The 495,000-nt window shown below is 40.5% G+C and overlaps 9 protein-coding genes, 5 non-coding genes and 1 pseudogene across 15 annotated transcripts; 10 read left to right on the top strand and 5 right to left on the bottom strand.

The window, feature by feature from the left end:
* Window positions 1–2,907: 2,907 nt before the first annotated feature.
* On the bottom strand, window positions 2,908–23,296 carry UPP1 (uridine phosphorylase 1). Its single transcript, XM_049776274.1, has 8 exons — window positions 23,083–23,296; window positions 16,841–16,908; window positions 12,207–12,324; window positions 10,655–10,813; window positions 9,012–9,126; window positions 5,696–5,905; window positions 5,025–5,171; window positions 2,908–3,108 (listed from the first exon to the last, which is right to left on the bottom strand). The coding sequence occupies exons 2-8, from the start codon at window positions 16,885–16,887 to the stop codon at window positions 2,969–2,971; spliced, it is 936 nt and encodes a 311-aa protein (XP_049632231.1). The 5' UTR covers window positions 16,888–16,908; window positions 23,083–23,296; the 3' UTR covers window positions 2,908–2,968.
* Window positions 23,297–46,347: 23,051 nt separating this feature from the next.
* On the bottom strand, window positions 46,348–74,677 carry C7H7orf57 (chromosome 7 C7orf57 homolog). The gene is made up of 8 exons (XM_049776296.1): window positions 74,511–74,677; window positions 62,697–62,882; window positions 60,262–60,373; window positions 56,923–57,079; window positions 53,633–53,733; window positions 51,075–51,286; window positions 48,872–48,886; window positions 46,348–46,509 (listed from the first exon to the last, which is right to left on the bottom strand). Exons 1-8 carry the CDS (start codon window positions 74,563–74,565, stop codon window positions 46,463–46,465), a joined length of 885 nt encoding a protein of 294 aa, XP_049632253.1. The 5' UTR covers window positions 74,566–74,677; the 3' UTR covers window positions 46,348–46,462.
* On the top strand, window positions 67,820–67,952 carry LOC126014687 (small nucleolar RNA SNORA51). The gene has a single exon (XR_007497689.1). It is a non-coding gene; the product is annotated as a small nucleolar RNA SNORA51 (small nucleolar RNA).
* Window positions 74,678–81,434: 6,757 nt separating the features above from the next.
* SUN3 (Sad1 and UNC84 domain containing 3) lies at window positions 81,435–112,651 on the top strand. Of its 2 annotated transcripts, none has more exons than XM_049776277.1 (10): window positions 81,435–81,556; window positions 83,144–83,203; window positions 88,162–88,267; window positions 93,399–93,439; window positions 94,760–94,931; window positions 95,935–96,019; window positions 105,439–105,554; window positions 106,646–106,813; window positions 111,346–111,438; window positions 112,532–112,651. In XM_049776277.1, exons 1-10 carry the CDS (start codon window positions 81,435–81,437, stop codon window positions 112,649–112,651), a joined length of 1,083 nt encoding a protein of 360 aa, XP_049632234.1. The 2 variants fall into 2 exon arrangements, with proteins under 2 accessions (XP_049632234.1, XP_049632233.1); XM_049776276.1 differs by having other exon boundaries at window positions 83,144–83,214; window positions 88,164–88,267.
* Window positions 87,668–87,774, top strand: LOC126015009 (U6 spliceosomal RNA). The gene has a single exon (XR_007497918.1). It is a non-coding gene; the product is annotated as a U6 spliceosomal RNA (small nuclear RNA).
* Window positions 112,652–118,460: 5,809 nt separating the features above from the next.
* On the top strand, window positions 118,461–130,788 carry HUS1 (HUS1 checkpoint clamp component). The gene is made up of 8 exons (XM_049776278.1): window positions 118,461–118,542; window positions 119,777–119,904; window positions 120,186–120,362; window positions 121,973–122,080; window positions 124,074–124,148; window positions 126,848–126,947; window positions 128,232–128,351; window positions 130,175–130,788. The coding sequence occupies exons 1-8, from the start codon at window positions 118,491–118,493 to the stop codon at window positions 130,255–130,257; spliced, it is 843 nt and encodes a 280-aa protein (XP_049632235.1). The 5' UTR covers window positions 118,461–118,490; the 3' UTR covers window positions 130,258–130,788.
* Window positions 130,789–135,344: 4,556 nt separating this feature from the next.
* PKD1L1 (polycystin 1 like 1, transient receptor potential channel interacting) lies at window positions 135,345–248,930 on the top strand. The gene is given in 59 exon segments (XM_049777515.1): window positions 135,345–135,511; window positions 137,497–137,598; window positions 144,452–144,570; window positions 147,196–147,326; window positions 148,328–148,419; window positions 149,558–149,913; window positions 153,389–153,559; window positions 155,751–155,870; window positions 156,631–156,799; window positions 157,812–157,899; window positions 157,902–158,067; window positions 159,968–160,098; window positions 160,923–160,927; window positions 161,405–161,447; window positions 161,449–161,616; window positions 164,464–164,645; window positions 169,275–169,496; window positions 170,353–170,513; window positions 173,419–173,742; window positions 175,595–175,654; window positions 176,060–176,065; window positions 177,887–178,057; window positions 179,383–179,460; window positions 182,833–182,975; window positions 184,378–184,498; window positions 186,752–186,863; window positions 189,949–190,144; window positions 190,791–190,847; window positions 192,192–192,404; window positions 195,150–195,389; window positions 198,514–198,624; window positions 198,738–198,895; window positions 202,026–202,126; window positions 205,964–206,156; window positions 208,134–208,217; window positions 209,528–209,735; window positions 210,573–210,679; window positions 211,772–211,994; window positions 213,753–213,926; window positions 216,677–216,796; window positions 216,885–216,954; window positions 217,534–217,580; window positions 218,561–218,735; window positions 219,689–219,809; window positions 221,613–221,697; window positions 223,090–223,266; window positions 224,677–224,795; window positions 230,321–230,431; window positions 232,117–232,240; window positions 233,239–233,322; window positions 234,678–234,832; window positions 235,848–236,082; window positions 238,492–238,596; window positions 239,036–239,176; window positions 240,191–240,304; window positions 243,883–244,116; window positions 246,735–246,890; window positions 248,367–248,507; window positions 248,925–248,930. Coding segments are annotated over 59 exon segments (8,193 nt in total).
* LOC126014691 (small nucleolar RNA SNORA51) lies at window positions 206,509–206,641 on the top strand. The gene has a single exon (XR_007497693.1). It is a non-coding gene; the product is annotated as a small nucleolar RNA SNORA51 (small nucleolar RNA).
* An 11,977-nt stretch (window positions 248,931–260,907) lies between the features above and the next one.
* On the bottom strand, window positions 260,908–267,136 carry LOC126014184 (3-hydroxyisobutyryl-CoA hydrolase, mitochondrial-like; annotated as a pseudogene).
* On the top strand, window positions 263,394–263,526 carry LOC126014783 (small nucleolar RNA SNORA51). Its single transcript, XR_007497778.1, has one exon. It is a non-coding gene; the product is annotated as a small nucleolar RNA SNORA51 (small nucleolar RNA).
* A 5,554-nt stretch (window positions 267,137–272,690) lies between the features above and the next one.
* ACSS1 (acyl-CoA synthetase short chain family member 1) lies at window positions 272,691–319,288 on the top strand. Its single transcript, XM_049776245.1, has 14 exons — window positions 272,691–272,985; window positions 281,698–281,794; window positions 302,259–302,458; window positions 305,562–305,737; window positions 306,605–306,757; window positions 307,473–307,620; window positions 308,967–309,104; window positions 310,838–310,930; window positions 312,255–312,367; window positions 312,595–312,721; window positions 314,760–314,887; window positions 315,029–315,092; window positions 317,031–317,149; window positions 317,754–319,288. The coding sequence occupies exons 1-14, from the start codon at window positions 272,691–272,693 to the stop codon at window positions 317,931–317,933; spliced, it is 2,031 nt and encodes a 676-aa protein (XP_049632202.1). The 3' UTR covers window positions 317,934–319,288.
* LOC126015015 (U6 spliceosomal RNA) lies at window positions 309,185–309,291 on the top strand. The gene has a single exon (XR_007497924.1). It is a non-coding gene; the product is annotated as a U6 spliceosomal RNA (small nuclear RNA).
* Window positions 319,289–327,538: 8,250 nt separating the features above from the next.
* On the top strand, window positions 327,539–355,742 carry APMAP (adipocyte plasma membrane associated protein). The gene is made up of 9 exons (XM_049776246.1): window positions 327,539–327,677; window positions 339,079–339,195; window positions 342,517–342,632; window positions 344,806–344,898; window positions 346,951–347,067; window positions 349,155–349,329; window positions 350,155–350,289; window positions 350,832–351,024; window positions 355,377–355,742. Exons 1-9 carry the CDS (start codon window positions 327,586–327,588, stop codon window positions 355,584–355,586), a joined length of 1,248 nt encoding a protein of 415 aa, XP_049632203.1. The 5' UTR covers window positions 327,539–327,585; the 3' UTR covers window positions 355,587–355,742.
* Window positions 355,743–359,473: 3,731 nt separating this feature from the next.
* On the bottom strand, window positions 359,474–366,107 carry CST7 (cystatin F). The gene is made up of 5 exons (XM_049777514.1): window positions 366,041–366,107; window positions 362,527–362,699; window positions 360,789–360,905; window positions 359,846–359,963; window positions 359,474–359,541 (listed from the first exon to the last, which is right to left on the bottom strand). Exons 1-5 carry the CDS (start codon window positions 366,105–366,107, stop codon window positions 359,474–359,476), a joined length of 543 nt encoding a protein of 180 aa, XP_049633471.1.
* A 13,629-nt stretch (window positions 366,108–379,736) lies between these two features.
* Window positions 379,737–442,515, bottom strand: PAK1 (p21 (RAC1) activated kinase 1). The gene is made up of 14 exons (XM_049776242.1): window positions 442,309–442,515; window positions 439,985–440,085; window positions 439,065–439,212; window positions 427,795–427,832; window positions 418,409–418,537; window positions 408,122–408,296; window positions 404,167–404,230; window positions 399,726–399,774; window positions 397,233–397,345; window positions 393,535–393,652; window positions 389,791–389,890; window positions 385,957–386,153; window positions 385,133–385,270; window positions 379,737–379,989 (listed from the first exon to the last, which is right to left on the bottom strand). Exons 1-14 carry the CDS (start codon window positions 442,496–442,498, stop codon window positions 379,903–379,905), a joined length of 1,647 nt encoding a protein of 548 aa, XP_049632199.1. The 5' UTR covers window positions 442,499–442,515; the 3' UTR covers window positions 379,737–379,902.
* Between the last annotated feature and the right edge of the window lie 52,485 nt (window positions 442,516–495,000).

The following is a 495,000-nucleotide window of genomic DNA, read 5'->3' as shown; positions in this document are numbered from 1 at the left end:
CAGAACGTAGCGTCAGTCCTTGTCGTCCCGTTGCCATGGTAGCGTCCCAGGAGGTCGGATAACGGAGACTCAACCTGTAGGCCTAGGTAGGCGGCCAACTAGCTTTGGAGCTGGCAGGCACCAATTGGTGGCGAGTGGGCCCGTGTGTCGAGGTCCAACGTGTGCCCTTTGTCGTTGGTGGCACCCCTGATGGTCTCAAGGACCTTGGGTGGCTCCATGGCACTCAAGTTTTTTTGGGTTCCATAATCGCCCTATGACATGTGGACAGGCGGGCAGAGGCTGGACTGGCCTGCATCCTTGGGGTTAGGGGGACTCTCCTTGCCCGCCTTCCCTCTAGGAGAGACCCTGTCTGGGTGCTCTTTCCCTGGGTGTGGAGGTGTGGAGCTAATGTGTCAGTTCAAACAGAAAAGGAAATTTGACCTTTCTCCAGATTGTTTTTTCAATCTTTTCAAGCCCAGGATAGATTAGGTGGATGCATTTGGGTGAATGGTTAGAAATTCAACCTTTTCCAGGTTTTCTCTTTGTTGGCCCATTTTTTATCTTTTCAAATCCTCAATGGATTTAATGGGTGAGTTGCTGAATGGATGCTGCCTGCCCATATGAAGAAAGGGATCAAATTATACTTTTTTCAGAGACACTGTAAGAAACACACCAGAAATAATGTTTTACCAGCTATCTGGGAATCTTTTATCAACTTGAGAGGCAGAGTGTCTTGACGTATTTCTCCAGGTAAAAGAATTGAAGCCCGGGGTCGGAGTGAAAGCACAGCATTAGGGCATTTGCCTTGCACACAGCTGACCCAGGGTGGACCTGGGTTTGATCCCCAGCATCCCATATGGTCCCCCAAGCCTGCCAGGAGAGATTTCTGAGCACAGTCAGGAGTAATCCCTGAGCACCACCAGTTGTGGCACAAAAACAAACAAACCAAAAAAGAATTGAGTTCTTTTCCTGCCAAGCCAAGAGGAAGGACAGACATTCACAGCATATGGGACCAATCTTCTTGGTCTCCAAAGGGCTCATAGCTTCTCCCTGAACCCATTTGTAGGGGGTTCAGGGATGTGGAATCCATCCAACTTTGCTCTCCTCACTCTATACCCTGCGTGTTCAACAGGAAACAAGAACTATGTGGTATTTGAGGACCTGTTTGACACAGGAAACATTGACAGAAGTGTGATTTTTATTGACATTGACAGAACCAGTGGTTTAAAGCCACTGATCTGGGGTCAGACAATAATACAGTAGATAGGGCAGCTTCACATGGAATCAACCCAGATTCAATCCCTGGAATTCCATACAAACCCCTAAAGCCGCCAAGAGTGATCCCTAAGCATGGAGCCAGTAATAAAGCACCTCTGGGTGTGACCCCAAAATACTCCCATCTTCCCAAAAAATAAAGCCACTGACATAAAGGTCATAAAGATCTGTATGATCTTCAGGGATATCTGTGGTCTACAGCTTCTTAAAGGTCTCTAAGGACATGTCTGATTTTGGGAAACCCATCTTTTCCATATGGAGACATATATGAAGGCAGTGTGGTCTCAAAGGACTTGTGAGTCTATAAAGGTTTTGTAGTATCTAGTAGTATTTCTCAACCTTTATCTGATCGTAGCTCCCTGTTCTACTAATTAAATCCCTAGATTCATATCATAGAATAAGTACAGATTCTGGGTAAGCTACAAGCACTGCAAGGTGTATATAGTCCAAATACAAAAAGTATTCTACAAATATTTTTTATTAATTTACTTTATTAAAAGAGCATATCACATAGTTGACAGAGTTGATCATAATATATGTATTTCCAGATAAGTGAGAAAAAATTTAAAAAAGAATAGAGGGAGTAAAATAAAAATAAATAAATAAAGTAAAAAAGAACAGAAAGAGAAAAAAGAGGAAGGGAAAGAAAAAGAAATAGTGACAAGAAAATATCTGAAAATTATTGTATCTCCTACAAGGTCATTAAGTCATTGTCAAAAGGTTTAGGAAGCTCTTGCTGCTAGCTGACCATTCTGTTACTTCGTTTCTAAACATTTCGTAACTTCAGCTATACATTGACATATAAACTGATGTGTCACTATAGGTATGACGGGATTAAACAAATGCAATTATGTAGCTGCATTAAATCACTTAAACATTACATTATTAAACCATTCTTTATCTGCAGATAAATCTTCTTTGATCATGACATATGATCCTTTTAACATATGACTGGATCCGATTCACTACTCGTTATAAAACAAAATCATGCAAGTTGCCACCACATAGGTGGAAGTAGAAAGTATAAGAATGAGTGAAGTCACTCATGGGAGGGACAAAATGATCTTTCTCATTGGTGACATATAAAGAAACATAGTAAGAGAAGACAAAATGATCTGAAGATTTGGCTCACAGAACTGAGCTTATGGGCAGGGAAGTTACAGGGTCTCTGGGACACTGGTGGAAGGAAGTGGACTCTTTGGCGGGGGATATGATATTTAAATAATACATGTGAAGCTTTCATGGACAATATTAGAACCATTGTTAAGTTAAAATCAGAAGAAAAATAAAAGTGCATTAGGAAAAGAAAATTTTGGCTCTATAATCAGATTTCTTTTTTTAGTGTGACATAAAATCTGAAATTATTAAAATGCAAAATTCTAAAGGCTTCGGATGTAGTTTAGTAACAGAACATATGCTTGATATATATCATTTCATAGACTGGCATCCTTCGAGAGTGTTAAATGTGTCTATAAATATTCCAGTATCATAGAAATATTTTAAATAAACACAAAGAGGTTTAAGTTGGAAAGACTCCAAGTGAAGGTCAAAAGTCAAAAGAAATGTCCTGGGAAGTTAATGAAGTGTTCTTTGCCTTCAAAAAAAAAAATCAACCCTATTTCCTGAATTCTTATAAAACAGACAGAAAAGGGGGAGTTAATGATAATTTTATTTCAAGCAAACATAACCATTCAATCTCTTGCCAAAGGAGAATTCAGGACATGCCAAGACTCTTCTTGATGAAGTAGGCCACCAGGCGTTGAGGCCGCTGCTGATATTCAGTAAGTACCTCATGGGGGCTGCTGATCTGATCCCCTTTGAGGCGATTCAAGAGAGTGACACAAACGACAGCCGCTGCAAAAAAGCAAAAGCCACCTCAAGGTGCTGGATTCCTAATTTAGTTGACAAAGAAGACCAGAAGTCATTCAGAAAAGATGATAGGTAAAATCAACAGTGGTATCTTGGTAGACTGATAGAGAAAATCCTGGAAGACTCCTCCATCTTTAGCCCATCTGGCTTTTTCCTCTCCTAATTCCTTCCTGCCTTAGTTTCCAAAAGAATTACCAAGGAAATCCCAACAGCAGTGTTTTGCCTTCAAAGTCAGGATGGAGTCACTTCCCATAGCCACTGCCATCTCCATCAGCCTGTTCCATAAACTCATTTTATTATCAAAAGAGATTAAGTCAAGCTGCAACAAAACATGGATCCACATGTCTTGCAGCTAAAAACTGGGGTTCTCAAAAAGAAAGGCAGCCAAGTCCCACTCTTCAGAAGCCTCAGCAGATGCACCCACTAAGTAGAATCACTGCCATGCCAATGACCCAACTTCAGTGCTTCACCACTGATTGCTGCAGAGATATCTCTGCAAACAAAACTCCAGGTATGTTGGTAATTGAGCTGCGATCTCCAGGGCTTTGTCCAAGTGAATGGGGCAGCCTACCATTGCTTTTTTATACTTCTGGAAGCCCTGGCAGCCATAGCCACACCCTACAGTCACCATCATCTCAGCCACAAAATGTGGAATTCCTGAACCACATGTCATGGCCACACAACACCTTCATTTTTTTTCAATTTGTCATCCCAGTATGAACATACTAAATTAGATGTCAAAGTAGCACATATGCCACCTAAGGTTAACAAACAAAACCAATAACAGATCAACTAGCAACAGCTTAGTAAGCCTTCAATGACCTTTAATGACCCCATTGTGAGATTTAAAAATATTCATAATCAGGCTGGAGTGATAGCACAGCAGTAGGGTGTTTGCCTTGCAAGTAGCCAACGGAGAACCAGCCCAGGTTTGATCTCTGGCATCCCATATGGTTCCCCAAGCCTGCCAAGTGCAATTTCTGAGCACAGAGCCAAGTGACCCAAAATAATTTTCATTAATTTTCTTCTGCTGTAGTTTTTTTTTCCAATACTTACATTACCACTTAGTTGTTAATTAGTAACAAAGTATTTCATGCTTGCCAAGTGGCAAGGCTTAGGGGTAGATGGGAGTCCAAGAACAATGGGGTAGGGAGCTTTATAGTTATGGTGGGATTGGTTTTGGAACATGGAATGACAGAAACAAACGTTTCTGAGTGAGCAACTATGTAAACTACAGTATTTATATAAAGTAATAAAAAAACTTAAAGTCAGGATAATAGGTATGTGGGAATCTTGGAAGTATTTACCATCTTAGATATTGAAAGATGTCATAGATTCATCCTTTAGTGCCCCAGTCTGAATTTTGAAATCTCAATTCAGAAATTCAAAACATTTGGAAAGCCAGGCTTTCTTGTAGACATGACTATAAATCTTCATGCAAACTGAAGTTGAGTTTTACATCCTCTATTTTTGTTTTGGTATTGTTAGTTTTGGTGTATTGAACTCCCTTGGTAATACTTCATTCTCTGAACTCAGAAATTATTCCTGACAGTGCTGAGGGGACCATATGGGATGCCAGAGATTGAACCCATGTTAGTCATGTGCAAGACTAGCATCTTACCTGCTGTTCTATCTCTTCAGCCTTATCATTCTCTCTCACTCCATTTAGTGGCATATAAGTCACTACACCCAAACACATATTCATAAGAAAAGGTTTGAACATACAGCTTCCACCACACCACCCAGAACTTACTTGGAGAAAGGATGGTCAGAAGGAAAATACAGATGGGGTGGGGGTGGGGGTTGAGGGAAGAGGCACAGAGAGTTGCATCCAATAAGGCTGAGCCAGCACAGAAAAAAGAGGGAGGTGTGAGCAATATTGTAGTCAAATGCCAGCATACCTCGAAGACCACACACTCTGCACATGGCTGCGAAGACAGATGACTCCATCTCAATATTTCGGACACCTGCCATATAGGCTGCATTTAAATATTCCTGCTTTTCCTTCTCTGTGTAGCCGCAGAGAGCACCATCCAGACGACCTTGCCCTAAAAACATGTGGACAGGTAAATTTGCTTACCATACACACGCTAAGCTTCTATTGTCTTCTTGTGCTAAGAAAGGCACATACCATTCCCCATGTCCTGCCTGTCCTAGCCCAAAATACCCAATCACTGAGCAGAAAAGAAAAAACTGACCCTGATTTGATGGTTTAATCCCCAGTACCCCTAGACAGCCCAAGCATTGCCAGGAAGATGTTTGTAAGGACCCTAAGCATTGCTTACTATGGCCCTGGGCCCAGGAACACTTTCAGTGTGACCCAGGTAATTCTTGGCACTATAAAACCGCAAGAAGCATTGCCTTTTCAGGCCCTCACATTGAACTACTGGCCCAGTTAGCCTAGAATTGTCAGGATGAACCACCAACATCCTTTGAGCAAAACTTGAGACCCCCCCACTCACACAAAATAAAGCCACTTATAAGTATAGATTGACAACATCAGGAATATGGATGAGACGAGCCTGGGGACTGTAAACACAAGTTTATTTGGAAGGTGAAGTCCTCCTCTCACCTTCATAGAAGTCCAGGGTACACATGGTATTCCCCACAACAACGGGGAATTCATTCAAATCGCCAGAGCACTTAACTAGCTCCTGCACAAGCTGCTCATCCAACTCGGTGCTCCGAACCACGCGCTTCCCCAGGACCACCTGTTCAAACTCCGGTTTGAAGTAAGCATCCACAGCCTGCTGAGTGATGACCACAGATCCAGGTTCTAGCCCTGAAGAAAGAAACAAATATTGTTGTTAAATGGAATAAATGGGGGAAGGCAGCAAAGCACATGGATAAAAGATAATGACCATACACAAATATTGAAGCACCCAATAATGTTCTTTTAAACATAAAGTAAATAAGGTATTGGAAAACAGCTCAATTTGTTGAGAGCACATAAATCTTACATTCAAACCTCCCTTAGCCTCCTAAAACTTGTAGGAGGGGTCTTAGGCTATAACCTGTAGTTGTCCCTGAGCACCCATGGGTGTGATCCAAAAACAGAATGATAGCACAGCTATACAGCCTTTGCCTTGCACGAGGCTGACCCAGGACGGACCTTGGTTCGATTCCCAATGTCTCATATGGTTCCCCAAGCCAGGAGCGATATCTGAGTGCATAGTCAGGAGTAACCCCTGAGAGTCACCGGATGTGCCCCCCCCCAAAAAAAAGTAAAGAAGGAGCTGTTCTCTGCATCATTTTTTCCTGATAATAAAATTAGATTATTAATAATCTTTGAAAAAATGAGAAAATTATAAACTAAAAATTGTACATGTTCTATGTGGGGCCATGTTCTATGTGGAACACTGTTTTCTAGTCACTATTGTCAGGACTTGTGGGGTGTCATAATGTGTTTCATATATCCACTTTATTCTTTTTAGTATTTAAGTATTTACTTTTGTAAAAAAACAAAAGCAGGGAAAAATGGCACATTAAACCCAAGTGCTCTACATCCAGTTCCAGCAGATATCAACTACCTCTGGATCAATACCTTGTTAGGTCCAATCCATATACTTTCTAGGAATGTCTTCTTGGTATTTTCTGTTTGTATCATGCTTTATTTTTATCTTTTAATGCATTAGATTTAATAACAAATCTCTCCGAATACTTATCTTTGTGCAATTGATTTTTAGTTAGGAAGAAAAAAGAAATTGGTACATTTTTTTGAGGATTTTTTTTTTTGAGGATTTGAGAATTTTTCCAAAACAGCTGCTATTTTCATGGGGAATAAAAGAATTTATTGCTAAAATCTGAGTGTCTGTTTCTATAGCATTTACTTGGATTTTTTTTCTTTCATCTCTCTGGTACCTATTCTTGATCATTCCAACTTTTTTCTTGACAATTGTTACCAGTATTGAGTTTGAACCTGGGAGAAAGTTGATTCATTCTAGTCAATTTTTTCCCCTCAATTCATACTTTCCTGTGGACATCAGAAGCATCTTCAAATCAAGTGAGCTAATTTTCTCTTGTAGTGTTGTTCTAAAACAGGCCCCATTTTTCCCGAAGTTGGCTGCTTTGGAATGCCTTTATTCTCATGTACACCAGAAATGCTGTAGTTGTCCTGTTCTATCTCTGCTCACATTTCTAGTCGTGTTTCAAGTAGTGTTCATGCTGGGATGCCATTTCATGCTTTGTCTGAGGATTTGGACTTGTCACTCTAGATGTTCTGTTTTTATAAGGTCATTTCAGTCAATTCAACTCTACCCTACTCTCTTCTCTGTGTGTGTGTGTCTGTCTGTCTCTCTCTCACTCACTCACTCTCATTTCTTTTTTTCACTGATTTTAAAGCTTCCTCAAATTAAAAACTCAGGAACAGGGGACCAGAGCAATAGCACGTAGAGCGTTTGCTTTGCACAGCTGACCAAGGTTCAATTCCTGACATCCCATATGGTTCCTTGAGCTTTCCAGGGGTAATTTCTGAGTGCAGAGCTAGGAGCAACACCTGAGCCTTCAAAACCATAAAACAAAAACTGAGCTAGAGCAATAGCACAGAATAGAGGGCATTTGCCTGTATGTGGCCAGTCTGGGTTCAATCCCCGACATCTCAGATGCTCTTCCCAGCCTACCAGGAGTGATTCCTGAGTGCAGTGTCAGGAGTAACCCCTGAGTACCTCTGGGTATGGCCAAAAACAAACAAACAAAAATACCTCAAGTACAACTTATTAGTGCTCTTGGCAAAGGCTGTGAGAATCTAGCTGGTTATTGGTAGCAGAGGTTAAATCTTCAGACTGAACAGGTCAAAGTATTACTGCTTTCCTAGGAAATAACCACTATATAAAAGGGTTAAAACTTATACAAACTCAGATGTTTTCCTATCACTCTGTCCTTATAATAAAAATAAAAACCAAAGCAGTGCTTCCAGATGATATAGTCTACAACAATCTTCTCCCAAACCCATAAAAATCTTAATTCTAAAATTAACACCAATTCAGGAGGTGAGTCAGAAATCAAGTCAGTGACAACAATGCAACTACAGATTCATTCCTTGTGGGAATTATTTGGAAGGCTCAAGAGTGCTAGATCTTGGCTCTCCAGCAGAATTGAGATTTCATAGAGAAGAACAATATATTGACTAATAAAATTTTGACTAGAAATGTAACATAGTTGTTAGCATTTAATTTTTCATTGTGTTCTTTCTTTGCTGTCAATTGGACTTTTAAAATATCATGGATGATCAGGGAGATAATTCATAGGACTAAAAACACATCTAGCATGTTTAACATCCAAAACAACTCATGATCTAAACACCAAAAAAAGTAACCCTGGTGGTTCCTGAGTACCACCACCATTGCCCTGGTGTTCCCTAGCACTGCATTACCAGGCCTGAATATTGAACTATCTGATCTGTACAGTCTGGTTGTATATCCTCAACAGTGGTATTCAGGTCTCCAGAAATTTTCCCCTCCTGCCCAAAAATTATAATAAGGACTTTTATTTTTCTTTAAGCTTTCTAAAAGTGCTCCAAATACTTGTAGCAAAATGGAGGAGAAGAAGAAGCAAAGAAAATGACAAAGGAATAAAATTAAGGGGACTAGAAAGACTAAAGAGAGATTAGAGCAAACAAAAAAAAAGGTATGAATTTCTGCAAAGGAAAGTTGGTGCCTTTCTATTACCTATTTCTAAACTATGGGTTGGGAGAATGAGCTAAACCACAAAACAAGAACAAAAATAGTAAAAGAAGCTTCTTCTCCCACCTCCTAGTAATGAACTTTATGTGAACAAAATTAAGATGGAAGATGGTTGCGTGCCCATCCACCATCCACTGGCCTGCTACAGGGAGGCTCTGAGTCACTGCACACTTAATGATGATCAGCAAGTAACCTCTCAGCACATACCTATCCCTCCAGAGGTGCCAATGCGGATGATGGTGATGCCAGAGCATCTGGCATGGTACAGCAGCTTGATGAGTTCATGCAACATGATGGCAATAGAAGGTATGCCCATTCCATGCTGTAATTGGGGGTGAAATGCCACAGTTAAACCCATCTGTGTCTTTCTGGAATTAACAATATATTTTAAACTAAACGTAATAGAAGATGAGATTCAAATTAGACATTTTAAACCTATTAAATCTTGGAGAAATGTCAAACTGAACAAGGCTGCCATATGCATAGCGCCATCTTGTCTCTGTGTCCCACACACAAGTCAGCGTCTGTGGAACTAGAGGCAAGCAATGGTCTACTAGCACCAGGTCAAAATAACCCCATGGCATTGGGGAGGGCCCTGTCACACCCTGCTGTGGGATCATCTATTTCTTGTTTTCTTCTCTGCACTCAGTGCTGTAGTCACACTTAGTGGCTGACCTCTGGATTCTGTCAGTTCTGTTAGAGACTCTGAAATTTTGAAAGTTAGTGTTCTTTCAAGCTCAAGTCTCCACAATGTCCCTCTCTTCTAGCACTTCTGGTGCTGCTCCTATGACAGAAATACTTCTCTGCCTGAGTCTTACACACAAAAAATTACTTCCATAATTTTCTAGAACTGAATAATGACTCAGCACATAGATGTCTCAGGCTGGTAGATGCTAAGTGTCCCAGCCCATAGAGAGATAGGGCACTTATTCAAACAGAAATATCCTTAACTCTATGTAGTATTTTATTTATATTGCTGCCTACAAAGAAAATCAACCTGGAAATTAGACTCCTTCTTTTGTATAGAGCAGGGATTTCTGTTTGTACTCACTGTAGCCCACAATGTGTATGAAAGATATCTCTGAGATGGCAGGTGGGGGCCTCAGGCCTAGTGCTCTTCCATGGTTCTCCTCAAAATCTTGATCCCTGGAGGAATCCATTTCAGCCTCTAACCTATGAGCCTCCTGCATGCACACAGATGTGTGTGTGTGTGCATGTATATTGTGTGTTCTGTACCAGAGATATAAGGGATGGCAGGCACCTGAAGCCTCATCCCTCCTTTCTTCCTAGGTAACTTGACCTTACCTGCAAGACCCCGCCCATTCCTGGGAGGGGTCTTGGAAAAGGTAGATAAAGCCTTTGACCCAGGGGATTGGTGTCTCTTCTTTTGGTCTTTGGCCATCATGGAGGTCAAAGGGAAGATGGCTGAAAGGAGTTAAGATGCAGGGCTAGCCAAGAATGGCTGAATGCTTGAAAGGTTATTATATAGGCCACACATGTGGTAGATAAGGCATAAATAAAGTTGATGCTTCCTGATGCCTGTCTCTGGATGAGTCTGATTCCGCCGTTCACCTAAACCTGGGACCCGCCAGCTGGATGGGGGTTGCGGAGCCACGTGGCCTGGGATGGCAGAGAAAAATCCCTCCATCCATCCAACTCCATCCAGATCCATCTTTAATTATTTAATGCTACAGCACCTACCTACATGTCAGCTCTCTCTAAACCCCAATTGCTGACTGACTTACTTTGCTCCTAGCCTGATATAAAAAACATGTATAAAGGGGCCTAGGAACTGTACGGGTTAGCAATAGGGAATCTGAAGACTGAGGCCAACAAATGGAGGTACTCACGCTCACACATAGCACTGGTCCTACTTTGAACATAGCATAACGGTCAGTAGCCTCGCAGATGTTGCTGTACTCTATACCTGCCTGGGCAAGGCCCAGCTCCACAGCCAAGTATCTGCTGAAGGTTTTCATTCGGGAAGGGGTGCCCCCAACGCACACAAACTGCAGAGAGAAAAAAGAGTCCCCTCAAACAAGGCATGGTACACTGTATGGCAGGAGGTTCACAAAGTGAGGCCAACAAGCAACATCAGCATTACTTAAGAAAGATTATTAGGGCCTGGAGAGATAGCACAGTGGCGTTTGCCTTGCAAGCAGCCAATCCAGGACCAAAGGTGGTTGGTTCAAATCCCGGTGTCCCATATGGTCCCCCGTGCCTGCCAGGAGCTATTTCTGAGCAGACAGCCAGGAGTAACCCCTGAGCACCGCCGGGTGTGACCCAAAAAAAAAAAAAAAGAAAGATTATTAAAAACGACACTCTGGAAGCATTCTAAAACTTCCATGTCTAAGGATCTAGTAACAACAGAAATTTCTGGTGTGAAACCCTGGATCAATGGAATCACCCCTTTGGACATAAATCCTCAGCAATACAAAGCAAGAAACGCCACAAAATGCAAGAAAATGACTCTTGTCTCTCTGAGGTAATTCCAGTTACATTTCTGCCTGGGGTCTGCTCATCTCATGGATTTTTCTTTCATTTTATTGTATATAAGTAAAACCAATAAGCACTTTAGTGTCATAAAGTTTGATAAGACAACAAATGATTTGTCTTTAAACATGAAAGAAATTTCTGCAGCCTGGAAAAAAAAACCATAGGTCAAACTTTTACAATGGAAAATATATTAATAATGCTTTTTTTTTTTTTCTGGCTTAAAAATATAGGCAAGAATAGCTCAGGGACCCAAAATATATTGCAGGGGATAGTATGTTTGTGTGCATGTGGCTAACTGGCTAAGCGCTCAGAAATTGCCCCTGGCTTGGGAGGGGGGAGACCATATGTGACCCCAGGGGATCCAACCGCTGTCCTTCCTTGGCTAGCGCTTGCAAGGCAGACACCTTACCTCTAGCGCCACCTCGCTGGCCCCAAGTATTAAACATTTTATACATTCTATAATAGGCTCAATCCGAACTGAGGAATTTAAAAATAGAGAGAACAGTCTAGAGACTACATTCAGCAAAATAAACTAGTGAAAATAGTTTTATGATACCAATACAGATAAATGATAAATAAATGATAAACTGTTTCCATATAATTAATTATTCTTAATTTCCTGAAGAGATATGTTATGTTCTTATTTCTATTCTCTCAATGAATAAAGAAGAAATTTATTTTATGTTGTCTTAATTATAAAACATTTTTAGAGCCTTAGGAGCATTACAGTTGCACTGTGATAGTTCCTTTTACTCACCATACATTCTAATGATACCAAATTTCATCTAAGTACTAATTAGCCTATAGTTTCAGGATCTTGTTTTCTGCTGCCACAATTTTTTCTGTGAGGAAATTTACCCATGTCATCTATAAGGTTTATCTTAAAACAAATCCACAGAATTTTACCTTTACATCTCCAAACATCGCTGGGAAGTCATGGGTGCCAGTACTGAGACCAAAATGGTAGAGAATATCTTCCTTCATTGTTGCCACATTTGGATTGTGAAGTTGGACAAAGCTGTCTCTGTCAAAAGGCAAGATGTCACTAGGTAAGTGAAGTGCATGTGGGTGGAATGAGATGTCCTGGCACTGCAAAGGATTCTTCTTCCTAATCTCTGTTAATTCCTGTTTATTCAATTTTATTAAGGTGAATCAAATGGATGCAGAACCATATGGAAACATGGAGATTTAAAAATATCAACTCAGGTCCAGAGAGATAGTACAGTAGGTAAGGCATTTGCCTTGATTGCGGTCAACTTGGGTTTGATCCCTGGTATCCTATATGGTCGCCTGAGCAACTCCCAGGAATGACTCTAGAGGACAGTAAGGAATAACCCCTGAGTAATGCTGGACATGCTCCCAAAAGTAAAAAAATAAAATACAAAAATTATTTATAGATCCCTAGTGCACCCGGGGGATTCCTGAGCGCAGAACCTGCAGATCTCCTGCGTCGATCCCCAATAAAACAGGACATACTTAAAAAATTTATTTATAATAAATATAATAAAATAAATAAAGTCATTTTTATAAAATACAGTGGGTAAAGTGTTTACATACAGCCAACCAGAGTTCTATTCCTGGTTGTCCCAATAATAGTCCCATCAGCCCCACCTGAAGTGTGCCCAGATCACCCCAAGAAGTTGTGGCTCAAAAACAAAAAAGTGTGTAGCTAGTTAATAGTCAATTCCTCTATTCAAAACATAAGCATGAAATTATTTTTAAAGTAACATTTCACCATAGAAAATATAGATGGAAAAGGAGAAAAATCAGCCCTTTATTCTACTATGGATAACCTTTCCAATCTGTATAGTTTTCACTTATTGTCTTGTTTGTACAGTATTAACGTAAACAATTAGATAAAGCAGCTTTTCACCTTGTTTTCTTCAATGTCACTAATAAAAAGTTTGCATGAGACTGATAGTCTAGAACAGGAGTCAGCAATTTACTTTATAAAAAAGTATTTTTTATTTGTTATATAAACTTTGACAATTGTCCGACTTCTGTAATTTCATGGTAAGTCTTACATACAACATTCAAATGGTTGGTCTCCAATAAAAATATTGATTAAAAATAAATGTTCCAGTCAACAACAATGACCCCAACTTTAACAACCAAACTTAAAAAGGTACCTGTTATGATGGCAGGCTGGGGCAGGAGGTGGTGGCAATAGGATGGACTTTGGGAATATTGGAGGGGGTTGACACTAGTAGTGGGACTGGTGCTGAAACTCTCACTGTATGTCTAAAATTCAACTATGAATAACTTCGTAAATCACAATGCTTTAAAAAACATAGATAAATATTCCACATTTAGATCTGGCTTTAGGTCCACCAACCTAAGCACACTTCCCTTCAACATCTACACCTTTCCACAGACAAGGAGATCTAGAAGGAACCGCACCTGCCATATGTCAAGGATGAGTCCCAGCTCAGAGAAATTGAGACCTTCCTTCTAAGCTGATTTTTGGCCCAGCTCTAACAATATTGGTTTTTTCCAACACCTAATTCTAGAGAAAAAAAAAAGATAAACAAGACTCTAAAGAAAAGCACAGGACTGGAGAGAGAATTCAGTGGGTCTCCTGCATGCAAGAGGTTCCATCCAGACCACATGCCAACCTCCCATCTCCAGCAATGTCTCAGCACCACCAGAAACAACTCCCAAGTACTGATTGTATATGACCCAAAATTCAAAGGTGGGCAAAGAGAGAAATAAGGCTTCATAGGTCTAAGAATTTGAACTATCATTTCTTAAGATATGGCCTAGGGATATACCCCGGGAACACAAAAACACAATACAAAAATGCTCTCTGTACTCCTATGTTCAGTGCAGCACTATTTACAATAGCCAGAATCTGAAAGTAAAAACCCAGATGTCCAACAATAAATGAGTAGCTAAAGAAATTGTGGTATATCTACACAATAGAATACTATGCAGCTGTTAGGAAAAAATAAAGTCATAAAATTTGCCTATACATGGATGTATATGGAGACTATTATGCTGAGTAAAATGAGTCTGAGGGGGAGGGATGTACATAGAATAATCTCACTCATTTGTGGAATATAAGAAAAGCAAGAAATAGTATGATAATAATACCTAAAGACAATAGACATAAAGGTCAGGAGGTTCAGCCAAGGGTAGAAATTCCACCACAAAGAAATGTGAGCATATCTAGAGTAGAGAAGGATCTACTAAAAGAGTGATAGACGGAGCTGATCATTTTGGACAAAAACTTGGTACTGAAAAGGGATAAACTAACAGGCAAGGTACCCTTCCATTAACAATAGAGCAAACCACAGAGTCAAAAAGGAAAAGGGGAGAGAGAGAATGAGAGAGAGAAGCAATTTATCTGCCCTAGCAAGGCAGGGGTGAGGAATAGGGGGCAGGAGAGAAATGGCATACATTGGTGATGGCATGCAGGAAGAATGCAGTGGTGAAGGATAGTATACATTGTATGACTTAAACCCAACAATGAACAAATTTTTAACCATACTTCTTAAATAAATCTATTAACATTTTTAAATAATAAATACATAAGGAAAAAAAGTGACATAGCCAGACTGCTTGCATGTTAAGATGCTTGTCTAAAAATAGCTTATTCTATAAGACATCTGTCAGCTTGATGAACTGCTTCTCCATGACTCTGATGCCTACAAGAATGACTTCTATGAGGAGGTACAGGAAATATATTCAATATTTTGAAATCTAACCAAAAATACTCATTTTTCTACCAAACAAACTTATGTAAAATAAATCCCAATGTTGTGGAATCACCCCCACGTGCCATGTTTCCACCTCAAGGCAGACATGTCTGATGAAGGCAGGGTAGCCACAAGGTCTTAATAAACCAAGACAGTCAGGAGTGTCATGGAGTCACTTTGCTTTTCACCTCAAGGTCTCTCTGCACATCAAAGCCAGACTCTTTCTTTATTAAGGCAGTACAAATTCACCAGGAGGAGGAAGGTGGAGAGAGAGAGAGACAAAAATACCTATCCAGATAGGCTTTTACATATCAAAGGAAAGAGGAAATTGGGGAAATGTCTTTGTTTTGAGTTAATGGGTGGGTGTCATCTTACAGATTTGGATACTTATCATGTCAGTTTTTATATATGTTTTGCTTTGGATATAATAAAAGATTATTGCTTGAGTTAAGACTAGTTATCTGTAAATCCTTAGTAATAAAATCTTTTTGTAAATACCTTTATTTAAGCACTATGATTACAAGCATGTTTGTAGTTGGGTTTCTGTCATAAAAAGGACACTCCCTTTCACCAGTGCAACATTCCCACCACCAGTGCCCCCCCATCTCCCTCCCCTTTGGATATAATAAAAGATTATTGCTTGAGTAAAACTAGTTATCTGTGGACTCTTAGTAATAAAGTCTTGAGTGAAAACCAGTACTTTAGGCCTACTCTGTACCAGACACTGTCAGACCTATAAAATTAAGTGTAAATACAGTTAGTTTCTGCCTCATAGATGCTCAAAATGTATTTTTAAAATGATAATAACAAAAAACAATTACAATATAGAAATAAGTACCATAAGAGTTATTCCAGTAACTCTTAAAAGTACAAAGTCTAAGTAAGGACAGTATATTAGCTTAGAATAAAGATCAGTAATGGAAGGCTAGACAAACTCAGCTATTTGCTCTCTATCAGTTCTTGGTACTGTGCACTCATTTTTTTTCCCACTGTGACTGCTTTCATGCTAAATCTCCAAGACAGAGTTAAGTAGCTGTGATAATATATATATATATATATATATATATATATATATATATATATATATATATATATATATACACACACTAAACTTTCACTTGGTAAGCATCTGAGTTGCATATGCAAATCTTTCCTACAATTCTCAAAAATCTCAAGAGGCTCAAATCTTTCATCCAATTCTCAAACTTGCGAATGAAGATTCTCATTCTACAATTTTATGATCTTACTTTTCTTTTCTATCTGAATGGGCATGAACAGCAGACCTCAGGCTAAGATCCTGAGACTTTAAAACGTTCTGCTCAGTTTTCATATGGCTTCCTCCATTTGTATTTTTAAAATTTACCTTCTTATTTGATTAGAAAATACAAACAAATTAACTCTCATCTGTACTTTGTATTTTTTCGAAGCTCAGTGATTTACAATTTTATTAATTTGGTTTCATGCATATTATTTTGCAAAACCACATCCTCCATTAGTGTCTGCTTAAATAAATAAATTATTTAAATTTTTAAAAATAATAATTTAAAAAATTTAAATAATAGCAGGTAGATTGCTTGCTTTGTACACAACCAACTGCATTTGCTCCCCAGGCAAAAATAAATAAATAAAATCCTACTAGATACAGAGGCTTAGTTTTTGAGATAATAGATCCCAAGAAATTAGATGAAAAGCATAGCATTAGTTATGAAATTATTTATTCATCTCATCATGAGCCTACCAAATTAATCCCTCCATGCCTCTTATTAAAAAAATGTAGCACAAAAGCATAGTAAGTCCAAGTCAACCCAAGCTGGCATGCAGTTCAGAGATTTGGAGACTTACTTGTGATAGTTTTCAGGGTCTTTCATTTCAGTTCCTGTGGAAACCATCCTCTTATCAAAGGCAGGACCCTAGGAGAAAGTAACACAGAAGAGTGAATCCCCCCAATATTCATCAAGTACACTCTGACAGTGAGACCACACATAGCTATGCAATAATCCATCAAGGTCTTAGAAAGATAGTACAGCAGATAAGGTATTTGCCTTGAATACAGTTGACCTGAGTTCTATTCCTGGCATCCTATATGATTCCCCCAAGCACTGCTAGGAGAACAGAGGCAGTATTATGCCCTGAGCATCACCTCTTGTGACCAAAAAGCAAAATAATAATAATAGTAATAATAATAATAACAATAATAATACAGCAAAAGTGGATAGCAACTCATTTGTCCCTAGCAACCTGTCTTCACTTCCTCTTTCCCCTCCTAATGTGGGTTTAACCTCATAGATAAAGCCTGCTTCTGCACACTTTTGTAATCTTAAATATCCTTCAGATTTCAAACAGATCAGGCGAGAAGTAGCACCAGGACTAAGGCATACATTCTCAGAAACCTGCTTTGGCACATCACTCCAAAGACAGAGTAGGAAGAAATCACATTGCCACATTGCATTGACTTCAGTGTGGTAATCAGAAAAGTGTCAAATATGCTGATGTGGAGAAGGGCAGTATTCAGTCTTAGATCATCCAGGAGGTAAATTCCATTAGCAAAATCTTGATATCTAAAAGTATCTAAATGCTTCAAATTACCCCCGAACAACTTGGATTTTAAAAGGAGTGGGGGTGAAGTGGTGGCTCAAGCAGTAGGACAGATCCCCTGGTGTCCCATATGGTTCCCCAAGTCAGGGGCGATTTCTGAGCACATAGCCAGGAGTAACCCCTGAGTGTCACTGGGTGTGGCCCAAACCAAACCAAAAAAAAAAAGGTCTAATTTTTGAGACTGATAGTAAGCTAGGCTTATTCAATATGTTGGAGATATTAAATGGTTGAATCCAAAAAAGACACACTTCTCCATATTCTCACACTACATATTCTCAATGCTGAATCTCATAATTCACTTATCAAAAAAGCTAAATGTCTAAAACCTGTTTTTCTAGTAAGAGATTTATGTCAACACAGCTAATATATTGATCATTTCTAGCAAGTTCTGAAAACCAGAGAAAACAAAGGGGTGCAGAGAGAAAATAAAAACTGTGCAGCTGTAGTTAACATATTTATCTTCAGCTGATTTTCCTCAGAACTGACACATCCTCCCTTAGAGTTTATAGGATTCCATTCTAAGGAAAAATGAGGAAGGAAATGAGTTCTTGAAAAGATACTGCTTTTCTTTGTGAACCACTGGAGGCAATAGGTCAAGCATGTTAAGAGGAAGTAGGTGGTGGGCAGGAAAAGCGTTAGCTCCCTTCAGTCTGAAATACTATGAATAAAAATATACTTTTTGATATATCTCACTTCGGCACAAAGAAGCTTAATTCATTACAGTATATATAGTAAATGTTATAATAAATATTATCAATAATATTTTTATTTATGTATTTTATTATATATTTATATAGTATATATGTAATAAATTATATTTTTCCTATGACATCTTTAGATTTCACTTATGTACTTATGTGGTAACTTTGGGATCTTACCTGAAGATGTTTTTCATTGCCTGAAGACCCAATTCATGTCATCAGAGATCTAGAAGCTTCCATTCTACCCGCCTAAACTCTAACGAATAGATGGGGGTTGGAAGTATAATCAGTGGCCAATGGCCAATTGCCAATTATTTAATCAATTCTGACTATTTAATGAGGCCTCCATAAAACTTTCAAAAGGACAGAGTTCAGAAATCTTCTGCATTGATAAGAAGATATGCAAAAGAATAGCCCTAGGAAAGAGAAAGGTTGTTCTGTACCCTTATTCCATGCATCTCTTCCTTAGGACCATTCTTTTCTACTCTTTTATAACAAATCAGCATTCTAAAAAGTGAAATGTTTCCTTGAAGTCTTTTGAATTCAGTGAGATGTTTTAACAATTTAGCAAACAGGTGGAGAGGTCACTGGAACTTTCCATTTATAGCAAATGGACCAGAAACACGAGTAACAAACTAAGCCAACAATTAGTATTTGAAAGGAAGGTAGTTGTCTGTGGAACTAAGTATGTAGGATATTTAGTTTGCATGTTGGAGCAATGGCAAAAGGAGAATCCTCTCAGTGCACTTCAGAATTAGAACTGGTGATCCAAGTCTCCTTTTCAGCTATCATGAGAGACAGACCATCAAGCTTTCCAGGAGTGGACGTCTATAAGGATCCCAGAGGTAATACAGATATTATATAACAAAATAGAAGAGCTAAGAAAACATGCTGTCTGATCTTTCTCTATAAGTCCCAAACTCTCCTTGCCTCAGAACCAGAAAAGCAAACATTGCCTGTCCAATCCTTCCCCTCAGCTTCCACAGACCTTAGGCTATCCCCTGAGTTTGCTCTAGACCTGTATTGGCATTTCTCTGCTTACTTTCCCAGGATCTGTAGGTTGTGATTATCATTTCCTTTTGCCCCTTATCCTGCACTCAGTGAATCTTAATCTGCCCAACTTCTTACTGAGAAAACTGCATATTTTTCCAGTTTGTAGATCAAATGACCCCTGGTCAACAAACTATGTGTCTAGTTGGTATGATCACATTTTGGGGTTTGCTTAAAAGTCCTGACATCTATTATCAAAACAGCATGCTATTCTTAAGAGCACCTGGGTGTGGAGGATAACTTATATGATCACAACACTCGCCTAAGAAAAGGTCAAACGCTAAAGGATTTGAGCTAAAGGTTCTTGCCTTTTCAAGCATTTCCCCTTAGACAAGAGGGAGCAAGGCTTAGTGTCATGATATTTTTGTGGGTAGGCCAACTACTCACTCGCCTAAACCAGATAATTCTGTGGAGTAATCAATGCCTAAATGTGGTTCAAGTGACGATTTAGAATGATGTCAAAACAACTCCAGAACAATGTAATGCTGCAATTCCAAAACAAGTTAGCAAGTTAAAAGAAAAAAAAAAAAAACTTAAGGAGCTAGAGCAATGGTGCAGTGGTAAGGCATTTGCCTTGAACGCCACTGACCCAGGATGGACCGTGATTTGATCCTCCGGCATCCCATATGGTCCCCAAAAACAAGAGTGATTTCTGAGTGAATAGCCAGGAGTAAGCCCTGAGTATCACAGGATGTGGCCCAAAAATTAAAAAAAAAAATTAAAAAAAAAAGACTTAAGTTGAATTACTTTTTTCTACCTTCAAAGGAAATAGGAAATGAGTATAAAGAGCTTTATAGTCCTTTCAATGTCTAAGTTTGGAAACTGGGTTTAGAGTAGGAAAGAAAGGGTGGAACCCTGAATCATGTCCCATTGTCACCTCAGACTCACAGTGAGTTCAGGTCAAGGAAACAGACCCCTCTGAATGCAGCAGACTGATTACCAAAAAGGATCTGGCTTTAGCTCTCTGAGTAGGTGGCCAGAGGAACTTTTAAGCAAGCAATGTGACCGGGAGAATTTGTTCACAGAAGTCTTCTATAGAATTTAGAGAATATTTTCAATGGCTGTTTTAAAATATTTACAGAATTAAAGTTCCTATATACTCTAGACACTATATTTTCTTTTTTTTTTTTTTTTTTTTTTTTGGTTTTTGGGCCACACCCGGTAACGCTCAGGGGTTACTCCTGGCTATGCGCTCAGAAGTCGCTCCTGGCTTGGGGGACCATATGGGACGCCGGGGGACCGAACCGCGGTCCGTCTCCTAGGCTAGCGCAGGTAAGGCAGGCACCTTACCTCCAGCGCCACCGCCCGGCCCCTACACTATATTTTCTAATGACATATGCTTCATGCTATAAAATGGGACTTGACTTTCACCCCTGACATTAATTAGCTCAGCTCCAACTCTAGTGCAGCTTTCACTTTCTGTTCTTGTAGCTAAGGAAAACTCACTTGTAAACAAGTCACTGTATCAGCCACCTAATCTGAACAATATACTGAGGCATTGTTCCCCCAGGAAAAAAAGGTAGAGAAAAATGCTGAAAGTTTCACCTTATATTGAATACGTAGTAAAGTGGAATGTTCTACTTTCCTCAATTTATTTTGTTATTGTTATTGTTATGAGATGCTCAAACTTTTCCATTTCTGTTATGTATCTGGATTTAATTTATTATATTACAGCACAAAGATTTATCTATTTGACATAGTTTAGTTTTAGACTACAGTATACTCATCACCAGTATCAGCTGCTCTCCATCAGAGTTCTCAGTTCCCACCCTGTCACCTTTATAGGTACATTTTTAAGTATGGATTTCATATCGCTGGATTTATGCTGAATTTTACAATCAATAAAAGCAAAAAAATACAATCAGTGAAAAAAAATTCAATGAGTAAAGGCAACAAAAAAAAAAAAGTCCAGTCAAACAAAAGCCAGGAAAAGAAAAAGCAATCACTTAAAATGTTAATTAAAACTCCTTGGGGCCAGCGGGAGAGCACAGTGGGTAGGATGTTTGCCTTGCTTGCAGCTCACCCAGCTTTGACCTCCAGCATCCTGTAAGGTCCCTCTAGCCTGCCAGGAGTAATCCCTGAGCACAGCCAAGTGTGGTCCAAAACATCAAAATTAAATAAATAAAATAATAAAATCTCTTCAATACGTACCAGTGCTGGAAGTCTTAAAAATAAAAATACAATTTATGCCCAATGAATCATTACCGAGTTAGTATGTAATTCTGAGGCTTCCTCAGATAAAATTTAGTTATTGGGAAATAATAGAGAAGTGATTGCTATCTAAAGATTATGGCCCTAATCTAAAGATTAGGGTCCTATGTTGATGGCTAGTAAGGTAAAAATTAAACCAGACTGAAGTGGGTTGTTTTTTTTTTAAATAACAAAATTAAGGTAATATATTCAGGCAAATCCTAAATGTATGAGTTAAAAGCTAGGTCATTACAATAAATCTAAATAGCACTAAATATCTTTTTAACACAGGAGACATCAGCAAGAGGGGCACACATTGTGGGAATTGAATGCAATGAGATCAGAGTTAGTCAGAAAAAGGTAAAGGAAGCCTTAATTAATATAGTATCAATCATCTGCGGGTTTTAAGAACAATGAAAGACATTATTGTAATAATGCCCGGAGACAATAGAGATGAGGGCTGGAAGGACCAGCTCACAATCTGAACCTCACCCGAGTGGTGAGTGCTTTGAGAAATAACTACACTAATAACTGCCAGGACAATGATAGTGTGAGAAATAGAATGCTTGTCTTAAATACAGGCAAAGGGTAAGGGAGGAGGGGAATAGGGGGCATTGGCGGTGAGAATGTTGCACTGATGAAGGGGGGTATTCTTTTTATGACTGAAACCCAACTACAAACATGACTGTAATCATGGTGCTTAAATAAAGATATTATTTTAAAAAAATAAAAGAGGCACCATGGGGAGAGAAGTAATGAATTTCCCTAGCTAGGATCTTCCAGGCCCACAGACAACTTGCCCTATATCATGCCTTGTAAAAAGACCAAGACACCATACAAATCATAGCTGTGACATACAATTTGCGGCTGCAAAATTTTTTTGAGTTGCCCTCAGACCATTGGATGTCGCTATTTTATGCTAAAACAGTTGTTAAATGTTGCCTCAAGTTATACTTGGCTGCATTTGGACTCTCTAGAATAACTGTTTCCAAAATGTAGCTCGACTCCCTTGTGCATGAAAAGGGGGGACTCATAGTGGTCCCACACACACAGCCTTCCCTCTGGGATCAGGCTGCTAAGAGTTAGCCTGTTCTGCAGGCGTTGAATGTGTGTCTGCCTTCACACCATCGCCTCCAAGTGGATCCGAGACCAGAGTCAACTCGGGGCCAAGTGTGGTGACTTTTGGGGTCACGGGGGAGAAAGGATAAGAAGAGAGGCAAAAAGACAGGAGAGTTTTGGCTTCCGCTGACTGAAGGAAGTGCCCGCAGTTATTTTGTGAACCCTTCCGGCTCTGCTCCCCGAGCCCCTCCTACTCCAGTACATCCCCCAAAGCACCCCATTCACTCACCTGTCACCAAATACTCCTGGCAGGTGCTGTTGACCCACGCACGCACAGTCCCCGGGAGCACTTACCTTTTTTTCCTGTATGGACACAGCGCCCCTGGATTTCTGGGCTTGCTCCCCCTTCTAGGGGCTCAGCTTTCTGGAAAACCCAGCCCCATTCCCTAATCCCCCCACTGAGAACAGGTGTGTGTGCCCTTGCCTCACCTGCCTGCAGTTCCGAATAGAAAGTTGCCTGCAGTCTTGCACCTGGGTGCTGGCCCCTACTGCATGCTCTGCACCCTTCTTGCACCGCGCTGCCAGTCAACCAAGAAGAAGTTTTCTTGGACGCCTCTGAGCGTCCAACAGATTTTTCGGAGCAAAGTCTCAGGAGCTCGGGTCCAACGGGGGAAGGAGAGGGAGAGTCGCCAAACCCTCCTGGCACCCAGCCAGCCAGCCCCTCCCGGGGCTCTTTAGCAAGCCGCGCCCCCGGCTCCTCCCCACACTTCCCTGGGCTCTGGGCCACCCCAGTGCTGGGGGCTGCCCAGCCACACCCTTGCCCTTCTGTTATTTCCTCCTCTGGAACGGAGGAGCCAGAGGTGCTGAATGACTCAGTCACTTGTCCCCATGTCTGCTTTCTTCTGCCGGATGGGAAACTTGGCTGGAAGATTCTCTGATTACCAAAACCCACAGGGCTACTGCAGAAGCCCTGGACTGTGGAGAGCATGAAGGGAAATGACTATCCAAAGAATGTTGCAGCCAGGAATGCAGGGTCGGGGCTGTGTCCACTTTGGTCTCCATAAACACCCCTTGCCTTAGATTCTCTTTTAGGGTGTGTTTCCTGGAGCTTCCTCTGAGCCAGAAGTCACCCCCTGACTCAGTAGTGACTCAGACCACCCTGGGACTCAGAAGAGCCTTCAAGCAGGACACGTGTGCACTGTCCAGTCCCCAAACTGCAGCCCCTGTTGCCCTGCAGTTCCTGCAACAGACAACTCTAAATTCTGGGAGCTCCAAGCCACAGTCTCTCTGGGGTATAAAGCATTTTTTTTCATGTAAATACAAATTTATTTTTTAACAATTTTTACTTTACACAATAAAATAAATTATAAATGAACATTGTCATATTTATATAAATATATAATATATAAGAATCATAATATAAATATAATTGTGAAATTATAATAGGAATATAAGCAAAATAATTTTTAATTTATACAAATTAAATTACAATTTAATTTTAAATTTTTTTATTTAAATACAAGGTTTGGGTATGTGAAAGAGCTTTATCGAGACCATTTTCGTAACGCAACCTGGGTATGGTATCTCGTGTGGCTTAGCTCCGAGGTGCCTTCTTGGGTTGTCCACCCTTGGTATCCAAGAACGCCTGTGGACATTAAATATAGTAAGCTTAAGGCATTAACACATATTATTTTGAAATGCTTCCGTTTGAGTCAGTGATTTCCCATGATAAATTAAAATTTAATTTAATTTTTTAATTTAAATACAAGGTTTGGTCACAAAGTTGTTCATACTAGGATTTTTTTGTTTGTTTTTGTTTTGGGGGGGGTCACACCTGGCAGTGCTCAGAGGTTCATTCTGGCTCCACGCTCAGAAATTGCTCCTGGCAGGCACAGGAGACCAATGGGATGCCGGGATTTGAACCAATGACCTTCTGCATGAAAGGCAAACGTCTTATCTCCATGCTATCTCTCTGCCCCTTTATACTAGGATTTTTTAAAAACAGATAAAGTCGGGTCCAGAGCCGCGCCTCAGCGGTAGGGCATTTGCCTTGCATGCAGCTGACCTAGGAAGGGTAGCGGTTTGGTCCCCCAACATCCCATATGGTCCCCCAAGCCAAGAGTGATTTCTGAGCGCATAGTCAGCAGTTACTCCTGAGTGTCACCGGGTGTGGTCCCAAAACAAAACAAAAAACAAACAAAAAACCAGATAAAGTTGTTCATGATTGACTTACAATCATACAATGTACACAGCAACCTTCACCATTACACATTTCCTCAGTTTACCTCTCACCTACCCTGATGCCCTCTTCCCTTCCACACACACACTACCCCACCTACTTCTGGGGAATTTTACTTCTCTCTCCTCTTCTGTCTCTTTTTCTCTCTCTTTGTCTCCCTTCCTCCCTCCTCCCCTTTTCCCTTTTTGACACTGTGGTTTGGACTACTATTAATGAATAGTAGTGCCTTTCAGCACTCAGTTCTTGTCCAGAAAGATCAGTTCCAATTATCATTTTCAAGGTAGACCCTTCACTACTCTAACCGCACACTCTGCTCTTTGTGGCAAGCTTCCCACCATGGACTGGTCCTCCTAATCCTCATCTCTATTGTCTCTGAATATCATCCCCACACTGCTTTGACTTTGCTTATATCCCACAGATAAGCAAGATTATTCTATGTTTATTACTCTCCCTCTGACTCATTTCACTCAGCATAATAATCATGACTTCATTTTTCTAATGGCTGCATAGTATTCCATTGTGTAGATGTACCACAGTTTCTTTAGCCATTCATCTGTTGTTGAGCACCTGGGTTGCTTCCAGATTCTGGTTAATATAAATGCTGTAGTGCTGTGATGAACATAGGAATGCAGAGGGCATTTTTTGTATTATGTTTTTGTGTTCCTAGAGAATATTCTTAGGAGTGGTATTATTGGATCATAAGAAAGTTCAATTTCCAGATTTTTAAGGAATATCCATATTGTTTTCCAGAAAGATTAGACTAGACGGCATTCCCTCCAGCAGTGAATGAGTCCCTTTCTCACTGCATCCACACCAGCACTTTTTTTTTCCTTGTTCTTTGTGATGTGTGCCAGTCTCTGTGGTGTGAGATGATACCTCATTGTTTTTATTTGCATCTCCCTGATGATTAGTGATGTGGAGCATTTTTCCATTTGCCTTTTGGCCATCTGTATTTCTTCTTTGAAGAAGTGTCTGTTCATTTCTTCTCCCTATTTTTTCATGAGCTAGATGTTTTTACTTGTAAAGTTCAGTCAGTGCCTTATATATCTTAGATATTAACCCTTATTATATGGATATTAGGAGAAAATCTTCTCCCATTTTGTGGATAGCCTTTGTATCCTAGACACTGTTTTCTCTGAAGTGCAGAAGCTTCTCAATTTAATGTATTCCATTTGTGTATCTTTCTACTATATACTTTATGATTTCAGGTCTGATATCAAGTTTTGATGTAATGACTGTTGAACCTGGACATGCCTCCTGGACACACCCTTTGGACATGCCCCCTCTCTTGCTGGGTATAAAAGGAAAAAAACTGGCCTTTGCAAAGGGAGGGGGCAGGATAGTGACCAAAGCAGTGCCTGCTGGTCCATGGGGTGCCAGATATAAAGCATTAAAGAGAGATTGCCTGCTTTGTTTCCATCTTCTTTTCTTCTTCTTTTTTTTTTTTTTAACCAAGGCCTCCTTCAGCCACCTCTGGCTGGTGAATTGCCATCTATCTTTCTCTCCCTCTCTCTGAACTCCAATATTTCTGTTTGGAGTTTTTTTTTTTTTTCATTTCTACTTTCATATCCTCTTGAGTCTTGTGGACTTTTCATTCCCTCATTTCTTTAAGTTCCTTGGACATCCTTAACATTTCCTCTCTCAACATAATAGAGACATTATATATGTGTCTGGTGTTGGTTGGATCTCCAGAATTAGTAGCTTCAGTCATAAGGTGTGGAGGGGTTATCATAGTTTTCCCATTGTGAATTTTGTTATATGGCATTATTATTATGTGTTGTGGTCCAGCTCCTTGATTGGAAGAGGTTCACATACCTCAGTTCAATTCAAACTGATGTTTTTTTTAAATTCAGTCTTTGGCCATTGCCTATGCCCATTCTTTCTAGCCTCACACACCTCAACTTGATTCAAACTGGGGCTTTATTCCCCCTCAAACTCCTCTGTAACCCAAAGGCTGCTGCTTCTGGGTTTATGTACCTAAGTTCAACTCAAACTTCAATGACTCCAGGTGACTGACTATAGGTTTTCAACATAATATCCCTGTGGAGGCTCCTCTGCTCTTCATCTAGATGCCCAGAAGTTCAGTCACATCCTAAAACACAACCATGCTCTTTCTGCTTCCAAATCTGCATCAGGTCTTGAGATCCTCCTGCAGCCTCACAATGAATTTGACTGACAGTGCAGAGATTAGTAAACAGTCCAAGAGACTCTGAAAGCAGGAAGTGGGAGTATGAAGCACTGTGAGTGGTAGTCCCTAGGACCCTTTTTTCTTTTATTAATAAAATATTAAATGAATAATTAATTATTAATATAATTAATTGGTAATTGATTATATTGCTTAAAATTAAATGCTTAATAATTAAATATCCAATAATTTAATCAAATGCTTAAAGCTTATTTATCAAGTTAAAATATTGTGAATGTGCCAGTTTAGAAGAGGAGGAATTCCTTTTTTTTAATTACTTTATTTAAATACCGTGGTTATAAGGTTGTACATAATATGGTTGGGTTGGGGTTTTTTTCCCACCGTTACAGTTGTTCATTGTTGTCATACGCTTGTAAAATCACTTTTGCTTTTTTCTTTCACCTTTTCTGAGTTAATTAGCCTAATTACATCAACTCTGACCCTCAATTGTTTTATGTTAAACTCTGGCTAATAAAAATGGCAAGGAAAGGGGCCGGATGGTGGCGCTAGAGGTAAGGTGCCTGCCTTGCCTGCGCTAGCCTTGGATGGACAGCGGTTCGATCCCCCGGTTTCCCATATGGTCCCCCAAGCCAGGAGCGACTTCTGAGTGCATAGCCAGGAGTAACCCCTGAGCGTCACCGGGTGTGGCCCAAAAATCAAAAAAAAAAAAAAAAAAAAGGCAAGGAAAGCCGCAGAAAAGAGAATGTTGGATGACTCAGTAAGATTCAAGAGGCTATTCAACAACCCAAGCTGAAATCCATTTTTTCTGTAACTCTACCTTGTTTCTTGTGTGAAACTGCAAGCTGAGACCCCACAATTCATGACTGAGTTTCAGTCACTCTTTCCCAGTGCACCATCATTGTCCCCGGTTTCCCTCCTACCCTGCCTGGAGGCAGAGATTTCTCCCCCACCCTCTCTTTTTTCTCATTAGACACTGGTTTTGCAATGTTGTTACTGAAGAGAAGGAAACATTTCTAAATCATACTGAAAGCCCAACCCACTGTTGCAGACAGAAAAAGTTGGTTAGAAAATGTAAATTAATGAAAAGTAAACTAGAATATATAATTTTAAGTTAGACAAGTAATTTAGAAAATGTAGATTAGAAAAAGGCATTGTGTCTTGAACCCAAACCAACCCCAGGATATACAAGATATACAGACCCTTTGAAATCCAGTACCTATCTAAAGTGTCTAGAAAATCTTTGAGATGCAGAATATCCCACCCAGAACATAATTGGAAATCTATGGGAGGAGAAAATCCAATGTATAAACATTGAATCTAAGAATACCATAAAGACCTACAGTTTCAAGATTCCCCCTTATATGTAGACTTTGAGGCAGGAGTAATTTGAGAAAAGAAAGCCTTATTAAAACTAATTTTGCAGAGTCTAAGGTGAACAATTTTGCATTCTTTACCTGGGCTTTACCTGCATCTCTGATCAAGTTGTAGAACTCCTTTCTTTTATTTTGGAGTACACTTTTCTCTTTGAATGTTGCCCACATCTCAGCTTCAGAATGTGGGATGAATTCTTGGCTCTCTTTACTCTGGAGAAGGGTGCATTCTCTCTTGAGCATGTAACTACCACTCTCATATTTCCCAAATAAACTTTTCTTACTTCACTGTTTATATCCTTTCTGAAAATATATTTTTTTTGTTAGGGTAGATACCAGAAAAACCTGAGAGAAAATCCTAAACAGATGCGGACTGGCTTTTCATTTTCCAGCATAAAAGCAAAGGTCTCTCTAACAACACTTTAAGAATAGATCGCTAATGTATGTCTTTATGTGGGCATGAGTACATAGAGAGAAGATTCCTCTATGAGAGCCAAATCTAAATTGTAAACAATCCATGCCTATAGTGTATATAGCCCTTCCTATATACTATCCCTCCTCCCCCCACCAGAAATCCTACTATCCCTTCACCCCCCAATTCCAATCTGATATTCCTTCTTATTCGTGCTCATTACCCTCAGTTCTTAACTCATTGGGTATCAAGACCGACCTCCTGCCCCAATATGCCATCACCCAGCTCCCAAGTGAAAGGACATCCTCTCAGCCCCACATCTCATCCCCTGACAAGAAACTACAACCAACACTCCTGCTGACTCATGCCTTGTGGCCCTCCTTTTCAAACCCCCCCCAAATGTGGACTGTTGTTTGATACCAGATTCAGATCCAGAAGCCCCAGTACACAAACTCTACCCAAGCCCTTTCTGCCACAAATTATTTCTGAAACTCAACAAGACCAGAGTTTGCGATGAAAATGTGATCTGGATTCCATTCTCCATAGAATATCTCAAAAGATAATGGGGAAGCCTATATTTCCTTTATAAATTTAGGACCTCTTAATCTGTTTATCCTCAAACATAAGGCAGTCTCCTGCATCACTTTGTCCCCTTAATTACCTTTTTAAAACTCATTTTTATTTATTTTTTCCCTCATATACATATATATAGTCTTGTTTGTGCTTTCTTTTCCTTCTTAACTTTGTCTGTTTTGGTTCTGCTTGGTACAAAAGCCTACAAGAAAAAGTCTTGCCTGGGATTAAAGCTCAAATCAAAACCAGAGTGCAGAAATGATGGAGCCTGAAACTCTCACCCCCAAATCCACCAGCAACATAATATACCACCATTTCTTTTTGCACAGGCACACTTAAAAGAGGAAAAGTTTATGTATAGAAACAAGCTCTTATCTACTAGGGATAAGAACTCATACATTTCACAATACAGGGCATCTCCTACCTTGAACATATGTCATCTGGTCCCAACTTAGACTCCAGGTGATTAGACAGGGACCATCCACCCTGAACCCTAGATCTCAGACATAAAACTGACACAGTTCTCTGCAACACTTTCAGGAACCAAACTCCCTTTGGAACATTCTTAACACTGCTCTGACACCATCAAGCACCAGTTTTGATAAGACATCCTGACAATGAGGAAATGGCAATAACTTGGTCTAAGAGAAGATTGTCCTACCTCACCACCTAACAATAAGATAAAATTAGAAGACACATCATCCTTTGATCTGTGCCAAAGCCAAGATCGCTAACTATAGAGGACTGACTGTGACAACCATGACTAGGAAGAACCTATCCCAGGACCAATAAAAAAGACGCTACGACCTGTACAACAACCAAGATCTCTAATTCCAGAGGCCTGACTGAGACAACTTCAACTGAGCAGAACTTCTGAAAACATAATGAAAGACTCTATCCTGGGCTTCACCCTAGGATTGATGCAAAAACCAAGATCACCAACTACAGAAGACTGATTAAAACAACAGTGATGAAACAGAACTTCTAGAACCATAAAGAAAGACTCCGTCCTAGGCTCCATCCTATGACCTGTGCAAATACCAAGATCTCTGGTTCCAAAGGCCTGATTTTATCAAGCACGAAAAGTTTCCAGACATCACGAAAGGACCTAGGGGAGAGAATAAGAATATGTATGAAGCCTGTAGTTATTCCTATGACAGTATACTTCAAGGGTGGAGAAACCCTGTATCTCGTAGGCCAAGAGAATTCCCTTTCTAATCTCCCCATTATTTACTGTGCCTATGCAAAAAAAAAAAAAAAAAAAAAAAGAAAGAAAGAAAAAAAGAAAAGAAAGCACAAATTAATGTTTTTTGTTATTGTTGTTGCTTGGGTTTTTTTTGTTGTTGTTTCTTTTTGTGCTTTGTTTTGTTTTTATCTCAGGACCATGGTTATTGCTTGGTTGTTTTCTTTATTGATGTGGTGCTTTTCAGGTGTTTTTTTTTTTCGGGCCACACCCATTTGATGCTCAGGGGTTACTCCTGGCTAAATGCTCAGAAATTGCCCCTGGCTTGGGGGGACCATATGGGATGCCGGGGGATCAAACCGCGGTCCTTCCTTGGCTAGCGCTTGCAAGGCAGACACCTTACCTCTAGTGCCACCTCGCCGGCCCCAGGGTTTTTGTTGTTCGTTTGTTTTTTATTGTTTGATTTTTTTTTGTATTCTTGTTATGTTTTTCTTCCTTTTTCCCTTCCTTCTCTTAAATTGATATTTATAGCCTCTAGAAAGACTCCTCCCATTTTTTGTTTGTTCAATTTTGTCCCTCCCCCCTTTCTTTTCCTTCTAATAGAACCACATAACTTGAACCATCTTGTTCTACCTCACAATTTGGAGGAGAAATAATGGAAGGTACCAAGACCAAACAGTCGTATGAACATCGAGTAGAAATAAAAAATGAGCCGACTTAACACCAAATTCAAAGCCAAAGACAACAGATTTGATACCCAATCTACAACAAGCTAGACCACTTATACTAGCAGCTAGGTGGGCAATGGAGGGGGATATGGGATGCATGCTGGGAACAGGGGAGGAAAGAGGACAACATTGGTGGTGGGAATGCCTTTGATTTAATGTCACTATGTACCTAAAATATTACTGTGAAAGGTTTTTAATCCACTGTGGTAAAAATAAAAATTGTTAATACAATAACTTTTAATAAAAAAAAAATAAAGGTCTCATTCCAGATTAAGATCATTGCTCCTCAAGAAAACAGGAGGTGGGATTGATGTTTATACTGTGAAAATGGTCAGCTATGAAGATATCCAAGAATAAACAAGTTTAGTCAGAGAGCTGATAGTCTGATAGGAGTTATAAGTAAATATCTTAGGGGTCTAAATTACCAGAAAGCAGAGACCCAGCAAGGTATGCCCTGTGACAGGAATCCTGTGTACAGTCTTTTATCTGTCACCCCTCCCAGAGGAAAACAACTTCAGAGATTTAACTTAGTTTCCTCTTTCCGCACACATCCCCTTAGAAAATGTAAAACAGGTCCCTAAGGGCTTAGTTAGCAGTAGGTAGGAATGAGTAAAGGCGGATGAAAAAATAGTACAATAGGATGTTGCCTTCCACATGGCCAACCCAGGTTTGATCCTGGCATTCCATATGATCCCTGGTGGCAACCAGGAGTGATTCCTGAGTGCAGAAGCAGGTATGACACCATTTAAGTTTAAAGTGAGAGAAAGAGGTGACACAAAAAGATGGTGATAGAGTCCCTTTTCAAGACTACTATATCCTTTCACTCCATTTCTCACAGTTACCAATGGGCCACCAGTCAAGAATGTATGAGTTAAAAAAGGGGGTCTTTGGTCTCCATAAGAAAGTCTACTCTGAATGTTCTTAACAAGTATCAATAACCTTAACAGCAAGGTCACACCAAATAATGACACTCATACACACAAAACAGGAAGTAATTTTAATTACTTGAAACTCTCCAAAGCCAAAAATATTTCGTAAATAATCACTAAGGAATGTTCTTCCTTCTTTAACTCCACTCCCTCAACTCTATCCCAACTTTCTTTTTTGATTCAAGAAGTTATATTACGTTCAGAGAGAGTTAAAACTGAGGATTTTTTTTCAAGTATCCAGTGGTTCATATCAGGAGGTTGAGAAATAGGTCGAGTGAGTCACAGATAGCATTTAAAATATTAATGAGATATTATAAAGTAGAATGGTATGTTCTTATTACTACCAGTGAAAGAGCAGTTGCTTGTTACATGTAATAATCTCAGACTTTACACACATAAACACTCCTTTTTTACCTGTTAAAGAAATAACTTTAATGATTCTTGTAAGACTGGTTTCAAGGCTATGAATTCCCTAAGCTATTGTTTGTCACTGAAGCTCTGTATGGTTTCTTCAAAATTGAATGATAATGTAGCTTGATATAATATTCTTGGTGATGTGTTCATTTCATTGAGTTTTTATACATCTTCTCTCTGAACCCGATAAAATCTCATTTGACAGAAATGCTGTGAATTTTATGGGCTTTGCTTTGGGTCCTTTTTTTTTTTTTTTTTTTTTTTTTTTTGTCTTACTACTTTCAATGTTCTCTCTCAAATCTTTGGATTTTGTCATTCTGAGTACAATATTTCTTGGAGTTTTCCTAGTTGAATCTATTTTTGCTGGAACCCTTCAAGTCTCTGGATCTCAGTACTTTTATTCCTCAATAATGACATATCCTTATTTATTATTTATTTAATCACTGCTTCTTTATCAAACTTGCCTTCCTGTTTCTCAGAAACTCATAGTTTCTTTTGAACTCATAGTTCTTAGGTATGCTGTTCACTTCTCTTCAGACTTCTTTCCTAACGTCAGTTGTTTTCTAGTGGTTTCCTCCATCTTATATTGGAGCACTATGATATTTTCCTCAGATGCTGTTATCCTGATGCTCCGAGCTTATATTGAAATTTTCATACACATACACTTCATTTCTGCTTGAAGTTTCCTCTTTTCATTTCCCATACTTTTTGTGCTTTGTTGACTACTTATGCTATCTTTCTTTGAGGAGTTAAGCTGGGAATTGTTCTTTTCCTTCCCTGTCTAATTTTCACCCAATGTCAAGAAGTATAACTGTAGGCAGTGTGAAATGTGATTAATTTACAGCCATATGCTTATATGAAGAATATTTTCCATTAAAAATTTAATTAAATTATGAAGAGATAATTCAATAGGCTGAGTACATGCTTTGCATGTAAAAGGCCTGGTTTTGAATCCAGCTCCAACATGATTGATATCAGAACTCAGATCCAGGAGAGACCACCATCGAGTGTAGATCCCACAAAAGAGGATAAAAGATACAACATAAAGAGATTAGGAAGAAAACAAATATGGTAGCATACACATCTAGCCTGAACAAGGCTGAGATCTACATTACCTCATGGATGCAGAACACTATTAGATATGGTCTCACAGAAAAATAATAAAATTGAGTTTGGGACATAGCTCAAAAGACTAGAGTACATGCTTTGTATCAAGACACTTGGGTCTATACCTAGCATCAATGTTCCTCAAGAGCACTTTTAAGAAGCAGACCCAAAGTATCAAGTCAGAAGAAGCCTCTGAGTATTACAAATGATAGTGATAAAAATAAAATTTAGACCCACTCCAACCACCAAACTTCAAAACCCTCCTCTGTACTTCTCTGTGCCTGCCCTCCATCAGCATAACTAGGCATAGGAAGCAATGTGAACTAAGGCCATCTTTGAATCCAGTCAGGCACATCTTGGTGACCTTGGACTGTGTCCTTTTCATCACAGTAAGTCCTGGGACACCACCACCACCATTCAACCTTTAGAATTTAGAGACCCTCCTCAGTACTGCCCTATGCAAGCTCTAAGCCCCCCTAACTGTCTTTAGAGAGACTTGCCATTTTTTAAAAATTAATATCTTTTTTATTTAAGCACCATGATTACAGTCATGTTTGTAGTTAGGTTTTAGTTATTAAAAAAAAAAGAGAGAATCCCCCTTATGGGCACCTCTGAATTGAATTAGGTGTGTCATGAGAATCTTAGAACCTGTCCTATGCAGGGGCCGGAGTGATAGCACAGCTGTGGGTAGGGCATTTGCCTTGCACTTGGCCAACCCTGGAAACCTGGGTTCAATTACCAGCATCCCACAAATCTCCCCAGAGTCTGCCAGGAGAGATTTCTGAGCACAGAGCCAGAAATAACCCCTGGTGTGGCTCAGAAAACAAAATTAATTAATTAATAATAATAATGATAAATATTTTAATAATAAAAAAGAATCTGCCCTATGCAGAGCAACCAGCCTTAGGATAACTTTATTCCCTGAACTCCAGAATTCAGAAACCCCACTCTGCTCAGCCTTATGCCAACCCTACACCATGAGAAAAGTGCCAGCTAAATTTCATTTTTCAGTTCTTAGAGGCCACACTGACACCCGGATCCATAGGACATGGGAAGTGTTCATGAAAACTACTCTGCCTAGCCCAATAAGCACTGGTGGGAAACTGCAGATCTTAATTTAGTACTAGAGAACCTCTATAAATGAGTAATGCAGACATATATTAGTATATTGCATTGAGTAAAAGTATAGAGTAACATAAATATATATATATATATATATATATATATATATATATATATACACTTTATAAAAGCCAGAATAAAGAACATAAACAGTATTTCCGGATAAGTAAAATAAGCAAAATAGTACAAAGATAATCAGAATTTAAAGGTCAACTGTCAGAACCTTCAAAACTAAGAATAATAAAAAAAGGATTTTATCTGCAGATAAAGAGTAAGCTAAGACAGATAAGGATAAGATAGATAAAGACAGAAGTCCAGGAAAGATCCAGATTAGCAAAATTCTCAAGCCTGATTATGGCTGGCTGGAGCTGAATTGTAGGACTAAATGTATGTATGTTAATCATTAATGTTTCAGAGAGAAAAAGACAAGTGAAGTGTTGGGTGAATGTGAAATTGGCTAATTTGATAGCTTTCATGCCTGTAATTCTTAGTTTTTGTTTACTCATAGGATTAACCTTAGGGATTTTTTTTTTGAGGGGTGGGGTCACACTCTGCAGCGCTCAGGGGTTCCTCCTGGCTCTACGCTCAGAAATCGCTCCTGGCAGGCTCGGTTGACCATATGGGATGCTGGGATTCGAACCACCGTTCTTCTGCATGCAAGGCAAATGCTCTACCTCCATGCTATGTCTCCGGCCCAGGATTAACTTTAATATGTATTATGTATGGGCCAGAGAAATAGTACAACGGATAGTGCTTGGCTTTGCACACAGTCAACCCAGGTTCAATTCCTGGCATCTCAGGATCCTCCAAGCCTGCCAGGAGCAATTTCTAGCAGATTCAGGAGGAGTAACCCCTGAGTGCTATCTGGTATGGCCTCCCCCCAAACTTTTTTTTTTGGTTTTTGGGTCACACCCGGCAGTACTCAGGGGTCACTCCTGGCTCTACGCTCAGAAATCGCTCCTGGCAGGCTCGGGGGACCATATGAGATGCTGGGATTCGAATCACCAACCTTCTGCATGCAAGGTAAACACCCTACCTCCATGCTATCTCTCTGGCCTCCCCCAATATTTTTTAAGGTTTTTTTTTGATTAAATAATTTTTATTTTGACCAAAGTGGATTACAAATCATTCACAGTAATATTTTAGGTACATAGTGACATTGATTCAGGAGCATTTCTACCACCAGTGTTGTCCTCCCTCCACCCCTATTCCCAGCATGCATCCCATATCTCCCTCCTTTGACCCCCCGGGCTGCTAGTATAAGTGGTCCCCTCGGTGTCTAGCGGGTTATAGAGTGGGTTTCGATTCTGTTGTCGGCTTTGGATTTGGTCTGATCATTTTTTATTTCTACTCAATGTTCATATGACTATTTGGTCTTGGTACCCTCCATTATTTCCCCCTCAATTTGTGAGGCAGAACAAGATGGTTCAAGTTATGTGGTTCTGTTTGGAGGGAAGAAAAAAAAGAGAAAAAAGGTGGGGGGGAGTAAAAATCTAGGGCTATAAATATCAATTTAAGAGAAGAAAAAAAATGGAGAAAACCATAAAGACCATACGAAAAATCACACAAAAGAACCCGAAAAGCACCACAGCAATAAAGACAACAACCAAACAATAACCACTGTCCTAAAATAAAAACAAAATAAAGCACACCAAAAAAGAAAAACAACAACAACAAAAATTAATTTGTGTTTTTTTTGCATAGGCACAGTAAATATTGGGGAGATTAGAAAGTGAATTCCCTTGGCCTAAGAGATAAAGGGTTTCTCTGCCCTTGAAGCATACTGTCATGGGAATAACTATGGGCTCCATACATGCTCTTTTTCTCTTCCCGAGGTCCTTTTGTGATGTCTGGAAACTTTTCGCTCAGTCATGGATGATAAAATTAGGCTTCAGTAACTAGAGATCTCGGTATGTGCACAGATAATATGTTGGAGACTAGAGTGAAGTCTTTCTTTACGTTTCTAGAAGTTCTGTTCCAACGCTGTAATTTTAATCAGTCTTGGTTTTTGCACCAATCCTAGTATGAAGCCTAGGATAGAAGTTCTGCTCAGTTGCAGTTGTCTCAGCCAGACCTCTGGGATTAGAGATCTTGGTTGTTGTACAGGTCGTAGGTCAAAGCCTAGACTAGGGTCTTTTTTATTGGTCCCAGGATAAGTTCTGCCCAGTCATGGTTGTCACAGTCAGTCTTCTGTAGTTAGTGATCTGGCTTTTGCACAGCGCAAAGGATGACATATCTTCTGATTTCATCTTATTGTTAGGTATTGAGGTAAGACAACCTGCTCTTAGACCTAGTTGTTGACATTTCCTCATTGTCAGGATGTCCTATTGTAACTGATGCATATTGGTGTCTGAGCAGTATTAAGAATGTCCCATAGTGAGTTTGGTTCCTGGAGCTGTTGCAGAGAACCGTGTCAGATCTATGTCTGAGATTTAGAGTTCGAGGTTGGATGGTTGCTGTCTAATCACATGGAATCTAAGTTAGGACCACATGACATATGTTCAAGTTGGGAGACGCCCCTGTATTGTAAAATGTATGAGTTCTTATCCCTAGTAGATAAGAGCTTGTTTATATATGTAAAATTGCCCCTTTTTAGTATGCCTTTGCAAAAAGAAATGATGTTATATTATATTGATGATGCATTTGGGGGTGAGAGTGTCAGGATCCATCATCTCTGTGCCCTGGTTTTAACCTGAGTTTTTATCCCAGGCAAGACGTTTTCTTGTAGGTTTTTGTGCCTAACACAACCAAAACAGGTGAAGTTAAGAAAAAGAAGAAAACAAAAACAATATATATATATATATATATATATATATATATATATATATATATACACACACATATATAAGGGAAAAAATAAATAAAAATGAATTTTAAAAAGTAATTAAGGAAACAAAGTGATGCAGGAGACTACCTTACATTTGGAGATAAACTGGTTAACAGGTAATATTATAAAGGTCTTCAACTTATAAAGGAAATGCAGGTTTCCCCATTGTCTTTTGAGATATTCTTGTGGTGAGTGAGATCCAGGGCAAGTTTCATCACACACCCTGGTCTTGTTGAGTTTGAGAAATGATTTGCAGCTGAAAAGGCTTGGGTAGAGTTCTTGTTCTAGGGTCCTTCTGGAGCTGAATCTAGTGCTCCAAAAATCTAATAAAGTCATAGAAAAATGGGGAGAAGAAATGAATAGACACTTCTCCAAGGAAGAACGAAAGATGGCCAACAGACACATGTAAACATGCTCACCTTCACTCATCATTAGGGAAATCCATATCAAGACAACAATGAGGTACCATCTTACACCAGTGAGGATGGCTCACATCAAAGATAATGGGAATAATCTCTGTTGGCAGGTATGTGGCAAGAAAGGAACTCTTATCCACTGCTGGTGAGAATGCTGCCTGGTCCAACCCCTGTGGAAAACAGTATGGAGAGTGCTCAGTAAACTTAGAATTGAGCTGCCATATGACCCAGCAATTTCTCTCTTGGGTATCTATCCCCAAGTCGAAAGGACGTTCATCGGTCCCCGGAGAGATAGCACAGCGGCGTTTGCCTTGCAAGCAGCTGATCCAGGACCAAAGGTGGTTGGTTCGAGTCCCGGTGTCCCATATGGTCCCACGTCCCTGCCAGGAGCTATTTCTGAGCAGACAGCCAGGAGTAACCCCTGAGCACTGCCGGGTGTGACCCAAAAACCAAAAAAAAAAAAAAAAAAAAAAGAAAGAAAGGACGTTCATCCCAAAGTATGTGTGCACCCCGCTATTTATCGCAGCACTCAGTACAAGATTTGGAACCAACCCTCAATGTCCAACAACAGATGAATGGATCGTGAAGATGTGGTATTTATACACAATGGAATACTACATAGCAATTAGAAATGATACAATCATGGATTTTGGAACAACATAGATGGATCAACAAAATATTATGTTAAATGAAGTAAGCGAAGGATAAATGCAGAATGATAGCACTTTTCTGACGTACTTAGAATATAAACCATATATACATATAATACCTCAAGAACAAATACAATGGTCTAATAGGGTAGAAACTCCAAGCACTGTAGTTGTCAGCATTTACTGGGGAAAAAATGTTCAAAACAAGTGGAAGAGAATCAACACAAAGCCTATACTATCCATTATACCATAAAGAAACTAGCAGCAATGAAAACAACGGTTTAGTGAACAGGTATGTAATCAGCCTTTTACTACAAAGGCCTATAATAATGTCTTAGGGAATTTATACACAGATACAAGTGAAGAATATGATTGGAAGCCAGAGACTCCAGTGGCAGAGTTTCTTAACAATATGTTTTAGTGTCTTAAACTTACTAGGTATAAAATAACCTCTCAGCTTCTCTTTTGGATACAAAAGGTGGACATCCTAATTTGACACCTCAGTGCTCAGACATACTAGATACCATATTCAGTTTGCATTATAAAAATATCTTGATAAAACACTCCAATATACCCTTTCCTCTGGTTTATGTCCTCTATTAGGACCTGAAGCATATGATCATTCAGACCACTGAGACAGTCAACTGCGAACCACAGACTTTTATGTTACAGGACCTACTCATCGAACATATTTTAGCAAATTAACATTTTCTTTCTCTCCCTTTCTCTCTCTCTTATCCCTACTTCTTTCCTTCTCCCCTTTCTTCTTCTTCCTCTTCTTCCTCCTCCTTATCAATTCAATCTATGTAAAAGGAACCCCACACAGAGATAGTTTCTCTTTAGGAAAAGAACTTCGATACATAAGATGCAGCAGACAGGGTAGCCACCTACATAGGTAGGCCTCATTACCACATTGTGTAGTACTCGAGACACTAAACCTATGGTTTTATAAAATGCTCCAGCCATTATCTAACCCTGAAACCTTCATTTAGCAAGGCCCAACTCCATCACTGATGAAATGCCTAGAAAATGGGAAAACCTCCCAACTCCGACCCACCAATCCAATCTCTTTATTTTGATTGATTAAATTTTTTAAAATGTATATTCACTATATTTACCTATTTTTCTGTTCTCTTTGTTCTCCCTTCCTCTCTTTCTTAAGCTATACTTACGCTAATTATTTCTCTTAATTCAACCAGTCTTTAAGAACTCAGACCCATCCTATTAGGGTCAGAATTCTGACAACACCTTAAGAATAAATCACTAATCTTTGTCTTCATGTGGACATGAGTACATAGAGAGAGAACTCCTCCATGAGAACCAAACCTAAATTGTAAACAAGCCATGCCTATAGTGTATATAACTCCTCCTATGTACAAGCCCTCCTCCCTCCTTCAGAAATCCCATTATCCCTTTACCCCTCCAATCCCAATTTGATATCCCGTCTTATTAACACTCTTTACCCTCAGTTCTTAATCCATTAGGTATCAAGATCGACTTCCTGCTCCAATATGTCATCACCCAGCTCCCAAGCAAAGGGACATCCATTCAGCCCCATATCTCGTTCCCTGGCAAGAAACCAAGTATTTTTTTTAAAGATTTATTATGTGGGGCCAAAGTGGTGAGCGTCAATGGGTATGGTCCAAAAAACATAAAACAAGAACAAACAAAAAGACTCATTGTTTGCAGATGACATGATACTATATTTTGAAAATCCTAAAGACTCTACCACAAGCTTCTAGAAACAATAGATTTGTATAATAAAGAGGCAGGCCACAAAATTAACATGCAAAACTCAATGGACTTCTTATGTAAAAATAATGATAGAGAAGAAATAGACATTAAAAAATCTCATTCACAGGACCGGAGCAGTGGCGCTAGAGGTAAGGCATCTGCCTTGCAAGCGCTAGCCTAGGATGGACTGCGGATAGATCCCCAGTGTCCTATATGGTCCCCCTAAGCCAGGGGCGATTTCTGAGCACATAGCCAGGAGTAACTCCTGAGCGTCAAATGGGTGTGGCCCAAAAAAAGACAAAAAAAAAATCTCATTCACAATAATACCACATAAACTCAAGCACCTTGCAGTCAACTTACATAAGGAGGTGAAGGGCCTGTAAAGAAAACTACCACTGCTTTAACAAATAAAAAAGGGGTTGGGGCCGGGCCGTGGCGCTGGAGGTAAGGTGCCTGCCTTGCCTGCGCTAGCCTAGGACGGACCGCGGTTCGATCCCCCGGCGTCCCATATGGTCCCCCAAGCCAGGAGCGACTTCTGAGCGCATAGCCAGGAGTAACCCCTGAGCGTCACCGGGTGTGACCCAAAAACCAAAAAAAATAAATAAATAAAAAAGGGGAGCCAGAGAGATAGCATGGAGGTAGGGCATTTGCCTTGCATGCAGAAGGTTGGTGGTTCGAATCCCGGCATCCCATATGGTTCCCCGAGCCTAACAGGAGCGATTTCTGAGCGTGGAGCCAGGTGTAACCCTTGAGTGCTGCTGGGTGTGACCCAAAGACAAAAAAAAAAGAAATAAAAAAGGACACAAGACAATGGAGACATATACCCTGTTTATGGATTGGTAGGATTAACATTATTAAAATGACAATGCTCTCCCAAATTATTGTACAGATTTTTTTTTTTTTTTGTGGTTTTTGGGTCACACCCGGCAGTGCTCAGGGGTTATTCCTGGCTCCAGGCTCAGAAATTGCTCCTGGCAGGCACGGGAGGACCATATATGGGACGCCGGGATTCGAACCGATGACCTCCTGCATGAGAGGCAAACGCCTTACCTCCATGCTATCTCTCCGGCCCCTATTGTACAGATTTAATGCAAACCATCTAACAATACCATGATATTTTTAAAAGAAGTGGATAAAACACTCTGAAATTCATTTGTAACAATAAACATTCATAGATAGCTAAAGCAATCCTGAGGGAAAAAAGGATGGGAGCACTATTTTTCCCAACTTTAAATTGTACTACAAATCAATGGCCATTAAAATAGCATGATATTGGAATTAAAAAAGGCTCTCAGATCCATAAATATACATGAGTATTCAGACGTACAATCAATTAATCTTTGATAAAGGGGCAAGAAACACAAAGCGGAGCAAAAAAATCCTCTTTAACAATAGTGTTGGAACAACTGATTAGTCACATACTAAAAAGCAAACTCAGATAACACAATGCACAAAGGCCAAATAAAAAGATTAAAAATCTTGATATCAGACATGAAACTATAAGGTATATAGAATAAAATGTAAGCAAAACCTCCAGACATTGAGACTACAGGAGGCTTTAAGGAGGAAGCAATTCAAATGCCCAAGAACAGATGAGTGGATAAAGAAACTGTGGAACATCTATATATACAATAGAATACTATGGATTCATTAGGAAAAATGATGTCATGAAATTTGCTTATATTTGGATGAATATGAAAAGTATTATACTGAGCAACATGAGACAGAGGGAAAGGGATATACATAGAATGATTGCACTCATTTGTAGAATATAAAATAAGTGTATGGTAATAATTTCCAAAGACAATAGAAATGAGGGTCAGGAGGACCAGTCCAAGGTAGGAAACTTGCCATAAATAGCAAATAAATCTCTGCATTTAAGGCAAAGAAGGGACCGCTATGACAATACTTGTAAATGATCACTCTGGACAAGAACTGGGTGCTGTAAAGGATAAAGTAATATTCATACCTGTTCAAAAACAATATTGCAAACCACTGTGTGTAAAAGATTAGAAGATAGAAGAAAAATGCCTGTCACAGAGGTAGGCCAAGATGTCAGAGGGTATATTTGATCTATTTCTTTGTAAAATGGCATGGTTATACTTATAGAAATCGCATTTACTTTGTACAGTGCTTTGGGATGTATTGCCATTTTAATGGTGTTAATCCCCCCCTCTCCTTGGGCAAGGGATGCCTTTCCATTTCCTTGAGTCTTTTTTTTATTTCTTGAAGCAGTGATTTGTAGTTTTCTTTTTATAGGTTGTTCACATGTTTAGTTGACTCTAAGGTGCTTGAGTTTCTGTTGCACCATTGTGAATGAGGTTTTTTTTTAATGTCTATTTCTTCTCTACCATTATTTTTATATAAGAAGAGCATAGATTTTGGCACACTAGCTTTGTAGCCTGGCAGTTTGCTATATAAATCTATTGTTTTTAGGAGCTTTTTGAGTCTTTAGGGTTTTCTCAATATAGTATCATGTCATCTGCAAACAGTGAGTTTGACTTCTTCCTTTTCTATCTGGATGCCCTTGTTATTTTTTTCAGGCAAGTATTCCAGTATTACGTTAAATAGAAGTGGCAAGATTGCAGCTTTGTCTTGTGACAGATTTTAGAGAAAAGGCTTTCTGTTTTTCCTCCATTGAGTATATTTGCCAGGGGCTTATGGTAAATGGCCTTGACTATACTGAGAAATGTTCCTTCAATTTTCATCTTGTTACGAGTTTTAATTATGAACAGGTAGTTCATTTGATAAGGTAGTAGACCTTATCAGGTAGTAGATGATTTTTATTTTTCCTTCTGTTGATATGAAGTATTACATTTATTGACTTGCATAACATCCTTGTATCTCTAGAATGAATCCTACTTGGTCATGGTGCATGACCTTGATGAGATGTTTGATCCTATTTACTTCAATTTTGTTGAGAATTTTTGCATCTGTACCCATCAAGCATATTGTTCTGTAGTTCTCTCTTTTTTTATTGCATCACTGTCTGCTTTTGGTATCAGGGTGATGTTTGCTTCATAAAAACTATTTGGGAGTGTTTCTGTTTCTATTTCCTGAAAGAGCATGAAAAGAATGGGTAGTAGTTCCTCTTTAAGGGTTTGAAACAATTCACTAGTTGAATTCATCCGGGCTTAGGCTTTTTGTTTTTGGGAAACCTTTATATTACCATTTCGATTTCAACAGTGATAAGACTATCCATATAGTCCAGATCATGTTGGTTTAACTTTGGGAGGTTATAGAATTCAAAAATATTATTCATTTTTTCCAGGTTCTATTATTTTATGGCATAAATTTTCTCAAGATAATTTCTGATTACCTTTTAAATTTCTGTGTATCTTTAGTGGCATCCCATTTTCATTTCTGATTTAGTTTATTACATTTTTTCTCTTTGTGAGTCTTGCTAATGGTTTATTAATCTTTCTTATTGATTTGGGGGGTTTTCCAGCTCATTAATTTTAGCTCTTAATTTTACTATTTTCTTCTGTCTGCCTATTTTTGATTCTTGTTGGTCATTTTCCAATTTAAGCTGTGTCATTAAGTTATTAATGGAGGTCCTTTCTTCCTTCCTGATGACTGTCTGCAAAGCTATAAATTTTACTCTTAATACCGCTTTGTCTGTGTCACATAAATTCTGATAACTCGTGTCTTCATTCTCATTTGTTTCCAGGAACCTTTTTATTTCCTCTTTGATTCCCTTTATTGGCCCACTGAGTGTTCAGTAGTGAGCTGTTTAATTTCCAAGTATTAAAGTTACCTCTTCTTCTGTTTGTGTTTCACAACTGAAGCAGTAACCATCCTTTATTTTTATTTTTTAACTGATTATATAGTATGTGCTTCCAATATATGTATTGTATATAGTATAAATATAGTATAATATATGTGTGTATTGGGTTTTGGTTTGGAGGCTCCACTTAATGATGCTCAAGAATGTTCCCAGGCATCAAAGCTGGGTCTTCCACATGCAAAGCATATAAGTATGTACCCCAACACTTTGAGCTATCTCCCAGACCCAATGATATTACAACATTTTAATGTTGTACTCAATCTATTTTTATTAAAAATTGGATTATAATTTTCAAGTTTCTCTTTTCATATATTTTATTGTTGTATTTTATCACGTGAAAAGTCAACTCCAGGATTGGCTTTTTAAATAACATACCGTAGCTCTCTTAGATGGAACCAAAATTTGATCACAGGCCTTTACTCAAAAGTCTGTCCTTTCCTAAATCACGGATTTCTGGTACTTAATAACTTAAAAAAATAATAGTGATCTGGGGCTAGATCAGTAGCACAACAATAAGGGTGTTTGCCTTGCTCGAAGTTAATCTAGGACGAACCTTGGTTCAATCCCCCAGCATCCCATGTGGTCCCCCAAGCCAGGAGCAATTTCTGAGCTCATAGCTAGGAGTCACCCCTGAGCATCACAGAGTGATGCTAAAGTGACCTGAAGAGCTAGTAAAGTGGGTAAGGACAGCACATCTGACACAGTTTGATCACTTGTACCATGTGTTTCCCAGAGTCCCTCTAGTACTAATCCCTGAGTGATCAGGAATAAGCCTTCAGCACAGCTGGGTGTGTTTCAAAACAAATAAAAAATACAAAAAATCTAACAAAACGCAAAATCTAATAAATACTAATAGCAATGTAAACTACTAATATCTGTTTTTAAAATGTTATTTCAGTAGGGTGAGAGTATTTGAAAATACCCTCAAATAGGAAGAAGATAGAAAAGAATTGAGGAAAAGGAAGGAAGATGAAGGAAAGGAAGAAATGAAGAGGGAAATTCACTTCTTTCTATAATGAAATATTCTTTTTATTCAACACATGCACTTTTCTCTCATTGCATACATTCTCCCATATAACATCACTTTGATAAAATGATATAAATTTATGAGCTCAAAATGTCTCACTTATATAAGCAAGTTTAAGGCTTTTTCAATGTCATTTCAAAAAATAATTTAAAACATTTATCTTTTGGGTAAACAAAAATGCATGATCATTTTATTCTGAGAAAGATGCTAGTGTCTAAACTTATTTGGCTTCTAAAACTCATACAACAGAAATTATTATTAAAGAGTGAGCATACTATATGTAAAATTGAGTTTTGATGCTAACTAGACACTAGAGATTTTTATGTAGACAATAAGAAAATTTTTAAATGAGATCATTTAGTCTAATTATAAAAACATTTAATATAACTAAATTAAATGTTTTAACTAAATTAAATTTTAAACACTTTTCTACTTATATGCAAAATAAATGGGTAATGCCACTTATTTGGTATAAAAATATTAGCAAAAATAAAATTAGTTAATGCTACCTTTCATAAGTAAATGTTTAAAATTTCAAGACATAATAAATTCATCTTTATCCTAATATAAATTGTGTTGCAATATTCTGGAATTATTTTTTTGCAACAGAAGTTGCAGCTGCAAAGATAACAAGATCAAATAATGCAAAAGGCTTAAACTGTGTTGTCTCTTTTAGAAATAGTCTAAAAAATTAATTTTGATACAAATCTTACCAAGGCACACACATAGGAGTCAACATTAGAAATCAGGGGGAAAATGATTGGTTTAAAAACATGAAGACATCACCAGGCCAGCAAAAAATTGCAATTCCAGTGACCATATACTTAATTTCCCAAAGAAATGCAAAATATTGAACCAGAGCAATAGTATACAGCAGGTGAGGCACTTGTCTTGCACATGGCCAACCCAGGTTCCATCACTGGCAACCCATATGAGGTCCCCTGATCTCAGCCAGGAGCGATTCTGAGTTTAGAACTAGGAACACTGCCAGATGTTGTGGCCTAAAATAAAAATAAAACAAAACAAAAAACGCAGAAGATCAAAACCCAACTTTTGTACCATCTATGCAAAAAAAGGTGCCAAATTTTCTACAAGATAAATCCATAATAATCAGTGTTAATAAAATATGAGCCATATACAACTGCAGTAAGTCAGATCATATTTAGCCATTAGAAAATGATCCTAAATGTAGATTTAATTGAAGTTTATTTGAGCTCTGCTGGTGTTGATGCAGATGAAAGATTTGCTTGACCTGCAATGCAAAGAAAATGCATGAGTATACAATTAAAGGCATAAAGAAGCTATTTTGATCAATTAAAAATAAGAAATGAAATATGTATATAATTCATTGACTATATCTATTTTCTTTTCTTTTTTTTTGGGGGGGGGGCACACCCGGCTGTACTTAGGGGTTACTACTGGCTGTCTGCTCAGAAATAGCTCCTGCAGACATGGGGGACCATATGGGACACCTGGATTCGAACCAACCACCTTTGGTCCTGGATTGGCTGCTTGCAAGGCAAACGCGGCTGTGCTATCTCTCTGGGCCCTATATCTATTTTCTTAATTGAGGTTTAATTCTCAGATAAGATTGTTTTCACAATACTTTGATGTTTGTATATATTGTGCGATGACAATGAATATAATTAATACCCACAACCACAGCTATGTTTTTTTCTTGTGATGAGAACTTTGTGTGTGTGTGTGTGTGTGTGTGTGTGTGTGTGTGTGTGTGTGTGTGTGTTTGAAGCCACACCAGACAGTGCTTGGGCCTCAATCCTCACTCCATGCTCAAGGGTCACTCTTGGCAGTGCTCAGAGAACTGTATGCGGCCCTGGCGATCAAATCCAGGTCAACAATGCGAAAGGCAAGCACCTTACCCACTGTTCTATCTCTCTGGCCTGCAGTGAGAACTTTTAAAATGTGCTCTTTTAGCAATATTCAAATACATAATATAGTATCAATTATAATACCTTTCACTTTTGTACATTACAGGCCTGGGATTTATTTTATAACTAAAAGTGTATACATTTGGACATCCTTAGACTGTCAAATTAAAAAAAAATTAAGAAAAATATATATTGAGCTGGAAAGTAGATCAAAAAGCAGGCTGGAGCAGATGCTTCTCACGATCTAGGTCTAATCCGAACACAGTATAGTTCCTGAAGCAATCCTGGGGCTGACCCTCCAACCACTAGTTCCCAGATATCACCACTGTCACCAAACAAACAAAAATAAAAGTAAGCTATAACTTATAAGTATTATTTCCAAAGTCTACATAAAATTTACATTTGCACAATCTTACATAAAATTTACATTTACAAAATCTTACTCATATGCATAAGCCACCCAAACCCTCATAGAAAAGAGCAGAGTCCCCAGTGATGATATATAAAGTCAAGAATTTTCTTGCACAGGATAAGAAACCTATTGACTTTAATTACTGAGATAATTAATAACTTGAGCTTTGTCTGTGCATAAACAGACTGAGTTTAATATGTTTTTACATTTCTTAGGAACCAAGAGGACTCTTGGATGTACCAAGTTCTTTGTATGTTCATTAATATTGACTCAAAGTACAATATGGTAAAGTCATCCAAAAACAGTTTCGGAACATGCAAAAGACATTAGAAATGGCAGAAAAAGTTTTAGTATGGAAAAAACAAAGAAGTAAAAACTGTGTCTCAAGGAGGGAAAAAATCTTGATAAACTTTGATGAGGTACAAAAGTTATAGTGTTTTCAGCATTTTTCAAGTTCTCAGCATTTCTCAAATGTTTTCCAAAGTGGAAATTCTTGAAAAGGCAGAAGGAAAAGACATAGTCTGGATTGGTTTTTACAGTTCCTTAAGTTAAAAAAAGTCAGAAAGCCCAAGAGAAGAAATATAAATAGTAAGGAAGAGTACATGGGGCCAGGCCCTGAACTTGGAGTTGGTGAAATTAGGAAGCTAGAAACTTTCTCAGGGATGTTCCAACTCCAGAGAGAAATGAGAAAAACCAGGTCCACACATCAAATGCTGCTTCTCCCCTACATGCTAAAGCTTACTACTTAGTTTTCTACTAATCTGGAAAAGTTACAATGCTCTTCCAATGTTAAACAGGTCTTGCTACTATTTTATTTTTTTACTGCCTTAATTAATTTTAATAATATTTTATTTAAACACCTTGGTTACAAACCTACACTCCTTTTCATTTTTCTGTTCTATTAGTTAAATCTTAGGACTTAAGCAATTGGGATATAATAAATGAATATCTCTGAACCATAAACTAAAAAATAAAACCATAAAATAAAATAAAATGTATTACCATAAACTAAAATTCCTTATACATACCTTTTCATGTTTAATACATAAAAAAATAGAATCTTTTTTATTTGTTACCATGTTACAATGTTACTAGCCCTTATTCAAGCCAAAAATTGTAATTCTAGAACCTTGATTTTTTTTGTAAGTGTAAGTTAGAACCAACTTTTGAAGTCAGAACATATGCATTTTGGAAAGAGATGTGAAAGACTACAAAAAGGCTTTGGCTTCAGATCGAAGAAATTTGTCCCATTTTTTTTTAATGCAGGCAGTTTTTCTGTTTGGAGGCAGTTTAGTTTCCTTATGGATACTCACTTGGAGGAGGAGACTCTGTAATAAAGCACAAGCACATTCTCATTCAGCCGAATGAAACATATAAAATACTAAAAGATTCAGTACTTTTTCATTATTACTTAAAATTACGTAAATTAAGGCTATGTTACAAAATAAAAACTCAGAGAACACAACTCATAATCAAATTTTTAAAAGTTAGGACCAGAGAAGTAGGATGGATTAAAGTGCTTTCTCCCTATATGTGACATGGTCCCCTGAGCAGTACTGGAAATAACACTTGAGCACAGAGCTAAAAGTTGCTCTGTGTGGTTCAACCTCTCCCCTCAAATAAAGTTCACTGTTCAATAACGTAAGTTATTATAAACTTATTATTACCTAGCCAAAGGGCTATCGACTAATCTATACCAGTACTTCCCCATTGTATTCACACTTGCACTTAGAAGCAGCCAAAAAAAAATATATATATATATATAAGCATATATGCTGCTTCCAAAACAATCACATAAAATAGCACAGATGCATAAAGAGTTATAACATGTTTAATTCCTCTTTAATCAAAGAAATAGAACCTCAGAGTAAAAATAAAATTAGCTGTCCAAAGGTCAGTGCAGTCAAGCACCTCTTAATAGCATTTTTGTCAACTAGGGAACACGTATACAAAGGCTGTGTACCTAGCCAATGGGAAAAATAGCATTTGTCATTTGTGTAACTGGAATGTTTACACAGCAAACTCACCTAACAGGACATGCCTCAGAATATAACTGCATTATGTTGATATAACTGCACTGTGATGTCTGACTATCGAGAGTCTCTATCAGTAATAGCATTGTAAACCACAGTGCCTACATTTTCTTAAGTGCTTGCCATAGAGACTGGTGGGGAAACTGAGGACTCTTGGAAAGAAGTTGACACTGGTGATGGGTTTGCTAGCAGAACACTGCATGCCTGAAACTCAATTATGAATGGCTTTATAGGTTCTGGTGACTTAAAAATTAATTAATTGGAAATAAAGGACTTGAATCATATAAATTAAACATAACACTCAGCTTTCAAAACTAATATATGGGGCCCGGAGAGATAGCACAGCGGCGTTTGCCTTGCAAGCAGCCGATCCAGGACCAAAGGTGGTTGGTTCGAATCCCGATGTCCCATATGGTCCCCCGTGCCTGCCAGGAGCTATTTCTGAGCAGACAGCCAGTAGTAGCCCCTGAGCGCCGCCGGGTGTGGCCCAAAAACCAAACCAAAACAAAACAAAACAAAAACAAAACTAATATACGGTTAATTAAACTGCTATTCTGACTCATTCTTTTGTTTTGTTTTGTTCATTTGTTTTTGAGCCACACCTGGTGATTTTCAAGGGTTACTCCTGGCTCCTGGCTTGGGGGACCATACTGAATGCCAGGGGATCGAACAGCGGTCCACTTAGGTCAGCAGCACACAAGGCAAACACCCTACCGCTGTGCTACTGCTCCAGCTCCCTGACTCACACTTTTGAACATAAAAATAAAAACTAATACACTGGAACACAGGAAAACCATTAACAAGGAAAAATTCTATAACACATTTTAAGAAATGCCAAAATGAAATCATTTTCTTTTGGATTGTAAGATCTTTTTATTTTTTTGTTTTTATTTTTAATGTTTTTGGTTTAGTTTTTGGGCCACACTCAGTGGCACTCTGGGGTTACTCCTGGCTCTGCACTCGGAAATTACTTCTGGTAGGTTTAGGGGACCATATGGGATCCAGAGATAGAACCCAGATTGGCCACATGCCAGGCAAAAGTCCTCCACACTGTGCTATCACTTTGGCCAGAGGATTTTAAGATCTCTTTAAAAATAATATAAAGAAGGCCATTTTCTGGAGCTATCTCTGAGGAGGATCTTAAGTTAGTATGGTAGAAAATCAAAAGGTAGAATCATTTGCAACCCAGGGACTTAAAATTGTCATAATTTTCTATATCATTTTAGTATATCAAGAAGCATTATATTTTATGACAACTTTAATTTAAAAAGATGAAGCCATTAAAAAATCAACGACTTTCCTCTTCATCTGAATAAAGAAAAGGGAAAAACACGTTTAATCTTCCTATGTATATGAAACCCCAGTTCTTTATTTTGGCATGGTTTTTGGATTACGCATTTAGATAACTCATTATTGGAAAAGTCAACAGTATATCACGATGAACAAAAGCCTCCAGGAGGAATGGACTGTTGGATGCCTTTACCTTGGTCTTTCTCAGAGCCTTCAGGAACCTGTGAATCTGTGGTTGGCTCTTCATCAGGGTGTTCATTGGGGTCCTGTGTGGACTGAGATGATGCTCTGGATGCCTGTGAGGTCTGCTTCACTGAACCAGATTGTTGCTGCAACCATTCATCCTTATAACCATTGCTAATAAGTTTGGAAAAGTTGGTAGGTGAGCTGTGTTTTTGACCAGGCCTCAAAAAGAGAAAAATGTTATCAAATTGAAGTTCAGAGGTGAGTGATAGGCCACAAAATTTCTATAAAACACATTACACTATGATAATAAATTAAATAATAAATAAAATATAGAAAGACTGCTCAAAGGGCTGAGTTTAGGCTTTGCCTAGATCCTATCTGCAGCACCACTCCACTGAGAACTTTTAGAAAAAAATAACACAGGGGGAAAAAAGCAATAAGCCTTGAGAAGAGGCTGGAGTGATAGTACAGTGGGCAGAGCACTTGGCTTTCATGCAGCCAACCCAAGTTCAATAGCCAGCACCAAATATGGTCCCCCAAACCTGCCAGGAGTGGTTCCTGAGGGCAGAGTCAGAAGTAAACTCTCAGTACCACTGAGTATGGTACAAAATCAAACAAACGAAAAAATGCCCCTGATAACTCAGCTGGTTGTAGTTAGTGTAGTTGGGTATATTTTCCAAGCATTCTTGGGTAGATCCCCAAAACCAGAAAGAAAAAAGGATAAAATTATATAATCATCCTTAAAAAAATATAAAACATTGAAATTTACCTCTCTCTCCTTTTTCAAACAACCATTATATATGTTTAAAGCATACTTATTTCAGTTCACAAATAAATAATAATAATGTTCTTTGAATGATATCCAATTAGAAAAATTATTTGATCATTTCTCAAGGTCAATTTTAGAAAATGCCCTTCCAACCCCCAAAAGAGTGATGGATATCACAGACTATAATTTTTTAACTCCACTCCTTCTGTTCTATGTTAAAGACTAGTAATATTTGTTTTCTATCACACAGAACTACTCTACAACTGTCATTCATCCCTGTGACTTATATCTTCTATTCACAACCCACATTAAAAAGAAACAAGTATGGTGCAGGAGTGATAGCACAGTTGATAGGGCATTTGCCTTGCAAGTGGTCAACCCAGGTTCAGAAATTGGCATCCCATATGGTCCCCTGAGCCTGCCTAGAGTGATTTGTGAGCATAGTAGCAGGAATAATACCTGAGGGCTTCGGGTGTAACTCCAAAACAAACCAAATAGGGAGGATAAAGGGTACTTATATAGATAGCAAACAAGCTTATTTCCTGTTCTCAGTCTCACAGATCAATTTTTAAATTATCTCTATTATTATTATTATTCTCTCTTTTTTTTTTCTTTTTTCAGGGCTGGAGACATACCCAGTTGTGTTTGGGTGATACTCTTGGCTGGCTTAGTGTTTGTGGGTCACTCAAAGATCAAAGATCTGGTCTCAAGGATCAAATCTGGGCTCCCCCATACAAATTATGTGTTCCAGATGCAAGGGTATTTTTTGTTTGTTTGTTTTTATGTGTTTGTTTGCTTGCTTTTTGGGTCACACCCAGTGGTGGCACTCAGGGTTACTCCTAACTCTGTGCTCAGAAATTGTTCCTGGCAGGCTCAGGGGATGCCAGGATCAAACCCGGGTCCAACCTGGGTTGTTGCATGTAAAGCAAATGCCCTACCACTGTGCTATCCCTCAAGCTCATCAAGGGTATTTTTTTCCATCCATCAAGGGTATTCTTTTTTTTTTTTTTTTTTTTTCGGGACACATGTGCTCTCTCTTGCTTGCTCTTTCTCAGCATAGATGTGAATTTTCTGTTTGCATGGTATTTTTATTTTCTTCCAGTTTGAGCTGTGTTCTCATGGTATTTGTCACACTATGTATATAGTGGGCTGTTTTACTCTCCATCAGAGCATAAGTTATTAGAATAATCAGACCATTAATGGTATTAATTCCAGCACCAAACTAGGATTTAGAGAAAAGGCAAGAAAAATGAAAACCCAAACCCAAATAGTAATGTCAGCGGTCTTGCACTACACGTCAAAGATTGATGCAGAGGTAAGTATTCAGTCACACCAGAGCCCAGCACTCAGAAACATAAAATCTAAAGACTCAGCAATACTCTTGGACAAGAACAAATGGCCTAAAATAGGAAGGTTGTTGATCAAAGAGTTTTTGTGAGGAAAGAATATTGGAAGTTGTCAGCAAGTATGTTACAGACTGGTGTGCAGTGAACAGCTGGATGGAGAAGAATATAGTCCTATGGGGAAGGGGTGTGTGGAATGAACCTGAAGGAAAAAAGATTGCAGATACCAGAAGGAGTTAGGTATATAAGCCTAGACCAGTATGCTTTGTGGGCTAGGCAACACATTACAACATCAAAGTCACATTTCCAAAATGTGTTGCTGGGAAATAGTATCATGAGTCTAAAGTTGACACTACCTTCACTGTCATATTGTGTCACAGCCAGCATGGCTTTGGCATGTAGAATCATAACCACACCCAATTCAGGCGATCTGGGATCTACTCAGTCACTTACATGGGAGGAAAGGAAAGTCTTCCTGCAGATGCAGAGTCTTTCGGGCCAAGTGGGGTCCCCACTTTGCTCGGATTCTTCGAGTTAATGGCTGGCAGTTTTACCTATGCAAAGAAACACACAAAATTTGGTGATAGGTAGCAGTTTGGGTGCCAAAAAAGAACAATAAGTATAAATGGTAGCAAAAAGCACAAACCATACAGGACTGGTCTTGCAGCATTGTCCTAAAGAGATGGGAAGCTACTAGAATCTAGAAGCCTTCAAAGAAAGGGGACTCTCCTGTGAATGGGTGAATCTGAAAGGAAAACTGATACCTCCGTGAATTAGAGGAGGGGATGATAACAAAGAAGTTTAGAAATTGAAATTGTGGGGAGGGGAAACTGGTGCTTATGTAACATGGATCTGTTAGAATGTACAGTGTTCTTAGGGGTCAGAGTGATAGCACAGCGGTAGGGTGTTTACCTTGCATGCTGCCAATCCAGGACAGACCCAGGTTTGATCCCCAGCATCCTAAATGGTCCCCTGAGTCTGCCAGGAGCAATTTCTGAGCACAGAGCCAGGAATATGGGTGTGGCCCAAAAACCAAGAAGCAAAAAAAAAAAAGAAAAAGAAAAGAATATATAATGTTCAATAAAAGGTCTATAAAATCCATCTTTTAAAAAATTGACATAGAAAAACAGAAAAAAATAGTCACTATAAGCATTTATAGAAAGAAAAAAGAAAAGGTGGCAATTCAGAACAAATAATGAGATTCACTTCGTAATCCTCTCTAACGTCAATGGAAAGGGACAGAAGAACTCGTTGTCGGGAGGAGTTTTGGGAATGAGTGCTCTTCAGAATAAAGTAGGCAGGCAGATAACCTCTTGGCAATGAATTTCAGAAAGCCATAAAAACCATGGGCTGGGGACATTATTCAAAGGGTTAGAGCATGCCTTGCATGTAAGTTCAAAGGGATATAGTTCAGTATTATCCCTGGTAGTCCCCAGCACCATAAGCTAAGCAACACACTACCAATATAACAGAACACCAGCTTTATTGAAGCCAGAAGGACTTCGCTGTCTGTACAGCCTGTGCTCAGACTAATTTTCATCATTCCTGACCTCCCAGACATGCATTTCACTGTCACCAACATGGTAGGTGGCATGCTATCTCCTCCTACTCTGTGGCTTCACTTTACATTAACCAGCCACGAAATTCCCAGCCAATGTTATGACATGTTTTCACTGTAAAGTCACTGCTTTAAATAAATGTGGCAAAGATCCTTGGAGTTACAGGAAGAAATAATTTTAGAAAGACTACTACCACGGCCACCCACCAAACCCTTCTACACAATAGATGCTTCTCAATGAGTAGCATACCAAAATGGTGATTTAAATGCCTTTGGGCTCTCCTGACCCCTCCCCGTATGGTGATTGGACTGTAGTCATTCCAAGTATCTTTCACTTAAATGTTAATATATCACATTTTAAAATAAAATCTCTTTTCTTCCTACCTCCTTAACACATCCAAACATAAATAGTCCAAGAATAAAGTCTTGGGGAGCTTGAGAGAGAATACAGGGGTAAGGGGTTTGTCTCATGTGGTCTACTATAGTTCAATGTCTGGAACAAAATATGGTATCTTAAACACTGTCAGGCATCACTCCTGAACTTAGAACTATAGAAAGACCCTGAGCACCAGAGTATATGTCACAACACCCTTCCAGCAAGAAGAAACACAAAAATGCAGAGCTTTCATCAGTGAGCCCTCTTAGCGGTCATGGTACAAACCTCTCAGGTGAAAGACTGTCCAGTTATGCGTTCTAGTTGTAGCTAAAGTTTCACATATTACTGTAGCTGCTTCTTCAGTCATGTCAATATAACTCAGTGATCCTTAAAATTAGTTTGTTTCACTAACAGTACAAATGATCCACCAAAAGGAAAGCATGCTAGAGTGAGACTGTCTTAAAAAAAAAACACACACTTTCTATTACCAGCGATTGATAATTCTATGCGGTGTTCAACTACTTATGTTTTCCCAATCCAGACATGGTTGGGGTTTCATACAAACAAGATCATTGATATGTGAGTCCCAGAAGCCAGGCAAAGCTGCGCCAACCAGCACAAGTGTGGGGCACACATCTGTCAGATGGAGACCATTCTAGACTTTTACTCATGATCAACAGCACCATTAATTTTAATAGAAATGTAGCCTTTTCACCAATCCCATAATCAGGGATCTCAAGTCAATGTGGTGGATTTACAGGTGCATTTTGTGAAGATCTTCAAAACCAGACATCACAAACTCTTTAAAGTAATCGATTAGAGATAGCATTTGAGTTCCAGTTGCTTAGTTGAATCAAAGTGACTTAACCAGACTTCTACTTTGGAGCCTTTAGCTCTGTCAGACCAGATACAGAGCTTTTTTAAAATTAAATTACTGTGTGGTGCAGAGTTTAAAAGTGGTTGATAGGGTCACAGAGGTAGCACAGCAGTAGAGCATTTGCCTTGCACAACTCGGGATAGACCCGGGTTCAATCCACGGCATACCATATGGTTCCCCGAGTCTGCCAAGAGCAATTTCTGAGTGCAAACCCAAGAGTAACCCCTGAGTGCTGCCGGTGTGCTCCCAAAACTTAAATAAAAGTTAATAGTTGGGTCTAGAGCAGTGGATAGAGTGCTTGCCTAGTATGCAGCTGACCCAGGTTCAATCCCCAGCATTTCATATGATCCCCTGAACCATTCAGGAGTGATTCCTAAGCATTGCTAAGTGTGATTTCCACCCCACCAAAAAAAAAAATGTTGCTAATAGTTGAATTTCAGTTATACAATATTCCAAATCTCATTCTCTTCAACAATGAGAGATACATTTTCTCTCATTCTTTTTCTCTCTCTCTCTTTCTTTTTTTTATTGCCCTTACTTTTATGGAACAATATTGTCTTTTTTAATTATCAATACAAATAGTATCTTTGCCAAATTATAACTTAAGTATTTAAATAGACTGCAAGTGTTCAGAAGTAGGATAATAACTATAAAATAACCTTTTATATATGCTAGATAAGAAAAGCGTCTTGCTAGTTCTCTTCTAGAAAGCATCTGAAGTTCAGTAAAATTGAAGCTAAAAAAAAGTATAAATTACTTTACAAGTAATTAAAAACAGAGAAAACATTTTTATCTTGACTCCTTGCTCTTCAGTAGTTCCAAGTTCAAGATATAGGCAGAAAAATGGGACACCTACCGCCAGCTGGCAATTACTTTGCTTAATCAGGGAGCAAGCACAAACCATTGCAGACACCTATGATGGCTCCCATCACCTTTTTTTTCTCCTCAAGCTCATCAGCCTCTCGTTGCCAAACCGTCTTCATGTCAAAGTCGAAGGGACCTCTTTTGGACTCATAGTTACTACCATTGGACTCAGCAGGGTTAAACTCTTCATAAACCATGTAATCCGGCATAGAGACGGTAGGAATTCTGAAGAAAGAGATGTAACGGTTTCAACCTGATGTTCAGCCTCTTTTTTTCAGTCTGGTCAATCTCTGATGTTCAGTCTCTCATTATCCTTCCTCCTCTTAAAACATCAGCTCCTGAGGACCCCAGTGGAACCATCTCCTGCTCAGCTGGAGGAAAACACTGGCCTTCTCCATGACCTGTATCCCAGAGTCAGGAGCTTAATTCAGAATTTAGCATCCCCATTTATGATGGTAAATTGTAAATGCTTTTTAAAAAAAATTTCTGTTATATCATCTACTTTGTCTCTAAACAGAATAAGGCTCCTATCAATGTCAAAACAATCACATGATCATTAATTCATGGAAAAGAGTTGACATTTCAAATGATTTAATAGGCTTCAGTATATCCTAATGTAATGTCCTACATTACATCACTTCACATTAAATTATTTTCATGAAAGAGTATTTGATATAATAATAGTCTTCTGTTTCTATTTTTTTAATTTAGTCATTGTGAAATTACCAAGTTTTTTATGATAGGGTTTTAGACATACACTGTTTAAACATTGTCCTCTTCACCAATATTCATGTCCCTCCACCAAGGACCTCCCCTCTTAGCAATCACCTCCTACTCACCAATCTTTCAATAGGAATTTTTCATTTTGATAAATTTTTGTCCTGTGGTTGATAGTACCATTGCTGATAGGGTTTTATACATAACAGTTCTCTTTAGTGGCACTATAAACTTTCAGCAGTGATTTTTTTTGTATGTTCTCCCTTGAAAATATCTCTATAAACTTTCAGCGGTGATTTTTTTCTATATTCTCCCTTGAAAATATCTCACTTGTTGGGGCCGGAGAGATAGCATGGAGGTAAGGCATTTGCCTTTCATGCAGGAGGTCATCGGTTCGAATCCCGGCGCCCCATATGGTCCCCTGTGCCTGCCAGGAGCAATTTCTGAGCCTGGAGCCAGGAATAACCCCTGAGCACTGCCAGGTGTGACCCAAAAACCAAAACAAAAAAAAAAAAAAAAAAAAAGAAAATATCTCACTTGCTTGCTTGCCTCTCTCTTTCTCTCTCTCTCTGCTTATCTATTTTTAACTGTGGAGAAGCCTGCATTCTCTCTTGAACACACTTCTCACTATTGCTCCTCTGACAACTCTCTAAATAGGTATTCATAAAAAAAATCTTTACCCCTCTATCACTCTTTATAAAAAATATCTTGCAAAGAAATGAACTTTTCAGCAGTTTTCCTGTTTCCAGCCCAACTGAACTCCCAGATACTGGAAACAAGCTCAACCTAGGGAGCAGCAAGTTTTCTCACAAGCACACTGGCAAATATAGTCCTGTCAGGTGGCCTTACTGCTGAGCATGCTGAGGCCAGTTTGAGGTCTAGAAGTAGGAGGAAGGTGATTGATCAAATGCAAATGGAGAGGGACAGAATTTCATTTTCATAAAACAGCTAATGTCGATTGGATTTGGAGCATGGAAAACAGTGGGAATAAAGAAGTTGTTGCATTGCCAAAAGTAGGAGCATAGAAAGTAGAGGGAAGAAGGAAGGAAGGGAAGGAAGAAAGAAAGAATAAAGTGGGACAGAGAGGGGAAGGACAAATGAAAAATGGAGAGGAGCATAAGAGAAGGGAGTGAAAGGAGAAAAGAAAGAAAATGAGAGGAAGCAAGGTAGATTGGAGGGGAGATAGAAATGTCTAGCATTACATCACAGGGCAAAATAATCAGAAGAGTGGGTGGTAGCTCCTTTGGGTGGGAGTGGCCAGAAAAGGGGCCAGAAAAAGCAACAGAAGAACCCGGAGGTCAGACTTGTAGAGGTCAGGGAGCAGAGATGAGAAATTGAGAGTGAAGTTCTGGAGATGGGGAAACTGCTGTGTACAGGGGGAAAGCCTCAGGCAGGCCTAGCTTGGGATACAAATATGGAAAAGTGGATACCTGCCCACTTTATTTAAGGAAGAGCTCAGCAAGTCTATCTTTTTCCAGTCATCCTCTATGTCATGTCCCAGATTCTCCATGGCAGGAAAAAAAAATCTGTGACAATATGAGGAGGATGGAAAAAAAAGAGGAGGGAACCATTCAAAAAACCATCAGACAGGACTCTCTTTTAGCTCACCAAGTATTACTGATGGCAAGGTGGAACTTTTGTACTCATGTTTCCTTCCAAGAATCGAGAAGAAGCCCCAAATCAGCCAGGCTTGTAGAACTGAGGACCATACAGAGAAGAGTGGACAGCATTCTTCTCTGCCTCCCAACCTAGGTCTTGGTATTGGTACCAGTGGGCAAAGAGTAGAGACAAGGGTGGACAGTCAGTGCACACTAGTGCCCAGGGCCTAGAACCAGTGTGCCCTGAATTGGTTTCAAGGAGCAACATGAACACACAGCATGTGGAACCTCTCAGTCCTGTGTCTGGGATATGATACAGCTATAGAACCACAAGTCCCCCAAATAGCCCTGTTCTCAAACTCCTGGGCCCAGTGTGACTTTCTCTTCCACTTGCCAACTGGTTTTTTCTCCTAGGCACTCTGAGATCAGAGGCAACATGGATTACCCCTGATAATCAGTTCTAAAGATATGAGAGAAAATATTCTAGAAAATATGTCTGTGTTGTGAGAATGGGCAGAGCCTTCCTGACATAGTGGGGAGGCATAGTGGAAACAGAAGCCTTTCCTAATCTCCAAGAAAGCAGAAAAAAATGATTCCAAGTGTCTGTTCATGTGACTTCTGAGTCCCAGAATGGTTCCTGAGGTACACTGGAACACAAATATTTATTAAACGCATCAACTATCATAAGGAACAATGGCTCACATCATTAACTATCATAGAAACAGAACACTTACTATATTTATTTTCTTCAAAGAAAAGGGGGCCCTGAAATAAGCTGTTGTTACTAGAAGATAAAGTGGCCAGAGTTTTGATAGAGAACACTTTCATCTGTAAGATGTAACATTTCCGTCTGTCAGATCTACAGCTGAAGTTGACAGATATGTTAATATTTCCAAACTCTGGTGCTTAAACAACTAGCACTGCTTCCTCAGCACATTCCCATTACTTTTCCCCTGAGTTCTCATGTCACTATTCTATCTGGAGCTCTAATGCCATACTTAGAGTATTGGATAAATGCAGACTTAAATTTAAAATCCAACTGTTTTTGTCCTCTGAAAAACAAACCAGAACATGATGGTTGGTGATACTCACTGTCGCTGAGCAGCTGTAGGTGGCTTGCTGTGGTGGATGTACCAGTCTGGCAGGGTGTAGGCCAGTGGAGAGGCCTTCCTTGTCCCAGAGGCAGAAAAGTGTCTCAACAGATCTCAAAGCCAGAAAGAAAACAGCCATGAGTAAACCCTATTGCAAGAGGACAGAGCCTTCCAAGGCAGAGTCAGTTTAACAGGGGAACTGTGAATACATCTTGTGAAGTTCTCTGGACTCCTGAGGCTCACAGAAAATTGGGTAGTTCATATCTTTAAGCTATCAGTCTTCATGCTGAGAATGTGGCCCTGCTGGTGCTCAACAAAGATGAGTATCCCCTATCCCACCCCAAAAAGTGAACTGCCAACTCTTTATAATAACATTCACCTCTTCCTAGGTGGAGTCTCACTCCCTGAAGGGTCTCTGAGATACTCCTCACTCAGGAAGCATGGAAATAGTTGCTCTCAGTTCTCATCACAACTTCTTTATTGCCCAGGACAATCAACAGTTCTCTGATCAGAAGGGCTATGTGCATTCTCACACACACACACACACACTCAAATAGCAATTCCAGAAGGGCCACCCCTTCTGGATTTCACTCAGTAGAGGTTACTCAGTAACCGAGGGATGAAGTCAGGGTTTCTTTCCAGAGAGTTCCCAACCTAACTATGTTTTCTGGTTCTGCTTCTCCCTGTCTTTAAAAGCTTTGTCATCATGAGTTGGGTTTCCATAGGTAGTAAAGTATGAAAGACTAAATTTTTTTAACTTTTGATTATAAAAATATTTCAGGGTTAGAAAGAAATTTCAAGTAAAATACAAATTTCATTATAGTCGACTTAGATTTACCAACTGGCAGCGTTTCATTTCACCACATTTGTTTTTTAGTTTAATGGGCCACATCTGGCAGTATTTAAGTGCTACCTCATGTTTAGGGGTTTCACCTGTTGGGGAGGGGAGGGAATCTGGAGTGCTAGAGAGCATACTTGGGCCTCCTAAATGCAAAGTGTCATCTTTAGCCCACTGAGCTCTTTCCATCATCTACAATTTAATACAATGCAGTATCAAAGGTCAAATTAAGGAATTCATGCATGTAAGGCACATGCGATATCACTAAATAACAACTATGGCCTCTCATCATGTTCGCTTTTTCTCTCTGATAATGTCAACATTATCACTATAGTTCTATCTGAGAGAAAGTTTTGAAACATGGTGCAAACATGTTTTTAATGATTTCAACAGACAGTTATGATATCTTTACAGTATAATGATTAAAATCAGAAAATCAGGGCTGTGGCTATAGCTCAAAGAGCTAGTACATATGCTTTGTATGCAGAAAATTCTGGTGTGATCTTTGACAATTTATGGTCCCCTGAACACCTCTATAGACCAGGTGTAAACCCAAAACAACTTCCCCCAAATAAGAAGTCAATTTGCAATATAATTTATATTTTTCCAGCTGTTTTGCAAATGACAATTAATTACATGGAATTAATTACATTAGTGACATTGAGAATGGACACATATCCAGGCTGTGTAGAACATCATGGTACTTGGGGATTTTAACATTCAAGCCCAGATATTGTCCTATTGCTTCTGATTACCCCAGAAGATCTCTAGGATTAAAGACAGCCATAAAAAGTAGAAAATATGTGTTTCACTGACAACAAAGGTTAGCAGCTATTTAAATGCAATGCCTTAGCTTTTAGTCAGTAATTTCTATTGGCATAATTAAGCCACACTTTCTTGATTCAACCATTGAAAAATTGGCTGAATAAAATGTTATTTTATTATTATTATCAAATAAAATACCATTGATAAAAACAATACCCCATTGAGACTAACTTATGGTCCTCATTATTTAAGACAGTCATGTACAGGATGGGGGCATGAGACTAAACAAGAGGAAGCAAAAACATTTCATAAGAAAGAAGTTGCCAGGCAGGAGACATAGCATGGAGGTAAGGCATTTGCCTTGCATGCAGAAGAACAGTGGTTCGAATCCCAGCATCCCATATGGCCCCCTGAGCCTGCCAGGAGCGATTTCTGAGTGTGGAGCCAGGAGTGACCCCTGAGCGCTGCCGGATGTGACCCCCCCAAAAAAAAAAAGTAAGAAAGAAGTTGCCCCAGTCTCTGCCAGTAAAATGAGCTTTACTATAGAAGTGAAAATTTTTCTGAGACTCTGTAACTAGAAAATAAAAATAGGTAAATGTGTTTCTTTGAAGAAACATCCTAAACATTATCATAAATTCAAGACTAGTCGGTCTAACTTATTAAATTCCTAAAAATAATACAACTCAACTATACAAATTACGTAAATTTCCAAATGCCTTAGGAAAAGACTCAAGGATCTTTAAGGTATTATTTTTATATGGGAGAAGTGAAAGCTGACCAATCCCTAGCACTGCCTCCCACAAGGAGAGACACCGAACACAGTGTGTGCTTACCAGGTCGACCACCTTGCTTGGCCAGTTTCACATATTCGGAGTCTGTTTCTTTGATCCAATATCTCCGAGCCCCAAACGGGTGTCCATTGGGTGTGTCCCTAAGATGACTCAGACCTGGAATCTGGGAAGCTGGTGGGGCATTCACAGGTTTCTCAGACCGCTTCACAGGAAGGTGGTAGTACCAGTCTAAAAAAGAGGAAACCAAGAAGCAAGTTGGTACGTGAATAGTTTGGAGTGAGTTTGTTTCACTTTCTGAAAATTATGCCGGACTCAGCTTCCATAGCATCTTAGCATGGGCGAAGAAACTAGGACACTGATGTGGGTGAAATTACCTTCTTCAACAGAATAGCCCCACTCATCTTAGAATTAAAGATCAAGAAATTAAAATGCTAGCATGGTGGCAGCTGATCCCAGATCTATAGATTTCTCTGCTAAGGCTGTTTCAGAGTAGGAAAAACAGAGCCTCTCCCTCCTCTTTTTTCTTTTCTTTCAATCCTTCAGTAAACTAGAACTAAACTTCATTCTGGGCATATTAGTGAATTGACTGTCCTGAAAAATCAGAAAGAGAAAACTGATTATCAAGGATTTGGAATATGTGACCTAATGTTGGACAGGAGTTGATAAACTCTGTGCGTTACAAAAACGGAAATATAAATTCTGTCAGAGAACTGTGAAAATATCTATCAATTTTTCAAGCGCAGGAGGCTGCTGAATTAGGTGCCAGCAGAAACGACTTTTTTAAACAGCATCTATATTCCCATAATGCCCAGAGAAGAGCAACCTTCAGGCAGAAACATCTCCACAATAACTTTTCCTTTTTGTTGAAATTTGAAGCCATCTTTGGCATTCCTAGAAATCAGAACTGAAGGGAAACAGTTACTAAAATGGTTACTAAAATGACTTGGAAGTACAGCCAGGCATATTTGTAAGGTGGCTGAATTTTGCTTCTCTAAAAACATTGACTCAGTCCCATGAAGTTGCAACATAGTGGGTAGAGACAAGAGTGTGCAATATCTGCAGGGTAGATACCTATGAAATGAAGGAAGGAGAAGAAACTGCAGAGTTGCAGTACAAACAAAAAGAGGAGGCAGAAGTCTTGCAATTATCAGCATCTATCTGTGACCTCCACAGAGAGCAAGAGGCACTGGCACTATTGCTGTTTTAGGTGACTTTGCATGATCAACTGATTAGTATCATACACATATATTTTTTAAAAAATCACAACTGATTGAAAACTCTGGAAGCAAAGCAGAGGGAAAAAGGTAAAGTAACTACTATGATCTAAGTGACTCAAGAGTACACAGAAAATGCTGCTGTAAATTTGTGACTTTCTGAGTCTAACACATTACTCCACTGATGGAAAAGGAGATGGGTAAATTTTGCATAACTCTAGCTGAGCTCTGGTAAGTAGATATTTAGTTAAACATGATCCAACATATGACTGTGATGGGATTTTTAAAATGTAACTGGCGTTTAAAGAAACAAATTGTAAGTTTAAAAAAAAGATGGTTGTCTTGTCCTAATGTGTAGGATTTAATCATTTAAAGAACATAAAGTCCTCTGAGAAGGAAGTAGTCCAGTGTCTAGGTGGCCTTTGGACTTAAACCTGGACAGTGAACTCTTTTCTAGGTCTCTAGTCTCACAATCTATCTTGCATATTTTGAACTAACACCTTTTAAAATATATTAAGTCAATTCCTTTTCTTTCCTAATATAACAGAAAGGGGTATTGAATAGATTCATTTATTCAATAGACATTTAGCTAATGGATACAAGAAGCAATAAATGGAGAAGGTTTTAATATCCAATTTCTACTTGAGATGAAAGTGTGCTTTTTGGGGCAAAAACTATAGCACAAGAGGTAGAGCATTTGCCTTGCACGTGACCAACCCGGAATGGACACTGGTTCAATCCCACTCGGTCCCCTGAGCCTGCCAGGAGAGATTTCTGAGCACATATCCAGGAGTAACCCCTGAGCACCACTGGATGTGGCCCTAAAATCTAAAATAAATATTAAAAATAAAAAGAAAGTGGACTTGTTGCATAAAAATCACTGATTTGTCTACCAAATATATTATCCAAATAAGCTTTGAGGACTCCCCACAAATAGAAAAACAAAAATATATAAAGGTGAATGACTGAGGGAATGCAGAAAGGCAGTAGTTCCAGGAGCTACTTCTGACTCAGTGCCCAAGGCTTCTACTTAGCAATGCTCAGGAGACCATGGTGTGCTGGTTCTGGGGCATCCATATGCAAGGCAAATGCTCTGCTACTGAACCACATCTCTATGCAAAAATTATTGTCTTTAATAAGACAAATCTAAGTGAACAATAGCACAGTGGGTAGGGCATTTGCCTTCCAGGCAACCAACCTAGGTTTGACCCCTGGCATCCCATATGGTTCCCCAAACTTGCCAGGAGCAATTTCTTGGCAAAGAGTCAGGAGAAACCTGAGTACCACCTGGTGTGGCCTAAAACAAACCAAAATAAAAGTTTTATTATACCAACATGGTTTACCAAGTAGTTGTTGCAGGCATTAAATGTCCCAACACCAATTTCACCACCAGTGTGACTTCCCTCAATTAAAAGACAAATCTTTTTAAATATTTAAATAATAGCAATTAGAAACTAGGTGGAGGCCCAGCTCCCTCTGCAGCAGCCAAACCCCTTGAGTGACAAGCAGGTAACCACACACACACACACACACACACACACACACAAAATGCCCCAAAGGACAAAAACTGGGTGGAGGCCCAGCTCCCTCCACAGTAGCCAGACCAATGAGTGACATGCAGATGAGCACATACACCACGGACAGAAACTGGGTGGAGGCACAGCACTCTGTGGCAGCAAGATCAGGTGAGCACCACACGCCCAAAAGGACAAAAACAGAGGAAAACAGCTTTTCCTTTGCCACACTTACCCCTGTCTAGTCAATGTGCACCAGCACAACACGCAGAAAACACCACACAATAAAAGACACAATGGGAAAACAATACAGAACACCAAAATGCTTAGAGAATGAAGATGTTAGCTCTGAAGGTCCAGCAAGTACCAGCCTTGTACATAGCCTCTCTGAGAAGGACTTTAGAGAGGAAATTTGGAGGATGCTCAAAGAACTCAAAGAATCCATGGAATGAATTAAATGAACCCCAAATAAGAATCAAGAGGATATGGAAGTAGAAATACGAAATCAGGATGAAAAAATTTGGCTAGGCAAAATGCAAACATCACTGGAAAGCCTCACTAGCAGAGTAACAGCTTCTGAGAACAGAATCAGTGAGTTGGAAGATGAAATGCATAACAACTTCATATATGAGAAGGTTAAAAATGAGCCTTAAAACAAGTGATCAAATAATGGGGAAAAAAAACCTCTGAGAATGTAAACAGATGAAAATGGAAGTCTGAGATAAACTCAAGAGAAACAACAGAAGACTCATTGGAGTCCACGAGACACAGGAGAAAATCACCATGAAGCATCAACAGTCAAGAACATCAATGCAGGGAAACTTCCTGAGCTTAAAAGGACATACAACCAAATCCTGCATGCCTACAGAATACCGACTAAAAGAGATCTAAATAAAAATACCCCAAGGCACATCTTAGTCACAACTATGAATACCACAGTTAGGGACAAAATACTGAAGGCAGCAAGATCAAAAAATGAAATTATATACAAAGGAGTATCTTTAAGATTTACAGCAGATTTGTCACAAGCAACCCTCAATGCGCAAAGGCAGTGGTGGAATATAGTGAAAAAACTCAATGAAATGAATGCTTTGCCAAAAGTAATTCACACAGCCAGACTTACATTCAGGTTTGAAGAATGAATAAATAGCTTAATGTTTAAACAACAGCTCAGGTACATTAGAGACTTAAAGCCAGCCTTAAAAGAGGAACTGAAAAGTCTACTTTAGGGCAAGATAGACCCAACAAACACACCAACTTCCTTCAAAAAGATAACAATAAATTGCATGACAATTATATTTCTCCATATCAATGGACTAAATGCACCAGTTAAGAGATGCAGAGTTGCAAAATAAATCAAAATGATTTTGTTTGGTTTTGGTTTTGGATTTACACCCAGTAGTACTCAAGGATTACTCCTGGCTTTGCACTCAAAAGACACTCTTGGCAGGCTCAAGGAACCATATATGATTCCAGGGATCCAATGTGAGTCAGCCATGATAAGGCAAATGCCCTACCTGCTATGCTATTGCTCCAGTCCTGGATCAAAATGTTGAATCCAACATTTTGCTGCCTACAAGAAACACATCTGAATAATCAGAGCAAACATACACTTAGAGTCAAAGGTTAGAGAAAAATCATTTAAAAGGTTAGAATGGCCATACTTAGATCAGATGGTACAGACTTTTGACTTAAAGAGGTTATAAGGGACATTTTTTAATAAATAAAAAATATATGCACCTGGAATAAATCAGACTCCTAAACATATATGGACCCAATTGGGGGAATATTTAACACAATATTTAACACAATTGCTGACAGATTTGAAGAAATAAATCAATAACAATACAATAATAGTAGGAGACTTCAACAGTGCCCGGTCACCTTTGATAGGTCAACCAGGCTAAAATCCAACAAGAATATAATAGCTCTAACAGAACAAATGGAAGAGAGTTCTCTAGCTAATATATATACACATACACACACATAATATGGCTCTCCATCCCCCAAAATCTGAATATACATTTTTCTCCAATGTACGTGGAACGTTCTTCAAGATAGACCACATGCTAGGCCACAAAAGATACCTCCATAAAATCAAGAGAATAAAAATTATATTCTCACAATCCACTGAAATTAGACATAAATTGAAAATAGCCGCAGAGAAAAAAACTTTAGCAGCTGGAAATTAAACAGCTCATTATTGAACAACCAGTGAGTCAGAGAGGGAATCAAAGAGGAAATTAAAATATTCTTGGAAACAAATGAGAATGAAGACACTAATTATCAGAATTTCTGCGATATCCCAAGTGTCCTTCCTCCCCCCAAGGAAGGACACTTGGGATATTGGTCATGGGAATGTTGCACTGGTGAAGGATTTTTTTTGTATGTATATGTATATATATGTATATAATATAAATGAAAAAAGAAAAGAAAAGGCCTCCTAATTCTTACCACAGGCTGTGTTCTTTACACTGACTGTATAGAAAGAGGAGGTACAGTAAATGCACTCCATATACACCTCAACCCATGCCCTTTGCCTGGTCTGTATTGTGAATTGGGGGACCAAAAAAAAAAAAGGATTTCTGGGATACAGTTAAAGATGTACTAAGAGGAGGTTTTATAGCTTTGCAAGCATTTATCAAGAAGGAAGGAGGGACCTACATAAATAATTAATTGACAGCTTAAAAAATTGGAAAAAGATCAACAAAATGAACCAAAAATAGACAGATGGAAGGAAATAATACAGTTTAAAATATAAATTAATGAATTGGAAATTCAAAAATTAATTCAAAAGATAAATAAAAGCAAGAGTTGGTTCTTTGACAAAAATAAAGAAGATAGAAAAACGATTAGCAAAATTAACAAAGAAAGGGAAACTTAATAAGCCACATCACTAATCATCAAGGAGATTCAAATCAAAACAACTATGAGGTACCATCTTATGTCACAGAGATTGGCACACATCACAAAGAATGAGAACAATCAGTGCTGGCGGGGATGTGGAGAGAAAGGAACTCCTATTCACTGCTGGTGGGAATGCTGTCTAGTCCAACCTTTATGGAAAGCAATATGGAGATTCCTCCAAAAATTGGAAATTGAGCTCCCATATGATCCAGCTATATCACTCCTAGGGATATACTCTAGGAATACAAAAATACAATACAAAAATCCCTTCCTCACATCAATGTACATTGTAGTACTATTTACAATAGTCAGACTCTGGAAACAATCAAGATGCCCTTCAACAAATGAATGGCTAAAGAAACTGTGGTACATATACACAATGGGATATTATGCAGCCATCAGGAGAGATGAAGCCACAAAATTTTTCTATATCTGGATGTACATGGATGTACATGGAATCTATTATGCTGTGTAGTAAGCATAATAAATAATATAAGTAATAAGTAAATAAGTCAAAGGGAGAGAGATAGACGCAGAATAGTCTCACTCATCTATGGGTTTTAAGAAAAATAAAAGATATTTTTACAATAATTCCCAGAGACAAAAAAAGAGGAGGAGGGCTGAAAGGTCCAGCTCATGACATGAAGCTCTTCTCAATGAATGGTGAATGCAGTTATAGAAATAACTACACTGAGAACTATCTTAACAATGTGAATGAATGAGGGAAGTAGAAAGCCTGTCTAGAGTACAGGTGGGGGAGGGGTGGGAGGAGGGACACTTGGGACATTGGTGGTGGGAATGTTGCACTGGTGAAGGGGGGTGTTCTTTACATGACTGAAACCCAGCTACAATCATATTTGTAATCAAGGTGTTTAAATAAAGATATTGATTTTAAGAAAAAAAAGGAAAAAGTAAACCTAATCAAAGTGAAAAGGGAAGTTACTACAGACACTACAGAAATTCAAAGGGTAAAAAGAGATTACTTGGAGAAATTTTTTACCACAAAACAAGATAACTTGAAAAAATAAATATAATCTAATATATTCTAGGTCTCTTATAACCTCCCAAAGTTAAAATAAGATGATCTATAATAAATGAATAGACCTATAACTACTGAAGAAATTAAAATACTAAACAAAAGTCTTACCAAAAACAAAATCCCAGACTCAGATGGATTCTTTCAAGCCTTTATAGAGAACTGACTGCCAATCCTTTTTAGACACTTCCATGAAATAGAAGAAACAGAAACAGTCCCAAATTGATTCTATGAAGCTAACACCTCCCTGATACCAAAAGCAGACATAGATGTCATAAAACAGAGGACTACAGACCAATATCATTAATTAACACAGATGCAAAGATCCTCGACAAAATTGGAACAAATAGGATTAAATATCTCATCAAAAGATTATATATGCCAGGACTAAGGAGAACTCATTCCAGAGATGCAAGGATGGTTTAGCATATGCAACTCAATCAACATTATATTCATATTAACAAAAGAAAAAGAAAAATCATATGATTATATAAATAGATGGAGGGAAAGCATTTAATAAGGTCCAACACCCATTCATGATTAAAACTCTCAACAAGATGGGAATAGAAGGAACTTTTCTCAATATAATCAAGGCCATTTACCACAAGCACATAGGAAATATTATAATCAATGGGGATAAATTAAAAGTTTTTTCTCTAAAATCTGGCACAAGACAAGGTTATACCCTCTTGCTACTCCTATTCAATGTAGACCTGGAAGTATTTACTATAGCAATCAGGCAAGAAAAAGGTATCAAGGGCATCCAAATAGGAAAGGAAGAAGTCAAACTCTCACTGCTTGTATATGACATTATACTATATTTAGAAAACCCTAAAGACTACTACCAAAAAGCCCATAGAAACAATAAAATTGTATATCGAACTGGTAGGCTACAAAATTAACATGCAAAAATCCATGGACTTCTTATATAGAAATAGTGATGGAGAAGAAATAGACATTATAAAAAGCAATCCCATTCACAATAGTGCCACAGAAACTCAAGTAGCTTAGAGTCAATTTAACTAAAGAAATGAAAGACCTATACAAATAAAACTACAAAGCATTGTTCTTTGAAATAAAAGAGAACATAAGGAAATAAAAACATATACCCTGCTCATGGATTGAGAGGATTAACATTATTAAAATGACAATACTCCCCAAAGCATTGTACAGATTTAATGCAATCCCTGTAAGGATATCCATGACATTTTTCAAAGAAGTGCATCAAACACTCCTGAAATTAATTTTGAGCAATGAATGCCCATAAATATCTAAAGAAATCCTTAGGAAAAGGAAGGGAGGCATCATGTTACCCAACTTTAATTTGTACTACAACGCAATGGTCATTAAAACAGCATGATATTTGAGTAAAGAGAGACTCTCAGATAAATAGAATAGACTTGAGTATTCAGAGAATCACTCCAGACATGCAATCAATTACTCTTTGATAAAGAGATAAAAACAGAAAATGGATCAAGGAAAGTCTCTTCAACAAATGGTGTTGAGACAAATAATCAGTGACATACAAAAGAGAGTGAGAGGGAGAGAGAGAGAGAGAGAGAGAGAGAGAGAGAGAGAGAGAGAGAGAGAGAGAACACAGGGGAGGGGGAAAGAGAGAACACAAATCTCTCAAAAACCATGTACAAAGGTATAATAAAAATGGATTATGTATGAGGGAAATGGAGAGCCTGTTTAGAGTACAGGCGGGGGTTGGGTGGATAGGAGGGAGACTTGGACATTGGTGATGGGAATGTTGCACTGGTGATGGGTGGTGTTCTTTACATGACTGAAACCCAAAAACAATCATGTATGTAATCAAGGTGTTTAAATAAAAAAAAAAATTAAAAAAAAAAACAAAAAAAAATAAATAAATAAAAATGGATTAAAGACCTTGATATCATACCTGAAACTATAAGGTAAATAGAAGAAAATGTAAACAAAATATTTCATGACATTGAGACTAAAGGCATCTTCAAGGAGGAAACACCAGTGTCCAAACAATGGGACTATATTAAACTGAGAAACATCTGCACTTCAAAGGAAACAGTGACTAGGATACAAAGGCTATCCACGGAATGAGTGAAACTGTTTACCTATTATCCAACTGATAGAGTGTTGATACCTAAGATGTATGATGTACTGACCAAACTCAATAAGAAGAAAGCATCTACCCTATCAAAAAATGTGAAGAAATGAACATTTTCTCAAAGAAGAAATACAGATGATCAAAAGGCACTTGAAAAAATGCTTCACATCACGAATCATCAGGGCAATGCAAATCAAAATAACAATGAGGTATCATCTCACCACAGAGACTGGCACATATCACAAAGAACAAATACAACCAATGCTGGCATGGATGCAGGGAGAAAAGAACTCATTCACTGCTGGTAGGAATTCAGACTGGTGTAACCTTTCTGGAAAACAACATGGATATTCCCCAAAAAACTGGAAATTGAGCTCCCATATGATCCAGCAATCCAGCAAAAACAATAGCCATAATCTGGAAACGTACCCAACAACAGATGAGTAGCTAAAGAAACTGCCCACAATGGAATACTATGCAGTCATTAGGAAAAATGATTTCATGAAATTTGGCTATACATGGATGGACATGGAGACTATTATGCCACGTGAAATGGGTCAGAGGGAGAGGCATAGAATAGTCTCACTCACCCAAGGGATATAAGAGAAATAAAAGACAATATGGTAAGAATATTCAGAAATAATAATTGTGAGGGCCAGAGAACCAGCCCATGATAGGAAGCTTGACACAAAGCACAGTGAGAGCAGTTACAGCACTACTATGACATTGATAGAGAGAGTAGAATGCCTGTCCCACAGACAGGCAGGGGGTGTGGTTGGAGAATGAAATGGAGGACACTGGTGGTAGGAAAAGTGTACTAATGAAGGGTGGTATACATTCTATGACTGAAACCCAACTACAAACATTTCTGTAACCATGGTGCTTAAAAATAAATACATTTTGGGGGTTCACACCTGGCAGCTTACTCCTGGCTGTACTCAGAAATTGCTCCTGAGAAGCACAGGGGGCCATATGAGATGCCGGGATTTGAACTGGAGTCCATTCTGTGTTGGCCATGTGCAAGGCAAATGCCCTACCGCTGTGCTATCTCTCCAGCACCCCCCCCCCAATTATTTTTAAGTAAATAATAGCAATTAGTTGCTTCAAAATTACAGTCATTGATTTATTTTTGTGCATGCTGGGGATTAAACCTAGGACCTTTTGATGCAAGGACTCTCCCATCTAGTTACATCCCTGCCCCAAGATTAAATGGTTTAAAGAAGAAAAACACGGGAAAGGATTACAGAATTGGATAGAATTCACAGAGAGTTAAGAGTAAGAATTCATACTGAGATCACAGTCAGCGCAAGTATTTTTTCTTTTAGACAGAAAGCATTCAAGTCCCTTATTATTTATCTCTGTGTTCTGATTATTAATTATTCCACAGAGAACAGTGTACCTTCTACTTCTCATTACTGAAAGCTCCAAGCAGGCGCTGAGCTCTAATCAGGGGCCATTTATAATAACTATAGGTAAAGACATTCAGAGATGAAGCTCCTGAAATCACTAGAATGTCATACATCCATTCAGTTAATAGAAAATAAATTGTCCTTTTTTAAATCACTCAGAAATTTTTCTTTCCGGGGCCGGGCGGTGGCGCTGGAGGTAAGGTGCCTGCCTTACCTGCGCTAGCCTAGGAGACGGACCGCGGTTCGATCCCCCGGCGTCCCATATGGCCCCCCAAGCCAGGAGCGACTTCTGAGCGCATAGCCAGGAGTAACCCCTGAGCGTTACCGGGTGTGGCCCAAAAACCAAAAAAAAAAAAAAAAAAAAAAGAAATTTTTCTTTCCAAGTAATCCTTTTATGACACCAGATCACTGATTTTGTCATGAGACCCCCTTTCGTCCTCTTTGGCAAAATGAGTGCCCCTATTCTATCAATTAGGAGATAGTCTGGGAAACCATTTCAGGCTTATAAAACCATCTAAGACCCACAACTTTTTTTTTTAGGAAGGTAATGGGACTTTGTGCAGATTACTTACACCAAAAACACAGGGTTTAGTTGCAGTGCCCAGCTAGACTCCTGCATTTCAGGTTGGAAGACTGGGTAGGTGAGACTTTACTTAATTAAAACTCTTTATGCCTCTGTTTCCTTGTGATAGATTATATGAATCATACCTCCTTGGGTTGTTTTGAGATTGAATACTAAAGCTCTTAAGAGACCGTCTTAGAAATGAGGTGCACCTTAAGTAAGATCTCAGAAAAATTGAGAGCCCAACTGGACAAAGGAACTGTAGAGGAATTTTGTCTGTCTTCCTCTTCCCAGTGTTCAGCTCTCCCACCATGTCAATAATAATGGTCACAGTCAAAATATTGAATAAGAAGCAGATTTAGTTACATAGAAGGTCTCATGAATGCCACTGCTGAGTAATTTAAGGTTGACAGTAAGAACCAGCATGCTTCCAGCTGTTCCCAGAGGAGTCCTCCCTTCCCCTCTCCATTTTCTCCCACCCTTATGAATGCATAAAAACTCGAGACAAATCAAGTCTGTCATTCTCTTCTCTCAGCTCCAAATTTCTCATAAATGAGAATCCCCATTCTTAGATCCACGTACCTCCCCATCTATGGGATTCACTTTAAAGTGGGTGATATAATTTACTTGGCTGTAATATAAAATAGGAGTAAGATGGGCATTCAAAGGCAGAGAGAGAGAGAGAGAGAGAGAGAGAGAGAGAGAGAGAGAGAGAGAGGAGAGAGGGAGAGAGAAAGGAGAGAGAGAGAGAGAGGAGAGAGGGAGAGAGAAAGGAGAGAGAGAGAGAACTGAAAATCAAAGCGCATAGGATCTATGTTCAGGGAAGCAACTACAAGAGTTACACAAGGCTTACAATAATAAAGAGAATATTTCTGAGTAATCCAATGGAGCAAACAACTGAGGCAAGGATGGGTAGCAGGGAATCATCTTTGTGGCAACTAAAATCACGCACCGGATTATTCCAACCTCCCAACCCATCCCGGAATTTTCTAAATAACCTTTGGGGATGTAAAGACAAGGTGCAGCGTTCTTTGATGGCATTGCCCTGTACCCTGATCCAGCGGGTACAACATAACTCTTAAGAATAAGGGAACCCCTCTCTGGCTTTTCATGCCATGGGACACTCACCGCAGGGGGCATAGCGGTTCGTGGCACCTTGCAGCTCCTTGCTGGTATTCCTCATGGTGGAGAGAAGCGCAGATCAGACCCCGACTCCGAGGTTCAGGTGTGAACAGGCCCAATCCGTGCTGAGCTGCAGAAGCCACTGGGTGAGTTGTCACCTCTGCAAGCACCTCTGTGTCTGGGGGAAAAACAAGTGGGCTCTGGGATTACGGAGAGAGTAGGGACCAAAGCTTAGTGGCAGACAGCACAGGCGACAAGTCTGATGACAGCAAAAGTAATCGCATTCATTCGGAGTAGAAAGCAGGAGGGAGAAAGGCACACACACGACAATGCAGTGGGGAACAGGTTTTGAGATAGTCCCCAGCCCCAAACCCAGATCTGATGGTGCCTACCAGGTCCCTGGGCACAGGTAGGACCCTCCCAGCGCCCTAGCTAGCCCCTCTGGGTGGGTCAGCCGGGCTTACGCTGTAGCCAAGAGTCTAGCTGGGTAGCTCTCACCAAAGCCAAGTCAGCATCAGGCGCACCTCCACCCACCCACATCGCCCGGGCAACAGCAGGCGGGCCACCGCGAAGGGTGGGTGGGTGGGCAGAGAACCAATCGGAACCTCTTGCGGGTTAGGGACGACCAATAGGGGTTCGGGGTGGAGCTCGGGTTCCTGTCAACCGCCTAGGGCCAGGGCCAGGAGTCCACCCCTAAAAGGGCGGAACCAGCACAGGTAGCTCAGACTGGCTTGCTTGCAAAGAGTTGGGCAGAGACCTAGGCAGGTGGTGGCAGGCAGGCAAACAAGGCAGCTAAGGAGGGCCAGATGTGGGCAGTGCGGGTTCAAGCCATTAGAATCCATAGGGGGAAAGGTGGTCCTGGAAAGTAAAAAAAATATCTAGATTTGCTTGTCAATCTTCTCTTTTAAAAAAGATATTTTTTCTCCAAAAATAAAAAATAGTATTGGTAAAATCATCAGACATTTCTGCGACTTGTTTTACAATAGTAAAGAATGAATGATTTTTGCAGGAATTTTTCTTTTGCAGGAATTTTGCGGGAATATTTTTTGGCAAATTGTGATCATTTTTATAAAGACTAGTGTTCAAACTCTTGGCTTTAATGAATTTAAATTTAATGAATTTAAATTTAATGAATTTAATTGTTGGCCTGTCTGGATTTGAGACCCCCGAGAATTACAGTGTGGATGTCATGGGTCATATTCTCAGGCATAGATTACATGTCTTGAATACACAGAATCTAAGTGGCTACAACGTGATGGTAATTTTTGTTGCCTTGAAAATTTGAGACCTAAACAAGCTATTTGGTCAAATAATGGAGACAATGGTTAACCCAAAGTGAGTTTTCACAAAAGGAAGCCATTAGAATATAAAAACAGTTAATGGGTTTTGTTAATGGATTAAGAATATAAAACTTTAATTTCGCTGCAGAAAAAGAAAATTTTCTGATGGTCATCTGGTGAAACAAGTTTTTTATTTCACTCATAAAACCTAAAAATCATGCAGAAGAGAGGTGATATAGGTCTTAGAGGTCCGGCAGAGATAATTGTAACGGAATGGGGCTTTTGGAAGCACAAGAAAGATGCTATCCTAGGTGCCACCCTAGGTTCAGTGCAAAGACCAAGATCACCAACCACAGAAGATGGATTAAAATGATACTGAGGTAACAGAATCTCTAGAACCACAATGACTGACTTCATCATAAGTCCCACCTCAGGATCTGTGCAGATACTGAGACCTCTAAACATAGAGCAGAAGTCTTCCACACACCAAGAAAAAAAACAAAAAACAAAAAACACCATCGGGAAAGTAAAGGATCCTGATCATGAGCAAAGTCTAGAGTTGATCCCATGACAGTATGCTCCAAGGACAGAGAAACCCCATATCTCTTAAGCCAAGTGAATTCCTTTTCGAATGACCCCAACATTTACTGTGCCAGGGCAGGAGGGAAAAAACAAATACAAAAAGCACAAAATCTTGGTTATTTTTTATATAAATATATATATTACCTTTATTTACTATTGTTATTATTATTTTTGATTTATTTATCTATTTTGGTAGATTTTTTGTTTGGGTGCGATTATTGAAAGTGTTGTCCCCAATTATAATAAAAAAATACCTCTAATTTTTAAATATTTTGAAGGCAGTTGATCACAAGCTTCCTTTTCACTCAATGTTCTCCCATGCACAAGTATCTCACTTGATTGTCTCTATGTCTTTTTCACAGATTTTTCCATACTGGAGAAGCCCACACTCTCTTTTGAACATGTACTTCCCTTCTTTCCCTCCTCACCCATATTACTAATTAAATTTTGTTCAATAAAATCTATCTTGCTTCACACACACAAAAACGTTTGATCTAGGGCAACTAGTTAGTCAAGATTAAAAAAACAGCTTTTTCTTTCCCTGAATTGTGATAATAAAGAAGGGTGAAGAATTTACCCAGACTAACAAACTTCCCTACCATGTGAAATATTTTTTAGAAGGAAGGAAGAAAGGAAGTAAAGAAAGAAAGAAGAAAAGAAGGGAGAGAGGGAGGGAAGGAGGGAATAAAAAAGGAAGGGAGGGAGGGAGAGAAAGAAAAGGAGGAAGAATGAAAGGAAGGAAGGCAGGGAGGGAAGGAGTGAGGAAGGAAGGAAGGAATGAAGGAAGAAGAAGAGAGGAAGGAAGAGAGGGAGGGAGAGAGGAAGAAAGGAAGTAAGAAAGGAAGGGAAGGGAGAGGAAGGTAGTTAGGAAGGAAGGAAGGAAGGAAGGAAGGAAGGAAGGAAGGAAGGAAGGAAGGAAGGAAGGAAGGAAGGGAGGGAGGGAGGGAGGGAGGGAGGGAGGGAGGAAGGGAGCGAGGAAGGAAGGGAGGGAGGGAGGGAGGAAGGAAGGGAGGGAGGGAGGGAGGGAGGGAGGGAGGAAGGAAGGGAGGGAGGGAGGGAGGGAGGGAGGGAAGGAGGGAGGGAGGAAGGAAGGAAGGAAGGAAGGAAGGAAGGAAGGAAGGAAGGAAGGAAGGAAGGAAGGAAGGAAGGAAGGAAGGAAGGAAAGAAGGAAAGGAGGGAGGGAGGAAGGAAAGAAAAGAGGGAGGAAGGGAAGGAGGAAAGGAAGAAGGGAGGGAGGAAGGAAAGAAAAGAGGGAGGGAAGGAAGGAGGGAGGGAGGAAGGGAAGGAAGGAGGGAGGAAGGGAAGGAGGGAAGGAGGGAGAAAGGGAAGAAGGGAAGCTTTAATTTTGGGAGTGCAACTGAAAATATTTTCAGATATTACATCAAGTGAGAATTTAGGTGAGATGCTCTTGCTCTAAGGTGATGCCATTAGCTATTTTCAAATACTATTTATAAGTAAATTGTTGAATGTCAGATAGAATAGTTCACCAAAGAAAAGGCAGAATTTCACGTTTTGAACCTCTCATGGCAGGAAGCTTTTATAGAAATAAACAACAAACTTGACAAGAATTAATATAATGAAGAGGTTTGGGCTAAGGGTGATTAACAGTGAGTAAATAATTATAAAAATAAGGGTAAATGCTACACTTGGACAGGTTTGTTTTTTGTTTTTGATTTTTATTTTATTTTTTGGTCTCTGCCCCACATAACAGTGCCCAAAATATCTTTCTTTAGCATAGTGTAGGAAGAGTACTTTTCATGCTTTAAAAGGAAACAGACAAATGGAGGGGCTGGAACATTTTCCTACTCCTGCTATTAAAAAATAGAAAAGTCCTTTCAATTTAAGATACTTAATCTGCCCCAAATCCCATATGTGAAGGCAGTTTCATCCTCACCTCCAATGCCCTATTTGGCCAGAATGTCCTTAAGGCTATTACTCCTTTAGGTTTGGGAATTTCCTCTTACGTTTTCATTACTTTTCTATCTGTTGAGACCTGTCTTGACATTGGATTTTAGAAGCATATAACTTGCTTTGTTTCATAGGTTTATAGTGAGAGGAATTTGCTTCCGGGTAAATTGTTGACTATTTAGTTATAAATGTTACTTAGAAGAGATTTTGAACAAGACTTTTGGGGCTATTTGGGTGGTGTATATGTGTGTGTGTGTGTGTGTGTGTGTGTGTGTGTTTTTCATGTAAGACAGACATGAATTTTAGAAGGATAGGGCTAGCAGGCTATAGACTGAATGTGTCCTCAAAAATGCAATGTAAAACTTAATCCTTAATGTTGAAAGTTGTGGTCTTTGCAAGATGATTAGGTCATTGGAGTGATATCTCTGGATGGAATTTGCTTTCTTATTCAGGGATCCCAGAGTGCTCAAAGTTGGCCCTTTCTTGTTCCTTTCTGCACCTGAGCACACAATAAAAAGACATTATCTATGAGCCAGGAAGAGGAATAGCACCAGAAACCAAGTTTTCCAGCACCCTTCTCTTGGGCTTTCTATCACTAAAACTGTGAGAAATAGGGGCCAGAGAGGGCGCTAGAGATAAGGTGTCTGCCTTACAAGGGCTAGCCAAGGAAGGACCCCGGTTCGATCCCCCGGCGTCCCATATGGTCCTCTCAAGCCAGGGGCGATTTCTGAGCGTTTAGCCAGGAGTAACCCCTGAGCATCAAATGGGTGTGGCCCAAAAACCAAAAAACAAACAAACAAACAAATTGTGAGAAATATGTTCCTGTTTTTTCTTATCCACCTGGTTTGTAGTATGCTGTTATAGTAAGACAAAGACAGACTTGGCATTATATTTAAAATTCAGAAAGATATTTTTAAGTTGATCATCTGAGACATTTAGGACTTTGAGACAATATTTATACATTTTCACAGCACTTAAATGATTACAACTTGAGCCATAAATAAAAGCAAACATAGTTAAACATCCTGGCAATCCAATTTTTAAACAAATTCTTTCAAAACTTGACTGTTCTTTATTCTAACTCATCTGCTAATTTTGTTAGTTCCCCCCCCCCAATCTCTATTTTGATATAGGCTGCCATCACTTTGGCATAGGCAGAAGACAGCCTTGCGTTCCATTCACATTCACTCATTAGCCTTCTTCCCCAGACCTTTGACCTGAAATGCTGCTGAATTTTTACCTCTGACCGCACCCGCCAAATTTTGCAGTGAACAGAAACTCTATGGTTGGACCAAAGAATTGGACAGAGAATCTAGCCTTACACAGAGCCAACCACTCTTTGATCCCTGGAATCACATAGAATCTCTTAAGCCCTGTGAGAAATAATTCCTAAGCATAGAGACAGGAGTAAATCCTGAGCACCACTGGAGGTGACTCTATAAAAGTCCTTGTAGTGGGCACAGTGAGATATGCATAGGAACAGGTATTGTATATTATTTATATTGCTAAAAATGTTAAATCTAAATATGCATCCATACAAGAATGGTTAATATATAAATAATACATTATGACACATTGTTAAAATTAATGACTGCATATAATGTAAGGAGTCAAAAAGATAGTACAGCAAGTAATTCTCTTGCCTTGCACACCATACAGCTGACCCAGAGTCCATCCCTAACACTCCATAGATCTCCCAAGTCCTAGCAGGAGTGACCCTGATAATAGGGCCAGGAATGAGCCAGGTGTGACCCCAAAACAAATCAAAACAAAAATAGATAATGTAATAAAGTGGAGAAAGGTATATAAGGCATGCATTGATAGATATTGATATATCAAAATATTTCAAATTTAGAAAAAAATTGTCTTTATGTTAAATTTCAGATTGTAATTATGGGTTGGTTGTTTTGTTTGTTTGTTTTTTTTGTTGTTGTTATAGGTTACTCTTGTTCGTAGGATCACCTCAGAGAGTGCTCAAGGAACCATGCAGTGCCAAGGGTCAAATGCTTTGTCAGCTGCATGCAAAGTTAGCAACTTACCTTGTACTATCACTGTAGCCCCAAGATTATAGATAGCTATTTGTGAGAAACCAAGAAGGGAGTTATTTGAAGATGAGATTTTCAACTCCTCTTCTGTATTTGTGACATTTTATTCTTTATAAAGCACCTAAGAAAATAGTGATGTTTGTTACAGTGGACACAAATCAGCTGTCTTCTTGTGGTTGGTGTACAATATTAGTACATTGATCATCAGAGGTCTTCTATATTGCAGCCCTTTAATATAACAGCTTTGCATTTAACAACTTAGGTAGTTCTCGGTGTTAAAAAAAACTTCACAAAACAATAAGTCTCTGAACCTAGATAGCAATCTAGTCTACTGTCCCTCTTCTACTTCCCTCTCTTTGCCTTCTGCTCTCCATTTAGCACTCATTATTTGAAATTTCTTCTGTCTTCTTCCAAACCACACCACACCAACACACCTCTACACAACAGTGACCAAAGTTCGTGTACATTACATATTCCTGAACCTTAATAGTTCCTGCTCTTTGATTGGTCAAGTTGTGTGTGCCTATAGCCAATTAGATCACATATGTATACGATGAACTAACTAAAATTCTCTATTGCCTAAACTGTCAGTTTCTTTCATACAGCGAGCTGACATTTCCATTTTTTAGTTAATTCTGCTATCAAATTGGTTTCTAGGACTGACCAATTGAATTGCATTGGAGGTTATGATTAGTCAATCCCTCTTTCCTTGTTTTCTCTGCTCTGTCCCTCCTATTTCCTCACTAATATATTATTTGTTACAGCAGAGTAGCAGTGAGAGAGGGACCCCTATATTTTGTGATATATTAGAAGATACTGCAAGAAAGCAATTTTAACATCCAGTCAGGACAATATTCTGTCAGGTGGAGAGGTGTATTGTGCAGTCACTGACAGAGTGTCCATCATTATGATGTGTCACAAAAGAGTGATGTAATAATACGAAAATTATTTCAAGATGTGCTCATTCTTACTTCCTTCCTGAAGGAGAAAAGCCTGTGAAGTATGACAAAGAACAATGATGCATATTATGTTTTCCTTCAAGTAGAAAAAAGAAAAGAAAACAATATTCTTTCTTCTACCATATTTTTGTTACTCAGTGAGGGTAGGGGGAAGAAATGAGTGGAAAAACAAGGTCAAGAAGGAGGACCAGGCTTTCAAGGGGTAGTTCTGAAGAAAGCAATGATAATGCCAGCATGAATTCTGTGCCCCCAGAGCCTCAGGCTCATTGTTTCAACAGGTATGGAACTCTGAGTTGTTATACTATACATGACATTTGCCATACATACTGATACTTGATAACCAATTTAATATTTATTCTTTTATTTTTATTACTGATTAATATTTTGAGTCTACAGCCAGTGTTGCTTAGGGCCTACTCCTGGCTCTGCATTCAAGGATCACTTCTGACAGGCACAGAGAATCATATAGGGTGCCAGGATTTGAATGTTAAGCAACTGTGAGCAAAGGAAGCACCTTACCCACAATACTACCTCTCTCTGGCCTCCCATGAAACAAAACTGTTCCTTCTTTTAGAGAAAATTAGTCCAAAGTGTACCCTCTGCAGGCTTCTCTGCATCACAGTATTTTCTGTGGCAAGTGGACTTCTTATGTCACTGGTATTTCAACTAGTTACAGGACCGGAGACAAGAATTATGAAAGTAACACTGTTCTTTAAAAAAAAAAATTACAAAATGAACCTCAGCAACAGCAAGATGATAATTTACAAATTATTCTTTTTTTTCACTCGTATACTTAGCTTCTCCTAATCTAAATGCTGACATTTATTGCATTCATTGATGAGAAGCAATTTGTTAGTGGGTATTCATTTTGAATGAGTAAGTGGGTTTCTTCTATTGAGACTGTGTTTGGATGATGTCTCCAAGGAAACAGAAGGGAAACTTCCCATTTGGTTGATCAAAAAAAACCCAGTTCCCTTGATCTGCCCACTTGCTATTGCTTTCTGGGAAAACAAATTCAAAGTAAAGAAAAAATATCCAAGTGGTGAGAAGAAACGTAAAAGAAAAAAAGACAACAATTTTAAAGGGTAAAGAGAAGCATTTGCACAGAAACAAAATTTAATAAAAATAAAGGAAGTGCTGCAAAGTTAACCATTTGAAAATCACCTCCAATTAATTATAGCAAGTCTTTTGAGGGGAGAGCCAGATATGAAAAGGTTATAAATTGAACTTTTTATAGTGATAGAATATACTGAACAGGCATATACCTTGTAACCCACAATTTTTTTCTGTGAATCTACCTAAAGAATAGTTGGATGGGTGTTAATCAAAAAACACATACAAAAGAATGCTCATAGAGATTGTCAACATTACAATGCTTTCTCTGTGACAATGTCTATATTAAAATCATGTGCATAGAGAATGCTTGGGGGGATATTTGGCTTTATTGTATATAACCATATCCTCAAAAAGCTACTTGGAACTTAGTCTTTAAAGTCTGTGTTCTTTCTTGAACATGTATTGTATTTTTCTTCCTTTTTTCTTTGTCATCTTTGTAGTGAAATTTTCATTAAATAAAAAATATCTTTCTTAAAAAAATACTCATAGAAGCATTGATCATATGATATTATTCATTAATGTTAATCAACATTAGGATGACTACCTTCAGTACTCTTCTACATGTCTATATGTGTATACTGTCCTGAAAGTTATTTCTTCTTAGTGTCAAAATTACATTTCAATTGCTTAATTCATGTATAGACTCAGAATAAGAAAGTCGGTTGAATTTGCTTGCAGTGGTGGCTAAAATCTAAATTAAAAGTTAATAATATTGACTAAATTCCTTTTGTCACTTTTATTTCTTTTAGGTTAATTCAATCATGGAAGACTATTCTAAGTATTATCCTGGTATTAATTTTATTGATTGTATTCCTTATAGGTAAGTATCACATCATACCCATAGGTAACGTTCTAATGCTGAATGTTGATTTGCACTCATGGCTACAATGAACAATTCTGTCATATTTATGATCAATGCCTCTGTGAATATTTTTGTATGTGGTTTTTGTGATAAGGTCAGGAATTCCACACGCACTCCTCTAATGACTCCAAGAGGCAAAGACCATACAAAAGCATATGCCGGGCTTCCAACATGGCTTAGCATAAGCCAGAGGATGAGAATGCTGAACCAGATTTAACAAACCTTTATATAACTTTTCAGTGGAAAATTACAGTAGGGTAGTTGGGTGGTACACTTGACATTTGGTCAGTTACATTTTTTGCAAGATTTAGATAACCACAAGTTGCAACAGTTAAAATGTCAAAGGCAAGTCTTTGGAATTTAGGAAGGGGTGGGGTCCTCGTGAAGCTCAACAGTTAAAAGGTATCTTTTGGTCAGGGCAAGGTTTTTTTGGATTTAGGAAGGGGTGGGGGTCTAGGGCGTTAAGGGCGAGTCCTCGGGAAGCTACAGAGAAAAAATTATTTTATTTCTTTCGCCTTTCATTTGATGAGCATCTATCTATGGTTCTTTATAGATAGAGTATGAGTTAATATTTCAATGGAATAACTTATATTTATCAATTAAAAAAAAACCAAAGGGGGCCAGAGAGATAGCATGAAGGTAAGGTATTTGCGTTTCATACTGAAGGTCATTGGTTCGAATCCTGGCATCCCATATGGTCCCCTGAGCCATATGGGATATGCCAGGAGCGATTTCTGAACCTGGAGCCAGAAGTAACCCCTGAGCACTGCGGGTGTGACCCAAAAACTAAAAAATAAATAAATCAAGGACTGGGCCAGAGAGATAGCATGGAGGTAGGGCGTTTGCCTTGCATACAGAAGGACAGTGGTTCGAATCCTGGCATCCCGTATGGTCCCCCGAGCTTGCCAGGAGCGATTTCTGAGCATTGAGCCAAGAGTGACCACTGAGCACTGTTGTAAACCCTGCCCCCCCCCAAAAGGACTAGAAGTGACTATAGGTTCTTGGTTTGTTTTGTTTTGTTTTGGGGTCACACCAACTGTTTCTCAAGGCTTGCTCCTGGCTCAGCACTCAAATCCCTTATACTAATCTCAAAAGACCATCATGGAGTTAGAGATGGATTCCATGTTGGATGCTTTGAAGGCAAGTAAAGGCAAGCCTTTACTAACACCACTATCTCTCTGGCCCTGTACCTGCAAGTTCTTTATGCATTTTTAAATTTTTTTTATTTAAAGCACTGTGATTTACAAAATTATTGCTAGGTCAGTTTTAAGCACATAATATTTCGATACCAATACTACCAGCAGTGTCATCTCTCATCACCAGTGCTCCCATATTCCATTACCTCCCTCAACCCCATCTCTGACTGTCACTTTGACAGATATATGACAACCTTTGGTGGTTGCAACTTAGATCATATGTCTTCAGTGTTATTGAGTCTGTGTTTTGGATTTATAGCTATATGATTGCACCACATCACCAGTGTAACAGAAGCTCTGGCCCCTGTTCCCCCATTACTTCCCTTTCTCACCTTCTTCCTATACACCCTGATTTCTTTTCTTTGTCCTTTTCCCTAATCTTCTCTCTAAATGGGGTAAAGAGTGATCTAGGCATCCTCCTTTACTAAATTACATCTCCTCCTCCTCCAGTTATTCTATATGTCACAGATAATGAGAGCATCATGTGTTTGCCTTTCTTCTTCTGGCTTCATTCAATGTGTATCTTCTAGTTCCTACAAGTTTGCAGCAAATTACTTGATGTATTTTTTCCTTTTTCTTTTGATTTTTTTTATTTTGATCGAAGTGGATTACAAATATTTCACAGTAATATTTTAGGTACATAGTGATATTGAATCAAGGCATTCCCACCACATACACTGTCCTCCCTCCACCGTTGTTCCCAGCACACATCCCATATTGATGTATTTTTAATGTAAAAACTATTACAAACCTTAGCGTTGTACAAAAGCTGAAATTTTACTTATGCTGTTTGTTAAAGTCTATTATTTTAATTATTTTAGAAATCTCTCAGGTATAGCTTGAATTATAACAACTGAATAGTTAATTTTCCAAACATTTAAAATTTTCAGGCATAGAATGCAATATTTAACATATCTTAAATATCTTAAATATATCTATGCTTGTATATATATACAAATTGGAAAAGAAGCATCATTTGATAGTTATAAGTTTAAATTGTTAAGAAAACCCATGCTGTTTTCCACATTGGTTGTGCTCTTTTATATTCCCACCAAGAGCATGCAAAGGTTCCCTTCGGATGCATTACCACACTTTTTGTTTCTTATATCCTTCATAAGAATCATTTTAACAAGTGTAGGCCATTATTTCATTGTGATTTTAATTTCCACTTTCCTGATGGTGACTGGTCAGGGAAGTGCCTGAAGCAGGGATGCCTCAAGGATTAAGGAAATAAGACAGAATAGAGAAAAGCTTGGGGCTAGGGGACTCAAAGCCTTGTGGACTGAGAATCTTGAATGGCTTTCACCTACAGTATTTATGGTTTAGAACCACTGAAAGAAGAGCAAAATTAACAACAGTTGCCTATATGCTAATCTAACCTAGCTAGGCCTTCACATATCAAAGGGGCCTGGAACAGCTAATACAAAAAAAAGTTTCTGAATTGTCATCTTCTGAGAGAGGGTAGATAAAAGAGTGAACACAGGACTCCATGAATAGGGCATTTCTTAAGGATGCTTGCTCTCATATGCTTAGAAATTAAGGGTCCTTAAATCATCTTTTCAACCCTCTATATATCATCTGTCTAGCTAAGCATATTTATTTCTTGATGTCTATTTCCAACAGTGAGTGATGCTGAGAAGTATTTTGCATGTATGTTGTATAAAATATATGTCTGTTTTGGAAGGATGTCTTTAGATTCTTGATTCATTTTCCTTGGATTCTTTTGGGACATTGTATTGATTCACTTTGAGTTGAGTAAGTTATTTATGTCTTTTTAACATTAATCTATTATTAGCTACATCACTTACAAATGTTTTCTCCCATTTTATTTATGTTTGCTATTTTCCTCTGCTGTGAAGAAGCTTTTATGTTTGTTAATCAAGTCCCGCTTGTTTACTTTTGCTGTCTCTGATTTTAGTATCTAGTTAAAAGTACACTGATACTAGAGGCTGGAGAGAGAGCATAGAGGTAAGGTGTTTGCCTTGTATGCAGAAGGTCGGTGGTTTGAATCCCGGCATCACATATGGTCTCCTGACCCTGCCAGGAACGATTTCTGAGTGTAGAGCCAGGAGTAACCCCTGAGCACTGCCAGGTGTGACCCAAAAACCGTAAGAAAAAAAAAGTACACTGATACTGAAGTTAATGTTACCTGTTTTCTTACAAAAATTTTTTGTTTCAACTTTCATTTTCAAGTGTTTAGTATAAATTATGCATATATTTTTATGACTAGCCTAAGATAGTTAATTTTTCCCCTGTGGCTTTTTATTTTTCCCCAACCCATTATTAAGGAGACTTTTTGTTTGTTTATTTGGTTTGCATTTGGTTCTGTGCTCAGAAGCAACCAGGTCAAGCATATATAGTGCTGGAGATTTGAACTTGCATTGGTTGCGTATAAGGCAATGACTTTACCTCCTGAGCTTTATCTCCAGATCCAAAAGAGGTATTTCTTTCTACATTTATATTCTTGGTTCCCCTATTTTAGACTAATTGAATGTATATTTGTGAGTTTTTCTCTTAATTGACTATGCTATGATATTAATCTATATTTCTGGTTTTATGTCAATATTTATTTTGATTATTTGCACTTTTTAACTTTAATAACAAAGTGTATGAAAGAGAAAGAGATTCTTTTTTTAAAGAAAAAATTATTTTAATTGAATAAATTATTTCTTAAAAATAGAGCATTTACTAGATTATAAAGAAAGCATCAATAAATCTTCCAAAGCAGAAAGTGCACAGACTTATCCTCTGGTCACAGAATAAAACTACAAGTTAGGGACAAACATTTATTTTTTAATAATATTTTTATTGAAGCACCTTGATTACAGACATAATTGTAGTTGGGTATCAGTTATATAAAGAACACCCCCTTCACCCGTTCAACATTCCCACCACCAATGCCCCTCCCTCCCATCTCACTCCCCCAGCCTGTATTCGAGACAGACCTTGCACTTCTCTCACTCATTGACATTGTTATGGTAGTTGTCAGTGTAGTTATTTCTCTAACTGCACTCACCACTCTGTGATGAGCTTCATACTGTAAGCCAGTCCTTCTGGCCCTCAGAAAGAGATTTTTACAGCTATAACCAAAAGAGAAAAAAATGTAACCCAGGAAGTAAAATATGTTTACTTAAAACCATAAGTTACTGACCAATTAAATTGAAAACAACAAGTAAAACAAAAGCTCCACTATCCATATGGATTGGAAGAATATGGTGCTTGCTTCAGCAGCACATATACTAAAATTGAAACTATACAGAGAAGATTAGCATGGCCCCTGCGCAAGGATGACATGCAAATTTGTGAAGCATTCCATATTTTTCTTGGCAGTGTGTCAAAAAAATAAGAATTAATAGGAATAAAATGTTCATACCACCATATACAGAAATTTAATAAAAATTACTATCAAAATTCTAGGTTATTATAGCTTCATCAAGTCTTTGTATTTCAGGTTATTATCCTTAGCTGACTTTACTAGTTAGATTTCAGATATTTATAAATTGATATTGTTAGTACCCAAGAATTCATCCTTATTTTATTGGAAGTATTTTTTTAAAATATTTCGCAATGCTATTTTCTAGTTTGTCATGAAAAGGTCTGGTATTCTAAGAGTGAACATCCTCCACAATTAGATTAAATTCCAATGAATAAAGTGATATATCTAGACATGTTGCCAGATTGTTTAATCAGAATTGATATTTTCTTTAACAGGACTTACAAATCACATGTGGCTTAAAGAAACAGAATTTCTTCAGAAACCTAGGAGCTTTTATGCTGTAATGGCAGAATATGGCTCAAGGCTTTATAATTACCAGGTGAACTTTGGTTAAACCTCTTTGTATATCACTAACTCAAAATTTTAATATGCTGCAAGGTGAATCTACCTTGCAAAAAGTATATCTATCTAATATTTCTATAATTATTATACTAGCTAATACAATTCAGAAAATATAATTCTATTAAGTTGGTTGTGAGCTAAGATAACCCAAAATTTCTCTATCAGCTCTGAACCATATAGGTTTCTGTTCTGAAGGGTTGTAAACTTGTTATGCCTTGTGATTTTGTTATTCTGTTATTCTTTTTCCTCCTTATTTCTCCTTTTTGAGAAGGTAGTGTCTCCCTTAGACTGTGTATTACTGTATTTCTGAAGCACAGGAGCAGCTCATCTAGTTAGATCATCACCAGATAAATGAAAATTTAGAATTGACAATGATGCCTCCAATTACTAACCATTAATATTTAATACGATTGTAATTACTACAATTGACATGAGTCAAATTGCCAAGGCCATGGTGTCTAGATAATTGGTCAAACACAAAATGCTGTTATCAAAAGTATATTTTACAGGTAATTAACTTTTTAACTCAATAGACATCCAGTCAAAATTCTTAAAAGAAAAAATAGATTATAATCTTATAGGCCCTTTTGGAATTGAGTTGAAATTTTGACTCAAATCACCAGCCTAATGGTTTTCTCTATATATCCTATATTCACACACATAAATCAGTTTCTTAAAAACTCAATCTCTCTCTCTCTCTCTCTCTCTCTCTCTCTCTCACACACACACACACACACACACACACACACACATACACACACAATTGGTTAGGCTTCTATAGAATCCCTCCTAATGCATTCATAGATTCTACTTGCAAATAGCAACTAGGGCGGCATCCACTATCTAGATCTTTGCAGGGGTGGCTGATTATGACATTGCAGTCCAGCCCAAATATTACCTCCTCCAAGAGACTTCTTAGGACATCAGTGTTCATTGTTACCTTTACTTATCTTGGACACTTTGTTGACTGGTTAACTCTTTCTGCCTTCTGTCCCTCCTACTAACATGGAATTATGGGAGCTTGTCAAGAGCTCAACTTGTCATCAGACACATGAAAGTTCTCTCTACTATCATGCACAAAAGGCAAGTCAAAATGGGTTAAAAAAAGGGGTGAGAGCTATAGTGCAGCAGTAAGGCATTTGCCTTGCACGTGACTGACCCAGGACAGACGTTGGTTTGATCCCCGGCGACCCATAGGTCCCCTAAGCCAGGAGCGATTTCTGAGTGCATAGCCAGGAGAACCCCTGAGTGTCACCAGATGTGTCCCAAAAACCAAAAACCAAAAAAAAAAATTTAAAACCTAATTATTAGATCTGAACCCACAAATTATATTGAATAAAAACATAGATAAAATACTCTATGACATCAGCCAAGCAAATGCAATAAAGTTAAGTAAATGGGTCTACATCCAATTAAGAAATTTCTGTACCATAAAATAAATGATTACCAGAATTAAAAACCACCCTACAGATAGATAAAATAAATCAGATTACCACTCATCTGCTAAAGAGTTTGTGTTCAACATTCATCCAAAAGGATGTATGCACATCGCTATTCATTGCAGCACTCATTTCAATAACCAAGGCTTGCAATCAACCTAGATGTCTAACAACAGATGAATGGATCATGAAAATGTGGTACATATATATATTGGAATACTACATAGCTGTAAGAAATAATGTAATTATGCATTCTGCAGCTGGAACTGGAAGATATTTTGTTAAATGAAGTAAGCCAGAAGAAGGATAAATAAATAATATATGTGGTATTTAGAATAATTGCATGAAGAAATGCAATGGTCTAAATGAGAGTTATCGCAAACACCTTTGGCCCCAGAATATAGCAAGGAGAATGGAAGAAGCTGAGTGGAAGAAAAAAGAATTGATGTTCAAGATAAGTAATGATATAGTAAATCATGTTGCAGAATAACTCATGCTGCAGAATGAGTTTAATGCCTGGCATCCCTTATGATCCCCTGAGCTACTCCAGTATGAGTGCAAAGCCAGGAGTAAACCTTAAGCATAGCAGGTGTGGCTCAGAAATAAAGCCAAAAAACCAACACCACTAAAAATGGGGAAAAGATATGAACAGAAACTTCCTCAAAAAAAGATATACAGGTGCCCAAAAGGTATATGAAAATATGTTTTAGTGTACTTTCTGTTCTCATTATATCTATCTCTCTCTAATTAAGCTAATTAAGGAGTATTTTTCTGGTTTTTTTTTATTAAATTTCCTTATTTTAGACATCAGGGTTTACAGAGATTCGGATAATATAATTATCTTTGGCATTCACTATTTCAACACTTCTCACGCCACCAATGTAACATTCCCTCCACCCTTGTCACCAGTTTTCCAACCTCCCTGAAGCCTGCCTCATGGCAAGTACAAATAGTTTACTTAATATTGTTTGGGACAAGTAAGTGATAATAAAATTATAGGAGAAAAAGACAGGCATATCTCTCAATGGGTCATTATGTCATTGTTGAAAAGTTTACTAATCAATGGCTAGTTGAGCGAACGTTTTGGTTTTGTTTGTTGAGCTTATGTGGCTTCTATGATAATTTCCTATCTAAATCGGTGTATTTCTACTAGGAAGTCAAAATTAAAACTATGGGGGTGTAGTGGGGCATCATAAGTGACCACATGGTCCAGGATTTTGAGAATTTTCAGAGCTAGGTCGATGAACTCATATGGTAACAGCAGTGTTGTGTGTGCGTGCATGCTAGGATTTCTGGATGTACAGAGGCAAGGGGTGGAAGTGAGGGATGGGAAGAGGCATCCAGCCCTGGCTCCAACCCGTCCCTGGAAACATCAACCACAAAGCAGACATACCTGTAGTTGGAGGTTAGGTGTCTCTACAGGGATTAGTGAAACAAAGCAACCAGTGAAGCAGGGCTATTGGCCAGGTGGCATTTAAAGGGTAGGTCTGTGTACACAGCTGCCAGGGCTTCAGCAGGGCAGGAGACTCACTGAGCCCCTCTGCGGGGCCCCACTATGATCAGCTGCTAGGCAGGTATATCCATGACTTTTTGCTGCTAGCTACACCACTCTTTCAAGAGTTAGATGAGGTAGATTTAAACTTTTCTTGAGGGGCCATTACATGGCAGTCCTCAGAGATTGCTATTTTGTGCTCAGTGATAGTTTCTATATATTTTTAACAAAAAAAATTTAAAAATATTGTATTGACAGAAAACTTTCTCAAAAGGAAACTGAAAAAAACTATGAATAAGAGTTACTCATTAACCAAATGTAAATAAAAGATCCACAATCAATATCCTTGTCAAAAGAATAATGTTTAGAGAACTTACAAGAAATTAAACTCTTTAGTAGGGGTAAAAATCAAACAAGGCATTTTTCCTGTGTCACACCTTTGTCACATATCACACAACAGCCTTCAATTTTCTTCATGCTTTCCATAATTTTGGTCTAAGAAAAAATCTGAATCTTCGAAACAGAAAGGAGATTTTTCAACAAAGAAGTTGGAACATCATTTCTCAGATTGATGGACTCTAACTGTGGCTTCTGTAGTGAATTGAAAGGTCAATATCAAAAGCAATATGCTAATAACCCACACATTATCAAATCTGCTGTATGACAAGGAAATGAAAAGTAACAAATAGTGTTAAAGTCCTAGATTATAGAAATAAAAAGGCCTGAGAAGGAGATAAATGGATGGGAATGATAAAAAAAAGGGGTGGACATGAAGACCTGGGTCAAAGGTCAGGGTCTTGGCTTCATCAGAGGTGTTGAGGAGGTGAATATATATGTATATATATATGTATATACTCATATATATAAACTAAAGAGCCATAAATACAGACTCATAAAACACAGAGCCCAAACTATAGTAATTAATCTTTAAAATGTCCTGTTAAGCAAACAGGCTGGAATCTAGAGATTGGTGGCGAGAACTTGAAACTGTTGGTGGAATTAGTGTTGGAACATTGTATGCCTAAAAATCTTGTATAGACACACTTGTAAATCAAGGTGCCTAAGAGAAAAATATTATTTGAGAAGTAAAGCTATGTTCATAGCCTAATCCTTAGAAGCTATGACAGTTGAGTGGAAAAATAATTTTTGCAGATGTGACTACGGACCTGGAAATTAGATGGTTCAGATTAGACACATTGTCAGTTACATACATATTAGAAAATCATCTAGGGGCTATTGCTAAAGTAATTTAGCAACCACATGGGATGACTGACATTCACTGTTCTTAAGGTCAGCCCAATGGCTCGGCATCATTTCCATTTCATTTTCTCCTCCCCCTTTCTGCTTCCCATTGCCTCTGCACCTTTCCTCTTTCTTGATTTTATGCCATTTCCCTTGCACCTGCTCCTTTCATATGTGTGTCATGAATCCCATTTATTATGTCTCCTCCTTCTGTCATTAAAGAATTTAGCACTTTTACAACTTTGAGAAATAGGGAATTTATCATAGAATTCCAGCATAGAGCCCGGAGAGATAGCACAGCGGCGTTTGCCTTGCAAGCAGCTAATCCAGGACCTAAGGTGGTTGGTTCAAATCCCGGTGTCCCATATGGTCCCCCATGCCTGCCAGGAGCTATTTCTGAGCAGACAGCCAGGAGTGACCCCTGAGCACCGCCGGGTGTGGTCCAAAAACCAAAAACCAAAAAAAAAAAAAAAAAAGGATTCCAGCATAGAAGCCCATCATAGAAGTCCAGCATAACTCATCACTAAAAAGATTTGGATATTACCTTAGTACCTTCAGAAAGTAGGTTGAGGAGGGAAATGCAGGTAACTTAAAGAAGTCTGTGTTGTCTCCCTCTACCCCATATTATGCATGCATATAAGGTTAGATGATATTTTCCCTTTTTATATAAGAAATAAAGCTCTATGGGGCCGGGCGGTGGCGCTGGAGGTAAGGTGCCTGCCTTGCCTGCGCTAGCCTAGGACGGACCGTGGTTCGATCCCCCGGTGTCCCATATGGTCCCCCCAAGCCAGGAGCAACTTCTGAGCGCATAGCCAGGAGTAACCCCTGAGCGTCACAGGGTGTGGCCCAAAAACCAAAAAAAAAAAAAAAAAAAAAAAAAAGAAATAAAGCTCAAATAAATGCAATTATTTGCTTTTTTTCTGTTTATTTTTCAGGTTCGACTTAAAATGCCAAAAGAGCAACTAGAACTGCTAAAGTGAGTAATATTCATTCATATTTATTCATACATAAAATGTAAAATGATTTCTCCCAGAAAATATATAGTTTAATATTATATGTGAATTTTTAATAGGAATGGCAAGAGTTAGAGGGGTTAATATGTATGCCATAGGTTCAATCCCCCATTACCATATAGACCTTCAAAATCAATAGTGTAGACCTCAAGGCCCCATGTGCCATTGAGAGGACCCTAAAGGCACCCAGCCTCATTGTGGTAGCCTAAAAATCTCTGAACCTCAGGGTTTAAGAAGTACCACATTCTTGGCTTTCACATTGAACCACTAGTCTGGTTGACTGAATTTTTAAAATGGCCCGTCCAGTATAGGCACTGCCTATGATGCCTAGGATGCCTTCTGCATCCAAAAAAAAAATTCAAAAAATTAAGTAAACAGTTAAATTCATTATGTTATAGCTACATAATGAAAACTTACAAAGCTAATAAAATTATTCTAAAATGTAATTATTTGAAAGTGCCTGGTACACAAAATTAAAAATATAATTGTGGTATGTAGTTTTTTTTTACTCTTTTTGCATAAAATAAAAATTACTTTAAATATTACAATGTAAAAGTTTTGTTTTTTTAAATCTTTATATTTTCCAAATAATGGATATGTATTGTCTTACCAATTGGGAAAAATAATTGCGAGCAATGCTTACATTTTTTTTCAACATGACATTATTGGCTTGACATTTTTTTAATTCTCTCTGCCAACAAAGTTTCAAACTGTAAGAGAAACAGAACTTACTATTTGAGAGTAAAATATTGTCCTCTCATGTCCTAAAACAGGTAAAACTGTAGCTTAATTGGGTGGATCCCACAAGCTACCTTTACAAGAGGCTCTCTAGAACTTTAGAGCTCAGAAAATCTATGCACCCCACTATGTTCAAAAGACACGGTCTAGAGGGTGTGAAAGCAGAGACTTAAGATCTATGCTCTGAAGTATTTCATTCTCAGATCAGGATATCATCCCTGAGAATGAGAAATTAGAAGTTGACTAATATCTACTTTCTACACTGAGCACACCAAACACCAGATAACTCAGGATAACTTCTGCTGAAACCTGCATTTCCTAAGCAGTAAAATGCAGTTGGTGCTTTAATCAAATGAACAACCTCTATCCCATAGTGGAGAATATATTACTTTCACAACATAATGCACTAGTGAATCTCTATCTTTCTCCTTCCATACTGGAATCTTCATTTATGGGAAGGATCCTTGAGTGTCTTAGTGGAAAAAAGGCGTTCCCTTCAAGATATAATGCATCACTTGGTTACTCCATTTCTCCTTCACTTACAGGAAGGAGAGTCAGATTTTGGAAAATAACTTTCAGAAAATTATGGCTTTAATTAAGCAAATTGATGTTCTGAAGACACTACTTAGAGATATGCAGAGTCCTCTACACAACTACAGCTGGAGCACTGAAGAAGATACCATAGAGGTTGAGGACCACACAGAGAGTATGGATGAGGTACAGCAAGGTGGAAGGATGGGAGCATGGTTACCATCTCCTATCTGATGCCACATTCCACACACACTCTTATGGGCCCTTCTTTAAAATTCTCCCCTTAGATCAGGGTTGAAGACATGCTTTGCTTATAGGATATAAGGTTTGATTCCTGAAACCAAATGGCCCCTCCTCTGTGCTACCGAGAAAAACACCTAAGCATCCTTCTTGGAATAACCCTTCAGTATTTTCAGATGTGTCCCCAAACCAAAACCAAAGCAAGAAAACAGAACTTTAGCCCCTTTACTCCTGCAGCTTGTCTCTGAAAGCATCTTTTTTCTTAGAGGTGGGGGTGCTGGGAATACCTGGAAGAGTACAGGTATTACTGCTGGCTCTGCATTCAGGGATCACTCCTGGCAGGCTTCAGAGGAGGGACCTTTTGTGATGATAGGCATTGATTCTGGCTAGACCATATGCAAGAAGGCGTGTCTTACCTGCTGTCCTACTTAACCACTGGCCTCAGAATCTCACCATTTTTGCAATCACTGTCAAAGAGAACATTTTGTATTTTAACATAGCTTCCAATCAAAATAAAAATCTGGTTTGTTTTGTTTTCTAGTAAATAAAGAAAGAGAATAATTCATATCTGGAACATCTCATGATTGATGCTTGCATAGCAAAATATTAGTAAGCCTAAAGCTCATATTTTTAATCAGCATCAGATTTAGGCAATATTATAATGACTATCAATGAGCTAGGTTCAGTTTCTCCATTCCCTTTAGTGATCACTTTCTCAATGATCTCAGTCCAATGTGACTAGACATTACAGCTTAGTGATCTCGGAGCCCAATGACAGTGACACTGGAAACCCATGTCCAGTGCCTTTCTCAGGATGGCTCTTGGTAAAAGTTCACTGCTAATCATTTTGAAGATCAGGGAACTTAGATCCAAATTAAGCAAGTAGATTGTCAAAACTCAAGCAGGTGGTAGAGACTGTTAACCTAATACTCTTTTTAAATTTGTACAGGAAATGTTAAACTTGGTAAATTATGTACTTAAAAAGTTGAGAGAAGATCAAGTGCAGATGGCTGATTATGCTCTGAAGTCAGCAGGTAAGTAAAGAGCTGGAAAGATCAGTGTATAAGTTGATGCTTAAAAAAATAGTTCGCTTTCTATATGTAATACTATATGTATAGAAATTCTAATATATTGCCAGAAGGACATGATTATATACACGATAACTTGAAAAAAGGGAGAAATTAATACAGACAATAAGACTAGAGATGTTTACTCAAATATCTTGGAGTCAACTAGACTAAAGATGTGAAGGACCTATATACAAAGAAAACTATAAAACCCTGCTCCAAGAAATCGGAGAGGACACACGGAAATGGAAACACATACCCTGCTTATGGATTGGCAGGATCAACGCCATTAAAATGGCAATACTTCCCAAAGCATTGTACAGATTTAATGCAATCCCTCTAAAGATAGCCATGGTATTCTTCAAAGAAGTGGATCAAACACTTCTGAAATTCATTTGGAACAATAAATCATCCACGAATAGCTAGAGCAATTCTTGGGAAAAGGAAAATGGGCGACATAACTTTCCCTAATTTTAAGCTGTATTATAAAGCAATAGTTGTCAAAATAGCATGGTATTGGAATAAAGACAGACCCTCAGCTCAGTGGAATAGGCTTGAATACTCAGAAAAATGTTCCCCAGACATACAATCACCTAATTTTTGATAAAGGAGCAAGAAATCCTAAATGGAGCCAGGAAAACCTCTTCAACAAGTGGTGTTGGCACAACTGGCTAGCCACTCGCAAAAAAGCAAACTTAGACCCCCAGCTAACACCATGTATGAAGGTAAAATACAAATGAATTAAAGACCTTGATATCAGACCTGGGACCATAAGATATATAGAACAACACATAGGTAAAACACTCCATGACAGTGAAACTAAAGGAGAAAACAGCAATCTCCAAACAAGTGGAAGCAGAGATAAACAGATGGGAATATATTAAGCTGAGAGGCTTCTACACCTCAAAGAAAATAGTGCCGAGAATACAAGAGCCACCCACTAAGTGGGAGAAACTATTCACCCAATACCCATCAGATAAGGGGCTAATATCCAAAATATACAAGGCACTGACAGAACTTTACAAGAAAAAACATCTAACCCCACCAAAAAATGGGGAGAAGAAATGAATAGATACTTTGTCAAAGAAGAAATACAAATAGCCAAACGGCACATGAAAAAATGTTCCACATCACTAATCATCAGGGAGATGCAAATCAAAATGACTGTGAGGTACCATCTCACATCACAGAGATTGACGCACATCACAAAGAATGAGAACAAGAAGTTGGCGGGTATGTGGAGAGAAAGGAACTCTTATTCACTGCTGGTGGGAATGCCGTCTAGTCCAACCTCTATGGAAAGCGATAAGAAGATTCCTCCAAAAACTAGAAATTGAGCTCCCACACGATCCAGATGTACCACTCCTAGAGATATATTCTATGAACACAAAAATACAATACAAAAATCCCTTCCTTACAGTAGAATTAAATAATTAACGATGGATCTGGATGGAGGTGGATGGAGGCCTTTATTCTTAGGCCATGGCCACGTGGCTTCATCCCCCATCAACCGGCGGGTCTGGGGTCTAGGAAAGCGACGGGTATTGAACTCACTAACAGGCAGGCTTCAGGAAGCATTAACTTTTTTTATGCCCTATCCACCACATGTGTGGCCTATATCATAACCTTTTAAGCATTCAGCCATTCTTAGCCCTGCATCTTAACTCCAGTCAGCCATCTTCTCTTTGACCTCCAATACTGGTAAAAGACCAAAAAGGCCAAAAAAGGCCCTCATCCCCTCTGGTCAAAACCTTATCTACCCTTTCCAAGACCCCTCCCAGGAAATGGGCGGGGTCTTGTAGGTAAGGTCAAGTTACCTAGGAAGAATGGGTGGGGGATGAGGCTTCACCTTACACCAATATTCATTGCAGTGCTATTTACAATAGCCAGACTTTGGAAACAACCAAGATGCCCTACCACAGATGAATGGCTAAAGAAACTGTGGTACATATACACAATGGAATATTATGGAATAAATAATGGAATATTATGCAGCCGTCAGGAGAGATGAAATTTTCCTATGTACATGGAATCTATTATGCTGAGAGAAGTAAGTTAGAAGGAGAGAGATAGACACAGAATAGTCTCACTCATCTATGGGTTTTAAGAAAAACAAAAGACATTTTTGCAATAATCCTCAGGGACAAAGAAAGGAGGGCTGGAAGATCCAGTTCACGACATGAAGCTCACCACAAAGAGTGGTGAGTGCAGTTAGAGAAATAACTACACTGAGAACTATCATAACAATGTGAATGAATGAGGGAAGTGGAAAGCCTGCCTGGAGTATAGGTGGGGGAAGTGGGGAGGAGGGAGATTTGGGACATTGGTGGTGGGAATGTTGCACCAGTGAAGGGGGTGTTCTTTACATGACTGAAATTCAACTACAATCTTGTAATCAAGGTGTTTAAATAAAGATATTAATAAAAAAAGAAAAGATTTTTTGCAATAATTCTTAGATACAAAAGAGAGAAGGGCTGGAAGGTCCAGCTCAGAACAGGTGGGGATGGGATGGGGAGGAGGGAGATTTGGGACACTGGTGATGAGAATGTTGTACTGGTGAAGGGGGGTATTCTTTACATGACTGAAACCCAGGAGTGATTTTTTTTTTTGGTTTTTGGGTCACACCCCGTGGTGCTCAGGGGTTACTCCTGGCTGTCTGCTCAGAAATAGCTCCTGGCAGGCACGGGGGACCATATGGGACACCGGGATTCCAACCAACCACCTTTGGTCCTGGATCGGCTGCTTGAAAGGCAAACACCGCTGTGCTATCTCTCCAGGCCCCAGGAGTGATTCTTAAATTCCTAAAAATAATCTCTAAGTACCACCAAAACAAATAAAATGTAGGATGTAATAAAAGATTTAAAGAAAATAAAGCCAATTTCCAAGTAAGAGAAGCAACATAATCAGCCTATAATTATGCAGATGTTGAAATTATCATGCAAAGATTTTGAAGCATATGTATAATTTGCTTAATGTAGTGAAAGTAAACACACTTGAAGTAAGATTTACAAATCATCAATCAAGAACTGAGGAACTATAGAATAGACTTGAATGTTCTGAGACTGATATCAGGTATACAATCAATTAATCTTTGATAAAGGGGCAAGAAATACAAAGTGGAGCAAGGAAAGCCTCTTCAACAAGTGGTGTTGGAAAAACTGGTCAACTACACGCAAAAAAGTGAACTCAGACCTCTCTTTAACATCATGTACAAAGGTCAAATCAAAATAGATTAAAGACCTTAATATAAGACCTGAAACCAAAAGGAACAACAGAACACTCCATGACATTGAAATTAAAGGCATCTTCAAGAAAGAAATACCACTGTTCAAGCAAGTGGAAACAAAGATAACAAAAATGGGAATATATTAAACAGAGATGTGTCTGCATTTCAAAGGAAATGGTGACTAGGATATAAAGACTCCCCAAGGAATGGGATGAACTATTCTCTCAAAACCCATCTGACAAGAGATTAATAACTAAGTTATATAAGGCACTTTAAAACTCGGCAAGAAAAATACATCTAACCCCATCCAAAAATTAGGAGAAGAAAGGAACAGACATTTCCTCAAAGAGGAAATAAGATGGCCAAAAGGCACATGAAAGCGTGTTCCACATCACTAATCAGCAGGGATATGCAAATCAAAACATCAATGAGATATTATCTCACACCACAGGGACTGGCACACATCACAGAGAACAAGAATAAACAATGCTAGTGAAGATGTATGGAGAAAGTGACTCTTGTTCACTGCTGGTGAGAATGCCATCTAGTCAAACCTTTCTGGAAAACAATATGGATATTGAGTTCCCATAGGAATAACCCTAGGAACCCAAAAACACCATGCAGAAAAGCCCTCTGCACTCCTATTTTCATTGCAGCACTATTTTCCAGAATCTGGAAACAAACCAAGTGTCTAACAACAGATGAGCAGCTAAAGAAACTGTGATACAAATTATCTATAACATTACCAGGATCCAAGCCTCTACCAGGGAAGACCTACCACTGCTTTGGCATTGACTTACTCCAAAGAGTGCCCCGAACACCCAGACGACTCAGCAACAGTCTGCTTGCAGGGCAGATCGCTCCGCATTTAATGATGTGCTGAAACTAGAGGATGCTCCACATCAGCCTGACATCGATGAAAGAAATGCACAGAATCCAGAGTCTTTAAATATAAGAATCTGATACCAAAAATAGCTAAAGTGTGAAAAAGTTTCACCGGGACCTTGAGAATGACTCAAATTGGACAGACTGGTATGCCTGGAACCCAGAGTAGGTCTTATGCCAATAAACTTCTGGGGTGAGGCCTTTTTGTAATCAGGTCAAGGATTTTTTTTCCATTTTCCCATTTTTCTGGACCTATGCAAAGAATGGTGATTGACACTACCACACCTTAACTATATATTTTTTACTCTTATCCTTTAAGGAAAAAAATTACAACTGAACTTAAAAACAAATAACTGTAGTAGAATGCCTGTCTCAAATACAGATAGGGAATGGGAAAAGGGGAGGAGGTAATGTTGCACTGGTGAAGGGGGGTGTTCTGGTTATGACTGTAACCCAACTATGATCATGTTACTTAAATAAAAAATATATTTTAAAAAAACTGTGGTACATCTACACAGTGGAATACTATGCAACTGTTAGGAATAATTAAGTTATAAAATTTGTTTATATATGGATGAATATGAAGAGAATTATACAGAGTGAAATGAGTCAGAGAAAGAGGGATAATAGAATAATTATAGAATAATGTCACTCAAAAATATATAGAATAACCTCATTCATTTGTGATATATAAGAAAAAAAGATAGTATGGTAATAATATCCAAAGACAATAGTGGTAAGGCAAGGCAGACCAGTCCTTGGTAGGAAGCTTGCCCCAAATAGTGAAACAGTATAGTTAGGTTAGAGAGAGACCACTATGACAATGATAGTGTCATAGTATCATAGCATCAGAATGATCACTCTCAACAATAACTGGGTGTTGAACAGTGATAAAGTGATATGCACTATGCCTCTTCATTAACAACAGTATAAACTACATTGTATAAAGGAGGGAAAAGAATGCCTGCCCCTGAGCAAGTGAGAGAGGATGGAGGGAAACTGGGGACTTTGGTGGCAGGAAATATTCATGGATGAATGATAGTGTACATTGTAAGGTTGAATCTCAATTTTATTACCACAATGTTTAAATAAAAGAAAAAAAACCAGAAAATCAAGTTTCCTGAATGAACGTAACTAAACAGGTATATAGGGCCTACACAAAGGCTTATATAAAAAAACTACAAAACAATATTTCAATAAATGAGGACATAAAGAAATAGAAACACATTTCATTAATATGTAAATACTCTCCAAAGCATTATAGAGATCTAATTCAATCCCTACAATGATACCCATGGCATTTTTATAGAAATAGATCAGACACTCCTGAAATTCACATGAAATTTCATAAGAATAACCCTGCCCCAAATATCTAAAGCAATCTTACAAATAAAGAAGATGGGGGGGGCATTACCATACTTTTCTCATCTTCAAACCTATATGACAATGTGGCATAATATCAAAATAGAAACATCATCAGTTTAATGGAATGAATAGATTTTAATATCCAGAGTTATATGATCAATTAATAAAGGAGTAAGAAATATCAAATGGAACAAGGAAAGTCTCTTCAACAAGTGGTACTGGAAAAACTGGTCATCCACGTTAAAAAAAATGAACTCAGACATCTTTTAAATGCCATGCTCAAAAGTCAAATCTAAATGAATTAAAGGCCTTGATATGAGATATTAGTCCATATGATACATGAAGTAAAATGTAGTCATAACTCTCCATGATATTGAAGCTAAAGGCATCATCAAGGATGTTAACCAATCAAGAGGAAGCAAAAATAAACTAATGGGACTACATTAAAAAACCTCTGCAACTTAAAAGAAATGATGATTGGGCCCGGAGAGATAGCACAGTGGCGTTTGCCCTGCAAGCAGCCAATCCAGGACCAAAGGTGGTTGGTTCGAATCCTGGTGTTCCATATGGTCCCCTGTGCCTGCCAGGAGCTATTTCTGAGCAGACAGCCAGGAGTAACCCCTGAGCATCGCTGGGTATGGCCCAAAAACCAAAAAAAAAAAAAAAGAAATGATGACACCTCCCACAAAATGAGAAAAATATTTGCCCAATTTGATAAGCAATTAATATATAAGATATATAAGAAACTAATATGCTTAAAAATAAAAGCATCTAACCCCATAAAAATGTAGATTTTTTGATAAAAAGAAGAAATAAACAGACATTAACTCAAAATGTACTGATAGCCAAAGGCACATAAAAAATGCTACACATCATTAGTCATCAGGGAAATGCAAATCAAAACAACATTAAGATATCTAATATTACAGAGACTGGCACACATCAACAAAAACAAGAACAGCCAGAGTTGGTGTGGATGGGTGTAGAAAGGGGTTTTCACTACTGGTAGGAATGTAAACTGGCCTAGTCTTTTTGGAAAACAATATGGGCATCCTCAAAAAAAATTATAAATGAGCTTCCATAGGACCCAAAATATCTATCTTAGGAATATACCTAAAAAAAAAAAAAAGACAAAGTAGAGAAGCCTCTGTATTCCTATGTTCATTGCAACACTATTCACAACAGCCAGAATATGGAAACAACACAAGTATCTGAGAATGGATAAGTGGCTAAAGAAACTATGGTACATCTACACAATAAAATACTATATAGCTGTTAGGAAAAAATTAAGTCATGAAATTTGCTTATACATGGATATATGTAGAGAGCATTAAGCTAAGTGAAATGAGTCAGAAGCAGAGGTTTAGTCATAGAATAACTGCATACACTTGTGAGATATAAAATTAATAACGTGGTAATAATAGCCAAAGACAATAGAGATGAGGACCAGGAGAACTAGTCTGTGGTATGAAGCTTATGACAAACAGTGGAGAAGTTCAGTTGAGGATAAAAAGGACCACTATGACAGTGATAGTTGGAAATGACAACTCTGGACAAGAACTGAGTGCTGAAAGAGGAGGTAAAGTGATATGTATAACACCACTTCAGTAACCATAGTGCAATACAGTGTTTAAAAGGGAAAAAGGCAAAAATAAAAGAAAGAATGAGAAAGAAAGAAGGAATTAATGAATGAATAAAAGAGAAAGAAAGAAAGAAAGAAAGAGAAAGAAAAAGAAAAAGAGAAAAAGAAAAATATATCAGGAAAGAAAGGAAATGAAAAAAAGAAAAGGGAGAGAAAGAGAGAAAAAGAGAAAGTCAGAAAGAAAAAAAAGAAGAAAAAGAAAAAAGACAAGGAGAAGAAAGTGCGAAAAAAGAAAGAAAGAAAAAGGAAAGAAAGAAAAAAGGAGAGAAAGAATGGATGGAAGAAAGAAAGGAAGGAAGGAAGAAAAGAAAGAAAGAAAGAAAGAAAGAAAGGAAAGAAAGAAAGAAAGAAAGAAAGAAGAAAGAAGAAAGAAAGAAAGAAAGAAAGAAAGAAGAAAGAGAGAGAGAGAAAGAAAGAAAGAAAGAAAGACGAAAAGAAAGAAAGAAAGACGAAAAGAAAGAAAGAAAAGAAAAGGTGAGAGGGAGGAAGAAAGGAAGGAAGGAAGAAAAAGGAAGGAAGGAAGGAAGGAAGGAAGAAAGAAAGAAAGAAAGAAAGAAAGAAAGAAAGGAAAGAAAGAAAGAAAGAAAGAAAGAAGAAAGAAAGAAAGAAAGGCAAAAATAAAAGAAAGAATGAGAAAGAAAGAAGGAATTAATGAATGAATAAAAGAGAAAGAAAGAAGGAAAGAAAGAAAGAAAGAAAGGAAAGAAAGAAAGAAAGAAAGAAAGAAGAAAGAAAGAAAGAAAGAAAGAAAGAAAGAAAGAAAGAAAGAAAGAAAGAAAGAAAGAAAGAAAGAAAGAAAGAAAGAAAGAAAGAAAGAAAAGAAAGAAAGAAGAAGAAAGAAAGAAAGAAAGAAGAAAGAAAGAAAGAAAGAAAGAAAGAAAGAAAGAAAGAAAGAAAGAAAGAAAGAAAGAAAGAAAGAAAGAAAGAAAGAAAGAAAGAAAGAAAGAAAAGAAAAGAAAAGAGAGGAAATGTCCATGTCTAGGGACTGGAGTAATGGCGCAGCAGTAGAGCACTTGTCTTGCACGTGACTGACCTAGGTTTGATCCCCCAGCATCCCATATGGTCCCCCAAATCAGAAGGCAGAATTTATGCTGACTATAAATCTGTGAATTAGTGCATGGAAGGTGTTTGTAAAATTTACAAAGAACATCTGAAGAGAATGAACCCCAACAGTCCCTCTATCACATATGATATCCGTCAGTCATTTTATTGATGATATGGCAGATCTCATGTTTGCTGAGCTGACACCCAGACATGCCAGCCTCATAACAAAGACTGGATTAAAGAGAAGATCTACATACTTCCTGCTTCTTTGTTGGCAGGCCCAGCAGGTGGGGAAATAATTGAGCTGGAAGCATTAGGGGAATGGGGGTGGGCTTGGAATTCAAGTGTATATAGCAAACTATAGCAGATGTTTTGAATTCTAATGATCCTGTTTCCATTTAGTACACTCTAGTCAGGTTTGAATGTATTGAATGAAATATGAGGAACTTGTTCAATCTAAAAACCCCCATTGCCTCCCTTCCCTCTATCCACTCTTTTTTTTTTTACTTAAAAATGTTTATGGTGTTTTAGACAGTTTTTTGTCAATTATAGTTGGTTTCATCCCTTTGAACTATTTATTTTCACTATACATACCACACCATACCAACCATGGAATGGTGGGGGTGACAACACAGTTCAGTTATGTCTTCAAGATAAAATCTTAGTGAAAGACAAATAAATGTTCTTTAGTTTAAAAAATAAATAAAATACAAGAGTGGAGCAGGGCCAAAGAGATAGCTCAATGGCATAGAACACATGCATTGATTGAAGAAGTCCCAATTTCAATATCCAATACTGCATGCTTTTCATACACAATACTCAAACACCAATATGAGCAAATTTTGCGCATTGAGTTGGAGTGTTCCCTGAGCTCCACCAGGTTCAAAATTTCACAAAATAAAAGACAACAAAATATGGGGGTATATATACTCTTTAGGCAATACAATCCACTTATTTCCATGTCTAAGTCAACTACTCCAAAATTCAAATTCATAATATTAATTTAATAAGTTCTATGAAACAAGTCTTGTGAAACAAACTTCTCAAAGTAACAATATTTCAGTATAATAAAAACTAAAAATCATACTTTTTCTACTAATTCTAAAGTTTCAAATTTAAATCAAGTGCAATTTTCCTGGTAAGTTTCCCAACAATATCATTACCATTAAAATTATTTGGTTGAAGTTGTGAATTTTTTTTATTTAAAATCATTTATAATTTTAGGTGCCTCTATCATTGACACTGAGACCTCAGAAAGCTACAAAAACAATAAGACAAAACTATACTGGCATGGGATTGGGTTCTTAAATTATGAAATGCCTCCAGACATTATTCTCCAGGTAATAGCATGATTATGATTAAGACTAATTTAGTTATGATTTGGAGCGATAGTATAGCGGGAGGACATTTGCTTTGCACATGGCCAACCTGTGTTTGATCTCCAGCATCCTATGTGGTCCCCTGAGCATCACTGGGAAAGTCCCCTCCCCCCAAAAAAGAGAAAGAATAATTTGCTTATATCTTACTTTTTGTTTCTATAGGCTATAATAAAAATATTAATGTATAAGATGGTTACAACAAGTCCTGAAATTTACATAGACTCTGAAACCATGTACTTTCATATTTATAGTCACCGAGTTTTGCAAATTTTATAGAAAAGCAGCAATTATTAATTTATCACATTAAAATGAGTACATGGTTATTTACTTCTCAAATATGACATATACATTTCATCTTTTCTTTAAAATAGTTCTGATATTCCTTTTTTGGTGAAAAATGTCAATAACCCAACACTTGTGGATGGCCATGCCCTCTAAGTGGTATATATCATTCATGACAATACATCCTTATAAAACCCAATCTTGGCAAAGGTTTATCAAGTAAGACTTTCAGTTCAAGTCAAAAGATTGTAGACACCAACAGATAGTGGATCTTTTTAAAATTATAATGTATAATTGTAAAGTTCATTTCAAATTTAAAAATAGCTTTGGGGACAAAACAGTGGACTTCATTCTTGGCTAGAGGCAAGATCTAGACAACCTTATCATTATTTGCCACCAACACTATTATGACCAAAATTATCATCACCTTTTATCACTATTATCACCTAAATTATCACAACCACAACCATATCACCCCATCACCAAAACATTCTCATCTCTATCAACTTGCTTTCTGACAGTTTACAATTTGATTAGAGATATGAAAGAACATCCATCATAATAAAAATGTTGCTTGATAAGCATAAACTTAACAGGTGAACAAAATATAAATATCCTGGAACTGTTTGTTTGGTATGTATCCTTTAATGTTTATCATTATTAAGCACATATCCTTATTGTAGACATAAATGAAGGTGCATGGTTAGTAGTAATTAGATGATCAATATTGTAGGAATGGAACAGTAACTGTTTTTTTTAATTGTTTTCAGCCAGATGTTCACCCTGGAAAATGCTGGTCCTTTCCAGGCTCCCAGGGTCATGCCCTAATCAAGCTTGCCAAGAAGATAATCCCACTGGCAGTTACCATGGAGCACATCTCAGAGAAGGTGTCACCCTCGGGAAATATCTCCAGTGCACCGAAGGAATTTTCTGTTTATGTAAGGAACTATTCAATATGGGTTGAGATAGGAAATGGTTGAGTAGAAATTATGTCCTGAAACTTCATCTGAACATCTTGACTTCATCTAAGTCAGTTATGACTGTTTATGAAATCTGTTTTGACATCTGGTAAATAAAAGGGATTGGGTCAGATTGTGTGCATTTAGTTTTCTCAAAGTTTTATAAGTGCAGGGAAAAATCAAGCATTTCCATTTGCTGTGATGAGATACTGTTTGTCTTTGTCCCCCTCCCCTACTCCCATCTATTCTTCAGAACTCTCAACTTATAACCATTTTTTTCCTTTTTTTTCTCCTTAGTGGTGATGAGAATTGAACTCAGAGCTTCATGTATGCAAGGCAAATACTCTCTACCATTTTTAGCCACATCCTCAAACCCTCAACTTGCAATAGTTTTAACTGTTTAATTATGTATTTGCCTTTATATATATATATTTGGGGGGGGCACACCTGGTGATGCTCAGAGGTTACTCCTGGCTATATGCTCAGAAGTCGCTCCTGGCTTGGGGGACCATATAGGACGCTGGGGGATCGAATCGCGGTCCGTCCTATGCTAGGGCTCGCAAGACAGACACCTTACCTCTAGCGCCACCATGCCGGCCCCTTGCCTTTATATTTTTAATGTTATTTCACTTTTTTCCAGTTTTAGTTATCATCTATGTTGTTCTATGATGGAAAAAATAAATTTCTATGGCACTTATCTTAATATTTATGTTTTACTTCTCTTAAAAATTAGGCTTATAAAGATCTAATTAACATATCAGCAGTTCACACTTTAAAAATATAATTCAGTGGCTTTTAATATTTCATGTAGTTTGTGTATGCATCACCACAGTCATTTAGAATGCTTTTTATAAATGTCTTTATTTAAGCACCATGATTATAAGCATGTTTGTAGTTTGGTTTCAGTTATATAAAAAAATACCCTCAGATCAATGGAATAGACTTGAGTATTCTGACTGATCCCCAGGTATAAAATAAATTAATCTTTAATAAAGGAGATGCAAAATGGAGCAAGGAAAGCCTCTTCAACAAGTGATGTTGAAAAAAACTAGTCAACTACACGCAAAAAAAAAAAAAAAAAAAAAAAAAAAAAAAAAAGCAAACTCAGACCTCTAACACCATGCAAAAAGGTCAAGTCAAAATGAATTAAAGATACTGATATCAGACCTAATACCATAAGGTACAAAGAAGAAAATTTAGGTAGAACACTCCATGACATTGAAATTAAAGGCATCTTTAAAGAGGAAACACCACTGTTCAAGCAAGTGGAAGTCAAGATAAAAAAATAGAAATCCATTAAACAGAGTTTCTGCATTTTGAATAAAAAAAAGTGACTAAGATACCAAGACTCAGCAAGAAAATAACATCTAACCCCATCCAAAAATGGAGAAAATAAATGAACAGACCTTTCCTTAAAGAACTACAGATGGCCAATGACGCATGAAAAAATGTTCCATGTTACTAATCATCAGGGAGATACAAATCCAAACAATGAGATATAATCTCACACCACAGAGACTGGTAAACATCACAGAGAACAAGAACAACTGGTTTTGATGCAAATGCAAAGAAAAGAGGACTTTCATTCACTGCCGGTGGGAATGTAGTCTAGTGCAACTTTTTGGGAATACAATATAGATATTCCTCATAAAACTAGAAATTGAGCTCCTATATGATCCAGCAATACCACTCCTAGGAACCCAAAAACACCACTCCTATATTCGTCACAACACTATTTATTATCTGAAAACAATCCAAGTGCCTGAGAACAGATGAATGGCTAAAGAAACTAAATGGCTAAAGAAACACAATGAAATACTATGCAGCCTTTAAGAAAATGAAGTCATGAAATTTGCTTATACGTGGATGGATATGGAAGTTGTTATGCTGAGTGAAATGACTCAGAGAGAAAGAGATAGACATAGAACAATCTCATTCTTTAGTAGAATAAAAGACAGTATAATAATAATAATATAGTGACAATAGAGATGAGGGCTAGGAAAGACCAGTCCATGGTAGGAAGCTTGCCACAAAACGGTGAATGCAGTTAGTAGAGGAAGGGTTCTCTATGACAATGGTAGCTGGAAGTGATCACTCTGGACAAATCACAGTGTCAATAAAGAAAAAGAGACAAACAGGTCCAAGAAAGGAACTCTCATTCACTGTTGGTGGGAATGTTGTCTATTCCAGCCTTTATGGAAAATAATATGGAGATTACTCAAAAAAAAAAAACTGAGCTCCCATATGATCCAGCCATACCACTTCTAAAAACACAAAAACACAATACAAAAATACCTTCTGCACATCTATATTCATTGCAGTGCTATTTACAATAGCCAGAATCTGGAAACAACCTAGATGTCCAACAACAGATGAGTAGCTAAAGAAACTGTGGTACATATACACAATGCAGCCAGCAGGAGAGATGAAGTCATAAAATTTTCCTATATATGGATGGACATGGAAACTATTGTGCTAAATTAAATAAGTCGGAGGGAAAAGAGATAGACACAGAATAAGAATAGTCTCACTCATCTATGGGATTTAAGAAAAATAAAAGACATTATTGTAATAATAGAGATGATCGGGCCCGGAGAGATAGCACAGCGGCGTTTGCCTTGCAAGCAGCTGATCCAGGACCAAAGGTGGTTGGTTCGAATCCCGGTGTCCCATTTGGTCCCCCGTGCCTGCCAGGAGCTATTTCTGAGCAGACAGCCAGGAGTAACCCCTGAGCACCGCCGGGTGTAGCCCAAAAACCAAAAACCAAAACAAAAAAAATAATAGAGATGATCAAGATGAGGGCTGGAAGGACCAGCCCACAGTATGAAGCTTACCATAAAAAGTGGTGAGTTCAGTTAGAGGAATAACTACACTGACAACTATCATGACAATGTTAATGAGTGAGAGTAGAGTGTCTGTCTTGAATACAGGGGTGGTGGAGGAGGGAAATGGGGGTCACTGGTGGTGGGAATATTGCACTGGTGAAGGGGGTGTCCTTTTTTTATAACTGTTTTTTTTTAAAAAAAAAAAAAACACAAAATGACTGCCCTAGAGATAGGCGGGTGGGGGTTGCGGATTGAAGGGAAAATGGGGACATTGGTAGACATTAGTAGACATTGAAGGGTGGTTCATATTCTATAACTAAAATTCAAATATAAATAATTTTGTAACCATGGTGCTTAATTAATTTTAATAGAAGGAATTAGCATATTAATTAGGTAATTAAGTCATTTGACCTTACACGGCTGTTCTTGGTGGTGCTCAGAGGACTATCTTCATAGATACCTAATTTATTCTTTTGAAGACTCTTTTTTACTTTTTTCCTTTGTACTGTGTTCCAACTTATTGTTTTGTCAATTTATATTTTAGTCTATCTAGTTCATTTTTTATAACATAATCCAGGGGTGGCGAACAAGTTCGAACAAAGAGCCAAAATTTTAAACTGTGAGAATCAGAGAGCCACACCACGCAGTGACCTGCCAAAACAGACAAACACTCACACAAAAGCATATAATTTTAACAATAATATACTAAACACATATTGCATTTTGCCATTTTGAGTGAGGGTGAAAATCCTGTTCGCCACCCCTGAATAATCATTATAATTTTTTGTTTTGTTTTGTTTTGTTTTGGGGCCATACCCAGCGGTGCTCAGGGGTTCCTCCTGGCTATCTGCTCAGAAATAGCTCCTGGCAGGCACCGGGGACCATATGGGATGCCGGGATTCGAACCAACCACCTAAGGTCCTGGGTCGGCTGCTTGCAAGGCAAACACCACTGTGCTATCTCTCCGGCCCCCATTCCAAATTTTAAAAATACTTTTTAGATCTAAATTTCCCTGCTGGTGAGGCCTTTGATTTTTTTTTTCTTACCAAGTTTTTCAATCCTGTCATTTCTTTTTATATTTTTCTCATTTCTGCTTTCATATCCAGTTGAATGTCATTGGCTGTCCATTCCATGGTTTGAGTTCCTTGAACATCTTCAAAATTTCCTCTCTAAAGTTCTTACTAGAGAATCTATGTAGGTGGCTGATACTAATTTGGGTCTTCAGAACTACCATCTTCCTTCACTAAGTCTGTTGTGGTTCTGTGTTGCTTTCCTACTGTCTCATTGCAGTGTGTGATGTTCTTAAGTGTTGCGTTGTGGTTCATTGACTGAGAGAAAATTTGTGACTGTGGAGCGATGCTCTTCTCAGGGCCACATTGACCTGAGGTGAAATGGCTCTTTCCAATCGCTGCTGTTCTGTCTCTGCCTGAGTTTCTTGGGACTATGTGGCTGGGCAGAGCCCAGCTGGGGTTGTGAAAGACCCCTCCCCTTGTCCTGGTGCTTCTCTTTCTCTCAGAGCATACTAAAATGAAGTGAAAATTGCTTATCTAAGTCACAACAGGGACCCTTCCTCCCCCTGGTCCTGCCCCTGCCTTCTGTCTCTGGTTTGGGGACTACCCAATTGCTTGCATTTATTTTGATTTAACCATTCATAATTGCTCTCATATCTTTTGTTTTCTTTAATAGGGTATTTCAAAACAATGTGAAGGAGAAGACATTTTCCTAGGTCAGTTTATATACAATAAAACAGGAGCCACTGTCCAAACATTTGAGCTCCAGGTAAATTAACGTCCGGTTTCAGATGTAAGCAGCTAATTTTTGGGAAAGAATGGTTGGGATTTCTCAAGAAAAATATGTATTTGGAAAATAATTATGAGAAAGCTGAATTAAGTAACATTTCCTCAAATTTAATTCTTAGCTCCAAGTGTTTTAATTTTGGAAGGTCACACTCAGTGGAGCTCTGAGGTCACTTTTGGATCTACTTAGGGATCACTCCTGGTGGGCTGAGGGGGCCAGATGAGATGGTGGGACTGAGCCCAGGTCAGCTATGTACAAAGCAAAAACCCTCCTAGCTGCACTATTGTTCCAGCTCCCCCAAGTATTAATGGGAATCCTAATACAAAAGATTGACAAATACTAAAATGTTTTCTAAGTTTAATAATCATTCAATTATGATTAATCATATTAAAATATGTTTAGCACATTAAAATGTATTTATTTTCTCAGTTCTTTTTTTGTTTACTTGGTTGTCTTGATAGTATTAGTTACTATTTCCCATTTTAGGTGAAATGATTGGTGAGGATATAGTTGGAAATGAACAGAAACTCAGAGAAAGAATCAATTCATGCCAGATAATCTGAAACGTCATTTTTATTTTCCTAAAATTATATACAACAACAACTTGTAAGATAAGAATCCTAAAAGTCAAGAAGAAATATAAAATATATTTTACTGTTTCTCATTAGCCACTAGAGGTATTCGAATAGTTATCAAAAGACATCTCACAGAATGTGAACATGTTTATGACACTGTTCAATGATCATAGTAAATAATACTAATGTTAGAATTGAATTGTGAGATCTAGTATTCATCCTACTTATCCTGCCTTTGCTCCTTAGCCTAGGCAACTAGGAGCAATATGGGGCAAAGGAGTGGCAGTGAGAAACACTATAGTTTTCCTCCCATTGTTCATTTTAGGAATGCTTTATTTCCATTATTAATATTCCTCATCTATTAGATCCATATGAATATGAATATTGGTTAATATTCATATTAAAAATAAAGCTTTATTTTTCCCACTAAGAATTGTTTTGGATTCTTTGGACAAGGTTTCTTTATAAGGTGTTCATTCTATGTTTTGTTTTCTTTTCAGTATGAAGTTTCTGAGCCTTTAAATTGTGTGAAAATTAAAATACTCAGCAACTGGGGACACCTGAAATATACTTGTCTCTATAGATTCAGGGTCCACGGTACCCCAGGAAATCACACCTAGAAGAACTGGTGCAGAAGACCATGATTACAAGTACAAACATTTCTGAATTTCTTTTCCCTTATTATTCACCACACCCATAAGAGTAGAAAATTGAAGGTGGGAGGAAAAGCTCAAAGTGCTTCATACTTGTCAATAAAAAAGTAAAAGAATTTTACTAGTATACCTTGTCATGCATACATCATCATATCCGCCTTCATGCAGGCACAAACTAATTTATTTTATATTGAGTGTTATAATACAAAGACAACTTGAACTATCAAATCTTAGATCAATTTCACGTCAAACATTTTAAAAAAATAAAATATATATATTTGTAAGAAGCCAACAAAAGGTTCATTTGTTTGTTTTTGGATCACAACTAGTAGTGGTCAGGATTCACTCTCATCATGCTGAAGGAACTACACGGTGCTTGAAATTGAACCGAGATCTCCCTAATACAATGTTTGCATTCCAACACTACCTGGCTGATTTTAAATAAAGTTGATTCTAAAATTTGTTTTAAAATGATAAACACATTAAGGAAACACCTCTATGAGACAGGTATGAAGGGAGATTTGGGACACTGGTGATGGGAACATTGCACTGGTGATGGGTGGTGTTCTTTACGTGACTAAAACCCAAACACAATCATGTATGTAATCAAGGTGTTTAAATAAAATATATAAAAAGAAAAAAAAGTTATATGACTGAGCTGAAGAAATGATACAGGGATTAAAATGCTTGCTTTGCATGTGACTGACTTAAATTCAACTCCCTGAACCATATAGGATTTCCAAACATGGCCAGGAGTAAGCCCTTTGCATAGATGGTATGATCCAAGACCTTCTCCCCAAACAGAGAAAAAAAATTATAAAGCTGGGACCAGAGAGATATTTAGTGGTTAAGGAACTTGCCTTCCATGTAGCTGACTCAGGTTTGATCCTCAGCATTCCATATCAACCACCAAACACTGCCAGGAGTAATTTCTGAGCATAAAACCAATAGTAACCCCTGATTATTGTCAGGTGTGGCCCAAAATTTAAAAAAAAAATTTAAAAAAATTTGAAAAACAAAAACAAAACTATAAATTATTGAGAGTTGGAAAGATAGTTCAAAGGGATAGAGTTGTACATTTTGCAAGAATGAGGTCCTGAGTTTGGTCCCCAAAACCACATGCTGCTCTTTCTCTGTTCTCACCAGCATGACCAGCCATGCGAGGCTAGAGTAGAACATTACAGACCTCCATGGTCAGGCAGATTTTAACTGTGCTTGGTTCCTGGAACCACTGCTGGGGAGTACTGACTCCCCCAACCCAAAAATCCAAACGTGTACAGTACTGAACATTAAAATAGTAAGGACTTAGTACTAAAGGACTAAGAAAACAAACAACAACAACAAAAAGAAATAAAAACAAACCAATGCTATATCTTGTTAGAGATTAATGTCCATGTGGAAATTTGGTAGTTGGTGGAAGTAACATCTTAAAAAGGGAAAGAAAGAAAAAACTAAATAGCTGAGGATTGAACTGCTCAATCTACTTCTATATGGTACCCCATATTTTCCATTTTCCAAATTTGGAAAAGTTTTGTAGGTAAGTGTCGCCACTATGGTCTAAAAAGGAAACTTATTAAAAGGCCTACTGGGGGGCCCTCCTTCAGTGTAGATGACAAACCATACTTCCCCGATAGTGAGGATGATTACTTCTCAAGCATAGTTACAAACATTTGGCCTAAATATGCATCTCCCTTCTGCTGTACTAAATATATTTATATTTGAGCATTTAATTCCAAACATAAGGATTAATACAGGAAAATATAGCCTTGATTAAATTTATCTTTACCTAGAAAACTCAGCACCAAGGAATACATAAAAACAACTTTAATTCTTGTAGTCTTTTTAAAAAGCCCCGTAGCTTTAAGCAGACTGACCTCTCAGATAAAAGGAATGCTTGTTTTAGGACATCTCTAAGGGACTCCTGGTAACTTGCTGGCTCATTTTTTTTTACCTCAGGTATAACATCCAAAGTTTGGCCTGAAAGTAGCAATGGGTTGTTAAGAAAGCTTTTCCCAGGTGAAGTTTTGCATCTCTTTCAAATAAGTTTGTTACTTTTATTGGCCCTTCTAAAAACTGTTTCTTAGACTTCAGGAAGTTAGTTTTCTAAGCCCTAAAAGCAAAAAACCTGTTCCCTCAGGTAAAAAGAAACCTTGATAGGAAAACCTGGTTTCTTGCTAAATCTTTTTTGTTTGTTTGTTTGTTTGTTTCTTTGGCTTTTGGGTCACACCCGCATCACTCAGGGGTTCCTACGCTCAGAAATAGCCCCTGGCAGGCACGGGGGACCAAATGGGATGCCGTAATTCGAACCAACGTCCTTCTGCATGCAAGGCCTTACCTCCATGCTATCTCTCCAGCACCGCTAAATCTTTTAATCTACATTAGAATTGACACCTGGGACCTGGCCATAGAAGGAAAAACATCACACCTTGAGATGCTCAAGGGTTACTCCTGGTTATATGCTCAGAAATCGCCCCTCACTTTGGGGGACCATATGGGATGCCTGGGATCCAACAGAGGTCTGTCCTGGGTCAGCCGTGTGCAAGGCAAATGCACTACCCCAGAGAGGAAAAATTTTGAGATGTTAAAATCTTCCCCCTTTTGATCCTCTGGGCTCAATCAAAATGCATCTATTCATAAGGTCTGCAAACCACCTACAGGCACGTGAATTGTTTTGAAGATCAGTGTTAACAAGAGTTTGAAGATCTATTAACAAGAGAGATATGCTTTACTTTGCAAAGAAACAAATGTGAGTTCTTTTAATATACCATAAAAAAAAAACTGTGACTGGCAAAGAATCCTGTATATATACCCCCAGATATTGAATAACCAGAATAGTGTTCTCCCGCACAATTGCACATGGCTTTTGTCATTATTTGCCAATTCCTGTGCACACACTTTCCTGAGGGTGTTCCGAGAAATTCCCTGATGTATTGGGACCAAGACATCCGGGGCAGGTAAGTACTGAAGCCAGAAAAATATAACAAGATAATGGGATAAATCTTGTATGACATTGGCTAGAGGAAGGCCCTTTTTTCAGTTTTGGGGTTGAGATGTTGGATCATACCCAGTGGTACCTGAAGGCTACTTGGGTCTCTATGCTTTGGAGACTTCAATGCCAGGGATCAAGCCAAGATTGGCTACATATAAGGCAAGAAAGCCTACCTCTCTCTAGTTCCTGTTTAAAATAAAAGTCAAACTTGGTTTGTTTGGGTTTTTGCTTGTTTTAGGGCCACAAGTGATACTACTCAGGTCTTAATGCTGTTCTGAGGTCAAGGATCACTCCAGACAGATTTGGGGACCATATTGGGTGCTGGAGATTGAACCTGGTTTGATTGATTGCAAGCAAGTGCCCTCCTTGCTCTGGCCCCTAAGAGGGAAACTTCAGAATCCATAACAAAATACCTACAACATAGGTATTTTTAAAAATGTATGCATGGCCAACAAAACCTCAGTACATTTTTTTTTAATTTTATTTCTGGGGGGGGGGCACACCAGGTGACACTCAGGGGTTACTCCTGGCTCAGAAATCGTTCCTGGCTTGGGGGGACCATATGGGACTCCGGGGATCGAATCGAGGCCTGTCCTGGATTAGCCATGCACAAGGCAAGCACCCTACTGCTGCGCTATTGCTCCGGCCCACAGTGCATTTTTTAAAACAGCAAAACAATTAGCAATTGATAATTTAAGGATGATTTTTTTCCAATATATACTCTCAACAATCAATTACTCTAGAGAAAAAAAATGTTACAATAGTATACACTGTTCCAAAAATTTAGGAATTATTTTAAGAGCTTATTTTTATGAAAAATGGCAAAATCTACATACACTCTTTCACCAGTGAAATTTGAATAATACAAAAGTTCAATAACATTTATTGGTGAGATCCTGGGGAAAACAGCTTTCTCACAGGTTGCTATGAAAATGTTTTATAAAAAAATGTCTATTAAATTTTACTGAATAGCCATTCAATTTTTAAAAAAATCATTCATTTTAGAGCTTCATATATATACCCTTTTGCTTCAACAAACTGTCATGTAAAAATTCTATATACAGAAAGGTATTTATCAGCAGCCTTAATATCAATAATAGTGCTTGTCGTTACCTGACCAATTTGGCCGTGTGACAACTTCATTCGTTTCATACTGTCATCCCCATAGGAACACAGCAATTTAGATGCCAATGTGCTCCTAAGGCATTTCATGTTCAGAAACAAAGGAAGAAGCAGAATGATCAGCCAGCAACAAGTGCTTACTAAAACTTCTGACCTCATTGGAGATAACAATAATTTTCACAAATTTGCTTATCACAGTACTACATTATTTTTCTCTTCTCTTTCTTCTTTCTTTTTTTTTAATATAATTTTTATTTTGATCATAGTGGCTTACATATTGTTGACAATAATATTTTAGGTACATATTTACATAAAATCAGGAGGGATTCCCATCGCCAAATTGTCCTCCCTACACCTCCGTTTCTGTCCTACCTCCCATTTCCTTTTCCCTCACCCCAGGGCGGCTAGAATATGTGGTCCCCTCTGTATCTAACCCACTACTTAGTAGTCTTGCACCTGTTTGGTCTTGATGCCTCCCTTATTTCCCCCTCTAACTGGAGGCAGGACTAGCTAGTTCAAGTTGCGTGGTTTTGTTTGAAAAAGAGAAAAGTAATAAACTGGGGTAAGAGTCTAATACCCCGAAAATGGGCGGAGTCCTTCTAAAGGCTCTCATCATCAATTTGGGAGATGGAGAAAAAAAAGGTGAAACACTCCACTAGTACCAAAAGAAGTGTCAAATATCCAGTGAGGGCTCCAGCTATATCGATAAGCACCACAAAGAACAGACAAAACAAACAAACAAACAAAAACAAAAACAAAAACAGACAAACAAAAATCACGCCATGGTCTTGAATTGAGAAACATGGCATAGCACATAACGAAAGAGAGAAAGGAAGAGAAAAAAAAATAAGTATAATTGGGGACAACACTTTCAATAATCACACCCAAACAGAGAAATCGACCAAAATAGATAGGTAAATCAAAAATAATAATAACAATAATAAATGAAGGTAATATATATATTTATATAAAAAATAACCAAGGTTTTGTGCTTTTTGTATTTTTGTTTTTTCCCTCCTGCCCTGGCACAGTAAATATTGGGGTCATTCGAAAAGGAATTCACTTGGCCTAAGAAATATGGGGTTTCTCCATCCTTGGAGCATACTGTCATGGGATCAACTCTAGACTTTGCTCAGGATCCTTTACTTTCCCGGTGGTGTTTTTTTTTTCTTTTTTTTTTTTTTTTCTTTTTTTGGTGTGTGGAAGACTTCTGCTCTGTGTTTAGAGGTCTCAGTATCTGCACAGATCCTGAGGAGGGACTTATGATGAAGTCAGTCTTTGTGGTTCTAGAGGTTCTGTTACCTCAGTGTCATTTTAATCCATCTTCTGTGGTTGGTGATCTTGGTCTTTGCACTGAACCTAGGGTGGCATCTTTCTTTCTTTTAAAAGTAATTTTTCTCTCACTGATCTGTAAACAAATGTATTACATAGGTCAACTATGTCAACTATGTGATGCATGCTCGTCAAATAAAGTAAATTAAAAATATATGACAAAACCCAGAGCCCGGCTCCGCCCCCAGGACTAAACTCCGCCCCCAGAGCTGGCCCGGCTCCGCCCCCAGGTCCCAGCTCCGGACTGAAAGCGGAACTAACGGGCGGCGGACGGCGACGTTTCCGACGGGGCGCTTAGGACGGGACTCCGTCCACTTCCGGCCGCGCCTGCGCCGTGCGCCTTCTTCCCGCGTACGTAGAGCCATGAAGTTTCGCGCGAGGATCGTGGACGCCGCTTGTCTGAACCACTTCACGCGTGAGTGGGCCCGAACTTGGCGGGGCGGTTGAAGCGGAGAATCCGGGAAGGCGATCCGGCATTCGGTGATGCCTGCAGTCTGCTTGCGGGGTGATCAAGCAGTCGCAAGTCATTTGGAAAACCGCGGCAGGCAGAGGGGGACGATCACGTGACAGGCTCCACTTCCGCTTCCGGTGCTTTAGGGTCCCCTGAGCATCCTCACGATAGATCCTTGAGCATAGGTGCTTAATGGATGCGCATCCTTCCCCATCCGCCCCCCCAAAAAGCCCGGGATGCTGGGTCCTTTCAAGAACCAGCCAAGGCGAGCTTCATCGATGGCAGATGTCACTATTCTGGCTCCTCTGGTCCTTCTGTCCCGACATGTCCACGCTGACATTACACTGATGTTGCACCTACCTAATGAGGTTGTGCATTGGGGCCTGGTCCCTTCTGAGCCTGGGCATCCTTAGAGCAACCCTAGCTATGTGCATGGCCCAGTTTGAGGCCCCAAGAAGCTGTTATAAAGGGTTTTGCAGGGAATTACTGATGTTTATATATTGCAAGGATTTAACCTTAACATTTCTTGCAGAGGTGCCTCTCAGACGTTGCACCATGTTGAACTGTAGGTCCGGATAACCCGCTCTCCAGCTGCCCAGCGCAGAGTAATGAAAAAGACTCAAATCCAGTAATAATGCAAGCGAGTTCTGTTTATTATCTGACCTTTCAGGGTCCGAAAACGTTCTCGTAGCCGAGAAGAGGTTTGCGGACCCCGAGACCCTAAACCAGTCTCCTTTTATACAGAACTTTAGGTGGACAGCCGCATTCTTATCGTTAAAGCACAATCTTGAAAAGAAACAGGAATGAGCACTGACGTGGGAGAACTGCGTCTGAGGGTGGGAGATAAGAAGATTTCAAATTATAAGACTTTATAGTGGGTGGGCCACACAGGAGCAGCTCCTAAAACGCAGGAAACAGGGGAGGGGGAGCCAGGAGCAGGCAGGCAGCACCTGTAACCCAGCAGATAAAAAATACGTAGGCAGGCAGCTAAAGAAAAATAACATACGGCTAGTTAAAAATGAAACGGAAGTAAAACAACCCAGGCAAGAGAGTTTCATATCAGATTTTAAAATTTTCAATTTTCATTACAAGTTCATTCCTTTCAGAACTAGAAGTTCTGCAAAATCCACTGGCTTCTGGGGTGCTTGTGGAACTTTCTGGAACTTCTTATAGTAACTTCTTTAATCTTCTGCTGTAGGGGTCAGTAACATGATAGCCAAGCTGGCCAAAACCTGTACCCTGCGCATCAGTCCTGACAAGTTGAATTTCATCCTCTGGGATAAACTGGCCGCTGGAGGAGTCAGTATGTGGTGTGAACTGGATCAGGTGAGCAGCTGGATCCGAAGAGATCGGAAAACTCCCCAGATGTCATTTGTTGAAGGGGAGGTTGAGTCACAACTGAAGGCGCTCAGAACTTATTCCTGGCTCTACACTCAGAAATCGCTCCTGGCAGGCTTGGGAGACCATATGGGATGCAGGGAATTGAACCCAGATGGGTCCCCGTTTGTTCGCATGCAAGGCAAATACCCTATCACTGTGATTTTGCTTCCCCCAACATGTCATTTGAAAGGGCAAATGTGACTCCCCTCCCAACTTTTCTTCCATAGGAGAACTTCTTCAGTGAATTTCAAATGGAAGGTGTCTCTGCAGAAAACAATGAAATTTATTTAGAACTCACATCTGAAAATTTGTCCCGAGCCTTGAAAACTGCTCAGAATGCTAGAGCCTTGAAAATAAAACTGACGAATAAGCACTTTCCCTGTCTCACTCTCTCTATAGAGTTGGTAAGTTGTAACTGACCCTATATGAAACTTCTCAGAAAATAATAGAACACATTAATTTCAGGATTTTGAACACTGTGGAAACCTCATTGGTTTTTATTAAAAGGAAATACACGAAGGCAAGTATTTGTTTTCCACTGGAGTTAGTTATTATTGAAATAGCATGATTAGTAAATAGGCTTTTTCTTGTGTCGTCTTTTCAAATCTACATTTATCTGTTTCTTTTAATAAGTCTATCTGCCTTGTCTTGAAATCACATTTCTATACATTTTTACCTTTAAAATGTTCTTCCTCCTTATCTACTGTAGTACCTTAAATTAACTCATTTATTTTCCATGCAACTGCTTTATGAATTTAATGAATAGCTCTCCTCAAAATGTACACACGTATATTCCTGTACAATACTCTGACTGCTAAATGAATGAAGTTCATGATTCTTAACATAGTGTTCAAAGCCCTTCAGTTGTGACCAAATTGCAGACTATTATCATCTGAGTGGTTCCTTGTCTGTCGTCTGTTCTTCCCCTCCTCTCAGAGCAGCATGATGCTGGGATTTTCACTTGGATCTCTTGTCATTCTTTGAAGCCTTGTCTACCTTTGATGTTTAGCTAATGCTTTTTCTCGTGATGACTTCTCTTGATCCTGGCACCTCTTATTTATATGTGTTTTGTGCTTTAGGTGGGCACTAGTATTAGTTTCTGTGGAACAGATTTCCTCAGTTTCTTAACTTTATAGTGCCTCAAGCAGTTCTAGGAGTTAGTGTTCTGTGTTACAATAGAAGGTTGGCAAGTCTTTTTATTTGCCAAAGAAAAGCAAGATATTTGCATTAATACTTTTCTGTCCCTAACTGTAGGATATTTTTGTTATGTATGTCAGAAAAGCCCTTGGACATAAACATCGTGTTATCTTTATTAGCAATGTGGATGCACAACACTTTGAATGAATAACATGCACATTTAATTGGGTCCTTAAGCATAGTGAGTGGTTTTATCTAGGCTGTTAGCCTCTGCTGGAATACTGGCCTCCTCATCTCACCACAGCTGATTTTTGAATTGTGCATCTAAGACATCACGACAGAGGCCTTTCTTGAGCTCCCATTTAGGAACTTTTCTACATGCTTATCAGGTCACTTCACTTTACTTCCCTCAAAGCTGCGTACCCTAAATGTAATTCACAGTTTTATTGTTTTTTTTTATTATTATTATTGATCTGTTTGTTTCACTAGAACTTTAGAGACCTAGTCTTATCAATCATACTTTCCAGGTTCTAATATGACACAGAACTTAATGAGCATTCCATAACTATGTACTGTATTGATTGGGTGAGGATAGGGCTTCCAAGCAGTGCTGGGGGCCCACAGACTGCTCCCAGCTTTAATCCACCACCCAGGCTAAGATAGTTTAGCACTTGGGTCTGGGATTTGATGGTGCTCGGCCTAGAGGTTATCGGGGCCACATTTGGTGGTGCTTGGGATGCTAAATGGGTTTTGATGGGTGAACTGAGACTCTTTCACTGAGGTTGGAGTTACAGCTTTATTTTGTTGTCTTTTAGCTTTTTTTTTTTTTTTTTAATACAACACTATAAAAACATTTAAAAATTCTTCTTTTTTGCAGTTATCTGTGTTGAACAGTAGTCGCATTGTGACACATGATATTCCCATAAAGGTTATTCCTAGAAAATTGTGGAGGGATTTGCAAGAACCTGCGATACCAGCTTCTGAGGTAAATGATGCCTGGATCCCTGGGCACATCACAGTAACATGATTTGAATTTTTGAATTTTAGTTGTGCAGTATATTTTACATTATTATTATTGATGTCGTTATTGTTGTTATTATTGGATTTGGGGCAAATGCCATTTGACAGAGCTCTGTGCTCAAGCATCACTCCTGGCAGTTCTTGAGGAACCTTATGATGACATGATTAAACCAAGGCCACAAAGCATGTTCTCAGCCATTTTAGCTATTTTTCTGGCTCCTTGTAGACTTCATTTGCAAATTGATAGATTTTTATTTGCAAGCTATAAAGGAAGTGATACTTGAAATTTTAAAGCATGCTAAAGGAAATAAATTGGAATTTTGCTTTCTATTTACATAAAGCTTCTTAAAACAGTATTGGATAAAGTGAAAATTACACACTCATAGCCACTTTGCCAATGGCCTGGCTTCACCACTCCTCTAGTCTGACCAAACTCCAGGTATGCTGGTATTTGAGCTGGTATTACCAGGACTTTTTTGAAGTAATTGCAGACACCCCTCATTTCCAACCTTCAAACATCCCGAAGGACTGGCGGTGGAAACCATGCCACACAAAAGCCACAGTATCAGCAATAATGCTTGGAATTGTTTAATATTATCACCCCTGTTGGAATATACCAATTTAGATACTAAAGTTTCTCTGAAACCACTAGTGTTCAGAAACAAATGAATTATCAGAGTGGTCAACTAGCAACAACGACTTAAATCTTCTTCAATTGCTTCGTTGGAGATATAATTTTCACCTCATTGGAGATATGATAATTTTCAAAAATTTGCTTGTTGCAGTACTCTTTCCCCCCTTTCTCCTGGTTCAGTTTCTAGCACTCAATATGGTCTTTCAAGTATCTCCAGGAGTTATTCCTGAGCACAGAGCAGGAGTAAGCCCAAAGGGGGAAATAAGACAAAGTTTTGCTTTAGAAACATGTCCTCTCTCCTATGAGTGATGCCTTCTTCGACATAGGTGTGGGTTTAGAACTGGATCTGCTCCTCTCTGCAGTGAGTAATAATCCAGGTTTGTGTGTCTCAATCTCATGATAGGAATCTTTAAAAAAAAAAAAGTCAACTTGATGCAATGAGTATTTTTTTTATTTTGGGGCCACACCTAGTGTTGTTCTGGGTAATTCCTTGTTCTGCGCTCACAAACTACTCCTAGCAGGTTCAGGGGACCGTATTGGATGCTGGAATTGAACTCGGGTCAGCTGTGTGCAAGGCAAATGTCTTACCTGCTGTGCTATCACTCTGACCCCTGTTATTCATAATTTAAAGAAGGCATTTTGGAAATAGCTGTGATAGAATATTTACTTAACTTTTGCCAAAAGAAAGCTTGAGGGGCCAGAGCAATGGCGCAAGCTGGTAGGGCATTTGCCTTGCACACACTAACCTAGGACGGACTAGGGTTCAGTCCACCAGTCCCCCGAGCCAGGAACGATTTCTGAGCGCATAGCCAGGAGTAACCCCTGAGCATCACCGGGTGTGGGCAAAAACAAAAACAAACAAACAAACAAAAAAAGACCTTGAGATATTGGACTAGTTGGGGAAACCCTTCACTGTATCCAGAAGTAGTTGGAGTGGTGGTAGAGGGACTTGCTTGAGTACTTTTTACTTAAGTACTTTTGCAGAGAAGGAGAAGGCTCTGCTCTGAGCATTCCTCAGAGAATGATCTCCTGCAATTAGTTCTTGAAGCTTTTTTTCCCTTGGGCTCATGTAAAGGTGTTTCATTCCTGGAACCAGAAAAATATCTACAGGGACTTGGTAACTGAGGTAACCTAAGCAGGCATGAATTAGTTAAATTACAGTCATTTTTCTCTTTGTATTTTAAGAAGAACTTTGTTCGGATAATTTTAAAATAGGAGATTCTAGTTTCTAAGCATACATGGAGATCATAAATAGACTGTGAGTATTTGCCATTAGCTGCATTAATGTTGTTCACACTTGGCATTTTCCTCATTGATTTTGTAGGTTAGCATTTATTTACCAGTTCTGAAGACGATGAAGAGTGTTGTGGAAAAAATGAAGAACATTAGCAATTACCTTGTAAGTTGCTCAAAAGCAATTGGTTCAATTGGAGTAACTGGTTCAGACATTGCCTTTCCTGGTGGAGAATTCCTGCCCTCACTCACACCAGAGCCTGAGGTTTTATTTGGAACTTGGCTTCTTATTAAGAGTGATTGGCCGGGCCCGGAGAAATAGCACAGCAGCGCCTGCCTTGCAAGCAGCCTATCCAGGACCAAAGGTGGTTGGTTCGAATCCCGGTGTCCCATATGGTCCCCCGTGCCTGCCAGGAGCTATTTCTGAGCAGAGAGCCAGGAGTAACCCCTGAGCACCGCCGGGTGTGGCCCAAACACCCAAAAAAAAAAAGTGATTGGCCTTTTCAAGTGCCCAGGAAACTTGTTTTTAATGTCTCATTGCACTGAGCTCTCATATATACCTTAACACCTTTTGGCTTTTGGGTCACACCCGGCAACGCTCAGGGGTTAGTCCTGGCTCTAGGCTCAGAAATCGCTCCTGGCAGGCTCGGGGGACCATATGGGATGCTGGGATTTGAACCATCGTCCTTCTGTACGCGAGGCAAACGCCTTACCGCCACGCTATCTCTCCAGCCCAAGACACCTTATTTTTACTTTTTTTTTTTCGGCCTATTAGAGCTATGCCTCACAGTCCTGCTTTTTTATGTTTTAGACAAGCATCACATTCCTTTTGTACTAATGAATTTTTGATAGGGACAGTGCCTTTGTAATGTGCTGTTAGCTGAATGTTTGGTGGGTGCAGGGTGGAGATTCTGGTTTACACCCATTTATTCCCAGCTCTCACCAAGGAGATGAGAATCTTAAGTTTTCTGATCAGTTTTGTGAAGATCTACTACTCCTGTTCCAAACATTGCGGTGTGTGACAGTGATGGGAAAATGGTGTTCATTATCTTTTATTCACAGCTAGGGTTATAATGATTTTTTTCCTTTTTTCTCTCCCCTTGCATCTCCCCAAGACCACCAAAATACCAAAAATAAAACAAAAATCCTCACAGTGAGGTTCTGCTCCTGTAAGATCCCACTGTGTCATGCCTGGTTTCTCATTTCCCTGCTGTCCCTGGAAAGCACGTAGCTGTTTTCATGGTTCATCCTAACTTCCTGATCTTTCCCACTGTCCGGGCTGGGAGAACCTCTTTTACTAAACTGTTCTTCTTGGTGCAAATTAGTCAAATGCCTGCTGCTAATCTCCAAGCCCCTGCTGAGCTCTAGCTTCTTGAAAAGAGAAACTATGAACTATGACCATCATTTTATTCCAGCCACCTCTTTCTTAACCATAAGATCTTGGAGTTGCAAAAGTTTCCTAAACCTAGAGGGGGGGAAAAATCACAGAACACTTGATCTTTAACTGTTGTACTTAAGATGACTTTATTTCATGATTAATATTTGTAGATTTTGTTCTCAATTAAGTTGGCCTCTCACGCACATCTCCTGGTGTTCTTCTGTGGCTACCTGCTGTTGATCTCCTTGCCAGGCTGGTAGCTTCCTCTGGGGATGTCTGCTTACCTCCAGAGAGGTTCAGACTCACCCAGGAGAGAAAAGAAGGCAATTAACTCAAGGCTTCTTTTGTTTGTTCTTATTTTCAGTGGAAATGAGTCAGCAAAGTAACAGAGATAGGAGATAGAATCAGAATTGGTTTTCTTTTCTCTGGAGTGTTTAAAAAGTTTATGAAGTAGCTGCTACAGTCTGAAAATATTGTTTCTTTTAATTTTTTTTTTATTTGGCGGGGGGGACAAAAAAAGTCCTGTGCTCAGGACTTAGTCCTTCCTCTCCATTCAGGGATCACTCCTGGTGGGGCTGGGGGGGGGGGTTGTCAGATGAGTTGCTGAGGATCAAACCCCAATCAGTTGGGCATAAGACATGCTTTATACCTGCTGTACTATCTATCCAACTCTGTGCAATATGAAATATTAAGTGGTTTATTATAAAGAGTACAGGAAGAGTCATCATGGCAAGATCCTGGGTGATCAGTTCTATAGCTGCATATGTAGTCATAGAATTAAGGGGTGTCATGCATGTCACTATCTAGTTCTTGACCATAGTGATCATTTCCAATGTCCGTGTCACAGTGAGCTGATGATGAAGTGTAGCTACCTCTTACCTTTCTGAGCTTTTCCATATTCTCCCTTGGTCTAAACGCAAAACACTGTCTGTTATGCTTGTGAATTTGCTACAAGTGAGGCATCCTCCTCATTGCCCACTGTTCTATCAGGGGCTCTTATTGACTCTTCTGTTTTTCATTTATTTATGTATGTATGTATGTATGTATGTATTTATTTATTTTTGGTCACACTTATACCTTATATATACCAGCTTATACCTCGCTCTGCACTCAGGAGTCACTCCTGGCAATGCTCAGGGAACTTAATAGGGTGTTGGAGATAAAAACCCATGTTAGTTGTGTGATAGACAAATGCTCTTCAAATTGTGCTATTTTTCCACCCCTGGTGTCTTCTAATTCTCACTTCATTGGTCCTGTTTCCTAGCAGGAAGCTCTATTCTGAAGAACTGCACGTTAGGGGATTTCTAAGTTTCTACTTATTAGGCCTTCTCACCTCTCTGTTGTGAATCCCACATGGGGCTTGGTGCTGTTTGGAATATTCTGGGATCTAATGGGGCACCTGGTCACCTGGTTATGATTATGCCCATAGTTGTTGGGTTTGGTTTTAGTTTTGTTTTTTGAGACTATATAAAATATTCTGTTTACAGATCATTGAAGCTAATCTAAATGGGGAGTTGAACTTGAAAATAGAAACTGAAATAGTGTGTGTTACAACTCATTTTAAAGACCTTGGAAACCCTCCAGTAGGTAAGTTTTTCGTTATTTTGCCTTTGAGTAATAAAGTGTTTCAGCTGAGGCACCTTACTAAAGGTTGAAATTCTGGTGTGTGTGTTTCCTTCTTGGGGTGAGAAGACATCACTGAGTTTGTGTAACCTGTGGCTGCAGTTAGAAAGGAGATTGCCTGCAGGACTCTAAGGAACTCTTCTACGAAATGGTAATTGCTCGGTTCAGGGTCTCTTTATTTGGAAAATGTGAAGTTATGCTAAATAATCTTCAAGAGCTTTTCTGCCTCTTCAAGTCTTTATGCTCTAAACATTTTGTTTTCATTTGTTTTTTTTTTTTTTTTTTTCCTTGTGCCATAGCTGGTGGTTCTTGGGGCTTCTGATACCATGCATAGGGATCATGCCAGGTGGTGCTCATTATACCATATATCCATCCAGGATCAAACCTGGATTTGGCTGTGTACAAGGCAAATGTCTTACCCACTGTACTATCTCTTCAGTTCCTGCTCTTAACATTTTGTATCTCACTTCAAATGGAGTCAATATATTGATTAGTTGGATTAGTGAGTACAAATTTCTTCTGAGATGATCAGATTTGATTGAAAATGATCAATGACAGGGACTGTAGAATTGATGATCAGATGTGTGCAGAGAGGATTAGAATTAAGTGTCAAAGAGCTCATGGGTCGCTAGAACAGCTAGCTGGAGAGATGCATTTGTGGGAGCGAAGTTAAGGGATAAAGAGCAAGTGTTTTTTAGTAACGTGCCTGTGTTCTCGAGTAAATATAAAAGACCATTTTTGGAAATATAGAGGCCAATTATGTTTATCAAGAAACTTTAATAAGGAAAGTGCTTGATAGAGTAAGGACCTACTTACTATTGGAACATACTGGAATCCATGTCGAAGATTTGGATAGTATTTGCATAAACTGGATCCAGGTTGGTTTTTTTCCCTTAGCAGAGGATGGGTTATAAGTATTGACGCTTTATCATATCTTGTAATACTTATCCAGTAGTAATGTAAATAATTTGTGTAAATAAGAAATTGTGTTGCTCTCTCTAGGTACCTTGTTATAGCCAAAGATTATTTTGTTTGTTTTTGAGTCACACTAAGAGGTGCTCAAAGGCTCCTCCTGACTTGGTGCTTGGGGTTTGCTCCCGGTGGTACTTAAGAGATTTGTGCTACTAGGTGCTGTGAGGGAGACCAGCGATAAGGTCCAAGCCTCCTCATGCAAAACATGTCCTCTAACCTGCTGTGCTATTTTTTTAATCCCACATACCGTATTTTAAAACATTCTTATCATTTTAGCCTCAGAAAACACTTCTCAAGGCAGAAATCCAGAACAAATGGCTGAAGTTCACATAGACATTAAGAAGCTCCTTCAGTTTCTCTCTGGACAGCAAGTCAATCCTACAAGGGCTATCTGCAGTAAGTTTATGTTTGGATTCATTTTTTGTATCTAGAATATCATACTTTCAGAACCTTGTGCAGTCACGTAAATACAGAAATAAGCTCAGTCATCCAGACTCTGGTCTTTTCAGGCAGAGGCATTTGACTCTTTTTGGATTCCTAAGTCCCAGGGAATGCAGCAGGACACAGCTCCTGGCACCTTAATGAGGAGATTAGAAGCTGGAAGATTAGTTCTTTTGGAGAGGTAACTGTTGAATCCTGGAGAACTTTGGCATAGATGATGCCAGATCTTTAGGGCTGATAATGGAATGGCTAGTGCCATTTGAAGGTAGTACTCCTCAAAGGCCTTCATGTATAGCTACTGTGAGGGACTGTCAGTGCGAGTACCTCATGGCTCTGTTTGGACCTCCAATCTGCATTTCTTTTTTTTGGTTTTTGGGTCACACCCGGCAGTGCTCAGGGGAAACTCCTGGCTCCATGCTCAGAAATTGCTCCTGGCTAGCACGGGGGGACCATATGGGAAGCCAGATTCGAACTGATAACCTTCTGCATGAAAGGCAAACGTCTTACCTCCATGCTATCTCTCTGGCCCCCCTAATCTGCATTTCTTACTGGCTCCTGGATGACTGTCGATCCAGACAAAACCTTATTTAAACTAGCCCCTCTTTGTGCTGTCTGAGTGCTTAGAATGGGGCTACACTCACCTTACTGAGGAAGTAGTAGGTGAGCTTGCAGTGGAAGAGTATGCTGATACAGGTAAGATTTCATATGGTGACAGATGAACTTGAATAGCAAAAAGATGAACCAGGGACTGGAGAGATGGCATGGAGGTAAGGCGCTTGCCTTTTATGCAGAAGGTCATTGGTTCGAATCCCGGCATCCCATATGGTCCCCTGAGCCTGCCAAGAGTGATTTCTGAGCATGGAGCCAGGAGTGACCCCTGAGCACTGCCGGGTGTGACCCAAAAACCAAAAAAAAAAATACGAATCAGTCAAATTGTGACATAATCCTTGTGTTTTTTCTTGAAGCACCCAAACCTCCTTTTCTGTCATGAATGCTTCAGGTTTAGCTGTACATTCTTGTGATTCCCTCACTACCTACCACCTTTAGTTCACAGGTACACTTTGGGAGCATTTTTCTGCTTGTCCTCTGATCCCTTCTGTCTCCTGCTCTTTTGTGACTAGCCTCTCCATAGCCAGGTTTTGGTCCACTGTTTCTCTTTGCCACTTGGCTCTATATGGGCTTGACTCAATTTCCCTTAGAAGCTGAGCATGTGTAGAACAAGCTCTTTTACCCCTGGGATGCCCTTGCAGCATCTGTCCTAATTTAGTGGCCATAGCCCTGGATGCAGGACCATTATCATCAGATCCCAGTCAGTCTTTCCAGAGAGGAGTTCTAGCACATTCTCTCCCCATTCTCCCATTTCCCTATTCTCCCCTCTATGTTTACTCTATATTTTGACCCAGCTATCATGGGTAGAAAGTGAAACATGTACGCTGGACTGTTTTGAGCACGCTTAGGTAGCCCAGTGACAGGAATCTGCTTTTTCCTGGGACCAGTCATTTGAGGCATTAACATTGTGGGTACCCGAAAGTTTGCTTTGGGGGTTTCTAGCAGGGCTGGCCCTCAGCTGCTTCCTTTCTTTTCCTCTCCATTTCTACGTTTTGGTGAGTCGACCTGAACTGGGTGCTTTGTTCAGTGTCACTATAATCAAAGCAGAGGAATCACAGTCTACTTGCCTCTGGAGAAAAGACTGTCAGAATGAGACAGAAAGCTTTAATAGGAATGATAGCATGTGCTGGAACGGGCCTTTCTAGTGATGTATCTTCTTCTCTCCCTAGATATTGTGAATAACAAGATGGTTCATTTTGATTTGCTCCTTGAAGATGTTTCCCTGCAGTATTTCATCCCTGCTTTATCATAGAACCAACTTAGACTTGGGGAAAACAGAGAGCTTTGTCATATACTGGAGAAGCAACACAGTGATGTGTCCTAAGTCAGTTGTGTTCATACTACAGATGAATCCTATACATTTCACTTACCTTACCATTACAATTTTTGTTGTTGTTGTTATGGGGCCACATCCACCTGTGTTCAGTGCTTACTCCAGGCTCTGGTCTTTGAGATCCCTCCTGCTGGTGCTTAGGGGACTATATGCAGTGCCATGCATTGAACAGGGAATTGGCCATATGCAAGACAAGTGCCTTACCCACTATCTTACCTCTTCAACCCACCTTATTTCTATACAGTGCCATTTTTGGGGTGTTGGTGGTGAGGCGTAATCACACTTGGCTGTATTCCAGGTCTACTCCCGGCTCTACACTTCCTGGTGCTTCCTGTGGGTTTAGAGGAACTTGTGGGGTGCCAGAGATGGAGCCCTTATTGATCATTCAAGGTACTACCCTAACACTGTACTATTATTTCAGTCCCTACATTGCTCTTTTTTTATTTAAAAAAAAAAGATTAATCGAATCACCATGAGATACAGTATAAAAAGTTGTTGATGATTGAATTTCAGTCATAGAATGTTCTAACATCCATCCTTTCATCAGTGTTCATTTTCAGTTACCCTCCCCCTCCATCAGCCTGCCTCTGTCATTCTCTCTCTCTCTCTCTCTCTCTCTCTCTCTCTCTCTCTCTCTCTCTCTCTCTCATTTTCTCTCATTTTCTCTCATTTTCTCTCCCTCCTCCAGGAAAGTTCATATTTTCTTTCTTCTTTTTATTTATAACACCAATTTACCAAGTTGTTAACAGTGCGGTCATTTCAAGCCTTAAATGTTCAAATATCAATCCCACCATCAGTGTGACCTCTCTTCACCAATGCCCCCAATTTCCCACCCACCATCATAGCCTGCCTTCATGCTGGTACAAACAAATTTACTTCATATTGTCTGTTACAACACAAAAGCAAATGAATTATTAAAACTTAGATCAACACAGGTCAGTTTGAAGTGATTATTATCTTTCTACATGGTGTTACTGAAGTCAGTGCCTAAGGATTTACTGGGCTGCAGTTGTGCTTCTTAAGCCTTCTAAGTTACTGTTCAGGCTCACTGAGCTTGTAGATTTTTATGGAACTTCCCCATCAGATTTCCTGTCCTACTACTGGGCTGGCACTACTGTGAATTTTTTGAGGTGTTGCCCAGGTATGTGTGACTACACGGTCCAGTATTTATAGAACTGCAATTTGATGGCTTGGACATTTGATAAGGGTTGAGGAACTGTAGTTCATGTAGTCCCCTCACCCTCCCTCCTGCAAATGACACAGGTATGAGCCCAGGACGGGTGAACTAAGACAAATCTGTAGCCGTTACTTCCTGTTGGAGCTTGGTGTCTTTTTCTTCATTTTAGGCATTGTGATTTGCAGTATTGTTACTGAAAGGGTTTCATACATATCCCTTTTCCTCCTTTTGTCCAAAGGAATTATTTCCAAATATACTGTCATTGTGGTTCATTTTTTGTCCTAACTGCAATTCCCGCTCCTGAGCTCTCCCCCCATATCTGTTGCCTTTGGGTGTTCTCATACTATATTTTTTCTATTTTTTTTTAAATTTATTTAAAGGAAATATATCACATAGTTGACCCAATTGATCATAATACATTTGTTTCAGGAAGAACAAAGGCAAAGTTATTAAAAAAAAATAAAGAAACTAACAAGATGGAAGAGAAAGAAAAGGTTCAGTAGCAAGTATATGTTTGAAAATCATTGAATCACCAATTAACTCATTAAAGGCCTAACAGAAGGTTTATCATATATATATTTTTTGTGATATCCTGCAAATGAGTGTGATTACCATGCATCTATCCCTCTCCCTCTGACTCATTTCATTTAGCATACTTTCCATATTTATCCATATATTAACAAATTTTATGATTTCATTTTTCCTAATAGCTTTATAGTATACCAATGTGTAGGTGTAGCACAGTTACTTTATCCACTCACCAGTTCTTTGCATACTTGGGTTGTTTCCAGATTCTGGCTATTGTGAATACTGTTGCAGTGAACATAGAAGTGCAGAGGGCTGTTCTACATTATGTTTTGGGGCCCCTAGGACATATTCTTAGGAGCAGTATTGCTGGATCTGCTGGAAAGCTCAATTTCTAGGTTTTTATAGGAAAGTGTTAAAAAAAAACAATATTGTTTTCCCCAAAGGCTGAACCAGTCAATACTCTTCAGCAGTAGATGAGAATCCGGTTGGTCTTGTTCAGTGGTCGGCAACCTTTTTTTTTCAACTGAGCCAAATCTTGCCAAAACCACGATTGAAATTTATTTTGAGAGCCACATTTTTTTTTTTGGCAGCGCTCAGGGGTTACTCCTGGCTTTATGCCCAGAAATCACTCCTGGCAGGCTCAGGGGCTGCACACAGGGTGCGCACTGACAGAGGCTAGGAGCGGAGTCCTGACTCCTGGAGCGGCCGCCCAGCACACAGAAGAGCCAAATTAGAAGTGTAAAGAGCCACATGTGGCTCTCGAGCCATAGGTTGCTGACCACTGGTCTTGTTCTTTGTGATGTGTGCCAGTCTCTGTGACAGTTGAGATGTATCCCATTTTTGCTTTGATTTGCATCTCCTTGATGATTAGTGATGTGAAGCATTTTTTTTCATGTCCCTTTTGACTATCTTTATTTTTTTTAGGAAGTTCCTGTGTATCTCTGCTCCCCTCTTTTTGATGGGATTGTCTTCCATTTAAATTTTGTACATGGAAAAGTTTTTAAGAATAATTTTTGTCAGAGTACTATATTTTATTACAATGTATTTATGTATTAACTTACTGGGAACAAAACATTAATGACCAAAATAGGTTCATAGTACTGTCTGCATCAGTATATAATAACCATGAACCTAACAGAAACGAGGTGAAATCTGTGTGTGACTAGTGGTGTTTTGTTGTTGTTGTTGTTGTTGTTGTTGTTGTTGTTTGAGTGAGAGGAGTAAGTATTAGGTTTTAGGCTTGGTGTAGGAGTTGGGAGGTGATGGGTGATAGAAGAGAAATTTCTAGGAAAGATAACTATGTCACTTAACTACAAGCCAGTGAAGGGAAATATGACTTCCCGTAGTAAACTCACAAGGCACTTCCGTAAATCGTGTAAACAATAACAAAAGTAGATGTGAAACTGTTCCTCTTGTGTGTGTACTTGCCAGCAGTTGGTCAGTGCCGCCTTGCAAACTCAGCCATAAGAGTTTAAAATTGTTAGGCAGCATCCGGCTTAGAAAGGAAATTCAGTATTTCTGGGTGGGTTGAAGAAGTTGATCAACAATAGTACCAGAAAACTATGGTCTGTTTCAAGGAGACAGAGTATGTCGTTTCTTTCTCTGACCCCACTGAACCACCCCTCTTCTGAATGCCATTTGAAAAAGCTTCTATTAAATTGGGTTTAGTTTCTGAGCAGGCTGCAGTCTTGTGAGATCAGTGATATGTTCAGTGTGAGTGTTTGGTGTCTGATTGATTCCTAATTGAAATAGGTGAACCTCCCTTTACATCCTGCAATAACCAGGAAAAATAGTCATTGCTTCCAACTCTTGAATTCAAAGGAGCAGTGCTGGGGATCTTGAGTTGTATCCTGCATCTGCCTTTAAGTAACAAATACAGGATGTAACTTGTATGGCCTATCTAGATGGAATTAAACTTACCCTTGTGGCCAAAGTGATGGTACAGTGGAGAGGGCCTTTGCAAGCAGCTGACCCAGGTTTGAATCCCAGCATCCCATGGAATCTCCCAAGCCTGTCAGGAGATCAGAGCCACTGAGTACTATTGTGTGCCTCCTTCACCCCCCCCCCAGAAAAGGGAGCTTTTTTTACCCATGTTTTATGAGTACCAACCTCTATATCAAATAATGTGCTTACTCAGTGAATTCGAAGGAGAAAGAATGAAAGTAACATCAGCAAGCAGGGCTTTGGTGATACTCACAGATCACATTATAAAACATTATGGAACCTATTCAAATTCTTTCTAGAAGATGTGTATTTTGTGCTTTTTAATAATTGGAACAAGGCAAAGACATGTGTAACTATGTTAATTTCTTGCTCATAATGTACTTTTGATAAAAAATAAAAATAATTATCAGATCCTTTTCTGTGGCAAAATTATTTCTCCTCTGGTCATCATTGTGTCCCTTCAGTGAAAATTACTCTGCCAAACTGCATAGTGAAGGAAAGGTTGACGGAAAGATGGGAGAAAAATGAGGTAACGGATATCCCACCAAAGGATTTGCAGCTTTTGGAAATCAACTTACCTTTAGGTTTCAACAGTGGATAAATAATAAGGAATCAACAAGGGACCTCAATGGGCTGAACACATTCTTTGCATACAGGAGACTCGTGTTTGGTCTCTGATACTGCATGATATCTCAAGCACCTTACCATGAGTAAACCCTCCAGGACTGTCTGTTATAGCCCCAAAACAAAATTACAAAAAAGTGAATTATTTTGAGACCAATAAGAAAAATGGAGATTTATGGGGAAAGTGGATGCTATTATTTATTTGGTCATTGGTTATTTATGAATTGTGTAAGGTACATTTGCTTTCTTTAGTTCCATGTGTAAACTTCTGTTTGCTCCAAATTGGAAAATGACTTTTAAAATATCCATGACGAGGGCCAGAGTGATAGCACAGCGGGTAGGACTTACCCAGGTTTGATCCCTAGCATCCCATATGGTTCCCCAAGCTTATAGGAGTAATTTCTGAACACAGCACTAAGAGTAAACCCTGAGCACCAAGTGTGACCCAAGAACAAAAGCCATATTGACCATTATGAGTGCCCTGATATATCAATCGTGCAAATTTACATTTACTTCAGTGGAGCTACCAAAGTAGTGTCAGATTCACACACATCCTTACAGATTAGACCATTTTAGATGGAATCACCTAAGAGGAAGCAGACCAGAAGGAGGGCTTAGGACCATGGGACTATTTAGGAAACAGAATGTTTCTTTAGATACCTGATTGGCTGACTGGTTGTGCTAATGAGCATGACAGGCTACCTGCCCCCTCCCTGGGCAGAAGGACCTCCTTATGGAGGCTGGCCCTGTTGCTTCTATCTACACTCTGAATACCTGCTTTGGGGTGCTGAGTTGTAGACCCCTTGAGAGTCATCTGCATGGGAGCTGGTTGGAGGATGCTCGTCCATTTTCTGCTCTTCTGCTTGGTACTATCCATCCCAAAGATCAGCTCAAAGGAAGGTGAGTTTCTATAGACAGATTGTAAGTAGCTCCCCATATTTTTTGCGATTTAGTAATTAAAATCTGCTCATACACCGAGTCTTGAGTGGGTGTAGGGTGGAAGTTGCAGAAGATATAATAGTATCTAAAAATAGGAAGTGCCTTTGAGCACTAAAGCTATCGAAGCGTTACTGGTTAGGAAATGAAATGTCAATCCACAAAAAGTATTTTGCAAAGGAAGATATTATTTCCCACAATGACGTTGAAATTTAAGTATTTACAGTAGCTTGAAAACAGAACTCTTTAAGAGTGGAAACCAAATTGCAGTGAGTTGAGGAATAAATGACCCCGACACACACTGGTGAAGGGGGAGTATTCTATTTATGACTGAAACAAGTACGAATTTGCTGTAATCATGGTGCTTAAATATTTATATATTTTTTAAAAAATAATGAAAAACAATTAAAGTATTGTAACTTGTGTTTTTAAAGAAAAAATAAAAACAAGAAATGTCAGGTGTATATCATTGAGAGTCAGGCACCAGCCTCCCTGGAGCTTTGATTTCAGACCTGAGAAATTAAATTCCTTGCCTACCAAAAGCATTATTAGAGTTAGTTATCAATACTCAGTTTTGGGTGCCCAAATTTTCTGAGTTACAACTTTAATATCCTCTCCCTCTAATCCAAAACTAAACATTTAGATCCTAACCTCATAATAAAAGCTCAGAAAGGGCAGTTTCTCCACTTCGATCCTTGGAAGCTCTACTGCATAGGGGATTGTTTAAGCTTTACTGGCAGTGATGAAATTGCATCTCTCCTGTCAAAAGCAAACAACTGTGCTTAACTTACAGAAGAGACTTAGTTTGCTAACAAGAAGGATTGGGGTTAAAATTTAAATAGGTACACATTATTTTAAAGAACAAACTGGAAAATGCACATTTCTCAAAATCTTGACGGTCCCCCACCCCAACAAGCACAGTGGGAAGGAAAACAGACCTGACCATATAGGGTGTGAAATTTCAAGGCAAAGAAGTCTGAGCAGGGTGAAAGCAAACAGCAGAACTGAAGATCAGCAGGGGCTGTGGGCTGTTTATTCACCTGCCTATTCATGTCAGCAACAAAATTCTAGAAAAAGGTTTGAAACAAATATGCCTGAATTTAGTCTTAGGACCAAGCAGTGCCAGAAAGTGGATCCTCTTGCCTAGTGTTACTTTCTTGTAGAAATAGCCATAAACAAGTCTGGAGCAGAGAGAAAAAAAATATCTTCAGTTTCTAGTGAAAACAAAGGTTTTGTAAGCTCTGTTAAAATCCATATATTGGTAGAAGAATTGGGAAATACATTCTTTAAAGAGAATGAATATATTTTATCTTGACATCTCAGCCTGATGCCAAATGAGGAGAGTGAATTATAGAGTCAACTGGAGTTGACTCTAGGGAAAGGCTAATTCAGCACAGATGCTTTTTCGCTATCCTCTGAGCACTTTCTCAGAGAAGCTGGCCTCCTTAATGTGGTTATACACATACATACCTTCCTGTAATTATAGGCAGTTTAAATGTATTACTCCCAGGCTAGAGCGATAACACACGGTAGGGTGTTTGCCTTGCATGTGGCCAGCCTGGGACAGACCCATGTTCTATTCCTAGCATCCCACAGAGTCTCCCAAGCCTGCCGGGAGAGATGTCTGAGCACAGAGCCAGGAGTAATCCCTGAGCACTGCTGGGTGTGGCCCCAAAACAAATAAATAAATAAATAAATGTTTTATTTTAATTTATTACTCCCATTTCCCTTCAAGTGGTAGTATATTTTAGGCAGATACAACCTCCCATTCTTAAAACACACTTATTAAGAGGAGCTTCTTAAAATATTAGGTAAAAGATGGATCAGGAAAATATTGTCAGTTTGTGTGTGTATGTGTGGTGCGTGCATCCTAAAACTAGGGGCTCAACAGTGTAAATGTTGAAGGCATAAGCTCATCTATTCTGTCTTCTGGGACATTTTGGAGTGAGCTGGCCAGTTGCCTGCAGCGACTATGACCAACTCCCACCAGGAGAGACATTGGTCCCAGGAATGGTGGAGTCCTCTGAAGACATTTTTGATGGCCCAGAAAGGTGAGTTGTTGCTGTTCTCAGGGAATGGGATAAGCTGTCAAACTATGCACAAAATTTTCTTACAAATTGGAAATGCCACTGATTGGGTAGATATGTCTTAAGTGAGTTGCCAAGGAACCAAGTTATGATATGGCTCAGAGAATGGCCATCTCTGCTTTGGACCTTCATGCCCAGCCTAAGAACTGCCAGCAACTTAAGTCCAGATAATGACAATCTTGTGTTAATTGAAGAAATTCCTCTAGAGGTCATTTTTCCAACTACAAAGGAATGAACTATGTAGAGGCATCTGGGATCTCTGGTCCTTCATGTCATTACTTGAGGTGACATCCCCTGAAAGACATTCCCATAAATTTGGGGGGATTCCTGGCTCCAGATTTTTCATGAGTCTCCCCAGTGACACTCAAGGGTGTGGGCCCCCAATGCCCAATAGGGTAAGCTAGGAGGCTGGATTCTGTGCTGAGTGGGAACATTCATTCTCCACAAACTGCCTACATCCTTAAAAAGTTTGATCTGTGTCTTGCAAACCAAGTTGGTGGTACTGCTCTTGTTCTGAAGTTCCTGTTGTTTCAAAGATGAGAAAAAATGTGAAAGAAGGCATTCTAATCATTAATAGATTGTGGGGGTCATGTGATGGAAAAGGAGAGAATTGGGAGGGGACAAAGAGCACATGTGCTCACAAGTTATTAGGTATCACATAAATACACATATAGTATGTGAGCAATGTCACTATATATTTGCACACATAAGTATATTCCCTACAACTAAAATATGAGCACCCATTTAAATAGTCTAACAAATATTCAAGCACAATTCACATTCACAAACACTAGCAAACACAGTCCTATTTATAGAAAATAACCCATTTCCTCAACATTTTTTAAGCCTAACTTCATAGTAGAGAATATCAGTTTAATCTTATATTTCTGCAAACCAGATCACCTAGTGTCTGTGTCAGCAAAAGACCATGTCTTAAGAAAAGAGAGGTCTTAAACAATCTAAACTTAAAGGGGCCTGTTATACTGGCAGGCCAGGGGACAAAGGGTGGTAGTAAGGATGCACTCTGGATCCATTGGTGGAGGGACATTGACTCTGTCAGTGGGAAGAGCCCTGATGCATTGTATATCTGAAATTCAACTATGAAGGACTCTGTAGATCTCAATTGTTTCAATAAAATAATTTTTTAAAAAGATCTTGATACTAATCACAATGGCTTATTTTGTGAATCTAGGTATAAAATTCACCACATATAAATAGGTTTTTAAAAAGATAATAACCCTGGGCTGAAGCGATAGCACAGCAGTAGGGCATTTGCCTTGCACGCAGCTGATCAAGGATGGACCTCGGTTTGATCCCCACCGTCCCATATGGCCCCCCAAGCCAGGTGCAATTTTTTAGTGCATAACCAGGAGTAACCTCTAAGCATCACAGGGTGTGGCCCAAAAAAGCAAATGAAATAAGATAACACAACTGGTCAATATACCTTTTTCTGTTTAAGGACAAAAGGTGATCCCTTACAATTTGATGTGATATGCACATGACAATCTATGATATGCATAGCACCAAGGTGTGAGCAGTACTTGCAATTAGAATAAAACAAGAATCAGCCATTTTGGGCTACAGTGATAAGACCAAGTTATTTCCAGGATTCAGCATAGGAGATTGGTCATCCTGGCCTCTGAATTTTTTTTTTCTTATTTTTGCTAGTTGTGGTTTCCTTGGCAAAATAATGCTTCTAACAACTTATTAACAAGTGCAAGAGCAGGTAATGAGAAGGCAAAATATTAAGGATTCAATTTTCTTCTATCTTTAAAAGATTTCTTTAGAACAGATGGAAAAGACAAAACCCTCAAGTCTTTAGACTGAGAAACCTGGGTGATGAGGAAGAGAATGCCTTCTTGGAGGCTAGAAAGGAGAAGGCACACTCAGATCCATGTAGTCTCTCTCAAAATTTCCAGAACCTGATCTACCTACTGGATACCAGGGCAGCATTCTTAGGCCCCAGGCTCTCCAGAGACACATCACAGCTCACTCCAGGATCAGGAAACAGGATATGGAGAGATGAACAACAGCATAATGCTAGCAGGCTCTTGGGATTATGTGTACTGGTACACAGATTATAGGGGACCATGTGTGCAATTGAATCTGCTTTGGCTGTATAGCTATACCAATCTCCCACATCACAAATATAACCCAAGCTTTTCTGTGCACATGGTCTCAATGCAGTGTTCAGAAATACACATCATCTCAAGAAGTCATATATGCACTGCTACAGAGGAGAGTGAGAGAACCCTTAATAGCTAATGTGCTTAAATCTCATTGTGCTGTGTTCTCTCCTATTCCACACTAAGGAGCCAACGATATAGGATATGTAGATTTTACTTTGGAGGTGATGGTAAGACTGTTGGACATTCTCTTGAGGGTTTATGGTAACAGTAATCAGTATAAGAATAACTTCACATCTGGAGAAAACAAAAAAGGGATAGTGAGTGAGTCTGTGAGTCTAACTCAAGATTAGAACCATGCTTTCCATATATGTGTATCTTAGCTAGGATGCTATCATGAATGCACATGCCCATACATGCATACACACACACACAAACACACACACACACACACCACATCTAAAGGGAAGATATTATGCTATCAGCCATTCAAGATGATTTCTACTAGGACAGATTCTAATGGTTGACAGTTTTCTTTCTACCTGTCTAGTTTGCTTTAACTTTATTTTCGTGTAAGGATACTGTACCTTAAAAGATTTTTTTTAATGTGGAGAACTGTAGTTTAAAAGTTACTGATAGTTGAGTTTTAGACATAAAATATTTCAACACCAATCCCACTACCAATGTCTTCAAGTCCCATCACAAGTGCTGCCATACTCCATCATCCCCCATCCATTATCCTCTCTTTCTCACCCCCTTCCTGCCACTTTGGAAGGTGCATTATAAAGTTCAGTGGTTGCAGCTTAGATTTTGTATTTTCGGTATTGTTGAGTCTGTGCTTTGGTTGTATAGCTAATCCATTGTCCCACATGACAAATATTTCTTTTTTCATGTACTTGTCCCACCTTGGCAGAAGAAGCTCTGCATTGGCCCCCTAGCCCTAACTGTTCTCCACCCATGGAGAGTGGTCCTATTCTTCCCAACGAAGTCCTCCAGTCAGAGAGACTTCTTCCGGTTTTGGTCCCACAGCTAACCTGTCAGCCTGCTCATACCTTTTGGCCTGCTCGCAGATAGATTATAGTAGAAGTTCCTGAACCTGTTTTATCTTCCGAGCCTTGTGTGGATTATTTCCTGTATTGTGTGATTATTTCTGCATTGCTTCCAGACCTGAGTTCCTTAATCCCCTCAGGATTGGGGCATGAGGCTTCACCACAAGCAATTACTGTCTCACCAAGCAGTTAGACAAAAAAGTCTAACAAGCAGTGTCATTAACAAGCAGTTAATTAACAAACAGTGTCAGTAACACAAAGAGGACACAGGAAACATATGAGCAGGACTCTGAAAATGGCCAACATTGGGCTAATTCTCACAGGCCAGGGGGGAAATCTCTGTGATTTAAATTTCCCTTTCAAACATTACCCACCCTAATATGTTGTTTGAAAAAGTTTTGGAGTTTCTCCATGCAAATCCCTTTAATGTGCACATGATAGCTGTGAGAGCCCAGTTGATAATGCTCTGACTCTGTCAAGGGGAGAAAGTCCTTTTAGGAAACTATGATATCAACTGGGAAAAGGCCCAGACCCAACATTCTCTTCATTCACATCATTATCATTTGCTAGTTGTGTGCTTCATTAGTTTATGAACGGATCTGGGGGACCGGAGCGATAGCATAGCAGTAGGGCATTTGCCTTGCTCATGGCTGACCCAGGACGAACCTTGGTTCGATCCCTGGCATCCCATATGGTCCCTCGAGCCAAGAGTTGTTTCTGAGCTCAGAGCCAGGAGTAACCCCTTAGCATCACTAGGTGTAGCCCCAAAACAAAACAAAACAAACAAACAGAAAAAGAATGGATCTGGGGGAAAGATGGCCAGAGGATGGGGAAGAGTCAAATGGTTTTATACAGAATATAATCATTTAGGCATGCCCAAGCACAAAGGAGATTTTACTGAAGAATTAAGAATGCTTTAGTGTTTATCATCCGAACATGAGTGGTCTGGGATTTGGAGAGTTTGTGCTGTGCCTGGGTCATCTGATACCATGCTAGGCCCCATAGCAGGTGGGGCTCACAGTCTTGCCAAGTGTAGAGATTAAGTTGTCATTTTTCCAGTTGTGCCTGTGTCCAGATTATTGCAATTGTATCTAAATGCTACACTATGGATTACATGATTTCAACATTTTCTATTTGATTTTTGTTTGGGTACCACATCTCACAGTGCTCAGAGCTTGCTCTCAGCTCTGCACTCAACGATCACTCTTAGCATCTTGGGGGGCCATAAGTGGTGCCAGGAATCAATCCAGATCATGTTTCTACAAGGCAAGCACTCTACCAGCTGTGCTATCATCTCTCTGGTTACATTTTTCATTTTTATTTTTCTTAGTTACCTGGTCTTCAGAAAACCTCCAGTTAAATCTAGAATGGAAATATTTGGACCCTTTTTGGGTGGAATGATGGGGAGAACACCTGGTGATTCTCAGGAGTTACCCCTAAATGTACACTCAGGAATTACTCAGTGGACCGAATATGGGGATCAAACATGCTCTGCTGTGTGCAAGGCAAGCGCCCTATTTTTTTTTTACATTGTTCTAACCCCAGAATTTTATTTTAAAAAACATCTCACCAGAGGCTTTCATTCACATAGTGGCCTTCTTCTTCTATCAGAATACACCCCTAATTAGCCCTTACCCCTTCCTCCCCTCCTTAATTAATCTTTTTTTTGTTTTGTTTTTGGTTTTGTTTTCTGGGTCACGCCCAGCAGCTCTCAGGGGTTCCCCCTGGCTCTATGCTCAGAAATCCCTCCTGGCAGACTCGGGACCGTATGGGATGCCGGGATTCAAACCACCATTCTTCTGCATGCAAGGCATACGCCCTATCTTCATGCTATCTCTCCGGCCCCCTCCTTAATTTTTTCAATGGTGTCCTTGTCTGCCTCCTAGTGGCAATTTCTTGATAGTAGTATCAAGAAGCTGATGTGGACAAAATAAGTGTTATCTTCTTGGAAGCCTTGTTTAAACTAAAAAATATATATTCTGTATTTCACAAGCACTCAAAAGAAGTTAATACTGCTTTTTTGTGATAGAGATGAACCCAACCTCTATGAGTAAGAGAACCTGAGAGGAGCAAATAGTTGATATGGGATAAAGTGGGACAGGAAGAGGCCTTGTCCAGGCTATCTAATTCCCTACAACAAGGATATTTAGGAATTTCTGGCAGCCTGGTGATCCAGGCACAGCTGGCACTTTGTGTCTCTAAGGAGCCACAGCATGTCTGGCAGTGAGCAGCGAGGCGAGCCAATGTCTGTCATCCTAGGAATGGGAGATGGAACATTGCCTGCGCCAGGCATGCTGGGCACTTAATCCAACTGCAGTTTGAATTCTAGAGCATTCCTTTTCAGAAGTCCAGGGAGGAGACTCAAAGTATGTGGAAATTCTGGGTACCACATGATACTCTGAGAACCAACGGGAGCAATTTCCAGCGCCAAATCAGAAGTAGCAAAGAGCACCATTGATTATGCCTCCATACAAAAATCAAAGCAAAGGGGCCGGAGAGATAGCATGGAGGTAAGGCGTTTGCCTTTCATGCAGGAGGTCATCGGTTCGAATCCCGGCGCCCCATATGGTCCCCTGTGCCTGCCAGGAGCAATTTCTGAGCCTGGAGCCAGGAATAACCCCTGAGCACTGCCAGGTATGACCCAAAAACCAAAAAAAAAAAAAAAAAAAAAAAAGAAAAAAGAAAAAATCAAAGCAAAACGAGGAAGGTATCAGACCAGTATTAGTTCTGGTTGCATTTGGCACCAGTTTGAATGCCACTGGGCTTTACTTAGTTGCCCCGTTGTCCAGGATTTCTGACCTTTTCTCTTGAGCAGGACTTGTATTGTACCTCCCCTTTTGATCTATGATGAAGCTGAGATGGAACAAAATATTTTATTCATGCCTGTCACATGTACAGAGTCAGTAGTTGTTGGTTAAAGATGTTTTTCCACAAGTCAGGTGGGTAAAAGAACTGGTTGGAATAGGTCTCAAGAACAGAAGTGACTAACAGGAGTATTGGTGGAATGACAAGAGGAAGGCCTGGGTGGCATGTCTGACATGACATTTCTGCTGCATTTGAATGGTGGGAAACTTGGGAAAGGAGCCAAGGTAGCAGGTGCCTGTCCCATTAGTAACATAGGGACTCTTTCCTAGTACTCGTTTGAGAATAGGTTCCAATTTTTAAAAAACAGAACAAAGAAAATCCCCAAACACAGCACTGATATAGTAGTCAACAGTGTGCCTAATTGTTGATGGGAGAAAGATGGATCAGGGTGGGAGAGTTTACACAATGATCGGGAATAAAATGAATGTATTTTGGGTGGTGTTAAGGTGGGGGGGAAATAACTAAATATCCAAGGCACAGAGTCAGCAACAATGAAATCATGATACCCGAACTTTTTTTTTTTTTTTTTTGATACCCGAACTTTTAACAACCAAATTTAAAAACGTGCCTGTTAAGATGGTAGGCTGGGTCTGAGGCAGCAGGTGTTTGGCATGAGATGGACTCTGGGAACATTGGTGGATGGAGGTTGATACTGATGGTTGTATGGGTTGTATGTCTAAAGTTCAAATGTGAATGACTTTGTAAATTATAATGCTTTAAATAGAAAAATGGATGCATTTTACTTTAATCATCTGCCCTTTATTTCGACCTCCCTAGGTGTGTCCAGGCTTCTTACCCCCTTTCCTTGCCTAGTGGGATGACTGTAACAGTGGAATGCAGGGATCTCCAACTCTGTCTCTGCAGTCACAGGCTGCCTGCCAAGAAAGTGCAAGTTGGTAAGAACTTAGAAGAAATACCAGCATCAGAGCATCCTAATGTCACCCCTTAGGACCTCACCCTCATCCTGCTTTCAGGAGAGGCCTGTCCTTGCTCAGTTTTCAAGATGAGAAGACAGAAAATAAAAAGCCAGAAAGCTTGTCCCACTTCCTGTAGGTGACAGCATTAGAATTTGAAATCCTGTCCTCACTTCCCCCAGGGATTCCCAAGCTTAACTGTGTATCAAGATCACTCAAGTGAATCACTTAAAATTCAGGGATTCTTGGGGGCTAGAACAGTAGCGCAAGTGGTAGGGTGTTTGCCTTGAACGCACTAACCAAGGACGAACTGAAGTTCAATCCCCTGGCATCCCACATGTCCCCCAAGCCAGATCGATTTCTGAGCACATAGCCTGGAGTAACCCCTGAGCGTCACAGGGTTTGGCCCAAAAACAAACAAAAAAATTAGGAATTCTTATGATGAGGATCATGTGGAGTCAACTTTATTCATTGAGTTGGTTTTTCCTAGAGTGTATATACAATTTTGGACTGCAATTTTATGAGTTTAATATAATTTTTTATATTTGGCATATAGTTCATCTTCTTTTAGTAAGTCAACTTTTCCTTCAGTTATTTTGACCATAGTGGTTTTGATAATCAATTCAAAAAAGCAGTTCACTTTGTTAATTTAATTTGTTCATTTTTTTAAAATTCTTCTTCTTGGACACACAGTTGGAAAATTATGTCTTCCTATCTTGTATTGTCCATACAGTCAACTCCTTAACTCTTATAATACATGTCTTTCAGCACTGTAAGGAACTGGAAGTTAGATTAATTTTATTTTACTTCTATTAGCACAAGATAGTAATACAGTGATCTGTCAAAAGTGCTTTGGATACATCTGGCTTTTGGTCTTTGGGATGTCTTTATCTTTTTTTCATGATTATCTGACACATTTCTTACCTGGTTCTTTGGCATGTGGTTACTTTTCTTTCACACACACTCCTGGATTAATGATTACCATTTTAGGATTGATGAAAGGGCTTCCCTAACCCAAGGGCGGACAATGGCTGAATGACTTCCCCAACATTTCTAGGTTATTTTACATTGACGTCACTGGATAAAGCAAGGAATAAGACAAAATGCAGGATAAAACAACCTAGTCAAGAACATCTCAAAGGCACAAGGCTTCATAATTGTCCCCTTTATTTTTTCAGTAGAGTATCTTTTTTTTAATTTTTTTATTTAAGCACCATGATTACATACATGATTATAGTTGGGTTTCAGTCATAAAAACACCCCCCCTCATCAGTGCAACCTTCCCCACCAATGCCACCCATCACCCTCCTTGAGCCTGGTTTCTTATGTTCATCACAGCACTATTTATAATATCCAGAATCTGGAAACAACCCAAGAGCCTGAGAACAAATGAGTGGATAAGGAAACATGGTACATCTACACAATGGAATGCTATGCAGCTTTTAGAAAAAAATGAAGTGAAATTTTCTTATATATAAGTGTATGGAAAGTATTATGTTGATTGAAATGAGTCAGAGGTATAGCTGGGTCGTATGGGAGCTCGATTTCCAGTTTTTGGAGGAATCTCCATATTGCTTTCCATAAAGGTTGAACTAGACGGCATTCCCACCAGCAGTGGATGAGTTCCTTTCTCTCCACATCCCCGCCAACACTGCTTGTTCTCATTCTTTGTGATGTTGCCAATCTCTGGGGTGTGAGGTGGTACCTCATAGTTGTTTTGATTTGCATCTCCCTGATGATTAGTGATGAGGAGCAATTTTTCATTTTTTGATGGGATTAGATGTTTTTTTCTTGTAAATTTTTGTCAGTGCCTTGTATATTTTGGAGATTAGCCCCTTATCTGATGGGTATTGGGTGAATAGTTTCTCCCACTCAGTGGGGGGCTTTTGTATCCTGGGCACTATTTCTTTTGAGGTGCAGAAGCTTCTCAGTTTAATATATTCCCATCTGTTAATCTCTAATTTCACTTGCTTGGAGAGTGCAGTTTCCTCTTTGAAGATGCCTTTAGTCTCAATGTCCTGGAGTGTTTTACCTACGTGTTGTTCTATATATCTTATGACAATAATAAAAAAAAAGAAATGAGTCAGAGGGAGAGGGATAGACATAGAATAAACTCAATCATTTGTGGGACATAAAAAAGAAAGATAGTATGGTAATAATATCCTGAGACAATAGAAAGGAGGGCCAGGAGGACCAGTCTATGGTAGGAAGCTTGCAACAAAAAGTTGTGAGTGCAGTTAGTGTAGAGACAGCGATAGGTGGAACTGATCACTCTTTAAGAGAACTGGATGCTGAAAGGGGATAAAGTGATATACATGGCACCTCTTCTTTAGCAATAGTGCAAACCACAATACCTAAAATGGAAAATGGAGAAACAGATAGACAAAAGTAAAATGTCTGTTCCAGAGGCAGGCAGGATGGAGAGGGAGAGAAATTGAGGACACTGGTGGTGGGAAATGTGCTCTGGTGAAAGGTGTTGTGCATTGTATAACTGAAACTCAATCGTTTTGTAACCACACTGATGGTGTCACCCTGACACATGCCTATTATATTCATTTCACCTGTGGCACAAGCACTATACAGAATGTTTTCATCTGCTCCTTCTAGAGATCTGTGCTCATCTTGTTGAGCCTGTGAGTGCTGAGAACCTGAACTGTGCTCCTTGTGAGCTGGCAGGAAGAGAGGAGAATCTGGAGGATGTAGAGAGCAGCCCACTGTCATTGGCTCCCTGGAAGAAGGTATTCCTGATACTCAATGGCTGTGTGCAGAATTATGACTTTTCCCCTCTGTAAACAGCACAAATATGTGTTAACTTAAGAAAGCCTTCAGGGTTCAGTCAGAGTTTTCCAGGCATTGCTCCATACTTTAGATTCTTATGGCTATAGGCAATGAGGATCTGTTTTAAGATCATTTAAATCGTTCTTGAACTGAGAATATTGTTTAGACACTTACTTGGTTTGGGGGTCACATTTGGTGGTACCCAGGGCTTACTCCTAGCAGCGTTCTGGGGATATTAAGGATTAAACCAGGTCAGTCACATGCAAAGCACCCTAATTATTAAGTGAGGATAGTAAACATCTCTTCAGTCTTCTAAAATCGAGAGTTGTCATTTCCAAATTTACCCTTTCTTTGCCTACATTGTACTAAGCAGTCACAAGCCATTGGCCATCCTCAGGATCTGGTGAGATGGGCAGAAATGATCCAAGGTGCTTATCTCGTATCACCCAACTTATCCACTGCTGCTATTTTACATGGCTCCACTGCCATATCATACATGAATCATTGGTGCTGTTTTCACTACTAAGAATAAAATCATTCTTTAGATCAGATAGAACATGTATTCAGAAAACTCTTCATTAAGATTCCTATTTTCCACAGTTTTATTTTTTAATAAGTCAGCCCAACTAATTATTCAAAGATATAAATCAAATTGTGGTCTCCATTTTTCTCTACTTTCATTTCATTCAGGGGAAAAAAAGTCAAGTGTCCTGGTCTAAAATCTAAAGTGCACCCACTTACTCTAGTTCCCCCATGTTCTCCTGGTGATGTTAGAGTAGCCCCTGACTTCTACAACCTTCCCCACATTGTGAGTTCCATGCTGAGAATCAATAGCCACTGGTTTATACTCAGTGGCATCTGTCACATAGCTTCAATTTTTTTCTCAGTGTAATGTTACTTTTCTAAATGTACCAGGTTTTTATAAGCAGCTCTCAAATTAATTTTATTTTTCTCTCTGAAGAACACTTTGAAAACAACTAGTGGAACAATGGCAATGGCAGAAATTAATGGAAAAGCATTGATTCCTCCAGTTTTGGATACTCATGCTGAGAGGTATGTCACTAAACCATGTTTAGTAGAATTATAACAATAGAATTAACACAAATGCCAGGATCCATCAAGAGTAATGATTTTGTCACCATCATGGTTCTGTACTATGGGAATAGACTAAAGTTGTAAGTACTCAATACTATAATAATTGATTCTTTCATGAGTATAGTCATAATAATTGATTGATTTATATGTATAAATTAATAAGGCTAGCTAAAATTGGGGATAAATGCTAAAATTCTCAGTTTATACTCAAGTCAATCACAAAACAATGGTTCTTATCATATGTGGTATCCAGAGAACATAAGAGGGATACCATGTACAAGGGTTGGAAGGAAAAGGTATTGGTACTCAGTGGGCACAGTTTCAATTTGTATGACAATAAGGTCCTGGAGATGTGTTTTCAGATTTGTAGGCAAGTTTCAGATTTGTAGGACAATAAAATCCTGGAGATGCATTTGCACATCCTGGAGATATGTAACTATACTTAAAAACACACTGAATTATACTTGACTTATGCTGTACTTGATTTTATTTAAAATGGGTTGAAGACTAGAATGTGGCTCAAGCAGTAGTGCACATTTCTTGCATGTATATGTGAAGTCCTATACTTGATCCTTGGTTCACACACACACACACACACACACACACACACACACACACACACACACACATGTGATCCTCACTATTTGATGCAGGATTTGGATTTACTGTGACTAATAAGATCCAGTCACGCCTCAGGGACCTTAAAACCTGCACAAAAGAGAACTTTCATCAAAATGAAGAAACTGCCGAATCCTCAACCTGCTAATCCTGTTTAGTGTCCACCAAGGTATTCCTGACTATTGAAATCAGAGAGGACCTGCAGTTGGGTCATTCAGTCAGGCAGCAGTCTCATAAATGGGGAGGGATAATTCAAGCAAAAGAAAGAAAGGAAATCATGGTCTTTTCTACGAAGTGTATATACTGTGTCATTAGCTGTTCTTTAGGTTCAAAGGAGCCTCTCTTTTCTAGTGTTTATAGTACCACGTGCTTTTTTTTCTGGGGTAGAACCCAGTGAGATCCCTGGGTGCAGACCCACCATACTTGGGTAGAGAGGAAAAAATTCACAATAATACATTTCTTGCTCTGTATTCTGCAGACTGATTCTGAGGCATTCCTTTTTCTCTCCCCACATCTCTTCCAGTCTTCCTTTGAGAGCACTCAACATTAATGGCCGCTCAGCATCTGAGCCTGGAGCTAGAGAACCCTGTGCTTGTCCTTATCATCATGGAGCTCTCCCAGTATCTGGTCCTGCTGTGACTGTACAGGCCATCTTTCGTGGCCACCCAGAAACTGACACAGAGACGCCTAGGAATCTGGGATTCCGACTTCATGTGGCTTCCAAGGCAGCTTGGTGTGTGGTGATGAACTTTGGGGATAGTTCTAGAGTGCAAGTGAAGACCTACAATGTGTCTGAGGAAATGACAGTTACCACCTTCCACTGGTACAGAAAAGGTAGGACTCTGATCCTCATATCAGGAACAGAGGAAAGAAAGGTGGAGGTTCATTTCCAAGTCCTAAAGTATATAATCCCAAAAATTGGTGTCATGCATAAATAGCTTTTATAATTTTTTCAAGAACTATCCTGATCCCTCTGCAGGGGCAACCATGTTTTCAGAGCAGATATGATGTTTTGCAGATAAACATTCTGGTGCACACTGAGGCTTCTGCTCACTTACAGTGCCCAGATTTTCTGATGCTTTTATATAATATGTTATTTCATTATTTGAATTAGTCAAATGAAATTGTTATTTATAGACATTCATATTATTTCTAATCATTCACGATTTTAAATTTTATTGCACTGACTCATTAAAGAGTCCTTCCTAGATATAAAGGAATGACTGCTCTCAGTGTTAGGCACATTACAAATTGCTAATAGTTGGGACTCCGTCCTTCTTAACTAGATTTGTCAATCTCAGGAGCAGCGCAAACGACAATGTGAGAGATATGTCTATGGCTTTATTATTTTTATTTTAGAATTTGGGGCCCACATCCAGTGGCCCTCAGGGATTACCCTTGCTCTGTGTTCAGGCAACTATGTACTGGCTATTAAACTTGGGTTGGCCATGTGCCTTCACCCTGATACTTGTCTCTTCATATGCAACTTGTCATATGCAAAAGCTTGTGATAATTATTTTGTATTTTGTTCGATCTTATCTTCTTGAATTCTTCCATTGTTTATATTTGCCACGAAGTTAACTTCTACAGTAATTTTTATTCCTAAAATATGTAAATATTTATTGCAAATAGTGAAGTATCAGCCTCATGCTGCCAAATTTGACTTCTTTTTCTAATGTATCCACTCCAGAACCTGAGAGATGGGGTATAACTTTGCCTTGTCTAATATATTCCCGATAAACTGGATACTGGAATTTAGGTGAATAATTTATCAGATGATGAAAATATTCACTCTTTCCTCTTTGAGACTTTAAAAGATCAAGTGATATCAATTTTTAAAATACATTTAATATATAAAACTTATATGTATATTTTCTCCTTGAGGACTATGAATATTGACCTTTATTTTATTAGTTTTTCTCTCTTTCTGAGCCTTGCTTATATTTTATCAATCTTGTTTATTTTTCAAAGAACCAGCTCTTGCTTTCATTGATCTTTTGGATTATTTGGGAGGTATCCGGTTTATTAATTTCGTTTTTTGTTGTTTTTTTTTGGGTGGGGGCACACCCGGTAATGCTCAGGGGTTACTACTGGCTATGCTCTCAGAAGTTGCTCCTGGCTTGGGGGACCATATAGGACCCCGGGGGATCGAACCGCGGTCTGTCCTAGGCTAGCGCTAGCAAGGCAGACACCTTACCTCCAGCACTACCACGCCGGCCCCAAGTTCATTAACTTCTACTCTTATAAATTCCTTCCACCTGCCTCCTTTTGGCTCACTTTTTGATCATTTTCTAATTTCTTAAGCTGTGCCATTAAGTTATTTATGTAGGCCCCTTCTTCCTTCCTGATTAATGTTTGCAAGCTTTAAATTTTCCTCTTAATACTGCTTTTGCTGTGTCCCACAAATTCTGATAATTCATTTGTTTCCAGTATACTTTTGATTTCTTCTTTAATTTCATCTCTGACCCACTGGTTATTTAGTAGTGAGCTGTTTAATTTTCAGTATTTAAAGTTATTTCTCCATTCCTGTTAGTAATTCACTTCTGTTTTCAGTGCATCATGGTCTAAGATAGTTGATATAATTTCTATCCTATTTATTTTTACAGAGGTTTGTTTTATGGCCCAGCATGTAGCCTATGAGGGAATATCCCATGTGCATTGGAGAAGAATGTGTATTCAACTTAATAGGGATAAAATGTCCTATATATGACTACTAAGTCACTCTCTTCCATTTCTTTCTTCAAATCCAGTATATCTTTGTTAAGTTTTAGCTTTGTTGTTCTAGTAAGAGATGAAAGCTTGGTGTTGAAGGTTTTGAAGATCTACAATTGTTGCTATTGATGATGTCTTTCTCCAAGTCTATTATCAGTTGTTTTAAATATTTTGCTTCCCCTGTATTGGATGCATATATGTTTAGAAATATGATTTCTTCCTGATGTATACAGTCCTTGATTAAGAAATGATCATTTCTGGGGCCAGAACAGTGGCCCAGTGGTAGGGCATTTGCCTTACACACAGCTGACCTAGGAGCTGACCTGCAGTTAGATTCCCTGGTGTCTCATATGGCCCCTAAGTCAGGAGCGATTTCTGAGTGCATAGCCAAGAGTAATCCCTGAATGTCACCGGTGTGGCCCCAAAACCAAAGAGAGAGAGAGAGAGAGAGAGAGAGAGAGAGAGAGAGAGAGAGAGAGAGAGAGAGAGAGAGAGAGAATGATCATTTCTATTTTTTTCTTTTACATTTTTTTTTTAGGTTTTTGGGCCACACCCCGCGTTGCTCAGGGGTTACTCCTGGCTGTCTGATCAGAAATAGCTCCTGGCAGGCACGGGGGGACCATATGGGACACTGGGATTCGAACCAACCACCTTTGGTCCTGGATCAGCTGCTTGCAAGGCAAACGCCGCTGTGCTATCTCTCTGGGCCCTATCTTTTACATTTTTAAGCCTGAAGTCTGTGTCATCTGATATTAGTATAACCACCCCAGCCTTTTTTAAGGGAGTTGTATACTTGAAAGACTGTTCTTTGACTCTGAGTTTGTTTTTGCTTTGATTATTCAGATGTGTTCATCGCAGGCAGCAAAATATTGGAATTCAGTTTTCTGATCCAGTTTGCCACTCTGTCTCTTATTTCGTCTATTGACATTGAGAGAGATTATTGTCATGGAATTTTGTGATCTTTTTTGTAAAAGTTTGATGTGTTTTTTGTGTCTGTCTTGCCTTAAAGTAGAACCTTCAGCTCTTTGAAGTTTGGTTTTGAGTCTGTAAATTATCTGAGCTGTTGTTTATCTGCAAAGCTGTGTATCCCTCCTTCAAACCTGAAAGTCTTAACTGCATTAAGTATTTTTGGTGAGGCATTCATTTCCTTGAGCTTTTTCACTATATCTCACCACTGCTTTTGGGTCTGGAAGGTTGCTTGTGATAAGTCTGCTGTAAATCTTAAGGATACGTCTTTGTATGTAATTTCCCTTTTTGATCTTTCTGCTTTCAGTATTCTATCTCTATCTGTGATTTTCATCATTTTGGCTAGGATGTACCTTTGGGTGCCTTTATTTGGCTCTCTTATAGCTGGTATTCTCCAGGCATCAAGTATGTAGCATTAAACTTCATGCTGAATCTGTTGATTTGGGGGCCCCATAGTGTTTCATGAGTTGGATATGCATTCAGTGTCTCTGCTACCACAAGAAATAAGAAAATCATTTTTGCTGTGTTGGTTTCCATCCATCTCCATATTGTAAATATTCTACATGTGTCAAGTTTTGAACATCCTGTTAACCATCTATTAAAAGGCACTTTTTTTTTCTTCTTTGTCCAGGTATCTATATGCTCAAGTATGTTATTTATAATGGGTGTTATGATACTGGAGTGGAACTTGGACCTTATTATGTGGATATTGGTCATGAAGCTACCTCTGTGTTTATGAATTCCAGCAGTGTGCATGCAAATGAAGTTCTTGTTTTTGCTGGCTCCACCCTGGATGAGAAATGTAAGACCTATACTAGAGTCTAAGCTTACAAATGTTACCTCTGTATGTTGGAGACACAATTCTGAACTGATGTTACTACACCCAAATTATAACAATTCTACACTGATATACAGCAGTTCCCATTTATTATTTATTCATTCATTTAATATAGCATGATAACATACCTAAAGGAAACTAGAAGACGGTATTGAAAGTCCCATTCTTGTTGAATTTATAACCCAGTAAAGCATTAAGATATGCATATGAAGAATTTGAGCAGTGGGAGTGTAGGGTGCCTGCCTTATGCGTGGCCAACTCAGGTTCTATCCCTGAGCACCACTGAGCACAGAAACATAAGAAAGTCTAGAGTGGGCTCGGAGAGATAGCACAGTGGCATTTGCTTGCAAGCAGCCAATCCAGGACCTAAGGTGGTTGGTTCGAATCCCGGTGTTCCATATGGTCCCCCGTGCCTGCCAGGAGCTATTTCTGAGCAGACAGCCAGGAGTAACCCCTGAGCAATGCCGGGTGTGGCCCAAAAAAAAAAAAAAGTCTAGAGTAGCACTAGGTGTGACCAGATAACTGAAAAAAATAAAAACTAAAACATAAAATGCCTTAGGAAGGACAAGGTGAAATTATATGGAAAGATCATTGTGTATAATTGCAAGGACAAGAAATCTCTGAGAAGGTGACATTTATAATGAACTTTGCAGATTGTGTTATTTATTAAAATATATGTAGTGAACATCAAGAGACTAAGGCAAGCACTCAGGTAAGAGGTTGTGGGAATTCAAGAAACATGTGTGAGGACTGTAAGCTGCTTATCAGTGAGCTGCCTCCTCTCACTGCTTAGCCTGTGTCTTCTAGGAGGTGAGTTCCCTTATATAAGTTTATAAAGGAGAATCCCAAAGCAGGGGAAGGGGAAATTCCAGCTATATATTTTAGCATATAAGAGGAACAATTTTATTACATTACAGAGCAAGTTTGGATGCCAGTAACAATCCCAACGCATTGACCGAAATAGGTGGGATCTGGCTGGAATTATTTCCCAGATACAGAAAGCAAAAAATAATTCCTTGGGTCAGAGTGATAGCACACCTGAATTCTATCCCTGGCATCACTTATGGTCCTCTGAGTCTGCAAGGAGTGATTCTTGAGTGCAGAGCCAGAAGTAACCCCTGAGCACTACCAGATGTGGCCCAAAACCAAAATATGCATTCTATTCGATCAATATTGTTAACAGTAACCTTCTCTTTATTTTATTTAAAAAAACACAACATAAATTCAGTCATCGCAATATTATTAATGGGAATTTTTCTCTTTATTTTGGGTTTGTGCAACCCCCCCCCCAGAGTGGTGTACAGGGCTTATGTCTAGCTCTGCACTCAGGCATCATCTTTGGTGGTGCTGGGGGGGCCAATATTTTTCATGTGTTTGGAATTGAACCTGTGTCAGCCACTTAAAAGGCAAGCACTCTACCAACTATACTATCACTCCAGCCTGATATTTTCTCTAAAACAAAAAGACACAGAAAGTCAGTTATAATTTTGTTAACATTGTTAACATCCCTTTTTGAAAAAATGTATTGCTCTGAATCTTCCAGGCCATTATAGTTTTCATCTAGACAGCATGTTTGACTTATATCCTCTGGTATATACACCTAAAACCTTGTTGGTGCAGTCCTTTTTAATTTGGGAGGGGGGCCACATTCGGTGACTCAGGGGTTACTTCTGTCTATGCACTCAGAAATCTCTCCCAGCTTGGGGGACCATATGGGACGCCAAGGAATCGAACTGTGGTTGCCGTCCTGAGTCAGCCGCATGCAAGGCAAACGTCCTACCGCTGTTCCATCGCTTTGGCCCTAGTACTTTGCAATTTCTGAATATTTCAAAAGTTTGAAGTTTACCTGTGTAGAACTTTTGTTGTTATAGAAAACACATTGGAGAGTTTTAAAATAATGTCATCTAGCAAAGCAATTAACTTATTTCAGTGAAATCTATATATTTGCTATTTAAGGAGTTATGGGAGAGAGAACATATAAAGAAATTTTACTGAAGTAAATTCTGTGACAGAATTCATATTTCCAATATCTGATTTTAAAATGCTTGTTTTTACTTTTGAAGTTTATTTTCAAGATGGCAGAAATGAAATGATCTTTTATTGTGAAATTAATAAATTATTTTATAAATTTTATACATCTTTCTTTTTATTGTAGACACTGTTATTATGCATCATTTTCCAACCATTTCTTCATATAATGTGTCCTTTGCTTCTCAAATCCAAGTGAATAACAACCTGATGTGGCACAGCACGACTATTCAGTATCGGATGCAGCGTATGTATTTATTCTTATTTTGTACTTAACAAACTTTCTCAGATAGCCAGTTGAAATCACAAACCATAAATGTTCTGTTATGTGCTCTCTACTAAGAACCTCCTTTGTCTTTGAACTGGGGTATTTTTCTCATCTACAACTATAGGACTTTTTAAGAAACCATGCAAATTAAAACTTAACACTAAAAGTATGAAATGATGTATTTCCATGCAACTTACAGCTCCAACATACCTTAATCTTTCAAGTAAATCCCAAAGGAGTTGGCCTTTTTAATTTATGTTGTGTTCTTTTTTTTCATATTTCTTTTTTCCTTATTTTTTATTAATTTTTTATTTTTAATTATGAGAACAAAGATGCAAATATGTTGTGTTCTTTAATAAAATTGTATCATCCATTTTTTTTTTTTGGTTTTTGGGTCACACCCGGCAGCATTTAGGGGTTAATCCTGGCTCTACACTCAGAAATCGCTCCTGGCAGGCTCAGGGGACCATATGGGATGCCGGGATTCGAACCACTGTCCTGCATGCAAGGCAAATGCCTTACCTCCATGCTATCTATCTCTCTGGCCTCGTGTTATCCATTTTCACCTTTGATCTGAATTAAAGTTTGGCCACTAGGCTGTCACATGTAGTCCTTATCACAATCTCAGTTCCTTGACTTCTTATGCTTACTCACCCATCACTAGATATGAAAAAAAGAGGGATCTAATTTCTCAGCCTTTACATGCCAAAATACCTGTCTTCCCTTGCCTTTGTCACAGCCATCTCTGTCTACACAAATGGAACTGTGTTTGCCACAGAAACTGACATTACTTTTGTATCTGTGACCAAGGAAACAACTCTCCTGGAATTCATTTGGTATTTTGGAGAAGACCCACCTGTGAAAACAACTTCTAGAAACATTAAGAAAAAACTCCTCATCCCCCAATGGTCTGTAAAAAAATGATTGTTGTATTAGGTTATTGATTACTTTCAAGGCAGCCAGACTTGGACACTGAGGATTACCATGTGCACACTAAAATAACATAAAATGCCATATGTCTAACTTGGAACCACTAAGCACTTCTGTACTGTTGTGAAGTTAAGGGAAGATCCATTCTTTTAGTCTGGCCTAATTAAGAGACTGAAATCAAGCAATCCTGGATTCAGATTCTTTTTCCACTTTCCCCTGCTCATAGGACCTAAGCGAATTATTCATTTAAGGAAGACAGTAATGATACCACTACTTTGAGAAATTAAATAATGAAGAAGGAACAATCAATCAAAAAGCCATTCATTCCCTTTTCCCCAACAAGGTGAAAGTCACTGGGTTCTCTGATGACAAGAGTAAAAAATTAAATCTTGCCCACAGTGCCACCAAGGTATTCAACTTTAAAGAAACAGCTTTGGTAGGAATAGAGATCAGTGGCACAGCATTTGCCTTGCAAATCTGAGGCCCTCCCTCGGTTCAGTTTTTGTCACTGCTCAAAACCAAACCAAACCAAATCATGGAGTGAGCATTCTGGATGTTGATCATCTGACTGTGAGGCTCCTGACAAGTCCCCAATTGCTTCATTCCAGTGCTTCATCTTACGAAGTTCCAAGTCCTGACTGCTTATTACATCAGCAAGTCCAAGTGCAGGCTTACAGGTTCAGAAACTGAATGGTTTAATCTTGGACCAGGATCTATATATAGGATCTGCTCCATGTAACAAACAGACTTAGATTTTATTTGCTTTGTGATGGTGCAAAAGCATATTCACTTTGAATGTTGAATTAGAAAATTATTTTTCACTTTGAGTGTAGTATTGAATAAATTACATGAAACATTCAAAACATTCATTGGATTTTATGAAATTACCCCCGAGTTAAATATCCTATTGCTCCCATCCCACCATTTTCTTAAAATCTTATTTGAATTTGGCCATATTTGCCTTACTACCTATTTTGATCCCCACCTCAGGTACCACGTGACAGTCAAGGCCACCAATGGTGTCAGCAGTGTGATCTCAGAGCCCTATCGTATCCAAGTACAGAGAGGAATCATTGGCCAACCCGACTTGCATCCGCCACATCAGCACTGGTGAATGCCAGTGTAATCTTTGAGTGCAGAATCAATGTTGGAACTGACATTTCTTACCTGTGGAGCTTTGGAGATGGTACCGTTGAGTTGGGGAACAGTACTACCAGCCATATCTACAGCAGGTAAAGCACAGGGGGTTCTGGGTATCCCATGACTGGGAGGTGCTTGTTTAGGCACAACAGCCCTTGGGGTTAATGCACTGATCTACCCTCCTGTCAGTCTATATGACAGATATTCATAAAGGGAAACTAACTCCAGGTATCAGTTTGCAGGAACTTGGTCTCAGGATGTTGGACAGAACAAATGCTACAAAGAGGACTGTGTACAGTGTTCCTTATTTTAAAAACTGGGAACCAACTCAGCAGCATAAATGAGAGCTGGCTATGTGAATTATAAATTAAATTTGCCAAATGAACAAGTGGGCATCCAGGGCAAAGGCAAAGAGGGTATATTGGGGTAGCCTTTAATAATCTGGAGAGAGAAGGGTGTCTGATACGATGTGAGCAGGAAGGTAAACATTGAGTAGGAGATGTAAAAATAAAGGAAAGTCATCAGCAAAGGTTCTGGGGTCCCTCCAAAAAGTTTAGACAATACCGTTCAATTGATCATTATGAATTAATAAGTACTTACTAGACTGCCCAAAAAAAATGTTTTCCATTATCCAAAATAAAATTGAAATTTTTAGAGACAGTTCCTGTGAGAAGCACACAACATTGCCATCCATTAAGTTTCAGAGGGTGCAGAAATGCAAACCAATCTTTACTCTCTCCAGATCCTTTTGTCAGTTGCAGTTGACCATCCATTTTGATTTAATTATACTGGGAATGGAGTCTTTCTTACCTGTGAGTGCTTTATCATGACTGGAAAACTAAGGATAATGGAGGCTGAGCCCCAAGCTGGTCTGGAGCCATTTTTTCTGTCATGAAATATAAAAGTATAAAAGCATCAAGAAAAAGTTTACATCACTCCTTTAGTTCAGGAACTCCTTCTGCAGGAAGTGAAAACAAACCTTTCCAGTGGTCTTTCCACATTGGAGGGAGACACTGAATGGATCTGTCACTAGGTCTTCATTGACACATTCTTCACTGGGAATATATTGTTTCTTAAGTAATGGCTGAATAATAGTTTCCAGGACTGAAGCATTTTCAGGTGGGGATCTCTGATTTAAGGGTCCTACAATGTGTCCTGTTGATTAGGGAGACTCTCTCACAACGTGGACATCAATATGGATTTATCTGCGCCTTCCCCTTCCTCTCTGGAGTTTCCCAAGGAACTGTAATTACCAAGAATATGGAAAGCACCCAGTATCCGTGACTTTGGCGAACTGGACTTTCCTTTTTTATTGATTGATCCTGGAAAAAGAGATTTTAATCATTGCAGGCTCCAGTTCCAGTCTTTTCATTAGAACTTCCTGTTTTTACATGGAAAAAATAAAATAATTATTGATTCCTCAATATTTTCAGACAAATACATTTTCTTATTAAAAAGACCTGATCATCCAACAAATAGTGCTTGACAAACCCTTTCTTTCTCACAATAGTTTTTGTTCCTTGATGGGGCAGTCACACATCCAATCTGTGGGGTCTATCTATAGATTCCTTGGTTTGTAGAACCTAAAAAGTGGCTCAGAACAAGCGATCTGTGGCTCAGAAAACAACACAAAGAATCATGAGAAGGTTTTAAAGTCATGAGTTAGGAATTCCCATCCCATGGGGAGCCAGAGGATTTCCTAGTGGGGCATAAGCCAGACCACAACTGTCCAGATGTTGATTAAGGAGGGCAAGTAGGATCCCCCTTGCATGATGGATTATTCTTTATATAACAAGTGTATTATTTTGGTGATTCATCTTTTGTCCTGCATAGGATAGAGAGTAAGATAAATGGTCTAAATAAATAAGCACAGAACCAAATTGTTTTCTTATATCATATGTCTTATCATTTAATCTGATTCCTGAACAGATCTAAGATGGTTCTGGTACTGAATCAGCGAGTGCCATATGTGACATCCATGTCTTGTATGAATTATCTCCCTTCAGAAGGAGAATTTATGGTGGATGTTCTTGCCTTTAATAACATCAGTGCCACTTCCCTTAGAAAGCACTTGTTCATCACACTCAAGCCCTGCCAACCACCCCCAGTGAAGACTCTGGGACCTGGGAAAGTGCAGGTAGGACTTGAACCTGGAGTCATTTCGTTAGTTCATTTTAGTATTCTATCAGATGAAACCAGCTCAGAGTAAGAATGGGGAGGGTGGTGTGTAAAAGAAATTCTATCTGCAATGCATGACCCACACCCACAGGCCAAAGAAAGCTGTGGAGTGAAGCAATCCCACTCAGGCAGAAAGATAGAAAAGACTGGTTTTTGGTGTTTGGTTGTCTTTATTTTCTTCTAGCTTACTTTATCTACTTGATTACTCTCATGTCAATATTGCACTAGAATAAATAAGACTTTTTTCATTACTTGTTCAAAAAAAATTTTTGAGAGGTATATTTGAACATATATCTTTATCCTAAGGTGGCTGGTTGCTGACCTCTGGAATTGGGTATCCTTCTTTCCCATATGTGTTTCCAAATCAAAGACTAAAAATCCCCAGAAGCCCAAAGTAAAGGTTAGGGAGGTGATTTATATGTAGGATCTACAGACAAGAGTTATGTTTCTCCTTTAAGCCAGCACAGGCAGTTGGTTCTACATCTTGGATCAATAGTTTTCTGATAAAATAGATGGACAGAAAAAAAATTTTAAATACCCAAAACAAATAAATTTAACTTTTATTTATAATTTTCTTTACATTTTCTAGTAGTATAAAGATAATCAAGAATCACCTGAAATTCAGTCAGGAATCAATAGCCATTTGTGTATATATATATATATATATATAGTATATATATATACATACTAGATAGATAGATATAGATATAGATAGATAGATATAGATATAGATATGATAGAGTAGATAGATATAGATATAGAAAGATAGATATAGATATATAGATATGGTGTGTGTTAGTTTTGTAAATTTTTTAATGTAAGATATGTTTTTATGTATGTCTTGTGGCATGTATGAGTATCATCAGTGCATTTGATATTCTCATTGGGACATCATTTTCTTTTGAGTATTTAACTAGTCTTAAGTTAAATGTTAATTAAATTAAATTAATGGTAAGATAATATAGAGTGCTACAAATCACATTTTGAGGATACCTACATTAATCAAGGTGTTTTTTATTCATTTTTCAATCATTACGAGCTAAGTGTCCTATTAGACTTCTGTTCTGCATATGGTATATTTCCATATGGACAATCCAAAAAATTATTGAACTCAGGAATGTAGACTTTTTATTCTTTGGCAGCCTAGCATCATTCTGTGAGTATGGAAGTAATTGGAGTCCACACTGAAAGATATCCTTAGTCATGTAATCTTGCATTAGGAATAATGGAGATTTGAATAACATCACCTCCTTTCTGATGAGCAGGTCTGGGCGGTCTCAACCGGTGGAGCTAACAGTGACATTTGAAGGCCACCATTCTCTGTGACATCTCTCGAGGTCTTTCGTACAGCTGGCACCTTAAAAATTCATGGGGATGGCCAGGTACCCTGCCTCCTAGATGTCAGCACACACACACAGACCTTCATTCTGCCCAGATATTTTTTTGGGAGCCTGGGAACTACACTGCTTTGGCCAAGGTATCTGGGGCCTGACAATTCCACACGTATTTCTTCATTTAGTCCTTTCAACAAGAGTTCAAGGCTGCTGATCTACACTGTTTCTAGTCAAGAGACGAGAGTTCGGGGGCTGCAGCGGTTGGCACAAGGCATAAGCTATCTGCCTTGCGCTTGCTAGCTAAGGACGGACTGCGATTCAACCCCCCTGGTCCCCCCAACCCCCCAAAGTGGGGAGGAGAGAGATAGAGGAGAGGAGATAAAGAGTGGAGAGGGAGAGAAAGGAAGGAAGGAAAGAGGAGAGGTAAGGGTAGCGAGGGAGGGGAGGGAAGGAAGAAAGAAGGAAGGAAGGTAAGGATGCGAGGGAGGGAGGGAAGGAGGAGGAAGGAAGGAAGGAAGAAGGAAGGAAGGAATGAAGGAAGGAAGGAAGGAAGGAAGGAAGGAAGGAGAAGAAGGAAGGAAAGGAAGAAAGAAGGAAGAAGAAAAGAAAGAAAGACAAAGAAAGAAAGAAAGAAAGAAAGAAAGAAAGAAAGAAAGAAAAAAGAAAGAAAGAGAAAGAAGAAAGAAAGAAAGAAAGAATAAGGAAAAGAAAGAAAGAAAGAAGAAAGAAAGAAAGAAAGAAAGAAAGAAAAAGAGAAAGAAAGAAAGAAAGGAAAGAAAGAAAGAAGAAAGAAGAGAAGAAAGAAGAGAAGAAAGAAGAAAGAGAGAGAAAGAGAGAGAAAGAGATAGAGGAGAAAAGAAGAAAGAGAGAGAAGAGGAAAAGAAGGAAGGAAAAAGAAGGAAGGAAGGAAAGAGAAGGAAGGAAAAGGGAAGGAAGGAGGAAGGAGAAGGGAGGAAGGAAGGAAGGGAAGGAAGGAGAAGAAGGAAGGAAGGAAGGAAGGAAGGAAGGAAGGAAGGAAGGAAGGAAGGAAGGAAGGAAGAAGTTCTTGAAAAAAAGCAATGATGTCATTCCTAGGAAAATTTCTGATTTTGGTGAGAGAAATAATTATATTCAAAGACTAGCAAAGTGGCTCAATGAAGTTTATTGAAGAAAAATGTCATGTATTCCTGCTCAGCTGGTCCCAAGGAACATCAGAGAATGGAATTGAGTCTGTCAGGAACTTTTCACCTGGAAAGGTAATATGTGACAGTCAGAGGTCAAAGATCTGAGTAGTTCACCCTGGCAATCCTCAGCAAGTATTCTGTATATTTTGCCTGGAAAAAATAGGGGGAAAATGTGTGGGTTAGAAAAGGGAGAAGCTGTGGGGCTTGCTGGGGGTTGTGTTTTTGAACACTGGGCCTCTCTGAGGTTTGTGCTCCTAAGATGTTATTTGCTGAAGATCTGGCCACTTTCATTAGAGTGCATGCACTTTTTCAGGGTTCACACTTCCTGACTGTGGCTTTCATGCATCCTTTTAGTTGTGTTTGTTAGGATGTCACCTCTCCCCATTTTATTTGTGGCGCTTGACTGCGATGCAGTCAGAAATCACTTAGAGTGGACACAATAGTCCAGTGGAGCAGGGAGCTTGCCTTTCATGCAGCTGACTCAGGTTCAATTCCCTGTATCCCATATGCTCCCCTGAGCCCATTAGGAGTAAACCCTAAGTGCAAAGTTAGGAGTAAACCCTGAGCAACGCTGGGAGTGTCCCCGAAACAAACAAAAAGAAATCACTTAATGTGTCAGAGCAGAGCTACCAGTATCTACTACCTTCAGTGTATGTAGGATGCTGGAGATTTGGACTATGACTTATGTCTTTCAAAAACTCCTGCACTATTCTCCAGGTCTAAATATCTTAAATAATTCTTTTTACTCCAAAAATTCTTATGACTTATTTTCGTAACAATTAAAATGTTTTGAGTTTTGGCATATTTGGGCTTGATATATTAAAAAAAGACTGAAAAACTTATTTTCCTAACAATTAAAGTGTTTTGAGTTTTGGCATATTTGGACTTGATATATTGAAAAAGACTGGAAAAACCACACACACACACACACACACACACACACACACACACACACATACCGTGGAAGTTCATTATTTGAGGGTTTAAAAGATACCTAAATAAGGTAATCTCATGAATCCAAGATCATAGACAACTACAGTTATTGAGTGAAGTAAAATTGGACATGTGTATACACACAGAGAATGGTTACTTGAGGCTTTGTCCTCACATATTTTAGCTCATTGTGTCCATACAGACTTGGTGAAAAAAATGTTCCTGCTGCCATGATTCTGATCACTTTGTTTCCAACATGCATAAATAAAGATGTCTATTTTGACAGAGATGGTTAGTTGGTTAGTTAGATGACTAGATGGTTAGTTCTGAAAAAAATTGCTTTTTTCTGCCAGCTCTTAAAGCCTCTTTCAAGGGGGAAGTAGATCCTACCCTCCTGGGAAGCACAGGAACAGTCCAAGCGAGTGATAAGCATCTTTTGGGTGCAATTAGCAGACATTTTTTCTTTGTACACTTAGGAAGGAACATTTCCAGGAGAATAGTGGGTGAAAATAATTTTTATTGGAAAAACTTGTAACAAAGATCAAATAAGTTTCGGACCCTCAACATCAAGTTGGAGCTACTGAACTCATCTTTTCTTTTTTTATTTTATTTTATTTTATTTTTTTTTTTTTTTGGTTTTTGGGCCACACCCGGCAGTGCTCAGGGCTTACTCCTGGCTGTCTGCTCAGAAATAGCTCCTGGCAGGCACGGGGGACCATATGGGACACCAGGATTCGAACCAACCACCTTTCGGTCCTGGATCGGCTGCTTGCAAGGCAAACGCCGCTGTGCTATCTCTCCGGGCCCTCTTTTTTTATTTTAAAATAAATAATTTCAAAGAAACAAATCAGCTGATTGGGTTCCCTGAGTGAGCCCCTGTCATTGACATTGCAGGTTCAAGTGGAAGGTAGCTTTGTGTACAGTAACTACTGTGTGGAGGTGGAGGTGCGGGCCCGGGCTCCAGTCAGTGTCATCTCTGAAGGAACACACCTGTTCATCTCGCGGACCCACCCAGCCAGCGTCATCCTCAGGGGATTCCAGTCCTATGACCCAGACTATCCTGATGCCATTCTCAGGTGAGTTTATCTCAGCCCCTTCTGTTCCCTCTGATCCTACCTCCTCCAAACTCAGGAGCAAGAGTTAATTGTTACTATCTCCTTCTACAAATACCTTTGAAAAAAGTTAAGTATACCAGACTGGACACACAATGCTTTTAAGACTTCTAAGATCATCTATAGATAATATGAATATATCATATGTAAGTATATGATCTATAAATATAGGTGACTTTTGAAAAGGACGGCTAGAGAGCATAGATAGCTTTGTCGATTGGTATTTGCGGTATGTTTGTAATATGAGGTTTAAGTACTGTCATGGTTCTTTCAGCCTGCTAGAGCAATTGTCACAGACTAGGTAGTGTCTAAAAAGTGGAAGTTTCTCCCAATTCCAGAATCTGGGTGTCAAGATCAAGACAGCATAATACTCAATATTTTATGCAGATCTTCTTCCAGGTTATCTACCTGATTCCTTTCACTATGTCCTCATATGTGGCAAAAGGGAATGAGAATTGTGTGACGTCTCTTTAAGGGAATAAACTCCATTTGGAAAGATTTTACCTTCAAATCACTTCTGAGAGGCATACCTCTGGGTAGAACCACTTTAGGAATTTTTACCATATGAATTTGTTCCTGTTTTAAGTGACATCAGCAATAAATATACCAAATATGTTACTTATATTCAAATATTTTATTTGACTTAACTTCCAGATTGTTGCAAGTCTCTCCAAGGATGGGTCCTTTAATATTGCTCAGGATTTGTATTTTCTAGTCATAGTCCCTACTCATGTGGCCTTTGCAGTGAAATACATGGCCAGAAACCATAACACGTCAGTATCTAAGCATGTATTTTCCATGTGCACTATCCACAGCCACAACGTGGAACATGTGTCAACATGAACAGACTCCTTCCATGTACCAAGAACCCCAAAAATGGGCCCTCCACTCAGATTAATCCTGGACTCAAATAGGATGTCCCAATATCTCTTTAGTACACTCCCATAGCAAGAAACACAATTCCCATTGAGCCAGACAAGCAAATCACAAGGCCTACTTGCTCCCTACCAGCTCACCATTCCCACTCAAGGAGGAACCCTTCCAGTTGCAGTGCTAAAGTCTTGAGCCTCATAGTTGACTTCTCATTTCCTCTTTCACTTCCCTTCTCATCTGGAGGTTGTCTTGGATGGCCCCTACTTTGTCTGGACCATCATGTGACTTTCTGGACTTATCTTCATAAACGTCTCCTCGTGATCTCCACCCACACTGTTCATTGTGTTACTTGTAGAACTATGGATGGAGTCTAAAATAAATCTGAAAACCCATCTCGATTCAAGAGTTCACACTGCCCTCCCCCAGGACTATAGAAACCTGATCCCATACTACATTTCCTCTTTTCCTCCTTCCAGTTCACTTGGCTGCAGCTCCTGCTCCCCCATGGATATACCATGTGTATCTTTACTATAGACTTCTAATGTAGTGCAGGTTTCTCCTACATTCTTCACTCTGTTACTGTTCTGCATGCTTTTGTTTTCTCCCCCCCCCCCCTCTCTCTCTCTCTCTCCCCCCCTCAGGGAGGCCTTCTTCTCTGCTGATCCCACTTAAAAGTACAACTGTCTTTTCCTGATCCTGCTGTTTCATTTTCTATACATTGCTTTTTATTTTTTTGCTACTGTCTGTTTCTCACTAAACACCCAAGGAGGTGTGAGTCCAGTTGGCCATGTGTACTGCATTCCCATGACATAGTAAATACTCAGTGAATTTTTAAGAGGACCTGTTTGATTCTCTTGACCCCAAAATAGCCTATATAATTGCCTCATCATTTGAAGCTGTCAGTGTTTTTTTAACCTGGTATAAATAGAAGATGTTGGCCCACATATCCCAGGTGCTAGCAGTTCACACACATATTCCATGTGCTCATAATTTTACATGTATTCCATGTGCTTACAATTCATGGGCAATTTTTTGGAGGGTCACACCTGGCAGTTCCCAGGGGTTACTCCTGTCTCTACGCTCAGAAATCGTTCCTGGCAGGGTCAGGGGGACCATATGGAATGCCGGGATTTGAACCACCGTCCTTCTGCATGAAAGGCAAATGCCTTACCTCCATTCTATCTCTCTGGCCCCCATGGACAATATTTTTAGTAAAATATTTTTATTTTTAATTATGAGAACAAAGATGCATAGAAAGAGGACAAGGTAAAGTTAAAGTTACAGTGGGAGGACAATCACCCATAAAGAGAATTCTCAGAAGATATCCCCTTGCTGACACCTTAATTTTGAACTTTCAGCCAAAGAACATTAAGAAAAAACAGAACCCATGTACAATTACTTTGTCCCTCAAGTCACCAGATTGTAGTACATTATAACATTTATTAGCAGTACACAAAGCAATCTAAAGCCATAAAATTTATGTAATTCCTTAAACATTGAAGGCATAGTATTTTTTTACAGTTACATGAACATGCATATTAGTTTAAGTTAACCTCAAAAGTTTAAGTGGTGGTTTATTTTTATTTTTTTTTATTTTTGGTTTTTGGGCCACACCCATTTGACACTCAGGGGTTACTCCTGGCTATGTGCTCAGAAATCGCCCCTGGCTTGGGGGGACCATATGGGACGCCGGGGGATTGAACCGTGGTCCGTCCTACGCTAGCGCTTGCAAGGTAGACACCTTACCTCTAGCGCCACCTTCCCAGCCCCAGTGGGTTTTTTTTTTTTTTTTAAGAATTAGAGTCAATGGAGCACAGTAAAAACGATGTTGGAGTGGCAATTATTGTTTGCATAGGCCCACCAAAATATGGAGAACATGGAAAGGAAAAGCCTTGGCCTAAATACAAGGAGACCCTACCCCTGAAGTTTCCTGACATAAGACCAAGTCTAGGCTTCAGGCATACTAGTTTGTCCAATTCAAGTCATTGTCTGTAGTGCCAATACACTTATTTTTCACAAGTCTGTTGTTGGTATCAGGTTTCTATATTAAAGATCCTGGAATCTGCATATCCCACATTGAAATCAAGATGGTGTGGAGCGTCCTCTAGCTTCACCTCACAATTAAAAGGCAATGCAGAGAGCCCTGTTATGTAAGCCGGTCGATGATGATGATGATGATGATGATGATGATGATGATGATGATGATAATGATGATGATGATGTTGTTGTTGTTGTTGTTGTTAAGTCTTCTCAGTGTTAAGGGAAGTCTCTTTTGAGTAGGTCGATGTCAGAGCAGCAGTAGGGTCTTCCCTGGTAGAGGATTGCTTCCAGGTGATGTTATAGACAATCTTGGATATTTCGTAGATGCCTTCCCTGGTTCAGGGGTGAATGGAGGATGCCCATTCTTCTAAGGCCTGCACCAGGTCATTATGTCAATGTTCAGGGTAAGATCCCATTGCACTACAAGATTTGTGTGCTCCTCTCTCTATTAGATAAGAACTTATTTGTATGTATAGTATTTTCCCATTTTAATGTGCCTATGCAAACAAGGAACAATGCCACATGGCACTATTGGTGCATATGAGGGCAACAAGAACAAGTCCAACCATCCCCTTGACTTGGTTCAAACATAAGCATTAAATTGAGGGACTCTTTTACCCGAATTCCTTATTGAACAGCTCACAAATAGAACAGATAAAAAGTGGGGGAAATCATCATTATATAAGAAAATATTTAGTAAGAGTTATAGCTGTCAAGAAAATACACATAAAATATTCAAAAGACATAGGTGTTCATTTTATGTCTTTTGAAATAGTTAGGGAGTGTTAAATCCAGCGCATCACATTAGTCTGTGATTTTGACTATATGGACAATATTTTATGTGCTAGAACTTTACACACATATCAATGTGCTATCAGTTCTCACCCACAAATTTAATATCCTTGTGGTTCACACATGTGCTAGAGATTCACACATATATTCCATGTGCTAGTGATTCATACTGTACCATATGATTCATAATATACCATATGCACACAGTTCACCCACAGTATTCCATCTGCTAAATGATCATGCACATATTCCATGTGTTCACAGAATAGAAGTGGTGAGAGTGAACAACCTTGTCTTGTGCTTGATCTTGTACTTGAGGAAAACCTTTCAATTTTTCAACATTGGTACATTTACTGAGTGCTTGTGATAAACAACTTTAACTATGTTGAGGAAACTTCTTTCAATTCAATTTTATTGAAAAATTTTATCATGACTAGGTGCTAGATTTTGTCAAATACTTTTTTCTGCATTTATTAATATTACCATATCACTTTTCCTTGTATTGATATATATATATATTTACTGATTAATTGTGTCATCAGTTTTGACATTTGCACAATTACATCTTTTATGTTCACTGGAGCACTGATTTTAATAGTCAAATTCTGGGGAAAAAAACAATTATTGAAAAATAGGACTGGATAAAGAAACTATGATAGTGGATAAAGGTGTTTGCCTTTTATGTGGCCAACTCAGGTTCAACCCTGACACCTCCTATGTTTTCCAAGTCTGCCAGGACCTATCCTTGAGCCAGGAGTAAGCTGAGCACTGCCAAATGTGACCCAAAGCTGAAAAAAAAATAAACATTATAAAAACCCTATGTACACATACAAATGATCAGCTGACTGGCAAGACCCAACTTAAATTTTTCTCTTGGTCTTTTTGCAGGTATTACTGGGCATGTACTGTGCCAAGTGCTCAGGGGCACCCTTGCTTCATTGCCTCCTCTCCACACAACCTGGACACCACAACTTCTACTCTGATCTTTACAGCAAACTCCCTTAGAGACAGTTATGACCAGTTTATCGTCTCACTAACAGTGTCTAGTGCTGGCCGGAACTCTTCAGAGGCGCATATATTTCTATCTACTCACTCTGATCCTGAATTCAGGTACCACCTGTCCTGTATCTCCCACAATGCAAGTCTTCAGTTCTCGGGTGTTTTTGGAAGTTCCCACAGGTGTCTGCTATGCACACAGGCTTGGAAGTTCATCAGACAGGATGATATGAGGGAAGAACATTAACCAAGAAGGAACAGGAGAGACCCTGCTTTAGGACTGACCTATAGACATAGCTAACCTGAATAATGCTGACTCAGTGTATAATCAATAAATTTGCCATTCCAAGATAGCAAGTGACCCAATATGAGTACCCCAAGAGATTGGAGCTCAGACCAGAAAGCAAAGGCAAAATTATTAAATTAGCATCTCTCAGGGAATTTTTTTACACCATTTATAATAATGTTCCTGAGAGCTCACCTCCTTCCCTCATTCTCTACCACCAATATGCACCATGCCTGGAGAGACAAAACACACACATACAAATCATACACATACATACAAAAAGACATACATGCACTCACAGAGGCAGGTTCATTGGCAAGTAATAACCCTTTGTGCTCCTGTACATACCAAGGTCTTCTAGGTCTCCGGTATGTGGAGACAGTGGTCTAAAGTATATGTCCCTTTACAGCATGGTCCATTGCAGGAACACAGACCCAAAAAGACCATTTTGGTCCTTTTGAGTATGAGGGTTTTGAGTTAGGCAGGACCAAGAGTGCAGGAGGAAAAATAAAGAGGAGAAGCAGCAACTTTCTCTGTGAACACCCAAAACTATGTGAAAATTACAACTATTCAATTACATAGAAATGCCTCAGTAGAGAATGATGTAACACCTAAAATGAAATATGCTTAAGAATGTCTTACATGTTTTTCCTAAAAATCTCAAACCTGACTTTCATATTGTAGATTCATCCACATCTCTTGGGTTGACTTTAAAGGTATCTTTGTTAATTGGAATGAAGAAATTTCTTTTCAAGCTGAATGTGAAGACTGCAATGAAATAACAAATCTTTCTTACTCCTGGGATCTCTTTTTAGTGAATGCAACAGAGAAGAAGGGTTTTGAAGGTAACTATTTCTATTGCTTTATTATATTTAACCTGGGATCAAACTATTGTTTGAAATTACTAACAGTCTGGGAAATCTGGTTTTTTTGAACCATGTTTTGTTCTAGCCCATATTTTTGTTCCATTTTTATTATTTTTATTTTTTCAATGGCAGTAGTAGGTAAGCAAAGAACCAATTAATGTACTACTTAGCTTTGTTGCCTCTGAGGAGACAAGACCTGATTTTACTGAGCAGTGGTAGCTATTTTTGTTGGTTTGTTTATTTGTTTGTTTGTTTGTGGGCCACACCATGTGGTGCTCAGAGATTATTCCTGGAGCTGCCTCAGAAATTACTCCTGGAAGTCTTGGGGAACAATATGGGATGCTGGGGGGTCAAACCTGGGTCAACTATGTGCAAGGCAAATGTCCCACCTGCGGTGACATAGCTATGGCTCCAAAAGTGGTATTTATTTGTAATAACATATGTTCACGATTTACTTAATTTTTTGAATTTTAGACCATACCTGAAGATGATCAGGGATTACTTCTGGGAGGGTTAAGGGGATCATATGGAATGCCAGGGATCAAATCCAGGTTACCTATGTGCAAGGCAAAACACCTTACCCACTCTAACTTTCCAGCCTTGTCCCCACACTTTTAGGACCTGTATCCCTTAAATATATGCCTAGTCCATTAAGCCAATGTGTTTCCAACATTTTTATACCTATTTACAGCCATTAGTCTAAGAGCCAGTAATTTCCACAGCATTTGGTAGTTTTTCCATGGAAGCAGACAGGAGGTTCTGGGCCTTCTGTATCTAACACCATGAAAAGGTGACTTCAGGCTCTTCTCTATAAAAACTTTCTTGGGTGAAAAGTATAGATAGATTATAGCACTTTACTAAGCTGAAGTGAGACTAAATAAAGTCGCCATTGTCCACTGGGCTTGAACTCAGAGATTAAATTTCACTAGGAACATTTGTGAAAAGAGAGATAATTTCAGTGCCAAACAGATAGTGGTTATTTTTGAGCTGGATCCAACTGACTTTTACAATAGAAGTTTGTGTAGAGCCCTCAGTCAGTCTATTTCCTTTCATTCAAGGATTTCATACAAGGATTCCATAAGAGAGCTCCAAAACCATCTAAATTTGACTACAAAAAGGACATAAGCCAGAGAGAGCATGTGTGCTCTTCCCTGTATGAGAGATAATCCCACTTTTTTTTGGGGGGGGGGTTGGGTCACACCCAGCAGTGCTCAGGCATTACTCCTGGCTCTATGCTCAAAAATCACCCCTGGGGGCCGGAGAGGTGGCGCTAGAGTTAAGGTGTCTGCCTTGCAAGCGCTAGCCAAGGAAGGACCACGGTTCAATCCCCTGGTGTCCCATATGGTCCCCCCAAGCCAGGGGCAATTTCTGAGCTCTTAGCCAGGAGTAACCCCTGAGTATCAAACGGGTGTGGCCCAAAAAACAAAAAACAAAAACAAAAAAAAAAAGAAATCGCCCCTGGCAGGCACAGGGGACCATATGGGATGCCAGGATTCAAACCACCGTTCCTCTGCATGAAAGGCAAATGCCTTACCTCCATGCCATCTCTTCAGCCCAATCCCACATTTTTTAAGTAAATCGAATTTTCTGGCTTAAAGTATAGGCTAAATGTATTAGAAAAACTTGCAGTGTAAATATATCAGTATTGTAACTTTCAGCAAATCAGTTATGGTCTTTGGATTGAGGTATGTGTTAATTTGTATTGTCAAATAATTAGATTTCATAAACATGTAAAATAGAAATGGGTACTTACCAGACAGGTAAGAGAAAGGCTAACTGATAAGAAGCTTACTTTATTAAGATGTATTATTTTGGAACAGAGAGATAGTACAGCAGTAGGAAATTTGTCTTGCATGCAGCCAACCCAGGACGGATAGTGGTTCAAATTCTGGCATCCCATATGATTTTCAGAGCGATTTCTGAGCACACAGACAAGAGTAAGCTCTGAGCACTGCCAGGTGTGACCCAAAAACAACAACAAAAAAGATGTATTATTTTTATGAACGAGTCATTTTCTTCTTAATTATCTCTAATATAAATTCTAATAAGAGCGTTTAAAATGATTAAAATACATACATTCTGACAGCATAATCATCATGTCATCTATTTTCAGTCCCAAAATTGATTCTAAAAAATCAATGCTTTTCAAAAAGGAGCACATAATGGCCATGCCCCACAGTTTTGTATAAGAATTTGGCATAAAATCTTTAAGGATAATGAAGTGAAGTATGATTGATGAACTTGACACCTAACCTTTTTGGAGAATGTGTGTAGTTTCTGCCAGGGAGCCGGAAGTTTGGGCAGATGACACAATTGTACAAGTCGTATCACACTTCTGCTTTCTACTGGAGTAGAACAGGCCACCCTAGATTATTCCTATCAGTTTGAAAATATGTCATATTTGTTTAAAATAGAGCATGTTTGGGGCTGGAGCGGTGGCGCAGCAGTAGGGCACTTGCCTTGTACCTGGCCTAGGACAGACTGTGATTTGATCCCTTGGCATCCCATATGGTTCCCCAATCTCTGGCAGGAACGATTTCTGAGCGCATAGCCATGAGTAACCCCTAAGCATCACCAGTTGTGGCCCAAAAACAAACAAAAAGAATAGAGAATGTTTATCTAATCAGGATACCTTTAATGAGGCAGCTTGGGGTATAAATACCTAGCTAAGCCTAGGGCTTATTCCTGGCTAAGCACTCAGGGGTCATTCCTGACAAAGACCAAATGGGTACCAGAGATTGAACTAGGTTGGGTATGTAAGGCAAGCACCCTCCATATTCTCTCTCCATCCTCAATCAACAGATCTTATAAAACTGTGTTTTAATTTAAATTTTTCATGTTAATATTTGCTTAATGTTAAATTTATGTCAACTCTTTCTTGAAGTTCCCTTTTGTAGAACAGTGGGACTACTGGAATCTTCCAAATTTGGGGCTGCTTCCAAGCTATTAGAGTTGGATTCACTCTCTAAGGAGCAAAATACAGCTGACCCTTATGTAATGACCTCACCCTACTCATTGGAGGGATTGCCAAGGGCTCAAAGCCAACCCAACCTTACAGCTACAGAAGGACTCTCTGTGGAACCTACAGACAGCACATACCAGACTTCTTTATTTAGCAGCACAGTGGCACTAAATGATGCCTCTGGGAACAAGGAATCTCTAGCATCTAACCACTGGCCATCAGAGAACTATTCCTTTTACCTGCCTGGTAAGTACCTGTTACTGCAGATCTCTTTTATCACCCCCACCCCCCCAGTTACTTGGAAGGAAAAAATCTAGTGGTACAAGTGTAGACTCATATCTGCATATCCCACTAGCTTTATATTAAATTACCACCAAAGAATTTTCTCTTTTCTCTAAACTCGAGCCATGTAATGCCTTTGTTTTCATGAACTTTCTATGCACTCCAACTTTTTTTTATCCTTCTCCCCTTCCCTAAAATAATTACTCAGAGAATGGAGAGATAGTACAAAGGATAAGGCCCTTGCCTTGCATATGGTAGACCTTGATTTGATCCCTAAGACTGAATATGGTCTTCCGAGCCCTGAACACAAGTAGGTGTGGTCCCAAAATAAAAATAAAAATATTACTTACTATTAAAAAAAATAATTTGGGGTGGGAGGAGTGACACTTGGGATATTGGTGATGAAAATGTTGCACTGGTAAAGGGTTATATATATAACTCTTTATATATATATATATATAAAATCAAAAAATATATAATTTTGTTTTACTGAAACTGGTTTTGTGCTAAAACTTGGAAGGAAACTTAAAGGTCAATGAAATGTAATAGTGTTGTTTTAATTACTATATAAAGTCTAATGAGTCTGTGTGGTGGGACGAGGCCTCCCTGACCTGGCCTGGCAGTTCTGAAGGTTGCAGGGTAACAGTAGAGGAATGATCTATTGACAGTCCATTAAAGTTTTGTTGGAGTCAGCTTGCTTTATTTCCTCATGGCTTTTTCTCTGCCATGTGCAGACTCTGTGCCCTGTCTGCCTAACTCATCTCTTTCTCTCAGGATAACTCTCTGTCTCCCTTTCTGCTGCTCTCCATGCTTCCTTGCTGCCTTCTCCCTTCTCCCCCAGGCAACCCCTTTTATTCTTTTTCTAATATCTTTATTTATACGATTTGATTACAAACATGATTGTAGTTGGGTATAAGTCATATAAAGAATGCCCCCTTTTCCCAGTGCAACATTTCCATCACCAATGCCCCAAATCTCCCATCTCCTTACCTTCTCCTGGCACTGCCTGTATTTGAGACAGGCTTTCTACAAACCACAGACCCCTCTGAGGTGAGGATGGGTCTGACCATCCAGGTGAGATTAACATAGGGCACTGGGGGAGGGGTTCCTTAAATTCAGAATCTGTCATCTCTCTTGTGTCACATTCAAGCCTTTCTCTGACCTCTACCCTGTTCACACTGACATATATCCTGTACTTGGTTGACAAGAGGGAAGCTTTAAGAATTCCTGCGCTAGCCAAGGAACGGACCGCGGTTCGATCCCCCGGCGTCCCATATGGTCCCCCCAAGCCAGGGGCGATTTCTGAGCACATAGCCAGGAGTAACCCCTGAGCGTCAAACGGGTGTGGCCCAAAAACCAAAAAAAAAAAAAAAAAAAGAATTCCTCAAATTTTAGAGAAAAAAGCCAGAGGGACAGAAAAATGTCATTTGCATGCAGGATATTCTAATGTCTATATATTTCTTATTCTTAAGTAAAAAGAACATAAGTGCTCTTTGAAATAACATGAAGGCATGCTCCAGAGAGGCCAAAATCTGGGCCTTGTTCAGCTATTACTAGTTGAATTTTCTAGGGAAATATACAGGTAACTGGAACTATTGTTTCTCTAGGAATGGGGCAATGACATCTAACTATACTGCAGTAGTATACTGTAGTAGCAGTAGTGTAATACTCTCTTTGAGGAGACTTTGTAGCCCACCAAGTAGGATGTGTATTCTAGAAATAGATGAAGGACAATGTTAAATATTGGGATTGTCTATATTAATGTGAGAGGAGTCTATGTTATTCAAAGAATTAAGATTACTTTTATTTTACATAGACTTTGAAGCCTATTACAATGATATTCAAGAAGAAATTCCATCCAAAGGAAGACAACCAGGTGACTATGAGTCTATGAACTACCTCTTTAAAAGTATTTCGTGATAAATTCGTAATTTATCAAGTTGTTCATAATACAGTCATTTCAGGCATTAAATGTTCAAACACTAATCCCGCCACCAGTGTGCTCTTCCTTTCAGCAGTGTTCCCAATTTCCATCACCACCATAGCCTGTCCCTTTGCAGAAACAAATTTACTTCCTATTGTTTGTTACAACACAAAAGTAAATGAGATTATGAAAACAGACCAACAGGGTCAATTTAAAATAACTGTTGTCGGGCTGGAGAGATAGCACGGCGGTGTTTGCCTTGCAAGCAGCCGACCCAGGACTTAAGGTGGTTGGTTCGAATCCCGGTGTCCCATATGGTCCCCCTGTGCCTGCCAGGGGCTCTTCCTGAGCAGATAGCCAGGAGTAACCCCTGAGCACCACCGGATGTGGCTCAAAAGCCAAAAAAAAAAAAAAGATAGTAATTGTTGTCTCTCCATGGTGTTACTAAAGTCAGTATCTTGGATTTACTGGGCTCTGGTTGTTGCCAACTGAACCTCTGTTACTGTTTAGGCTCACTGAGCTTAGTAGATTTCTATGTAACTTTCCCATCAGATTTCCTGGGACACTACTGGGCTGACATTACTATAGATTTTTTAAAAATAATTTTTATTTTGACCAAAGTGGATTACAAATATTTCACAGTAATAGTTTAGGTACATACTATGAATTTTTAAGGTGTCTCGTGGCCAGGATCTCTAGATCTGAAACAAATTTGGTGGCTTGGAAGTGTAATACGTTTAAGTTGAAGAGCTAGGCTGTTTCTGTTGTAGGATATAGGGAATGGCACTAGGTTTCTGTAGTTTATGCAGAAAGGAGAATCTGCCCCCACTCATTCTGAAATTGTCACCGAGGTGTCAGCCTGGACTAGACTACCTGGGGAGAGTCAGAGGCCATTATGTGAACTACCTTTCTCTTGGAATTGCTATGCCCTTGTCTTTCCAGTCTATTCACACTTTTTAATTGAGGTAATGTAGTTAAAATAGTGTCCATGTTGGGGGGCCGGAGAGGTGGTGCTAAAGGTAAGGCATCTGCATTGCAAGCACTAGCCTAGGGAGGACTGCAGTTGGATCCCCCGACGTCCCATATAGTCCTCCCAAGCCAGGAGCGATTTCTGAACACATAGCCAGGAGTAACCTCAGAGCATCAAACGGGTGTGCCCCCCCCAAAAAATAATGTCCATGTTTATGCTTTTGGTACAGAGTTACTGCACACACACCACCAAAATATCCAAGACCATTTACCACTGACTTTATGTTACTTTTATTACTATCCATACTTCATTTTGTTTTGTTTTGTTTTGGGTCGCACCTGGCAATGCTCAGAGCTTACTCATATCTCTATACATTGAAATCACTCCTGTCAGTGTTCTGGGGATCATGTGGAATGCTGGGGATTAAACCTATGTTGACTGCATGTGAAGCAAGCATCTTGCCCACTTTACTATCACTCCAGCCTCTGTATACTTTTTAAACATACAACTTCTTTAAGAAGCTAAAGGACAAGATTAATCTGGTTGCTCTGGTTATTTCTATATATAGAGACTATTTTAGAAGAGTTCTTGGATTTAATAGAATAAATATTTGTGTAATAAGTGGCAGAAGAGAGGAAGTACTTGAACCACTAATCATGTCAAAGATGATCTCTCAGTGCATTTAGTAACAAAACTATTTTGGGTATATAGTATCTATCAGAAGTAATTACTAATAGAAGTTACCTATATTAGCTTTGAATTAATGTTTTTGTTTTTGTTTTTGTTTTGTTTTTTTAGTTTTTGGGTCACACCCAGCAGTGCTCAGGGGTTACTCCTGGCTCTACGCTCAGAAATCACCCTGGCAGGCATGGGGGGCCATATGGGATGCTGGGATTCGAACCTTTCTGCATGAAAGGCAAACGCCCCACCTCCATGCTATCTCTCCAGCCCCTGAATTAATGTTTTAAATAAAGTTATTACAAGGTCATAGAAATAATGTTATAGTAGGTGAGGCACTTATTTTACATGTGACAGACCTGGGTTCAATATCTGGCACTCCATCTAGTCCCTTAATCAGTTCCAGGACTGATTCCTGAAAATACTGCCAAAAGTAAGCCCTGATCATTACCAGGTATGGGCACAAAATCAAAAAATTAATCTATGAAATATAGAAATTTCCATCTACCATCCTTTGACTTGACTTGTCTTCTTAGGGATCAACCTTCCTGAATTAAGCCAAAGTGAGACTGATGATAAGGACCACGGTGATGGGGATAACTTACTGGGCCCCATCCTTCCTTCCAGTCATGCCAGGCCCACCCTCCTAGTGGACTGGCCCAAGTTCCTGCTCAGCCGAAGTATTTTCCATGGCTACACGTCTTCTGGTATGCACCCGCTCTTTGCATCCTGGAACTGCAACTATTCAGAAGAGTTTGGATTTTAGCTCTCTCTACTTGTTCTATGACTTTTATTTTTATTAGAAAAGTACACGAAATCATCATGCTGTTCTACTGGTATTTATGTCTATGTAGGCTACTAAGGTTCTCATTGTCCAGGGAAGAATTAGCCTCCAGGGCCTATCAGAAAGCCCATTGTTTTCCCACATGTACCATGCCTAACTGATTTGTTAGCTGGTTCCTGAAAACCAGCGCAGATACCTGTGGGTTCAACGGTTGTGTTGTCACAGTGTAACTGGATGTTCAAGGAAGTCAACCCCATAACACTTGAAGAGAGAGATTATAGCAAGTCATGATGGTTTTCTCAATATGTTGGATCTTTACCCTTTGTGATAACACATAGGCACACAGTTCTGAGTTACATATTCTTATCTATGAAATATTTTTAAAAAAATTTTAACTCAGAGATCAGAGAAATAGTACATGAGTTAAGAAAGGTGACTTATATTGTATGTGACCAAGCCATATTGTGCCAGATTTGTTCCTACCCCATCTGAGTACCAGCAAGAATGACCCCTAGATACAGAGTCAAAAGACAGCCCTCCACACTGTCAGATCTTACTCCTAAGGCAAAAATAAAATTAAATGATGACATTCAAACTACCACTTTTTATATCATCAACTTGTATATAAGATCTCTTTCTTTTTAGGGTATTTAGCTTAGGGTCAGCTAAGGAAGTACTCCTATAGTTAATTTCTTATCCAATTTAAGAAATCATTCATGGCCCATGTGGTATGTGAAATTGCTTTAAAATGCCTTGATTAGATTAACCAAGAGACTTGAAATTGCTTTAAAATGCCTTGGTTAGATTAACCATCTAGTCACAAGTTAACCAATGATGTTTACTGGCATTCTGAGTGCATTGAAATAAGGCACTGCATTCCTAAACTGGGCTTATTCATTACCCAGAATTTGAGTTTCTTCTCTTGTCAGGAGAGAATTAGAGATAAGGTCTGCATTTTACAAAGAAAATTGGGATTGAACAAACTACTGGCATTTCTGAGTAGGCGTAGCAATAAAGCCAATCAAATCAGCACCTTTTACTTCTGTCTAGTGGGGGGGTCAGTTGCAGAGAATGAGACAAACATACACAAAATGTCCAAGTTTTAGATTTAACTAGGCAGCCAAGGTTGGTTCAAAAAGCAAGGCAACTACCCCCAGAGTAGTGTGTTTTACCTTTATCTCTGAAGTGAAGGCAAAGTCTCTAGGAGGTGTTCTGCTAGTTGTCCCCATGTGTCCTCTCTTACTCCAGGAACCATGGAGCAGCGTGTGACAATAAAGCCATACTCACTGAATCCTGGAGAGACATACGTCTTACAAGCATCTGTGGGTATGTTGTGCCATTTTGTGAGTACAGAACAGGGTGCAGTAGGGGGTTAATTATATTCATCATCGGGATTACTTTCACTTCTGACTTTCCCTAGATTTGGTTCTGGGGCAACTTCATTCCCTCACTTTCCTTGCTGTAGTTTTTCACAATGCTATGAGAGAATCAGCATTGGAGATGTCCGTGTATTTCTGTAAATTTATTCTTCCTTATGGGATCAAAAGACTGCTTAGATCAACATAAAAACAGTGATATACATAAGTAGAGTGACATAGATTCTTTAAAAAAGAAAGAAATGTGTTTTGTGTTTTTCTAAGATAATTGGATAAACTGGTTTCTGGCAAGAAAATTGGTATGATTTTTTTTCATATATCTAAAACCCAACAAGATACTTTTACTGTTATTATTTATTTTCAAATTTGATTAAATCAAAATGTCTACCCCAGAGGCAAACAGGTGGGTAATGGGAGAAAACTGGGGTCATTGATAGGGGGCCATGTGCACTGCTGAAAGGTGGTATATATTATATGACTGAAACTCAATCATTAACCCAACTTTGTAACTATTTGTTTAAATAGAGTAATTAATTGATTAAATTAATTAATCAATTTTCCAAAAATAAATAAAAGAGGCTTGGTGCACTTGATTAAAACAAAAAAGCACATTATTCATTTGCTCTACTTTATGCTCCTTCTAGCATTTTTATGACCCAATCTGAATTCTTCTCTTTGGGGAACTTCTAGTTATCTTGCCTCCTTCCTAAAGATTTTCATTTGCTTGTGACAAGCACAAAAATACAACTATTTGTAGTCACAAAGAAATAGCCACAACTTTTAAAGTAAATTAAAAGTCATTTGCAAATTCCCAGTTTCGCCATCTGTTTTGATTCTTAATTATCCAAAGTAAAAACACAAGTTAACATAGTCTAAAAGTCTGCTCTGGAACTCAGAAAGGGATATTTTGATTATTTTTATTGTGTTCATAATTGAATTTAATAGCAGAACATTCAAATCTAAGCTACAAACTTTAAAAAATAGTTTTCTTTGTACAATTATACAAAATTACAATGTCATAATTTTAAACTCATTGTTCTACCTCACCATGACTACCACCAGAGAACATCATTATCCTCATGGCCCCGACACTCATCTCCTATCACACTTTACTTGACTCTATCTCAAGGTCGTTTACACTGGCTATTGTACAATCCTTTGCTTTTTTTGTTTTGTTTTGTTTTGTTTGTTTTGTTTTTTGGGGCCACATCTGGCGTTGCTCAGGGGTTACTCCTGGCTGTCTGCTCAGAAATAGCTCCTGGCAGGCACAGGGAATCATATGGGACACCGGGATTCGAACCAACCACCTTTGGTCCTAGATCGGCTGCTTGCAAGGCAAACGCCGCTGTGCTATCTCTCCAGGCCCCAATCCTTTGCTTTTATTTCTTTATATACTAAAAAACGAGTGAAGTCACCTGGTTTTTCTCTTTTCTTTCTGACACGCTGAATTTAGCTTCACTCTAGAATTCTCTCCAAGTTGTACCAAACAGCAGGATTTCATCTTTTCTCATTACTCAGTAATTTTCCATTGCCACAATTTCTTTATCCATTTATCTGGGCATATGTCGGTTCTTTCCAGATTTGGATGTTGTAAACAATGCAGCAATGAACGCAGATGTAAATATGTCCTTTTTGATTCATGTTTTTGTATTCTTGGGGTAGATGCCCAGGAGTGGAATTACAGGATCAAATGAAAGCTATATTAATCTTTTTTATTTTCTGAGAAATTTCCTATGAGGCTGAACAAAGCAACAATAATTGTTCCCTTTTTTGCAATCTCCCTACTCTTTCCAGGCTTTTTGACACAAGCTATTCTTATCTATGTGAGTTGATCCTCATTATCATTTTGATTTACATTTCCCTGAAATCAATGACAATGTATATTTTGTCATATGCCTGTTTTTTTGAAGAAGAGTCTGTTCTTCTCTCTCCCCATTTTGAATGTTTTTCAATTGCTGTTAAGCTTTAAGAATAATCCCAATCTGTGATATCATTTTATTTTAGACATCATTTCTTTTCCAGTACAGAAGCTTTTTAATTTGATGCATTCCTATGTGTAAAATTTTTTTGTCTTCTTTATAATGAAGTTATATTATTGAGTACTATTCTAATATCAAAATCTTGAAAGTTCTGCCTATGTTTTCCTTAATAGATTTTATAGAAGCAAGTTTATTATGTTTTCTTAATATACTTCATAGAAGCAAGATTAAAGCAATATTTAATCCATTTTGAATTAAATTTTGCAAAAAGTATAAGCAAGGGAATGATTTTTATTATTTTTTAAGTTAAGCATAATCATTTTATTGTAAGAAATTTAGAAAAAATGAGGGGAGAAAAGAAGAGACAGAGAACATGGCCTTCTCCGAGGGGCAAGAGGGAAGTCAGCATTTTGATTCTCACTAGTGTTTATATCTTTGTAAATGTTCCTTTGCTCTTTTCAGATTCAATTTCAAATGAAATCTTTGATCTCTCTTTTAGGCAGAAACAATGAAACTTTTAAAAATTGGGAAAAGTTAGACATTATTATATTTTTAATTACTTAAGCACCATCATTACAGGATTGTTCATAATACAGTTGGTTTTTTTTTTTCATTTACAAAGTTGTTCATTATTGAGTTCCTTCTCCTTCCCTCCGCCTCCTCCTCCTCCTCCTCCTCCTCCTTCTTCTTCTTCTTCTTCTTCTTCTCCTTACTATTATTATTAATTATTATTGTTATTTGATGCAACTAGCTCCAATAAATAATTTCCAAAGAAATGATTAATGTTCTTTAAAAAACAAAATATAAAAATTTTACATTTAAATTTAAATTCTGCACTTAAAAGTAAAAAGGTAAAATTCTAATAGTACTGTGAATTCATTACGAAATACCCATGTGTGTTTTTAGATGAGGCTTTAAGAAAACCCAAGATTAAAGAGGCATTTTGATTTGCTGAGCTGCTGGATTCCATCAGACTTTCTGCTCCAGACTTTGATTTCTGTTGCATGAAAGTGTTTCATTTTTATGTTCTTCATGGGCTTCAAATTGTACTTCCTGAAGCAGTGAGAACTTAGTGAATACATTTATGTTTACTGCATAGAGTTGCTGTCCAGAGCTGGTTCCCCTCCAGTGAACATTAGACTCCCTTGATAGGAATATTAACCCAGTCCAATATTAACAATGATCCGGGAGGTCTGGATGGGGACCTAAATGAGAATTTCTTGTAAGATCCTAAGAAATACTAATGCTTCTGAATTAAGAAGCATAAGTTTGTAAAAGTCTTCCTATACTTCTAAATTTTTTCTATCACAAATTCAATCTCTATTTTTTTTTCTTCTTTTTAGTTTCAAAGCACCACATGCTGGGGAAAGCTCAGCTATACTTGACCATCAACCAGGCTCCAAAGGATGTGTCCTGCCAGGTGCAACCCTCTCATGGCCTGGAGGCCCAGACTATCTTTAGTGTCTTCTGCATGTCAGGAAGACCGGTATGGTGGGCATTCCCACGTCTGTCCCAGGAATTGAGGCAATAGGATCTAAGAACTTATAGTCAGTTTCAGGTTAAAAATGCAGGGAAATGCATTCAGGCATGAAGATTTAAATTGGGAAGTGTCTGGAGCATGAAGAGTCCCCTCCCACTCCACCCCTTAGTTAGTGAATAGGTGTAGAATGACCACAGTTAGACAGCAGATTCTCAGAGGAAGACAAAGACAGGCAGCAGTTAAGAAGCAGTTAGCATAGCATGTCCACAACACAGGACAAAAGTCATTGAGGCTTTAGTCGCCAGGATCTGCCACTCCTGAATGTCAGGACAGTACCTTCAGTTAATTCTGGGCCAGTGTCAGCATGAGCTAAGGAACTTCCCTGAGATGGCCTGTTTCTGGAAACTTCACTCTTTTAGTTTGTGACAAGAAGTTAATTGTGATGATTTTGCACATCACCATTTCTTTTTGAGTCTTAAAGGAGAGGGTGGGCTTAAGGAGACCCCATGCTTCCTCCTGAAGTCAAATGACAAACACTGTCCTATTGCCTGCCTATAGAATAAAAATTCATGAGTTGTGAAATCACCCCACACCCCATGTTTCTAACCCCTTAGGCTGATGGGTCTGAAGAGGCAGGGTAGCAGCGAAGAAATAATTAGCCAAGCCAGTCAGGAGTAAGTCAGGTGCACCAGTCTGCACCTGGTGGTATCTCAGAGCACCAACCAAAGCTGACTTTTCTTCTTTTTCATACCAATACCTATCCACCTGGAGAGTGAGGTGAAAGTACCTACCTATCCAGTGGACTTTTACATATCAAAGGAAGAGGTTTAAGGAAGAAGGAAATTGGGGGAAGACCTTTGTTTGGGGTTGATAGCTGGGTGTCATCTTACACTGCCCATTTACCTAGACTAGAGCCTGTTCTGCCCTTTCTGCCCCTTACCTGAGAGTCCACCGACATTCCCAGAGGTACCAGGTCTTAAATAAAGGTCTAGTCCAGTCTTTTGTCTTATTGGTTAGAGTACTTGAGACTATCATTCTCAAGCTCCCGCTCTATGTCTATACCCCAAGTTAAGTGAGACTGCATCCATTCCCTCCCAGAGAACCTAGATGGATGGTACCCAGGAACTCTGAGGTGTCTTGGAATCAGGAGGATACATGACTCACCAGACGGAGTGACAGATGAGCCTCTCTGGAGCTCAGAAGGGAAAGGGTGTCCAGTGAAAGGAGGTCATGATAGGGAGGTGACTATATCTGCTTGTGTCCCAGGACATTGAGATAGTCTCTGTAATATTCCTGTCTGTAAACAGCTTTAGGAAGAAGGATTGAGACATATTTGTATTTACTGTGGGAGTGCTTCTGTTTGTTAATCTATGCTTTTCTTTTGCTTTATTTGGGGAATGGACTATAGGACTTTCGTTATGAATTTAGTTATCAGATAGGCAACTCATCCAAACACACCTTGTATCATGGCAGAGATGTTCAGTATTACTTTGCTTTGCCTGCTGGAGAGCCCTTGAATAATTATAAAGGTAAGTCACTTTGCATTTTGGGGGGTATTGGTTGTCCTTAATTGGAGCTCTAACTTTCCCTGGTTTTCTAAAACAGAAAATACAATTGTTATCTTTGTAAGATAGCTAGCTTTTATGCAAGAATACATTAGTAATATTAAAAATACATTTTATGCTTACTTTATAACCTAAATATAAATGACTCAATGCCTAAAAATGTTAGTGTAACATAAATTAAGATTTCATACTATTATATATTATTTTTATTTATTAATGGATTGTAATCTGGTCAATTTTTCTTTGTTGTGGACAAAATAAAAGGATATTAGTTTTTTGGTTGTTTTTTTGGGGGGGGGTTTATTTATTTATTTATTTTTTGGTTTTTTGGCCACACCTGGCGGTGCTCAGGGGTTACTCCTGGCTGTCTGCTCAGAAATAGCTCCTGGCAGGCACGGGGGACCATATGGGACACCGGGATTTGAACCAACCACCTTTGGTCCTGGATCGGCTGCTTGCAAGGCAAACGCCGCTGTGCTATGTCTCCGGGCCCGGATATTAGATTTTTAGCATGTGTTGTATTCAGAATAAAATAAATCCTACAGTGCCATGTCTTTTCTCTTAATACTGTCCCTGCAATCCTATTCAGTTCTAAATCAATCCTAAGAGCTGAGTTTGTCAGAGACATAGACACATAGGTATTATGCAGTACTCCTGATTTAATCTGTTTTGTTAATTAAATTCAATAAAAATCATTTTGAATCTATGAAAGATAAAAGATATTTTAAAAACTTTTCTATTCTTTTTATGTGAATGCAAAATCCAGTGATTGAAGTTTCTTTGAGTTTTACCTATGAGATTTTTTTGGGTGGGGAGAGCCATACCCAATGACACTCAGGGGTTACTTTTGGCTCTGTGCTCAGAAATTGCTCCTGGCTCGGTGAACCATATGGGATGCTGGGATATCGAACCGAGGTCCATCCTAGGTCAGCAGCATGCAACGCAAACTCCCTACTGCTGCGCCACCACTCCGGTTCCCCTATGAGATTATTTTATTCTGAAGTCTGAACTAGTTTGTCTGTGAGATTTGTTTAAACTTCACCTCTTTTTCAAGTTTACTATGTTTTCTTCTTTACCAATCCTTGACCTTCTAAGTAAGGTCAGTGAAATGAGCAAAATTTTCTAGGCAAGATGCTATACGTTGGTTTGGGTGGGCACATCTGCCTGGTGTCATGATGAGCTCTGTGCAACTTGGCCAAATAGATAGAGGTATTTTGCACGGCCTTTATCAAAATGTTCTTCAATTTTGAAATTTTACCCATTCTCTATCTTTTTGTAAATCAAGATAATTCTGAATTCTGTATTTAGATAAAGGTAAATATAAGCAACTATACATACAACTTGAGGAATATTTAATTATATCTTTACTTTTCACCTTATTTTGGGGTCATACCCAGCAGTGCTTAAAAGCTACGTGTAGTGCCATCTTTCCTGATGATTCTTGGAGGGGATATGTGGTGCCAGGGAGTAAACCTGGAATTCCTCCAGGCAGAACTTGTGCTTCAGCCTATGGCGCTTTCACTTGAGCTGCCTTTCTTGAATAATGGTTACACAGTTCCAACTCAATGTGTTACTTTAGAATCTTCCATGAACTCTTTTTCACATTTTCTTTACTGAAGCAAATAACCAATTTAATCTGCAGTAGAATCACTGGGATACCTGTAAAAAATTGCAGGTATTTTTCTCAGTTAAACTTGAGGTCCATCTTGCTGCTTTGGAATACCGGGAATAACACTATATACACCACTCTTTAAATATAACTATAAATCTAACAGGAGGAAATCCACATGGGGCAGCCACCACTCTATTTAATTGCCCCATAGAGCTGCAAATAAGCGAGTGAGTGAGTGAGTGAGTGAGTGAGTGAGTGAGTGAGTGAGTGAACTCACTTCCCAAAGCCTCTGGCACACATTGGCAGCATCTGTGCCTCCACTGGTATCTTCACCTATTTCATGTACACACCAAATACACACACTTGTTATTTGGCTCAATGCTTCATGTTGTAATGTGCAGTCTCCCCAGAGAACTAAAAAAAAAACAAACAAAGTTCACCACTGGTACCAGTTACCTACCGCCATTCCCAGTGGAAGAAAAGTCAGCTATCATTTCACAGTTTTCTTGCGTTATTGATCCTTGCCATTCAGTTGCTGTCAGCATATAGAGAAAAAAATATCTCTTCATCGTGTGGTTGACCTATCTTTGCATATTTCCTGACAGTCCTGGTGTCCACTGAGGTCACAGACGGCCAAGGCTCTCGGGTACAGCCATGTACTGTGGAGGTCACTGTACTTCCACATTTCTCTGGCTCTCACTGCCCAGATGAAGACTTGTAAGTGGCATTGCCTTTCTTATTTCCTTACAGAATGTCTGTGCTTCCTCAGAAATGGCCCCTTCTAAGCAGAGCACTGAGAAGTGAATAGTGTCATCTGTTAACTCGTGTCAGAATGAGCAAAAAAGGACTCTGCCTTGAGCTCCTTACCATATGTAAATATAATATATATCATAATATAATTATAAATACTTATATTTGTGTAGGCCCATCAGAGCTCATAAGCACTCTTCTGTTTTGGAAACAGTATATAAGGATATAATTTACATACCGTATAATTATCCATTTATATATAATAATTCCTTGGATTTAGTATATATTATGAGTTCATTAACAATGATCTGATTTTATTATTCTTCAAACCTGTAATTGATTCCCTCATTCCTCTTCCCAGATTTTTCCACTGGCCACAGATACCTTTAATTTATTTTATGTCCAAAGATTATTGATTCTGGGCTTTATTTTATTTTATTAGCACATGGGATGTGTGGTCTTCTGAGTCTGTCTTCTCTATTTTTTGTTCTATTTTGAGATTCCTTTTGTAAACCATCATAACTGTATTCTTTTATTTTACTGTGAGTATACGTAGCCCAGTTATCCATTCATCATTTGAAGTGGACTTTGTTTTCACTTTAAAAAAGTATAAATTATGCCATTTTTTGGTGTGGTTTTTGGGTCACACCTGGCAGTGCTCAGGGATTATTCCTAGCTCCGTGCTCAGAAATTGCTCCTGGCAGGCATGGGGGACCATATGGGACGCTGGGATTCGAATCGATGACCTCCTGCATGAAAGGCAAACGCCTTACCTCCATGCTATCTCTCCGGCCCCAAATTATGCCATTTTTTAAAAAAGGTGTAGGAGTGTATTTTTATTTCTTTTGGGTATATACCAAGAAGAATTTTTGGATTTTATAATAATATTACACTACCATTTTTCAAAGAGTCTATGTCATTTAAATGAGGGTACTGGTTTCTCCACGTCCTCACCATACTTGTCTCTCTGTCTTTTGCATTCGTCCATCCTACTGCCTATGAAATGATATCTCAGGGCATTTTATTTAAGGTATTTCTTGGGGTTTTTTGCATGTGGCTGACCAGTTTTTCTACCCATATATTGAAAGGAGTATTCTTTCTCTGATAGAACTGCTTAGTCAATTTGTATAAAGTAACCATTTACTTGGCCATAAATTTTATTTTATTTATTTATTTTTGGTTTTGGGGTCACACCCGGCAGCACTCGAGTTACACCTGGCTCTTCGCTCAGAAATTGCTCCTGGCAGGCTATGGGGACCATATGGGATGCCAGAATTTGAACCACCATCCTTCTGCATGCAAGGCAAATGCCTTACCTCCATGCTATCTCTCCAGCCCCCATATATTCTATTTTAATTATTTAATTGGGAGAATTGGGCCACACTCAACTGTGAAAATGGTCTTAAGCCTTACTCTGTGCTCAAGGATGGTATTCAGGGAACCTTATGGAGTGCCAGAGATCAAACCAAAATTGACTTTGTGCAAGGCAAATTCCTTAACCCATGCATTATATCCTCAACCCATGCATTATATCCTCAACATGACATAAATTTTATTTTAATCTGTACATTTGTGTACCAGTATCTTACTTTCTTGACTACTATAACTTTCTAGTAAAATTTGAAATAAGCTAGCATGATTTACTAACTTTGTTCTTTGTTTTCAAGATAATTTTGGTTATTTTTAATCTCTGGTCATTATTGTGTCAATTTTTTAAAAAATACATTGAGTATTTGATAGATATTTCATTCAATATGAAGATCTTTAGGAGATATTTCAGGAAGTATACCTTAGGTATACTTTAGGAGGTATTTTCATCATGGCAGTATAAAGTCTTCAAATTTGCAGTTTATTTTCCTCTAAATTACTTAAACTTTCATTTCTTTCAGCTATGTTTTGTGTTCAGTGTAGTAGTTTCAACATCACTGCTGAAATTTCTATTATGGGTTGTTAAATTATTAGTATTTCATTCATTTGATGTTTTACATAAAGTTTTCTTAATTTATTTTTAGAATTTGTATTGCTGGTTTATAGATATTCAACTGATTTCTAACCATTAATATTATATCCTACAGCTTTGATGAACTAATTCATTAGATAAAACCATTTTAAGTATATTCCTTGGAATAAAATCATGTTATCTTTAAATATTTCTAGCCTGGAAAGCTTATTTCTTTTACTTGTTTAATAGTCCAACTATGTTGGCTAGAAGTGGAAAATTCCAATTTTTCATGTTCAACAAATTTAATAAATTTCATATACTCTAGAATCATGGGGGTTTTTTATCACAAAAGGGTATTGGGTGGATTTCATAAAAATACTTTTGCTAGATCTATCAAATCTGACGTGTGTGTTTTTTCTTTAGGTTATTAATGTTATTAATATATGATTTTTTTGTTTATTTGTTTTGGGTCCCACATGGCAGTGCTCAGGGCTTACTCCTGGTTCTGCTCTCAGGGATCATTCCTGGCATGGATCGTGGGACAATATGAGGTATTGGGGATCAACCCCAGGTTGGCTGCAGACATGCAAGCATCTTATCTGCTATACTGTCTCTCTAGTCTTTATATGACTTGATATTTTATTCTTGAATTATTCTTGATTTCCAATAAAAACACACCTTGCTCATAGGGTATTTATTATAATGGTTATTATAATGTTATAATGGTTTAGCATCCGAGTACAGTGTGAGTTTTACTCAGCTGTGATTTAAGGGCTAACCACCAACTCTGCTAGAATATTTCTGAATCATCCATTGGTTAGTTAAAGCCAGAGTATTGTCTTTGTCTATCTCTGCTTGAACTACTTTGCTTCCATTTATAATATTTCTGTGTTACTTGGCTTGGCTTCTTATGCCATATTCACTTCTGATAAAAAATACCATGAATTTTTGCACTATACCTGTATAATATACCAACTTTTCTATGCCATTCCCATTTTATTCAAATTCATCCCAAATCATTTTTATAGTGAATGCCTTTTTTAGCCAGGTAGATTGGCTGAAAGTTTTGGAATATATTGGAACAATATAATAATTCATGTGTTTCCTCAGGTATAATTCCAGCCTAAAATATCTATCTACCCTCCAGTTAATGGGAAATTACTTAGAAATCAGGAATTATATCACGATGATTAACAGAATCCTAAGTCGTTGGACAAAAGAAGTAAAAAGTTCATCATGTATCCAATGGTCGCAGATACAAAATACATTCATTTCTTCTGTATGCAAACTAGAATTTACAAACCAGGTATGTTCAGGGAAGGGTGAGTTTAGTGTTTATATAATTATAGACTTAACAATATTTGTAGGACCTCTGATTGTTGGCCTAGCAACATCTGGTTAGGCTTATGAAACTAAATCAAGAAATGATACCAAGTGTGCCATATCATAGCTCCTGCCGCCTAACAATGTATGACATACAAACTGTCATCTGTACATAACACTTACAAAAATTCAATATTATCTTTTATTTTAACAAGAATATGGCAAAATTAATATTATTATCATAAGTAACTTATACAGAAATGGCAAAATATTCAAGTGTTAATGTCCTTGCTCACATATTCTGCAACTCTTAAGGAGAGCTTACATTTTAAGAGTAAATCTTATTTTGTTGTATGAATATTATTTTCATTGGAACTGAATTTTTCTTCTGTAATTTTCTTATCCATGTTCAAATTTTCTCCTTAATTTCCTTGTGTAATAGGAGTCTAACCAGTGGAAAACCCAGAAGAGAGATACAGATTACTAAGTTCTCTATAGAATATTAGTGTATCCAATTTCTTGGCTCTAAAAAATAGTATCTCCATTAACAATAGGAATTATTCAACTTTTAAGAAGATCAACTAAGTTTCCTTTTTTTTTTTGTTTTTGTTTTTGTTTCTCCTGGTCAGGAAGAAATGATTGATTCTATTCTTATGTTAAGGGACCTCATCCAGTTTCCTAATAAGGTGAGTTTCTTCCCAAGTCTATTTTACAGCTCTTTTCCATTCTTATGAGGATTTAGATAAACTCTTGAAAAATACATTGAGCCGAATTATGTTTTAATATATATCATTTTTCCTAATAATTTCTTTAAATAGCTTTATTCATCATCATTACTAATGAAGATTTTAATTGGTGGGTTGGTTTTTGTTTGTTCGGTTTTTTTTTACTTTTTGCCACATCTGACTGTGCTCAAAGATTATTCCTGGCTTTGTGCTTGAGAATCTCTCTCTATGGTGCTTAGGACTTTTGTTCATGGCATTAGAAAAAGGTCTGAGTTTTTGTAGTTTTTTGTTTTTGTTTTTGTATATGGACACCCAGTTTTCCTAACACCATTTGTTTAAGAGGCTTTCTCTGCCCCACTTCATAATTTGTTCTCCTTTGACAAAGATCAATTGTCTGTATACCTAAGGATTTGTCTTGGAACATTATGTCTTGGAACATATGTTCCATTGGTCTGAGAACCTAATCTTATTCCAGTATAATTTTAGTTTAATTGCTATATAGTATAGATTAAAATGGGGGAGAGTCCTCCCATATTCTTTTCTCCTTAGATTACTTGGGCTATTTGGAAATAGGAGAGGGCCTCTGAGTCTGAGAACACAATGCCTATGAGTAAAGGAAGAAGATAAGGTTGTAGAAGGGTTTTTTGGCAAGGATTTGAAAAGTGATTGTTGGGGTATAATACAAATAGCCATCAAGTGACATCTATGAGAAGACGAAGTACAAGTGTTGAGTAATATCTCTTAAATAAAGGAATATAGAAAGGGACCAACGAAGGTCCTAAGGCAACAGAAAATCAAAGGTGGTCTGCAGAACTAAGTTTACCATAACAGGCCAGGGTAGAGAAGGGGACTGCTGAAATCATGAGGGAGGATGTGTCATGAAACCTTCTCATTAAAAGTATTGTAAATCATGGTGTGCCAAATAAAGTTTTACAATTTTTAGTAAGGCATTGATGCTTGACAAAGTTACTTATGATTGAGTTTCGGGCATACAATGTTTCCAACAACCATCTCATCACCAAATAAAATTTTTTAAAGAAATTTAAAACAAAGTAAATCAAATAGCATCTCAGCATCAAGACATGACAGATCATTTTTCCATTTTAGCTTTTTTAGGAAATCAAAAACCAGTATCAGAGATCAAATTGTTATTTATGAGGCTGGCCAATAATTGAATCTTCATGGCAGATATTCTTTATGAGTCAGCCAATAATTGAATCCCTCTATTTCTGAATAGCACAGTCACTGTCCTTAAGTACACACATCCATATCATGAAACATTTCATTTGTTTTCTTTTCATGCAGTTAAGTTTTAAAAATACAGTTCACATATTCAAATACAGCCGAATGATGCTCACACAAAACCAACACTCAGCAAAGTTTGTGGCAGACAGAAGGTCCATGGCTGAGCTCATCCTTCTTATAGCTGAGGTTTTGGAAGTATCTGATGAAGGAAAATCAAGAAGTGTTAACTATTTACGAGAAGAAGGAAACAAGATTATCTCAGATATATTGTTGGTAAGTCACCATTTTTCTTCATCATAACGAAACAGCTATTCGCCTTGCCCAGGATATTAGCCTGTATTTTTAACTGCTTCTTTAAGCAAAATTAAAGTTGGTTTCTAAAGTATTCTGCGTATTCCAGATGGAAGCTTGGTATTTGGAATTTTTTTTTCATTTGGCATTTTTAGTGTTTTGTGAGAATATTATAGTACTTCTTGTGAAACTTGATTTCTGTTCCATCATTTTCTGATTTGGGGATGATTTTCATTCAAGATGTGTTTGCCTAAGAAATGGCATTTCTCAAGACTCCTTTGTTTTGGAGCAATGCAAATAATTTCTAATGTGTATTAAAAAGCAGTCCCACTAATGTAATAAATTATTTATTCATTATAAATTTAAATAAGTTATAATTGTATTTACTAATATTTATTACTAAAAAGTGGACCTGTTAGAAGTGCAAACTTTATTTTTTTTTTTTTTTTTTTTTTTTTTTTGGTTTTTGGGCCACACCCGGTAACGCTCAGGGGTTACTCCTGGCTATGCGCTCAGAAGTCGCTCCTGGCTTGGGGGACCATATGGGACACCGGGGGATCGAACCGCGGTCCGTCTCCTAGGCTAGCGCAGGTAAGGCAGGCACCTTACCTCCAGCGCCACCACCCGGCCCCACTTTATTATATTTTTAATAAATAAAGTTAATAAAGTTGTTCATAATTGAGTTTTAGTCATACAATGTCCAGTACCCTTTACCAGTGCGTATTTACTGCCACCAATGTCCTTCAGTTTTCCTCCCACACTCCTCCCTATTCTCTTCCCTGCCTGCCTCTGTGGCAAGTATTTTTCTTTTCTTTTTCTCTGTCTCTCTTGCTTTTTTCCCTTTTTGACATTACAGTTTGCAATATTATTACTGAAGGAGTATCATGCATATCACTTTCTCTCCTTTCAGTACTCTGTTTTTGTCCAGAGTGATCATTTCCAACTATTAATGTCACAATGATCCCTTCTCTGTTCTAACTGCACTCTCCCGTTATTTGTGGCAAGCTTTCTTCTTTTTTTTTTTTAGATCAGTGTTTTGTTTTTGTTTTTTTTAATCTTTATTGTGACCAAAGTGCATTACAAATCTCTCACTGCAGCATTTATGGTACATAGTGACAATGAATGCGGGGCATTCCCACCACCAGTGCTGTCCTCCCTCCACCCCTGTTTCCAGTATGCATCCCATATCTCCCTCCTCTACCCCCCAGTATGCTAGTGCAACTGGTCTCCACTTTACAGCTTGTTGTAGATTGAGCATCCATTCCACCGTCATTGGATATAAAAAGAATAAGAAAAATGGGAGAAAAAATTTGGTGACAACTACCAAAAAAAAGAAAAAAGAGAGAGAGAAAAAAAAAGAAAAGAAAAATGGAAGAAAAAAGAAAAAAATGGACCCGGCAAATAAAAATAAAAATAAATCTCTAAATAATAATCACAAGCATGAAAAAGAAAGAGAAAAGTGGAAGAAAAAAAGAGAAGGAAAATAAAGTCAAAAACTAACAAGTCAAAACAAAACAAGAAAAAGTATGAGTGCTGGAGTGGTAGGGTTTGGCGTTCCCCCCACTTTTTTTTTTTTTTTTTTTTTTTTGCATAGGCACAGTAAGCATTGGGGAAGAAAGGGAATTCCCGTGGCCTAAGAGATTCAGGGTTTCTCCATCCTTGAAGCATACCATCATGGGATCAACCCCTGGCTCCATTGTGGCAAGCTTTCTACCATGGATTGGTCCACCTGGCCTGCATCTCTATTGTACCTATATATTACCATACTGTCTTTTTTTATATATCACCAAATGAGTCTGATCATTCTGTCTATTCATCTTTCTCTGACTCATTTAATACTCTCCATATTCATTCATGTATAAGCAAATTTTATGACTTCATTTTTCCTAATAGCTGTGTAGTATTCTATTGCATAGAGGTAATAGATTCTTTATCCATTCATCTATTTTCAGGCACTTGTGATGTTTCCAGATTCTAGCTATTGTGAATACTGCTGTGATGAACATATGTGGGCAAATGCCTTTTCTGCATTGTGTTCTTATAATTAATAAATAATATATTATGAACATACTCTATATTCTATTAATATAAAACATTTATGAATAATATTAATTTATATCACTTATTAAAATAAAATAATGATATTTAGAGCAGCTATACCAAAAAAACCTAAAGTTTTATTTTATTTCTGTTCAAATTACTGAGAGTTGCATAAGGGTTTGAAAAGCAGGCTTTTGCCTCTCTTGTCAGACACCTCATTTAGATCTACTGATTTATTTTTAACGAATGCTATTGTGTTGTTTTTAAAATTACAAAGAATACTTTCTGATTCATTAACAAGAACTTGTCTAGCAATAAGTGCCATAGACTCAATTGCTACTCACCTAACACTTTGCAATAAACTCTAGACTCCTGTGCTCAACCTTTCAGTCAAGCACTAATGCAAAAAAAACAATGGTATTTTGACTTAGAATAAGTTAAGAAATACATAGAAGCAGAGCAATTCTCACAGGATGATAATAAGCCATGAAAATTCATCATAAAAATGGAAAGTTCGTGCATTTCTAGTCTTTTTGGGGGGAAGGGGCTCACACTGGCAGCACTCAAACCTGGCAGGTTCAGGGACTATATGGGATGCAGCTGGAGATGGAACCAAGGTTGGCCACATACAACCTGCTGTTCTATCACTCCAGCCCCACATTCACAATCTTTTATCCTTTGTTTCAGGGCTGCCTCTTTTTGAACAACGGTAGTGAGCTCTGTATGAGCACCAAACAGATGGAATTCTGTGTGCTGTTTCACCATGAGCAACAGAGCTCTGTGCAGAGACTGGGTTCTATCCAGGTGCATTTACCTGCTGTCGTGGCTCCTCTCAGTCCTTCTGCAACAGAAATGCAGCGTTTCTGCTGTATCCAGCTAACACTCTTCAAGAAGAATCCATTTCTAGAGAGACCAGATCCTAGTCAGGTACAGTATGGCAAGAATTACCTCCACTGACTATCCTGAAAGTGCGGGAACTGTGTTTGAATAATGAAGAGGAAAGAATTTTGCACTTAGAGTTCCGTACCAAAAGAGGGCTCCCTTAAAACATACTTCTTCCTATTTATCCTAGAAGAAAATATCAGCAACAATAGGTATTCTTGGTAACTGGACACACTCAATATTTCCTGCTGTACGCTTAATCTTTTGGTGGTTCAGATTTTCCAGACAAGTGACATCATGGTCTACAAGTTTGTTTGTGTGATCAGTGAAGAGTTTGACCAAAGTACATCTTAAGTATGAACTTCTGAAAGCTTTGCTTCTCCCATTCATGTATCTGGAAGGTACACGTAGGTTGAGTTAGCAAAGGTAGTCACCAATTCACTGAAAAATGCAGCCTAAGAACCCAGTATTACAGGAAATATTGAAAGAAGCTGGCAAAGCTGCCAGTTCTAGGAACATCTGTTCTTCCTTCTTGCCTTAGCAAACTATCAGAACACTCCAAGATTTCTGGAATTGGGGAGCAGAAAGCAATGCTCTCTGTTCTCTATTTCGAACTCAATCCAGTACCTCGCTTATTTTGACACCCAAGAAATGTCTGATGAATGAACATGTCAGTTCATGATGCACAACTTATTTTGTTCAAAATCTATATTTCATAAAAGCGTTTAGGGTTTTTTTTTTTAGAAAAGTACAAGTTAATCCGCATATTAACATATTAGTAGCAAGCAATAAAGAAATAAAGTATTGGGAAATTTTTAAACCTGTCTAGAAAAGAATGTAAACTGATTGTGTAGTGTGTGCAGAGCTGAAAATTTATGTATGAACTTTCTTAGAAGCCCTTCATCACCTGTATTTTGTCCTTTAAAAAGTTGGGTCCTATTTTTGCCCCATAAAAACTCCTACCAAAAAAATTGATCAAATAAGTATTCAAAAAAGACTGTTTGCTTTATTTCATCATTATTTTTAGTACAGTTTAGGTAATAGGATTAAAATAATGTCCCCATGGCATTGACGTACTGATATTCCTGCCACCAAGTATCCATTACACTTCATCCCATTCCTTTATCTCCCCCATCCCAACTTTCCTCATACTCCACTCTCCATTATTTTTTGATTGACAGTTATAATTTTGGTGCAAATTGTTACTGTCTTAGCAGCTACCTTTGTGCTTTATTTTTGTTTGTTTACTAATTTTCTTTCTGTCTGATTTATCTAATGATAAAGTTTCCCGCTACTACTGTTTTTTATTCAATGTAGCATTTTTAGTTTTTTATGAGTTATTTTTTTTATATTGGTTGTCCCTTAATCTGCTGTATATCTGTTCATGAGCAGCAAGTTCTCTTTTTCTGTCAAACCTTTAACTATTTAGCATTCATACCTGCTTCTTTTATTTATTTATTTATTTATTTATTTATTCATTTATTTATTTATTTATGGTTTTTGGGTCACACCCGGCGGTGCACAGGGCTTACTCCTGGCTTTGTGCTCAGAAATCGCCCCTGACAGGCCTGGGGACCATATGGAATGCCGGGATTGGAACCACCATTCATCCTGGATGCAAAATGCCCTATCGCTATGCTATTCCTCTAGCCCCCATACCTGCCTCTTTTTACTTTCTCTAGTTTGAATGCTATTTTTGTCTGATACCAGAATATTTCTCAGCTTTCTTTTGTCTACTGTTAACTTTTATAATAGTTTTCTCTCCTCTCACTCTTGATTTTTCTTCATTCACTCTGAATGTGTGTTTATGTGATTTTTTTAACTTCTCAGTGTTTCTTGAAACTGCATGAATATTTTAATACTTATGCATATTATTTATCATCAACAAGACTATTACTCTAAGTCTTGGGCAGCGATGAACATTCTGTTAAACTTTATAAATTATTTCCTCTACTGTAGAAGTAACTTAACTCCTCCATTTTTTTTTTTTTGGTTGCTTTTGGTTTTCGTTTTTTTGTTATATCTTAGATGTTGGAGTGTTACAAATATAGTTTATATTTTCAGAGGATAATAATAGTATTATATAATAATATATATTATAAATAACAAGAAACAATAATATTGTAATTTAGTTCACTGTTCATAATGTTCAGCTCTCGTGTAGGTGGGAATGTATAAGATAGGAGATACAGGACCTCTGAAATCGCATGAGCATCCAGTGAGCAGGATATTGGGCAAAATGTTTGCTCAGGGGGCCAAAGTGATAGTACAGCAGGTAAGGCATTTGCAGCAGGTAGGGAATTTCAGCACACAGTTGACCCGGGTTTGATCCCCAGCATCCCATCTGGTCCTCTGAGCTAGCCAGGAGTGATTCCTGAGTGCAGAGCCAGGAAGTAGCCCTTGAGCACTCATGGGTGTAGCCCTAAAACAGCCTTGGAGCTCATCTTGTGGGGCAGTCTCAGATCAAAATAGACGTTGAATTAGGTCCATTCTGCAACAATAACAGACAAATGGAAAAATAATTCATGTGCCTTGGACCTGAAGTGTCCAATAGCAGGCTGCCTGATAAAACTTTGGACTTCACCTAGTAGAGAAGTGTGAGAGTGAGCTGTCAGTTTTATTTATTGATTTTGTGTGATAATATTTATAATAGCCAAATTGTTCTGACAAAACATTCAACAGAAAGATTCAGTGCACTATTATTTTATTGAATTATAACAATCCATAAATATCGAATTAAATTATCCAATTTTGTGGCATTGGAAGATTTTATATAACAAAAGCAAATTATTTGTCCAGTATATACTCAAAGTATAGCAAATATTTCAAACATGACATTTCTGAGGGCAATGGTATTACAGGCAACCTATTTTTTTTCTGCATACCTTTCCCTATATTTCTAATTATCTATAGTAAATATATTTTATATGATTTTAAGTAAAAGTTGTAAAGAGTTAAGCACTTTGTAATTATTATTGTTTGTAACTAAATGATATAAATGAAGCATTATACTACTACCCTCTATCCTACCATTCCAACCAGTAAAACAAGCTGTTCTGCTCACTGTCAGGTCCATAATTACATATTAGTGTTTTGGTTTCTTGAGTTTTTTCTCAACATATTATCTATTTAATGTTACCTGTTCTGTGGGTCTTTGTTGTTTCCCAAGATTGGTCAAGTTATATCCGTCTCCCAGTACAACTGTTCTAGCAGAAGGCCCATCAGCAGACAGCGACTAAGGAATCCTTTGACTGTGGAATTCAGAGCAGAAGATGGCCTGGTAAGGAAGATCTTTATATCCACTGGGCCACATTTGTGATGCAGAGCTGGGTTTTTTGTGCGTTGAGATTACCAGTGTCACGATTTTATGACATGTTTTCCATTTTATAACAGGAAAATAAGAGAAAGAAAACAACATTTGTATTGAATCAGGATAAAATGACTTTTCATAAGTTTTGGGGACTTTCTGAAAATCCCTTGGAATCTCTACAGATAAGAATAGAATTTTCTAAGCCCATCACAAGTACTTTCCCGGTCATGATTCTGGTAAGGTGTGTTATGGGGTAGAGTCTGGAGTGGGAGAAATCATCCTTGAGAATGACTGGTGAAAACTAGTAAATACAAATGCATTTTATTTTATTTTTAATACATTTTTATTAAAGCACCATGATTTACAATGTTACTCATAGTTGAGTTTTAGGCATACAATATTACAGCACCAATCTCACATCAGTGTCACCCTCTTTACACCAATGTTCAGAGAGCCATCCTATATCTCTCCTGCCAAGCTCACCATCTTGATAGGCACCATTTTAGTTCCAGTTGTTAAAGTTTAGATATCATGATTCAGTGCTGTTGACTACTGTTTGGATATTTGGGTCTATCAGTCCTTAATACCACTGATATACCTGTATACCCTTGATTTTTAACCCCTATTAATTCTCATCTGTGTTTCTCTTCCTCCCTTCCACTCTATTCTTTTTCTTCTCCCTATATTGTGGGTCCCAGGATGACCCACAATGACATACCCCCTATAGACCGTTGCTTTCCTTCAGCCACTTACTCTAAATACCAGATATAAGTGATATCATTTTGTATGTGTTCTTTTTCTGGCTTACTTCACTTAACATGATATATACCAGTCCTATTCATGTTGCATTGAATTTCATGCCAACTGATGGCCAACAGCACATTTAAAAACTGATCATCATTACTTATCATTTGGGGAAACCCAAATCAATATGATAATGAGATATCATCTTACAACCAGTGATAATAGCACATATCAAAAATACCAGGAACAATCTCTGTTAGCAGGAATGTAAAGAAAAGGAACACTCATCCACTGCTGGTGGGAATGTTGTCTGGTCTAACCCCTATGAAAGGTTCTAAGTAAACTCAGAATTGAGCTACCATTGGACCAAGCAATTCTACTTTGGGGTATATATCTCAGGACAGAAAAAAGACTTATGCACACCATTATTCATTGTAGTACTCAGCATAATAGCTAAGATTTGGAATTAACTCAGATGTCCAATAACATATACAAAGATGTGATATATATAAACAATGGAATACTACTAAGCTGTAAGAAGTGATAAAATAATACAACTGTATTTTAAAGGCAGTCATGAGACTTACTGTTTAAAGAAATATTGTTATCTAGTAAGGGAATAATGAGGGAATATTATTCCCCACTTGGTGTTTTTGAGATTATATTGTTGCCTGTTAAGTTTATTGAAATAAAATATAGTCACATTGTCAGTGACAATATAGGCGATCTCATTTAGGAATTTCATTCTCTCTCAAAATGTAGACCTGAGGGGCCTGCAAGATGGTGCTAGAGGTCAGGTGTCTGCTTTGCAATCACTAGCCAAGAAAAGATCGCGACCGTGGTTCGATCCCCTGGCGTCCCATATGGTCCCCCCAAGCCAGGGGCAATTTCTGAGCGCTTAGCCAGGAGTAACCACTGAGCATCAAACGGGTGTGGCCCGAAAAACAAAAACAAAAAAAAAATGTAGACCTGAATTGGATTATTTATTATTTCAAACAAAAGAAATGTGCTTATAGTAAGTCATTTTTGTCACTGCTGCTGAGATTGTGAGTCTTAGTTCAATATTTTTCAGCTAAATTATATAATGAGGCTAAGCAATAGTGAGACTAATTTTAGCAGAGACATTTTAATGTGCAACTCCAAATGAGCATCGCACTACAGGCTGCCATCTAACAATGAATCACTTATTTGGTTTAATGGGCATGCCAACTAATGTCTCTTGTAATAGACTCAAAGTGCTTAGCATGGGGTTAATATATTCTTATTGTCTCAACTCCTCCTATCCTACCACATGAGATAAACCATTAAATATCTGGAACATGTATATTTGCTTTAAAAGATGTATTACTTCTATTTTTTTTTTTTTTTTGGTTTTTGGGCCACACCCGGCATTGCTCAGGGGTTACTCCTGGCTGTCTGCTCAGAAATAGCTCCTGGCAGGCACAGGGGACCATATGGGACACTGGGATTCGAACCAACCACCTTTGGTCCTGGATTGGCTGCTTGCAAGGCAAACGCCTCTGTGCTATCTCTCAGGCCCTGTATTACTTCTTTAAGTCATTTACAGTAAAGGTTTTGGTTCTGATGATTTTCTCATTTTAACTATTCCCCTAGTCCTTCATCTGTCCAGCCCTTGCTGCCCCATTCATTTTATTTGTCTTATAGAAGTAATACAAAAAGCACTAACACCTGTGACACAGAGTGCATATCCCTGACCACATGAATTACATGCAATATTCCTAAAATATAAACTGTTTTATTATGTAGTATGTAAGATAACTGGACAATGGAATGCAGTGCTTGTAAGGGGATACCTAGAATACTCGTGGCTCCATAGTACAGGGAGAAAAAGGACAGAGAAGGAAGGAAACTGAAGGGATAAGAAGAGATACACCAGAATCAATGGTGAGCAGAGAATAAGGAGATCCAAACATATTGGTGATGTAAAACAGTGATATTGTTAAATATCCAAACCAGAGTCAACAATAAGGAAAACAAGAGAACTGAATTCCAGTGACCAAAATTAAAAATATGCAGGTCAAAATGGCATGCTGGTGATGGAAGGGTTGAGGGAGGGAACTTAAGAACATGGGTGAAGGGAAGAAGACACTGTTGGTAGGATTGGTGCTGAAACATAGTGTGTCTAAAATTCAGCTATGAGGGGCAAAGCGGTGATACAAACGGTAGGACATTTGCCTTGCACACACTGACCTAGGATGGACCGCGGTTCGTTCCCCTGGCGTCCAATATGGTCTCCAAGCTAGGAGCGATTTCTTAGTACATAGCCAGGAGTAACCCCTGAGCATAACTGGGTGTGACCCAAAAACCAAACTCCCCCCAAAAAAATCCAGCTATGAATAAGTCCTGCTGCTTAAACAAAAATAAATAAGTATATTTTTTAAATAAACTGATTTTTCTTGTTTTATATTAACAAAATGAGGAATAGTGTCACATAGAGGTTCTTACTGAAGGACTGTGGTGCCATTAGTAAGAACCCTGCGAAATAAGAACAGTTCTCTCTGTAGACCCAACCTGCCTTCTTGTACTAAAAAATGTACATACAAAATTATACAGATAAAGTCTTTGAGAGGAAAAAACAAAATCATTGCTTCATTTTTCTCTCCTAGGTACTTTGAAAAACCAACTTCCTCAGATTTTCTTGTAAAACAGATACACCTCTGGGATACAAGCATTATATATATTTATCTCCCTGCTGTTTCACATAAAGGTTTGTGGATGAGAACATTTTTCATTTCCAGTATATTTGTGTGATAAAAATTTCTACTCTATGCATATGCAGTGACACTTTCCTGGTGAGCTCATTTGAAGATAAAAATTTCTACTCTATGCATATGCAGTGACACTTTCCTGGTGAGCTCATTTGAACAGTCGAATACTGTTATGTACTGAGGGGAAAGAACAGACTGGAGAGATGGATTGAAAGGACTTTCACAGCTCATTTCCTTGTTAGTCCCTGCCTTTATTTCTGCTATTATATTTTCCTACAGTGTCTCCTGGCCACTAGCTCAGCATTTAATGATTGCTTCTTTCATTGGACACCTGCCCCTGGACATTCCCTGGCAGAACTGATCTATATGACATCTTGAGTTGCCCAATCTGTTTGGCTTGTCTGTCTTTTCAAATATTAAGAAAACAATTTTCCAGGACTGTTTTCCTCAAGACTCCTATCAGTCCTCACTAGAGAGGCATCTAGATTCTAGATTTGACAGGGAACTTCCTGGCTACTGAGACTCCTCCATGTTTGAAGCTAATCTGAAGGCCATATCTCTGGAGATAGTTAATTGTCCATACGTATCAGGAGTGCAAACTGAACTGCTCTCTTTCCATAGTTTATTTAAAAAAAAATAAGCATTTTCTCTAAAAGCTCAGAACTTCACTGCTATTAATGTACCAAACTAAAGTAAAAGATCCGATTAATCAAATCCAACTTACCAAATGATATTTAAAAGACCTTATAATTGGTGTTTCTTTTGGAGGGGTTCATACCCAATAGTACTCAGGGGTTACTTCTGGCTCTGCACTTTGGTGTCAGCACTCCTGGCAGTGCTCGGAGGATCATATGGGATGCTGGGGATGAAACCCAGCTTGGCTATGTACAAGGCAAATGCCCTATACATGCTGTACTATTGCTCCAGCCCATAGTTGAAGTTTCTTTTTTTTTTATAGTTGAAGTTTCTTTGCTCAAAAAATATTAATGAAAATTTTAAAGCTAATAGAAAATTAAGGAAAAGAGTGAAAAAAAACTATCTCTGTTTTTACATCTTGATTCTCTATCATTGGCCACATTTGATTCACCTACACATGTTACTTAACATTTTTAATGAGTCAGTTGTGTTATTCAAAGTAATAAGTACATTCTCACAATATAATCTTGTTTCATCAGCCATATCTATGCTACCTTGTTCTCACCTTCTAGTTATTGTTTTTTTTAATATTATCTTTATTTAAACATAATAATAATATCTTTATATTATATTAATTTATATTAATATAATTAATTTTATATAATTTTATATATAATTTATACATATAATTTTATGTATAATTTTTATATATAATTTTATATATAATTATATTATATTTATATTAATATTATCTTTATTTATACATAATAATATTATCTTTATTAAAACACCGTGATTACAAACATGTTTGGAGTTGGGTTTCTGTCACAAAAAGAACACCCCCTTTGCCAGTGCAACATTCCTATCACCAATGTCCCCCATGTCCCTCCTCCCCCACCTCTGCCTATATTTGAGACAGACATTCTACTTCTCTCACTCATTACCATTGTCATGATAGCTGTTAGTGTAGTTATTTCTCTAACTGCATTGTTTTAATTAGTTCCTTGTTTATAATTCCAGTTTATTTAGAAGAAAATAAGCATATGCACACATATTTTTATTTTTCACTGTTTCTTGTACATTTTTCACATTCATTTGTTATGGCCATATGTTAGAAACCTCCCAAATCAGTGCTTTCACAATTTTGGTAGCTACACACTTTTCCATGGCAGTTACACATTTTTTATTCAATAAGTCTCTGTATGTGTCAGACTTGTGCTGGTGCTCAAATCATTTAGAAAAATGAGTATACCTTCAGGGTAGATATAATATTTTTAATCAGAGGATAAATGCATAAGTCTTTGGAGATGCACCACACCTATTCCCCAGGACCATCCTGGGATGTGACTAAGCATTTTTCACCTCTAAACCAAGTTTATCTTGAGGCTTTGCCCCCTGCTCCCATTTCAGCCAATCCTGGGACAGTCTTTTCCCCTACTCTCTGGACTCTATAGATGCTCTGCCATAGCCTATGTCCCAGACCACCCCTTTTGGCCAGCCTAAGCAGAACCCAGCTCTGTACCCAAGCAGGTGTATTGGGAGGCTTTGTTCCTTGATACCTCTATTTTACTTAATAATAGGACAACCCTTCCCTTAGTCTCTAGACTTTGGAACCTGCCACTTCTTGTCCTGTTCCCTGAGACTACTCCTTCAGACCAGGTCATAGTGACCCCCACCTAAAGATTCATTCAGTCCTACATGCCTCCAGTGGCCACACTGATAACCAAAGCTGCAAAGATACCTCTACTCCTTCAGCTCCACTAATTTTTCCATTTCATAAAAATATGGGTTGTATTTCCTTTTTTATTAATTATAATTTTTATTTAAGCATCATGGTTACAAAACATGTTCTTAATTGGGTTTCAGTCATAAAATATACACCCCCTGTTCACCAGTGCAACTTTCTATCACCAATGAACCCCATTTCTCTCTTCCCCAACCCCCTACCTGTCTTCGAGAAAGGCATTGTATTTTTCTATATGTCATTGTCACGGTAGTTATTCATGTGGTTATTTCCTTCATCTAAAAGTATAGAATAGCTAGATGAATCCAGAAAGAAAATCAGTCAATTTGCTTGCAGGAAACTCAACTAAACCCATAATATAAATGCAGATTCAGCAAAAGGATGAAACACAATCATACAAGTAAAGGTTATATATATAAAAAAAGGTAGAACAGCCATATTTATATCAAACCAAACAGCATTTAATCTAAATAAAGTAATTAGAAACAAATATGGGCACAACTTATTGGTCAAAGGAACAATAGATTAAGAAGTACTCAATCTTATAAACACATACAAATAATAAAGGGACAGGAAAGTTTAAGAGGCTTCTATGATTAGACCTAAAGAAACACATTGATGAAGCACAGTAGTAGTGGGAAACCTCAATACTTTTACAGAGGTCAGTCAGAAAGCTTATCAGTGAAGATGCAAAATCTCTAAATGAGGTATTAAAAGTTAAATTCATCGATTTGTATGTACCAAATGAAGAGTCAGCAAAGTTTGCAAAGCTTCTGCTTACAGAGAGAAGCATACCGACTGGCACACAATAGTGGAAGACTTCAACACTTTTGCCATTAAATAGATCAAACAGAAAGAAAGATCTACTTCTTAATCTTTACTCCTTAAGATCTTCCAAAATATTTATTTGGTGCTCATTATTAAATTTATTATAAAGTAATTTCATTGCTTTACAAATTGTTAATGTCTCATTGTTTTTTAAATAATCGGTTAAAATGTCTTGGGAAAATTTGTTAATGGAATGTTATATGTTTTTGCTTCTAAAAGTTAAAAAACTACCAGAATTATAGATTAAGATCATCAGGTCATTATATTACCTTTCCCAAAATTTTGCATACTTAGGATATGCTATTATCATGTGACTTGTACAAAAGATCATCGGAGGGAGCTGAGAGAGAATAGAAAAATGTCTCTTTTCCTCATCCTTTAGGGAAGGGTAACTCATTTAGGGAATCTACAGGAACTTGAAACATTACCATTTCCCACTAAAAATCAACTACAAGAATTTTGTATTGTTTCATTTAATTCACAGCTTACATAAAGAGGAATCACTTGCTCAATTCTGTTCTAATTCCAAGTTTTGTCCTCCACAATCTTTTGCTCTCTATTTGGTATGTTCAAACTGTATGTTTTCAATCTTGAAGTTACATATGTTAATTTGGTTTTCTCTTTTTAGGTCCAAACTTCGGGTATTTGTCCTTATTAGATGCTGACTATGACAGAACACCTCTATACAAATCTTTTGCTAAGTCAGTAAATTATTCCATACATTTCCACTGGCTTCAGTGTATATTTTGGGATTCAAGAGAGTGGAAATCTAAGGAATTCTCTCCGCAGCCAGGAACGTCTCCTGATAAAGTGAACTGCAGGTATAGATGTAGGACTGAGAAAGAATTTGAAGTTTTTTAATGTGTATTTTCTCCTGTGTTTAGCACAGTCCTCAGAACCTTTAATAACCCTGTCTGATTATTAAAATGAAGTATCTTGGTTTGTGTGATTCCATTCTTAATGCCCTCCATTTCTAGATCTGCTTCCCCGTTCATTGTTTTGTGGCCTTACAGGGGTGTCATTGTGTGTGTGTGTGTGTGTGTGTGTGTGTATGTGTGTGTGTCTCCTATAACTGTCATGTAATTTGTATTTATCAAATGACTATTGAAGTAATAATAGTACTAGGTTCTTATGGGGACTGTTATGGTATGTGCCTTTAAATTCTCCAGGTGTGACCTCCCAATTCTTACCACAGGCTGTGTTCTTTACACTGACTGTATAGAAAGAGGAGGTACAGTAAATGCACCCCATATGCACCTCAACACAGGCCCTTTGCCTGGTCTGTATTGTGAATTGGGGGACAAAAATAAATAAATTCTCTAGGTGTGTGTTTGTAATCATACAAGGTCTCTGGTCTCATTTTTTCCTGTGATCTCTGTGTTCTGCCTTCACTGTAGATAAGCCTCCATGGTATTGTTATAAATGTGAATTTGAAAAACTATGTAGTTTTTATTATAACATTGTGATTTGTTCATTATAGTTATATCAGGGATTACATATTTCAAGCATCAAACCCACCACCAGTGTAACCGTCCCTCGATCAGTGTCCCCAGTCTCACACCCATTACTATAGCTTGCCTCCAAGCAGGTAGAAACAAATTTATTTCATAGGTCCTGTTAGAACAAAAACAAATGGAATGATCAAAATTTATAGCAGCACGGGTCAATTTGAAACAATTGTTATATCTCTCTGTAGATACTAAAGTCAGTGTTTAAGAATTTAATGGGCTCTATGGACGTTAATAAAGCCTTCTGTGTCACTATTTAACTTTCCCATCAGATTTTCTATGTGTGGGCTGACACAGCTATAAAATATTGACTTCACACAGCCATGCAATCCAGGATTTATAGTTCTAAAACAAATCAGGTGGCTTGGAAGTTTAATAAGGTTTGGTTGAAGAGATGGGTCATTTCTTTCAGGGTGTGACCCTGAGCTACTAAAATTCATGCAGAAAGAAGACTTTGACACCCCTCCTTTCTGAGAATCCTATAGAGAGATCAGACAGGAGTGGACTACCTGGGAAATATTGGTAGTGTTTATTTCTGTTGGAACTTGGTGAAGGAGCCAGGCTGTTTTTTTCTGCCAGGAACAATATTTTTTATCAATAAATGTTAGGGTAGAAGTTACAGATGTAGGAATATAATGCCAGGATTGAGATTCAGATACAAATCAAGATTCAAGCACACAGAATATTAGGTACACATCACAAGGATAGCAAGCAAGTCATCAATACCACCTGGGCTGTAATTTAAACCTAAGTATCTCAGTATGAACTAATCTGTGCCAGGTAACCTAGAGATATCTGTAATCATAATATGTTTTCAAGTGAGGGCAGCCAATGCCTCTGGCAGCAGATACCACAGGCAGCCTGGAGAGTTGTGGGCTCAAAAACTCAAACATGAAGAAGGCATCAATGGTACGCCTTCTAATTGATCCTTTTATTATTTTATTTTATTTTTTGTTTTGTTTTGGGGCCACACCCGGCGATGCTCTAGGGTTACTCCTGGCTGTCTGCTCAGAAATAGCTCCTGGCAGGCACGGGGGACAATATGGGACACCGGGATCCGAACCAACCACCTTTGGTCCTGGATCGGCTGCTTGCAAGGCAAACGCCGCTGTGCTATCTCTCCAGGCCCCTAATTGATTCTTTTAAATAAAAATATCTAATTGATATTTTATCAATCTCTAATTGATATTTGTAGCCATAGCTACAATGCCATAAAATTGTAGTTTTGGGAACTTTTCCTTTTTATGCTTTTTACCATCTCACTGTACACAACTGCTCTAACCCTTTTAGCTACAGTCACCTGGCAGCATTCACTCTCGCAAGAAGAAAAGTAAATGCCAGTTTTGAAGAGAGTGACATTTCCATATTACGGAGGTAAGTTTCATTTTCTAATCTACATAAAATATTATTCATACTAATGTCCACTGATGCTTAATTAGTAAATGCTTGAAATTCATTTTGTTACATTTTTGAAATAGGTGTTAGGAGGTTTATTTAAATGATAGGTAGTATCTGTCTATTAACTATAGGAACATGTATAAAAATGTAATAGCATAGGCATAGTCTCCTTACTATTAAGAATAGCTTTAGAATATTGTAGCAGTAGGAAGTCTGCTCCGCTGTTTATTTTGTTGTTATGATCAATAGTAATAATACTACTTAATTTGACTCTCTTGATCTATGCTTAGTATGAGGCTACCTATTACAGATACTAAATAAATATTTTCAGAGTAAGTATTAATGAAAAAATCTGCATTTTCTGCTGAGGATGCTATGAACTTTACCCCCTTATATTTATAGAATAAAGACCTTTACCTCAGCATATAATCCATTTTCACCAGAATTCTATGACCCTCTCCCACATTTTCAAAGACTTATAGAATAGCAAGTGGGCAAGACAATGTGTGAAAAGATTAATAGTGTCTGAGATACTGGTGATGGGGAAAGATAAGCCTTGGGAAATGTCCAGCTGGAAGATACTACTTGAAGTCACAGAGGAACCGTGCTATTCTGAAGCACAGGTCCCATTTGAAACCATGTAAGGTCTATGCATATGAAGCTAAGCATTCATTAGGCTAGATACCTAACTCAAGAAACTCTAGGGGTTTTCTCCTTACGTGGACTCAGTGATCTTTCTCTGGTCAGCTTGGTTGCCCAGAATAAAAGTTAGAACAAGGCGATAGGCTGGGGGAAGAACATCTGCCTTATTTCTATAGAAGGGAACCTTCATCAGAGCTGCTTGTTAAATTTTTCATATGTATTCTGTCACCTTTCTTAACAAGGAGCCTGGGAGTCATTGATAAACATAGTTCCTTAGATAGAGTCCTTAACATTTCATAGCTTTCAGATACAAAGCTGGTCAGTCCCTCACAATGTCTTTGTGCAGAGAACATGCTGTCATTTTGCTGTGTGCCAGTTCTGTTCTTCAAAGATTCTGGTGACCAACTCTTAACACCTTCTCCCTTGAAGTGTTCAACCAGTTCTAATGCCCAGAAGCTACTCCACTTCTATCTTTCCCTTCTTAAATACTTTCCCAGTTAAATTTAAGTATTTTTTCCCCAGTTACAAAACAAAAGACTAAAAACCAACAGACATTTGAATATGCTGTGCATGCAGCATGTTTTAAACTGATCTTTGGCTCCATGTTTAATTTTATGAGTAATTTACTTTTTCTCTTATTTCAGACACCCAGAAAATCTACTTCCCAGCATTGTTATTGTTATTTTTATGATCCTTTATGCCTTGATGGTCATTAAAAGTAAGCGAGTAGATCACCGTGAAAAAAAGAAAATGGGTTATATCTTTTTGCAAGAAAATGTCCCTCTCGACCACCAGTTGTATGCTGTGGTCATTGACACTGGTTTCCGGACCCCTTCTCACTTTAGTGCAAAGGTAACCCACCTCTTGAAAGTGGTATCTGGGAGCTGGAGTCAGCACAGCAGTAGGGCATTTGTCTCGCATGCTACCGACCTGGGATGGACCTGGGTTCTATTCCTGTCATCCCATATGGTCCCTTGAGCCTGCTAGAAGTGATTTCTGAGCACAGAACACTGCCGGGCATGGCCCAAAACCCAAAATAAATAAATAAATAAACAAACAAATAAAATGGTATCTTAAGGGGATAGATAGGGATGAATGGCATTCCACAAAGCATGGTGATTTGGATATGCTGTGTTGCCTATTTCCTGAAACATACTTTCCTGGGTTTGTAACTTTGAACAAGAGAAATCATGGCTTCCTTTTTCCTCAGAGCCAGCAATCTATAACTGTCACAGCTTAACTGGAATCTATCAAGAGTGATATGCCTTCTTGGAAGGCTCCTCCTTTTACTCTTGTCCCAGAATCTACAACATTCTTCAGGCAACTTCAGTGACCCACTATTGTGTTCCTTTACTTAGTGAAGCAAATGCATCCTAGTGAATCCTTGGCACCTGGCTTTTCTAGAACAAGTATGTATGAATCTAGACCACTCTAGTGGTCCTGCTTTCCTGATATCTCCCAGGAAAGCTCAAGGAAGGCCTCCTCATCCCTAGAATTAAGGCCTCAGCATCCCTAGAATTGGTGCTGCTAGTGTGTCCACGCTGTGTCACTTGTCCTTGTATTACGGTTTTGTGGAAGCATGGAAAGTAGAAGAGGTAGTGGGAAACCTCTACCTTACATTATTCAGGATCTTAAAATTGTATCCAAGCATTATACGATATCTTACACTCTTATGCTTTTTTATTTAAGGTCTACATTGTTTTCTATGGAGAAAATGGACTTTCTGAGCCAAAAGAACTTTATTGTCCAGAGAAGCCCCTGTTTGAAAGCAATTCCAGACATACTTTTATTCTGAGGTATTCCCAAATATGATCACTGCACAATTTGTAAAAGATGGCTCCATTAGAATTAGTAGAACCTTGCCAAAAATAAAAAATAGGAAATACCTAAACCTGTAAATTTAATTTTTTTTCATCTAAAATTTTGGATGTGGAAGAACACATGGTTATATACTTATGGATGATCCAGATCAGGTCTCCTCAGAAAATATGAAATAACAAAATAAACATAGTTTTATTTATAATACTGATTTGGTACACTATGCCTAAATTACAAGGAAAAGGTAGGCTGGAGAGATAGTGCAGGGGTTATGGCATCTTCCTTGGCACACAGCTAGCCTTGGTTAGACTCCCAGCATATGGTTCTCCAAACCCTGCCAGGTATGACCCAAAAATACACACTTGGAGAAAAGAGGTAAAACTCAGACTTAATTTTATGATGGGCACAAATGAAGTCAGATGCATCATAAAGCTGTATATAACATATACATATATAATGAAATATTATATATTATGTATATGCAAATATATTAATCATTATATTATATGTTATTAAATTACATATAAATATTGATTATGTTTTATATAATATATAATTATTAAATATATCTTAAAAACACACTCTAAAGGGACCATCATGCTTTATATATATGTCTGGACACAAGCCTAGTGATCAGAGCAAATATAGAACATGATATTCCCTTTAGAGTGTGCGTCTATATGCTCTGATCACTAGGTTTGTGTCCAAAAATTCCATAATGTTCTCACAGCAACCATATTGCCTCATGAATGAAAGAATAGCTACTCACTTCAGACTTAGTACTAAGTACCACCTGCCAGCAGATTTTACTGAGTCAGGTTTAAGAGAAGATGGATTCTGCCTGCAGAAAGTGTCTTTAGCGTGGCCAGGAAGATCTACTATTGTGTAAGAAAAGGGACCTGCAATCAGTTACTATCATTGTATTTTTCCAGAAGGGATTCCTGTATCACTGTACATTATGTTTTTTTTTGTTAACATGTCTCCTGAATATGAGAATCAGAACTGGCTCCAGGCCTTGGGTACCCAAGTCACCCACCCTTGTCCGATAATATGTTTTGGTGTGTGCTCAGCGCCCCAGCAATGCTAGGACCCCTCCAGAAAATCCACCTTTGGCACGACAGCTCCGGACCTTCTCCTGCCTGGTTTGTGAGCCACGTCATGGTGAAAGAGCTGCTCAGGGCACAGGGCCAGTGCTGCTTCTTCCGTGCGGAGAGCTGGCTAGCAGTGAGCCAGGGCGATGGCAGTGTGGAGCGGGAGTTGACCTGCCTGTACCAGGGTCTTGGCTTCTGGAAGGTAAGCTGGCATCCGGTGTCCAGAAGTGCTAGTTCTGGGTTCCTCGCTTTGCTTCTCTAAGCAGGCCAGGCCTTTAAACACTTGAGGGGGCGGGGGGAAATAGATGGTACCAGGACCAGACAGTTGTATGATCATTTAGTGGAAATAAAAAATGATCATGCTTGAACACCAAACCCAAAGTAATGACAACAGAATTGATACACAATCTACAACAAGCTGTACAAGTGGGGACCAGTTACATTAGCATCCTGGGGGGTAAAGGAGGGAGATATGGGATGCATGCTGGGAACAGGAGTGGAGAGAGGACAACACTGGTGGTGGGAATGCCCCTCACTCATTGTCACTATGTGCCTCAATTATTACTGTGAGAGAATTGTAATTCACATTGGGCACAATAAAATTAAAAAAAAAATACTGAGAAATACAAAGAAAAAAATGAGTAAGTATAATAATGCTGGTATTCGTTTATATCAAGATAGCTTTATGTGGGGCTGGAGAGATAGCATGGAGGTGGGTGTTTGCCTTGCATGCAGAAGGACTGTGGTTCGAATCCCATATTGTTCCCTGAGCCTGCCAGGAGCGATTTCTGAGTGTAGAGCCAGGAGTAACCCCTGAGCATTGCTGGGTGTGACCCAAAAAACAAAAAACAAACAAAAGAGATAGCTTTATGTGGGGCCAATATAGTGGATAGGGCACCTGACTTGCATATTGCTGGCCTGGATTTGATTCCCCAGCAACCCAATGGCCTCCTGAATACCACTAGGAGCGATTTCTGAGTGCAGAGCCAGGGGTAACACCCCTGAACATTATTGGGCATAACCCCTGAACATTATTGGGCATAATCCCTGAACATTATTGGGTGTAACCCCAAAACAAAGCAAAATAAAATGCAAGGATAGTCTTATGTTAAATTGGGCATCAATTAAATAGTCATCAAGCATAAATCTTTGCCAATTATTAAAGTAGCATTTTTCTTTTAACTCTAAAATTTGGAGAATTTGTGATTTCCTATTATTTGATAGTATCTAGGGACCTGAAAATTGAAGGCATTTTATTTCCCTGACAACTGAGTTAACAAATAAACAACCCAGATTAGATCCTCAGCACCCTATAAGATCCCTTGATACCTGCCAGACATGGCCGGCCCTTGAGTACCCAGGACTTAGCCCTGAGCACTGCTGGGTGTAGCCCCAAAACTAAAATAAATAAATAAATATAAATTAAATACAGATGTGATCAAAGCATAATGTCAGAGAAAAAGACAAAACCACCTATAACCTCATAAATCTCAACAATGAACTACAAAGTTTATTAGTTTTCTATATAAAATTATTTTATATCATTTTTAATGGCAGTACTTATTGCATTTTTTTGCACTTTCTAATTCAGCATTTTAGAGTTAAATTGTCTTGTTACCAACCTGAAAGTCAGAGCTGGAGCAAGACTCAGCAGTCAGCTAGTGAGCTAGGGTTGGAAAATCACCAAACTGGTGATAGCGCAGCAGAAGGACATTTGCCTTGCACGCAGCTGACCCAGGACAGACCTTGGTTCGATCCCCAGCATCCATTTGGTCTCCCAAATCAGGAGCGATTTTTGAGCGCATAGCCAGGAGTAACACCTGAGCATCACCGGGTGTGACCCAAAAATCAAAAAAAGAAAAGAAAATCACCAAATTGGAGCACCTCAACTCAGAAAATGATGATTTCTGTCAAAGTGCCACCACATTTATTTAAATGTCAGTGAAAATCTCTCTTCCAGCTTTTATACTCCAAATTCACCGAATATCTTGAGGACTTCCACGTGTGGGCCTCCGTGTACAGCCGGCCCTCCTCCAGTCACTACCTGCACACACCTCGACTCACTGTGGCCTTGGCTTTGCTGTGTGTGTATGCATGGCTTTCGGCCCTGATGGTTGCTGCGGGACAAGAACAGGTGCGAGGCCCCTAGAGTGTCATTCCAGTTGTTTCTGGTCACCCTAACTGCAATGTGATGCCATTTTAATTAAGAAATTAATGAACCCCCAGACTTCAGAGTAAGATTTAGGGAAACTCGTTCCTTGTACCTGGAAGGCCCAGCAGTGAGTGAGCAGTGAGTGGTTTTAGTGGGAGAAACATAGGCCTGATTAAGTAGACTTGCTGCCATATGTGACTGATCTACCACAGATTCGACTTCCTCAGAGGAGTCAGCAAGCAGACTGCCTGAAAGGAGAGTTGCTTGGGAAAAATTATTTTTAATACCATCTTTATTTAAGCTGCATGATTATAGAAATTATTGTAGTTGGGTTTCAATAAAGTAATACACACATCCCTTCACCAGTGCTACATTCCCACCACCAATGCCCCCCATCTCCCTCTTGGAAAAAATTTAAGGTTAAATTTTAAAAGTTAAAGTTTAAATTAAAAAACTTTTTTTTACTTTATTTAAACACAGTGGTTACAAGGTTGTTCATAATGCAGATGTGGTTTGTTTTCTTTTTAAGTACAGTTGGGTTTTTCCCCCACAGTTACAAAATTGTTCATGATTGAGTTTTAGTCATACAATCTATAACATTCTTCACCAGTGCACATTTCTGGCCACCAATCACCAATGACCCCAGTTTTTCTCCTGCTTGCTTCTGGGGCAGACATGCTCTCTCTCTCTCTCTCTCTCTCTCTCTCTCTCTCTCTCTCTCTCTCTCTCTCTCTCTCTCTCTCTCTCTCTCTCTCTCTCTCTCTCTCTCTCTGTCACCGATCACCAATGTCCTCAGTTTTCCTCTTGCTTGCCTCTGGGGCAGACATATTCTTTCTCTCTCTATCTTTCTATCTCTCCCTCCATCTTTCTCTCCTCTCCCTCTCTTTTTCTCTCTCCCTCCCTCTTTTTCTCTCCCTCTTTCCTGTGGTTCAGAACATTGTTACTGAAGGGTTATCATGCCTATCACTTTTTCTCCTTTCAGTACCTCACTCTATTGTCTCTGGATATTATTACCATAGGATCTTTTTTTTAGCTATCCCACAGATGAGTGAGATTATTCTGTCTATTTCTCTCCCTCTGACTTATTTTGCTCACCATAATGCCCTCCATATCCATCCATGTATAAGCAAATTTCATGAATTCGTTTTCCTAACAGCTGCATAGTATTCCACAAATTTAAATTATTTTTTATTTTAAAAGTAAACTTAAATTTAAAAATAAAAACACATGCCCTCTAAAACAGTACAGCTCTGAAGGCCACATTCACTCTTGGAATATCCTATTCCCTCACAGTTGGAAACTCTGGCCTAATTGTCTTTCCCGAGCTATAGAATTCTGAACTAGAACTATCAGTTAGAATGGTGACCTCATATGCTTTAGAGAGTAACTTTTTCAGTGAGAGAAAACTGTCATATGTTTACTAGTGACCATTTCTATTCCCACTAGCTAGAGAATGTGGCAATTAGTACACTTCATAGGTGAAGTTCTGTGATACATCTATCAAAGAGCATGATTGTTCTGAGTTTATCAATAACAGCCAAGCTGAGTTCAATATCAGGGACCATATATTGTCCTCTGAGCCCTACTGGGGTGCAAAGCCAGCAGAGGAGTAAGCCCTGGGCACATTTGCTGTGGCCTTAGTCCCCTCCCCCTAAACAACAAAACCAAACAATGATGGAAGAATTCTTTTTGTTTGATTGGGGGACGGGACACACACAGAAGTACTCAAGGTTTACTCCTTATTCTTCACTCAAGGATCATTCCTGGAAGAACCTTATAAGGTACCAGAATTGAACTCAGATCAGCAGCTTACAAAGCAAATATTTATCTGCTGTACTGTCTCTCTAGCCACTAGAGCAGAATGTATTTTTATTGCTTTAAATAAATAAATAAATAATAAGTGTTCTTGCAGATCTGGGGATTTGGTTTAAATACTAAAGCATATGTTTAAGACCCTAGTATCACAGCTACCCAGTGGGCTCCTAGAACCTTTGGTGGAGCCTCTTTGCCTTGGGGTACCTCCAGGACATAACCCATCCCGAACAAGTTATAAAATGAGCAGCTGGTGAAAAATTGAGATATCAAGTAGCAGCAAAGGACTTAACCATGCATGACCATCTAGGATGATAGTAAGGCTTGTCGTTAGGAAAGCTAAGGTTGTCCTGTCTTCTGAGATGGGCAGTTGTTTGATCTTGCATCACAAATCCTTTTTCTCTGCATATGGACTTGTCAGGGATATTGATGCCTTCTTTTCAGACTGTAGGAAGGATTAGATCTTCTAAATATGCAATTGCGATGGGACCTAATGTAAAAAAACAAATGTGTTCAGCAAGTGTTCCATCAAAATATAGAGGACCAGAGCAATATAGCACAAAAGTAGAGCATTTGCCTTGCACGCGACCGACCCAGAATGGACCCAGGATTGACCCTCGGCATCCCATATGGTCTCCCGAGCCTCCCAGGAGCAATTTCTGAGTACAGAGCCAAGAATAATTCCTGAGCACTGCCCAGTGTGCCCTTCCCCAAAAAAAAGGTTTTATTAGAAAAAAAACAAGGTTCTTTGTGACTATTTTACTTTCTTTTTAAATTTTTGGGATGAAAAAAAAAAACAGAGATTCAGGGAGAGAGAAGTCACACTATTTACATTTGTAATTATAAATGGAATATTCTGTTTGAGTGGGACTTATTTCAGGTGATGAATTACTACTGTTACAACTGTTGGGTACCCACAGCTCCTGCCGGGTGCCAGCACCACTTACTTCACTCTTGGATACTTCCAGATGGGTTTCCTATGCAGCCTCCTCATATCTCCGGGGGCCCAGCTCTTGTCCCTGCTCTTCAGGCTCAGCAAGGTACCAGTGGGCATTTTACTGCCTGCCCCTAGAAAATGCCCTCCCTGTCCACACATCTCTCCTGAACAATCTCCCTTTTCTTCTGCAGGAATCCAGTGGGGATTTCAGAGCAGAGCCACTTCTGCCCCAGAGAGGAGAGCAGACAGAAGCATTTCAGGGTATGTGTGTTCTCAAAAGAGCTTAGGGGGAATTTTTATTATTTTTTGATGTATAGCAACAGGAAAACAAGACATTTTCAACACAACTGATACTTTCTGGCCAATGCCCTGAAGGAACATCCCATACTACTTTATACTTGCATTTTGTTCATTATGTAAAAAGTTGATGATGTTAAGAAATTATCCAGGGCCGGGCGGTGGCGCTGGAGGTAAGGTGCCTGCCTTACCTGCGCTAGCCTAGGAGACGGACCGCGGTTCGATCCCCCGGCATCCCATATGGTCCCCCAAGCCAGGAGCGACTTCTGAGCTCATAGCCAGGAGTAACCCCTGAGCGTTACCGGGTGTGGCCCAAAAACCAAAAAAAAAAAAAAAAGAAATTATCCAAGCCCACACTAGGATATCAATGACATAAATCATCTTTGCAATTTTATTCTCAATTAGAAAAGCCAGTCCAGATGGAGTTGGAGAAAGATGTGGGGTTTTTTTTCCCCTGAAGAAGGTGCTCCCCTTATGAGACTTAATATCCTGATTTAACGTATTAAATTTGATTTTTCTCCCTCCCTCAAAAAAACAAAACAGACACTAATTTCCTGAGAAGGATTCCAGATGCCCACGAGACATCCAAGGTAAATGTGATAATATAAGCAACTAATTCTCTAGTTAAAAATTATATCAGAGCTTCTTGCCTCTCTGAGCTGTTTGTCATGGAGTTAAACCCAAGGTGGGAGGAAGCTAAGGGACAATGTATGGGTTTTCCAGGACACATTTCATAAATCCAGCCAGCCACAGGAGGCCCAAGGAGAGGGAGGTTTTGGAAACCCGTGTGTGTGTGTGTGTGTGTGTGTGTGTGTGTGTGTGTGTGTGTGTGTGTGTGTGTCACTAGTGAAATTTTAGAATGTGGCCTGAGGAAATGGTTAGCAAAGTAGGAGGGTGGCAAATCCAGTGGGAGAGACTCTGGAAAAGTGACACAGCATATTTATTTGACTCTTCCCCAATCCCTATGAGAAGTGGCTGTGGATTGAAGATGCTATTGCTCTCCAGGACAGAGCTGACATGCCTGTGAATAGAGGGCAGTGGAAGAAAACAACCACATTGGGTCCCTGAGATTGTGTCTTGAAAAGAAGTGTGACTTTGGAGACCTTTCAGATCATATGTGATTCCCTAGACTCCAACTCTGTGGGACTCTGCTGAAAGCTGTTCCTGACAGTGGACTGTAATTTCTGTGAAATAAGTCCCACTTCTCTCTGATCTCCTGCTCAGACCTTTCCATTTCCTACTCTGAGGTTACTGCTCTGCCCTCCCAGAGAGCCTTGCCACCATATTGCTCTGATCCCACTAGGTCCAGATGCTGTTCACAAGGCACTCTTGGCTAAATGAGAGCCGAATATATCTGATTATTCCGGAGCTGTTCTGAATCAGCCTCCCCATCTTGGAGACCTACCTCACCTCCAGAATCTATCCCTAGACCTAAACTGGACAAAGATAGCTGGCCAGGCCCATCTTCTCAGAACAGTCACAAACCATAGTACTGTGGAGTCTAGGGATACTGCTGAGTGGTCTGTATATATTAAGAAGTCTGATCTTACCTTTATTTTTTTTCCTTAAGAAAAACCCATCAGCTGATCTTTCTGGCTGTATTGGAACCCAGAAGAGGATAACCAGCCTCAGTGGCATCGGCCATCTGCCTCCTGACCTAGAAGTCTATGGGAATGACCTTAGTCAGTTGGCTCTAGGAGAGAAGAGTGATTTTGGCGCTCTTAATTCACACAGTAACATTGCTGGTAGGTATGAAACGGAGCCTGTACCATGGGCACAGTTTGGACATATAAAATGGGATCTGATCATATCAAATACAGTCCCATCTTAAACTTAAACAGAAAGGAAGTCGAGGTCCCACTTTAGTATTGTAAATCTCTGAGTACTAGGAATTTCCAGTGAAAAAGCCATTTGCAATCTGTGTGTTAAGAAATTTACTGTAGGGCCAGAGTGATAGGTAGATAGGTCATTTTTCTTGCATGTGGCTGACCCAGGCTTGATCCCTAGCATCCCATATAGTCCCCCAAGCCTACCAGGAGTGAGTCCTGAGTGCAAAGCCAGGAAAAACTCATGAGTACTGCTGGGTGTGGTCCAAAAACCCAATGAAGAAAGGCATGAATGATAGTACAGTGGGTAGGGCACTTGCCTCGAGTGCAGGCAACCTGGATTAATTCTTGGTATCCCATATGGTCTCCTGAGCCCAACAGAAGTGATTTCTGAGCATAGAGCCAGAAGAAACCCCGATTACTGCCAGGTATGGCCCAAAATAAACAAAAAAAAAAAAAAAAGAGAGAGAGAGAAATCAATTGTAATGACTTAGCTTGCTAGTTTGCATGATTTACAGAGGTTAACAATTTTCAAATCTGAAGTTAATGGTCTAGAGACCTAGCAAAACAGATGCTATAAATTCAGGTCTGACTACAAGGAAAAGCTGGTAGTTCAGCTCAAAGTCCAAGTAGGTGGAATTGCTTTGTGCTCTATTCATAACACAAGTAATTAAGTGAGGGCCACCACATGGGGGATGGCAATATACTTCATTCCCTTTACCAACATTCAAATATTAAGTACATATAGAAACACCTTCAAAAACACAACCAAATGCCCGGTCTGGGCTAATTAAAGTTAATGTCATGAAAAAGCTCAGCATGGATGGAATCTAAATTGCTGTTAATGTGGGTCTCTGCTTACTCTTCCACAGCCCCTCAAGTTAGCCTTGAAGCACTCGCCACATGCTGGCCTTGGTGGGGCTCTTTAGCATGGACTGTTTGTGGAATAATTTCTGTGGCCTGTGGCCTGGGGACAGGATTCCTGGGATTTAGGTGAGTCTGTTATAAAGGTTTTCAAATACTAGCAGGACTTTTATGGAAATGTTTCCAGTGGTAAGGGAATTCCTGTTTCAGGGAACTCATCAAACTCTGCATCCGATATGACTATTATTAAAGGCCTTGTTTCTTGTTCTCATTATGGGATGTAGAATAAAAATAAAAATATAAAGTCTACAAGTTGGAGGAGACTACCCCAGGCACTGTATTTATAACCCCTTAGGCCAATGGGTCTGATGAAGCAGGGTAGTGGCAGGGAAATAATACACCAAGCAGTTAGAAAAATTATTCATCGGAGTCACCTTGCTTTATTCCTCATGGCCTTCCTCTGCTATATGCAGCCTATCTGCCATGTTCATTCTCTCCTGCCATGTGCTGCCTATCTGCCATGTGCCATCACTTTTTCTTTATTATCCAGACATTCACTAGGGTGGGGGAAGGTCCTATAATCCAGGTAGGCTTTTACATATCAAAAGAAGAGGTTAGAGAAACAAGAAGTTGGGGAAAGAGTTTTACAATGGAGGGTTAAGAAAAACATACAAATCCCAGAGGGTGACTAAACTTGGCAAACTTAGGAATGATAATCACTAAATTCTGGTTGTTACAAGGACCTTTCCCCTAAGCCAGTGGCTGAGTTCCATGAGGTAGGAAACAATTGAGGTTCCCTGATCAAGAAGGTTTCCTTAATTGTTCAATCAATTGAAAAAGTATATACCTTCAAGATAGAGATGACTTACTCATGCTACTCATATTTAATAAACTTTCATGATGTCACAGCACAGCTGCTTCCTTTCATGCTTATTCAGCCCCAGCGACAGGAGTCTAATGTGACATCAGTTGAGACTAGGAAGAGTAGTTCTGGCTCTTTAGTATGGATTTGTGTTTTGAGACCAATTTAATAGAAACAAAGATTAAAATATTTTTTTCAAGGGGCTGGAAGAAGAATAAATGGGGTACAATAGGTAAGCAGGAAAGTTTTCAGTTATGGCAGAAAAAAAAAAACCACAGAACTACTCTCCAGTATGGAGACTATATGTAATAAAAAATATACTGTATAGTTGAAAGTTGATGAGAGTAGGTTTAAGAATTATTGCCAAAAAACACTTTATATTGGGGGTGGCTGTGTTAATAATCTTAACCAATCACAATATTTATGCATATGAACTCATCGTATTTCAGACTGAATTTTGTAGTTTTTGTTTTTGTTTTTAATGTAAATCATTGTGATTTACAGAGTTATTCTCAGTTGGGATTCAGACGTGTAATGTTTCAGGACCAATCACACCACCAGTGTCAACAATGTTCCCAGAGTCTTTCCCATGCCACCACCCCAACGCTAGTCTGCCATCATCACTGGCCCATTTTTATTTAAGTTTGGTTGTGGAATTTTGGGTCTCATGATTTCATTGTTGTTGACTCTGCAAGCTTACAGAATTTTAAGAGAAACAAAGGTAATCCTCAGTGCTATCCTGCTTCAGAGTGCTAGGCATCTGCTCAGAACTCAGAGAACTCAGCACATGGAAATACTTTGTTATTGTAGTTGCTTTTGATATTTTAACTACTACCTTCTTCTATCTTGTGCCCTCTACTGCTGTATGCTGAGTATCCTGCCTCTTTCCCACATCAGAGACATTAAATCCTCCTGGCATGAAGAGACCCTGATGTACAGGCATTCCCCAGCACCTCCTTCCATCTCTTCTTGATGAACTTTCCTCATTCCCAACCACAGGCATGCTTAAATATATTCCTAAATATGGCAGACTTATCTTTATAGCGCTGATACTTTCTCTCTGGGAACAGATTTGGAATAGCACAATGTGTCCAGTGGATGTGCCTGCTGACCGTCTCCATCTTGTGCTGTGTCTTCCTCACCCAGCCATTCATGGTGAGCAGACCATCACACCCTATTAGTTGTAGCAAAGCCACCCAAGTGGCCCAGGAGAGAAAGGGTAGAAATAATGTATTATTTTATTCCCAACCTGAAGTCTGGCACTGTTGGATGGCTTCTGAGAGAGAAATTGGTAATTTACCAGCCAGAGAGGACCAAGTAGATCTATAGGTCTGAGAGAGAGAGAGAGAGACAGAGAGACAGAGAGAGAGACAGAGAGACAGAGAGAGAGAGAGAGAACAGAGAATGAGATGGAGTAGGCAGCATTCACCAATACTTTATTACTAGCCCAAAGCCAGTGGACCAGGGCCTTCAGCCCCCCAAGGCCTGGCAGGCTCTGCTCTGGCCTTTTCCCTGGTCCCTTATAACTTTATTTTATACAGACTCTGCTTTTTATACTTTGGGGCAGTTGTCAGTTTCAGGAGGTGTGTCCCAGTTCAACTACCACCACAGGGGGGTGTCATCATCTCTTAAAAATAAATTGAATAATTCCCTTAAATACACCAACAATTTCCCCCTTTTATGTTAATAATTAAATATATAACATATGAATGAAATAGTATTGCCCAGGTAAGTCAAGTATCCTCTATATTGTTCATACAATATATGCTAGTTATCAGCAGCAGTCAATGGCATTCAGTCAGGTGATGATCTTCTGCAAATCTTCTAGCAAGAGTGGTTGTCAGCTGCATTTCTGCTCCTAATATCTTGAGTATTATTTTGAAAGCTCCAAAGAAATGAACCAATGTTTAGGAAACATAAATAGTAACTTCTTAACTTTTTATAAAACCTATGCCTAACCTAAGAAAGTGAAAAATTCTGATCCTTTTGGTAATGGGGCAACACAATCTTTCTAGCTGCTTCCTGTTGAAAAGGGACAGTTATGGGGTTTAGTTTTTCATCTTCTACTTTTTCCCCCCTTTGGTCTACAGCCATAACACCCTGAACAGCCTCATCTCATATCTTCTATTTCTATCTATCTAAGGGGCAAATAATTTCTATTTTAAATTTTCTTTTGCTCATTTTCTCTCTTTTTCTCTTTTGATCATTTTCTCTCTTTTTCAACATTCACCTTTTTACTTACATCTTTTTCTTCTTGAAGTCTTTGTAGAATACAGGGTTCTATTGTGTTCACCTGTTCAGGGTGCCAGCTATAAAAATCCAGTGCCAGCTACAAAGACTGCAAAGGCCGATACTCAGTTGCTGGGTGGGGTGAGGATACTGAAGCCCTTTAGGGAAACAGGTTTCTGGCTCATTGCCCCTCCTGAAGAAGGGCTTTCCAGGAACCAAAGCCAGATACAGGTCTAAGTCTCTTAAGTCCTTTAGAGCATCAAGGGCAGTTCTGTGTGGTTTTATGAATATCATCACCTGTCACGTATATCCTTCCAGATTGGCCTTGTGGCATTAGCTTTTGCTTGGAAAAGGAAAGATGACAAGCACTTTTTCACTGAGTCTTTGCATGCTGCTACCAAGTATCTGGATTCTGAATTAGTTGCATCACCCAAGACCTGCACACCCTTATCTTCCTTTTGTAGTATTCCCAACTATTCAAGTGATGTTGGAAAGGTAAGGAAATAATGTGTATGTCCATATCATGTTTCAGAAAATAGCACTCTATTCTCATTAAGCACATCTGAACTGATATTTTTCATGTTTTTATTAAATCATCCTGAGATATATTGATAGTTGAGTTTCTGTCATGTAATGTTCCAACACCCAGTGTTTATTCGATTTCACAAGTGTTTATTTCCTGCCACAAATTTTACCAGTTACCTTCCCATCAGCCCACTCCCACCCCATCTGAAGAAGAGGCATCTATGCTTTATGTTCATTTCAGCACTATCTACAATAGCCAAAATCTGGAAACAATCCAAGTGCCTAAGCACAGAGTGAATAAAGAAACTTTGGTACATTTACATTGTACATTAATTTGCTACAATAAAATACTATGCAGCTGTACTATACTTGTTGTACTTGTTGTACTATACCTACATGCAAGGCAAATGCCCTAACTACTATGCTATCACTCCAACCCCAATTCAGGGGTGTTTTATGATTGTTTATTAAGCAAAGTAGATCTCCAGGGTGAATACTAAGTGAACTTTCCTCTGAAAAGGGAGCATTAACCAAATTAGTTTGGGAACACTGATCTAATGACTAAGTATCTAGAGTACCCTTTTACACCTCCTAACCCTTTCCCCTTAATCTATTAACCTTACCTGGGCCTGGTGATAATGGTAAATGGTTTATCATCATAAGGGCGAATTCTGCACACCACTGCTTGACCTATAATGCCTATACTTCAATTATGTGGATTGCGTAACTTATTCCTTAAAACACCATTTTCAGTGTGGGTTTTATGGCCCTTCATTCTAAAGATGAATAGACACCTAGAATGCTAAGGAAACTAGACTGAGGCATCATTAATGCATGATTAATTCTAGAGGCTTTACATCTTGATTTGTGTCAACTGTCCTCATCCTCAGATGAGGAGAAACACTGTGGAACCGATTCCCTTACATCTTCTGGATCTCTATTTTCTTATTTTCTTCAGAGGCTTCTTTTCATCCCCCCTCTTTTTAAGTGAGGCATTGTGGTTAAAATCATAATTGGCCCTAAATACAATCCCTGACTACACCTGTTTTTGCCTAACGGTAATTTCTTTGTAAGACCACACTTCAAAATAGCTTTCCCATACTTCTAGCAGAAATGATGTGCAAATGCCAAGTGGACTTTCCTCTGTAGTTATGCAGGGGAAATGATTATGTGAAAGACTCTACCTTTACTGCTCACACATCCAGCCTAGAACATGACCAGTGTGTCAGTTGATCTGTTCCCTTCCTGGCCATAGAGTCAGGTATTCCTAAGTCATACAAAGTCATTTTCTAGGCTAGGAATTGCTCTTCCTCACTATGGTACTTCATTCTGTCTTCTTTCACTCACAATTCCAAACTCACAGAGTACCTATTTCCACAGATCTTGGCTGCAAGACACCAGGCACGGCGATTGCGTTGGGCACGTCCACCTTCCCTGGCCCAGCTCAGAGTCACACGAACTAGGATGAGAAGAGAGATGAGAACCCATCAGGCACTGAGGTCGGTGAAGATTTTTGTTGAGTCCAGGTTTCCTTTCACAGGGAATAGTTTGGTTTTTAATTACTTTATCTAAATAGTGTGGTCACAAGGTTGTTCATAATACAGCTGGATTTTTCATGATATGAAAGTTATTTATGACTAGTTTAAGTCATACAATATAAAACAACCTTCACCAGTTTCCATTCCTCCATACTCCCCCAATCTGCCTCTGGAGCAGACATTCTCTCTCTCTCTTTCTCTCTCACTCTTTCTCTCTCTCTTCCTCTCTCTCTCTTTCACTTTACACAACGTGGTTTGCAATATTTTTACCGAAGGAGTATTATGCATATCACTTTATCTTTTTTCAACACCCTGTTCTTGTCCAGAGTGATTATTTCTAACTATCATTGTCATAGTGGTTCTAGAATAAATAGTTATTGTACCTGGACTAATAAGAGAACATGAGGATTTGCTGACCATAGGGCATGCTTGCTCTCAAGCATCCAGGATGCAGAGTAATTGAACTAGAGGCAGTTGGCTTCTACTCTTGCCTTCTACTTCTACCTATGACAAGAATCTGTAAAGAATTTACCCCTTCTTCCCAAAAAAGAAGAATCTAATATTATCCCTCTGGGCCTCTGATTTTTCTGTAATTCTTTCTGCATTTTGCATGCTGTAAAATTACTCAAATTAATAAGAATCCTGGATGGGGCTGGATGATGGTGGATGGAGTGGATGGCCTTTCTCGGCCAGGCCGGGTGCCTGCACCCCCTTCCAGCTGGCGGGTCTGCGGGTTCAGGGTAGTGGCGAGGAAATGATCCACAAGCAGGCAATAAAAGTCAGGAGACAGGAAGTTTTATTATAAGGCCGTAGCCACTGAGTGTGGCTTCTAAGCTGAGCAGCCTCTCTGCATCCAACCATCTCTCATCTCCCCATCCTGCCTCTTCCTCCTGAGGCCTCCCTCCTGACTCTTTCTCTCTCTGAATCTCTCACTGAATCCCTCTATGCCCCTGAGGCAACCCCTTTGTTACCTACCATAGACCCCTCCCTGGTCTGACCATCAGGTAAGATAGAGAGGAAGTTGGAGAGCGGGAACAGCATGTTTCTGGAAATCTTTAATACTCCAACTGAGCAAGGGATATAACATGGGGTTCCACATAACATCACTAATTACAACATCTTTCTTGAGACTAATTTAACTTATTTAGCCCAATAATGAGTGTTTTTAAATGGTTTAAGATTAAAATGTTAAAGGGCAGAGAGATAGCATGGAAGTGGGGCGTTTGCCTTGCATGTAGAAGGACAGTGGTTCGGATCCCAGCATCCCATATGGTCCCCCAAGCCTGCCAGGAGCGATTTCTGAGCATTGATCCAGGAGTAACCCCTGAGCACTGCCAAAAAAATTGATTAAAATGTTAAATAAAAATGTATGAAATAATATATTATGGTATTCAATGCACAATCTACAAATGCTTTTATATAAAGTACAAAATTTAATAAATATGATTATGAGGGTCAGAGGGAAAGTACAGGAGGTAAGACTCTTGCCTTGTAAGTAGCCAACCCCAGTTCAAACCACGGGCATCATTTGTGGTTCCCCTGAGAACCCTGAGGAGTCACTCCTCAGTGACTTCCTCACCTTCTCATATTAGTCCAGGTACAATAACTAATTACTCTAGGACCACTTTGACAATGATAGTAGGAAATAATCACACTGCCTGCTTCTGTCCTGCCTAAAAGCATCTCTGTCACTTTCACAATAGGGGCACATGTGCACCGATGTTCAGGTGACAGGCACTGCACACTCATTGCAGTTCAGGAGGCCATCATGGTAATTATCCATTAGAGGGTCAAGTAACTCACCATCACTGGGGTCTTCTGAATCACTGTGTCCTGGGATGTTGTTTGAGTACCAGTTATAAAATAAAATCCACACGTTGTGAGATCACCCCCACGCACTGTATCTCCAAATCCAGGCAGATGAGTCTGAAAAAACTAGCACCACATATGGGCCCCTGAGCACTGGAAAGGGTTTCTTCTTAGCACTCAGGGAATAGCTCCTGAGCCTTACCAACTAGAAGGTTCCTCCCCCTGCAATTAGAACAATTAGGTAGCAAAATAGAATTTCTAGAAAGCTGCCCTCTAATCAAAAAGATGATAAATTGTGCCTGCTTGGCCCTAGCATATTCAGGTGGGACTCCTGTAGCTGAACATATCTGCAAAACTAATTTGGGGGATCTGATATACTTAAGAATTAGAGGAAAGAAAGCCCCACAGGCTTCATACAAAGGGAATTAGGGGTCCCTCTGACAAAAGGATGTGTTGGAGGAATCTACCCAGTCATTCTAACTGACTGGACAAACTACAGTGAGGACAGTTCTGTAGGTCTAGAGTCATCTTGTCACTGAGACCTTAAAATTAATAAAATCCAGCTCTATGGACAGGGATCATTCCTGATGAATATATATGTTGCTGGGGATAAAACTCAGGTTAATCATGTGCAAGATAAGTGCCCTACCCACTGTACTATCTCTCCAGTCCCATTCATTACTTTTTAAGGTTTTTTTTTTTTCAAGGCCTAAACATTATCTAGGAGCAAAGGATAATCTATATGGAGCTGATGCTAAAAAAGAAAATGAGGGACCGGAGAGATAGCATGGAGGTAAGGTGTTTGCCTTGCATGTAGAAGGATGGTAGTTTGAATCACGGCATCCCATATGGTCCCCCCAAGCATGCCAAGAGTGATTTCTGAGCGTAGAGCCAGGAGTAATCCCTGAGTGCTGCTGGGTGTGACCCAAAAAACAAACAAACAGAAAAAAAAAGAAAATGAGTAGAAATAGTAAATACAATTTAATATATCCATAGACAAGAAAAATGGTCAAAATTACAGAAAAATACAAATTTTATCATCCATCCATGCTTAAAACACAAATTGTTGTTAGCAAACAAGGAATGAAAGGGAATATCTTTAAATTAGTAAATGTGAACTTTATGATAGCTGGTTTTAGATTTTATAAGCATATATAATAAGATTTTGAATAAGTCTAAGGTTTAGAGAGAAAATAAAAGTTTCCTACCCTTAGAGAGTTAACATAACATACAGGAGATGAGATCTGGGAATTGTCAAAAGGCTGATTGGTTTATGTTGTAAATTTGAGGAGCGTTATTTGGTTCCTCCTTACCTTCTTCCCTCCCTCCTTCTTTAGTTTATTTCCCCTTCCATCTCTTCCATTTCTTATCCTTATTTATTTATTTATTTATTTATTTATTTATTTTGGGTTTTGGGTCACACCTGGCAGTGCTCGGGGGTTACTCCTGGCTTTCTGCTCAGAAATAGCTCCTGGCAGGCACGGGGGACCATATGGGACACCGGGATTCGAACCAACCACCTTTGGTCCTGGATCGGCTGCTTGCAAGGCAAACGCCGCTGTGCTATCTCTCCGGGCAAAAGAATATATTCTAATTACATACTTAATTCCCTGATTTTAGTATTATTTAATAAATTTAGTATAAAGGTGTGGAAAATTAGTAAATGTACAAGAAAAACTCATCTTAAACTTATTCAGTTGATCCTAAATGTGAATTCTTTTAGATAAATTTTCATGCATGACACATCCCCGTGCAACACCCACCAACTATTGGTATCCATCACCTCTCAACTATTGTCCCAGTGGACCTCCCCTGATCTATTCTAATCATCCAGTGAACAATTCTCAGCTTCTGTTCAATTGAATTGTTTGATTCAGTTGAATTGTTTCCAGTTCCATGCAACTGAATCGAATTGTTTCCAGAATTTCACTGTTGTGAATAGTGCTGCAATGAACATAGAAGTGGAAATGTATTTTCTGAATAGAGCTTTGAGACCCATTGGGTAGAAACCAATAAATATAATTATTGGATTATGCCCAAGTTCAAGTTCTACCTTTTTGAGATGTGTCCCTGTTGTTTTCTAAGAAGATTGGACCAATTCAGCATTTCCATCAGAAGTGAATGAAGGTTTCTTATCCCCCACAATTATAACAACAGTTCTGTTTTGCTTTTTTGTTCTTTGTGATGCCTCACTGGTCTGAAATGATATCTCATTGTTAGTCCGATTTTTTTATTTCCCTGGTGATAAGGAATGCAGAACATTTTTTTTTCATATACCTTCTACCACTCTGTGTCTTCATTGCTTCATTGAAGAAGTTTCTGCTTGGGGCCGGAGAAATAGCACAGAGGTGTTTCCCTTGCAAGCAACCGATCCAGGACCTAAGGTGGTTGGTTTAAATCCCAGCATCCCATATGATCCACCGTGCCTGCCAAGAGCTATTTCTGAGCAGATAGCCATGAGTAACCCCTAAGCACCGCTGGGTGTAGCCCAAACCCTCCCCCCAAAAAAAGAAATTTCTGCTTGATAGTAGTGTCCTTTATAAGAATTTTTAACTTGAAGTCTCTGTTGTTGGTATAAATATGGCCACCTTGGCCTTTAAAAAAAAAACACTTTATTTAAACCCTGTCCTTTACAAAATTGTTCATAATGCAATTGTTTGGGGCATTTATGTTCCAACACCAACCCAACAACAATGTGACCTTCTTTTCACCATTGTTCTCATTTTTCCACCCACCCCCAAGTTTGCCACTTTGGCAAACACAAACTATTTCATTTTTATATTGTTTATTACAATAGAATGGTAAGTGGAATTAACAAAAATAGTTTAGTAAAAGAAAATTTGTGAAAATTGTTATACCTCACAGTGATGTTATTTTTAATAATTAGTAATTATCTGAGGATTTTTCTGAGCTGTTTGTTGTGTCTTTTATGTTATAATTTTGTTTTTTGCTCATTAAGCTTAGTTTGTATGCTACTTTCCTATCTAATTTGCTGGACTCCTACTTTGCTGTCAGTGTTGTGGAATTTGGAGGTGTTGTACAACTACATAGACCCCAGGAGCCCCAGAATCTGTGCTTGTGGTAGTTATCATCAGCCTGGTGTCTTTGAAGAGATTAAGTCATTAGCAGTGAGGTTGGGCCATTTGTATGGCAGCAGCTCTGGAGTGTGGGTATGATTGCTTAATAGTACTTAAATAGTGACCCTTCCATCTTCAGGTCCAGACTCTATCACCACCACCACATAAATTCCAAACTAGCCAATTAAGACTACACTCCTATAGGAAGTTGAAACTGAAGTTATGTTGAGAATTAAATTTCAATTAACTTTTTTTTTGGGGGGGAGGCACACCCGGTAACGCTCAGGGGTTACTCCTGGCTATGCGCTCAGAAGTTGCTCCTGGCTTGGGGGACCATATGGGACGCCGGGGGATCGAACTGTGGTCCGTCCAAGGCTAGCGCAGGCAAGGCAGGCACCTTACCTCTTGCGCCACCGCCCGGCCCCTCGATTAACTTTAAAATAACTCTACATTTGGGGGATTCTCATTTTTTAAATCATACTTTATACAGAACATTTTTCTCCCAGAGATTTTACAAACCCAATCTCGTTAACATTTTTCTGGGACTATACTTATGGTGTATCTACAAATGTTAATCTTAAGATTCCTTTTATTTTATAGAGATATTTCCATGTATACCCTCAAGTTGCTACTGTTTTTATTTATAATTTATGAAAAATTCTCCCAGGATGAATATTTTCTCAATCAAGCTCTCAGGAATGAATTTACACGGTAGGTGGTTTTGGTGAAGCTTTCTAAATCTGCTGTCCTATGAGTGATCTCTCCTAGACAATGTGGCTATATGAGGCACACAAAATTCAGAGTTCAAGGGAGAGGTTTTATTTTATTGTTTTGGGAAACGTATTATCTTTGCTACCACAGACATATAAGGGGAAAAAAATGCAAGCAATATTTCAGACCATCTAGTTCAGCCCCCTGAAAGAATTTGTCATTGCAAGATTGAGGTCCAGGAAAGCCTCCTCTATTATGACATACAAAAATGTCAAATTAATTGATGGACACCCTTTTCATAGTTGTTCATAGAAGATCCCTATTTTAAGACTTTGGGCGCATGTTCACAGCATCAGAGTTTAGTAAATACTGTAACAACAGCATTTAAAAGCGCTGCAGATCAGGGAACTGAAATGTGCCCAAGCAAGGTATCCCAATTTCTTTAATGCTTAAGATATGTAATTTTTTCAAAAGACAGCATTGCAATTATTGTTGTAGTACTTTCCAGTTCTTCTACTATTCCTCAGGTGTTCATTTCTTCTTGCTTTTAAAATGAATATATTTTAACTTTCTTGTTAAATATTAATAAATTGAAATATATATGGATATATACTTTTACAATTTATTACCCAAAGGCTATCTGTTACCAATTGGCTAACATAGCACAACAAAACACAACAAAACATGACATAATATAACATAGCAACATAATATGATATGTTACCAATTGGTTAATATAACCAGTATGTTACTGATAATGATGTCACTGAGAACATTTTATGTTGGATTTCTTCACCACGAAGTTGCATTATTTTTAAATGTGTGCATATATTATTTTTTAGCTACAGGATGTTATTAAATGGTTGTACAATCATCCCCTCAGAAAAACATCATTCAAATATTTCTTTTAAACTAATTATCTTTGATATATAGTGTGAGATTATGGGGTCTTTAATATGATTTCAGTAATAGAAAATAAAATTATTCATCCCAACATTTACTTTCTTTGAGAATATTTACAAATATTTTCCTAAAGCTTGACTATAATTATGTACTTTTAGATGAAGCAATTTTCCTATTTTCTTAAATGAGGGTTGTTACTGATTATTATTTAATGATGGTATTTATATTCAGAAATATTCTTTATTTTTAAGCTTTGAATGTGTAATGCCTAGAAAATTCTACTATCTTCTCTCCACCATACACATGCTTAGGTCTTTGATTTTAATGTGTGGTTACAGTGAAGTTCTTACATGACAGGGCCAGAAAGATAGCTATATATATATATATATATATATATATACACACATATTTCTTCACCAATAGAGGCAAGAATTTAGGCTTTGTATTCCCAGAATCTAGAAGAGTACCTCCCACTCAATATAGTATTGTTTATTGAGTAAATAGACAAGAACTTTTCCATTATTCTGCCATCTTCCTGCTGATAGAAAGCAAAAGTGTTCCAGTGTTTTTCTACCTCATGAGGAAGATGGCTTTGCTTCGATTCCTGTAGAACATTTGGAGTTTATATTAGATATAATATTTTGAATCACTGGGATTTACAAAGTTATTCAGTATTGAGTGTCAGGTATACAATGTTCCAATATCAATCCCTTTAATAACTGTTCAACCCTCTCTACCATTGTCCCCAGTAAAATAATTTTTGTCACTGTGCTTGTATTAAGAAATATGAGACATTCCTTGGGTAGCCTGAGGAGTGTGGATGACTGGTGGCACTGGAGCCTGACCACGTTGCTCAATGGCTTGTACCAAGAAAGCTACTCTACAGCCAACACATCAGGTATCCAGGTGGGTTTTTATAGCTCTTAATCCTTGTATTATCACTAAAAGCCATGTGAAATTATTAGAAATACTATTAGGGTGTTGTTCTTTGGAGATGAAGGAAAAGCACACCCAAAAGTGCTCAGTGATTACCCCAGGGTTTGTGCTCAAAGATCCCTCCTAATGATGGCGCGCAGGGGACCATGTGAATTGCCAGGAATCAAAACTGGGTTGACCATGTGCAGTGGAAGTGCCCTACCCACTGGTACTACCTCTCCAATCCCTCCCCAATATTGTTCTTAAAACTCTGTGCTGTAATTCCCAAATATTAGTATGGATTTTTAGCCAGGAGTCCTCACCAGTAAGTATTCATAAATCCCAGATATTTCTTCTGACAACTGCACCATTCCTCCAGCCCTCACATTATTTGCCCATCATTTCCCAGTATATTAATTTCCCAGAGGAGTGGGAGTGGTAGTTTCTTAGGAGATCTTGAGTCAAAGAAGTTGTAAGACTGGCTCACAATTCTGAACTCTGAAATAGGGATATATAGGCATTCCAGAATAGAGAAGAGGCATATGGCCATAAAAAAAAAATGGGGAATTCAGTAAGGTTCTAGAAAGTAATAAGCTTGTCCAAGTTTTAAAGTTCCCAGTGAACCTGTTTTCTTTGATAGCTCCAATTTTTTGCATGTGTCTTCTTTTCTACCTTTTAAACAAGTCTCAGTGACTGCCTTGCATCACTCAAATATTTATTTTCTAATTTTATCATTCAAATCTTTATAGTAAATTTGAATTGTGCTGGAGAAACTTTAGGAAATAATAAAAGCGAGTCCTTCTGATACAGCGCAAATTCTGAAAGCAAGATTTTCACTTCAGATCTTTTAACTGCCTTTTTGGAAATGTTAGTTATTTTTAAACATGGTAAGGGGAAGTAAAGATGCTTCTCATTTGGAAGTCGCCAGAGTATGTACATTAATGTTGTGGGATAATGTTCAGCTATATTTCTTTTCTTTTTTCTTCCAGCCCATGGCTCTGGGAGGAAAGTGTTACTTAATAAGCACTTTGACCATTAAACAGCTAAAAGAATCTCCTGGTAGTCTCTGCAAAGTAAGACACTGTCATTTATCTTCCATTGAACTAGAAAAATCTAGAGATGTTTGGGCAAAAAAAGAATAGAAATTGACCAGTTTGGTGAAGCTAAAGAAGTATAACTTTGGTATGAAATTAAGCATTTGAATATGTTAAAGGAAAAGTAAAATGTGACTTAAAATTAACAAAGTAATGTAAGAGACAAAATTCCAAAATTTTACTTCCTCCTTCATTTAAAATTAGGAAACTCTGTAAAATAGGAAAGTACATGTGTCTGGTATTTTGTTAAAGACTTTATATGTATCCTTATTTGACGATTGGGAGATATAGTCTGGGCCTTAAACACTTTGCTGAGCATCTGGTGAACCCTTAAAATTCTGCTGCAAGTTTGTTCTGTGTTTAGCCTTTTAAAGATCTGTTTACCTGTGCAGAATCAAGATATTTCTATCTAGAGTTTATGAATTGAGATCTTAAAATAGAAGCATATGCCCAGATTTGCTTCATGAGAAAGGGCATAAATGATGGATACTTACAATACAGATGAGTAGATAAAGAAACTATGGTACATCTATACAAAGGAATGTCCTAACATCTATGCAGCTGTTAAGAAAAATGAAGTCATGACATTTGCTTATACATGGATAAGAGTATTATGCTGAGTGAAACGAATGAGAGGGCAAGGGATAGACATAGAACGATCACATTCTTGTAAGATATAAAAATGATAGTATGGCAATAATACCCAAAGCCTACAGAGATGAGGGCCAGGAGGATAGGAACAGTCCATGGTAGGAAGCTTGCCACCAAGAAAGGGGCATGTAGTTAGGGTAGAGGAAAATCATCTATGACAGTGACAATTGAAAATGATCACTCTGGACAAGAACTGAGTGATAAAAGGAGGTAAAGTTATATGCATGATACTTCTCCAGTAACAATATTGCAAACCACAGTTGTCTAAAAGGATAAGGGGGGAGAATAAAAATGTCTGTCCTATAGTCAGGCAAGGGAGAAGTCAGGGGATAGGGCAGGAGGGAAATTGGAGAACTGGTGGTGGGAAATATAGACTGGTGAAGTGTGTTGGACATTGTATTACTAAAATTCAATCATGAGCAAATTTGTAGCTGTGTATCTCACAGTAATTCAATTAAAGAAAAGCCATTGATTGTCTGGTCTGGATTAGTTGATGTGTAGGGTTCAGATTTTACTTCTAGAATGGGGCCTTGATCCTTGGTATTATGAGAGGAAAACAGCTTGTAGGGAATGAGGAGGTTGTGTTTCAGTACAGTCTACAAGCCCACATATGTCGAGGCTCAGAGATCCTAGCTTGATATGTTCATCTGTCTGACTCTCTCCATTTGTGATTTTTTCTATAGATTCTAAGTTCATTTCCAGCGCTTCTCCAAGATTCTTTCCCCACACTTAATCCCAGAATTGAAGACCCTAAGATTCTCTCCATGATGGACCCAGAGATCCAGATTATAACTGGGAGTTGCATGGATGATTGTGAACTCAGTCTGGGCAGGACAAGGTAGTGTAATTTAAGATGTCAGTGCCTTCCAGACTTTAAAATAAGGCTGATTGGAGGTAAGGAACCTTCCGTGGTGGTATAACTGGAGGTAAATCAGCCTTCCTTGGTGAGATGACCAGAGGGAAGGCAATCTTCATTGGTGAGGTGACTGGAGGTTATTCAGCCTTTGTTGGTGAGACAACTGGAGGCAAGGTAGCCTTCCTTGGTGATTTCTCTCATGGTAAGATCAAGGCTCAGTATTATTATTGTGGTAAAGATACAATGCAGATTTAGGTCTTCAGTATCTAAGTGCTTGATATAGGAACAAATTGAGCATTCCTTCCAGAATTTATAAGTAGGATAGAAGATTATGGAACATAATGGATGTTTGTTGTGTTGACTTTGTGTGAAGCTAGGTGTTCACATGACTTGATTCAGTCCTCTCTAATTTAGGACAGCACCACTTATGTCCTGCCTTTTGTGTTAAAGAACCAGAGGCTCATGCATGATCAGAATCTATTGGTCCTTTCTACTAGTGGCAAATTCTCCATAATACCTCCCTAGTTTTAAATCCCTCATTTAATATGATGGTCTGAGGCTTACAAGGAGCACTCCAGCCAATATAGTAATGTGTGCCTTTGAGTAACACAAACATAAATACAGAAATAAGAAATTCAGTAATTGAAAAAAAAAAGAAATTCAGTAATTATTGAGCACAAAAATGTCCACAGAGGAAGAAGAAAAATTAATATTCTAGTTTCTATGGAGCAATGAGCATGTCTCCCCAGATGTCCCTCCCTTTTAGAGGAGACATACTTTCCTAGAGAGACTACTGGCAAAGAAAAGAAAACATTAAAATTTTAATAGGTTGGAATACCATACCGTACCATACCATACCATACCATACCATACCATACCATATCAGTGGCCTGCATAGTCTTATGAACCTAGGGGAGGCTTGTATCAGATGTTCTGGAGCTTGTATATATGCTTCATGCAAGATCTTACTTCACTCCCCAAATCTTTTGCTTCTTAGGCCCGTCGTTCAAGAGACCTTGATGGGCCTCAAGACCAGAAAATGGATTGACCATAGAACCAAGACTGTGTCTATACATTTCTCCCTCTACAACCCACCAACTCAACTATTCTCAAGTGTATCATTGATTTCAGAGGTTCTCCCTTCTGGGAGACTCACCATCTCTGCCCTAGTAGAGTCCTTTACCATCTTCCATAGCAACTCATCCCTGCAACCCTACAGAATTCCTCTTGAGGTAAGTTCATTTGTGCTGAAACACTTATGGAGGTTAAAATTCTGTGATCAATGGATGGTATGCTAAAATTTTAATGAAAGGTTTCTTTCTGGATTCAAGATGGCCACCAGCTCTCTGTGCTGCACACGGCAGAGGAAATGGTGTAAAACACTGTTTCCTCTTATACAGACACCTATATTCATGAGCTCATTTCATTATCATTATATTCTTAGAGGCCTCAATTTTACTATGAGTAAGAGCTTCTATGTATGAATCTGGGGTTGGGTCATAAACTTAGCACCATGTAATAGAACATGTTTATGGAAAGCATTCAAAGTCATTATGAACATATGAACATAATGAACTTGGAAACTTTACCTGCATTTTCATTTTATACTGTGAAGAATTAAACTGTTCACTAATAATTAATATTAATGAAGTTATAGGTAAGGTATTTCAGCATACAGATATTTTGTCAATGTGTATTAAATAATAATTAATATTTAAATTCTGAATAACTTATCATTTAATTGGGTTGGGTATGCCTTGTGTTGGAGTATTGTAAAGTTTAGATATTGAGATATTCAGAAGGTATATTGTAAAGTTTAGACTCAAAGAATAGTTGAGTGATTGCATCCGAGTTGGGGCTGTGACAGATCGAGTTGTCTGGAAGGAGAGAGGCCAGGTAGTAGATGAGATATCTTAGATTCCAAATTTAAAGATCACAAAGCTCAGTTATTCTGGGAAATCATTTTCAAAAATTACAGTCAGGCAAAAAACATTTATAAAAAATAAAATATCAAACTTTTAAACAAAGGCCAAATCAGTGGTACTGACATGTATATATATATATATATTGCCCCAGGTTCCAGTGTGGCTTAGCATGGCACTGCTAGTTTATACATTCCATGAAACCAAAAATTTGGTCATTGTTCTGATTTTAACTTCAGATAGTGGCCCTTATATACTACAGTGACCAGGGTTCCTAACAAAGACAGAAGAAATGTTGAAGTCCTTGCTAATGCATTTGTGTTCCCCATAAATTCATGTCTAAATCTGAGGTTTGGGGTTATGATCTTCAAAGGGCCCCATAACACTGTGATTAGATTGTGATTTTAGGGGAAGGAGGACTGACTGCACTCAAATGACCTCAGGAAGTTTGTCGTGACCATACAATCTTCATAGCATGATTGTAATTCACAGATGCTTTTTCACTTACCTCATCTCTGCAAAGCATCTTAATTTCTGTGAAGCAATTTTCCCAATATTTGCTCTATTCCTGGGAAGTTCATGCTGAGATAATACCCCTTCTTCCAAGAGAGAAGAGGGCCTAAGACTTTTTTGGGGGGTGGAAGAGAGATCTGGCTTGTTTGTTTATTTAAGTGTAACTGGAAGAAGCCAGAGGCGTCTTTGAAGCATCCAAAAGGTCTAGTTCCTATTCTTTTTTTTCACATCTTCTTGTTCTAAGTGAATAAAGACAGGAATAAAATGAATAATTTTTCAATAGAAAGATAACCATAAATAGGATTTTATAAAGTGTCTAATCAGGAGGTTAAATATTTTGTCTGTTTAAGGAAATGGTTGTATCTTTGGCAAACATATAAAAACTTATATTTTAAGCAGTATCAAAGAAGGACTGGGAAGGACTGGCCTGACCTTAAGAGATCTGCAGGCTTCTAGTCCACATTAACCTTTGTGGTTTCACTTTAGTACAAGCCCTTTAGTAAATAAATGTCTAGGGGTCTGTTTATATCGCTAAATGCCTGGCTAAATGGGGTTCCAGGAATGATTTCTATGTGATGAACTGCCAAATTGCCCTCCCAGTACCCCTTATTCTGCAGAATAAGAAAGTAGTTTGCCTTTTATTAACTGAAAAGGTGTTTTCAGGGGAACCAACCAAGAATTTAGGTTTGGAGCCAAAGTGATAGCACAGTAGTAGGGTGTTTGCCTTGCTCGTGGTCAACACAGGACAGACCTGGGTTCAATTCTCAGCACAGTGGGTAGGGTGTTTGCCTTGCACAGGGCTGACCCAGGTTTGATCCCTGGCATCTCATATGGTTCCCCAAGCCTGCCAGGAGCAATTTCTGAGTGCAGAGCCAGGAGTAACCCCTGAGTGCTGTTAGGTGTGACCCAAAAACAAAAAACAAAAAAAACAAAGAATTTAGGCCTTAAGGAAAGAACTTATTAGAACCAGAGAGACCAGCTACCCTAAGTAAGGCATTCATATTGCATATAGTTAGTTGCCTTGGCTGTGACCCTAGTTTGAATCCTCTGTACCATATATGGTCCTCTAAACATTGCCAGAGGACACTCCTAAGCACAGTGCCATAAATAGACCTTGAGCACCACTAGGTGTAAAAAAAAAATGAAAAGAAAAAAATATGTATGAATATTTTTGTTTACTTATTTTTTTGATATTCTTTTCATCAGCTAGTTTTCCTGGTACTCAACCTGATTCAACTCTGCATTGAACTCTATGGCATGACTGAGAAGGGTGTCCACAACTATTTTCAAAGACCAAGGAACTGGCTAGAGGTAGCTTTTCATGTCATTTTCTGTATGAGAAGTAATTTTAACAAAGTACATGTTTAAAAACAAAAACATGGTCTGGAGAGATAGCACAGCAGCGTTTGTCTTGCAAACAGCCAACCCACGACCTAAGGCAGTTGGTTCGAATTCTGGCATCCCATATGGTCCCCGTGCCTGCCAGGAGCTATTTCTAAGCAGATAGCCAGGAGTAACCCCTGAGCACCGCCAGGTGTGGCCCAAAAAACAAACAAAAATTTTTTTCATGGGATATAAAAGGTACTATTTCCAACCTTATTTTTTAACCTTATTGCTGTTTCCTTTATTTGACATATTGATGTCAAAATATCACTTAAGGTCATATGTCATGGGTGTGCTTTTATTTATTGGACAGAATTGATTCTCTACTTGGGAGTCTTCATGATGACCCTTTTTCCTTCCATTGCAGTTATCCATAGTAGGAACCTGCCTTGCCTACCACATAACCTCCAGCCACTGCCCCACTGTTACTGGAGAAGTGATGGACCAGTTACGCAAAGGGCTTTTTCAAGGGTTTGTGGACCTTAGTCATATAACCATATGGAATCAGGTATGACAGGATTTCAGGGAAACACCAAAAGGGCCGTTATGATGATGTACCAAAAAAAAAAAGGTCATATGTACTCTAGGAAGTTTAAGATGAAAATTTCCAAATTTCCAGTGATAGATGAATAGTATATAGTTGTGGCATAAGTACACAGTGAAATATATTTCTTATTAAAATATATTCATAAGAATATTCATAAGAAAAATGAAACTGGGACCGTAGAGAAAGCATGGAGGTAAGGCATTTGCCTTGCAAGCAGAAGGTCGGTGGTTCGAATCCCAGCATCCCATATGGTCCCCAGAGCCTGTCAGGAGCAATTTCTGAGTGTAGAGCCAGGAATAACCACTGAGCTGCTGGGTGTGACCCCCCCAAAAAAAAAAGAGAGAAAAGAAAAGGAAAGAAAAGAAACCACTGTAGATAGAGTTGAAGGGTATTATGTTAGGGTATTGTGTTATGTTAGGAAAAATAAGCTAGGTGGAGGATAATACTGGATATTTTCACTCATATGTGGTATATAAAGAAAAAAAACAAGGGAATAGACAGAATCAAATGATAACAAACCCCTGCCCCTAGATCCCCAACAACTGACTCTCATAGTGAACAAAACTTACTAACAGGGGACATTTTCTCAGTGGATCAGTGCAAAGGGCACATATGGCAGGACACAAGTAAAGACTGACTTGCTGATGGAAATAGAGCCAGCACATTACCTTTCCTTACCTTCAGCCTTCTATGTGATCCTGTCCCCAAGTTCTTTCTAACGTCTCTTTTCCATTAATAGAAGCACAATAGCAGTGGTCAGGGCACTAGGCCCTGGAAAAGCATTCTAATTTACTTATTCCTAGTTCATATTCAGTTTCAGTATAGATATTAGACATTTTTATCTCTTATAGGTCCCTGGTTTAAAGAACTCGATCATATCCAATGAGTATCTCTTGCACTTTCCCCTCCTGACTGAACATGACTATGTACCTCCATAGTTGGAACAACGTACTAATCTATGTTCTTGCATCTCAGAGGACAAGATGGCTCCAAGGAATCCTTTCCTTCCTCCTGATGCTGAAATTCCTTTGTCTTCTTGGCATCCAAAAGATAATGGCATTTATGCACCTCTCACTCTTTGCATCAGGGGTAAGATTCTTTCTTTCATTGAGTTCTTTGCAATTCAATGATGTGATTAATGCAGTTTCTTTGATTACTTCCATCTTAAGGAAAAAAAAATAAACTGCTTACCAGGTCCAACACTATCAGTAATTCTAGTCTTCTAAGCAATCATGAGATATCTCATGACTGCTATCAGTTATAGGATAAGCTATGGTTAGGACAATAGCTGATACTTAAAGCCTTTTTGTACTATTATTTCCTATGGAATATTATTGTTGCTGTTATGAGTAAAAATTACCATCTCTTGAATATTTCTTAAATATTAGAAATGATATTTAGTGTATAGGAAATAAATAGTTTTCAGGAAAAAAGCAATTTCTAGATGTAAGTTAGGGCCTCTAGTAATAACCATTTAATCACAAACAAGTTGTAGGTAGGCCTGGTTCTTTTTCAGAGGAAGAGAGCTTGGAGAAAAGTAATAAGCTTGCCTTGGACCATAATCTTTGAGCACTTTGCCTACATATCTATACACTGCATCATATAGAATCCTGTGCTCTTAATTTTCCTTTGCCTAATCATGAGTCTTCACTATTATAATACCTCCCAATAAATGCACAAGAACTCTGTGCTGTTTATTCTTTGAGTAGAATTATATACTAGCTTTGGAACTCAAGAAAGAAAACACAATCAGGAGAAAGAACACTGGAATAAACATATATAAGATTTATCCAAGGCCTGATTCCAACTTGAGACTCAAGTTGAGTGAAGTTTAGAATCAGAGGGCCTAAGTCCTACTTGTGACTAACAAAGTTCATGAAATGAATTGTTATTCTGATCTGGTATCAATGAAGAAGAAAGTTTTCAATCCAGCCTACTCTATTGTTCCCATTTTTACTGACTTTTGTCAGGGTTCAAAGAGGCTCCCTTCACACGACCTGATTAGGAGACTTTGACTTTCAGTGTCTCAGACTTGTACATCACATGGGACCCAAACCCAGACCCTACACTCTATTGACATTACCCTTGGTAATAGGCCAGCAAATGGAAACAAGAAAGCTTAGAAGTAAGAAATCTGAAATCAAACCTGGACACACTTTTATTGGCCCACTGTTGTGGCCATGGACCTACTTACTAAGCTATTATTTCTGAATATCTTATACCTGAAAGGCACTCTGGAATATAAAGAGTATTTGCATATGGACTTGTAATATATGCTACTTAGTGCTTTGAAAAACTGGTTTTACTTTTTTAAAAAAATTTTATTTTATTGAAACCATTGTGATCTACAAAGTCCTTCATAGTTGAATTTCAGGTATACATCAACTCAAGACCATTCCCACCACCAGTGTCAATCTCCCTCCACCGATGTTTCCTGAAAATCTAGTTTTTCTTTTGATAAAAAAATCTAATACTCCAAAAATGGGTGGAATCCTTCTAGAGGCTCTCATCATCGATTTGGGAGATGAAGAGAGAAAGAAGGTGAAACACTCCACCAGTACCAAAAAAAAGTGTCAATTATCCAGTGAGGACTCCAGCTATATCGATAAGCACCACAAAAAACAGACGAAAAACAAAGCAAAACAAACAAACAAACAAACAAACAAACCAAAAACACGCCGTGGTCTTGAAATAAGAAACATGGCATAGCACATAACGAAAGAAAAGAAAAGAAGAGAAAAAAATAAATATAATTGGGGACAACGATTTCAATAATCACACCCAAACAGAGAAATTGACCAAAATAGATAGGTAAATAAAAATAATAATAACAATAATAAATGAAGGTAAAAAATATGTATATATATATATATATATATAAAATAACCAAGGTTTTGTGCTTTTTGTATTTTTGTTTTTTCCCCTCCTGCCCTGGCACAGTAAATATTGGGGTCATTCGAAAAGGAATTCACTTGGCCTAAGAAATATGGGGTTTCTCCGTCCTTGGAGTATACTGTCATGGGATCAGCTCTAGACTTTGCTCAGGATCATTTATTCTCCCGGTGGTGTTTTTTTTTGGTGTGTGGAAGACTTCTGTTTTGTCCAGGGTGATACACTCAGAGCTCTGTGTTTAGAGGTCTCAGTATCTGCACAGATCCTGAGGTGGGACTTATGATGAAGTCAGTCTTTGTGGTTCTAGAGGTTCTGTTACCTCAGTGTAACTGTAGGCTAGTCCTGCCTACAGTTAGAGGGGGAGATAAGGGAGGCATCAAGACCAAACAGGTGCAAGACTACTAAGTAGTGGGTTGGATACAGAGGGGACCACATATTCTAGCCGCCCTGGGGGTGAGGGAAGAGGAAATGGGAGTTAGGACAAAAACGGAGGGGTAGGAAGGACAATTTAGTGATGGTAATCCCCCCTGATTTTATGTAAATATGTACCTAAAATGTTATTGTCAACAATATGTAAGACACTATGATCAAAATAAAAATTATATTAAAAAAAGTTACATTTGAATCACAATATGATTATGTTTGGAACTCTGCTCTGTGTTTGTCAAAGTATATTTTATATTAAAAATATGTTTATATATGGAAATATACACGAAATCTGTTGATATGTTCCAGGAACTGTTTTAAGCAGATTTAACTTCTTAACTCATTTCACAATCATAAATTTTTATGTTACCAGAATCTTTGCATTTTATACAATTTCCTTATAAATCAGTATTAATAAAAAGAAAAAGAAAAAAAAAGTAAAATAATAAACTGGTTCAAGAGTGTCATCCTAACTATTTATAAACTACAGATACACCGGACGAGGGCTAAAAAATATGCAAAGGCAACAAAATCAAGACAACGCTTTCTTTGAGTTCAGTGGGGTGAAATTCTACTTCGGGATAAATAATGCTAGAAAAAGGAAGCAATGGAGATCAGTGAAATTCTCTGTGAAATTGTAGTCTACCTGGAAAGGTTGCTGTGATGAATGTTCCATAACACTGACCCAAATAGATTTCTGACAGTGACTAATAGTTTGTCCTTCAGAAGAAATAATGCTGTTGATATAAGAGTACCTGGAGTTACTTAATAAATTTATATACTGGATAGTTTTTGTTTTTATTTTTGGTAAGCACCCAATTTGGAATTGAACCCAGTTTTATTTTCATTATTCGGGAGTGCCAGTGATTGAAGCCAGGTCCTTGCAATTGCCCTACCACCAAATTACATCTCTTATTACAGATCTTATTATATCCTGAACTCCTGTCATGGAAAAAAAATCTATTTACAGGCTGAGAACCAATCTGTTGTAACCACCAGACAATAAAACTTCTCCTAAATTAAGCCAAAATATAATCTTTCCATAGTTTTTAATGATGTATCTTACTAATCAGTATCAGGTATTTAGTCTTTCTGGGTGATAAGATTGTAGCTCAGGCAAATGTATAGTGATTTGGCAGCTTGCAATGTAGAGAAAAGGAAAGGGACCTTCATTCACAGAGGAGAAAGTCATAGTAGAACGGATGCTTGATTTGGGCACTAAAGATGGGAAATGGAGCAGAGCTGTATTGTGGCAAACACCAAAATGGGGAGATGGGTAAAAGCCAGAGGGGTGCTAAGTTCAATGAAGTAATGCCCAGGGAGTTAATTTCCTTTAATTTTCTTTGTAGCTTGTGGGTGTCCTGATGGTAGTTGCCCACTTCCACCTTCATGAATTTCTGCACTTTACCAAGGATCTGACTTCTGGAACATCTTCAGAAACCTTCTACAATCACCTATTTCATTTTCAAAGAAGTCAAAGAGATGCTTCCTTTGGATCTTCCATATATGAGCAGCATTCCAAGGCTTGGTGTTATGGGGAAGGAGTCATTTTTATATTAATGACAACTGTGTGGTTTGGAATGGTATGTGGATGAATTCAAGATGTTGACATCAAAGTTTGCAAAAGCTTCTTCTGCTTTTTCTGTCATACGCTTACTGGCAATCCTTTCATCTTCTTCAGAAAAGTGGCTCTTCATTTCCTCTTCCTATTTTTTGATAGGGTTTTTGAAGTTTTTTGTTGTTGCTCTCTGTGAGTGCTTTATATAGCTTGAATATTGGATTGACTTAATTGAGCCCAGTTTCTTTTGCCATGAGGAAACTATTTTATTTGATGTAATCTCATTTGTTAACTTTTTTGTCTTTATCCATGGAAACACATCACTGAAAATACCTTCAATGTCCAAACCTGGAACATTCTGACTGTTTTCAACACATTGAATGGATTCTGTTCTATTCTCAAGGTCTTTTTATCTAATTTGATTCACTTTTGTGTAACATGTGAGATATGAATCTAGTTTATTTTCTTCCTATTATTTGTATGTGATTGTCGAGTTTTACTAACACCATTTTTTGAAAAGATTGTTTTAATTCCACTCATGTACCCAGATCCTTTGTATAGACAGAGAAAATTAGACTCTGTCCATGTATCAGGCATCTTTGGGTTCTTCCTTCCTTCTTTCTTTCTGTCTTTTTTTTCTTCCTTCCTTCCTTCCTTCCTTCCTTCCTTCCTTCCTTCCTTCCTTCCTTCCTTCCTTCCTTCCTTCCTTTCTTCCTTCTTTTTTTTTTGTTTTTGTTTTAGTTTTTGGGCCATGCCCAAAGGCATCCAAGGGTTACTTCAGACTCTGCACTCAGAAATTGCCCCTGTGGCTTGGAGGACTATATGGATGCCAGGAATAAAACTTGGGTCCATCCTAGGTTGGCTTGTACAAGGCAAATGCCTTGCCACTGTGCTATCTCTCTGGTCTCAGGGATTAATATTTCTAACTCATTGTTAGAGAGTCTATCCTTATTCCAATACCATGCTTTTTTATTACTGTCACTTTATAGTTTGGTTTCAAGTTAGAGAATGTTACTTTTTATTTCTTATTTTTTAATAAGACTTTGGCTGTCCAGTGGGTTATGTCACAGAGTCTTATCTTTATTCCAGTATATACTATTTTGATCACTAGAAATTTATAGTATAGTTTCAAGTCAAGACAAGTCAAGTAAATACCTACCAATTACTTTATTTTCCTTCCACCCTCTCTTCCATACAATTTTATTAGTGACTTTTATAAGCCCATTAAAATGTTATAGAGCCAGAAAGATAGTAGCATGTAGTGTGTTTGCCATGCATATAAATGACTTGGGTTTGATCTCCAGGATCCCATATGGTTCCTTGAGTCCTACCAGGAGTGATTCCTAAGCAGTTTAATAGTAATATCTGAGTACCACTAGGTGTGCCCCAAAATGAAAACAAACAACAGAGAGAATGTTACTAGAATTTTGATGAGGAGTGCATTGAATATAATAATGTATATATTATAATATTATATAATAATGATGATTTTTACTATGTTGGTTTTACAATCCATGGAAATGCAATCTTTCCATTCTTGAGGTTATTTTCTAAATGACTTACATTTTCTAAATGACTTTCACATCTTTTGGCAAGCTATTCCCTAAGCACTTGATGTTTTTTTTTATATCAAATACTATTTTTAACTGATTTTGCTTTTTACTTCTTTCTATTCTAGTTCATTATTTACACATAGGAATAAGCTAGGCTTTTACGCATTGTTTTAATGGTCTAATACTTTGCTATACTGATTTATTGCTTCTAGAAGTTTTTGGTGGAATCTTTGGGGTCTTCTTTATATATTATCATGTCATCTGCAAATAATTTCCCTGATAAACATCAATGCCAAAATCCCTAATAAAATCTTAGCTAAGTAAATCTAACAACATATCGAAAAAACCTGTACACCCCAATCACGTGGGATTCATCCCAGGGATGCAAGGATAGGATAGGGTGATTTGACATACACAAATCAATTAAGATAACATAACACATTAATAAAAGATCAAGAAAGAGAAGGAAGGAAGGAAATTATCCTTTGTAATTTTAGGTCATTTATATATATATATATACTCCACTATTATCTTAATGAAACCAAATCAATTTAACTGTTTATATCAAGATTGTAATTAACAAGGGCTGGAGAGATAGCATGGAGGTGGCGCATTTGCCTTGCATGCAGAAGGACAGTGGTTCAAATCCCTGCATCTCGTATGGTCCCCCGAGCCTGCCAGGAGCAATTTCTGAGCATAAAGCCAGGAGTAACTCCTGAGCACTGCTGGGTATAACTCAAAAACCAAAACAAAAAAAAATTATAATTAACCGATATTGAAAAATTTAAATGAAATGCAGATTTTATAGAAGTAAATTTGTATCCTATTAATAACCTTAGTCCTACACTGAGTACTATAAGGTTATAATAAGGTAATTTCCATTAGTTGAACAATTAAATAGTTAATGCAACAATTTAATACAACTCATGAGATTCTTTTCATAATTAATTTTGCTGAGCAAGTATTGCCTCCCTAAATAAAACATCATAAAATAGAGCAGATTTGATCTATCCTTTTTAGTCTTCCAAATTAACAAAATTATTTTTTGCTTTGATAACATGAAATTTATCTCTTTATTTCCCCCCTCTAGTTGAGAAGTTCTCTCATGATTCTTGCCCAAAACAGAAAGTTTTTTCAACGCAGATTTCTTATTATGCACAAAGATGTCCCTGCCTATCTGTGGAGAAAGGTGCTCACCCTCCTCGGAAGGACCAAAATGGAAGAGACCAAAGTGACTGGGAATCATGTAAGCTGAGGAATATGGGTTTAGTGAACATGTACAATATGATTATTTATTGTAAAATTTTACTTCTAGTTATTAAACTGTGATTGGGATTATATCTCAATTTTTTCCAGCATGGAATTTTTGATATTCTTACTATATATTTCAATTTGCCTCCATTAACTCATTATCTTCTTATTATCTTCTTATAGTAACTCTTTAGATTGGAAAGATAAATTATGTTTTTTCCCCTCTCTAACCACAAATCTTATACAAATTCAATTCCCTTTCAAATTTAATTAGAATTTAATCAGCTGCTACAGACAATGACCTGGATTGGACAAACTAGTTTGCCTGGAGCCTAGAATTGGTCTTATGTCAGGAAACTTCAGGGGTAGGGTCTCCTTGTATTTAGGCCAAGGTTTTTCCTTTCTATGTCCCCCGTATTTCAGTGGGCCTATGCAAACGATACTAATTGCCACTCTAACACTGTTTTTACAGTGCTCCTTTGACTCTAAACCTTTAAGAACCACTAGTAAAAATATCTGGAACTGCACTTTTGTTTTTGTTTAGTTTCAATTTCCATTCTTGAATATGTCTGTTGGTGTTTTTTGCTATTTGTTCCATTAAGTCTTGAGTGGCTGTGAGATTCTAAAACTATTTTTATTTCCTCTGGGTGATTATATAAAATTGTGCATACTAATTTATTACAGTTATTATATCACTTGTACATTATCCCTTTTCTTTTATGATCCAATTTATTAAATCTTTCTCAATAAAAAATAATTTAATCATCTACCTTTTGTACCTGATACTGACAAACTGTACCAAAACATGGAGCTTTAGGTACAGTGCTTGACTATAATTATATAAATCAAATAAATTCTGAAGTAATTTATATATAATCAATATAATTATTTTATTGAGCTTCATAGTTTATTATATACTTTCTCCCAAAATAAATTTCTTAGTTAAGAATTGTTTAATTGGGGCCGGAGAGATAGCATGGAGGTAAAGCGTTTGCCTTTCATGCAGAAGGTCATCGGTTCGAATCCCGGAGTCCCATGTGGTCCCCCGTGCCTGCCAGGAGCAATTTCTGAGCATGGAGCCAGGAGTAACCCCTGAGCACTGCCGGGTGTGACCCAAAAACCACAAAAAAAAAAAAAAAAAAGAATTGTTTAATTATATATACATATTTGTGTGCAAACTTGTGTATGAGCTCACTAATAAGGAATGGATATATCTTCCTGCTATGTGACATTGCAAATAAAGCATTGATGGTCATTGATGCATGTGATATCATGAATGATTGAATTGCAATGTAAGGAAGGATTCAGACCCAGAACTCAGCTCTCCTGGTTTCAGAGCTCAGGTAAAATTTCCTAAATTTTCTTAAAGAAAAATAAAAAGCTGCCATATTAAGTTCATATTAAGAAATTTTTTGAGGAAAGAAAATAATTAAGTTATTTAATACATTTACTAATTTCATATTCTTTTCAGAATTACTTCCTAGATGAATTTGAAGATCTTTTAGATGAACTTTTGTTGAAAATCAATGGTTTATCAGATTGTTTAGAATTTTCTCTTTTACAACAACAGACTGAATATATGGGGGAAGCCAGTATAGAAGATAATTCTTTGGTGAGTGTTTCTACTAATAAAATAAATAAATAAACAAACAAATAAAGCAAATAAAAAATCAAAAATTTTAAATTAATTTTCTTCATGCAAAAACAATTTTACTCTTAAATTATGTTGACATATACAGAATGATCTGTCTCATAGTAAAGAAACAACTTATTCTAAAAGGCAGCAGAAACTAAAAATTCATAAGTGGGAATAGTATGGGGAGGGTGAACTCTGAGACTATGGTGGAGGGAAAAGGACACTCTGGTAGAGGGTGTGATGATTAAATTATTTATATAGGAATCTCTACCATTAACAGTATTGTAAATCAGGGTGCCTAAAATAAACATTTTAATTTAAATAAATAAATAGAATAATTTTGACATAGTTACTGTTCCAAAGCATGAGACCTATATCTTTATATCTTTATAGGTGTAATATCTTTAAAGGTAGATGTTGCTTATAGTAAGATAAAGTGATTTAAATATACAGATCAGGTAGAAAAACCCACAATACAAGTGTGACAATGGGGAAACAACGCAGGCCAGCATCAGACATAGAGAATGAAGATGACAATTCTGAGGACCAGATAATGACTGAACAACTAATCAACCTCTCAGATAAGGACTTTAGACTAGCAATATGGAAGGTGCTCAACAGACTCCAAAAAACCATGGATCGAGTTGAACAGAACACTAATAAGAACCAAGAAAATATGAAGGCAGAAATGACAAAACTCCAAACTGAAATAACATGTCAACTAACAGGACTGAAAAAGTCAGTAAACGAAGTGAATGACAAAATGGATAAGCTCTGGGACAAGGTATCAGAAGCTGAGAATAGACTTGGTGCTGTGGAAGATGAGATACATAACAATTCCATACAGCAGGAGAGATTGGACAAAAAACTTAAAGCAAATGAGCAGACAATGGAAAAATTAGTCAAAGAATGGGAACAGACGAAAATAGAAGTCTATGATAAGATCAACAGAAACAACTTAAGAATCATTGGAGTCCCAGAGACCCAGGAAGAAAATTTCCAGGAAGAATCAATGGTCAAGAACATCATTAAAGAGAAACTTCCAGAGCTAAAGAATATATGTGATCAAATCCTGCATGCCCGAAGAGTACCAACCAAAAGAGACCCCAGAAAAACCACCCCAAGACACATCCTAGTCACAATGACAAATCCCACAGATAGAGACAGAATTCTGAAAACAGCAAGATCAAAAGGGGAAATCATGTTCAAGCAAGCTTCCCTGAGATTTACAGCAGACCTGTCACCAGAAACGCTCAATGCCAGAAAGCAGTGGTGGGATATTGTGACAAGACTGAATGAAATGAATGCTTCACCCAGAATACTATACCCAGCAAAACTCACTTTCCGGTTTGATGGAAGAATACATGGTTTCACAGACAAAAAACAGCTCAGAAACTTCACAGACACAAAACCAGTCTTAAGAGAAAAACTGAAAGACCTAATCTAAGACAAGACTACCCAAGAGACACACCAAATTTTGAAATAAAGATGGCGTTAAATCCCAGGACAATTCTTTCTCTCAACGTCAATGGACTAAATGCACCAGTTAACAGACACAGAGTGGCTAAATGGATCAAAAAACTCAATCCAACCTTCTGCTGCCTACAAGAAACGCACCTGAATAGTCAGAACAAACATAGACTCAAAATAAAAGGCTGGAGAAAAGTTATCCAAGCAAACAACACCCATAAAAAAGCTGGAGTGGCCATACTAATATCAGATAATGCAAACTTTATACTCAGGAAGGTTGTAAGGGACAAAGACGGACATTTTATATTAATCAAGGGGTACATAGAGCAGGAAGAATTCACTCTCCTAAACATATATGCACCGAATGAGGGGCCAGCAAAATATTTAATACAACTGTTGACAAATCTGAAAAATAATATCAACAACAACATAATAATTGTGGGGGACCTTAACACGGCTTTGTCAACACTGGACAGGTCAACCAGACTGAAACCCAACAAGAATATACTAGACCTGAGGAGAGAAATGGAAGAAAGAGGCCTAGTGGATATATATAGGACACTCCATCCCCAGAAACCTGGATACACATTCTTCTCCAATGTACATGGGACATTCTCCAGGATAGACTACATGCTGGCACATAAAACATACCTCCATAAGATCAAGAGGATAGAAATTTTGCAGACTACCTTCGCTGACCACAAGGCTCTGAAATTATTAGTGAACTCCAAAGGGACTCAGAAGAAACACTTTAACACCTGGAAGTTAAACAGCCTCATGCTCAATAACCAGTGGGTCCGAGATGAAATCAAGGAGGAAATCAAAAGGTTCCTGGAAACAAATGACAATAAAGACACAAACTCTCAGAACTTATGGGACACAGCAAAAGCAGTACTGAGAGGAAAATTTATAGCTTTGCAAGCACACATCAGGAAGGAAGAAGGAGCTTACCTGAGTAGCTTAATGACACAGCTAATAGAACTAGAAAATGCTCAACAAAAGGACCCAAGAATAGGAAGACAGAAGGAAATAACAAAGCTGAGAGCAGAAATCAACGAAGTGGAAACTCAAAAAACAATCCGAAAGATCAACGAAAGCAGAAGTTGGTTCTTTGAAAAAATAAACAAGATTGATAGACCACTGGCAAACCTAACAAAGAAAGAGAGAGAGAGAAACTTGATAACTCGTATCAGGAATGAAAAAGGAGAGATCACTACTGATATGACAGAGATTCAAAGGGTAATCAGAAACTACTTTGAAAAACTCTACGCCACTAAAAATGAGAACCTGGAAGAAATGGATAAATTCTTGGACTCTTATAATCTTCCACGGTTGAAGGAAGAGGATGTAGCATATCTAAACACCCCCATCACCATTGATGAAATTAAAACAGTAATCAAATGTCTGCCGAAAAACAAAAGCCCAGGTCCAGATGGATTCACTAATGAATTCTATCAAACTTTCCAAGAGGAACTACTGCCAATCTTGGCAAGACTCTTTCATGAAATTGAACAAACAGAAACACTTCCAAATAGCTTTTATGAAGCCAACATCACCTTGATACCTAAACCAGACAGAGACGCTACCAAAAAAGAAAATTACAGACCAATATCACTGATGAATGCAGATGCAAAGATCCTCAACAAAATCCTGGCAAATAGGATTCAATGCCTCGTTAAGAAGATCATCCACTACGATCAAGTAGGTTTCATCCCAGGAATGCAAGGCTGGTTTAACATCCGTAAATCTATCAACATAATACACAACATCAATAACAAGAAAAATAAAAACCACATGATCATATCAATAGATGCAGAGAAAGCATTTGATAAGGTCCAACACCCATTCTTGATCAAAACTCTCAGCAAGATGGGAATGGAGGGAACCTTTCTCAATATAGTGAAGGCCATCTACCACAAGCCAGTGGCAAATATTATCCTCAATGGAGAAAAACTGAAAGCCTTCCCTCTAAATTCTGGCACAAGACAAGGCTGTCCTCTCTCACCACTCCTATTCAACATAGCATTGGAAGTACTTGCTATAGCGATTAGGCAAGAAAAGGATATCAAGGGAATCCAGATAGGAAAGGAAGAAGTCAAGCTCTCACTGTTTGCAGATGACATGATACTCTACTTAGAAAACCCTAAAGACTCTATCAAAAAGCTTCTAGAAACAATAGACTCATATAGCAAGGTGGCAGGCTACAAAATTAACACACAATAATCAATGGCCTTTCTATATACCAATAGTAATAAGGATGAAATGGACATTAAGAAAACAACCCCATTCACAATAGTACCACACAAACTCAAATATCTTGGAATCAACTTGACTAAATATGTGAAGGACCTATACAAAGAAAACTATAAAACTCTGCTCCAAGAAATAAGAGAGGACACACGGAAATGGAAACACATACCCTGCTCATGGATTGGCAGGATTAACATCATCAAAATGTCAATACTCCCCAAGGCATTATACAGATTTAATGCCATCCCTCTAAAGATACCCATGACATTCTTCAAAGAAGTGGATCAGACACTTTTGAAATTCATTTGGAACAATAAACACCCTCGAATAGCTAAAGCAATCATTGGGAAAAAGAATATGGGAGGAATTACTTTTCCCAACTTTAAACTGTACTACAAAGCAACAGTTATCAAAACAGCATGGTATTGGAATAAGGATAGGTCCTCAGATCAGTGGAATAGGCTTGAATACTCAGAAAATGTTCCCCAGAGATACAACCATCTAATTTTTGATAAAGGAGCAGGAAATCCTAAATGGAGCAGGGAAAGCCTCTTCAACAAGTGGTGTTGGCACAATTGGATAGCCACTTGCAAAAAATTAAACTTAGACCCCCAGCTAACATCATGTACAAAGGTAAAATCCAAATGGATTAAAGACCTCGATATCAGCCCCAAAACCATAAGATATATAGAACAGCACATAGGCAAAACACTACAGGACATTACAGGCATCTTCAAGGAGGAAACTGCACTCTCCAAGCAAGTGAAAGCAGAGATTAACAGATGGGAATATATTAAGCTGAGAAGCTTCTGCACCTCAAAGGAAATAGTGCCCAGGATACAAGAGCCACCCACTGAGTGGGAGAAACTATTCACCCAATACCCATCAGATAAGGGGCTAATCTCCAAAATATACAAGGCACTGACAGAACTTTACAAGAAAAAAACATCTAACCCCATCAAAAAATGGGGAGAAGAAATGAACAGACACTTTGACAAAGAAGAAATACGCATGGCCAAAAGACACATGAAAAAATGTTCCACATCACTAATCATCAGGGAGATGCAAATCAAAACAACGATGAGATACCACCTCACACCCCAGAGAATGGCACACATCACAAAGAATGAGAATAAACAGTGTTGGCGGGGATGTGGAGAGAAAGGAACTCTTATCCACTGCTGGTGGGAATGCTGTCTAGTTCAACCTTTATGGAAAGCGATATGGAGATTCCTCCAAAAACTGGAAATCGAGCTCCCATATGATCCAGCTATACCACTCCTAGGAATATACCCTAGGAACACAAAAATACAATACAAAAACCCCTTCCTTACACCTATAATCATTGCAGCTCTATTTACCATAGCAAGACTCTGGAAACAACCAAGATGCCCTTCAACAGACGAATGGCTAAAGAAACTGTGGTACATATACACAATGGAATATTATGCAGCTGTCAGGAGAGATGAAGTCATGAAATTTTCCTATACATGGATGTACATGGAATCTATTATGCTGAGTGAAATAAGTCAGAGAGAGAGAGAGAAAAACGCAGAATGGTCTCACTCATCTATGGGTTTTAAGAAAAATGAAAGACACCCTTGTAATAATAATTTTCAGACACAAAAGAGAAAAGAGCTGGAAGTTCCAGCTCACCTCAGGAAGCTCACCACAAAGAGTGATGAGTTTAGTTAGAGAAATAACTACATTTTGAACTGTCCTAATATTGAGAATGTATGAGGGAAATGTAGAGCCTGTTTAGGGTACAGGCGGGGGTTGGGGGGGGAGGAGGGAGATTTGGGACTTGGGTGATGGGAATGTTGCACTGGTGATGGGTGGTGTTCCTTTTATGACTGAAACCCAAACACAATCATGTATGTAATCAAGGTGTTTAAATAAAAAAAAAATTAAAAAAAAAAAGAAAAAAAGAAAAAAAATACATCTCATTCTATCAAAAAATGTGGAGAAGAAATGAAAAAAAAATATACAGATCAACTTAACATTTCAAAATAAAAAATATTTTTATAACATGACTTCCAGAATATAATGGATTAAAATAACTAATGCCGTATATCTATAATCAGTAAAGATACTGAGAAACAAATTTAAATAACTTCCCAGAAATTAGGTAGTACTTGTGAGCCAAAATATGAGTATTAATCTTAGAAATGTACAAAGCACAGTGAAATTAAGCCAAAAGAGGAGAACATGCTGCCAGTTCCAAGAGCACAAAATCTCCAATTGCTTTATTTTTGAGGCACGATTGCAAATATGATAAGTAGATGAAGTGGAGCAAATTGTTTTGGAAAGATTTGTCAGCTATTTATAAAAAATGAATCAGACTCAAGTTGCACACCTTCCAAAATAATTATTTCAAAATGGATTAAAGACCTTGATATAAGACCTAAATCCATAGATTATATTAAAGAAAACATACATAGAACTCCACTATATTGAGGCATTTTCAATGACTCGATACCATCCAACCTAGCAAACAGAAAAATTGAATGAGCCTATATTAGGAAACACCTATAGTAAAAACATGAATAGGACTAGAATAAGAAACTCTACAGAGTAGGAGAAAATATTTTCTTATCACCTTCTCATCTATTTGACAAAGATTAATATTCAAGATATATGAAGTAATTATAAAACTTAACAAAGATTGATTTTTATTGCTATTTTTAATTATAAAATATAAATTTTGCTTTAAAAATCTTAGCAAGAACAAAAGAGTGAGAGGGAGAGGGATAGAAATAGAATTATCGGGGCCGGCGCGGTGGCACTAGAGGTAAGGTGTCTGCCTTGCCAGCGCTAGCCTAGGATGGATCGCGGTTCAATCCCCCGGTGTCCCATATGGTCCCCCAAGCCAGGAGCTCCTTCTGAGCGCACAGCCAGGTGTAACCCCTAAGCATCATCGGATGTGGCCCAAAAACCAAAAAAAAAAAAGAAAAGAAAAGAAAAAGAAAAAAAGAAAAAAGAAATAGAATGATCACAACTCATTTGTGGGGCATTTTTTTTAAGAAAGATAAAATAGTAATAATATTCAGAGACAATAAAGACAGGAGGACCAGTCCATGTTAGGAAGCATAAATAGCTGGTGGATTTGGGGGATAGAGAGAAAAGAAACCAGGAAGCATAAGTAGCAATTAGATCAGAGAAGGGACCACTATGACAATAATAGAAATGATATCTCTGAGTCTCTCTCTTTTTCATCCTTTTTGTCTTTTAGACACTGTTGTTTGCAATATAGTTATTTAAGGGATACATGCATCACTTTACCTCCTTTCAGCACACAGTTCTTATCCAGTATGATCATTTCCAACTATCATCTTCATAGCAGACCATTCACAGCCCTAACTGCACTCCCCTGCTCTTTGTACCAAGCTTTGTACCACAGACAAGTCCTCTTGGCCCTCATGTCCAGTGTGTTGGGTATTATAACCATATTTTTAAATCTATATCCCATATCCTGAGAATACTTCTTATATCCATCCAAGAATAAGAAAATTTAATGACTTCATTTTTCCTAACAGCTGCATAGTATTCCCTTGTGTAGTTGAGCCACAGTTTCTTTATCCACTCATGTGCTCTCCGACACTTGGGTTGTTTCCAGTCTATTGTTAATAATGCTGTAATGACCATAGGAATGTAGATGCATTTTCTGTACTGCGTTTTTAGACCTTTAGGGTATATTCCCAGGAGTGGTATTACTGGGTCACATAGGAGCTCAATTTCTAGTTTTTGGAGCAATGTCTATATTGTTTTCCAAAAAGACTGGACCGGTCTGCATTCCCACAGGCAGCAAATGAGAGTCCTTTCTCCCTGCTTACGTGCCAGCACTGGTTGTTCCTGTTCTCTGTGATGTGTGCCAACTTCTGTGGTGTGAGATAATATCTCATTGTTGTTTTAATTAGTGATAGGGAGAATTTTTTTCATGTGCCTTTTGGCCATCTGTATTTCTTCTTTGAGAAAGTTTCTGTTTATCTCTTCTCCATTTTTTGGATGGAGTTACATTATTTTCCTGTTAAGCTCTGTACCTTAAATATCTTGGATATTAACCCCATATTAATGGGCATTTGGTATAAAGTTTCTCCTATTCCATTGTAGTCTTTGTATCCTAGTGACCTTTTCCTTTGAGGAGCAGAAGCTTCTTAGTTTAATATCATCCCATTTGCTTATCTTTGCTTTCACTTGCTGTCAGTGGTGCTTTATTTTTGAAGAGGCCTTTAACTTCAATGTCATGGAGAGTTATGCCTACATTTTCCTCTCTGTACCTCAAGGTTTCAGGTCTGAAATAGAGATCTTTAATATATTTTTATTTGACATTGTGCAAAGCTTTTTTTTTTTAAAGGTGGTTCAATTAAAACTTTTTATTAAAAAAATACTGTTTCCAGTAGGGATGCTCTCTGTTTCATTTATTCATTGCTCTTGAACTATAAAATGGCACAGTATCTTTAGGAAAGTTTGCCTTTTCTTCTTTTTCTTTTGTAACACACCAAGGCATGCTCAGGTTTACTCTTGGATTTTACTCCTAGCCAAGCTTGGAGACCATTAGGAATCAGACCAGAGTTCTGCTGTGAACAATTTCTGAAATATCTCTCTGGCTCTGTCTATTCTTATAAAATTAAACTTGTAATTAAACTTATAATCCAGAAATGATTACTTGGCCTTAAATGATGGAAACCCAATTCTGCCAACAACAAAGTAGGTTTATTTAAAATCAATCAAAATAGGAAGAGTGGAAAACATCTGTCTTATGGCAACATGCATTTCTCCAAATCAAAATTCTATGATTCTGTATATCACCTTATTTTGTTGGGTTAGAGAATCAACAGTTGCTTGTTAAAGATACAAGGCAAATTTTTTATTTATTTTTAATTATCTTTATTTAAACACCGTAATTACAAATATAATTGTAGTTGTATGATTACAGTCATGTAAAGAACACCCCCCTTCACCAGTACAGGACTCCCACCACCAATTTCCCAGATCTACCTACTCCCCACCCCACTCACACCTGTACTTGAGACAGGTTTTCTACTTCCCTTATTCATTCACATTGTTATGATAGTTTTCAGTGTAGTTATTTCTCTAACTGCACTTATCACTCTATGTGATGACATGAGCTTCATGTCATTAGCTGCACCTACATGGGAAGATGGGGGGAAGTAAGGGTTGGGACTGAGGCAGTAAAATATTAGAAATGAGCTTTGTAGGGCAGTATCAAGGTCACAATACAAGATGGGTATTATGGATATATAGAATATATGCATACAATACTATCAATATGAAAACAAGGAGAAAAAATTTCCACTGACTGTCCCAACATAAACCAGTGCTAGAACGGCCTGCCCTCCTCCCAGAGCGCATTCCATTGCAAGGAAAATTTTTTAATTATGCATACACAGGTATTCTTTTATACTTTTCACCTTGAATAAAAATGAACTTTAGTACTTTATTTTTTTTCAAAATGCTTTTGATTACCCAAGAGAAATGGGGGTTTCTGTTCACACAAAACTTGTGCATGAATGGTCCTAGAAACTAAGTAAATACTTGCAATGGAAGCTTCATCAATATCATTCACTGATTGTTTAAAAAAAAAACTCTGATATTATCCCACCATGGAATACTAGGTATCAGTAATGAGGATAGACTATAAGTACAGGCGACAAACTGGGTGAGTCTCCAGAGAATGATGCTGAGTGAAAATTGCTCTGATCAAAACATTATAAGCTTTTAATTCTTTATCTAGAACATTTTAAAGAGAACAAAAATGTCTTTCTAATTTGTTATCATTGCCATTAATCTAACATTGTCCCCAACGGAAAATAAAATTTAAAAATAAGGTTATATTACTATAGCTTGAAAAATTAAAATATAGAAATAATGCTATCACATTAGTTTAAAATTCAATCATTTTTTTCTTGCAGACAAGGAAGTGATTCAAATCAAATATATGTTCCAAGAAGGACTTCTTCCTGACACCTTTCTTCAGTCTAATACCATGGTTTATCCTTCTCCTCAATGATCTTTGATGGGAGAAAGTCATAAAGCATGAAGATATCTTAGGCCTTCATTGAGTGGACATCTTGAGCTGGGTGATTGTCTCCTAAAGAACCTAATTCTGTCTTGCATCCCACACAAACTGTTTTTATTTCCTTTTGCTCCAAGATCATGATAAGATTGAAAGAAGCTCTGTGCTATTAGAGGCTATATGAATGTAAAGTCATCCTTAGATATTAAGAATTCTAGTTTATTTGGGATCAGAGTCATTTGTTTAGGACAGTAACCAAATATATCTAGAGGGGAGAAATAAAAAACTAAAGGAAAAATCAGAGAATATATCCAAGTTGCTTGGAAACTCTACCCAAAAGCAGGAAGGACCCTTCTCGATGCATGGCTTAACTAGCTTTCCCCTAAAGAAACAGCACATTTCATAGACCAGGAAAATAGTATTGAGGTTACATGTGTTGCATGCACCGAACACAAGTTCAATTCATGGTACTCACACAACCCCCATATCATCTCTAGTATATCACTGGAGGCTCCCAAGCATGACTAAGTATGGCCCTGTTGAGCAGTACCATGTCTTCAGCCCTAAATTTAAACAGGATATACAGATGGCCAAAAATTACTAGGTGTGGTCCTTGTATCCCCTGATCACTGTTTGGGAGGTCTCCCCCATAACAAAAACATATTTAAGTATATTTCAGACATGAAAAGCTTACTGCTTTTGAAAAGCATAATCCAGACTAAAATTTACAAATAAAATTGAATATTACTATTCACTGAATGATTTCATATTGTTTTAGGGGGGCATAAGAGGCAGTGCTAGGAGTCACTACTGGCCATGTTCAGGGAACCGTATGTGATGCTCTGATGGGGATCAAACAAAGGTCAGTCACATGCAAAAGACATTGGGGCTGGAGAGATAGCACAGCGGCGTTTGCCTTGCAAGCAGCCGACCCAGGGCCTAAGGTGGTTGGTTCGAATCCTGGCGTCCCATATGGTCCCCTATGCCTGCCAGGAGCTATTTCTGAGCAGACAGCCAGGAGTAACCCCTGAGCATTGCCGGGTGTGGCCCAAAAAACAAAATAAATAAATAAATAAAATTTTAAAAATAGACATATACCGTATTTTCCGGCATATAAGATGACTTTTGAAACAAAAAAAAGTCAACCGAAAATCTGGGGTCGTCTTATACGCCGAATATATCCCGAAAAATGTTTCAATATGCCGCTAAACGGAAATTGTCTGAATATTGCCACAAAACGAATTTTCCAACTCGATCCTGCACCAATCACTGCCAGGCTGCTTGGACCGCCTCTCTAACTCAGCCAATCCAAGCAGGCTTTTGATGCATGCAAATTAGACAATGTTCTAGACCCGAATCTACACTGTCAAAAGCCTGCTCAGATTGGCCAGAGTCAGAGAGGAAGTCTATTACAGTAAAATCTTTGAACCTTTGCTTGTTGTGATTGGCTCACTGTGGTACATACAGTTGCAGCACAGGAACGTTCTGTCTGATGCAGCAAATATAGGCCTAAACCTCTGTTTTAACTGCAAAATAAGGGGGTTGTCTTATACGCCCGGTCATCTTATATGCCGGCAAATATGGTATTTATCTCAGGTACTTTAGTTTTTACCTATCATAAAATGTATAGTCTTATTTTATCAATAAAATTCTGGCAAATAAAATTCAATGCCTTATCAAGAAGATCATTCACTATGATCAAGTAGGTTTCATCCCAGGAATAAAAGGATGGTTTAACATCCATAAATCTATCAACATAATATAGAACATCAATAACAAGAAAAATAAAAATCACATGATCATATCAATAGATGCAGAGAAAGCATTCGATAAAGTTCAACACCCATTCTTGATAAGATGGGAATGAAAGGAACCTTTCTCAATCTAGTCAAGGCCATTTATCACAAGCCAATGGCAAATATTATCCTCAATGGAGAGAAACTGAAAGCCTTCTATCTAAACTCTGGTACAAGACAAGGTTGCCCCCTCTCACCACTCCTATTTATTGTAGTACTGGAAGTACTTGCTATAGCGATTAGGCAAGAAAAAGATATCAAGGAAATACAGATAGGAAAGGAAGAAGTCAAGCTCTCACTGTTCGCAGATGACATGATACTATACTTAGAAAACCCTAAATATTCTATCAAAAAATTTTAGAAATAATAGATGCATATAGCAACATAGCAGGCTATAAAATTAACACACAGAAATCAATGGCCTTTTCATATACAAATAATGATAGGGAAGAAATGGATATTAAGAAAACAACCCCATTCATATTAGTCTCACATAAACTCAAATACCTTAGAGTCTATTTGACTAAGGATGTGAAGGACTTATACAAAGAAAACTATAAAACCCTGCTACAAGAAATAAGAGAAGACACACGGAAATGGAAATCCATACCTTGCTCTTGGATTGGCAGGATTAATATCATTAAAATGACAATACTCCCCAAAGCTTTGTACAAATTTAATGTGATCCCTTTAAAGACATCCATGACATTTTTTCAAAGAAGTGGATCAAACACTTCTGAAATTCATTTGGAACAATAAACAACAACGAATAGCTAATTCAATACTTGGGAAAAGGAATATGGGAGGTATTACTTACCCTAACTTTATTTTTTTAGTCCAAAAAAGCTTTATTGTGAAAACATGCTTAAAATTGATATGATTTTCACAACATAAAATATTAGTCTTTGATTAGTCTTTGATTTCTTTTTCCAAGCACTCAAAACCTCAAATCATTGCTTCCCAGAGATTTAAAATAATTCTTCAAATCGTCATCAGTAATTTCTTTTAGGTCAGCTGGTTTCCATTTTGGAATATGGTCTTTATCTATTAGCACTGCTCTCACCCCTTCATGAAAGTCATGGGCTGCCATACATGCTTGGCTCAGCCTATATTCCATAGTTAATACTTCTGGCAAGGTCTTTGCAGACCCCTATATAAGTTGCCTTAGTGTGATCTTTAGGGATGTTGGAGACATTTTATTAATTACCTTCAACTGCTCTAAGGCAAAAAGTGAGCCATCTTGTCTTAAATTTTCAATAACTTGTTCCACAGTATTGGCCAAAAAAACAACTGTTTATTTTGTCCGTGTGTTCTTCCAATATAAAAGATTTGTCTTAGTCAATCTTAGACTTTGTATGGTATGCTTCTAAGACACCTGCAATATTTTCTTTTGAAGGAGATTTTAGATTTACCAATTCTTCTTCTAACATACCAAGCTTTTCAAAATCTACAAAGTGTGTAGCAATTCCTGCTTTGAAGACATCTCTTCCTTTTAGTCTGTATCCTGTTAATGCAAGGAAATAACCAAGTTTTCCTTGAAGTCTTGGCAAGAAATAACCTCCACCCACATCAGGAAATAATCCTATTGCTGTTTCTGGCATGGCAAAAAGACATTTTTCAGTAGCAAACTGAACTGTCCATGAACTGAGAGACCAACTCCCCCACCCATAGTAATTCCATGAATATATGCAACATATGGTTTCTTGCAAGACTCAATTGCATTGTTCAGTGTATACTCTTCTCTGAAGAAATCTTGAGAAAACTTCTGACTGTTCTTTGCAGCTTCTGAGACAGCTCTTATGTCACCCCCAGCACAGAAAGCCTTTTCTCCGGTTCCTTTTATAATGATTAGTACTTACCCTAACTTTAAACTGTATTACAAAGCAAAAGTTATTAAAAGAGCATGGTATTTGGAATAAAGACAGACCCTCAGATCAGTGGCACAGGCTTGAGTACTCAGAAAATGTTCCCCAGATATACCATCACCTAATTTTTGATAAAGGTGCAAGAAATCCTAAATGGAGCAGGGAAGGCCTCTTCAATAAGTGGTGTTGGCACAACTGGCTAGCCACTTGTAAAAAAGCGAATTTAAACCTCCAGTTAACATCATGTACAAAGGTAAAATCCATAAAGTATATAGAACAACATGTAGGTCAAACACTCCATGACATTGAGACTAAAGGTATCTTTAAAGAGGAAACTGCACTCTCCAAACAAGTGAAACCAGAAATAAATAAATGGGACTATATTAAGCTGAGAATCTTCTGCACCTCAAAGGAAATAGTGCCCAGAATACAAGAGCCACTCACTGAGTGGGAGAAACTATTCACCCAATGCCCATCAGATAAGGGGTTAATATCCAAAATATACAAGGCACTGACAGAATAAGAAAAAAAACATCTAACCCCATCAAAAAAATGGGGAGAAGAAATGAACAGACACTTTGACAAAAAAATAAATACAAATGGCTAAAAGGCACATGAAAAAATACTCCACATCACTAATCATCAGGGAGATGCAAATCAAAACAGCTATGAGGTACCATCTCACACCACAGAGATTGGCACACATCAGGAAAAATGAGAACAAGCAGTGCTGGCAGGGATGTGGAGAGAAAGGAACTCTTATTCACTGCTGGTAGGAATGCTGTCTGATCCAACCTTTGTGGAAAGTGATATAGAGATTTCTCCAAAAGCTGGAAGTTGAGCTCCCATATGATCCAGCTATACCACTCCTAGGGATATATCCTAGGAACACAAAAATACAATACAAAAATTCCTTTCTAACACCTATATTCATAGCAGTGTTATTTACAATAGCCAGACTCTGGAAACAGCCTAGATGCCCCTCAATAGATGAATGGTTAAAGAAACTATAGTACATATACACAATGGAATATTATGCAGCCATCAGAAGAGATGAAGTCATGAAATTTTCCTATACATGGATGTATACGGAATCTATTATGCTGAATGAAATAAGTCAGAGGGAGAGAGATAAACACAGAATGGTCTCCCTCATCTATGGGTTTTGAGAAAAATGAAAAACATTCGTGTAATGATTCTCAGAGTCAAAATAGAGGAGGACTGGAGGGTCCAGCTCCTGACATGAAGCTATCACAGGGATCATTTAGTGCAGTCACAGAAACAATTACACTGAGAACTATCATAACAAAATGTGACTGAATGAGGGAAGTAGAAAGCCTGTCTAGAGTACAGGCCGGTGTGGAGTGGGGAGGAAGGATATTTGGGATATTGGTCATGGGAATGTTGCACTGGTGAAGGATTATATATATATATATAAAGATAAGGCCTCCCAATTCTTACCACAGGCTGTGTTCTTTACAATGATTGTATAGAAAGAGGAGGTACAGTAAATGCACCCCATATACACCTCAACACAGGCTCTTTGCCTGGTCTGTATTGTGAATTGAGGGACAAAAAAAATAATACATATACTTCTCTCAGGTACCTTAGTTTTTACCTATCATGGAATGTATGTTCCTACTATCCCTAATTTGGAGGGGTTTTAGGCATGCATATATGTTAAGTCTTGTCAAAATATTTCTCTATCAATGATCATGGTTCTTTTTCCTTTATTTTGTTGATATGGCATGTTATATTTATTTTGCATATTAAAACATTTTGTATACTTATCCATGTAACCTTAAAATGAGTTATATTTGCTAGGGTCCTATTTTTATATGATTCTATTTTGATATATGGTTGTATCTTGTTCAATAGGATTGAGAATATATGTCAGACATAGATAGAAATTCAAGAAAATTCTCAGCTCCATTAAAACTCTCAAACTTGTTGATGAGGACCTAAAATCAGCATTTATTGAATTGGCAACAGAAACAAAGCAAGCACTGATGAGTGAAATTTAACAACCACTAGACAAGAAATTCTACCAACACAAGAACTGACTAAGATGACAGATTCCATGCAAGTTGAATTAAAGGAACTAAAGAACACAATAACAAGACATAGTGACAGAATTACATATGTATAGAACTATATAACTTGAAGAAAAATTCAAGCAAGAATTGATAAGGAAGAGGCAAAAAAGAGAAACAAAAAAATGGAAGAGCATATAGGCAAATTAAAGGATAATAGCAAGAGGAATAGTCTCTGAATATTGGAATGTCAGAAGGAGAGGAAATGGGAAAAAAGGGAAAATAGTGATAAAAATTATAGTCAAAATGAGCTATGCCAGAAATTTTTTAAAATTATAACACTATAATTTACCAAGTTGTTCAATAATACAGTTGCTTTAGCATTACATTTAAAACCAGTCCCACCATGAGTGTGATTTTCCCTCCACTAGTTTAGGTTTAGTTTCTCAGTCCACTCACCACTCTAGCCTGCCCACTTGAAGGCACAATTTTACTTCATATTGTCTGCTGCAACACAAAGGCAGGTAGAATTATCACAACTTAGAACAGTAAGGGTCACAATGAAATAATTGTCTTGTCTCTTGATGTTGAATCTCTCAATGTTGTTAGTAAAGTCAGCATGAGATTGACCTGTAGTTGGTACGAGTTGAGGGGCCTTCTGTGTTAACTCTTTAGGTTCACTGAGCTTGGTGATCTTCTATGTAACTTTTCCCATCATATTTGCTGGGATTTTTCTGGGCTGACACTGTTATGAAATTTTAATATGTCCAGGATCTGGAGCAAACTTGGTGACTTTGATAAAGGTAAGTTGTAGAACTAAGTTGTTTCTTTTAGAGGGTGTGCCAGTGGGCTGCTGTGACTCTGGCTGAAAGGGAATCTATTCCCCCCATTCTGAGAAGTCCCAGTTTTCATCCTGGACCTAATACCTGGGAAGAGCTTCTTTTAGAGCTTAGTGGAGGAGCTCAGTCATTTTTATGCAGAGATCACAAGTATTTTTATTTGTATGTATGAGGCCATACCTGGTGGCACTCAGGGGTTACTCCTGGCTCTGCACTGAAAGATCACTCCTGGCAGGCTCAGGGGACCATATAGAATGCTGGGGATCAAACCCAGGTTGATCCCATACAAGACTGTGCTATCACTCCTGCCCCACAATTTTTTAAAAATATTTTTTATTTGACAAATGTGAATTACAAGTCCTTCACAGTTATATTTAAGGTACATAGTGACAGTGAATTAGGGCCACTCCCACCACCAGTGTTGTCCTCCCTCCACCCCTGTTCCCAGCATGCATCACATACTGGCCCCTCTGCCCACTGGACTGTCAGTGTAACAGGTCCCCTCTGTGTATAGCTTGTTGTAGATTATATTATCTTGATTCTGTTGTTGTTGACCTTGGGTTTGGTGATTAGGTCTGATCAATTTTTATTTCCACTCAATGTTCTTGCAATTGTTTGCTCCTGATACCATCCACATTTTCCCCCTTAATTTTTTGAGGCAAAACAAGATGATTCGAGTTCTGTGGTTCTGTTGGAGAAAAAAAAATTTAAAAAACTAAGAGGATCCCAATTTGAAGAAAAATAAAGAAAAAATAAAACAAACAATGACAAAAAACACAACAACTAACAAAAGGCAACAAAACAACAACATCAAGAGGAAGAAAATAAAGGAAATAAAGGAAGGAGGGTTGATGTGCTTGTGTAGCAAGGTTGTTGTTGTTCTGTTTTTTTTGGTTGGCTTTTTTTTTTGGCATAGACACAGTAAGTGTTGGGGAAATTAGAAAGGGAATTCCCTTAGCTTCGGAGATACAGAGCTTCTACACCAATTTTTAATAAAAATTTTCAGATAATGCATATATTTACTGGTTCTTCTATGAAATATCTATATAGTAGGTCTTCAATAAATCTCCATCAATCTGGGGCTGAAGAGATAGCATGGAGGTAAGGCATTTGCTTTTCATGCAGAAGGTCATCAGTTCGAATCCTGGCGTCCCGTATGGTCCCCCGTGCCTGCCAGGTGCAATTTCTGAGCATGGAGCCAGGAGTAACCCCTGAGCACTGCCTGGTGTGACCCAAAAACCACACACACACACACACACACACACACACACAAATCTCTGTCAATCATTCACTAAAGACACAAAGTCTATTCCAAATGCAATAATTTTTTCCAGAAATCCTCCTGGACTTCTGTGGTGGGTTTTAAAGAACATGAGTTTATTTTTCTTGAGAAGGTCTGTAGCTCAGTGGTGGTCTTCAACCACCATCTCACAAATCAGTGCTGGTCCACAGGGAGAGAAGGCTTGAAAACTACCTTTGTTATGACTACTGGTTCAAAGACTAGTATGTAGGACATGAGCTTGTTTAAGAAGGTTGAAGAACACTGCTGCAGGTCACTTTTAGGGTCTCAGTCCAGTAAAAACTTTAAACTCAAGACTCTCACAAGGTAGCAATGTTGATCAACTATAAACCGTCCTCCAACCAGGTAAGAAATTCGATAGTGTTAGGATTATTTTTCTTTCTACTACTTTTCTTTACTTTTCAATTGATCAATGTTTTGGGGGAGTTCCATCTCAGTCAGCACATGTCCTCTTCTTGGAAACCCATTTATTGCTTTGGGTGAAATAACCCAGTTTAATATCTCTCTCTTTGGGATTCACAGTATCCCTAGAGAAAGCACTATCCAATTCAGATGACCTGCTCAGTCAGGCTGAGTCCTTGGACTTGGGCCAGCCTAACTGAGGGGCCGACTAGGGGTAGGGGGGCATTGCTGAGGTGCCAGACACAAATGCCAAAGGCTTTCTTAGCTACCTTTGCTATATTAGGCAGGAGAAGTATCACAGAGGGATAGCACAGGCTGCATCTCACTCCTCCCCACCCCAGTGCTGCCCCAACCTCAGTGTCTTCTCATGGAGGATCCAATCACACAGGGTTGTCACAAAGAAGCATATGGCACAGTGAGGAGTAGGGGTGATATTGAAAGTACATGCAGTCTTACAAATCAACATTCCCTGGGTAAGAGGTAGAGACTCGAACAAGGATATCAGTTAGACTGAGGTCATGAGGAGAGAATCAGGACTTCTGGATCAGAGTGAATGGATAATACTTGTCTTTGCATGCCAGGTTCCAGGGTGAAACACAGGACGAATCGCCATAGGGCTTCTTTTACATTTAAGACTTGGCTTCAGGGAGAGATTTTAAATTTGGAAGTCCCAGTTCTCCTCTCAACCTGAAGTTGTCATTCAAAGACATCATTCACAACCAAGAGAAACTTTAACAGATGTCCATCCCTCCATTTTCACTTTCTGCAAGTTTCTCCGTCTTAAATGGTAGCCATTCTTGGATGCTACAACACCATAAATCTGTCCAACCATCAATCTCTGCTTATACTTACCAGGATAAAGCCAGCTTCAAAAGACAATTCAAGGGTTCAACCCACCACATGATTCAGCAGTTAGCTCAGGCCATACAGTGTCTGCAGTTTTGAAGTTGTCAGAGAAAGAGTGACAGGCCCTGGCCCAGGGTATAAGGCCCATGGGGTGAGGGGAGAGCTGCCTGCTGACTTGAAAAAGGGCTTGGAAAAAAGCCAGACCTGAAACCCCCAAAACTGAAGTGTGAGAGCCCTTAAATGTTTTCCTGTAGTCCTTAAAGTCCCCCTCCCAACTATTTTTGGGAAAAAGAAGGAAACTGCATATGACATTTACTATCTCCTTCTTGAGAGCAACACTCCCCTTGAAATTTTAGAAAACCTTGAGTTTGGTTCCCAGTTTTAATTTTGCAGATGATAAGACAGAGTCCTAGAGACGTCAGTGTGGCAGGGGAGGCTCTGCCTGGAGTGGAGAGTTGAGGGCCTACTCAAGGTCTCTAAGTCTTTGTCCAGTGACAAAGACGATTCTCACTATTCCCACCTATTCCCACTCAGGGCATCCACAAAGGATGGCAGGCCTTGCTCAAGGGTAACTGTGGTCATGGCTCAGAGTATGTAAAGTCTGTCCTTTGACTACCACAGCCTAGAGAGGAGTGACACCAATGATACCAGGTGGTGCCCTACAACAGAAATAATCCAGAGAGGGGGAGTAGTGGATGTGTACTTGGGGGTTCTTGTCTGGCTTTCCTTGGTTAGGAGACTGGTTCTCCCAGTAATCATTGACTTTCCTCCTAGAAGATACAGTGTCTTCTTTGCCACTGGGGGATGCACATGGAGTGTGTTGGGGGAGAGACAGAGAGACAGAGACAGACACAGAGAGAGACAGAGAGCTAGAGAGGCATCCCTTTTGGTTTTACCCTTAATCTCTGGCTTTTTATGAGAAAAAAACTTTATTGTATTGGGATGTTATGTTACTGGGCTAACCAAGGGGAGTGTATGTTATTTCATACTCATCCCCAAGGATTAGGGGTACAGTGTGGTCGACAGAGAGAACCCAGAACAGGGGACCTGGCAAGATTGACTGAAATCCCTGAGTCCTATATACAGATGTATACTTCTTGAGATCCTGGGAGACTAGATGAGGGAATGGGGGTATTAAAACCTTCTGGAAGCACTCCCAGGAGCTCTATCACTCTCCTGGAAAAAAAAAAATGTTCTTACACTTCCCTCAGCCTCCAATCTCCAACAAATTTTGTGTCGGGTTTTTCTCTGCAGTTTAGTGCGACTCTAGACCTTCTTTCTTGCCTCCCAAACCAGTGAACTTTGTCCTTAGGCATCTTGTTCAGTCGATGGAAACACTCAGAGAGCTATGTACCAAAAAGAGAATATGTGGGGATAAAAAGAACAGGGAAAAGAGGACATGCAAAGAAGAAAAAGGACATCTTGACAGTTCTCTGGAGGCAGCAATAAGTAGGAAAAAGATTTGGTGACTCAGTGCTAGCTGAGTGGGGGTGAATGGGTCCCCCAGGGGAATCCATTATCCGCACAGACTTTTTCTTAAAAACATTTAAGCACTGTGTTTTAGAGTGGAATGATGGGTGGGAGGCCCCACAAAGACAAACAGAAAAGGGGTGTTGCTGGGCTATGCTCCAAAATGCTGAAGGAGCTAGCAAAGGAATCACCAGAGAGTATTCAATTTCATATATAGAGTGAGGACCAATCCATGGGTCTTGAAACACTGCAAGTATTTGCGACTGTCTTCTGGGCCTCAACTTAGCCTTCAGGTCTGAAAGAGAAGGATCCACTAGACGAGTACTTGAGATGAATATAGGGGTCTTTCCACCAGCTCAGAGAAGCAACAGGCCAGTCTGTGGCCTAAGGCACTATGGTACTCAGAACCCTGGGTCTGATGTGGAGAATCTATATTTTAGGAAGTGCTAGGTCCGAAATGGTAGCACAGTGGTAGGGCATTTGCCTTGCATGGGGCTGACCCAGGATCAACCTGGGTTCTATCCCCAGCATGCCATATGGTCCCCAAGCCAGGATCTGAGCACAGAGCAAGGAGTAACCCCTGAGTGCTGCCAGGTGTGATTCATAAACCAAAAAAATTAGCAAAACATACATTTTAGGAAATTCAATTCTTACCACATGATTGGTTTTGAAATGCTTTACGTACACACACCACTTCCAGTTATTAACAGGAAGGGTTATGTAATTTTATTGTTTTGCTTTGTTTGAGGGTACGTTCAGAGGTTCTTCGGGGTTATTCCCGGCTCTGTGCTCAGGAATCACTCTTGTTGGGGTTCAAGGACCTCTATACAGTACCCAGGATCAAACCTGGGTCAGCATATGAGGTAGCGACAACATATAAGGTAGAGGGGCAAGCACCTTATTCTCTATACTGTTTCTCCGAACCTACTACTTTTATTTTTATATAGTTGGGGATTGAATAAACACAGAGATATATATATATATATATATATATATATATATATATATATATATATATATATATATATATATATAGCACATACTTTGCTACAAAGCTATGTCCTTGACCTGATCTTGGTTTTCTTTCTTTCTTTTAAAAACCTAAACAATGGTCAGGGAGTTCAGGGTCCACTTGGGTAGGCATGTGCTCCAGACCTTTGAGTTTTCTACCTGTTTCCATTTATTTAAATATAGTCTATTCCAGGGCCAGAGAGGTAGTACAGCAGTAGGGCATTTGCCTTGCACGCAGCCAATCCAGGACAGATGGTGGTTCGAATCCCGGCATCCCATATGGTCCCCAATGCCTGTCAGGAGCGATTTCTGAGTGAAGCGCCAAGAATAACCCCTGAGCGCCACCAGATGTGACCCAAAACCAAAATAATATAAATAAAAGTAAAAATAGTGCATTTCAATATACATCTTCCTCCAGAAAGCTGGATCATTTCCCTTATTCATGGCTGGTGAGTTTCCAGAGAAAAAGGAATGATGCAGAAGCCAGTCTCAACCCTGGGTTGCCAGGTGCTCTATCTCTCTCTCTCTTCTCTCTCTCTCTCTCTCTCTCTCTTTCTCTTCCTTCTCTCTCTCTATTTCTCTTCCTTCTCTCTCTCTTTCTCTCTCTCATTTTATCACACTAGGTCCTTCTGCAGAAGCAATGCAGCAGATCCAGTACCAAGGTGGCGAATGGGCCTTTTCTCTTGCTGAAGTAGTACCCTTCCTTTATTTTGATCATTCTTTGCAATTTTGTGTATATATGATCATAAATGGGAATATAGGTCTTGATGTCAAGTGGGAGTGTTGCTTTTCTGCTAGCTGTTTTCTTCATGAAGTTTATTTCTGTGGATCAGTTTCTAAACTGTCCCACTAGGAGCGTGATAACTGGGTAGAAGTAGATAACACTAGGTGAGTGTTTCTCAGAATGGGTGATACCATTACTGGGAAGAGAGGCTCTGGGTTGATACAGGACTAAATAGTATTCTTGAGTATATTGGGGAGGAGTTCAGGGTTTTTGTTGCTTATATGTTTGAGATGATACCCTCAGTGCTCAGGATCTGCTGGAGGTTTGTTTCTTCCTTTGAGCCAACTCATCTACCTGGATCATTGATTGATCTTTTTTTTTTTTTCTTTTTCCTGGAAAGGAGTGAAGGCAGGTCAAATAAGTTTGAGATCTTTTGTACTAGTTTAATTTTAAACTCAGTCAAGCACTTGAAACAGAGCAGAGCACCTTTCTGGCGCTGGGTATTATCAGTGGTTCGTCCTGTGTTCTCTGGCAGGGACAGACATTTGTCAACAACCTCCTCTGAAAGAAGCTGGGAAAGTCTTCAGCCCAACTTAAGCCAGCAGGAAGGACTCTTCTCTCTCTCTCTCTCTCTCTCTCTCTCTCTCTCTCTCTCTCTCTCTCTCTCTCTCTCTCTCTCTCCTCTCCCTCTCTCTCTCCCCCTCTCCCCCCCCCTCTCTCTCTCTCTCTCTCTCTCTCCTCTCCCTCTCTCTCTCCCTCTCTCTCTCTCTCTCTCTCTCTCTCTCTCTCTCTCTCTCTCTCTCTCCTCCTCTTCCTCCTCCTCACAATCTTTCTAAAGAAACTACTGTGAACATTTCTCTCCAGTCCCCTCCATTCCCTGAATATATCCTGAGCATTTCCTGTCAGCTTTGAGCTTTGAGCAAGAAGATTGCAAATCAGAGAAGTTTCACAGACACCCTCTCATTTTCTTCCTTGGGCAGACCAGGGGGGAGGACTGAGTTCTTTCCAGCAGAAGGAAACCAAGGCCCAGAGACAACTACAGCTGGGAAAAAACAAAAACAAAAACAAAAACAAAAAAACTGGCTCTAAGCTTAAACTAGGGAGACTGTGAAAGAGGATGGGAGATCCTAGGGATCGCCTTTGCAGAGGATGAGGAAGTCCTTTGCAACCCTGTGACATTTTTCCTCTTGACAACTACACTCGGGGCTCAGGCCCAGCATCTGTTTGAGTTCTCTTGTGTGAATGGAGTGGGATAGTATCCCTAGGGGCTCTTTTGGGGTCACTCTTAGACTTCCCATTCAGAAAAGGGGAAATCGATCCAGCTTAGGAGGTCCTCACCACCACCACCACCAGTCACCATCCCCTAGCCTAGGCTATACATCATCTTATGCTGGTTCCACCCATCCCCTAAGGATCTATAGAGCTCCTGGGGCTCCTGAGCTGCTCCCCACACACGTTTTAGTTCTGCTCAGAAAGGGAGCAAACTGAAAACGAAACAGCCCTAAACATAATCCAGGCCCTGAGCGAGCACACACACAGAGAGGAGCTCCCGAAGGGGGGGATGAGAAAAAGGAAAGAGTGGGGTTAGAAATTAGAAGATGGGGAGAGAGGAGGGAGGGGAGGCAGTAGAAGGGGCGGGGCGAGCGGCAACAGTTGACAGGAGGCGGGGCGGGGCGGGGGCAAGCGTCAGTGGGCGGGGCGTCCTGGGAGGGGCGGAGCGGGCGGCGAGAAACTGACAGACAGGGGGCGGGGCTAGAGCCAATGGGCGGGCCGTTATTGGGCGGGACTGTGGCAGGGGCGGGGGCGAAGGCGAGTGGGAGGGGCGGAGGCGGAGGGGCGGCAGTGGGCGGAGATATGCTGGCCGGTGGGCGGAGCTTTCGTGGGCACGGCGCGGGTGAGTGGGCGGGGCGTATGCTAATGAGCGATCTGCGGTGGGCGGAGCGCCGGTGTGTGGGAAGGGCTACGCCGGCTGATGAACGGTGACGGGCGGGGCGAACTGCCGTGGGCGGGGCTGCCGTGGGCGGGGCTCCGGTGAGTGGGCGTGGCTTGAGGAGGGCGGGCCGGGTGGCACGGGGTGGCACCGGGCGGCAGCGGGCTCCGGAGTCTGGCGCGGAGGATGGCGGCGAGCGGGCTGCTGGGCCGTTTGGTGCCGGGCCGCCTGGCCGGGCTCGCGGCGAGCGCGGGGCTCCGGGCGACTTCGGGGTTCGGGACCCGCGCCCCCGCCGCGCCCCGCGGGCTGAGCGCCCCGTACCCGGCGCTGAGCGCGCAGGCGGCCCGGGACCCCGCCGGCTTCTGGGGGCCGTTGGCGCGCGAGGCGCTGCAGTGGGACGAGCCCTACGGGCGCGTGTGGGACTGCGACTTCAGCGCCGGCAGGATCGCCTGGTTCCTGGGGGGCCGCCTCAACGTGTCGGGTCAGTACCAGCCAGCCGGGACCCCCACGTTCTCCCTGGCACCTAGGGGGGCCGGGGAGCCGTGGCCAGCCGCCCGGAGCGCTCCGCCGGGCGCCCCAGCCCCGCACTCCCTCGCACCCGGGTGGCTCCACATCCCTCCCACTCTGCACCCCCAGTCCACTCTGGCTCGGCCCAGCTCTTGGGGATCCCCCCCTCTGGATGTCAGACCGCGCCTACAGGTCCCACTTCTTGATCAGCTGTTGCTAAAGTTTTTAGGGGGGTAGGGAGAGGGTGTTGGGTAGCTGGGAGCAGGCTGATCCCCAAATTGCAAAGCTCGAGTCCTGGAGCCCCTTAGCCGAAAAAGCATTTCCCTGGTTCAATTTGGGGGCGCCCTTGTGTCTGTCTGGCTGTGGGGTTTGGTTTCTGTGGTTGTCAGTTTTCTCTCCCTGTTCCACACCCCACTCCAGTGGACCAGAAGTTCTGTGTCCCGTTGGGCCTTCTAGTACTGTTCCCTGTTCCCCATGCCCCCCCTTAAACTTCTCTTAGGGTTTGGCTTGCGGGAAGGATGATGACATCACCTTGTGCCCGTGCCCGGGGCCAGCTGAGGAGGAACCAAGACCGACCCAGCTGTTCTGGAGTAATAGGCCTGGGGCCTGTGTGGCCCTAGGGAGGTCAGAGGCCTTAGGAGGGGTATGGAGGAAGGGTGAGGTCTCCATTTGCTGAGGTCTGGGGTGTCCCCGGAGATCTGCTGCTCTGAGTTTGATTTTTGTTTTGTTTTGTTTTGTTTTGTTTTGTTTTGTTTTGTTTGGGCCACTCCTGGCCGTGGTTCAGGGCTTACGCTTGCCTTGATGTTTAGGGATCATTTCTACAGATGCTTAGGAGACCCTGTGTGGTGCCAGGTCAGCAGAGTGCAAGGCAAGGATTTGAACCCCTAAACTGGATCTTGGGCACCAAGAGTGGCAGTTCTGCATGGCAGTAGTGTCCTGTCCAAGCCCCGAACTGGTGTGACAATCCAGTGTCTCTGTGCATCATTGTCTTCTCTGGGCCTCTATTGAGGCCTCCATAAAATGGCTTGTTTTTGTTCACCAGCCAGGCAAGTTCTGAGGGCAGAGTGCCCAGAGGCATGGAAGAGGCTTACATATTTACTTAAGAAATAGTTGTAAATGAAAGGTAGCACAGTCAGTATTAGCATGGAATAATATATGATTTACTACAATTGTTTTTCAAAGAAAGAAATAAGGAGGAGGGTCTGATTCGGGGGTTAGATTGCATCTTACTCTCTGGTTTCTTCTGGATAAGCTCTGAGATCAAACTTCTCTGAAACAGAAACAGTAACAAGTGTCCTTGATCTAGTCGAACAATTAGCTGAGTTGGTAGGATGTGGCTTTTTAGGGGAAGAAAATGAGGGCCGAGTGTGGACCCAGGACCTTGCAGACAGCTGCCTCACGTTGAGCTGCAGCCATATTCAGAGGAGACTGGGTGGGAGGGCCTCATAGCTCCTACAGAAAATCCCACTCACCTACCAGAGGCAGGTGTCGGCAGCAGGTGGCATTTCTACCATCTTTGGCTTACGTTTCCTAGGCATAGGCCCCATCACAGTCCCCCCCTTAGCCAGAGACTGGTAGGTAATACAGAAAGTGCATTGGTTGAAGGCAGGTGTCGACAGCAGGTGGCATTTCTGTCATCTTTGACTTATGTTTCCTGGGCATAGGCCCCATCACAGCCCACCCCCCCTTAGCCAGAGACTGGTAATGCAGAAAATGCATTGGTTGAAAGCAGCTTCCCAGAAGCACCATCACATTGTGTGCTCAGCCCCTCTCTATCAGTGACCCTCTGCCCTCGCCATCAGCTCCACATCATCAGAGGTGACAGCATGGGAAACTGTAGTTTTATCTGAAGCAGCTGATTCAGGGGTCCTCAGAGTGTGCCCCTTGGACCCATGCCATGCCTCGGGACCATGAAAACAGCTTGGCAGGTGCCAGCACTGATGGTTGGACCAAGAAACCCTAGTGTGGGCCCCAGTCCACTACATGTCCGGGACTGAGACGAGACCTTTATCCCCTCATTCACAAACCCAGGCGAGGAAGCACCTCTGAACTAGGCAGAATTGGGGACCAGTGTCCTGGAGATGAATAGTAACCCAACAAAGGGGCAGAAGAGGGGACGATAGGATGGTTTGGTGTTTGAGAAAGGTGTCTTTGGAACCATTCTTTGCTGTCTGCCTTTATTCTTCTTGCCTTGAGTTCCCCCACTTGCAAATGTGGGGAGTGTGTCATGTGTTTCTGTTGTACAAAATAATATTGTTACACATCCAGCTACCTTCCCCTGCCCCCCCACCACAAGCTCCTTGGGATGAGCTAAGAGTTTGGTTCCTCTCCAGTGTCTGTGGCTCAGGACTTTGGACAGAGCCTGGCAGGGACTGATCTCTGAGTCCCAGGCCAAGGAGAAGAAGCATTTGCCTGGTTCTCACTCTAGTCTGGCACCTGAGCTGGACTTTTTGATTGAGCCTGATCTTGGCTTCTAGGCTGAGCTTTACTGGGATTGTGCCCAGTAGATGATTTTGAGTCTTTTGGGTCTCTCGGCATCTGCTAGGGCTGTGGGGAGCTCCCAGAGACAAGGGTCAAGCATACTTAGGCTGCTTTTGATGAACTGGGTTTCACCTTGATACACCTAGGGCTCTCTTGAGCTTGCCATTTGAAAAATGCTTGCAAAGCGCACCACACTCTCTTTGTTATGCCATGTGCACCCAACCGCTGTTATTTATTAACAAAGCTGGGCAGGGGGGTGGACAGCTGGGATCTGAAAGCTGACCTTCAGCCAAGCTGCCTATCTAGTGCAGTTTTTTCCTCTGGGTAGGGCCTTTGGGGATGCTCCTAACCAGCTTGCCCTAGTTGGGAAGCAGACGATGGAGCAGAGGCAGGTAGCTGGCTGACTTGACTCCAACAGCCCATTTTTGGACAGCCAAGTGACCCTGGTTGGGTCAGGGTATCAGACCCTGCCCCCTGTCAGTGGCTTTGATGTGAAACTACTTTTGCAAGCAGGCTCTGTAGAAAACTGGCTTTTGAAAAGGATTCTTTCTTGTCTTTAAAATTTAACTCTTCCCTTCTCTGGGTTCCACAGGTTTTATTCCCTCCAGGGATAGGATAGTTGGGGAGGGATGCTTACGCAATGACAAATGTGAAATCTGATGATGGCCTTTGTTGTTTTTGAACACGCAACTAAAGTTTTCTAAGCACCACATTTTAAATTAATTAATTAATTAATTTTGGTTTATTTGGGTTACACCCGGGGCTCTCAGGGGTTCCGTGCTCAGAAAGTATTCCTGGCAGGCATGGGGTTCCATATGGGATGCTAGAATTCAAACCATCATTCGTCTTGGGTCAGCTGCATGCAAGACAAATGCCTTACTGCTGTGCCATCTCTCCAGTCTCTAAGCACCACGTTTTGAGCCTGAATTTTTTTTATTGTTTTGGTTTGGTTTGGTTTTGGGTCACACCCAGTGGTGCTTTGGGGTTATTCCTGACTCTGCACTCAGAAATTATTCTGGGCAGACTCAGGGAATCATATGGGATGCAGGGGATTGAACCCAGGGCAGCCATGTCCAAGGCAAACACCCTCCCCACTGTGCTATCACTCCAGTTCTTGAGCTGGATTTTTGTTTGGAGTAGATGTATCCCACACTTCAAGTGAAAGTGGAGAGAAACTATTTTAAACCAAGTGTTGGTTGGCTTTCTAGAATTTTCTCTGTAGCATTTTTTTTTTAATGACAGGTCTCCAGTACCTTTGAAAGCAGGCAAAGAGCTCTGTCACTCCGCTCTTACGTGCTTCAGCAGTTCCTTCTTAGTGCTTAAAATACTTGTGTTTAGCCCTTCACGCCCATCTCTGAAGTGTTACCCAGGTCTTTGGGGAGTCCTCCTCAAAGAGACGCAACATGCTCCCCCAGTTGTCTGCAGCTTCAAGTAGTGAATGCTTCTGAGAAATTGGCAAATACAATTGCGACTGATGTCATCTTTTAAAATGGGCCAGGGAGATTTTATAGTTGAAGAAAAAAATTCATTAAAAATCCTTTTGTGAATATTAACTTCCTTATTTTGATCAAAACTTGATTTTTTTTTTTTGGACGTGGGTTTACTTAATGTTGGAGAGGGGGTGGATACATTGAAAAAATTGACAAAAGTTCTTGAAAATGCTTATGTGAGTCTGTGTCACATTTATAATAAAAATCATAGTCCTCTTGTTATTTTTTTTTATAAACAAGGCACTGAATTGGGGAACCATCAACCCGCATTTGCTTTACTGCCTTGGGACAGTAAACTTATCACACTGTTGTGAACTATTGATGGGCCCATTATATAGATGTGAGAAAAAGGAAAGGACTTGCACATGGAGCAGATTCCCTCAGATCACAGAAACTGGCCCCTGGATCCATGAACACACAAATTCTCATGGTGATGACTTTTGTTGGGTCTTTACAGCTGCTTAGGAGAGAAAGGTGGTTCGTCGTTCTTCCCTTCCGCTGTGGTCATGCATCATGGTGACACAGACCTTAGCTTTCTAGACTTTGGGACACAGATAAGGGAGAGAGTGTTCAGCACTGACCTTTGTTCCCAGAGTACATACCAGGGGATAGTGAGCGCTAAACAGTGGGGGCCACTAAGTGGAAGGGAAGAGTGTTGTGTGCTGGGATTTTGAAAAAGATTTGAAATGATTTGGGGGTTTGAGTAACTATTGGATTGTGCCAAGTCCTTGCTCAACTCTTCCTGGAAATGTCTTTGGATAGAATTAAAAACAGAATCCTGGGATTGGAGATATAGTACACCAGGTAGGGAACTTGACTTGCATGTGACCAACCTGGGTCCAATTCCTGTATTCCAAATGGTCCCCCAAGTATCGCCAGGATAAACTTCTGAGTGTAGAGCCAGGAGTAACCCCTAAACGTCTCTGGGTATGCCCTCCAATACAGAACAAAACAAAACAATCCCAGAGATAGAAGTATTTTGTCCTTTTCTGTGCCTCCTTTCTCCATTATTTTTCTCCCTCCCTTTGAGGCCATAGGAGCAACCACTGCTAATGGTGTTAACCCATACTCCTATGACCTTTCTGTCACCCAAGTTCCTGCACTGAACTTGCTCACCGTGTCATCTTGAGAGTCATCAAGACTGTAGCATCGAACTGAGCCAGGCTTATTCCTGTCAAAACTGCTGAGCCATGCTACCAGGCACAAAGAACTCTCAGATGGCATCTGATCCCTCCCAGGATCAGGCACCCTTGGACTAGAAAAGAGATATTTAGATTAAATCACAAGTATGTTCTCTTGAGATAGTGAGAATGGACAGACACCCTCAACTCTGGAGTATAAGTTTTATTGGTGACACCTTCCGGGTATTTGGCAGGAAGTGTTTGTCCTGGAAATGGGTTCAAGATTTTCCCCAGGATCCTGCCAATATCATGTTTATCCCCAGAGGACTTCCTGAAAACCTCCACAAGTTTATCAACAGTGCAGGGAAGATAGAGCTTTGCCAGGAGAGGTTTATCTCTGGAAGTAAGTAACTCTGTGTTAAAGGGCCTGAATGGGACAACATTGGTTAAGAAATTACTTCCCTGAGTGATGAAAAAAATCACTTAAGCTTCTTACTCCTGCTTAAAAAGTTAAGTGGTATATCAAGTAGCATGTGGTTCATTATGTAATGCTTGATTAAAACAAACAAACAAGATTCCAGGCTCCATTCTGAAAGAATGTGGTTGGTGTTTTAGGGAGCCACTGAAGGACTTTGAGGACTGTATTTGTAGGTGAAAAACATCCTTAGCCCCAAATTTGGAAAACACTAATGCAAGTGTGAGCACAGATCCTGCCTGCTGGAGATGCTCAGACTCCAACACCCAGTTAGCATTCACCCCCAACACCCTTGAATTCTGTTAGGGCTGAGAGTGTCAGGCCCAGTCTTACCTGTTCATGAGAGACTCACACATTTCTCTACTTGCTTGGGTTAGAAAGCCCTTTAGGCTATCAAGAATTTGGGGGTCTGGATTTGGCCCAAACAATGGAACTTCCTTCCTGGGGGAAAAGGGTGGACTCCACAGTGCTGTTCTCACCTCCATGTCTGGCGCTAATGTGGTGTCATTTCATCCCAAAAATAGCCATCCCTGAGTCAAATCTTTGCACACATCAGGGATCCACACAGAGGATGTGCTCAGTAAGAGCTTCCTAAAGCATAAATGGGAGCCAGAAGGGCTGAACCTATAGCTGGGCGGAGAGGCCATGCAAAGGCCCTGACATATATTGCCAGCAGAGCTTGGCAGTTACTTCTCTACACTACTTCTGTTTGGGAAAAGCCCGGGAGACACTGTAGATGAGGGCCTAGGTCCATATCATCTATAACAGGGAGATGCACATTGTGGGTGCTGATAGTTCTGCTGCCTCCATACCCCAAGGAGCTGAGAACATGAGAGTCAAGTTGAAACTTGTTTCTTGTCTGATTGGGTCTGGGATGACTGAGGACTAGGAAGTATAGAAGCTGAGTCCTGCCCCAACAAGGTGTCATTGTCACCTCTTGCTGGGCCTCAGGCAGATCACTCTGCCACAGTCCATCCAGAGACTGCTGGGACACAGGATCCAAATAAAGGTGGGTGAAGGCACATCAACCAGGAGACTTAGGTCAAAGGACATAGATACCTCTCTTGGGAAGTTTCTGGGTTAGGGCCACATTGAGCTCAAGGGCTGCATCTGCCACCCTCTTCCTGGTGACAGCTTAGGCAGAGACCTGGGGTGCATATGGGAGCCCCAACTTCTCCTACTGGGCCGTGGTTGGTACACAGTTCAGACTCTGTCTTTGTGGCCTCAACTAGGCATGTAGGGCTCATCAAGATCCCAGTGACCTGTCTAGAGCCACCACTGGCTGTTTCAAACTACAGCCCCCACCTCCAGAACCAGGCACCATGGGTAGGGACAGGGTACTGGTGGGAACATAGACTTGGGTTTCCTACCTCACCTTCTATTTGACACAGGCCCCAAATTCGATGCTTCTTCTGTAAAAGCTAAATACTAAACTTAGCCCCTTGAGCTCTTAATTCATATTGGACCTACAATTCCACCAAAGTCCCTTCTCTGCTTGGCGTCTCATTGTTCCTCTTCCCTAATTTGGAATAGATCTTCTCTTTTAATTCTAGAAATACCAAAGACCTATCTTGATGAGTTCATCATTTTGCCCATGATAAAACTGTATACTTTATTTATTTTTTTTGAAAAGACTTGAATAGACCCGGATATTGGAGTGATTTAGGTAGACAGCTGCTGGTCCCTGAGCTGTCTTCAGCTTCCAATGTTGGAGAAATGAGGTTATGAAATCTAGCTGTTGCAGGAGTCCTGTTATCATATAGCAGGTTATGGTCCTGTTCAAGCCAGAGGAGATCTTAGCAAATGAACATGATCCCTGTAATTTTCAGCTTCCAATAAACAGCTAGTGGGGCAGTTTCTTAGCAGGCACATGACTAAGCTTGGTAAGGGAGGGCATGAGTTGAGCAACCTCTTTCTGAAAAGTCAGTCTGGCTTTCCTGACAGTTCCCCACATCGTGGTACAGACACTGGTTTGTAATGTTTACCAGATGCCCACAAAGGCCATTTCCTAGGTGGTGACCCTTCCCTGGACATGGGCCATGCACAGATGAATGTGTGGGTATGTCCTGTTTGTATTTCAGGTTCCTCTCCATGCTGCAGGTCACAGTGCCTCCCTGCCCCTGCAGTTTTTATTAATTTAATTTACTTTATTTAAAGAGCATGTAGCACAGAATTGACAGAGCTGATCATAATACATTAGTTTCCAGTTAAGTGGGAGAGAAATTATTAAAAAACAGAAAAGAAAAAAGAAGGGAAGAAAAAAGGAAGCAAAAGGAAAAAGTGCAGCAGCAAGCCCATTTATGAAAATTATTGTATTTCCAATGAAGTCCTTAAGCCATTTTCAGAAGCTCTTACTACCAGTTGATCATTCTGTTACTCCATTTGTTTCTGAACATTAGGTAGCCTCAGAGAAACATTGGCGTCTAAATTGTTGTTCCTACAAAGATGACAGGATTAAACTTAAATGGAGTGATTGTGTAGCCGCAAAAGCACCTTTTAAGCTTGTTTGTTTGTTTGTTTGTTTGTTTGGGGGGAGCCACATTGTCAGGTGTGGCTCTGTACTCATAAATTGCTCAGGGCAGTGGTTGGTGGTTGGACCCCAGTCAGGCACATGCAAGATAAGTGTCCTACCCTCTGCACTGTCACTCTGTGGCCCCTGGCAGCCATACCTTTTAACCCTCAGGGAGTTTTTGTTTTGATTTGGGGACTTATTTCTTGCTCTCTGCTCTTTGCTGGTGTTGCCATGTATCTGGTAAGCACCTTCCCTGCTGTTTGATCTCTCCAGGCCTCAGGAAACCTTGAAAACCACAGAGTCAAGTGGGTCATGACCTACTGGGGGGGGGGGGGTCTTGATTCTCGGTGGATATGACTGAGGTGAGGCCAAGTTATTGGCTGGTTTGGGATGCTGACATAAATCCCCTGCTTCAGAGAGTTCACAGGGGATCACTCGGCACCTGCAAGCCTGTTTGTGTGTTTGCTGAGCCCAACAGTCACCCTTTTGCTCAGGAAGTGTTCTGAAAGCACAGAGTAGCCAAGGTATAGCAAGCCAGAACCTCACCTGCTCCCCTCCCTGGAAAAACACCAAGTCTAACACCAGTCACCCCCTTTTTTTAATACAGTCAACTGCTTGGACCGGCATGTGCAGACATCCCCAGAGAGTGTCGCTTTGATTTGGGAGCGAGATGAGCCTGGAACCGAAGTGCGTATTACCTACAGGTACTGTGTGAAAGCACCACTACCAGCACAAATGGGGGCACTTGCCACTTCTGGTAACAGGACTGCCCTGTTAGAGGAAGCCTACCTCACTGGATCTGGTCCTGTGAGCCTCAGGAAGGAACCAGATCTTGGGAAACGAGGACCCATCTTGCAACACAAAAGACTCTTGCTTAGATCAAGTCCTAGTATCAAGGTCTAGAGAATGACTTGTTGCAGACTGGGAGTCCACAGTTCAGCTTCAGAGATGGTCTCTCATCCCAGGAGATTCAAGCAAGGCTAGACAGGCTCTTGCACAAATGTTCCCAAACTCATTTGCCCTTGAGATCCCCTTCTCAGACAAAAAAAGTTGCTCAGAGCCCCTTCTCTCCCTGGAAATCTCCCATCTTTCAGCAGGCAAACAAAAAGTGTCCTTCCAGCTCCTTTACCCCACTCTGACATAGTAGGAGGGTGCTCCAGAGAGAAGCAAAGCAGTACACGGGTTGCTCATGAGAGTGGAACAGTGCTAGAGCCCAGGCTCATAAAGATTGGGATCTAAAGATTCTGTCTTTAAACCTGACATTTGGGGTCTGAAAGCCTACACTAGCACTTCATGTGTTCTACATAGAAAGTCCTCTTCCACATGCTACATGTGTGAATGCATGCTTGAGAGCATGCACATGTGTGTTGCAGCTACACTGAGTCTGATGACTTCTCCCACCTCCAAGAACCCCTAGTATTTAGCCTTCTGTTGGATACTGCCTAGCTTAGAGGTCTCTGAGGTTGGAGGAGACTGGGGCAGGGATGGGGATATATCCCAGTTCATCCGGGTCCCCAAGATGGAAGGAGGGGAGGTATCCTAGAATAAGAAAGCAGGTGTCTGTGCTAGGCAGTGGTTTGAGGGGTGCGATGGGCACAGGCCCTATCTCGAAGGGTACCAGTTCCTCTCAGGCCTCTCAGACTAGTTGGTGGCTGCTGACACCTCTGTGCTGTGTTTGTTCTTTTGGCCCAGTTTTCTGTCACATTTGAAAAATTGCTCTTGGCTTGTCACTAAGGCACAGATTTCCCAGGGGACACTTGCTGCAGCTCATCCCTGCCATCCCTTTTCGGGGTCTGTGTGTTTCAACCCTCAGTGGCCATACAGCAGGGAACTTAGTCCTACCAGCAGACCTAGGCAGATTGACTGTCAGCTGGTTTCCCTGCTCTTCCTCTTCCTCCTTCAGCTTGTTGAGTGAAAAATGAAGAAACATAGTGGGACGGGAGGCCCAAGAAGGAGATGTTGGGCCCTATATTTCTGATGGCATATTCCAGCTGGGGTCACCAGGTGGGTTGTGTGGGAGCCCCTTTTCTAGCTGCAGATCCATTTCCTAATGCCAAGGCTGCCCTGGATAAAAAAAAAAAAATCCTAAGAATCCAGATAATATTGGTGTATTTAGGCACAGAATTGCCTCTTGTCTCTCCAAAGATAGTCTTAGCTGGACATGGTTGTACAGGTCTTAACTGGGCTCATCTCAAATGACTATATGCATCTGTTTTCAGTTTTAATAAAAAAGAGTTCATGCTGGTGGCCACTAAATAAAGGCTTTGGATGGGAGATTTTTTTTTCTATTCTGCCCTTTCAGAGGAAAGCTATCCTGGTTCAGTATAGATGCTACTAGGCTGCTAGTGGAGCCCAGAGCTCCAAACAAGGATCTGGTGAGACACAGGTCTAGAAGCAAATGTTGATGCAGAAAATAATACACACAGTAAACGGGTTCAGGAAATCCACCACACAAGCCTTCTGCTTTTAAGACAGAAAGCAGCTCAGTGAAGGAAGACAGAAGAATGAGTGCCTGCCTTCCTCAAACCCTTACTTTTATTGACAAGAATTAGGCCACACCGTAGGGTGGGAGAGGAATAAGTAGGGAATAATCCAATAATCCCATCACCAGATCACACCCTAGGATGGAGTATGAATATTGATTAGGGTAGGAGCAATAATCCAACACTTTCCTGTCCCAAGTCTCCTGTAGCAGCATTTTGGATGTCTCCATATCGTCCTGAGCTTTATTTGCCCAAATGCCTAGGCCGGACTGGGAGCCTCTGATATTACCCAATGCCCCTGGGGCCATGTGAGTGGCTACACTGCCGGTGGCTGCAGTTTCCAGAGACCAGGCCTCCTGGGTTTCTAGATCTTGGGAGTCACAAGTCTCCATGGTAACAAGTCTCCCAGTTCTCCCACCGGTCCCCAGATGGCCTGCACACAGAAATCCCTCACTTGATTTCCTGTCGCCTTAGGGACAGGAGATGGCAGGACGGCAGACCCAGGATCCATTTCGGGGAAGGCATTGTGAACCTTAGTTTTGTTGGCACAGAAATTGGCCGCTTTCACTGCTCAGATCTCTGTGACTTTGGTTAGGGCCGCCTTGTGCTAGCGAGGGGAACATGTGAGGCCACATAATCCACCGCCAGTAAAATGATGTAACAATTCTGCCCAACTGTGTGTGTGAGCTGGAGGAAAGAGAAAGTTGAAATGAGATCAACCTAAATTTATAGATCGCTTATTCAGGACCAGGAATGTTGTAAGAATCATCCCTGAGTTATTCTACTTAGGTTTTATTTATTAAGTATCTTAATGAGTGCCGGAGAGATAGCACAGCGGTAGGGTATTTGCTTTGCATTCGGCCAACCTGGGAGGGACCCGGTTTGATTCCCGGCACTCATATGGTTCTCCAGCCTGCCAGGGGCTATTTCTGAGTGCAGAGCCAGGAATAACTTCTGAGCACCGCTGGGTGTGGCCCAACAACCAATCAACCAATTAATCAATCAATAAAGTTTTTTTTAAATATTAAATATATTTTAATGAATTTACTTAATTTAGGGATTTTTTTTATATTTGTGTTAGTTTGACATGTTTAACCAGGGCAGCTTACTATCCACCTACCACCTAGGTGGTATGAAATATGAAAAGACTTTCATATTTATGTCTTCCTGGAGTTGTGGGTGGGATTGGAGGACAGCCTCAAACATGGCTCAAAATCCAGTAGAGCCACACTTAGGGTTCAGGGGCTTCCAAGGCCACACCTTGTAGTGTTCAGTGAAGGGGGGGGAGTGTGGTGATGATGTTTGAATTGGGGGTTTAGACATGTACCCCCTGTGCTATTTTATAATTTTAATATTTTATAATATTATTATAATATAATAAAATATAATATATCTTATAATGTTATACTATTTTATTTACCTAGCACTCCTATCTCAAACTTATTTGGGGTGCATTTCACAGTGAATCCATATTTCACAGTGACATCCATATTTCTTTAGTTGCTTGGGTGGTTTTCTCTTTGTCATACAAATTTGGAAATTTGTTTATGTGTAATATTATGTGTGGGGAATAGTGACTAGAAGTTCATCACTTCTGTAACCAGATCCCTATTGGGGTGCCAAACAGTGACTTGTTGTCCCCCCAAATCGTTTTGTATGTATTCTCATCACCATCTTTATCCCCAGCAGTGACTATACTTCTGCATTTTTCTCATCAGTAGGAATAACCTTTTTGTTTTGTTTTGGGCCACATCTGGCTCTGTGCTCAGGGATTATTCCTGGTGGGCTTGGGGATTGAACCTGAATCAGCTGTGTGCAAGACAAACACCCTCCCTGCTCTGCTATTGTTCTGGCCCCTAGTTATGATTTTTGACCAATGCTAACAAAGAACAAGACTATTCATGAAAGTAATTGATTTGAATGACCTTAGGTGGAGCCACAAAGACCAAGTGGTGGACTCACCAAGTGGTGCAGATGCCTTGAGTGTCACATAGTATGCCACCCAATCCTCTGGATTTAACTCATGGAACTGGTTCCTAATATGGTGTCAGGGCCCTTAAAATGCCAGTGACATGTGTATCACCAGCAAACCAGCAACACTAGAAACACCAGCAGTCACACCATCATTTTCCCTGTGCCCAGGTGGACAGGTGCATCTGTGCATAGGTAGGTACATTGCTCCCTCTTCAGGCATATTCCATCTCCATCTCCCTTTTCTGTGTTCCCATATACATTCTGAACTCCATCTCCTGGCTTGCATTCTTGAGCCTGCATGCCTGAGGATGCCAATGATGTCAGGTAGTGCCTCTGGAGATGGTATGCTGAATTCCAACGCTTCTCTGGAACAGTGCCAGTTGGCACTGCCCAGCGGGCTAAGTCAAGGTGTTCCCTGTAGGGCGAGTATGGGGCTTTGGCACAGCGTCATCAGACTTGGTTCAGTGGTGCTTTCTCCTTCCGAGAGAAGAAGAGGCATCGGAGTCTTGCTCACAGGGGGTGCCCACATACCTCTCTCAGAAAAGGACATAGCTGTCGCTTAAGGCCAGGAAGGAGGCTGGAAGGCAAGCCCATCCCCATTCTCCTATTCCCAAAGGGGTGTGTTGTGAGACAAACAGAGGAGGCAGTTCACCTTGTGGTATACCAACCCTGGGTCCCCCCTGTGCTACCCAAAGCCTTTGGCAGTGAGAGCTGGGGAGAACTGGGAAGTGGGGAGTATCATGTGCCTAAGTTGTGTGGCCACATCAGACTCTCTCAGCAGATCTTCAGAGCTTCTCTAGTGCAGGATCTGCAGGATCTGTTTCTAAAAGGTTTCCTTTCACAGCATGTTGGAACAGGCAGATTCTAGACAGGTTTGTATTGAGGAAATCCAAGCCTTGCCTGAAGGATCATGGTAGATGACTCTAGGAAACTATTATCAGGGTGTGTACCTTCTTCTCACTAAGTCCAGGGACTGGCCCAGGGATTTCCCTGCTGACTAGGATGCAAGGCCCAGGGAATGGGGGGTGGATGTCCCCAATCAGAGGGTGAGGAAGTGGTGAGTGCTGTGGGGCAAGCATTTATGGTAGCTCTGAAGAGTTTTTGCCTGAGAGACCAAGAGGAAATTGGAACTTGAATCTCTTAGAATTCCATTCACTCCTGTACCCTGAGACCCATGACCATGAACCTGAGTGTCTCTTCATCACAGGGTCTCAGATGGGATTAGCAGGGGCTGCAATGGTGAGATGGTTACTACGGTTATGAAAATATGCAGTGGGGCCAGGCATCACATGTACAGTGGGTCCTACCTGGAGAGCGTGATTTTCTTGGTTATGGTGGTTCCATTTGGATCTTCTTATTAGAAAACTCCTTGGGGGTGGGGGGGGTGGTTCTTAGAGGCAGTGGAGGGAGGGCAAGATTTAGGGGGGAAAGTTTCAGCTATGCAAGTCCCTGGACTTCCTTCAGTTTCCACTCTTCATCTGCAAAATGGGGCCCTGTGTCTCGTGCACTTGGTGGCTGAATGTCTGCAGCAGGCAGGCAACCAGTGCTGAGAGCCCTAAGGTGGCATCTGGTCAGGACTGGGTGCGGGAAAGTCAGCAGAAATCTTGAGGGATCAAGTCCAGTGACCCCGCGGCTCCTGCACTGAGAGATGCAAGTTGGACATTTCAGAGTGACATAAGCAGAACATAACCTGGTGGGGGGAACTGAGTCAGCTGAAAAAAGCAGCCTCTAGGCCCCTTATTGCATCTGACCATTGTACCTGTTCCCCACAACCCCGAATTAATTCCATTAGTAAACAAACTGCCTAATAATTGAAGGGGAGTATCCTCCCGCCTGGCAGAATGATGAGGTGGCTGGGTGGGGATGACAAAGTCATTTCTCAAGGCGCCCCGTATCTAGGACTATGCCTGGCATGCAGGGCAAAGTCCGGTTGCTCGCTGCTTAGGGAGGAAAAGCCAATCCAAATCAGGGTGGCCTTCTGCCGAGACAGAGCGGCCGGGGCCAGCGCTCTTTCCCCTGCTGACCTCTGACTGCTATTGCGAAACTAGGGTGGGATCTGCCTGTCAGCGCCTGCCGTCTGGTAAAATTCAGCCTTGTTTAGAGTGTGCTGGCCTGGAGCCAGCGTTAGCCTCTGCTTAGGACTAGCTCCAGTGCAGAATCTGGGAATGTTTTGCATTGAATTTGCACTTCCTTTGGGCCATGAAGGCTCTGAGTGTGTCCAGCTTTAGAACTCCCACTGGCAGCACTAAACCGGGCCAATAGAGTTTTATTTATCTTGATGCCAGGGCGTCACCTCCATGAGCCCCTTTCTAAGAATTAGCTGGGCATAAATTCCTTGGAAGAGCAACATATAAGCCAAAGCTTTTTTTTTTTTTTTTTGAGACAGGGGCCTCATGTTTGTAGCCCTTCTGCTGTTGAGGGAGGATTGAGAGCTGGACTGGGAAGACTGGAGGGTTCCTCGAACCTCTTGGTTTTCTGCACCTGTGGGTGCATCTTTGTAATCATCCCTCCCTCTTATCCTTTAGTCCCCTACTTCTCATTCATCGCAGGTGGCCTCCAACCGAGGTCACGTGTAAGGTAGACTTGAAAAATCCAGCTCCTGCTTTATGGGAGTGAGCCCCTCACCTGTAGCATCAGAGAAGTGCTCCCTTTGGTTGGAGGAAATCAAGGCAGCTGATACCCTGCTGCCTCTGGGTTGGCATCCTGACCCATGTGGGTTATGCTGGGGTATGCTGGTGCCTGGCAGGGGTGGGAGGTACATGACCCTGGGCCTAGACTATTATTTTCTATTTTGGCCTGCTCCAAGCTTAACGCCAACTCAGGGAGAACAAAAGGAACCAGGATCTACTCAAGCCAGCCTCTGAGGTGGGCTGGGGCACCTGTACTCTGCTTTAGCACCTTCTGGCTGACTAAGCAATGAGTGTGAGTGATTTTAGTGTGTGTCATGGGGCCACTTTTGTTCTCAGTCACCTACAAAAATCAGCAGTTGGGTTAGATAGAAATCAGTCTTTTCTGGGTCTGGTGGACACTGAGAAGAATCTGCCTTTCTTCTGTGCACTGAAACACAGAGCGCAGTGAGTTATAATGTCTGTATAAAGGCCATGCTTAGCTACATGAGTGTTTTATCCTTTCTTGGCCCAGAGTGCAGTGCCCTGCATTCCAGATCTTTCCCTGCATTCCTTGGACAAGCATAAATACACATATTAGCCTTCTGCCAGGGGAGGAGAGATAAACTGGTGCTGACTGTGGTTTAGAGAAGGGCTGCTGGCCTGCTGCTCTTTTGCCCCCACCTTCAGTCTTTTTTTTTTCTTTTTTTGGTTTTTGGGTCACACCCAGCAGCACTCAGGGGTTACTCCTGGCTCTATGCTCAGAAATCGCTCCTGGCAGGCTCAGGGGACCATATGGGATACCAGAATTGGAACCACCATCCTTCTGCATGCAAGACAAATGCTTTACCTCCATGCTATCTCTCCAGCCCCCCCCCACTTTCAGTCTTTTCTCACCCTCCAGCAGGTAGTCTTAAGCCTCCTCTGAGTGTGGCACAAGCAGGGGGACCAGGATGGGGGCGAGGCTTGACAAGTTCCCATCTGCTATCCTGTGCGGATTTCCTAGAAACACCTGTAGTGTCTGGGCAATCATAGGGAGTCATTTTTTTCTGAATAGCACGGCCTCATGTTCCCCATTGATCTGCTGGCCTTGACAGAGTTAGTAAGACAACACAAACATGGGATTGAAAGAACCTCCAAGACTATTTTGTTGGTTTGGCTTTGATTTTTGGATCCTACCCAGCAGTGCTCTGAGCTTACTCCTGGATCTGTGCTCAGGGATCACTTCATATGACGTGTATGTGGGGTGAAGGGACTGAACCTATGTCAGCTACATATAAGGAAATGCCCTCCCCACTGTACTATTGCTCTTCAAGGTGTTTTCTTTTTTAATTTGTTTTGAGGGGCCAAAGTGATAGCCCAGTGGAAAGGGTGTTTGCCTTACATGTGGCTGACCTGGGTTCAATTCCCAGGACATTCCATTTGGTTCACCAAACCTGCCAAGAGTGATTCCTAAGCACTGCCAAGGTGTGACCCAGTTCCCCCAAATTTATTTTAATGTGTTTATTTTTTTTCAATTGAGAGTCTGTGGTTAATGATATAATAATGATTTCTCTTTACATGGTTCTAATACCAAACTTATCACCAGTATAGCAATATCACTCCCAGAAGGACCCTTATGCCCCTCTATCACAATACCACACACATCCACACACACACACACATACACACACACACACACACACACCAACTCACTTGTGTAAATCTTTGGACTTTCATTGCTACCTTGTGCTCTGTAACTATTTCTTTCCTTCTGATTCTTTTCACTCAGCATAATATCCTCTAGTTCAGCCTATGTTGCTGAAAATTGCATGATTTTGTTCTTTCTTAGAGCCACACAGTATTCTATTTTGTATCTATACCACAACTTCTTGTTTCATTCACTGGTAGTTGGAAATTAGGTTTATTTCCAAATAATAAATTTGGCTATTGTACTAAGTGGGGTGATGATCATTAGGTATGCATATATTCTTTCAAATTAACGTGTGTATTTGGTAGATAGATGCCAAGAATTAGTAGTGATTGATCCCCTATAATTAGGTATGCATATATTCTTTCAAATTAACGTGTGTATTTGGTAGATAGATGCCAAGAATTAGTAGTGAGTGATCCCCTATAATTCCTTTTCAGAGAAGCTAAACCAGATAACATTCCACTAAAAATGGATGAGTTCTCATGCCCCATTTCTCACCATATCCCAGCCAGCACTAGCTGTCTCCAGACTTTTTGAAGTGTACCGTTTTCATAGGCATGGAATACTATTATTTAGGTTTAGACTTTTCTAATAATCTTTGTTATTTTGCTTTGCATTTCCCTAATCCTGAATGACAGGAAGCACTTTTTCAGACACCTGTTGGTCATCTGTATGTCTTATTGGGAAGGTGTCTGTTCAACTTCTCACCCCATTCGTGGATGGGGTCATTGACTTCTTTTGTTGTTGAGTTTTATGAGTGTTTTTTTATAAATCTCAGATATCAACCTTTATCTGTTCTATTGTGTACAAATATTTTCTCCCATTTAGCAAGTTATCTTTTTATTAGAACCTGAGTTTCTTTTGATGTGGTTTGTAATTGGGGGGAAGGGGTGTTGGGCCACACACGGTGATGCTCAGGAGTTACTCTTGGCTCTGCGCTCAGAAATCGCTCCTGGCTTGGGGGCTTATATGGGACGCCGGGGGGGGGGGGGGGGGCGGGGATCAAACTTTGGTCCGTCCTAGATCAAGACGCAAGTAAGGCAAACGCTCTACTTCTGTGCCACCACTCCAGCCTTGTGGTTTGTAATTTGATAGAGTCCCATATGTTTATTTTAGTTTACTTTAGTTTGGATTTTGGGCAACATCTGTCCCCACATGTGTTTATTTATTTTTTGGTTTTTGGGCCACACCCATTTGACATTCAGGGGTTACTCCTGGCTATGCACTTAGAAATCTCCCCTGGCTTGGGGGGACCATATGGGACACCAGGGGATCGAACCGCGGTCCGTCCTACGCTAGCGCTTGCAAGGCAGACACCTTACCTCTAGCGCCACCTTCCTGGCCCCCACATGTGTTTATTTTTTATTTTCTTTGTCACCCTTTCATTTTTCAGTCATTCTCAAAATCTGGAGAACTCCATGTTTTCTTCAGTGTATGTTTTAGATTCTGGCTGTGGCCTTGAGTCAGACTGATGGGCTGCTGGCAGAGCTGTCTCCTAGCCCCTTTTGTCTCCTGGCCCCCTTGTCTCCTGGCCTGTCTGCAGCTGGCAAAATTGCTCTGGGAAGACCTCACTGTGGGTCTGTCTCTGTGGGACAGCAGCCCGCCTTGCCCCTGCTGCTCTCTGTGGACAGCTACCTAATGTGACCTGAGGCAGAAAGAAGCCCGGATGGAATTTGGGAGACTGTGGGGCCAGAATGAATGTGGAAACAGCCATAGAGGGCTGGTGCAGTATGTGGTGGGGCTTTTATATGTTTTTTTTATTTGGAGGCTACACTTAGAGATGCTCAGAGGTTACTCTGTACTCAGAAATCACTGCTGGCAGAGTTCAAGGGTGCAGGGGATCAAACCTGAGTCTGCTACTTGCAAAGCAAATGCCCTACCCACTCTGCTTTCATTTGGTCCCCAGTGGTGGGTTTGCATATCCCAGTTCCCATTGATGCTTTGGTGGTTGGTTGCTCCAGAATGGGGTCTGGTCTCCCGAGGCTGGATTTGGTCCTCCTATAGTAAATGGCCAAACCCTTTGAGTCCCTACAATGCTATAAGCCTTTGGACACACAGTTGTTCAGGGTCTGCTGTGATAGCCAGTCTTTACACTGAAGTTGAGTCCTTCCACCTTCTGGAGCCAGGCCAAAGACCCTTCTATAATCTGCACAGTGTGATCCTTTCATTTTTAACTTAACACTGAATTGTGGGCCCGGAGAGATAGCACAGCGGCGTTTGCCTTGCAAGCAGCCGATCCAGGACCAAAGGTGGTTGGTTGGAATCCCGGTGTCCCATATGGTCCCCCGTGCCTGCCAGGAGCTATTTCTGAGCAGACAGCCAGGAGTAACCCCTGAGCATTGCCGGGTGTGGCCCAAAAACCAAAAAAAAAAAAAAAAACAACAACAACAAAAACAAACAAACAAAAAAAACCACTGAATTGTAAGCAGTTATCCAGTCTAATATTTGACCTGGGAGGCTTTGACACACTGCCAGCTGGTGTGAGCAGGGGGTGTCTTTGATTGTGGTGGATGTTGTAAGCTATACTCAGAGATGCTCAAGGCTCACTCCTGGTTCTGTGCTCAGGGCTGACTCCTAGCAGTTCTAGGGCACCTTATTATGATGGAAGGCACTTGTGCTACAAGTGACTGTTCCCAGTTATAGTCTTGTAGGACAAGTTGCCTTCCCCGCTCATCTCCAGCAGTCAGGGATCTTCTCTGGAACTTTAGGTGGTTTTACTGTTAGAGAAATCTGACCGAGAAACAGGTGGCACCTGAGTACAACTAGATTTTTTGTTTGATTGGTTGGTTAGGGGCCACATTGATGTTGTTCCAGGTTACTCCTGGCTTTATGCTCAGGAATCACTCCTGGCAAGCACCAGGGACCATACCGAAATCAAACCTGGATCCGCTGCATGCAAGGCCAACACCCTACCAGCTGTGCTAGCATATCTGCCTCTTAACAACCAGTTTTATTATGCATGCGAACTCAACCTGGCTGTCATTATAAAGGGGTTAAGCCTGAACATAGTTCGCAATGAGTTTTTATCAGCTAGATAGAGTCGGTATCATTTCTAGGAAAACATTTTTCATCTAATGCATACAATGATTGCTAACATGGTTGCTAACATATGCATAAGTTGATACCATCAGTGATTCATACAATGTTAGTAGACATTTAATTACATTTACTTTAATTAGTGTAGACATTTACTAGTTGTTGCTGTGCCCCTGTTCTCTTCCTGCTTGTGCAATCTGATCCTATTTGCTTTCTTTTTCTGTTCTTGTCATTTCTTTGTGACTTACAACCTATTCCTTTGGCCCAGCTCCTAGAATGGGTTACTCACTGGTGCTGCCTCTGAGTCTCCCATTTCTTCTGTCTCTAATTTTACTGGTTCACTGCTTCCATCTGAAGTGAACTCTTGTGTCAGAACTTTCTGAGAGACTTATGTGAAAACCTCTGCATTTGAGCTATTGTACCCTATGGAAGAGTAATCTCTGAGATTACTCACAGCTCAGACCTTAAACCCAAGGTCTGGGGGATGATAGTCTGGGAAAGGAAGGAACCTGGGATGGAATAAGAGAGGCAGACAGAGATAGAAATCACAATCTGCCTCTCTCATTCCATTCCAAGTACAGATACTAACTAATTACTGTTTTATGAAGGGAGTCACTTGTTGATCTACCTCTCATTTAAAACCTTTTGTTTGTTTTTGGGTGACAGCCAGTAGGGCTCAGGGGTGGGGAAGCCTTGCAGAGAGACACAGCTATTTCAGGGCACATTTCCAGGACGGAGTGTGCTATGTCATGTTCATAGCCCACAGAAACACATGGCATTCAGTGCTTTGGCAGACCTTGAGTCTGGAAAAGATAAAACTTATTTTCAGAAGGTAAGATTCAGGTATTGGCCAAGAACTGAGCCACACTTCCACCTGAGGAAGATAAGGCAGGGAAGATAAGGCAGAGACTGGGAGAGAGGACAGAAGTTTTCTCTGGTCTTATCCACTGCTTCTATTCTTTTGCACTGTGTCAGGCTATGTCAAGAGAGAAAGAGGGATCTGGGATTAGACTTAGATGTTCATGAAGCCAGATACTGAACCATGAACACACATACACACACACACACACACACACACACACACACACACACACCATTCACCACCTTGATTTCAGAAAAATCAGTGTGATAGATCAAGTAGTCAATTCCCTACTAAGAACTGACTTTCAATGACTGTCTTGCTGATTTACCTTTTGAACAGGGTCAGCCTGGTCATTTTTTGGTTCAGAACCTTTATATTTTCAGTTTTGGTGCCACACCTACCAATGCTCAGGGATTATCTCTGGCTTCGCACTCAGGAATTACTCCTGGTGGTGTTTGGGGGACCATATAGGATTCTGAGATTGACCCAAGATTGGCCACATTTAAGTAAGCACCTACCCATTAGACTGTTTCTTCAGCCCCTGGTTTATTTATTTTATTTTATTTTATTGAAACAATTATGATCAACAGAATCCTTCATGATTTATTTTTTAATTTAAGTTAATTAATTTTATTAAAAGAGCATGTATCACATAGTTAACAAAGTTGATTATAATACATTTGTTTCCAGATAAGTGAGATTAAAATTGTTAGAGAGCGAAAAAAAGAAGGAAATAAAGAGAAGGGGAGGAGAAAAAAGGTACAGCAACAAGCAAATTTGTGAAATTTATTGTATCTCCAGTGAGGTCATTAAGACATTATCAGAGGTTATTCTATTACTTCATTTGTTTCTGAACATTAAGTGACCTTAGCTAATACTGTCATAGGGATGACAGTATTAAACAAATGAAGTTGTCACTGGGCTGCAAATATGGCCTCAAAGTCCAGGAATTCAAACTACTATTGCTGATACTGTGGCTTTAATGGGTGTGGTTATAGCTTCCAGGTCTTCCAGAAGTACAGACCGAGGTGGGGTGGGGGCGTATCTCTGTAAATAAGTGCTGAAGCAGGGACATTCCTAAGTGATGATTATGGGTAATGCGTGCCACTGGTGTGGGTTTGGTAGGACAGGGCCTTGGCCTGCCCTCCTTCCAAGATTGCTAGCTTTCAGTTGTGTGGCCAATGTATCAATCATTTTTCATTGCTTGGTTTACACCTCTGAAAACTGAGTGAGTCTGTGGAGCTAGCCTAGTCCAGACATGGCGACTGCATTTGTGGGTCTCAAACTCAATTTACCTGCGGGCCGCAGAAGGCAAAGTCGGGGTGATCCTTGACTGCAAAGTTAGTAGTAAGCCTTGAACATTGGAGGGTGTGACCCAAACAACTAAAACAAAACAAAACAAAAAAAAAAGATTCCTCTAGGGCAGGGCCACAAAATGTTGTACAGAGGGCCGTTTGCAGTCGAGTTTGAGACCCCTGCAGGCCCTGTCATCCCATATGGTCCCCCAAGCCAAGAGCAATTTTTGAGTGCTTAGCCAGGAGTAACCCCTGAGTATCACCAAGTGTGACCCAAAAACAAACCCAAAAAAAGCATAATGAGGGGTCTGGAGTGATAGCACAGTGGGTAGTGTTTACCTTGCATGGAACAGACCCAAGTTCAATCTCCAGCATCTCATATGGTCACCTGAGCCAGCCAGGAGTGATTTCTTAGCACAGACCTTATAGTAACCTCTGAATACAGTCAGGTGTGGCCCCAAAACAAAATGATAATAGTAGTAGTAATAATAATAATAATAATAATAATAATAATAATAATAATAGGTAAATACCCAGAGGTGGGATTACAAAGCCCTAAGAAGACTCTGTTATGATTTTTCCCTTTGAGAAATATCTTGTTTCCAGAGGTAGAACAGATAACATTTTCATTGAAAGGAAAAGTCAACCTTGGCGGATGTCCCACCCTTAAGGAAGTCATCACTACCCTTTCCCCACTATAGTATATAAGGATGGATGTAGAAAGCCACGAGGTCTTTGCCTCTGTCCTATTCTGGGCAGGCTTTGACCCTGACCGGCCAGAAGTAAAGGACTTACTGGAGCATTTGCTGGGGCCTCAGCCTCTTCATTTCTCTGCGTCAGGCAGCTAGATTAGGACGTCCGGACCTTTCATCATCAAAAGTTTCTTTTTCAACACTGTTTTGTTTGTTTTGATATATGCCAAATCCACTGGTGTGTGATATCTCATTATCATTATCATTGCATTTCTTCAATAAAAGTTATAATGAACGCTGTTTTATAAGCTTGCTGGTTGTCCATATATCTTTTTTTATGGAAGTGTCTGTTCTCTCTCTTTTTAAATAGAGTAACTGATTTTTGGTTGTTTGGGTTTGGTTCTTTTTTTTTTGGTTTTTGGTTTTTGGTTTTTGGGTCACACCCGGCAGTGCTCAGGGGTTACTCCTGGCTGTCTGCTCAGAAATAGCTCCTGGCAGGCACGGGGGACCATATGGGACACCGGGATTCGAACCAACCACGTTTGGTCCTGAATCAGCTGCTTGCAAGATAAATGCCACTGTGCTATCTCTCCAGGCCCTGGGTTTGGTTCTTGATCTTTGTGAGTGCTTTATGTATCTTGGATATTAGTTGTCTGTCAAATGTATGGTATACAAATATTTTCTCCCCGTTCCATTTAAAAGAGGGTATCTTTTATTTTAGCCTGAATTTCTTTTGCCCTGCAAAATCTTTTTAGTTTGATATAGTCTTAGTTCTTATTTTTAATTTTATCTTTGGTCAGTGAAGTTGAATCATTGAAGACACCCTAGAATGTGTTAGATTCAGTTTGGGACCTATCACTAGACTCTCCTCAGACCCTGCCCTGTTTACTACAGGCCCATGTGGTGTACTCTGAGGAAAATCAGGGCACAGAGGCACTGGCCTACACTTCCACCTTGACCACTGAGATCACCAGTGTCCTGCCACATGGCTGACTATCCGTGGCCCCAGAAGGCCTTTTGTTTAGACTTGTAGTCCCAACCCTCCAGCCCCAATCCACATTGAGGAATTTACAGGAGGTCAACACATCCCAGAACTCCTTTGTATTTTCAGTAAAGACAGTTGCAGTTTCTGCCAATCTCTCTCCCCCAAATTCCCCAAATTTCCCCAATGTATTTTATGAATTTTGGTCTAATTTCAAGACCTTTATTTAATTTACTTTAAGTTTTATATATGGAATAAGATACAAATCCAAGTTCTTTTTTATTCTTCTTTCTTCCTCTTCTTCTTTTTTTTTTTTTTTGCATGCAGCTAGGCTTTCCTGTCATCTCCACCACAAATGCAAAAAATATATTTGCATACCTATGTTCACTGTGGTGCTAGTGAGTATAACATCCAGGAGCCAACTCAATTATTTGACATTGGGTTTTTACAAAGTTGTGATATATGCTACATGTATTTGTGTGTTTATAAAAAATGATGAAATCTTGCAATTTGCTATACCTTGGATGGAATTGGCATGATATTATATTAAATGAAAAAACTCAGATGAAAATGAACAATTATTGGAAGATCTCACCCATCTGTGGTATATACAGAGTAAGGAAATGAATCATATCAAATGAGGCCAAATTCTTTTTTTTTTTTTTTTTGGTTTTTGGGCCACACCCGTTTGACGTTTGACACTCAGGGGTTACTCCTGGCTATGAGCTCAGAAATCGCCCCTGGCTTGGGGGGACCATATGGGACGCCGGGGGATCGAACCGCGGTCGGGTCCGTCCTACGCTAGCGCTTGCAAGGCAGACACCTTACCTCTAGCGCCACCTTCCCGGCCCCAAGGCCAAATTCTTGACCTTTAAATGCAAAAGAGATTCCCAAGCAGTGGTGGACGAGGGATGGAGGGTTTTGAGCACTTTGATGGGGAAGAAGGTTATTAATTTTGTTCACCACAACCATTAATGTTAACAGTAGCATAACAATATCTCAGAAGAAAGAAAGAAAGGGAAGGAAGGAAGGAAGGAAGGAAGGAAGGAAGGAAGGAAGGAAGGGAGGAAGGAAGGAAGGAAGGAAGGAAGGAAGGAAGGAAGGAAGGAAGGAAGGAAGGAAAGGAGGGAGGGAGGGAGGGAGGGAGGGAGGGAGGAAGCCTGGCTGCTTGGGATTTGATGGAGATAGAGATGAATTTTGATATAGAAAGTAGAGCTTAGAGATAGAAATAAAGGTAGAGAGATAAAGATAGAGAGATAGAGATAGAAAGACAGATGCCTTACCTTAGGCCAAGCAGTAGGCCAAGTAGTAGGGTCAGCAACATCAAAAGGACTTTTATCATTCATGGTCTCTTTATTCTGTATCTTTTCTCCTTCCTGCCAGTGAGTTTTCTCTGGATATCTGGACTCAGTCCAAAGTTTGTAGAAGAATTAAGCCCGTTTATGGTTATCATGAAAATACAGGCGTGAGCATGAATCTATAATGTCTCTCCAAACATTTCTTGGTTTCAGAACTCACTGAAATCTACTGCCAACGGCCCCTCTACCTGACTCAAAACTGCCAAGGTGCCAGAATGGGGGGTATTTGGGAGTGGGAATCCTTTCTCTGATCAGAGCAGATGTTCTGGTCTATTAAATCTGAACAGAGTCAGGAAGATAGTAGGTATGGAGTTGCCTTACATGCGGCCAACCCACATTTAATTACTGGCACCACAGATGTTCCCCAGAGCAAATTAGGAGTGATCCCTGAGTGCAGAGCACAGAGTAACCCCTCAATACTGTCAGGTGAGCCCCAATCCACCCCTGCCTCCCCCAAAAGAAAATAAGCAAAAATATCTAAACATACCGTATTTTCTGGCATATAAGATGACTTTTGAAAGAAAAAGAGTCAACCGAAAATCCGGGTCGTCTTATACACCAAGTATATCCCAAATATGCCGCTAAATGAAAATTGTCTGAATATTGCCACAAAATGAATTTTCCAACTCGATCCTGCACCAATCACTGCAAGGCTGCTCGGACCGCCTCTCTAACTCAGCCAATCCAAGCAGGCTTTTGATGCATGCAAATTAGACAATGTTCTGGATCCAAATCTACACTGTAAAAAGCCTGCTCAGATGGGCCAGAGTCAGAGAGGAAGTCTATTACAGTAGAACCTTTGAACCTTTGCTTGTTGTGATTGGCTCACTGTGGTACATACAGTTGCAGCACAGGAACGTTCTGTCTGATACAGCGAATATAGGCCTAAACCTATGTTTTAACTGCAAAATTAGGGGGTCGTCTTATACGCCCAGTCGTCTTCTATGCTGGAAAATACGGTAGACCTGCTGCTTAGATCACCAGAAAATTAAACACTGTCAGACAGAAACATTTTATTGCAGGCAGACAGGCAATGAAGATGAGGGGTTCATGTTTGTATTGACCAGCCAATCCTTTGTTGCAGAGAATATTTGTATATGTACATCTACACATATATTTGTAATATCTAGACTGAAGAAGTGGGTGGAGACTTCCATCTTGTCATTGTGAGAGTGTCAGATCACCTATCTGTCCGACGATGATTAATTTCTGTCTTTCTTTTGTATAAAAATAGATATTAAACTTTATTTGTCCTGAAAGCAAGGGGCAATCAGAAGGTAGGGTGGGGGAGAGCAATAACACAGTGGGTAGGGCATTTGCCTTGCACATGGTTGCCCTACATTCAATTCCCCACATCCCAAATGGCCCCACCAAGCCTGTCAGTAATTTCAGTGCACAGAGCCAGGTGTAACCCTTGCATACTGCTGGGTGTGGCCCAAAATAACAGAACATAACACCAACAAAAGAAAAAAAGAAAAGAAAAGAAAATTGTGTGTGAGAGAGAGAGGTTCTGTTTGTTGGTATTTTTGCTGTAAAAATAACTATAACTTATCTTTTGCTTCTGCAGAACAGTTCCTGGATTTTCTCAAATCCAATTTATCTTAAAAACAAATAGGTTCCTCTCCTTCCTTAAGTGATTCCTATGTCTACTCCCTAGTAATTCCTATTAATATACTGTCCCAATATATAAAATTTTGTGTGTAGAGTTTTAGCTAAAGCAAATTCTTAAGGAAAATGCTCTTTATTTTCTCTAAGAAGTGGGAAGTGCAGGAAGCTTTAGAAGGTGACCTGTGTCTCCAGGGTTTCCTATGAACCAGAATCACATCTGACCTTTCTTGGCAAATAGTGGCTTGGCACTCTCTCGTATTTGTTCTTCCAACTGCAGATGGAACCTTTGGTAAAGGTTATGGAGAGGAAATTAAATGATGTGTGAGGAATCTTGGGGAATCTCTTCTGTTTATGGTCTATACCACTGCAGATAAACCTTTGCTAAAAGTGTGGTTAGGAAGTTAAATGGCATGTGAAGGATGCTATGCCTGGTTTATGAGATGATTTATGCTATATCCCTCTTTTTTTTTAAGGGGGCCACACCCAGCAGCGCTCAGGGGTTACTCCTGGCTCTGTGCTCAGAAATCACTCCTGGCAGGCATAGGGGACCATACGGGATGCCAGAATTTGAACCAATGTCTATCTTGGGTTTGCTGCTTGCAAGTCAAACACCCTACCACTGTGCTATCTCTCCGACCCCTTCTATATCCCTCTTTCCTGAAGCTGAGCCTTCCTTCCCTCAGCACCTCTCGCTTCCAGGAAATACCTGCTGAAGAAAATACCTATTTCTAGGGCAGGCAATGGAGACAAGCAGAGTATCCTATCAAGTGGTTCAGACAGGCCACAAGTTGACTCATCCCTTGTAAACTGCTTTTTGTGTTTCTGTGTGACCTGTTTTGATTCAAGAAAAGTGCTGAATGGATTGGGTTATTAGTGGAGAAGGCTTCCCACTGAGTCTTGCCAAAAAGCATGTAGGTTTCCTGTAACCCTGCCCCCAACTTCCTGTTTCCCTAACCTCTTCTTTTGAGATGTTAATCCCACCTGGATGATCAGACCCGCACCCACCTGGGATGGGCAGGCTGTTTCAAATAATAAAGAAAAAATGCTGGCTAGAGAAGCAGGAAGGGAGACACACAGAGCTCCTGAGAGAAAGACATGAGTTAGGCAGACATGGTGCAGAGACAGACTAATGGTGGAGAAAAGCCATGAAGGAATAAAGCAAGCTGACTTCAATGAAACGTTAACTGACTGTGAATTATTTCTCCGCCATGATCCTGCTTCATCAGATCCACCAGTCTGGGGGATTAGACACAGAGGCAGCCTACCCAACACATGGACTTTATTATTTTTTTATTTAAGGAAAATGCATCACATAGTTGACATAACTGATCATAATACATTTGTTTCAAGATGACAGAAAGCAAAGTTATTTTAAAAAATAAAGAAAGAAAATAGAAAGAAAGACTAAAAATATAAACTGGAAGAGAAGAAAAAAGAAAGGAAAAAGTTCAGTAGCAAGTATATCTGTGAAAATTATTGTATCTCCAATCAAGTCATTAATACAATAGCAGAAGGTTTACTAAGCTTTTTTTTTTAAGATAGATTAAAAAAAAAATACAATAAAAAGATGTTTGTGAGGCAGTTAGTGTTTGTATAGGCACAGAAAAATATGGGGAAAATAGAAAGGTCTAAAAACAGAGAGACCTTACCCATAAGTATCCTGGCTTAAGACCAACTCCAGACTCCAGACATACTAGGTTGTCTAGCCCCAAAGTCATTCTCTGTGGTCCCAGTAAATATTTTATATTTTTAATCAACAATTTTCCCACTAGTGAAAAAAATCAGGTGATTGTGAGCCAGTTTTACCCTCTCTCTTGGTGCCAGAAGGGGAGAGTCAGTCCAGGGGGATGGACATCACTGCTGCCACCCTAGACATGCCAGGGTTCAAATAAACTTGCTATTCTCCTCCTGTCAGCAGGTATCTGATGACCCCTTTTAAGAGCTAATCTTATTTAGTCCGGAAGGAAATCTTATTTAGCTGGAAGGAAAGCAGTGAGCACCCACCCCATCATCTTTCCCTGAGTAGAACTTATCATGAATAGGACAGATGGACAATACCTGTCTGTGAGCTAATGCTCGTCCAATAGCTAGCAGAAGACTTAAGAGCTTTAAAAGGTGTGTAAATCATGTATTCTCAATGTGTTCTCTGTCAAACAATCGAGGGCACAGGCATGTGCATAAACGTGCTCACACAGATACACAGTCAGTTCCCATCTTCAAAGTTAAAAAATTATTGCTGGACCCTGAGAGATAGCACAGTGGTGTTTGCCTTGCAAGCAGCCGATCCAGGACCAAAGGTAGTTGGTTTGAATCCCGGTGTCCCATAGGGTCCCCCGTGCCTGCCAGGAGCTATTTCTGAGCAGACAGCCAGGAGTAACCCCTGAGTACTGCCGGGTGTGGCCCAAAAACCAAAACCAAAACAAAATTATTGCTTTCTAGAAAAGAACTTTTTGTTCAGCATGGATCTTCATGGTGGCGTTCTATGCGGAGCGGGCTATGCGAAATGATCGTTTTCCACCTTTAAAGACTGTTCTGGTTCTGCCTCACTTCTGATTACCTTTGTTTCTTGTGTGTCACAGGGAGCTCTTGGAGACCACATGTCGCTTGGCCAACACGCTCAAGAGGCATGGCGTCCAACGGGGAGACCGCGTTGCAATCTACATGCCTGTGTCCCCTATTGCCGTGGCAGCAATGCTGGCCTGCACCAGAATTGGAGCTGTTCATACAGTTGTGTTTGCTGGTTTCAGCGCAGAGTCCTTGGCTGGGAGGATCAATGATGGTGAGCAGATAAGCCAGAGAGGGGATAATCGAGAGGGGCTGGTCCATTCTGTCTTGGGTCTTGGGGACATAGGATGGAGACAGACATCAAAGTCAGACAAATGACAGACCCTCTCGAAGAAAGACCCATAGCTATCTAGTGAATACTTACTCCGAAGACTGAGATCTGAGTATATTGAATTTAAGTATGTGAGTAAGGGAGAGAAAAGTCCAGGAGTTCAGGAGCACATAGGCTCTGGCTGAGTATGGGAGGTATAGTGTATGGTAGAAGAGCAAGGGGAGAAAAGGGGTGATAAAAGGGGGGGGGGGTGTACCTTGATAAGGTACGATGGAAGGGGCCAGGGAAGGAACTTGCAGAGCCTCCTCCACTACTGGTTTCAGTGATTGTTCTCTGATCCTTGTACCTTCCCAAGGAGAATTTCGCAGCATACAAGATTATGAAAGTGAGATTTATTTTAAAAAGTAAAGGAAGCAAACAGTCTGCTGAGGGTGCAAGTGAAGTAATCAATCAAGAAAAAGATAAAATAGCAAAGAAATTTTGCAGTCCTGGGAGTTCGAGTCCCAGGGTAACACTACAGTGTCTTCTGTGTATAGTTTCGGACCTTCCACCTCTCCTATTCCCTTCTCATCTTTTTCCACAAAGGCGAAGAGAGTCCCAGAATTTAAGGTTATAACTACAGCTAAGTTGTCTAGGGATTTCTGTTGCAATTGCCTATATCTTGTCAGTGGTCTTTGATCAAACAGAATTCTATAACACTCAGTTAAGGTCTTTTCTCTGGGCCTGACACAGTGAGAAAATTGCTAGGTTATAAGTTTGTTCTAGGTAACATCTAGGTTTTTTAGGTATAGGGAAAGAGGTGGTAAAACTTTATTCTTTGAAGCACTATTTGGATATTTATCATTTCACTTTCAGGCCACAAATACAGGCAGATTGGCTGTTGGCAGATGACAAGAAGCATATGTGTCATTATGTATTAGGACACATGCTTATATCACATTATATATGAGGAGTTTTGTGGGCTTTGTAAAGCCAGTGTGAGTGGTCCCTCCTGCCCATCTGGAATAGGGCATCTATGAACTTATCTTCACTGAGATCATTTTGCCTACAACTGTACCTTTGTCCTTGGAAGAAAAGTTTACTTATGGAATCTACCTACATGGCTTAACCTAGGTGGTTTTATTTCTTTATAGATTTTTAAAATTATTCATACATGTTTTATAAGGTTATTCATAATACAGCTGGGGTTTTTTTTCCACAGTTACAAAGTTATTCACGGTTGATTTTCAGTCATACACTGTACAATACCTTTACCAGTCTGCCATTTTCTGCCACCAATGTCCCCAGTTTTCCTCCTGCCCTCTCACCTTCCTGCCTCTCTAGCAGACATTTTTCTTCTCTCTCCCTCATTCCCTCTTTCTCTTTCTCTTTTTCTCCCTTTTTTCTCTTTCAGTATGGTTTGCAATATTGTTACTGAAGGGATATTATGCCCATCATTTTATTTCCTTTCAGCATCCAGTTCTTGTCTAGAGTAATCATTTCCAACTATTATTGTCAAAATGGTCCCTTCTCTGTCCTAACTTTACTCCCTGCTCATTGTGGCAAACTTCCTACTGGTCCTCCTGGTTCTCATCTCAATTGTCTCTGGATATTACTATCATAATATCTTTTTTTTAATATCCCACAAATGAGTGCAATCATTCTGTTTCTATACCTCTCCTCTGACTCATTTTTTTCAGCATAATACTCTTCATATCCATCCATGTATATACAGATTTCATGACTTATTTTTCCTAAAAGCTGCTTAGTATTCCATTTTGTAGTTGTACACAGTTTCTTTAGCCACTCATATGTTCTTGGACATTTGGGTTATTTCCTAATTTTGTCTATTGTAAATAGTGTTGTGATGAACGTAGAAATGCAAAGGGCTTTTCTGCATTGTGTTTTTGGCCCATAGAGTATATTCTTAGGAGTGATCATATGAGTCACATGAAAGCTCAACTTCTAGGGTTTTTTTTTTTTTTTTTGAGGAATGTCTAAATTGTTTTTCAAAAAGACTGAAATGATCTACATATTCACCAGAAGTTAATGAGTTTCTTTATCTCCATACTCATGGCAGCATGGGTCATTCTTGTTTTCTGTGATGTGTGCGTGATATCTTATTGTTTTTTGATTTGCATATGACTGATGATTTATGATGAGGAGCATTTTTATGTGCCTTTTGACCATCTGTATTTCTTCTTTGAAGAAATATTTGTTCATTTCTTGCTCCATGAGGTAGAAAGGTCCCCAGACATGTGTTTCACCCTCATCACCAGGTTTGGAGTATTTCCTGTGACTGCCCCTGCTCCAGACCCTTTTCACTTGGGTGGGATTTTACTGGTTGTGTGAACATCTTTTGGGTAAAAGGAGAACACATTTAAGAAATCCTGTTGTAGAGAGGGACCTTGGCCATCTTCAGTATAAGAGGACCTTTATTCTAGTCTCTTCTTTAGGAAACATATAATAACCCATTGCATTCTTATTCACTCAAGGTCTTCCTAGCAAATGTGGGGCCTTTCATTTCCTGGTGGTTTTTAGGTTCAGACTGTGACTATACCCTTTTTGCTCCTCTTGGCCATCCTCTGAAGGTGGGATGGAAGAGGCAGGGTTAAAGGGTCTACCTGGGAATGTGGTATCATTCTCAGGGCAGTAAATGGTCTTGGCCCACAGCATTTTCCTGGACAAGGCAGGGACTGCATAGGGACACGTCAGGGCTTTTTCTCTGGCTGCCCAGCTTCCTTGCCCTCTGCCTCTTGGTCCTGTTCTGCCACTGTGTGGCTATGATTGGCATAGTGTGATGAGGCCCTTTCCCCTAAGAAACCCCAGAACAGCTGTTGGGGAATGACAGTCTTCAAGCATCTCCTCTTCCTCTCTCATCTTCCCTCCTTTGATTCTCAGGAGAGCACAGGCTTGGTGCTGCTGTCCTCAAGCTCCTATTCTGTGTGTTGAGACTTTCTCTCAAGATGGGATTTTCATGCTTATAGCTTGGAAAGTATGACTGTTAGTTTGGACTGCTGTAAGAGTGGAGAAGACTCATCAGAAATGACTGTGTTATCTCTGTCAGCCAAGTGCAAGGTGGTTCTCACCTTCAACCAAGGACTCCGGGGAGGACGCGTAGTGGAGCTGAAGAAGATAGTGGATGAAGCTGTGAAGAACTGCCCCACTGTCAAGCACGTCCTGGTGGCACACAGGACAGATAACAAGGTTCCCATGGGGCAGCTAGACATCCCCCTGGAGGAGGTATGGATACTTTACTTTGCTTCTTTGTCATTTGAGCATGGGAGATGATGGCTGAGTTAACTGGATCTGAGCTTTATTGTGATTCTCCATTTGGGTCCCCAGACCTGTCCAGAGTTTTCCTCTGGTATAAGATGGGAAAACATAATTTGTGAGAAGTTGGAACCCATGTTTCCCTGTAAATGAGACTGGTGAAGTCAGATCCTAGGCAAGTAGAGAGCTTACAGATTTAAAACCCATGCATAAGCCACTTCTGTGGAAATAACTCCAACAATCCTTTATTTTAAGTTGGGACAGGATATTTATAATGTGTCTCAGCCAATCAGGTTAGAAGTAAAATGGGCTAAGTTCTCTATTCAAGATGTTTGCTCATCTAGGGAGAACAGGATGTTTGCTCTTAGGTTCTGTATGCTTGGGCAAACATAATTTTTGAGAAGTTGGAACCCATATGCCTCAAATATACTGAACTCTCAATCTAACACTATTGGTCCCACCCTCTTATAAACTCTGTATCTGGAACTGAACTAGGGCAGGGCAGAGAAGGGCAGAGAAGGTCAGCTCTGAGTTCTAATCAGAACTGGAGTGATATTCCAAGAGGTAGGCTATTTGCCTTCCATGCTGCCAACCTGGGATTGATCCCTGGCACCACTTGTGGTCCCCCAAGCCCTGCCAGGAGAGATGCCTGAGTGCAGAGCCAGGAATAATCCCTGAGAACTGGTTGTGGCCCAAAACAAAACAAAACAAACAAGCAAGCAAAAGAGAATGAATTCTAGTCAGCTCTGAATTCTGCTGAAGCACATAGAACCAGGTTCCTGTGGATGGTGACTAGGCAGTAGAGTCTAGGTGTATTCTGTTTCTTCCCCCTTATAGGAAATGGCCAGAGAGGACCCCACGTGTGCCCCAGAGAGCATGGACAGTGAAGACATGCTCTTCATGCTGTACACTTCAGGAAGCACTGGAAAGCCCAAAGGACTTGTGCACACTCAGGCTGGCTACCTGCTCTACTCAGCGCTGACACACAAGGTAGGGTCCCTTGACTGGGGGCTGGAGGTACAAAGCCCCTGTTCTGGAAGTACTGTGAGTCTAGAGGGCTGGATATAGAGCTAAAGGTTTCACTTGAATAGTGCCCAGGGGTGGGGAAGAGGTGCTGATATTGTTCACTGAGTGCTCAAGATAAGGACTGCCTGTTCTGAGACCCCAATGGAGACTGGCAGTTGTGGTGTGGGGGACAATCTGCTGATTGCCTGCTGGGTCCTTTGGAGAGTGACTTTTGGGGCCCCTGCTTTCACTTGGACAACTACAGCAATAGGAAACAACAGATCCAAGACTTGACTCTTTGGCTCAGACTCAGCTTCAAAATCCTTTTGGTCCTGGATTTTGTCTCTGTCATGACTTGGTGCCCCTGAGTGTGGCCCCTCTCAACAGTGTCCCAAATAATTCCTTTTAGTGGTAGAAAGTTGATATCCTGACTCCATGGAGCTAGAGGAGTATGGTCTAACCTATAATAAATGTTCCCAGCTTTGGAACCAGACTTAGGGACCCTGATCTCCAATTATACCCAGGCTTGAGCTATATAGATAGAGTCTCTGGTTGTGCCTTGGGAACCTGGGATTTCCCTTTTCCGATGATGGAATAAAACCCTACAGTTGCTCCTCATCCTTCTCTCTGATAGTCAGAGAGCAGAGAGACACCTGGCAGGAAGGTGACAGGCTCCTGATGACCTCCCCTGTTCCCACAGCTCGTGTTTGGCTACCAGCCCGGCGATGTCTTTGGCTGTGTTGCAGACATCGGCTGGATCACTGGGCACAGCTACGTGGTGTATGGACCTCTCTGCAATGGAGCTACCAGTGTCCTGTTTGAGAGCACCCCGATTTACCCTAATGCTGGTGAGCTAGGGAAACACCAAGGGTGTTCCCAGGGAGAAATTGAGGGTGTTGTAAAGGTACTATAGGGTGGTGCATTGCCTGCACTCTGACCAGGCGGTGCCTCTGTGTCACCATGTGTTAGGCTTCAGGCATTACTGGTGGACAGAACAACTATGAAGGAATCTGGTCTTGATCTGTCAAAGAATTGACTCCTAAGGTCCCACTCCAGTGTCCACATCCCTGGTCCCTTTCTCTGTCCCTCTCACCCCTCTGGTCACCTGCATCTGTCTGGCTTTTTCTCAAAGCCCTGGTCTCTACAGCCTACACAGATTGACCTTTCGAGCTGTGACCTGTACCTTTCAAGACCATGTTTTTTTCAGTGGGAGTGCCTTCAAGCCACCTTAATGATTTAGAGATAACTTTGAGGACTTGGCCACATTTTGTTCTGTGTTGCCTATGAGTCAGGGCACCCAAAAAAGAAAATAATAATAATGACTTTAATGCCAGAGGCTCCTGAATGTTGATGGGAAAGTATATGGAACTTCGTTGTCCCCTCCTATGGCTCCTTTATAGCTTTCCAGTGGGGCCTGATATACTCTGGAAAGAATATAGGAGATTTTGCAAGGAAGAGGACCCCAGTTTGCTGGAACTGCAGCCACTTAAAGCTCAGCTGTCCCTCTGCGTTTAGTGTAGACTCATGGAAAAGTGAGTAGAAGTCTGAGAGGTGCAAGTTTGACTCCCTGGAGTACATGCAATTTTGGCAGCCCTATTACCAGGAGAGCTCTAGTCACCTCTTTGGAAACTAGTTAGTGTGAGTAACAAGCATGTTAAGCTACCCACAATATTTCAGTTTAATTCAGAGTAATGCTGCCGTGGATGGATTCCTTACCTCTCTCATGCAAAGTCCATCCCAGGAATTCCATGAACTAGAGCCAGGCAGGTGAGATGAAAAAGAATTGCACAAGGGATCCCTGTCCTTCTCCTGTCTTCTAGTGGTGGGTATTGAGCCTCAGTGTTAGTGGGGACTCATAGATGCTGGTTTCTGAGCACTCACAGGAAAGCATTCACATGTTTGAACACAAATGTAGGCTGTTACCAGTGACTAGTCTTGAAGTAAATTTGAAGTTGATGTCTGGTCCGTTCTTTTTTTTTTTTGGTTTTTGGGCCACACCCCCCCAAAAAAAACACCGGTGGTGTTTAGGGGTTACTCCTGGCTGTCTGCTCAGAAATAGCTCTTGGCAGGCACGGGATTCGAACCAACCACCTTAGGTCCTGGATCGGCTGCTTGGAAGGCAAACACCGCTGTGCTATCTCTCCGGGCCCGTCTGGTCCATTCTTATACTAAAAGGAAATTCTGACTTTTGTAGGTCGATACTGGGAGATGGTGCAGAGGTTACGAATCAATCAGTTCTATGGTGCCCCAACAGCGTACCGGCTCCTGATGAAATACGGTCCTTCTTGGGTCAAGAAATATGATCGCTCATCCCTGAGGACCCTAGGTTCAGGTGAGCAGAAAGAGAGCAAACTCTGTACTCTACCAGAGCCAGTGAACGTAACAGGGGTTCTGATCAAGAACTGCATGACCGTGCTCGCTTCGGCAGCACATATACTAAAATTGGAACGATACAGAGAAGATTAGCATGGCCCCTGCACAAGGATGACACGCAAATTCGTGAAGCATTCCATATTTAAAAAAAAAAAAAGAACTGCATGACCACACCTGACTTTACTAACCAGAAAGTTTGGTGCCCCTCCCCAAGGTCACAAGCTAACCACTTTACACAAGCTCCCCAATACCAATCATGTGCTTTGACCACACTGGTGGTACTAGGGCTATTTCAGGTTCTGTCCTAGGGATCACTCCTGGTAGAGCTCAGAGAGCCTCAGTGATGCCAGGGATGTAACTCAGGTCGACCATATACAAATCAGGCACCCTCTTTACTGTCTGGTTCCTGGGCTTCATTTTGTTATGAGCTCTTGCTGACTGAGTTGAGACCTCTCCTTAGCAGCTGCATGGAGTGTCGCTTGCATTCCAGAGCACTGCACTACATGCCATTGTGTGAGGCTGGTGCTTCTCTTACCATGGACACTTCTCAGCAATATTCTGTCATTCAGAGTGATATCTATCTGCTTGGCATTTTGATAGTCTCTGAGACACGTGGACACATTCTGGAAAGAAGCAGGAAGTTAAGATTAGACTCCACTTTTTATTCATAGGATAAATGTGCTTTCCCAGTCGTCCAAAATTATTGTATTGAATATGTGTTCTTTAAATTATTAAAATATACTCTGGGCCCATTGGTGGAGGGAGGTTGACACTGGTGATGCAAAGGGCCCTGACTCATTTTATATATATATATATATATATATATATATATATATATATATATATATATATATATATATATATATATATATGAAATTCAACTATGAAGGACTCTGTAGATCACAATTGTTTCAACAAAATAAAAATTTTAAAAATTCTTAAAATATACAAGTTTCTTCTCCCCTTCAAATTGCTAAATTCCCTTTCTCTCTGATAACATGTATGATAATTCTCACATACTCGTTTCAACTGTTCTTTTGTTTTCTGTTTCACTCTATGATGGTGAAAATATCACATTGCAATGTGTATTTCTCTTGTTGTTTTTTAAATGAGAAAAGTATCTACATTTTATTTATTTACTTTTCAGTAACTTAACTCCTTGAGGAAGTATAGCATCACTCAAATTCTGTGACCATTGTCATAGCAGGAAGATTGCTTTGAAATTTGGTTGAACCATACCACTGTTTCTTTGATCTTGAGTTACCTTTCCCCAGATCACTCTGGTTTTATTGGCTCTGCCACCAGAAGCCACAGTGTCTTTGTTTTGTATACACAAGCACATCTTTTTCCCAGATAGAATTCAGTTCTATCCTGAGCATAAAGAAGAGTGGTATCTTCCCTCTTGTTTTGGAGACCCCATGTATAGCTAGAAAAATTGGCTTTAGACCACAGCCTTCCCTTCAACCATTTCTGTCCTTTAATCACAAGAATCCAAGATGGCGGAAAGAGCTGCACTGTATGTTGCTTTGATAGATACAGAATGATGAGTCTTGCTGGCTTTCCAAGTTTCCCTCTATGAGCTTCTGGAAAATTATAAAGCTGTGCTCCTTGAGTTCTCAGAATTGAACACCTTTGGCTTCTCAGATTTATTGAGTTCTTCTAATCCCTTTTTCATTCTGTGTGTGATTTTAGTGGGAGAACCAATCAACCATGAGGCCTGGGAGTGGCTGCACCAAGTGGTGGGTGACAGCAAGTGCACACTGGTCGATACCTGGTGGCAGACAGGTAAGTGTGTCCCCAAGGAGGAGGGAGGTGAGAGCTGGATTAGGGGGGGACTTTCTGATAACTGTATGCTTTCAATATTCAGCACCAATACTTGCTGATGGACAACCAGGGGGGACTATGGAGATATAGACCCTCACCACCAACTCTACATGATAGATTTAGAGATTAAATCACCACTTTTGATTTGGTTCCTCTGTATATGTGGTATGGACAGCCTGTGGTGTTGACCATCCTTCTTCCTAGAAGATGGAAACTCAGATGTGGAGCCTGGCTACCTGCCTAGCTGTGAGACTAGGTTGCATCCTGATTTCTCTAAGGTTCCGTGGCCTCCATTGTAAATGGGAGTACTGCCTCCAGTTTTTGGATGAGGAGGAAGAGAAAAGATGGTGTTCAGCATTACCCTCATAGGCACCACGTTCTCAAATAGACACTACCTCTGAGCACTGGGCCTGTGATTTCAGTGACTCTGAGTTCACATTTAACTTCTAGTGGAAGATGAATATTTTTTCTTGAGGATCTGACTAGACCACTTGAAGAAGAACCTGCTCCTGAGGTGATCAGAATAGGTCTCTGAGGGCTTCTTCATGGAGAAGTCAAATGCCAGGCATCCTATAAACCAACAATGGTCCTCAAACTGCGGCCCTCGGGTCACATATTGTATTTATTCCCATTTTGTTTCTTCACTACTAAATAAGATATATGCAGTGTGCATAGAAATTTGTTCATAATTTTTGTTTTTACTATAATCTGGCCCTCCAACAGTCTGAAGGACAGTGAACTGGCCCCCTGTTTAAAAAGTTTGAGGACCCCTGAGTAAACCTTATTTCTGGTTCGTAAGGGAAGAGGGAAGGCACTCATTGAAGACTCATGCTGGCTAGTGAAGAAGACAAGCACCAGAAAAAAAAAATGAACATAAGTCTGCTTCCTGGGCACAGTTTCTAGTTAGCAGCGCTGACTAGAAAGCATGGCTGGTCCAGAGCAGTGATTACTCTCTGTCTTCTCCTGCACATGGGGGACTGTGCCCTCTCCCACCAAAGACTCCACTCCAGCTGAAACTAAGGGGAAGCTCCATTTGGCTCCTGTGGGGATTGAGCTTCTGCTCCAGCCCCCTGTGCTGTGGGCCTCTCTGGTTCTCACAGTGGAGGAGACAGAGCCTGAGTCTAGTTAACTCTGTTGAAGAGCCCAATTCCTGGCTCTTCCAAGGGCGAGTTCAGTCCTTTCTACACAGCATCTGGATTGTCTGTCCAGCCCCGCCCCACGCCGAGAACACAGTTGGCATACGTGAAGTCCACAACCCTTTCCCAATCTGTTTTCCCCTCCACAGAGACAGGCGGAATCTGCATTGCACCTCGGCCCTCAGAAGAAGGGGCGGAGATTCTCTCTGGCATGGCCATGAGGCCCTTTTTTGGCATTGTACCCGTTCTCTTGGATGAGAAGGTAGGTACAGATTTCCCCAAGGTCTCTTCTTCTACTCAGAGGAAGAGTTGAAAAGAGAAATGCCTTAGTGCCTGGGTGGAAGAAGCCAAGAGTTTCCATTTCAGCCTCCAGAGTCTGGGTTCTTGCAAAAGAGAAAATTCTGGAAAGTTTTGAGGGCTTCTTTGGGGCTGACTTTGTCCATCCCATGCCCAATTGCCTGTCCTCTCATGTTATTTCCACACCTCCAGGGTAACATTGTGGAGGGCGGGGATGTTTCTGGGGCCCTGTGCCTCTCGCAGCCGTGGCCAGGCATGGCCAGGACCATCTACGGAGACCACCAGAGGTTCATGGATGCCTATTTCAGGGCTTACCCAGGTTAGTGGTCCCTAATGGATGGAATCAAGCCTATGTCCCACCTTGTTGATATAATTGTTGTGAAAATGCACTTAAGTTCACACTTTTTGCTCATCGAGTAGAGGGTGGGAATCAAGCATACTGATTCTCAGGCACACGCACTGAGGCCCAAGCTTGAACACTGTCCCTTGCTTTCCTGACTTTCTTTGTCTCTAAACTGCAGAAGTTCTACCTTGGGAGACCTCTGGAGGTTCTGTAGAAGTGTTCCCCAACACCTTTGATCACCTGGCTTGGGGCATGCCCTCAAGCTTTTAGGAAGAAAGAGTCTAGAGGTTCCCTTGGATCAGGATCGTGATATTGATAGGCTTTTTCCAGTTCACACTCCATTTTTTCTCGTTTATTTTTATGGTATTGGCCTGGAATTGGTTGGTAGATGAAGGGTGCCCCTTGGTGCCTTCAGTCTTAGTCCAGCCTACAGTGGGGATGTACTGCTTGGGAGTCTGACCTGTGCTTCCATGTATATCAGGATTTGACTTGGCATCACAGCTGCCAGGCAGAACAGGTGCCCTTCACTTGCATACAGTCAGCAAGCAACTGCCAGGTGTGTCTGATATCCATGAGGGGTTTTAGAGAAAAGCAACAATTGGATGCCAGCCTTCCAAACTTCATAACTGTCTTGTTTTTGTTTTGATTTTTTTGTTTTTGGACCACATCAGGTGGCTTTCAGAGATTATTCCTGGCTCTGTGCTCAGAAATTATTCCTGGCAGGCTTTGGGGACCATATGGGATACCAGGGATCAAACCCAGGTTGGCCACATGCAAGGCAAATGCCCTACCCAGTATAGTATGCTATTGCTCTGGGCCCTGTGTTTTTTATTTAAAATGGATGGCAATAAAAATCCATAAAATATAAAATACACTTGATTGTTTCAAATGTAAAGCTCAGTGGTATTAAATATATTTATATTGCTATGCCACCACCATTATCATCGATGCCCAGAATATTTCATTTTGCAAAACCAGAATAGTATCCCCCGGAAACAATAACTCGCCATTCCTTCCTCCCACATCCCCTACTAAATACCATTCTACTTGCTATTTCTCTTTATTTTTGTGAAGGCAGCATGAATTACAAAGTTATTCATAGTTGAGTTGCAGGTGTGGAATGTTCTAGCACCAGTCCCACAACCGGCATCATCTTTTCTACCACCACATCCCTCATTCCTCCCACAGGCCAGTCTGTCTCCTTGACAGGCACATTTTAAGTTTGTTGTTGTAGTTTGGTCACCTGCTTTCAGTGCTGTTAACTCTGTGACTTAGATGCATATCACCCCATTATACCACCAATGTGCCCAAGGTAGGTGAAGTATTGATTAAATTAATATAAGTCCTAGACGGTGGTGGACGATGGTGGATGGAGTGGTGAGGCCTTTCTTGGCCTGTTCAGGTGCCTGCAGCTTCTTTGGTTTGGCGGGTCTGAGGGTTCAGGATAATGGTGAGGAAATGATCCACAGCAGTCAGTAGAAGTCAGGAAACAAGCAGTTTTATTAATAAGGCCCTCGCCACCATGTGTGGCTTCTAAGCTAACCTTTTAAGCCACCTCCTTAAGCTGCCCTGCATCAAATCCTTTCTCTGCTCTTTACATTGTCCTTCTCCTGAGGCTCTTCTTGCTGCCTCCCTTGCTGAATCTTTCTCTAAATCTATCCTCTACCCCTGAGGCAACCCCTTTGTTACCTTCCATAGACCCCTCCCAACTATGGGAGGGAGGGTCTCCCTCTCCAGGTGAGATAGCAGGAAGTTGGGGGGGGGGATAACATCAGGTACCAGGGGTAGATGCTATTTCTTCTTATCTGGTTCTTACTCACCCCTAGATTTCTTTCCTCACACTTTTCCTTTCTATAACATAGAGTTCAGGATTATCAAGGTGTTCAGAGCTTTCTTCCATCATACAAGATTAGGCCATGAGTTCTGCCATGACACTCACTGCTCCATCCCAAAGAAGGGAGTCAGTGGGGACTAGGTCAGAATGCTGCCACTGGTTCCCTTTGCTGTGACACAGGCTATTACTTCACGGGAGACGGTGCCTATCGCACCAAGGGTGGCTATTACCAGATCACAGGACGCATGGATGATGTCATCAACATCAGCGGCCACCGATTGGGAACAGCAGAGATCGAGGATGCTTTGGTGAGCCTGGGCCGGCCTTGTCCCTTACAGCTTCAGTGCATCCATGCAGGTGCCCTTTGCCTTGGGGTTGTAGCGACCACCTTCATCATGGATTCATCCACTAACCCACAGCCCCCCAACTCATGGTTCTGTTTTACACAGGCAAACCACCCTGAAGTGCCTGAGTCAGCTGTTATTGGCTACCCCCATGACATCAAAGGAGAAGGTGAGCAGCCTCAAAGGGAGCACATTGGCTAGGGATAGACTCTGAGACTGAGTGCCTGGAAGTTTTCAAAGAGGGAGAATATATGGGTTTTCTTTTCTCTCACGCAGCGATCTGGAATAAAGATCCTGAAGAGCATTTGTTGAACATGGGGGTTGGACTTTTGAGCTGTCTCCATTTATCCTCCTTTTACTTTTGAGTCTTTCAATTTATTAGCCAAACCCAATGATGCTCGGGGCTGATTTCTGGCTTTGCACTAAGGAATTATTCCTAGTGGTTTTCAGGGAACAGTATATAATGTCGGGGATCAACCCCAGGTTGGTCATTGTACTACTATCCCACCAATACACAAAACTGGTTTCATGCACGCACTGGAGGCGAGTCTGACTGTGGTCCTTTTGCACAGTAATGTGCAAATCGCTCTGAGAACCGATGATCACGATGTTTTTTTGCCAACCTTATAATCCATTTTGAGTTCTCTGGTTCTACATGTGTCTGCCTGGGAATGGAGTGGGGAGCATGTGTGCCATCAGGCTGCCTCCATAAGCCCTACCTGATCGAGGCACTCACTGGCCCTGTTCTGCCCTACCCTGTTTGGCAGAGTGGTCTGTTGAGTCCATCCAACTGGACTTAGATGCCATGTTTTTCCTCTTACTTCCAGGGACAGATGATCAGAGCATGTCCCAGTTGTCAGCTGCCTGCCCACCACATTTGTGTGCCAGTGTTTCAAGTTTTCTCGCTTTCTTTAATTTGACCCATGATTGAAAAAAAGTTTTAACCTTCGTTTAAATGTCTGTAAAAAAAAAGAAGAAAAAAAGCACTAAATTGGTAGGTCATCCATGACACTATAAAAGAAGGAAAAGTTGGGCCGAAGCCATAGCGCAGTGGTAGGGCTTTTGTTTTGCACGCGGCTGACCCAGGACAGACCTATGTTCGATCCCCAGCGTCCCATATGGTCCCCCCAAGCCAGGAGCGATTTCTGAGCACATAGCCAGGAGTAACCCCTGAGCATCACCAGGTATGGCCCAAAAACCAAAGAAAAAAAAGAAAAGTTGGCTTAATGAGTTATGTGTGGAGTTGTTGCCTGAGCTACAGGCATATAAACTGTAGGGAGAGCTGTTGGAGGACAACCTAGCAGCTCCTTGCTCCCATGACAAGTTACTCTTCCCCACATCATAAGCAACTCTGGTATTGTCAGACTTTATATATTGTCCACCAGCTTGGTGAAAAGCATTTGTATATCCTGGGTGTGACAATAGACATCTCCTTGATTTCTGAGCATTTTCCCACTTGCTACTCATCTAAGTATGGGTAGCAAGTTAATAGTTCAGGTAAAACACAAAAGCCATCTGTGTAACTATGTCCTTTATTTGTCCCATCCCTTTGCTGGCACTTGGTCTGAGGGACCTTCTATTTCTCTACAATTCACTGATCTCACTAATCACTGAACTCAGCCTAGCTTCTACTCTATAGTCTCCAGCCTGGCTCCTCCCCTTGACTACTGGGAGCTCCCCCCTCCCCAACCTGGCTCTTTCCATTGGCTACCAGTGGCTCCTCTTCCTGGCTCCTCCCCTTGGCCAGCAGCTGCTCTGTTCTTCATATAACTCTAGGGTTTTCTTCTAAGAGCAGCCACCGGCTCTATCTACCTGGTTCCTGTAACTGAGGATCTATCTTTGAAACTTCGTTCTACTGAAAATTAAATAGCCTACATGTTAGTGCTTGCCATAATGGGTCTGCACCCCTGGTTTTAGGGCCCAGTTTTATATGCATAGTTCCACATGCCTACCCCAGGGCATTGAATGAAAATAGGGAGAGGCGAGGCCGCTCAGGTTGCAATGAAAGAAACCCACTGGCTTCTAAATCACCAGCATTTGGATTTATAGTGATTGCTGGAAAGAAAGTGGGTCATGATTGACTGCAAACCTTGGCTTTTTCTTCCAGCTGCGTTTGCCTTTATTGTGCTGAAAGATGATGCAGCTGACTCAGAAGTGGTGGTGAAGGAGCTCAAGTCAGCAGTGGCCACCAAGATTGCCAAATATGCTGTGCCTGACCAGATGCTGGTGAGTAGATCCTTCTCATATGGGCCTCCACTGCTCCACTTCCCTGCAGGGATCCCTTTCAGCTACAGCAGCATCTTCAGGAGCTGGTCAGTCCTCTTTGGGAGGCATGTCTGGTGATAGGATTTTAGGGAGACATGACACCTCACCTCGAGGTAAACTGAGCTCTTTGAAAGAGCTTAGACCTCAGATCAGCTCTTCATGTATAGTCACTGCCATTTGCCACCCAAAGGGCTAGGCTTTTTGAAAACATTTTCAGTGTAAAAATTTCAAATGCTTATAACCCCAAAGATATTTTGTCTCTGAGGGAGCACCGAGCTCTTCAGTAAGACAAAACAAAACTAACTCCAGTGGTAGAGAAAGGAGGCTGGAACCATTGCTTCCTGAGAGATAAAGAGTATTATCAGGGAGGTAAAAGCAAATTAAACACAGGATCTTCTCTTGGGTGGAAGGTTTGATCATGACTCATGGTTGAGCCTGTCCTTTTGGATCTAGATCATAAGACAAGAGATCATGGTCCCTCACCCACCACTCTCTAGGCTCTATCCCTCATCCATCATCCATTATCCCTTATCCATCTTTCATTGTTGACTCCCTTCCTTGCTAGGTGGTGAAGCGTCTTCCAAAGACTCGGTCTGGAAAGGTCATGCGAAGGCTCCTGAGGAAGATAGTGACTGGTGGTACTCAGGATCTGGGGGATACCACCACCCTTGAGGACCCCAGTGTCATCAAAGAAATTCTAAATGCCTACCAGAAGTACAAAGACAAGCATCACGAGGCTCAGTGATTGGCCAACCCATGATTCTGATTTGTCCTTCTAGAATGCAGCTCTCGGGCTGGCCTTCTTGGAGACAGTACAAGGCTATTGTCTCCAGCATATAACCCGCACTGCCATGATGTCAAGTCTGCATTGAAATCGCATCAGCCTTTCTGTGGCAGAAGTGACAGAGACGTTCTCTCAGTCTTGACTAGCACTATGCTCTTAGTCCTGATTCTGGTTCCTTATAATGAAAAGTCATGAAAAAGTCACTGCTTTCCCCTTCGTATCTGTTGTCGACAACAGGAAATGGGAAAGCTGACCAAAAAGTTCCTCAGCACAGCTGGATAACAGTGGCATACAGTTGTTGTTTTCTGGGTCTTTCCAGATAGAAAAGACAGGGTTTTTTTGCACTTCAGAAAAATATTGTATAAGCACACATATGTAAAATGTGAGTTTACTTGTACCATGCTCTGTATAACATTTAGACTCTTCTTCTGTCTCTGTTTCTGAAGAAATTGTAGAGAGAACTTTAAGTTCTTGTCACCCTCTTTGTGTGTGTGTGTTTGGTCCTACTTTCCTTGGTTTGTATATTATGAAATTAATAATCTAAAAACAGCTGTATGAATATGCTTTCCTTTTCATTCTACATCAACTCCAGTTCCTTGTTCTGTAAGTTGTAATCAGGAAAGATGTCCCGCTTCCCATCTTGAATGCCTCTTGGTAGACCAGTATGCTCCAAGTATGTGGATTTGTTTAGGGAAATAGCAAAAATATCAGGTGATTAGACTGAGCACTGATCTTGCAAGTATCTATCTGGTCCTTATAAATTTTGCCTGCTGGTGGTAAACACCTTTGAACGTGAGACCTGGGCACTTCTCTGAGTCAGGTCTCACTTTCTTTCAATGTGCCTTAATTCTTCTGAATGTTAGCAAGATGGTCTATGTCATACAGTCACAAGTACAGTTTCTTTAGCCAAGCTGATGTGGGGTGAGGCTAGGAAGCCCATTGAGTTAAATTCATGAAGACAGAGAAGATTTCCTGGTCTATTACCCACATAGAACCCTACATCTGGGAGGGTGTTTATGGGCATGGGATGGCAGGGAACTGAGTGTCTTTGAGTGCTATGGCTGTGCTGGTCTGTCAGATAACTGAGGATGTTTTTGGCATTTTGGGGGTGGCCTTGTCTGTGACACAGAAATCCTCAAAGTAATAGTCTGTGCTTATAGCACTTGGTAGATGGGTCCAGGACTAGCCTTGCTCCTGCTGGGCCTAGAGGACTTTGGGGGTGGTGCTATATATGAAATGGCTTTTATATTCTCTCAGTGCCAGGTTTTCAGAATGATTCATATAGCACTTCAAATAAAGCTTTATTTTATTCAGTATTTTCTGTTGGAGACCATTTTTTTCATCATACAATGGTGTTTCCTTTTTTGTTATGAAATATAATCCTAAAGGCAAGGCTGGCTGTGCCTGTTTATACAGAAGAAAAACACTTGGGAAAAAAAATCTTTCTTCTTACAGGAGCTCAATAAGGTCTCACTTTTCTTTGGGAGCTATATTTCATGGAAGTGGCTTGAATCTAGATTACTGTGATATTCCATACACCAGCCATTTGAGGCTACAGAGATATAAATGGGAAGCAAAAGAATAATAGGATAAAATGTTCAGTTCTTTTATTACAGTTGCCCCTGTCCACATATTCAGTAGCTCCTTGTGACTGCAGAACTATACATGGAAGAAGCACATTCCTGTTATATAGACTCCTACTGTCAGCACTGTTGTTCTGGAGCAAGGATGAAAATGGAGGTACAGAAATGAAGCCAAGCAGTCAGAATCAGCATCAAAGCCTGCGTACATGAAAAGCACAATTTTGTTTGGGGAAAACACTTCACAATTGAGATTATCGCTATGCAAAGAGTGAAAGGAGATTTCCTATCTCACAAAAAGGAGAAGCAAATTTAGAAGGCTCTGTGAATTGGTGAAAGCCTGAATCACCACCTATGCAGCCTTTCTCTTAGGCTGAGACAGAATGACAGTTCCCAGAGATGTCATTTACATGTTCCTGGGACAAGGAGAGGAAAGCCTAGGAGGATGCCTCTATGATAGACTGTAAATTCTCTGGCAGGCCTCTCGCTGACCAGAGACATGGTTTTGCACCTACAGAAGCAAATGAGATCAAAAGCAGTGGTAATTCCTGCTGGAACAGTCAAGCTAAACATCCCTTATCAGATTACTCTGAGCTAGGGTACAACAGCAGAAACAGAAGACTCATATCTTTAGTGGCCTGAGTTGTTTTGACTACTACTATTTAAGTACTATTTTTGTTGGGGTCCACACGCATATTGTTCCCTAATTTGTCAGTGACTCACCTGCCTCTAACAGGGGTTCCAGGATTTCAGTCGAAGGCCCAAGTGACCATATGGGCCTGACCAAGTCACAGAGCTACTGAGAAACAGATATGGAAACAGCACTGGAAAAGGGATAATGACCCATTTACTACAGGACAGGATAGATTGCAGAGAGGAGAGTAAGTAGTGGAACTGGCAAGAAGAAATGGACGAAGCAGGGAGGCCTAGCCAAACTGCCTCAAACCTGCCTCAAGCGCCGGTCTACTTCCTGCTTTGGGTTTTCTGTCATAAATGCAACATTCCAATAAACACCCAAGTCACAGTGAACAAGAAGTAGAGAGAAGAGCAGGTAGTTACTGAGAATGCAGAGAAGAGGCAGATGGTGTGTAACAGAGAAGGGGAGTAACTAATTTGGAGATGTTTTCTTTTGGGGGAGCCACTCCTGGAGGGCTTGGAGGACATATAGGATGCTGGGCATTAAACCTGGGCTGGCCACATGCAAGGCAAATACTCTACCTGTTGTGTTATCACTGCAGCCCCTGGAGATGGTTTTCTGAACACTATGTACCTCTCAACCAGCATGACCTGGTATGTTTGTTATCACCATAAGACTCAAGACAGACAATACTCAGATTTAAAAAGAAGCAGTTGCATTAGCATACCTTTGAAGAATACAATTCCTTTAAAGTGACTCAAACAAGTTGTCTTCTCTAACTAAATCGGAGACCTTCCAGCATGATTAATTCCAGAGGGAAGCATGTCCCTGTAAAACATACAAATAGGTTTAAAAATTATGACTACTGTTCACTACTTTGATAACACAGTAGCTTCTGGGGATAGAATCCAGGGACTCATCTATGCAGGGCATGTGCTGTACTACTGAGCAATGTCAGACTGCATTGTATTTACTCCTAAGATGATTGGCACACTGCCTTCTTGGTTTGTCACCAGTGGCTGAGTTTGCAGTAAAGAAATGATGGTGTGTGGCCTCCCCACTTCTTGAGTCCATGCCAAAAGGAAACTGCACTTGGCCTGCCAGGAAAACAAACCTTTTTAGAGTCAGGCACAGTCTTGTTGGCTCTCTAGGGCCCAACCAAATGCTTAATGGAATTAAATTCCCTAACACAGAGTCAGCCATGGATGGGGCACCTCACCCAAGTTTTTGCCACTTGCTGCTTGGGCTCAGGAATCTGGATTTGGGATACAGAGATAAATCATAACTGGAAGAAGAAACAGATCTCCTACTTGCCCCACCCTCGTGGGTAAATGGAGCTCTGGGCAGGTGGAGAAAGGTTACTAATCCACCAAAGGACCTAACCAAAAGAGTACAGTACACTGTGCTCTGGACAAATAATCTAAGCTCAGATCATCTAACTAATCGCACTTATTTAACTTAGTTACAGATTGGACTCGTGTGGTCTTGAGACAAGCACACTGAGTTCTCTAGAAACTTTCTTAGTTTACAGAATCTCTACCAAGTCAGAAGGACACCAACTGCAATACCTGCAAGGTTCTATTTCTCTTCTTTGAGAAGCCTTATAGCTCTTTAGGTGTCCTTCATTGCTATAATTTCAATAAGCCTAGTTTATCATTGTTGTTTTCTTTTATAGATAAGTTACTGCCCACTTTTGGTTGTTGGGCCTAGAAAGAAATAATTTCATGGGAGGGCAGAGCAATAGCCCAGCAGGTAGGGTGTTTGCTTTGCATGCCACCAACCCAGGTTCAATCCCCAGCATCCCATATGGTCCCCCAAGACTTCCAGGATCAATTTCTGAGCACAGAGCCAAGAGTAACCCTTGAGTGCCACCAGATATGACCCAAAAACAAACAAAAAAAATTCCATGGGATTGGAGAAATAGTACAGTGGGTACTTGCCTAGCATGGGCCAACCCAGTGTTTGATTCTCATCAATGGTCTTCTGAGCACCACCAGGAGTGATCCTTAAGCACGAATTCAGGCTTAAGCCCTGAGAGGTGCTGGGTGTAGCTCCCACCATCAATTTTCTTCAAATAAAAATTCACAGGCAGCCATAATCCTCTGGTCTTCTCTGGTTAGGTAAAAGACCAAGTGAGATTGACCAGTGATGAAAAACATTGCCCCATCCCATTTTGTGGGCTCCCGTGGTCTCAACCAGTGAGTCAGTTCCAACTAGTTAGAATAAAAGGGTGAAAAGCAGCCTGGTGTGTTTCGAACTCCAGGAGACAGCACTGATCTCTGCCCTGCCAGAGGCCCCTTCCTGTCCCCACTTACATTCTCTGTCATGGTGGAACCTTGCATTTTAGAAACTCCCTGGTGAGTGCCTAGAGAGAGAAAACCATGGGTAGCATATGTGCCTTGCACTTAGCCAATCCCTGGCACCCCAGATGGTCCCCCTGAGCTCACCAGAAGTGGCCTTTGAGCACAGAGCCAGGAGTCTGTCCTGATTACTGCCAGGTGTGTTGCCAAAAGAAAATTCCCTGGTCCCTTACAAGGTAGTGAAAATGGGGCCGGGCGGTGGCGCTCGAGGTAAGGTGCCTGCCTTACCTGCGCTAGCCTAGGAGACGGACCGCGGTTCGATCCCCCAGCGTCCCATATGGTCCCCCAAGCCAGGAGCGACTTCTGAGCGCATAGCCAGGAGTAACCCCTGAGCGTCACCGGGTGTGGCCCAAAAAACAAACAAAAAAAAAAAAAAAAAACAAGGTAGTGAAAATTAAGAAAAATTCCAGTCTTACTCAGGCTGTGTTGAGCCCACTCTGCTGAACTGGGTCTGTCTCCTTATCCCCTGTGACCAGACCATGTGTGTCATGTCATGCTCCCCCGCTCCTACCCGTATACTGAAAAACTTCTCAAACAAGGACAAGCAAGCCCATCACACTAGTACACCTGGGGAAAGTCAGGGTACCCACCTCCAATTTTGACAGTGAAATCGGCAGCCATCATGCGATTTTGAGTTGCCAGGTCACTGTGGATGAACTTGTTGAAACTGAGGTTGAAATTGCCGTGCCCTCAGCAATCTTGCCCACCATATATATCATCTTGCTCAGGTTAGGAGGTATGTGTGGGTTATTCAGGGTGGGGAAAGATGGGCAAAGGATAGTTGTGAGGGGCCCAAGTGACAGGGTAAGTGGATGGGGCACTTGCCTTGCATGCAGGGTTTGATCCTCAGAGCCCTAACGAGTTCCACCAGGAGTAATTCCTGAGCATAGAGCCAGGAGTAAGCCCTGACCATTTCTGGGTGTGACCCCCAAACAAAAACAAATTAGAAAAAATACTGGGGCCCGGAGAGATAGCACAGCGGCGTTTGCCTTGCAAGCAGCCGATCCAGGACCAAAGGTGGTTGGTTGGAATCCCGGTGTCCCATATGGTCCCCTGTGCCTGCCAGGAGCTATTTCTGAGCAGACAGCCAGGAGTAACCCCTGAGCACTGCCGGGTGTGGCCCAAAAACCAAAAACCAAAAAAAAAAAAAAAGACTTTTCAGCAGTGATATTTGAAGTGGTTCTGAAGGATTAAAAATAGTTTGCCAAGTGGGAGGGATACATTATCACAGGAGGGAGAATCGTTCTAAACAAAGGCAAGAAGGCATAAAATTAGAAATAGCAAGTGTCAGAAGCAGACAGTTTAGTAATGCCATGAGAATAAGCCATAAAGCAGGAAAGAATCCAGAGAAAGCCATGCTGTCAAAACAGTAGTTGCATTGTTCTTATTGCACAAGTAAGTCAACATTGCCAGGGCTTGAATTAAAGCCTACCTTCCCTGCGGAATGGGACGAAGGTATGAAGTGAAACATTCTCCCATTGGTCCTTCTGTCACATGGGATACTAGTGCCATCTAACCTTGAGAAAGGTAAGTGCACTTGGCTTGGAAAAGTCTACCAATGCAAGAATAGTTCCTACTATTCCATTTGGAACATGGTTTTTTTTTAGAGGTGACATAAAGTAAAAGTAAAAACAGTGACAGGGACTTCCTCTACACTGTTTTCCACCCTCTTTCCAAATCTGTTCATCCTTCAACTCTGTTATCTGTCAAATTGTCTCAATGATCATATTATAACCTTTCACCCGGTTGTTAATGACCTCAAAAACCTTATTTTCATAATTAAAGACACTCATTAGTGTCTTTAATAATAATGGAGTAAGTCTTTACTCAGCATTATCATGCAGCACCATATACCCTATTTTTCACTCTATAAGACGCACCTGACCATAAGACGCACATAGTTTTTAGACGAGGAAAACAAGAAAAAAAAATCTAAAACAAATAGTGCAACGCGAGACAGAGGCTGGGAAAAACCAGCCTTTGAAGCTGAAGTATATTTATAATATGCCGGTCCTCAGCTGGTTAAATACATTTACCTCACTTTTTTTTTTTACATCAGAAAATTTTAAAAAGGTATTTTAAATATTTTTCATTAATATAAAAATAAAAAGTCACAGCAGCATCAAATAGCCTTAAACAAAAACTCTATATGATGGTGAAAATGTGTTAGCCTGATTGCTATATATAGTATGTCTGCGCAATAAAGGGGGTATCACACTGCAGATGTCAAGTGAATATATCTGCTCTCCTCTCCTGCACGCAGGCTTCAGCTCCAGGTGGCATTCGCTCCATAAGATGCACAGACTTTTCCCCCCATTTGGGGGGGGGGGGCATCTTATGGTAGGAAAAACACGTAAGTATGCTTGGCTTGCCAATATACTATTAACCAATCGTGAATTCTTAAACTTTAGCCCAAGTGCCAAGTGCTTCTGGGTGAAAAGTAGACAGTCTGACACAGCAGCTTAATGCAACTCCCTTATGCCACTTGAGATTTGATTTCTCCTTAATGACCAAGAAAAACAACAGCCTATTTTCCCATCTCTGAGAAGACTACTGTTGGAAAAAGAACCCACCCTTGCAGCTTGCCGTCAACCCAAAAGTTCTGAACAATTCACTAAAACTGGATCATAGAATTGCTTGATCCTTCGAAGTTCCCAGACACCAGTGGGATGTGTCTTAGAAGTTTCATGGTTGGAACAGGAATCAAGATTCCCCAGTAGCTTTTTGGCAATAGTTGCAAATAGACTATTTCTAGCCGATAGCAGTAACAGTTATTTGGACTTGTAGCCCACACCTGATAATGCTCAGGGCTCACTTCTGGAGGTACATAGGAATCACTTGTGATAATGCTCAGGGCTCACTTGTGGCTGTGCTCAAGGACTCATTCCTGGTTGGTTCAGGGAAGATTCCTCGCTTTGTGCTCAGAGCTTATTCCCGGTACTGTGCTCAGGAATGACTTCTGACATTATTCTCAAGTAAACACTTCTAGTTGTGTCTCTGTACTCTAGGTGCACTTCTGCTCAGTGCTGACTTCTAATAGTACTCAGGAATTACTCCTGGCCCTGTACTGAAGATTCACTCCTGGTAATGCTCAGAGGTTCACTCCTGGTTGTGCTCAGAGATCATTCCTGGCAGTGTGCAAGTTACTGTATTAGGTGCCCAAGGTATAGAACCCAGGTCAACCCCTTGTAGGCAAGCTACTGTCCTGCGCTTTCATTGGCTCAGCCTTGGCACACATGAGGACATCTCTGACTTCTACCCCACTTTACATCAACATTGCGTTGACGGGTAACCAAATCTCCTATTGGGGAATAGACACACACACACACACAAATTGCACCCTTGGTGGGTGGAAGAGAAAGAGTTTATTTGAGCGGACCAACATTTCAGGGAGCCTTGGGAACTAACTCTCCACTCCAAAGCATCCACACCTTTTTACACATTTCAAACATTCTTATACAAACTAAATTACAGCTAAGGTTGGTGTGGCTTTGAAAAACCAAGTGTTCGCCTGAATCTCTTTCGCTGTCTTGCTTTAGTTCTTGTGCTCTGGTGATACGGGCGCCCCCAAACAAGCCTTCCTTGTTTTCATCCTCTCTTGTGACAGTAAATCTTTACCATCCTAGTTTTCCTTTTTTTGATATCCGTAATTTTTTTTTGTCAGCTGCCTATTTACTCCCTAGTTTTCCTCAATTTTTCCCACAAAGTAGCTTCACATCTGAACTTTACCTAAAGAAGTAATTTATTTTTCTTTGTGTGCAAAGTTGCTGAGCCTTGCAGTATTCTACGCAGACTAGTATAGAGTATATATACATATATAGGGGAGAGAGCTGGCTGGCCACCTTTCCAGGGGGGGAGAAGAGTGAGTGTGTGAGTGTGAGTGTGAGTGTGTGTGTGTGTGTGTGTGTGTGTGTGTGTGTGTGTGTGTGTGTGTGTGTGTGTAGTTTGGCTGGCCACCTTTCCAGGAGTATATAAGAGGGGGCGGGGAGAGAGAAGAAAGAGAAGAGAGGAGTGTATATACCGTATATATAGTCTGGCTGGCCCACCTTTCTGGAAGTATATATACATATACAGAGCACAGAGAAAAAGAAAGGGGGGAAAGTGAGAGGAATATGTAGTCTGAGAGAGAGAGAGAGGAAGAGAGAGATGAGTATAGAGAGAGGAGAGAAAGAAGTATATACATAGTCTGGGTGGCCATCTTTACAGTATAAATATATATATGTATGTGTGTGTATATATATTGAGAGAGAGAAAGGAAGAGAGATGAGTATATAGAGAGGAGAGAAAGAAGTATATACATAGTCTGGGTGGCCATCTTTACAGTATATATATATATGTGTGTGTGTGTGTGTATATATATATATATATATATTGAGAGAGAGAGAGGAAGAGAGAGATGAGTATAGAGAGAGGAGAGAAAGAAGTATATACATAGTCTGGGTGGCCATCTTTACAGTATATATATATATGTGTGTATATATATATATATATTGAGAGAGAGAGAGAGAGAGAGAGAGAGAGAGAGAGAGAGAGAGAGAGAGAGAGAGAGAGAGAGAGAGAGAGAGAGAGAGAGAGAGAGATTCTGGCTGGCCACCTTTCCAGGCCCCAGAGGGGCTTCTTGAGCGAGCCAAATCCAGCCTGTCCTTTCCAGGAGGGGTATAGCCGCAGGGAGGAGGCCTGGGGCGTCCAGCGCCATGGAGCCCGAGGACAAGAGCGACCATCGAGGACCGCGCATGCGCCGAGGCCCCGTGGCAGGCAGCCAGCGCCAAAGAATCGGGACGTGCCGCGGGGCCTCTGCTCCAGCCGCGGAGACCAACCGCCAGCCGTGGTCCGACCCAGCCGATCCCGGAAGCCGCGGGCTGAGTCGTAGCGCGCGTTGGCTGTACAGGCGCTCGGAAGGCGGCTCTGCGCGTGCGCGGGGCGAGGCTGGCGGCGCGTGATGATGTCACTTCCGCGCGCGGGGGAAGGCGGGGCCGAAGGCGGCGGCGGCGGAGTCCTAGGCGGCGGGACCTTCGGCTTCGCGGCATCTTCGCACCATGAGCGAGGCGGACGGGTTGAGGCAGCGCCGGCCGCTGCGGCCGCAGGTGGTCACGAACAATGGCCGGGTCCCGGACGCCGAAGACGGCAGGTAGGCTTGGCCCCCCCCCAAAAAAGCAGGTCCAGGTTTTGACCTTTGTGCCTGTTTTTTAACCTCTTACCTTCCAGAATGTTTTATTTTGTTTTTATTTTTTTAACGGTGACATGCATCTTATGCATGACATGCAAATTATGATGCATCTTATAATGCATGACATGCAAATTATGATGCAACTTATAATCGTGACATGCAGTTTATAATGCATCTTATAGTGTATGACATACAAATCATGATGCATCTTATAATGCATGATTAGCTGTCCATATTTAAGGAGAACTCTTTTTTTAAGCTATCTTAGAAAGCTGCTGTATTCTGGAGTCTGGAAGTCTAGTACAGCGGGTAAGGCATTTGCCTTGCACAAGGCCTCCCCATGTATGACAGTTCCTGGCACTCTTAAAAGGTCCCCTGAGCACTGCTGGGTGTGACACCCCCCCCCAAACTAAAGTAAATAAACAAAAGAGAAGGCTATTCACCCTTTTCCCCTATGTGATTCCCTCCAGAATTCAAAAACCTAGAATTTTTGTTCCTGTTGCTAGCATAAGTTTACGTAAAGGTTGGACTCTATAGCAGTACACAAGTGGAAATGTTGGTTTTATTTCCAAGCTTTGAGTAGAAAATAATTTGAGAATATGGTCAGGCTTTTGTCAGTCGGTTTCCAAGCCACAAAGTAACAGCCATTTCAATACAAAACATTTAAGCTTTCATATTTGTGCCTTGAATCTCACACTTTTTTTTTTTTTGGCTTTTGAGTCACACCTGACAGCGCTCAGGGTTTACTCGGGGCTCTACCCTTAGAAGTCACCCCTAGCAGGCTCGGGGGACCATATGGATGCTGGGATTCGAATCACTGTCCTTTATTTTGCATGAAAGGCAAACACCCCACCTCCATGCTATCTCTCCGACCCCACACTTTTAATTTTTTTAAAGGAAAAATCTAGAAACTAAGCTTAAAGTTTTGAAATTATTTGATTTATGAGTTGATAAAAAATACTGAGAATAATTAATGTTTCAATGAGAATTACATATTAAAATTTTTTTTAAGATTTACAAACTTTTAGAGCCAGGAGTAACCCCTGAGCGCTGCCAGGTGTGACCCCCAAAAAATATTTACAAAATTGTTTATAGTAGAGCTGTTTCAGACATACAATGTTTAACACCAATTCCACCACTAGTGTCCTTTTCCATTGTCAGTGTCCATACATTTCCTCTCACCCCTCAGCCTGCCCCGTGGCATGCATATAACAAATTTATTTTATATTGCTACTCTAATAATAAAATGTAAGGGATTGGCAAGTAAATGAATAAAAGTCACTTAGTGGTGATTGATTGCTATTAAGAAAGGTTCTGGGCCAGAGTGGTGGCGCAAGCTGTAAGGTGTCTGCCTTGCGGGCACTAGCCTATGGTCCCCCAAGTCAGGAGCCATTTCTGAGCACATAGTCAGAAGTAACCGTTGAGCTTCACCGAGTGTGGCCCCCAAAACAAAACAAAAATAAGGTTTCTAACCTTTCTTAATCTAGTATAGGACAACCACATATACCATGAGTGAGTGTCATTCTTAATGCCATATGTTGGAAAGTTTTTCCTTTCCTTAAAGGAGCTCTTTTAACACTTCATGTAAAACTGGTTTCAGTGAAATTGAATTCCTGAAGAATTCCTATGAATTCCTGCAGATGTTGCCTACCTATGTTGCCTACCTATGAAGTTCTCAGTCAAGTCTGGTTGTTAATCTAACTGAGTATTCTTGGTGAGGTATTCATTCAGTTAAGTTTTTTTGTACTATATCCATATTCTTCTGGCTTGTGTAGTCTCATTTGATAGATATACTATATATATATGTTTTTGTTGTTTTCTTTGGATCACACCCAGCTGTGCTCAGGGCTTATTACCCAGGCTCTATTCTCAGAGGTCACACCTGGTGGTGCTTTGGAAGCTATATGGGATGAGTATTAGGAATTAAACCCTGGATTAGCTGTGTGCAAGGCAAATGCCATATCCACTGTTCTATTGACTTAGCCACTATTTTCATAATTTAGATCTATTTTCACTGAGATTCTTTGGGCCTCTTGGATCTTGCTTGGATCTTGGATCTTGCTTGGATCTTGGATCTTGCTTGGATCTTGCTTGGATCTTGGATCTCAAAGCCCTTTGCTTTGAGAAATTCATATTGATGATTTTTTTTTTCCCATTTTCATTCCTGTTCTTTGGGGACTCTGATGATTCTTACATTGTTCCTCTTCAACACATTCCATAGTTTTAATATGCTATATATTTTTTTTCATACTATTTTCTTTTTTCTCTTTTTTTCATACTATTTTCAACTTCTGTTTTCTAGTGATTACTTCCTCATTTTGGAGCTCTTTGATCCTTTGCTCAGCTGCTGTTATTGTGCTATTCAGAGCTTCTATTTATTGAGTTTTTTTTTGTTTTTTTTTTTTTTTTTTGTGGTTTTTGGGTCACACCCGGCAGTGCTCAGGGGTTACTCCTGGCTCCATGCTCAGAAATTGCTCCTGGCAGGCACGGGGGACCATATGGGACGCTGGGATTCGAACCGATGACCTCTTGCATGAAAGGCAAACGCCTTACCTCCATGCTATCTCTCCAGCCCCTATTTATTGAGTTTTTTATATTACCTACCATGCTCTCTGTTTCTTTCATTTCTAATTGTAGTAGTTTTTGCATCTCTACTCTTACACTTCCTTTTGTTTTGCTGACTACTTGTGTTATTGCTTCTTTGAACTCATTGATCATCCTCATAGTGGTCTAGGATTTATTGAGTTGGTTGATGTTGTTTATGTCTTTGGTGATTTTGTTTTCACTCATTGAAATTGGTGGGTTTCTTCGTGTTTTCCCCCATTGGTTTTCTATTATTCTTGCTTTGTTGTGGGGGGGGGGATGAGTCTTCTTAGTTAACCATCCTGGAAGATGCTGACAGATTGGACTGAAGATTGCTCTCTTCTCAGCCTGTCCTCAAAGAATGATAGGAAATATAGCTGAGCAGTGTGTAATTTGTTGAGTAGAACTGTTTTGTTGCCCTGTAAGCAGCCATGCACTTCAGGAGTTGTGGAGCAAGTCGGTGTAGAGGCAGCTGGGACCCATTGTTAGGACTGAAATCTGCCTCCTGTTCTGGAATCTCAGCTCTCTCGGATTAGGATTAGGGGTATGCTAAAGGCCGAGTGCTATAGTATTTGTCCCAATGGTGCTTGAAGGCCACCAGAGCTACTCCTGGACTCTGGTGGAACCTCATGATGCCAAGGATTTAACTTGGGACTTCATACATGCAATGAATGTTCTTTTTGTCCCAACCCCAGACCTCAAATGAAGGACAGTTTTGTCAGAATTGTAATTTTTCAGAATGATAGTAGGAGAAATAACTTTGGAGAGCAATAGCAAAAATGGGTTTTATAGAAATTGTTTATAGAAAGGCCATTGGCAGAGAAGATTTTTAGGTTATATCTCCTTGCTGGGTGGGGCTAGATAAAGTTGAGGAATGTGCTGCCATACATAGTCTATAGATAGAGCAGCCTTACCCTCAGCCTGAAGCTTTCCAAGGACATATACAACTTACACTAATGGGAAGAACAGAAGAAAGTTGGTCTCCCTATTACCTGGATAGCATGAGATCATCAATTGCTAGACAGAGGGGCCTTTTAGGACAATATGCAAGGATGACTGCTTTATTAGCACCACATCCCTTAATAGGATAGAGTAAAAAGCAGCTGGCCTTGAGTTGTCACCTTGCAAGGTTGGATTACTGGATCCACCCTAATCAGTATTCATATTCCACCCTAGGGTGTGATTTGGTGTTGAATTACTGGATTCCCCCTACTTGGTTTTCCTCCTCCACCCTAGAGTTCTTGCTGATATAAATATGGAGAAAGTGATGAGCCCTAATAAATACATGAAAGGATGACTGATCTGAAGTTTTGTTTTCAATTCTTGCTCCAGGTATATATTTGGAAGTGGTTTTTTAAACTTAATTTTTATTTTCTATGCTAAAATGATGGAAACTACAGTCATGAGCCCCAATGTGAAGAAAAGCAATAAATGAACAAATTCAAGGTATAGTGACTTCAAATGCTTTATTGTGGTTGTTTGACTTTCTCAGTTTACAGAGATCACATAAAGATTGAGAGGTATCAACATTCTCAAAGATAAAAAAAAAAAAAATTTCAGATTGTGTCTTTTTCCCAAAAAAGATCACCAAACTTGCACTGTGTAGCACTCCTTGGGCTGTTGCAAGTGGTAGAGGACCAAACACCAATGCACAATGTTAATTGACTTTGCCCAAAGATCAAGTACTTTTTGCCAAAGTGGTGGCTGCTTATGTGGCCACAGTGTAATTTCCATCTATCATTACAGCTCCACCAGAGATTTCCCTGGCATAGGTTGGGAAGACAGGTACTCTGAGAGCAAAGTATAAAAGATGTACCCCAGACTACAAAAGGGATCATGGTACAGCAATGTAGAACCTCACCATGGGTGGTGGGTGAAGATTATAATCCTAAGAATTTAAATGAATAAAAGTAACCTATATAATGTCTCTGGAGAGGACTTCAGAGTGAAAATGCTTAGGATGTTGCACAAACTCAAAGAAACTATTTAGTGGATTGCAACAAAACCCAAGAGAATTTGAGAGCAGAAATGAGAAAACTGCAAACAGAAATTACAGAAATGAAAAATTTGGTAGGTGAAATGAAAAACTGGAGGACCCCATCAGCAGAACAATAGCAGCACAAGACAGAAATCAGTGCTCTAGTAGATGAAAGCCAGAAAACCTCCAGACAATAACAGAAGAGGACACAAGTCACTGGAAACAAATCTCATGGATTGGGAGGATTCTTATCATTAAAATGGCACTATTCCCCAAAGCATTGTACAGACTCAGTCCGTCCCTATAAGGATACTCATGAAATCTTTTTAAAGAAATTCCTGAAATTCACATGGAACTACAAGCCCCCTTACCTTCCTTCCCCCAATTGCTAAAGCAATTCTTAGGGGAAGGATGGGAGATATCACTTTCCCCAATTTCAAACTCTACTACAAAGTGATAGTAATTAAAATGGCATTCTATTGGAATAAAGACAGATTATCAAATCAGTGGAATATCAAGAGACAGGCCCTCAGGTATATAAGCAATTAATCTTTGATAAAGGAGAAAGAAATATAAAGTGAAGCAAGGAAAAATCCTTGTCAACAAAGTGGTACTGAGAAAACTGGTCAGCTACAAGGAAAAAAATGAACTCAGACCTCTTTTTTTTTTAACAATGTTGCACAAAAGTCAGGTCAAAAATGTATTAACGACCTTGATATCAGACCTGAAACCTTAAGGTATATATAAAGCAAAATGTAGGCAGAACTCTTCATGACTTTGAAGCTAAAGGCATCTTCAAGGATGAATTACCATTGGCCAAGCAAGTGGAAGCAAAGATAAATACTAATGATATTAAATTAAGAAGCATCTGCATCTCAGTGGAAATGATGACCAAAATACGAAGACATTCCACAAATTGGGTGAAATTATTTGCCTAGCACTTATCAGTAAAGACATTATTACTCAAGATACAAGACTTTAAAAGAGGGGGGCGGAGCAGTGGCTTAAAGTGGTAAGGCGTCTGCTTTGCCCATGCTAGCCTAGGATGGTCCTCTGTTCGATCCCCTGGTGTCCTATATGGTCCCCCAAGCCAGGAGCGATTTCTGAACACATAGCCAGGAGTAGCCCTGGAGCGTCACTGGATGTGGCCCAAAAACCAAAAAAAAAAAAAAAAGACTTTAAAAGAAAAGAAATCTGCCCTGTAAAAAATGGGTAGAAGAGATGAGTAGAAATATCCTCAAAGAAGAAATGCAGAATGTCAAAGGCACTTGAAAAAAATACTTCATTATTAGTCATCAGGTAGATGAAAATCAAAATAGGATATTATCTCACACCACAGAGACTGGCTCGCATCAAAAGGAACAAAAAAGTGCAGGTGTCGATGCAGAGACAAAGGGACTCTCACTGCTTGTGAGAATTTCAACTGGTCCTGCCCTTCTGAAAAACAATATGGACATTCCTAAAATTTTCTAGGAATTGAACTTCTATTTGATCCAGGAATTCCACCTCCTGGAACATACCCCCATGGACCCAAAACCAAAATGGTAGAAAGACATCTGCATCCTTATGTTTCTTGTTGCATTACCTACAAGTCAAACTCTAGAAACAACCCAGGTGTCCAAGAATAAATGATTGGATAAAGAAACTGGTTATGCTCACAATGGGATATTACTCGGCCATAAGAAAATAAAACTTTGCAATTTGCGTCTACACAAAAAGACCTGGAGAGCATCATACTGAATGAATTTAGTCAGGAGAGAGATACAATGATCTCAGTCATGTGCAGAATATAAAGAAACTGGTGCAGTAACTAATACCCAGAAATAAAGCAACATGAGAACTGGTATTCAGTAGAAAACATGCCACGTGAGGGTTTAGGGATAGAGTATGACAATATTAGTGGTGGAAGAAGCATTTACAAGAAGGTGGAGGTGGTGCTGAAAGGTGGTAAAGTGTTATATGATTATTCTTTCAGCAGTAGTATTGTAAACTACAGGGCAAAATCATTTAAATAAAAAATAATGCCTCTTGGTAAAGCTGATGGATAGAAGGGAGCAGATGGGATTGGGAGAGTAGTGTTGGAGGAAAGTGGTGAAGCGATTGCTTGTTAAAACATTGCCTAATCATGAACTTTTTAAATTTTATACTGGCTAATTAAAATAATTTAAAAAGTAAATTAAAATGTACCCCCCAAAAAATCTCCATTTGTTTTGGCCTCTCTTTGTTTTAAAATCTCCAAGCTCTTCCATGACTTCCATTTGACTTCTGTGTGCAGGCTCTTGTGCCACCATGCCCCACATTTGGTAATGTAATGGCATTTGTAAATCTTAGCAAAGCCAATAGTAACTCTCAAATCCTGTTGCATCAGTCGGATTGCTTGCTTGTCCTTAGTGACCAGGAGATTTCAGGTTACAGAAGTCTTTGGAGGTGAACATTGCTCCATACCCTTCCCAGAAATTGAGGCAATAAACTCCTATATCAGGTTGCACTTTGGGAGGAAATTGCAAGCCTTACTGGAAGTGGGCTACGGAGGAGAGTTGTGGAAACAGAACAATATGTTACATTGTGAGTGTGTGGAGGCGAAGGGCACTCAAAGAATCAAGACAGTGTTGAGTGTTTGGAGTTCAAATTGTGAATTTAATCAACTTGGGCTGGCCTAGTTTAGTGCTACATCTGTGGGTATGCCAGGATGGTACCTTGTTTCTTTGAGGCCCATGTTCGATTTTCAACATTCCTCTTGGCCCTATTAAATGTTGAGGCCAAGAAGATGGCTCAGCGATACAAAGCTCTTGACTCACTAATGAGAACCCCAGATTTGATCCCTATCACTGCGTTGTCCCCTGAGCACAGCTGATGGTGTTCGCCTTAGCACTACTGAGTATGATCACTCAACCAAACAAATCAGTTAAAGAGCCTTGGGATCAAAGAATTGCTGTGTTCAGGGAATGGTAGGGAGGGCACCTCCTCCCTCCAACTCATGCATATCAAGGAGGTGCAGGCTTGTCCTCCCATCCTTTACTAGTGACTTGAACAAACCCCACTATGGCAGAGAAAGGGAATGGTTTGCAAACTCCTGAATGTTTTCACCAGTGTTCCTGGTAAAAACTGAAGGCCTACAGTCTCTTCCCTCAGGTTTGAGCGTAGATATTTGGGGAGCCAGGACCTGCTTCTCCTAGGTTAAACTTGAATCTAGACATTGCCTGCTGAGTCACATGAGATCATTCATGCCAAGGATTAGAAAAGTGCTCTAGGATTCCGTTCACCCTACACCCTCACAAGCACATTCCTGTCCTCAGCAGCCTAGTGGGAGCTGGCCTTGACTTCTCTGCCCAGTTCTTGCAGCTCAGCATTACCCTCAGTTTATCTGCTGAGCTCATTTCTCCTTTGTCACTCATGATGGCTACTGATGTGTATATTCACTCCTGTGCAAAGAGCTTGTGGAGTCCTATGGTTTCCTTTCTTGCATGGCTCTGCCCCAGTTACTTTCTGTCACAACTGTACTCTAGTGTCTGTTCCATGTCATTTGCTTTGATTCCGATTTATGACCAGCCCTTCTGTTCACCACCACCTCGTCCTGCTGTGTTGTACCTCATTGCACTAGTCAGTATCTGGAATTTCCTTGAACTAGAATACAAAGAGAATAGAAGCTTAATGCTTTTATAGCTCTACTCTCAGGTTTTTGAACAGGTTCTGCTATATGACGACAGTAATCAAATGCCTCTGTATGTCATTATTTATGTTGGATTTTTGGGTCACACCTAGTGGTGCTCAGGGGTTACTCCTGGCTCTGCAGTCAGGAATTACTCCCGATGGTGCTTACGGGTGCTTGGAATTGAACCCTGGTTGGCCATGTGCAAGGCAAATGCCCTCCCCACTGTGCTATTGCTACAGCCCATTGTCATTACTTAAATAAGTTCAGAGGGCTGGAGAGAGTACACTGTACAGGGCGCTTGCTTTTTATTTATTTTTTTTTTTGTTTGTTTGTTTTTTACCTAGATTTTGATCCTCAGCACCACTATTGTTCCCCAAATTCCACAAGGAGTGATCCCTGAGCCCAAAGCCAGGAGTAAGCACTTAGCACTTCTGGGTGTGTTCCCAAATCCAAAATAATAAATAATTAGGAATTAATTAGAATGTAATAGAATTATATTTTCTCATTTGTGCTGCGGAGTGAATTTGGAACATTGCATTCAAGAGCTTTATTGGAAGTTACAAGAACCAGCCAACCAACCAATAACAACCACCAACCCTTGCTGTACTTCAGCTAGAGAGATTTCTCTGCATTAAAGGGAAGACCCCTTTTCTGGGATAGTCACCCAAGAAGAGATAATATAGTGGTTAGGGCACTTGCTTGTGGCTGACTTTGGTTTGATCTCCAGTCTCCTATGTAGTCCCCCTAATTACCTCCAGGAGTGAACCCTGAGTAAGCCAGGAGTAAGCCCTGAGGATGGTAATGTGTGCCCCCCCCCCATAAAAAAAAAAAACTTTATTGTGAGTCACTGGATTTGGGTTGCATGTAGGAAGTCTCACAATAGAAGAGATGACTACCACAGAAAGGGAAGGCTTGAGGGAAAAGGAGAGGGGGCTCTTGCTTCACTTGGTAAATCTGATAAGAAAAGTCAATAGTGGTGAGGACAAAGCCCAGTGGGTAAGTCAGAGGGAGAAAGATAAACACAGAAATAGTCTCACTCATCTGTGGGATTTAAGAAAAATAAAAGACAGTAGGGTGAAAATACCGAGAGACAATAGAGATAAGGGCCAGAAGAACCAACCCATGATATGAAACTTAGTACAAAGAGTAGTAAGCACTGACAATGACCATGACAATGATAGTGAGAGAGAAGTAGAATGCCTGTCCCAGACACAGGCAAGGGGTGGGGAAAGAAGGAAATGGGGGACATTGGTGGCAGAAAAGATGCACTGGTGAAGGGAAGTGTATATTCTATATGACTGAAACCCAATTGCGAACATTTCTGTAACCAAGGTGCTTAAATAAAGATATTATTAAAGAAAAAAGAAAAATGATTATATTTTAGAGAATGAGAAAATAAAAACTTTATTTTATTGTTAATTTCGTGGAAGATTGCACAATGCAATTTTTCCTAAATACCTAAGTACCTAATTGAGGAGAGGTTGGTTGCATCAGCCTCCTGTTGCACTTATTCTCTGCACAGGCACTTAACTTCCCCCAGACTGTGCATGGAGGATCAGTGTGGTGTGCATTCTGCTAACATGTACATATCCCAACTTCTCTATGGCTTTACCTTTGTCTGTTTTGAGGACTCTGGTTTTCAAAGAACCAAATGCTGAAAAAAAGTCTTTCTTCTCCCTTACACTGATGAACAACCCTGCTTTGCTGAACAAGCATACGGTTATTTCACATGTTGAAAAACTTCAGACCACTTCAGACAATCACTTGAGGTAAAGAGCCTTTGGAATGGCAGTGTGCAGCTTAGCCATCACCTTATTTGTTCAAAACACCTTTTATTTTATTTTTTTTTCCTTAGGAAGCCCTCGCCCATTAAAGCTCAGGATTTAGTCTTGGCTCTGTGCTCAGGGGTTATTCTGGAAGGTGGGGGGACCCTTGGTGGTACTGAGGATCCCAGGTTGGCATGGAGTCAAACGCCTTATTGTACTTAAATATCTTTTTGAGGTAGAAATTCACATAAATTCACTGATATACATTGTTCAGTTTTACTTCAGAGCTTTTGCCCAAATCACAGCAACGTACGTTTAGAACATTGTCGTCATTATTTGTTTTTCATTGATGCATGGTAACCATAGAAAAAAGCTGTCAGCCAAATAATGTGTTACTATTTTAATGACAAAATGGGTTTATTCAGAAACAAAAGAGCAGGTTGGAAAGTACATTTATGGTGAGACCCACATATACTATTAATAATCCCTCTACATTGGAGGATTACTCTTTTATTTCTGCTGAAAAAAAGAAAAGAACATCACTTCCTGTGGAGATGGTAGCTGTATTGAACTCCCTGGAGTTTGCTGATATATACATGAAGGGACATATGGGGCATATTCTATGTCTAAACTTATGGCTTTATTTATGTAGGGCAGGGGTCTCAGACGCAATTTATGTGGGGGCTGCAGGAGGCAAAGTCGGGGTGATCCTTGAGTGCAAAGTCAGTAGTAAGCCTTGAACATTGGGGGGTGTGACCCAAACAACTAAAACAAAACAAAACAAAAAAAGATTGCTCTAGGGCAGGGCCACAAAATATTGTACGGAGGGCCGCAAACGGCCCGTGGGCCGCAAGTTTGAGACCCCTGATATAGGGTTTAAATAGCACTTTTTGAAAGTGAAATTCACAGAACATGAGGCTTAGATATATTTGTTGAGGAATACACAGTTGAGTGGTATTTGGTGTAGGGATAGACACCAGCATTGGTCCTGTTTTTTAAAATCTTTTTCATTACCTCCTAAAAGGACTAATATTCCCATTAAGTAGTCACATGTAATTTCCACTTCCCACCCTAATGTCCATATTTGACTATGAAAAGTGACATTATTACAACTTGGGTTAACGAGTGAATGCCACGTGCCCCTTGAGAGGTCACATATGGCATGACCCAATTTTTTTAGGAACTGCCCCACAAAACTAGGTAAAGGGCAGAACAAATGGACGTTTGCTGACTTTTTAACAAACAGGCTCAAGTTTAATTCACAAGCTACAAAGGTCAATCTCTGCAGTGGAGAAATGAAGGGAAGTCCTGCACCTACAAATGCGCTGTAAGACCAGTCTCTGAGTCTTTCCTAACCTCTGTGATCTTTTTGATTCCTGGCAGTTCCTTCAGTGGGCGAGTTTTCCGAGTGACATTCTTGATGTTGGCCTTTGTCCTCACATTCCCGTTGCTTGGAGCCATGATGCTGCTGGACTCCCCCATAGACCCACAACCTCTCAGGTGAGTTGACCAGCAATCTGGGGAGGGGTTTCCTGACAAGGTGTAAGATGTATAATTAGTGTAATATAAAAGGGACCAGAGAAATAGTACAGCAAGGTAAGGGACTTACACCGCATGCAGATGAATTCAATCCCTGAGTACCACTGAGAATGATTTCTGAGTGCAGAGCCAGGAGTTCGTTTAGAGTGTTGCTGGGTATATCCCCAAACCAAATGTGTGTACATATGTGTGTATATATTTGTGTATGTATGTATGTATCATATGGCTTCATGCACTGTAATTCAACCCCAGGAAAAACAGGTCTAGAGCAGAGGTCATCAGAGAAAATAAACCAGGCCAAGCTTGGGAGGGTGAAATATGTATGGTCAGGGAGCTTTCAACCTCATGGGGAGGGAAGGGCGGGAGGAAGCGGGGGAGAGAGAGAAGAAGAAAGAGGGAGGAAAGAGAGAGAGCTGCCCACCAAACCAGCTGGCCTTTATTAAAAAAAACCTTTAATACACAACTGGGGTTGGGGAGTGGTAGACAAAAGGCTTTATCTTGAGCTAGTTCTGTCCAGGTGAGTCTTTAACATGCAGAAGGAGAGTAGGTAAGAGGAGAGGAAAGGAAGCCAGGAAAGCTGTAAACCAACATGTATTTATATGTGTATATGTGTATATCTATATCTATAGATAGATATGCACACATAAAAATAAAAGGTAACTTATTCTGAGAACTAGAATCTGTTTTTCTTTAGTCCCTGCATTTTATGGTGAATTAACAGACAAAGACTTGTACCTAAAAACAAAGTTTTTCAAAGTAACCAAATAAGAAAAGTATGTGGATTCATTTGGGCTAGCAGAAGTAATATGTCAAAAAGTCAAGTTTTATTATCAACTGATTTTTTAAAATAGTTTTGAAATTAGAGACTTTTTTTAAGAGACTATTTCTGAGTCTTCCCCAGGCAAGTTTTGTCTCTGGGCTATTGGGTTGGGGCAAAGTTTACTGCCCTGCTCGTAGACCTGGTTCTCCACTCACACCAAGTGTTTGTCATGTCAACAGCCTGGATCCATAACTAATCTTGAAGAGAGAGCCATCTTCTGAATCATCCAGTTGCGCAACTCCTGGATGTAGCTGTATATACAGCCTTGCAACTTCTCAAAATTGCCTAGTACTGACAGCCCAGTAAGAGCACAGCAAATTAAATGGGAAAGTTGCAGAGAAGCCAACTAAGGTCATTGAGCAGCAACTGTAAATAACACAGAGGCTCAAGTAGCACCTAAAAGATCAGTAAATCCTCAGACAATGACTTTAGTAATAACATTATGAGAGATATATTATAAAAAGCAATATAAATTTAATTACTTTATGCCTTACAAGGAAGCATAAAAATATGCCCACATCCTGGATACCCAAAGTGTACCAGCAAAAAGATATTCAATAAAAAAATATTCTAAAGACACATTCCTTTCTCAGAATGATGAAAGGCATAGATAGAGATAGAATCTCAAACAGCAAGATAAAAGAAGGAAATCACATATAAAGGAGTATCTTGAAGATTTGCAGTAAATTTACCAAAGAAAACCCTCCAGGCCCAAAGACAGTGATGGGATATGATGAAAAATCTCAGTGAAATTAACACCTCACCAAGAATACTTTACCCAGCCAGACTCTCATTTAGTTTTGATAGAAGGATACACAGATTCTTGGATAGACAACAAACAGCTCAGGAACATTATAGACCCAAAAGCACTTTAAAAGAAGAGATGAAGGGGGTACTTTAAGACAAGATAAACCCCACACACACCAAACTTCTTCAGAAAGATCACACAAAATTTCAGAAACAGTCATTTTTCTCAGTGTCAGTAGACTAACTGCACCAGTTAAGAGACACATAGTGGCAGAATAAGTTGGAAAATTGAATTCAAAATTATGCTGCTTATAAGAAACATATTTGAACAGCCACAGCAAACACACTCAAAAGTCAAAAGTCAAAGGACAATTCTTCCCTAAAAAAAGGTTTGAGTTGCCATACCACACAGATCAGACAACACAGACTTCTATGAGGAATAGAAACTCTGAGAAATGTTCTGCAGGTGGGAGTGGGCAAAGCCAGACTGGTTGAGAATATTTCCGTTGTCCACCACCCTCGGCAGTGTTTCTCCCACATGGGCAAGTTAAGAAACTATGGGAGGACAACGTAGGGAGGTATTTGACAGAAATCTGCCCCCTCCACACTCGGGGGCTTCTCTGGGATGCGGGTGCTTGCATTGCAGCCACTAAAAACAGAGACATATTCTTCATCTCATGAAGGGGCCATGTGTTCCAGTGGGAGTAGATAGGAGACAAAAATGGCAGAAGAGTGAGAAGTTGATGTGGGAAGCAGAGGGTTTTGGGGACCAGGCTTTGATGGGGCAACTGAATATCAGCTTCACTCATAAAAGCAGCCCTAACTGAGAAGGGAGACATCTTTTGTGGCCAGTAGGCATCAGGGAGGAGAGTGAAAAGGATCAGGGGAAAGGGCAAGCCTGACCATCTAGCTAAGTTTACTTCAGGGACTATAGTTCTGAGGAAGATTGGCTTGGAGGGGCTGTCTGCTGACAGACTCCATGGCCCCCTGGACTTTACAAAGTTTCCATGGTTTTGCTGTACAAAGAAGCAGTTGTGAGGCATCAAGGGAGGTCACATGACAGAAAAGATTCTTGCTGGCCTGCACCAGGGTGGTGGTTAGGACATGGAAAAGGGACTCAATATGGCTTTTGAAGGTGGCTCTGGGAGGTTGGGAAAAGCAGTGTATGTACTTACAGGTGGCAGGCCAAGGGTTATTGCTTTGTGAGAAAGGATTCCAGACACATGGGATGCTGGGTTCTAAGAGCAGGCCCTGTGCTGGACTGGAGATGGAGAGGATGGGCTCAGTGTGGGCCTCTCCAAAACACAGGATACCATGCACTAGCTGTGCTATGAAGAGGTACTACTCCCTCTGACTCAGCTGGTGGGACTGGCCAATAGAAGCAGGGCTATGAATCAGTGTCTAAAGGTCTTATACCCCCAACCCCACAAAGCAGTGGGTGGGTGATGAGATGAGGTTCAGGACAGGGAGATGCCAGTGTGTTCTCAGCATGTAGGCAGTTGATTACCAGAGTTCTTGAGTGACCATATTTATTTTCTATTTTATTTTGTCCTATGACATTTACTGGTTGTCTAGAATAGGTTTTTCCATGACTTTTTTTGTTTACTGGTAACAAAAGAACTTGCCTTCTTTATCCATGAACAGGGAGTAATGCATGTACTAGGAGGTCCTCTGTAAATACACTTTTCAAGTATAATTTAGCAATTATTTTACAGCCTCAAAGAACCCCCTCCCTTTGTTGGTGCACTGCAGTCAAATACGAAGTTACGACAAGCGGAAAGGCTATTTGAAAATCAACTTGTTGGACCAGAGTCCATAGCAAATATTGGGGGTAAGTAAACCCCTGGAACTGTTGTTTTTTGTTGTGTTTTGTTTTGTTTTTATTTTAACTGGGAGACTTCTGAGACTGGAGGGAGGTAATCTGGGGAAGCTTCCCGAGCCTGGGTTGGGGGTGGGCCTACACCACAAATTTCTCCCATCAGAATCTCTGCTCACAGTGTTGGATACATTAAGTGGAAGGGAAAATGGAAATGTCATTCATTTTTATGTAGCTAGAACTTGACCTTGATTTGCTGAAACCCAAACCTGAAAACAGTGTCTCATGCTTGAGGCCTTAGCAGTCTGGAGCCAGGTGTTACCTGTGTATGGTAAGGAAATGCAAAGCTGAGACAGAGGTCATAGTGAGCGGCTACGCATGCGTGTTCAGTGTCTGTTCCCTGATGCCAGTGGTACAGGTGTCCTTGAGGTGCTCCTCTTCTTTCCTGCTGCCACCAACTCATTCCCCAGTCCCTGCTTTTGTACCTGGCTTCACACAGAGGGCTCAGTTTTACAGCCTTTGGTTCAGCTTCCCAATTCAGAAATGTTTGAAAAGACAGGTGTGTTGTTGTGATTTTTTCAGAGAGACATTGAGATCTTCTTTGTGTCCCTTGTGAAAATAAATTATCCAAACTGGAAAGATAAAGTAGGAAAGTGAATTTTTGGAATGTCCCAGGAGGAATGCTTTTCTTGACACTTCCCTCCACCTAGACTGATCTTGGGCTTAAAGAATAGAGTTTTCCTCTCATGGACTGCTCTGATTAGGCAGAGTAATTTTGACTATTGGCTTGGTTTTACCCCTTGTGTGTTGATGAATTCTCATTAGGCACATACACATGAAAGGGTGTTTATCTTCTCGGAAGAATTGATCCTTTCTCATTATTAAATGTCCTTTGTTTCTGAATTTATTGGTGCCCCTTCAGCTACAATGACAATTCTTGGTTCCTTTGTTTTCTGTTCATAGTTATCATGCATTGCATAATGAGAAAAAACTTCTGAACATTTTATTTTAGGAATTTCTAGCCTTGTTTAGACAGCAGTATCATCTCACAACCAGGAAGTTTGCTATGTACCTGGACTGTGTGTTTTAGCCTCTTGGGATCCTTGTTGTTTATGTGGATTCATTGTTGACCTGTGTGTCAAGCCACACATAGCCTGTAAACTGGTTATTTGTAGATGGTACATAGTTGGGTCCCCTCTCTTGATTACTGTGTCATTCTGTCTTTCATTTATATAGCTAGAGTCTATATATAAACAGAGAGGGGGGGTCCTCAAACATTTTTTTTTGTCCTCAAACTTTTTTAAACAGGGGGCCAGTTCTCTGTCCTGTAGACCATTGGAGGGCCAGACTATAATAAAAATAAAAATTATTAACAAATTCCTATACACAATGCATGTATCTTATTTTGAAGTGAAGAAACAAAACAACAAATACAATATGTGGCCCACAGGCCATAGTTTGAGGACCACTGAGAGACTATTGGTATTGAAATGATCACTGATATATTTGAATTAATAGCCGCCATCTTTGCTACTGTTGTCTATTCACTGCTTTGGTTTTATTACTGTTGTTGTGTGCCACATTTCTGCATTTTGTCAATTTTATTTATTATTTCACGATTCTCTTTTTTTCTCTCTCCTTACCATATCAGTTACACATTTAAGAACCCCCTTTTAATGACTGCCCAAGGGTTTACAGTCTCTATTTTAAAACTACAGACTGTTTTGCATGATTTCTGTGTCATCTTTGCCAGGGCCATGCCAATCTCCACATTACTCTGATTTTAGTATGTCCACTGTCGCAGTGAGCATGCAGAATGCTTTCATTTTCTTCTGGATCTGATCAAGCAGCAGCAGACACCGATGGGAGGTGAATGTGATTAGGAGCCCCAGTTTGCTCATGGGCATGTGGAAAAGTTGGGTTTTGGTTACTAGCAGGTGATTCCTGCACCTGGTCTCTAGGGCCATGTTCAGGCTCACCTGGCCTCGCCTCAGGTTCCCCAGACCTCTTCCTTCCCAGACACCATCTCTCCTTCCTCGAGAGCCTCACGGTTTTTTGCACAGACAAATGTCTGAGGGAGGGTAGGAGGTTGTATGGTCACTGTCCTCAGACTGACTTGGTAACTCTGATTTTTTTTCTCTTTTCCTTCTTCCTTTCCCTTCCCTTTTTCTTCCCCCTCTCCTGTCAGATGTGATATTCACTGGGACTGCAGATGGACAGATCCTCAAGCTGGACAAAAATGAAATCGAGGTCATTGCCAAGCTTGGTTCAGGCCCCTGCAGTAAGTTGTCAACAGTCCCCCTGGTATCTCTTCCAGTCCCTCAGAAAGGTACCTGCAGGCTGTGCTTGAGGCTTTCCTCTGGCTGTAGGTTCACACTCAGAAAAGGAGTACTGCCCCCCACCCTTCCCTATGCAGAGGGCCAGGCTGGGGTGTCTCTTAATTCTCTTACATATCAGGAGACTAGAAGAAGACCATTACTTAAAGTCCATAGGCTTCTGATGAGTTAGTTATATTCTACCACTAGAATGTTTTTAAATGAAACTAATGCCTTTTTATTGTTAGATGAGGACCACACGGAGAAGAAATGACAAATTGTGGCAGAATCTTCCCAGATGTGACTGTTACTAGCATTTGGCAAATGACTCTCTCAAGATTCGCAGCCATGCATGATTTTGTTGTTTTTAAAAAGGGTCCCTGCTGTAGCAATGGGGTGGGCGGGTGCCAGGATCTACTCCGGGCACTGCCCAATAGTTCATTGATAGAATTTCATATGGTGGGGCCGGGTAGGTGGCGCTGGAGGTAAGGTGTCTGCCTTGCAAGCGCTAGCCAAGGAAGGACCGCGGTTCGATCCCCCGGCGTCCCATATGGTCCCCCCAAGCCAGGGGCGATTTCTGAGCACATAGCCAGGAGTAACCCCTGAGCGTCAAACGGGTGTGGCCCAAAAACCAAAAAAAAAAAAAAAGAATTTTATATGGTTGTTCTGCTACTGATGCCTGGGGCCTTCCAAGATTCCCCAGCAGTGCCAGGTCTGAACTTGGGGCTGCCAGCTTGCAAGGTCTGCTCTCTGCCCCCTTTGACCTCACTGGCTAGCTCAGTCATGGTTTTATGTGCTGGAATCATATAACTTCTTTACCTGCCTTTTTTCTACTCCATATTTTGGTGGTAATTATCCCTGTAGTTAATAACTCTACAGTACACACATGTAGTGATGCCCTGAAGGACCCCTCAATAAGTATCCTGCAGTGAGCACTATAGTAAGCACCCTGTGGGATCCTCCGTGGGATCCGAAATGAACATTCTACTGTAAGCACCCTGCAGTGAACACTAATAGTACTCTGGAGTGAGCACTCTGCTGTAAGTGCCTGGGAGTGAATACTGTGTAGTAAGTACCCTGGAGAGGGCATCCTCTAGGAAGCAGTGGAGCTATACTATCAGTAGCTAGGATGAACATCTGAGGGTAACACCAATGGTCACCCACATCAGAATCCCTGAGTCATAACACTACAGTGAATATGCGCTGCCTGTGCTGAGAAAGAATGTTGATTATAATGCATCTAAGGAACAAGGTGGTAGTTTTTCTTTGATGCCAGGGGGAAAGGAATCTGCCTTCCTCCTAGAATAGTTCAGGTCCAGCAAATTGGTCAGACATCCCTGGCTCCTGAGATCTGGGGGGCTTCCCCACCTTGTAGTGCTCAAAGGTTCTCCTGGATCTGCACTCAGAAATCACCAATAGCATGCTCAGGGAACCATATGGGATGCTGGAAATCAAACCCGAGTTGGCTGCATTCAAGGCAAATGCCCTATCCACTACAGTATCGTTCTGGCCATATGATTGTCCTTGTTTCAACATTCAGGTTAAGGTTTGGGATGTGGGCATGATTCTTGAGTACTGATTATTCTGTATTTCTGGATTCTTGGTTCTGGCCACACTGGCCTTTTATTCCTTTGGAGGTTGAGGGGCACAAGCAGTTCCTGGGGCTACTGAGAACCACCATTTATCTTCAGCCTAGCATTTCAGTGCCTGGGTCTGGCAGAACCTCACTGCTCTGGTCCACCAGCATTTCCAGAGTCTCAGGGGACCATGCAATTCTGGGGAACACTGAGGACTTAGAGTATGGAACTATCTCAATTGCTTCCCTACTCCCCACCAAGCAATTAGAAAGTCCTAGGGGCATAACGCATAGGGCTGGGAAAAGATGTGTCTGTCTCTAACCACAGTCTTTTCATTCCACATTCATCACCGATGTTCAGAAGGCAGTGGTGAGGTGCTTGGAAGTGGGTCCACATTGGAGTCCTAGACCAGCCACTGTCTTTTTCCACTCGTTTCCCTAGAAACCCGTGATGATGAGCCTACTTGCGGAAGACCACTGGGCATCCGGGTAGGACCCAATGGAACTCTGTTTGTGGCGGATGCCTACAAGGGACTATTTGAAGTGAATCCTTGGACACGTATGTACCAATATCTTATTACCTTTGGGGATGATATGAAATATTCTTAGTGAGTGGTGTAATAAATTAATGGCCTAAGTGATCTAATAGTAGTCCTAAGTGATGTCTCCTGGAGACCATAGTCAACACTTTGCTTGTCTGTTGAAGGATGCTGACCATGTTGCCTACAGTAGCAGTTAAGAGCAAGTATCTTCTAACTCTAACTTCTTACATGTGAGCACCCTGTTCAACAGCCTGATTTCAGGATTGGGGTCTCCAGAGCCTCACTCACTTATTTCTGTTGGCTCATTTTCCTTTAGTTTAGTTCCTCCTTCCATTTCAACCCAAGTGTTCACCGACAGCCACTCTTAACAGTCACTGTATGTGTTTCCTTAGAGGTTGTCTCGTCAGGGAGAATCTATCATCTTGAATGATGGGCTCAGGCACCACAAATGGGCCGAATAGGTGCTAACAGTGACTGTGATTTCCTGGGCTTGCTATTTCACTCATGATAGAGATAATGGTGCCATTTTGTGTGACCATTATGAAATGACGCACGGAGCTTAAATGAGACCATAGACAGCAAGACTGTTATGTTCATTCTGTTCTTTGAAAAGTTTTGCTCCCATTACTAGATTTCAGGTAGTTTATATTTCACACACACAAATAGAACTTTTACTATGACCGTATGTTTAGAGATTATTTAAAGTTAGCTGGTCTTCATCAAAGAAGCCATTGAGGATGGGAGAAAATTCTCCACTGCCTGGTGTGCAAACTTTGCACACTGGGCCCTCAGATCCAATCCCAGCAATGCTGGGGACAAGCACTGGACCAGGAGTTGCTTCTTAGCCACTGAGAGTAACCCAAAAGCCAAAAAAATGAAAATAAAGGCTGGTTGGTGGGAATGTCATCTAGTCCAACCTTTCTGGAAAACAATATGGATATTCCTTAAAAAAAAACAAATCTGGAGATTGAGGTTCCTTATGATTCAGCAATACCACTCCTAGGAATATACCCTAGGAACACAGAAAAAACACAATACAAAAGTGACTTCTGCATTCCTGTGTTCATCACAGCACTATTTACAGCAGCCAGAATCTGGAAGTAACCCCGATGCCTGACAAGAGATGAGTGGCTAAAGAAACTGTGGTTTATCTACACAATGGAAAGCTATGCAGCCATTAGAACAAAACGAAGTCATGAATTTTACTTATAGGACATGGAGAGCACTATGCTGAACAAAACGAGTCAGAGGGAAAGGGATAAACTCAAATAATCTCACTTATCAATGGGATATAAGAAAAATAAAAGACAGTGTGAGGATGATATCAGAGATGAAAATCAGGAGGACTATTCCATGGTAGGTAGCTTGCCACAAAGACGGAGAGTCTTTGTTGCCAGGAACAATCTCTGAGCATCACTGAATGTGGCCCCAAAACAAACAAATAAAATATAATAAATCTATGACATGGAAAATCTCAATGTAGATTTTTGTTTTGTTTTGTTTTGTTTTGGGGGGGTCACACCCGACAATGCTCAGGGGCTACTTCTGGCTCTATGCTCAGAAATTGCCCCCGGCAGGCTTGGGGGACCATATGGGATGCCAGGATTTGAACCACCGCCCTTCTGTATGCAAGGCAAATGCCTTACCACTCTGCTATCTCTCTGGCCCCTCATGTAGATTTTTAAAAAAAAATTTTTTTTGTTTTTGTTTTTGGGCCACACCCGTTTAACGCTCAGGGGTTACTCCTGGCTATGTGCTCAGAAATCGCCCCTGGCTTGAGGGTATCATATGGGACGCCGGGGGATCGAACCGCTGTCCGTCCTACGCTAGTGCTTGCAAGGCAGACACCTTACCTCTAGCGCCACCTTCCAGGCCTCAGATTTTTTAAATTTTTATGGAGGTAACATGATTTGAAATGATATTACATTGATATTTCAAGCTTAAAATTCTTCCGTACATGCCCATCCACGTCCACCCTGCAACATTTGCTTCATTAGTCAGGCTAATTGATATTTTGAAATTATTGAAATACAAGTTTCTCAAATGGAAGCAAGTTTTTTTGTTTTGTTTTTCCCATTCCTTGACTTCTCCATCTCTCCCCCAGGTGACGTGACTCTCCTAGTGTCCTCAGAGACCCCCATTGAGGGAAGGAAAATGTCCTTTGTGAATGACCTTACAGTAACTAGGGACGGGAGAAAGATATATTTCACAGATTCTAGCAGCAAATGGCAAAGACGAGATTTTTTGCTTCTGTTTATGGAAGGCATCGACGATGGGCGGTGAGTATTTGTTCTCTGCTGATTCTAGAGGCCACAAGGTAGGCGAGTGTCTTTGGCAAAGTGGGTTCCCTCCAGATCATGGGGTTTGTCCTTGTTAGGATATTTCAGATGGTTAAGACTGGACCTTGATGGCTTACAGACCAAAATCATGGATGCAGCGTAGTGGAGCCAGTCCTCCCTAGTTTTTTAAAGGAAGAGGCCTAGAGTGAACTCTTAGGGTTGAGGCAATCAGAAGAGGCCTGAATGAGCAGCCCGGCTGATAGGGACTCCCCAAGACTTCCAAGAGGGTGAATTGCAAAAGGCCTCCAGCCTGCCCTGTGACATTATTGGAGAGGTCTCTCAGACCCACACTCCAGCATGCAGAGGATTGTTGAAAGGATTTACCCAAGAGTGAGAAGCTGAGACAGGAACCGAGTCATGGTTGCTCGATGGTCAAGGTGAGGCCTGTCTCATGAGGGCTCTCGGCCTTTTCTCGCTCTTCCGTTTTCCCAAGGGGCTCCTTGGGGAGAAGGTGAATTTAGACATTATGTGGTTTGAGTTGAGGTGTGGTGAGCATAAAGCCAACTGGGTGTGAGGAGTGAGTGAGTGAGTGAGTGAGTGAGTGAGTGAGTGAGCAGAGAGGAGCGTGTGGGGTAGAACATAGGGCATTGCTGAGTGTGCTTGGCTAGACAGGAACACATCTGTGAGGGGTTTTGCCTAGGGAAAGCAGGCTGACCCTCCCCCTTTATTCTGGATGGAGAGGTCCCTGTTGCTATCGGATAAGACATGGGTACCTTTGGAACTGTAGACCTTTTCTCATTGACCCTCTGCTTTTACTCACTACAGCCTGCTGGAGTATGACACAAAGACCAAGGAGGTAAAGGTCTTGCTGGACCACTTGCGGTTCCCTAATGGGGTGCAGCTTTCTCCCGACGAGGATTTTGTCCTGGTTTCAGAGACCACCATGGCGAGAATCCACAGGTGTGTGTCAGGACCACTAAGCTGGCCGTCTGAGCAGTCCGTCCTGTCTGATTGGGGCATGTAAAGACCCAGTGACAGTCCCACATGTAGCAGTGCTTGCTCCTGCTGTGGAATTGTGACCATGAAGTGTACGTGTATCCTATCTTCTCTTAGGCTTCTGGAGAACCTTGCTTCAAGCTGGGCCAAGTACCCACCAGCTCTCTTTTCAACCCTCCTTTGTCCATGAAAAATATCAACTGTTAGGGCCCAGAGAAATAGCACAGTGGCGTTTGCCTTGCAAGCAGCCAATCCAGGACCAAAGGTGGTTGGTTCGAATCCCGGCGTCCCATATGGTCCCCCGTGCCTGCCAGGAGCTATTTCTGAGCAGCAGCCAGGAGTTACCCCTGAGCACCGCCGGGTGTGGCCAAAAAAAAAAAATATATATATATATATATATATATATATATATATATATATATATATATCAACTGTTAAATGACTGGCTCAAAGTTCTTCTGAAATTGGGATTCGCTGCTCACTGTTTATTGGGCATATTTTTTCAGATTCTACGTGTCTGGTTTGATGAAAGGAGGAGTGGATCTGTTCGTGGAGAACCTTCCTGGATTTCCAGACAACATTCGGGCCAGCAGCTCTGGGGGATATTGGATCGGCATGTCGACCATCCGCCCCAACCCAGGGTTTTCCATGTTGGATTTCCTGTCCGAGAGACCCTATATAAAAAGAATGATTTTTAAGGTAACTATGAAAGCGCTGACTTTACAAAACAAAATGAAAATGTACCTGATGACCTTTGCAGTTCTAAAGTTTCTAAAATTGTTTGTTCTAATTTAATATGTTGATATTAATATTAGTGTTTGTGTCAATTAATACTAATATTAATATGGCTCCATCCTGCTCGCTCTTCCTTTCTCCCACAAGCTTCCATTCCAAAGGAGTCTCCCCTATCACCCTCCACTGTATTAAATTTCTTCTTATTAAAAGAAAAGCAGAACACCTACTCAGCCCGCTGGCCAGCCACAGACCTATAGCCTTAAACAAACTCAACTTGCTGAACTGTTTCTCTCAAGTTGAGCCTTCTGCATCATTGTTTTTGCTTACTGAGCTTAGTTGGCTTCTGTGCTTCTGTACCATGTAATTTGCTGTGCTCCTATTGGGCTGTTAGTGTTGTGGAATATAGAAGTGTGGCTTGACTGAATCTGCTCCAAGATCGGTAAAACTGGAACAGTTCTGAGCCTGCCTTTCTACCCACCCCTAGGACCCTAGTGTTTTCCACCTGAAGATGGGTCTGCGTGTGAATTTCAGTGGTTCTGTTTGGCATCTCCTGAGATTAGTATATGAAGTTGGGCTGCTTACTTGGTGGGATATGGAATGTATTTCTTCAATGTATTGAAAGAACTTGGGGGATATAAAATCCTCTATAACAGTTTGTTAGAGCTTACTGGTGAACCTCATCTGGACCAGGACTTTGATTCTTGGGGAGATTTTTCATCACTCTTTCAGTTTATTTGCTTGCAGTTGGTCTCTTCAGGTTTTCTATTTCTTATTGTTTAATTGGGAGGTAATATGATTCTAGGAATTCACCTATCTAGGTCCTCTAACTTAACAGGATCTTTTTTTGTGTTTCTGCAGTTTATTGTGATTTCTCTTCTTTTATTATTGAACTATCTGGTTGTTTTATTTATTTTAGTTTGGGGGCCACATCCAGTGATACTCAGAGGTTGCCCCTTGGGTCCACTTTCAGAATTACTCCTGGTATGCTTAATGTAACATGGAATGACAGAGATCGAACTCGGGTTGGCTATAAGTAATTGAATCCAGGTTGGCCACGTGGAAGGCAAGTGCCCTACTGGCTGTGCTATCCTTCAGGTCCCATTTGAGGTTTTTTTGTTTTTTGTTTTTTGTGTTTTGTTTTGTTTTGTTTTGTTTTTGGGTCACACCCAGCGGTGCTCAGGGGTTACTCCTGGCTGTCTGCTCAGAAATAACTCCTGGCAGGCATGGGGGACCATATGGGACACCGGGATTCGAACCAACCACCTTAGGTTCTGGATCGGCTACTTGCAAGGCAAACGCCGCTGTGCTATCTCTCCGGGCCCGGGGTTTTTTTTTTTTAATATTTTTCCTTTGTGAGTCTCACCACTAAGGGTTTATCTGTCTTGCTTATTATTTCAGAGAATCAGCTCCTGGGTGTTTTTGTTCGTTTGTTTTTGGGTCACATCCCGCAGTGCTTAGGGGTTACTCCTTGCTCTATGCTCAGAAATCACTCCTGGCAGGCTCAGGGGACCATATGGGATGCCGGGATTCTAACCACTGACTTTCTGCATTCAAGGCAAACACCTTACCTCCATGCTATCTCTCCGGCCCCAAGTTACTACTTTCTTTAAAAGCTTGAACACTCTTGAGTCTGATAGAAGCACATCAATCTGTGCCTTCCTCCCACCCTACCTCCATTAGCTTGTTTCTTTCCCACCTTTTCACTCTGAGCCTATGTTTGTCTCGCAAATTCAAGTTCATTTCCTGGAGATAGCAGATTATTGTTTGTTCTTTTTCTCCCTGATCCATCTGGGCACTCTGTGCCTTTTTTTGTTTGTTTGTTTGTTTGTTTTGGTTTTAGTTTTTGGATTACATCTGGTAGCACTCAGGAGTTACTACTGGCTCTACTCTCAGAAATCGCCCCTGTCAAGCTCAGGGGACCATATGGGATCCCGGGATTCAAACCACCGTCCGTCTGCAAGCAAGGCAAATGACCTACCTCCATGCTATCTCTCCGGCCCCTACCCTGAGCCTTTTGATAGGGGAATTCAGTCTATCAACAATCAGAGATTATGGATCTAAAGAAACTGTATTGCCATTTTTCTGTGTGGACGTTGGTGGGTTTTTTTGCCATTGGCTCTTTGCTTCTCATAGAATTGCTTTGGCAAGAGATGGAGGCATTGGCACTCAGGAAGCAGCTTTATTGAGTGTGTCAACATGAGGTGTGAGGATCCTTATTCAGAGCCTGAAACCTGAAAACGAAAGGAGATTCACTTAAATGCATTGGGCAAGCATGGTTACCGAGGCAGGAAACAGGATTATAGAAGATAAGAACATTTCTTTCTCACTACCTGATTGGCGCCCCCTTACTCGAAAGACTTCATTGTCCAGGTCTTAGAAAAACCACTACCCCCTCCCCTTGCTCACCACAGCTTCTCACAACCCTGTTGCTGTTGATTCTTGCCACATTAAACAGCCTTAGAGTAATTCTTGCAAGGCTGGTTTAGCCCCTGTAGCAAATATCACCCACTCTTTATTGTCTGACTTGATATTTTCAGATCTCAACGACAGCTTCACTTAGGTCATATTTAAAAGGAACAGGATGCTACTGTTGGGACAATAGCCTGCAGTAGATTCCTCACTGCCATATGCCCATGAGGGGGCTCCAGTGGCTGGGGTATGACACTGTCCATTGAGGTGCTGCCTGCAGGGGCAGAGACAGGAACCCAATGAGGCTACTAAGGCCTCTCCTTGGATCCAGAAGTCTTGTTTTGTTTTTTTTGTTTGTTTGTTTTTGGTGTTTGTTTTTTTTTTCTGTGTGTGTGGTTTTTGGGTCACACCGGCAGTGCTCAGGGGTTACTCCTGGCTCTATGCTCAGAAATTGCTCCTGGCAGGCACAGGGGACCATATGGGACGCCGGGATTCGAACCGATGACCTTCTGCATGAAAGGCAAACGCCTTACCTCCATGCTATCTCCCCAGCCCCAGAAGTCTTGTTTTTAAGCTTTGAAGACCACCAAAAAGTCTAGTTTTACAAGGACCCCAGGCTATAAGGAATCCAGCCCTGGAGGTTGTAAGAGACAGCGATCTGAGAGGATGCTGTAGAAATGTCTAGATAAATTGATGAGGCTAGATAGTATTTCTCAGGGACAGTGTGGAGGGACACAGAGAGGGGCAGCCTTTCATAGGGACCTGAGAACAGGGGAGTGTATGGAGTGTACCCACCCTGGTGGTCCTGCAGGGAGATGTTTATATGGCAGCAAAGTCTGGGAGAGATTGACTCCGTTTGATCAGTCACAACCTACCAGCCCATGATCTACTCCTTTGTCTGTCTGAACATTTATGGTAACTGGAAGACGTCAGTCCTTGGGCATTGGATGTTGCCCAACTCGTTCCTCATATTAAAAGAAAGGGAACATGGGCCCGGAGAGATAGCACAGTGGTGTTTGCCTTGCAAGCAGCCGATCCAGGACCAAAGGTGGTTGGTTCGAATCCCGGTGTCCCATATGGTCCCCCGTGCCTGCCAGGAGCTATTTCTGAGCAGACAGCCAGGAGTAACCCCTGAGCATCGCCGGGTGTGGCCCAAAAACCAAAAAAAAAATAAAAATAAAAAAATAAATAAAAGAAAGGGAACATTCGTTTTCATTGTGGATCTTGATTGTCATTTGTTGTTGGGTTTTCTCATCTTCTGCTGAAAGTGCTTAGTGTTCTTATTGGCTAGTTTCTGTATAAGATCCCATGAGGTCCCCCCAGCTAGGAGACACCAAGGAGACTATGCCTGGCACAGTCTTCTTCCCTCATCTCTTCCTTTGTTATGGTATTGCTCTGGGTAGGACAGGGGTCTCAAACTCAATTTACCAATGGGCCGCAGGAGGCAAAGTCGGGGTGATCCTTGAGTGCAAAGTCAGTAGTAAGCCTTGAACATTGGGGGGTGTGACCCAAACAACTAAAACAAAACAAAACAAAATAAGATTCCTCTAGGGCAGGGCCACAAAATGTTGTACGGAGGGCCGTGAGTTTGAGACCCCTGGACCCATTCCTACATGGAACTCTCCTGGTTTCTCATTTATCATCAGTATGTCTCAGAAACCCCTCAGTTGCTTCTGCGACATCTCAGACCTTATCCAAGGACTTGGCCAGCCTTTTCCGGTTAGATTTATAGGTTTTACTCAGAACTAAGGGTTGGGGGCCATTCCTCATCTTGGCCTCCACCTTGGACATGCTTGATGATTTCTAGATATCTGGCCATCTGGTCCAAAGAGACATTTATATCGTGGAATTGGTGTATTTTCCTCTCAGACCAGAGTCTAACCAGCCATGTGCTTTTTTTCTTCCAGCTGCTCAGTCAGGAGACACTGATCAAGTTGGTGCCGCGGTACAGCCTCGTTCTAGAGCTCAGCAGCAGCGGGGCCTTCCAGAGAAGTTTTCATGACCCTGACGGGCAGGTGGTCAGCTATGTGAGTGAGGTACATGAGCATGCCGGACACCTATACCTGGGCTCCTTCCGGGCCCCCTTCCTCTGCAGACTCAACCTCCAGGCTCTGTAGGAGCCAGCCGATGGCCCCAGGCTCCGCACTTTGTCCAGGTGGTGCATGGGCGTGACCCCATTACCTTGCACCCACAGACCCACGCAGAACACCTCTCACCGGCCTTTATATTGAGCAGGACACGTCCCTGTGTTGTGGCGACTGGATCCAAGCACAGTTTGCTCAGAAAAGAACCTTTCCAAATACAGAGGTTCTTGAGCACTCAGGGGCCCTTTGGTGGGGGCTTGGATTCGTGGATCAAGTAACAGATGAACTATCAGGGAACTTGTCCTACCACTTTTCTGTCTTTACTATAAAAGGGTCCATCTATTTGGGGGGTGGGGAGAGAGACAGGGAGAAAGTGCAAAGGTGTGACGAAGTGGAACTCTGTGCTTAGTTATCAAACCATGTTTCCCCGAACTGTTAGCCTGGTCGTAGTTTGCGACATCCCATCCCATGTTTTGCTTTGTTACCCTCTCTCTGAGGGTGGCATCTCTGAGCCATCAAGAAGCAGGGACCTGCATGGGTCCTGCCTAGGAAAAGCTTGTAGGTTCTAGTACTTGGAAAGGATTGACTGTGAACAGTTAACTGCCGAAGTGCAGGACTGGGTAGCTCAGACCTATAGGGTGAGCCACTGACAGATAGGTCCCTAAGCCCTAAGCCCTAAGACCCATACCTAATCAGGTATGGCCCAAAAACAAAAAAGAGAGAGAGAAATTGTGTCTGGAATTGGCTTGGGAAGAGGCATCCCTGGCTCTGCACTCAGGAATTGCTCCTGGTGTGTCTCGGGACAATATGGGATGCAGAAATTCAGCCCTGCTGCAGAATTGAACCCAGGTCACCTTGTGCAATGAAAGCACCCTACCCGCTGTGTGATTCTGCCAGCTCCCTGGAATTGTCTTTAATAACCCCACTGAAAATGTTTTTGGACGACTGTAGAATTAAAAATGTGGAGGAGCATGGTCATTGGGCAATAGGGTTGTCTTACAGCACTAGCCAGCTATCCCCCTGGCTCTTTCTTGCAACCTCGTTGCAAGCAAAGTGTTGCATCAGATAAACAGCTTCATATTATTTATGTGATTTTACAGGAAATAATATCTGATGTGAGCGTACTTTTTAAAAGTACATCTCATAGCTCAAGTACACAGGAATAATTACATAGAGCGTGATCCTTCGACCAGCAAAATGTTTGAACATGCTGGGCCCTGGTAAGGCATGCGCTTGATTGAGAACAGAGGACTTTGCTGTCAGGGCTTAATTTTTTATTACCAGAGAACCTGGTAAATTGCTCTTCGTAGCCAGGAAGTCTTGTATTTCCTGTGTTTATCCGCCCTTCCATGTAGTGAGGTGAAGCACAGCACCCTGCCTTGTCGCAGCTGAACTGGGTCAGCACTGATGTGAAATGCTGTGCTTCCAAAATTAAAACTGGTGGTCAGACTTTGTAATGTGCCTTTCAGAATGGCAGGGGCAGATTAGGGGTGGGAGATAAGGGGAGTGTGGGAACATTATTGGGGGGATTGGTGTTGCCTAAAACTTAACTGTCAATGACTTTGTAAATCTTAGTTTTTGAAATAAAGTTTAAAAATCAATCAAATTCATTGGCTCATTCATTGTGTGTTTCTGTATGAACCATTACGAAATCATCTGAATCCAGTGGTTGCTTTTTATAGGCCAGAGGCCTGGTTCTGAGATATTTCCCTCACTACCACATGCATGCGGAGTGGTCCCTGGTTCTGGATGTGTTTTTGTGTCCCTAGACACAGTATCAATGTCTTCTTCCTCCAGGTGGGACCTGAATCACAGGGGACAGTGACTTATTTGTCCAGAATTTCAGATAACCATCTGAGTGCTGAGGTATGACTGGGAATGGGGGGCCTGGACTGCACCTCAGAATTCTCTACACTGCCCAGTCTTGGATGTGATCCTGGCATAGGCCTGGTTAACAATTTCAGCATGTTAAAGGGCAGTGCCCTCACACCTAGCATATGGTAAAGTATTGTGTATAGAAGAGATTTTTACAGGAACCTGGGAGGCATTTTGACTGGTTTGGTTAAGTGTGGGACTTAAAGGGAATGGCATTTCTTGGGATCATGATTCTGTTCTGCCTTAGAATTCTTGGTGTTCCACATACAATAGAGCAGAGAAGACACAGTCTCCTTCTGAGTGAGTCTAACCTCTAGGCTTTAAAGACAAGAGCCAGATAGGTTGGTGAGATAGAGTTAATTAAAAAGCAGTAAATTATGAATGTGGCTTCCTGTCAGGACTATTCTTCCATCAGACCCATACCTCAGGCATGTGGTTTTCCATCCTGATTCACGCAGGCCACACCTCAGCCCTCAGCACATTCCCATGGCCCAAACATACCCCAAAAACAGTTCCACAAGGCAGACACCAATCTTGAGTGGCCCACAGACCCAAATCCAGGGCCACAAGCACATGGGACCTGTCAGGAGTCTACATTCTCCTCACTCTGCTGGTGTAGAGGCCCCTGAGCCCAGAGCCTTTGACATGAGTGGATCCTTGGTTCTGACCCCAAAGCAGGGCCTCAGGCCTTCCCTAGTTGGCACCTGCTGGCTCTTTCTGGTTATTTTGGTCCATTGGTTTGACTCTCCCAGATTGGGCCACCTATGAGTTGTGTGTGAAGGTTACAGTCTCATCATGGTCAGGGATGCTGAGACCTGGAGTACCAGCTCACTACCACAGCTATACAGCTGCAGTGGTTTGGCTAGTGAATGCAGCTCTGTTGGGCAAAAATTGCACAGCCCTGACTGCACTGGCTGAATGGACCTTCAAGCATGACCTGAAACAGCTAGTTCAAGTCATTTGGGACAAAATAGGTATTTACTTAGTGGATAGTGGAGTGTTTTGCCCTGAGTGTTAGGCAGATTGGGTGGAGTAAAGGATGGAAGATTTTACAATTGAGCCTTCGTGGTACAAGAGGAAGAAGTCAGTTCCTTGGCATCTGGAGCTCAGGCCCAGGCTCGCATCCTGGAGAAGGCTTGAGATTGATGGCCAGCCAGATCCTGCAGCAGCTGGTCATCTTAATTACATGGGAATTGCCCAGCCCCAAGTACTCTCCTGTCTGAACCTGCCATGTTTGTTTAGTTTTAGTTTTTGCAGTTGGAGAATTAAACCCAGGGCCTCAACTACACAGCATGGATTCTACTGCTGAGCTACAAATGTGATTTTGGAGGATAGTGACTTCCTTCCCAGGGAGGGAAGGTTAGGCCCAGCCTCCAGCCTGACTGATTCACAATCTCAGAGTAAGGTATAGAGGCCAGTGCACCTTTGGGGACCAGTCTTTGGCTAGCTCGGCCCTGCTCAGTGAGCTCACTGAGTGAGCTACACTGCAGAGCAGAATGGGAAGTAAGGGTGAAATCCCACCATCTTTGGACTGCCGTGGGCAAGCTATTACTTCAGGCCCATCTCCAGTGCTTTCTGACCCAGTCTCCCAGCTCTCTGAACACTAAGCAATAGGTTTACTTTTAAGGCAGAAATCATGGAATAAGTGGCATGCCTGTGGCCTAAAGAAAACCAGGAGGCAGCAGGATAAAAATGGGCTTGGAATTGCAGTTATCTTTCTCGCTGAAGGCTAGTGGTGATGATTCATTGCGATTGTTTGTGCCAATTGGAATGAGTGATGTGGTAATATTGAGTTAGACAGTCTTTTTTTGGGGTGGGTTTTTTTTTTCATTTTTTTTTGTTGTTGTTGTTGGATTTTGGACCATACCTGACAGTGTTCAGGTGCTACTCATCGCCTGTGCTCAGGAATTACTTGTGGGCTCAGATGGGACTGTATGGGGTGTCTAGGATCGAACTTGGGGCTGCTGCATGTGAGGCAGTTGCCCTGCTTGCTATCTATTGCTCTTCCATACATTAGCCAGTCTTAAGAGACATGAATACATGATTTATTTCTCTGCAAATCTTTCAAAATGCTCCACAGCCAGCTCAGCCCCCTGTCCCAGGTAGTCACGATCTTTTAATGGGTATAAGGGATCTGGGGGCTCTTAGGGAAGCCTGGAACTATGGAGTAGCAGGGCACAAGTAGTCACACAGGGTTGACTCAACCCAGGGCAGAGCACCTGAGTCAAATCTCAGCTAGGAGACTCAGTCCTAGGTGCTCAAACCCTGGTTCAAGGCAGGGCAGGGCAGAAAAGGTGGGGAAGAAAACAGCACGTTTCTTCAGGCCCCTGGGCCATCTGATGTTCTGTGCTTGCTACTCTGGCCTGACTCAGGTCACTTGTGAGATGCTCCTCCAGGAGGGCCCGAGATAGGCTCACCATGCACCAGCCATGGGACCATTGCAAGGCCAGGAGGAAGCTGTTGACAGTGGAGCGCAAGCACTTCGGACTTGTGGAGCCAGGGGACGACCCAGACTTCAGTGTAGCAGGAGAAAGTCTGAAAAAGAGAGCGCAGGTATATGCGTTGTAGCATTCATGCTTTTGGATTGTTCGTGCGTATGTCTGCACATGGTGGTGTTTCATTAACGAGTTCTGCCTTGAGTTTTGACTTTGAAAAATTTCAAACCTTTGATAAATTTGAATAATGAAATATATATACATATTTATTTGCCTCTAGATTTACAAGTTCTTCCCACCTATTTGTTCTCTCCATGCATTTGCACATATATAATGTGCAAAAACATAATTTCTGAATTACCATATTTTTCAGTCTATAAATGCATCTGACCATACGTAGTATATAGGGAAAAAATATTCTAAAGCAAATGGTGCAATATAAAATCCTGTCAGGAGATGGCGACTGGGAACAACCAGCCTGCGAGGCCAAAGTGTTTATAATACGCCGGTCTACAGCTGGTTAAACACATTTACCGAACTTTATTTTTACAACAAAAAATAAAAAAAAATATTTTTCTAAATACTTTTACATTAATATAAAAAAATCAAAGTTGCAGCAGCTACCAAATCGTCTTAAACAAAAGCTCTATACATGATAATGAAAGTACATTAACCTGATTGCTCGTACTATGTGGCATGTCTGAGCATAGACATTTTCCTTTATCTTTTGGGGGGTGCGTCTTATGTTTCGAAAAATACGGTACTTGAAACTCCTTCTTCAAAAACCTCTAATACTCCCAGCCCAAATCTCCAGCCTTGGTTTCCTGCTTTCTTGGTGTCTGGCTAAAACAGTGATGGTGGGTGTTTTCCTCCATCCCAAGCCAGCAGGGAGGGTTGGGAAGGTGAGCCACCCCCAGGTCCCCACCTGCTCGAACATGCGGTTTTTCGGAAAGTTGCAGTTCTCCAAGTTCTGCGGATGGTTTTTCTTGCAGGTAGTCCTGCCAATGTCCATGTCAAGCATGTACTTCAGGCCATTCACGATCTAGAGAGACCAGAGATAGGTTTGCTTTATTCAGGGCAGTTCCTCTGGCCACGTCACTCAGGAGTGAGTAGGAGTGAGATGCCATGGGGGGGAGAGGTGATGTCTTAGAAGTTACCCAAGGTCTCTGAGAGGGAAATTTATAGGGTACTTGGCCCCCTCCAGACAGACCCCTGTGTCAGTTCTTCACTTGTTCATCTTTGGGGGGGGGAAGGGATTGTTTTGGGTCACACCAGCTGTATTCAGGGCTTACTCCTGGCTGTAGGCTCGGGGATCACTTCTGGTGGGCTCAGAGGACCATATGGGGTAACAGGGATCAAAGTCAAGTTGCCCTCCTTGTTAACTATGTTTCTAGCCTCTTGCTCTCCTTGTTGCTGCCTGGGATCCTCTGCACTCTAGTGTGAGATAGGTTTGGTGCCCTGTTTGAGACCAGCCTCTTCCCCAGTCTCATCCCTGGGAGGGACATGGGACTTAGTCTACCCCAGAACTGTTCTGTCCTCAGATTCAAGTGGGACTCTTGGTCTGTCCAGGCTTGAGATCCTAACTGCTGTGCCAGCTCCTTTCCACATGGCATTGCCTTCACTTTGCTTGGCTTTGAATCTTAACACTTCCAATAGCCTTTCTCTATTTGGACATAACGTCTACCTTGCTTGACTCCTTCGTGATCTCTGGCCAGGGAGCAAAGTTCCTTTGGTGGCTTAGCCCCACCAAAGTGGAGAGTAATGATCTTGTCCTGAAGGCCAGATTTTTTTTTACCCTCCTACAGGGTTGCTGAGTGCAGTACCTGTGTACCTCAACATTCTGCAGGAGTGGGGTCTCTGCAGCAACCTACACCTCTAGGCTCAATATCTGTGCTGAAATATGTCCAGTCTATCCCAGCCTTCTGTTTCCAATGACATCAAAAGGAGCCTCTGAGAGTTGTGATTGGCCAAACCAAACAGATGATGTCAAGGTGCTGTCAGAGGGGGCCTGTTTCCAGAAAATTTCTCCTCCCATGCTCCATGCCAGATTCACAGGCCTGCATAGATATCAGCTAGCTTTAACTTCTGATGTCAGTACATGCTGGCCCTGCTCGGCAGTGACTGTGCCCTATTGCTGGGTTCAATACAGGGCTTCAACCCAAGTCCTTCTTGCTTCCCTTATGCTATTGCCTCTACATCCCAAGTTGGAGTGCAGAAGATTGGTCGTTTCTCATGAAAAGGCCTAGTTCTTCTTCAGAGGGCAGCATCTCCCCCAGAGTATGACCCAGGGGAAGAGCTAGTGGAGAAGTCATATATCTGGGAAAGTTAATCATCTGGGTAACTCAGTGGGGAAAAAACGGGGCCCATGGGGAATGGTAGAAAGCATTTGGAGACATGGTGCAAGTGTGGGACCCAGGCACAGTAGTTCCACCTGAAAAGAATCTAGATAATTGGCTGCTGGGGCTGTCTTTCCACTTTCTCCCCATGTGAGAGAGGCCTCAGGCCTGATGGGCCACCCAGGATAGATTTGTTGCCCTATTTGAGGCCCTGCTCTGAGCAACACTGGTGTGCAGTGAAGGCCAGGACACTCATGTGTCTGTTTCTGCTGGGATCCAGCTGCCTCCCATCATCCCTGGGATGCTGGTGAGGGTGCAAACCTTTACCTGTACCAGGGCTCTCTTGATGCGGGATTCCTTGAACAAGAAGATATCATTGGAGCAGTTGTTGAACATTTCCACGCTGAATCTGGCTGCTTTGAGCACATCGGGGTCATTGGTTTTCACTGGCTTTGGAAATCCAGGTTTTATGCTAGAATCCTGGAGCTGCTGACAGGTATCTGGAAGAGAGGAGAAAGAGGTAAAAAAGAGAAAGGGAGAGAAGGGAGGGAGGGAAAGAGGAAAGAGAGGAGAGAAGGGAAGATGTGGGGAGGGAAGAGGAGAAAAGGAAATAAAAGAGAAAAACAAGCACGTTGTGATATCCTGGGATCCTGGGTCACAGGGTCATCTCAGTCCTTAGTGTTTATCTCTCCATACTCAGATAGCCCTGGCATAATAACTTGGCATCTCTCAGCTTCACTCTTGGTCCTTTGCCCACAGTGATCTGTGCTGTCATGCAGTAGAGAATTATGCCCAAAATTCTGTTCTCGGCAATAGGTGCAGGGAAGGCACAAGGGTGGGTAAGGAACAGGCACTGTGCTCAGCCCTTTTCTGAAATTCAGACAGAACCCAGGGTAACCTCTGATACTTCTGGTTAAACTGGCCCAGCTCCAGCCTCTGTCACATCTGACAAAACTTCCCTGAAACTAATCCCTCCCACCAAGCATGAACGGGGCTTTCTTTCAGGCCTTTCCTCAGCCTCCTGGGTACCAGTGCCATTACTGATCATCTGCCCCTTGGGGGCATCCAGGTTTGTGTCTTGGCGGGAACAGGGAATCTCCCATCCTTCCCATCAACCCTCCTTTTGCCAAGCCACGGTAAAGTCCTTTCATTTTATATCATAGAGTTCCTGGCAGATTGGATCTAGCACTTCTTTCTCTTAGAAAATATACAGCTCAAAACCCAGCTGTAAAAAAAAGAAATAGTGCACTAGTATGCGATACTTTTATCATCTTAGATAAATTTGCTAATTTAGAAAAATTACATCTAGAGAAGATATAGCTTGAGCCATCTTTCATACAAACAATTCAATAGATCACTTTTTTTTTAAATAGATCACTTTCTTTTTTTTTTTTTTTTTTTTTTTTTTTGTTTTTTGGCCACACCCGGTGACGCTCAGGGGTTACTCCTGGCTATGCGCTCAGAAGTCGCTCCTTGCTTGGGGGACCATATGGGACGCCGGGGGATCGAACCGCGGTCCGTCTCCTAGGCTAGCGCAGGTAAGGCTTACCTTACCTCCAGCGCCACCGCCCGGCCCCCAATAGATCACTTTCTTAACCAGCATTCCAAACCACTAAATACAAAGGTCAGTGGGGAAGCTAAGGAAGACACCTACAATTGGGAGATATGGAGAGAAATCCTGAAAAATTTCCAAATCCACCCTAATGTCTGAACCTTATAGATGAGAACCTAGAAATCAGCACTTAATGGATTAGCAATGGACATTAAGGAGTCACTAGCCTCCAAAATTAAATCTATAGATGAACATTCCAACCAACTCAAAGATCTCTTTCAGAAAATGAGAGAACCCATACAAATGGAACTGAAAGAACTAAAAAAAAAAATGTTAGCAAGACATAATAGTAGAATTACACAAGTGGAGAATCACATAGATGAACTTGAAGACAAATTACAAGCCAACAGTGATACAGAAGTAAAAAAAAAGAAAGGAGATACAAAACACTGGAAGAAAATGTAAAGTATATAAAAAAAAAGAAAATGTAAAGTAATTAATGAACAAAAACAAAAGAAATAATCTCCAAATTATAGGAATACCAGAGGGGGAAGAAAATGGGAAAGGGGAAGAACTAGTGAGGGAGATAATAGCAGAGAACTTTCCCACCCTTGGAAAAGAGGTTTCTCTACAAATCCAAGAGGCCCTGACTCACTATGTATCTGAAATTGAACTATGAAGGACTCTGTAGATCACATTTGTTTCAATAAAATACTTTTAAAAAATACTCCCTGGCCCCAAGGTTAGGGAAGCCCAGGCTGGGGGCAGCTGTTGCCTTGGGTTGGTATTCTCTCCTTGTATAGGAGCCTCCTACTCCCACAGCAGTGGTCAAAGCCTATCCTACCATGACTCCTGTGTTGTTTAGGTACCCAGCTCTGAGGACAGGACTACATGGAAAATTCTGTCCCAAGGAGAGCACCATGGAGTCAGTGCCTGATAGGACTCTGACTCCCACCATTTGCAATCTTCATGCACTCTACTTGGATCAAAGGTGGGGGGGTAACACACCCAGAGAAGCCTCTAGATGGAGCTAGAGCCTGACATCCATCCTTCATATCGCAAGTTCTTCAATAGGCATGAAGTTCTGGATGGAGGGCCAGCTCCACATGTTTTCTCAAGTACGTATTGGCTTGCCTATGTCATCATGAATAGACCATGATCAGGTCACCTTAGGGTGCAGGGGACAGATGAACCTTTCCAAGAGGACTCACCTGGGTCGAGAAAGAAGACTTTGTCCAGGGGCCGGGGAAGTGCACTCACTACCAAGAAGCCAGCTGCCATGTGGCTCCCCCCTCCGACCTCGCCACAACCCACCCCACACAGGAAGTTCTAGAATCAGTTCTCACAGGAGACCAGGGAGATTGGTGGGGACTGAGATCATATCTCTGTTTAATCTGAGCCCTCTGTGAGGAGCATCCTGGAAGCCTACGCCTCCAGCCTCTGCCTCTGAGGTCTTACATGGAGGCTCCAGCATCTCCTTCCTCCCTTGTGGAGCTCTACACGGAGAGGCTACAGGGGAAGCTTGAGACAGTCTGTCCTGAGCACTATGGTGAGTCCTCAATCCTCCCTGTGGACAATGAGGAAAACAGTGGCCAGAGAGGTAGCCCCTCACCTAAACTCCTCAATATTTTCTAATGGTTCTCTCCAAGGTTTGGAGGAGTGCCTCTCTCTGGTGGGCACAGAGAGGGGTACTTAACAGCTGACTGGGAAGAGGTCCGGGTAGGCAGGGTCATGGGGAATGAATGGCAGACATGCCCCCTCCCTGTCACACTGGCCATCATCACCACTGTGCCCCACAATGGCTTGGGGCTTGTAACCTTTGTACAGACCAGGACACTGGGACTGTCCCAGTATCACTCTCCTACCCCAATACCCTCCTGGCAGCCAAACTGCAGGAAACAGACACCAAATCCCAAGGACCCTCTTCCAAGGACACCAAAGCTGGTACTTGAGGTCAATGAGAGCATGGATTGTGGAGTTCGGGGACAAGAACTGGGCTGGAGCTAACTGAGTCCCTTTTTTCAGGCCTCAGCTCCCTGGTAGGATAGAAAAGTCCACGGGTGTGGGCTCCCCGGGTGAAATCACAGGCAGGAAGATGCCATGGTAGGTGCCCAAGCCTTCCCCATTCCTGCTCCCAGAAATATCCACTGTGCCCACACTTCTCCACCAATCCTCCCCAACCAGTGAGCACTTAGGGAGGACTTGAAGAAGCTCCTGTAGCATCTCTGGAGTGGCTAACACCCTCCTACCCTTCTGGGGGCTCCAGCATGGAAAGTTCTCTCTTCTTACCTATACGGACCCCCAAGGTGCCCAGGATAAGGCAGCAGCAGGCAAGCACTTGACAGGAACGCAGCATGGCGGTGCAGGGCGGATGGTGTGACCAGGGCAGTGCCAGGAACTCTCAGCTGGTGTAGAAGATACAGAGGCGGGTGTCGGCCACCTCCCCTCCTCACCCTAGCCTGGACCCTTCCTGAGTCTGATGCAGGGAGACCTGTGTCTGAACCCTGCCCAGAATCTGCTGTTCCTGGGTTCCTGGAGTGGCCTGAGTGGGACAGGGAAGCAGCCCAAAGTTCGAGGTCCTTGCTCCGTGCGTTGAGCAGATGTTAGACAGCCAGAGGGCTTTATAAAACCACCAGCTTCCGTTTACAGAGTTCCTGAGGGTGACGGTGCAGTGGGAGGAAGGGGAGAGTGTGGGCCAACCCTCTTGCTGCAGACATACGAGTGCCCGCCTAGCTTTCCATTCTGATCACTTTTTGTTTTGTTTTGTTTTGTTTATATGGTATTAATGATGGAGGAAATCGACTTTAAATATGAAGGTTTGGGTATATAAGTTAAATGAAAAGGATGATCATGCTAGCACGAATTAAAAGAAAACTTGAACAACAACATCAAAGAAAGTACACTTTAGGCTACAAAAAATGATCAGAGATAAGAGCATTGTATGATGGTAGTGGAGTAATTCTCCAGGAAGACCTATCTACATGTGTATTCATTAACCACAGAACTCCAAAATCTGTAAAGCAAAAATTGACACACTTCTAAGAGAAATGGACCGAATTCACCATTATAGTTGGACATGTCAACACTTTCTGTTTGTTTTGGTTTATTCTTCAAGGCTTATTCCTGGCGCTGCTCAGGGCTCACTCCTGGAAGAACTTATACAGGAAGAACAATACAGGGAATGAAACCTGCTTTGGCTGTATGCAAAGCCAAGTTGCTTTCTCTGGCATTATCTTTCTGCCCCCCCCCCCCAGCCTGGCTTCAAAGAAGAGGCAGGCAGGTCCCTAGCAGGCTCTTCAGGAACCTGCCTCCAACATACATGTCTCACTTGAGATTCCATCCTAGACTTCTTTTAGGAGTGGGCAATCTGGGGGCTCAACAAGACAGGGTCATGGGGCATTGAGCTGAGGTCCCTGTAGAGACCAGAAAGGGAGTGATGGCACTTTCCTGCTCAGCGCCCGGACCCCCAAGCAGGGAAAGGAATGTCCCTGCTTTCCCTGGCTTCCTGCAACATCATCAAGGTTACAGATAAGCTGAAAGTCAGCTCTGCTTGATCTTCCCCTATCAAGATGCATCCTCATACAACATCTTTTAAACTATCTTTATTTAAACACCATGTTTAATCCTCATACAACATCTTTTAAACTATCTTTATTTAAACACCATGATTACATGATTACAAACATGATTGTAGTTAGGCTCCAGTCATAAACAGGACACCCACCCTTCAGTTCAACATTCCCACCAGAGATCAGGGACTTGCGCAATCAAAGCTCAGAACAAAGATAAAGGCAGCCATGTGTTAGATGTGTGGCATGACCCTCAAAACTGGGACCATCTGGGAAAAGGAAGATGGCAGTGAGTTTCCTACCCCTACCCTAGGAAGAGATGACTCAAGCCCCAGATGCTCACAAGGGCTCAAATGCACATCCCTACACCTGGAGAAAGCCTCTAGAGGTGGGGTCTTTTGTTGATGGTCCTGACTTGGCCTCTCACCTGCCACAGAGTGGCCTGGGTCATGACTCAGCCACTCACCTGTCCCATGGTGTTAGCAGTGCCCCTAGAGGGATGGCTGATATTTGCTGGATGCCAGGCTCCCCTGTGTTTCCCAAGTCCCTATATGGGGCTTAACTGTAGGACTAGCTGTCTCCTTGTGTGGAGCCCTGAGGGGCAGTTAGGGGACCCAGAGCAAAAGGGAGTTGGTTCTTTGTATGCAGGATGAAGGCCTCTGAAGATAGAAACAAAAATATGCTTTTGTTCCTTGGGTGGGCTGGTGGATACAGGCACCTGCTTCAGCCCAGGTGCCCAGCACAGCTGCTAGGTGTCTCTTGGCATCCTGATAAGCAGAAAGGATACACATTGGTCCCTGTTCTGTAGACAAAGGAAGCTGAATATAGTATTTAGTGTTAAATATTTATATATGATGATACTCTATATACTTATGATTCTGCTCATCACTGTGGCCAGTTTCAAAAAAGCAGAGAGTGGAGACACTGGCTAAAGAGACCTCCGTGTAATGGGTACTGTGGGGAGCCTTTCTCCCCCACAATAGGGTTCCTACCCACACTGGTTCCTATGGAAACTATCACTCTCTTTAGAAAAATATTACTTTTGGAATTGCATGAACTAGAAAAGAGCTCCTTTTCTTTGAGGTGTCACTGACTCCCCTTTTTGATGATAAGCCATTTTGAGTAAGGTACAGAAGAGTACATATAATACCACCATAAATCAGAAATCAGTCTCAGACACTCAAAGACTATAGTTTAATCCCAATTCTTATTTAAAGCATTGTGATTTACAAGGTTATTCATAGTTGGTTTTAGACATACAATGTTTCAGCACCAATCCCACTACTAGTGTAGACCTCTCTCCACCCGTGTTCCCAGAGTACATTTCAAATCTCCCCCTCCCAGCCTGCCATCTAACTGGCACCTTTTTAAGTTTGATTGTTAAAATTTGAATCTCATCTCAGTGTTGTTGGCTCCATGGTTTGAATGATGTGTTCTGTACTTCCATAATGCCACCAATATAACTGAATCCCCTTGACCTCTGTCCACCATTATTTCACATCCATCTTTCTCTCCCTCCACTCTATTACTTTCCATCTCCTCACTATCATCTGGGGGCAAGATGAATTTAGGGAGCTCTCTTAAATCATTGCATGTATCATGCAGTTATTCTAAAGACCACATATAATGATATCATCCTGTTTTTGGACATTTAGGTTAATTCCCAGTCTTAGCTATTGTACTAACTGCTGCATTGAATAGTGGTGTGCATACCTACTTTTGGATGAATGTTTTTCTGTCATGGGGATAGATGCCCCAAAGTGGAATTGCTGAGTCATGTGATAAGTTGATTCTGAGTTTAATGACAACTGCCAATATAGATTTTCAGAGTTGAAGACAACATTTCCATCAGCAGTGGATGAGAGTTCCTGTTTCACCACTTTCCCACAAACACAGATTGTTCCCAGAATTTTTAAAATGTGCTGTTTTCACTGGTAAGGAAGTATGGGCTTGTTGGCCATCTGTTGGTCTTCCTCAAAGAAATGTCTGTTATCCCCATTCTTTGATGGGTTTGTTTGTTTGTTTTTTATAGTTAATCTTCGTGAGTACATTGCATATACTAGACATCAACCCTAACAAGTTAAATGGAAATATGTTAAACCCTGATGAGTTAAATGGAACTATGTTCTCCCTCTTTTAATTTTAGTTTGTGGTTTGGGGTATTGTTTTTTGTTTTGTTTTATTTTTGCCATATAGAAACTTTTTAGTTTGATGTAGTCCCATTTGTTCAGTTTTGATGTCTTAGCCACTGGCATCATATCTTTGAAGACTCCCTTGAGGTCTGGAAGCATTCTGCCTGTTTTCCTCAATGCACTTATAGATTTAGATCTGATCTCAAGGTCTTTTACTTGAATTTTGTTTAAGATGTGAGTTATGTATCCAACTTTAATTTCTTAATGTGATTATCTAATTGTTCTAACACCATTTGTAGAAGATTCTGTCTTTATTCGATTTCATGTTCTGAACTTGTCAAAAAATTAGTTGTCCATATACTTGGGGGTTTGTTACTGGACATTCCTTTCTAACCCATTAGTAAAAAAAATCGATCTTTATTCCAGTGACATGCTTTGATCATGTTGTGCTAGTTCCAAGTTAGGTCATGAAATGCCTCCCTTTTTCTTTTTTGTGATTTTTTTATTTGTTGTTAGCTAAGATTTTGTAAAGTGCTCTTCATCAATTTTCTTTTTTTAATTTTTTTATTTAAACAACTTTATCACATACATGACTGTGTTTGGGTTTCAGTCATGTAAAGGACACCACCCATCACCAGTGCAACATTCCCATCATCAATGTTCCACTCTCCCTCCTCCCCACCCAACCCCCGCCTGTACTCTAGACAGGATTTCTATTTCCCTCATACATTTTCATTATTAGGATAGTTCAAAACGTAGTTATTTCTCTAACTAAACTCATCCCTGTTTGTGGTGAGCTTCATGAGGTGAGCTGTAACTTCCAGCTCTTTTCTCTTTTGTGTCTGAACGTTATTATTTCAAGAATGTCATACATGGATGTACATGGAATCTATTATGCTGAGTGAAGTAAGTCAGAGGGAGAGAGAAAGACGCAGAATGGTTTCACTCATCTATGGGCTTTAAGAAAAACGAAAGACATTTTTAACAGTATCTCAGAGACAAGAGAGATGAGGGCTGGTAGATGCAGCTCATGACATGAAGCTCATCACATAGAGTGATGAGTGCAGTTGGAGAGATGACTACACTGAAAACTATCATAACAATATGAATGAATGAGGGAAGTAGAAAGCCTGTCTCGAGTACAGGTGTGGGGAGGTGGGGAGGAAGGAGGTCGGGGAAATTGGTGGTGGGAATGTTGCACTGGTGAAGGGGGGTGTTCTTTACATGACTGTAATCATACAACTATAATAATGTTTGTAATCACGGTGTTTAAATAAAGATAATTATAAAAAAAAGATAAAAAAGAATATTTTTCATTTTTCTTAAAACCCATAGATGAGTGAGACCGTTCTGCGTCTTTCTCTCTCTCTCTCTCTGACTTATTTCACTCAGCATAATAGATTCCATGTACATCCATGTATAGGAAAATTTCATGACTTCATCTCTCCTGACAGCTGCATAATATTCCATTGTGTATATGTACCACAGTTTCTTTAGCCATTCATCTGTTGAAGGGTATCTTGGATGTTCCAGAGTCTTGCTATGGTAAATAGTGCTGCAATGAATATAGGTGTAAGGAAGGGACTTTTGTATTGTATTTTTGTGTTCCTAGGGTATATTCCTAGAAGTGGTATAGCTGGGTCGTATGGGAGCTCGATTTCCAGTTTTTGAAGGAATCTCCATATTGCTTTCCGTAAAGGTTGAAATAGACAGCATTCCCACCAGTAGTGGATAAGAGTTCCTTTCTCTCCGCATCCCCGAGAACACTGCTTGTTCTCATTCTTTGTGATGTGTGCCAATCTCTGGGGTGTGAGGTGGTACCTCATAGTTGTTTTGATTTGCATCTCCCTGATGATTAGTGATGTGGAGCATTTTTTCATGTGTCTTTTGGCCATTTGTATTTCTTCTTTGTCAAAGTGTCTGTCCATTTCTTCTACCCATTTTTTGATGGAATTAGATGTATTTTTCTTGTAAATTTCTGTCAGTGCCTTGTATATTTTGGAGATTAGCCCCTTGTCTGATGGGTATTGGGTGAATAGTTTCTCCCACTCAGTGGGGGGCTCTTGTATCCTGGGCGCTATTTCTTTTGAGGTGCAGAAGCTTCTCAGTTTAATATATTCCCATATGTTGATCTCTGCTTTCACTTGCTTGGAGAGTGCAGTTTCCTCTTTGAAGATGCCTTTAGTCTCAATATCCCGGAATGTTTTACCTATGTGTTGTTCTATATATCTTTTATGTTTTTGGGTCTGATATCGAGGTCTTTCCTCCATTTGGATTTAACCTTCATACATGATGTTAGCTGGGGGTCTAAGTTCAATTTTTTGCAAGTGGCTAGCCAGTTGCGCCAACACCACTTGTTGAAGAGGCTTTCTTTGCTCCATTTAGGATTTCTTACTCCTTTATCAAAAATTAGGTTATTGTATGTCTGGGGAACATTCTCTGAGTATTCAAGCCTATTCCACTGATCTTTGGGCCTATCTTTATTCCAATATCATGCTGTTTTGATAACTATTGCTTTGTAGTACAGTTTAAAGTTGGGGAAAGTAATTCCTCCCATATTCTTTTTCCCAATAATTGCTTTAGCTATTCTAGGGTGTTTATTGTTCCAAATGAATTTCAAAAGTGCCTGATCCACTTCTTTGAAGAATGTCATGGGTATCTTTTTTTTTTTTTTTTTTTTTTTTTTTGTCATGGGTATCTTTAATCTGTACAATGCTTTTGGGAGTATTGCCATTTTAATGATGTTAATCCTGCCAATCCATGAGCAGGGTATGTGCTTCCATTTCCACGTGTCCTCTCTTATTTCTTGGAGCAGAGTTTTATAGTTTTCTTTGTATAGGTACTTCACATTTTTAGTCAAGTTGATTCCAAGATATTTGAGTTTGTGTGGCACTATTGTGAATGGGGTTGTTTTCTTAATGTCCATTTCTTCCTTATTACTATTGGTGTGTAGAAAGGACATTGATTTTTGTGTGTTAATTTTGTAGCCTGCCACCTTGCTATATGAGTCTATTGTTTCTAAAAGCTTTTTTGTAGAGACTTTAGGGTTTTCTAGGTAGAGTATCATGCCATCTGCAAACAGCGAGAGCTTAATTTCTTCCTTTCCTATCTGGATTCCCTTGATATCTTTTTCTTGCCTAATCGCTATAGCAAGTACTTCCAGTACTATGTTGAATAGGAGTGGTGAGGGAGGACAGCCTTGTCTTGTGCCAGAATTTAGAGGAAAGGCTTTCAGTTTTTCTCCATTGAGGACAATATTTACCTCTGGCTTGTGGTAGATGGCCTTAACTATATTGAGAAAGGTTACTTCATTCCCATCTTGCTGAGAGTTTTGATCAAGAATGGGTGTTGGATCTTATCAAATGCTTTCTCTGCGTCTATTGATATGATCATGTGATTTCTATTATTCTTGTTGTTGATGTTGTATATTATGTTGATAGATTTACGATGTTAAACCAGCCTTGCATTCCTGGGATGAAACCTACTTGATCATAGTGGATGATCTTCTTTTTTTTTTCTTTTTTTGGTTTTTTGGGCCACACCCGGCACGCTCAGGGGTTACTCCTGGCTATCTGCTCAGAAATAGCTCCTGGCAGGCAAGGGGGACCATATGGGACGCCGGGATTCAAACCAACCACCTTAGGTCCTGGGTCGGCTGCTTGCAAGGCAAACGCCGCTGTGCTATCTCTCTGGCCCTAAGGATGATCTTCTTAATGAGGCATTGAATCCTATTTGCCAGGATTTTGTTGAGGATCTTTGCATTTGTATTTATCAGCGATATTGGTCTGTAATTTTCTTTTTTCGTAGCATCTCTGGTTTAGGTATCAAGGTGATGTTGGCTTCATAAAAGCTATTTGGGGGCCCGGAGAGATAGCACAGCAGCGTTTGCCTTGCAAGCAGCCGATCCAGGACCAAAGGTGGTTGGTTCGAAACCTGGTGTCCCATATGGTCCCCCGTGCCTGCCAGGAGCTGTTTCTGAGCAGACAGCCAGGAGTAACCCCTGAGCATCACCGGGTGTGACCCAAAAACCAAAAAAAAAAAAAAAAAAGCTATTTGGAAGTGTTCCTGCTTTTTCAATTTCATGAAAGAGTCTTGCCAGGATTGGTATAAGTTCCTCTTGAAAGGTTTGAAAGAATTCATTAGTAAATCCATCTGGGCCTGGACTTTTGTTTTTGGGCAGACATTTGATTACTGTCTTAATTTCCTCAATAGTGATGGGTGTGTTTAGATATGCTATATCCTCTTCATTCAACTGTGGAAAATTATAGGAATCCAAAAATTTATCCATTTCTTCCAGGTTTTCATTTTTAATGGCATAGAGTTTCTCAAAGTAGTTTCTGATTACCCTTTGGATCTCTACCATATCAGTAGTGATCTCTCCTTTATCATTCCTAATATGAGTTATCAAGTTTCTCTCTCTCTTTGTTAGTTTTGCCAGTGGTCTATCAATCTTGTTTATTTTTTCAAAGAACCAACTTTTGCTTTTGTTGATCTTTTGGATTGTTTTTCGGGTTTCCACTTCATTGATTTCTGCTCTCAGCTTGTTATTTCCTTCTGTCTCCCTATGTTTGGGTCCTTTTGTTGAGTACTTTCTAATTCTATAAGCTGCGTCATTAAGCTATTCAGGTATGCCCCTTCTTCTTTCCTGATGTGTGCTTGCAAAGCTATAAAATTTCCTCTCAGTACCACTTTTGCTGTGTCCCATAGGTTCTGATAGTTTGTGTCTCCATAGTCAGTTGTTTCTAGGAAGGTTTTGATTTCCTCTTTGATTTCATCTCGGACCCACTGGTTATTCAGTATTAGACTGTTTAACTTCCAGGTATTAAAGTTTTTCTTCTGTGTCCCTTTGTAGTTCACATATAATTTCAGGGCCTTGTGGTCAGCGAAGGTAGCCTACAAAATTTCTATCCTCTTGATATTATGGAGGTATGTTTTATGTGCTAGCATGTAGTCTATCCTGGAGAATGTCCCATGTACATTAGAGAAGAATGTGTATCCAGGCTTCTGGGGGTGGAGTGTCCTGTATATATCTACTAGGCCTCTTTCTTCCATTTCTCTGTTCAGGTCTATTATATTCTTGTTGGGTTTCAGTCTGGTTGACCTGTCAAGTGTTGACAATGCCGTGTTGAGGTCACCCACAATTATTGTGTTGTTATTGATATTATTTTTCAGATTTGTCAACAATTTTATTAAATATTTTGCTGGCCCCTCATTCGGTGCATATATGTTTAGGAGAGTGATTTCTTCCTGCTGTACGTATCCCTTGATTAATACAAAATGTCCATCTTTGTTCCTTAAAACTTTCCTAAGTATAAAGTTTGCATCATCTGATATTAGTATGGCCACTCCAGCTTTTTTATGGGTGTTGTTTGCTTGGATGATTTTCCTCCAGCCTTTTATTTTGAGTCTATGTTTGTTCTGACTATTCAGGTGCATTTCTTGTAGGCAGCAGAAGGTTGGATTGAGTTTTTTTTTTTTTTTTTTTTTTTGTGGTTTTTGGGTCACACCCGGCAGTGCTCAGGGGCCACTCCTGGCTCCATGCTCAGAAATTGCTCCCGGCAGGCACGGGGGACCATATGGGACGCCGGGATTCGAACCGATGACCTTCTGCATGAAAGGCAAACGCCTTATCTCCATGCTATCTCTCCGGCCCCTGGATTGAGTTTTTTGATCCATTTAGCCACTCTGTGTCTCTTAACTGATGCATTTAGTCCATTGACATTGAAAGAAAGAATTGTCCTGGGAGTTAGTGCCATCTTTATATTGAAGTTTGGTGTGTCTGTTCGTCAGTCTTGTCTTAAAGTAGGCCATTTAGTTTTTCTTTTAAGAATGGTTTTGAGTCTGTAAAGTTTCTGTGCTGTTTTTTGTCTGTGAAACCATGTATTTTTCCTTCAAACCTGAAAGTGAATTTTGCTGGGTGCAGTATTCTAGGCGAAGCATTTATTTCATTGAGTTTTGTCACTATGTCCCACCACTGCCTTCTGGCCTTGAGTGTTTCCAGTGACAGCTCTGCAGTAAATCTCAAGGATGTTCCCTTGAATGTATTTTCTCTTTTCGATCTTGCTGCTTTCAGAATTCTGTCTCTATCTGTGGGATTTGTCATTGTGAGTAGGATGTGTCTTGGGGTGTTTTTTCTGGGGTTGCTTTTAGTTGGTACTCTTCGAGCATGCAGGATTTGATCACATGTATTCTTTAGCTCTGGTAGTTTCTCTTTAATGATGTTCTTGACCGTTGATTCTTCCTGGAGATTTTCTTCCTGGGTCTCTGGGACTCCAATGATTTTTAAGTTGTTTCTGTTGAGCTAATCATAGACTTCTATTTTCATCTGTTCCCATTCTTTGAGTGATTTTTCCATTGTTTGATCATTTGCTTTAAGGCTTTTTTCCAATTTCTTCTGCTGTATGGAATTGTTATTCATCTCATCTTCCAGTGTTCTAATTCTATCCTCAGCTGCTGTTAACCCATGGGAAAGCTCAACCATGTTTTTCTTCAATTCATCTACTGAGTTTTTCAGACCTCTTATTTGACCTAAAATTTCAGTTTGGAGTTTTCTGATTTCTATCTTCATATTCTCTTGATTCTTATTAGTGTTCTCTTCTATACTTTCTTTGAGTTCTTTGAACATCTTCCATATTGCGACTCTAAACTCCTTATCTGAGAGACTGACTAGTTGGTTGGTCATGTTCAAGTCATCAGAGTTGCCATTGTCATTCTCTATGTCTGGCACTGGCCTATGTTGTTTCCCCATTGTCACACTTGTATTGTGGGTTTTTATACGTGTTGTGGTTGTATTCATTGGCTAAATAATATGCACGGCCGGGAAGCGAAGCAGAGCGGCCATCCTCCTCTGGCTCCACTCTTTCTGGGCTTGTAAATTCACCTCCAGGGAAGGCTCCAGGGAAGGTGAGCCGTCCTCAGATGAGCCACACACAGGATGAAATCAGGCCAAAAATGGAGCACAACAGAGAAGACAGGCAGATAGGGGTGCTGGCATCTGAGTTCCAGCAGAGTTCAGCGGCTTCCCCTTTCTGGGCTTGTAAACTCACCTCCAGGAAAGGCGAGCCGTCCACAGATGAGCCACACACAGGATAAAATCAGGTCAAAAATGGAGCACAGCACAGAAGACAGGCAGATAGGGGTGCTGGCATCTGAGTCCAGCAGAGTTCAGTGGCTTCCCCTTTCTGGGCGAGTAAGCTCACTCCTCCCTGTTTTTTGATTTTCAATATGATTTTAGCTATCCAGGTTCTTTTATAGTTTCCGCAAAAACTTTATAATTGTCTAACTCTAAGTCCTTGAAAAATGTTGTCTAGATTTGGATAGGGAATCATTCCTGATAGTGCTTGGGGAACCACATGGGATGCTAAGGATGGGACTTGGGCCAGCCACATGCAAGACAAACACCATACCTGCTGTGCTATTGCTCTGACCTCCTGATGGTCATTTTTATATTGATTCTTCCAATCTATAAGCATGAGATGTTTTTCCATTTCCTTAGGTCTTCTTCAATTTACTTTTTCTAAAGTTTTCATGGTAGAGTTCTCTCACCTCTTTTGTTGATTCCTAGGTACTCAATGTTTTTGTGACACTATTTTAAGTGGGATAGATTCTGATATCTTTCTCCTCTGATTCATTATTTGTAGAAAGGAATGCATTGACTTTTGTGAATGGACTTTGTAGCCAGCCACTCTGCTACAAATTTTGATTTATTGTTTCTAAAAATTTTTTGTGGATTCTTTAGTCTTCAATGTATGTCATCATGTCATCTGCAAATAAAAATGGACTCCCTCATTTCCAATTTGGGTCCCTTAGATTTCTTTCTCTTGCCTGATAGCTATAGCTAGGACTTCTACTACAATGTTGAGTAAGAGTGGGAAGACGACATTCTTGCTTTGTGCCTGACTTCAGTGGGACTGAGGCTGAAAATTGCAGATTATATAAAATAGTTATATTTTATAATATATAAATATTGTAAGTTGTAAGTCATTGTCATTAAAGTCAAATATGTAAAAGTTATTTGGCCACAATAGAAGTAGCTTAGAGAAGGCATATTATGTAGTTTAGTGCACACTAGACCACGTGTTTATGTGCAATCTATAGAATCAAAGCAGTTATCCCTTATTGACCAAAGTTAAAGATTAATCGATGGCTGTAGACTCACCCCCCAGGTATTTTATGTAACCAAGAATCCAGTGTCAACCCACTGTCAGTAAGAGATGCCTGAAGATTTCAGTATGGCCTAGTGACAATTCTCCTGAGAGAACCCAAGTATAAGATAATGTACAAACTCACTGAATGTTTTCTATGGGTTAAGTGTTCTTTCATATGTTAGTTGCTTCTTGAAATATAAATAATACCTGGCCCATTATAAGCACTTTTATGGGAATTCAGGATGACTTCAGCACCAGTCTCCTTCATAGTTGAACATCATCTATTTATATCCAAGTGTGAGGACACCCAACATATGAAAAGGTATTATACCATACCATGAAATGCAGGATGAAGATATTACTGACCTATTTAAATGAGCCATCACTACTCAGCAAAATGGCACTAGCAGTACCTTAAGTTGGCATCCATTCACATTTGGGACAAGGTATCATGAAGACTTCCTAACTATCAAAGAGAATTGGGGGAGGAAAAAGTGCACAAAAATGGAATGTCTAAGTTCTGATTATTACACTGCAGTTGTAGTAGGCCACAAATTTCTGAATCCCCAAAAGTTGAAGCATCTGGGAAAACTCTAAAATTCCCCCCTACCATGATCTCATGAATTCCCCAGATACATATTTGAATTTTATTGCTCAATGCAGTGGTAGTATGTGGGGGCTGTGAAGATCATAAGCCTGTATTCCTCATGCACATAATCTGTGGTTTTAAAATAAGCCCCATATTCCCCCAAGTCTATCTTCCTACCCTTAGCACTATTGGTGGTCAGACTTCAGTCTGAGACAGGATGCATGTGTTTAGTTCTGTGGTCTTCAGCTCTTCAAATGAGAACCACAGATTTTGAGGATCTCATACATGTGGACACAGAGAATTTGACTTCTCAGTCTCCATAATGCCTGAGTCAGCTAAACCAAGTTTTAGACTGTATTGTTAGTTTATATTTAAAATCAAAGTATTAGACGGGCATTATAAATGCAACAGTGATAAATGACTCAAAGGTTTTGTGTATGTGTTTACACACATGCATATATATATAAAAGTTGGAAGTTAAAAAAAAAGAATGAGAAAGAAAAAGAAACTCAAACTTTTAAGTCATATTCTAATCCCCTTTTTATTGAAGGAAATAAAATTGGTACTGCAGTCAGAGGTACTCCCAAGCATGAAAAGGTGGTGAAGGAGCTAATTTCACAAGCCATAATTCTGGGTAGGGACCCTGCCACAGTGGGAGGGCCCAAATCACAAAGAGGTAGCAGACATTCCCAATATTCAGTATAAGCATTTCCATCCCAGAGATCTTGGTCACGCAGCCATCCAGAACCCTCCTCTGAGCTGGCAGGGCCGTCACAAGGCACCAAATCTATCTGACCTTAATTCCAGATTTTGAAATGATTTCCCTTTGATCCAACGACTCAAGTCATCTGATAGCATGGATGACTCAGATAAAGAAAGAGGCTGAGTTCTTAAAAGATAACAGGGGCATAGTTGGAAAAGTGCCACTGCCCAATCTTGGTCAGTTCCCCAATTTCTCATATTGCTCTCATGGAGCTCTTGCCCTCGTAAACTTCTCAACACTATAAGCAAGGACAGATGGAGAGGAGGGAGCCCAGCAGCATCAGGAGTAGAGCGAATCAAAAGCTGCACACAGCCAAGAGCACTTCACAAGAAATAGCACGGAAGCACTATGAGATCAGGCTCCTCCCAAAGCAGCTACTAGAAGCACATAGAAAGAAAGAAAAGGTGCTATTTTTCTTCCATACCAGGAACAGTAGAGCCAACATCAGGTTCAGAAGATGAAACACTTCAAGTCCCTTGCAAAGTGTTAAACCCTATGTTATTATTTGAGATGTTCCGATTTTCTTTTCTTTCCTTTTCTTTTTTTGATGAGGTGGTAGGGTCACACCCAGAAAACTTGCCATTTTCAAGTACGATGAGGTATCCGGGCAGTTCAAGAACAGAAATAAAAAATACTAAAGAAGTCCCAACTGATTATATATTGAAACAAGAGTCCAAAGGTTCGTTCTTACGTAAGTCCCTGATCCACCCTGACAAACACAAATTGAGAGGAAATTCCTTATTTGGACATGGCTGTCATCGGATTCGTCCTCTCCCAGATGCAGATCTCCTCTGTGCTGGACACATGGTTTTCAAGGATCAAAGTCTGGAAAGCACTACCAGGAAATAAGAGGAGTAAGACAAGGAAGTAAGAGCATCAGGGTGTGGGATTTCTGAAACGAGCATTTATTTCACAGAAGGCTTGGCACGGAGAGGCTGGGCTGGGCATGTGTTAGTGGTTGTTCTTGGTTGCCTCCTTGGCTGCAGCAATCAGTGGGGTGAGGCTCGAGAGGGGCTTGGCAATCTTCAGGAACTGGTGCTAAAAAAGATAAAAAGAGCAAAAGATGAGACTATTTACCCAAGGTGTTCCCTAGAGTGTCAGATGGCCTCAGATTAAAAGGCACCTTTGAAAGATCATAGATTATCTGGAAAACTTTTCAACAGTATTTGCCTATTGCTAAGCACATGCTCACTGCATATCTCAGCATTTCCACTTCCATGTCTACTGAGTTTCTTTTCTTTTTTTTTGTTTTTTTTTTGTTTTGTTTTTGGGCCACACCCGGTGTTGCTCAGGGGTTATACTCCTGGCTGTCTGCTCAGAAATAGCTCCTGGCAGGCACGGGGGACCATATGGGACACCGGGATTCGAACCAACCACCTTTGGTCCTGGATCGGCTGCTTGCAAGGCAAACACTGCTGTGCTATCTCTCCGGGCCCTCTACTGAGTTTCTTTTTTTTTTTTTTTTTTTTTTTTGGTTTTTGGGCCACACCCGGTAACGCTCAGGGGTTACTCCTGGCTATGCGCTCAGAAGTCGCTCCTGGCTTGGGGGACCATATGGGACGCCGGGGGATCGAACCGCGGTCCGTCTCCTAGGCTAGCGCAGGTAAGGCAGGCACCTTACCTCCAGCGCCACCGCCCGGCCCCTCTACTGAGTTTCTTAATCCATCAGACATACAGTCAAAAAAATGCTCAGAACACTTTCCTTTAAAAGAGTCAATGGAAAGAACCAAACCTAAAATCCAAGAGAATAAATGAATGTTAAATGCCTACAATATAAATTGTAGAATTATACAGCAATAAAAAATAAGTAATGAATATACTTACAATAGCATTAAAATGACATAATGTTGGGTGAAAAACTAAAGAGAGTTTTACCATAATGTCCCATTTTGTATTATGAATTACATTATATATAAAATGTCAGCGAGGTGGCGCTAGAGGTAAGGTGTCTGCCTTGCAAGTGCCAGCCAAGGAAGGACCACGGTTTGATCCCCTGGTGTCCCATATGGTCCCCCCAAGCCAGGGACAATTTCTGAGTGCTTAGCCAGGAGTAACTCCTGAGCATCAAATGGGTGGGCCCGAAAAACCAAAAAAAAAAAAAAAAAAAAAAAAAGAATTATAGTGAATATTTAGAAAAATGGCTATGAGAAGGTCTTGGCTGATTATAACTTAACAGTTTTTTACAGTACTGCATTTTAGAATCATTGATGTAAAAATTCTTCTATATTTAAAGTAATGTTCGTTAATCTAATAAAGACTACAGTGAGTTGGTATTTTCTCAAATCATTTGCAATAAATTGTATGTTGGACCACACTATTAATTATTAGGAAATAATACTCGAAAGAAAACACCATATGAAAATCACAGAAGAAAAAATTTTATTGGGGCCAGAAAGATAGCACAGCAATAGGGCATTTGCCTTGCATGCAGGCGATAAATCCCAGCATCCCATATGGTCCCCCATGCCTGCCAGGAGTGATTTCTGAGTGCAGAGCCAGAAGTAACACCTGAGCGCTGCCAGGTGTGACTCAAAAACAAAAACAAAATTTTATTTTTTATATTCAGATCTATTTTTGTCTTGGGGTGTGGGCCACATCTGGTGGTGTACAGGGCTTACTCCTTGCTCTGTGCTCAGAGATTACTCCTAGCAATGCTTGGGGAACAATATGAGTGTGTGTGTGGGGTCAAACCTGGGTCAATCGTGTGCAAAAACAAACACAATAATCCCTGCACTATTTGTCTGGGCCAGCAGCCTCTTAACTGATTGACTTTCCTTATATTTAGTAGTGGAAATGCCTTCAATCACCATAAAGTGGGTTGTTCCTCCTATTTGATTAAAAAATTAAGGAAAGATGGGGCCGGAGAGATAGCACGGAGGTAGAGCATTTGCCTTGCCTGCAGAAGGTCCCCACAAGCCTGCCAGGAGCGATTTCCAGCGGAGAATCAGGAGGAACCCCTGAGCGTGGCCAGGTGTGACCCAAAAACAAACAAAAAAATTAAGGAAAGAGCATGTAGAATTAATTAATTAAAAAGGCCCTTTGAATGGAGCTGGATGATGGGATGAATGGAGGGGCCTTTCTCTGCCATCTCAGGCTCGTGGCTTCAATCCCCTCCAGCCGGCAGGTATTTGGGTGCAGGAGAGTGACAGGTAGAAAAATCACATGCAGTCAGGCTTCCAGAGAGATCATCTTTATTTGCCCTGGCCAACATGTGTGACCTATCATAACCATTTACGCTGGATCCTTATTCAGCTCTGCATCCTAACTTGTCTTTCAGCCATCTCTCCTCCTGCTACCTTCTCCATCCATGCAAGTCCCCCCTTTATGCCTCTGAGGCCAAACCTTTTGTAACCTTCCGCAGACCCCTCCCAGAAATGGGAGGTCTTCCTTCCTTCCTTCCTTCCTTCCTTCCTTCCTTCCTTCCTTCCTTCCTTCCTTCCTTCCTTCCTTCCTTCCTTCCTTCTTTTGGTTTTTTGGGCCACACCCGTTTGATGCTCAGGGGTTACCCCTGGCTAAGAGCTCAGAAATTACTCCTGGCTTGGGGGGACCATATGGGACACCAGGGGATCAAACCGCGGTCCTTCCTTGGCTAGCACTTGCAAGGCAGACACCTTACCTCTAGCGCCACCTCGCCGGCCCCGGGAGGTCTTTCTTGTAGGTAAGGTTACACAGGAATGAGGGGTGGGGTTACAAGAGCATATTTTCTTTACTATTATTTCTAATAATAACAAAGTGAAAACCAAATTTTATATTTAATCACAAAACTAATGAATGAAAATGATTAAGTCAGCTCGCTTCCCATCCCCTTTATTAGTCATATAATACTTTTAGATATTTTTAAACATCATGGTTATAAGTTTGTTCTTAATACAGTTGGGTTTTGGGGGTTATTTTTCACAGTTACAATGTTGTTCATAATTGAGTTTCAGCCATACAATGTACACCTTTCACTGGTGCACTTTTCCTACTACCAATGTCCCCAGTTTCCCTCCTACCCTACCTACTTCCTCTACTCTGCCTGCCTCTGAGTCAGACATTTTTCTCTGTCTCTCTCCCTCCCCATCTTCTTTTTTTTTTGGTTTTTGGGCCACACCCGGCGGTGCTCAGGGGTTGCTCCTGGCTGTCTGCTCAGAAATAGCTCCTGGCAGGCACGGGGGACCATATGGGACACCAGGATTCGAACCAACCACCTTTGGTCTTGGATAGGCTGCTTGCAAGGCAAACGCCGCTGTGCTATCTCTCTGGGCCCATCCCCATCTTCTTTTATATTTTCTGTTAATACCATGTTTTGCAATATTGTTAGTGAAGGGGATATCACGCATATCACTGTCTCTCTTTTCAGCACCTAGTTCTTCTCCAGAGTGATCATTTCCAATTATTGGTGTCATAATGGTCACTCTGCCCTAACTGCACTCCTCCACTATTTATGGCAAGCTTCCTACCATAAACTGGTCCTCCTGGACCTCATCTCTGTTGTCTTTTTAAAAGTACATAAATTTTTCTGTTATCCCTCCCCCTCTAACTCATTTCACTCATCCATCCATGTATAAGCAAATTTCACTACTTTAATTTTTCCTATAGCTGTGTAGTATTCTATTGGGTAGATGTACCACATTTTATTCATTCATCTGTTTTCAGGCACTGGGTTGTTTTCAGATTCTGGCTATTGTGAATAATACTGCAATGAACATAAAAATGCAGAGTGTTTTTCTGTACTATGTTTTTAGATTCCTAGGGTATATTCCTAGGAGTGGTATTGCTGGATCATATGAAAGCCCAATTTCTAATTTTTGAGGAATATCCATATTGTTTTTCAAAAAAACTGGACCAGTCGACACTCCCACTAACAGTAAATGAAAGTTCTTTTCTCCCCACATTCATGCCAGCATTGGTTGTTCTTATTCTTTGTAATGTGTGAGAAGTAAGGCTTTTTGAATGTGGAAAGAAGTCAATATAAGGGCCCAGAGAGATAGCACAACAGCGTTTGCCTTGCAAGCAGCTGATCCAGAACCAAAGGTGGTTGGTTCAAATCCCGGTGTCCCATATGGTCCCCTGTGCCTGCCAGGAGCTATTTCTGAGCAGACAGCCAGGAGTAACCCCTGAGCACTGCCGGGTGTGGCCCAAAAACCAAAAACCAAAAAAAAAACAAAACAAAAAAGAAGTCAATATAATAAAAGTGTTATTATTAAAGCAGGAAGAAAACTCTAGAAGACACTAAACTTTGTACTATTAGAAGTGGTACCTACTTAACATAATATATTCACTAATTACAAACTAAGTACGGTATCTACACATTTTGAATATGAAAGGCAAAGGAATCCTATATCCTATATTGTTTGTATATAAGTTGCTTTTAGACCTAAATAATCATGAAAGTAATGACTTAGATTTGATAGAACTAAGATATCAAATGAAATACACCTGTGATCTGTAATTAGTAACCCAAACATAGGAATACTAAGTATGTCCCATCGGGTAACAGTCTGGTGAAGACAAATAGTATAAGTTGTTTCACTTAATTAAATAAAGATGTTTGTAAGATTTATCTGTTTCAGGTCCTAGGTAAAAGAGTAAACCCACAGATGTACAAGACAGAGGTAAATGTTGTTCATAACAAACATTATTAAGGATTATGTGCAAAATCCTGTCTTATCTGTCCTGCCTTCAACTGCATTTAACCCTCATGATACAACTCTTTTCTTCATACAGCTATATAGCTGGTTTTTGCATATATCTATAGTTTTTGCATCTACCACAGTGAAAATATGTATTAATACTTGCTACAACAACTTCATCTGTACAAAACATGTGCAGATTTTTCTTGCTGTAATTTTCTGAACAATAGTAATATTTAGAGCTTTTACATTATAAGTAACCTAAAAGTGATTTAAAACAAGAACTTATTTTAGTGATCAGGAAAGAAATAGGTATGTTACTTTAGAACAATGTTTCCCACAGAGGTAATACCTCCCTGGAAGTTTGTGTGTGTGTGTGTGTGTGTGTGTGTGTGTGTGTGTGTGTGTGTGTGTTAGTAGTCTTGGGAGCAAATGGAGGCCACTTTCTGTCTGTCTTATCTAAAGAATGTATATTCCAGAGGGACTCTGAGTAATCTTTTATTCTAAAAAGGTGGTGGCAGTGAGCCAAACTAGTTTGGAAACCTCTGTGGCAGAGACATAGTTACCTGCAGCAACTCTTTAGCTGAACCCCTCTTTTCCACATCCATCTCAAGGCAACGATTCAGAAAGTCCCGGAAGATAGCTGACAGCTTTTCTGGGTTCTGAAGTTCTGGAGTCCCATTGGTGGCAATGAGGTACAATGCCTACAAAACAAATGGAGAATCACCTTGGCCCATGATTGCATTTCCCTTGGTGTTTTGGTCTGTCTTCTAGAGTAATGTGTCAGACCCAAGGGTTTATGATTATTACTGATTACAAATCTAAATATTATTCATTTCACCTGTAGAGCTAAACATCTATTGGCCCATCTGCCAGAGGAAATTATTTGTTGCCTTCACCTCAAGTCATTCAAGAGCTGGAGAAATGTGTTCTAGGTGGGAGCAATAGTATAGCAGGTAACACGCTTGCCTCGCATGCAGCTGACTTGGATTTCATCCTCAGCACCACACATGGCCCCCAAACCCCACAATGAGTATTACAGAATAAGCTAATTCTCCTTTCATTTGAGCAGTTTTACTTTGAACATACCTAGACCCTGCTTGAAATTCAAAGAAAAGACCCTGAGTCCTATTTTCCTCAGACTAAAGAAAAGCCCAGGGGCCGGGCGGTGGCGCTGGAGGTAAGGTGCCTGCCTTGCCTGCGCTAGCCTAGGACGGACCGCGGTTCGATCCCCCGGCGTCCCATATGGTCCCCCAAGAAGCCAGGAGCAACTTCTGAGCGCATAGCCAGGAGTAACCCCTGAGCGTCACAGGGTGTGGCCCCAAAACCAAAAAAAAAAAAAAAAAAAAAAAAAAAGAAAAGCCCAAATATTTTAATATAAGGCACTCACTCTCAGAGGATTTTCATTGAGGTATGGGGGCTCTCCTTCAATCATTTCAATTGCCATAATGCCCAGGGACCAGATGTCAACCTTGGACCCATAGGCCTTTCTTGTCACAACCTCAGGTGCCATCCAGTATGGAGTTCCCACCATGGTGCTCCGTTTGCTTTGCTCCGGAGTGATTTGGGCACAAAATCCAAAGTCAGCTAAAAGAGAAAAGGAGAAGGTTTACATTATATATTTAAATAATTAAGCATTGCACTACCCCTCAATGTCAAACTTTGCTTATAGCTCCCAGTCACATTGAAATCCCTAATGCCTTAGTTTCCCACTCCTAGACTGTAAACTACTCAACACTAGAAAAAATTAGGAGGTACATTGAAAAAAAGAGAAAAAAAAACCCAGCTATTTTCTGGTTCCAACTCACCTCAAATAAAAACCATAAACATTAAATTCAAGTTAACTATCTATTTGACTATTAATTACTTGCCCTGATCTTCTAGAAACCCAAATTCATACCCCCAGAATCTGGCAATTAGATCCTTGTTTTATTCCTTGGACATAAATATCAAACACAGACTCTAATCTCCATCAACGAGGCATGACTTCCTTTTCATCAGTTCCTAATCTTGGAACCTGTTGCAGATTGTTAATACTCTCCATACACTGTCCATCCACATGTGATACAGCATGTTTGTCTTCACTACTGGTTTTGCAACATTTCAACAAAATGTTATACTGGCAATCATTAATATTATATAGCATTGTGCATGTCATTGAAATTATGAGGTCTTGAGAAAAGTAAGGAAGTAAGTAGAGAGATCTTTTTTTGGGATCACATTATCACATGAAGATGGTTTTATATGATGCATCCTATATATTGAGAGAGGTAGTAAGCTACCTGAAATCCTATAATAGAGAGACTTCATACCCACAGCAGTAGATACAAACAGCCTCAATGGAGACCCAGGTAGACAGAGTCACTCAGACTACTTGAACAGGTCTGTAAAATCCAGAACAGGCAGAGGAAAACCACTAATGTAGTCCTAAGTTACATCTCTTCTGCAAATTTTGCACAGGACACATCTCCTGAAACTAGGGCCAGAAATCTAAACTAGTGCTAAAAAAAACATGTTGGATAGATTTAACAGGAAACTAAGACAACTGATCCACATAGAGAACTCTGCAACGGTGGAGGGGTGCAAGCAGTGAACTGTAGAGTCTCACTTCAAGATTGCAACAGGCAGAACCAACACAGAACCTTACCATGATTAATGAGTGAAAAGAGCAGTCCTGATGACTCAGTACTAACCAAATATATAACCTTTCAGGTAATGACTGTAAGGAGGAAATGTTTAATGACTCAAAGATATGATGGATTATTATTATTATGATAGATTTACAAAATAAAATTGTCCCTGGCCTGAGGATAGTGATAGAATGTAGTGAGGGAAAAATAACTCAATGAAATGAATGTCTCATCAAGAATGCATTACTCAGCCAGACTCTCATTCAGATTTGAAGAAATAAACGTCTTCACAGAATAACAATAGCTGAGGAACCTCATAGACTTGAAACCACCTTCACAAAAACTGAAGGAGTTACTTTAAGACAAGATCAGTTCCACACTAGGTGACATAAACAGACAAAAAACTCCATGCCAATCATGTCTCTCAATGTCAATGGATTAATGCAACAGATAAGGATATACTAAAAATAGAATTTAATCATAAAAATAAATGGAGAAACCAAGCAAACACCTGGAAACTAGCTCATTACTAAATAAGCAGTAGGTCAGAGAGGAAATCAAAATATTTCTGGACATAGTCCCTAGAAACTGAAGCAGACAGACTGACAGTAGGGTCCTCTTTTACTCAAAAGAGCCATTTTTGGGGCTGGAGAGATAGCACAGTAGTAGGATGTTTGCCTTGCATGCAGAAGGATGGTGGTTTGAATCCTGACATCCCATATGGTCCCTTGAGCCTGCCGGGGGCGATTCCTGAGCATAGAGTTAGGAGTAGCCCCTGAGCACTGCTGGGTGTGACCCAAAAAAACAAAACAAAAACAAACAAAAAAAAGCCACTTTCAGGGGCCGGAGCAGTGGCACAAGCAGTAAGGCATCTGCCTTGCCTATGCTAATCTAGGACAAACTGTGGTTCGATCTCCTGACATCACATATGGTCCCCAAAGCCAGGAGTAATTTCTGAGTGCATAGCCAGGAGTAACGCCTGAGCATCACCGGTGTGATCTCAAAATTCTTACTTTTTGCAATCTATTTTGTTGGCTGTGAACTTGTTATAAATTGTCATTATTACCATGTTCCTTCTATGCCCAGTTTGCTATGAGTTTTTATCATGGATGAACAAAAAAATATTAGCAAAAGCTTTTTCTGTATCAACTTGATATAATCAAATGTTATTATTCCTTTGTTGACATAGTATAAGACAATGGTTTTCAAATATTGATTCACTCTTACACACCTGAAATAAATATCTTGCTTGTCTATGATCCTTTTGATGTATTGTTGGATTTGTTTAGCTAAGCAAATTTTGTTGAACATCTTTGCATTTATGTTCTTTAGGAATCTCTACCTATAAATTCTATTTTTGTTTCTATTTGTTTGCTTGCTTATTTCTTTGGTTTTTGGGGCACAACCAGCAGCACTCAGGGGCTACTTCAGGTTCTGCACTCAGAAATTACTCCTGGCAGGCTCAAGAAACCATATGGGGGCCCGGAGAGATAGTACAGCGGCGTTTGCCTGGCAAGCAGCAGATCCAGGACTCAAGGTGGTTGGTTCGAATCCCGGTGTCCCATAGGGTCCCCCATGCCTGCCAGGAGTTATTTCTGAGCAGACAGCCAGGAGTAACCCCTGAGCACCGCCGGGTGTGGGCCCAAAAACCAAAAAAAAAAAAAAAAAAAAAGAAACCATATGGGATGCTGCTGGGAATCAAATCCATGTGGGCCATGTGCAAGGTAAATAGCACCTGCTGTGCTATTGCTCCAGCTTCTTTGTCTGCTCTGGTGTAAGGTAATGGTGGCTTCATGGAAGTTGTTAATCTTCATGCCTTTTATTTTTAGGAAACTTTTCTTTCTTTTCTTTTCTTTACTTTTCGTTCTTTCTTTCTTTCTTTTTTGAATCCTCTGTCCCCTAATAGTTTTTTAACTGAACGCTGTTCATTTTTCATATTTTTGATGTTTTTTTTCTTATGGCTAATTTCAACCTTAATGGCATATTGTCTGAAAATGTAACAGATATGGATCCTTAACTTTGTGTCATTCAAATTGAGCCCCAGCATGTGACCATTCCTAGAGTACATTTCTTGTACTGTGGAGAAAAAGAATTTAGGGGATGGAAAGTTCTGTACTTGTCAATTTATTCCAGTTTTCCCCAAGAGTTCTTGTTTAGTTTTTGTTACCTAAGTAATGTTGTGTCTGGTTGATCTATCCTAAGTCAAGCAAGAGTAGTGTCTTCCAGATCCCTATGCATATGATGAGTTTATTTAGATAAAGGAGCACATAATATAAAGTACAGCAAGGAAAAATTCTTTGACAAGTGGTGCTGGAAAAACTTATCAACTACATGCAAAAAAATGAAGTCAAACCTCTTTCTAACACCATACACAACAGAAACAGTTCAAGGGAAGGGACAAAAGATTAATAGAAACAAGTCATTAGGTTGAGGGAGTGAGATTCTGAGATTGCTGTCCTGACATTGGCTTTAAGACAGAAGACATTTGGTGGCTGGCAATTATCTTAACATCCACAAGAACCCAGAAGCTGGCTGTTAGCTCAGTAACAGTAAAAGTTTCCTGGGGGTGGGAGGGAAGAATAATTCTTACTCACTCAGCTTGACAGAACCATCCATTCCCAATAGGATATTGTCACTCTTGATGTCTCTGTGAATAACCTGGTTTGAATGGAGAAACTCCAAAGCCTGCAGGCACTGTTGTAGTGGTATGAGCAGAGGGAGGGGAGGGGAAAAAAAGAACATTTAGTAAACAGATTTACAGATTTAAAAGGACTTGTTCTAAATCACTGGCAGAACCTCCTCCTATCTCTTAGTATTCTTTTAACACTCTGCCTTGTATCATATTAATATATCCTATAGTAGTTTAAGGACAGGAATTTCTCCAATATATAAATATATTTCTCCATTATATATTCTTCAATATATCTCCAAGGTTTTTTTTTTTTTTCTTGTGATGGTTTGGTTTGGTTTTCTGTGGTGTCAGGGACTGAATTCATAACTTTAAACATGCAAGGCAAATGCTGCTCTACTCAATCCCATCCCAGAGCTCAACATTTTCTGAAACTCCCCTTAGCTTCCCTTCCTGTTGCTGTTGTAATGACTTGGGGCCAAGCATAGTTTGTAATGTTTGTTCACCAGTGGTCTTATCTTTTTGCAGTTACTTTCAAATGCGTTGTCTGAAGACCAAACACTTGCCTTGAGGATTTGCATACCTTTTAGTTGTAATGTTTATAGACACTTGGATACATATACTTTTGGGACCAGAGCAATAGCACAGCCAGTAGGGAGTTTGCCTTGCACACAGCCGACCGGGTTTGATCCCTAGCATCCCTTATGATCTCTGAGCCTGTCAGGAGTGATTTCTGAGTGTAAAGGCAGGTAACCTCTGAGTGCTGCGGGGTATGACCCCAAAACAAAAACAAACAAACAAAAACAAGAAAACATAGATGGCATGGATCCCACAAATAGTATTTAGGGAACTGCACTCAGTACATTCACTCTGTGAATGAAACTCACACATACATGTAGATACTTCGTCTCTAAGGGACCCTTATTTAAATTTCTTTCTTTTTTCAATAAAACATTAGATTCCTGTCCAAAAAAAAAAAATCAAAGAAAAACTAGGTAAAAGGATTTTGTAAGAATAAAACTGAAGAGCAGTGACAAATAAAGGTCACATCTGAGAAACTAGACATACAAAGAGATATCTGAAGTTAGGAAAAAAAATAATTTGCAGGGAGAGTTCATTTGTATCATTCTGGGTATTTTTCATGCCTTTTACTATACCTATATGCAATAGCTCATTAGACAGCTAAACACACATATCTAAAGTTCTGTATAGAGAGATCTGGAATTGACACAAATATTTACAAGTCATTTGTGAAGGGGTGATTACCATCGCCTTATCAACAATATTCTAGATAAAGGACTTATTCTTTCTGGGTGAGCTACTGTTTTCCCATTTGTAAAGGTGGGAATCAGACAACGTTGTCTCCTATTTGCTTAAACCATTTGTTTAAGTCCAGAACCCAAGGATAAATTTTTTTCTTTGGGACAGGCTGGGGGTATGTTCGGTGTTCAGGGCTTACTCATAGCTCTGTGCTCAAATATGACCCAGAGTGGGCTCTGGGGACTATTTGTGGTTCAGATGATCAAATCCTGATCTAGCACATGCAAAGCAAGTGTCCTACCCAATAAACTATCACTCCAGTCCCTAGGACCAAAAAACAATAAACTAAAAACAATAAAAGAGGGGCCAGAGAGATAGCACAGTGGTGGAGGTGGAGTGTTTTCCTTGCGTGCGGCTGACACTGGAGGGGCCCAGTTCAATTCCTGGCATCTCATATGGGCCCCCAGCCTGGCTTTGGTTTTCAGCATCCCATGTGGTCCCCAGAGCACTGATAGGAATATTTACTAAGTGTACAGCCAGAAGTAATCTCTGAGCATCACAGGGTGTGGCCCCAAACCAAAATAAATAAATAAAAATAGATAAATCTGGAAGGCCAAGACTCTGGGTTTCTAAAATTATGATTAAAATAAATAATTATTTCTGGGGCCAAAGAGATAACATGGAGGTAGGGCATTTGCCTTGCATGCAGAAGGACAGTGGTTTGAATACCGGCATCCCATATGGTCCCCCAAGCCTGCTAGGAGCGATTACTGAGCGTAGAGCCAGGAGTAACCCTGAGCACTGCCAGGTGTGACTCAAAAACAAAACAAAGCAAAATTATTTCTAAGACCAGAATGTAACACAATGGGTAGGGCATTTGCCTTGCATGCAGCCAACCAGGCTTCAATCCCCAGCATCCCATATGGATGCCCAAACCTGCCAGGAGTAATTTCTGAGTGCAGAGCCAGGAGTATTCCTGGGCACCCCCAGGTATGGTCCAAAAACAAACAAAAAAATTATTTCAAGAAATTGGGACCCTCATGCACTTCAAGTAAGAATAGTAAATGTCAGGCCGGAGAGATAGCACAGCGGCGTTTGCCTTGCAAGCAGCTGACTCAGGACCTAACGTGGTTGGTTTGAATCCCGGTGTCCCATATGGTCCCCCGTGCCTGCCAGGAGCTATCTCTGAGCAGATATCCAGGAGTAGCCCCTGAGCACTGCCAGATATGGCCCAAAAAAACAAAACAAAACAAAAGTAAATGTCACGATGCTTTGAAAAACAATTTAACAACTCCTCCAAATATTAAGCATAGTTAGCACATGACCTTAACTTTCCTTCCTAGGAAGATACTCAAGGGAAATGAAAATATACAAGTCATCAACATTTATACAGTTTTTCATAATAGGCAAAAAGAAAACATATGCCAAATGCTCATTGACTGATGAACAGTCAATAGAAATAGAATCTTGGGGCCAGAACAGTGGCACAGCGGTAGGGTGTTTGTCTTGCACGATGCTGACCTAGAATGAACCTCCGTTTGATCCCCAGCATCCCATATGGTCCCCAAGCCAGGAATGATTTCTGAGCGCATAGCCAGGAGTAATCCTTGAGTGTCACTGAGTGTGGTCCAAACCCCCTCCCAAAATGGAATCTACTGAGTTAGAAATATCTGGCACACAGATAAGGCACATGTTTTGCATATAGCTGAATTAAATTCCCCCTAAGCCACATATGCTCTTTCAATCTCTTCCAAGAGTAATCCCTGAGTATATAGAGCCAGGAGTAAGTCCTGAGCACCACTGGGTGTGCCTTAACCCAACCATGGAACCTTATTTGCTAGAACATATGTTATATATGAACCGATAAAACATTAGGAAAAGAAAAAAATCAATCACAGGGGAGCACATGTTATGTAATGCCATTATATAAAATATCCAGAACAGGGCTAGAGCAATAGGACAGTGGGAAGAGTGTTTGCCATGCACGCAGCTAACCCAGGTCCTTACTCTGCATCCTATATTAGGTCCCCTGAGCCTGCCAGGAGAGATTTCTGAGTGCAGAGCCAGGAGTAATTTATTTTTTGGTTTGTTTTATTTTGGGGGCCAGACTCAGCTGTGCTCAGGTCTTACTCCTGACTCTGTGCTCAGGGATCAATCCTGGTGGTGCTTGGCAGTGCTTGGTGACTATCTTACCCAGCCTGCTATGATATACATATATTTATATATATATATATTTATATATATGCTATATATACATATATTTATATCTTATTTTCTACAATGGTATATAATTGTTAGTCTGAAGAGTCATCTTAAAATCATAGTTAAAAATTTTTAAAAGATACCTAATAAGAGAATGACAATAGAGTTAGACTAACTTTTCCACGTGCACAGTAACCAGGCTTAGGCCCATTGTGAAATATGAACAGAATCTACTCATTGGCTTTACCTCACGGCACACTGCTGCAATCTGGCCTTCGTCCATACAGGTTTCTGTCACCACATCTGTTAAAGAGCCTCCAGCCAAGTATTCCATGACAACCCAGAGCTCATCTCCCACGAGGTAACTGCAATAACACAAACACAGATGGATGACAAGGAACAGAGTACACTGGACCATGTCATTGGGTTTCAAGAGCTAAGTTTTTTGGTTTTTTTTTTTTTTTTTTTTTTTTGTTTTTTTGGGCCACACCTGGCATTGCTCAGGGGTTACTCCTGGCTGTCTGCTCAGAAATAGCTCCTGGCAGGCATGGGGGACCATATGGGACACGGGGATTCGAACCAACCACCTTTGGTCCTGGATCGGCTGCTTGCAAGGCAAACGCCGCTGTGCTATCTCTCCGGGCCCAAGAGCTAAGTCTTTATACAGTCTTTATACATACACATACATATATATGTATGTATGTATATATATATGTATATATATACATATATATATAATTAATCATCTAGGCCCTGGGGAAAATTAGATCTAGAAAACTACAAGACTATTTCTTTCCTCTCACTGGAGAAAAGCAGAAATTGAGGGGGAAAATAATCACTAACTTCACAATTCCTAAAAATTACTTGGAGAAGGGGCCGGCGAGGTGGCGCTAGAAGTAAGGTGTCTGCCTTGCAAGCGCTAGCCAAGGAAGGACTGAGATTCGATCCCCCGGCGTCCCATATGGTCCCCCCAAGCCAGGGGCAATTTCTGAGCGCTTAGCCAGGAGTAACCCCTGAGCGTCAAACGGGTGTGGCCCAAAAACCAAAAAAAAAAAAAATTACTTGGAGAAAACAAAGCAAAACATAATGTGAAGTTCCAAAAGATAGAAAGCTGGAAGATAGAATAAAATTATAGTTCAAAACACAAAGGAATGCTTTATAAAATTAGACACAATTCCCACATCTCTAGATGCAATCAGAGCAGCAGAAGGCACCCAGATACTTAACAGAAGTGGGACTGGAATTCTCAATTATCAGCATTAGGAAAAGTCACTAAACCTCAGTTCTGTTCAACCGTTTATTTTTCTCCTGTAAGTAGATGCTAACATTTAGTGAATAATTAAAGGAATAAAGTAAAATAAAATAAATGTATTAAATATTGGTTATAAAAAGCCATGTAAAAGCTATAGAGTGTAATGCACAAAAGCCATTATGCTTGCCATGATCTCTCTCCACTTGAGTCAGTAATTCTAGAAATAGAATGAATCCAGCAAGGGCTTCAGAGTTTCCCTTCTGGTAAGCTGCTATTCAGTGCTGACTCCCTGGATAGAAGACAGGCCTCACATAATCTATAATTAATTCAGAGACTGTATCTCTCTATACTGATATGTGATAACTAAAAGAATCACTTATCCTGTCTAGTCAGGGTTTGGTTATTTTTTTTTCAGTTATAAATTAGGAAATAAACCAAAGATTGGCCAAATGTTTGTACACTCTTCTGCTAGTTTACAATGAAGCAGCTCTGCTGGAACGCCATGAGCTGTGTAAAGTCATCTTCTTCTCATCCCATCTTTAGGACTACTACAATCTCTTTTGTGAGAGAAAAATATGGGAACTTGAACTAAAAAAAGAATTCAGGACAGTATAAAGAGGCTTTTTATAAAAGGAATAGTCATGGCCTTTCACTAAGCACATCAAGAAGGCATCTTTTGGGGCTGGAGAGATCGTACAGCGGTAGGGCATTTGCCTTGTATGCAGCCAACCCAAGAGGGACCCAGTTCGATTCCTGGCACCCATATAGTCCCCCATCCTTCCAGGGGCGATTTCTGAGTACAGAGCCAGGAGTAACTCCTGAGCACTGTTGGGTGTGGCCCAACAACCAATCAATCAATTAATCAATCAGTAATAATAATAATAATAAGAAGGCATCTCTCTACTTGGACTGAGTGTGGCAAGTAATCTGAGGGCCCAAGAGATTTTTTCTGGTCACTGACAAAGTCCATTACCTGGGTGTAACAGGTAATACTGTTAAGGCTCAGCTCATACAATATGGTGGATTCAAAAATCTGTGGCTCTGCATGATGCCATTTACCTCTAAATATCAGTTCAAGGCAAGACCTCAGAGTGTCACATATTTAGAGATGAAAAAATACAGAGTTCTAAAAGCTCACAAAACTCACAGCCTCAACCGTAACATCCTCACTTAATATTCAGGTTAAGGTTCTGTGCTCCCTCAGGAGTTTCTAGGTCGGAGTCTTATTTGCTTCTGACTCCCTAGTAAATGCCTCTGAAAATATCTGCAAAGGCATGATCTAGTTGAAAAAATAGACAGGAGGGGCCGGAGAGGTGGCGCTAGAGGTAAGGTGTCTGCCTTGCAAGCGCTAGCCAAGGAAGGACCGCGGTTCGATTCCCCCAGCGTCCCATATGGTCCCCCCAAAGCCAGGGGTGATTTCTGAGCGCTTAGCCAGGAGTAACCCCTGAGCATCAAATGGGTGTGGCCCCCCCAAAAACAAAACAACAACAAAAAAAGAAAAAATAGACAAATTCTAATCCCTTTTTCAGAACACTACTTCCTTCCACATGGATATGATTTATACTATAATAGCCGTCAGTAGTTTTTTCTGTGTTCTTAAAAGAGATGAAAAGTAAAAAAAATAAAACTCAAATATGTTCAAAGTTAATCACTATTCTTCATGAAGTGAAGACCTTTCTCAACTAGGAAAAGGCTTTATTTTCAACAGCTATGAACATTATGTGTTGCAAAGATCAAAGTACAACTTATTTCTTCTTGAGGAAGCTGATGTTTACCAATGTGTAGGAGAATTAAAAATCAGGCTGAAATAAAAATTTCCTGACAATACATTATAAATAGGGAAGGAATTAAAGACTTATTCTAAGATCACTTTCCCTTGTGATGTCTCTGAAGCCTATGCATGAAGTTTACTGTCTTCCAAAATAAATTTCAGAAAAGAACAGAGTATTATAGAAAGAGCATAGATGTTTGTGCTAAAAATATTCAAATAAAAAACCCTTGTTTGCTATTTCCTCATCTGTAAAAGAAAATAACCTGATATCATATGAAAGTATAGTCAAGTATAACACAAGGGTTGAATAAGCACTATTACTGGAGAATAGGATATTGATAAACTGGTAAGAGAAATGAAAATAAGAAAAATTAGATTTAAGAAAAAAAAGAAAAATTAGATTTAATGAATATAATGAAATAGCCTTTTAAGAAATCTTCATGTAAAAAAAACCCAAAATCCTATTTTAATTGACCAAAAATTTACCATAAATCAACAAATCTTTGGGTTGGGTTCCTAATAGAACGAGAAAGAAAAATTACCTCCTGCATAATGGTCAAATCTCAAATGAAACAACTGCACATGTTTTGGGAGAATACAGACGGGAAGACATTCAAGAGAGTGGGCAGAATCCAGAAAGATCTTTGAAGAAGAATGATTTAAAGGCTACATATTTGAGTCAGATAGATGGGTTCAGGGCTCTCCTGAGACAGAACAAATACCCCTATGATCACTATTAAACATTACAAGGTGAGAGAGTTCAGCCTAACTAGGGTCAGAAGCAAAATAAAATAAAATAAAAAAGAAATACAGAATATTTTGAGTGGAAATAGTTCTGAGTTTTTGTGTTTTTCCTCTGACAACTCCACCACCCATCAGTACCAAAGGCTCTGTCTCTCTGACAGAACCTATCACTCCATACCTGTCCAAGTAGTTCACAATATTTGGGTTTTTGTTTTCCCTCATGACCAGGATCTCATTAATAATCAGCTCTTTCTTTGGCTGCTGCTGAAGGTTCATCTGTTTAATGGCCACCTGAAATTAGAGTACGTTTAATATGTAACCAAAGTCATTCAGCATATCTCAGCACCTCGTCTGAGTAAGATGTTGGAAACGGACCCTTGAAGAATTCCTGGTGTATTGACATTGATCACTAGAAGCTGCAATATCTATACAGAAACTCGTGAAAATGAACATTTTCAGAACCCATGCAGACAGACTCAGTCTCAAAGTCTTAAAAAGCCCTTTGGGGTGGGGCCAGAGTGATGGCACAGCAGGTAGGGCGTTGCTTTTGCACACAGCCAACCCCAACCCCAGTTAGATCCTCAGCATCCCATATGGTCCCCCCGAGTCTGCCAGGAATGATTTCTGAGTGCAGAGCCAGGAGAAAACCCTGAACACTTCTGTGTGTTTCCCCAAAACAAAATCAAAACCAACAAAAGCCCTTTAGGAAATTCTGATGTGGATGTGCACTAAGCTTGGGAATCAAACTTGCTCCTAAATATTCATATTAGAAAAATACTTTTAAAAATCATAATACAGAGATAGCATGGAGGTAAAGCGTTTGCCTTTCATGCAGGAGGTCATCGGTTCAAATCCCGGCGTCCCATATGGTCCCCCGTGCCTGCCAGGAGCAATTTCTGAGCCTGGAGCCAGGAATAACCCCTGAGCACAGCCTGGTGTGACCCAAAAACCAAAAAAAAAAAAAAAAATCATAATACAGTAGCTAGAGAATGCCCTAGCTTTCCAGAAACTTTCTCCCTAGCCAGCCTACCATCAGGGACTACAAGGTTCCAGACATTAGAAATAACAAAGGGCCCAAGTGCCTAAACTGAGCTTTCTTACAATCCTTAATAAAAAATAATGATTTTTTGAAGTTGACTTGCCTTTTATGTAACCTTACACCATCTGACATAAGATAACTGTTAAATTCTCAAGAGTACAGAAAGATCTGTTGATTGTTGTAAGTGGGAATTCTCCAGAAGTGTCAATCACCAAACCAAATCTCAAGCAAGCCAGCCCAACTAACAGCTTTCAAGGGGGGCCTGATCTATTAGCATCAGAAAGGAGGACTTGGCCCGGAGAGATAGCACAGCGGCGTTTGCCTTGCAAGCAGCCAATCCAGGACCTAAGGTGGTTGGTTCAAATCCCAGTGTCCCATATGGTCCCCCGTGCCTGCCAGGAGCTATTTCTGAGCAGACAGCCAGGAGTAACCCCTGAGCATCACCGGGTGTGGCCCAAAAAAACAAAAAAAAACAAAAAAGAAAGAAAGAAAGAAAGAAAAAAGGACTCATTCTCATCTGAGAACTGCTTAAAACATGCCCTATAGCTCTTGGTCATGGCCTACCTGCTAACAATCCCAAAGGTTAGAATGCTAAGAAGCCCCAAGTACTCAATATTCCCTTTGTGGATTCATTCGGCTATAGACAAGATGAGCAGGCTTTGGTAGAATCAGAACTCTCCCAGTTTAAAGAATTGGGAACTGATGGATTCTAGATGAGAACTTCAGTGGCTAAGGAAATCCTGTGCAGAGCCCTGGAAATACCTCTAAATTAGGAGGCTAGAAAAATGAGTTTAAATTTCTCCTATATCAGATTTCTCTCCCAACCACCAAATTTATATAACTATCTACTAAGGAGTTCCACAAGGTCACAGATAATATTAACTTCTTTATATCTACACCATCTATTTATTTATTGGGGGGAGGGGTTTGGGCCACAGTCATCAATGCTCAGGGATTACTCCTGGCTCTGCACTCAGGAATTATGCTTGGCAGTGCTCAGGGGACCATATGGGATGAGAGAGATTGAATCTGGGTCGGCTGTACCTCACTTCCCTTTGGCCCTCCTCATCTCTTTGCTTGGCTACTATCCTTATCAGTCATCTTCATATTTATTCATCAAATTTTGTGAATTCTACTTCCTAAACACCTCTCAAACCCATTTATTTCCCCTATATTCTGTTACCACCTTAGTCCAAACCATCATTCTTGCCTGGATTTTTATACTGCCTTCTACTCTGTCTACTCTCATCTTCTCTAATCTGTATCTTGTCACACTCTCCTCAAAATGTACATACTTCATCATGCTAATTTTCTATTTAGTTATAGTCTGGTATAGTAAGAAAATAAAAGTTTCCTTATTGGGTTAAAAAAAAAAAGTCAATGATAATGAGAGAGAGCAGTAGGATGCCTATCCCAAAGGAGGTGGGGGAGGAGGGAAATGGGGACATTGGTGACGGGAAGGTTACACTGGTGAAGGATGGTGTACATTCTATGACTGAAACCCAACCTCAAACATTTCTGTAACCACGGTGATTAAATAAAGAAATTATTAGAGAAAAAAAAATCCAAACTTCACCAATAATAAAAAATCACATTGAACCAAAAGAACAACAGTTTGTGGTAGATACTCACTTCCTGTCCTGTGGCCACATCCATTGCAGTGTACACGGTACCTGAAGCACTGAACAGGTGAGAAGGAAAAACACAGAGACAGGGTTTAATTTAATAATTAACACTCAACTCTTAATCAATGAAATTCTACATACAATCTGACAGTACAATTGCTAATATGTGAAAATAATAGTCCTGTCCCTACCTAACTTTCCCTATTTGAAAGACAATAGAGGGCCATGAAAATCAAAGTTCTAATTTGTGGCTTTGACATAATAGTTCTAAGTTCTTAAACAAGTTAAGTTTCTCCCAATGCATCACTTTCCTCATTTGCAAAGTGAAGATGTGACAAATATAGGAGAAGTTAAATCTGTAAGCTCATAAGCACTTAGCTAAGTGCCTAGATTCTAGGCCCTAGAAAAAAAAATCTTCAATATAGATTACTTTTCTACTCCTACTTTTTCCTCTTCTCTTTATAAGTTGTTTTATCCTCTTGTGGCCTCAGATTCTGCATCTGCAAATAGTAATGATATTAGATCCAAGAGGGATAAGCAGGGCAGAAAATATTTTAGAATGAGCTTGCAGTGACTTACCACTCACCAAAAAGGAATATATGCTTTTGTGGTACCAATAACATTTTGTCTTAATCTGGGCAGTAAATTACACGGTTTGCTGACCTTTTGAAATTTCACCCAGTCGCATACTTACGCCTTCATTATATTTTGTCTAAATTTATACTGAAGACAATAACTGCTGAGAACTATTAAAACTATTTTAAAGAACGTACTAAAATAAACTCAAACTGAATTTCTCATTTTAAGAGTTGTTTTCAATCACTTTCAATAATTGTCATGCAAATATGTAGATTTTGTTTTGCAGTTTTTCACATGGGCTTTCAGTTTTATTTAAAATAAAATGACATTAAATATGGTTTTTCAAACACAGGCTTCCAGAAAATGTGTCTGACAATACCTGCCTCACCCTCAAAGTAAAAGTAACCTCTCTATGCTAACATATTTATACACTCACACATTGAACAAAACAGTATGAGCGGAAGAAAAGATGTAGGAAAGACAGAATCTTGGGGATAATGCTAGGAAAGCAGTCATGGCCTTTCATGCCTATAACCATGAAAACAGATGTATAAAAGAAATGAAGAAATATTTGTAATTACACATGTCACATGTCAAGGATTTGTGTGTGTGTGAAAGAGAGAGAGAGAGAGAATATTACAAAATTTAAAAATGCTGATGTATCTTTGCAGAATAGTATTCTTGGGAAACCCTAAGACTCAAGATGAATTCAGGAGGGAAATCATTCATAAGCTCATGTAGCAGCTAGATTAATGGTTCCCAGCTTCCAAACCACATTTTTAACAGGAACACTAGTTATGTGCCTGGAAGCTGACAAAGATGTCATGGCTATCAAATAAGGACTGCATTATATGCACCAGTAATTCTTTCCTCAGTGCCCCTGGCTTCTTTTGCTAAGTATTGATGTCTAAATTCCTATCCTCAGTTTCCCCCATATTACTGGATGCATCAGTCTGAGGACAGAGACTTCAAAAAGTACTCAGGAAGTGGCAGTGAGACACGAGCATTCTCAGTCAGTCTTCCAGCTGGCAGGTCAGTGAAAGGGCCAGGGAATGCCCTCTTTCCCAGGTACTGGTATATGCAGTGCTTGGTATATGCAGTGCTTGGGAACACTAGGGTCACACCTGTGTCACATGGAGATGCACCAGGTGATGCTCAGGGCCTATGTTGGGCTACAATTGAATCTGAGTTAGGAACATGGTAGGCCCCAGGTACAACCATGTTTAAAGGAAAAATATGGGCAAATATTGAAGGATTGGACCTTGGGGACATATATAGGGAGCATGTTAAAAATATCTAAAAACCTGGTGGGAACATTGCGCTGGTGAAGGGGAGTGTTCTTTATATATATATATATAAAGAACATGTATATATATATATGTATATATATATAAAGAACATGTATATATATGTATATATATAACTAAAACCTAACTACAAACATGCTTATAATCATGGTGCTTATATAAAGATATTTATTAAAATAAAGCATCTAAATCAATTTTTAAAAAATCTAAAAAGCTACTCAGGTCCACTGATTAGAAGTATTTCTAAATTGAACAGGCATGTGATTAGACATATGAACTCCTTCCCAAAGAAAGAAAACTTAAGGTTATTTTACATTTTAAAAAAAAAAGGCAATTTGGGGGACTGGGGCCACACTCAATGATGCTCAGGGTACTCTTGATTCTGCTCTCAGGAATGACTTCTGGTGGACTTGGGGACCATATGAGATGCCAGGGATTGAACTTGGATCAGCTATGTGCAAGGCAAGCAGCAAGCTCTGGACCCCCAAAATGTAATTTTAATAGCACCAACTCACCACATGAATTGTGCAAAGCACCATGTGGTGCTTATGTTTTTACATCATGGAATTTGGAGCTACACAGCAGAGGGATTTAGGAGCAACCCTTGCATGTTGCTGACATGGGTTCAACCCAGTAGCACATGGTCCCCAGAGCACTTTCAGGTACATCCCTACAAAGAGACATTGAATACTATGTGAGGCAGCTATATAACCCTCAGACCACAGAGCCAGGGTAGCCAATATCTTCAGGTCCTCAGACTGACCCACTGACCCAACTAACCAAGAATCACAGGGAGGGATCCCAGGGATCCCGAGCCCAGCCCACAAAAGTCATATGACATGAAACAATCTGCATAAGTGGTCTGCTTAGCACTAATGGACGTGTTAAGTGAACAAAGAAAATACATTTGACAGGTTGCCCATTTATGAAATAATATGTTTAAGGAGAAAAATAAATCTAATTTTGGTCATTAAGGTTTTGAATTCACAATTCACTCTCTTCCTTAAATAGATGAATAAAGTCCGGAGATGAGACCAGCCTTGGACACATCATTTAGATCCCTTTTTGCCATATTCTTAGTAGTAAGAATTATCTCGGCATAGGGAGTAACAGAAAGGCCATTCCAGAAGACTCTTGATAAGTCAAATGATGTCTTCTGAGTAGAAGAAATCAAATGATTTCTACCTCATACTCCTCCAAGTTTGTCAAAGCATGCCCAGTAGAAGTCACTGAGACAGGATAAGTGAGACCCACGTTAGTCAGAGTTGTGCTAAGGATCAAGTTATAGCAAATGGCATGTAAATGGCAGAATGGTGTACAAAGATACAACACTGACATTTTGTCTTCTTTTCAGAAGTTCATGGATGAATATGGAAGTGAAAACAGAAAGCTTCACTGGTTCTTAGCAGTAAAGTTTAGACTAAACACTGAATCATTTCTGAGAAAGATACTTTAATTTTATTTTTTGTCACTTTAGGTAGGCCTTTGGAAATGCCATTCTTTTTCTCCTTTATATAGAAGTATAATTTACTGAATATGTATCTATATTTTTATTATGTATATACCCATATGCTCACTAGGAAGATGAATCTGAAGGTTCCTTAATACTCCTTTCCAATCAAGATAGATTCCTTTCAAGGGGAAACATTATCTGGTAGTTTTGTCTGTTCATGAACCTTACATGAAAGGATCATACACTAGTATACTCAGGGATATCTGGCTTCCAATGCTCAAAATTATGATCAAACATATTCAAGACTGACTCTAGTATATGATAATTCTCTCATTATATTTTCCTATAGATTTGGGTCTTTGAAAGTAGAGATTCTGCCTGACTGAAACAGCATTCATAGTGGGCCAAAGAGATAGCACAACGGTAAGGCATTTGCCTTGCATGCAGCCAACCCAGGAGGGACCCTGTTAGATTCCCATCACCCAAATTGTCTCCCAGCCTGCCAGGGGAGATTTCTAAGTGCAGAACCAAGAGTGATTCTGAGCGCAGCTGGGTGTGGCCCAACAACCAATCAATCAATTAATCAATAAATAAAGTAAAAAAGAAAACCAGTATTCATAGTGCCAGCAGAAAATAGGAACTCAGTTGAGATTTATTAAGCTACCAGGAGTGATTTCTGAGCAGAGAGCTAAGAGTAATCCCCAAGCACTTTTTGGGTGACCCCCCCATAAAAGAGAACAACAAAAAAAAAGAAACAAGCTCCAATATGCAAGCTTTGGATGTACAGACCTGAACCTAGCATTTCATATGAGTACTGGTAGGTATTAGGCAAACTGGATACATCTAGAAAAGCAGATCCATAACTTAGGAAGCATATTTTGTGCCAAGAAAATTAATTGGGTTTTCATTCTCACTGCAGGGACATTTTAAGCAACATGATCAGCTAATGACACTTCTCTCATAATAGGCACAGTTCTGTCAACTCTGAAATCAGCCTTACTTAACACTTATAGGTGAGGAGTGAGGTAGACAAAGAACAAGATTTATGAGACACAAACACACACACAATATTAATTATTTCTCTAAGGAAAGAAAATTCCTCTACTAACCCTTGTCCAATCTTCTCAAATCGAGTATATTTCTTCTTAGGGTCGCCCACACTCACTATGCTTCCTTTGAAAGAAATAAGAGACCATGAATCATTTCTCTCCCAGATCCCCAAAAATGCCCCAAACCCAAACCCTAGAGTTGACATAGATTTTTTTTAAATGACTTAATTTTGAAACTAGACTAAGCAGGTTCTTAACTATTCTCCCAATTCGCACCAAAGGGTTCATCTCCATGATAGTTTTTGCATAGTAATTTATTCAGCAATAAATATTCACTCATGTTACATGCTTAGTTGCTATGGTCCATGCCCCAAGATGAATGCAGGGAAGCAAGAGATGAGACACAATTAGGGAAATTTCTGCTTTTCATTTCATAAAAGGGACAGGTAAGTTAGCATAAAGTTCCATGAAAATATAGTAATTTCTGGGACCAGAGAGATAGTACAGTAGTTAGAGCAATTTACTTTGTGCATAGTTGACCCAAATTTTGCTGTTGGATTCACACAAGGTAATCTGACTAGGAGTGAGCCCTGAATAGATCCAGGAGTAAGCCCTGAGCACAGCCAGATATGCACCACCACCACCCCAAAAAAAGAAAAAGAAAATATAATAATTACCATCTGAGATAGATGGTAAGAGAAGACATAAAGCAGCACAAAAGAAAAGGCAAAGTCTGGGGTCCGGAGAGATAGCACAGTGGCGTTTGCCTTGCAAGCAGCCGATCCAGGACCTAAGGTGGTTGGTTCAAATCCCGGTGTCCCATATGGTCCCCCGTGCCTGCCAGGAGCTATTTCTGAGCAGACAGCCAGGAGAAACCCCTGAGCAACGCCAGGTGTGGCCCAAAAACAACCAAACAAACAAACAAACAAAAAAAGGCAAAGTCTTCAGAAAAAGAAATGATAACTGAGTTGATATCTGAGGTTATTTGGGAGATAAAGTAGTGAAGGGCTTCTTGGAGTGCAAAGTCCTCTGATGCAAAGAAATGAGGCAGTTTGCTTGATTTAACAGTTCACTGCCTGAAACTGATGCCACAGAAGGAAGAGACTACCATATTTTTGTACCATAAGACGCACTTTTTCCCCAAAAAGTGCATCTGATGGGGAGAATGCTGCCTGGAGCTGAAGCCTGAGTGCAGGGGAGGAGAACATCTAAAAATTATGTGCTGTGTGTCTTATGGTCAGATGCATCTTATAGAGTGAAAAACAAGGTAACCTTTCCCCTTAAGGTCAAAGAGCAAAGCTAAGACCAGAAGTTTGTTTTTAATCTCCCACTATGATTTTTTTACTAACATTATTTATTAAGTTTTGATATTTTGTGCCTATAGCTTCTCATGTAAACTAGAAATGTACAGGTATTGATCTCTTTCCTTTTTTTTTTTTTGTTTGTTTGCTTGTTTTTGGTCACACCGGCAAGCGCTCAGGGGTTCCTCCTGGCTCTATGCTCAGAAATTGCCCCTGGCAGGCATGGGGGACCATAAGGGATACCGGGATTCGAACCACCGTCCTTCTGCATGAAAGGCAAACGCCTTACCTCCATGCTATCTCTCTGGCCCCTGATCTCCTTCCTTAACAACATGAAAGAACCGGGGGACTCAGAGGAGGAAAAATAGGGACACGTGGGCAGAATGGTGGAGGGAAGCTGACATTCCTATAGAGCACCAGGAAAGAGTGTTGGAACATTGTAGGCATGAAACTCTCACAAACAGTTTTGGAAATCACCATGACTCAAATAAAATTCAAACAAATTTTTCTAAAAATTAAAAAAAAAAACTATGGGGCCACAGAGATGGTATAAGTGGTAAGGCACTAACCTAGGACGCACTGTGTCTCAATCCCCTGACATCCCATATGATCCCCCAAGCCAGGAGTAAACCCCTGAGAGTCAACCAGGTTTGGCCCCAAAACCAATAATAATAATAATAATAATAATAATAAAGTAATAATTATTTTTGAAATGATGTGAGAGAGGTGGCCAGTAGGCCACAGAATAGTATTGCCTAAGACACTCAATGACCAGGAGAGTTCTTTCTCCCTTGCTCCCTGAAGATCTACATTCTACCATAGTGAAGTGCTAATATTTCTGTCTAGATCAGGATCGAGGGAGGATGCTCAAAGGGCAAGTGCAAATGCAGTACCTATGGAAGCTGCAGGTCAAATTCCAAGCACCATATATTCTCCCTCTCACCACAAAGTAAACTCTCCAAAAAATCTTTGGGACCTGATGAGACCAGAGTGGTAGCACAATGGTAGGGCATTTGCCTTGCATGCAGCTGATCCAGGACAGATGTGGGATGGATTCCCAGTATCCCATATGGTGCCCCAAGCCTGCCAGGAGCAATTTCTGAGTGCAGAGCCAAGGAATAACCCCTGAGCACCACCGGGTATGATCCAAACACCAAATATATCTACTTAAGTAATTGTAAAAATTTATTTTAAAATAATTTATCTAATTTTGCCAAGCCAACAAATCAATCCAGTTCTTTCTCCTACGATAAATTTTCTTTTCTTTTCTTTTTTGTTTTTTATCTATTCCTTTTTTCACCCCTGGTGATGCTCAGGGGTTACTCCTGGCTATGCGCTCAGAAATTGCTCCTGGCTTGGGGGAACCATATGAGACGCCGGGGAATTGAACCACAGTCCATCCTAGGTTAGTGCATGCAGGGCAAATGCCCTACCATTTGTGCCACTGCTCTGGTCCCTAATATGAATTTTCTACAGTTTACTAAAACACAGAAATAAACTATCCAATAACTCCCATTTTGACCATTAAAAAAAAAAAAGGAATGTTTTCATCTAGGTAACATACAGCATGCTTTGTTCTAAGTTCATTCCTCCTTTTTCTTATAGATTTAATGTGAATCCAGAATATTTTTAACTTCTAAGCTTCAAAATATCTTAACTGCAAAAATAATTTTTTTTTTTTTGTGGTTTTTGGGTCACGCCCGGCAGTGCTCAGGGTTTACTCCTGGCTCCATGCTCAGAAATTGCTACTAGCAGGCACGGGGGACCATATGGGACGCTGGGATTCGAACCGATGACCTCTTGCATGAAAGGCAAACGCCTTACCTCCATGCTATCTCTCCAGCCCCAAAAATAATTATTTTAATTTCTCTCTTTTTAGGGTTTAAGGAATAGAAATGTCAAGAAAATGTCTGGATTACCATTTGGTTCTTCATGCATGTTCATAAAATACGAATTTCATTTTCCTCTTTTCCTACAACCAAGGATGCATATTTGTCCTTTTAAATATTAAAAAGTATCAAAAATCGATTAAGTCAAACTTTTCCACCTGCTGTCAGCAAATCTTTGGTTTATTGTAACCACAATACTTTAGCCTGTATCTCTAGATGAAAGTTGTTTGTCACTGTTATGACCCATTCGTAGGGATGGTACCCAAACAAAGCAGTGAGTTCAAGGCCATGGTAAGGACAAGCACTGTCTTTGGCTAGAGTGAGAAGCACAATAAGGATCAGGGTCTCTATAGGAATAGAATTCTTTCCTCTTTTTTTTTTTTTTCATCTTTGGTTTTTGGGTCACACCCTGTGACACTCAGGGGTTATTCCTGGCTATGGGCTCAGAAATCGCCCCTGGCTTGGGAGACCAGATGGGATGCCAAGTGATCAAACAGAGGTCTGTCCTAAGTTAGTGCATGCAAGGCAAACTTCCTACTACCTGCGCCATCACTCTGACCCCTAGATTCCTTTCCTTTTGTTTAGCCTGTCACACACCAATAAAAATTTTAAAAATTGGGCCCGGAGAGATAGCACAGCGGCGTTTGCCTTGCAAGCAGCCGATCCAGGACCAAAGGTGGTTGGTTGGAATCCCGGTGTCCCATATGGTCCCCCGTGCCTGCCAGGAGCTATTTCTGAGCAGACAGCCAGGAGGAACCCCTGAGCACCGCTGGGTGTGGCCCAAAAAAACAACAAAAAAAAATCAAAAATTGATATAATGCTTACGTAATTTCTCCAGTATCTCCTCATCAGACATTTTAGGCTTCTTCTTCAGCTTCTCAGTGTTCTGCGTCAGAGCATCTACTGGAGTGGGTTTGGTCTCGGTAGGTGAAATGGGGGATGTAGCCACATCTTGAGTCGGAGTATCAGGAATCGGTTCAATCACAGACCGTGTGTATACCTGCGTTATTGACACAAGAATTTGGCAAGGTTAGTTTTCATTAGCATGGGAGACAAATGTGTGAGAAACAGCAAGAGAAGTCTCTGAAAAAAATCGTGTTGATTTCTTTTATGAATGTTTGATTCATTTATTATTCCTATATTAAAATCTATGTTCCTCTTCCTCTGTATCCATTCTGTCTGTGGGTAGAACAACCTTCTTTTCTCATTATATACAACAGGTTTAGTTCAGTCTAAACACTAAAGATACTTAAAACAGAAATGATTTAGGAGATTCTGTCATTAGCTGGAAATCCCCCTCTGTGAAATGCTACTCTTTCCCATATTCTAACAACACTTTTCATTGCTAATACAACACTTAAGGGCCCGGAGAGATAGCACAGCGGTGTTTGCCTTGCAAGCAGCCGATCCAGGACCAAAGGTGGTTGGTTCGAATCCCGGTGTCCCATATGGTCCCCCGTGCCTGCCAGGAGCTATTTCTGAGCAGACAGCCAGGAGTAACCCCTGAGCACCACGGGGTGTGGCCCAAAAAACAAACAAACAAAAAAAAAAACAACACTTAAAATGATCTTCTATTGAGTTACTACTCTCTTTAAATCCTGAATCTTCACTGAGAAGTTATTCTTGTTCTTCATTAAGGACTCGCTCTGGGCCCAAAGGGTAGGAGCACCCTCTTGGTTTGATCTTGGGCACTGCACATTCCCTGAACACAAACCATGTGTAGCTCCAAAGCGCCACGGTGTACTAGTTCTTCTTTCTTGAGAAAGTGGGAAGTTGTCATTTTCATCACATCCTCTGAAACCTGACCACCAGGCTGAAATTACAGCTCTTATTCTTACCATCTGTATGACAGTGGGCAGATCCCTTAATATCTTTGGGTTTCCATTTCCTCCTTTCTACAATGCTAATATTAAGGACCTCTACATATGAAATTGTTATGGTAATTAATTGAAAAGTGAAATGATTAGAATCCCATCTGATAGAAAATAAGCCTTCAACTTTTGACTAGCATTATTCTAATTCCTAATTATTTGCTTAAAAGGTTTTCTAAGAATTTCTTTTTTTCACTCTTGAAAATGTTGACTCTATCCTCTTATTATGAAGGAAGTCATTAGAAAGTCATAATGAAGGGCCGGAGAGATAGCATGGAGGGAATTCATTTGCCTTGCATGCAGAAGGACGGTGGTTCGAATCCTGGCATCCCACATGGTCCCCTGAGCTTGCCAGAAGCGATTTCTGAGCGTAGAGCCAGGAGTAACCCCTTAGTGCAGCGGGTGTGACCCAAAAGCAAAACAAAACAAAAAAAAGAAAGAAAGAAGAAAGAAAGTTGTTGTTGGAAACTGAACCCCTTATTGTTTCTGAATCCACAAATAGCTCCCAGAAAGATAAATTAATTTTCATTCTTCCGTCCCTCCTTTTGGGGAAGACCTTGATAATAATATCCGGAGTAAATAATCCACACAGACAAAAGATTAGGGGACAAAGGTTCGGCGAAGGGAGTCCTTTGTCAGTCTGAAGCCAGCACCAAAAAGCAAACCGAACCAGCCGTCAGCTCTGCCAAAAAAGCCTCTTACGCCTCCCCAACAAGCTATTGATTTCCTCCTTTATCGCCCCCACCTGGAAGATCCAGCTGGGACGACAGGCAAAAAACATTCCTATAGCATATACTGTAATTGGCATACACTACAGAAAGTAATAATGAGGGGCTGGAGATATATAGCACAACAGTATGGCATTTGCCTTGCATGAGGCTGACCGGGAAAGGATCCAATTCGATTCCTGTCATCCCATATGGTCCCCCAGCCTGCCAGGAGTGATTTGAGGGTAGAGCCAGGAGTAATCCCTAGTGCTGCTGGGTGTGACCCAAAAAAAACCAATCAATCAATGAATAAATAAAGTTTAAAAAAAGAAGAGTTTTAATAGGAAGGAAGGAAGGAAGGATGGAAGGAAGGAAGGAAGGAAGGAAGGAAGGAAGGAAGGAAGGAAGGAAGGAAGGAAGGGAGGGAGGGAGGGAGGGAGGGAGGGAGGAGGGAGGAAGGAAGGAAATAAGGGAGGGAGAGAGGGAGGGAGGAAGGGAGGAAGGAAGGAAGGAAGGAAGGAAGGAAGGAAGGGAGGAAGGAAGGAAGGAAAGAAGGAAGGAAGGAAGGAAGGAAGGAAAGAAGGAAGGGAGGGAGGAAGGAAGGAAGGGAGGGAGGAAGGGAGGAGGGAGGAAGGAAGGGCGGAAGGGAGGGAGGGAGGAAGGGAGGAAGGAAGGAAGGAAGGGAAGAAGGGAGGAAGGGAGGAAGGGAGGAAGGAAGGAAGGGAGGGAGGAAGGGAGGAAGGAAGGAAGGAAGGGAAGAAGGGAAGAAGGGAGGAAGGGAGGAAAGGAGGAAGGGAGGAAAGGAGGAAGGGAGGAAGAAAGGAAGGGAGGAAGGGAGGAAGGGAGGGGGAGGAAGGAAGGGAGGGAGGAAGGGAGTAAGAAGGAAGGGAGGAAGGAGTAAGAAAGGAAGAAGAAAGGAAGAAAGAAAAAATAAAGAGAGAAAGAAAGAAAAAAAAAGAAAGAAAGAAAAAGAAAGAAGAGAAAGAAAGAGAAGAAAGAAAGAAGAAAAGAAAGAAAGAAAGAAAGAGAGAAGAGAGAGAGAAAGTAAGAGGAAAGAGAAGAAAGAAGAAAGAAAGAAAGATAAGAAAGATTAGAAATGAAAGATAGAATGTAAGAAAGAAAGAAAGAAAGAATGTTAGATAGTAAGAAAAATGTGAAGAAAGAAGGAAAGAAATGAAAGTCCATAATGCAGAAGGGATCGTGTGATAAGAAGAGGAGAAAACTGGGGCTGGAGCATGGCACAGCGGTAGGGCATTTGCCTTGCACATGGCTGACCCAGGACAGACTTGGGTTCGATCCCCAGCATCCCATATGGTCCTCCAAGCCTGCCAGAAGCGATTTCTGAGCGTCACCGGGTGTGGCCCAAAATCAAAAAAGAAAAAAAAAGGAGAAAATTATATATCACTGAGGTTCACAAATAATTTAAAGCTACAACTTTCCCAACACATGCGTTCAAGAAAAGAAAGAAAGAAAGAAAGAAGAAGAAAGAAAGAAATATAGAAAGAAAGAAAGAAAGAAAGAAAGAAAGAAAGAAAGAAAGAAAGAAAGAAAGAAAGAAGAGAGAGAGAGAGAGAAGAAAGAAAGAGAGGAAAAGGAAGAAAGAAAGAAGAAAGAAAGAAAGAAAGAAAGAAAGAAAGAAAGAAAGAAAGAAAGAAAGAGAAAGAAAGAAAGAAAGAAAGAAAGAAAGAAAGGAAAGAAAGAAAGAAAGAAAGAAAGAAAGAAAGAGAAAGAAAGAAGAAAGAAATGAAAGTCATAATGCAGAAGGATCTATGATAAGAAAGGAGAAAACTGGGGGCCGGGCGGTGGCGCTGGAGCTAAGGTGCCTGCCTTGCCTGCGCACGACCGCGGTTCGATCCCCGGCGCCCATATGGTCCCCCAAGAAGCCAGGAGCAACTTCTGAGCGCATAGCCAGGAGTAACCCCTGAGCGTCACAGGGTGTGGCCCAAAAACCAAAAAAAAAAAAAAAAAAAAAAAAAAAAAAAAGAAAGGAGAAAACTGGGGCTGGAGCAGTGGCACAGCGGGTAGGGCATTTGCCTTGCAAATGGCTGACCCAGGACAGACTTGGGTTCGATCCCCAAGCATCCCATATGGGTCCTCCAAGCCTGCCAGAAGCGATTTCTGAGCGTCACCGGGTGTGGCCCAAAATCAAAAAAGAAAAAAAAAGGAGAAAATTATATATCACTGAGTTCACAAATAATTTACAGCTACAACTTTCCCCAACACATGCTTCAAGGTATTTATCAGGTATTTTTCATTAAAAAAAAAAAAAAAGTTGGTCCAGAGAGATAGCATGGAGGTAAGGCATTTGCCTTGTATGCAGAAGGTCAGTGGTTCGAATCCTGATGTCCCATATGGTTCCCTGAGCCTGCCAGAGCAACTTCTGAGCATAGAACCAGAAGTAACCCCTGAGCGCGGGCAGGTATGACCCAAAAACCAAAAAAAAAAAAAAAAAGCCATCTTTTAGCTGACCTAAGCACCCGGATAATGTTGGATGAATGAATTAAAAACTAAATGGATAGACATTTCTCTGAGGAAGAGAGAAGGATGGCCAACAAACACATGAAAACATGCTCACCTTCACTCATCATCAGGGAGATCCAAATCAAGACAACAATGAGATACCACCTCACACCAGTGAGGTTGGCTCACATCAAAAATAATGGGAACAACCTTTGTTGGAGAGGATGTGGTATGAAAGGAACTCTCATTCATTGCTGGTGGGAATGCCCCCTTGGTCCAACATCTATGGAGAAAAGTCTGGAGAGTGCTCAAAGAACTCAGAATTGAGCTGCCATTTGACCCAGCAATTGCTCTCCTAGGCATATATCCCCAAGATGGAAGGACATTCATTCCAAAATACATATGCACCCCACTATTTATTGCAGCACTCAGTATAATAGCCAAATCTTGGAACCAACCTCGATGTCCAACAACAGATGAATGGATCATTAAGATGTGGGTACATATATACAATGGAATATTACATGGCAGTTAGAAATGATACAATCACAGACTTTGCAGCAACGTGGATGGACCTAGATCATGTTATGTTAAACGAAGTAAGTCAGAAGACAAAAGAAAAACACAGAATGGTAGCACTATTCTGAAACACCTAGAATACATAAAAAACAAAAAAAGGACATTGAAGAAGCATAACTGCTAGAACCACAAAGAAAGACTCCATAAACTCCATTCCCTGATCTGCACAGCCACCAAGATCTCTAGAAACAGGTCTGATTTTACCATCCAAGATAAAGTAGAAGTCTTCCACATACCACGAAAGCAGCAAGAGGAGAATAAATGATCTATTTTTTTGACGTCTTTATTTTGGTGTGGAGATTACGGTTGATGTCTCCAATATTATTTTATTTTATTTTGTTTTGTCTTTCTCTTTCTTTTTTGCACTTGAGTATGATTTGATTTCAGAACCGAGATTATTGTGTGGTGCCTGTCTTTATTGTTGTGGTGCTTATCGGTTATTTAATTCGATATTTTTTGTGTGTGTGTGTGTGTGTATTGTTGTGGTATTTTAATTACTTTTTTCACATCCTCTCTCAAACTGAGGTTGGAAGCCTCTAGACAGGACTCTGCCTATTTTCAGTATATTTGATTTTTGATTGAGAAGAGGGACATATTAGGTGATGGGTATTCCCTGATTTAATGTGAATATGTAACCCAAAATACTACAGTGAAAGATATGTAAGCCATTATGGAAAAAAAAATTGTGTTTTTAATCAGAAACTTTCTTTGACTTACATGTATTATTATTATATTAATTATATTATATGTTATGTTATGTCACTATATTATGTTATATTAGTTTACCTTAAAAAAAAAAAAAAAAAAAACTAAATGGAGTTCTCCAGTTGGATCTTGAAAAAACAGACACATTTTAATAAATTAGAAATGGGAGAGAACTTTCCACATAGTGGAAACAGCAAAACGTCAGGAAACTGACACCGGACTCCAACTTCTTTCCTGACTAGCATAACTATTTCTTAATTTCTATTCTTATAATTGTAACAGGCCATATTCTGGCTCCCTAATCTTCTACTTAGCTTCATTCCTCATCCTAGTTCTTTGGTTTTCCTTGTGGCTCTGCGAAGGTGTCACCCTTGCTTACTCCTTCCCATCAGGAGGCGTTTTTGCTTTAGATGTAGGTACAAAAAGTAGAAGGACTAGAGGCTAGAACAATAGCACAACAAGGAGGGGCATTTGCCTTGCAGGCTGACTCAAGTTTGATCTCTAGTAACCCATAGGTACCCCGAGCTTGCCAGGAGTAATTTCTGGGCACAGAGCCAGGATAAACCTCTGAGTGCTGCCAGGTGTTGCCCCAAAACAAACAAAAATAAAAGTAGGACTGAGTCCTATGGGAGTTGAATTTCTTACCTTTTTGAGCAATCTTCATACTGTTTTTTTTTCCCAGAGGCTGATCCAGACAACATTCCCACCAATAATGAATAAGGTTCCTTTTCCACCACATCCCCACCAATACAAGTTTTTTCATATGAACATTATTTCATAGGCATAGTGGCCATAGTTTTTCTCCTTCAGAGAAGTGTTTGTTCAATTTTTTATGGTATTAGTGGTTTTACTGCTGACCTTGTGAGTGTTTAATTTGTCTTGCCATTACACTGTACTTCATGGATGGTGTACAAATATTTTCTCCCTTAATGGGATATCTTTTCATTTTAGTCTGAATTTTTTTTTTGCCATGAAAAGACATTTTAATTTGCTTTAATTCCATTTGTTGGCTTTTTACTTATCTTTGCCAGTAGAATCAAATTACTGAAGAAATATCTGAGGTTTGTATCCTGAAGATTTTTGCCAATGTCTTCCACCACATATTTTATGGATTCTGGCCTAATCTTGGTTTTGCTTTTGGGCCACAGCCAACTATTCTCAGGGCTTACTCCTGAATCTGCTCTAAACAACTCTGCAGTTAGACAAGCAATTTATGCACTGTTCTATTTCTCCAACTGTTAATCTCAAGGTCTTAAATTCATTTTGAATTAACTTTTTTGTCAGTGATGTGAGATACAGTTCTAATTTTATTTTATTTAAATGTGCCCATCTGGTTTTTCCAATACCATTTGATGAAGCATTCATTCCTCACTCTATTTCATGAACCAAGCTTCTTTGTCAGAAATCAACCATCTAAAATTTGAGGTTTTCATGTCTGGCCCCTCCTCAATTCTGTCCAATTGATCTATCATCATTTCAGTACCCCCTGATTTAATGACTATAATTTGAAGTCAGAAAATGCAATACCTCATCTCTCCTTTTCCACAAAATTTCTTTAGATATTCATGGAGTTTTATGAGTCCACAAATGTTAATAGATTTTTTGCTAAGTCTTTGAAAAATATCACTGTATTATACTGGGCTGATGAAATGCTTTCCATATGATAGTCATTTTGATTATGTTAATTCTTCCAGTGCATCAGCATGGAGTATTTTTCCATTTCCTGATGTCTCCTTCCATTTTATTACACATTATTTATTGTAAAGCTTTCAATGTATACAGGTTACCAGGCATTGGATATCTTTGAAAATTATCTTTACATCAGGGAGATATAAATCAAAACAATGAGAGATCATCTTGCACCAGAGAGAACAAGAATAATCAGTGCTGGTGCATATAAAGGAAGAAAGAAACTCTCATTCACTGCTGGTGGGTCCAGCAATTTTCTTTTTTTGTTTGTTTGGGTTTTTCTGTTTGTTTTTTGGCCACACCCAGTGGTGCTCAGAATTTGCTCCTGGCAGGCATGGGTGGCCATATGGGATACTGGGAATAGAACCCGGGTCATTCTCATGTCGGCTGTGTGCAAGGCAAACACCCTATCACTGTGCTACCACTCTGGCCCCAGGTTCAACAATTTTCAAAAATAATATGGACATTCCTCAAAAAACTAGAAATTGCGCTCCCATATGGCCTTGAAATATCATTCCTGGGAATATACCCTAGGAACCCAAAAAACTCTCTGCAGAAAAACCCTCTGTATCCCCATGTTCACTGGCAGTGGTGTTTTAATTTACATCTCTCTGATGATTAATGATGTGAATCATTTTATTCATGTGCCTTCTGCCTGTCTATATGTCTCTTTGGGGAAATGTCCATTCATTTCTTCTTCCCATTTTTGTATGGGGTTAGTTTTTTTTTTTCTTGTTAAGTTCTAGCAGTGTCGTATATATCTTACATATTAACTCTATCAGGTGGGTATTGGATAAACAGTTTCCACCATTCCAAGGGCAGTCTTTGTATCCAAGTCACCATTTCCTTTGAGATGCAGAAGCTTCTTAGTTTAATGTCATCCCTTTAGCTTACCTTTGCTTCCACTTGCTCGGTAAGTGGCGTTTCAACCTTGAAGATACCTTTAGCTTCAATGTTATAGAAAGCTCTGCTATGTTTTCCTAATGGTTTCAGGTCTGAGATCAAGGTCATTAACCCATTTTGATTTGACTTTTGTGCAAGGCAAATGCTCTACCTGCCTGTATTATTGTTCTGGCCTCTCTTACTCTGAATTCTTTTAGTTGTACCTTCCACAGAGTTCAATCTCTGCAGGAACAGCCATTTTCTACAGATAAATCACAGAGAGAAAATTTTCCCATGATGCTGTGCTCCATTCAGTTCAGTTTTTATAGGTTCTTTTTTGTGTTGATGCCACAGGACTTTTCACAGAAATGTTTCCTTTTGGCCATATTCTTTTTAGCCACGTTTCTACTGGGCCCATCCTTTTGAGTATCACACTAAATTTTCCTGAGTAGTCAATTTACCTCTACATATCAAATTCTGCCCTAAAATAGGAATTGATATAATGCCTGTTTTAAAAAAGATACGATAATGACCAAATTTATCAATTCGATTGTTCACTATATATTACTGAAACTTGTTAAGAACTGTATTAAGCACAGCAAGTACATACAGGAACATTTCTTTTATTTATTTTTGTTTGTTTTTTGGTTTTCGGGCCACACCCATTTGATGCTCAGGGGTTACTCCTGACTAAGCGCTCAGAAATTGCCCCTGGCTTGGAGGGACCATATGGGACGCCGGGGGATCGAACTGCGGTCCTTCCTTGGCTAGCGCTTGCAAGGCAGACAATTTACCTCTAGCGCCACCTTGCCGGCCCCATATTTTTTAGGGGTAATGATTTAGAAATAAAAATCCTTTTTTTTGTTTTTGTTTTTTTTAGAAAAAAATATTTTTGGCTTTGGGGCATAATGGCAGCACTCATGGATCACTCCTGGCAAAGCTCAAGGGAACATAGCTGGTGTCAGAGTTTCAAACCAGTGTCAGCAAGGCAAATGCATTAACCTCTACTATCTTTCCATCCTGGAAATATTTTTCATGAACTCAGTTGCAAGCCAAAAAGGACCTTATCCATCAATATGAATTTCATAATTCTGCAGTTTGGAGGCTCGTTTTTCTTAAAGTAACTTTATGAACTGAAGAAAGGATAATTTCAGATACTGTTTATTATTTAGCATCCTCAAACATCAATGATTCCCTTGAATCACCCCAATAGAATCTCTGCTAATCAATTACACCTCTGCTGAAATACCTCCCTGATCTCTCCTCTCGTGAAATAGCATTTGATTTGTATTACCAAAGTTTAAACAGTTCTAACCTAGGTCATTCTTCATTTAAGAATGTCATTGTAAAAAGTCCAAAGAAAGAAACACTAGTAGAATTTCACCTGCTATTAGATCAGTGCTCGAGGACTAGATGGTATAACATGAGGGCAGAGGACAGACAATACTCAGTAGTAAAATACACTCTAATGTCCAGTGTATTACTAGCACTAATGTACTTATAAATTATCTTGAGTTTCTCAATATCATCAATGATGTTCTCAGAGGCTGAATAATGCACAATTAGCAGCAAATAAAATATGTATTGGCTAATCTTTTGCTTCCCAGGAGACTAAAAATACTTTATGTTAGTTTGCTGCAAGTAATATTAATCCTATATATCTTTCTATCCTGTCTGTGGGGAACAGGTAAACCAGAGCTGGGTTGATATAAACACCAATTCCCCAGGACACTTAGGAACTATCTGCAAGTTAATGATAAATAAATATACCTGTATTTTTCTTAACATGACAGGAAATAACTTGGCTCAGCTATTTCACAGCTCTAAAATCTCAGACCTATACCAAAAAAATCCAATCTCTAGGGTTCTGTACCACCCTCTTCTGTCTCCTCCAAACTCTTTTTGTGTTTGTTTTTGGGACACACCCAGAAATCTCTGGGGTTACTCCTGGCTCTGCATTCAGGGATTATTCTGGGTGGGCCTCAGAGGATCAGATGAGATGCCAGGGATCTGGTTTTTGGTTTTTGGGTCACACTCAGGGGTTACTCCTGGCTCTGGGCTCAGAAATCACTCCTGGCAAGCTCAGGGGACCATATGGGATGCTGGGATTCGAACCACCGTCCTTCTGGATGTAAGGCAAATGCCCTACCTGATGCTATCTCTCCAGCCCCCCAAATTAAAAAAAGAAGAAGAATCTATTCTTGTTCCCAAAGACTCACAGATTTTGTGTGTTCTGGGCGTGGAGCAATTACGGGAGGCGGGGTAGCATCATCATCATCTTCTTCATCATCATCATCATCTTCAGAAACTGGTGGCACTTGAGGAGTCTCAGACACTGTTTTCACATTCTGTCCAAGGCAGAAAAATCAGATCCATTGTAAGGGCCTGCTAACAAAAGGGCCCAGCCTGGCATAGGCCTGGCCTATTACCCATCCATGTTATATCTTGATTCTCACACTCCTCTTGAAGACCAGGCTAGCTTGAGAAATGGTGCAAACTATTATCTGTATTTGCTCTCCCACATCCGTATACTCAGAAAGAGTCTTGTCAAGTTTGGCCTTGTCCCATTTGAATTACATTGTTTGTGTTATTTGAATTATGTCGCTCTTGCTATCTGCTTCCCGGGGCTGAATGTCTGGCCCTGACACATAAGCATGCTGGTGATGGCTACATAAACTCTGATTCCCCTAGACTCAGGGTTAAACCCAAACATGCTACGACAGGAGCAGTTTGACCACAGCATGCTGGCTTACTAAACCCCACTTTGTGACTTGCATTGCCAAGTGGTCTCTTTGTCCTATCGCTGGGTTGCTAGCGCAAACCTAACCCCATCAGTCCAACTGACATGGAACTAAAACCACCAGGGTCATGGATCTCCAGAAGAAGCCTCATCCTGTCCCATCTATTGAAATCATCCCCCAAGTTCTCCTTTATTGAGCCAGTCCCTCGAATTCTGTTTCCCTCTTCATTTAGCTAACACTCTCCACTTGGCACCTTAGACTTTCATTTTCCAACCCGAAGTCCAACTAGAGAATGGACTGAAGTCACTTAATTGCTTCTCTACTTCCCTCAATCCAATTCCTGAAGGAAATTTTGTAGTTTCTTCTGATACTATAAATTTTACTCTCTACATTGAATAGGTATTTAATGTAGGAAAGAAATCAGATTTTAGTATTTAGAAAGTAAACTATAGGTAACAGAAGAAAACAAGATTCAAATTAAGAAGTCAAAGAAAAAAATGTCTGCAAACGACATATTATAAAAGGAACCCCCTAAAAAGTTTCTTTTGGGGGAGAAGAAATGTGCTAAAGAGACAGTACATGTGCCTTACATGTGTGAGGCTTTGGGTTCGATCCCCAGCGCTGTTGAGTTTTTTTTTTTTTTTTGCTTCTCTGCTGCTATCCACTCTACGTGTATGACCTCCCAACACCCATATTTCCACCACACAGTGAATAAATAAATAGTTCATTTTTCTTTGTAATATGACAGGTGAAAATACAGACAGACTTTTGTCCCTTTTTTCTTTTCTTTATTAAAGCCTAATGAACTTTTTATGCTACCAGGAACCCTCACCTGAGAGTACTTGTACCTGAAAATAGAGATAGTCTATCTCCAGGTAAGATAAGCCTGAAAATAGAGATACTCAGGAAAACTTTGTCTCTAAAAGACAAAGAGTACCTCCTTAGAATGAATGCCAGCCATTTTGCTAAGCTTTTGCCCTATCCTGAGATGAATCTTACTAGATCCATTAATTGAAAGTGCTAAAATCTCTGCAACATGATTTTCCCATACAAACCGGAACAAAATGGAATCAAGAGTCCTATATTTAAGGGCTAGACCAGGCCAGAATATCTTGCAAAACACAAAGAATTTTTTCCATTTAATCTTGATTTTTTTTAATATTTTTTCTTTATTTAAGCACCACGATTACATACATGATTGTAGTTGAGTTTCAGTCATTAAAAAAAAAACACCCCTTCACCAGTGCAACCTTCCACCACCAATGCCCCCATCTTCCTCCTTCCCCACCCCTACCTGTATTTCAGACAGGCATTCTACTTCTCTCACTCATTAACATTGTCAAAACAGTTAATATAGTCATTTCTCTAACTAAACTCACCACTCTTTGTGGTAAGCTTCACAGCGAGAGCCAGTCCTTACAGCCCTCATCTCTGTTATCTCTGGGCATTATTACAATAATGTCTTTTGTTTTTCTTGAACCCCAAGGATGAGTGAAACTATTCTGTATCTCTTTCTCTCCTCTGACATAGTTCATTCAGCATAATAGATTCCATGTAAATCTATGTATAGGAAAATTTCATGACTTCATCTCTCCTGACGGCTGCATAACATTCCATTGTGTGTTTCTACCATAGTTTCTTTAGCCTTTCATCTGTTGAAGGGCATCTTGGTTGTTTCCAGAATCTGGCTATTATAAATGGTGTGCAGGGGCCGGCGCAGTGGCACTAGAGGTAAAGTGTCTGCCTTGCCAGTGCTAGCCTAGACGGACTGCGGTTCGATCCCCCGGCGTCCCATATGATCCCCCAAGCCAGGAGCGACTACTGAGCGCATAGCCAGGAGTAACCCCTGAGCGTTACCGGGTGTGGCCCAAAAACCAATAAATAAATAAATAAATAAATAAATAAATAAATAAATAAATAAATAAATGGTGCTGAAATGAATATAGATGTGAGGAAGGCATTTGGTATTATGTTTTTGTTCCTAGAGTATATTCCTAGGTGTGGTACAGCTGGATCCTATGGGAGCTCAATTTCCAGTCTTTTGAGGAATCTCCATATTGGCAAAACACAAATTAAAGAGACAAAGTAGCTCCAAAATATGCTGCTGTTCTTATTATAATAAAAATTAAGTTATTATAACAGTGTAAAATCACCCCATGTGCCATATCTCCAACTCCAGGTGAACTAGTCTGAATCAGGGTTGCACATGAAATAATCCAAATCAGACTGAGGGTGAAACACTTATAGTCGGGCAGTCTTCTACCTCATATCTCCCCAAGCTGCCTGTCATAATTGTTTTTATTGAGTACATAGACCACCACCAGGTGGGGTAATAAGGACATATTAAGGACAGATAGCTCAGGCTATCCTGAGCCTGTCCAACCCAGGTTTACATATAAGACAATTTTTGTTTTGGGTGAAACAAATTGTAAACAAACAAATACAAAGAAACCAGGATGATCTTTGTTTTGGGTAAAATAAGGTGTAACCTAACAACATAGGACCATAGAGAAGCAAAAGAAATCTTTCATACAGTGTTCCCAAGAGGGTTTCCACTGCACATGGTATCTCCATGAAAGAATAAAACTTTGGTCCACCCACCCAGACAGAGGCCATGCCTAGGGGCACAGGTCCCAGGCTGGAGATCAGCACTAGCACACTGCAGGAAAGAAAAACTTCAGTCCCATAACATAGTTGAAGGACATACTCAGGGCCATGTCCTCCTGAGTGAGCTGCCACTCATAAGGCTGTAAGATAATCTCTCACACACAGAAACTGCCGAGCTCTCCCTGGAAGTGGGGGAAACTGACAGTGACATAGGAAAGAAGCAACTTGAAGGAACCATGGGGAAGCAACACAAAAGCCCACCATGCCTTGATCTGTCTAAAGCTGAATGGGGAGTGTTCAAATCTCCCACTACTATTGTGTTTCTATCAATGTGTTTCTTTAAGTGTGTTAGCAGAAGCTTTTATGAATGTTGGTGGGCCTTCATTTGGTGCAAAAAATGTTAGTATTTATTGTTTTCTTCTTACTTAACCAACAGGGAGTGTCCATCACTGTCTCTAATTCAGTGTCATTTTTTATACTGAATGTTATTTGGTCTGATATAAGTTTGTCTGTCCCCACTTTTTGTTTTCTTCCAATGGCTTTTTTTTTTTTCATCCTTTCACTCTAAATCTGTATGTATCCTATAGGTTTAGGTGTGTTTCGTTAGGCAGCAGATGGATGAATTTTGCTTTCTGATCCATCCAGCCACTCTGAACCTTTTTATAGGGCAGTTTAGTCCATTGACATTGAAAGAGATGAATGATATATAGGATTGTGTTGCCATTTTAGTGTATGTTGCGTGGAATCTAGCTGTTTTTGCAAGGTTCTGTTTTTTTATAGGTGACTTTTTGGCTAAGTTTCATTGTTGCAAATACTGCCAGTACTTGTCTGAAGAGGTTCCTGTCCCTCCCTCAAGTCTAAATGATAGCTTTGAAGGATAGTGGACTCTAGGCTGGAAGTCCTAGAGCAGTGAAGGCAAACCTTTTTGAGCCCGAGTGCCCAAACTGCCGCACAAAACCAAAAGAATTTCCTTAAAGTGCCAGCACATCAATTAAACCGTAATAACAAGATGTTAGTATCACACTTGCCTCCCACCACACCACATATCTTAGCTGCAGACCTTCCTGCATGCCTGCTGCAAGGCCTTTGCGTGCCACTGCTGGCACGCGTGCCATAGGTTTGCCATTGCGGTCCTAGAGTATTCATTCAATACCTTGAAGATATAATTCTATTCATTCCTGGCTTTAAAATGTCATATGGAAGGTCTGTCACAATAGATTTTAGGGTATTTTTCTCTTTTGCTACTTTAAGTAATCTGCCTTTGTCTTTCTTTTTTTTTTTTTTCTTTTTTTTTCTTTTTTCTTTTTTTTTTTTTGGTTTTTGGGCCACACCCGGCGGTGCTCAGGGGTTACTCCTGGCTGTCTGCTCAGAAATAGCTCCTGGCAGGCACAGGGGACCATATGGGACACCAGGATTCGAACCAACCACCTATGGTCCTGGATCGGCTGCTTGCAAGGCAAACGCCGCTGTGCTATCTCTCCGGGCCCTGCCTTTGGAATCACACCCGGTGGTGCTTCAAAGATTACTTCTGGCTCTGCACTCAGGAATTACTCCAGGTGTTGTTCGTGGATCTATAGGGATTCCAGAGATCGAACCCAGGTTGGTCACATGCAAGGCAAATACCCTTCCCACTGTACTATAACTCTGGCCCCTCTCTTTGTCTTTAGTTACTACCATTTTGGTCACTATGTGTCTTGGTGTTACTTTGTTTGAGTTTATTTCATTTGATGTTCTTTGGGCCTCTTAAATCTGTGTCTCTGGAATTTTCGACCTCTGGTGCTACTCTCCAGAGATCAGAAAAGTTTTCAGTGATTATTTCTTCTGCCAGCCATTTTTTCCCTTTTCCCTTTGACTCCTCCTTCTAGTATTCTTATGATTCGAAGATTATTCCTGTTGCTATTTTCTATCACAAATTTTACATTCTCTCCCATTTGTTTATCGACCTTTCATCATTTCATTCTTGGTGATGACCGAGTCTTTTGTCTTCAGTATCACTAATATGGCACTTTGCATGCTGAATTCTGTTGCTGTGTCTGACTATTGGATTTTTAACTCCTTCAAGTCCATTTGTATGGGGCTCTTTGATACAATGGATTAGTTTCTCTTTCAGCTGGCTGAATTGTTCTTCCAATGAATGGCTACCTTATTTCCCTGGCCATTGCCTAGAGCACTGCTTTAAGTTCCTCTTTGTTGAGGGTGGGTGCTTTGTTTGAGCTTGATGATTTGACAGGATCAGTGTCCCTATCCATAAGAGTATGTGAATTCTTTTGTTTCTTCATAGTTTTGAAAGATTTGTGGGCACTGCGATGTGAGAGACCCAGATAGTCTGAGATCTGAACTGGGTGTGTATGTGTGGGTGTGTGTGTTTTAATATTTCAGCACACTTTACTCTTTATAATCTGTTAATCTAACAATGTCAGTGCCCTAATCTGCTATCATATTATCAATAGGAAAATTATCACCAATTATCCCATTTGGATAGAGGGCAAGTGTGGAAGGATTGGGGGAAAAATAGCAAAAACAGACACGTGGAGTTAGTGGGGTGGAAAATGCCAAATTTTTGCTAGTCTGAAAGTCCTTGCAGTTTTAGGGTTGAAGGACTGGTGGTGACACAGGGGCTTCCTGGTGCAGGGGAGGCAAGGAGAAGTAGCACATGTTGTATAAACAGTGAGTGGGAAGGGATGAGAACCCTTGACTCACCTAGATGATAAAAGATGCAAAAGGCTGTGGCCGGTGAGGTGGCACTAGAGGTAAGGTGTCTGCCTTGCAAGCGCTAGCCAAGGAAGGACCGTGGTTCAATTCCCCGGCATCCCATATGGTCCCCCCAAGCCAGGGGCAATTCTGAGCACTTAGCCAGGAGTAACCCCTGAGCATCAAATGGGTGTGGCCCGAAAAACCAAAAAAAAAGAAAAAGATGCAAAAGGCTGCATCATGTGAACTTTAGGGCACGTTCTGGGTTCCATGGGCAGGTATCAGAGACTTCCTGACTCAGTGGTGGGAGCCAAGTAGAAGTTGCACATGGCCAAAAACTGATTTTTTTGGTTATTTTGCTTTGGGGCCACACCAGAGGAGATCAGGGCTAATTCCTGGCTCTATGCTCAGGAGCCACTTAGAGGATCAACTGGGATGCCTGGGACTGAACCCAGGCCAGCCATGTACAAAGTAAGCACCCTACCAGCTGTACTACCACTCTGACCCCCATGAACTAAACTTTTTCATTGGTTTATATTCCCATTTCATTCAAGGGTAGGGATCAAGTTACTAATCTCTCAATTTTCAGGAATTGGAAGGCAACTACTGGCAGTGTAACAGAACCCCTGGCCCAGGGTTCTGGTATACTCGAGCCTTTAGAGTCAGTGTCCCAGATCTGAACTACATTTTTGTTGTTGGTTTATTTAAGAGGGCCTCCTTGGCTCTGTGCTGGTGGGAATTGTGCTAGGGGGCCATATTTGGTGCCAGGGACTGAACCTACATACAATACAGCGAGTATTGAATATAATAGGTACCTCCTTCTACAGCAGAATATGGAAGGCTAGTGCCCTATATGCTGTATTATTACTCCAGCTCCTTGAACCTCAACTTTTTTTTCTAAACTCAGGTTATATCCTATCCAGCTACTGTCCAATTTCACAGAATGATCGATTTGAAACCAAGATGGGAATGACATGACAGTACAAGCCATGTCTTCTGTGTAAAAGTAGTAAGGAAAGGGACCCAAACGAGAGTACAAGCAGCCAGCCTGGATTTGATCCCCAACATCCCATATGGTCCCCCTATGAGTCCTGAGCACAGAGACAGGAGTAAAACCCCTGAGCACCACCACGTGTAGGAAAAAAAATAAACCTAGTAAGGAAATAGTATGCACTGAGCAATGTTCAAAAAATGGAGATAAAAAAAAATGTCCTTGGCAGCTTGAGGTTGTAAGTACAGAGACTAAGCCAGCACAGGTTTATATTAAGCAGGTGTTATCCTCTCTGCCATATGGCACAAGCCCCAGGGCGTCTCCCCGTCCCTGGCAAACAACAAAGCTACAGCTTTGCCGAGGGACCCTTCTTAAGACCGTTCTGACAGAAACTGTCTCAGTTCTCTGCTGTGGTGCAAAGAATCCTGGGCTGGGATTCAGAAGACCTTAATCTAGACCTGCCAGTCTGGATAGTTATGAACCAGCAGGAAAGTCCACTTTTATACCTGTGAAATGGGATGGTAATATTTCCTTCACAAGTTAATTAACTAATCCATATAAAGTTCTTAGCACAAATTAGCTATTGAGTTAGTCACAGCCGTCCTTCCTCTACTAAGAGCATAACAACATCTGAGCAATACTCAGATTTGTTCAGGCATCTGATTCAATCATCTACTGGTCAATAATGTGGAGGTTTTAACATTGGCTAATAGAGCATAGAGTCCCTCCTGGTGGGCTTGGGGAACCATAGGGGATGCCAGGAATTGAACCAGGCTGGCTACTGTACTCTCGCTCGGGTCCCTTTCCTTACTCATTTTACACAGAGGACATGACTTATACTGTCATGTCACTGTTTCCCATCTTGGTTTCCCATAGATCATTCTGTAAAATTGGACAGTAATTGGACAGGATAGAACCTGAGTTTAAGAGATTCAAGGTTATTAGATTCAAGGGGCCAGAGCGATGGCACAGTGCTAGGGGATTTGCCTTGCATGTAGCTGACCCAGGACGGACCTCAGTTCAATCCCCCAGCATCCCATATGGTCCCCCAAGCCGGGAGCGATTTCTGAGCACAGAGCCAGGCTTAACCTCTGAGCATCACCAAGAGTGGCCCAAAATCCAAAAATAAATATGAGATTCAGGTTCAAGGAACTAATGCAGCAGACAGGGCACTTGCCTTGCATAGTCTGCTGTATAAGAAGGTAACTACTATTTTCTCCCTCAGCTTATAATCATATCTATTATATCTAGTGACAAGGAAAACTAAACAGGAAAAAGCAATATTGAAAATCAGGTGCCCATTTCCGATTCCTATCATTCTAATAGTAAGTAATACTTTCTATTCCTCTGCTTCCAATACTGAAAATCAGACACCTATTTCTCGTCTATAAAACAAGGATAATTCAACTCAGTTGACTCCTGTGAAGATTAAAAAGGGGAACAAAGAAGGACCCAGTATGTTTTAAGGCATTGGGCATACACATTTTCTTAAGCCGTTAATAGTATAAATGACTCAGTTAGCCAATACCCACAATACTATGCTTCCAAGTATTTTGACAGTGACAGTCATATCTCTTTTGTTTCTCTTCTCTTGTTTAAAATCCTGCAACTAATTGCCAAGACCTTTAAGATACAGTGAAAACTCCCACCTGACCTGACTGTCACTCTCTTATCCACCTCCAGATCTTCAGACTTAGCTTTCTAATCATAATAAAGTACTTGCAATTCCCTGTATAACTCATAAACCTCCACGACTCTGCACATACTATTTATTCCCTGGGATATTCCTGTGTCTCAATTTTTTTCCCTAAAGCACCGGATCAGATACTGCCATCAAGAAGTTTTCTTGGGGCTGGTACAATAGAATAGCAGCTAGGGTGTTTGCCTTGCATGTAGCCCATCCAGGTTTGATTCCCATCATCCCATATGGTCCCCTGAGCCAACCAGGAGTGATCCCCAAGCACAAGCCAAGCATAACCACTGAGCAGCACTGATATGACCCAAAAACAAAACAAAAAAGTTTTTTCTCATCTATTCAATCTTTTATACAGTCAATATAGTGCATTTGGCAAAGAATAGAGCATTGCAGACATAGGCTAGAATTGTAACTCATTGATGTAATGTTTAGTTTGTGGAAGACTTTTGTGTCAGACCCAGTGCCATACATACAGAAAAATTACATACCTTCAGATCTCTCACCATACGGTAAATTCTAAGGTAATAGGAAATATCTGATTTATATTCATGTTGTCTATTCTCTGTAGCATCTGGCATAACATAGGGACATTATAAATGTTTGTTTTTTTCCCCCGGTTTTTGAGTCACACCGGCAGCACTCAGGAATTACTCCTGGCTCTATGCTCAGAAATCGCCCCCAGCAGGCTCTGGGGACTATATGGAATGCCGGGATTTGAACCACCGTCCTTCTGCATGCAAGACAAAGGCCTTACCGCTGTGTTATCTCTCCGGCCTCAAGACATTATAAATGTTTTGTAAATTAATACAACATATTTCATCACCTTTGGCTCTAATGACCACATTTTTGTATTAGAACAGAAAAAAAACACAGACTTACCAAAGTGTTGGTAGAATTATAATCTTCAGCTGATTTATCTGGAAAGGCGGAAAAAACACAATGGACTCAGTAAACAACTATAGTTAATACCTACTTGAAAACTAAGAAAGTCTATTCAGATGTTCCAACCAGACCAGCTCCACAGACAACTTTTCTCAAAAGAGATGTAGACCAAGCCATGAAAAACTATGGGTACACCAGCCCACACAGCAGAAAGCTGGCCATCTCAGGAGGCCAAGGTGGATCAGATCCCTCCCATGCTGAAGCCCCATTTGCTACCTCTTTCACCCAGAATCACTGTTTTCCTGATGGCTCTGCCTCATCCCTATGATTCCCTGTGGGACACCAATCTGATCACACTTCAGGTACATCAGTTTGGGGGCTGATAACACCATTGTTCTTCGGAGCAAGTGTGGGCATCCTCTCCCTATATCTTTTTTCTTCCAGGAGGCCTGCTAGCTGAGGATATGCCCCTCTAAATCATCGTATCCGTAATAGTGTTTTGACTTTCTGTATTACTTCATTTGTTTGATGCTGTCATCCTTAAAGGAACACCCCAATTTAACAGAACGGGCAGGTAACAACAAGACCTACTAAACCTTCTGTGGTAGTATTAATGATTTCATTGGAAATACAATAATAATTTTCACAAATGTGTTTGCTATTGTACTTTTTATTTTCTCTCCCTCTCTTTTTCTTCTCTTTCATTTTATTTTTTCCAATAACTCTGCTTTCACTTATCTAGAAACTAATGTATTATGATCAACTATGTCAACAACGGGATGCATTTTCTTTAAAGAAATAAAATATATAAGATTTATTCAAATACATGAGGCTTAGAGAAGAGTAATTAATAAAACTTCTGCTACTGTTGGCCTTGACCATGTTTAAGTACATTAAAACATTAGCTCTTTTAACTCACACTTCAGCTCTGAATAGTTACTATTCTGTATACTTACACAAAAACCAAGATTCAGAGAAGTAAAGCAATTTTTTCCTGTTTATAGGAGAAATTTTCCCTATTTAACACAGATTAAACAGAAATCAAGTTGAATGCCAGAAAAATTCTAGATATGCTGGAACTTTATTCATAATGTCAGCTATATCACCATCAGGAAATTAACTTCATTCTTAGAGGATGTGAAATAATAACTGGCACAGTTCTAGGCTATCCATGACAAATCATGACCAGCCTAAAAGCTTCAGCTTTTAGAAAGAATTTCGAATCAACTTTTAGGAACAATTTTCAAATCAGCATCAACTTCTTCAGCTTTTAGGAAGAATTCTTTAAATCATGTCTAGGAGTGTGATTTCTTCCTTATGCCCCTTGATCATCAAGAAATGACCCTCTCTATCTCTTATACATAACCTTTATAAGCCTGAAATCTGTCCTCTGGTATTAGTATGACCATCCCACTCTTTAGGAGGGCATTGTTTGCTTGAAGACTTGTCTTCTACCCTTTGACTTAGTGTTTCTGCTTGCTCTGATTATTCTGTGTTTCTTGCATGTAGCATAACCTTGGGTTCCATTTACTGATCCATTCTACCACTCTGTCTCTCTTAATTGGTGCATTTAGTCAGCTATCATTGATAAAAAGTTACTGTCATAGAGCTTTATGCAATAGTTTTGCAGGAGTCTTCTGTTTGTAGGATTCATCTTATTTTCAAGTAGCTCCCTTAAGTCTTCTTGTAAAGGTGATTTTGAGTCTATGAAGTTCCTGAGTTGTTTTTCCATGAAGTTGTATCCATATTCATCTTACTACTACTTCAGTGAACTTTAATCAAAAACATATACAAACCCTCAGAGCTATGCTACCAGATATATAAATGGCATTCATACACAAAAACAGATTTTCCCGAAGGCTGCTAAACAGCTTACAGCATGAAATAAAAAACAAAGACCCTTAAACACAAGTTCTGATACCAACAAAAAAATAATTTCACACCCAGCACAAAACCCCCATTCCTCCTTGGAATAACCCAGACTCTGTGGGAAAAGTGAGAAAGAACAGCAGGCTAGAAATAAGGAAGGAAATACTGCTGGGAACATGATCGATCCTTTCCTGGCATTACCACTGCAGGAGGAGTGGAGCTACAGTCTGTCATCTTCACCATCTGTGCCCTCTGATTTAAGCCAGATATTTGCTAGGGAAAGCAGTCTTCAAAATTTTTTTTTTTTTTTTTTTTTGGTTTTTGGGCCACACCCTGTGCCGCTCAGGGGTTACTCCTGGCTATGCGCTCAGAAGTTGCTCCTGGCTTCTTGGGGGACCATATGGGACACCGGGGGATCGAACCGCGGTCCGTCCTAGGCTAGCGCAGGCAAGGCAGGCACCTTACCTCCAGCGCCACCGCCCGGCCCCTTCAAAATTTTTTAGTTCGTTCTGGGTCCTGATTTACCCCAAGAGTGTAGAGATCAGCCCTTCCACTGATCTAGCCATATTAATGAGAATGCTTTCAATAAAGAGGCAGCTGGAATTGATATACACTAAAGATACATCCTAAATAAACTTTCTAAGATACCATATGCCAGTCAAATTTCTAGACATGTGGGTCTTCTCATTACTTAACTAGAAAAAGATCAATATTCTTGTTATAAAAGGAGGAGCTTCAAATAGTCACATGTAGTAGTTCCAAATAGTAGTCAATTCAGAAAGGAATTATGAGACCTGGATTCTAATTCTAATTCTGCTGTAACACACTGAGAACAGAGAGTTCATCAAAAGAGCATTTATTGGGCCCAGAGAGATAGCACAGCGGTGTTCGCCTTGCAAGCAGCTGATCCAGGACCAAAGGTGCTTGGTTGGAATCCCGGTGTCCCATATGGTCCCCCGTGCCTGCCAGGAGCTATTTCTGAGCAGACAGCCAGGAGTAACCCCTGAGCACCGCCGGGTGTGGCCCAAAAACAAAAACAAAAAACAAATAAAAAAAAAAGAGCATTTATTATTACTTGTCTGTTTGGCATTTAACTAATAAAAGTTATTTCCCTCAAGAATTACATGACTTGAGGCCAGTGAGGTGGCGCTAGAGGTAAGGTGTCTGCCTTGCAAGCTCTAGCCAAGGAAGGACCGCGGTTCCATCCCCTGGCATCCCATATGGTCCCTCCAAGCCAGGGGCGATTTCTGAGCACTTAGCCAGGAGTAACCCCTGAGCATCAAATGGGTGTGGCCCAAAAAACCAAAAAAAAAAAAAAAAAGAATTACATGACTTAATGACTCACATTAATTAATCTTAGGAAATAATATTAAAAGTGATAACACTGTCAGAAACTATCTACAGCTTTGTTACACCATCTCCAATGCTGTCAATACACCCATAAGCACCCCAATAAATGAGATGAGTGCCCCCAAAGGACCAGATGCGTAGCAGAGGCAGCATAGAGCTTTGGATGGAACCCAGGAACCCATCTAAAACCCCCAAGCCCAACCTTGGCCCTAGAGAGTCTCAAGTGTCAATGACTGCCTGCATCTCTCAACAACACTGCCAAGAAGCCAATACAGGCCTAACGTCACCGTCCACTGCCCAAATTCTGAAGTATTTAGTTGCAAACTCTCCAACTACAATTGAAGACATCAATACCCTCATGGAAGTTTACAATCCCCGGATACCCCATACTGCCTCTAGAGGCTAAGTCATGAAAATCATCCTCAGGGGAATAAAGTGGAAATGAATTTTAGCCCAGAGAACAGAAGATATAATAAGGAAGCAGTGTAAAAGCCCACCAAGCTCAAGGATTGAAGATGATAGCTCAGAACATTCTACCGGCACCAACCGGCTATATAAACTCTTGGATAAGATACTGGAAATACCATGAAGTTTAATAAACTCAAAGAAATAGTGGTACAGACACAAAAGCATAAATGAAAAAATAACGATCAGAATTTACAGAACTCAAGAGTATGATAGGTGAAATAAAAACCAGATGGTATCAATAGCAGAGTGACAACAACTGAGAAACAAAATTAGCGAGTTCCATGATGGAATGCAGGAAAACTCTATAAAGGAAATGAAAAGCATACAAGAGAACTAGGAGATGAATTCAAAAGGAATAGTATGAAAATCATAGGAATCCCTTAGGAACAGAAAGGAGAAATCAACGAAGAACTAATCCAAGAAATCATAGAAAATATTTTCTCAGGGGACAGAGCAGTGGTGCAAGCAGTAAGGCATCTGCTTGCCCACTAGCATCGGATAGACTGTGGTTCGATCCCCCAATGTCCCATATGGTCCCCCAAGCCAGGAGCGATTTCTGAGTGCATAGCCAGGAGTAACCCAAGTGTCACCGGGTGTGGCCGAAAAACCAAAACAAAAAGAAAAAAATATTTTTTCAGAGCTGAAGAGTATATGTACCTAAATTCAAGAGACCCAAGAAATATCCCATTTAAAAATTCAAGACAGAATCTGAAAACAACCCAGATGCTGATGTATGGCTAAAGAAACTGTGGTGCATATACACAATAAAATACTATGCACACATCAAGAAAAATGAAGTCATGAAATTTTCCTATTCATGTATAGACATGGAAACTATTATGCTGAATGAAATAAGAGGGAAAGAGATACACACAGAATAGTCTCACTTATCTATGGCATTTAAGAAAAATAAAAGACATTATTGTAATAATACCCAGAGACAATAGAGATGAGGGCTGGAAGGACCAGCCCACAATATGAAGCTTACCACAATGAGTGGTGGTGAGTGCAGTTAGAGAAAAAACTACACTGACAACTATCATGACAATGGTAGTGAGTCAGAGAAATAGAATGCCTGTCTCGAATATAGGCAAAGAGATGGAGGGCTTTAGTGGTGGGAAGGTTGCAGTGGTGAAGGGGGATGCTCTTTTCTATAACTGAAACCCAACTATAAACATGTTTGTAATCATGGTGCTTAAATAAAGATATTATTTTTAAAAAAATAAGCTTGTTCGGGGTCGGCGAGGTGGCGCTAGAGGTAAGGTGTCTGCCTTGCAAGCACTAGCCAAGGAAGGACCGCAGTTGGATCCTCCGGCATCCCATGTGGTCCCCCTAAGCCAGGGCAATTTCTGAGCGCTTAGCCAGGAGTAACCCCTGAGCATCAAACGGGTGTGGCCTGAAAAACCAAATAAATAAATAAATAAATAAATAAGCTTGTTTAATGTCAATAGCATAAAGGAACCAGTTAAGACACACAGAGTGGACAGTTCCAAGAAACTGAGCCAGAAAGACAAACCAGCAACAGGTTCCAATTTTCAACTCAGAAGAGACATTTTTCACACCCAGGTCAGTATACACTGAAAGAGAAGCACCAGGTCAAGGGGAAAATTTTCCTAGCAACATTTCTGATGTTTATCTCTGATGTTGGAAGAATACTTATGCAATGCTAATTCAGAGCAAGTTCAAGAAGCTGAAGATAGGCATGTTGGAACAGTAATCTTTTTTTTGTTTTTGTTTTTTTGGGTCACACCGGGCAGTGCTCAAGGATTACTCCTGGCTCTATGCTCAGAAATCACTCCTGGCAGGCTGGGGGGACCATATGGAATGCCGGGATTCGAACCACCGTTCTTCTGCATGCAAGGCAAACTCCTTACCTCCATGCTATCTCTCCAGCCCTGGAACATTAATCTTAAGACCATTTGCTATACATGTTCAAGATTCAAGCCAGAACATCATAATGACTTCAAAACGATTCTCTGGGGGTCAGAGCGGTGGCGCTAGAGGTAAGGCATCTGCCTTGCAAGTGCTAGCCTACGAGGGACCGAGGTTCGATCTCCTGGCATCCCATATGGTCCTCCCAAGCCAAGAGTAATTTCTGAGTGCATTGCCAGGAGTAACCCCTGAGCATTAATGGGTGTGGGCCCCCAAACAAACAAACAAACAAAAACAATTCTCTAAGGAGTTTTTAGAAAAGAATTTTACCAGTCTTCAGAGATCTGAGAGCAGAAACTACTTTCTCTTTTTAGAAAACGTTTAACTATGCAATAAAGATCTGTGAGCAGTCAAAAGTACCATTGATTGGAAAATTTTCAAAGATACTTTGCCATTTTATCTGCAAAGTTCCAGCTTCTTTTTATTATTTTTTCTTTTACCAGAAACGGTCTTCCATTTGATCACTCTAACCATTCACCCACTGAATAACACATGAGTTATTCTCTTTGGACATGTTATATAACAGAAAATTTGTATACCACTTTTAGCATTAGTTTAAATTTAATTTTTCCTGCAATAAATCTCTAGGTATTTAAAAACTGGTAGCTGACTATTTTCACTTGAAAGAAATTGCCAAACTGTTTTGGATATTGGCAGTATTCTTTAGATCTCACACTAGAAATGTGTATAGTTCAATTTTTACATGTTTTTGGACAACATTTGTAACTTGCTATTTCAGAATTTAATTGCACATATTGATGGTAAAGATCATGTTTTGATATACATGTTGATAGTGAAATGGTTTTTATAGTAGCATTTTCTTTTACTGTTTGTATTTCTATGTAAGAAAACCTAAAGTCCATACTTAACAAATTTCCAATATCCACTGTCAAAGTCAAAGTTCTAGTCTCTTCCTATTGGATTTTACTTTTGATGTCATGTCTAAAAACTCATTGCTAAGTCTGAGAACTGAAAGATATCCTCCTTGCTTCATTCTAAACCTTTTATAATTTTAAATAAAATATTTGATCCATTTCTTGCTTTATAATTATACAGGGATTAAATCTTAGGCAGAAAGCTCACGTTTATGCCTATCAATGTCTGTTATTCAACCATTATCTTTCATAGACTTGCTTTTGTAACTTGCCATTACCGGTTTGGGTGTATTTCTGATAGATTCTTCCTAATGTTGTAGTATGTTGATCTGTTTGCTTAGAGAGATATATTCATAATTCATAATTCTGTTAATTTATATAGAAATCAGACATAGATTTCTTTCATTTTGTTCTTCAAAAGGTTTAATTCTGTTTTAGTTCCTTTGGTTCTGTGTATATTATTGCTTTTAAAACCTGTCAACAGGGGCCTGAGCAATAGCACAGCAGGTAGGGCATTTGCCTTGCATGGAACTGACCCAGGTTCAATCCCCAGCATCCGATATGGTCTCTCAAATCTGCCAGGAGTGATCTCTGAGCTCAGAGACAGGAATAATCACCTAAGCATCATCAGGTGTGACCCAAAAGCCAAAAACAAAAGTCAACAAAATTTTTCTTACAAAAATAAATGCATTTTCTTAAATGATATGGAATTGAGTTAAAAAATGAAACAGTATTATAGGATGAATTAGAAAATTGAATAAAAAATTGAACCCAAAATTCAAATGATATTGGAAAGAAATGAGAATGAGGACACAAACTAGAACTTGTGGGATACAACAAAAGCAGTGGTAAGAAGAAAGTTCATAGTTCTGCAAGTATTCATCAGGAAGAAAAGAAGGAAGGAAGGGCCCACACTAATAAAACCAAGAGTTGGTTCTTTGAACAAATAAGGAAGATTTGGGGCCAGAGTGATAACACAGTGTTAAGGCATTTGCCTTGCATGTGGCCAACACAGGATGGACCCCGGTTTGAATCCCAGCATCCTATATGGTCCCCAGAGCCTGCCAGGAGTTATTTCTGAGTGCAGAGCCAGGAGTAACCCCTGAGCGCCACCAGGTGTGGCCCAAAACCTAAAAGAAAAAAAAGACAAGATTTATAAACTACTAGCAAGACTGACAAAGAACATACCAGATTAATTAACTAGATTCCTAGTTAATATCAGAAATTAAAGGCGTAGAATGTCATAATAGATACCACAGAAATTTTAAGGATCACCATAGACAACAACTATGAAAAATGTTTTGCCATGAAACAAGAAATCAGAAGAAAAGGACAAATTTTTGGAGTCCTATAAATCAAAATGGCAATCAAAGAACTCTCCCAAAACAACATTTTATTTTTTTTTTATTTATTTTTTTTTTTTTTGGGTTTTTGGGCCACACCCGGTGATGCTCAGGGGTTACTCCTGGCTATGCGCTCAGAAGTTGCTCCTGGCTTCTTGGGGGACCATATGAGACGCCGGGGGATCGAACCGCGGTCCGTCCGAGGCTAGCGCAGGCAAGGCAGGCACCTTACCATTAGCGCCACCGCCCGGCCCTCAAAACAACATTTTAGGTCCTGATGATTCACTAGTGAGTTCTTTCAAACCTTTATAGAATACCTACTGCTAATCATTTTTAGGATCCTCAAGAAATCAAATAGAAACACTCCTAGTTTCTGTGAAGCAAATATCAACTTATAACAAAATCAAACAGACACACACAAAATTACAAACTGATATCCCTGAGGACATTAGAAACAAAGATCCTTAAAAAATACTAGCAAATCAAATTCAATAACCATCAAAAATATTATATGCTATTCTGGGGAAGACAGGATAGTTTAACATGTACAAGTAAATCATCGAATATACCACACATTGAGGAAAGAAAAATAAAACTGATATGATCACAACAGGCACAAGATAAGATTGCATTATTTGAATATTTCTATGCAATAAAGTACTGGAAGAACTTGTAATAGCAGTTAGGCAAGAAAAAGATAGTAAGGCATCCAGATAGAAAAAGAATTCAAGTTCTCACTATTTATAAATGATACAATGGCATATTTAGAAAATCCTAAAGAATTTATTAAAGGGACAGAGCAGTGGTACAAGCGGTAAGGTGTCTGCCTTGCCCATGCTAGCCTAAGACGAACCATGGTTCAATCCCTGGCATCCCATATGGTTCCCCAAGCCAGGAACAATTTCTGAATGCATAGCCAGGAGTAACACTTGAGCTTCACCAGGTGTGGCCCAAAAAACAAAACAAAACAAGTTTATTAAAAAGCTCCTAAAAACAGGGGCCAGAGTGATAGCACAGCAGTAGAGCATTTGCCTTTTGCCTTGTACACGGCTGAACTAGTACGGACCTTGGTTTGATCCCCGGCATCCCGTATGGTCCCCCAACACCAGGGGTAATTTCTGAGTGCATAGCCAGAAGTGAGCCCTAAGTGCTACCGGTTGTGCTTCCCCCCAAAATAAAACTCCTAAAAACAAAAGACTTGTATGGTAGTGGCAAGCTACCAAATTGACATGCAAAAATCCATGGCAAATACATGCAAATAATGAATTGGAAGAGAGTATAAAAAATCCCATTTACAACTGTACCCCAGAAAAACAATTATCTAGGAATTAGTTTAGCTAAAGAGGTAAAAGAGCTAAAAAAGGAAACACGGGGCCGGCGAGGTGGCGCTAGAGGTAAGGTGTCTGCCTTACAAGCGCTAGCCAAGGAAAGGACCACGGTTCGATCCCCCGGTGTCCCATATGGTCCCCCAAGCCAGGGGCAATTTCTGAGCGCGTAGCCAGGAGTAACCCCTGAGCATCTAACGGGTGTGGCCCAAAAAACCAAAAAAAAAGGAAACACTACTTAAAAAGAATAAATCATGACATGAGGAAATGGAAATACATCCCTTGTTCTTGGATTGGAAAGATTAACATTGTAGCCCCTATCAAGATATGCCACAACATACTTCAAGATATCTATTAAACATTCTAATGAAAACAGCATGGTATTGGAATAAAACAGACCTTCATATCAATGAAACAGATTTGAAAATTCAGAGCTAGCCCTTCAATAAAGGAGAAGATTATGATGTTCAGTGAAAGCCTCTTGAACAAATGATGATGGGAAAACTGACTGGACACAGGCAAAAAAAAAAAAAAATGAACTTAGATCTCTTTCTTTAAAGCCATCACAAAATTAAATCAAATGGATTAAAGACCTTGATACCAGGGCCTGAATAATACAAGGGGTAGGGCATTTTGCCTTGCATGCGGCCTACTAGGTTTTAATCTGGCATCCCATACGGTTCCCTGGACCTATCAGGAGTGATACCTGAGCATGGGGCCAGGAGTAGCCCCTGAGCATTGCTGGGTGTTGCCCAAAAACAAGCAAACAAAAACTTGATACCAGACCCAAATTCACTCTTTTTTTTTTTTTTGGTTTTTGGGCCACACCGAGTAACGCTCAGGGGTTACTCCTGGCTATGTGCTCAGAAGTTGCTCCTGGCTTGGGGGACCATATGGGACACCGGGGGATCGAACCGCGGTCCGTCCAAGGTTAGCGCAGGCAAGGCAGGCACCTTACCTTTAGCGCCACCGCCCGGCCCCCCAAATTCACTCTTAAAGATGCCTCTAGCTTCATGGGGAGTTCTGCTTATGTTTTCCTTTAAGAAACTTTAAGCAACCAAAAAAAAAAAAAAAAAAAAAAAGAAACTTTAATCAGAACTCCCCATGAAGCTAGAGGCATCTTTATGAGGACCACATTAAATTAAGAAGCTTGTGAGGCCAAAGAGATAGCATGGAGGTAAGGCGTTTGCCTTTCATGCAGGAGGTCATCGGTTCAAATCCCGGCATCCCATATGGTCCCCCATGCCTGCCAGGAGCAATTTCTGAGCCTAGAGCCAGGAATAACCCCTGTGCACTGCCGGGTGTGACCCAAAAACCACAAAAAACAAACAAACAAACAAAAAAAAAACACAAGAAGCTTGTGTACATCAAAGAAAACAAGAAACATGGGTTTTTCTTTGTATGGAAGTTTCTTTTTGAATCTTGCTGCCTTCAGTATTTTGGTTTTTGTGTTTGTGTTTTAGTTTTCGCAGTTGAGTCTATTTTTACTAGGATGCTTCATGCCTCTCGTATCATGATGCTTATATTTTTCAGCTCTGGGAAGTTCTCAATTTTTGTTTCTTTAACAGTTAATTATTGAATTTTTTCCTTCCTGGTTCTCAGGCACTCCATAGTTCGAATGTTATTGTTCTTGAGCTCATCCCATAGTTCTCTGGTACACTGTTCATTTCTTTTCAGACTTCCATTTTCTGTTATTTCCTAGCATTTCCTCCGTCTCATCTTGGAACTTCTTGATCTTTTTTACTCAACTGTTGTTAATCTGCTGCACCAAGCTTTTAATATAATTTTTATATTATTTACTGTATTCATCTCTGTCATTTCTACCTGTATTTTTCTCACTTCAGCCCTCATACTTTCTTGACTTTACTGACTACCTGTGCCATTATTTCTTTGAAAACATTAAATTTCTTTGGTTCTCAAATTTGTTTTATTGTTTGTTGGTTTTTGTTTTTGTTTTTGGTTCTCAAATTCTAAAATCACTTCTCACCCAAAATGCCATACTCACTGAATTGTTTTCTTCTCTCACCAACCCCAATACTCCAGTGAAAATTTTTCACCCCACTGAAAACTCTTTTCCTAAAACATATTAGATAAAACCCTCATACCTGTGAAACTCATATACTTCTGGCTGTTGGAGGTCTTCTTTGAGTTATAAAATTCCAAAACATCCAGAACAGCCTGTGGATTTTTCTTTTGCTCTGACTTTGTGATATTTGATGTCTGCAGCAAGCGGGCCCATTGTTCTGGCATCCCCTATTTTATAGATAAGCAAAGACACAGTCACTGATGCTTCTGATGGAAAAACCAAAGCCAACTCTGATCCCACCTGGTAATTAAAGTCAGTTAGTCATTCCTTTTTTTTATATATCACTGAAACTCATTAGCTACTTATTATATTAGTCATTGAGTTGCTTGCTCTTTCAATAAAGAAAATATGCCTCCTGTAGATCACTGTTCTTATTCTTATTATTTTATGGTGCCAGAAACTGATCCCAGAGACTCACATGTAAAGGAACACTGAGCCACATCTCTGGCACAAATCTCCTCCTGAAAGGCAGGAACTAAGTCTGATCTATCACTGTACCAGAAGTATCTAGGAGCAAACATGCTATCAATGGACCATTTTTCAGAGATCTAATTAAGAAATAGGAATTCGGGGCCAGAGAGGTAGCATGGAGGTAAGGCGTTTGCCTTGCATGCAAAGGGACGTGGTTCGAATCCCGGCATCCCATATGGTCCCCCGAGCCTGCCAGGAGCGATTTCTGAGCATAGTAGAGCTAGGAGGAACCCCTGAGCACTGCCAGATTTGATCCACAAACAAAAAACAAAAAACAAACAAACAAACAAAAAAAAGGAGTTCATAGGGTTTTCTGGTAGAAATTCTGGAGAGGGAGAAACTGCTCACTACATAAACATAAGGAGCCTATAATGACATTCTCAACAAAAACACAAGCACCAGGAAGACTACACAGGATTCAATCTAACAGTACATATCCACAGTATTTTCCTGTAACACAGGACTTACCGTAAACTCTCCTGTGACAGCGTCAAAGCCAACATGAATTGTGTGCTCAAAGTCTGAAGGAAGAGAAATTTCTGGTCGTTCCTTTTCCTTCTTCTTATTTGCTGAACGAAAAACAGAAAAAGAACTTTAAAAACAAAAGAGAAGGAGGAGGAGGAGGAGAAGGAAGAGGAGGAGGAGGAGGAGGAGGAGGAGGAGAAGGAGAAGAAGAAGAAGAAGAAGAAGAAGAAGAAGAAGAAGAAGAAGAAGAAGAAGAAGAAGAAGAAGAAGAAGAAGAAGAAGAAGAAGAAGAAGAAGAAGAAGAAGAAGAAGAAGAAGAAGAAGAAGAAGAAGAAGAAGAAGACGACACTTTTGGTTTTCTTTACTTTTTTTTTTTTTTTTTGGTTGTTGGTTTTTGGGCCATACCAGGTGGCACTCAGGGGTTACTCGTGGCTCTGTGTTCAGAAATCACTCCTGGCAGGCTCGGGGAGACCATCTGGGATGTCGGGAATCAAACTTGGGTCTATCCTGGGTCGGCTGCATGCATAGCAAATGGTTTACCAATGTGCTATTGCTCTGGCCTTTATTTAGTTCTTTTTTCGTTTTGTTTTGTTTTTGGGGGCCACACCCATTTGATGCTCAGGGGTTATTCCTGGCTAAGCACTCAGAAATCGCCCCTGGCTTGGGGGGACCATATGGGACGCCGAGGGATCGAACTGCAGTCCTTCCTTGGCTAGCGCTTGCAAGGCAGACGCCTTACCTCTAGCACCACCTCACTGGCCCCTATTTAGTTCTTTTAAGAGCTAATGTTTCTTTTGCGAAAAAAAAAAGAAAAGGGCTATTCAGTTCACATATTTAAATATAGAAATCAACACTGAATTTCTCTGTAGTCTACAGAAGCATCTAGGTCTAAAATAGACGCTCCAGGCAAGACCTAATATTTTTTAGAAATAAGCAAAGAACAGAATGGCTATTCCCCAGAGTTAGTCCTGGTTCTACTGCTAATTGATTAATCAAAAAGTCACTCCTTTTTCTGAATTCAGGCTTCCCCATTCATAAAAAGAAAAAAACTCAAGTAGACAGTCTTCACAAAATTCTAGCTTTGGCATCCTACACCGAGTTTCTATCATCTACCTTTCTTTATAACAGTGTTTCCCAAAGTAGGGAATGTCACCCCTGGAAAGGAGTGTCACAGAAATGGCAGGGGGTACTAGCCTCAGGAACAACTGAGGGACACTTTTTGTTTTGTCTTATAAAGAAAGTGAATGTCCAGTGGGAACTGAATGATTTCTTTTCTGAAAAGAGAGTGGTAAGGGGCCGGAGAGATAACACAACAGTAGGGCATTTGCCTTGCATGCGGCCAACCCTGGATGGAGCCCAGTTCAATTCCCGGCATCCCATATGGTCCCCCGTGCCTGCCAGGAGCGATTTCTGAGCACAGAGCCAGAAGTTACCCCTGAGCATTACAGGGTCGGACCAAAAAACCAACCCCTGTCCAAACAAAAGTATTTCACTTCTGGGCTGAAGAGAGAGTACAGGGGTAGGAAGTGAAATACTTTGGTGCCACAGACCTGGGTTCAATCTCTAGCACCCCATCTGATCCCAAGTCCCACCAATGATGATACCTGAATTCAGAGTCAGGAATCAGCCCTCAATCAGGTGTGACCCCAAAACCAAAATAAATAAATCAGAATGTATTACTTCCTTGTCTCTATAGATCTCAGTATTTCATTAGTTACACTGTTAAAATTCTGATTTTTCTTCTAGAAATTGTATCATAAGAAATGAGTCCCTAGTATGAGCTATTCTTAGTGAATTCAAACTGCATCCCACTTTCTTTACTTAGCATCCTTTTCTCAGCTATTACATTCTCAAAATAAGGTGTCAGAAAGGAACATCTAAATAAAGAATAGACCATTCCAAATGAAACCAGTTTAGAGGAAAATTTTGAGGTAAAATATCTTAGTATTTATGTTTTCTGTGTTAATAAGTACTTTAAAAACTTAAAAACAGTTTAGATATTTTATACACATATACATATATATGCTGTAAACATGTGTGATTGTTATCAGAAAGAGAATCCAGGATTTCACATATGCAAACTTAGTGCTGAAATCTATAAGAACTTTTACCTGTCAAAAATCTGACAAAAGTGTAATTACTTTCTTAGAATTTTGTTGAGATAGTTAAGAAAGTAGAAAAGACAGGGAGACATTTCTTGCAGGAAGGGTTGAAAAAGGATCAGCCAGTTCTTCAGGTTACAAAACAAAACCAAAAAAATTTTAAGTATACAAACAGAAGAATAAATAGAAGTATACAAAAAGAAGAAATAAATTAAAACACCATACTTTTATCTCCAGTTAAGATGGATCGGTAAAATCTGTCCTTCTTTTTCTTCTCCTCTGGGTTCGGAGGCAGGGGTTTGGAACCATGGTTTAGTGTTCCAGCTTCTTTGCTGCCAGCTCCAATCATAGTGCTAGTGTTTCTCATTGGAGGGGCTGGGGGTTTGTCTTGGATGTCTAGACCACTATTTGACATTGTCAACACCACCAGCAGCTACTGAAATCAGAAGGAACACAGATATTATCACTTTCAAAAAAAAGGAAATACAGGTTTCAAAATTCAAGATTCAAACAAACTACAATTCTGGGACCATCGCCAATAGTACTTTGGGTAAGATGCTTGTCTTGCATATTGACAACCTAGGTTCAATTTCTAGCACCCATATGGTCATCTGAATACCACTAAGAGTAAATCCTGCTGGGTATGGCCAAATAAAATCCTAAAACCGCGCATCTTATCTCTGGGGTCTGGCTCAAGTCCTACCACTGCAAAAATCGTAACTCCTATCTTACTTCGTGAAAAATATCCCAGACGTAATTTCTACTGTGTGCCATGCAGTGTTCAAATTTCACAAGGTTCCTAGTTTTCTCTGTATTCCTCTATCTAAGACACTGGAAAGTCAAAATGCCATCATAATGTAATTTGAAAGACAGAAACTAGCTCCAGATAAATTAGGTACGAATCCCAGTTATACTTTCTAGATTTAGAGAAATGACTTAATGACTTGGCTTCCATTTACTCACTCACATGAAGATTAAATAAACCAGCTAACAGTATTTCACATTATCTGTCAATCTCTAATTTTGTAACCCCAGGAAAATTACTTCCTCTCTCTCCGGAACAGACCAATAACTGTATCAAGGATGAGTAAAGTTGCCTATTTCGTAATAGTATTCTTCAGAACACAGCCACGCCAATTCATTTTAAACCACTTATAGCTTTTTTCACATTCCAAAGGCAGAAATGGATAGTTACAACAGAGAAAATATGCCCACCTGAAATATTTGCAAACAGTTTCTTCACAAGAAACATTTGCAATTCTTTTTATTATTATTAGCCACTTTCTCTAATGGATGTGATCTTGTTCTAAACATATGGTGGTCACTGAGTGACCATCCTTCCTATGCCAATAATTTCAGAAAATAGAAGGAATAAAATCTAAAAGAAATGGTGAAATTCCTCTTCTATGGGACCAATACTAATTTGTAGGTTTACTGGTGGAGGAAAGTTCCCAAAAATTATTCCGGGAGCCCAGGATCGTTGTATGGTAATACTCTATCAACCAGGCTGAGCCACTTCATTGAAAGGATCCAGCTAAGTTGCGCTGCTTAAACCAGAGACCCCACCAGGACCACTCTAGTAGTGCTCGGTGACCTCCAGGGTTATATCCAGATGTGCATGGAGCATCAGGGATCACATTTGGGGCCATACTATGTCTCATATGCATCCTTGAACTCCTTTGTTTCTATCTAATGGTGCTTAATAGTACTAATGGTTCTTAAGAAATGCTATTCGTTTAAATAAATGACTTTAACCATGCACAGATGCGAACACAGCCACAGTTAAAATACTTCATTTCATACTACAGTAAAAAGCATATTTTTAAACCTGACTATTTAGAATGTAGTTCCTTAGAGCCAAATACAATGGGCTACTTCATTGCAAAGATTCAGCTAAATTGTGCTTTAAAAACTCAATTTATAATCTAGTTGCTGGAGCAATAGCACAGCAGTAGGGCATTTGACTTGTACACAGTCGACAGGGCAGACCTGGGTTTGATTCCCAGCACCCCATATGGTCCCATGAACCTGCCAGGAGCAATTTCTGAGCACAGAGCCAGGAGTAACCCCTGAGCACCACTAGGTGTGACCCAAAAACTAAATTAAAAAAATTTTCTAATCTAAAAAACCTGCATTCTAGTCCTACAGTTCAGCATCAGCCAGCCATAAAAGGGGTCCACCCCTTTAAATATGACACCGCCCCTTTAAATAAGACCCTACTCATGATTGACTGCTGAGTCTATAAAATCCTTCCCAGGGTTGGCAGTTAGAAGAGACAGTTGGATGAGCAAGAGGAGAGACATTTGGCAGTTGGAAGAGACATTTGGACAGTCCCAAACCCAGCTCTCTTTCTCTTTATCTCTCTCCTGGCCTAAGTGTTGTCAGAGACCTCTGGGCTTCTCTAATAAATAAGAAAAAGATACTTGTCAGAGTCTTGCCTGCAAGGCCGCATGGACTCCAGCAGCATGGGCCCATCTCTGGCAGATGGGATCTGACAGGGGGTGCCTGGACCATTGGAACCATTGATGAACCAAATACTTTGAAATCCTAGCAGGTATGTTTGTCTGGCTATACAAGATTTTCCGGTGGGTTCAGATATTGTTCCCATTTTATGTTAAGGCCCTGATCCCAATCTGGATTAAATCATGTTTTGGTCTCCTGGATTTTCAATGCTATAGATCTGAAGGAAATAATGATCTACTCATTACTAATGATAAATTGAAATATTTATCTCCAGTTTATGCTGAATAAATATAACAAAACAAAAACTGATTCAGAGAAGCAACACTGCTTTGGCCCCTCTCGAGTCCACTCTACTGGTTAAAGAAACCAAGGCAAGGGGCTGGAGAGGTGGCACTAGAGGTAAGGTGTCTGCCTTGCAAGCGCTAGTCAAGGAAGGACCTTGGTTCGATCTCCTGGAGTCCCATATGGTCCCCCACAAGCCAGGGGCAATTTCTGAGCACTTAGCCAGGAGTAACCCCTGAGCATCAAATGGATGTGGCCCAAAAAATCAAAAAAAAAAAGAAAAGAAAAGAAAAGAAACCAAGGCAAGATTAATAACCACTGCCACTCTTACAAGACCTTTGCCTAAACCCAGAAAGGCCTATTATCCAAAAATGCCTACTCCTAAACCCATAGAATTGAATCAGATGGAGAATTCTGATGAAATGGCACCAGAAAAAGAGAGAGGAACGTTCCTGGTAGAGAACAGAGTAAAAATCCATGGAGAAGTCCAGACACAATAATTACCATAAACGAAGATATCCAAGAAACACTCACATCTCCCATACCTGAAATAATCCATAGAACTACAATGAGCCTATGAGTAGCTGCTCAGAGTCAGAATCAGAACTAAGTATCCAGCCCCAGTAAGATCAAAATGAGAGGCCAACAGAAATAGACCCCGTGAACTACCTACCTACCTACCAAGGATTAAACATAAATTCCTTGAGTAGTTTTAAAAAAGTCTGCATGGCATATGAACCAACATCCCCATACTGCTCTGAATATCTGTCAGGCTGGAGCAAATGCACTTTGGACCCCAAAGGACTTTCAGATGATGGCCAAAGTTTGCTTGTACCTATCCCAATAACTGCAGCAGAGAATGAGGCTAAGTGATGAGGTGAAAGTTAAATTATTCAATTTGAGAAATCTGGCAGGAGATTAACCGGAATAAGAATCACCCTTCATATGATGTTAGGAGAAAGAGAATACCAGAAATCAAAAAACAAAACAACAAACAAACAAAAAAAAAACCAAGCTACTACACCCCCACATAATCGTAAACTATACTAGGGGTATTGCCCTATTTGCATGGGAAAAAATAGATGCAAACTCTTGAGTTTAAAGGTAGTTTTGCCAAGGTCTTTCAGGGAGTATCTGAGCCATTTGCCCAATTCATCAGCAGTCTAAGGCAGTACAGAGACAAGTTAACAGTAAAGAGGTCCAGGATCATTTCATAAAGCAACTCGCATTTGAAAATGCTAATGAAGATGTAAGGCCATAAGAAAACATAATGGAATATCTCAAGGCATGTCTGAATGTTGGTTCCACTTCCCACTGGCTTGAGTAAATGCTCTGGAGGTTTATTCAGTCCAAAAACAAGCTGGGAGATTGGAATACCAATGGAGAGAATATAGACCACACTCATCAGTGCATTTTCAAGGCCACAACCTGGACCTTGCCCTAAATGTGATAGAGACAATCACTAGGCAAGAGATTGCTGATCTGCCTATGTAAACAGAGGACAGCCCCAGACCTCCCAAATCTGGGGTACATGTTTTAATTGTGGCAAGTTTTGTCTTTACAGGAGGGAATATAGGGCCCTTCCTACTCCCACCTCTGGAGATCATCACCTTGGCCCACAATGCAATGGAGGTAATCCCTGGGCAAGAGATTGCCCTACTAATTTTCAGCAAATGCTGGGAAAGTGGGCAGGAGACCAACCCCAGATCCCACAAAATCTGAGGCAACAAGTCATGCAGTCCTATAGCCCATAAGCTCAATGTACAATATCGAATTCCACTAAAACAAGCCAGACATATTATTCAGAGCTGCTCGGTCTGCACTCCTCTGCACTGAAAAAGTCATGTGGCAGGAAATAACCCTCATGGTCTCAGAACAAATGAACAGTGGCAAATGGATGTGACCCAGCTTAATATTTTTCCCCAAACAAACCAGGATACCTGCATGTGGTAATTGACATTTTTTCAAAATTAAATAGGCAGAACCTACCGTATATCACGAGAGAGCACTAAAGCAGCTTGCTCCTTTCTATTGCATGCTTTTCAGTTATGGGAATTCCTAATACAATCAAGATGAATAATGAACGAGCATATACCAGCAAAACTTTCCAAGCCTTTTGTAATGAGTGGCAGATAATGCACATATCGGGGATACCATGCAATCTACAAGGACAAGCAATAGTTGAAAAAGCACATAAAATGGGGCTGGAGAGATAGCATGGAGGGTAGGGCGTTTGCCTTGCATGTAGAAGGAGAGTGGTTTGAATTGCAGCATCTCGAGCCTGCCAGGAGCGATTTCTGAGCATAGAGCCAGGAGTTACCCCTGACTGCTGTTGGGTGTGACCCAAAAACAAAAAAAAAGAAAGAAAGAAAGAAAGAAGGAAGGAAGGAAGGAAGGAAGGAAGGAAGGAAGGAAGGAAGGAAGGAAGGAAGGAAGGAAGGAGGGAGGGAGGGAGGGAGGGAGGGAGGGAGGAGAGGAAGGAAGGAAGGAAAGAAAGAAAGAAAGAAAAAAAAGAAAGAAAGAAGAAAGAAGAAGAAAGAAAGAAAGAGAAAGAAAGAAAGAAAGAAAGAAAGAAAGAAAGAAAGAAGAAAGAAAGAAAGAAAGAAAGAAAGAAAGAAAGAAAGAAAGAAAGAAAGAAGAAAGAAAGAAAGAAAGAAAGAAAGAAAGAAAGAAAGAAAGAAAGAAAGAAAGAAAGAAAGAAAGAAAGAAAGAAAGAAAGAAAGAAAGAAAGAAAGAAAGAAAGAAAAAGGAAGGAGGGAGGGAGGGAGGAAAGAGGGAGGGAGGGAGGGAGGGAGGAAAGAGGGAGGGAGGGACGGAAGAAAGGAAGGAAGGAAGGAAGGGAAGAAAGGAAGGAAGGAAGGAAAGAAAGAAGGAAGGAAGGAGGAAGGAAGGAAGGAAGGAGGAAGGAAGGAAGGAAGGAAGGAAGGAAGGAAGGAAGGAAGGAAGGAAGGAAGGAAGGAAGGAAGGAAGAGGGAGAAAGGGAGGGAGGAAGGAAGGAAGGAAGGAAGGAAGGAGGGAGGGAGGGAGGGAGGAAGGAAGGAAGGAAGGAGGGAGGGAGGGAGGGAGGGAGGGAGGAAGGAAGGAAGGAAGGAAGGAAGGAAGGAAGGAAGGAAGGAAGGAAGGAAGGAAGGAAGGAAGGAAGGAAGGAAGGAAGGAAGGAAGGGAGAAATTTAAAAAAAATGAGCACAGGGCCTGGAGAGATAGCATAGCGGCGTTTGCCTTGCAAGCAGCCGATCCAGGACCAAAGGTGGTTGGTTCAAATCCCGGTGTCCCATATGGTCCCCTGTGCCTGCCAGGAGCTATTTCTGAGCAGATAGCCAGGAGTAACCCCTGAGCACCGCCAGGTGTGGCCCCCCCCCAAAAAAATGAGCACATAAAACACTTAACACAATTAATGAAGAACCATACACAGCTGCTGAAAAACATTTCCAGGAAGATCTAAGAACCCAAAAGGTAATTAAGTCACCTATTTGGGTGAAAAACTGACAAGGACTGGGTTGCAGAAAACTTGATCATCAGAGGAAGAAGATGCTCTTACATTTCCACAGCAGACACTCCCCAAAAGAAGCTATGCCACTATGCCAAATAAAGACTCATCAGATTAAAATCTCAGAAAGATTTTGGTCTTGAAAAATGTAGGATTTTTCATCGTTTCAAAATACTACGAAAAAAACTATCTTTACTTCAAGCAGCTTAGCTTCGTCAACACTTTTCTTTAAACTTATTTAGGAATTTAAATAGTCATTTATTCTACGTTATTTTATTTGAACAAATAAGATCCCCATCAGCTGTTACTTATATTTAGTGATAAAGAAGAAAAACAACTATGTCAGCAGGAAGTAGCAAAAGAGAAAGATCGTGTTGTCCTTATCCCCTGACTATAGAGTTTATATTTCAACGTAGTCATAGGTTTAGAATTTAATTTTACAAAACTTTAATAATTTCCTGTTGCTGTAGTTTGTTGTCATTGTTGATACCCTATATTTACTAAACCAAGTTTCCATTATTCCCCTTTCTGTTCCCTTTACAATGGAGTAAAAAGCCTCCTTGGGGTGAAAAACTGAAACTTAAAACATGACCTGCAAAGGGGTCCTGACTGTGATCGTTTCTGATCTTCCTGTGCAGATCTGATGACATCATCAGCACTTAACTACAAAAGAACAGCCATGCTGTAATTACTCTGTGCACATCTGAAGACATCATCAAACTACAGTCCTTTGGATCTGACCTACCTGGAATTACTCACCCTAAAAACTTTTAAATACGAAAAGAAAGGGAGATTTCTAGTCCGACAATCCAGCACTAGCCAGCCACAAAAGGGGTCCATCCCTTTAAATAAGACACCGCCCCTTTAATTAAGACCCTAATCATGATTGGCTGCTGAGTCTATTGGAAGAAACAGTTGAGAGTCAGCTGGTAGTTAGAAGAGACAGTTGGAGGAGTAGGAAGAGTTGGTTGGCATTTGGAAAAGATTGGAGCCAGAAGAGTTTGTTGGCCACTGGAAGAGAGAGAGTTGGATAGTCCCAAACCCAGCTCTCTCTCTCCGTCTTTATCTTTCTCCTGCCCTAGAGGTTTGTCATAGGCCTCTGAGCTTCTCTAATACAAAAGACCATGAGATTTGTCCAAGTCTTGCCTGCAAGGCCCCATGGACTCCAGCAGCGTGGGCCCATTTCTGTCAGGTAGGATCTGACACAACATAGAACTTTTGAGAAACTGAGCCCTATAAATGTTTGTTTAGTATGCCTGGGTTAAGGTAAAAATTCTATATTTCTAAAATTAATGATTTAATGATAATCACTTGAGTACCACTTTTTTTTTTTTTTTTTGGTTTTTGGGCCACATCCTGTGACGCTCAGGGGTTACTCCTGGCTATGCGCTCAGAAGTTGCTCCTGGCTTCTTGGGGGACCATATGGGACGCCGGGGGATTGAACCGCGGTCCGTCCTAGGCTAGCGCAGGCAAGGCAGGCACCTTACCTCCAGCGCCACCGCCAGGCCCCCTTGAGTACCACTTTTTAAGTGTAATTACTTAAGGCACTATCAACATCTATACAAGTCTTTATTACTATTTCCTTCCTTCCCTTCCTTCCTTCCTTCCTTCCTTCCTTCCTTCCTTCCTTCCTTCCTTCCTTCCTTCCTTCTTTCTTTCTTTCTTTCTTTCTTTCTTTCTTTCTTTCTTTCGTTTTTGGGCCACACCCGGCGGTGCTCAGGGGTTACTCCTGACTGCTCAGAAATAGCTCCTGGCAGGCACGGGGGACCATATGGGACACCGGGAGTCGAACCAACCACCTTAGGTCCTGGATCGGCTGCTTGCAAGGCAAACACCGCTGTGCTATCTCTCCGGGCCCTATTTTTCTTTTTTATTGGGGGGGGTCACACCCGGTGACGCTCAGGGTTACTCCTGGCTCTGTGCTAAGAAATATCTCCTGCAGGTTCCGGGGAGTGGGGGGCATATAGGATGCAGGGAATCAAACTGGAGTCCGTCCTGAGTTGGCCACATGCAAGGCAAATGCTCAGGTCCACTATTTTTTAATTCTGAGCCACACAAATTGGTACTCAGAGCTTACTCCTGGCCTTATGTTCAAGGATCATCCCTGGTGGTGCTTGGACTATATGTGGTGCCAGGAACCAAACACAGGTCAGTCACATGCAAGGCAAACAGTACTTACCCAACCTGTAATACTATCTCTCCTGTCCTATAACTTTTTAAAATTTTTTTATATAAAGAGCTAAATGATCGGGGCTGGAGAGATAGCATGGAGGTAAGGCGTTTGCCTTTCATGCAGAAATCATTGGTTCGAATCCCGGCGTCCCATATGGTCCCCCGTGCCTGCCAGGAGCAATTTCTGAGCATGGAGCCAGGAATAACCCCTGAGCACTGCCGGGTGTGACCCAAAAACCACAAAAAAAAAAAAAAAAAAAAAAGGAAAGAAAAGAAAAAGAAAAAAAGAGCTAAATGATCCTCTACATCTGTTTTCCCTCAATCCTTTCTCTAGAAGCCATCAATAATTTCAAAAGGCACTGCCCTTCTCCTTAAAATCTTCGATTTACAATAAAAAACGCATTTCTTGGATTTCTTTTAAAGGTCCTCCCAATGTTTAACCTAGCTCTCCAACAGCCTCTTTCCTACCCAACTTACATATTCCTTTTATTTGTCCCTTACTACCTAACCACACTAGCTTTCTCAGCTTCTTCAATTATATTATAGCTTTCACTCTCCCGTTTCTTTGCAAATGCCATTGCTCTGATTAGAGGCCAATTTTCCTATTGCCAAACTGCGAATGCGCTCACTCTTCAACTGCATCTTCTTCCACAAAAAGCTTTGGAGAACTTCTCACCTCCAAGAAGTCAGGTGTTCTCTTCCATAAACTTGCAAGGCAATAGGTAAATGTCCAAGCTGTCCCAATTATTTTGAGTATGATATAATTGTCCTGGCCAGGAGTCAGAATGTTCCTCACTGACTGGACCTGATCTTGTCATCTTTGCACTTTGCACTTCAAAGTGTCGAGTATAGAATTTGACACAGTGAATTAAGAGCATATTTTAATTAAATGGACCAGAGGTTTGGTTGGGGATATATGCCTTTTCCTTAAGGAGTTCAGATTGTAAAGGCCTTCACAATCTGACAGTGACCAGTCCTTACAGGCAAAGCACAGGACAGGGTCTGCCTTCAAACTAGGAATTAGAAATTTGATTTCCTCATTTTGCCAAACAGCCTATACACAAACTACATCCCATTTACTACTACTAATCCCCTTACCCCATGCTTCGAGTGCTTTTCATTTGTTTCAACTGATAAAAAAAATGTTACTAAAATTTCAATGTCAAATTAAAACTTCACTTCTTTGCAAAAATCTTTTTTTTTTGGTGGGGGGGGGGCTCACACCCGGCAGCACTCAGGGGTTACTCCTGGCTCCATGCTCAGGAATTGCTCCTGGCTTGGGGGACCATATGGGATGCAGGGATTCAAACCAATGACCTTCTGCATGAAAGGCAAACAAACACCTTGTCTCCATGCTATCTCTCTAGCCCCGCTTTGCAAAAATCTTGCTGCTCTCCTTCTGACCATTCAACTGCTCTTTCATTTCTTTTTGCTCAAAAGAAATAGTGTGGAGTTTATAGGGTTTACAGGGTCCAACTATGCCTTTTCAGGAAAAATCACACAGTACGGCACCATCAGAAATTAACCTTCTTTGGGGCCGGAGAGATAGCACAGCAGTAAGGCATTTGCCTTAGAACCAGAAGGATGGTGGTTCAAATCCCGGCATCCCACATGGTCCCCCGAGCCTGCCAGGGGCGATTTCTGAGCGTAGAGCAAGGAGTAACCCCTGAGCACCGCCGGGTGTGACCCAAAAACCAAAAAAAAAAAAAAAATAGAAAAGAAAAGAAAAAGAAATTAATCTTCTTAGCAAATAAGTAGAAAATGCCTCCCTTCCTATTGAATCAGAGACTACTACCTCGGTGACACATCATTTCAGTGTTCTGTAAGTGGTATTATGGCCACTTTGGGAAGCTTGTTTACATGAACTCTGGATATGAACTGATGCATTTCTATGAGTTTCGCATCTTTCAAGTCTTCCAGCATTGCCAAAGAGATTCTACTCATCAGTTCACAAATAAACCTATCCATCCCACACTTCCAGGCCTAAAGTTATACTCCTGGTAGCTCAACACATCAATCATAAAGATAATAGCTTTGCTGACTGAAACTTCCTCTCAGGATCAGGGCCCCAGAGGATGCTAGGAAAGACTCATTAACCTTTCTAATATAGGGTATTTCTCAGTTCTTCACTTAGCTTGGAGAATTCTCAGTGGAAGATCTCCACTCTCAAAGAGATTCCAAATTACTTACATCCTCAAATCTGATGTTTAAAAATGTCAAAATTCTCTATCCCCAAAACCTCTAGGAATCTACAATTCTAATGTTAGTCTATTCTGACATTGGTCTTTTGATTAGAGAGTTTTCACCTCTTATCACTTTCCACCTATCTAATTCACACTAGACTGTTTACACATCTGGAACTTTGACATTGCTCTTTCCTGTCAAAATTAAAGTATGAATTCCTTGGGAAGAAATCAAATCTTATTTGGAGCGTGTCCAAACATCAAGCCTAGCACAGAACAACAATCAATACCCATAATGATTTGTTGAACAAATGAGCAAGTAAAAGAAAAAGTGATAAGCAAATAAAGAAGCAAATTCACTTCCATGGCCAGTCCCCTCTCTTGTTTCTTTGTGCTATTTAGAAACGTCTGCTGCCTCTCACTCGGTGTTAGATATTGGAAAACAAATGTTCAAGACCTTCCAAATCTATGTTATCAGTATTGCCAACAGTGTTCAGTCTTGCCAATATCATCTGTTACAGTCACAGAACACAATCTGTTTTGTTCCTGCTTGGCCCTTACCTCTACGCTAGTTTACACTTACACTTTCTACACAATTTTCCAGTTTCTCCAAAGCTCTCCAACCTTCCTTCCTATAGCTCCTCCAGTCGACTTATCCTATAAACTTCACTGTTCATTTTATCCATATATGTCTATAGAGAAATTTACTTATGTATAGAGAAATATGGACAGAGATATGGAGATAGGAAGATAGAACCTATTTTATTTTTTTATTTATTTATTTTTTTTAGAACCTATTTTAAAAGTGACACTTGGGGGGAGCCAGAGCGTTTGTGCAGCAGGAGGGCGTTTGCCTTGCAAGTTGCTGACCTAGGAAGGGTGGTTCAGTTCCCCGGCATTCCATATGGTTCCCCCAAGCTAGGAGAGATTTCTGAGCACAGAGCCAGGAGTAACCCCTGAGCATCACTGGGTGTGGTCCAAACACAAACCAACAAAAATCTACACTTAGAACCAAGAAAAGTGAAAAGTGAGCATAATTTCTGCAATTGGGAGGCTCAGGTCCAATCCCCAGAACTACCCACAGCAATCCCCAAGCACCAAACTAGGAATAATCACTGCCAAGTATGCCCCAACACCCATTAACAAAATTTAATAGCCAAAATTTATACTTGGCACAAGGGGGAAGACCTCAAAGGGCAAGGTGTAAGTAAATAATAGCACTAAAATCCTAATAAAAATATTAGTCCTCCAAACTGTGGGGAGTGACCCCAAGCATCAGACGTAGCCCTGGAGCCCAGCCAGCTATGACTCTAAAATAAAGCAGGGCAAACCTACAGTGTTTCAAACTTCATGTAGAAGAAAACAAGTCTAAGTCATCAATCTTGAGAGATGAATAAAAGGATGTCAGCTCTTGAATAAGAAGATCCCACATGAACTGCATGATCCAAGTCTCTGCAGACCAAAGATTTTGGAAGCTGTCAAATGAATATCTTCTGACAAACCTATATGATAAAGTTCAGCCTGAGGTGAATTTTACAGTGACAGTTCAGATTGTATTCCTCTTTGCATCCTCAACAGAAAATAATATCAAAGAGAGAAAGACAGAGTGTATTTTACCAATGCCCCAGTGACTCAGGGAGTTGAACCATTTGCAAGAACTAGTTATGCTGAATTATTCATTGTGAATCGGCAGTCTTTATAATAAGGGTAGGGTCACTGTAAGGTATAGCTGTTAGGTTAGGCAGAATAGGAAAGAAATGAGTGGGATTAAATAAGGAAACCTCACAGCTCTTCTATTTTTACTACACTTGTTCCTTAGAGAAGACCTTTCATCAATATACTGCCATTTCTTGTTTCCCACGATGCAGGCCAACACTGGTTCAGAGGCAACAAAGTGGGGAAGTGATGTAGATCTCTTTTAGTGTAAAAAGCAAAAAGATAAGAGTGCTATAAGAAATAGAAGGGAGGGCCCGGAGAGATAGCACAGCGGTGTTTGCCTTGCAAGCAGCCTATCCAGGACCAAAGGTGGTTGGTTCGAATCCCAGTGTCCCATATGGTCCTCCATGCCTGCCAGGAGCTATTTCTGAGCAGACAGCCAGGAGTGACCCCTGAGCAATGCCGGGTGTGGCCCAAAAACAGAAAAGAAAGAAAGGAAGGAAGGAAGGAAGGAAGGAAGGAAGGAAGGAAGGAAGGAAGGAAGGAAGGAAGGAAGGAAGGAAGGAAGAAGGAAGGAAGGAAGGAAGGAAGGAAGGAAGGAAGGAAGGAAGGAAGGAAGGAAGGAAGGAAGGAAGGAAAGAAGAAAGAAAGAAGGAAAGAAAGAAAGAAAGAAAGAAAGAAAGAAAGAAAGAAAGAAAGAAAGAAAGAAAGAAAGAAAGAAAGAAAGAAAGAAAGAAAGAAAGAAAGAAAGAAAGAAAGAAAGAAGAAAGAAAGAAAGAAAGAAAGAAAGAAAGAAAGAAAAAGAAATAGAAGGGAAAGGAATAAAGTTTTCAGAAGCCATGATATGTAAGATTCATTACAAATGGAAAGCAAATCGACAGGATTCAGGAAAGTAGTACATTCACCAACAACTTTATTCCACTTGATCAATCCAGTCTGGATTCCAGTCACTAGCAGAAAACAGAGCCGAGGTGATGGAAGCTTTTAAGATACATATACACAGACATGTAAGCCAGAGGCAACCTGAGAGGACATCTAATCTGACCACTCATTTACAACTAGTTCCAAAGTGCACAAGTCAATTGTCTAAAATCACTAAAAGCAATTTAAAGGAAGGGATTAAAGTCCATCTCTTCGGACATTCTGACAGAGAATTTTCCAAATTCTTAGCCCCTTTTATGACTTGAATTCTTCTACTTTTGATTTATTTTCGGTGGAATTTTGTTTTTTGATGAACGTAAGTGGGATATTCCAAGCAATGCTCAGGAAGTCCCAGGGCCACATCCAAAGACACAGTCTAGCTGGATTTATGTTATGATCCAAAGCACTTTGGCACAGTGTATCAGCACCACTTAGGGAAGGGAGAGGGGTTGCGGAGGGGGCGGTGGTTGATAGCCACATGGCTACACCCAGCAATATTCTGGAGATCATTTGGTGCCAAGAATTACTCTCCGGGCCTTGTGCATACCAGGAATAAGCTATCCTCTGAGCTCTCTTCCCAGCCCCTGACTTATATTTAGACCAGTCAAATATAGCAAATATAGAAATTTGCAAACATTTGGATTTGATTTAATATTTACTGATATCTGTGGTAGCTTGCCAGAGAAGAGAAATTCTTGCTTCTCAAGTCAGTCTTCATCCCCCTCAACTAAAATCTCCAAAAGTTTATTTTTTTTAACTTTATTTGTTGTTTTTTCTTTCTTTTTTTTGGTGGGGGGGGGGTCACACCCAGCAGCGCTCAATGGTTACTCCTGGCTCTACTCTCAGAAATCGCCCCTGGCAGGCATGGGGGACCATATGGGATGCCAGGATTCGAACCACTATCCTTCTGCTTAGAAGGCAGACGCCTTACCTCCAGGCTATCTCTCCAGCCCCCATAACTTTATTTACTCGTTCATTGATTGATCTGCAGTGCTTCTGGCTCTGCACTCAGAAATAGCCCCTGGCAGGCTGATGGACCATATGGGATGTCAGGAATCTAACCAGATCCCTCCCAGGTTGGCCAACGCTGTACCGCTGTGCTCTCTCTCTGGAGCCAGTAAAAAAAGTTTAAGTCTGGAAATGCAAAGTTTTTGCAAACATGTACCCAAAAAAAGAATAGAAAGCAGGAAAGAATAGAATAGGTGATAAATATCAGCCTTAAACTGTGTGACAGTTAAGCAGAGAATAAGACCGATTTTATTTTTATGAAAAATGACTGTCCTTTTTTTAGATGTTGAGGAAGAGTCTGAGCAAAAATAGGTTAAGAAACTGTCATGACTTTATACTTTTTAAGGGTTCCTGCTGATTAGCTATGTGAAATATCCATCTCTGATCTTCATGTACCTATTGTATATTAGTGTACATCAACTTAACGTTAGCCAAGGTGGGAGAACTATATTGTATTGAATAAATGGTGAGGTTCTGAAATCACTAATTAATGTCCAGGTGACGCTAAAGCATGAACAATCCTTATGTGTTTGTCTTATTCTCTGAGGCCAACCCCAATGGACTGAGGTCAAAGGTACAATTCCGACAAGCATTAGAAAGTTATCCTTGGGGCCGGAGAGATAGCATGGAAGTAAGACGTTTGCCTTGCATGCAGAAGGACAATGGTTTGAATCCCGGCATCCCATATGGTCGTCCCTCCCCCCCCCCGCCGCCACCACCACCACCACAAGCCTGCAAGGAGCAATTTCTGAGCATAGGGCCAGGAGTAACCCCTGAGCGCTACCAGGTGTGACCCAAAATCCAAAAAAAAAAAAAAAGTTATCCTCATACTTTGGTACTGTCCATTCAAGTATAATTCAAATCAACTATTTCCTGAGTATTTACATATCAGGTGTTACACTAATAATCAGGAATCTCTATTAATCTGGTAAAAGAAGGAGAGAACACACAGTTCAAGGATTGGGAAAATGCAAAGCATAAACCCAATCTGAATTCAATAACCTATTCCTAATAACACTGCTGGAGCTAAGCCTGGAGGCCCCGAATACTGTTGAGTATAATCCAGAGGGGCCCTGAAAACAACACAGTAGCAATGGGGTATCCTGGCATTTCAGGGTCAAGCAGTGCTGTATCCTCAGGGCCTAGCATTGAACTGCCAGGCTGGATAGCCAAGTATTGCCAAAAGTGGCTCCAAGACACCACATGGCGTTACCCCCCAACCAAATTACATATGATCCCAACTTTCAATGATTTCCATGTAAGATAGAAAAAAAAACCAATGTTTGGAAAATAGTGCTGTAGAACAGTACAACAAAATAGTAAGATAACATAAAACAGAAGAAAAGACTATTGAATTCAGGTTTGTGATGTTTCATAAATGAGGTGATATTAAGAATAAGGCCTGGATGGGACCAGAGATAGAGCATGGAAATAGGGCATTTTCCTTGCATGCAGAAGGACGGTGGTTCGAATCCTGGCATCCCATATAGTCCCTTGAGCACTGCCGGGTGTGACGAGAGGAGAGAGGAGAAAGGAGAGAGGAGAGAGGGAAGAGAGGAGAGGGGGGGGAGAGAGGGAGAGGGAGGAGAGGAGAGGAGAGGGAGAGGGAGGAGAGGGAGGAGAGGGAGGAGAGGGAGGAGAGGGAGGAGAGGGAGAGAGGAGAGGCAGGCCTAGAGAAATAGTACAGTAGGTAGGGCACTTGACTTCTACAAGGCAAACCTGGGTTACAGACACACATACACACACACACACACACACACACACACACACACACACACACACACACACACACACACAATCAGATACTAAACCCTCAAGCCACTTAACCCTCAAGCCACAACCAAACATGTGCCTGCAAGCATCAGTGGTATTAAGGAGGACAGAACTAAATATCCAAACCACGAAGTCTGTAAAACGGAAATCATAAGACCCAAACTTTAACAACCAAACTTAAAAAGGTTACAGTTAAGATGGCAGGAGGAGAAGTATGGGTAGGGCTTTGGAACATTGGAAGGAGGTTGAAAATGGTGACGAGATTGGTGCTTAAACATTGTGTCTAAAACTTAAATATAAATAACTTTCAAAAATCACAGTGCTTTAAATATTTTTAAATGAAGCAAATTGTTTGGAGGAGGATATGTGGGTTGAGAGAGAGTGTGTGCGCATGTGTGTTTTTGAATACCAAACACCACAATCAGCTTAAATTCAGCTAATATATTTGGGTTATGTACAAAAATGAGAGATGATCTTTATTTTTACTTTTTGGTATCATTCTCTACATCCGGTGTCTAAAGAAGCAATTTACCTTTCAAAATCTATCTCTGCCAGTTTCTCTTCAGTCAAGCTGTCTGTTTCTTCTCTGTATTAATGGGATGCTTTCTTTCTGTTTGTTCTTGGGCTTTCTCAGTTATGCTCAGGGTTTACTCCTGTCTCTGTGCACAGCAGTACCAGAGCTCAAACATCTTGCCTGCTGTGTGTGGATTATCATACCTAGTTACTCTCAGGGCTTAATCCTGGCTCTGCATTCAGGGATAGATCCTGGGAAGGTTCAGGGCAGCAAAATCTATTTCTCTGACCCAATTTCTCCTTTTTTCAAACTTTTTATGTAAAGCATGTGATTTATAAAGTTATTCAGCACCAGTCCTACCACCAGTGTCAACCTCCTTTTACCAGTGTAGAGTCCACTCCATAACCTTCCTCTCTTCCCCCATTTGCACACAACATATCACAGATATTTACACGCAACATATCAGCTAAAGGGTTGCTCCCTACCCCCACCATTCTACCATCATAGCAGGCACCTTTTTAAGTCCGACTGTTAAAATCTGGGTCTCATCATTTCAGTGTTGTTGACTCTGTGGTTTGAATATTTAGTTCTCTCCTTTACTTGAATATCCTTAACTCCTGTCCCCCATTATTTCACCTCTGTCTTCCTCCTCCTCCACCATTTTTTTTTCCTTCTCACTATACTTTGGGGCCAAGAGTGGTCTAGGCAATCCACCTTAGAACCACTTTATTCTCTCATGTAATTATGCTAAATACCACATATAAATGATATTCTCCTATATTTATCCTTCTTTATTTACATATCGTTGAGATCCATCTATGTTGCAGTGAATTGCATGATTGCTTCATTCCTTAGTATGTAGTATTCCATTGTGTATATATATATGTGTGTATATATATACATATATATGTACCACAATTTCATGATCCGCTCTCATCTGCTGTTGGACATCTAGATTGATTCCAACTCTTCGTTATTGTTCTGAATGCAGTGATGAATAGTGGTGTGCATATGTTCTTTAGAATTAATGTTTTACTGTCCTGAAAAATGTTCCAAAAATTGAAGTGCTGGGTCATATGGCAGCTCAGTTCTGAGTTTATTGAGAATGGTCATACTAATTTCCATAGGAGTTGAACTGGACAACATTCTCACCAACTGTGGATGAGAATTCCTTTTCCACAAAGTCCCCACCAACCCAGATCATTCCCAGTATTTTTTTTATATGTGCCATTCTCACTGTGTCAGATGATATCTCACTGTCATTTTTATTTTGATTTCCCTAATTAAAAGTGATCATGAACATGTGACTATTGGCCATCTGTTGGTCTTCCTTTGAGAAGAGTCTATTTGTTTCCTCTCTCCACAGGGGTTTTTAGATTGGGGAGGTAATCTTTGTGAGTACTTTGGATATCCTAGAAAGCAACCCTTTAGCTGAAGTATTGCGTACAAATATTTTTTCCCACTCAGTTAACTGTCTCTTAGTTTGATCCCATGCTTCTTTTACAGAAACTTTTTAGTTCAATGAAGTCCCTTTAGTTTGGTTTTGAATCTTTAGCCTTTGCCACTGGCATCAATCACTGAAGAGTCCTTTGAAGTTTAGGTCTTAGGAGAGTGTTCAGCCTATGTTTTCCACAATGTACTTCATAGTTTTAATTTCTTATACTTAGTTATTCATTGGTTCCAACACCATTTGTTCAAAAGGATTTCTTGTCTTTCATGTTCTTGGATCCTTCGTTAAAAAGTAGTCAATCGGGGGACAGAAAGATAACATGGAGGTAGTGCATTTACCTTGCATGCAGAAGGATGGTGGTTTAAATCCCGGCATCCCATATGGTCCCCAGAGCCTGCCAAGAGCGATTTCTGAGTGTAAAGCCAGGAGTAACCCCTGAGTGCTGCCGGGTGTGGCCCAAAAAACAAAACAAAAAAAAATGTAGTTGATCTTGGGGCCAGAGAGATATCATGGAGGTAGCGCATTTGCCTTGCAAGCAGACAGTGGATCGAATCCCAGCATCCCATATGGTCCCCCGAGCCTGCCAGGAGTGATTTCTGAGCATAGAGCCAGGAGTAACCCCTGAGCTCTGCCGAGTGTGACCCAAAAACCAAAAAAAAAAAAAAGTAGTCGATCTTATACCTGAGGGTGTATTGTATTGAGGATATTCTATTCTGAACCATTGGTCAAAAAAGTCTATCTTTGTTCCAATACCATGCTGTTTTGATCACTATGGTTTTGTAGTACAGCTTTAAGTAATGAGATGCTACCCTGTTTGTTTTCTTTTTTCAAGTGTAGTTTTGGCTTTCTGGGTTTTTTTTATGATTCCACACAAATTTTATAATTGACTGTTCAAAGTGCTTGAGGTATGTTGCCTGAATTTGGATAGAAATTGCATTGAGGGGCCGGGAAGGTGGTGCTAGAGGTAAGGTGTCTGCCTTGCAAGTGGTAGCGTAGGATGGACCACGGTTCCATCCCCCGGCGTCCCATATGGTCCCCCCAAGCCAGGAGCAATTTCTGAGCGTATAGCCAGGAGTAACCCCTGAGCATCAAATGGGTGTGGCCCAAAAACAAAAAAAAATTTAAAAAAGTAAGAAATTGTACTGAATATATATAGTAGTTTAGGTAAGGTGGTCATTTTAATGAAATAGATTCTTCGCATACATGAGAAATGTCTTTCCATTTCCTTCCTTTTCCATTTCTTAAGTGTTTTTTGAAGTTTTTTATAGTTTAGGTCTCTCACCTTTTTTATTAAGTTGCTTGATTACTTAATGTTTGGGGCACTATTTTAAATGGGATAGACTCTTTGTTCTCTTTTTTCCTCTGAGTCATTATATTTTCATTAAAGAATGCAATGAATTTTTGTGTATTGATGCTGTAACCAGCCACTCTGCTGTAATGGTTTGTTTCCAGAAGCTATTTTGTGGACTCTTTAGTTAGAAAAGAAAGAAAGGTGGCTTTCCTCAATCTTTGAGAGCGTGGATCTTTTTGTTGTTGTTATGTTTTTGTTTTGGGCCACCCGTGGCGACACTCAGAGGTTACTCCTGGCTCTGTGCTCAGAAATCACTTCTGGAAGGCTCAGGGGACCATATGGGATGCCGGTATCAAACCCAGGTCTGTCCCAGGTTGGCCATGTGCAAGGCAAACACCCTTCCACTGTGCTATCACTTCGGCCTCCTCATATTTTTAATTCCTTCATTTCTTTTTTTTTTTTTTTTTTTTTGGTTTTTGGGTCACACCCGGCAGTGCTCAGGGGTTATTCCTGGCTCCAGGCTCAGAAATTGCTCCTGGCAGGCACGGGGGACCATATGGGGCGCCGGGATTCGAACCGATGACCTCCTGCATGAAAGGCAACGCCTCTTACCTCCATGCTATCTCTCCGGCCCCCTAATTCCTTCATTTCAGCAATTACCATACCATCTTCAACTCAAGTACTTAACTTGCATCCTGTTAATCTGAGCAAACTACCCCAACAGAAGGTCTGGCACATGGTAAGGATTCAGGGGCCTTTTTGGTTTTTGGGTTTGTTTTGTTTGTTTTTGGCCACATCCGGTGATAGTCAGGCTATGCGCACAGAAATCTCTCCTGGCCTATGGCCATACCACCCTGAACAAGCCCGATCTTGTCTGATCTCAGAAGCTAAGCAGGGTTGGGCCTGGTTAGTACTTGGATAGGAAAAATCACTCCTGGCTTAGGAGACCATATGGGATGCAGGGGGATTGAACCCTGGTCCATCCTAGGCTAGTGCATGCTACTACGTGCTAGTGTAGTATAGTGCTACTACAGCTTGCGCCACTGCTCCAGCCCCAAGGATTCCATTTTTATAAGTAATGGACAAATAGACGATTACCTAGCAAAAAGTTAGGAAAGGAGAACAAAGAACGAAGTATATTTAGCTTAGGGCTAATAAGAAAGTGTACTCAGAGCTTACACTGAGCTTCTGGCTCAATGCTCTCTAGGGCTGCTGCTAGCAGTGCTTAGAAGACCATGAATAGTCAGTCATTTGCAAGATTACTTAACCCTGAAACCTCATCCCCTCCTTACTATCATCTTTTGGACCCAAGAGCAAAGACTGTTTTAAAGAAAACAATGTTTTATGGTGTCAAAGTCAAGAAAGACAAAACTATTAGAGATACAAGTTAAGATCCTCAAAAGTTAACATGTTTCTTTAGATCAGGGTCTCAAACTCGCAGCCCACGGGCCCTTTGTGGCCCTCTGTACAACATTTTGTGGCCCTGCCCTAGAGGAATCTTTTTTTTGTTCTGTTTTAGTTGTTTGGGTCACACCCCCCAATGTTCTAGGCTTACTACTGACTTTGCACTCAAGGATCACCCCGACTTTGCCTCCTGCGGCCCCCAGGTAAATTGAGTTTGAGACCCCTGCTTTAGATGTTCAAACCAAAGCTAAAAATTCCCAAGAAATAATCCTGGATGTAGATTACTTCTACAGAAGTTTTCAAGTCTTGACTAAAAAAACAAAAGTTGAAATCCTCTGTCACAGAGCAAGACAAAATTCGGTGGAGCAAGACAGTCTTTTGTGAAAGTTAAGAAAAAAAAAAAATCTAAATAAATTTCTTAAAAAACAAACAAACAAACATGTGGGCCCGGAGAGATAGCCACAGCGGTGTTTGCCTTGCAAGCAGCTGATGTAGGACCAAGGTGGTTGGTTCGAATCCCGGTGTCCCATATGGTCCCCCGTGCCTGCCAGGAGCTATTTCTGAGCAGACAGCCAGGAGTAACCCTGAGCACTGCCGGGTGTGGCCAAAAAAAAAAAAAAAACATGTATGGAACTTGGAAGACGGGGTTAAAATGCTTGCTTGCCATGCAAAAAAATACACTCTGGGGGCTGGAGAGATAGTATGAAAGTAAGGTGTTTGCCTTACACGCAGAAGGACGGTGGTTCGAATCCCAGCGTCCCATATGGTCCCCCGAGCCTGCCAGGAGTGATTTCTGAGTGTAGAGCCAGGAGGAACCCCTGAGCACTGCCGGGTGTGGCCCCCCCCAAAAAAAACAAAAACAAAAACAAAACAAAACAAAAAAATAACTACACCCTGGTTCAAATCCCCAGCACCCCAGCTATGCCCTGCCAGGAGAGAGCCCTAAGCACCACTGGTGTGGCCGAAGATTCCACCATCCCCAGAAAAAAAAAAAGTTAAAATTTGACAAATCCCTGATTATGTTGATATTACTAAGACAGGGACCATACTTTGAACTAATTGTTCTAACTCCTCTATCTCATGAGTCTTGATTTGCTTCCTTCTTCATTAATTTTATTCTTTCAAACACATGTTCAGGGCCAAAGAGTAAGGGATTAATACCTTGCATGCAGCAAACCCTAGTTCAATCCTGGGCATCACACATAGTTTCCTGAGCCAGGAATAGCTCCTGCAAACCACAAGGCATGACCCCTCGGAAAACCAAACCAACAAACAAAAAACAACCTTAGTGCCAAGAATTTGGATAGGCACCAAAACTCAATCTCTGTCCTGTGATAGTCACAAGTTCATGAAAATGTCAGGTACAAATTCAAATTGCTAAAAGAGTGGCGTGAATGAGAATGAGAGGATCCAGGAGCAACTTCTGTGATGAGAAGAAATGAGACGAAGCACATTTCTGCAGGAAGGCAAGAAAGCACATGCAGAAGCAAGTGTGGGAAATAGTTTGGTGGAGCTCTGGAAAATGAGACTGCAGGAGCAGAAAGTAGCTGATTGTACAATTGTACACTTACAAGGATGGGGACAGGGACCAACAGGTCTCAGGTGCACTGATGGTGTTAAGAAAGGACTGAACGTGGGGCGTTTGCCTTGCATGCAGAAGATCGGTGTTTCAAATCCCGACATCCCATATGGTCCCTGAGCCTGCCAGGAGCAATTTCTGAGCATAGAGCCAGGAGTAACCCCTGAGTGCTGCCAGGTGTGACCCAAAAACCAAAGAAAGAAAGAGAGAGTGAGAGAGAGAGAGAGAGAGAGAGAGAGAGAAAGAAAGAAAGAAAGAAAGAAAGAAAGAAAGAAAAGAAAGAAAGAAAGAAAAGAAAGAAAGAAGAAAGAGAAAGAAGAAAGAAAGAGAGAAAGAAAGAGAGAAAGAAAGAAGAAAGAGGAGAAAGAGAGAGAGAAAGAGAGGAGGAGAGAAGAAAGAAAGAAAGAAAGAGAAAGAAAGAGAAAGAAAGAAAGAAAGAAAGAAAGAAGAAAGAAGAAGAAAGAAAGAAAGAAAAGAGAAAAGAAAGAAAGAAAGAAAGAAGAGAAAGAGAGAAAGAGAGAGAGAAGAGAGAGAGAAAGAAAGAAAGAAAGAAAGAAAGAAAAAGAAGAAAGAAAGAAAGAAAGAAAAGAAAGAAGAAAGAAAGAAAGAGAAAGAAAAGAAAGAAAGAAAAAAAGAAAGAAAGAAAGAAAGAAAGAAAAAAGAAGAAAGAAGGAAAGAAAGAAAAAGAAAGAAGGAAAGAAAGAGAAAGAAAGGAAGAAAGAAAGAAAAGAAAAGAAAAGAAAGAAAAGGGAAAGGACTGAACGAAATACTCAAAGCAAAGTCAACAGCAATGAAATCATCTGACCCAAACTTTAACAATCAAAAACTTAAAATGGGCTGATTATGAAGACTGACTTGGACAACTGCACCCTGAGCAGAACTTCTCTGAGACCATAAAAGACCTTGGGGCTGGACAACCCAACATTCCTGGAGCTTTAGTCTGTCTCATGATCCAGTTTGCTTCAAGGGTAAAGACATCCTGTATCTCTTAGGCCAAGGGAAATTCCTTCTAATTCCCCGAAGGCTTACTGCACCTATGTAAAAAAAACAACAAAAAAACACTTGCCACAGCTGCCCCTCCCCTTTTTTATTTTCCTTTTTTTCCCCCTTTTAATTGTATATATAATATATATTTATATATAATATATAGCTTCTTGATAGGAGGTTCCCCACCTTTCTTTACAGATCATAACATGAATCATCTTGTTCTGCCTCATACTTCTAATGTCTTCCTACAAATTCAGAAAGAAAAGAAAAAGTGGGATGGTACTCAGAGGCCCAAGCAGTCTCAGAAGCACTCAGTGAGAATTAAAAAGTAGTCTCAGCAGCACTGAGAATAAAAAGTGGTCAAACCTAAATAACTAAAGTCAACAACAATAGAAATCAAGACACCCAAACTACAACAAGTTATTACACGAAAGGGGACCTGTTACGCTAGCAGTCCCAGGGGGCTACGGGTGGAGGTAAGGAATGCACGCTGGAAACTAGGGCCAGAGGGAAGTCCACACTGGTCGGTGGGAAGGGCCCTAATTCACTGTCACTATGTACCAGTAATACAACTGTGAAAGACTTGTATAATTCACATTGGTTTCAATAAAAACAATTTTTTAATGAGCCCTGTTACGCTGCAGGGCAGGGATGGATCTGGGAACACCTGGTGATGGGGTTTACCCCTGAAACATTGTATATCTGAAACCCAACTAAGAAAAATAGTTTCCAATCATCATATATTATATATATATATATATCATATAATATATATATATATATGATTTTTTAGGGGCCACACCCATTGGGCTCTAGGGTAACTCCTGCTATGAGCTCAGAAATCGCTCCTGGCTTGGGGGAACTATATGGGACGCCGGTGGGATCGAACCGTGGTTCATCCTAGGTTAGCATTGTGCCAAGCAAACGCCCTTAACGCTTGTGCCACCGCTCCAGCCCACTCAATCAAATATATATTTTTAAAAGTCTATCTTTAAGCAAAGATTTGTCCAGGCCCTGGAAGACTTTGTTTCATAGAGAACTCTGGGAAAGAAGGTGCGGCGCCCTCCCCGCATGCAGGCATGATCTGGTGCATGGGAATAGGGGCAGAAATGCAGCACACAGACTGTCTAGCGGCCCACAGACTTGCAGGGCAGGTCTTAACAGCCTGAGGACCTTCGAGCTCATACTGGCAGGTTCCAGGAGCCTGAGCAGGAGCTTCAACCGCGCCCATAGACTTTGAGCTCCCAGGGCCAGTCTGGGCCTCATCTTCCCAAGCCCTGTGTCCCCAGCAGAGCAATGAGTCCTGGAACCAACAACACACATACCCCCCACCCAGGCTACTCCCAGCCAAGCCCCCAATCCTTCTGGTTTCTAGCAGAGGGGAGGCAGGCTTCCTCTGCACCTGATTTACAGGCCCAAGAGAGAAAACTACCACTGGAGAGTCTAGGGCAGATTTAAGTGGCGACCAGAGGCTAGCAAGGTACTTGTTATCTGCACTATCTCTCCTGCTGGGCTTAAAAAGCAAGGGCCTCTTGGAATGATGCAAGTGTCCAGATCACAAGGGGAGAGGTGCTGTGTTTGCAGGAAAAGTCCAAATGGAGGCATTGGAGCACTGCAACACCCCTTTTTTTCTCCCTTAGGCCACACAGTGCATTCATTTTTCTCGGGGTGCGGTACTTCTTAAAATAAAAGGTGGACAAATAAATCTAAGCTTTTAATCATTCGCTCACGCTTGGATACGGCCCTTCCCGCTGCCTGTATGCACTGTCCCTGGCGAGGCGAAATGGGGGCGTTTAACTCGGTTCCAGGTTCTGCAAAACCCACCAAAGCTTTGATCACACACACACACACACACATACACACACACACACACACACACACACACACACACACACACACACACACACACCTCTGAAACTTCTCACCTCTTTCCAAACTAACCCCCCAAACCTCAAGACTTGGCTAAGGCCCCCCACCTCACCCCCTGCACTCTTGGGGTCCTACCTAGTCGCTTCCCAACTTCTTAGGGGAACCTCAGACTTAAGAGTGCCACTGAGTCCAAAATACCCAGTTCTAGGGCCACCCCCCAGCCTGTAAGGCTGTTCCCCACACTGGGAAGGGGGTGCCGCCTTCCCCACCACTGCGGGGCCCCTTCCCCACCGGTGCTCCCCAACACCCCAGCTTAGGGGGACCCATGGGGGGCTTTGTAGGTGGCTGGAGAGCTGCAGGAGCCTCCATCCCCGCAGCCAGATTATCACCTGAACCCCACCGAAAGCCTCCGGATTCTGGGATTCACGCCCCACCCCGGCCCTGCGCCCCAATCCCGGGCCCCCCAACCACCTACCCAGGGCCCAGGCGCCCTCCAGCCCCAGCTCTCAGGCCTTTCACCTTTAGTGCACCCCGCGATTCCGTCTCGTCTCTGGGCGGCTGGCGACCCTTCAGCGATGCTCCCTGGTCCCCCCAAAAGGACGATGTTGGGGAAGTGCGGGGCACCCCAAAAAAGGCCGCAGCAGCTCGCCCGCTCGGTGGGTGCAGCCGGGGAGGTCTGAGCTGAGCAGGCGCGCGGGAGGAGACTTGGGGGAGCCGGGGAAGGTCCGAGGAGGGAGACCAGGGGGGTGCAGGGAAGGTCCGAGCAGGCGCCGGAGGAGGTCTGGGGGGCTCAAGCAGGAGCCCCGCGATCCGAGCCAGGAGAGGGTCCGAGACGGTGCAGAAGGGAGGAGGCTGGGGGACCGGGGTGCCTGGACCAGCCCCGACGCCTGCACCCCGCGCCCGCTGGCCTGGCCGCTCTATTGTAACCCCGGGCCCGCCCCCTGCAGGTGGGAGGGGCGGGGCGAGGGGCGCCCGGTGACGTCATGGCCCCGTGACGCGCGTGCCGCGTGACGTCACGGGCCCGCTGGGCCCACGGTGAGATGCCACGCTGGGCCTTGCAGCTGGGCCCGGTGGCTCGCGGGGGACCCCCAGTCCCCCACCTGTGCCGCCCAGGGCCTAAGATGGACTCCCCAGGCCACCCTCCCTGGTGACTGGGCCTGAATGCTGGTTCCTGGGCCATGGGGATGGGGGGTCTGAGCACCCCCGAAAAGCTTGATCTGTCCTGCCCAGGGCCCTGCCTGCTCCGGGGGTGCATTTTTGTCTTTGCAGGAGGGGTGCACCGTGCAGCTGGGACATGCCTCACCTAGGGAGGGGCCCAGGCTCCCCCAGGCCCTGGTGCAAGCCCAGGGTTTCAGTCCAGCAAACTGGTGCTGAACGCGTTTCCCATGGTGAGTAGAACCCAGATGCCTTGGACTCCTTTTTGGGGTGTTTTGGCCTCCGGCTTGGCCGGCTAGCTGATATCTTGCAGTGTAGACTCTGGACGGTGGGCCCCTTGGCAGCGTTGGCTGTTGATTATCTTGTCCACGTTGGGGTAGGCCTGGTTTTCCCACCCACCCACCGACTCCACTCTGTCCCCTGGAGATTGGTTGGGGACCCACCCTTCAGAAGTTTCCCAAGCCCAAAGTCGGAACAGAGTTTCTGTATTCCTCTTCTCCACTTAAATGGCTCGCCAAGTTCAAATACTTGGCAAGTTCTTGCCCCTTTTCTGCCTTTACTTACCACTTCCCAAATCTGACCCTTGTGTTTTATTGATCTCCCCTGAAATCATGGATTTGATGAGTTCCTCCCTTTCTTAAACCATAATCTGTTGTCTAGCTGTAAGGTGTGTGTGTGTGGAGGTAATTTCAAACTCCACTTCCCACCCTACACCCTTGTGTTCCCATCCGTGTGTGTGTGTGTGTGTGTGTGTGTGTGTGTGTGTGTGTGGTGTAATTTCAAACTCCACTTCCCACCCTACACCCTTGTGTTCCCATCTATCTTTCCAGCCTCAGGGATTATCTTTTGCTTCAGCCACATTCAAATGTTACTTCATAATCTTTGCATATTTCTGTGTCTATAGTTCTATTTTTGTTATCCATTGGCCAATAACTACTCACTCGGCAAACGCAGCTCTTCCTCAAGCCCTGGAGATAGCTCAGTCAGTGGCACTTGCAAACCCCTCCAATGACTACCTGGTCCCCTAGAGGTGCCCCCAGACACTGCAGTAGGTGGTCTTGATGGTCCCCAACACTTCTGCGTTCTTGGGCCCTTGCAATGAACCCCACCAAGTTAGTCAAATATTGCCATAAGATTCCAGAACTGAGGCTGGAGCAATATCACAGTACACAGCCGACCCATCATCCCATGTGGTCCCCCAAGGCTGCCAGGAGCGATTTTTAAGTGCAGAGCTAGTAGTAACCCCTGAGCGCAAGCGGGTATGCCCCCCCAAAAAAATCCCAAAAGATTCCAGAACCCCCTGATCATTGCTTGGAAGAACCCTCCACCCATACCTGACAACTTCATTTATTCATTCAATTAATATCATATTTCCCTTGTTCTTCCAAATTACTTTCATGTTGTCTCTGAATGCAGCAAAGCAACAACACACTGTCCCCTAACTCCCCGAGCCCTTAGAGAACAAATCATCATGTTCCCATCCATAATACAGTTACTAACCCCAGTCTACAGGAGTGTCTACACAGAGGATTCAGTATGCTTCAAAAGTGGAAGTAATTCCATAGATGTCTGTGGGTACCCCCTCCCCCAACTTCTTGTTTATCCCACTGAATGATCAGAGCCCCACACCTGAAATGGACAGGAAGGGATTCTGCTTGTGGGGAGAGAGGGGATACGAAGGAGAGTTAGAGAGAGAAGGAAAATCAGCAGAGAGAATCAACAAGGAGAACACAATGGAATATTATGCAGTCGTCAGGAGAGATGAAGTTGTGAAATTTTCTTATATATGGATGTACATGAAATCTATTATGCTGAGTGAAATAAGTCAGAGGAGAGAGAGACTCATCTATGGGTTTTTAGAAAAATAAAAGACATTATTATAATAATGCTTAGAGACAATAGAGATGAGGACTGGAAGGTCCAGCTCACAATATGAAACTCACCACAAAGAGCGGTGAGTGCAGTTAGAGAAATAACTATACTGACAACTATCATAATTGTGAATGAATGAGGGAAGTAGAAAGCCTGTCTCAAATACATGCGGGGGTGGGGAGAGAGATTTGGGGCATTGGTGATGGGAATGTTGCACTGGTGAAGGCAGGTATTGTTTATATGACTGAAACCCAACTACAATCATGTCTGTAATCAAGGTGCTTAAGAAGAAAAAGAGGAAGGAAGGGAGGAAGGAAGAAAGGAAGAAAGGAAGGAAGGGAGGGAGGGAGGGAGGGAGGGAGGGAGGAAGGAAGGAAGGAAGGAAGGATGGAAGGAAGGAAGGAAGGAAGGAAGGAAGGAAGGAAGGAAGGAAGGAAGGAAGGAAGGAAGGGAGGGAGGGAGGGAGGGAGGGAGGAAGGAAGGGAGGGAGGGAGGGAGGGAGGGAAACTAGCAGAGAGAACCAACAAGGAGAATCAACAAGAAGATTTAGCAAAGGGGAGTCAGTAAGCAGAGAGGCTGAAGAGCAGCTGAGTTGTGAAGGCCAAGAGGGTGGGGGCTGGTCATGAACTTCTGTTAGGGAAAATATTCAAAAACCTAAGCCAGGCCAAAGATGTGAGGACTCTGAGACCAAAGACCTACCCAAGGAGACGGGGAGCCCATTAACATGTAGAATTCCAGATCTAGAGCAAGAAAGGTCCCATCCCAGAGAGGGAGGCAAGAAGGCAGGGGAGGGGAAGGAGAGAACAGAGTGGAGGAGAGGTGGTATCTCTGAGAGGCGAGGCTCGGGGAATGCAGAACAAAGGCTTCAATTGGAAATTAAGAAAGGGTCACAAGAAGTTCAATGCTTTTCCCCCTGGAAAAGTCTTTTTAACTCCTACTTGTGTGAAGAATTTGGAAGAGGCACGTTTGGAAAATTACCCTTCAAATAAACCACATTCAGCTCTCTCTCTCTCTCTCTCTCCTCTCTCTCTCTTTCTCTCTCTCTCTCTCTCTCTCTCTCTCTCTCTCACCCCCTCCCCTCCCCTCCCCTCTCCTCTCCTCTCCTCTTCTCTCCTCTCCTCTCTCCTCTCTCCTCTCCTCTCCTCTCTCCTCCCTCCTCCTCCTCTTCTTTCCTCTCCTCTCCTCTCCCCTCCCCTCCCTCGACATGGATGGTTAATCTCATCTGAAATACTCCTTCATATTAAAATGATTAACAAGATCCACTTTGCCTTGTGCATGGCCTACCTGGGTTCAATCCCCAGCATCCCAGATGGTCCCCAAGCACAGCCAGGAAAGATTCCTGGGTACAGAGCCAGGAGTAACTCCTGAGCACCATTAGGTATGGTTCAGAAACAAAACAAACTGAAATATTCAGCCAATTAAACAAAATTATAATTAACATAGCCCCCACACAATTTAAGTGCTGTAAGTTAGAATCTATTCTCAATGGGACAATATTACCCCCCCCAAAATTAAAACTTATTCTTGAGGAAATCACAAATGAATTAAAAGAATCCAGAGGACCATGGGGGAGAGATATTGGCGCTTCTGTGCTAAGTCTAGTGCAGTAATATGGAACCTATAAAACATAAACATTTATGCTTTTGTAAACCAATTATTTCATTAAAAATAATTTTTAAAGAAATGGGTAATTAGGGGCCGGAGAGATAGCACAGCGGTAAGGCGTTTGGCTTAGATGCAGAAGGACGGTGGTTCAAATCCCAGCATTCCATATGATTCCCAGAGCCTGCCAGGAGCGATTTCTGAGCATAGAGCTAGGAGTAACCCCTGAGCACTGCTGGAATAAAAAAAAATTGAGGTTATTATATTACAGTGGTTGTGACCACTGGTGCTGAAACCTATTTGATAAAATCTTACTTATTTCTATTAATTTCTCTGGCTAATAATACTTTATATTAAAAATAAAATATGTTCATAGTTTTTATTGAGATAAAATTCAACATACAACACTGAGTTCATTGGGGGATTGAGATTGACAGTAGCCCAACATCACACCCATCACCAAAACTCACCTCTCTCTCCCAACCACCCCAACAACCCCCCTTTCAACACTGCCCCCTATAAGCCCAGTTGTATGAACCAGTTCTCCTATTGTGTTATTTTTATTATTGTTACCTTGCTATTTCTAGGCCCCACATCTGAAAGAGATTGTTCTGTATCTATCTCTTTCTTTCGGACTGATTTCATTCAGCATTATATCCTCTAGTTCCATCCATGTTATGGCAGATGACATCATTTTGTTCTTTCTTGGATCTGCAGAGTTTTCCAGTGGGTATATAAACCACCATTTCTTTGACCCAGTCAACTGAAGTTTAGTATTTGGGCTATTATTTTGAGTAATGTACTATCATGATGAACACAGGTGTACATATTTCCTTTCAAATTAATGTTTCTCTACCTGGAGGACAGATACTAAGGAATGGCAATGCTGGGTTGTATGGTAGTTCTATTTCTTCTTTTATTTTTTTTTGACCAATCTCTATATTGCTTTGCATAAAGGCTGAACTAAATGACATTTATCCTTAGAGTGAATTCCTTTCTCAACACATCACCACCAACACTGGTTGTTTCAAACTTTTCGATATGTACCATCCTCACTGATATAAGAATGTTGTTTTGATTTGTATTTTCCTAATAATGAATGATAATGATCACTTTTTCAAATATGTCTATGGGCCATCCATAGGTCTTCTTCATGAAAGTGTCTGTTCATCTCATCCCATTTATAGATGGGGTCATTAAATGTTGTTGTTGTTGTTGTTGTTGAGTTTTTTTGAGCACTTTATAGATCCTGGCAATCTTTTATCAGATGAACTTTCTGTAAATATATTCTCCCATTCAGTAGGTTGGCTTTATTTTACTTAAGTTTCTTTCACTGTGCAGATGCTTTTAATTAATTTTGAGATGGTACAATTTGTTTATTTTGTTTTTGTTGTCTTTAACACTGTGGTAATCTCGTTGAAGACTCCTCTGTGCTCAGTTTCCTGGAGAGTTCTGCCATGTTTTATTCATTGTATTTTATGGACTCTTGTCTAATCTCAAGATCTTTTGTACACTTCCAGTTTGAGGAGTTTTGTGATTTCATTCAAAGTTTACTACAGTTTATTCCGTTTATTCCATATGTTTTATAAAGTCATTGGAATGATAATGCGTATTGCACTGAGTCTATATAGTACTTTGAAAATGGCAGTCATTTTAACAATGTTGGTTCTTCTAATCCAGTAACAGGAAATGTCTTTTCTTTCCTGGTATTTTATTCTGTTTCTCTTAGATGTATATATTTTATGCTTAAGTCATTCACCTCTCTTATTAAGTTGATTCCTAGGTATTTAAAACATTGGGGCAGTATTTTGAAGGTGACAGGCAGTCTTTTAAATTTCTTTTATTTTTCTTTTTTTTTTTTTTTTTTTTTTGGTTTTTGGGTCTCACCCGGCAGCACTCAGGGGTTAATCCTGGCTCTATGCTCAGAAATCGCCCCCTGGCAGGCACAGGGAACCATATGGGATGCCGGGATTCGAACCACCGTCCTTTTACATGAAAGGCAAATGCCTTACCTCCATGCTATCTCTCCGGCCCCATTCTTTTATTTTTCTAGTTCATTATTTGTGTACAGAAATGCCATGGATTTTTTATGTTAATTGTATAAACTAGTAACTGTATTGGTTTATTATTTATTATTTATCAGAGGCTTATTTTTTTTTTGTTTTTGGGCCACACCTGGTGACACTCAGGGGTTACTCCTGGCTATGCGCTCAGAAATCATTCCTGACTTGAGGGACCATTTGGGATGCTGGAGATCAAACCAAGGTCTGTCCTGGATCGGCCATGTGCAAGGCAAATGCCCTACTGCTGTGCTATCTCTCTGGTCTCTATCAGAGGCTTATTGTGGGGTCTTTGGGAGTTTCTATAATACAGTTCACTAATATGTCTATTATAATAGCATGTATATTATAATATTGCCTGTAAATAATGATAATTTGACTTATTTGTTTCCAATTTAGATCCTTTTGATTTTTTTTTTTGTTTTTTTTGGCCACACCCAGCGTTGCTCAGGGGTTACTCTTGGCTGTCTGCTCAGAAATAGCTCCTGGCAGGCACGGGGGACCATATGGGACACCGGGATTCGAACCAACCACCTTTGGTCCTGGATCGGCTGCTTGCAAGGCAAACGCCGCTATGCTATCTCTCCGGGCCCTCCTTTTGATATTTTTGATATTTTTTCTTGGCAGATGAGGGCTTCCAAAACTATGATGATTAAAAGTGGTGACAGGGGCTGGAGAGAAAGCATGGAGATAAGGTGTTTGCCTTGCATGCAGAAGGTCGATGGTTCAAATCCCGGCATCCCATATGGTCCCTCCAAGCCTGCCAGGAGCGATTTCTGAGCCTGAAGCCAGAAATGAACCTTGGGTGCTGCCAAGTGTGACCCAAAAACAAAACAAAACAAAACAAAACAAAAAGTGGTGACAGTTGAAATCCTTGTCTTTTCCGGAGAGAAAACCGCTTGCAGTTTCAATTTTCCACCACTGAGCTATCTCCTTCTTAGTAGTAGAAGGCTTGCAGGTGGAAGTCCCTGAACCTGGTTTTTTTTTTCCCCCTCTTAACCGTGTGTGGATTATTTCCTAAATTGGCATTTGCTTTCAGACCCACGTCTCTCCGATGTCCTGAATTTGAAGCATAGACTTTCATTTCATGTGAATGTTGGATCTTATCAAAAGTCTTTGCATTGGGGCCAGAGAGATAGCACAGCAGTAGGGTATTTGCCTTGCATGCAAAAGGACAGTAGTTTGAATCCCAGTATCCCATATGATCCCCCGAGCCTGCCAGGGGCAATTTCTAAGCACAGAGCTAGGAGAAATCCCTGAGCGAGCACCTCCAGATATGACCCAAATTCCCCCCCCCAAGAAAGTCTTTTCATTAATTGATGTGATATGTGGTTATTATCAATTTTTTCTATTGATATGGGGTATTACATAAATTGATAGGTGTATATTGAGTCATCCTTTAATCCTTAGGATGACCCCCCCACTTGATCATGATGTACAAATTTTTTATATATTAGTACAGTTCACTAATATTTTTGTTAAGAATCTTTGCATGGGGCCGGAGAGATAGCATGGAGGTAGGGCATTTGCCTTGCATGCTGAAGGACGGTGGTTCGAATTCCAGCTCCCATATGGCCCCCCGAGCCTGCCAGGAGTGATTTCTGAGCGTAGAGCCAGGAGGAACCCCTGAGCTCTGCTGGGTGTGACCACCCCCCCAAAAAAATAACAAAGAAAATAAAAAAGAAAAAAGAATCTTTGCATAAGGTGGGTGAGAGGGAAACTGTTGCTTTTGGTGGAGGAAAATGCTCACTGGTGAAGGTGGTTATACATTGTATGACTATAACGCAATCATAAAAGACTTTATCTGTTGAAAAAAATAGTGTGATTGGGGCTGGTGAGGTGGTGCTAGAGGTAAGGTAAGCCTTGCAAGCTCTAGCCAAGGAAAGACCTCAGTTTGATCCCATATAGTTCCCCCCAAGCCAGGGGCAATTTCTGAGCACTTAGCCAGGAGTAACCCCTGAGCATCAAATGGGTGTGGCCCGAAAAACCAAAAAAGAAAAAAAAAACTAGTGTAAACAAACTTGTAACCCTGGTGTTTAAAGTTAAAAAAAAAATGAATAAAATTTTAAAAAAGAAAGAAATCTAGGATAGTTATTAGCTTATACGGTATAGCAAGAATATAAATAGAAAATGGTTTGGTTTGGAATGAAGTTTTTTAATTCTAGACATTGCTATATAAGTAAAAAAAATTTTTTTTTGTTTTTTTGGGCCACACCCAGTGACACTCAAGGGTTACTCCTGGCTATGCGCTCAGAAGCTGCTCCTGGCTTGGGGGACCATATGGGATGCCGGGGGATCGAATCACGGTCCATCCTAGGCTAGTGCTGGCAAGGCAGGCATCTTACCTCTAGTGCCACCGCGCCGGCCCCCCTATATAAGTAAAATTTAATAACAGTGTAAAAAAAATCTTTGCATAATGTTCCTCATGTAATTTCCTCTTTTTTTTCTTTTAGCAAGTGTTCCTGATTCAGGTATCAGTATAATCTTGGCTTCATTGAAGCTATTGGGCAGAATTCCCATTTCCTCAGTGTATTGGAAGAGCTTCAAGAATATAGGCACTAGGACTTCTTTGAAGTTTTGGCAGAACACATTAGGAAATCATTTGGACCTGACTTTATTCTTGAAGAAATATTTTTGGAGGGTGCACCCAGCAATGCATGCATGAAGGATTTCCCCTGGGGATAACCCACATGTTGGAGTAACCAGTTCTTACTTTACTCCAACACCCCAAGTCCCTGAGCACCTCTCTATATGACTCAAAATCTGAACTTGAAACAAAATAAAACAAAATAATAACAAATATAAAATAAAGCAAAATAATGAGGGTCAGAGCAATAAGTACAGTGGGGTAGGGCACTTGCCTTGCATGTGGCCAACGAGAGTTCAATTTCCCCTGCACCATAATGGACTGAAATATGGCAAATCAACTTTGAAGCTAAACTCAACCACCAGATGGTTCACTGTTTTCCCTTAAAACAGATCATATAAGGGCCTTCTGTGTGTTGCTTCTTCCTTTCAGGTTAGGTTTGCCACTGGCAGTCATCACTGGGCCTGCTCCAAGAGGCAGAGTGCCTATCTTTCACTAAGTCCCTACAACCTCCACAAGATACTTGTGCCATATTGTCAGGCCCACACCACAGCTCCTGAAGAAACAGAGTCAGCAGAGTACATGCTGCTGATAGTTAGTCGTCCTGTTATTTGATGAAGATAGGCAGAAAAGAAAGAGAGCAACTTCTCCAGTCTAATCACTCAGCATCATCCAGGGGGTCTAACTATAAAGACTTGCCTATAACACAACAAGAATACTAGAAAACTGATGGTGATGACATGTAGAAGCCCACCAAGTTCGATGAGCAAAACCAGTTTAGATCACCAAAGACATAAACCAAATCAACCAGCTCAGGAAATCCTCAATGTGACACCATGAAAAGGATGTTTAGTGAGCTGAACAAAACAATGAAACAGGCATTTGGCAACCCACAAAAAAGTATGAATCAGCTGAGATTCATACTAGAAGCAGTAATAATAGAAATGAACCACATGGTAGGTGATAAAAAATTAAAATAGAAACTCAGCATCAGAGAAATAGCAAATGAGCAAAAGATCAAGCATTCCAAGAAACCACGAGGAAGTGGCAAAAGGTAGAAAATAAGCTGAAAATATGAGCAGCACTCCAGAGAATTATGTGATGAGATAAAGAGGAACAATAGAAGTATCTAGTCCCTGAAGAACAGGAAGTCAGTTAAGGAAATAATTGACAAGAATTTCAGAGTTGAGGAATACAAGATTGAAATCCAAGAGGCCTGAAAGGTCTCAGTGAAATTCAATGAGGAAAATTCAATGAGGAAAACTCCAAGACACTCTGTACTTAAAATGGAAAAATATCAACATAAAAACAGTATTGAAAGAAGCAAAATCGGGCCCGGAGAGATAGCACAGCGGCGTTTGCCTTGCAAGCAGCTGATCCAGGACCAAAGGTGGTTGGTTCGAATCCCGGTGTCCCATATGGTCCCCCGTGCCTGCCAGGAGCTATTTCTGAGCAGACAGCCAGGAGTGACCCCTGAGCACCGCCGGGTGTGGCCCAAAAACAGAAAGAAAGGAAGGAAGGGAGGAAGGAAGGAAGGAAGGAAGGAAGGAAGGAAGGAAGGAAGGAAGGAAGGAAGGAAGGAAGGAAGGAAGGAAGGAAGGAAGAAGGAGAAAGGAAGGAAGAAGAGGAAGAAAGAAAAAGAAAGAAAGAAAGAAAGAAAGAAGAAAAGAAAGAAAGAAAGAAAGAAAGAAAGAAAGAAAGAAAAGAAAGAAAGAAGAAAGAAGGAGAAAAGAAAGAAAGAGAAAAGAAGAAAGAAAAGAAAGAAAGAGAAGGAAAGAAGAAAGAAGGAAAGAAAGAAAGAAGAAAGAAAGGAAAGAAGAAGAAAGAAAGAAAGAAAAAAAGAAAGAAAGAAAGAAAAGAAAGAAAGAAAGAAAGAAAGAAAGAAAGAAAGAAGAAAAGAAAGAAGAAAGAAAGAAAGAAGAAAGAAAAGAAAGAAAGAAAGAAAGAAAGAAAGAAGAAAGAAAGAAAGAAGGAAGAAAGAAGAAGAGAAAGAAGAAAGAAAAGAAAAAGAAAGAAAGAAAGAAAGAAAGAAAAGAAAGAAAGAAAGAAAGAAAGAAAAAAGAAAGAAAGAAAGAAAGAAAAGAAAGAAAAAGAAAAAAAGAAAGAAAAAGAAAGAAAAAAGAAAAAAAGGGAGGGAGGGAGGGAGGGAGGAGGAGGGAGGGAGGGAGGGAGGAAGGAAGGAAGGAAGGAAGGAAGGAAGGAAGGAAGGAAGGAAGGAAGGAAGGAAGGAAGGAAGGAAGGAAGGAAGGAAGGAAGGAAGGAAGGAAGGAAGAAAGGAAGGAAGCAGCAGAATCAAAAAGGAACTTACAGGGTTGGAGCAATAACACAGTGGGTAGGGCGTTTTGCCTTACATGCAGCCAATAGGTATCCATGTGGTCCCTGTCTGCCAGTAGTAATTTCTGAGCACAGAGCCAGGAGTAACCCTGAACACTGCCTGGTGTGGCCCCAAAACAAACAAACAAACAGAAAAACTTTTTGCATATCAAATTTGTAGCCTGCCACTTTATCATATAAATCTATTGTTTCTAAAAACTTTTTGTAGGGTCTTTAGGACTTTCTAAATATTGTATGGTCACCTGCAGATAGTGAGAGCTTGACTTCTTTCCTTCCTATTTGGTATGCCTTTGATATCTTTCTCTACTTAATTACTATGTCAATATTTCCAGTATTATATTGAATAAAAGTAGTAGAGTTGGCAATCTTGTCTTGTGACAGATCTTAGAAGAAAGGATTTTAGTTTTTTCCCATCGAGTATAATATTTGCCATGGGTTTGTGATAATTGGCTTTGACTGTATTGAGGACAGTTCTTCAATTCCCATCTTACTGAGGGTTTCTATCATGAATGAATGCTGAATCTTGTCAAATGCTTTTTCTGCATCTACTGGTCATATGATTTTTATTGTTCTTTTACTGACATGATGATTTTTATTGTTCTTTTACTGACATGGTGTATTATGTTAATTGGCTTGCATGTGCTAAATAAACCCTAACTGCGTTTCTAGGATGGATACTACTTGGTCATGGTGTATAAACTTTTTGATGAATTGTTGAATTCTGGTTGCAAGTATTTTTTTGAGGATATTTGCATCTGTATTGATCAAGGACAGTAGCATGTAATTCTCTGTTTTGTGGTCTCTGTCTGCTTTTAGTATCAGGGTGATGTCTGCTTCATAGAAACTGGAAGTGTTTCTGTTTCTTCAATTTTCCGGACAGCCTGAATAGGATTGTTAGTAGATCCTCTTTAAAGGTTTGCAAGAATTTAGTAGTGAATCCATCTGGGCCTGGGCTTTTGTTGATGGGAAGCCTTTTTATTACCATTTCAATTTCCTCGTAGTGATAGGTATTTTAGGTATTCCAGATCATCTTGGAAGGTTATAGAAGTCCAAGAATTTATCCATTTCTTCCAAGTTCTCTTGTTTTGTGGCATAAAGATTCACAAAGTAATCTCTAATTACCCTTTGAATTTCTGTAATATCTATTATGACAAACCCCCTCCTTTCATTTTTGAGTTGGTTTATTAAGGTTTTCTCTCTTTCTTTGTGTCTTACTAATGGTTATCAATTTTGTTTATTTGTCAAAGAACCAACTCTTGCTTTCATTGATCTTTTGGATTGTTTCCTGGGTGTCTAGTTCATTAATTTCTCTAAGTTTTATTATATCCTTCTGCCTAACTTATTTCATTAATTGTTGGTCATTTTCCAATTTCTTAATCTGTACCATTAAGTTATTTATGTAGGCCCTTTTTTTTCCTTTCTGATGAATGCTTGCAAAGATAAAATTTTCCTCTTACTACCACTTTTGTTGTGTACCACAAATTCTGTCTTCTTTCTTACTGTTTCCAGGAATCTTTTGATATCCTCTTTGATTTCCTCTCTCACTGGTTGTTCAGTGGTGAGCTATTTAATTTCCAGATGTTAAAGTTATTTATTAATTTCTGTTTGTAATTCACTTCTATTTTCAGTGCATCATAGTCTGAGAAGATAGTTATCCTCTTGATTTCACAGAGATATGTTTTGTGGCCCAGCATGTGGTCTATCTTGGAGAATGTTCCAGGTGTATTAGAAAAAAATGTGTATTCACTAACAGTAAGCTAGACAAAGAGGGGACCATGTACTCTAACAGCCTGGGGGGTGTTGGTGGGGGATATGGGTTGCAGGAAGGGAATGGGGATGGGGGGGAGGACAAACTTGGTGATGGGTATTCCCCTGATTCAATGTTAATATGTACCTAAAATACTACTGTGAAAGATATGTAAGCCAATATGATCAAAATAAAAATAAAAAAAGAATGTGTATTCAAACTTTTGAAGATGATAAAACCTATGTATATCTACTAACCCATTGTCTTTCATTCATTCAGAGAAAATATTTCCTTGTTGAGTTTTAGACTAGTAGATCACTCAAAAGGTGACAGCAGTGTTGAAATCCCCCACTATTGATTTCTTTATTCAAATCTATTAGCAGTTATTTTAAGGATTTTGTTGGTTTTTCATTGGGTGTATATATGCATAGAGTGTGATTTCATCCTGATGTACATATTCCTTGGTTATTAAAAATGACTATCTGGGGCCGGAGTGATAACATAATGGTAGAGCATTTGCCTTGCACATGGCCTACGGACCCTTGCATTCCATATGGCCTCCCAAGCCTGCCTGGAGCGATTTTTGAGTGCCGAGCCAAAAATAACCCCTCAGCACTACCAGGTGTGGCCCAAGAAATGTTTTTAAAAAATGACTATGTTTTCTGTTTTGTTTTGTTTTGTTTTTGGGTTTTGGGCCACACCCAGCTATGCTCAGGGGTTACTCCTGGCTATCTGCTCAGAAATAGCTCCTGGCAGGCACGGGGGACCATATGGAACACCGGAATTCGAACCAACCACCTTTGGTCCTGGATCGGCTGCTTGCAAGGCAAACGCCCCTGTGCTATCTCTCCAGCCCCTGTGACTATGTTTTTCAACCTTTTTAAGCCTTAAATATATGTTGTCTGATATTACTATGGAGTTGTTTGAGGGAGTTGTTTACTTGAAGGACTGTCTTCCAACCTTGACTTTGAGTCTGTTTGCTCTGACTATTCAAATGTGTTTCTTGTAGGCAGAAAAACGTTGAATTCTATTTTCTGATCCATTTTACCACTCTGTGTCTCTGACCTTCTGCATGTGAGGCAAACGCCTTACCTCCATGCTATCTCTCCAGCCCCGTACACTCTGTATCTCTTCATTGGTGCATTTAATTCATGGACATTGAAAGAAATTAATGTCATGGAATATTTTTTGCCATCTTTTTATAGAAGTTTTGTGTATTTGTGGTGTCAATTTAGCCTTCATGTACTCCCATCAGTACTTCTATTAAGGTTGGTCTTGAGTTTGTAAAATTCCTGAGCTGTTGTTTAATCCATAAAGCTATGTATTCTTCCTTCAAACCTGAATGAAAATCTGCTGGGTGGAGTATTCTTTGTTATTCATTCATTTCACTGAGTTGTTTTTTGTTTTTGTTTTTGTTTTTGACTGTATCCCACCACTGCCTTCAGGCCTGGAGATTTAATAAATCTGCTGTACCTCTTTTTTTTAATTTGTTTATTTGTTTTTGGGTCACCTGGCAGCGCTCAGGGGTTACTCCTGGCTCTACGCTCAGAAATCGTCCTTGTCAGGCTCAGGGGACCATATGGGATGCTGTGATTCGAACCACTAACCTTGTGCATGCAAGGCAAACACCTTACCTCCATGCTATCTCTCTGGCCCCCACTGTACCTCTTAAGGATGCTTCTTTGTATGTAATCTCCTTTATTTGATCTTGCTTCTTTCTGTATTCTAGCTCCATAGTTTTCATCATTGTGACTAGGCTGTGTCTTGGAGTGCTTTTATTTGGGTCTCCTTTAGCTGGTACTCTTGAGAGCCCAGGTTTTGGGTGCACGCACTCTTCAGCTCAGGGAACTTCTCAGCAATGATTTCTGAGTGCCATTGGACCTAGAGTGGACCGCGGTTTGATTTCCCCAGCGTCTCCCGTATGGTCCCCAAGCCAGGAGCGATTTCTGAGCACATAGCCAGAAGTAACCCCTGAGCATCACCGGGTGTGGCCCAAAAACCAAAGGGGGAAAAAAAAAAAAGAAATGTATGCCTGTGGAGGGAAGTATAGTCTTCTCTGAGTGCAGGCACCTGGGGTAAAAATGTCCTCCGAGTCAAAGAGGAGCCTGCTACTGATGTTTCTGTCAGCCTCAGTTTCTTGGACTGTGGAAACCACTATCAGTCTTTTTGTCTGCATCATTTTCCTGGGACCGTGTGGCTGGGCAGGGAGCCCCGCTGGGATGCTGGAAAGACCCTCCCCTCAATCTGGTCGTTCTTCTTTTGAGTCAAAGTAAAGCCTACTGCCGGTCTCTCTGTCTGCCTCAGTTTCTTGAATTGTGGAGCCTGCTGCCAGCCCATCTATCTGCCTCAGAATTATTGGGAGTTTGTAGCTGAATACCTCTACTCCATATTCTGACGTTTCACTTTCCCTAGAGGCACAATGACCTGGAATGAAAATGGCTCTTCTGGGTCAAAGAGGAGCCTACTGTTGGTCTTTCTGTCTGCCTCAGTTTCTTTGAGACCACTTTTTTGGGGTGTATGGGGCACACCGAGCCAGGCTCAGGGGTTACTCCTAGCTCAGTGCTCAGGAATCACCCCTGGCTTGCTCAGGGAACTATATGGGATGCTGGACATTGAACCTGGGTCAGCCATATGCAAAGCAAATGCCCTACCTACTGTGTTATCACTCTACCTCCAACACTTATTTTTACTGTATTAAAATTTTCAAGCAGAGACTGGAGAGACAGGACAGCAGATAAGCATTTGCCTTACATGCAGCAGACAGGACCAGCAATGATCTCTGAAAACAGAGTCAGAAGTATGCTCTGAAGCACCCATGGGATGCTTCCAAAAACCACAGTTAAAAAAAAATGTGCAGAGGCTGGAGAGATAGCACAGCGGTAGGGCATTTGCCTTGCACAGGCCAATCCAGGACAGATGGTGGTTTGAATCCCGTCATCCCATATGGTCTCCCCAAGCCTGCTATGAGAGATTTCTTAGTGCAGAGCCACGTGTGACACCCCCCCCCCAAAAAAAAGAATAAAAAGAATATGCAACATTAACTTTAAGTTAAGGAGAAGACAAGCAGGGGTCAGAGAAACAGTACTTTTATCTGTTTAATTTTTTGATAACTTCAGAAGACAATGATTTTGTAATATAATTTCAAATAGAGGAGGTAGGAAGATAATATATTCTTTGACTGATCACAATAAGTTATTTGTAGCTGATGGTTTTGCTAAGTTCCTTTGTGTTTCACACAACATTCTGGATCATGCCATGGAAGTCATGGCATTCACAATTTTGGGAAAGCTTCCATCCTGTAGTCTGAGTTTTGTATTTCAGAGAATCCTCTTATTTTGCAGGTGGACCCTCTTCTAGATGATTCTTTTGCATTTTCTTTTTTATTTGTCCAGTTTGTTCTGGACACTTCCTCTGGTATTTTTCTGTTAGTTTACAATAACCTCTTTGTCCTTTATGTTTTGACATCAGTGTTTGGTCATCTCTGATGGCTTGACCTTGTTTGAAAATGAGATGAGAGCTGGCGGAAGCTTCTTTGTGGAAGAATGATTTAAATTCTGACATTGTGTATTAAATAATCAGGCTGAGGCTGAAGAGATACAATAGAGAAGGCTCTGACCTTGCTGCATAGTCTATCCCTGGTTCAATCCCTGGCCACCTATGCCCTCCCCAGGCCATCAGTGGTCACTTCTGAATACAGAACCATGAATAGAACCTTGAGCACTTTAGGATGCCACATAACACTTATCTCTTTCAAATGAGCAAAAAAGAAAACCACCCACCAACCAACTTATAAATCCTCCCAAATCGACGCAGGGGAGTCTTAATTCCTTTCACTGTAGTAGGATAAACCACCTGCCTTGGAGGAAAGCAGTAAGATTCTCTCCACAAAGAGGGCTTGAGAGGATTGATGATCAATAGCTAACTCCCCTATCACTAGGGCGATGTGGCAAAAACACTGGGAATACTTTCATAAGCAACCCCCATAAGAGATACCTCAAGGGCTAAGTGCCTGCCAGTTGTGAGGTAGATTTGGGTTCTAGAACCAGCCAGCACCATGCAGTTCTCTGAGTACTGCCAGGAGTTCCCCTAAGCATTGCCAGAAATAGCTCAGGAACATTCCAGGTGTGACCAAAACCAAACAAAAACAACCTCCAGTAGTTTCCCTTCAGATCTTCAGAGGGGCCAATTTCACCATTTTATTTTCAGCCTATGAAGGTCAGATTCAGCGAGAGCAGGGTCTCTGGGGCTTTCTCTGAAGCTCTTCAGTATCCCCAACCAAAAGACCCTTCAGCTTTCCCATGCCCAGAGCTCAGAAAACAATTCTCAACACTCCCAAGAGTGTGAACAAGGTGCAAAGACAAGATTAATCCCAGTAACACATTGAATTTTCTTTTAATCTGAAACAGTAACAGATCTAAACAGCAAGGAAGCACAGCTGCTTTCAGTTTGGTTCTGTTTGGTTTTTTTTTTTCTAACAAGGTCTAATTATAGATTGTAAGAACAACTAAATCAGAAATATGCTTTTTTTTTTTTTCCCAGTAGGCCTCATCCCGGTTCTGAGTTCAGGAATCTCTCCTGGCAGGGGCAGAGAAACCTATGGGATGCTGGGAACTAGGCCCCTGTCTGCAAGGCAAGCACCCTCCCTGCTGTGCTGTCCCTCCAAGCCCCTGAAGTGTGCATTTTAATCACAACGTGTCGTTTTTGGCAAGTGGAATTTTCATCTATTATCCAATCCCTGGTGAGAGTTGGGGTGTCCCTTAAATGGACTAAAAAACACAACCCTAAGTCTCCCATGTGCTCTTGCCACACACATCCAAACCCCCCACTTCCATCATACTGCCACAAGGCCACGTGGAAGTATCTAGGCCTGGATCCCTTTCAAAAAGAGGTAAGGATTTCCCTTCATCTCCCCCTGACTCCTCTACGAGGCCACAACGCACAACATTCTTGGTGGTTAAGAAGGTTAAGAATTGGGGCCAGAGAGATAGCATGAAAGTAAGGCAGTTGCCTTGCATGCAGAAGGTTGGTGGGTCAAATCCCGGCATCCCATATGGTCCCCCGAGGGGCGATTTCTGTATATAGAGCTAGGAATAATCCCTGAGTGATGCCGGGTGTGACCCAAAAACAAAACAAAACAAAACCAAAAAAAAAAAAGAAGGTTAAGAATTGATCTTGGCTGGGGCCGGAGAGATTTCACAGTGGTAAGGCCTTGCACACAGCCAACCCGGAATGGACCCTGGTTCTATTTCCAGCATCCGATATGGTCCCCTAAGCCCACCAGGAGCGATTTCCTTTCTCCATCCATCCCCATTTCTCCGGCACCAAATTTCTGCACATTTTTTTTCCTCTGCTGTTGTCCTACATGTAAAATCATTTAACTTTTTCCTTTCACCTTTTTTTTTTTTTTTTTTTTGGTTTTTGGGCCACACCCGGCGGTGCTCAGGGGTTACACCTGGCTGTCTACTCAGAAATAGCTCCTGGCAGGCACGGGGGACCATATGGGACACCGGGATTCGAACCAACCACCTTTGGTCCTGGATCGGCTGCTTGCAAGGCAAACGCCACTGTGCTATCTCTCCGGGCCCTCTCCAGCCCCTTTTAATCAACTTTTATGACAATACTTAATCCAGATTAATACTCTAAAAAAAATATACTTCTAGTCCTGAGACATTCTACTTCCGGTTGTCTCAGTTTTCTTGTGTGTAATGAAAGCAAATGACACCTACACACAGAATTAGAGTGGTTGTGGCTACAGTCCACTGTGCTCAGGGTTTACTCCTGGCTCTGTGCTCAACGGTCATTCCTGGCAGGATTTGGGATCTTGTGGGGTACCAGCAATTAAACACGAGTCAGCTGGTTGGAAGGCAAGCACCCTCTCCATTCTAATATCTTTCATTTCCACACACATATTTTCAAAATTAAACGCATTAAAACAGACACATCATCCAATGGATGAGTCAAGAACCTAGAATTTAATCGGGGCATATGCTATTATTAGCCCCAATTCACCGAGTCCCTAAGAGTTACTGAGCCTAAATTTGCAAACTCCCCAGGCAAAGGCTAGTTCCTCTAGCAACAGGGTTTTGCAAGAATTTATTAAGGAGTTAGCAATCTGGGAAGATAGTGAGTTCATGCCTCCCCCCCAACCATCTGCCTTTCAGATATGGAACTAGGGAAACTAGAGGGCTGGTTGAGAAAACAGAAAGGTCTGATTGTAATATGAGTAAGAGGGAGGCAAGGCAAGGTAGATCAAAATGCCCTTTTATAAGTGGCTGTTTTCTTCTAGAAAAGGTTCGCTATAGCTACAAATTGGTATTAAATGAATTACTGCAGGGGCCGGTGTGGTGGCACTTGATGTAAGGTGTTGTAAGCCTTGCCAGGGCTAGCCTAGGACGGTCCGAGGTTCGATCCCCCGGCGTCCCATATGGTCCCCCAAACCAGGATCGACTTCTGAGCACAGAGCCAGGAGTAACCCCTGAGCGTCACCGGGTGTGGCCCAAAAACCAAAAAAAAAAAAAAAAAAAAAAAAAAAAAAATATATATATATATATATATATATATATATATATATATATATATTACTGGAAATCATACCTGTGCTATGAAAAGCAGTCGAATAGCTTCTTTCAATTTTAAATTATGCCCTATTATTTATTGGCCAAAATAACCCACTGAAACCAATACGAAATTGCACTTTGGGGGCCAAAGCAATAACACAGTAGTAGGGCATTTGCCTCGAAAGCAGGTTCGATCCCTGGCATCCCATATGGTCTCCCGAGCCTGCTGGGGGTGATTTCCAAACATAGAGCCAGGAGTAACCTCTGAGCACTGCCCGGTGTGGCCCAAACACCAAAAACAAATAAATAAATAAATAAATAAATAAATAAATAAATAAATAAATAAATAAAATTATTTTCTCCTAGAAACAGTCAAAATCCCTATCAAAATCAATGGAAAATGACACTTCGTTTAAAAAGAAAAAGGGCAAAAACTGTTGTTTTCTCTTAGACATGGTAATTTTAAACTAGTAATTTTACCAGAGTAGAACAAGTGAAATTCTGTTAGTTCAGACTGAAATGATAGCACAGCAAGAAGGGCACTTGCCTTGCACACAACCTACCCAGGTTCGATCCCCAACATTCTGTATGGATCCCCAAGCCTGCCAGTAGTGACTGCTGAGCCCAGAGCCGGAAGTAACCCTTTGCACCGCCGGGCATGACCCCAAAACAAACAAAAAATAAATTTATTTCCTTGAGTTGCATTAAAAAAAATTCTACTAGCTCACCACAGTAAGCTAGTAATTTTGCCAAAGCTGAATTATATGTTGTACTTGAAACTACACTTGTGATGTGAAAATTTCTCTCAGCACCTTTTGCTTATAAACTAAGTTCACTTTTTTAAAGGCGAGTGAAAATAATGACAAATGGCTCATTGGGGAAAAAAATGTCATCTCCAAGAAACAATAAGCTAGAGCTTTGCCAATTAGTATGTATACAACTTGAAATTATACATGTGCTGTGAAAGCACACTTTCAGCACCTTTTACTCTCAAAATATGATCACTTGTTTTGTTGTTGTTTTTTTGGGCGACACCTGGTAACTCTCAGGGGTTACTCCTGGCTATGCGCTCAGGAATCACTCGTGGCTCAGGGGACCATATGGGACGCCAGGGATCCCACTGAGGTCCATCCTGGGTCAGCCGCATGCAAGGCAAGCGCCCTACGGCTCCAGCCCTGATCACTTGGTTTTTGTTTGTTTGTTTGTTTGTTTGTTTTTAAATTTCTTTCTTAATTATGTGAACAATGATGCAAAGAAGGAAGACAAGGTAAAGTTACAGTGGAAGGACACTCACCCAAAAACAGAGTTCTCAGAAGAAATCCCCCTGCTGCCACCTTAATTTTGAACTTAAAGTCAATGGACATTAAGAAAAATAAAACAGGGCCCGGAGAGATAGCACAGCGGTCGTTTGCCTTGCAAACAGCTGATCCAGGACCAAAGGTGGTTGGTTCGAATCCCGGTGTCCCATATGGTCCCCCGTGCCTGCCAGGAGCTATTTCTGAGCAGACAGCCAGGAGTAACCCCTGAGCACCGCCGGGTGTGACCCAAAAACCAAATAAATAAATAATAAATAAAACAGAACCCATGTACAATTACTTTGCCCCTCAAGTCCCCAGATTGTAGTACATCTGATCACTTGTTTTAAAGCCTAAAAAAAAAAAAACCACAGTTGAAACCCTTGGGAAATGGTCCCTTTCAAAAAACGCTGTTTCTTCTAGAAAAACTCAGCTATAACTCAATTCACCAAACGTGAGTTATATATATTCTTGAAACACTTGTCCTACGAATAGCATTCTTGAAGATTCTTTTGCTCTCCTACTAGAATCACTTATTTCAAAGTCCAGAAGTACTATTGAAAACAAAAATGGCAAAAGAAAGAAAGAAAGAAAGAAAGAAAGAAAGAAAGAAAGAAAGAAAGAAAGAAAGAAAGAAAGAAAGAAAGAAAGAAAGAAAGAAAGAAAGGAGGGAGGGAGGGAGGGAGGGATGAAGGAAGGAGAGAGAGAGAAAGAAAGAAAGAAAGAAAGAAAGAAAGAAAGAAAGAAAGAAAGAAAGAAAGAAAGAAAGAAAGAAAGAAAGAAAGAAAGAAAGAAAGAAAGAAAGAGAAGAAAGAAGAAGAAAGAAAAGAAAGAAAGAAAGAAAGAAAGAAAGAAAAGAGAAAGAGAGAAAGAAAGAAAGAAAGAAAGAAAGAAAGAAAGAAAGAAAGAAAGAAAGAAAAGAAAGAAAGAAAGAAAGAAAGAAAGAAAGAAAGGAGGGAGGGAGGGAGGAAGGAAGGAGAGAGAGAGAGAGAGAGAGAGAAAGAAAGAAAGAAAGAAAGAAAGAAAGAAAGAAAGAAAGAAAGAAAGAAAGAAAGAAAGAAAGAAAGAAAGAATGAAAGAAAGAAAGAAAGAAAGAAGGGAGGGAGGGAGGGAGGGAGGGAGGAAGGAGAGAGAGAGAGAGAGAGAGAGAGAAAGAAAGAAAGAAAGAAAGAAAGAAAGAAAGAAAGAAAGAAAGAAAGAAAGAAAGAAAGAAAGAAAGAAAGAAAGAAAGAAAGAAAAAGAAAACAAAAATGGCACTTCGTTAAAAAACTTCATTTCCAAAAAAAAAAAAACAAAACTTCATTTCCTTCTAGAAACAGTCGGCCAGAACTTGACCAAACTAGTTTTATGTACAGTACTTGGAAAATACCCCTATGCTGTGAAATGCACTCTTATAATTGCTTTAGATTTTAACTTACAGCATCCTATTTCCTGGCTAAAAGTATCCCTTTGGAAACCACTGAGAAATGGTACTTTTTCACAAACATCATTTTTGTTTTCCTAAGCAGTCAGCCAGATCTTCACCAAATTAGTATTCTGTGTATTACTTGAAACTACACTTGTGCTGTGAAAAATCTCTCTTGTAGCCCCTTTTCCTCTAAACTAGGATCACTTGTTTCAAAGCTCAAAGTGCCAGTGAAAACAATGGAGAATGACACCGTGATAAAAAAAAAAAGTTATCAGTAAGAAACAATAAGCTAGAACATCACAAACAAGTGGGGGAGACCTGCCTGTGTGCTGGGAAAAGCATGTTTGTATCACCTTTTGCTTTCAAAGTATAATCGCTTGTTTCAAGGCCCAAAAAGTGCTGTTGAAACTAATAGGAAATAGTACTTTGATTAAACTTTATTTTCTGGGCCAGAATGATAGCACAGTAGAAGAACATTTATTTGCCTTGCACACAGTAGACCCATGATAGTCCTGTGTTTAATCCCTGGCATCCTGTATGGTCCCCCGAGCCTGCCAGGAGTAACCCCTGAGCACCCTGGGTGTAGCCCAAAAACCAACCAATCAATCAATAAATAAATAAAGTTTAAAAGAAAAACTAAAGAATTCACTAGTGAATCATGGGCTTTTATTTTTGGGAAAATTTATGATCACCATTTCAATTTCCTCCATAGAGACAAGTCTCTCAGGCATTGGTCAGGGAAATCTCAGGGTAACTTTATGTGGGTGGGAGATTATCTTGTGCACATGTAAATAGCCTTCAGTTTGGTAATCTGTGCCTCTGCTCTGGCTTCTGATGTGTATGGGTGGTGCCATGAGTCTGTTTATTTTAACAGGTCAAGTTGCTCTGCCTATGGTTCCATGCTCTTCCCTCTGATTGCAGGCTTAGGAGGCCATAGACACTGATTAAAGGTCTTTTACAGGGCCGGAGCAGTGGCGCAAACTGTAGGACATTTGCCTTGCACACGCTGACCTGAAATGGACTGTGGTTCAATCCCCTGATGTTTCATATGGTCCCCCAAACCAGGGGTGATTTCTGAGCACATAGCCAGGAGTAACCCCTGAGCATCACTGGGTATGGCCCAAACAAACAAACAAACAAACAAAAACAGAAGTCTTTTACAATGGGAACCTGGAATATATCATGGCATTATACGAGGTATCTTCAATTCAAAAGAAGTAGCTTGGGCCAAAGACATTAGTACAGGGAGTAGGGGACGTAACTTTACAACCAACCTGGATTTGATTCTCTACATCACATCGAGTCCCCTGAATTTTCTAGGAATAATCCCTGAGCATAGATCCAGAGCACATCCAGGGATGGCCAAAACTGGGGAGGGGTGGGGGGAATCAGCTATAGGCTAGATGTATATCTTCTATATTCCCACTTGCCTATCAGGATTCTGATATTCTGGATAATATATATATACATATATATAGTATATATCTATGTGTGTGTGTATATATTATATAATATTGCTTGGATTAGCCAAGCACTGTTAATCATTCAATCATCTTTCTATTACACTCCTGTTTGATAGCAGTTGCTTCTGTTGTTGTTACGATGGTGCCAGGGACCAGGACTTCATGCAACAGCTCTCACAAGACTGCATAATAAAATCAAAGTCAGGGTTTCACACAGGTAAACCATTATCTCTGTTGCTTGAGTCACAATAGCCTTGGCTCATTAATATGGTCCTCTGAAATAGAATTTTTGTGCTCATTTCTTCAGATAAGGAAATGGAAACTCAGAGTCACTATGTAACTTTTCCAAGGTCAAGCAGACAGTGAACAGTAATAGGGCTGTGATTAAAACCCAGCTTGGAGAAATGGGAGCTTGCTCCGCATGGCCATCCTGAGTCATCCCATTTGGCCCTAGGAAAAATACTTTGTTTGTTTGGGGCCACACCTGCAGTGCTCAGGGGTTACTTCTCCCAGTTCTGCACTCAAAAATGACTCCTAATAACTACAAATATATTTATAATCATGGTGCTTAAATAAAGATATTATTAAAAAAAACAAGACTCCTGGCAGGCTCATGGGACCATCTGGGATGCTGGAGATCGAACCCAGGTCAACGGCATGCAAGCATAACCCTACCAGTTAGGCTATTGCTCCTGCAGGACAAATACTTTGGTGACTCAACCTAAGAACATTGTATCTGGAAAGTCTCTGTGCTCAAAAATTAAGCATTCAGGATTATTATTCCTGTGCTGAGAACTGGGTAACATAATATTGTCAGTGTCTAAAGACTAGATCTGGTTTTTAGTTTCTATTTACATTTGTGAACATCTGCTTCAGCTTACTTTAGACCAGGGGTCTCAAATTCAATTTACCTGGGAACCGCAGGAGGCAAAGTCGGGGTGAGGCTGGGCCACATAAGGGATTTCGCTTACCGAATATTTGCAATAAAAAATAGCAAAAAAATCTCATTAAACATTTGCATACCCCGAACGAAACTGCTCGGGGTATGCAAATGTTTAATGCGATTTTTTCTTACTAATGCGATTTTTATTGCGATTATTCGGTAAGCGAATAATTGAGAATACTGCGATATTTGAAGGCTGGCCGTGGGCCACAAATGTTGTACAGAGGGCCACAAACGGCCCGCGGGACGTGAGTTTGAGACCCCTGCTTTAGACCAAGAAGATTCAAGAGCAGATAGTCATATCTGTCGGTACTTGGGATAAAGATAGTTTCTCAATGCCTAGGGCAGGATCAAGCAAACCATATTACTCCATTTTTTGTTTGTTTGTTTTTTGGGGGCCACACCTGGTGACTCTCAGGGGTTACTCCTGGTTATGCGCTCAGAAATTGCTCCTGGTTTGGGGGAACCATATGGGATGCCAGGGATTGAACCTTGGTCCATCCTAGGCTAGAGCAAACAAAACTTGCGCCACCACTCTGGCCCCAATTACTCCATTTTAAAGTTCCTACAATGAACTGGAAATCTTACAATTTATAAGTATCATCATTCTATCTAGCTATATCTAGCTCTGTCGGGTCCTGGCATGGGGACCCCCAAAGAAGCTGATGCAAGAGTGGGTAAGGGTCTCTTCAGCCCATATATGGCCTCGGAGGGTAGATTCAGGAAAAGAAGGGAAGACTGTGAGCCACAAACCACTCACAGGGAAGCATTGTCAGAGCAATGGACTTTGTTTATTGAAGATAGGGACAAGGTTTTTAAGGGTAAACTTTAGATGGGAAACAGAATGTGGTTCTGTTTCAAGATGGTATGTGAAGACAATAGTCACAAGGTACATGGCCTCGTTGATTCAGATGGTATGCAAAGATAGTGGTTGCAATGTCCATGGCATCATTAAATTAGGAAGCACGTAAAGATAGCACAGCAATGCTCATGGCATCATTAAATCAGGAAGCATGTAAAGATAATAATTGCAATGCTTGTGGCATTATTAGCCTAGATAGTTTGCCCTGGATGACTTTCTCCTTAGCTCATCCTGCACTCATCACAGCAAGGACAAGTCTCTGAACAGAGACTTTCTTTCATATTCAAGGCCAGCTTGCAGAAATCCCCCTTTTTCCAGCTTCTCCCCCACACAGATCTCCCCTCATTTTTTGATCACAGTGCTCAGGAGCTACCCAGGTGGTTGGTGTGAGGGGAATGAATGTTCCTGACCATGCCTCAGAGGACAATGTCATGCTGGGAGGTTGAGTCTGTGGTTTCTGTGCAGAAAGACCTTTGCTCCTCACATCTCCACAACAGCCCCGCAACACAGACGTTTCTTTTGTTTCCATTTCAAAAGCACACATTGCAAAACTCAGCCAGATGAAGCAATGCACCCCTATCCAAGAGCGAACTGATGGAGCACAGCTGCCGGAGGAGGCTTCTCGGATGGCATTGCAGAGTCAGAGTCTGTATGAAATATGTGAGGAAGGAAAATAGGACAAATGTTCTTGTTTTTAACAGCAACGGTAACAGAAATAGGGGTGAGAAGGAATATGATCAGATCAGGCTTACAGATAATTCAATAGCATTCCCGCTCCCTTTTCTTTTTTGGGGGGTGGTGGATTTGGGGCCACACCCGGTAGTGGGCAGGGATTACTCCTGGCAGACTCTGAGGACCATATGGGATGCTGGGGATCGAACCCGTCCTGGGTCAACTGCATGCAAGGCAAACACCTTACTGCTGTGCCACCACTCCGGCCCCATAATTACATTTCTTGATTAAAACACACAGTTTTGACCCAGTAAATATTTTCAGAAAGAATAAAGTGTCAGGGGCCGGGTAGGTGGCGCTGGAGGTAAGGTGTCTGCCTTGCAAGCGCTAGCCAAGGAAGGACCGCGGTTCGATCCCCCGGCGTCCCATATGGTCCCCCCAAGCCAGGGGCGATTTCTGAGCACATAGCCAGGAGTAACCCCTGAGCGTCAAACGGGTGTGGCCCAAAAACCAAAAAAAAAAAAAAAAAAAAAGAATAAAGTGTCCGTTATATCAATAAAGAAAGAGTTTCTCAAGGAAACATGCTATGATCCAGGGAAATATTCCCACACAGTCCTGTTCTTTAAGGTTTTTCTTCATACAATAATCAAAACATATTTTATTCAAGAGCCTTCTATGTACAGATCCAGCCTGGCAATAGGAAGCAGAACAAAAGTTTCTCTTCCCTGGACGGATGGTGGCCACACAAATAAATGGGTAAAATAAACTAAGAGCATCTCCTTTAAGTGAGCCCAAAAGCATACTACAGTCTTTCATCTTTCCTCTGTTGCAACAACTACATTCTCTGACATATCCATTTGTATGATCCTACGAGCAGTGCTGTCAACAGCGATGGGTTCAAAGTACAGTTGTGATTGTACTCACATCACCTCGCCTCACCCTAGCCACTGACCACCGGCATCCTAGATCTGCTACCCCTCGTGGGAAAGCTGCAGCAGAAGCTTCTCAAAGGAAATAGGACAGAATAAGTGGAGGCTTTAGACAAAGAAGACGCAACTACATCCCAGTTCAGGCTGTGCCATCTCTTATCTGTGACCTCAGCAAGAGGCTTGACGTTTCTGAACCTGGGCTTACTCAACTATACAGCAAATCTTCTTGCTGCATAAAATACTTGAAGATATATTTTCCCCTTCCCTATTGTTCTTGCACTGTCCGAGATTACTAATTGAGTTTTTGTACATATTGGGGTGCTGCTTGTGATCACAACAAAAATACTAGTGATTGTGCAGCACAATGAGGCATCACTTGTGGGGGGGCGTG

This window comes from Suncus etruscus, chromosome 7 (assembly GCF_024139225.1).
Source record: "Suncus etruscus isolate mSunEtr1 chromosome 7, mSunEtr1.pri.cur, whole genome shotgun sequence".
NCBI classification, from domain to species: domain Eukaryota; kingdom Metazoa; phylum Chordata; class Mammalia; order Eulipotyphla; family Soricidae; genus Suncus; species Suncus etruscus.
Note: the sequence above shows the minus strand (reverse complement) of the source record. Positions and strands in the feature narration are given on the sequence as shown.

What these genes read in the sequence shown, in the direction of transcription:
- CST7 (XM_049777514.1), bottom strand. Translation starts at nt 366,107, where the DNA reads ATGCTGCGTTCCTGTCAAGTGCTTGCCTGCTGCTGCCTTATCCTGGGC. An exon ending in CACCTTGGGGGTCCGTATAG is followed by an intron (nt 362,700 to 366,040) that starts GTAAGAAGAGAG and finishes CCTCTCTTCCAG; the next exon opens with ATACCTGTCAGCAGCTCCAG. An exon ending in GGTCCCATGGCTGGTGCATG is followed by an intron (nt 359,542 to 359,845) that starts GTGAGCCTATCT and finishes ACCCATTAAAAG; the next exon opens with ATCGTGACTACCTGGGACAG.
- SUN3 (XM_049776276.1), top strand. Translation starts at nt 81,435, where the DNA reads ATGAGTGGAAAAACAAGGTCAAGAAGGAGGACCAGGCTTTCAAGGGGT. An exon ending in TTATGCTCTGAAGTCAGCAG is followed by an intron (nt 96,020 to 105,438) that starts GTAAGTAAAGAG and finishes TTATAATTTTAG; the next exon opens with GTGCCTCTATCATTGACACT. An exon ending in TCCAAACATTTGAGCTCCAG is followed by an intron (nt 111,439 to 112,531) that starts GTAAATTAACGT and finishes TTTTCTTTTCAG; the next exon opens with TATGAAGTTTCTGAGCCTTT.
- C7H7orf57 (XM_049776296.1), bottom strand. Translation starts at nt 74,565, where the DNA reads ATGAGGAATACCAGCAAGGAGCTGCAAGGTGCCACGAACCGCTATGCC. An exon ending in CAAGCAAGGTGGTCGACCTG is followed by an intron (nt 60,374 to 62,696) that starts GTAAGCACACAC and finishes TCTGGCTTTGAG; the next exon opens with ATCTGTTGAGACACTTTTCT. An exon ending in AGCTTGAGGAGAAAAAAAAG is followed by an intron (nt 53,734 to 56,922) that starts GTGATGGGAGCC and finishes TTCTTTGCATAG; the next exon opens with GTAAAACTGCCAGCCATTAA.
- APMAP (XM_049776246.1), top strand. Translation starts at nt 327,586, where the DNA reads ATGAGCGAGGCGGACGGGTTGAGGCAGCGCCGGCCGCTGCGGCCGCAG. An exon ending in TGAAGTGAATCCTTGGACAC is followed by an intron (nt 347,068 to 349,154) that starts GTATGTACCAAT and finishes TCTCTCCCCCAG; the next exon opens with GTGACGTGACTCTCCTAGTG. An exon ending in TAAAAAGAATGATTTTTAAG is followed by an intron (nt 351,025 to 355,376) that starts GTAACTATGAAA and finishes TTTTTCTTCCAG; the next exon opens with CTGCTCAGTCAGGAGACACT.
- UPP1 (XM_049776274.1), bottom strand. Translation starts at nt 16,887, where the DNA reads ATGGTTTCCACAGGAACTGAAATGAAAGACCCTGAAAACTATCACAA. An exon ending in GACCCTGAAAACTATCACAA is followed by an intron (nt 12,325 to 16,840) that starts GTAAGTCTCCAA and finishes GCCTTTTGACAG; the next exon opens with AGACAGCTTTGTCCAACTTC. An exon ending in GACCAGTGCTATGTGTGAGC is followed by an intron (nt 9,127 to 10,654) that starts GTGAGTACCTCC and finishes CCCCAATTACAG; the next exon opens with CATGGAATGGGCATACCTTC.
- PAK1 (XM_049776242.1), bottom strand. Translation starts at nt 442,498, where the DNA reads ATGTCAAATAGTGGTCTAGACATCCAAGACAAACCCCCAGCCCCTCCA. An exon ending in GAAGTATATGAGTTTCACAG is followed by an intron (nt 427,833 to 439,064) that starts GTATGAGGGTTT and finishes CCGCCTTTCCAG; the next exon opens with ATAAATCAGCTGAAGATTAT. An exon ending in CAGCTAAAGAGTTGCTGCAG is followed by an intron (nt 379,990 to 385,132) that starts GTAACTATGTCT and finishes TATCTTTTTTAG; the next exon opens with CACCAGTTCCTGAAGATTGC.
- ACSS1 (XM_049776245.1), top strand. Translation starts at nt 272,691, where the DNA reads ATGGCGGCGAGCGGGCTGCTGGGCCGTTTGGTGCCGGGCCGCCTGGCC. An exon ending in ACTCAGCGCTGACACACAAG is followed by an intron (nt 306,758 to 307,472) that starts GTAGGGTCCCTT and finishes CTGTTCCCACAG; the next exon opens with CTCGTGTTTGGCTACCAGCC. An exon ending in CTATTTCAGGGCTTACCCAG is followed by an intron (nt 312,722 to 314,759) that starts GTTAGTGGTCCC and finishes GCTGTGACACAG; the next exon opens with GCTATTACTTCACGGGAGAC.
- HUS1 (XM_049776278.1), top strand. Translation starts at nt 118,491, where the DNA reads ATGAAGTTTCGCGCGAGGATCGTGGACGCCGCTTGTCTGAACCACTTC. An exon ending in TTGTCTGAACCACTTCACGC is followed by an intron (nt 118,543 to 119,776) that starts GTGAGTGGGCCC and finishes CTTCTGCTGTAG; the next exon opens with GGGTCAGTAACATGATAGCC. An exon ending in CTGCGATACCAGCTTCTGAG is followed by an intron (nt 122,081 to 124,073) that starts GTAAATGATGCC and finishes TTGATTTTGTAG; the next exon opens with GTTAGCATTTATTTACCAGT.